Consider the following 410,288-nt stretch of genomic DNA (forward strand, 5'->3'; position numbering starts at 1 on the left):
ACATCCCTCATAACGGGATGATCTGTTGACATATCTCCCAGCTTATATTTGCTTCTGTACCATCACAGTGAGTGGATGGCCCTTCATCTCTTTTCCTCTTGGCCAGACATGCAGTCTTTAGATACTGCAGAGACAAAATTCATAGCATGTATTAAATCTTCCAGGATTTGTGAGACTCAAATTGCTCAATAGTATGTGTGGTTAAAGGGGTTAGATACCTTTTAAAAATCTGGATATCTAATCTCTACTTAAGTCTGCCCTGACAGTGTGAGACCACCCTTATTACTGCCATCCTCCCCACAAAAAGAAAAGACTCATGTTAAATGAAGGCTCTTTGGGGGAATGTGCTGGGTAAACTCTTGGCTAGATTGATTCAGATTTGAGTTTTGACCTTTTGAAGTTAAGTCACTGTTAGTCACATAGTTAACTTGGTGTACATTTTTATGAACTTTCCTACCCCCCTGAAGAAACTTCATTGGCCTCCTGGTTACCTATCCTGAAGAGAGTACCATCCATTTCAGTGAAAAACACATCTGTCACTTAGGACATGACATGGTTGCATTTGGCAGGAAGAAATCTCATTGAACTGTTTATTAGAGTTGGTGGCATTCAGAACAGTCCTTCTTGAGAAAGAGTTATTATCAGGTTCCCTTTAAAAATGAGTTCCCCTCCCTTTGTCCAAAGAACACATCCTGAAGCAAGAGTTCTTGGGAAGGGGAAATTCAAAGGCTTTTACTTTGTATAAGAATGGGGGACTGGGAAACAGTGAAGCAAAACCCAAGGACACCATGCTAAGGGCTAATGCAGGAGACAGTCTCAGAACTGGGAGAGGTCTGTCTTCTGCTTTTCAAATAGACTGTCACTCTCAGGCAACCTGTCATTGCTGAATGTTAGGACTTCTGTCTCTGCTGGAGACACAGCCTGGTGCATGTCAGCGTTTAGTGTTTGACAGCTTTCTCAGCACTCCCTGACTCCGTTTACCTTTACTCCACATCCCATTCTCTTACTGCCTATCTGAAGGATTGGATGGGCAGAGTATAGGTGGCGGTGGTTGGTCCTCCCCGTATGTTTGTCCATTTAATTCCAGAGCACTGATTTTTCCGAAGTGTGCTCTGCCCTGGGAAAATGGACGCATGTTCCTCACAATGGGAATAACTAATTACTTCTTTTCTTACAGAAAAAGTTGGTGATACAAGGAAAGCACATTGCAATGCATTATAGCAATCCCAGACCTAAGTTTGAAGATTGGCTTTGTAACAAGGTAAGCATGTGTTCTAACCAAATAAACAAAACTCATTCAGGATTTTGCTGTTCTTTCTGTTTGTCTGTTTGATGTCCAGGCAAGGAAATCGGTAAATGCTCAGTCACTAGCTCTTATAAGGTGATTTTTGTGCCTTATGACTTTCTTTGGGTCCTCTTGTGCTGATGTTAAAGGACAGAATCACTAGAACTCTAGAGATTTTGTTTTATAGAGATCCAGGTTTCCAAGCCCAAAATTTCAATTAAGTTTTTAGGTGGATTTCACTTTACGCAGTAAAGTTGAAGTCTCAACTTCTGAAATAGTCTCTTAACTATATTAACAAAAGCCCTTGAGAACCTTGGAATGGTAAGGTCTGTTATGGTCCTGTCATCAGTGCATCATTTTGAACTTTGATGTTGACACTACTATTTTGAGAATGCTTAAATTCTTCGTTCTCCATGTGTCTGATAGGGGACAAGATAGTTTTCAAGTTACATTGTGTCTGAATGTATAAAATGGCCCATATAATACTCTCTTAATGTCAGGCAGAACTTTGTCAGTGGTTTGCTTTTAAGGTTTTTAGACGAACTGAAAGCTTTCCTTGAGTTGATAAAAATGGGATTCTACTTCAAATATGACAAAATTTGTTTTTGGAAGAATTCACATGATCAAATATTTCCAAATTTTTAGGTTATTCCCCTTTGGGACACATGGTATCAGTTTCTGCTTTTTTTTATATTAGTTGCTGGACTTACCTATGGCCTCATTGCTCTAACCCACATTGTTACTAGAAAGCCTGGCCTAATGTAAGAAATAATTACAGATAAAACTTTTTTTTTTCCAGTGCTGCCTTAACAATTTCAGGAAAAGACTAAAATGCTTCCGATGTGGAGCAGACAAGTTTGGTAAGCGTGGATTCAGCTGTTTGGACAATGCAATAAAACCTGACTAGTCAAGTTACTGTCTGTGAACCTGAGGAAAAACATAGATTTTAGGACATTTAAACAAGTAACTTGTATATTTTCCTTAAGCCTTTTACCTTAGGTTAGGTAGATGCTGCTGATGATTGCAAGAGCACGGAAAATTCTTTTTGTTTTCCAAAATTAAGTCTGCTCACCTGGTTTGCGTTCTACATCTATTTGCTTTTCTTTGCTATGGGATGATACTATCCTGCACTGGCCCAATGTTTGTATTCCACATTAGCCATGTCAAAATGAAGTCACAAATCTTTTAAAAGAAAACTTAAAAAAAAAAAAAAAAAAGACTACTAGATGTGCTTAAAAACTTCAGGGATTTTTATGTATTCCTTTACTGAAGATACATTGGGATTTTTTTTTTTTTTTTTTCAATTGGGTCTTCTTTACTCCTCCCTCTAGACTCTGAACAGGAAGTACCCCCTGGAACCACAGAGTCAGTTCAGTCTGTGGATTACTACTGTGATAGTAAGTTCCAGCATAATCTTTTGGCATTTTTGTTAAAAGTTGATCTTGAAAAGTATTGGTGTTGGGAATGCATGTTTCTGTTATTTATCTCATTTACCCACAGCGATCATTCTTCGGAACATAGCTCCACACACTGTGGTGGATTCCATCATGACAGCCCTGTCTCCCTATGCATCCTTAGCTGTCAATAACATTCGTCTCATTAAAGACAAACAGACCCAGCAGAACAGAGGTTTCGCATTTGTGCAGCTGTCTTCTGCAATGGTGAGGTTCTTAGTGAATCTTTCCTTTAAAAAAAAAAAAAAAAAAAGTTGGCCATTTGAAGCCAGCCTGGGCAAATAGTTTGTGAGACCCTATCTCAAAAAAACCCAATAGAAAATAGTACTGATGGAGTGGCTCAAGTGGTGGAGCGCCTGCGTGGCAAGCATGAGGACCTGAGTTCAAACCCCAATACTGTAAAATAAATAAATAAATAAATAAACCAACTTTGGGTCTGGAGATTTAACTTTATAGTAGAGAAGTACATGATTAGCATGTACAAGGCCTGGGTTCAATCCTCAAACCCAAAAAGTAAAAAGAAAAATTTAAAAACAACTTTAAAAGGCAAATATGGGCAGACCAGTCTCAGAAGAAAGGAAAAAAACCAAAGAAATGTGGTTCATTTTTTGGTAGTACTGGGATCTGAATTCAGGACCTTGTACTTGCCATGCAGGTGCTTACCACTTGAGCCATGCCCACTGCTCTTTTCGTTATTTTTCAAAAAAGATCTCACATTTATGCCCGAGCCAGCATGTACTTTGATCCTCCCTTCTAACTGGAATGACAGGCCTGTGCCACCATGCCCAGCTTTCATTGGTCTCTCAAACTTCCCCTATAGGTGTGACCACCATACCTGGCTTAATTTTGATCTTGTGTATAAGGTTTCTGAAGCCAACAAAGTTCAAGGCTTTAGAATGACAGTTTGACTGCTAAATTATAGGACCAAGTTCTTGTTTGTTTGTTTGTTTTTGTTTGCCATACTGGGGTTTGAGCTCAGGACCTCATGCTTGCTAGGCAGGCACTCTATCTCTTGAGTGCCACCAGCCCCTGAGTTATTTAATAGTAGTAGAAATTAGGCATATACCTGTAAAGAACTGGCAGAACTGAAAGCTTGGCATGGTGGCTCACTGCTGTAATCCCAGGTACGCAAGAGATGGAGATCAGAAGCATCATGGTTTGAGACTAACTGTGCAAAAGGTTTGTGAGACTCGATCTCAACCAATCAAGCTAGTCATGGTGGCATGTGTATGTCCCCAGCTACAAGGGAGGCTTAAATGAGAGTATATCAGCCTAGGCCAGCCCAAGCAAAAATAAAGAGACCCTATTCCAAAAACAGCCAAAGCAAAAAAGGCTGGGGGTGTGACTCAAGTGGTAGAATGTTTGCCTAGCAAGTGTAAAGCCCTGAGCTCAAACCCCAAAAGCACCAGAACTGAAGTTTGAATCACAGTTTAGTTCTTTGTGCTTTGTTTTAGACTGATTTAGTATTTATTTCTTTAATAATACTGGATACCTTTACATCCTGGAGGTATTTCTTTTCTCAAGGTTTCATATCCACAGAAAGTATGAAATCAGATAGATAGGTAGAAAGATACATATAAACTTTATTTCTTGAATGGGGTAGATGTGAGGGTTTCTTTTACTAGAGAAATTCTTAATTACATGACCAAATTGTTTTTTCTTCACATTATCTTTTAGGATGCATCTCAGCTGCTTCAAATATTACAGAGTCTCCATCCTCCTCTGAAAATTGATGGGAAAACTATTGGGGTTGATTTTGCCAAAAGTGCTAGAAAGTGAGTGGCTTCATTGTCCTTATTTCAAAGCATCCCTGTTCAGGGATGCTTTGCCAACTGTTTCCGAACCCCATGCTCTCAACACTTTTGACACTTCTTTTCCTTGTTCCAGGCCAGAAGAGAGATGATTATGTTCTCTTATAGCTTATTCCTTCCTATCCTCTATAACCAGTTGATAATGGTTGCCAGAAATGGTTTCAGAGCATGACAAAGACAAACATGGCAGATGGGTTCTATGTAAATTGCAGCAGTGTAGTGCAAACCTGTCCAGAAATAATCCTATCTTCAAGAATGTCATGTTGCCGGGCACTGGTGGCTCTCGCCTATAATCCTAGCTATTTGGGAGGCTGAGATCTTGAGGATCGCTGTTCAAGGCGTATATAGTTCACGAGACCCCATCTCCAAAGTAACCAGAGCACATGAACTAAAGGTGTGACTCAGGCGTTAGAGTGCCTGCTTTGCAAGTGCAAAGCTCTGAGTTCAAACCCCAGTCCCACAAAAAAATAAAAAAAAGATTGACATGCTAATAATAGCTTCATGTATATACTATTACTGTCTAATGTTAAAATTTTCTCTTTTGTAGTATTGTTTCTCATCGAACAGATCCCTTATTAAATAGCAATTAATGAAGTAGAGCAGTGATACTACAGGAGCACTTGACCACTGGGAGATTTTCCCTCTATGAAATGCAGCCTTATTGGCATATGAGACCTGACAAAAGCTGACATGAATCCCTGTACCCTTCAAAGTATGTGGACACTAATTGGGGACATACAGAGATAGAATCACATGATTGATCTTTGTGGTTTCAGAGACTTGGTACTGCCAGATGGCAATCGTGTCAGCGCCTTCTCTGTAGCTAGTACAGCCATTGCTGCTGCTCAGTGGTCATCTACCCAGGTAAGGAGGAGGATCTTTTGGCTCAAGGTGGTATGTTCATGGTACCCAGGTTCACACAAGTGACCTCTCCCTTAGTACTTGCAGTAGAAGCTCTTTAGGGAGTTTTTTAAAGGGAGTATTTCCTAACTTCTTTTTTGATGGTCACTAAGTTTGTCTTTGCTTCCTTTTCTTTTGCCATTTCCTAGTCTCAAAGTGGTGAAGGAGGTAGTGTTGACTATAATTACCTGCAGCCAGGCCAGGATGGTTATGCTCAGTACACTCAGGTAGGTTGATTTAGCCAGTATTCAATTTCCAATATGCAAAGAATGTCTGAAAATAGCTTTAACAGTGGACTTTTCTTCAGTATTCACAGGATTACCAGCAGTTTTATCAGCAACAAACTGGAGGATTGGAATCTGATGCATCATCTACATCAGGTAGTAAACTTCATTTCCCTTTTGCCTTTTCTTTAAACAACTGTGGTTGAGGAAATATGGCTCTGATCCCAGAGCTCAATCCCTTGTCAAGGCCCCACTGGGAAACTTTCAAACTTTCAGTCTTTGAAGCCCACCAGCTCTGGCTTTGACTTTTTTTTTTTGGTAGTACTGGGGTTTGAACTCAGCCTCATGCTAGCTAGGCAGGTGCTCTACCACTCTGTCAACCCTTTTTTGTGTTGGGTGTTTTTAAGATAGGGTCTCACAAACTATTTGCCCCAGGGCTGGCTTTGAACCAGGATCTTCCTGATCCCTGCCTCCTGAGTAGTTAGGATTATAGACATGAGCCACCAGTACCCGGCATGACTACCTGTGTTAACTAGATCCAAAGTTGCAAGTCTATCCCTGCAAGAATGTGAGGGGGCACATTCAGGGCTATCACCATGTGTCCGAGGTACTGGAGTAGAATAGGGTTGTTCATGTATACCAACAGCCAAAACTTCTCTCATGATGAGTTTTATTCTTGAAATTCAGCTCTGTATTTCTCTACTCTGTATTAAGAGTTTGAGTACCCATGTAAGTCTAGGTGAGCAGAGGGTATGGTCTTCAAATAGGGCTCCAACATTAATCTCCGAAGAAGGATCGCAGTAAGATTTTGCTTTGTTTTTATTCAAGAATTATGAAAGAAATATAAAAGAAGTATGTTCAAATACTTTCTCAGCTCAGCGCACATACATAATTTTCTTCTCAGCCATCATACAGAATCCATAACTTTTTTTTCAGTACTGGGCTTGGAACTCAGGGCCTACACCTTGAGCCACTCCACCAGCCCTTTTTTGTGAAGGTTTTTTTTTTTTTTTTTTTTTTGAGATAGTCTTGTGGAACTATTTGCCCTAGCTGGCTTGGAACCATGATTTTCCTGATCTCTGCCTCCTGAGTAGCTAGTATTACAGGCGTGAGCTACTGGTGTTTGGCTCACAATGCATAACTTTTTGTAGCACATCTAGTAGATTGTAAGAAAAATGAAAATGTCTAGATTCCAGGGTCCTTATTAAGAACTGACATACAGAGCCAGGCTCTGGTGGCTCACATCTGAATTCTAGCTATTCAGGAGATAGAGATCAAGAGACTCACGGTTCAGAACCAGCCCAGGCAAATAGTTCTAAGACCCTATCTTGAAAAAAAATCTATCACAAAAACGGGGCTGGTGGAGTGACTCAGGGTATAGACCCTGAAGTTCAAACCCCAGCACAAAAAGAAAAAGAACTGACCTGCAGGGCTGGAGGTGTAGCTCAAGTAGTAGAGTGCCCACCTAGTCATAGTGAGGCCTGAGTTCAAACCCCAATACGACCCAAAAAAAAGGAACAATTTACACAGCTGGGCATGGTGGTACATATCTGTAATCCCAACTCTTGGGAAGCTGAGGCAAGAGGATTTTGAGTTTGAGGCCAGGATGGACCCTGTCCCAACAAAAAACCTGACACACAAAGACAGGAGACTAGATTTGGAATTACAGATACTGATAGTTGGCCTGGAATTAAGTGCCTTGACTCTCAGTAATCCCGTCCTGTCCCCCCCTTCTTTTTAATCATCAGGCACAGCAGTGACCACCACCTCAGCAGCTGTGGTGTCCCAGAGTCCTCAACTATATAATCAGACTTCAAATCCACCTGGCTCTCCGGTAATTCTCTCATCTTAAATACAGTACTGATTACTGTTGGGGAAACTTTGTGTTGCTGTACAAATACTATCCTTTCCTGATGCATGAACCAGGATTGAATAATATACATTCCAACCTGTTTCTCTCTTTATCTTATAGTATTAGGTAATAATTTCATTAAAAGTTTGTGCATATATTTTTATTAAATACCAAGCAGGAGCTTATTTATACTTTGTGAATGCTTTAGCTTGACCTTTAGAAAGAAAGTTGTTATCATGTTTTGCTAAAGGATTGCCTTAGATCCTTGCTGCAGTGTGTTTCAGGGGAGCCCTTCCTCCTGGATTGCAGTGACTTAGTTCTCTTAAAAGGCTTTACAGTTGAAATTATATTGAAGCTGCTGTTCTTTCCAGACTGAGGAAGCACAGCCTAGCACTAGCACAAGTACACAGGCCCCAGCCGCTTCCCCCACTGGTGTAGTTCCTGGTACCAAATATGGTAAGCCAAACCTTATGGGGCTGTTAACAGTTGGAAAGTCCTAGTTGTTGCCTTTAATAAACGTTCCTCTCCCTTTGAAATGGGTATCAGAGGGACACTTGGGGATGTGAGAGAAAGAACATTAAGGCCTGCTGTGTCTCACTGGCTTAGAATTTGAAATAAAGCCAGTTTCTTACCTAGAATGATTATATGCTGGATTTTGTTTTTACAGCAGTACCTGACACATCTACATACCAATATGATGAATCATCAGGATACTATTATGATCCTACAACAGGGCTGTACTATGATCCCAATTCACAAGTAAGTGTGCTGTTTCCTCAATTACACTAGAAGGATTTTGGTTTCCCTTAGTGGTACGTTTAGGAGGAATTAGATGAAATATCCAAGATGAGCTGTGCGCCAGTGGCTCACACCTATAATTCTTGCTAATTCTTGCTACTCAGGAGGATCATGGTTTGAAGTCAGCCTGGGCAAATAGCTCTCCAGACCCTATCTTGAAAAAACCCATTGCAAAAAAGGACTGGTGGAATGGCTCACAGTGTAGTAGGCCCTGAGTTCAAGCCCTCAGTACTGCAAAAAAAAAAAAAAAGAAAAACCAAGATGAAATAATTCCTTGCAAAGGAGTATGTGACCCAGAATTTATTATTTATCTTATTTTATTCCGATGGAACTGGGGTTTGAACTCAGGATGTAATGTTTGCAAAGCAGGCTTTCTACTGCTTGAGCCACACCTCCAGCTCCAGCCTATATATTCCTGAGGGTAGAATTTAGCAGATCTATGGTTAGTTTGGAGATGGGACCTCACAAACTATTTGCCTGGACTGGCCTTGAACCATGATCCTAAAGATCTCAGCCTCCCAAATAGCTAGGATTACAGATACAAGCCACTGAGCCACCAGTGCCTGTTGGTTTTTGTTTTTGTGGTGCTGGGGGTTAAACCCCAGGCTTTATGCATACTAGCCAAGCACTCTTACCATTGAGCTACATCCTTAGGCCCCAAATAAGTTTTAACCTCTTTGTAGCCACCAAGATGTAATATTTAGGATTTAAATCTTATGGATAAAAAGGGTTCTAAAGTATAATGTATATATAGAAAAGTACACTAGACTTAAGTGTGCAGTTCTTCACATATTTATATGGATACATTCCCAGCACACCTATAGGATCCCTTGTGCTTCTTGCCAGTCAGCACCCTCCCCTTCAGTAACCACTACTCTGATTTCTATTACCAGATAATTGTGACAAGTTACTTTGTAAAGACCTAGCTAGAAGTTTTAAATCGTGGGTTTGCTTTCTATTTTTCTCAATTGTGACAAAATTCACCATTTCAACCATTCAGATTTTAAAATTCAGTGGTTTTTGGTAAATTCACAGTGTTGCACAACTTACCACTGTTTAATCCCAGAATATTTTCATCACCTCAAAGAGAAACCCTACACTCAGTAGTGACTCCCCATTTTCCCCCCACCCAGTAACCACTAACTGTTTTTGTTTTTGTGGATTTACCTATTTGTAGACATGTATAAATGGAATCAGACAATATATGACCTTGTTTGTTTTGTGTCCAGCTTGTTTTACTTAGCATGCTGATGGTTTTTCAGGGAGGTGGAAGTGTTTTGTTTGCAGTACTGGGGATTGACCTTAGGATCTCATGTTTGCTAGACAAGCATTCTATAAGTGTGCATGTGCGAGTGTGTGTGTGGTTTTGTTTGTTTGTTTGTTTCTGGTAGGCCTGGTTTGAACTCTCAGGGCTTCATGCTTGCAAAGCAGGTGCTCTACCACTTGAGCCACATCTCCAGCCCCAGCCTATATGTTCTTGAGAGGAGAATTTAGTAAATCTGTGGAGTGATGTTTTATTTTTTGGTGGTGTATATAACTTTTAAGAAAGAAAAGCAACTTTAACACTCCATAAATAAAGAACTGTTTATGACCAGAAACTGTATATATAGAATAGTAAAATAAGTACTTTTAACAGGAAGGTAGCATTGAAAGCTTGTGGTTTCTGAGAGGGAAGTGTGAATCTATGTGCTGCCTGTCTGAGCAGTCCCATCCTCTGCACAGTTTTTCCATTTCTCTCAGTGACATAAATCTATAAAATGTGTGGAGTCTGGCCATTTCCCAGGCAGTTCTCTTTGGTGTAACCATAGAAGTTAGGACTTCTGTGTTTGTTACCCACACCACCTTCTCCACAAGAGATACCACAGACACTCTCTTGAGTCCCTGTTGAGCAGTAGAATAAGTGACAAGTAAAGAAGAGGAGAGGAGAAGTTCTCTTTTTTGATTGCCTGGGAATCCAAAAGATTCTGCGTAAATGAACCCAGTGATGAACTTTTTAACTTCTGTCATGGAGGGTATGAAATCTCTATGACATGCCCACCTGATTTGTGTAAACAGTCTTTGGCAAGGAGTGAAGAACAGTGCTCTCTGGGTGCTCTGTAGATAGGTCCAAGGATTAAATTAATGAGAACTAGATTCTTGATAAAATTTCTACACCATGTACTTTTTTGCTAGCTTGTTCATCATTATCCCATATACCAAGGTGTACCATGGGTTCTTCATGGGCAGGAAGTATCACTAGTTCATAGCATATTTTGGAGTTGTTTTTTTTTTTAAACCTTTGACCTGCTTTTTTGACAAAATATTTCTTTTAAGTTTGACATGGTGGCAGGGCTGTGGGCATAGCACAGTAGTAGAGCACTTGCCTAGCATGCATAAAGCCTTGGGATTCATCTCTGCTGCAAAAAAGAAGTTTGAGGCTGGAGGCCATGGCTTAAGTGATAGAGCACCTGGCTGACAAGTACCCTTGCCCTAAGTTCAGATCCCAGTACTACTAGGAAAAATTGAGATTAGTATACCAGATAATGTATATTAATTATTATATATTTTTTTCTAGTACTATTATAATTCCTTAACACAGCAGTACCTTTACTGGGATGGAGAGAAGGAGACCTATGTGCCAGCTGCAGAGTCTAGCTCCCACCAGCAGACAGGTCTACCTCCCACAAAGGAGGGAAAGGAGAAGAAAGAAAAACCCAAGAGCAAAACAGCCCAACAGGTAAGAGAATGACCCATCCAGGTCACCCATAGTTCTCTCCTTGAAGTATTAAATAGGTTAAGTCTTTGTTTTGAGGTTGTAGTGCTTATGTTAGTTTTATCTAAAATCTTACTGGATTCTTAAAACTGGCTGGGCTGCAGATGTAGCTCAGTGGTAGAGTGATTATCTAGCGTATATGATGGATTTGATCCCCAGAGCTGGGGGAGAAACATCCTGGCAATCTCATAGACTTTCAAAAAGAATTTATTAAACATTTCAGTAGCATGCAATATATGGAAATATTTATAGGTAGAAGTTAAGAGTAAGGGGGTTTGTTATTGGCTATGTGGTTGGGATAAGATCCTTAATGTCTTATTGGATGATACCGAGGACTAAGTGTTTTGATGGTGTTGTTTGACATTAGATCGCCAAAGACATGGAACGCTGGGCTAAGAGTTTAAACAAGCAGAAAGAAAATTTTAAAAATAGCTTTCAACCTGTCAATTCTTTGAGAGAAGAAGAAAGGAGAGAATCTGCTGCAGCAGATGCTGGCTTTGCTCTCTTTGAGAAGAAGGTAATAGTAGCCAGAATGGCCGCACAGTAATAATGGAAGCCTAGGTAAAACTCGAAGCTTATGGCTTGTTCTTCTTCCCAGGGAGCCTTAGCTGAAAGGCAGCAGCTCATCCCAGAATTGGTGCGAAACGGAGATGAAGAGAATCCCCTCAAAGTAAGGAAGTGCCACCTATGTTTTAAAGACCATGTCCACAGTTTATGTCTCACTTTGAATACATCTTGGCTAATGTGATTTCTACTTAAAATGGTATATGGTCTCTGTTAGTGGGTATTTGGAGCACCTTTGGCACATAGAATCCATGTTCAGGGCTTTATTTTCATGCCTGAGACCAGTTGTGATGGAGTGGTGAATGAAGCCTGAATTTCTAAGTTCAGTAAATTGAGTTTCATTTCATCTGTAATTAGAAGTTTTAATGGTCTAGAAAGAAAAGAATTAAGATAAGAAAAAAACTTGCTTGGCTGGTAGAGTGGCTCAAGTCGTGGAGTGCCTGCCTTAGCAAGCATGAGGCCCTGAGTTCAAACTCCTGTATTGGGGGAAAAAAAAAAAAAAAAAAGATGCTACCATTCCAGTCTGTCTTGGGTTCACTAGATCTAAAAAAAGAAGAATAAGAAAGGACTTTATAAAAATTTAAAAGCAACAATAAATTATTGTACTTGGTGTGTGTGTGTGTGTGTGTGTGTGTGTGTGTGTGTGTGTGTGTGTGTGTGTGTTTTTCCTGTGGTGGTGGAGTTTGAACTCAGGGACTCACACTTGCTAGGTAGGCACTCTCCCACTTGAGCCACTCTGCCAGCCCCTTTTGGGTTTTTATACATGGTCAGAGGTTTGAAAAAACCCATCCAAGAACCCATTTCTTAGACTCCAAGACAGTTGGTGCCAGAAGGTTATCAGGCCTAGTACTCAAGGAACTGACTGCTCCATACAGTTGCTGGAACATGATTCACTACTAAAGGATGACACAGAAGTAATGGGCATTGCTTTTATTTTACATTTTAGCATTACTTTATCCAGGTACATAGCCATTGTTATCTTCCTGTTGCATATTTCCAATGACCCATCTGCCTTTTGTCCCCAGAGGGGTCTGGTTGCTGCTTACAGTGGTGACAGTGACAATGAGGAGGAACTGGTGGAGAGACTTGAGAGTGAGGAAGAGAAGCTGGCTGACTGGAAGAAGATGGCCTGCCTGCTCTGCCGTCGTCAATTCCCAAACAGAGATGCCCTGGTCAGGCACCAGCAGCTCTCAGACTTACACAAGGTGGCCTTGCTTCTCTGAACTGATCAGAGGTGGGGAGGAGAGGCAATGAGGTGATGGGAGTACCCTGACCATGATGAAGGTTCAGTAAATACCTGCTCTTTATGAAGTTGTTTGAGAGTCTAAATGGAGGAGAACATTGTATCTCCTTACAGCCTAGCCTCTGGTTTTCATGCCATAGTGTATTAAACTGGGCTTTGGTTCTTAGAATACAATAGATAGTGGTAATGGTATGACATTTCATATTAGGATGGTCTGAATTCTAAATGTGTCTATAAACTTTCTTACACAGCAAAATATGGACATCTACAGAAGATCCAGGCTGAGCGAGCAGGAGCTGGAAGCCTTGGAGCTGAGGGAGAGAGAGGTAAATGTGCCACTAGGAGGGATATCTGCCTTTAGCAGTTTGGGTTTTTTTGGTTTTTATTTTTTGAGCTTGAGTCTTGCTGTGTTGTGCCAGCTGGCCCTGAACTCCTGGGCTCAAGTAATCCTCCTTCCTCAGCCTTCTCAATAGCTGGGACTGTAGGCATGCACTTCCACATCCACCTTGCCTTTAGCTTTTATTTGTACCATTTAGTTCCAGGTTCCTGGAGCAGGGTAGGAGGACCTGTCACACACTTGTCATCTAACCATTGTAGTTCATATAGACTGGACTATACTGTATATGTTTTAATTCCACACTATCCATTCATGAGGTTCACAGGACCAGAAGCACACCCTCAAGACTGCTCGCAGGTCCTGAATGCCAAACACTCACTGGTAATGCACACTGGGTTTTATTAAGGGGAAAATGCTCTCATTTGGACTGGCCAAGGAAGCCTTCATAGGCAATGTGGGGATTACAAATTAAGTCCAGAAGACAGTAGGACATGAGATGATTGGAGGTGATGTGGAAGGAAGGAGGATGGGCAGGGAATGCCAGGCAGGGCGAAGGACAAAATATACCAATAACTGGCAAGCAATTATACCAGGTTGGGGGCCCTATGGCAAGGTTGTAAATGCAAATAGAGACCTATAGGTTAGAAATGAACAAGTGGGTTAGAAATTTCCTACCATGAAATAATTCTGAGGTGTCCCCTCAGAATTGCTTTCCCCTTTCTCCACTGATTATAGTGCCAGCTTCCTGGGGACTGCTGGAAAGGTCTCTGGAAGCCTCCTCAACACTATATAAGCCAGGCACATACCTATAATCCTAGCTACTTGAGAGGTGGAGATTGGGAGGATCACAGTTTGAGGCCATACACGGCAAAAAGTTCACGAGACCCCCATCTGAATCAATTTTTTAAAAAGTTGGGCATATAGCCAGGCTCCGGTGGCTTACACCTTTATACCTAGGTACTCAGGAGGCAGAGATCAGGGGGATCACAGTTAAAAGCCAGCCCAGGCAAATAGTTTGAGAGAACCTATCTCAAAAAAACCTATCCCAAAAATAGGGCTGGTAGAGTGGCTCAAGGTGAAGGCCCTGAGTTCTAGTCCCAGTACCACAAAAAAAAAAAAAAAAGTTGGGTGCAGTGGTCATATCTGTCATCCCAACTCTGTTGGAAGCATAAATGGGAGGGTCATGATCCCAGACCTGCCTGGGCATAAAAGCAAGAATCTTGTTTGAAAAATTAACAAAAAAGGGCTAGGGGCATGGCTCAAGTAGTAGAGCACCTACTTGGCAAGTAGAAGGCCCTGAGTTCAAACGTCAGTACTGCAAAGAAAAAAAAAAACTTACCTAGTCTTGGAGGTGGGCCTGTTCAAACGTTGAGGGGAAAATGAACAACTCTGCCCTTCTCTTCCTTTAGGACCATAACAGGTGATATAACCAGTATTGTAAGGGAAATTAGGGAATTTAGTATTTAACACCACACTAAAGTCAGGTGCTGAAGGCTCATGCCTGTAATCCTCGCTACTTGGGAGGATCTCAGTTCAAGGCCAGCTTGGGCAAATAGTTCGAGATCCCCACCTCCAAAATAACCACAGTAGAATGGTGGAATGGCTCAAGTGGTAGAGCTCCTGCCTGGCAAATGTGAGGCTTTGAGTTCAAACATCTGTTCCCCCAAAACAAAAACAAAATAACCAGAGCAAAATGAATTGAAGGTGTGACTGAACCAGTAGAGTGTCTGCTTTGCAAAGACCTGAGTTCAAACCTCAGTCCCACAAAAAAAAAAAGCAACCACACTAAAAAGCCATGCTTCAGATTAAAAGATACTTTGAGTGAAAGTCTTGTTTAGGTGTGTTAGACTGTTGGCTTTTTTTTTTTTTTTTTTTTTTTTCCCCACTATTTAGATGAAATACCGAGATCGAGCTGCAGAGAGACGAGAGAAGTATGGCATTCCAGAACCTCCAGAGCCCAAGCGAAAGAAGCAGTTTGATGCTGGCACTGTGTATGTGATGCGCACCATTTTCCAGTTCATTAGCTGGGGCTCTGGCTGTCTTAAGTAACTGTGTGTTTGCCACTGGCAGGAATTACGAGCAGCCCACCAAAGATGGCATTGACCACAGTAACATTGGCAACAAGATGCTGCAGGCCATGGGCTGGCGGGAAGGCTCAGGCTTGGGAAGAAAGTGTCAAGGCATCACAGCTCCCATTGAGGTAAGCATAAGGTCGAACATCAGTGGGTGCTGATTTTACAGGCTTGTTGAAGAGATGAACTAAGATGAAAGTGCCCAGAGTCTGGGACCCAATAGCACTTTACTTTTGCATATCATGTCATCACTACTGAGTGGGGTTCTTCCTTGCAGTCCATCCTTATCTCACTCTCCTTTTGTATTTAAAAATTAAAATTTAAGGCCAGGTTTGTTGGCTCATAACTAATCCCAACTTGAGAGGAGGAGATAGAGAATCCAGTTCAAGGCCAGCCCAGGCAAAAAGTTAGCAAGATCCCTCTCAATAAATCCAGGTGTGGAAGTGAAATGCCTGTGAGCTGAGCTACATGGGATACCAGAGGCTGGAGGATCAAGATCCAGGCTGGCCCAAACAAAACATGAGACCCTGTCTGAAAAATAACTAAAGCAAAAAGAGCTGGAGGTGTGGCTCAAGTGTTAAGAGCACCTTCTTAGTAAGCTCAAGGCCCTGAGCTCAAGAACCCAGTATTACAAAAAAAAAAAATTATTACGATTTTCATTCTCAAGAAATCCCTAAGTTGGTTAGAGCCCAGATTGAGACATAATTCAGGATCAGAGGCACCACCAGCACCACTACCCTAGGCCATACCACCAGTGATTGCTCCCACCCTGCCCTGGCGGCACAGGTCAGGTTGTTACATACCATGTTTATCCTGTTCTGCTGACATCACCTGTCCTGCTAAAATTTGTGGCTGTAATTACCAGGTCTTCCCCAGGCCTCAGTAGAGTGCTTTGGGGCCTATACTAGGCATGTATGCTTGCTGATCAGGCATTGAGGAGTGGGGAATGTAGATTCACCTGGCTGTCTTCCTTTCCTTAGCCATTTCATTGCTCCAGTCCTTAAACCTACTCCAAGTCTCCATTGTAGAAACGCTTGTTTTTATAAAACTTTCTGGCTCCTAGTGGGTGGTTCTGCAAGGTAAGGAAATGAGAAATGGGAGCAATCACACTACCTGCCAGCTGCTAACAATCTTTATGTTTTCCCCAGGCTCAAGTCCGGCTAAAAGGAGCTGGCCTAGGAGCCAAAGGCAGTGCATACGGGCTGTCAGGTGCTGATTCCTACAAAGACGCTGTTCGGAAAGCCATGTTTGCCCGATTCACTGAGATGGAGTGAGACTGTGAGAGAGGGGGGATGACAAGGAGCTACAAGGAGCGAGCCACCTCTTGAAATTGCTCTTACCACCTGTCTTTCTAAGGGCATGCCTTGTGCTGTTAATAGTTTTTGGGTGAACCACTTCATTCTGTAGGGTTCTCCCTCCCACCTTGAAGCTCCCTTATGTGGGTTATCTGGTAAATGGCCTTCCTTCCCACCAGAGGGCTTTGTGAACAGACCAGAGGGGACAATGGGCTTTTTATACTTCAGTGTACATAGTGTAATGTAGTGTGTTTTACATGTGTAGCCTATGTCATGGTCCCTCTTTCCTGAGGGTTTGAGATGCCCTAGGTGGTAAGTGACACCAAAGCCACCTCTGTCATTTGTCGTCATGATGTCTTTTCTTGGCAAAAGCCTTGTGTATATTTGTATATTATACATTTGTACAGAATTTTGGAAGATTTTCAGTCTGGTTGCCAAATCTGGCTACTTTACAGAAGAAATAACCTTGAAAAATGGGTGTCCTGTGTCTCTTTTTTCTTTGGTGAGTGTGTGGGTAGGTAGCATGTCTGAGCCAATCATGTCTGGTGTGGTTGTTTTGTTTTCTTTAATAACAGTTTGAACTTAGGGCCTCATGCTTGCTAGGCAGGCTCTCTACTGCTACAGACACTCCGCCAGCCCCTTCAGCTTTAGTTATTTCTCCTACCTACAGCCTCCCCTGAAGCTGGTATCATAGGCATGTACCATCATGCCTGGTTTATTTGTTGAGATGGGAGTCTTGTTAACTTTTTGCCAGTCTAGTCTTGAACTGCAGTCTTTCTGATCGCCACCTCCAAAGTAGTTGGGGTTATAGGCATTGAGCTGCCATGCCGTGCCTTGCCTTATCTTTTTTTTTTTTTTTTGGGTAGGACTGGGGTTTGAATTCAGTGCTTTCCACTTGCAATGCAGACTACCACTTGAGCCACACCTCCAGTCCATTATGCTTCTGAGCTGGGGGTGTAGCTCAGTGGTAAATTGCTTGCTTAGCACGCATGAGGATCTGGATTTGATCCCCAGCACTGCAGCATAGAGAACAAATAAAAGAACCACTACCATTTTGCCTTGGGTGTTTTTAGGGATGGGATCCCTAAGCTGGCCTTGAGCTGTGACCCTCCCAGGTAACTAGGGTTGCGGGCATCAGCCATTAGTGCTCAGCTTGGCTTTTTTATATTTTTGAGAATGGTCTCACTAGTTGGCCTAGACCAACCTCAAACTTAGGTCTTCCTGCCTCAGCCTTCTAAGTGCTGGAATTACAGGCATGTGCCATGACAGTGTCTTCATGTTTAGATTCTGAGTTCTGGAATTTAACATGTTTTCCTATAGTCCCAACTCCCTGGAAGCTGAGGCATGAGGACCGCAAGTTGTAGGCCAGGTTGGGCTACATAGACCTTGTCCCAAAAACACCAAAAAAAAAAAAAAGTTGTAACATGTTTTTAAACTTTATGGAAACTCATTTCAAGCTCCAGTGCTGCCCAAAAGAAGAAAAAAAATTTCATGGAAGCTCAACCATAACTGAGTGAGCTTTTCCACTTCCAGTTTCTAAAGACCAAAGTGAGTAAGCACTTCTTTTATTCTCTGATTTTCACAGATTAGGCATGCCAGAGGGCATGTTACTATTCTCCAGGGGTAGAATCTCCCTGCTTTTGGCTGTAATTCAAGTGCTTCCTGGTCTATCCTCCACGGGAATGATGGAACTGAGCTCCCCCTGCAGTACTCCTTACCTCTGTCTTCTCAACTGCCGAGGAAGTGCCCTGACACATTGCAGAGTTTTCTATTCTGAATAGTGGCATCCCATCCTTGTCTCCAGCACCAGAGTGGAGAACATCATTTTGACCAATAAGACTATGTTTGGCCAGGGTGGAAAGGCGGCTGGGTCTTAGAGGCTGTTCTGGGAACCAGGTAATGTAATAGGTGCTCTCACACTGCCAATCTGACCAAACAGTGCTTGAGTTCCATGGATTTTGTATACAGTCACGAAGGTGGTCTTGAAACTTATTCGAGACTCCATGGTTTAGGTAGGCCTGGGCTTTACACAGTTGGAATTGAAAATAGAAGGAACTTTCAAGGGACAGTACTGGCTGGTGATGATAAGAGAAATTGAGCATAACTGCAGGTTTGCTAAGGAGAGGTAGAGGCAAATGCAGAGATCCAATCATGGGTTTTTACAAAGTAAGGCTTGTCAACCACTTAAATAAGGCCCTAAGTTTCCAAAGCCCAGGCAAGGAATGTATCTCCCAAACGAGTTCCTGCCAGTGTTGGTAGCCCATGGGACAGATCAGCCCTACCTCCAGATGGATGCCTTGGGGGAGATGCTGGTACTTCTAGCACCTGAGCAGCAGTCACAAGCTGCCTAATTAGCCATATCTGACAGGCAGCAACGGATGGCTCTTCATATGAGCACAGGTGTAATGGGATCTAGGACGCTCCTAATTACCTACACCCAGCGTACCAAAGGCTGGGTGGAAGTGTCTTCCCTAGGGAGCTAACCCTCCCTCAGCTGACTAGCCTTGGGTTGATTTCCCCACACCAGGAAGGTAGTTGAATCCCTTCTGTGCTGCTTAGCTCCTTTCTCCATGCTGCTCAATGCTGCTATCATGCAGACTGCTCTAAACCACAGCATCTTCTGTCAGCACTGGCATGGCCTGTCTTAAAAAATTGAGAGTTCCTATGAACACGAGTGTCTGAGTCAGCTACTCTCCAGCCTTCAGCCTGCTCCTCCATAGTCACATCTGTCACCAGCCTACCTAGCCAGGCAACTGCAGCCCTCACCATGCATCTGAATTTTTGGACCTAGTTCTTGATTGTGGACAGGCTGTATCTTGCAGCTCAGGTCTCATGCAAGACCATATTCAGGGAATCCGGCTGGTAGAATCTCACTGCTGAATGGCTTTCAGCCCTGAAGACCTGAGGGTAAAGCCTCAAGGGCCAGGTTCTTCGCATTGAGGTGTCAGGTCTGGCTTCAACACCAGTCCCAGGAATGAGTACTCTGACCTGGCTGTGCCTCCTAACTGTGTTTGATGTGGGGTGCTGAGAGTAATGCAAACTTCCCAATCTGGGAAACCTAAATCCAACATTTGGAAGAAGCTTTTGCTGAGCCTCCAGGGTTCTGAGTCCAGACTGCTTTTGGCTGGGACAGCTGCTTGCAATGTGCAGGGCTTTGAGGGCCATCCAGGAGCAGCTGTCATGGCCATGCATCAAACAAGTTTCAAACCCCAGATGAGCAGCCAGGCCTGAGCTAAGCTCCCCAGGCATGCATAGTCTGGCTGGGGGTCTCAAGGGCACCCGGAGTCCAGCCACCCTCATCCTGATTCCGGAGGGATGAATGCCCTCAGGGACAGGTGGGGTTGGGAGGAGATTGCACTGGAGACAGGATCCTGGAGAAGAGTATGACTATGTTGCTGGTGGCCACCAGGTGGCAGCACTCCATCATCTTTCTGGTCACACTGGTTTTGGTGGTGGTGGTGGTGGTAGTGGTGTCCCATCAAGTCCTAAAGTACTAGAGGTACCCGGGGCTTCTTCCCAGGTCTCTTGAAATTCGGGAAGACCTGGCTAGAACTTGTGCCTTGAAGCTCTTTTGTGGAGCCAAGCAAGTGTCAAGGCTGCCAGCCCTGCAAGTTCCTGAGGGTTCCCCTTGGCCAGAAGGGGAAGTTGTCCCCATAGCACCCAACTGTGGGGCAAGGGCAAGACTGGCCCCTGTTCATAAGTGCTTCAGTCTCAGCAATCCTTTCCAACCCAAGTAAATAATTTCTGCAGCTGAGAAGATGCTTTTTGCCTCTCATACTCCCTTCACCCATCTATGTAAATGACTTGAAGAAATACTCAACAGATCCCACCCACATCAGACCTGTAGCTTGTGTCACCACAGTCTATGAGGAGTTGGAGATAAGCTTGCCCAGGACGGGAGCAGAGGATGCTCACAAGCCCTTACCCCAACTTCATGGACTCAGGTTAAGGTCAGAACCCTATCTGAAGTGGTCCATACCTAGCCAGAGAGAGCTTTTCAGCAGAAGGCACAGGCAAGGGACAGGGCCTCTGATCCACTTTCAAGTTCCACTTTCATCCAATTTAAAGAGGAAACTGAGGTCAAAACAGTTGCTGGAGGTTTCTGGGTTAGGTTACTGGTGAATGCTGAGCCTAGATTCACACCTGAATGCCTCCGTCCAGTTGACTGGAGTCCTAACAGCTCAGTGGAGCTGGGTCCCTCCTGAAAGTACAAAGTCAGACTCCCACTTTTCCTGCATAACAGAGGCCAAGAAGTCCCTCAATTCCAGGCCAGGCTCCCTGCTCCAGGTTCCAAGCTCCAGGTGGGCATCACCACCCCCCAAGTCTATCTGGACAGAAGCTATTTAAGAATGATTCATGGAAGCAATTAAACCTCTCCCCACTATTCCCTGGCTTGTTTCCAGAGGCAGGGTGCATGCAGGTGTAGGAGCCTAGCCCAGCATGCCTTGCAGGGTTGGGTTCAGCCTAGGGCCCCCAGGCTCAGCACAGCCAACCACCAAAGGATGCCCAGTCCACGGGGCCTGGAACAAGGCAGAGCTGAGTTCAAATTCTGAGGGGCACCAGGACTGGGGCTTCCTCTCCACTTCCTTGATTAGACTACGGAGCCACCCTTTGCACTCACAAGTGTGCAGTGTGTACACATGCACACACACATACAGGCCCAGACAGTCATCCAGCAAACAGTATGCAAATTTCCCCAGCATCCTTGAAGTGTGCAAGGCCATACATGTAAAGCTCCTACAGGTGCCAGCACAATCCCTTCCAATGTGTGAAGCATGTATGCTCATGTATCCCTCTGCCCTAGCCACTGGCACATAGGCCAGGCACAGTCATCAAAGTTCACCTCTGCATGCCCAAGTGGGTGGGAATCAGATGCTCTTGCTATCCCCAGAAGGAAGTAAACCTACCCTGGCAGCTGACTGGGAGCTGGGAAGAGGGAGGGAGCCCCCAGGGTCACAGCGTGACATGACAGCAGCACAAGCCACCACCCAGCACGCACACTCATGCACATACGCTCTTGTGCACGTACTCAGCCACCGCAGCTCCTCCTTTTCCAGGTAGTGGATCTTGGGAAGTTCCACTCAGGACACCCTGAATGGATCCAAAAGAACCAGTCATTGCCATAGCTCTAGTGCTGAAAGGCAGAGCTGCAGGGAGAGGAGGCTAAGGAGGGGGCCCAGTGTCCTTAAGTAGATGGACTCAAGGTTCAGCATCTCCCCTTCCAATATAACAGCTACATCTCAGGGTGGGGGGAAGGAATGGCAACAGACTGGTAAACTGAGGCTCAAGATGGGCCTCAGCATGCCCAACTGAGAGAGCTCCTCAACAGCTCACACAAACCCATGATTCTCACCCCCAGTCCTAGTCATATGCGTGGGTCTCTGCCCCATCTTGGCTAAGACTGGGCTCTGCCATATCCTCACACTGGGAGCATTTGGGATGGCGTGGGGTGTGTGGGGGGAGTGGTTGGTGTTCTGCTGCTGCTCCCACAGGAGTCTCCAGAATCATCAGGGCTCTCTCCTCCCTAAGATATCTCCTGGGACAACATGGACTCTGTCTCTCCCCTAGCACCTTAGCACTGATGTGGCTGGACCTCTCCCTCCCCTCAAGCCCCTTGCTGCTGCCCTCTACCAGACTCAAATGCAAACTCTGAGCAGCAACCACACGCCTGCACCACCACCACCTCCTCCCCCCCCACACACACAGATTTTTCTGGTTCTTATTAATGTAAATGAAATCTGCTCCAAGCGTCCTTAATGGAAAGCGTTCCTGGAATTTGACTGTGCACACGTGGGGGGGGAGGGGTGCTGAGATTAACTCTTGTGCAGCCAGACCCAGACTAGTCAGGTTGCAGTGACCTTAGGAACGGGGGTGGGGCTTGGTGAAGACCAGGACAGTCATTCAGCCCCTTCCAAGAATTGTGTCCTGAAATCAAGGGTGGCAGAACATCATCCATATTCTACTCCTTGTCCTGGGCAGGTGCAGAGGTTTCTCAGAACCTGAAGAAAGTGGCCAGAACAGAAAGGGGGAGCCCTAGAAAGTTCTTAAGGCAAGGCCTAGCCAAAAACTGGGCAAGAGGACTGGGAGGGACAGGCAGCTGAGAGGCTTGTCCCCATCCAGCTCTACCCTGATTTGGGAGCTGGAACCTAGGTGCTCAGCACAAAAAAAGACCCCACCTCCAAGATTCCCTCCTCCCTCTCCCCCTCCTCACTCCCAAAATAGATCTGCCAGGACCATCATCATCATGACTATGGGGCAAAGAGAGGGAGTTTAAGCCCCAGACTGGATGCCTGGGACCAGTTGGCATCAGGGGATGGGGAGTAGAAAAGCCCTGGCCTAGAGTCCACAATGTGCCCTGCCTGGCTCTTTCCCCAAATCTGAATGCTTGTTCTGGCACAGCCCTCAGCCTGGCCCCAGTGGAGCTGTGTTTTACTACCTTTCGTGGCCAGGACAGGGATATCTGCTTCATTCTCGGGGGCAGGGGAAGAGTCTAAGATTTCAATTTCTCCCAGGTGTGGCTCAGTCTGGAAGATGCCTTGGGGAGGCTGGCTGAGGGGCCACACCTGGGGGTGGGAGGGATGCAGAAAGGGGGAGGAGCTCAGAGATGGAGGTAAAGGAGAGGAAGAGGGGAGGAGGGGAGACGGGAAGACCCATAGTGGGGTGGGTCTCAAGGAGAGAAGGGAACTCAGAGGTGGTTGTCCCTGGGAAGAGGTAGCAGCTTTGTAAGAGAAAAGGGCTCAGGGAGGGGGTTTGGGTAGCTACAAAATGGGTTGGGCAGGGAACAGGGGCTCAGAGAGGGTTTGGGTGAACTGGGTGGTGGGGACAATGGCTGGGGGGGGTGTTGAGTGAGTAAGGGTGCTGGGGACTGGAAGGCAAGAGATTCAGAACAGGACAGAGGGAGAGGAACTGAAGAGGCTGGGGGATTTGGGGTTGGGACTAAGGGAGTTTGGGAGGCAGAGGTTGGAGGCCTGGGGACAGAGACTCAGGGAGAAGGGTTGGAAGGGCTGGGGATTGGGGGACAAGGGCTTTGGGAGGAGGTATGGAGGGGCAGGGACTCAGAATAGGAGCCTTCCTTAGGCTACAATAGGCTGAGGATCCTCCTTGCCACCCACACCTGTCAGGCAGCTGGGGGAGGGGACTGACCCACTTAGCTGCCTCTCCCCCTAGGCTTCCACTAATGAGCGCTCTGGGCTTTGGGAGGCAGCCTTCCCCCCTAGGCAGTGCCTGAGGCCTTCCCTTCCCCCACGACCCCTCATTATCTTCTGGGGTGTTCATTGGCTCAGGCTGTCCCCTTTATCTATAGCTGTGCTTGCCTGTGGATGAGGAGGAGGCTCTGAGCCCCAAAATGTGCCTTCTCTGCCCCTATTTCCCCAGACAAAGGCTCCCAGATCCCTGCTGTGCAGCTTAGCTCTAAGCAAAGAGCTTTGATTCCACCTGTGGGTCCCACCAGCATGCCAATGAGGAGGCAGCAGGGTGCTGTGTGGCACACAGGAGAACTGGTCTGAGACACCAACAGGAACCCCTGCCTCATGGACAGTCTGCTTATCTCACCCAGGGGTGAAAAAGTGGGCTCATGATGGGTGAAGGGGTGCCCCTGACCGAAGGGAGTCACAAGTCTGGAGGATGGAGAATGGGGAGTAGCGTTAGGGGGGACTAACATCTCGGGGCATACTTATGGGAAGATGGAGCCTATCTCAAGGAGAATGAGGGTGGGGCATAGAGCAGTGCTAGGAAGAAGGTGTGGGAAGAGGGGAGAGGTGTGCAGGGCACAGCACCTTGTGGACAGCATGGTGGAGGGCACAGCTCTGCTGGCATGAGCGGAGCATCCCCTTAAGCGCACAGCTCTGGGAGCCCAACTGGGAGGCTGTGGGGCAGAAGTACAGCTCTCAGGGAACTTGAGCAGTGAAGTTCTGGGACTGTGTGAGAAGCATTAGGAGAGTGAGGGCACAAAGGCGGTGGGAGGTGAGAAGGTGGAAGCCAGCTGTATGTAGGGAGCACCGCTCTCAAGAATGTCCTTTGGGAGGATAGTCCGGGGATGGCTGCAATGTCTCTGTAGCCTTGGACTCTTCAGATTTCTCCTCTCCACATTCCTGGGGGTACATGGAGAGCTCTGGTTGCTGGATTGTGCCCAAGTCCCCAAGGCTCCCCCTTACTCTGCCCCGCTGTCCATCTGTCCTCTTCCTCCTGAAGGATACCAAGGCCCAGGTGGCACTCTCCCCTCCCAGTACCCTCATTAGAGAAGGGCTTTGAGATCCTTCTGTAGCATCTGCCCCCTCTCCCTACCCCACTTCTAGCCAGCTGCAGGCTTTGGCCCTGGAGCCTGATAAATATTTATGATGAGATAAGCAGGATCTGCTAGGTCCTAGCCCAAACCCTTGTCCTGGGAACAGGACAGAGAAGCAGATCAAAACCCCTGAGCTTCCAGGAGCAGAGCCAACTAGGGTTGAAGCCCAGTCCTAGTAGGTCTCTCTGGGTAGTCTACTGAGAGCCATACTGGGGGTGGGGGGGCATCGGAGTGGCAGGGAGACAGGTTTAGGAAAAGCAAGCCGGCATGGGACAGGGCTCAGGAGCAGAGGGTCATGAGGGAGTTGTCTCCAAGGTGGCCCCTCCATGCTGGCTGTCCCCAGTATCAAGCTGGGTCTGCCAGGACTAAGCTAGTCTCTGTACTCCACCACCCACCTGCTGATGCTGCTACAGGGGCTTCACAAACAACACAGTCAATGGGACTGGAAGGGGACTGACAGGGGAGCTGTTCAGCACACTCTGAGGGGCCAGTGTAGGAGAGGAAGTCTAGCCTCCTACTGAAGGAGGTTTTCCAGCCCAGGACATACTCCTCTGGGCTGGCGCATCTTCTCCTATCTCTCCAGATGCCTCCCACTGTGGGTGCCAGGACCAGCGGCAAGAACAGCTAAAAGTTTTCCGAGCAGGAGAGCAGAACAGGGAGCTGGAGATACTGTGTCCAGTGCCCCTGAGGGGTAGTAAACACTACCCCAGTACAGCTAAATACTCCACCCAAGACAGGTCAGATACTAGGTCATCATGGGAAATAATACTGTACCCAAAGGCGGACAGATGCTTGCTGTTTTCAGCATCCTGTGTACTGGTGAGTACCATCCCTGAAGCATGGGCACATCCTCAAAGAACATGGCTAAACACTGCATCCAGTGAATACCATATCTACCCTGTGAGGGGTCAAAGCAACCAGCATGGGGTAAACCTCCTCCCAAGTATGAGCAAACACTGTATCTGGGAGAAAGAGAAGCATTCTTCTCCCAGGTTCTAGGTGGGTGGAATGTAGGTAAATATTGGTGCTCTCTACACATAAATATTATCCTTTGCTCGTGGGTGTATATATGGCACCTGGAACCAGATGAAATATTATATGCTCAGGATGGGAGTAAATATTAGGTTGGATATGATAAGACACCCAGGTGTAGTCAGGGCCTATACCATACTTGAGATATATTTAACTTCTGCTTCTTTGTGGACAACTGCTATGCCCAGGTAGGGTTGAAGCCATGCTTAGCAGCAGTAGGGAATTCAAAGCAACCCTGAAACTGAGTCATTAATAGTGAACCCAGTGAGACTCCAGGGATTCCTGGCCCAGGGTGTGGGCCCTAGGTGACCCATGGGGTCACCCATGGATTACAAATCTGCTCACAGGTTGCAGTCCTCACAAGGCATCCAGTTCAGCTCTGCCAAGCTGAGTTCATGACTGTGTGGATAAGGGAGGGAGGAGGGCAGCCCAAGGAGTCCTGGAGGAGGGGCCTCCCTATCTCTGGCTCCTGCCCAGTGGGCCCCAGACCTTCACTTCCCACCCATGGAAGCCTGGGGGTTGCCTGGCAGAGTTCTCTGAAGGAGCCACTAGATCCATTTGATGCGGGGTAGAGGCCCAAAGAGGAGCCACCTCTGTGCTGGAGTCCTCAGCTCTGGGGTCAGCCTATTACCTACCATCCCAGGTGCCCCTATTTGTAGGATACAGGCCCAGGGTATGGATGGGTGCCACTTGGGCCATAGTGGCTGCATCCCACATGGCACAGTGCAGCCCTGGAAGAGATGTGGGTGAATGCAGGCTTGGAGCCACCCACCACAGGGTAACTTGAGAGTATCTGCCCTAAAAAGGGATCTCAGCCACCTCAGGACAAGTGAGTGTGTGTGTACCCACATGTGTGAGAGGTGTGACCTGGATACACCCATACCACAAGTTCAGGGAGGTAGGGAAGGTTCAGAATCAGGGACCCTCCCTGCCAGCCTAACCCCAGTCTCAGCCTCACTAGTTTCAAGTCAAGGGGCCTAGATGATGAAGGCACTGTCTGACCCCTATCAGTCTGGTATGGACAGGAAGTCTGGTGTGGACAGGAGGACTAATCAGAGTGGTTTCCATGCTTAGCAAAATTGTACAGTCATTTGGCACCTCAGAACTCCTTAACCCAGGATGACTTGGGTCAGAGGCAGGATTCTGAAGGGGTAGCCCAAGGGCCCTTCTTCTCTCCTGTCAGGGGTCACAGGAGCTGGGGCTCTATCTGAGACACGACTTGCCCATGGACTTGGGAAGCCAGGGAAAGAAGGCCTCTGACTCTTTATCAACCATGAACACACAGCCTCCTGGAGGAGCAGGCCTTGCCAACTCTTGAGATCGGCAGGCATCATTGGAGGCCTGGGATTCTTCTTACTTCTCCAGGATCAGAAGGCATCTCCCTCATGCCCGAGATGTGCTCTTCCCAGCTCCTCCCTTCACCCCAGGTAGCCCTGGGGTTGACACAACCTATCAGGGCCCCCTAGGTTCAGGAGTTGCTCCTGTGTCTCTTCAGAATACTTGTATCCAGGCCACGCCCTCACTGAAGGGAACCCTGGGCATGGATCTGGAAATCTACACTGGAACAAGCCCACTGAAAGCTGTCAGTCTGAGAGGGTCAGCCTTTGCTGACTGTTCTACGTATGCACACTTACACACACATGCACACACACACAGTCTCCAAGGCCACAGGCAGCCCATATAATCTCCAAAGCCAGCTATGCTAATGCATTAATGGAAAAGCCAGAGACTCCAGGAGCCGCGATGCTCCCAGGTGTGTCTAACAAGCATTGTATGGCGTCACTGGGCAACCCAAGAGACCCACTCTGATGGTAGACTGTCAGACCATGGGGCCAGTGAGCCTGAATGTCCAGCCCTTAATACAAGGCCTGTGGGTATGAAAGGTTCCCAGTTACAGTGGCTACTGCATAGTCAGTGCTGAGCCTGCACTAGAACCAGCCCTAGTCACCTCTGCTTCTGGCTGCCTGGCTGTCCTGAGATTCCTGAGAGTGTCCTCAGTGGTGACAAAACAGGAGCCTTTTGCCTCTCCCTGCCTGGACATTAAATCAGAATCCTGTGATAAGTCTTCTGCTTCAGCCCTGAAGACCAAGTCCTTGGAGAGGACCGCTACCTTTGGAACCATCCTCCAGATGTGTGTAGTCACGGACCAGGTGTGTGTAGCAACACTCCAGGTGCGTGTCACTGTCTTCAGAATATTATATAGCTGTCCTCTAGGCATCCTGGAGCTTGTCGCTGACCATGCACTTTTTTCTTGGGTCCAGAGACCAGAAATGGTGTCTCCCAAACCATAATTCTGTGAGGTCAGGAGCCAACCTGGATGGTCTCCAAGCTCTGGGCTCTACCCAACTAGCAACCCAGGTAAGCAGGCTCAGTGCCCAACTGTCTTCCCAGGCTGAGATGGTGTGACATAGGGGTGAGTGTCGGGACCTAGAGTATTATTCCTCACAGTTCTTTTTCCTATGACCCCACTGCCAGGGAGGAGGAGTGCAGTCTGGCCTTCTTGCCTTTTGGAAAGGTGGTGGTGAGTAATTTCAGGGCTTCAAGCCCCCCACCCTCAACTACTCTAGTCTAGGCCCACCTCCTTTGCCCACCCCCTCCGGCCATATCCCAAATCCCCAATCCCAGCAGCAGACCTCGGTGTTTTCCTGTTGCCATGGCAATGGGATGCACCTTTCTGTTACTATGGCAACCAGCCAGGGGTTTTTAAAATTCAGTTGAGGTAATTTCCACCCCTCAATCCTCATCCTCAGACACCTCGTTTCTTCTCTTTTCTCTGACTGTTAGAATGATGGTGGTGGGGTGGGGGTGGGGAGGGAGAGGAAAGGCCCACAGCCACCAGTCAGAGATAGAGGATCAGAGGGGTTTGTGGAAAGACTTAGGCCAATTCCTCCCTGACTCCTCCGTCCAGACTAGACCCTGGAGAACAGGACAGCTTTCTCCCCACTCCCTCCCCCAGGCCCAGGTCTAGGATAAGGGCTTTGCGTGGCTTGACAGGCTGAAGAAGGCCAGCACACTAGGGAGGCTGGGTGCGGGTGCAGATGGTGTGGCTCTGGGCCTCCATAGGGACCCTCCCAGGACTGTGTCCCCAGGGCTCATCAGAAGATCTCAAGACACCAAGGCTCAGACCCTGAAACAACAGGAGACAGATGTTGTTTATGCTGTGTCCTGGTGCTAAGGAGCTTAGCATAGCAGAACCCTGGGCTGGCCGGATTTGGGCAAAGGGCATCTGAGAAGCATGGAAGGAGGGGGACACAGTCACTGTCCAGCAGCTTCCCCTCCCCCCCCTTCCAGCTAGAGTCTTTGATCCCTAGGGGCCTGCTTCATTAAGTCTAGTCATTGTAAATTCATGAGGGCTAGCATTCCCTCCCTACCCCCACCTGTCTCCTGGCTGGAAGAAGAGATGCTAACAGCCCAAAACAGACAGGTAGATATCCTCACCTCCACCCCAAGAAGAGAAGACTGGTTCTAGGGAACAATGGGGTCACAGGTAGCACATACTAGCCTAGCCTGTCATGTGAGCATGTAGCTCTTTGACACTTTGGCTTGTCTCTATAGCAGGCAGAAGCGCCCAGGGGTGGGAAGAGGTTTTGAGGAGGCAGAAGTCCCAATCCTAGCAGGAACACACTCTTTCTCCCCTCAGCTCTGGCCTATACTTGTGTTCCCATCCCCTCAGTCATTTGTTGGGGGAGGGGGCGCTTTCTCCCTTAGGCTTGATGAATGTAGAGCACCATTATAACTTCGGCAGCCCCAGGCCTGGTTTCTCAAAGCCAGAGAACACAAGGCCATCAGGTAGGCATCAGAGAAGCTGCTCCTAGCCTCCCTGTCCCATGGGCACAAGAGCCAAGACTCTATAGCAACAGTCTTTTGGGGGGCTACAGATGGGTTAGCCAACCTTGGGATGCTACAGAAAACCCCTAGGTTGAAGTCCCTGCCTGAGCCTTGCCTAGTCCCACCCCTCCTTTCCCAAGCAAGAAAGCATTGCCCTCCCCAGTCTCCTCTAGTAAATAGTGACTCCATCCCCAGAGTGCACTCCACCTGGGGAGTGTGTCTCTGCTGCCCTTCCCATCAAACCCCACAAGGGCCTAACAAGGTCCACAAGTGCCTAAACACCTGGGTCTACAACCCCCCATATGCAGGATAATAAAGTCGGTGTCTGACACTCTCATGAGTTGTTATTCCCACAAGTCTTGTAGGCTCCCCTGGCCCAAACAAAGCCACAGGGTTCTCGGTGGCAGGCATCGTTAATTCTCCTGTCCTGCCAGCTGGTAGGAGGGGTAGGGGAGGAGGGGTTAAACCAAGACCTCAGGCAAAGAGGTGGTGGGACCCAAGGAGGAATGAGAGTGGAGTAATGGGATGGGTACCCACCCCACAGCACCTGCCCACTTTTCATTCCTACTTTGCCCTTCCTAGGTTCCCAGACCAGAGAAACCTCAAGCTACACTGGGGAGAAGGAAGCCCAGACCAAGCCCTAGGTGAGGGAGGATATCCTAGTGGGGAAACTCTGCTCCCTGAGCCTCCCCCAACATTCAGCTGGTAGTCACCTGGTAGTGCCCAGTAGCTGGAGAAGCAGAGGGGGTCCTTATGTTCCCTTATGTCCTCTCTATAGCCAGTAGTGGTCTCCTGAGGTTATAGAACCCAGGGAGAGACAGACAACAACCCCTCTCTCTCCAACAACCTGTGGTTCCTAGTCTTCCTAAAAAGCTTCCTGGTATCAAGGACCTGATTTTAAACCCAGAAGCCTACCCCCCCAACAAGGGACATTTAAAAGAAGAGTTGGGGAAATGCCAGCAAGTGCAGTGCTTATAGCCTGTGGGATGGTGCCAGCTCAAACCCAAAGACATATGCCCTTGTTCTCTGTGCAGCCACTGCTGGTGAAGAGGTGAGAATCCCTACTTAAGTTGGAGGACCACAAAGGTTCAGAGTGGGCAGGAGGCTTATCCAAACTCCCACAGCTCATTGTCTGCTCACCCTTGGGGACTGGCTGGTGGGGATGGGGAGCAGCAACACCTAGCCCAAGGCACAGCATGGTAGAGGAGGGGCACTGTGGTAGAGAGAGTATTCAGATTGCCAGGGTTTTTTTTTTGGACAGGGCCCTTGAAGGGGGCCTTGTAGGCAGATGAAGGACCAGTTACCCTGTGGAGGCTCTGAGGCTTTCAGGTAATCTGTGGGGCTGGGGCTTGGGGTGCGGCTGAGGAATGAAGAATATAAGCTATACTGTCAGCAATTTAGGTGACCCAGGTACAGAGGCAGAGAGCAAATCAAAGCTGAGATTTACATCAACTGGTTCTCACTGCTGACTGAATGGACTGGAGATTGGATGCTTAGGCAGCTCTTGCAGCCCACTGACAACAGTGCCATTCTGCAGGAGGCCCCATGACCTCAATAACCCTTCCCTGTATCCTGATATGCGGTCCGTCTACCCATCCCTTTTCTGGAGCCATGAGAATAGAATCTCTTTCCTAGACTTAGTCTTGTCTTTCAGGAAGATTCTGAGCTCCTTGCAGGCAGAAACCACATCTGGCTAATATCCATAGCCCTCCCAACACACCATCCACCCCAAGGACTGAGAAAGAGTGGATATACAGGCTGTTTATATGTGAGGCAGTAAATAAATTTACCTTGAAGCATTGGACATGTGCTTGTATCTTGTGGTCCACAAGTTGGGTGGCTGAACTGTTATCCAGGGGACCAAGGATGACTGAGCCAGATGTGGCCTCCATCTTGCCAGAGCTCACAGGCACTGAGAAAGGAGGACAAAAGACAGATGGAGTGGTCTGACCTGTGATGGGAGCCACAGGAGATATGAGCTACTGGAAAAGGAGGGACAAAGGGGGCTTCTTTAAGGAGATACCCCTGAGATTAGTTAGGCAGGTCCAGAGGTCTCTAGTCTGCAGCCCAGTGGGAAGGCTGTTCAGGACCTAGGAGGAAGCTCTCATGACTGGAGCTGTCTTAGGCTTTTTCTGAGAGTAGGACCCAGAGGAGTCTGATAAAAGGAAGGGAGGTCAGAGGAGAGGTGCTTGTCCACAATGAATAACCTGGGGATATAGAGCCTGGAGAAGGCAGGGGCGCCTTGGGTCACAGCCAGTCAGTGACTTAAAGGACAAGCCACCTCAGATCTCTCTGGCAGCTGGCTCCACTGATCCAACTGGAGATTGAGAAGCCAACCAGGAAGTGATCGGGGACATTTAGGCCAGAACACTGGCAAATCAGACTGAAGGAGTCCTTTTCACCTCAGCCTTATCTGGACTCAGCTGTGTCCATTCCTAGCAAGCACAGTATAGCACAGCTGTTGCTACAGCAGTCACCCCATTCCAGGAATTGGTTTGCCTTCCCTTAAGGTCTTCCAGGCTGACCCTGATGCACTAGCTAGGTATACACCTGCTCCACAGCTTGTTTGCCCCTCCCAAGACACAAGGGTCACTTCCCCCACATCTGGACAGGTGAAGCCCATTTTTCACCAGCCGGCAGAATGGAGCCAGCTACCTTCCTGGGAAACAGTCTTCCCGGCTCAGGTTGCCTGAAATGGGTACCAGCATGTGAACAAACAGAGTCTGGAAGGTAGGTGGGGCTGTGGCCCTGAATGAGGCACATTGCCATGATAGAGATTCTGCCCTCCAGGCCTTCTTTGGAGCTCCCACAAGTTCCCACTGTTGTTCATGACCCCAGTCTTGCCCAGTGATTGGCATAGACCTCTAATCCCTCAGCTTTGTGTCTGACCACTGCCTGTACATGATCAGCCAGGCTAAAGTTCTCTCAGACCCTCCCTGTACAATCCATTTCCTCTTCCTGGCACACAAATGGCCTCTGCTTCCCTCCAGATGACTCCTCCATGACCCTCTATTCCCTGCTATCATACTGATGGAGCTGGAATGTTCTTCCCAGCATCCCAACATCCACCTCTGTCTCAATGCCAAGGACAGGCTGGCACAGAATGGATGCTCAGTAAGCATTGTCACCCTGGCCATGACCCCAGGATGGTTGCTCCCAGGGATGACACCTGACCAGTTTGAACCTGCTGAGTTCCTCCCTGCTTCTCCAGTCCTGGCTCCAGGTCTATGGCTTTACCAGTTTCTGAAAGCCTGATCTAGATACAGAGCTAGACTCAAGGCCCCACAGAGGCCCAACTTATCCTGCCTTGCCCCTCTAAGAAGTAAGGAATTGGTGTGACCCCTCTGCCAATCTCCTCACTTGTGGAATTGGCCTTAGGGGAGTCCTATGACCTGCAGGGGAGGCAGCCTGTCTGAGTTCAGAGCTCTCATCTGGAAAGTAGGAATGACTGTACCTCATCTATAGAGTGTGGGGCTACTGTGGAGTATAGGATCTGAGTCTTTGTAGGGAGGGGTTGACCTTCAATACATCTTTTCCCATGATGAAATTCAGTACCCTCTGTGTCCTGACAGGGCACTTTCAGACAGTCCTGGGCTCCTTGTGTGCCTGCAGGATTGTCAGGGCTCCCCAGGGTCCAAGGTCACACAGGGGCTCCTGACTGTGCCCTTGTGATGAGACCCTAGGTCAGTAGGGAGAAAGAGGTGTGAGGTGTGCCAGCCCCTCCCTCTGGGTACTCCAAAAAACAGTGAGTACACCCCTTAAAGTTCAGTTCCCATTTCCTGTTGGTTGGGTCTCAACCTGACAGGCATCCTCTCTCACCTCCCAATCATCACTTCCTCCCTCCCCTTTCCTCCCACTCCCCACCTAATCAGAACTTGCCCCCACCCCACAGAGTAGCTTCCTCTCACTGCTTCAAGATCCCACTGCAGCAAAGAGGGGTCGCTATCCCCAGCCCCTGCCTCACTTGTCCTCTCCCCTCTGTCCTTCTGGAAACTCCTACCCCATCCTGTCCTTCTGAGTCCCCCTCCCCTAACTGGGGTTCAGGTCCAGGCCCCCACCCCCAGCAAACTTGGCTTCTCTCAGCTCCCCTCCCTTGTGGGCAGAGGCAGGGCGTTCAAGTCCATTTAATCTTGGCAGAATGCAATTTCCTGCTTCAGGGAGCTGGCGGGTTTAGGAGGCTTAATGAGGGGGGAGGGGGGGGAAACACGGAAGAAGAGAAGCTGAGACAGGCTGGGAGATGGAGACAGAGTCCCGGAGAAAAGGGTGGTTGAGGAAGCCTCAGGGATGTATTTGGGGGTTGTCCTGAGTGGGAGTTGAGGGCTTTGGGATCACACAGGGATCAGCTCTTCAGCTTCAGGCTCCCACTGGTAGGTCAGAGGCCCCATCTGTAAACCTCTACAACCCCCAGCTATGGGGGTTAAAAGAGAGGAGGGGCCCACTGTCAAAAAATGGGGAGGGTCAGGGGTAATGAGACCATTTATATTATGTGTGTGGGGTGGGGAGCATATGCCTTTATGGCCCAGGGAGTAGTGGGGGTTCAGGTCCAAATATGGAGGTGGGGGAAGAGTCTGGGAAAATGTGCAGCTGGGGGGGATCGTAGGTGGAATGTACACTTTGGGTGGTTCCAGAGAGAGTGTGCAGCTGGCAGGTCCCAGACCCCCAGGAGGTAGAGTGGCAGCCAGGCTGGAATTTCAGCCCAGAATGGGATGCTTATCTGTTTGCTGCCACCAAAGAGGCAGAGAAGATAAGGGACAAAGGGGCCTCTGAGCTGCCGGAAGCCCCACACCTGTGGGAGCAGGGCAGCCTAGAGCCCTGCCTGACACCTGGAACACAGACAGCCCCTGGGGAGATTGAGGCTAGGTGTCCTGCTAAACTCCTGCCCTACAATCCTACTTGGCCTCTGTCCCCACCCCCACCCCAGGTGGTCTCCCCTCACCTGGTGGAACAGATCTACCTCCCAGAGAAGCCCTTGGAGGAACCAGGGAGTCCCCAGGAATAATGTCAGAAAGGGGTAGTCAGAGACTGGCCCAGGACATTACAGTCTAAAGGCAAGGAGGTCCCTACAGGGAAAAGTAGCAGCTTGGAATCCTCCAAGGCCAGTCCTTTCATGGGGAAGCTCTGCTAAGCACCTGAGGAGAGGACAGAGCAGTCAGGGTTTAAGGGCTCAGAAAGGCATGGCAAGGCTGCCATGCCTCAAATCCAACCTGTTGTTTGAGCCCACTTTTCTGCTAGGAATGCTCATTTTGGGGACCTAGGAGAAAGGCTGATGGAGATGGCTAAAGCCCTCAGTATCTTGGCATTTTGGGCCCTCTTCCCCTGGATCTCAGTTTTCACTATTTTACTTGCTTATTTTTTTGTAGTACTGGGGTTTGAACTCAGGACCTATACCTTGAGCTATTCCGCCAACCCTTTTTTGTGATGGGTTTTTTCGAAATAGTGTCTTGCAAATTATTGGCCCAGGCTGATCCCTACCTCCTGAGTAGCTAGGATTACAGGCATGAGCCTCCTGATCTCTGCCTACTGAGTAGCTAGGATTACAGGCATGAGCCTCTGGCTCTCAGTAGTTTTCACCATTTATGAACAAGTGTGTTTGGGTAGGGCCTCTGAGGAGTAGTCCAGGCCCCCTTGAAAGCCCTGCCTCAGCCTAAGGGTCATCCCTGGGTGTGCATAAATGGCAGACAGAGATGTAGAGTACTAGGAAGCTGGGGAGGACTGAGGTATGAGAAGGACATGGCCTATGGCCTTGTGCCCTCCTGGCAGCCTCAAGACCCTCCAGCTTTCCACCCTTCATGAAAGCAGCATGTCCCACAGAGGGGATGTCTTATCCCCCTAGGCCATAAAGGTTTCCCCTTTCTGAGGTGGTTCCTTCAGCTGTACTCCGAGCTACGAATTGCTCCCCATGTCAGAATCTTCCAGGAGGGAAATAGAGACCATTGCCGAATAGCTGTCAGTCAATGAACAGACTGTTCTCAGAGGTAGCAAAGGCCTCACAGGCTGGAGTCTCCATGAATCCCCCAATCCCTTGAGTAATGTTAATCTTGTTCTGTGTACCTCTGCGTCCCCTTTTGACTAGTTCCACCAGCTGCCTGGGGTCAGCAGCTGCCTCCTCACCTGGCCTTGGTCTATAGCTGCAGCAGCCTTCCAGCCTTCCATTAGTCACTCTCTGAGCCCTCTGGGCACTCTGCACACCTGTAGTCATGACACCTCCCTGCTGGCCTGGGTGTTGACCACAGGGGCCTCACCATTTTGCCACTCCCACAGCTCCTGATGTACAATTGTTTGGGGAATGGTGGGCTGGACATTGGGGATCTGGACCACTGCCTTTTTTTTTTTTTTTTTTGGCAATACTGGGGATTGAACTCCAGGCCTAGCATTTGCTAGGCAGGAGCTCTACCACTTAGTCACTCCACCAGCCCTCCCATTGCCTAGTTTTAAGGAGGCAGGCAGGAGTCAGACCCAGGAGTCCCAAGCAGCCTGCTTTGCTGTATTCCCATGACAACCTGTAAGTGGGCCCTCTCCTGGGAGGACAGTGAGGTTGCCTTTAACTGAGGAAACAGTGTGGGTGCCATATATATACCTAGATGCCTGACAAGTATAGGCAGTGACAAGGAGAGGGATCATAGCTGGGTAGTTATGGGCTACCCCAACCCAAGTGCACCCCTATGTTAGATCAGAAGACAATTACCACCTGCTCTCTCCTAGGGGGCAATTCCAGCAGGCCCTTGTGTCCCGGCGATGGCATCTGGGTCTCCCTGTTACCCACTGGGGAGGGTAAATGAGTCATAACAAAGATGATATGTGAAGCCAGGTGTGATGGCACACATCTATAATCTCAGCACTCAGGAAATACAGGCAGAAAGATCTCAAATTTGAGGCCAGACTGTGCTACATAGTAAGACAATGTCTTTAAAAAAAAAAAATAGGTGATGGGGGAAAGTTAGTTCTACATCCTAGAGGCTGTTCCCAGTAATTTGTTCTTTTTCTTTTTTCTTTTTCTTTCTTTTTTTTTTAGGACTGGGGTTTGAACTCAGGGCTTTAAGCTTACAAAGCTAGCACTCCACCACTGGAACCATATCTTCAGTCCATTTTACTCTGGTTATTTTGGAGTTGGGGGAGATCTCACAAACTATTTGCCTGGGCTGGCTTCAAACCTCTCGATCTCAGCCTCCCAGGTAGCTAGGTGTGAGCCACCAGTGCCTGGCTGGTGATTTGTTTTTGGTGGCTTGTTTAATCCTCCCATAAGCCTATAAAGGGATGTGTTGCTAGCAGAGTGGCTCAAACAGTAAGAGCGCCTGCCTAGCAAGCATAAGGCCCTGAGTTCAAACCCCAGTGCTGCCAAAATAAAAAAAAAAGGGTGGAGGGGAGAGGGGACTTATTCTCATTTTGCAGATGAGAAAACTGAGGGTGGTAAGACTCTCATGCAGCCAGGCTTGGAGTTATGAGGTCTGTGGAGGGCCAGAAGCCTTCCCACACACTTATGTATACATGCAGCTGTGTACCCCATAGCTCCTGGGCCACCTGGCCAGCCTGGTGGTCCTTCCTGCAGCTATACAAGATTATACTTCTATGGAAGTTCTAGTGGCTCTGGGGACAGTGAGGCCAGAACTGTACAACTTCCACCACTGGCCAAACTGCACTTATCTCTGCACTTCTGGGCTCTGGCTTCTGTAGACATCAGGCCCTGTCCTGCCTGGGTTCCTTCCTCTCCCCACCCTCAGGGAGACTCCAACTATGGGGGCCAAGTGGGGCCTGAGCCCTACAGGGATTCAAATCCCTGCAACCCAGGGCCATCAAGGTCTTCCTTTCCTGAGGAGCTCCCAGCCCTCAATTCCAGGCCTGAGAACCTAGCCTATTATCCCTTGGAGATAGTTTTGTTGAAATTTCAGGCCAAACTAGGATGGAGAGGGCAGACTAGGTACCTAGGGCTTGGGCATATGTGATGACTGCAGAATGAATGATTGACATTTGACCAAGACACAGGGCCCAGTGCAGGGTCCCCCTGGGAGCTCACAGGACAGAGACTGGCTCACAGGAAAGTATTTGAACAAGGGGACCCCTTAGGGAGACTCCTCGCAGGAGAACAGAGGCAAAGATGATAAGGGTATGGTTCTTCAGAAACCCTGCAGTGACCTAAGGAACTGACCCAAGGAACTGCCCAGTCAGAGACCCCTCTGACTCCTTCTACTTGGATCACATAGGCAAGCTGGGCATTGCTGGGTCTGAGACTTTTCATGAAGCCCTTTCAGGGCCCTCCTTTCCCCATCTGCCAAGTAGTCTTTGTTGGAGATCTGGCCTGGTAGAGGGTGAGACATGGAAAGGTATGGAAACCCCATCCTGGGGCCTGTGGAGAGAACAGGGAGTAGTGTCAGTCCTGGACCCACAGGTTTACAGTTCTATCTTACTTTGGAGGGCAAAGGAGGGGGCTTGATCAACAAGTGATGGGGGAGTAAGAACTGGCACCTACCTGGACAACTGGTAGCCCAAGGTATTCCCTAATAAGTCCCATCATGACAAAACACTAGGAGCAGTGAGGGGTGAGGGTGGATCCATGGGAGAATTCAACACAGAATATCTTCCAAACTCTTGTGGATAGTTAGGGCTCTTGTGCCTTATGCAACTAACTCAGCCTAGCCCTTACCTCATTTCTGAGGAGAGGTGGGGCAATTCAGGCTAGAGGACAGCAATCAGGGTGGGGGGTGGGGGGTTACTTTAAGAGAAAGTAAAGCACATGGGCATGCTGCAGGCCTCAGTTTCCCCTTAGGGATTATGAAGAGCCCAACCATTGGTGGGGGCACAACTGCCTCCCTTGTGAATAGCAATGCTCCTCTGTGTCCCTCTGTCAGTGTCTGGGCAAGCTGGACATGCCCAGGGCTGGGCCATCCAGGAGTGCTGCTTGAGTCCCAGAGATCCTCTTTGCTGTGAGCCTTGATTGAGGTGGGTGGTGATGATACATAGTAGGTGATCAGACAGGTTGCAGAACATGAATGCATTCCTCTGGGTGACAGGAATAGGGTTCCTATAAATTAATCTGGGTGTACTGGAGCCAGGCAAGGCAGAGTGTGAGGTCTTTTTCAGTTCTCCCCACCTCCAGCAGGGTCTGCCCCTTTCTGTTTCCACCCTCCTCCCCCTCCATCTCTTATCCCTCCATCTAGGCTGGTCCTTGCTCCTTCTGGCAAACATGAGCTTTGCAGAAACTTGTCCTTGGATTAAAGCTTAAATCACTGTTCAGGAGGGGGGTGCCAGAGAGGCCCACCAGGCAGACCATGTGTCCAGGGGTATAGGGGCTAGGGAGGAGACCTGTCTCCCCACCCCAAAATCCAGGTTGGGCCCAATGGATGAGCTTCAAGGGAAGGCTAAGGGAACCCTGACTACCTTCAAAGACTCCCAGCAACACCTTAGTGCTCCAGCCAGATCTCTGTTCTCTCCTCTGGATGCCCACAGCTTCCTCTCTTGCACCCCATTAGCCAGGGGGATCCTTTAATACTGAAATCAGACTGTGCCATGCTCTGTCATCAAGTCAGTCATTGTCTTTTCTCCCTCAGAAGTTGCACCCCAACATTCAAGGAAGTCCCAGTCTAGAATCCCCAGACAAGGTTGCCTAGGCCCTTACTCCTCAAGGTCTCAGTATTCCCCTCTGTTAAATGGATATGCAATGGTATATAGCTAAAGTGAGCCCATGGCCTGACCATTCCTAGGACTGCACAAATAGCACAGGTAAAACTCCCAATCACTGAGTGAGGGTCAAAGACCAGGTATGGCTAAGGCCCCCAGTCTACCCAATTATGTTCGAAAATCAAGCCCTAATATGACAGGAAGGCACCAAAACAGGACAGTAAGAAGCAAAGGCTCAGCTTCATTGTTCTGAGAGCAGGAAGGGTCAGCATTCTGGAGGGAATGCATAGCCAGCACCAGGTTGGCCAGGGAAGGTTCAGCTCCTTCCCCACATACCTGGCCTAGCACCAGCCCTGCTGTCCTGAACTTCCTTAAGGCACTGAGGTCATAAGTGGTAGGGTGAGATTTTTCTGGAAGGAGAGTTTCTTCTTGAGTCGTAATGTTTCTGTTCCACAGAGGCCTTGTGGGTGAGGCCTCTCTGTTTCCTAGTTCAAGAAAGCCAGTGTCCTAATTGGGATGCATAGGCCTCAGCTCTCTGATGTGAGAGAAGGGACAGTGACCTCATATTGCAAGTCTCTTCAACGATAACTTGTAGTTAGGCATAGGAGGAAGGCTAGGACAGCAGGGTGATCAGTGTCTGCACACCAGCCCCTCCTCACTTCTGGGGGCTGCTGCCTTCATCTGGGCCCCACTCCCCTGCTGGGAGTGAGGGACTAGGGGAGGCCACGCCACCGCCACCGCTGTCACGGAAGGGACATTCCCCAGTCATTTGGAACTAAGTAAGTCCAGATCCCAGCTTGTAGGCCTGGCTGCAGAACCCTCCTCAGGCTTCCCCTCCCCCAGGACTGGGGCCACACAGACACATGGAAGGAGTGTGCACAGCAGATGCGGGCCTGGGAGGCAGCCAGAAACCTCACAAGACCAGAGCCTGCCATAGTTGGCTTTGTCAGGAGTGCCTGAGTCTCTCCTAGCCTTGAGGTCTACTGCCTGAGGAACTGACTGTGCCTGCCCTTGGGATGCTCACAGTCAGAGTGGAGCTTCACTGCCTTTTAAGTTAAAGCAGTCTACCTCGAGTCCCTGCTGCTGCAGCTTAAGATGAAATACTCCCTCTCCTGAGCCCAGCTCTTAAGGAAAGGGTGAAATAGTATATGGGCACCCTACATGCTCATTCTTAGCTCCAGGTAAGAATGAGCAGAGGCCCTAAGGCAGGGGTGAAAAGCAACTCACTGTCTATGATCAGAGTACAGAGAAGCCTAGGGCCAAATACACCCGCCCCACTCATTCATTCAACACCTAAAGAAGCAGCATAAAAAAAAAAAAAAAAAGACCACAGTCTGTTTTGAGACAGGGTCTCTCTATGAAGCTTAGTCTGACCTCGAACTCAAGATCCTCCTGCTTCAGAGTACCAATTGCCAGGATTATAGATGTGTACCACCATGCCTGGATCAGTCCCTACCCTCTTAGAGGTAACATTTGAGCATAAAGATGCATAAATTATGTAGTATGTTAGGAGAAGAAAAAAAAAAGAGGGACAATAAGGGAGGACAAAGAATGCTGGGGCACTGGTGGTCAAGAAGGGCCTCACTGATGGTCAGGATGGGCCTCAATGAGAAGGCAGTATCCCAATCTCCAAGCCAAGGCCCAAAGGCAGTGAAGGAAAAGCCACGTAGGTGTCTGTGGGAAGGTTGTGCAGGCAAAGGGATCGGCCACTGCAGAGGCCCTGAGGCTGAAGTGTGCAAGTGTGGAAGGATGAGTGAGGAGGTGATAGCAAGACCAGGAGGACAAAAGTTAGAGAGATAGGGAGGAGGCTGAGGAAGGGATGATCACTCTAAGGACTTGGCTTTAACTTTCAACTATGTAGAAGCTGCAGAGCACTTTGAGCAAGAAACATGAGCTGGCTTCCATTTTACTAGGGTCCCTCTGGATCCTACCTGGTTAAGTTATGAAAGGCAAGAGCAAGAGCTGGGAGACAAGGGAGGAGGTTCTATACTGTCAGATGAGAGGTGAAATTGGCCATGCAGGTGATGGCTGCTTAGGCAGTTCAGGAAAGTGACAAGTAGTCACCTGGCATTTTGCATATTATAAGGTAAAGCAGGAATGCGAGCCAAGAGTCCAGGCTGACTTTGGGCTTTTTTGGCCTGAGCTGCTGGAAGGAAGAGCTGCTGCACAGAGTCAGGCAAGGCCAGGATTGCTGGTGTGGTCTCCTAAGCAGGCATTCTTCCACTTAGGTAGGATTCATGCCCTGTAGCTGGGGCTACTCAATCATTTCTGACCAGGTTAACCCCCAAAGAAGAGGACTTCGCTATGGAAGCAGAAGAACCTTGAGTTTTCACCCCAACTCTTACTGGGAAGGTCTCTGCAGAGTCAGATATGGATTGAACTCTAGCTCTGGGACCTGGGCTCTCCAGTGGGGGCTGGGCAGGCTGATGGGCTGTGGGAGGGCTGTCTGGCCTCTGTCTAAACAGGATGTGCTGAGGCTGGCTGACAGTCACGGGTCACTTCGAAGCCAGTTGAGCTTAGGTTTACTCGACCCTACCTCCCCTACCATCCAACACACAACACACACACACACACACACACATACAAAATGAGGGGATGTGGACTAATAAACAAGGATCTCAGTGCCCTATATCCTTCTCTCTTATTCACACTGCAGTCATATGGGTTGTAGTTTGTTGATAAGTCCATGTGGTACCCACCTTGGAGAATAAAGAGGGGCCTGGATGACCCTGGGGAGGATCTCACAGCACCTGTATGGGGATGCAGAACCTTCAGGGACTCAAGGAAACTTGTGACCCAACCACTAGGTCTGGTTTCCTGAGAATTGATGCTTCTTCCCAGGGGCTGAAGGATCTAGAAGAAAATTGGAAAGACAGTTTTGGTTTTCTGGTAGGACTACAATTCGAACTCAAGGTTTTAAACTTGCAAAGCAGGCATTCTACTACTTGAGCCACACCTCCAGTTCATTTTGCTCTAGTCATTCTGAAGAGGGGGCCTCAAGAACTATTTGCCTGGCTGGCATCAAAACTGATCCTCCTGTTCTGAGCTTGCTAGGATTACAAGCATGAGCCACTGGTGCCCAGCTTCTGGACAGACATTTGAAACACAGGGGAAGAGCATGTACAAAGACTGGAAGAGGAGAAAGCACAGAGCTCTTGGAAAAGTTTGGGATGCCTGAGAGTCCCCAAGGGAAAAAAGAGGATGAGGCAACTTTAAGAAGGGAAGCTATAAGCTGGGCACTGGTGGCTCACACTTGTAATCCTAGCTACTTAGGAGGCTCATGGTTTGAAGCCACCCCAGGCAAATAGTTCATGAGACCCTATCTCAAAAAATCCATCACAAAAAAGGGTTGGTGGAGTGACTCAAGGTGTAGGCCCTGAGTTCAAACCCCAGTACTGCCAAAAAAAAAAAGGGAAGCTGAACTGGCCAGTGGCTCATGCTATAGTCATAGCTACTTGAGAAGCTGAGATCAAGAGGATCACAGTTTGAAGGCTAGTCTTTGAGAGCAAATACTTTGTGAGACCTCATCTCAACCAATAGCTGGATGCAGTGGTATATTCCTATCATCTCAGCTAGAGGGGGGAAGCCTAAAATAGGAAGCCTGGGCAAAAAGTGAGACCAAATCTCCAAGATAATCAGAGCAAAAAGCATTAGAGCCCTGGCTCAAGTTAGAAAGCACACCAGTAAGCATGAAGTCCTGAGTTCAAACCCCAGTACCTCAAAAAAAAAAGAGAGACTGAACCCCTGGTGCAGAAAGGGGAAGTATTTGAGTGAAGGAGGTAGCCAAGGGCACAGGCCTAGAGGAGATGCAAGGTTTAGACTGGTGCTAAAGTCTAGGAAGAACATTCCTGGAAGAGGGAACAACAGCAGAAAAGTCTTGGAGGCAGCTCTGGGAAGTAGCCAGGGAGGTGGGTTATTCCAGCTTTTTTTTTTTTTTTTTTTTTTTTTTTGGTGGTACTGGGGTTTGAACTCAGGGCCTCTGCACTTGTTATGCAGGCACTCTACCACTTAATTCACACCATCAGCCCCTCATTCCAGATTTTGATCCGGCTCCCAGCCAGCGCCTGGGGCAGGCTGGGCAGAAGGCTGAACCGAACCTCATCCTGGCCCTGGGCCATGGGTGACTCCTCACTGCCTCCCACTGCTGCCCCACACCCCCTCCCAGGCCCCTTCCCAACAGTCCCCCTCTCTGGGATCCAGTTCCGGGGGTGGGGGCTGGGCCAGAGAGCAAGCGGCGCCTGAGGCAGGGGAGATGAGAAAACCAGAAAGTGGGGAAACCTGAGCCAGCAAAGCTGGGCGGGCCAGGGCCTGCTCAGCCTGCTAGGCCCGGGAAACAGGTTCCCCGGGGAGAGGCAGGGGAGGGAGTGCTGGTGTAGCCACCACCTTCATCCACAGGGCATGGCAGGTTTCTGAGACCCAAGCCTTCCAAGTCCAGCCTTCATATGCAGAGGCCAGAAAGATAGGGTCTCTCAGGTTACCCAGTGCAGTGCAGCCTCAGGCTTCCCTCTCCAACCCGAGCCAGGCAGGGCAGACGGGAGGCACAGGCAGCAGGAGGCTAAGAAGCCGCAGTTCAGTACCCACAACACAGCATGGAAGAGTGAAAGGAAGAGAAACAGTCACAAACAATGCCAGAAATAGTCTGAGCCAGGTTGGAGGGCTAGGAAACTCTTCAAGGTTCTCCTGCCTATGGCTAGAACCATCACCCAGGACGGGGGCTAGGCCAATTTCTTCCCAATTGGCATCCCCACTGTTGGCCCAGAAACTCCTCAGAAGCCCAGGAGGCTGAGCCCAAGGCTACAGAGAAGATGCACAGCCTCTCTGGAGCTGAGTGTCCCACAGAGGAGTGAGAGAGGCCTGGCCATTGGGAAACCAGCCTAGCTGTCTCCCTCCAGGATACCCACAGGGCATCCTGGGTGGCTCTCAGGTGGAGCTAAAACAGCTGAAGCTTTTGGAGGGGAGGACAGTAGGACTCCGGGTGGCAGGGAGAGCCTAGGGTAGGGGTAGCCTGTTCGGAGGAGCTAGGTAGTAGAGTGGGGAGCTGGCTTTCTGGCCTCTTGGCTTCTGGCTCATGTTCCTCCTCTGATCTGGTGCTGCAGGGGCTCGCTCTCTTATTCATTCAATAAAGATATATTGAACTCATAAGTGCCGCTTAGGCCTTGGCACTCTGCCAACCCTGGGCTTTTGTCTGTGTTGTAGGCCCTTGGCTCCATTTGAGCCCCAGAGCCTGGCCCTTCTGTTCTGGGGCTTTCTTACATCTCCTGGAAATGCTGCCCTCTTCAGGCACCGCTGTCTTCTGGTCTTATGCCTCAGGTCACTTCTCTTAGGATCAGCTTTCTCCACTCTAAGATGGGGACAACAGAACCTACTTCTCTGCGTGTAATTGTGAATTACCTACCCAAGGTGCATAGTCATAAACCTTGTTGACAAGTGGGGTCTCCCAACTTGGTGTCCAGGGCAGTTTCAAGGGGTCTTTGCATCCCTGAAACTGAAGACAAACTTGTAGAAAACTAAACATTTCTCTAAATAATACTGTATAATAATATATTACAGTGACAGAAAATGCTCAGCCCAGTGCTGGCAAAGAGCAGGGACTCAATGTAGGTTCACTGTGTAATAACAGCCAGTTTTTCATATTAGTTATTCAGCTTTTTTGAATTGTTTAGGAGAGAACTGGCATTCCACTGTATAGTCAGGTTCAGGCTGTAGCTCTCTAATGTCCCAACCACTGAAGGCCTCTGTGTATTGGGCCATTTCTGTGAGTCTGAGTGGAGCTCCATGAACAGATATGAGTCTCTTTCCTTCTCAACCCCACAGTCTGGAGGCTTTGGAGCATCCTTACAGCTCTGCTTTAGCCACCAGGAGGATGCTAATGATGCTTGGGGTGGTGACAGAAGTGATTGGGCTCTGGAGGATACCATGAAGGTTGTGAAAGAATAGAAAGGGTGGTACTAGAAGTCATAGTGATGGTGGCCTAAGCTGCTGTGGTGGTGACCGCAAAGGTGGTCCTGGTACAGATTAGTGAGGATGAGGAGGAATGGATTATCACAGTGTTTATTTTTGGTGCTGGGGATTGAACCCATGGTTTTGTGCATGCTAAGCGCATGCTCTACCATCAATACCAAGCTACATTCCCAGCCCTGCCAGTGTTTTGAGTGAAGTATGATAGAGGGGAGAGATGCCAGTGCTGTCACTGCAGCCAACGTAACCAACCCCAAGCTGCTGTTTCCTCACCTCAAGTGCCCAGCCTCTCCTGGGAGCACATGGGCAGCACCTGACTCCTCAATCAGGAGACCCTTGGCAAGATCCTAATACCTGTCCCCACTCTACACTTAGTCACCCAGTTAATGGGTCGCAGAAAGAAAGGCCTTCCCCTGGAAGTCTTAGCTAGGAAGAGGGGAGGGGAGGGAGAAGAGGGAAAAGAGGAGTGAAAGGAGGAAGAGAGAAAGGAGAAGAGGAGGAGGGGGAAGAGAAGGACAAATGAGGAAGGAGTGGGAAGAAGAGGAGAGGTCAGGGAAGGAGAAAGAGGGAGGGGAGGAGGAAAGAAAGGAGAGAGATGGAAAAGAGTGAGAGAGAAGAAGAGGGGGAAAGAGATGCTAGAGAGAGGGATAGGAAGAGAGAGAAAGGAGAGATGTCCAGAGGAGGAGGAGGAGGAGGGAATAGAAGTAAACAGAGGAGGAAGCTAAGGACAAAGAGGACTAAAGCCTCTGGGGACTTGAGCAGAGTACATGGGGCAGGGCTGAGAAGTGGTCCTGGGTGATGAGGCCATAACCTTGTAGGGCTGGGCTGGGCTGGGCTGGGCTGGGCTGGGCACAGGCCCCCTTCCTGGAGTCAAAGTAGGCTCCTGCTCCGTTGCTGAGCCCTTGAGTCATCATCAGGCCATTTGAAAGCAAGAGTCCCTTTTAGGAGATGAGGCCTTGCCTCATCTGGTTTCTCTGGGATATGGAACTGTAAAGGAAGAATCTGTGGAAGCCACTAACTAGAAATAGGCTGGCTTGAAATAGGGCAGGCAATTGAGGTAATCGCTGGGAGCATTTGAGTGGCCGGGCAGAGCTAGTGGCTAGGCTACACCAACCTAGCCTAGGCTAGAGGCGACGGCCCGTGGGAAGGTCCAGTGGTGCCAGCAGTCCCAGGGGCTGCACCGCCACCTGCTGAGCGGCCCAGGCAGTCCCAGGTCTTGCGCAGCGGGGCTCACGCGCGGGGCCACGGGCACGGCTAGCAGCAAGTAGGAAGGAGGGACAAGGAAGGGGTGCGCAGGTGAGCGCAGGCTGGTTGCTCCCCGGCGCGCCAGCCTTTCTCGCCAGGGAGTTGAGAGCCCGGGTAAACACCAGGCGCGATGTGCGCGGTGTATCCACGGAGAGACAAAGCCAGGGCGGGGCGGGGGCACCGCCCGCTAAGCGCGGGCGGGGGTGTGGGCACAGATTGGCCTCCGCTGGCGCGGGCTACCCACCGCCTAGGAACCGTCAGACCAGCCCGCGGACAGGTGGAGCGGGGGCGGGGCGGCGGTCGGGAGGGTCCCGCCCCGGGGGTGGGGCCGGGCGGACCGGGCGGGGCGGGGCCGTGCTATGCAAATGTCGCCCACGGGCGGCCAATTGCCGGCGCTCCTCGCGCGGCTCCTAGCGCCCCGTCCCGCCAGCGGCCGCGAGACCAGAGCAGCTAGCGAACGAACCGCAGCGGTCCAGAGAGCCCCGAGCGCAGCATAGAGCCAGGGCGCGCCTCGAGGAACGGTGCAGCTCTGCGCGGCTGCCCGGCCCCAGTCCAGCAAGCCTAGCGAGCGCAGCGCCACAGGGCCGAGCCGAGCGCGCGCCACCGCCCGCGCCCCACGCTAGGGAATGCGCCCTCGGGGCGCCGGCCAGGGGGCGCCCATAGCCTGCCCCGGGGGAGGCGGCTCCGAGTGCCCCTGAGCCTTCCCATGGCCCGGGCTGGGGCCCGGGGCCTCGGCTGCTGACGTGCCCGAAGCCCGCGGAACCAGTTAAGCCGTGGCTGTGGTGCGGATCCCGGCTCAGGCGCAGCGACCAGAGGGCGCGGACAGGGCCATGGCCCCGGGGGACCGCTAGTGCGGGCCGGTCCAACGGGAGCTTCTCCGTTGCCGCCGCGGCGGCCGCCGCCCGGGAGCTCAGGCCCCGCCGCCGCAGAAGAGGTGAGTGCAAGCGAACCCGAGGGAGTGGGCAAGCAGCCGGAGCACCCCGCGACCCCTCTGGGATCCGTGGCATTACAACTCCGAGGAAGTGTCCAGTGAGCGAGACTTGGTTAGCCGGGATACTGCCTACAGATGCAGGAGGCGACAGGACTGGGGTGGGCTTCGTACCTGTCCCGGCGGCCCGGACCCCTTAGCTTTGGGTGATGTGGCCTGCGGGGTCACCAGTGTGCAATGCAACTTTTTTCCCACAAGGTTCTGGGTGAGTACCCTCACCCTCATGCTCCTGGAGCAGATAGGTGTGCATTCTGTTTCTGTTCTCTCTCCCACTAACGCCTGAGGCAGCAGGCACTATTCCTCAGTAGGTATGCCTGCCCTGCCTCAGTGTCCCTAACTGAAGAACAGGTCAGCACTAAACTGTGAGGGGTCGCCCACATCAGCAGGACAGAAGAACCTGCCCTAGAAGCTTTTCTCCTAGCACTTTGCCAGCCCCTGAACCTCCAGCTGCATCTCGGGTTTGCTTTTACCTGGTTGGGTTTAGGGGTCCCCCTGTAGGGGTCCCAGCTCACCTACACCCTATGTAGGTGACCCGGCCGGAGCCTTCAGTCAAGCTTCAGTTTGAACCAGGGATTCCAGTGATGAAGTGGACAAGGGACAACAAGGGCTTGTTGGGCTTGCCCTGAGCAGGTGGGACAGGAATTAGGTGTGCTGGCAAGAGGAGTCCTTTGGAAGTAGGACTGGGGCCCAGGCTGGAGAAATAACTTTTAATTCTTGAGATAGCTGCATTTTGACACCAGCCCATTAACGCCTGGGGAGAGGGCAAACTGAAGGCACCAGTGTGTGGTGTGTCCTCCCTGGAATTGGGCCAGGTTGGGGGCGCCTGTCCTCCTGAATATTTAGTTTTGGTAGTTACAGAGATGGGGAAATTGCACCCAGGGGTTGGATGGAGCTGGGGTATACCAGGGGGTGTGCCTGGACTCTGTGGGCTATGGTGTCTGGGTAAGGCAAAGGCACAGGCACACCTACCCTTTCTGCTCCCCCTCAGTTCTAAAAGAGCCAGGCCCGGAAGTGTGGAGGTGGGGGGGGAGAGGTGGGGGCCAGAGAGAAGGCCAGCAGCCTAGCTTCAGCCCCCACTGCTCTGCATACCTTGAGGGGGGGGAGATGGAGCCAGGCCCAGGTGACCTTGACTGGGAAACCCTGGCCACAAAAGGGGGGGTTTCAGTCCCAGCTATGCTGGGCTGCTCTGCTTCCTGGTCCATGAGGCGTTGGGGGAGGGGGAGGGGGAAGCCCAGAAGCCAGGGAGGAGCTGAGGGGGTGTATCTGAGGGGCTGGGTACCTGGTGGGGTGTTGTTTAGAATTTCCTCCCCATGTCTCCCACAGCCCCTGTTCCTGCCTCCCTTACATCTAGGCAATTCTCAGCTCAGAGCCAACCTCCCTTCCCTGGGCATGCTGTTCACCCCACCACCACCACCACCACCACCACCACCACCACCACCACCACTACTACACACACACACACATTCTGAACCTGTTCACCCCACCACCACCACCACCACCACTACCACTACACACACACACACACACACACACACACACACACACACACACACACACATTCTGAACCTGGGAGGTCTGGATCAGGCTAAACAATTCGACCACCTGGCCCCCTGGCCCGCCCCTAGGTGCCTCCGGACCCCTTCGTCTGGCCGCCCCTTCCCTGCACCCCTTGCCAGCCCCAGCTCCTCGTTTCTTTGTTCAAGCGTCTCTCCTCCGTCCCTCCCTCTCTCCTCCCTCTCTCCTCCTCCCGCCTGCCTGCCTCCCTCCCTCCCTTGCTCCCTCCCGCCAGTTTTCTTCCCCTCCTTCTGGGTTCTCCTCCTGGTGGGCTCCCAGGTGGCGGTGACTGTTCCTCCTCTGTCCACCCACCTGAGCTTATTCTAACTGGGGGCTTTTGGGGGGCTGGGGCTGAATGGGAGACATCAAGGGGCTGGCAAAGGGGAAGGGAATGTAGAAACCCCCATTCACCCCTTCCCTCTCTGTCCTTTTCTTCTTCCTTTTCTCTCCTCTCCCCCAGCCATAGGCTACCAAAGAGGGGACTTGGTCCTGAGTCCTCAGCAGACTTCAGCATCCGCCACTCACCTCTTTGAAGGGCCATAACACTGTGAGAGCTCCCTGCAGGGGCCCTGTGGGAAGGTCCTCTACTTTCCTGGATACCTTGGGTGATTCCAGATCCTTCTTTGGTGACCTGACTTTGTCACCATGAAAATGGATGCAGGAAAAATGAGGGCATGGGGGTTGGCAGTGGAAGGCAGGTTGATAAGAACCCACTGCTACATAGGATCAAAGCTCTCAGAGGGACTGCACCTTGCCCTCCCCAAGCCAGGATGCTATCTCACAGCTTCCCTGAGCCCCTCCCCACTTGCAGGTCAAGTTCTTGAGCAAACTCATGCTTGAGAGGACCTGTGTGGGCATGCAAGTGTGGATATGTATATAGCCAGGACTGTTTGTGGGGGCTAGTGCACCCCAAGGGTGATGGTGACTGAACAAGCTTTTCCTCCCACCTGCCTCTCCTGTCATATCCTGCTATTCAATCAGCACTAACTTTGTGCCCCCAGCAGACTAGGGGAGGGGCTGGTTCTGATTCTTCCTTCCCCTCCCCCAGATGGCCTCCTCAGGAGGGAGCATCTGGGACAGGGGCAAGCTTGAAGGAATGAGAGGTGTGCCAGGCACTCAGAGAGCACCACGTGAGGAGTAGGCCCTGGAGGCTGAAGCTGGACTTCCTGCCTGAGGAACCATGAGTGGTTTGCCTTGGCAGGAAAGGCAAGAGCTCAGGGGAGGTGGGTCTGGGGAGGGCATCAGGGTCTAAGAGTCTGCTGTGGAGCCTTAGCATGGGGCAGCCATGACCCAGAGTAACAGGCCACAATTCCCCCACCCCCATCCCAGGGTCCTAGAAATGGGCCCATGGTCCTGCCTCCCATGGGAGAAGGGAATAGATAGGGTAGATCTGGGGGATGGGGCTTATGTTGTCATTCTTGATGCCCCCACCCCCAATGCTTCCTGGTGGGGAGTTGGGAGTTGGCGCTGGTTTGTGCCGGGAGGGAGCAATATGTTCCAACAACTGGTGCTGGGCTTCGTTTACCCAACAGCCAGCCTGCCTGGGGAGACAATATTTGAAAAACACAGATATTGAAACTTGGGCCTGCTGGGAATGTGGGGGACTCTGAAGGGGACAATGCAGCTGGCTCAGACCCTGCTGCAGGCCCACAGGTCATTCTGGCACCCATTCTGAAAGCTTTAGGGGCAGAACTAGAACTTTTTCCTGGCAGGAAGTCCTTCTGCTTGTCTGACCTATGTCCTTCCTGCTTTGATTTTAGTAAAACTGAGTCCCGCTACTCTTTCCTCTCCTTTTTTGACTGGTGCTGTACTCTCTGCTTTGAGTTGTCTGCGTCCAGATGTCTCATTCATTCCCCCACCTTCTCATGTATTCCCTCCACCCCAATAATCAGGTCTAGATTTCCCTGCATTGGGAGGAGAGCTTTGGTAGGAGAAGGCAGGGATGGAGTCCATCTCTTCTTCATCCTTGAGGTGGGAGAGAATCCACTCTAGTGGTAGGTTCAGGGGAGAGATCCTACTGGGAACAGGAGAGGGCTTCGTGATCACATGCTTGTGCTGGGCCCCATGTATGGAATTTAGGGTGTGGTTAAGGGTAGGGTTTACGTCTCCATCTGCTTCCATTAGCTCTGGTAATTTCAGGCTACCCACTGTAGCCTGGTAACACTTCTCCAAAGACAGGCAGAAGAACATATATGAGGTTTGCACACTGGGGCATTCATGGTCCCAAGCTGAGGGTGTAAGCATGGAGACCCCATCACTTTTCTTACTCAGGCAGGGAAACTGAGGTACTTTGAGCAGAAATTAAACAAAGGAGATGTTGGTAGGGCTGGGCTCCCTTATATATGCCTTACACATTCTGATCTTGGTCCTCTTCCCAGGTGTCCAGAGAGCCTAGTCTGTTTCGTGGGCCCTTGGCCCCTCCCACAATGCTTGTCACTGGACTCCTCCTCTGGGCTTCTCTACTGACTAGGGCCTGGCCAACCACTCCCAACCAGGAACCCCTCTCAGCCACACCCCGGGTCCGGCTCTCATTCAAAGGTAAGAGACTACCTTGCTCCTTCCTAGAAATATCCTTTCTTCATAGCAGTTGACTCTACTGCACTGGAAAGAAAAGAGGGGTCAGGACAAAAAAGGGACAAATTGTATAGTCAGATGGGTTTTCTTGCATGTGAGGGGAAGGAGAATGGAGGATAAGGACTTGATGGGAAATGCTAGATATCGGAGCACTTAGACATTTTGGAAAAGGGTTCTGAATCTGGGCATCTGGATATATAGGCTCTGTGGTCCGTGGTCTGCAGGGTGCTTCTCTCCGGGTGATAAATGGGGAGATGAGTATGTTATTCCTTCCACACTTGCCACTGCTCTGTTTGCTTGTGCCCTGGCAGCTCTTGGTGTAGAGGGTCAGACAATGAGGCCTTCCTGTGATCTCCAGGTAGCAGGGCTTCCCAGGAGACCTGGAGGGAGGGCACTGTTGGTTGTTACTGGCAAGGATTCATCTGACAGGTTTAGGGAAAGAACATTTTATTGTGAGAGGCCTCTGCTCCCCAGACCCCCAGTAAGTGCTTTCCTTGCCTAGGAAGTCACTAGGAGGTTTCAAACGATGATGGGTTTATGTCTGCAGAGTAAGAGGCTGGTCCCCAGCTCCTGCTAGGGCTAACCCACCTAGCAGGTGAACACATGGTGCACACACCCAGGAGGACTCATGGCTCACTTGATAGCCACCCTCTAGGAATGTGTGGTCTTTCTGGGCCTGGGGTTGGGGGCAGTAGCTATGCTGGGACCTGGAGGACCTGGAGTCACTGCTGAGTTCTCAGCCGGCTGCCCTGGGTGGTGCTGACTAGCCCTGGCAGGCCAGATTTCCGGGCAGCCATATTGGGTGAAAAGCTGGGCTGACCTTTCCTTCCTCAGGCTTGGCTGAGGCCCAGCCCCCACCTCACCATGGCCCCTGGCAGGGCCCCTCCCCCTGCAACTTGGTAACAGGAATGGGGGAGTGAGTTACATATCATCGGCTTTTCCAGTCCTGACTTCTGGAATTTCTGAAGATGGGCCTGGAAGGAGTTCTCTGGAGGGCCTGAAGACAGAGGGCCTGAGGAATGGGCAGAGAAGAGTTAATCAGTTTGGGTTAGAGAAGTGCCCCCCTTTCTCAGGCCTGGGAAGGTGAGATATTTATTCTACTGATACCTCCGCCCTTCCCTGGAGGAATTCCTCAGAGCAGATTAATAAATCTTGGAGGAATTGGTTCCCCCCTCAAACTCTCTCCCTGCCCAGGGTGCCTGCAGGCCAGTGGAGTGTCTCCTTCTCCACCACAGGAGAAGGAGGGGATTGGTTTCTACACCCCAGGACCTTGTGTCTACCCTGGGTGTTATTTTCATTACCATGCAGGGAAGCAGGGGGTGGGGGGGATGAAATTTAAGTTCTTTATGTAATTCTTTTAAACTTTCTCAGATCTCCAGGGGCAAAAGGGCAAAGGATTTGTTCCTCTTTTCCAGAGAAAGAAACTGAGGCACAGGCAAGGGCAGGGCCAAGGTCAGGCAGGAGGCAGAGGCAAGACCAGAAATAGAACCCTGGTGTCCTGGCCTTGTTGGTGCCCACATCACCTTGGGTCGATTCCCTCGCAATTAACTCTAAAGCCGACACCCACAGTGACTAAAAGCCCAGCTCATTGGCAGCTGGCCTACAGTGCTGCTTGCTATGGCAGCCTGGAGTGGGACTGGGAGATGCCTGCGGCCACCCCATCCCAGGCCTTCATACCTTTTCCCAGGCAGGTTCCCAGTCAAAATGACCTTCCTGTTCTCACCTGACCTCATGTCCTAGTTTTATGCTTAGATGTCACTTCAGTTTAGCAGATACTTGAGCCCCTATTGAGCACCCTGCCTTGTGCCAAGTCCTGGGGACTCTGCAGTAAATGATATTGGGTGCTCACAGGCAGACTGACTGAAAAGACAAGACACCCTGTTGGTCAGGGCCACTAGGAAACCCAGTGTGTACTGTGCACAAGTCCTGTATGACCTTCCCGCACTAAATGAACAAAGCAGGTTATGTATGCAGGAAGTGATTTTCAGTGAGGAAGAGGCCTTCAGCAAGTGTTTGTGGAGTGAGAATGAAGATTGATCGCTAAAGAAACTAGGGTTCCTACAACTAGACCAGGGGCTGGGAAAGAAGAATGGGAATCTTTTCTTCAGTGTTTCATATGAGGGGCACAGAGAGAGTTACTCTCAAAAGCGCTGTGGTCACTTGGGCTCTAGATTCAGTTTCTCCTTCCGTGTTTAGACAGATACAACAGCTGGCAACCCAGGGTTCAGGGGCCCAGGCTGGACCTCCCCTACTCCTGCTGTAGCTGAGAGGTGCCAGTTCTGGCTTAGGTAGAGTTAGACCCTTCCAAGGCAGAGGTGCTGGCATGAGGGAACTATACTGCCCAGGTCAGAAAAAGGAACAAAGGCAGGAACTGGGCCAGGCGTGGACTTACTGCCCACCCATCCGCCTAGGCACCCCAGCCAGGTCAAGAGCTGGGAGGGTGTAAGGGCAAAGAGATGGGTGTGAGCCCATCTCCTGGGCTTTCATCAGTAGCACAGCCAAGGTCAGGCACAGTGAGAGGTCAATGGGGCAGGTTTCCAGGAGCAGGTGAGGTGGTCTTTGCTCCTGGCTCTGGAGAGTTTGTGGATACCTGGGACTGGGGAGGCTGGGCAATAGGCTCTCCCTCACCATTTTCCCTTGGGACCCAGGGTTCCCTTGGCTCAGGGTTGCAGGCCAAGTCTGGGTGAAAAAAACCCTTCCTTCCCCTACACTGAGATGCTTCAGGAGCTGGGGCACCACCTCCCTCCTAGGCAGCAGCAGGGTGGTACCAGGCCCTGCCAGGTTCTTTGTTCAGCGTGGGGAGTGTTTACTTTTTCCCAGGAAGCCACCCCCAACACACTACTGCTGCCTGGGCTGCCAGATCTTAGGGCCACAAAGTATTTGTGGGAGAGAGGGATCTTGTAATGACACAAGCAGCTGGGCTACTAGGGAAACTGAGGCAGGAGTAGGGAGAAGGAGCAGAAAGTCACCTTGTGGCAGGGGATCAGGAAAGATAAAAATAATAGGGAAGAAAATGATGAGTGCCGATGATGATAGCCAGGCAGTGTCCCTCCCAGGCCTAAGGAGAGTCTGTCTGGCTTTCCCATAAAGAAGGAAACTCAGAGGGCTTCCCAGGTCCTTTAGCCAGAGGATTGAGGTTGAGCCTGGTTCTACATAATCCTTGACCCTGTCTCAGGACTGAGTGTGGAAGGCGGGGGTGCTAATGGCAACGGGCTGCCATGAGCTGGGGCTAGGGTTCCAGTATCCCTCGGGATTCCAGCTTCAGCCTTTCCAGCCTCCTTAAGAAAAAATCTGGAGTTGCACTGGGCAGGCTCCTCTTGCCTTCCTTCTGCTGACAGAGCTGAATTGGGATTTGTGAATTTCTGGTCTGAAAATTCAGTCCTTCCATTGAGCAGAGTCCCATAGAAAACCCTCTTTCATCAGAGATGGGAAAACCAGGACCCCAAAGAAGAAGGGGCTCCAATGTCCAGAATCTATCTAGATCCCAGCCCCTAGGAATAGCTGGCTCCTCAGTGAGGAATGAGATTCTTCAGGTGAAGGGTGAATAGACGGGGGCTAATCACTGTCCTCCACATGCCTCCGCCTACCAGCACAGCGCTACCACTCACATCATTTGCATGTGGCATCAGTGGACCAAGGTTACCAGGTCCTGTTTGGAAATGACAAGGTTGGATCAGTCACAGCTAAGTAACTTTACCTAATAGGGTGAAGGTGGAGGTGGAAGGACCTGCAGCAGGCCTTAACAGAGCCATGGCCCTGGCTTGGCTGCAGGGGTAGGGTTGGAGCTGGAAAGCTAAAGGGCCTGCCATGGCTCCCATGAGCTCCTTGGCCAGCCAAATCCTGCATTGAGCTCTGAGGCCAGGGGTAGCACCAGGGAGCTGGGCAGGGTTCAGGTGACTTCGACAGCTACGGTGGAGTTTGAAACTGACAAGCCAGGGAGGGTTGGGTATTCCAGGATGAAAATTGACTTTGGAGAAAGTAGAGACAGGGTCCTTGTGATTGTTGAGTAACTTGTAGTAGGTCCAGTCTGAGGTAGCCAGGCTGGTGGCCATGGCCTTCAGCTGGGACCCTTCTAGTCTAGCCAAGCTTTGGATGGGACTGCTACACTGGTTAGGCCTCTGCAGCACAGGCCTTGTCTCTGACTCTGGCATGTCGCCTGCCCCACCCTGCTTGGCTCCAGCTTCCCTTGGCACTGAGTGAGGAGCTGGTGCATGCTCGAGGAGTAAATCATGTTCTCTGGCAGCCCTCATAGCTTTGAAATCATAAAGAATTTAAAGAGAAACCACCAAGATACAAATCTCACTCTAGCCCCTAAAGGCATCTTTCACCCTGTGGCTTGGGAGGCAGTGAGCCTTAGAGGGGCTCTTGTCTGCCTGTACCTGTGTGTATACCTCTGTCTCCTTGGCCCCTCCAAAGGTGGTGATACCTCAGAAGGTGGCTTCAGGGACATGGCTTCCTTGCCCCTGACTCCTGGGAGCCCTCCAGTTCCTCCCTCAGAGCAGAGTAGGGCACCTAGATAGTGGTGGTGGTACCTGATTGGCCCTGAGGGCAGACAAACCCCAATTCTATCTTTGTTGCCTGTGTGGCCTCAGACGAGTGACTTAGCCTCCCTGAGCCCTGGTTTCCTTTGTGTAAGGTAGGAATGGCAGTGGTGCCCTGGAAGCAACATCCCAAGGGCTCAGGTTGCCCTGCTTGCATCCTGGCTGCAGGAAGATCTGAGAGTAAACTTGTCTGTTTCCACTGCCTCCTGGAAAATAGGGATGAGAATAGTCCTGCCCTCATTGTGTCGTTGAGAGGATTAAATATGAATTCTATTACTGCCCCAGCAGTGGAGGAAGTGTCAGTGGCCAGGACAGTGGAGACATGTGAGGGCTGAGTGCTGTGTTTGTGGGTGGGGAGGTGGCAGGGGGAAGGCTGGCTCCAGCGTGTCCTCACCTCTACCTCCAGAATTCTAACCTTTGGTTATGGAGATGGTGCTTAGATAGGACTGTAGGAAGGACCCTGAGTCCTGTGGCAGGCCTGATGTTGAGTGTCTGGAGGGGAAGAACTTCTACCAGACAGAATTCATGGAGGAAGCAGCATCTTAAACAGAGCAGGGGAGATTGTGGAAAGGAAGAAGCAGGGGTAGGGTATGTGCCTTCCAGCACCTTGTGGCTTTTAGCTCTTTTCTTGCAGCAGAGGCAGTAACATGCCTGGTGCAGAATTTCAGTGATAGACATCATTTGGTGGGAAGAGGATGTCTTGGAAATAGACTCCCCTCACCTGCCCCTGAGATAAGCTCCTGGGCCTGGAAGTCTGGTTGGGGCACCTGGTCAGCTGCAGTAACATCCTCCCAGGAGATTGTTCTGGCTCCTGTAGATTGTGCTGGGGTCGCCAGAGCCTGGTTGTTCACTTAGACATCTACATGACTTGGGTAGAAAGTGTGTTTCCTGGCCTGGCCCAGTGCTATCCTGGGAATCTAGCCCTGCCTCAAGGGAGCTCTTGGAGAATCAGAGAGGATTCCTGCTGCATTTTTCTTAGAAATAGCAAGAGGGCCTTTGCCAGAGGTCTGGATGCCAGAAGGCTACAGTCTGAATCCAAACCCTAGCTCACGTGGGTGCCTGGGCTTGGAAGGCCTGCAGCCCCCACCCAGGCTGCTGCACAGCCTCAGGGAGAAGGTAGAGGTCTTCTGGGCTCTAGAACTTGACATATGGTCCTGACCCAGTGAAGGATCAGGTCTGGGCAGTGGCTGCTGGCCTAGGATCCAGAGGGCTGGCCTGTGGGATGGGGGTGAGGCTTGGCTAGGTCCACTGTGGCATTCTCTCTGGGGCACCTTGCAAGCACTAGTTGTCTGAGGCTCACTGTGCAGGGCAGGGACAGACCCAAAATGTCAGGACCCTCCAGGGACCAGGAAGCCTTTGGGACCTGGAGACCTCAGCTCTAGACATCCCTTTCCCACCATTATTCTTCCTTCCTTCCTTTCCCTGACCCTCTTTACCTTCACTCACTCCTAAAACCACCCTTCCTTGGCTTCCTACCCTGACACATTCTTTCTTCTGAAGTCTTTGCACCTTCTTCCCATTTGGGGCTTGGTGCTGGATACCCTCATTTCCCTCCATGGATTGATTCCATGGCCTTGTGTATCTGCTGGTCAGCCATGGCTTCCTTCTTGAGTCATGAGCTATAACTGGTAGAGCAGTGGCTAGAATTTAGGGGACTTGTGGGCTCCTGCAACACCCGAGGCTAGGTAGGTGGCACTCCAGAGGGCTTCCACTCAGAGCTGCCTGCCCTGTCATTTTGATCAACCCCATCCTATCCCAGCACCAACTCTGTGTGAAGTACTGTTTGACTGCCTTTGACTGGCTACTGACTGAGAACAGCTTGAGCTCCTTATCAGTCTCACTGCAGCCTCCAAGGCTGACCCCGAGTACCAATCTTATCTATTCTATGCCACAATTTCTCCACAAGAACATTGGGGAGCGGGCTAAGACTGTCTGGGACATCCTGTCAGAGGGGCTGCAGGGACTGCAGGGGTCCAAGGAGGGTGGCAGAGATGGGGGCTGGGCCCAGGGCAGGGGGAGGGTCTTGACATCCACCAGCCTAGCTCCCATCCTGGCCTGTCTGTCTGGGTGATTTATCGGAGTAAATGAGCCATGAAGAGTTTGTTGTCTTTTGCAGTCACGGGAGGAGGAGGTGGTAGAGGAAGGAGTGAGGGGTTTCCGGGCCAGGTCTGGAATGTGGGAGGAGGGGTGAGCCTTGGGGCCTCTGGAGGTAGAGGCCTCTAAAGGCTATTTCACTCTGTCTACCTGAGAAATGGATCAGCACAATCCTTCCCCAGGACCAACTCCTCTTCTTACCCACTTTACACTTTTTGGGACATAATCCTGTGTGATCTGCTTGACTGGCCCTGGTCACCTCCTCCCACCTTCTACATAATGGTGTCTCTTGACCACACTCTGTCCTTCACAAGCTGAGTCAGGGCTCATTCATGTACACATTAAGGGTTCATGAAGGACCTCCTGGACCTTTGACCCACCAGCTCAGGCCTGAATAATCAGGTGCCATGAGGCCATGGGATGGGCAGGGGTCAGTGGAGGTACCTAGGCCAGAGAGGCCCCATCTGCTGGGATGGAGGGTCAGAATTACTGAACATCCTTGGGATGAGGTGTGGAACCTCTGGTTCTGGGCTTTTGTGTGCCAGGGGTTGACCTTGTTGCTCTGGCTTTGCTTTTCTTAGCTCAAGGATGAGCCACCCCCGGCCTGCCCTCTCCTGGGCGGGGCAGGTGGGCACTGGGGCAGAACGGGCGTGGGAACAGCACGCCTGGGCCTGCTTGCCCCAGCCCCCAGCCCCTGCAGTGGGAGGGAGGAGTAGAGCAGAGCTTTAGCCCAGCTGGGTGGCTCTACCCTTGCTTGGTGTTTACTGAACAGCTGGGATGTTTATAGTAGCCTTTAAGAAGGGGCCCCTTATTCCAGAGGATTTCCCATCTAAGGGTCACACTGGGGGCTCTTCCCGCTCCTCACTTCCCAATCGTGCCATGCAATTCCTGCATCCATTCTCATCCTGGGCTGGTGGTGCTTGCCCTCCACCTTCCTCTCTGGGGTCCCTCCCCTCTAGAGGATCCACATTCCCAGAGAGTGGCAGCTCTAGGTGGTGAAATACAGTAACTAGGTCCCCAGTTCAGACATTTAAATTAAATTCAATCAGAGTGGTTATTGAATATAAACACTTGGAGTCATTTACATGTTAATTATGTTGAATGGACTGGGAGGCCATAATTAGTTGCTAATTGGGTGAGAACGGCAGTAATTGGTTTTGTTGGCAACAACCTGGCTCACCTGCGGGGGGGAGGGGGCTGGATGTGTGTGTGAATGTGTGTGTGTGCGCGCGAGCATGGCTCGGGAGGAGGCCTCTGGGTCTCAGTTTGGAACTGCCTGGCCAGAATCTGAGGGACTTAGGAGGCCACAGGAACGTGGAGTCTACCTCCTGGGGAGGACTAACTCCTTAGCAAAGCCCTGGTTCTAGTTCCTATCTAGAACACCCAGGGGAAAGGGGGGGTCATCAGTGATACCCTCTCCTGTCTAGCCCCAGGTGAGACCTGAGCTGAACATGTGTGTTAGAGTGTCTAAAAGAGGACCATAGAGCACCAGCAGGTGTCACTGCAGATGATAGCCCCTGAGGTTGGCCTGCTTAGTGTCTGAGGTCTTGGTTTTGGGGTGAGTGCTAAGCAGGGGAGTGGTGCATGCAAACTCTTCTGGGCTGCCCTGCCCCCAGCTCAGCCTAACTGGGGCTCCTGGGGTTGCAGGGCTGTGGCCAGGGGCTGAGACCTTCCGGCTGGCCGCTCATTAAAAGAGGATTAGGCTGGGAGCCAGAGGGGCCAGTCCCACCCCTGGGCTTTCCTCTGGGGCCCCTCACAGCTCTGGGTGAGTGAAAGAGACTGGGGGCCACCCTCCCCTAGAGCCCACAAAGGTGTCCAGTAGGGACTGCCTAGGCCCTGCTAGTCTATCACTGTTTCCACTTCCATATCCTTGTCTACTTGTTTCCCTTCTCAGAGGTCAGGTGGTTTGTCTTCCTGGTAGATGGAGCACTAACAAAGACCCTGGAGAACACCCCCTGTGCCCTCAATGCCATTTCTCTTCAGCTCAGGGATTAAGGCCACACTAGCCCACACAGGTCATAGGTCAGAGCTAGGCGGCAGGGACCTGTCTATCACCCTCTAGACCCCATCTCTGCTGGGAGAAGTCATGCTGTCAGTCAGAGCCTACTGCTTTGTGGAGCTGTAACCAAAGGGGCGGGGTGCTCACCTCTGCCCTAAGACCCCTCTTTTTGGAGCAACCCCTGCCTCATTGGCAGCAGACCTGGTGTCCTGGAGACAGCAGCAGGGGGTGGGGCTGCCCACTTAGGGTGAGGGCAGTAGACACGCCTCCTTGGAGCCTGCCTTTGCCTGTGGTCTCCTTTAAAGTAAGGCATCAACCCTTGCTTTCCAGCAATGAGGAGATGGAGACCCTCAGTATTAAGCCTCCGAGGCACTGAGTCCTGCTCTGGACTTTGGCCAGGCTGTTCTGGGCCAGAACTGAGTTCTAATGGCCAAGGGAGAGGCCTAGAGGTTGGAAACGGCTGCGGAAATGAGGTGTCTGATGCCAGAAAAGGCTCTTCCTTCCCGATGACGGGAAAATCCTTCCCGGATGCCACCCCACCCAACCTATGCCTAGCCTGGGTGAGAGGATAGGGGAGGGGCCCTTCCCAGGAAGCATCACCCGGGCCACCACCTTGTTGCCCCCACCCCCAAAAGTCAAAGCTTATCCAAGCTTGAGTCCTAACACCCTACTATCAGAGCTGGCCCTGGAACAAGTAGGGAAGAGGTAGGGACTGGCCTGAGGACATGACCAGGCTGGATCTGTATCAGGATCCTCCTCCCCTCCCCCCACCTTCCTCATTCCCCCCCACACACACCTCATTTAGGCTATCTTAGGCTCCCGGGACCTTTAGGATCTGGTCTTTGCTGATACTGTAGGTATCAGAGGAGGGTCCTCAAGGCTACTGAACCACCCCTGCTCTGACCTGAGCTTCTTGGAGGAATATGGGCCCCCAATTCCTTTGCTCTATGGTGCATGGGTCAGGAGTGGACAAGACACCAACTCCACCTATCACTCCATGACCTGGGGTGAGTACCACTCTTCCTGAGACCTCAGTCTTCCTGTCTATGACTAGAGACACAGAACTATCATGGGCCCCTTGTTTCCATTTTCTTCAACCGTCTGGCATGAGTGACATTAGCACTCCAGCTATGGGTTAATAAGGCCAGTGCCCTATACCTCATTCTTTCTGGAACCCTGAAGAACCTCCACCCTCTCTGCCTTCTACTTCAGTAGGCTGGTTTGGGTGAATGATTTGGGATTTAGCTGTTTCTGTGGATTGAGGGTGAGGGGAATATGTGCTAGAGTTGAGGGGGTAGGGGCTGAGTCAACAGGAAGCCCCTTCCTTCCCCATAGTCTTCTCTGCTCCCCACTCCAACACTAGGAAATAGGGTAATAGGGATGTGAATGGGAGGTGGATATCCTCCAAGATTTAGTGACATCTGGAAGGAAGCTTACTTCCTCAGGGAAAGAACTTGGCACCCCAGCCTACTCTCCTTTCCTCACCCATGAAGACCAGAGGGGAAAGACCAGAGGAGTACTCAGCTCTCTCTGAGGTCAGAATAGGACCCTAGTCAGGATGCTTTGATGTCAGTACTAGGGGGACCCAAGAGATGTCCTAAATTGGAAAATGAAGCTCAGAGAGGCAGAGCGCTCCAACTGGGGTCATAAAACCCATGCCGGAAACATGGCCATAGCCAAGTATTTCTGACCCATGGTCTCACCTCTTTCCCACCCTGCAATGGCCTACTGGGGGTTCCCCCTCCCCATTTCCACAGTGACTGAAGCATCATGTCCTGAGTCATTCACGTCATATCCTGTGAACACTGGGAAGGGTCCCAAGGGTCCTGAGTCATGTGCCCTGATGATGGAGGGCGAGTCACCTTCTGGCCCTTGCTCTCCTGGCCAGCAGCCTCCACCACCAGGACTGGCTTCCCTGGGCCTCTCCCTTCTTCAGTCATTAATGAACCTGGGTAAGAATCTCACTCTTGGCCCCAGTGCACTCTGGCCTGTCATTTCTGTTCTCTGTGTCCTGATGTCCTCACCTGTAAACTAGATGTGTGTGCACAAGGTTTTGCACATAGTAGATGACTGAGAGGCACTCTATACCCACCTCTGAGGGATGGGACACATGGGCAGGATGTCAGTTCAAGGCCAGCCTCCTGCCCCCCCTTTTTGGGATTGTTTCCTTATCTGCTCAGTAATCTCTTCTCTGCCTCTCTCAGAGAGCTGGAACCTAGGATGCTGGGGCTTTGGAAGCAGGTTGGTGACTTGGACTTAGGGCTTGGGCCCTGGGAGTCATGGCACAGCAGAGGGTGAGGGTCTGGATTATGGGGGACAAGGCTGAGCAGGGGTAGAGGGTAGGGATTATGGGTGGTTGGGTCCCTGGGGGTTAGATCTCTGAAGCTCCTTCCTACCCCATGTGCTGTGTCTCAGGTTCATTGCTAATCCTCTGCCCCCCTCCCCTTCATGGTCCCCCAAGTGCCCCTTAGCCCAGCAGGACAAGTAAGGGCACAACCAAGGCCATACCCCCAGCCAAGGTATAAATAACCTCTGGCGGGTTGTCCCAGCCTGGAGGGGCTCCACTGGCAGCCCCACTTCCTCTCTGGCCACTTCCCAGCTCTGGGGGTGGGGGAGTGTTTACTTTCCTGTTGTCACTATGATTGGGTGGCCGGGAGGGGGACTCCGAGTGGCCCAACAACAGGTGCAGGACAGGTGCCCAGGCTGCCCTGCCCAGGACTTCAGAGGCGCCGCTGGACAAGCGGGTGAGGCCATAGCCAGGCAGGGATGGGCCCTTTGATCCCTGGCGTCCCAGCGATCCTGAGTCCCAGAGGCTGGTCAAGGTCGTCACCTGTATTCTCTTGTTGCCACATAGTCAGGTCTGGACAGGGCTGGGCCTTTCCTTGCCCCTGAGTCCCTCAATGTAAGGTCCTGGTACCAGACATGGGCTCTGGGTTGACTGTCAGATACCTTGGCCCACAGCCCACTCCTCTCCCCTACATGGGCTATGCCTAGCACATCCCAGGGCTGCTTTTGAAGCTGCTCTCAGGCAAAGACCCTTTAGCTGATTCTAGGTTCCCTGGCACACCAGTTGGAGTCAGGGTCAGCCAGGCCAGTTGGGGACAACCACCTGCTGGTGCCACCTTCAGACCATGTTCAGGGCCTTAGTTCCCAGCTGTTCCTCCCCCTCCAGGTGCCTTGGACCCTGGCCCAGGCTCCTTCTTGATTGCCCCACCTGTGAAGTCTGGTATCAGCTGTGAGCAGGGGAAGGAATGTGACATGTATGATCCCCTTGAGGAGCACCTCATCTGTTACAGTACACATGTGCATACTTGTTCTATGTGTATATATACATGAGTCCTTCTGTGTGCTGCCATCTAAGTCCCCTGTGCATGTGAATGTTTATCACCCCCATCACAATGTTCTCTTTCCTACCAAGCTAAAAATAGCTGTGGCTGAGAAGGGACTTGCCTGGGGGACCCTCAGCTCTCTCAAAGACAGGTCCCCAACCCTCCTGGAGTTCTCTGTCTGTCACTGGCCTGTCACTGGCTGAGTTCCCTCCTGTCCTTCATCCTCAGGAAGCAGGACTTTTCCCCAGAGTTCTGGGATAAGAGAGCCAAGGCTGCTAGACTCAAGCAGAAGAGAAAACAGAATCAACTGGACTCTGTCCCAGCCCTGGGGACTCTGTAGCACCATGGGGAGAACCTCCTTCCCACAGATGACTCCTACTGGTTGATTCCAAGTGGGCTGAGGGTTTTACCATTTTTAGCCTTGTAGGGTCTTGGTGAAGCTGGAGGTCTGTAGGGCAGTGTGGCTTCTGCAGAGCTTTCCAGTGTTCTGGCTAGCCTGTTACAGGCCAGGTAGGGGACCTTGCTGCACTCCAGCTGGGCCCTTTGCTTACTGGTCATCTGGGGTGAGGACAAGGCATCCATGCTCTGTGCCAGCATCTACAGGCTATCCTGGATGTTCCTGCCTGCTCCCCCCACCTGCTCATTAACACTTTTAGGCCTCTGTGGGAAGCTGGCCCCACCCTGAGAGTGTGAGCATTAACCCTCTCCTGAGGAGCAAAGACTCTTTGATGTCATCACTCACCCTGGCCCGCACCCACTGCCCTTTCATTGGGACTGGCTAAGGTTGTGTATGAATCAGGGGTTTAGCTTTGGGTGTGGCCCCTTCCCTGGCCTTCCCACCTGCTCCACTTTTTCCTCCCAGCTTGTCAGAGACTGGAGAGGGAGCTAAGTAGATCCTTGAAGAGGAAGCTGGAAACTTAAGACAATTGTGTGATGGGGTCCCTGAGGGACACCTCAGGCTCCCTGTCAAAGACCATATGGTTGGATGGTCTCTCGAGGGTCCTAACTGGTACTCCTGCCTAACTGTGCTCCTGTCTTTCATCCACAGAACTTAAGGCCACAGGCACCGCCCACTTCTTCAACTTCCTGCTAAACACAACTGACTACCGGATCCTGCTCAAGGATGAGGACCACGACCGCATGTATGTGGGCAGCAAGGACTATGTGCTGTCCCTGGACCTGCACGACATCAATCGCGAGCCCCTCATTGTAAGGGCTGGCTCAGAAGTGGGGCATGGGGAGGCATGAAGTCGGGGTAGGGAGTATGCAGCCCCAGGGCTTGGGGCCCTGAGCAGCAGACCGCACCCTCTGACCCCCATCTCTGGCAGATTCACTGGGCGGCCTCCCCACAGCGCATCGAGGAGTGCGTGCTGTCAGGCAAGGATGGCAACGTGAGTGTAGTGGGGTCCACAGGTGGGAAGGGGATCAGGTAGCCCCAGAGAGGGAATGGAACCAGGCAGGTATCTGGGAACCTACACAGCTTTCTCTCTGGCCTCAGGGAGAGTGTGGGAACTTCGTCAGGCTCATCCAGCCCTGGAATCGAACACACCTATATGTGTGTGGGACAGGTGCCTACAACCCCATGTGTACCTACGTGAACCGTGGCCGCCGTGCCCAGGTGAGCTCCTCTTGGCCCACCCTGGCCCTATGTTGTCCCCACTGGTAACTGCATTCCAGGGTCCTGATGGGAGGATGGGCTTGAGCCCCAGCCCTGTCACTTCCAAGTCCTGTGACCTTGGGTGAGTGACCTTGTTCAACTCTCTGAGCCTCAGTTTCTTCAACTGAAAATGGAGCTAACAGCTGCCTTTCTCACAGGTCGGTGTGAGGAGGAGGCTGTGAGCTAATGCTCCCAAGCTCTTAGCACTGTGCCTGGCACATAGTAAGCACTCGCCCAACACATGGCAACAGTTCTCTTGGTTATGCCTGTGGACTGTGCTCCTGTGGCCAAGCCAGAGGGCCTGGCAGAGCCTTGGCATCAGGAGGCTGGACAGCTGGGTCAGCTTCTGCCATATGGCCTGTGGGAGAACTGTCTTCTTCTCCTTCCCTGGGTTCAGGGGTTGGTGGGAGCTGCTCTTCCCCCAGCTCTGCTCTACCCTGCCTGCTTCTGCCCTTTTCCATTTCCATGTGGGCATGTGTATGAGCTGGTATGACCTTATAGGAAATGTGTGAGAGTGACTGGACCTAAGGAGCCTGTATGTGCAGGCGTGTGCTAAACCTGTGTGTATGTGTACCTGTACACGTGCATATACGTACTCTGGAGCCCATGTGCTAAAGTGTGTTCCTGGTCTGTATGGTGTGAAAAGCTGGCAGCCCGAGCCCGCTCCCCCAGCCCCTGCCACCCCCAGCTCTAACCTTTTTTCTCGTCTTCTCAGGCCCCGCCATGGACCCAACCACAGGTGGTCAAAGGCCGAGGCAGCAGAGCCACAGATGGCGCAGTCCACCCGACGCTCACAGCCCCACGCCAGGTGGGCCTCATCCCTCCAGGCCTTGGCCAGGCAGAAAGACATCTGACTTGCAACTCACCCTGGTCCTGTCCCCAGGCCAGCACCCCCAGGGGCTTCCCTCTCCCTCCTGCCCCTGCCTCATTGCCATCCCTTCTCCTGAAGTGCCTTCAGGCTCTGAAGGCAGTTCCAGCTGGATGCTTGTCAGCTTCAGTGTGGCCCCTGCAGGCAAGAAATCATGAAGCCACCAGGTGGAGAAGACAGGCGCCTTGGGGAGAGTTGTATCTCAGTCCTGAGAACAGATGTGTGGAGACACGCATGAACACACGCCAATATACACTTGGGCACACCTTACTCAGCACCCAGCGGGTCTGACACATGACTTCTAGGTGTCCAAGCCCATGCCTCCCGTGGGTCATGCGGTGGATACAGGTGTCCTGCATACTCACGTACGAGGGCTCTCTTTTGGGATGGTATCTGTCCACTAGTCAGGACCCAGGTCTGGGCTGGGCAAGCTGGGGCTGGGCAGGGGCGGGCAGGGGGGCAGGGGCTGCCGGTGAATGACAGAGTGTGTATGTGCGTGGCAGGGAATGCTGAAAATGGAGTCATTCAGATCCTGTGTGTATGCATCCAGGGTGTGTGCAGTGGGTTCCATGTGCTGGCTGTGATGTGTGCCGAGCGGTATGTTACAGGAAGTCATGTGTGCAGAGTGTAACTGGAAGTAGGCCTGTGTGCACCTTCCCATCACCATCCTGCCACCTGCTGCCGCCTCCTCTGTGCCTCTCTCCTCTCCCCTTTGCTTCCCTTCTCCCTGCCTTTCCCTCTAGGCCAATGAGCACCCCCTGGTCCCAGTGCCTTCAACAACTTTCCTCCTAGTATCTTCCAGCCTGGGCTGGGAGGCACAGAGGGCTTTGTGAATTCTGTGTGGTTTGGGCTGGATTCCCCAACTCCTGGCTCCCTGGGGAGACATGGAGGGTCAGGAAGGCCATGGCTATTGATCCATCTTGAGGACCACAGGTAGGGCACAAAGCCTGGGGACACAGTAACCTTAGAGCTCTGTAGCCTGGTTGGACCTGATGGCAAAGGGTAGGATCCCCATCCTTGATTTGTGCCTGGTGCCCTGGCTAGATCTGGACCCCCTTCTTGGTTCAAGACAGGCAGCCACAGCTCAAAGACTTAGGCCTCTGTGGCCTGAAGGGACCTTGGCCAACATCTTCCTGAGCCAGTTGGCATGGAGCATCTTTAGCCCCAACAAGTCTACCCCCTGCTTATTTCATGGCCTCTAGGGCTGAGATCTCTGAGACTTGATTCCCAGGTCTTGCCCGAGGCCTAAGATTAGGAAGCCACTCCCTTGAAACCACAGCATGGCCCTGCCCCAGGAGACCTGGCTGGATGGAATTCAAGCCTGAGGACTCGGGGGAGTGCAGGGAGTGGGTTCAGGGTATTCCAGGGGGCTTTCTCACTCTGGGAACCCTAACTCTTGGCTGGTTATGGGACTGGCCTGGAGATGCTGAGCCCCCTCTACCCTGCAGGATTATATCTTCTACCTGGAGCCTGAGAGACTCGAATCAGGGAAGGGCAAGTGTCCGTATGACCCCAAGCTGGACACAGCTTCAGCCCTTATCAGTGAGTGTTCCCACCCTGTCTGTTTCTGCAATCTGAATGTGTCTTCTGCCATTAGAGGGGGAGGGGCACCAACACTTATTCTAGCACAAAGACAAGTGACCAGGCTGTAGCCCCCAATGGGACCCTACCAGCAGTGGGGGAAGGGAGGGGATTTAGGCCAGACTTTGGTGTGAGCTGAGAAGCAGAGACTAGGTGGCATGAGTGTCCATCCATTCCCTCTGGATGAGGTCAGTGAGAGGCTTGAGATCAGCTGGGGTGGGAATATTTACATCACAGGAATTGACTATTATTGCTAAATAGAGCTCTTAGCTACTACTACCAGCCCCCCTCCCCAAGTCAGTTGATAAACCTTTACCACCAGTGTACAGGAAATGTTATCATACCCCAGGATGCTCAAGAGGGAGCTAGGATCCTGCCTGGGGCTCACTGGGGCTGTGCACTGGCCCTAGCAAAGGGCAGTCCTCTGACTGGCCACTGGCCCACTCACAGATGAGGAGCTCTATGCTGGTGTGTACATCGATTTTATGGGCACTGATGCAGCCATCTTCCGCACACTTGGAAAGCAGACAGCCATGCGCACAGATCAGTACAACTCCCGGTGGCTCAATGGTGAGTGCAGTCCATAAGATCTTTGGTGGGCATTGTGTCTGGGATGTGACAGGGAGATCCTATAGAAACACATATGGAGCAGTTTTTGGCCTATGACTAGATTGGGCAGGGGTGGTTTCCTGTCTGGAGAGAAGTAGAGGGTGTTCTTTATACTTGGCCAAAGATTTTGTTGGGGAAAAGGGTTACAAGTCAGAGGATGGGCTCATGCAGCTGACCCATGCTGACCTGCAGACCCTTCGTTCATCCATGCTGAGCTCATCCCTGACAGCGCAGAGCGTAATGATGACAAGCTCTACTTCTTCTTCCGCGAGCGGTCAGCAGAGGCTACGCAGAGCCCTGCGGTGTATGCCCGCATTGGGCGCATCTGCTTGGTATGCATACATCTGTGGGGCCCCATGCTGTCCCCCTCTAGGCCCAGTCCTGGCTTTGTTGGCCTGGTTCCAGCAGGGTCTTAGGGGTAAGTGAGCTGGTTTGACCCAGCCTCCTACTCCTACCCCTCCCCAGAATGATGATGGTGGTCACTGCTGTCTGGTCAACAAGTGGAGCACATTCCTGAAAGCGCGGCTTGTCTGCTCTGTGCCAGGCGAGGATGGCATTGAGACTCACTTTGATGAGCTCCGTGAGTGCCCAGCAGGCTGTAGCAGGAAGAATGGGAGGCTGGATGGGTGGTCAGGGTGCCTCTAGTGGCCTCCCTCCCTTAGGCAGGAGTGGACAGGGCTCTGAGGCTCCTGCCTATAGCACCCTCTCAGTACCTTCTCCCTCTGTCTCCAGAGGATGTGTTTGTCCAGCAGACCCAGGATGTGAGGAACCCTGTCATTTATGCTGTCTTTACATCCTCGGGGTGAGGCTGGGGTAGGGGCCAGCAGTGGCGGGGTGTGGCTGGATTTGGGAGGGGTGTTATGACTTATGGAGGACACCAACCTGGTGGTGAGCTATGAAGTGAGGGTAGACTGGGGAGGGGCTCTGGGCCCAGGGTCTGCCTTGCCCTCAGCAGCCTGCCTTGCATGCAGCTCTGTGTTCCGAGGCTCTGCTGTGTGTGTCTACTCCATGGCTGACATTCGCATGGTCTTCAATGGACCCTTTGCCCACAAGGAGGGCCCCAACTACCAGTGGATGCCCTTCTCAGGGAAGATGCCTTACCCTCGGCCTGGCACGGTAAATACTCACCTTGCCTCTCCCTCTTCTCTGCTTCTAAAAAACGTACTCTGGATTAGACCTTCTACAGACATAGGCCCATGATCATGGAGCCCATAGCCAGCAGGGGAGGTGTACCATACTATGCTTAAGTGGAGGCCCTGAGTTCAAACCCCAGAACCACCAAAAAACACAAACAAAAATAAAACACTGTTCACATAGGTCAGGGCATAAAGCAACCCAGCTAGCCAGCAGCCTGAGACACAGATGGGGGACTGGATGTGGTGGGCTGCCCCATGGAGGAGTCTCTGGGGAGTTGTTTGGGAGCTAAAAATTAGAGGGAAGAGTCTTCAAGGTAAAAGCTGGAGGCAGGCTGGAAATCAGTTTGGCTGGCTAATAGTGAGCAAGGAAGTGGGGAGTGGGCAGGACCAGGCCAAGCATTCAGGGTCTCTGCAGTGAGGGGAGGTATTTAACTATCTTGGTGTGACCTGGGCCATTGCAAATGACAAAGCAGGAGAGCTTAGACATGATCTGATCTAATACAGTGGCAGGTATGACTCCATAGGGTCAGGACTGATCCTATGATCTCTTTAGAGTACTGGGAAGGCTTCCCCTCAGAAGTGAAGTTGGAATTGGAAGGATAGAATTGGAAGGATGGCAGGGGTTGGGGACAGGCTGAGTCCCAGGCAGAAGGAACAACCTCAGGGAAGGGGAGAGCATGACTGGTGTGTTAGGCAGACTTCAGGGCCTGCAGCCTAGGAGAAGGGAGAAGTGGTGAGACCAGATGGATAGCCAGAAAGGAAGGAGGTAGCTGGGTGGGGGTGAGGACATGGGAAGGGAATGGTCAACTCAGCCAAATGTTGTCACAAGGTCATGGTGCATGAAGCCTGGGAGGTGGCCATGGGATTTGGCTATTGGGGTTTGGGGACCTTGGATACAGCAGGAACTACAGAGAGGTTGGGTGTAGGGTGGAAGGCAGGAGAGGGGTTTGGAGGGAAAAGCAGGTTGAGATGGTGGGAGACAGATAATGTGGAAGCCTATCCTGAGCTAATGGGTCCATCTGCCTCATCTGGGCAGCCTGGGACTGACGCTCACCACCTGCTTGCAGTGCCCTGGCGGAACTTTCACACCATCTATGAAGTCCACCAAGGACTATCCTGATGAAGTGATCAACTTCATGCGCAGCCACCCACTCATGTACCAGGCCGTGTACCCACTGCAGCGGCGGCCCCTGGTGGTCCGCACAGGTGCTCCCTACCGTCTCACCACTGTTGCTGTGGACCAGGTGGATGCAGCAGACGGGCGCTATGAGGTGCTTTTCCTGGGCACAGGTACCCGCTGCTGCTCCCAGACCCTCCCATGCTGGGCCCACTTGGTGGGGGGGGTGTGCTGATTTGAGGGCTGGAACCTGTCCTGCTAGGGGTTTCTATAGGCTCATCAAGGTCAGCTCTGTCACCTTTATCTTTGGGAGCTTTCTCCTCCTTGGTGGGATAGCTAAGGCTAAAGAGGAGAAAACTGCATTTCCATTCTCATCCCCAGGGTATAAGGTACCTGGGGGTCCTTATATGGGGCCAGTTAGAAACAGATGGTAGGTTCCTGGGATACATAGGTCCAAATACTGGTACACGCTGGCATGTGCACACTTTCACTTAAGTGCACATATCATAGCTCCAACAGCTCCCAGCATAGGAACATGCCAGTGTTTTGTTTTCAGCAGGGCCCAAAATGAGGGTTTGGGGGCAGACCTTGGCCTTTGTCCTGTGCCGGTCCCCTTGGTCTCTTTCCTTCACCTGATGGAAACCCTTCAACTTCATCATGGAACTCCTGCTCCACTGTCCTAAGGGAGTTGGGGCCCTGGTGGGGGAAGGGGCTGAGGCTTTGCCCCTTCCCCAGCGTCCCCAGCCCCACTGAGGTCCTGCCCGGCCCGTTCCAGACCGCGGGACAGTACAGAAGGTCATCGTGCTGCCCAAGGATGACCAGGAAGTGGAGGAGCTCATGCTGGAGGAGGTGGAGGTCTTCAAGGTAGGTCCCACCTGATCCTGTCCTCCCCACCTTGATCCTCCTCAGTCCCAGTCCTGACCTTAGATCTGTTCTAAGATCAGTGGCGGGGAGGGGATCCCCAGGGTCCCATGCTGATCCCCTATCTTCTTCTAGGACCCAGCACCAGTTAAGACCATGACCATCTCTTCTAAAAGGGTGAGTCTTTGGCAGTGTGAGCTGGGGATGAGGATGAAGCCTGTGTCTCCTTGGGGTCATGCTCTTAGAACAGGAATGGGAAAACTGAGAAATGGAACAAGGAAGAGAAGGAACCCAGCTGATGGGGACTGTCTGTGGGGAGGAAACTGACAAGCCCCTTAACCTGCCCCCAGCAACAACTGTATGTAGCTTCAGCCGTGGGTGTCACACACCTGAGTCTGCACCGCTGCCAGGCATACGGGGCTGCCTGTGCTGACTGCTGCCTCGCCCGAGACCCCTACTGTGCCTGGGATGGCCAGGCCTGTTCTCGCTACACAGCATCCTCCAAGAGGTGTGGACCCCCAGATCCTTGGGATTTCAGCCCATGCCTTGAGAGTTTGGAGGTGGATGTCATATTTCCTGGGTTGGGATGGAGTTGTGGGTGAGGAATCACTGCCCTGGGGATACAGAGCCTCGGAGTCTTGGGTGTGAAGAGACCTGGGATGGGGGGCAAGTTCCCTGGGAGCACTCCTTTATGAGCTCTCCTCACCCAGGCGGAGTCGCCGTCAGGACGTCCGGCATGGGAACCCCATCAGGCAGTGCCGTGGATTCAACTCCAATGGTGAGTAAATGTACTATGCCTCCCACTGGGTGCTCCTCACACTGCAGAACCCTGTGCAACTCATGAAGCTGTTCATAGGTCCCACACTGTAGGGACTTGCAGATGGTTCCTAGGGAGTGAAAGGGTACCTGGAGTTTTGGGATTGGGATGTCCCTGGTCACCTCCTCAGGGGGGTAGATGCCTGTGGTGCCACCCTGCTTTTGCAGGTGGGTGTCCCTCAATGCCTGCCCCTCACCAGCCAGCAGACTAACTACCCAGGAGCTATGCTGCTTCCACTCAGGGCACTCTTGATCCACAGCCAACAAGAATGCTGTGGAGTCTGTGCAGTATGGTGTGGCTGGCAGTGCTGCCTTCCTTGAATGCCAGCCCCGCTCACCCCAAGCCACTGTTAAATGGCTGTTCCAACGAGATCCCAATGACCGGCGCCGAGAGGTAAGTTCCTGTGCCCATCCTACACCATGGATGACAGTGGAAATTCCATGTGGGTGAAATATAGTGTAGAAGCCAATTTAGGGCAGCCCTCAGTCTCTGAAATCCCTTCCAAGCTCCCTTTCCTACAGAGAAATCATTTAACTAGGATAGGCTTCATTATATGGAAAGCGTTTATAGGTACGCCATATTCATATTCAGCCTGTGCCCTGAGAGTTTGGAGGTGAATGTCATATTTCCTGGGTTGGGATGGAGTTGTGGATGAGGTATCACTGCCACTGGGGTATACCTCCTTGTATTGGAATGACGTGTGGGTGACTCTGGTATATAGAAATTATGTGGGTAGCCTTCATTCTGTGGAAAAGCCTTACAGGTGTCCCTCTTTACGTGGAAATTCTTTGTGGGTGCCGCAGTTGGGGATTCTCATTAAATGACAGTTCTCTGTGTGTGCTCCAAAATTCTCTCATTCATTGTACAGAACCCTCCTAGGGGTCATCCCTCCTGACATGGAAACATGTGCGGATACCTTATTCAGATACCTCTCATTATGTGGAAACATCATATGGGTTTTTCTTGGTATAAAGAAATTCCACGTAGGTGCCCCTGCCTGGAATGGGCTCCTCTGCAAGCTGGCTAGGGCATTGGAGTGCTGACACAGCCTCTGAGCCCCCACCCCTACCCCTGCAGATTCGTGCAGAGGACCGTTTCCTGCGCACAGAGCAGGGCTTATTGCTTCGTGCCCTGCAGCTCGGTGATCGTGGCCTCTACTCCTGCACGGCTACTGAGAACAACTTCAAGCACGTCGTCACACGGGTGCAGCTACATGTACTGGGCCGGGATGCTGTCCATGCTGCCCTCTTCCCCCCGCTGGCTGTGAGCGCCCCACCATCCCCTGGCACAGGGCTCCCCACGCCTCCTTACCAAGAGCTAGCCCAACTGCTAGCCCAGCCAGAAGTGGGCCTCATCCACCAGTACTGCCAGGGTTACTGGCGTCATGTGCCCCCCAGCCCCAGGGAGGCCCCAGGGGCACCCAGGCCTCCTGAGCCCCAGGACCAGAAAAAGCCCCGGAACCGTCGGCACCACCCTCCGGACACATGAGGCCAGCTGTCTGAGCCCTGTGTAGGGCCAGCCTAGCCCTCATCCCTTTTAATATAAAAGATATATATATATATAAATATATATATATAAAAAATATCTATATTCTATACACACCCTGCCCCTGCAAAGACAGTATTTATTGGTGGGTTGTATATAGCCTGCCTCAGTGGCAGCATCAACCAGAACTTAGACCCATGCTGGTCAGAGACAACAAAACTGAGCCTGCCCAACCAAGCCCAGCAAGTTGCCAGGGCTAGGCATGGATCACACAGTCCCCAGACTCTGCTGGAAGTCTGCTTGATCAACAGCCACCACCAAGATCTACAGAACACAGGGAGGGAGCAAGCCCTACTTGCCAGGGCATGGACCAGCCCCTATGCTGATGTGTGTTGTCAGCCATACTATGGCATAGTGATGGATACTAGGACTGCTTTGGAGTCTGGGGGTGGGACCTCAGGATGCCCTGAGAAGGGAAGAAGGGAAGAAGTCATCACAAGATGCCGATCCCTGCCTGGGTCAGGGATAGTCAGTCAAGGCCAGGTATTTATTCTCTATTTATTGGGGACAGGAGAAGAGGAGTCCTGCCCAGATGAGGCAGACACTTCAGGCCCTTCTCTCTTCCCTGCTTGGCCAGAACAGGGCTATTCCACTCTACCTCCTTAGCCCTTCCTGTGCCACCTTGACTTGGAGACTGGGAGAACAGTGGGGCCAGGTGCAGGTAGGGCTGAAGGCAGCCCTCAGCTCAGAGGGGAGATGGGCCATGGTGGAGGCCTAGGGCCTGCAGGGGTTCTCCAGGGCTTCCTTCTGCCCACCACTTCAAGTGATGGGTGTACATAGCTCTGAGAGCAGTTAGATGGTTGGGAGGCTCCTGATGGCCCTCTGCTGCCCGGGCCACAGCTTCCCTTGGGTTCCATCTTGCTAATAAACACTGGCTCTGGGACTAGACTTTGGCTTCGCTCCTTGGTGATTTTGGGGGAGGGGGATTAGGCTCATACCTGGTAAACAAGGGAAGCCGGGTGGGGAACTGGGAAGCAGTGGATTGGTCCCACTTAAAAAAAAAAAAAAGTACAGCCAGGTGTGGTGGCACAAGCCTGTAAACCTAACACTTAGGAGTCTGAGGTAGGAGGATATTAAGTTTAAGACCAGCTTGGGCTGTATGTCAAGATCCTTTCTCAAAAAACAAACAACACAGAAATCAGGTTTGACTTAACAAGCCTGGATCCTGCACTACCCTAGCCCCTGGACAGTGTAAAGGGCTGCAGAGACTCTGGGACCTACTGACAGTGTGAGGGTGGGGGTGAAGTCCAAAAGCTGAAAGTGGCACAGAAACAGTCTCCATGGTCAGTGCCTAGGGCACTGGCACCCCCTTGTGGTCTCTTGAGTCTGCAGCAGAATTGGGGACTAAGTGGTCATCAGATTTCAGGCAAGAAGTCCAACTAGGAGTCCAACTCTCTCTTGGAGAGAGCTTTGAGAGCCTGAGATGTTGGGTTTCTGATGCAGTGTGTGGGTGGGGGGACCTCTAGAACCAGGGAGCTCAATCCTACAGGCTCAAGCTGAAGCACTTCACCAACAGTATGTTGCACCTAAGCAGTGCTCCAGTCCCCTAAGCAGAGGCAGGCAGGCTTTAAAGGTATTCATAGTCAGATCCCAGAGCACCATCAGTGGACAGAAGAGAAGCAGGCCAGGTGAGTCCCACTTTTCCATGCTCTGGGGAGCACCAGACCTGCTCTAGAACTATTTCCCCATCTAACAAGAGGCCTACAAAATATTCACTGGAAGAGTTCAACCATCTCTGCAGATCACAGACTTTGTTGCACTCAAATACACATGTATGCATATGCACAGGCATAGAGTAGTATATATGTACACATGAAAGCACATGCTATTGTGCTCATGTACACAGGTGTACTCACACATGCATACTGAGGTACACGTGAACCCAAGCAACCACTGCAAAATATACACACAAGCACAAGAGTTTTTGGTGGGCTGAAGATGTAGCTCAGTAGAACATATGCTTAGCATGCACAAGTCTCTAGGTTTGATCTCCAGCACCAAGAGGGACAAAAGGAAACCCCACACATGCATATATGTGTACACACAAATATGCTTACAAGCCCACATGAACACACATATAAGAGCACATGCATTTGAAAAGCTACACGTACAGAGGCTCACATGTTCATGCAAGTGTATAGGCACAAATGTGTCTAGTCCTTAGTGGCACCTTGCTTGGTGCCAGTAAGGGACAGAAACACACTCAGGCACCTATAGCAGACATGTATATCCATGAATCCATCTGAAGTGTGGAAGCATGTAGAGCCCCTGCTCAGGCTCAGATTTAGCCCTGAATATAGGGCAAACACAAAGCCCATCTTTCCATTGTTACTTCTCAGCAGGCATAAAACCCTGGTCTAGAGCCACTTAGTCTTCTCAAGCACTGCCTGCTGTGTGACCCTGTGAGCCTCCACTTCCTCATCGGTGAAACTGGGCTGATAGTATGGGCATCCATCCCCTAGGGCCAGTGTGAGCTTAAAAGATAAGGAACAGTTCCGAGCCCAGTGCTTGGCAGTGGTGGGTGCTCTGCCTGCTTTTCCCTTTGTGCACTCCTGCTGCCAGCTGTGCCTCCACTGCCTCCATCCTTAAGGCTCAAGGGCCTGTCCCCCCCACCACCCCGGTCCAACCCTACTGAATATGTCTCCTTCCATAGGGCATGGGAAGGACTGTCCATGGCCTCTCCTGGAAGGTTGGGGGGAGAACAAAAGGGGTGCAGAGTCAGCAGTTGAGGGATTGGGGCCATGCCAGACTGATTAGAAGGTTGGGGGACTGAGCAGGCTTCACCTGTCCTTGTCTCTGATTGGCCTTTGGGCACCCCTAGCTCCCAAATCCCACTAAGCAGCTCCACCAGGACCTGCAAAGATCTGTGGAAAGCATTTGGTTGCCAGTCTTGGGACCAGAAGGATATCAAGAGACCAGAGCCTGGCCTGAGCCAGGCTCTTGGGAGCCCCTCCATCCAGAAGAGTCATCTGCTCATCCTGTTCCTTTGCCTGCTGCTGGGACCATGGGGGCTGGGGCCAGCGCTGAGGAGAAGCACTCCAGGGAGTTGGAAAAGAAGCTGAAAGAGGATGCTGAAAAGGATGCTCGAACAGTGAAACTGCTACTTCTGGGTATGGGCATGGGCCCAGTGGGGGGGTGACTGCTGCCTGAAGCCAGGAAGGCAGACTTTCTGTGAAATGGGTTCTCTGGGAAAAAGACAGACTGTGACAGGATAAGGCAAAGTGAGAATCCTGGCGTAGTAAGGACATGGCTGACAGGTGGTGATATCCCAGTCCCCAAAGCAAGTTCCAGGGGACTTCCACAGAAGTGTGTGTCAAACACACTTTTGTACAAGTGTGTGTTCAGGCACACTTTCACCCTGGATAGACCCCTTAGAGCTCCAGTGTTTAGTTTGACAGGCCTGCTGGGCAAGGCTCAAAAACCAGAGGCTTCCTTAGGAGCTCTATAGAGGGCTTAGAATTAGGAATAAGGTCATTGTCCTCCTGGGAGCAGGAAGCCTCTGGGACAACCCAGGTCCACAGACTATGATCCTCAAGTCCCAGAACTTTATTGTTGGCAGAACTATGAAGCAACAAAAAGGGGTGAAAATGTGCATCTGTGGAGAACAAAGCTGAGCCTATGGTCCTATAGATAGTAAGGGGAAGTGGAACTGAGCTAAGCCTGCCTCAGGGCCACTGCCCAACTCCCAAGGGGAAAGAGCTGCTTTAAGAGAGTGGGGAAGGTCCTAGCTGACCAAATGGTGATGGATAGAGGGACTAACCCAGGGCCCCCAGAGGGAATGCAGAGAGGCTAAGCCGGAAATCCCATTAACTGTGCCCAATGCCCTCATGGGAGCAGGCTCAAAAGGGATGTCAGGCTCTGTCCTCTCTCAGCCAGAAGTGCTTATTCCCTGAGCCTCTGGGAGAACTTCAGCTTTTAGGTGAAAAGCAGGGGTTGACCCTGCTCAATTCTGTGTACATAGTACCATATATCCCCACGAGGTGGTGCTCCAAGATTTCTTTATTTTGGTCTTAGCATAATAAAAGCAGCAGGGTCTTGGGGATTTCCCTGAACAGCAGAAGTCACTGATTCTGCTGGTCTGCTCCCTTTAAGTCATTTTCCTGACATTTACAAATGTTTTGCAGATAGGCATCAGGACCTTACTTTGGATGGGGTAAGGACAGGTATAATTAGGGGTCTAGTTGACACCCCAGGCCTCTTGGCTGCAGGTCCACCTAGCCCATTCATCTTCCCTGCCTCCTTGTGATAGAGGCGAGGCAGACTGTTAGGTCAGTACTGATCTGAGGCACACTGCCCTTTCAGGTGCTGGTGAGTCTGGGAAGAGCACCATTGTCAAGCAGATGAAGTGAGTGCCCCTGCCCATTCGGAGGCCCCCTGGGGGAGGGTGCACGCACATGGGGCCTGTGTTTTACCATTGACCCATGAGGCTCTGACTGTGCTTACCCTGGCCGCAGGATTATCCACCAGGACGGGTACTCACTGGAAGAGTGCCTCGAGTTCATTGCCATCATCTATGGCAACACCCTACAATCCATCCTGGCCATCGTGAGGGCAATGACAACACTCAATATCCAGTATGGAGACTCAGCCCGCCAGGTGCGCCAGGAGGCGAGCTGATGGGGACTGTGGGGACTCAAGGCACCTGCCTGGGCTTAGGTTCACGGTCACCAGCTACCATTCCCACCCTGTCCCCAGGACGATGCTCGCAAGCTGATGCACATGGCAGACACCATCGAGGAGGGCACGATGCCCAAGGAGATGTCGGACATCATCCAGCGTCTGTGGAAGGACTCTGGTATCCAGGCCTGTTTTGACCGCGCCTCGGAGTACCAGCTCAATGATTCTGCTGGCTAGTGAGCGCGCAGGCAGGGTGCGGGGACGCGGTTGGGACCCCGTTTTGCCCTTCCAGCTACCTATCCACTCACACCCTGGGGTCTTCCTCAGCTACCTCTCAGACCTTGAGCGCCTAGTGACCCCGGGCTATGTTCCCACTGAGCAGGATGTGCTGCGCTCGCGTGTCAAGACCACCGGCATCATTGAGACACAGTTCTCCTTCAAGGATCTCAATTTCAGGTAAGACCCCCCCCCCACCACCACACACACACACACACACACACACACACACACACACACACACACACCCTTGCTCAGGGGCCTGCCCTGCACCTGACAGCAGAAAGGCCTGGGCCCATCCGATAGCTCCCCAACCATCACAGAATGCCGAGGGGATACCAGTGAGTGTGTCCAGGGTTTCCGCTGCGCGGGTTCAGGTACCCTTGTCCCACAGAATGTTCGATGTGGGAGGGCAGCGCTCGGAACGCAAGAAGTGGATCCACTGTTTCGAAGGGGTGACCTGCATCATTTTCATTGCGGCGCTCAGCGCCTACGACATGGTGCTGGTGGAGGATGATGAAGTGGTGAGTACCAAACTAGGCCTGAGGATTTGAGGGCGGAGGTGGAGCTGAGGGAGCCCCTGAGACTAGAGAGTTGCTCCAGGTAGCTCTCAGCTCTACGGGAGAGGAAGAGGTGGAGGTTCTCTGGGAGCGGGGAAGCTCTGGGGCAAATCTATTGGGCACGGCCGGTGTTGGGGGTGGCTATCCGTGTCCCCCGGTGCCCGACAGCCACTGCCTTCCCCAGAACCGCATGCACGAGAGCCTGCACCTATTCAACAGCATCTGCAACCACCGCTACTTCGCCACCACGTCCATCGTGCTCTTCCTCAACAAGAAGGACGTTTTCTCCGAGAAGATAAAAAAGGCACATCTTAGCATCTGCTTCCCGGACTACGACGGTAAGAGCCCTCGCCAGACCGCCAGGTGGCGCCCCAGCCCCACTATCCGGACTGCGCTCCTCCCGCTAGGCAAGGGCTGCAGCCCGGAGTGACCGCTCCCTTCTGCCGTAGGGCCTAACACGTACGAGGATGCGGGCAACTACATCAAAGTGCAGTTCTTGGAGCTCAACATGCGACGCGATGTGAAGGAGATCTATTCCCACATGACGTGTGCTACCGACACACAGAACGTCAAATTTGTCTTTGACGCTGTCACCGACATCATCATCAAGGAGAACCTCAAAGACTGCGGCCTCTTCTGAGGTGGGGTCCTTGCTGGCCAGACCCTCCCCTCTCCTCCCCCTTAATCTCAGTACCCCAAGCCTGCCCCCAGCTCCCCAACCCCTCACTACTGCTGACTCTGCCCCACCCCTTGACCCTCCGCCCCCAACCCTCCACCTCTTGGCTTATGGGCTCCGCCCACTGCCATAGGCCCCACCCCCAGCTCGTAAGCCACACCCATTCAATCTCTTTAGGCCCCGCCCCAACCTCCCAGGTCACAGCTTCCAGGGAATCCATTTGTTTGGAGTCATAGAGATGTCAATGTTCCATTTTCTCTTTATAGGTGCCTGAATTCATGCGTCTCCCTTGCGCTGAAATGCTATACGCCTAGCTGCGTTGTAGTCCCCCGGAACTCCTGGGCCCCAGCCTCCTGCTCCACTAGCCACAGACCCAAAGCCCTGAGCCCTGAGGTTTGAGGCACAGACCCTTCCCCCATATTCCACCCGGGGCCCTGCCCTTCACCGCCTGGCTGCACTGGCCTCTTGAACCCACAGCAGCCAGTCCCAGCTAGGACAGGGCAGGACTTGGGGCAGCTGGAGCTCACAGTGACTCAGCAGTGTCCAACTGACCAATCTCCTGCAGCTCTTCTGTCCCCGGGGACACAACTCACCTGGTGGGTCTGGGTTCAGCAAACAGCCCTCTCTCCCAGGGTTTCCCAAAGAACTTGAGGTGTCCCTCCCCCAAGCAGGCCTGCTGCTTACCAGCACCCCCCCAGTGCAGCCCTCTCACCTCCATGTAACAAGTCCAACACCTATCTATCCAGTGACCAGTGACTATCCCTTTCAGCAGCTTCAGGGACCCAAAGTCCAATCTATCCCTGGACTGTACAGCCCCACATAGATATGTTAGTGACGGGGTGGGACAGGATGCTCCTGGGTGCCAGTAAGAAACGTAAGCTGAACTCTCCTCCAAATAGCAGGCTCAGAGTACTTCCTAGCCCTTTCCCCCTCTGGATCTTCCCTCTCTGTCCTTGGACACTAGATTCACACCCCACCTTACCCACCCACACACAGTATTTGGGGCTGGCTGGCCATAGGGATGGGGTGTTGAGGGAGGGTACTCTCGGTACCAACCATGGCCAATAGTCAAGCTGTCCCGAGGGGTGGCTGGGGGCAGAGTCCAGTTCCTATTGATCAGCTCCGAGCAGAGGATTCAGGATAGAGTGGAGACCTAGGCTGTGACCAAATCCAAGTGACCCTATTGTCCCTGCAGCAGCTTCTTTCACCCTTTCCATTCAGGGCTCATTCCTTTGGAGGGAGAGCTGATGGTCATGCCTGAACCATTAGGGATGAAGGCCCATTTCCTCCAGTCCCCGCACCCTCCTTCCTCATCAAGCACCAAATCTTTGCTTATGCCTATGGGCCAGGGCCTATGCTACAGCTGGGGACAAGGAACTTCCGTCTGGCAAGGCCAAGGCATACTCTACGCTTCCCTTTAGCTCAAAGCACAGACTCAGAAATAAACCTTTGCACCAGGTGCCTGCTGTCCTTTCTTGGGTGGGTGTGTGGAGCTAAATTATCACGAGTGCTGGGCATTTATTAAGTGCCCAGGGCTGGACTGAACATGAATGGCACCTTCCAGGGGGAAGTGCCTAGTCTGACTTGGGGGGGCATTCTTGGGGGTAGGAGGCCAACTCATATCTCTGGGGGAGGAGCAGCAATGGAAAATGATCACTGAGACCATGTCTTGGATCAACAGGGATTTTGTTTTGTTCTGTTTTGTTTTTGTTTTTTTGAGATAGGGACTTGGAATGTAGCCCAGGTTAGACTATTGGTCTTCCTGCCTCAGTCTCTTAGTGCTGGGATTACAGGTGTGCATAACCACATTGGGCAACAGGGAGTTTTGAAGTGGAGGCTCATTCTGGCAGGGACAGGAAAGTGAATAGGTCTGGGCACCTAACTCATGGCTCCTGGAGTTCAGTGGAGCAGGATCAAGGAAGGGGAAAGATAGAGTGGGAAGATAGTGGACAAGTGCCAAAGACTAAAGGCTTGTGGTTTTTCTAGAAGGTGATGAAGGTGATGGAGAGTCATGGAAGCTCTTTTTTTTTTTGGCAGTGCTGGAGTTTGAACTCAGAGCCTTGTGCTTACTAGGCAGATGCTCTACCACTTGAGCCATGCCACCAGCCCACAGAAGCTCTTGAAGCTGGGACATAATTATGGCTGGGATTTGGGTGAGGCAAATGAGGCATTCATCTCCAGTGCAACATGTAAGGTGGTGGCCAAAAAATTCAGTAACAAAGATAAACAATATATTAATGTAATATTTTTAGAAATCAGAATGAATGCAAAAATCCACAATGGTGCCAGGCATCAGTGGCTCAGGCCTATAATCCTAGCTACTCAGGGAGCAGAGATCAGGAGGATCATAGTTCAAAGTCAGCCCTGGACAAATGATTCTGGAGATCCTATATCAACAAATACTCAACCCAAAACAGGACTGGTGGAGTGGCTCAAGTGGTAGAATGACTGCCTAGTAAGCACAAGGCTCTGAGTTCAAGCCCCTTACCACTCAAACAAACAAACAAATGCACAACAAATAAAATACCAAAATTCACAGAGTATCCAAAAGAGGTACAGAAGGAAAAATATCTACTCCTATATACATTTTTATGTTTTTTTGCCCATTTTGGGGGAGGTGAAATATATAAATCATAGAATTTACCATCTTAACCATTTTAAGTGTGTTTTTGTGTATCCACCACTATCCATCTCCAGAACTGTTACCCTGTTGTAACTGAAATTCTCTAGCTGTGAAGTACTAATGCCCCTTCCTCTTCCTCACCCCTGACAGCCACCATTTATTCTACTTTATCTCTGATTTTGACTACTCTAAGTATCTTATATAAATAGAGTCATACAATATTTGTCTTTTTGTGTCTGGCTTAGTTCACTTAGCATAATTTTAAGGTTCATTCATGTTGTAGCTTATGTCAGAATTTCCTTCTATTTTAAGCCTGAGTAGTATTCCATTGTATGGGCGTACCACATTTGTTTATATCCACTCATCAGTCAATGGATCCTAAATTATTTCCACATCTTAGCTATTGTGAATAAAATTGCTGAACATGGATATACAAATATGTCTTTGAGATCTTGTTTTCAATTCCTTTGGGTATATCCCCAGAATTAAATTGGTGGATCAATATGGTAATTCCACTTCTGTTATTTCATTTATTTATTTGTCTGTTTTTTTAGATTTTTTTTGACACATGACCTCACTACGTAGCCCAGGCTGGCCTGAACTCCCAATCTTCTGCCTCATTCTGTTGAGCGTTCGGATTGCAGGAGTGAATGCCATGCACATCTCTTTGTGTGTGTGATACTGGAAATCACACCCAGGGCCTTGTGCATGCTAGACGGGTACTCTACCATTTGAGCTACATCCCGGCCTTTTTTCTTTTTTTGAGGTGCTGGGGATAACCTAGAACCAAACTCTACCACTAAGCCACACTTCCCAGCCCAATTAGATCCCCACCTTTCAAGAACATTGCATCTGGTGGCCAAACACCAGTGACTTACTCCTGTAATCCTAGCTACTCAAGAGGCAGAGATCAGTGGTTTGAGCCAGCCCAGGCAAAAAAGTAAGACCTTATTCCCAAAATATCCAACACAAAAAGGGCTGGTGGAGTGGCTCAAGTGGTAGAGTGCCTCTCTTGCAAGTGCAAAGCCCTGAATTCAAATTGCAGTACCGCCCCCATACACAAAAAGAAAAAGAATATTGCATCTGGGCTAGGAGTATGGCTCAAGTGGTAGAGTGCTTGCCTAGCAAGGGCAAGGCCCTGAATTAAAACTCCAGCATTGCAAAAAAAAGTATATGTATATTGCATCTGACTAGACTGAAAGTTGGTGTGAACCCAGGCCCCAAACCAGGGTTTAGAACAGTAACAAAGAACAGCAGAAACCAGTCTTTCCCTTCACTTAGAAAGGGATTATGAGTCAGAGGGTCCAAATGTCACCTTCTAACCATAGAAAACCTGGAACCTAGAGCTTAATGCAAATGTGGAAAACAAATGTACAAGGAATGAAGTACAGTAGCCTCTCATATACTGGGGCAAGATGGTTCTTCAGATACATACATCCAGGACTGAGGTGTAGCTCAATTGGTAGAGCACTTGCTTTGCAAGCATGAAGTCCTGGGTTCAAACCCCAGTCCAGAGACAGAGAGAGAGAGAGAGAGAATACACATCTAACCATTGGCCTCTTCTATTAGGAATGGCCCCACTTCAGGATTTTTAAAGAAAGATAGTTTTGCTTTTATTTCATTTCCCAAAGAAGTATGAAATCTACTAAAAGGGACAAAATGGATCAGAATAAATTAGTTCACTACAAAAAATATTCCTGGATAGTGATTTGGGGTTGCTGAGAATATTCAGTACATTATTTCAAAGTGCAGAATTCAGGGCACTATGAGAAAAGAGAATTTTGAAGTGGTGGTTACCTTTACTGACAGGTTTATATAGGACACACATACACCTCCCCCTTTTTTAGTCTATATGGTAAGGGGCCAAGCCTCCTAACGTCAAAGTAAGTTATTTAGTACATTACAGTGCACAGAACAACAGAGGGAAAAACTTTCTTGGAAGATAACTAAAAGGCATTGTGGCAGCTGGGGATGTGGTTCAAGTGGTTAGATTGCCTGCCCTAGCAAGCACAAGGCCCTGAGTTCAAACCTCAGTACTGCAAAAATAAATAAATTAGTTAAATAAATGGTGCTGTGCAAAGGATCCATGTCACTCTGAAGTGAAAGAATTGGAGCCCAGTACCTGTGGCCTGCATTAGCTTGACCTCTGCTCTTTGGCTACACTGGCCTCAGTAGAAGCTGTTTCCTGTACACATCCCACTGGCTTTTCTCCTCATCCTCTCCTCCTCATTTTCCTGGGGATAGAAGTCTGGTTATTTCTGCATGCACAGCCACATGGCCCAGAACTGATCTATACAGTCTGATCCTTTTATATCCTCTGTGCTACAGTAGAAGCAGGAAAAAGCCAGTTTAAACTGTTCCCCACAGGTGTAGCTGGCCAGTTCCCCCAAGACACAGGTAGTTCTGTTAATATCTCCATTTAGCAGAATCAATCCGTGTTCTTCCTGCAGGTCGTTGGGGTCATCAGCCACCATCTCCAGTTCTGCATTGCTGGAAGTTTCATGGTCTCCTTTGGTAACAAATATGATTCATTTCTTCTCTTCCTGCCAGCAGTAGGCCATGGCTGCATCCGGTGCTTTGAAGAAGTGCTGGCAGTGGTATGGTAGATACACCTTCATGTGTGACCTTCTTCTCCTTAGGCACCATGGGCAGCTCTCTATTTTTATTTATTTAGTTAGTTTTTGGTGATACTAAGGTTTGAACTCAGAGCCTTGCTCTTAGCAGGCAAGTGCTCTAACACTTGAGCCATGCCTCTAGCCCTTTTTTTACCTTAGTTATTTTTCCTGACAGGATCTTGTATCTTTGCCCAGAGCAGACCTCAGACCAAGATCCCTTTACCTACACCTCTTATGTTAGCCGGGTGGCATGGGACCTAGCTGAGTTTAGGCTGTTCATATCCTCTCTCAGAGCAGCTTATTGGATGAGGAAGGACAGAAGGTAGTGACAGGCAAAGGATAGAAGGCTGAAGCACCTGGAAGTGTTAGCTTCAGAAGGAGAAAGCCAGACCTCTGGGGTCTTCTTCATAGTTGCTTGTCTGGAAAGAAAGATAGTAAGTTTCCAGCCTTCCTGGGTAAGAATCAGAGAAAAGCCTGAATATCAGACAGGGGCTGGACCCTGTCCTTTGCAGATGGTTCTGACCCCAGGGTCTGGGACTCAAGCCTGGTACTCCTGGATCCTGTGGATCAAGGACAATGCCTGGCCTCAAGCTGCCCTGTCCATGACTGGTAAGGGGGGAGGTTGAGTCTCCCAGCCAGAAGCTTCCTTAGCCCCACTCACCACACTGGTGTAATTACACCCTAAGGAGCAGGATCAATGGATGCCTGATGCCTGATTCATAGTCCAGGGCAGAAGATCAGAGAGTGCTGGCCCCAAGTCAGCACAGTGGCTACAGCTGTCATGTAGGGGGCATTTACCGTGGACATCTCTAGCCACCACCATCCCTGTCTGACCAACAACCTCCATGTGTCCCTGAGGGCCCCTGTGATCTCCAGTTCTGGCTCTGAAAGGACTAACCTGGCCCGGTCACTGACCAGAGATTAGAATAGCTTGGTGGATGGTTAATGCCACTGACGTCAAGGTCTGGCTGGATGACCACTGGAGGTTTGTGCCCTCCCTAAAGGCAGCAGTACAGCCCATGTGACCTGGACTCATTAAGCCGCTTCAATGGCCAAAGAAGCTGGGGGCCAAATCTTAGAGGAGAGAGGTCAGGCATGCCAGGGCTGTAGGGGCAGGCCTCAGCCCCAAGCTCTGGGGGCCCAGGTTGGGGAAGAATAGATAGGAGGATTCCCTATGGGTCTCCTCAATACCTCTACAACCTGTATTGTGACACTAAACCTCTGCTCATACCCAAAAAGCAGACTCCCACGCACCAAACCAAGCAGAGTGCAGTCAGGAATGTGAGCCTGGGTCCTCCACCCTGGGGTGTAGAGCAAGAACTACCCTCTATTTGCTCTTCTGTGAAGACTTCAATGATCCCAATGACTCTTAAGCAAGCATTATGCCCCCGTTTACAGCCCTGCCCCTGGTTCCACCCACATCCCCCTTTCCGCCGCCTTGAGCGCCCTTTCTCTTCCCCACACTGGCATGTGTCCTATTTCCCCTTGGCAGAGCCAGGCCCATGTGCCCTCAACCTGGGGTACATGCTTCTCTATCTGGCTTTCATTGATTACAGACCTTGATCCTGGCAGATGCTGTCACATCTTAGACCCCCAATAGATAGCATATAGAGAGGTTGCAGCTGGGACTCTGGGTGGGATGGTAGGGCAGCCACAGTGTAGAGATAGCTGTTTCTTCCAGTGATTCAGGCAGGGTTCTATTTGGGTATAAATAGATCTTCTACTTGGGTGCTAAATGAGAAGCAGGAGTTTGCCAAGGAGGTAGGTCTGGGTGAAGACTTCAAGTCTTCAGAGGTACAGAAGCAAAAGGGTGGTATGTTCTGGGAACAGCAAGACCAAGCATGGTCAGCTGGGTTGGAATCGGGGAGGGCGGAGACTGGGAGCAGATTAGGGATAGCAGAGAGGACAATTGGGTGTGAGGGTAGGGTCCTTCAGGGTGTCCAAGCAACCCATTGATCCAGATGTTGGGCTCTAGGAAGGTCTGAGTTGGAGGTGAAGATGGATCATCAGTGTTGGAGAAAGGTTTGGGGGCAATGCGGGAGCAGAAGCGGTGGCATAGTAAGAAGAGGCTGCCCTGCTGGAGGTTGAGTTTTCATGACTGGAGAGAGTGGAAGAGAGAAAAGGACTGTGTGACCCTGGAAGGAGAGTCTGAGTGATCCTGGGATCCTAAATTCTACCTCATGTGTCTGGCAGTCTCCTGGGCCTGTGATTGAGATGTGGAGATAGGGGAATGGAGGTAGGGCTGATGCCAGAGATCAAGTCCCCCCCATCCCTGCTGAGATGGCTGCCCTCAACCAGAGGTAGGTGCATGAATGGGCATTTCCTCCAGCCTCTGGGAGAAGGTGTCTGGTAGATTTCAGAGTCCCATCCTGGCTGCCCAGCTGTCCAGTCACTGCAGGCTGGGCTGGGAGATTCGGCAGGTGGTGGGAAAGGCCTCAGTGCTGTGTTTGCCCTGGCGGGGGCCCAGGCCTAGCAACAACAAACAGTCAGCCCCTCCTCCAGCCTGGCCACAAATGGCCTGACGGAGGGACCCCACATTATATAGGCCTCTGGGCCTCCCACAGCAGCCTAGCCCAGCTAGCCCCTACTGCCTCCAATCTGGACTGAAAACCCCAACACTCACCTGTTGAGTGACCTTGAGCTAGTCTTATCCACTCAAGAACTGCCAATGGGAGCCACCAGTTCTTTGTAAATGGCTCCTGTAGGCATCAAGGGTGTCTCTGTCTTATGCCATTTTGGTTTGGTTCAATTTTCTTTCTTTCTTTCTTTTCTTTCTTTCTTTCTTTCTTTCTTTCTTTCTTTCTTTCTTTCTTTCTTTCTTTCTTTCTTTCTTTCTTTTTTTAAAGATAAGGTCTTACTATATAGCCCAGGCTGGCCTTGAACTTGGTATGGCCACAAACTCTCCATCCTCCTGCCTTAGCCTCCCAAGTGCTGGGATTACAGTGTACACTACCACACCTAGACTCTCATGACATTTTGGAAGGTAAGAGTTAGATGGTTTTTCATGATCACAGTTGAGCTCTGGTCTGGAAATTATGCCAGCCCCAGATCAGAAAGCAAGGCCAGTTCCTTCCTGTCTTCTAGCTACCAGCAAGGTAGGAATTGAGTGGCTTGAGGTTTTTGATGGTTGCCCCATCCAAATGCCTTTTTCCTTAGCCCTTCCAGCCCCCTGGCACTTCTAGTCAGAACTGAGGCCCCTGCCCATGGCTCACAGCTCTCCTCAGGCCATGGGAAAAGACAGAGTCATTTTCCCAGAAGGAAACTGAGGTTTACTAGGGCTTGGTTGTGGTGGTGCTGTGAGTCAGCATGAAGAGAATCCAGGAGTCCTGGATTCTGGGAGTCCTGACTCCCAGCCTAGGGCAGGGGAGGGATGAGGCCTATCCTCTGAGCTGCATCCCCTGCTCCAGTGCCATGAAGGGAGGCAGATACGACATGCAGAAGTCCTGCTTGGATAGGAACAGCAGAGGTCATGGGATTAATCGGATCAGAGCCAGTGGCTGAGAAGTAAGGAGCACAGCTGTTCTGGGAGTCCCCCTCCTCTTTACTTTGAAAGGTCAATGCCTCCCCCAGCTCCCTCTGAGCACCCACCACCCAACTCTGAGCACCAAGGCCATAGTTGTGAAGCAGGCAGTGGTGGGATAGAAGCCTCCAGGCAAGAATGAGGCTCCTCTAAAGCTCTTTCCCCAGGACACCAAGTCCCAGCTCCCATTCCCCATAGGTAGGCTGACAGCAATCCTCTACACTTTAGAAGTAAAGAATTGAGGGATGGTTAGAGAGCCTCAGGAAAGATGCAAGCAAGCTTGCCTCTCCCCTCCTGTCCTCACTTCCCCTGCTCCTGTGGGCTCCTGGATAAGATACTCTCTTCTAACTATCCGGGACGAAAACAGAATTGATGCAGGAAGCCCTTCCCACCCCACCCTGGTCCCACCGCTGGTTAGGAATGGCAAGGCAGACAGAAACGGCATTTTTTGTTGCCTCAGCAATGTTTGAAAGTTCTCCATTCAAAGTATCCTTCACTGAAGTTAAGCTTTGCGGTGTCTCCACTCCTCTTGGCCCAAAATCCCCTTCTGCTTCGGTTTGATGAGGGCAGAGTATTTCAGGGGTTAAGGGCAGCCAGAGTCCTTAGAGACAATCTGCTTTGGCCTGAAGCATTCCCCCAACCCACCAAGGCTCAAGTGAGTCCTCCCCGCGCCCCACCTATGGGCTCCTTCATGCTCCTGCTGCCCCTTTGCTGCAAGTCTGCCAAGCCCCGCGTTCAGCCCCTCCTCCCGCAGGCAGCCAGGGATTGGCGGGCCGGGGGCGGGCCGGGGGCGGGGCCGGGCGCCCTTCATCCCCCGCCGCTGCTATCGCTGTTGCAGCCCTGTGCTCAGCCGGCAGCGAGCAGAGCGGACCGCACCGGCCCTAGCAGAGCGCCGCGCGTGCCCACCCACGAGGCCAGGTACCGGTGGGGGCGTCGACCCACCAGCTCAGGGGAGCTGGGAGGGCAGAGCCCTACTGTTCCCCTTCCAGTTCGTAGCGGGATCTGGGCAGCTCCCCTTCGCCGTGAACCCCAAAAGCGCCCCAGCTACCCGCGAGTAGAGCCCCCAAGCGCTCCAGGGCACGGGTTTACGGACCCACCAATCGGGACTCCCGTTCAGAGTTTGAGTTAGGGTCCCGGGAAGGGCATCTCGTCGACTAGGGGCTTCTGGGCAGGACCAAGCTGGACAGCACTGTTCCCGGGGCTGGGATCATAGGACATCTAGCTGGGGGCTCGGGAGGCACCCGACTGGCTTCCTGGGGCAGGACCCATAGAAATGGGCTGGAGAGGGTCGCGGAGGACCACCCAAGAGGAGCCTAGAGCAATCCCTGGAGCGCTACCCAGACGGGCGCCTGACAGGCAGAGCGACCGGCTGGCACGCTGGGAATCTGGGTGTATTTATCCCGGCCTTGTTGGGCAGGGTATGAGGGCAGATAGGGCCGGCCAGCTTGAGGAGCCACGGGGTACGTGCTGGCCCCACAGCCAGTGCCATTTGCAATGGGTTCCAGTGGGCACGGCGGGCGCCAGGCTCGTATGGCTCTCTGGCCCGAGGGCGGGGTGCCATGGGCGCTCCTCCCCACCTGCCTACCAGGCGGGGGTGTAATTGAGAGGCGGCCCAGCTGAAGGCGGAGAGGAAGGGACGGAGACTCGGTTTGCATGAGCCCGCCCCCGCGGGATTGGCTTCTTCCATTGGCCACAGCGAATGCGTGCGTTTGTTTACACTCGAGGAGGGGGGGGGGCAGGGGTAGGACCTGTGGGGATTTGCTCTTTTCCCCACTGTGACCTGAGTCCTAAACCCAGGTATGGACTCCCCAACAAAGTTGAGGAGGTGTAAGGCAAAGTTGAGGAGGTGTAAGAGCACTGTGGAGGCATCTCCTTTCCCTTGTCCATTCTTCCTGCAGCCTGCCAGCCCTGTTCTTTTTTCTATGACTGCCTCCCACCATTGCTCTGCTCCTGGAATAACCCCTTAGTACATAGTCTGGGACAGTGGCTTAGTTCCTTCTGGAAGGGAGGCCAGTCCTTTAGAGCACTCTCTACAGAGCTAGAGAGATCCATGCACAGCTCAGTTTTGAAGAGGGAGCTTCTGCCTAGCCATGGAAGCCTTTCCTAGGAAGCCCCAGTGGTGGGAGGAATCAGGAGCCTATGGGGCCTGGCTGCCACATCTCTGACAGGTTTAAATGACTGAAACCAGGAATGGCAGGGATTGAAAGCAGAGGCTGAGTCTCAGAACTTGCTTTGCCTGGGCCCATGGAGCCCATGTCCTCACTAGCCTTCCAAGCTACTCTGTTGAATGCTGGTTCTTATGGCCTGTGTCACAAGTCCACCCCACCCCGGGGCTCCAGATGGCCTTACGAGGATTGTTGGTTGCTTCTGTATTTGTGCCACTGCCTCAGAAAGTTAGCTTTAGAGCCCTAGGCAAATGGAGAAACTGAGGCATGATGAGACAGGCAGGTGATTCATGTTCTCTGGGCTAGACCAGGGAAGGAGTTTAAGCTGAACTAAGCATACCCTGGAAGTCTGAGGTAGGTGTTGGGGACATTCAGTTTGAGGGGAAAACATTTGCAGGGGAAGGGGTGGTGTTCTACTGGGTAGATCCAGTTTGCACATACAGTGCAGAAAGCTGTGGTGGGATGTGCATTCTAGTAGTATGTGGGCCCTGTGGGAGAATGTTCTAGTACAAACATGGCCAGGGGCCAGGGCCTCACTTAAAGCAGGTAAGATAGGCCAAGGGCTTGTTCTGTGCCCTGTACACACTCAGTCTGGAGGGTGGAAGAGAACTGAAGAGGTGAACCTTTGACTCTGGATGGGAAGACAGACATTGGAGGGCAGGGTGGGGCTCTAGAAGACCAGGCAAGGCTTCTGGGGGCCAAAGGGAAGGACCAGCTGCTGGGGCAGGAGGGGCTTTCCTGCCAGTGGCCCAGAGTTGCTTGGTTTTGAATTTCCGCTCTGCGGGCCACGTCCTGTACACAGCCTCTCAGCCAGCACGTCTCCACCAAGTATGGCCTCTGATAATACAAGTCACTCCGACTGCCTGTCATCTCTGTATGTCTTTTCCGTTGTTCAGGTAGATAGGCCTCAGGTGCTGGCCCCAGGGTCTCTGAGCGTTCTAGCTGAGCCTGGGCTTATGACACTAGTAGGCTTGGCCACACCTTCTGAATGACATTGCACCTGGCTGGTGGGGGCATAACCTGGCCCTGTGGAGACCTGGAGATGCAGTGGTGGTGTTCTTATGGCCTCTAGAATTCTGTCTGGCCATCCCTGCATGCCCACTGGACCTGCTGCCTCACATGGGCATTTTGGTTCCCTCTTCCCTTCTTGATTTTTCTGGGACTCTCTATCTTTTGTTGGTTGTCTCTTTTCAGCTCTTGCTGTCTGTCTGTCTTTCTCCATCTGACTATCTAACTGGTTAGCCATCTCTCTCTCCATGCCTTTTTTTTTTTTTTTCTCTTTTTTTTTTTTTTGTCGGCCTTGGGGTTTGAACTCAGGACCTCAGGCTTAATAGGCAGGCACTCTACCAGTTGAGCCACTCCACCACCAGCCATCTCTCTCTCAATTCTCTTATCTCCCTGTCTGAATGTCTATTCATCTATCTGCATGTGATTTTTGTCTCTTTCTCTTTGTTTTCCTCTGTCTGTGTCCTTCTATATCCATCCACATTTCTCTAACTCCCAGCCCCTCTGTCTGTCTAAATCAGTGTGCACAGCCTCATGTGTCAAGTGTATGTGTTTTCTCTTCCTGATCCCTCCCTGTCTATCTCTTTTCCCTTCCTCTGCCTTTTTCTGCTTCTTCCTGATGTTGGATGACCTTGTCTTTACCCCCGCTCCCAACATCAGGGTCTACAATGAGTCCTGATGAGCTGTCCGAGGCCGGCGTTTCAGCTTTCTTTGGGACTAGCAGTCCGGCTGTCCAAATATTTGGCGGCCTCCAGGGGATTCCGGGTCAGCAGGGAGGGAGATGGGCTGGCTGGCGCAGGGTCTCCCCTGTCCCTGGGGGGCTATAGTCACGTGATGTCCTGTCCTTTGCCTCAGCTGGGTCTCTGGCTGCATGTCCCTCTCAGCAGGTTAGCAATGGGAGGAGGAGGGGGCCCGCTGCTGGCTCTTGCCAACTTGAGCCAAGAAATTCTGGCTGCAACTTCCACTGGAGGCAGCCTGAGCAAGGATGGTCCAGGCCTGGGTGGTAGGTGAGGCGAGGTGCCTTGTAAGCATTTGTTGGAGTCTAGGAAATGTACCCTGTTGCAGGAAGATCTACCTTCCAGCCCCAGCTGGGCCTCTCAGATCCTCCTAGACACTTCCAGATGCCCCAAACAAGGAACAGACCCCACATCCCAGGGCCAGGGATTTGGGGGATGACAGATTGGCACACCCCCTCATACATGTGAACCCTCAGTACCAGCCTAATTGGCCACATACTGGCCACTTGTTGCATTGGTTTTTTGTCATTGTTTTGTGGTACTAGGATTTGAACTCAGGGCCTACACCATGAGTCACTTCACCAGCCCTTTCTTGTAAGGGTGTTTTCAAGATAGGGTCTCCCGAACTATTTGCCCGGGCTGGCTTCAAACCACAATCCTCCTGATCTCTACCTCCTGAGTAGCTAGGATTTCAGGCATGATGGCGCCCAGCCACTTGTTGCACTGTTGTGTTATGTTGTGTTGTTGATGTTTAGGGAAAGACAGGTGGGGGACTAGGATCTACTAGGATCAAAATCTGAAATTGTTAAAAAAAAAAAAATCTGAAATTGTGAGCTGGTAGAGGGGCAGAGATGTCTTTTAGTGCTCTCCCCTTTACTAACAGCCTCCCTTGGCCCTTGATCTCCGGCTTCAGCATCAGCTCCCAGCAGCCCCTGTGGATATGTATGACTAACATGCAATTCTAATGCATCAATTGCATCCTATTTCCCCAGTGACTTAAGCTTTGTCTTCCCTCTGTAGCCTGGAGAAGTAGGTGGGCAGGGGGAAGCTGTCTAGCGAGGCTGGGAGGGTTATCCTGTCTCCACCAAGGAGAGTGGTAAGAATGGGCTGAGCTAGAACTGGGGACAGTGCAGTCCTCATCCCTGTGCCATCAGGGATAGCCATGGTGGACCTTTAAGCCAGGCCAGCTGCTTTTCCCCAGGTCCTCTTTGGGCTGAGGTTTGGGCTACCTAAGCCCAGCAAGTTTAGGAGCCAAACAGCTCAGTGAGTTCTGTGCTCCCATCAGCACGTGTGGGCCCAGAGCCAAAGAAAAAACAGTGTGGCTGCTTCCACCACTGCAAACCCACTTATGTCCCTGAGCATCAGGGAAGAACCCTGGGGACTCCAAGGTCCTTGATCCCTATATGTGCCTCCCATAGTGGCTGATGCAACCAGCCAGCCCATTGTGGCCTGGATTCCTAGGCCTAGAAGTCTTTAATTAGCCAAACTCAACACCTGCCAAGGTGTGCCTGACAAATTCTCACTGTGTGACGCCTGCGTGGGCAAGTGTTACCTGCTGTGCCATCCTGCAGCTCCTACCCCTCCTGGTCCTTATCTCACAGCAAAGCAAACAGGCCGCAGAGCAGTGGCCTGGGACATTGATTTACTGCCAGGCCCATACTGCACCCATGACAGATACCATTCTGATGACTGCCCAAGGTCTCAATAATCTCTGTGCCCTAAGGTTTGACCCGTCTCTGGGCACCGTGGCCTGCTGTGGAGGAGAAGACCTCAGGGAGGCTCCTTGCTCTGGCCTCAGCTTTGGCCAGGCCTCATGGGATCCCTAGATGTTGGGAGAAGCTGGTGTCCTGATTGGGGAGTACTCCGCCCATGGTCACACAGTGAGGTCCTAGCCTCGGTCTAGTCCAGGCTTTCACATAATTGGTCAGGCTCTGCTGGCAGTTTTCCTTAAGCAGGGGCTCTCCCCTAAATTTATCCTGTTTCTCTAATATGAAGGAGCCTGGGAAGCAGCAGGCCTGAGGGGTGAGAGCTGTCAAAGATGGACTTCCAGCCTCAGTAAATGGCTGGGGTACCACATGAGAGGCAAGAACTAATTCCCACTCTGGGCCCCTGCCCTCAGGCCTGCCATTTACTGAGGTATAGACCTTGACCTGGGCTTTAAGGCTCTGGCTTTGTCGGCCTTCATTCCACCCGCACCACCTACCCCATACCACACCTCAGGACCTTTGCCCATGCTGTGCCCTGTGTCTGAGGTTCTCATTTCCTGTTCCACACCTCAGAGCTCCTACTGGAATTTTAGGACAGGCTATGTTCACTCCTCTAGGAGGCCTTCCTTGATACTTCCCCTCTCCCCCTTTTCTGCACTGGGCTGCTGGAGATGGAGCCCAGGGCTGGTACACTCTAGGCAGGTGCTTAGTTTCTTAGCTACATCTCCAGCCCTCCTCTCCCCTTTTGTGAATTCCTGCAGGGTGTGGCTCACACTCATTAGGAGCTAGAGGGGTAGAATTTGCGAGGTTTTCCCTTCCAGACTGGAGCTTAGTTGAGGAGAGGTATTCCATGTCCTTTCCAGGATTTTGGGCCAGCTTAAGACCCAGCAATAACTGGTCGTGAATGAATAATAGACACCAGGCCCCAAAGGTCTAGTCCCATATCTCACAGGAGGTTAGGGAACCTGGAGTTAGAACCTCAGAGACCTCCCACAGCCTGTGCCCTGAACTGGAGGTGGTACCCAGCGGCTAGGTGTTCTGAAGGGACACTTCAGCCAGAACATGACGCACCCGCTGCACACACCAGCCCAGGCAAGCCCCTCAGGACAGAAAAGAGTGCTTTGTCCAGACTGCCGGCTCAAACTCAACACAACACTCTTAGGGCTTGTCTCAGCTTGCCTAGGGCCAGGGCCTGGGCAAGGCCGATGAGTTCTAGGGGGCGCTCTGGAGGGACTTTGGAGACCTGGAAATCTGTGCACACAGGAAGGATCCTTGAAGAGGCGCTGATGGCAAGGCTTAGCAGAGGCATGAGGACAGGCTGGCCTAGGGAATTCTGGTCTAGGGGAAGAAGGCTCAAGAAGTGATGACATTGTCATGGTCCTGATTGGACAGACAAGTAGGAGTAGGAGGCTCAAAGCAGGCAGCTGAGAAGGCAGAGGTAGATATGGTAAGGGATGTGGGGTCCCTAGGGTCTGAACTCTGGTCTCAGGCAGTGGGCGAAGGGTCCTCTGGTCAGTGAAGTGAGGCAGTTGCCTCCAAAGGCACCAAGGCTTGAGGCCTGTGCCCAGCTCCCCTACTTGCCCCAACCCTCAGTGTGGAGTGTGAGTTCCCTGGTGCTTCAGATTCCAGAGCAGACCAGAGACTATCAGGATCTGGACAGGGGAAGGGGGATATGGACAGGGTTTGGAATTCCCAGGCAGAGGGGCCACATGGCCTCAGGACCAGGTTCTGGCTGTCCTGCCTGGCACAGCCTCTCCTCCCTGTTCTTCATTCTGGCTCAGCTCTCCTACTGGATAGTTTAGACTTTAGGATGTCCTGACAGAACCTGGTTCATTATGCCTAGACACCTTCTGGGCATGGTTGGCAACTCCCAACCCAATGATGGCCAGTAAACTGTCTGGGCAGTGCATGTGGGGAGGAGGAAAGCTGGATCTTTTGAGACCCAACAGAGCCAAAGCCCTGAGAGCAGGGGAGGGGCACGGACCGGTGACCCATCTCCTCTTTAGTTGGCTAAGCCCTGGACTCCTAGCTGGAGCCTCAGGGAAATGAAGGCACTGTTTAGAGGGTGTACTAGATAGTGAAGTGTGCACCTGAGGGTTTGGGGTTCCCTGTCAGGAGAATATGACCAAGGCTGTATGGAAGGCAAGGACTGTATGGCCCAGAGAATTGAGCCCTGGAACACTCATTTCCTGGAAGGGCCCCTGAGGGCCTTTTGCCACAGCCGGGCGGGAAGGGCCCAGGTGTCCAGTCCCAGCACTGCCTCAGGCCTCCTGGCTCAAGGGGAGGTGGCAGTGTCTGTGCCTACTGTTCCCAGTGCCAGCTCTCAGCCTACAGAGGGCTCTTTGTTCTGGCTGCCAGCAGTGCCTGCCGGGCGGCTGGGAATAGGGCCCACAGCCCTCACCCTCTTCTGAGGCCTCTAGCCATCAGGCAGTGCCATTCTAGGTTGGCCAGGACACCCCTGGCACATAGGACGAGTGCAGGAACTTGTGAACCAGCACTAGTGTGGGGAGGGGAGTCAGTTCCTGGTGCACACCCGGAGCTGGACACCTGATACTTAGCATCCTTATGTCACTAGACTCTGAAGTCAGGTCATCCAGATGACCGATGCTTTAGAGATGGGGAAACTGAGGCTCCCATATCTTGCCTGGGCTGGCATGTGTAAGGGATGTGTACTGGCTGAGGTGTCCCACCACTATGTCCTGGGGAACTCAGGTGTCCAAGTTCTACCCCCACCATCCCAAGAGAGATCCCAGAGAGGCACAAGACAGAGCTTTACATGTCCTGAGTGACCCTCTGGGAGGTGTGCTATGGCTGCTGGCCTCAGGTGGAGGCCATGGATATGGTTATCTATGAGCCCAGGGATAACCAGAGGGATTGTCTGCTTTGCAGACTCCTGACTGTGCTGGTGTGAAAGCAGCACTCCTGATCGTGGTCCCTGAGTCATGGAGTCACCTCTGCAGACAGAGATGGTGGAGTTGGTGCCCAATGGCAAACATTTGGAGGGGTTACTCCCACTGGGTATGCCCACCACAGGCAACCATAGGTGAGTAGAAGAGAAATCCTGTGCTGGCTCTGTGGTGACAGTACTGGGCAAGGGTACAGAGCTGAGTTGCCTGCCCTGGCCTGTGCCCACAGGGCTGAGGACCCCAGACAAAGCTGTGTGGAGGGCAAGAGCTTCCTACAGAAAAGCCCCAGCAAGGAGCCACACTTCACAGACGTGAGCTGGGCAGCCCAAGGGTCTTGGGGGACTGTGGGGAGCCTGGACACAGTAATGAGGTGCTCTGAGGCAGCAGTGGGAAGCTGAGAGACAGTGGAGGGGGTGCTACAACACCCCATTCCTGCTGACTCTCTACCCCTCCTTGCCCTACTCTGGTGGCTGCAGTTTGAAGGGAAGACATCATTCGGGATGTCCGTGTTCAACCTGAGCAATGCTATCATGGGCAGTGGTATCCTGGGACTCGCCTACGCCATGGCCAATACAGGCATCATCCTTTTCCTGTGAGTGCCTCAGTAAACCTTCTGAAGATAGAGAGCCCTAACAAGTGCCAACAATGACCTCCCAGAACCCGCCAGTTCACTGTCCAGTGGGTGGGCACCTCTTACACCAACCCAAACCACGGCTGCAAAAACATTCATAGCCGGACAAATATATCTCACTGCCCAGTAAACCCACAAGGCCATCCTTACAGTCCTAAGTCTGTTCTTCTACCATATTTACACGTGATGACCAAACCCTGTGGCCAGGCCTTGTGTGGGGACACTTGTCCCTGGGCCTAGGGGTTCTACCCTGCAGCCTAAAGAGAAAACAAGTTTGTCCCAAGGACTCAAGGGGAGGAGGTGCCTCAAAGACAGTCATAGGATGCTCTTGATCCAGAGGGCCCCTTCAGACATGTGCCCTCCTGGGTGGCACCTTTGGAGCCTGCTGAGCTTGCATATACTCCTGTCGTGGGTCCAGTTACCCAGGTTACAACCCCTGCCCCTGGTCTTCCAGAGCTTCTCACCCCCTGTTCAGCCAGGGCAGTGCCCAGTGGCCTCTTTTTTTTCAATCTTCTCTAGGTTCCTGTTGACAGCGGTTGCCCTGCTCTCTAGCTACTCCATCCACCTGCTCCTCAAGTCCTCAGGGATCGTGGGTGAGCCTCCGGCTAGCCTGCAGAGGGGTGTCTAGGGTGGACTGGGTGAGCTCCCCTGACTGTCCTGGCCCTGTTTCCATAGGCATCCGTGCCTACGAGCAGCTAGGCTACCGTGCCTTCGGGACCCCAGGAAAGCTGGTGGCAGCCCTGGCCATCACGCTTCAGAACATCGGAGGTGAGGCTGGTAGGCGGGACAGGCAGAGAGTGGGTGGACAGGTCTGAAGGCTGGCTGCTTTTGCCTATCTTAGCATCTGCCCTCTCTCCCTCAGCCATGTCCAGCTACCTGTACATCATCAAGTCTGAGCTGCCTCTTGTCATACAGACCTTCCTGAACCTGGAGGAGCAGACCTCGTGAGCTTGAGTGGGGAGGGGGAGGGTGGGTTGCCCTAGTCCCCTTCATGTCTACCCCTGTGCCTGGGGCCCAAACTGGATTAGTGAAAGAGATAAGATAGAACAGACCCTGGTGACAGGCAGAGTGCTGCCAGCAGAGCTAGAATTCAGTTCCCACTTGTTTGTGGAGCACCTAAGAGAACCCCCAAGAGAAGACTCATGAGACTAAGGAAAGATAGGGCTGAAACAAAGTGGGGCTGAGGATGCTGGGCCCGCCTGGCCTTGGGCCCCGCCTGTGAGCCAAGAGCCTCAGGCTTAGCATTAAGCACCTGCTATTCCTGACCATAGGGTCAACCCCCCCCCCAACACCAAGCGATTAAGCCTTGGGGGGAGGAGGTTGCCCATCACTTTAGCTAGCACTGACTGGGCATCAATCTTGTTTCGTGGGTGGGGACAGAGAAGAACTAACCAGACCCTGTTCTTGCTGCCCCAGCCCAGGCAAGCAAAGGGTCTGTGGGGCTGAGAGCATCTCTGAGAGGCAGGAAAACGTTAAGATTCTACCCCTTGGGCCCCAGAGGCCTTCCCCAAGGAGTTGTCTTTGGGTTTGCCCTAGAATGATTGTCCTGGCCCTTCTTCCCTTATCTGTCCATGCACATGTCCATTTCCAGGGGGAAATGGAGGGGCAGGGTGCTGCAAAATGCAAATGCCAGGAAGGACCAGAAGGGCACAAGTTATTGGCAAGCTCTTCAGACCCCTATGGAAAATACAGCCCCTTCCCAGAGCTAGGTCCCTTCGTCCGCCAACCTCCCTTGGGAGGCTGGACCCAGACCAACAGTGACTGCAATTGTAAGTGCTACCAACATGATCTATGTGCCAAGCCAGCACTGTCATCCTCACATCACATAGGAGTGTGAAACTGTGCCCATTTTGCAGATGGGCTCTGGGAGTCTGAGAACTATGGTTAAATATCCTTCAGAGGTTACTCAGTGGCAAATGGGGAAGGCAGGTGGCCCCACCCCAGGGTGAGTGGGCTCTGACCCTGGCTTTCCACTCCCATCCCTGCAGGGTTTGGTACATGAATGGGAACTACCTGGTGATCCTGGTGTCCGTGACCATCATTCTTCCCCTGGCACTGATGCGACAGCTTGGTGGGTGTGGCAGGGTTCAGCCTTGGAGGGGATGTGAGAAGGACACACAGAAAGTCCCAGTCTCACAGCCCCTCCTCCTCTGTAGGCTATCTGGGCTACGCCAGTGGCTTCTCTCTCAGCTGCATGGTGTTCTTCCTAATTGCAGTGAGTCACCCTCCATGTTCATGTTCAAGAAGGGGCAGCCGCCCAGGGGAGTCCTCTGTCCTCTGTCAGTAGTGGGAGGGATATGTCACAGGTCCAGAAGGCAGCTCCTTCAATCCTAATCTAGATGTGGCTTCATGGTGACTTTCCAGACCTAGACTGGTTCTGATACCCTCATCCCTCCCTACCCCAGGTCACCTACAAAAAGTTCCAAGTTCCATGTCCACTGCCACCCAACTTGGCCAACATCACGAGCAACTTCAGCCACGTGGAGGCGATGGAGAAGACACAGCTGCAGGGCAAGCCTGAGTCTGCTGCCCTCTGTACCCCGAGCTACTTCACACTCAACTCACAGGTTCTGACAGGCCAAGCCATGATAGGGATGGGGGGCCTGGTTGGGAGGGCTGCCTTGACACAGTCCCATGTGTCCCCAGACAGCATACACCATCCCCATCATGGCCTTCGCCTTCGTCTGCCACCCTGAGGTGCTGCCCATCTATACAGAGCTCAAGGAGTAGGTGTCTGTGGCTGGGAGAGGGACGGGGGCTACCTTGAGTTGGTTTGGGGAGAATGGATATGGTCCTAGGTGTGTGCTGGGGAAGGGACAGGACCCAAGTCAACTGATCAAAGACCTCCATGACTGTTAGAGGGGTGATTACAGGCAAGATCACTGCTGAATAGTGAGCATGTGGTACCAGAGAGACCCTGAAGTACATGGGGGTTTCCCAGTGTAGCCCAGCTTGTCACCAAGCCCTCTCCCCTATGACCCCACAGCCCCTCCAAGAAGAAGATGCAACACATCTCCAACCTGTCCATTGCTGTTATGTATGTCATGTACTTCCTGGCTGCCCTCTTCGGCTATCTCACCTTCTACGGTATGGCTAGATCAGTGGGGACAGGGACAGAGGCCAGGCTGGGAGGCAGGGGCTGGTCAGCAGCTAGATGCCCTGCATACTATAGGCGCTTATTAGGTGCGTGATGCCTGAACATGCCCTATAGCCATGAATGTGAGTCAGAGTGCCACTCCCCAGTGTCAGGGTCCACTGGGCAGCTCAGAGGCCAACGTCCTCTGGCCTGCTGACCACCCTCCCTGCCTGCCACAGACGGGGTGGAGTCAGAGCTGCTGCACACCTACAGCAAAGTGGACCCATTTGATGTGCTGATCTTGTGTGTGCGCGTGGCCGTGCTGACAGCAGTCACACTCACAGTGCCAATCGTTCTATTCCCGGTGAGCCAGAAGACAGGTGGCTGGACCAATGGGGGGTGGGACTGATGGGGGCTGATAGGCTTATGGCTCTTCTTACCTGCCCCAGGTGCGCCGCGCCATCCAGCAAATGCTGTTTCAGAATCAGGAGTTCAGCTGGCTGAGGCATGTGTTCATCGCAACTGGCCTGCTCACTTGCATCAATCTGCTGGTTATCTTTGCCCCCAACATCTTAGGCATCTTTGGGATCATCGGTGAGAATCTGGCACTGCTGTGAAAGTGGGGGATATTGACTGCAAAGAATTTCACTTCTGGAAATCATGTCAGATTCCTGAGCTCACAACCTTAAATTTAAATAATGGCTATTGGCTGTGTGCACAGTTTGATCTCCCATCTGAGTTATTGTCCTTAACACTACTGTAATCCCTTTTGAAGTCATTTCTCCTTGTTGAGAGACAGGGATGCACCTACCCGAGGGGACAGGGGTCTCCTCCAAGGATCTCATGGTGGTACATGCATATAGTCCCAGCTTCTCAGGAGGATGAAGTGGGAGGACCACTTGAGCCAAGGAATTTGAGACCAACCTAGGCAACATAGCAAAACCCCCTCTTAAAAGAAAGAGAGAGAGAGAGACAAAGAAACAAAGAAAGAGGAATCCCATTGGGTCTTATCCCCACTTCACGTATGAGGAAACTGAAGTCCACAGTGATTAGAGGAGCAACAGGGCCCCACAGCTGGGGATGGAGAGCTTTGATTCAGTTGCAGGATTATTAGATTCTAGGCTTGGTGTTCTGTCCACTGCACCATCCCAGCTGGCGTTCTAAGCTGGAAGATGAGACAATTCTGAAATCTCTTTGAGATAACCCACCTCAAGGGGCTGACTCTACAATCCATCATTCCAGGGTATGTCACACAGATCTGGGTGCTAAGTATCATGGATATCCTGGACAAAATTCTTGCTTCTGTATGTTGAAAATCCAACTCAAAATGCCAAGTGCCAGTGGCTCATGCCTGTAATCCTAGGTACTCGGGGAGGCAGAGATCAGGAGGGTCAAGGTTCAAAGCCAGCCTGGGCAAATAGTGTGTGAGACCGCCCATTTCCAAAAACAACCAGAGCAAAATGGACTGGGGTGTGGCTCAAATGGTAGAGTACCTGTGTTGCAAGCACAAAGCCCTGAGTTCAAACCCCTGTACCACACATACACACACACATACACACACATACAAAATCCAACTCAAAATGAAATAAGCAGAAAGAAATTTGGCCCAAATGGAAAAATTTCAAGAATAACTTCAAGCACCAAGCCCTGAGTTCAAACCCCAATATTTAAAAAAAAATGTTTATTTTACTCACAGTTTTAGAGGTTCCAGTCTATTACTGATTAGTCCTATTGCTTTGGGCCTGTGGTGAGGTAGCACATTATGGCAGGAGTATGTGGCAGAGAAAAACTGCTCCTCATATGGCCAGAAGTAAAAGAGAAAGAGGAAGAGACCATGATCCCACAATTCTCTTTAAGGACACACTCCCAATGGCCTAAGGACCTCCCACTAGGTTCCACCTCCTAAAGGTTCCTCCAACAGCATCTGTCTAGAGCCCCAGGATCCTCTAACACTTAGTCCTCCTAGGGTCTTCCATCACTTTGGCCTTTGGTGGTCAAGACGCAAACTATAGCAAGCTATATTCAGAACCCCAATATCCTTAAGGCTTCATCTGTCCATTATAATTTGCCTTTCCTCTTTACTAGCTTTATTCAATGACATTCTTCTGACATCAACAGCACCAGCCTTCCATCCTGGTGGACAGAGAACAAAGGGAGCAGCTGGCAGGCTCCCTAGAATCAGGCAGATCACTCAAGTAGAGTGAAATTCTCCCAACAAGGAATGTTTGATATCATTGAAGGGTCCACCACCCACAAACCTTAGCCAATAGGTGAATGTGAGCCAACAGTGGCCATGTTCAGTGGCTGTGCTCTGTTCTTTGCAGGTGCCACATCTGCACCATGCCTCATCTTCATCTTCCCTGCCATCTTCTACTTCCGAATCGTGCCCACTGAGAAGGAGCCTGCAAGATCCACCCCCAAAATCCTTGTGCGTGGGGCCTGGAGGCAGGTGGGCTGGTATGGGGCTGAGGGGACTGCTCTGACCTGAGACCTGACCCTCATTTCTGACCCCCAGGCCCTTTGTTTTGCTGTGGTTGGCGTCTTGCTGATGACCATGAGTTTGAGCTTCATTATCATCGACTGGGTCTCAGGGAGCAGCCCGCATGGAGGAAACCACTAGGATGACCCCCATCCTGTTTTGTCTACTTGTCCTAGCACCCGTGCCTAGAATCTCCAGCCCCTACTCACAGCCAGTGGCCAGGTGTGGGGCGGGGGGAGAAAGACAAGGGAATCAGACTTGGTAAACAATATGGCATTTGGCCCCTCCCATATCCTCTCTGTGGAAGATTTTTGTTAAAGAGCCAGGACCAAGGCCCTTGGGCCACCACCTGCTGGGCTTCAGAGCTGCAGGGGCTTCCTGAACTGGGAACAGGGTGGAGTTGTTCCCTCAGATCCCACCCAAACCCTTCATCCCCCTCTGCAGCTGCATTCACTAGGGCCCAGCATCTGCCTTCTGAAGTTGGGCATATAGAGCTGAAACCTAGGACTGAAGGCTTTCCCGTGCCCGGCTGCAAGGCCAGGGTCTGCTTCCAGCGGACTCATCTCTGCTAGCCCACTTGCTTCCCCTCCTTTTATCTCATTGGCCCCTTTCAGACACTTGGACTAAGACCTTTGGATACTCTTGTCCTCTTCTTCCATCTCCTCCACAGGAGACTGTACCCTACCCACAGCTGGGGCCAGCAGGTTCTGCTGAGGATGGGGCTATGTACACACCTCCAAGGGATATTTGCCCTGTCCTTCACCAGTCCCAGGGAGGCTGGGACTCCTATACCCCAATCCTGGCCCATAGCTCACATTCCACTACTGGAAGAAGAGAGGCTGGGTCCACAGTGTCCTGCCCCTGAGGGCTGAAGACCCCAGGGACCAGACTGGGTCATGGGTGGGGAAGTTGAAAGCCCCTTTTATAAATATTATGCATAAGACCAGCTGTGGTTTATATTCTTGGTCTCCATGGTCCCTGAGTTTCTGGATTGGGGGCTAAGGGGTCAGGATATGGATGGTGATGGAATTCCCCCTGTCTCCTTCCCTGGATGAAGATGGAGACAGGACAAGACCCCGACCCACCCCACCTCCTGCCTCCCAGACCAACCAGTGGCATGCTGAGACCCGGCTCTGGGTCTGGGCCAAGCTCAGCACAAACCTGCTTTCTCACGGGGTGAGGTGGGGAGGAATTAATGAGGCTCCAGGAAGTGGGACAGAGAGAGGCCTCCGGAAGGAGGCAACGTGAGGTGCATCCCCAGCAGCTTCTAAGAGGGTCTGAGCTGGGGGCAGCTGAGTCCAACAGAAACCCCAGGAAGGGCCCCCTGCTCTCCCCTGACTACCAGGCTGCCATTTCAACCCTCTGTCAGTGCCTTGAGTATAGGGATAAAAATTCAGGAATCCTATGCTCTGATGAGCTGATCTTTTTTATTGATAGTAAAATCCACTATGAATAAAGGTGGGTTAGTTTGTCCCTGTGAGGTGGGTGTGGGGGGCTGAGTGAGAAAGAAGGAAGCAGGGTAGGGGCTGCAAGGAGACAGGACAGCCCCAGGTATCCTGGCTTGGGAGGGACTGAGAAGCTGCCCACTGCTTTGAGCAGGCCTGAACCAGCTGTAATGAAGCGGGATGGAGCTACCCAGTCCTTGGCACCACACCCTCATTAGGAGAGACCCTGCACCAGGATAGGCCACCAGGGAGGGAAAGGACAGCAGGAAAAATCTAGGCAGCTGCCAGCTCGGGAAATCCCTGGAGAAAGAATTTCCTCAAGCTAGTGCTTGCTTGGTTGGCTCAGGGCAGTGCCAGCAGGGCAGAGGGGGGCTTCCTGAGTCCTGTACCCATCAGCCCCAGGCACCTGACTCCAGCCTGGAGACTCACCCAGGAGCCCCAAGCCCCAGAAAAGAGCTGGACACTGGCCTAGAGGTGGATATAGCCCCGGGCACCCTGTTGTGAGGGGCTGCCCTCTGAGAGTCTCTGGCCTCTTCCTCATCAGATGGGGTTATAGGCCTGCCTGGGGAGTGGGAGGCAAGAAACAAAAAGCAGTCTATCCTCCAGGTAGACCTTGGGGGTCTTTTCACACAATCCCTCCATCCAAAGAACACCATATATCAGAGCAGCAGCAGGTCACCAGGCCTGGCTGCGGGCCTCTCAGACCAGGGTTAATGTGCTAACAGCAGCCCCAGCTAACACACCCACAGCTGGGGTGGAGGGAGAACCCTGGCCTCTAGACACCTGACCAGGGCAGTAGAATCCAGCAGGGAGGGGGAAGACAATGTGGCCAATCCACTAGATTCAAGAACCATGTGCTATACTGGGTGCCAGTGGCTCATGCCTGTAATCCTAGGTACTCAGGAGGCAGAGATCAGAAAGATTGTGGTTCGAAGCCAACCCCAGGTAAATAGTTTTCGAGGCCCTAGCTGGAAAAAACCCATCACAGAAAAAGGCTGGTGGAGTGGCTCAAAGTTAGGGTACTGAGTTCAAACCCCAGTACTGAAAAAAAAAAAAGAGCCATGTGCCCATATGACCATGAAATAAGTATCCCTTGTCTCTGTCAGGTTACAGTCATTCAGCCTCCATGAGAATGAGTCTGTAGGCCCGTGAACGTCATTAAGCATTTTCACATGTTTTGAATAATTTCCCAGGGTTTGGTTTTGGTTTTCTTTCTTTATGCTTTTTTTTTCAGGACTGGAGTTTAAAACCAGGGCCTTCTAATTGCTAGGCAGGTGCTCTTACCACCTGAGCCATGCTCCCCAGCCTGCTTTAATTATTTTTCAGCTAGGGTCTCACATTTCTCACCTGGCTAGCCTCAAACCATGATCCTCCCAATCTCTGCCTCCTGAGTAGCTAGGATGACAGGCATAAGCCACCATACCTGGCCTTCGTACTTTTAAAAAGTTATTCTGGGGCTGAGGATGTAGCTCAGTGGTACAGCACTTGTCTAGCATGCAGGAGGCCCTGGGTTCCATACCCAGCATGGCAATAAATAAATAGTTCTGAAAAAATTTGTTCTATTTAGAATATTGATAAGTTAGAGCACCCAGAAAGTCCTGCACAGATGTCATCCATATCTGTTTTTTGTTTTTCTTTTCTTTTTGAGACAGGTTTCTTTTTGAGACAGCCCAAGCTGGCATCCAACTCTTGATCCTCCTGCCTCAGTCTCCCAAGGACTGGGATTACAGAGATGTGCTACCATGCCTGGCTTTCACTGTTTTTCTTGTGACTGCTTATTACAGAAAGTTAAGATAATACACCCAGCACTCAGCAGACTAGGAGAGGAGGATGGAGAATTTGAGGCCATCCTGAATGACATAGTGAGACCCTGTCCCAAAAAAACAGAAAAGGAGGGCGGGGGAAGAGGTGGCCCAAACAAAGTATACAAATGTGAGTAAATGTAAAAACAATAAAAAAAAAACAGAAAAAAGGGCTGAGCTGGTGCCAGTGGCTCACACATGTAATCCTAGCTACTCAGGAGGCAGAGATCAGGAGGATCTTAGTTCAAAGCCAGCTCAGACAAATAGTTCCTGAGACTCTATCTTGAAAAACCCTTCACAAAAATAGGACTGGTGGAGTGGCTCAAGGTAAAGGCCCTGAGTTCAAGCCCAAGTACTAAAAAAAAAAAAAAAAAAAAAAAAAAAAGCTGAAAGTGTGACTCAAGCAGTAGAGCACCTGCCTCAAAAGTAGCTGCCTTTGTCTACACCCTCCTCACCCATGTGTACATATACGTATCAACTGAAAAGGGATTCATCTACTCATTCAAGTTTTTGTTTTGCTTTTATAGTGCTAGGGATTGAATTTAGGGCCTCCTGCAGGCTAGGCAAGTGCTCTATCACTGAACTACCAAAAATGCCAGTGCCGTTTTTGGCAAGATTCTAGGATCAAAGTCAGGGATTCATGCATGGTAGATATGTATCCTACCACTGAGCTACACCCCCAGTCCTTCTACAAGTATTTATTGAAACTTTCCATGTGTCAAGTGCTCTTCCAAAACCTGTAAGCACAACAGTGAACAAAAGAAAGACGCTGCCTTTCTTGAACCTCCATTCTAGATGGGAGATTGGATTCAGAATAGAAATATTAAACATAACCACTAAGTTGTGTCACTTGTTAAAAAATATCAGTACTCTGTGGGAGATGAAAACATCAAGGTTAGGGCAATGGGGAACGAGAAGTTGGAGGTGGGCCAGGGTGGGCCTTGATAAAGATGGACTTTCCATCAGAGATGGAAAAAGCCATGTGGGTGCTTTCAGGAGAATGCTCTAGTCAGTCGGATCAGCCAGTGCACAGCTCTGAGGCAGAATGTGCCTGGCATGTGACAGGAACAGCCAGGAGGCCATTGTGGCTGGTGTTGGGTGAGGCAGACAGAAGAGACTAGAAGGACCTGGTGGGAGTTGATGAGGGGGCAAATGTGAAGCCCTGTCAGTCACCATAAGAACTTGGGATTTTTTACTGGATAAGATAAGAGCTGATGCTGGTCCTGAAAGAGGAAGATCTGATTTGGTAGTAACTCTAAGGAAATTTAAAAATTTTTGGTGGGGTTTGAACTCAGGCTGCACTCTTGCAAAGCAGACATTCTACCTCTTGAGCTAGGCCTCTAGTCCATTTTTGCTCTGGTTGTTGTGGAGATGTGGTCTTGTGAACAATTTGCCAGGGTTGGCCTTGAACTTTAATCCTCCTGATCTCAGCCTCCCAAGTAGCTAGGATTACAGGTGTGAGCTACTGGCAACCAGCAGTAATTCCAAGTTTTATATAGATTATTTCAGCTGCTGCATTAAGACTAGACTCTGGCATGGGGATGGTGCCAAGGATGACACTGACACATATTGCAGTAGTTTCAAACAGTTATGGGGTTGAGATCAAGGCAAGGGCTAGTCTTGAAGGTCAAAGTGGCAAGGTTCCTTGATGGCCTGGATAAGGGAAAGAGGCACAGATGAGTCAGGCAAGACTATCTAAGGATAGAGCTGTTACTGCAGGAAAATAGGGGAGGAGCAGGTTTGGGAGAGAAATCAGTGTGGCCCCTAAAGAACTGAAAAACACTGATTGAAAACCACAGTGAAGATGTCAAGTTGTGCCTTAGACTCAGCCATGGCCAGTCCAGTAACTCTGGTCTGAGAGGCAAAGTGAGTGGTACTTAAAAACCATGGGTCTGGACCAGATGGGAAGAAGTATAAACTGAGGAGGGCAGCAGCCAGTTCTGAGCCCTGGAGAGATGAGGGGGGAGTGACCAGAAGGTGGAAAGAAAACCAGAAAACTGTGGGTAGCTGGAGCCAGGCAAGAATCAGATGTTGTCAAGAAGAGGAATAAGGAATAAAGAGAACAGAGCGTCCAATACAGAAACGTGGGGATCACCAAGGACCCTGGGCAGGACAATTTTGTGGAGGGAGGGATAAGTCTGACTAGAGAGGGTAAAAGAGAAAGTGAAAAGCAGGAATAGGAGAAGGCAAATATAGACAACTGATGTTGAAGTGAGAAGGATAGAGCCAACCGTGGCTTTTAAGAAAAGACTAGAAAAGATGCTATTGTAGGGGAAGAGATTGGAAGAGGCTGGTCAGAGGTGGGCTGGAGCTAGGTGAAAGACTTCTGGGATCAGGGTGCTGGAGAAACAGCTAGATGACAGTAGTGGGAGATTGGACAGTAGGGCCTGGACATCAGGAGTGTGCAAGATAGCCAGTGATCTCTTGGTCAAGTACTGGTGGCTAGGATACAGTGAGTCGCGTATGCAGCCTAGGGACAACAAGGACCCAGGGGGACTCAACATCCAGATGTCTGCCTTAACCCCAGCGTAAAGTCACCCAGCAACTGACTTTCTTTCAAACACGTGTAGCAGCAATAAATGACTGAGAGTGACTTAGAAAGAGTAGCCACGAAAAAAATCTGAAAGAACAAAAGTGCTTTCAAAACTACGGGAGGCTGCAAACGTACAATGCCAAATACAATGGGCCTGGACAGCCTTAGCCAGAGATCAAGTCCCAGGCTGCTGGAGGGGCTCAAGTGGTAGAGCGCCTGCCTAGCAAGTGTGAGCCCCTTAGTTCAAACCCTAGCGCCGCCAAAACAAAAGCAAAACAAACACAGATACAGGGATGGAATCCCCCATTATCTGCGGGAGGCGGCCTCTGCTGCCCCCTGGCGGTCAGCGGTCTGATTCTGGGCGGTGCGGTGACCTGGGCGGTGCGGTGACCTACGCGACACGTTGCCCAACCGGTGCACTGGGCCCTGGAAGGCTTCCCAGCTACTGCATGGGAGGAAGAAGTAGGCTGAAAGGTTCGGGGAGGGTCTGGAAGGGGAGATCGTCCTGGAGGATCTGGGTCTCCACCCTGGGTATCATGGGCTGATGAGTACAGCAAGGAGACAAGCCCAGCTTGTCGATTTTGGAGGACCCCCAAAATAGAGGATAGGGTCAGACCCCCAGACCCACTCTTGACTAAGTGCCCCGAGAACCCCTCCAGCTCTTATATTTTGCCCACGGGTTTGAGGTCAAACTCCGCAGGATATTGGAACCTCCATAGCGCACTGGCCCTGGGCTGGGTGCCGAGATGGGCACCAAGCAGGCCAGCCTTCAGGAAGCAAGTAAGGTGTCTAGCGGAAAACTACCCAAATCACTGTGTAATCTCTGCTGCGAAGTGGAAGCAGGGAAAGAGGGAACGTCCTGGGTCAGTGTATGAAGTACCAGGACTGGAGGAAGAGGAAAGGGGGTTGTCACTGGGGACGTGCTGAGGACAGCTATGCGGGAGGAGGGACTGGGGGGCTGGAGTCAGGTGCCGAGCAAGGACGATGGGACACCACCGTCTGCGAAGCGAGGGTGTCGACCGCCCTGAAGTGACAGGTCCATGGAGCCTGGGGCCAGGGCCTGAGACAATAGAGGAAGAAAGACAGGCAAAGTGGAGGCAGCTGCTAGTGGTGGCGGGAGGGAAAGAGATGACTGCGGGGAGGTGGGGCCGGGGGGCTAGAGGGAGGGGGAGGCGGGCCGGCCTCCGCTCGCGCGCTGGCCTCGGACCGCCAGGAGGCGCCGCTGCACCGCGGGGTGGTGCGCGGCCTCTGACAGGCAACGAAACCGCGCGCTCTGGCCTAGAGAGGCGCCGGAAGAGGCGGGCAACCTGTCCCAAGGCCGCTTCCGGTTTCAGCTCGGCCAGAGACGTGGGGTGGGGGAAGGTTGCGATGGGCGGGGCATAGATGAGAGAACTGGGGGAGGTCGAAGAACTGGGGAGGGCTGAGGCAGACTACCGGCAGCACCCCATGAAGTGGTTTTCTATGCGGCTCTTGGCTCCACGCCCGAGCCCCCCAGCTCTTTACCTAGTGAAATGCGGTCCTGGGACCCGGGTTGAGGCAGGGCTGTCCAAGACCCCAGGGCAGGGCCAGGAAGGTTTCCTGGAGATAGAGTGGAAAGGTGCACGATGGTGAAGAAGCAGGTATAGGAACGCTGAAAATCCCTTTATAAAGAAGGATGTTTGAGCAAGGTCCATTTGGAAGAGAGACCAAGCCTACAGGAAAGGCTGAAAGGGGACCAGCCAGCCCAAACCTGCGGAGAAAACAAAAACATATACCTCTAAGCTCCCTTCTCCCAGGAGACATAGGACATCCCTGACCTCCATCATCCTCACATGGTGGTTACCCCATGCTTCCCTGTCTTCTCTCTTGTCCTCAGGCAATACTTCTCATAGGAGCCAGAGGGAAGTTTAAAATACCAGATCTGGCTGGGCGCCAGTGGCTCACGCCTGTAATCCTAACTACTCGGGAGGCAGAGATCAGGAGGATCCTAGTTAGAAGCCAGCCCCAGCAAAAAGTCTGAGACCCTATCTCGAAAAACCCATCACAAAGGGCTGGTGGAGTGGCTTAAGTGGTAAGAGTGCATGTGTAGTAAGTGGGAAGCCCTGAGTTCAAACCCCCAGTGCTGCCATTTAAAAAAAAAAAAGATTTTACTAATCTACTTTAAAACTCCTCCAATAGCCAGGTGTGGTGGTGTAAGCCCGTAATTCCAGCACTGGAAAGGCTGAGGCAGAAGGATCATGAGTTGGGAGGTCAACCTGGGCTTTATAGCAAGACCCTGCCTGAAAGGAACAACAAAAAGTCAAAACCATCCAATGATTTTCATCATGCTTGGAATATAGTTTAACTTTTCCTTGCCATATGGCCCTGATGATTTGGCCACTGCTGACCTCTACCTCCTGGTGCTAGTCTTCAGCCTAGTCTCTTGCAATGACACTATGTTGACCCTCACCTTAGGGCCTTTGTTTTGGCTAATAGCTTCTCAGAAGCTTTCCTCCAACAATTGGGACTCCAGGTCCATTCTCTCTAATTGGCCTTTTTTTTTTTTTTTTTGGTGGTATTGAGGTTTGAACTCAGGGCCTCACGCTTGCTTGGCAGGCACTCTGTCACTTGAGCCACTTTGCCAGCACCTGTCTAATTGGCTTTGACTGCAGTATTTGCTCCCTTCAGGACAGAGCAATGGCCCCATACTTTCTCTGCTCACTGACCAGTTTCTCTCTCAAGAGAGGAACCCTTGAGCCCAGGTGGCAAGGTGTACCTTGCTGGGCTGATTACTATTGCGTTACCTTTATTAGGGCTGTTTTTGCTCCTTCATTAAATTAAATTCCAGGAAGCACAACTAATGACAGACCTAACGAGTCTCGGGAGAGGCTACCAGCCCCAGCCTTTGGGCAACATGGAAAGGACTAGGCAACAACGTGAGCAAAGCAGTGGCTTTTGGGGATACAGTTAGTTATAATTTTCCAGGCCTTCTGAGGACCCTGGGCTTCCCAGGGGAGGTGGCCTTTGGAGACTGTGTATACAGTAGGTACAGTGGCAGGTTAGACCCTGAGCTCTTCAAGTTCAAGGAGAAAACCTTAGTCTCAAAGCCCTGGGGGCTCACTCCATCTATTGCCAGGGCCCTGGGCTGCCTCTCCCCAGTCATATCAGGAACACCCTGAGTGTCAAGACCAGTAGGATTTACAGGTCTAGACATGGGTCACAGGTTTGGAGTCACTGGTGTCCCTATCCCAGGATCTCTTGGGGACTTGAAAACTTCCTCTGTGCCCTACTCCTCAGTGATGTCCCCTCACACATTACTATCCTCTTGTTCTCACTATTCTGGCTCTACTAGTCCTCTTCTGGTCCAGAAACAGACAGATCCTTCCCACCCCAGGTTGCCTCTGCCTGTTATATCTCTTCTGCTTGTCACATGACTAACTGGTCCTTTTCTGATTCAGAGCTCCCCTCCTCAGACTGTCTCCCCTGCACATGCCTTCAAGAGATTCTTGTGTTACCTGTAGATTTCCTCTGAAACTGGAGTACATTTCTCTCTTTACTTGTTTGGTGTGTGCTCCTGAGGGCAGGGTCCCACCCGCCTCCCTTGCCCTGGGTTCTCAGCCCACTGGTACTCAATAGGTTCCCAGTGCTTCAGCAGATAAACAGATGGTACTTCACCCCAATCCCCCTGTGCCCTACCTCCCACACATATAGGTCAACTGTGTGTATGGCGGAGGAAGGGTCTTGCCTAATCCAGGAACTTCTTGGCAAGGAGTTCTGGGCCCTGAGATTTTTAGACCAAGACCAATTATCTGTGAAGGGAATGAATAACCAGGAATTAGGGACCTTGGGGTCCAGGATCCCCAGGATTTGGGCTGTTGCTCTGTGGGGAAGAAAGGCCTATCAAGGAGTGGGAAGTAAGGGTAGGATAGTGGACTCCAATCTCAGAACTGCTGCCGGACCAAGAAGCAAGAAGGGGGAAGTTCAGGGGATGCACCAGGAGGCGGAGCCTGGTTCAAGCAGTGGGGAGGGCATGATCGCTGACCACTAGATCCTCAAGCAGAAGTTGCTAGGGCCTTGCCTCCAAGGTGCTGATTTGGTAGTTAGCAGGTCCTGGGCCAAGAACTACCTGCCACCCAAGAGCCATGGAGTTTGGGGTGGTATGGGGTTCCTGCTACTGGACTCTGGGGAAAGGGGGCAGACATGTCTACCCTGAAACTGTCTTTGGGGAAGTACTAGCAGCTTCCCCTTCCTGGAGCCTGTAGATTGGAGTGTCACAGCCCATGGAAAGGGTCTCTGTTCCTTACCCTGCTCAGGACTGTTGCCTAATGGAAACTTAAGTTGGATCTGCTCTGTGGCCTGTGGTGAGCCCCAAGGCTGTTCTGGCCATCAGGGTGAACAAGTAGTTCCACTCTACCATTCCAGCTGGGGTGCCACTCTCAGCTGTGCTGGATGTCATTTCACTGTTTTTTATGGTCCAAGTGGTACTGAGGCCCAGTGGGCACAGGCACAAGTCATGTTTCCTCTGGTGCTCATGAAGCCCTGGCTAGACAGCTACCCTCTGCCCCTAAAATTACCTGTTCCAAATGGACACCTGGATTCCTCAGTCTGAAGGACCCAGGACAGCTTCGCTTTCCTTCACTGGATGACTGTGGATGGGAACTGGCCTATTCTGGCCAGATCTGCCCTTTGATTTTCTCTCTAGCCATTCCCCAAACCCTCCCTCTCAGTCTTACCTCCCTATGTTTTTATGTGCTGTTCCCTCTTTCTGTGTTTTGTTTGTTTGTTTGTTTTATTTTGTTTTATTGGCACTGGGGTTTGAACTCAGGGCCTCACATTTGCTAGGCAGGCGCTCTACCACTTGAGCCACAACACCAGCCTTGTTCCCTGTTTCTGGAGTGTTTTTCCTTACTGTTCGTTTCCCTTAAGCACTCCACACATTACTTCCACCAAGAATGTCCCCGACCTTCCTAGCAACATTAATTTCCCCTCTGCCCATACAACTATGGTGAATATTTTTATAGTGTTCCAAGATGAGGAGAACTCCAGTAGGGTGGGGTAGAGTTTGGGTAATTTATTCATTTAATTTGACAAATATTTACCTGCAAGGGGCCTGGAAATCAGGAATCTGGGTTGGGGAAGACTCACCACTAAGACAGTGACATCTGGCTAGGAAAGGGAAAGACCTTTTGTAATGGAGTCAAAGAGACCCAGCTCATAGTCTTAATAAAAGATGATAGTGGGGGAGGGGGACAGTAATGAGATAGGGGAATCAAGGGAAAAGAGCAAAGGGACGGAGAGAGCAAGGCTAGCTAGATAGTTGGAGTAATAGGATAAGATGGTCAGATGCCATTGTATTGCAAGTGGAGAGAAATGAGGTAGACCTTTGGGTAGGGACAGCCTCTATCTATAGGGTCTTGTGGAAATCACTATAATTCACCCAAGCCAGGCACTGGTGGCCCATGCCTGTAATCCTAGCTACTCAGGAGGTAGAGATCAGGAGGATGGAGGTTCAAAGCCAGCCTGGGCAAATAGTTTTTGAGACCCTATCTTAAAAAAAATCATCACAAAAAAAAAAAAATTCACGCACAATGAAGGCTTTCTATGTGCTACACACATTCTGAACATTTTAGTTAGGTGTCCTCCCTTAGTCCTGACCTCAACCTGTGTGCTGGGTAAGTATAACTGTTAGACCCATTTTGCTGATAAGAAAATGGGCATAATTTTCCTGTCCAAAGTGAAACGCAGGCAGCAAGTTTGCATACTGCTTCCAGAGTTCTTGCTACCAACAGCTGTTATACTGCCTCAAACTCCTGCAGAGTTTACACTATTGTGGGTTTTATCCTCAGGACTCTGCGGAGCCACAGGTTTGAAGGCAAGAGAGTGATGTGATTTCTTTCAGCAGCATCCCCTTGGCTGCCATGTGAAAGATGAATTGGAGGGAAAACGAAATCTGAGGAGGATGGAGACCTTGAATGGAAGACAGTGGGACAGAGACCTATTTGAAGGGGAATTGCTGTAGTAGTAGGATCATCCCTCTGGCTGGTAGGAGGGCCCCGAAGTAGTGGAGAGCCCTGGAGCAGAGACCAGTGGGGGTGGGATGTACTCAGTTCTGGGCAGCATGGGTTTGAGGGGCCTGAGGTGTCTGGTGGAAGCTTTAGAGTAGAACAGGGACTTCTCAGGGGAGAAGTCAGATGGGAGATAACTGAGGCTTCTGAGCCCCTGGAATGTGAGGTGTGTGACTAGAGTGGCAATTAGAGGCCTGGCCACAGTACTGGGAACCCACATGGAGATGAGAAGGAGCAGCCAAAGTGTTGGAAACAGGGATTGATGACTCCCTAGAAAGAGCATCGGGTTAGAAAGGAGAGGCTGGCTAATGGGAAGATGGCAAGAACCTTAGGACCTGCCCTGGGGCTGGGGAAGGTCTTGCCTCTTAGTGGCCCCATCCTGCACCAAATCCATAGATTGGGGTCTGTGTCCTGCCCACCTCCCTAGAGCCGGGCCTCCAAGGGGCTGACAGGTTCTCTCAGTTGCCTGGCAACAGAGAGAGCTGTTGGCTGTTGCTAGGAGCAGGCTGGGGAGGCCAGAGGAGCTAAGCTCTCAGGCAAGCACAGGGTGGGGCAGCGGGGGAAGGGGCCTGCCTTAGAGCAGGGTTTGTAGTGTGTTCTTGTCTGTGTGCAACCAAATTTACAGTGCATTCTGTGGATTCGGGACATTTTAGAGGCTAGGTGCATGGGAGGATGCACAGAGCATATCGCTGCATCTGTAGGTGGTATTATGTGTTTTCATACTGTTTATTGAATGCCCGTGGTAGGGCAGGAGGAGCCCTGAGGGAACCATTGGAGGATTACAGGCTAATGATGCTTCAACAAGGGAGATATTCAGATGGGGATGCACAGACACTCAAGAGAGAACACATAGCCTGAGGACTGGAAGTTGGAACAGGTGTCTGCCTAGGTAGTAAATTGGGCAGCTGTGCTAAACAAGGCTGTTGGGTGACCTACCATTGCTGGCCAGCTCCCTGTCTGGCTTTGGGACCTTCTCTGTCTTTGGGATTGGGCTTCCTGGGCTCATGGCACTTGGGCCAGAGGATACCTTTCAATATAATTCTTGGCAGACTCTTCAAATGTCCAACTAAGGTCGGTACTTTAGACATCTCCTGGCGAGCAGGATCAGAAAGATTTGAAACATTCACTAGAAATACTGCTGCCTCCACTCCATCTTTGCCCAGCTGTAGGATTGTAGCCACTGTCCAGTGCGACAAGCTACTGGAGGATGGGATATGAGAATGAGGCCACCTGAGGTGATCAGGTCGTGAAAGGGAAGGAACAGGCCATACGAACATGGAGATCTTGTTTCCAGAAATCAAGTGGCAACTTTCTCTCCTGCTTCCCTCCCTTTTTTCTCCCTCTAGCTCTCTTCTTCCAGGGTCATGGCTGCCTGGTCTCCGGCTGGAATCCAGGATGGCCACCTGCAGTAGAAGCTTCCCGGCACCCTTCCCATCCTCAGGGAAGGAGGAATGAGCGTTGGACACCCATCTGAGGGAGACAGTCGAGGCAAAGGGGTAGAGGTGGCAATGGACTTTTTATTTTTGACTTGCTGCAACCGGAGAAAGGAAAGAAAAGCTGCTTTAAGGAAAACCGCGGTTCAGAAAGCCTCCGAATTCAGTAGATTCCAAAACAGGTTTATTGTTCATCACTTCACTAAGTGATGAAGACACGCCTCCTCCGCCTTACTCGCCCAACTTGCAAAAGCTCAGAGGGTTGGTTCTGTTCGGCCCGTGCCCCCCCTCAGGCTACGGGATCACCCTCCCGAAGCGGAGCTCCAGGCATTCAGCACCCAATCGGAGTCCGGCTCCGCCTGCAGCCCGCCCAGAGCCGAATCCCCGCGGTGGCTCAATGGCGCAGCCCCGCCTGCAGCCCGCGCCCGAGCTTGGGCGGTGCCTAATTGCCCCTCTTCGCTCCACCCTCGATCCAATCGCCAGCCCCGAATTTCCTTTGGCCCCGCCTCCAGACACGCCCCAGCCCAGTCTTGGGTTTGGCTCACTTGGGCCCCACCCCTGGCCCGCCCCGCCGTCGGTGCGGGGTGGCCGGGAAGGCGCCACCCGTAGTCGCTCGGAACTGCGGACCCGAGAGCTGCCCGCAGAGGGCCGGCGGCGGGAGCGCAGTGGGTCGGGCGGGGCCGAGCCGGGCCGTGGGCCGTGTGGGGGCCGGGCCGGGCCGGCGGACGGCAGGATGGGCTGCACCGTGAGCGCCGAGGACAAGGCGGCAGCCGAACGCTCCAAGATGATCGACAAGAACCTGCGGGAGGACGGCGAGAAGGCGGCGCGGGAGGTGAAGTTGCTGCTGTTAGGTGAGCCCGTGCCCGGTTCTGGGCTTCCTGATTTCCGGCCCAAATCCCTAGACAAGGACTTTGACCTCCGTGACAAAGACTTCAAACTCCCAGGCCAGGTCGGAATCCCACACCTGGGCTTGAATCCTCTAGCCCCAGTCTGTCCAGGACCCCAAATAAGAGTGGGAAACTCTCGATTGGTTTAGACCTCACATCCTAGTCTAGATTCTAATTCAAACCCTTTACTCAGCCCAGAAACCAAATTCCCAGACAAAAAGCAACAGTGCCCCATCAGCCTCCCAGACTGTTTGACCATCAACCCTTACTAACCCACCTTACAGAACCTGCCTTGTTCTTCCGTCCATTCCTAGACTTTACCCAAACCCACAGAACCTTACCTGCTCCCCATTTTCAAGCTCCACCTGTTCTCTCCACCTGTTCTCCCTATTCGGATTGAGCATGAGCATCTCCTGGGGCCCCTGCCAGGCCCCTACCCATTCCCTCCTTCCCCTTCTGTTCCTTATTCCTTACTATATCCTCCACCTGTGCACGCTGACACTGGGACCTGTGACACTGGGAAACACTGCTCTTGAGCCCTTTCCAGTTGGAATCCCTTCAGATCCCCCTGCTCACTAGATCCCTCTCTGCAGGCTTCACCCCCCCCCCCACCAAACCCTCCCTTAAATCCTCTTCCACATTCTGGGCTTCCTCAGATTCTTCAGGAGAGCAGGTGGACTGTGCTGGGAGAATGGGAGCCAGGGTCTGGAGAGCACTCAGGCTAGGTTAGGCAGACCCACAAGGGTTGGACTAAGGCTCCACTGGTTATGCTCAGGGAAGCAGCCAGGCCTCAAGCATCTCTGGGAAGTTCCACTCTCTGGGAATATGCTCCCCAGTTTCCAAGGCCTGCTGGTGAGTGGGGAGCCTGGGAAGTAGGAGGGAATGTGGAGGAGTTGAGGTCTGTAGCTGCTTCCAAGGCCAGGGAAGATGGTGGCTGCTGAAGGGATGGGGGGAAGTGGAAGTGGTGAGACGGCCGACATATTGCTGCCCCTGCGGGCTGGCAGAATCTGCCGATGAGTGCTGGGCTTCTGGTAGCTTTTGCCTGGGATGTGGCTTTGGAAAGTGGGAGGGCCTGTTGGAGGAGCCCTGTAAGGGGGAGTGGTGGACAAGCTGAATGAGGGGCTGGGGGCAGGGGTGGTCAGCTAGGGGTAGGCCAGTGTGCCTTGGAGCATCCAAACTGGCCTTTTGCAAAGACAGAGGGCCTGGTGGTTGTCTGTGTTCAGCCTCCCACTGGGAGCAGGAGTGGTTCCCTGTGGAAGGCTGATTTGAGGGTCTTAGGGTTGGGGGAGAGGATGCCCTGGCAGCCGTGCAGCAGCATTGTAGGCTGGACAGTATATGTGGTGGGGGTGTGGCCCCTCCGTTCCAGAACTGCCTGGGGGCCTCCAGGCTGTGAAAAGCGGTTTTTTTATGCTGGGCCATCGGCCGAGGAACAGCGTGTATGTCCATTATGGGCCCATCTGTTGAATGTCCCGGCGGGCCCGGCCTCAGGGGCACAGCCCCGGAGGTTTCAAAATGGCATCCGCTCCTCTGCTGCGGCGGGGAGGAAGAGAAGGGGCGGGAAGGGGCGGCGGCCCAGCCTCCTGGGCTGCTTTGCGTTGGGCGCTTGCCTCTTCCTGTCTCTACTGCGAGTGCAGCAGGCAGTGAGTGGGTGTCGACGCGGCGGAATGCCCGCCGCTGCTGGGCCTGGGGAGGGCACTTCCGGGACCGCTTTTCCCAGTGCCCAGCCTGGAGTCTCTTGCCAGCCCCTTCCCAGTTATTGTGGTGACTGAGGAGATAGGGGCTAGACCAGAGAGTCCCGGAACACAAGACTCCTGGCCTTTTCTGTGCCCTAAGATCAAAAGTTTTCCCCCATTGCAACAGGCTTGCTGAGGGGAACCCAGCTCTGTTTTGGGCTAGGCCAGGTGGGACCTGGCAATTCCTTCTACACTGGGCTGGCAGCAGGCAGGGGTATAGGATCTGAGTCCATTCCAGCATCTGCCCCCTCTGGCTTTTGCTTTCTCTGTGAAATGGGTTCAGGATGGGGCAAACAGGAACCTTCTGAAGGTTCTACTTGGGAGAGTGTGGGGTGGGGCTAAGACCCTTCAGAGGGTGTGTTGCTAGGGGCTGAGAGACTAAGCTGTGCCTGAAATTGAGGACCCAATTTGCAGAACCAATCTGTCATGACTGCCTGGGAAGGGGTTCTGTCATGAGCTGTCCTTTCCTCATCTAGGAGTAAGGTGGCAATGGGAGCCCAGCTGTAGCAGGTTCAGAGTTCTTGGGTGCCTGTCCTGCGTAGCGGGAGACTCTGTCCAGGCAACGGGACTCAGTCTGGGCAAGAGCCAACCTTGTCTCTCAGCCAGAACCACGCCTGCTGCCCCGCCTGCATACTGGCTCCCTTCCTCTCTCCGTGGAGCCCCGCCAGCAAGCAGGCACAGTCACTGTCACCAGGGCAGAGGCAGATGTGGTAGTTTTTCCTGGCAGCTTGGTGGGAGGAGCAGAGGAGCTGACTCCAGGGGTACACCCCACCCCTACACAGTTCAACCTAACCAACCAGCTATGCCCAGGTGGAGTTTGGGACCCTGGTGGACAATGTCACAGAGAAAGGAGAAATGTGCCCATTGGGCTCCATGAAGACTGCAGAGTATAGATACTGCAGTTCTGACTTGCCCTTGGGACTTTGAATCTCTTTTCTATTTGATCTTGAACTCAAAGCCTACACCTTGAACCACTCCACCTGCCCTTTTTTGTGAAGGGTTTTTTCAAGATAGGGTCTCACAAACTATTTGCCCGGGCTGGCTTTGAACAGCGATCCTCCTGATCGCTGCCTCCTGAATAGCTAGGATTACAGGCCACCTATGCCTGGCTTGATTGTTAATACTCAACTCAGATCTTCTCCCAGGATCCTTTCTTGAGCTCCACGGAGGCTGGTGAAGCATCTCCTCTGGCTCCCAGTGCTTCTGCTTCCCCCATCAGAGCTGGGTATTGGCCTGGCTGCTCTCCCATAGGACTGCAGGGCAGCATCGTATCCTTTTCTTCCCTGTGCCCAGCACAGAGTCTGGTGCCTATTGGGTACTTCTCAACTGTTGAATGAAGGTTAGATCTACTGAACTTGGTTTTGGGGATAAGTAGGTGGAGGTTACTGAGCCACAGTTTGGCATACTGTGGGCAGGTGTCGAGGGCTTATTGTAGGGCCAATGACCAGGACTGGGGGACACGGAGAGAAAAGTTCTTTAGGCTGTTTCTTTCTGGTCCCATCACAGGTTATATGGGTGCCTCAAAGACAGTCTTTACCCCATTCTGCACAGAATTCTTGCTGCCCAGCCTGTATCCTGTCTCAGGGCACAGCATATAGTAGGGACTCCAACTGTTTGTGTGGGATGGTGGCTTTGCATTCTTCCTTCTACTTCAGCTGTTTTGGGTCTACTACTGGGCTGCTGTCTCTTGACAGTCCAATAGATGATCCAATACCATCTGAGGGCCATAAGGGTCAGACCTTATCAATGCTGGAGGAGCTCTGGGCCTGTTGGTGCAGAGACTGCTCAAAGCAAGGACTCAAGTAAGCTAACCAAAGAAAAAAGAGGGAGTTTTGTGGCCTTTGTCTTGTTTGTGTCTCTAGCACAGGGCTGGCATACTATAGATCCTTATATTAAATGTGTGTGGGACCCATGAAGCTGTTGAACAGGACATCACCCCTGGGGAGAAATAATATCCTTGAGCCTGGCCTAGCTGCAAGATACATGGGAGGGGTAGCCTGGGATCCTGGCTGGCTGGACAATGGGGAGACTCTAGAGATGACTGTGAATAGGGGGCTTCCTGGAAGTGGGGTTTTCTGGGCAGCCTTGAAAAGGTAGCACCATTCACCAGGGCAAGGCACTGGGGTCAGAAGGACTAACTCAGCAAACCTTCTGAGGCAGGAGTTCTGGCCTAGAGTACCAAGACCTTGGTGGATATTTCCTGGCCTACCCTTTCTGTACCTTGGGGTCACAGACCTAAGTTAGAATCCTGGCTTTACTTAGTGCACTGGCTAAGAAACCTGCTTTATGTGAAGCCCTGGCTGGAGTCCTGCCCTCCACCCATAATCTGGGGTCTGGAGTGCCTGTCTGCAGTCACAGGCATTGTGGGGACAGTGCCTCAAAGCCTGAGGTGTGTGAAATAGGTGAGGCGGTGGGGAGGGGGGAGCTTTTGCTGATTCCTGAGGAGCTGAGGGTGTGGTGGGAAGGGGTCTCTCCATCCTACAGATTGCCTGGCTGCAGTAAGGAGGTTCTGGGGAATTCCTTCTCCTGTCCTTAGGCAGCTGCTCACAGCAAGTTGGGGAGGCCAAGGTGTGCAGCATTGGTGTCAGGTAGAGTGACAGACTATTCCAGGGCCCTCAGATTTAACCTCTGGGGGCCTAGGGATGAGGGTGTGGCAGAACTCTTGGTGCCTGGTGGACTGGAACCCAGGCTGGCGACATTCTCCCCCCCCATCTCCAGCCCTCTTCGGCTGGAGCTCATTAGCACTTGAATGGGGGGCAGGGCGGCCTGGGCCTCAGAGTCTCTTCCCACCCCTCCCCCAGACTGGGTGAGGCTTTGTCTGCCTGTTGGGGCTGGGACGATGCTCCCACGCTAGGGAGGGAGTGGGGGGTCTGAGCCATTCCTGACCCGGTCTGCCTGTGTCCTACCCAGCCCTGTGAGTCTCAGCTCCTGCCCACCATCCCAGTGGGCAGGGCCAACATGAGAAGTACGTTGGGTAGGGGTAGGAGTGAGCCAGAAATTAGGTCCTTTATGGACTACTCCGGAACTGGGAGAATAGGTGAATAAGAACAGTTCAACTGGGGGCATCCCTAGCAGGTGAGGGTGGGAAACTCCTGGCAGTGTGCCAAGCAGGTGATAAGGAAGGTGGAAATGAGCTGCTGCTGTGGCTAGAGGTAGACTCTAGCCAGCTGAGAGGCACAAGCTTCCCATGCTGGAAGTCCCGAGGCAACATCAAGCCACCTACGGTACTTGAGTCAGAGCCTAGGCCGCTAGATGGGGGGTGGGCCATGAACCCCTTTGGGGCCTGGACAGCCTGCTGGGTTGCATTGGGCTGACTTGAGAGGTACTTATTTGTCCGAGAGTGTTAATGGCACTGGTGCAGTCTGTGATCAGAAGAATTCCAAATTCTTCTTGTTCCACTAGAAAGAATTCATGGCAGGACATGTAGGTGTAAAGGGCATTTATTAAAAGTTAGAAAAGGAAACTACAAAGGAAAGCATAGTGGGGCCCAGAGCATGTTTCTGCCCTTTAGGTAGGCTTTAAAAACCTATGATAACCTAGGGGAAGAAGCGGAACAGGTGATTTGCATTCAATAATCAATGAGCAGGGAGGGGCATGGGTGGTTCCTGACCAGGTGGGTGTGGTTTGGGCCATCCCCAAGCAACCTTCAGCCCCAAACTTTTTCTACTTCTAGCCTACCTCAAGAGGACTTACTTGTCCAGGTGACAAGAGATGGTGGTGCTAGCTAGGATCCTGTCCCAGTGAAGTCCCTAGCATTCCAACACTATGGTGGTAGTGGTGGGGCTGGCACTTAGGGCCAGTTAGGCTATAGGCAGGCATCCTGGTCTTGTATACCTGCCCTTAATCTCAGTCCTTGGCTGTGTCTTTCTCAGACTGTTTCTAAAAGTCACTGGTTCACCAGGCAGAAACAGGATGGAGGAAGCTTTAGTAGCTGAGGGACCAGGGTATCCCCCTTCCACTTTACCCTCTCCCATCCCCCTTTGTGTTGTGTGCTGGGCAGGGCTAGGCAGGTGGTGTACGGTGCAGGCCTGGCAGCTTTCTCACCTTCCTAGCACCTTAGGCCAGTGTGGGAGTTCACTGAGGGCAGAGTCAATAGGTTGTGACCGGGCCACAGCTGATGGGCCCTACCTAAAAATACTGCACAAAGTTCCCCTGGGGGAGGGCAAAGGATTAGGCCCTTTGATGTGGTCCTGGTACCTGATGGTCTCAGCCAGGGGCTCCCTCAGCTACAGGTGTAGGGTGGAGCCCCTTCTGCCCAGCTCCACCCAGCTCTCATGCCTGGAGCTCTTGTTGTTACTAAACCCCAACCCCACCCTCACCCCGTTGCTGCTTCTTGGGGTTGTAGCCACTCTTGGTGGTTTGGAAGGAACAATCTTCCAGGAATAAGTGAATATTGCTGGGCCGGGCCTTTAGTGTTGGCCTTTTGAGTGTGCTTACAAGGTTCAGAAAGGAGTGCTGGGCCAATTTCAGGAAAGCTTGTTAGGGAGAGGGTGTCCTTGTGCTTTGGAGGGTACTCAGACCCCAAAACTGCTACCACCTCAGGGTGTGCAGAGAGGATGTTGATAGCAGCACCTACTGTGCCCAGGCATGAGTTGGGGGCAAGAAGTCTGCATAACAAGGCCTCTCGGGGGAAGTGGTGTCCACATCAGAGGAAAAGGAGGAAGCAGCTGGGGGAGGAGGAGCCCAAAAGAGGAAGAGGCCAGAGGACTGCTTGGTGCTGGTATGGAGGTGTGAGCTCTAGGTCACCCAGGGTTTTGCCAACTGGGAGTCCTAGGAGGTGAACACCCTGCCCAGGCTCATCTGTGCTCCTGTCGGCTGCACTACTGGCTACTGGCTGTCACTGGGTTGGGCCAGTCCAGGGACCTCTGTCCCTGTCCTGCCCCAGCAACTTCTGGGCCTGGGATCCCAGAGAAGGTGGTGCTTCTGAGAAGGATTCCAGGCCCCTCCTTTGGTCACAGGAAGTAGTGGCTGGGAGAGGGACACCAGTGGGAGAGCTAGCAGGAAGGCAAAGAGCTGCTCTTAGATTCCTGAGCGGCCATTGCCCTCCAAAGCCGGAAGGCCAGCCACAGCAGAGATGAATGCCTGGAAATGGAGCAGCAACCTCAGGATTAGCTCACTGTGGGTTTCCCCTGCCTGAGATGGGCAGATGGGCCTTTTGCCCAGCCTAAGGATTTCCCTCTGCCACTACCTATTGGGCCTAGGTTGTCTTCATTGGGCCTCAGTTTCCCCTCCGGTGATAACAGTAGCTCCCTCTACTTGAACCTTAGCCATGTGTGCATCTTTGTAGTCTGACTTAATTCTGTGAAGATGAGACAAACATTACACTCCCCGCCCCCCCTCCCAATCCGCACACCTTGTTTTGTGGCAGTACTGAGGTTTGAACTCAGGGCCTTCCACTTGCTGGACAAGTACACTACCGCTTGTGTCATACTTCTAGCCCCATTACAACCCTTTCACTGATGGGGAAACTGAGACCCAAGGACATTACATGGCTTACTCAATAAGGAGAGGTGCCCAGGTACAGGTGCCCAGGTTGGAGTACCTGCCACAACCACCATAACCCCTTTGGAGTCTGTGCCCAGCTGGCAAGAATTGGTCAGTCAGGATGCTGGGGCAGATGTTGTGGAGGACCTGCCTCAGGAGGCCTCAATTCCTCTTTTGCCCTGGAAGGTGAGACCCAAGGCTACATGAATCTGCTGCTCAAAACCAAAATCTGCTGGTTGTCCATGACCTCATCCTATACACAGCTGCCTGTTTTTACTTCCCACCTTTTCCTCCAGCCAGTTTCCCCTCTTCATAATGCTAAGTAATGCTCATGTCACAGTCAACAACTTAGCTCCACACTTTCCCCTAATATGCTTGGTTCTTCCTACAACCCCTAGTCTTTTTTTTTTTTTTTTTTTTTTTTGTTAGTACTGGAGTTTGAACTCAGGACATTATGCTTACCAGACAGGTGCTCTGTCACTTGAGCCACGCTTCCAGTCAGGGTACAACCCTCAATCTTCAAGAGACAGACCAGGCCTGAAGAAGGCCAGGAGGCCTGGCATCCATGGCTCACACCTGTAATCTTAGATACTCAGAAGGCAGAGATTAGGAAGATCTCAGTTTGAAGCCAGCCCTGGGCTGTTCACAAAACCCTATCTTGGAAAAAAAAAAAAAAAATCACCAAAAAGGGCTGGCAAAGTGACTCAAGCAGTAGGAGCACCTGCCTAGCAAGCGTGAGGCCCTGAGTTCAAACTCCAGTGCTGCCAAAAAAAAAAAAAAAAAGGCTGGGAGGCAGCTGAAGTCTGGGGTGGGCTGGGGTGGGGAGGTTAGGGCAGGAAATTGGCCAATGAGTGGAAGGGAAAAATGTTCCTGTAGGACTCTGGCCATAGATACTAGCTCAGTGATGGCTCTATGGTACTGTGTGGCGGCTAATACGGCCATGGTGTGGGCAGCATGATATGTAGTGAGGCCAGTTCCTCATGCTTCCATCTCCAAAGCTGAGTTGTGGTGGTTGGTGGGGCCTTGTCTTTACTCTTGAAAGTTCCCAGAGGTTCTTCTTTGTGTTGTCAGGCTGGAGAGAACCAAAGCAGCAGTACTGAAGCCTTTGAGCCAGAAGGAAATGCAGAGAACAGAGATCATACATCCTTGTGATCACCCAAAACTGGATGCCAGAGGGACCAATCCCCTACTTCCCTTCTATGTGACCTTAGGCTGTCCTCTACCCTGTCTGTGCCCAGTGCTAGGACCTTCAGTGTTATAGTTTTTAGCATAGTCCTATGGCCTGTAGATATGTGGACAACTGCAGACTTAAAGTGGGCCATAAGACAGTTTGGGTGAGTATGAAAAGTTTAGGAAATGTGCTTAGGGAAGGCCATAAGCTTGGGATACACCTAATGAAGGATACATTTCATAGATGGAAACACGAGGCCCACACTCCGGGTACCTCACCCAGGGTCTACCACAATGAGTGTGAAGTGGTAGCAGTATAATCACCTTGAAAACAGCTAAAATATTCCTTAAATGAAGAGGCTTCTAGTGTTATCAGATCAGGGTTTTCCCTCAGATTCCCAGTTTCTACACAAAATCACTGTAACTTGAAAAGTGTTTCAGGGTATCTCACAACAAAGAGTCTCACAAGGTAGAAGTTTGGTTTTTTTAAATGTAGTACTGGGTATGGAATCCAGGGCCTAATGCATGCTAGACAAACACTCAACCACTAAGCTACATCCTCCCTAGCCCAGAAAGGTGGAAGTTTTAGCAAGGATTTGTTTTAATGTAATGGGATAAAAGTTGGGAGGAATGGGAAAAAATGGAGAAACATTTCCTGTTCCCCACGCAGGAAATGGTAGTAAAGATTCAAAATGGTGGTTCTTGTCTGTAGTTTTTGTACTTTCTGGAGTGGAGGAGGTAATACATGTGGTCATGTCAGCTAGAAACCCCTAATCGTTAGGCAATGGATATGGGTGCCCAAAATGGGTGCTGTTTATTACTTTTTATAACGTGGAGATGTGAGGTAGGCCTACCCAAAACCCAGGGACATTTTGGTAAATTTTAGAACTTCCTTTGTCAGATAGAGTTCTTTCTCTCTGCCCATTCAGGGAGCACTTCAGCTTCTTAACATCTCAAAGGGGAAGAAAGATACAGACACCCCCTTTATGTCTCCCTGTTCTTTTTTTTTTTTTTAACACCCCCCCACCCCACGTTGCTGAGGTTTGAACTCAGGGCATACACCATGAGCTACTCCATCAGCCTTTTTTTTGTGTGTGTGTGTGACGGTTTTTTTCAAGACAGGGTCTCGCAAACTGTTTGCCGGGACTGGCTTCAAGGGGTCTTCTTTACCCCTCCTTTATCCCCGCTGGCCTTCCTTACCTCTTGCCGAGCTTCTCTCTCTACAGTGGGTGGGCCCACTGAGGGAGATAGACCTTGGCAACCCCTTTGTCTGGGCAGGACCCCAAGCCTGTTTCCTTTGCACAGAGATCCTTGAGACAGCAGTGGCAAGGCAGGTCCTGGTTGTTCGTGTTTCCTTGATGGAAGTTGCTGGAGGCAGACCAAGTGGCAGAGACCATAGAGGGGGAGGGCACCTGGTGAACAGCCAAGCCACTGGCACGGGTAGGGGTGTTGCAGGACCCATCCTAGACCCTACAGTGTAGGACAATGCTGAACCTCCATGGAGGGGAGTGAGGGAGTCAAAGAGCAGCACCTGGAGGAAGGAAGAGACGCCAGGGGCAGGGCTTGAAGGGCCTTTGTCTGGCTGGGCTCTCTCCCCCTCTTTTCCCTCCCATTCCCATTGTTCCTGTGTGTGCCGATCTCTGTAGCCAGCTGGGGGCTTCCCAGGAAGGAGGTGGTGGGTGAGGGTCTAGGCACCTCCCCCAGCCACCCCTAGCTGGAAAGGCTTTTCTGAACAGAATGCTCCCCAGCACTGCCCAGCCCCCACCTCCACTGTGTCTGTGGCTACTAGGCTCCCCCTGGTGGTGGCCAGGCCTGGGACCCTAGGGCTGCAGAGAGGGTGATATGATCTGAGAACCCAGGGCTTGGCTGGAGATGTGGCACCTTCCTGGTATGAGAGTAGGAGGTGGTGTCTGGGCTGTTCGGGGTGGGCTTCCCAGGGCCCATCCCCATCTTCCCCACAAAGACCCACTGGGTTTGTGGCAGTATGGGCGCGCCTGGTGCTGTGGGTTTGAGCTGGGCTGCTGCCCAAGTCTACCCTGTGGTCCCAGCCATTGCTGCTTATGAGAAACTCTGCCCTTAGGCTGCCACGTCAGCTGGCTGTTCTCCTCAGCCCCATGTGTTCCAGGGGAGCCCACCAACCAGAAAGCTGCCTCCAGGGAGGCCTTTTCTCAGCCTGCACAGCTTTCTGAGTGTGTGGAGTCAGGGGGCAGGGTCAGCGGTGAGGCTTCTGGACAAAGAGGCCTCAGCTGTGTTGGAGTGCTCGGTGTGTGGAAGAGATGGGATAAACTGACAGCAGAAAGCAAACTGTTCAGTGAGTGGCTCTGACTCCTGTCCCAGGTTACAACTAAGTCTCAGCAGGGAACCCTCCCACCCCTCTGAATCAGCTTGTTAGCCACCATTCATTGGTATTCATATGCTCTTTATCTGAATGCCTTCTGAAACTCTCTTTCAAATGAGATGACCACAGTGGTCTACTCTGCAGGTTGCTGTTACAGTGACAAGCACAGCATGGTCATTGTGGGCAACAGGAAATGAGAGGTTTGGGGAAATCAGTATTCTTCCAGCGGGTAGAAAAATTGATAACTTTTACCTGAACAGTCACTTACGTGTCAGTGAGAAGAGCTTTGCATTTAATCCTCACTCCTCTCCTGGGAGGAGACAGTGTTTTGTTCCATTTCACAGATGAGGTCCAGAGAAAAGGCAGGAAGGGAACTGAAGCTTGTGGAGATTTCAGGAAGGATAAGAGTAGGCAGCAGGGCTGGCAAGTCTGGACACCCCACTATGCCCCAGAGGGGATCTTAAAGTGAGTGTGGACTGCCTGACCAGGGAAACTGAAGCCAGAGAGGACAGCAGCATGTCACTGTCTCCCACCAGATCAAAACCTAACCTAGGAGGTAAAGGGGTCCAGGATACATAGGTAACAGTGACTTGAAAGCTGAGGCATGGGATAAGGATCAGGTGGCTGGACCTGTGGGCTCACCTGTGGCAAGGCCCTGCTGACCTTGCTTAGGCAGATAGGGTGGAACTGGCTCCCTTCCCCCACCTGTCCCCTCTAGGAGCTCAGCATCTTGAAGTAGAAGCAGATGTTTTAATGCAGAGCAGCCGCTGTGATTACTGCTTGCCTGTTGTGGGCCCAGCAGCTGCACCACGGGGCAAGGGCTACAGAGGTTGTCTTTCTTGGTGGGAAGAGATGTGGCTCAGTGGGAATGTCAAGGCCATCCAGGGAACCTCTGTGGGCCCCTCTGGTCTCACTCAGCTGGGGATGGTACACCTGGTGGGGCCCTCTGTGGGCAGGAGGGGATGACTCCTGCCACCATCTGTTGGCTGAGCTCCTCTGCCCAGTACCTCTGCAGCAATCTGGAGTCAGCTAGGGGAGCTCCACCCGAGGGGCAGGCGCAGGGCAGCTGGCTGGGGGGAGCTGAGTGCCCACAATCTGCAGGGTATAAGCAAACTCCGGGCCAGATGCCAACTTATCTGATAGAGGAGATGCATCAGGCCCTCATGGATAAGGGACCCACCTGGGGGAATGAAGAGTGAGCTGCTGTTCCACAGCTTCCAGAGACACTGAGCCTATGGGCCACCCGAGAATCAGGGTCTTCATCCCCCTTCTTCCAACTGGATGTCCTGTTGTGGCCCCACCCACTCTGCTACTGGCCTCTTCCCTGACTCTGTCCCAGTGTCCCCCTGCTTCCTGCCTGGCTGCAAGCACCACGCCCTTGTCCTGCTTCTCACTGTTTCCCTCCTGAGTCACAGATTCTAGAAGGACAAAGGGACCACCCTGAGTTCAGGGATGGAGGTTCCATGTCCTTGTTTAGTTCATCTGTCAAGGGGGGTGTGGGGTCTTTGCAGTGACTCCTGCTGGATACAGAGATTCTCCTAACTCAGAATTTCAGAGGCCTTAGGAAAAGGAAATAGGCTTGAGGTGAGCTCAGAAGTGGTCCCTTAGCTGGATGAGGCAGAGAGCAAGTTTCCTGGTCCTGGCTTAGCTTGCTTATTTGCTGTCCCCTGTGCTTTTCCTACCAGCTCTAGGAAAAGCAGGTACAAGCTAGGAAAAGCAAATGCAAAGTAAGTTCGAGTGCACATCTCATCACTGGGCAGGGTCACCAGAGGCCCACACCACCTACAGAAGAATGATCGAAGAGTTAGACACCTTGTTTATTCCCAGTGGCCAGGTAGAGAGAATCTGTGGCTCCTGGTTTTTCCTCTGCTCCAGGATGCACCCCTTTTCCTGCTCTGTGGGAGCAAGTAGAAAGTCTAGCCAGGGGACCACTGTACCCTCCTAGCCTGGGTGAATGCTGAGGTCCTGGGGACACAAGCATCGGTGGTTGAGCGGCACCACCAGCCTTTTCAGGCTCTTTCCATGTCCCCATTCAGCCTGTGGAGAGTGAGGGATCCTGTTTCTCTTCCATATACAGTCCAGTAGGGAGGGATATTTCTATCTGACCACTGCCCACACCTGATGCTAGGCCTGGCGCCCCTAGGGCCCAGGGCCGAAGCAGCCTTGGACAGTTGGAAGCCTGGTGATTGCAAACACCTGGTAGCATTTGTGAGGAAAGATCAGACCCTTCCCCTCAGGGCAACTGTTGGGTTGGGGACATACCCAGACCCACTCCTATGAAGACCACAGCTGTGCCTCAGGTTCCCCACTAAAATGTGGGTCTGAGGATGGGAAACTGAGGCTGGCAGGGGCCTTGGTCTTGGCAAGGTCTGCCACCCCATCTCAATGCTACATTCCTGCCTGCTTGTTGGACACAGTGGAGACTGGGGTCAGAGTCTGCATTGACAGGTACTTACAACAGACTGGAGGTATGACCTGAGCAGTAGAGCGCCTGCTTTGCAAGTGTGAAGCCCTGAGTTCAAACCCCAGTCCTATCAAAGAAAAGAAAGAAAGAAGTATTAGCAATAAGACATTTAGGACAAGTCTAGGAAGGATTGCATTCTGGGCAAGTATAACTGTACCACTTTATCCTGTGCCTAAGTTTCGTCATTTGTTAGGGTTGAGAATAGAACCTCCCTCTCAGGGTTACTGTGAAGATTAAAGTACTCTGAATATAATAGGCATAGAGCATCATCTAGCACACACCGGATACTCATCACAGCTTTGCCGTTTTTGTTGCTGATTTTGTCATGTAGGGTGTTAGCCTCTTCATCCGCCGAAGAGTCTTGACTAGTCCCAAGGGATGCTGGTGGTAGGGACAGAGTCCTCACATTTGGCCAACACACAGTCCTCGACACCTATCCTGTAGCAGAGTTGCTCAGAGGGACAGACCTGCCACCGTGCTCTGGAGAATTGGGATACATACTGTGAATGGAGTATCTGCCCAGAAAAGATAGCAGCATGACCACAGGCCTGGAGGTGGCAAAAGGCAATGCCTGGGCAGATGCAGGTGTGACTGGCAATAATGGCGCAGGAGCAGAGGGAACAGTGGGCAAAAGTTGGGCAGGAGGGTGGGACCCAGCTGAGGACCTGGAGCTCAGGATGAGGAGCAACATAGGACTCTGCCTCTACTTCCTCAGTCCCCTGACCAGGGAGTGGGGTGGCCCTCCTGATCTTCACACTTTCCTGTGTAGATTCCTTGGGAAATGCAGATTTCTGGGCTACATCCCTTAAGGTCTTAACTCAAGATGTGACATGGAAGTCTATCTGTTTTTTAGGTGCTGGGAATTGAACCCAACATCTCACACATGCTAGGCAAGCACTGTACTACTTGAGCCATGTCCCAGCTCTTTGGTTTTCATTTGTGTTTGAGATAGGGTCTCAATAACTTTGCCAGGGCCAGCCTTGAACTCAAGAACTTCCTCCTGCCTCCAGAATAGCTGGAATTACGGGTGTACACCAGCAGACCTGGCTGGAGTCTTATTTTAACCCCTTCCCAGGGCATGGGCCTGGGTCTGAGCCACGTTTTGAGATGGGCGGGGTGGACTGGGCATCATGGTCTTCGCATCGCCTTTGCCATTCTAAATCCTGGCTGCATGATCATGGACCAAGACTTTATATTCTAAGCCTTAACGTCCCTGTCTGTAAAGTGAGAGCAGAAAGATAGTCTACTTATGGGGCTGCTGTGACAAACACAGGAGAGACTGGCAGTAAATCTCAGAACCACTTGAATAGAAATATGGAGAGTCTGGGTGGGGATGTAATTCAAGTGCTAGCGTGCCTGCCAAGCAAGTGCGAGGCCCTGAGTTCAAACCCCAGTACCACCAAAAAGGAAAAAAAAAAAAGAATAATGGGGCAGGAGTTCTTCCAGGATAGAGAAGAAGTTTGAGTCAATGCAAGTGTGTGTGTGTGAGAGAGAGAATGTATGTGAGTATATGAGAGGCAATCAGGTAGACTCTGTGTCTCCCAGTTTCTATTCTCTATCTGCTTAGGGCAGATCTGGTTCAGCAAGCAGAGGACTGGGCCTTGGGCCATATCCAGGAGGCAGCAATGTGACATTATGCCCCAGCCTAGGTCCCCTAGCAACTAAGGCTCAGGGAGAAGAGGAACTATTGCCTTGCTGGAGCATGCAGGGTGTCTTCTGGCCAGTTCTGCCGAAAAACCATGTTGGTAAGCCCCAGCTGCGTGGGGCAACAAGCCTGTGTATATGAAAATGACAGGGAATACAAGGTTAGTCTTAAGTCTGGCCAAATTCCCTGAAGTCAACCAGGGCAGGGGGAGCCACAGTGGATAGTGGAGGTAAAACCTGCAGAGAGTGCCATGGGGGTAGGTTTCCTTGACCACTGTGGTCCTGCCAGCCATACCTCTGGTAGCACAATTGCCCACCAGGCCCAATGGCTCCATCTCACTGTGCCACTGATGTGGAAGGTGAGATCTGCCTCCGGGATTACCAGCAGCTGAGCTACTAGTTGCCTGCCAAGCCCCGTGGGCTTGCCCTTACCACTGTGCCCTCTATTCCAGGTGCTGGGGAGTCAGGAAAGAGCACCATTGTCAAGCAGATGAAGTAAGTGCTGTGCACAGAAGCGGTCTCCAAACTTTGTTTCTTCTCTTCTTCCTCTGGACCTGTTCTGCATCCAGTACAGGCTCAGCTAGTCTTCCCCAGGCCTAGACTTCCTCATAGCCAGTCTTGTATCCGTAAGTCCCATTGGACCAGCAGCAGTTCCTCCCTCTCTGAAAAAGGTCCCTACAGGCCCCAGCAGCCCAGACAGCCATGTGAGCTCCTTGTACCCTCTAATTCTTGACCGCTGGTTGTCAGGATCATCCATGAGGATGGCTACTCAGAGGAAGAATGCCGGCAGTACCGGGCGGTTGTCTACAGCAACACCATCCAGTCCATCATGGCCATTGTCAAGGCCATGGGCAACCTGCAGATTGACTTTGCTGATCCTCTCCGTGCGGTATGTGCAAATCCCCCTGCCCAAACCTCCACCCATCTCCCAAAAGTCTTCAGGGCAAGTCTTGTCCTGGGGAACCAGAGAGCACCCCAACCTGGCCTCCACCCCAGAGAATTTCCTGCCTCTGATAGGCAGGGTGGGGGGTACGCTCCTTCAGCTGGCTCACTGTCTACCACCACTGTGCCCAGGATGATGCCAGGCAGCTGTTTGCACTGTCTTGTGCTGCCGAGGAGCAGGGCATGCTCCCTGAGGACCTATCCGGTGTCATCCGAAGGCTCTGGGCTGACCATGGTGTGCAGGCCTGCTTTGGCCGCTCAAGGGAGTACCAGCTCAACGATTCAGCCGCCTAGTGAGTATTCCAGGGAGCTGGGAGGTCTAGACCCTAGGCTGGACTGGAGGGTCTGAGCACCCTGAGCTCAGTACTTGCTGGCCTCTGGTTGCAGCTGATGACTGTCCACCACGGCTTTGGTGATGTGTGGGATAGGATGATATTGAAAGGCCAGGAGGGATAACAGCCACAGTGGCTTCTACAGTACCTCTTCCAGGCCACTTGAGGCTTATCTGTCTTTGCATAATCATTCTAAAGAATATTTGCTGCCAACTGCTCTGTTCCAAGCCCTGTGCAAGGCTTCAGGGACAGTGAAGAGTAGAACAGACAAGTCCACAAGCAGAGACAGCTGAGAGTGTCAGTGTCATTGGGGGAAAGTCCAGAGGAAGGACTACTTCAGCTGAGCTCTGAACAGGAGGTAGCCAGGGGAAGACTTAGGAAAGGGTTCCAGGCCAGGGGTATGGCATATGCAAACTCCAGGGCCATGCTTCAGGACACAGTAGGTCAGGTTGGGTGGCGAGGAACCCACAAAGGGGAAAGAAGCTGTCTTTGAGGCTATAGGTGTATGCACAGGCTGGAACCTGGGCCTCACCTCTGACCTTTCCTGGCCTGAGGCTGAATCCAGGATTCAGTTGGGGAATCCTAGGGAATCCAGGAGTCACAGAGGCATGACAGGCCTGGACCCACTGGGCCTAGTCCACAATTCTGAACTATTTCTCTCCCAAGACTAGTGCAGGGTGCTGAGCACCCAATGGAGGACAGAACATACAGGCTGTAGGAGAGGAGACATCCATGGGTGTTGGACAGTGGTCCCAAATAGGCTGCTGTCTGATCTTCCCCTCCCTCCCTCTGTTTTTGCCACTTCCCTGGCTCCCACTGCCTGGCCAGTTCAGAGTCCACTCCACAAGGGCTGGACCTCACAAGAGTGGGCCGAAGGAGGGTCTTGCCTGGTCAAGAGCCCTACCAGTCATGTGAATAGCCTCCTCCTGCCCTCTTTGTGTGGCCTGACTTGTCCATGTCACTCCCCAACCCCAAGAACTGTGGGATCATAGCCAAATGCTGTAGAGGCCTCCAGGCCTCAGTACTGCCCCACCCTGAGATAACGGGCTCAGCCACCAGCAGAGCTTGTGGGTCATCTGTTCAGGGAGGAGTGAGCCCTGTCAACCATTGCCACTCCCAATACTCAAGGATGGTGGAGATAGAGCCATCTCCAGGCCACTTTCCACTTCTCTGTTATCCTGTTTCTTCATTCCCCAGACATTAAAGCACCCACTCACTGTGTGCCTCGTGCTATTTCAGCAATGACCACAGACCCTACTCTCCCAGAATGTTTTATACCTTGGCAAGACGACCCAGGAATGGGGTGTGGACTGGAACACCACAGAGAGCAGAGATTCCCTAACCTTATTCACAGAGGTCTTCCAAGACTGCCGTGGGCAGGAGGTTCCTAGGATGAACCCACCTGTTGAGCAGAAGGGGGAGGCTGGTGACCCACCATGAGGCCTCCGGGCTGGGGACTCTGTCAGTACAGGGCGGGCATGATATGCAAGTCACAGCCGTGCGTCATGGTCCCCCATGGCCCTTCCTGTTTTTTTGTTCTGTCCCTAAGTCTCTGAGATCATTTCCCTCTGGCCTGGTTTGCCCCAACTACTGACCCCAGCAGCCCTGCCCCAAGAGCTAGACACCAGTAGAGGGCAACCATGTCATGGCCTAGACCCAACCTCCAGAGCACATCAAGGATGTTGAGGCAGGCAGCAGGGCTGGTCCCTGGGCCCTGCTGGAGTCACATTGATACTAATTAAAGAAGCTGGTAATGAAGAGTCCCTAGGACCTCCCGCCAAGCAGGTGTTGATGCCCTTTCCCTTAGGAGCACAAATTTTATTGGGTGCTGGGCAAAAGCCCACTGGACCTGGCAGGCCCCAACATGTCCAGCCCCGTGTCGAGGGACCACATTAGGCTAGCCTAGCCACTCTGCAGCGGGTATCATAATTGTACCCATTAGCGTCCTGAACCTTTCCCTGAAAAACTAATTTGCCCCCTCCCGTTCCCTTTACCTATAACTCCAACACTCTGGATCTTGTACAAGGCAGGCCTACCTCAGACTCTGGGTGATGGGGCCACAGGGCCATACCTTCTTCCAGTCCAGTTCCATGGGTGGGAGACAAGGGGCTCTGAGTCCAAGTTTCTTGAGCTCAGCAGTGAATGTGAAACAGGCAAGGGTTAAAGAAACAAGGGCTTTGCCTGAGAAATTGGGGGTGAGAGGAAAGGGACCTTTTCCTGCTAGCCCTAGATCCAGGTTATGAGGCCCCTTGCAGCCCCCCTGACCCTTCACCCCCCACCCACAGCTATCTGAATGACCTGGAGCGCATTGCACAGAGTGACTACATCCCCACACAGCAGGATGTGCTGCGGACCCGCGTGAAGACCACGGGTATCGTGGAAACACACTTCACCTTCAAGGACCTACACTTTAAGTGAGCAGGCGTGTGGGCAGGGCGGAGGAAGGTGGCGCCTAACAGCCTTTGGGATGGTGGGGTGGGGCAACACCCCAGCCCTGCTGTGAGATTTCTCAAGGTTATGTTTTGTGAAAGTATCTCCCTGTTACCCAGTATGTTAGCAGTCACCTCCTACAAGCTGCTCACAGTTTTTGCTGATCCTGTCCCATGTGGCTACAACCTGTCCTGATGACTAGGCTCCCACCTTCCATCCAGACAAGCCTTGGTCCAGAACCCAGGGGTGAGGGTGGATGATTTCATGAAGACAGCTGCTCCTCTCTGGGCAGACCTCTGTCCTCATCCTGACAACCTGTGAGATGAGGCAGGGAGCCTCTCCTAGGGCTCCCTTTCCTGAAACTAAGATGACCCTATGTCTGCAGGATGTTTGATGTGGGTGGTCAGCGGTCTGAGCGGAAGAAATGGATCCACTGCTTCGAGGGTGTCACAGCCATCATCTTCTGTGTAGCCTTGAGCGCCTATGACTTGGTCCTGGCCGAGGATGAGGAGATGGTAAGAGGCTGAGAGAAAAGTGGAGGTGGGAGTAGGGGTGGGGGGCACATAGTGACTGTTGTCAGCCTCGATGTCTTGCCCCCAGAACCGGATGCATGAGAGCATGAAGCTGTTTGACAGCATCTGCAACAACAAGTGGTTCACAGACACGTCCATCATCCTCTTCCTCAACAAGAAGGACCTGTTTGAAGAGAAGATCACACATAGCTCGCTGACCATCTGCTTCCCTGAGTACACAGGTGAGGGGCTGTGGGGACCATCTCTGGGGAGAGGCTGTACCTGTTACAAGAGGAACCAGGAGGGACCATATGGCCTAAGGGCGCCCCCCTCTGGACAAAAGGAAAACCATGGGACACTCATACAAAATTGATGCTTCACTCAGGTGTGTATGCACACTGTGTCTGGACACGTGGGGCCTTCTTCCCACACCTGGAACAGTACCCTTGAACATGTTCACATTGGTGACATCCTTCACACACTAGGTGCCCCTTCACACACACAGGCATGCATGTGCATGTAGTCATGCTGTGTACATGTTATGCTTGTCACATGCACAGAACTCTGCTATACATTGCAGAAAGGAGCCTGCCTGCCACACACAGCGTAAGTCTTCACCTTTGTGTCTCCATCAGGGGCCTCCAAGTATGAAGAGGCAGCCAGCTACATCCAGAGCAAGTTCGAGGACCTGAATAAGCGTAAAGACACCAAGGAGATCTATACACACTTCACGTGTGCCACCGACACCAAGAACGTTCAGTTTGTGTTTGATGCTGTCACCGATGTCATCATTAAGAACAACCTGAAGGACTGCGGCCTCTTCTGAGGGGCAGCAGGCCTGGCAGGATGGTGAGCCAGAGTGGGCGAGGCAGGGAACTGGGGAAGAGCAAAGTAGGGCCCTTGAGCCCAGAGAGGGAACAGACTTGAGGACTGAGGGGAGACCAGCTGGTGGTGGTAAACCTGGAGAGGGAGGGAAGGGAGCACAGTATGGTGATTAAGGTCAGTGGAGTGGGGTTGCATGGGGAGGCCTGGCCCAGTGTCCAGACAGAAGGGTCTGGCTTTTCCCTGGACAGAACTAGAGTCCAGTATTACTTGGAGAAAATTGCCTTCTCATCTTGAATCATGCTCTTGGCCTAACCTGATAAAAGCTGGCTGTGGGAGAAGACCCATCCACCTGCTGCTCACTGGGACCATGTGACTAGCTCTGCACTTATCCTTAGCTCTCTGCTCCTCAGATCTGTTGGAGGGTCCCTAGCCTAGGCTGGCCCAAATGACCCTGGTGGAGGTGCAATGACTTTACCATTGCCACTGACTCCCCCTCCCCCAATAACCCAGCAACAGAAGTTAGCTCCTGTGTCCCTGGTAATGAATAGGTGGGAAAGGAGAGTCATCATCTAGGGAGGTGGAGGAAGAGGCACATCCTGACTACCTCCTAACCCATGCTGTAACTGTCTCTCCCACCTCCAGGGCCACCGCCAACTCTGCTCCCCCTGCTCCTGAGGAAGATGGGGGAAAGAAGACCATGCTCCCTGCCTGTACCCCTGGCCGCTTGTCCCTCTTTTCTCTCTGTTCTCACTCCCTTGTCCCCTCCCTCAGCTCCAGACTTGGGGGAGGGTTTGCTACAGGCCTTCCTGTCTGAAGCCCGCCCTTGTGTGAGGTGCTGGGAGTGGCCTTGGTACCCGCCTTCCTGGGCATCTGTTCTGGTTTTCTGACCATTGTCTTGTTCTGTGGGGGGTGGGAGGGACCAGCAGAGTCTCCCAAGGCCTATGTCTGGAGGGACATCCACTTCTGCATCCTGGACCCTTTGCCCAACACCAGCCCTGACCCAGCCCAAGTCCAAATGTTTACAGGGAGCCTCCTGCTCACCCTACCCCTTGCCGCTCGGAGGCCCCAAAGGAAAAAAGCACAAGAAGCGTGAGACGCCACCATGCCTGGAGATCACAGTCCACTTGCTCATTCTCGTAGCTTTTTAAAAAAAAAAAGAAAAAGAAAAGTTAAGGAAAAAAAAAAACAAAAAAAACCAGAAAACTGCAAACCTAGAAAACTTTTTAGAGAAAACCTATTTAAAACTGTCAGATCCTGACCAGCACCACCCAAATCCCCTTCCAGTGATTCCGTGCCTTGAGTGTGTCTGCGTGTTTACACCCATCCTTCTTCTGGCTGCCTTCTGTGCAGGAGGCCCCCTGTCCTGCCCTCCACGGAATTGGGTTCCAAGGGCTGTTCCAGACAACTGCCAATGTCACTGAGGGCCCCGCCCTGTGGCCCTGGGCCCAGGCTCCATTAACCTAAATGTAGCTCCTTAGCGCTAACCTAGGAACCGCCGCTGCCTGCTGAGGGGCCAGGCCCCTCATGCCCTCGCCCCAGGCCCGGGTCCTTCAAGCGTTGAACACTTCCTTGCTTTTTTCACGTTTTATGGAATTGTTCACATGGTTTGAAATAATAAAATGTAGAAAGAAAAAAAAAAAAAACTGCTGGATATTTTTCTCTCCCTAGGGGTAGAGACCAAGGTTGAAACGTGCCAGGGTGATGGTGGTCTGGACTTCAGCCTCCCACCTGGGGCAGGGCTCTGAGTGCTCAACTTTCCAGGCTACTGCCTGGACTGGTCAGCTTACATGCTGGAGCCTGAGAACAGGTCCCCACTCTCCCAGCTCTCAGCAGCTTTGGGTCTGGGACAGTCTTTAAGCCTGCAGAGCCACTGGACAAGCTTTTATGGACCTCTTTCCCCTAAGGAGTTCCTGCACACTGGGACTAGAAGTGGTGTCCAGCCAGCCTCTACTGCAAGAGATGGTAAGGCCCAGACAGTGTGAGGGATTGAGGTCACCTAGTCAGGTGGGCTGTAGCCCCTTGACTAAACAGGCCCAGAAGATTCCCCTCCAAGCCTGATGGTCGCCTTGGGCTCCTTAGTGGAGCCTCTCATTGGCTGCACTGTGATTAGGGCTTGTTTGTGGAGGGCTCCACTGAAGCAGCAGCCTTGCCTAGTGCCTGTGAGGAGGGCGCTGAATGCAAAGGACGATGCCTTTAACAGCAGAGGCAGCCTTACGCAGAGCCTGCCACGATCAGCAGGGAGATGGGCCTCGACTGGGTGGGGCTCTTGAGGCCCGCGCTTCTACCTCCCGCCGCCAGGGGGCGCGGCAGCCCATGCTCGGCTCTGTCGGGCTGGTCACGGAGGCTGACGTCACCGGGTCCCGCGGAGGCCGCGGGGCACAAAAGCAGCTTTGTGAAGTAGCGGCGGCTCGGAGCTCGCGGCGGGACAAAGCGGCCTGGGCAGAGGGCGGGCTGGGGTCGGCGCCGCGAAGGCGGGGAGGGAGGAGTTGGGCCGAGGACCTGGGACTCCGCCTCCACACACCTGTCAGTGCCCTGCCGCCACCGGGCCCTTGGTGCTGGCAGGAGATGAGAGGCTGTGACCGCCGGATCGGAAGGAGATCAGCGTTCCCACCTCCTACTTCAGGCCTCATCCTCGCCCCAGATCCTTGGGCCATTCCGGCTACCCCTGCCTCAGAGGGCCGACTGACAATAGGATCCTGCTCCCGTCACAAGATCCCTGTCTTCCTTCAGAGGCTCAGGCCTGAACCCGGCTGAGCCTTGGGTGGGCAGGCAGGTTGGAACTGTTCCAGTGCCTCTATGCCCGCCCTTCAGGAAGCAGGCACCGGAGATGGTTCCTTCCTTCTGTCCTGAGGGGAACGCTACACAGAGAACCATTGAGCTGTTGGCACTGTCTGCCTGATGCACCCGGTGCCTCCCTCCTTGGGTGGGCCATCAAGGGCTCTGGCTAGGATCCCCCTTGTACCCAGTTTGGCAGTGGGTCTGGGTGGGGTCTTGGCAAGCAGGACTTCCCTGGGTGCAGATGGCTAGGCCCCCACCTGCCCTTGGCCCTTCTATCCCAGCTCTGATTTCCGGGGCATAAGGCTCCATTGTCCCAGCACTGGCGGGGGGCGGCTACTCAATTGGCCTTGTCTTTGGCCTGTTGGGAAATTCCCAGCCATGGGAGGGGAGGGGGGGCATCAGACAAGAGGGTCCGTCCAGGTGACTTGCAACCCAAGGAGAGGGACTCCATGAAGTGGGCATCCCCCACTGCCTGGAGTTGTTCCTGGCTGGGCCACAGCCATTCCTCATCTCTTGGAAGCAGCTGAGTCCCCAGCCTATGGGGACTGCCACGAGGCTGACCCACCTCCATGAGGGCCTGGCCCACTCAAAGTAGTTGCTCTGGCAACTATTTTGCTTTGGCAAAATACCAAGCAGCCTTGGTATTTTTAACCTATTGCAGGGCAGGGGAACAGCTGGGAAGAGAGAAAGAGACAAGCTCTAAGTGTTAGAGGCCTAAAGAGGGGAGAGTATCAGAAGACCCTATGGGAAGGAGGTAGGCAGACAGCCTCTCTCCCCTCAGTTCCATCAGCAGCTGAGTGGAGGTCTAGATGCCAGGTGCAGAATGAAGATGGGGTCCTACTTAGGGTTAGAGCTGGGGCCTCTGAGGCTTCAAAGGCTGCCAAGGCCTGAAGGAACGCCCATGATGTTCCAGGGCAGCCCTATGACTTCTGAGGTCCAAAAAACTAACTGTCCCCTGCCTCCTGCTGAGTTCCTCAGAATCATTCCACACACACCCTCAGACCAAGAGTATAGTAAGCCAGCCATAGGCTACAGCACACCAGCCCTGACTCCAGCTGCCTTGGTGAGCGAATAACCAGTCAGGTCTGAGTGGCCCTTTGAGCTAGAGAGGGACAAGTATCTCTTGGCTGATTATGGGTCTGACCCCAATCCCTGTATCTACTGCCCTAAAGAAGATCCTAGGGCCTTCAGGCCTTCATCCCTGCCCTAGGAATTTGCTTCTCCCAACCCCTTTGGACTCAGAGTAGATGTCAGCCCGAGTCATGCACCCAGGGTGATGGACTGCAGCCAGCTGGGCCATGTGTACAGTTGTGTGACAGCAAGTGTGTGTGTGCATGATTGCTCAGCCTCAGTCACACAGTGGTAGGCACCAGAGTCCAAGCAGAGTAGAAGTCAAGGCCATGAGTCACTTTTTCCTCCCTGCCTTGGTTTCTTCCCATGCTTGAGATGTAGCCCCACAGGTGATCTTGGTTGGGAGAAAAATCACAGTTTGGCATCCCTTCTCATTAACTCTGCTTTCTGATCTTGTTGGAGACAGGAGGAGTCAAGTTCTGGGGGTTGGGGCAGGGTCAAGGAGGGACCTGAATGTACCTTCTCCATCAGTCTTCCAGCCCCATTAAGACCCAGCAGGCCCAAGAAAGTGGACTCCTAGCTACTTGAGAGGCTGAGATCAGGAGGATAGCAATTCAAGGCCAGCCCAGACAAATAGTTCAAGAGACCCAGTCTCCAAAATAACCACAGCAAAGCCCTGAGTTCAAACTCCAGTCCCACCAAAAAAAAGTGAAAAGGCTTCCTATAGACATGATCTCGCCTGCATCCCTGTGTCTGTCCTCCCCTGGATGCAAGGGTTCCTGGTGAAGACAGACCTTGCTGTTTTCCCCACAATGGGGAACCTAGAGCCTAGCTCTGAGGCTTGAACCCGATGCTACAGAGGTCTAGGACTTCATGGAGGAAGGGTAAGAGTGTGGGATGGATAGTGAAGAAGAGGCCAGAAAATGACTCTTCAGGAGAAGGGCCTAAAGGGTGGAGGGCACAGCCCAGGCAAAGTCTTGGCAACAAAAGAATTGATGGATCCCAGAAATGGGGCAGCTGGAGCACTGGCAGGGGCAACAGGGTTGAGCTAGGGAGGGTGCTGTGAATGCCAGTCTAGGCCACAAGCTCCTATAATCTAGTCGGGGAAGGCGGAAGCAAGGTGCTAGGAGAGGACACAGGAGTGTGTGTGCACCAGAGTGACTCCAGATACACAACTTGGAGTTAAGGCGAAGAGGTCAGGCTTGGTCAGGCTTGGACTCAGTCCTGCCTCTCCCTGCTGGCTGATCCCTAGACATGCTCCAGGGTCCTCCCACACTCACCCCCACCTGTAATCCTAGCTACTCAGGAGACAGAGATCAGAAGGATCGCTGTTCAAGACCAACCCTGGCAAACAGTTCACAGTTGGAGAGACCCTATCTCGAAAAAACCTTTCATTGATGGAGTGGCTCAAGGTGTAAGCCCTGAGTTCAAATTCCAGTACTGAAGGAAAAAAAAAAAAAAGGAAGTCAGGTTTCAAGCTGCAGGGGTTGGAGGCAGGCAGGGCTTTATCCTATCTTCAACAAGACAGAAGGACCTCTTTGATAGGGCTCCCAGGTGGGGTGAACTTGGGCACTGCTAGGGGTGGACTGGGGACTTGTGAGAAATCTGAGGAGTCTTCAAAGGAGGGAGAGAGGCTCAAGAGAAGGCCTGGGCACAGTGGTCAGAAGGTGGAGGAAATAGTTGTGCTGGGATAGGGGCGCACAAGAGACAGGAACAGAAGGCCAAGGGGGCCATCACAGGCCTGGATGACCCAGGATACCCACCATTACAGGTGGCAACAGAGGCACACCTGCAATGCCTCCACTATGTGCCAGACCTACCTGGCCCAATAGTTACAACTGCAGAGGAATGAGGAGAGTGATCTGAGAGGTTCCATCTCCAGCAAGGGACACACATCTGAGTGACAGAATCTGGACTCAGTCCTGCCTCTCCCTGCACTACCAAGAGGGCTGATCCCTAGACATGCTCCAGGGTCCCCCTACATTCACCCCCACCCCACCTAAGCATCCAGATTCCCCCACCATCAGCTCTCCAGGAAGGCTCTCTTTAGCTGAGTTAAGGAATGTAGTTTTTATGTTAATGTCTATTAATAAATATAAAGTGCCATGGGCCCTTCAGTCCACTTTTGCAGCTTTTCCTTTGCAGAGTCCCCCCCGCCCCCCGCCCCGACTCTGGAGAAGGATAGGAGAGGTTGGCCCCACCCGCAGCCCCCTCTCTTCCCCACCCCACCCTGCTGGGCAATGAAGAAAACAGGAGGGAGTGAAGAGCTGTGATGTGGCTGGAGGGGGGAGCTCCCCATCCCAGAGGGGCTGACCTCAGCTTGAGAGGAATGTGCAGGAGGCGGAGGGAGGGCAGGGGCAGGGGCGGAGCGCGTGGGGGTAGGGCCACAGCCAAAGGCCGGGTTCTTCGTGGCCCCTCCCTCAGCCCCTCCACCTCAGCTCTGACATGGCCCTCAGAAGGGAAGGGCAACAGCAAGGAGGGGAGGAGCTGATCTTTCAAAAAAGGTGGGCCAGGGGTCCCCTGGGAATGTGGAGACCAGGCTGGGAGTGGGTGGGGGCAGTGCTTTGACAGACCCTTGCCCTGGAGATCTGCTGGGATAGGTATTAGGGTGTCAGGGATACTGCTGGGCCTCAGGTGGCTTCCCACAGTTGTGCCCTACTGCCTCCCCCAACCAGGTCTAAGTCCTCAGGGCAGCATGACCTGATGCCCACGTGGCAAACGGGAAAAGACTGTAATGTGGAGCCTCCAGCCTTGATTGCTAAAGCAGGTGTGAGTGGGGCGCCTGAGATCCTACCCAGCCCAGTCTAGGCACTGACAGAACTAGCACGGCTTCCCTCAGATGGGTGTCCTACCCCAGCCACACCACCCAGAGTCCAAGCAGGGTGCAGAGGAGTTACCCCAGCTGGTGGGGAGGGGTGGCAAGGCAGGTGCTGAGACTTGGCACAACAATCCAGTTATTTCCAGAAGGAAAAGCCAAGTAATTGGCAGGCCGTGACATCACTGAGCAAGCAGCCCCAGAGCAAGATCCCAGGCAGGCCTGTGCCCACGATATGCCAGCAAAAGTTAGAGGCCCAAAACACTTGGATGTCCCCAGGGAATGGGTATAGCCAGTACGGACCCCAGCTCCGAATGTCTCTCCTGGTTTGCAGATTCTGTTGAGATCCAGGCCCAGGCTGTTTTATTCCATTTTGGGGGGGGGCTTTAGGAGCCCCATTGTGATCCATATGCTCCTGAAGTGCTACCACCATGGGTGTCTACCCTGGCCTGGCACACTGGAACCTGGGATTGAGGAGCAGAAAAGAGACCTTGTGGCAGCAAGGACAACTTGAACTATCAATCCCCAACCTTCTTTCCTGTTCAAAAAAGGAGACATCTGGAGGAGGGAGGGCAGTCAGAGGGCTCAGGTGGGCCAGAGACGGCCTTTCCCTTTGGCTTGGAATTGAGCCCCAGGTTGTTGGAAAGATGATGGGGGTCCTGGTCCTACTTCCCAGTGTGAATACAGGGCTGTGTGTGTATAACAGTGACTAGGACCTGGGACCCTGGCCTGGAGAACTGAAAGGCAGTGCGGGCAGATAGGAGACACAGCGGGAGTGAGTAGGGGCCTCTAGGCACTTGCTGATCTTGGCTGCTGGGGTGGAAAATTGTAAACAGCTGAAGAATTTTGTTTGCTTGCATGGGCCAGGGGCAGCTCGCCCAGGAGTAGGGCAAGACTGCATCTTGGAAACCCAAGAACTCAGGCAGGAGTACATCCTCCAGTCCCCCTCCTCGAGGCCCTTAATGCTTCCACTGGCCCCCATTATTCACCTGCCAGCTGGCTAGCGCTAGTCCAGGAAGCTCAAGAAGGAGAAGCAGACCCCGCAGTCACCTCCAGGGGATGTGGAGATGAGTCTCCCTCTCCCTCCATTCCTGCCTGGCTGGAAGGCACCCAGGTGATGGGCAAAAAAACCTCATACATAGCCACCCTGGCCCCTGAAGAACTGCTGGCCAGGCTTGGGAAGGGAGCAGGAGAAAGCCTTAGTGGAGACTGAAGGGTCAAAGCCCATCCTCAGGACCTGCTATGCTCATCAAGGTGGACCTGAGGACTGCACTCTGCCATTGGCAACCTTTAGCCTCTCCAAAGAGGTACACCTCAAAGTGCAAAAAAGATGTATCCACGAGGGCCAGCTTCAGGACAAGTTCCCAGTCCCTTCCCAACTGAGACACTGAGGTATGGGAGCCCTGTCCTCAGATACCTGGCTCTGGGTTTGATGGGTGCAGTTCTCTCCCAACTAGAAAAAGCCTAGAGTCAGAGAGGCTGCACAGTCAGCACCCATCCCCTGGCAGAAATGGAGGACTACCGGCCCAGCTGAGGTCTTGAATTAGCCCACACCCTGTACTGCAGAAGTGAGGCTTGCTGGACCTCCTGGGCCAGCCTCTCTCCTCCCTCTTCTCCCTCCCCTGCCTGGCTGTCATTGCCTGGCTGTCATTGCAGCCACTGTGGGCCAGGCAGCTGAAGTACTAACTGGCCCAACTGGTGAGGAAGGATTGAGGCTGGGGTCCTGAGAGCTCATCAGTTGAGTACTAATCCCCTGACCTGCAGCCCTTCCATCCAAGCTGGCTCCTGGAAACTGAGGGGACACAGCTGAGCATCCCATTATTTCTACCCCAGCAACTCAGCTGTGGAGGGACAGGTGAGGACCTGGAGTCCCTGGGGGTGCCCTCTATTTTGTATTCCCTCTGCCTGAGCACAGAGCTGGGGTGAGGAGGGTGTTTCTATTGCTTCTTCTTCCTTTGCCTTGAATGGCCACTGGGCTTCTGGGATGCCTGGGGCATCCCTTGTTTTGAGGCCCACCTGGGAAAAGGTTGTCACTACCTGCTCTACCCTTGTGACCATTCCTCTCTGACCAGCCACCATCTCCAGCCGGTTGGTCCCAGCTGCCTGCTTGGTTACTGGATGGATCTGCTCTGCAGCCCTGAGAATTTTATGGCCTGTGGGGCATGTAGGGCGGTGGCTGGTCTGGTGGAGGTGGGGGCGGTTCCTTTAAGGAGACTTCAGAGGGTGCCCCCAAGGCACCCAGGGCAAGAGGGGCTAGGGTGGGGAAGCACCTCTGTGGAGTTCTTGGTGGAGTGTAGAAAAGCAGCCTTGTCAGCTTCAGACTGCTAGAGCCTGAGAAGAGGCAGCAGCAAGTGTCAGCAGATGGAAAGCGGGAGGGAGGTGGCTGTCCTGGCCTGTGAGGAATCCAAGACCTGGGGAGCTGGGCAGTAGGGTGTGGGTGGAAGGGTCTGAGACCTGCCCCAGCAGCTTCTTCCTTTCCTTAACCCCACTCTGGGATATTGCCCCACCCCAAGGCTCCTGTGCCCAACACCTACGCAGCCAGATCCTGTGAAGGAGGGTGGGCACAGCAGCCACAATCTGGCCCCAGGATTCCAGGGAAGCTCTCTTGTTCAGTTGAGGGGCTCAAAGATGAAACTTTCAGAGTCAGAAAAAGTGAAAGAGGAGGCTCAGGAACAACAATGGGAGACTCTGAAAGGAAAAGACAGTTCTACCAGGATCCTGGGGTGGGAGTAAGAAGGGGGCCCACTCTGTCCCCCAGTCCTCTTTGATCTGAAACCTGACCTCACAGAATCTCTGCACAGCGAACTCCCTCCTCCTGGGGTGCAGAGAGGGAGACTTCAGGTGCAAAGCTGGGTTTGCTGGATCTGGCATGGGAGCAACGTATAGTTCCCAGTCAGAAGCCTCCCGGGCAGCACTTCTCCCACTGAGAAATGGGTTTCACTGGTACTTCAGAGACAAAGGAAGTGATCAATGCCACAGTTGTATTTGTTTACTTGCTTCCCCACTGAGACATGCACACGATTATTTGTGCATACACACACTTGCACATGCACAGCTATGTGGCCCTTATAGCAAACATGCACATCACACTGGTACATACTGAATAGATGTGCACAGGGCCACACGTGTGCACATACCCATTTTGCAAATTGAACCTATAGCTGCACATGCATCGTGCAACATACCACATTTGCTCATAGACGTGAGCAAACATATGTGCACACAGTCACACACACATACTATACACCTGTGCACATTCACAAAGGGACCCTCAGAACATATTCAGAATCTCAGGTACCCACTACCTTGGCTCCAGCCCCTAAAGTGCTTCTGTGTTTCTCTGTGGGGTTGCATACAGCCAGCTCAAGAGGCTTTATCCCTGCCATTCGCACTCCTGTGATCGGCTTGTTTTGCTCATTGCACTTGGCGTCCTCTGAAATGACCGCACAATCTGACTCCTTGTTGGCACTCTGCCCCATAATGCATGGGGGCCTTGTCTGTGTCTCCTAGTATCCTCATCCAAGTTGCAGGCTGGCATGAAGTGGGTGCACAGTGTTTATGAATTAATGTCTGTGAGTGTGAGTGAAGGAGAGGAGGTTACTGGGGAGGGTGACGTGGTGGGGCGGGTGCCTGCCAATGCTGGGTGACCCTGAGGGTGTGCCCCGCGTGGGTGTGTCTGTGATTGTGGCCAGGCGGGGCACCCTCTGAGGGGAGGACTCAGGAGGGTTCGGAAGTGGAATGTGACCCCCCAGCCTCTTTCCCTAGGGGCTGTAATCTGATCCCTGGGGACTCCCCCCTAGCCTCCCTCCCTTGCCCTGCCGACTCCTTCTCTTCCAGATCCCAGGGCAGAGTCCAGGGCAGCTCAAGGCTCCTCCGCACACGCCTGCTGAACCCTGAGCGCCCTGAGCTGCCAGCATGGGGCGGGCCGAGGCCGCCGCCATGATCCGGGGCCTGGCCCTGCTCTGGGCAGTGGGGCTGGGGGGTGCCACCCCCAGCCCCCCTCGCCTTCGGCTCTCCTTTCAAGGTAGGTGCACCTGGCAGGCGGGAGGTCTCAGCTTGGGGTGGGCAGGAAAGGGAATCAGTGAGGATGGGAGCTCTCTGGGTTCACTGTTGCCCCATGTATATGCCTATCACCAGATCCTTGTGGGGTTGGTGGCATTCCCAGGTCATCTCCAGTTAACTCTGTCCTGGCCTCAGTCCCTAACCACTCTGCCTACAGTCTCCTTATGCTTTCCCAGGAAGACCACTCCTGTCTCCATAGCAACAGATCTTGTCTCTGTGTCATCCCCTCCTTAAAGAGTCAATACCCCTTCAGTGGAGCAATAGAGAAGTCAAGGTTTGGGGGGCCAACAGAGCCCCTTCTCACCTTCTCACGCCCTCTTCACAGAGGAGTGGTTTCTAGGCAGAGGCATTGGGTCGCCAGTTCTGCTGAGCTCAGGTTGGTGGCATAGTGACAGGGAAAGAAACCTTAACCTAACTTTTTAGAGTTAGGGTTCTGGCTGTCCCTACAAGCACAGCCTCCCCTAGCATCCTGGAGTCCACAGGCCTGGCCTCCCAGTGTGCCTGCCTAGAGACACTACTTGTCCAAACACGCTTTCCTCAACCTGCTTTCCTCTTCCCGGGGGCTGCACCACTCACCCTGCAGCTCTGCACATGCACCTGGGTGGGCCTGTCTTCATGCATGTAAACTCACATGCATGTGGTCACATGTGCAACCTTGTTCTATAGAGAGACAACCAGGTAGGGCCTTGGGAGGCTTCTGGCATGGCAGATAGGTCCTCAGTGATGTCCCCCTGCAGAACTCCAGGCCTGGCATGGTCTCCGGACCTTCAGACTGGAACGGACCTGCTGCTATGAAGCCCTGTTGGTGGATGAGGAGCGTGGACGCCTGTTTGTAGGTGCTGAGAACCATGTGGCCTCACTAAGCCTGGATAACATCAGCAAGCGGCCCAAGAAGGTATCAGGGACCCCTAACTTCAGTGCTGCCCAGGGAAGGAACTCTGGGAGGCTACTCCAGGCTTCCTAGAGAGATCCAAAGGGATGGACTCCCCAAATGGAGAGACCCCCAGGATAGAGACCATCCCAAGACCCTGACCTGTGTTCCCCTCTCCCTCAACCTCCCCATAGATGGCCTGGCCAGCCCCTGTGGAATGGCGAGAGGAGTGCAATTGGGCAGGGAAGGACATTGGCGTGAGTGCTGGCTATTACCCTAAGGGAGGTGGGGGAAGGAAGGTTGGGCTCACCCCAGAGACAGAGCAGAACTGAGACAGAAGCCTGCCCATTCTGGCTGGAGTGAGGGCAAGGAGGTCAAAGTGGCTGAGGTCTGTAGGTGGTGAGTCAGGGTGGAGGCTCATGTGATTCTTCTTGGGTGCCTCTGAATCATGGAGGACTATGTAGGTCTATACTTTTCCATGTATCCACCCTGTGAGGGGTGGGTTGGTTTGGTCACCAAGGGCATTCAGGTCCCTATAGCCCATGTTAGTACTTGCATGGGCTACTGCAGAAGAGAAGAAAGGGTGGGGATGCCACTGGTGAGCTGGGACTCCTTCAGACTACTTCCTAGAGGTCATTGCCCCTGACCCTGACTGCCTACTAGACTGAGTGTATGAACTTCGTGAAGTTGCTGCATGCCTATAACCACACCCACTTGCTGGCCTGTGGCACAGGGGCCTTCCATCCAACCTGTGCATTTGTGGAGGTGGGCCACCGGCTGGAGGTAAGGCTGGGTCTGGGTGTGGGGGTGCTGGGAGCATGAAGAAGGGCCTGTGGTAACAACTCCCCTACCTCCCAGGAGCCCATGCTCCGGCTGGACCCACGCAGGCTTGAGGATGGCAAGGGGAAGAGTCCTTATGACCCCAGGCATCGGGCTGCCTCCGTGCTGGTGGGTGAGTCCAAAGGATGAGCAACCCCCAGAACTCCTAGAACCATCTAGAAACTCTAGAACCTCTTAAGTCCCAAGACCCACCCCCTGAAGGACCCCCCCCCAACAGCCTCATCAACTCCTGGAGCACCCCCAGAGGTCCTCATTCCCTCCTAACCCAAGAGCACTCAGCTTGACTAAGCAGACATTGCCATATCTGCAGGGGAAGAGCTGTATTCAGGGGTGGCAGCAGACCTCATGGGCCGGGACTTTACCATCTTTCGCAGCCTGGGCCAGCGTCCGAGTCTCCGAACGGAGCCGCATGATTCCCGCTGGCTCAATGGTGAGAGGCTGGTGGGCCAGTCGGAGGGGGCTGCTATCCTCTGACAGGTGCCAAGTAGTGATAAAGTAAGGGCTCATCAAGTACCTGCCATAGTTAGACCTCAAGTCAGGCACTGGGGGTCTCAGGGAAAGACAAGGCAGCTATGACCTTGTACCCTCTTTGAGTTTGCAGATCTCGGAATATATGATCAGAAACAGATTCACGGAGTTAGCAATGATAATGAACCTAGAATGTTAGGAGCTAGAGTAGTTTATTCTAAGAGCATGGAACACAGCAGGAAGATCTGAAGCAGGAGTGGAGAACCTCTGGTCTGCTAGGGAGGAAGATCTATGAAAGAAGGTGAAACCAGGTATCTCATCTCCCTCCTTTCCAGGCCAGTAGGCCTGGGGAATGGAAAGTGACAAGGTCAGAAACCCTGGGGGAGTTCCCCCTCTATATTCTCAGTTAGCCATGGTCTCTGCTGCCCTCTCGTGGCTGCTTGTTGCATCGCAGCCCTGATCCTTGGGACTTCAGGATCATCCTGATCCTGAAGGCTGGGTAGTCAGATGCTGCTCTAGTGCAGCTTCCATGTTAGGGGCAGGGGAGCTTGCATGTGGGTTCCATGTAGGTGACAGGACCAGGACCCATTAACTTCATGTTTCTTGTTGCTTCTAGAACCCAAGTTTGTCAAGGTCTTTTGGATCCCAGAGAGTGAGAACCCAGACGATGACAAAATCTACTTCTTCTTCCGTGAGTTGGCTGTGGAAGCTGCACCAGCAATGGGACGCTTGACTGTGTCTCGAGTTGGCCAAATTTGCCGGGTAAGGAGTCCCTAGGCCACTCCTCAGCAAACTTGCCTTGCCCCTTTGCCCACTGGGATCCTGCTCTCATCCCTTGGTATGGGATCTTCCTGGTAGAACGATGTGGGCGGCCAACGAAGCTTGGTCAACAAGTGGACGACATTCCTGAAGGCCCGACTAGTGTGCTCAGTACCAGGAGTGGAGGGTGACACCCACTTCGACCAGCTTCGTGAGTGTCTTCTGTGGGATGGAATGGGATGGGGAAAGGGGTTAAGGGTGCAAACTCCTTCAACTAGGCCTCTTCCCTGCAGAGGATGTGTTCCTGCTGTCCCCACGGGACCGGCGGTCCCCACTGCTGTATGCTGTCTTCTCCACTTCTAGGTGAGGAGCAGGAGGTGGGGAGCCCCCAGGGCAGAGCCAGCTGGGTTGGCTGGGCTCTCTCATTCCGCTCTTGTCATTGCCTGCAGTGGCATTTTCCAGGGCTCTGCTGTGTGCGTGTACAGCATGAACGACGTGCGCCGGGCCTTCCTGGGACCCTTTGCACACAAGGAGGGGCCCACACATCAGTGGGTGTCCTACCAGGGTCGTGTCCCCTACCCCCGACCAGGCATGGTGCGTCACTAGGGGACTCCTGCTACAACCCACTTCAAAGCCATGAGGGTGGAGAACTTGGCCTGGGGTGTTCTTGGTGAACATGGTTTCTTCTTTTTATTATGGGTGGGAAAAGTTCACTATCATCAGACAGAGATCTTCAGGGTAAGACCCCATGTCCCCCTTAGGCTCAGTTTGAGCCCCAGGGCAAGGCTCAAATCCTCAGGACTCTGTTCTGTCCCCTCTGCCTTTCATATTCCCAAAGGCCTGGAGTGGAGGGCTGGCCACCAACCCCCTATGCCTATATTCGTGCTGTGCCTTCCTTCCTGCCCTCCCTAGTGCCCCAGCAAGACCTTTGGTACCTTCAGTTCCACCAAGGACTTCCCTGATGACGTCATCCAGTTTGCCCGGAACCACCCTCTGATGTACAACTCAGTCCTGCCCATAGGGGGGCGCCCTCTCTTCTTACAAGTGGGTGCTGGGTACACATTCACCCAAATCGCTGCAGACCGTGTAGCAGCTGCTGACGGACACTATGACGTCCTCTTCATTGGCACAGGTCAGGGTCCTATCACGATGACCCACAGGCCCCCTTCAGGCTCCTTGGTCTTGTAGTAGAAACTCTCCCTGTTCAGTCCCATCTCTGCATCTTTGTCTGGGCTGTGGCCTTGCTTTCTGAACATTGCCCTGCTTGTTCCAATCCACAGCCTACCTTTTCATGCCACAACCATATTGAGAGTGGAGGCCTCTAAGGCAGGAGATCCCCAGACATGGCTCTTGGTAAAACTAATGACCACTGTCCCTTTTCATCCCTGCAGATGTAGGCACAGTGCTGAAGGTGATCTCAGTCCCCAAGGGCAGCTGGCCAAGCTCTGAGGGGCTGCTCTTGGAGGAGCTGCACGTGTTTGAGGTGAGGCATCACGTCCCCCACCCCCAGTCACCTAGGGTATCCCTCCCAATCCACTAAGCCCTGATCCCCTGTCCCTCCTCCCTCCTAGGACTCAGCTGCAGTCACCAGCATGCAAATCTCCTCCAAAAGGGTGAGTGAGCAGAAGGGTGGGGTGGATTAAACTTGTGCCCTGGGCACCCCATCTTGCTCCCCCTTGGTAGTTGTAGTCTTGGGTTTGAGTATAGGCTTTGCCTTTGCTAGATAGTGTAACCTGAGTGAGACCTCAGTGTTCTCATTTGTCAAGTGGGGGAAGGGATACCTGACCGATGGGAGGCAGGTGGAGGCCGCCCTTGGTCAGCCTGGAGCCCTTCGTCCTTCTAGCATCAGCTGTATGTAGCCTCACGGAGTGCAGTGGCCCAGATCTCCTTGCACCGCTGTTCGGCCCATGGACGAGCCTGCGCTGAATGCTGTCTTTCCCGTGACCCCTACTGTGCCTGGGACGGGGTCGCATGCACACGCTTCCAGCCTACTGCCAAGAGGTGGGTGGGTGGAATTGGGATCCTGGTCCAAACTGTGCTTGCCAAGAGCGGGAGATAGGGTCTTTCGCTGCCCCACTAGCAGCAGAAGAGCTCACGGAATTCCAATGTTCCCCTCAGGCGGTTCCGGAGGCAGGACATAAGGAATGGCGACCCTAGAACGCTGTGCTCTGGGGGTGAGTGCATCATCTGCCCCCACCCTCAGCCCCTGAAGATGCCCCACTCGTCCTGCCCTGCGTGAATTTGACATTCTCCTTGTACCAAGACTCATCCAGTCCCACGCTGCTGGAGAGGAAGGTCTTCGGTGTGGAGGGTGGCAGTGCCTTTCTGGAGTGTGAGCCCCGCTCACTGCAGGCGCACGTGGAATGGACCTTCCAGCGCGCAGGGGATGTGGCGCATACCCAAGTGAGCCTCAGTCCGTCCTGTCCCGTCCCCTGCATGTAGGAGAAGTCCTGCCCTGCCTAACTGAGGTCCTTGGTCTGTACCCACATCTAGGTGAAGTCCTAGATGAGTTACCTGTCCCATCCTGTTTGGTTTCTTACCTGCACTCCACATCCTGGCTCACTATTGTGTCCAGCCCACCCCGATATTCATTAGGGGGAGAGTCCCGCCCTCGATCCACCTATTCAGGTCTCTGACCCCCCCCCACCCCTTTCAGGTGAGCTCTCCCCTGTTTGAATCTTCATCTGAAGGCCACCAGCTCCCATGCCCTCAACTTCCAAGTGTGCACCTGCGAACACGCCTTTCCCACTTCTCAGAGGCTCCCAATGATCGTTTGCCCCAGTTTTAGGCTGCCTCTTACCCCTCAGGTGCTGGCACAAGAGCGAGCCGAGCTCACTGCGCGAGGGCTGCTGTTGCGCAGGCTGCGACGCCAGGACTCAGGCGTGTACCTGTGTGCCGCCGTTGAGCAAGGTTTTTCGCAGCCGCTGCGTCGCCTGGCACTGCAAGTGCTGAGTGCTGTGCAGGCGGAACGACTGGCAAGGGCAGAGGAGGCCGCACCCCCTGGGCCTCCCAGCCCTAAACTCTGGTACCGGGACTTTCTGCAGTTGGTGGAGCCAGGCGGCGGTGGCGGTGTGAACTCTCTGCGCATGTGCCGGCCACAGTCCCCTCCCAGCCCTGCTGCCTCAGAGTCACGCAGGAAAGGCCGCAGCAGGCGGATGCACTCTGAGCCGCGAGCTGAGCGGGGCCCGCGCAGCGCTGTGCATTGGTGACTGGGCTGTCCACACCCCGGGGACCAGATAGGAGATGACACATGGAAGAGGAGGCAGCCAGATCCCAGGAAGACAGATGGGTTTTGGTCGGGCACCTTGGGGTCCCTAGGTGGGTGAAGACACCAACCACAGGCCCTGGCGGAAGGGCAACCGCACCGGCTTATTTATTAACAGGATAACCCTTGAATGTAACCCTGAAAGGGCAGCCCAGGCCCAGGTCGGGTGTAGGATCTAGCCTAGACGGCTGGGACAGAGAAATGGGGCTGCACAGCGACCCCCTGGGCCAGGGAGCTGTTCTGGAGCCCACTCTGGGAGAAGGATTCTCCTCCTTAAGCAGTGAGCGGAAAGCTGTGAACAGACTGGCTAGTGTGAGGCAGGCCGACTGTACTAAAGTAATGCAATAAACACATTATCAGCAAAGCTGAAATGGCCCCAGCAGACAACTGCTAGTTCTAGACCTTGCTGTGTGATCTTGGGCATCTTCCTAGCAGTCTCAGTGACTGAGTTTCTCCAGTCCAAGATTGTCATGGTGAGGTTTAAAGTGATGTCTAGGTGACTGAGCTTCTGTAGGGCTTTGGGATATACTGACATGCACAGTACATTCTGCATTATATAGCTTAAGGGCTAAGTGCGCTGAAGAAAACAAAACTGGGAGATGTGGAAAAGAGTGTGCAGAAGGCCTCACAAAGGGTGACATCTGAGCTGAAGGACAAGAAGGAGCCAGTGCCAGGAATATTTGGTGGCAGAGCATTCCAAGGGGGAAAAGCCAGTGCAAAGGCTTGGAGGAGGAAACAAGCTTGCCAAGTTTGAGGACAGCAAAGAAGGCCAATATAATACAGTGGAATGATGGATTTGGGATGTTTAGGGAAGTAGGACCACAGTCTTGCTTTGTCCAGTTGGGAAGAAGGAGCACAAGAGTTCTTCTAAAGTGAGTGGTACTATGTTTCTTCATCCCCTCCCATGTGACCCGTTATGCCCTTGTGGAGAAGAGAGGGAGGGAGTGAAGGAGGACCAAAACTGCTTTGTGCTAAGTACTTCAGACATATGGCTGTGTCTCTGTTCTTAGTGTACTCTGCCAGGAAGAAACCCTTGTTCCTGTCTTACAGATGAGAAAATGGAGACCAAAGAGGGCTGACCCTTTACCTAAGGTTGTAAGCTTAGTAGTAGAGGACTAGCCTCCAACCCTGTCCACTGGCCATGGGTGCTAACTTGTGGGGCTCGCAAAGCCCTTTTGATTGAGTTCTATTTGTCCACCACCCCCAAGCCCTGGTGCTAGCAAGTCATACAATGGTGGTGCTTGTCCACAGTTGATGGGAGGAGATGACCTGGCTGTTGTTAAGGGTGTACAGCGGTGAGGAGCAGCTGAGTGGAGATGCACAGGATCTCCTTTTGCATCATGGCTAAGCCTGAGATAGCTGATCTAGATGAAGGCCGGTAAGGTTCATGTAGGTATAGGAGTGGTATGGTTGCATGAGAAGGCTTTTGGGCCCAGGTAGTGGTAGAAGCCTGCTCTTGGCTGAGCTGCATCACCAAGTAGATAGTCTAGGCTGGCCCATGTGGGTTACTCCACCCCTTCTCATGACTGAGAGCTGCCCCTTCTAAATTTAGCCCCAGTGGCTGAGCTCAGGCCTATTTTAGGCCCAGTTGGGAAGAAGGAGCACAAAGGCAGCCAGGCTTTCTTCAGGTTCCCAGAGGAGCCACTGCTGCCTTTGTCCAGTCCTGCTACTGGGTACCCTCATCGGCCTCCTGATTGCCCACTACTTGCCATGCCTGAGGAGACCCAAGAAGGTAGGACAGGGTGACAATGAGGGAGGACAAGGCCCTAGTCCTGTGACCCTGTGGATCACAAAGACACCTATCCTCTATCCCACTGATCTCACTGACTTGACTAGTCATCAATTTTCTTGTTCCAGCTCTAGTAAAGGGACCTATCCCTGTGCCATGTAGAAAGATCCTGTCATGTTTGAGACCCCTCCCCATCCCAGGCTTTGAAGTGTCCCCTGCTGTGGGCAGCAGGGAGGAATGGGGGAAATTATACACTTAGGAGTGAGTCAACCACAGACTGTGCCCAGGCGGGTCTGGGCATCTGCTAGCCAGTTCATCTGTCCTTCAGGGAGGAAGCTGGGACTGGGGTGGGCAGTGGTTCCAGGAAGTGTTTGGGTACCTGGCCTGGGGACTGGGAAGTAGACAGATATCTGATCTCTGGCTCTCCCAATTTGGGCCTAAATATTCCTCACTGGCTAAGGGTTGGTTCAGACTGGTCAGACAGGCTCAGCTAATAAAGAGCTTGGTGGCCAGTCACTAACTGTACCACTATATAATATATATATATATAATTGTACCATATATATAATATATATATATAACTGTACTATATATATTATATATATATATATATATATATATATATATATATATATATAAAATATATATATATATATGAAGTTCTACTGTAATTCCAGCACTTGGGAGGCTCAGGCAGGATGATGGAGATTTTGTGAGACCCTGGAGAGAGAGAGGCGGGGAGAAAGAGGGAGAAAGGAAACGAAAAGAAAAGGCTCAGTGGGGCTCAGAGCAGGAATCCAGAAATTTATAGGTACAGGTTGGCCAGGTCACAAGACCAGCTGCTCCATGGCTCCAACTCATATTCCACAGCCTGACTTGGTCCATCTGGCCAGTCTCTCTCACCACATTTTCAACATTTTATACTGCAGCGAAGGGGCACAAACTCTCTGGTAAGGGGAAATGTTTGCCTTCTTTGGGGTCTTAATAGTAATGTTTACTGCATGCTTTTTACTGTAGCAAATAAAGTCCACATTCAATTTAGAAAGTGTGGGAAAAGCATAGTGAAGGGCAAAGAGGGACTCCCTCCAACACACACCAGTGCGGGGGATTGAACTCAGGGCCTGGAGCTTTCTCTGTCTACTACTTGAACCACTCCCCTGGTATCTCAGTTTTTCAGATAAGGGCTTTTGCTTTTGCTGGGACAGCCTGGCACTTCAATCCTGCTGGGGACCTCATTCTTCCTACCTTTGCCTCTTAAATAGCTGGGATTAGTTGTGCACCACCATGCCTGGCTCACAAAGGGAATTTAATATGAATTTCAATCCACCACCTAGACATAATGACTGGCAATATCTGTTTTTGTTTGACCTCTTCTGAGCATGTCATGGGGCAGCTTCAAGCAAATTGTAAAGGTTGAGTGCGTCCTGAGAGTGACAGACCCAGAGCCAGACCTACCCTTACGCCTTTCAGGAATTATCCTTCCTGCACTTTCCCCCGGTGTTATCTAGCTTCCAGATGGGTGTATCATGCTCTTATTTATTTTTATTTTTTATTTTTTGGTGGTTCTGAGGTTTATTAGGCAAGCACTCTATCACTTGAACCACTCCTCCAGCCCTTTTTTTGGCACCCCGGCCTCTCATGCTCTTATGGGGCCAAGATTTTTAAAGATCAAGTCCAAGAATATACCAGAAAGAAATATAATTAAATACTTAAAAGTCATAAAATAATTTGATGGTACTCATGAGGCTGAGGCAGGAGGATCACTTGAGCCCAGGAGTTCAAGACCAACCTGGGGAACTTTAGTAAGATTCCTCTTTTTCTCTCTCTCCAGTACTGGGGTTTGATCTCAGGGCTTTGTACTTGTGAGGCAGGTGTTCTATCACTTGAGCCACATCCCCAGGAGAGACCCCTGGCTCAAAAACAAAAATGAAGCCAGAAGCTGGTGGCTCATGCCTGTAATCCTAGCTCTCAGTAGGCAGAGATTAGGAGGATCCTTGTTCAAAGCCAGCCCAAACAAATAGTTCATGAGACCTTATTTCAAAAATACCCGACACAAAGAAGGGCTGAAGGAGTGGCCCAAGTGGTAGAGTGCCTGCCTAGCAAGCATGAGGCCCTAAGTTCAAACCTCAGTACCACCATAAGAAAAAAAATGAAAACAAAAACTTTGATGGAAATAAATTACAAGGAAAGTGCAGAAACACCAGAGACTAAATGGACAGAACCTATGAATGGATAATTAGGCCACACAGGTATCAGTCAGAGTCCCTAGGCTTAGAAACCAAATCAATTAGGAAAGGTTGTTTCTCAAATTAGCAAATACATATGCACATGTGTACATATGAATTTTTTTCAATGGCGATGCCTAATGGTGGTGGTGGTGATATACCCTGTTGGGGCTGTGAAAGAACAGAAAAAACAAAACAACCTTGGGCCAAGAACTGGTGGCTCACACCTGTAATCCTAGCTGCTCAGGAGGCATCGATCAGGAGGATAACAGTTCAAAGCCAATTCCAGGCAAATAGTTTGTGAAACCCTATCTTGAAAATATCCAACACAAAAAAGGACTGGTGGAGTGGCTCAAGTGGTAGAGTGCCTGCCTTAGTAATGTGAGGCCCAGAGTTTAAACCCCAGTATAACCACAAAAAAAAAAAAAAAAGACTAAAAAGATGATATTGTGGGGAAGAGATTGGAAGAGGTGAAAGACTTCTGGAATCAGAGTGCTGGAGAAACAGCTACAAGACAGTAGTGGGAGATTGGACAGTGGACAGGATAGCCAGTGACCTCTTGGCTAAATACTGGTGGCTAGGACAAAGTGAATCCCAGATGTAGCCTAGGAAAAAGAGCCCAGGGGGATTCAACATCCAAATGTCTGCCTTAACCTCAACATAAAGTCACACAGCAACTGACTTTTTCTCAATTGTAGCAGTGATAATTGAGTGGATTAAGTGGTAAAACGCCTGCCTAGCAAGAATGAGACCCTGAGTTCAAACCCCAGTACCACCCAAACAAAACAAAACAAACAAAAACCTTGAGCTGGTGGAGTAGTTCAAGCAGTATATAGCACCTGCCTAGCAAGTGCAAAGTCATGAGTTCAATCCTTGGTACTGCCGAAAAGACAAAACAAAACAAAACCAAAACCTGCTTGGGTCCAGTAATTCTGCTTCTGAGAACTGTCCTTAAAAACTACCAGGAAATTGAGGAAAAGCTCACATTCAGTGATGGGTGTCCTGGGGGGCTAATTTCTGAAGGGACTGAAATAACTGAAATGCCCAGGCAGCTTCAGAAGGATGCCTGAAGGTAGAGACATCATAGACACATAAAACCATTTAACAAAGGGTGTCCTGTAGTGACACAGAGTGAAAACAGCAGGGTTCCCCGAAGAATAGAGCCACACTGAGTATGTTAAAGCAGAACCAAGGCTCCCGGATGGCTGAGGTGTCCCAGCACCAGGACTAGCCTGGTGGCTAGTTCACAGGGTCTTTGGGGCCTTGACAGCAGAAGAGGCAGGACTGACATGAACTGTTTACCAGAAATGAGCAGGCAGAGGAATGCCTTAGAGTCTTTCAGGTGCTTAAAAGAAAACCTGGGAGCAAGTTGAATGCCCCTCCTGACACTGCACAGAACAGGCCTGTAGGGTCCAGGGGTCGTCCTGGGTCCAAAGCAAGGGTCATTCCTGTAGGGGATTTGGAGCCAAATACCAGGCTGTTCCCATCCTCCCCAAGCCCCTGCTGCCTGAGGCTATCTGGGAGAAGGGGAGACCTCAACTGAAGCAGCCTCACTACCCCTGCAGACACTGTGATGCCAATGCAGAGCCAGAGGAACCGGGGGCAACTGGCCCCCAGTCACGTTCAGGAGGTGCACCTGCACCGGGTGGAGTCCATCAGCGACCTACACAGTGGAGGTGAGGGGCAGGGCCACAGGATGGACATGCCTGGGGAGCAGAGGAAAGCAGGTGCACCTGCTGCCCTCCTGATGAATCCTCCTCCCTGCAGGCTTGCTGCACCCTTATCTTGCTGAGGAGGTACAGCCGTGGGATGAGCTGCTGGGCATCTTGCCGCCATCGCTGTGTGCCCAGGCTGGCTGCAACCCAGTGTGTGGCCGTGGAGGGTTCCTGCTGCTACTAGCACTGCTGGTGCTCACCTGCCTGGCACTTGCCATCCTGGCTGTCTACCTGAGTGGTAGGGACAGGCAGGGGCAGAACCAAGGGCAAGGTGATAGGGACTGGGAGGTCCTTTGGAAGGAGCAGTTATAGATGCTGCAGTAATGAAGGGTGGGTGGAGGTTGGCAATGCCCAGATGCTGGTTTGGTGGAAGGAGGTCTGGTTGGCATGGAGTCTGACTAGGTCCCAGAAATGCCTGCTCATTCCCAGTGCTGCAGAGCGAATCCCTGCGGGTCCTGGCACACACGCTGCGAACACAGGAGGAGACCCTGCTCAAACTGCGCCTGGCCAGCCTCAGCCAGCTACGGAGGCTCAACTCCAGTGAAGCCCGAGCACCCAGCTTAGATGCCACTTGAACCTGAGGCCTGGAGTGTTTGTGTGTGTGTGTGTGTGTGAGCGTGTGCACGCGCACACGTGTGGTGGAGGTGGAAATTAAAGGGGCCGTTGGCAGATCTCTCCTCTCCCACTGCTGGATGTGTCTACACTACTTCTTTGAGATTGTTGTACAACAGCCTGAAGTAACTCCATAGTTGCCTGCCTCTCCTAATCTCTTCAGGCCAGACCTAGCCAACTCTTCTAATGCCAGGGCACTCCCAAGGTCAGAGGACCGGGCACCAGCCTTCTGGCTCCTCCTGTGGCCTGTCAGCAGGGGTCTCTGGCGACCCCTGGACTACTGTTTAGAAGTCTAGAAATAGCTGCCCCCCCCCGCCCACCAGGGCTCCCAGTTGGGGGTCCAACCTCAACTTTCAAAATCAAGGAGGCTGAGTTGGGGGAATAGCCGCCTTGGGGAAGAGACTGCCTTGGAGGGCAAAGGTGAGATTGGGTGGTGGTGGGGGAAGTCTCAGGTAGGCCCATGGTGGGAAGACAGGAGGTAGGCAGGTAGAAATACCCAGGAGTCAAGACTACAGAAGACTGAGCATTCGGTTTAATTATCTCCTGTAATCTTTAAAAATCAGCACACGATTCCATTACAGGTAGCTTTGCCTCCCACTTACTATGAAGGCATTTGTCCAGAGGCCAATCTCCCAAAGAAGTCACCCCAGGAAAGTAAGGCCTAACAAAGAAAAGGAAGGGACAGCCCCCTACCACCTGCCCCTCAGCCCTGGGACAGGCACACATTTGGGTACCCTGAGACAGGGCAGAAAGAGGCCACAGGGCTGAGTGCAGGGACAAACAGCCAGGTTCCTTAAGTGTTCTGACCTCCATCCTACTACCCTGTTTGTTTTTGGTTTTATCATTAAAAAAATAGAGTGACAATCACTGGCAGAGACCAGTTCTTGCACTGTCTTCTGTTAAAAATATACAAGGGTGTGGACAGTCTTCTCTCTGGCTGGTCTACTTCACACGACGTCTGCCCGCTTGTCCCGAGTACGGCTGCGGGCCTTGGTCCGGGCTTTGAAGGCAGCAGCATTGTACAGGTGCTGACAAAGGTGAGGGCAAAGATGGGGTTCTGGTGAGCTGGGAAGGGGTAAAGCCCAGGATTCTCCTGCAGCCTGTACAGAGCTCTAGGCCTCAGGAAACAGGAATGGAGGGAAGAGAAAGGTGCCCAAGGGTGCAAACCTTCTCAAAGCGTGAAATTTTGCAGGCCTTCAGAGTAGTGGCATCCAGCACCAGCACAGGGCCTAGGCCAAAGATGTCACGAAGAAGCTCGTTGTTCTGGGGACAAAGAAGGCAGTGAGCTCAGGCCAGTCCAAAGCAGCCAAGCCAGGTAGCCCCTTCTGCTCATCCAACCTGGAGGTGGTGGTGCATGCCCGAACCCAGCACGTCCTTGAAGGCAGCGTAGATTCTGTGCCGAGCCCAGCTGTCCACGTAGAGCACTTCAAGTCCAAAGCGGATTGTCTCTTCCTCACACTCACCACCCTGCAGGGTAGAGGGCCCACAGGACTGGGCTTGGCTGCTATGCCTGGGGATGCACTCTTGCTAGGACACACACGTTCTCATACACACACCTCAACAAAGTGCAGCACAGCACGAAAAGTAGAACGCTGGCGCCGGCGGTCGGCCTTGGCTCGGTACTTGTTGCTGTCAGTGGCCAGAGTGCGCAGAGCACTGCAGAGGGCCTCCATATCCTCGTAAACAAAGTCTTCCTGTATGAAGCATAGGGTAGCACTTGAGCTGTGCTGGTTCTCAACATGGGACTGCCCACAGCCTTCCTTTCACTCACAGCCCTCCTGCCTGCCTGGCCTCTCAATCCCTTTTTGGCCTCTACCCAAGCAGAACACCTTTGGTTAGGGCTCCCATCACAGCACCTAGCATTTAAGTCAGTGTTGGAGCCACCTCCCCTGCATAATGACCCAAACCTGCTGTTTTCTGTGGCATGCTCTGCATCTAGCCTGGGATGGGCAGTGTTACCAGTACTCCTCAACTCCTCACTGTTCTTCGCACCTCAAGGTCCCTGGCAAGTTCAAACAGCAGTGCGATGGTTTCACCAGCAGCGATCCGTAGGTTCACACTTTCACTGGACAAAAGCTGGGGCAGCTGGGGCAGCTGCCTAGGGAAGGGATAGGCTAAGCTACATGTGTGGGTTGGGAGGCCCTTCATGATCCCCTCCCACTCCCAGTGGGCAGCCATCCCTACCTGTCAAGGATGTGGTTGATGTGGGTGCTGGGGCAGATAGTGAGCAACAATGCCCAGGCCTGCAGGGCAGCACAGAGCAGGCCATGCAGGCTGGCAGGGACCACAGCAGCTGTGGAGCCACTTGTGCCACAGGACCGGCTGAAAACACCTTCTAAGCAGGCAAGGCAAGAAACCAGGTCCTAGGAGCACAGGGAGGCAGGGGAATGGCTCAGGGACAGAGCTATGGGCCTAGGTACTCTACCACCTATGAGCAAAGGTCACTCACCTGGATGTCAGCAGCAGCCACATAGCAGCCCAAGCCAAGAGCAGAAGCACACTATCAGGAGAACAAAGCCAGGCTATAGTTAGTGGGTAAGCCTAGGCTCCAGGTATGGGTTTACCCACCTCAGAATAGGGGAGCATGAAGACAGGTGGAACTTACCCTCTGCTTAAGGATAAGGTGAAGGAGGGGCTTCATGAGGCATAGGGATACTTACATGGAGCCGGGCAGTAGGGCTAGCTGTGCTATCACTGAGCACTGAGACCAACAGGGGCTGCAGGCTGTGGAACAGCTCTTCTCCCTTGGGTCCAGGGCCCAGCTGCACACAGAGCAGGCCAAGCACGGCAGCAGCCAAGGCCTGTTCCTCGCTCTTCCCTGCAGGATGCTTTGCAGTTAGCCTAGGCAACAAGGATCAGCACCTGCCCAGGTGAGGGTCCCCACATGTATAAGACCTGACCTTTCTTGAGGCACTTTTCCAGCGCATCGGCTAGTGTGAGGCGACGCTCTAGCAAGAAGTCAGGGAGTAGGCGTGAGGCCAGGGAAAGGCGCAGGCTCTCCAGAGCTCCTTGCCGGATCTTGGCACTGAAGGATAGAGAAGAGGGTCATGTGGGTCAGCCTTCCCTTGGTCAGGCTTGGCATGGACTAAGCAGGATCCTGGATATAGGAACTGGCTGGCAAGTAGGGATACCTCTTGTCTGTAAGGCAGTCCACATATTCCTTCAGTTTTTCTTCAAGTTCTTCCTGCTGGCTCAGCTCATCCACAACATCTCCCCCTGCAAGGCCAGTGGGTCAGCTCTGCTTCTCACCCTTGCACAGTGTAGCCCTCATTGAGCCCCTGCCAAACTGCCACCTGTTCTCACCCAGGCTGTCCTCTGCGGTGGTGCTGAGAAGGCTGGGGCATTCACTGGTAGTGCTGCGGGCTTCGCTGGCTGCCTCATCCTCACTGGTTCCTGAGTCAGCTTGGGTACTGCTCCGGGCACCTGGAGAGCATAAAGTTGGTACTTGGCCAACTTCCACTGATGAGAAAGCCCAAAGCTGAAACAGGTAATACAGGGACTGATGCAGGGTATTTGAAACAGGAAGCAAGACAAATGAAGGTCTATCTGCTAGAGAACACTGACTATTAGGCTCAGCCTAGGGATAACCTAGCAGGCTTGGTGGGTGGTACTCCCCGAGACCAGAACCTTTAAGAAGACCAGAGCCAGGCACTGGTGGCTCATGCCTGTAATCCTAGCTTAGCAGGAGGCAGAGATCAGGAGGATCGCAGTTTGAAGTCAGCCCGGGCAAATAGTTCATGAGACCCTATCTCAAAAAACCCTATCATAAAAAATTGGCTGGTGGCATGACTCAAGGTGTAGACCCTGAGTTCAAGCCCCAGTACTGCAAAAAAAAAAAAAGGAAACCAGGAACCAGATAGAGATAGAAGGGACTTCATAGACAGTACCAGTGGTTCACACCTATAATCCCAGCTACTTGAGAGGCTGAGATCAGGAGGATTGTGGTTTGAGGTCAACCTGGGCAAATACTTTTGAGACGCCATCTCCAAAATAATCCAAGCAAAATGGACTGAACGTGTGGCTTAAGCAGGAGAGCACTTGCTTTTCAAGTGTGAAGGCTTGAGTTCATAACTTTGGTCCCACCCCAACCGCCAAAAAAGGGGAAGGACTGCATGCTGCATTAGTCCCAGCTAGATCTGTGGTCCAGCCTAAATTATACCTAGGTGCTCTACCACTTGAGCCACACCTCCAATCCATTTTGCTCTGGTTAGTTTTGGAGATGGGATCTCCCAAATTATTTGTCTGGGCTAGCCTGGACCCACAATCCTCCAATCTTACCCCCCCAAGTAACTAGGATTACAGGTGTGAACCACTGACACCAGCTCCAGCTGCACATCTTAACAGAAGTATAATCAGGACAGTTGCTCAGCCTTCAAAGCCAAAGTTTCTCTCTCTGCAAGGCAGAGACGCAAAAGCACCTCTTTCAGGTGGAATGGTTGAATACAAATGACTTGTTATGGCTCTGCTGAAGGCAGAGAGTGAAGACACATTCATAAAGCCACCTATGAGCCCTGGGGGCAGAAGTCCAGCTCACTGGGTGTCTGGGTGCCCCCAGGCTTCAAATATACTGTCTTCTGAACTTCCTTTGGTCCATCCAGGGCTACCAGTGCAGGGTATAGACACACAGATGAACATAGGGAAGTCTCAAGGTCAGTGGGACAGGAGCACTGTGTATGTGTTCTGTCAGGACTCGGCTTAGTTTGGCAAGGGTGGTTACTATGGCAGAACCCTAGACTGGTTCTGATCACCAGGCTGGCTCTACATCTCAGAATTACTTACACTCCTTGCCTGTAGGAAAAACTCCAGTCCACACACTGGCCTCGGGTTCATCTTTTCTCTTACTACCGTACCATATGTACCTAAACAGCCGTTTCCTCTAATTTGCTCCACTGCGTTGTGGCCTATTGAGCTGCCAGGCCTTTATTCTAGGAGCTCATTCTGCATGGGGCTCTCTTCTCCACCTTTTCAGCGTCCACCCAGAAGTCCTTCTCATACTCTCCCAGGTTCCTCAGTCTAGGGCAGGCACCACTCAGTAAATGGTTCCAGAACCAGTCCTTGGCCGAACTGTCATTACCATACTAAATGTTCCCTCGCCCAAGCCCAATTAGGGCGGTGGTCAGGGTAAAGCTGCGCCTGGCAGGCACCCTACCCCAGCAGAGTAAACATACGTGTTTATCACAACACGACAGGCTTCTGGTCTAAACTGATAAAGTGCCAAGACGGCCTCAGGCTCCAGAATATTTACCTAGTCCCAGGACGAATTGCCAAGGCCCCAATTCTGTACCTTCCCAATCGCACCTCAGTTCCCAGGAGCGGACTAGGCCTCTGCTAACTTCCCGGTCCAGTCAACGAAAAGACCAGCACTCGGCTAAAGGGCTGGCTTCCTGCTCTGTCCACTGGGTTTGCCCATCCCAGCAGGCAACAGGGGTGGAGGGGCTATAGGGAAACCGAGGCTGTTCAAGTCACCACTGGGGGCGCGGGAGATTCCGACAGGCGACTGGCAGCGCGCTCAAGTTGGGTGCACACGTGGCTGATGCCCGCTGGGGCACGTGCTGGTCTCGGCAGAATTCGGGGATGCTAAACTGGGCTGATCCTGCGGGGTTCCCCACCCTAGACCGTCGAGGACACCGACAGGGAGCCATATAAGGGCTCCTCCGCTTGCAGCTAAACAGCTGTCCCGAGCCCCCAACTCACCTCCTCCACGACGCTGGCCGCCCTTGCGGGGCGCGTTGCCCTTACGAGCGCGGGGCATACTGGGAGTCGGGAGTGGCGGCGGGGCGGGGGATGGGGCGCGGGGTCAGAGACCCGGCGGATGAGGGCTCCAGACCAGCGAAACGCTGGCCAGTGCGCTGCGTTGAGGCTTGGGGAGACGACCAGAGCCACACGCCGCGCGCGCCACCATCTTCATGAGGCGCCCCGCCCTATAGAACGGGTCGCTGGGAAGGTGAGTTCCCGGTCACCAGGTTCAGAACCGAATCCACGCGGCTAAAACTACTATTCCCAGGGGGCTGTGCGCACAGATTAGGCCCCATCGGCAGAACGCAGAGCACCACGGGAATCGTAGTCCATAGTGAAGACCCACAAGCCAACGTAGCTCTTGCTAAACTATGCACCCACAATGCCCTGCGTGCCCTCCTCCTATCCCTTCCCGCCGGTGCCTGCACAAGTGCACAGTCTTTAACTCTGAAGTTTCCCACCAGCCCAGCGGTGAAGCACCATGACATCTCAGGGACCTTGCAGAGGCCCTGGGCTGCTTGGGTCCAGGGACCATGGGTTTGATAGAACAGGGAATAGCCAAATCTCAGGAAGGTAAAGGAAAAGTACTTTATGATGAAAGCAGAGTACAGGTAACAGCTTAGCACTTACAGACCTTAGTCTAGCTCTTCTTGGGGTCCCTGGACCATTTCCTGTGACTTCTCTGTGGACCCAGTGAGGTGCAGGAATAAAACTCTGGGTTGGCAACCCTAACCAGATGGAACCCTGACTTCCTGGGGTTGCTTTCTTTTCACGAGAAGTCAGATGATCTCAGAAGGCCTCTAGTTTTATATGGCTTTTTTTCTTTTTCTTTCTGTCCTTTTCCACTCCTCAGGAATCCCAAAGGAAGTGGGGGTGGAAGTAATGGGTACTTGGGAAGGTTAACTGTTAGCTGAGCAAGAGTGGAATTTCCCCCAGGACTGGGAAAGCAGCAGCAAGGAGAAGAGAAGGCAAAGGCAGAAACTCCTGGCTTTATGCTGCTTCCTTAGACCCAGGCCTGGGCTCCTGGCAGGTGGAGCCAGTCCAACCCAAGTAACAGTGGCAGCTGAAGGACTCCCAAGTTCCAAGACTCCCATCTGGCTCCAGGTGCAGAAAGGCTTCCATTTGTCCTGGGTCTTGCCGGGCACAGCGCCCATGGCCATGGCACCGATGGTGGCTGCAGGCTATGGCCGCTTTGGTTACATTGATCACATAGGGGCCTAGAGTGCCCACCAGATAGTCATGAAGACGCCAGCACTCTTCCTGAGGAAAGCGAAGAGTGTGTTAATGGTCCTGTTCCATGGTCTTGACATGGCCTCTCCTCCCACCTACAGCCCCAGCATGTGCTACATGGCAGGCTGAAGCGGGCAATAATCACCTCAGAGCTGGAGAAACTCAGGTCTCCCCAGAGCACCACGCCGGCTGCCCCCAGCGCTGCACTCACGCCAATGGTCTGCACTAGGTCATCCTGGAGGCAAAAAGCTGCTAACTCAGTGCTGGACTGGCCAGATCAATCTAGGTCCACCTCTACCATGAAGAAACTGGTTCACTGCCATGATCTCATTCTACCTCTAGAGCTGGGCCCCTTTGCACAGAGCCTCTGAGTGGCTTTTCAGGCCCTCTCCTTAAAGAATGAGTCCCCTCAGACCAGGGCTGAGATATCCCAGTACAGCCATCCCTTGCTGGTCAGATGCTCCAGGACAGGGCCTTCTCCTCAGGAGCTCCCCCTTAAATAACCCAGGGCAAGGTCTTCTCCTCACTCTCCTAGAATAGGGCCATGCCTCTGGACTCTGACCCCTAGACTCCAGCTTCCACTTACCTGAGACAGGAACCTCCCAGAGCTCCGGTGTGTGAGGCGGGTATAGGCCAGGACAGGCAGAGGATGTGTGTGCCCAGTGAGGGCCACACGGAAGGCCTCCTCCAGGCGATGTCGGACAAAGGCCTGGTGGTAGGCAGGCGGCAGCCTGGGTGGGAGGTAAATGCTGGGGAAGAGAGCACTGGAGGCAGCCCAAAGCCAATGCAGTTGGGTGTTGCGGGCAAGGGTGGCTGCATGGCAGCGGCCTGTGTAGTTGGAAGCCATATTGTGCCAACCATTACCACAGGCTGGGTAATGATAGAAGCCCCAGAGCCCATGGGGCCGCAGTGCCTGGCCCAGCTGCAGTGTGTTCTCCATCAGTGCACGGGCTGCCTGCTCAAAGCCAGTACGGGCTTTGCAGAACTGCTCCTGAGGGTCCAGGTCAGGGAACACCTGCTGTGCCCAAGCCCAAGATGCTGTCTTGTAGACTCGGCGGCGGTGGCCCCAGTTCCCAGCCCAGAGCGGATACCATTCCTCCCAGTCTAGCACTGCCAGGCCAGCAAAGCTGGATCCCAGGCTATGGTGGATCTGGTGGGCAGCCTGTGCCAGGTGGTGGTCTAAGGACACAGCCTGGGGGATGCCCCCATTGTAAGCTGTGCCCCTGGGGCCAAAGTAGGGATAGAGGCCAAGGCGGTTCTTATAAAAGATGGTGATGTTCTCGCCGTGGAAATGCTGGTCCCGGTTGGCTATGATGCCCAGGGCATTGAGTGGCAGATGTACACCAAAGAGGGCCCTACAGCGTGCTGAAGGTACATTCCACAGCACGGAAAAGGGGTGTTCAGGAACCTGCAGCAAAGGCTGGCCATGCATCAGGCACATGGCCACCCCCAGCACCAGGGCTGGGCCTAGTTGCATGGTCATGCCACAGAGATGGAAACCTGCAGGAGAGAGGGGGTGTAAGCTTACAGTCCGTGGCCAAGACCATTCCTTCCACATAGCAGGAAAAGCCAGTAAAGTTCCCCTAGCTTCTCCCCATAAGGATGGGGGACTGGAGAAAGCATGGCTCCCAACGGTGTCTCAAAGCAGCCAAACCCTCAGCCGGCCTGGGCAGCTCCCCTCCAGCATTCTCCATCTGTCAAGGGACCATGTCCTCTGAGACCCCCACCAACCACAGTGGTTACAAGTCCCCTCTTTCCTCTGCCCATCATGTTCCCTGCCCCCAAAACACTCAGTTCTCACCTCCTTGCTTGCCTGGATTAATTCCTACTTAGCGTTCAGGTCTTGGCTGTGACACCACCTTCCCTAGGAGGTCTCCTGGATCCCCAGTGGGAGTGAGGGCACTTAGCTCCTGAAGTTTCATTATTTCCTTGTCCCAGTATGAATTCTGACATTGTAGGCCTGTCTATCCTCTTAGGCGGAGACCCTGTCTGTGTAATTTACCATCGTTATCCACTTCAGGACCTAATATACAGTAGGTGCTTGGTGAATGGTAATAAGTGAAAAGGGAAGAGAACCATCACTGTCTCCCAGGCTTGGCAGGAAGGGCAAAGCACAGGTATCACCCCATTGGTGGCTTCAGGGCCAAGTTGGATCTAGGGACTTCTGTAGGGATAGGGGACCTAAGAAGTGAGGGTGGAGGTCAACAAATAAATTGTCACAGCCACACCCAATGGAAGCCTTTATTCAGCCACACTGAAGGCTCTGAGCCAGAGCTATGAAGCCACCTCTGGCCCCACTGGTACACAGGAAACATGCCCAGGCTAAGGCTGCTCCCAGGGGCTAGGGGTGAGGTATGGCCAGTAGGCTGAGGTTGGTACTGTCTTGGGCAGTCCAATAACCCAGAAGTACAATGTCTTGCCCTCAGTGGCCCTCAGATGTCTTTCTCCATCCAGAATATGGGGCATCCCCTCAGGTCCTGGAATTGTGTCTCTAGCAGGCTTTGTGGAAGGGGCCCCAGGGGAGGTGGGGGGGAGGTGGTCAGGAGCAGGGGTAGGGGAGGAGGTGGTGGCAATGGGGGTCCTTTGTGATCCTTTGTGGCAGGTTGGGCAGTGAAGCTAGGGGCCTTGCAGGGTGGCCGGGGACAGGGGGCCTTAGGGAAGGCACGGAGCAGGGTAGTGGGCAATCGTTGGCTGGTGAAGACCAAGCCCTGCACAGGCTCACCCAGCTGGTAGCCCAGGTGGGTGTAGAAGTGCAGCTGGTCATGAGTAGTGAGATGCAGCCGGCGGAAGCCCCGGGCCCGAGCAAAGACCTCCAGACCCTCCATGAGGCGGCGGCCAAAGCCACGGCCCCTCAGCGCCCGGGCTACCACTACTGTCTCTACTAAGAGGCTCTGAGGCCGGTCCAGTACCCGTGATAAGCGGGCATGGCCCACCACAATGGGGGCTGCTTCAGGTGTGGGGTGGGAACTCAGGAGCATCAAGCAGAGGGGGAAGGCATCTGAGGACTGGCCCAGAGAGTGTAGGCGGGAGGCACGGCTGCGGGGCCACTGGTCATTGATGAGGTCAGCACAAGCATCCAAGAGCTCAGGTCGGCAGTGCACAGGCTCCAGGGTCAACTCGGCCAGGTTGGGGGCTGGGATCTCCTTTGCCTGGCGTTCAGGATCCAGGGTAAGCTCAGCTGGGCCAGGACTGAGGTTCATCTCTCAATGGTATGTGGAATCCAGGGTCAACTCAGCTAGCCTGGGGCTCAGAGACAGCTCTGGTTGGTGTGCAGGATCCAGGGTTAGTTTAGCCGGGCTGGTACTCAGGATCTGCTCCATCCAGTGCGCAGGGTCTAGGGTAGGGGACAGCTTGGCTGGGCCAGGGCTCAGAGTCAGTTCTTGCCTACACATAGGATCCAGGCTCAGGCTGGGAGCCAAGGCCACCTCCTGTTAGGCTGCAGGTGGTTCAGTGCCAGGCTGGAGGTTAAGGCCACAGTCTCTAGACAGTGGCCTTTCCTTAGACCACAAGGGCTCCCCTCCTGTAGATAACAGCCATGCTGGGCTGTGTCAGGAGGATACGATTGGGACAAGGAAGGATAATGAGTGCAAAGGGGACAGTGTATCCTAGAACAGGAGAGTGGTGGGCAGTGCCTGTTTCACACTCACCTGTGGTACAGGTGGCCTGAAAGAGACCCATCTCCTGGGGGAGAGGACTCAGGTGGAAAGCAGGATGGATGGATCCAGGTATCCTGCCCCACACTGGAGGGAGGCTGAAGGTGATGAGTGCTGAAGGCTGGGACAAAACCCAGGAGTCCCAGACCCTGCCTGATCTGCTTATAAATTTATTCTCTCCAAGATCTCATTGTGCCAGAATAGCCAACCAAGTCTACTTGCTGGCTATCTTATCTCTAGCAGTCCACTACTATGGCTCACTGGCCTTGGACAGAGGTGCAAACCAGACATCATACCTCCTGCTCACACCCACTCAAGATTCTCCATGGAAGAACCACCACCCCCCAGAAGTTCCCGTCCCTCCCTTCTCTCTACATGTCATCAGTCCTCCAGCTCCCAGTCTTTTCAACTATCTGGGCCATGCCCACTGCTTAGCTGATTTTGGGGCCCCACACACCCACCCACCAAGCTCACCTTCCCTACCCTCTATTGCCTTCCCTGTTCAGGGCACAGAGCCCAGGCCTCCTCTTCAACTTTGTCCAGTACAGGAGACTTTGGGTATAGACCCAACTGATTCCACAGATGGGGCCCCAGCATCCTGGCCCATGGTTACACAGAATGTTGCTTCTGCAAGAAGTTCCCTCTGGCCTGGGTTTCATAACTACCCTAGATAAAGGACCACAGCTTCCTTCCTATACCCAGAGGTGGCCAACGGCTACCAGGTTGGAAACCCAGACCGCCTGTGCCCAAACCCCACTTTTTGCCCACCTAATTCCAGGTCCTGCTGGCAGGATGGTCTATGCTGGGGATTTCTTGGGTAAGCAGGTGTACTCCACCCCTCCACTCACCTGCTCCAGAGAGTGCCTCTTGGCTTTCTCCTTCCCCATCTCCCCCAGCTTGAGAACAATTCTACGCGAGTCAGTAATAGATACCTTCCTCCCTTCACGCCATATGCCACTTTCAGGGCTCTAAGCCCCTCACCTGCATCAGCCGCCTCAACTGCAGCAGCACCACGGGGGTCTGGCGGGAAGAAACCCCAGGATCCGCCTCTACACCTGGAGCCCTAGGTTTCCTCGCAAGCTTAACCAGTTCAGTGCCGGCCCCACCCACCGTGGGCGGGGCGAACCTTCGGGTCCTCAGAGGGAGGGGCCGCACTGTCCCAGGTGCTGCGAATTCCCCCCGCTCCTGGTGGATCACAGGCAGTGGATATTTTTAGTGATGGGGGCCTCGAAAGCTTCGATTCTATGAGTGGGTGTGGCTCGGCATGCTCTTAGACGGAACAGCCGACGCAGGGAGGGTGTGAGGGGCGGCATGGCCACTTGGGGACCGCAGGCGCAGGGAGGACAGGCAACGCGTGGGGGGGAGGGGAAGAGGGAGGTACTGACATGTTAATGCCGGGCTCCGGGATATTCCGCGTTCTCCCTCCGCACGGCTCGGTATCTCGCTCTCTGGCACAGACTCCTGGGTCCTCCCGCGCTGGCCCCCAGCGGTACAGCGGACACACTGCAGTTATAGCAGTCCACGGAGCAACTCCTAATCCTAAGGTCTCCCGCAGCAGCCAGGCCCTTCCCGAGCCCCCCGAGCGTCACCGTCTAGCCCCACCCCTGGTTCTGCGCGTCACAACACCGAGATGGCGCAGACTCAGTCTGTCCTAGCGCCGCCTCTGCCCATCCGCTCCCACCTGAGCCAGACCCGGTCTCCGGTTGGCTCCGTCTCCTTCCAGCCCCGCCCCATCCAGGCTCCGCCTTTGGCTTTGCGTCATCGCTTCGGGTTGGGTTCCGCTGAGGCCCAGCCCCTGCACTACGCGTCACGGGTTCAGACCTGTCCGGTCCCAGTGTTGTCTGGGCTCCCTCCCTCCTGCTGGCCTTCAGGTCAGGTGGCGCCTCTTTCTGGAATTTGGGCTCCATGCTAGGAAGTAACCGCCCACAGAGAGACGTTAGACTTAAATGAAAGAGAGGAGGCTTTCCTGTGCTCTGTAGATCCCGGGGCCTGCCCACTTTAGGCGCTCAATAAACAGCTCTCTAAGTAAGCCATGAGTGTTTTATTTGCTGCGTTGGGCGGTGCCGGTGCCTGTCAGAGAGTAGGCGCTCAAGTGCTATCTCTGGTACTAGACAACTTGTTTTTTTGTTGGTGGTGTTTTTGGGTTTTTTTTGTTTTTTTCTTTTGGTGGGAGTGGGGTTTGAACTCAGGGCTTTGCACCTGCAAAGCAGGCACTCTATCCCTGAGCCACACCCCCAGTACATTTTTGCTCTGATTATTTTAGAAATGGGGGCATGAACTGTTTGCCCAGGCTGGTCTCAAACAGTGATCCTCCCCATCTCAGCCTCCCAAGTAGCTAGTGGCATGAGCCACCCCACCCATCTTAGAGTTTGGGTTTGAATTTCAGCCCTCTTTTCCTGCTGTGTTATCTTGGATAGAAAGTTAAGCTCCTTCCGTATGAGTTCCTCAATTTTCTCATCGCCTCACTGTGAAGACTGAATGAGCCCACTGGACATGCTTAGCACAGGTTAGCACAGAGCAGGCACCCCATGAATATCAGCGTTTGTGACTGCTGGAAAGGCTGGCTTAGTGTCTCTGGAGGAATTGTCTATGACCTTGCCATATGAAAATGGAGTCTGTGAATCTGTGTGTGCTCAGATCATATGCCCATGACAATCACTGAATGTACTGACTGTGACCATGATTTGCATGACTGCCTGTATTTGAGGAAGCTGTAGCCAGGCCCAAAGTGCACTAGGTGTTCAATATGTGCAATCTGGTGAGGCCAGTCATCACATGCCCTGCTGTTCACACCATGTTCCACGCCAGCCATGGTAGCAGCGACATTTGAACTTCACAGCCATCTGTGCCAGATCCTCAAGTGAGACGGCACCCTTCAGGGTCAAGGGTTTGCCACCAGGAGTGAGCTGGATGGAGAAACGGGCAGGGCTGAGGAAGAGCAGGGCTTTGGGGTGCCCTGGGCGGCGAGCACATCGGCCATGGCCAGAGCACAGGGCTTGACTGCAGAGAAGAGCCCCGCTGGTCACATTCAGGATGAAGGGCCCCAGTGTGGTATCCATATAGTCCTTAATGGCCTGGCATGATTCCTGGATGGGAGGGGGAGAGTCGGGGACATCATAGTCATGCACAGACCCATAGGCATGCAGGTACTCACCTACTAGCCAGGACTTCAAGAGAAGGAGGGGAGGGCCAGGGTCTCCCCATTCAGCTTGATGCCCCCCACCCCTTTCAAATCTGAGCTCACCTTAGTCTTGGTGTTTTCCCAGCTCACCCAGAGCACCACTCCTGCTGCCCCCTGGGCTGCACTCTCCCCCAGGCTGTGCTCCAGCTCGTCCTGGGAAAAAGATGGCATAGCTCTGTGTGGATCTCTGTCACTTGCTCCCTGTGCAGAAGGCTGTGACACCACTTGATAGGACAAATAATTTGTAAGCCCTACCCAAGGCTGCTTTTAGCCCTGGTGGCCAGAGGCAAGCCTGTCCCACTCTAGCCTGTAAGTGTCATGCAGACAAGGACTAAATCTTTCCAATACATGCTGAATTGCCTGAGTTTAGCACTGAATTTAGCACAAAATCAATGCTTAATGAACATGAGAATGAGTGGACATAAATGTGCCAAGCTGTGTGGCATCAGTGGTTGGATCTAATACCTGCCAAGGCAGGCTACCAAGGTGTGCAGGGTCACAGAAGACTCACCAGGGGCAGAAGATGGTTTGTCATGTCATAGAAGATCTGGACATAGGGCAGCACAGGCAGATTGGGGTCCCTGGCAGCAGCAGCTACACGGAACGCCTCACCCACACGGTGCTCCACAAACATCTGTGCCTTCCCTGTGCCCACCAGTTCTGCAGGCAGGTAGATACTGGGATAAAGGGCACGGCTCTGGTTCCACAGCCACCCCAGCTGGTCATTCTGGGCACGGATGTCTTGTGAGCACTGGCCTGTGTAGTTGGGACTTTGAAAGTCATAGTTGTAGCAATTGGGAAAGCCATAGAAACCCCAGAGGCCACGAGGACGTAGTGCCTGTCCCAGCTGGAGGGTACCTGCCATCCAGGCCTGTGCAGCCTCTTGGAACTGGTTCTGGGCTACTGCCTCCACCCAAATTTCTGGCCAGTCAGGGTGTTGTGCCCGTACTAGTGCCCGTGAGCGCTGTCGGTAAATGTCCTTGGTGTCCCAGTTGAAGGCCCAGCGTGGACGCCATGCTTCCCAGTCAATGACTGCCAGCCCTGAGAAGTCAGGTGCAGGCATGGCATCCTGGATGTCCTGGAATGTGTGAGCCAGATGGGTATCCAGGCTGGCATTCTGGGGCAGGCCACCAAATATGGGCTCCCCACTGGTTGTATAGTAGGGGTAGGTGCCCAGCTGCCAGCTGTAGAAAATAGTCATGTTAGGACCACGGAAGGTCTGCCCTTGGTTGGTTACCACATCAAAGACACTGACATCCACATCCACACCGTGCCTCTCTAGGCACCACTTGGTGTTTGCGTTCCAGACGGTGATGAAGGGTCGGTCGGTTAACATGGAGCCTTGGACCATGTCAATTAAGGTCAGGAAGAGAGTACAGATGCGAAGCAGATGGACTGTCGTGGTGTGGGGTGAGTCTGGGGAAACCTGGCCAGGGGAGGCAGAGCTGAGAGCAGGCCTCAAATTTTCTAACCCCAGTTCATGTCAGGTGGGCTGAGCCCCTTGATCATAAACCCATCCCTGCTCTAATTTTAGTTAAACATTGACTCAGAGGCTTCAGGGAGGTCAGAGGGCAGAAGAGAGTCAGGGAGGGGAGTACTGCCTTTGAAGGACACATCAGAGTCACCTCTGTAGCCAGGCCTCTGCCATTTGCCTCCCATAAGCTTTGCCCTGGCCTAAGCTTCCCCAAAGGGCCAGTGAGATTATAATATCTGTTCTGGGAAGAGGGGTTGAGGGCCCAGCTCTGATTTGTTGGATGAGAGAGGCCCTTTCTTGTCTCTCCCTCCACAGATCCTGGCAGCCACTAGAGAAAGGATGCACAGTGACCAAGAATCGTCCTGCCCTCTGGGACACCCGCCAGCTTCCCCGCTTGTCCCTGCTGACCTTAGGGCTGAAGGGCTTCATCCTCCAAACTTCCTGACTCTGGGGTGGGAGTCTAGGCAGGGCCTGACCAAATTCTGTCCCAGCTGTGCCAGAAGCTCCGGGAGGAAGAAGCTGCTACTGGAAATTCTGAGCTTTTGTAGGTGGTCACACCACCCAGTCCAGGGGTGGGACCTTGGTGGGGGTGGGACTGGGGCAGGGCCAGTAGTGGCCCCTCCCACTCTGACAGCCTGGGGCTAAGCTTTGTGGCTGTACTAGGGCTGGAGGGAGTGGGTAGTGGCAGATGTAGCTTGGGCAGGCCTTCTGAGGTCCTGGACTCTGGGTCCCTGAGGATTATATGCTCAGAAAGTATAGTTGTAGCAGGGAAGAGGATCAAAAGAAAACAGACAGGCCTGAGTTCTGATAAAGTAGCAAGGGGGAAGGGGTGGCATAGCAGAGAGGTAAAACCTAAAGATTCAAAGGTGAAGAAGGTCACATAGAGCTAGGGCTAGAAGGGCACTTAGCACTAGGGTGAAGTAGCTTATAGAGTTGCATGTAACCATATATGGGTTAAACCTTGTTTTTTAATTTTATTTCCTCAGTAACCTGCTTGCAAGGGTGCATAAGGTGAGACCCCTTTGTTCTCGGGGCTCAGCCTTTGGACAGGAGTCTGCTGGGTCTGTGCTGGCACAATAAAATGTTACTTCCTGCTAAACTGCCTCAGTGTCCCGTATGTCAGCTAGAAACTCCCTGCAACATACTTTCTCCACACTGCTGCATGATGACATTGGCAGGCTCTAGGCGCCAAGGGTGGACTCCTTCCTCCGTAAAACTATATATATATATTTTTTGAAGTGTTAGGGATGGAGGCCAAAACCTCAGGCTTGCTAAGCAAGCACTCTATCACTGAGCTACATCCTCAGCCCCTTAAAACAATATTTTAAAATATATTTTATAGGGTAGGATGTGGCTCAGCAATAGAGCACTTACCCTTACTAGCATACACAAAGTCCTGGGTTTGATGACAGCACAGCAAAACAAAACCAAAATGTATTTTACAACTGTGTTGGTATAAAGATGAAAATAATCCAGACTGGACTCACTATTATATATTCATTATCAATACATTTATGCTTTTCTTTCAATTAAAAAAATTAAATCGAGGCAGAAGAATTGTCAGTTTGAGGCCACCCTGTGCTGCATAATGAGATCCTGTCTCAAAAAACCCAAAAAATAAAAAAAATAGAAAATTAAAATTAAAATTATTGTGGGTTCCTAGAAGTATTGTGGCCCTAAGCTCTGCCTATGTTTACTGTGTATGTTTACTATGCATAGTGAGTAAGTCATCCCTGCCTCTAGGTCCTAGTTCTGAAAGGCATTGTGTTCATGAACTTGGGGCTGTCATCACCCTTTGTGTATGTTCTGGGTCAGTCATTGTATCTTTGTGAAGCTCCAGATGGTGACTACCTGGGGTGCTGCACTAATTCCAGAAACTTGTGTATGTGAGTATGGGGCACAGTGCCTGGGACAGGATGTGTATGTGAGACCTTGCTGTCCTGTGATCATGAATCCCCATGTTTGTATGAGCACAGGGATGAGCGAGGTCTATCAGTGAGCACATATTTGCTCATATATTTATGGTTTCACTTGTGTGCTGATTCAGAAGGTGATTATAGATCTGCTAGGTGCTCAGGCCCAGGTTTACCTGCCTGGGATGTGTGTGGAGGGATCAAGCTCTGTCCAGGGTGAAAGTGTTGCCTGGGCCTGCAGCTGTGAGCCTAAGCCACTAAACCCCTAGCCTGGTGGCCACAGGTGCAATGACACTCACAGTAGGGCTACCATCTGGGCTTGATCCTTCAGGCTGACTGGGTTGGAGAAGCTGGAAGAGCTGAGAGAAAGAAGGGCTGAAGGTGCAGGGGGACTGTGCCAAAATATATACACAAGATCAAGCCACAGAAGTGGTAGCTGTTGATCCTGTTCAGTAAGAGGGTCTCAGTGATGACTGTGTAGGCCCAGAGAGCCTGACACAACTCTTAAGGTCTGAGAGGACAAGAAAAGATCAAGGCAGTCCCAGTCTCTCTCCTTGGAGCTCCCCATTACCTCTTGGTGCCTCCAGAAATGAAGTGCTGCAGTTGGCACAATCCAGGCAAGCAGCAGGCCAGCATTGCCTTAGTCCAAGTAAGAAGCTGTACCAGATCTAATGGTGGAATAGGAGGAAGAAGCTGAGGGTGCCTGAAGCTGATTCCTACCCCAGGTTCTACCCACAGGCCTGTTCCTGCTGGACTGATCCAGTTGGATTGGTACAAGGGGTGTGTATGTGTGCAAGCATGTCTGAGGTCCATCCAGCTTGATAGTCCAGCCCTGCTTGCTCTTTCTGGCTGTGCATACCTCAGGCCTTTAATCTACCTCACTGCCCTCCCTCCTCCCCACTATCACCCAGGACTGTTTGGCTGTCCTTGGATTACATTTTGCCCAGGTCCTTCTGGGGAAACGAAGTGAGGTGGACATGGGTTTATATGAGGGGTAACAGATGGATGGGTACAGGTCACAACTGTGTACAGGTGTGAGGAAGACACAAATGTGTGGGGAAGGTAAGTGTGGGATGTCATACGTGTGGGGCTCAACTCTGATCATAGGGGCTGACAAGTATGTGGGGTCGTAGCTAGCAGGGAAATACCACAGCTATGTAGGTCTGATGTGTATAGGTAAGAGTGGGTGGCTAACAGTTGTGGGGTCCTGTTTGTGAGAGGGAGGTCACAGGTAGGGGAAGTCACAGGTGTGAGGGAGACAGGTCACATTTCCTCCCTTGCCCTCTCTCTGCTGAGCTCCATCTCATGGTCTTATTGATGAACACCTGAATCTTTTTTCCAGCCTGGCCTCTCCCCACCACAGCCATGAGCATTTGGGACCTCTCTTCTGTGTTCACCTCCTCCTTCACTGTGTGAATTTTTATCACCCTCCTGGTGCAGACACCCATTCTATTCTCTGTCATCATTAGCCAGAGGGATGAGGGAGGAATCTCTTTGACAATCTGAGTTGACAACAATTTGGCCAGGCTTGTTCCTCCAACTTTACTAGTCACAACATCTCTCTCATCCACATACAGCCCTAACCACACCACCTCCCTAGTCCACTTGCTTTTGTTGATACTCACTGCCTGGCATCTCCTGTGGTCTTGGCATCTAGTGCACACCTCCCTCTACTCTGCCATCTTCACCAGCACAGGGCTTTTTGTTGGTGTGGCTCACAGATGCATCCCTAGCACACAGCTCAGCCCAGATGTGTGCTTCGTGTGCTTACTGATCAGGTGACAGTTATTGCCATCAGGGGAAGTCAGCTCTAGGCTGCCTCTTACCTCAGTCTGGAGTTGATCCAAAGCTACAACCCAGCCCTGAACTTCTCATTACAGCTGTGTTCCAACTTCCTTCAGCCTGTGTCCGTGCGTTGGTCCCTAGCATTGAACTGTCCATCCCCTTTCAAATTTCAATGTGGCTGGCAATGTAGTTCAGAAATAGAATGCTTGCCAAGCATGGGCAAGGCCTTAAGTTCAACCCACAGTACCACAAAAAACCAAAAAACCCCCCTCCCCAAATACCAATGTGGAAAGCAATCATGAAAGATACTTCAACCCCTGCTGAGTTGGTGGTACTGGGGTTTGAACTCAAGGGCTCACACTTGCTAGGAAGGCACTCTTACCACTTGAGCAACTCTACCAACTCCATTTTGCAGTGTTTTTTTTTTTTTTTTAAACTATTTGCCCGGGTTGGCTTCAAACCGCAATTCTCCTGATCTTTGCCACCCTAACTGCTAGAATTATAGGCATGTGCCACTAGCACCCAGCTACTTACTTAGTTCTTTTTCTTTTTTTGGTACTGAGGACTGAACCCAGGGCCTTGTGCAAACTAAACACACATTCTACCACTGAAAAGCACCATAGTCCTTCGGTTGTTTCTTGAGTCTGTCTCTCCAGAGCCATCACTGACACTGAGAGGGGTACCCCAGGGGTCTGATGGCTAATGGGAGGAATGGTGGTAACTCCCATCAGAGGGAGGGGTAGTGAAGCAGCTCAGAGTTGCTCTGATTATGCTGGCTGCTTCTTCTCTCCTCTGGGAGTCAAGACTAGTAATGTTGTCTCATGGCCAGGACAGAGCTTTGTGTGTGTGTGCATGTGGTGCTGGAGATAGAACCCAGGGCCTCACAAATGCTAGGCAAATATTCTACTTCTGAGCTATACCCCCAGCCCTAGAGCTGACCTTTGAGGATGTCCCTATTCTCAGCTCAGGATGCTCCCCTCAAGCCCTGTTATTCACCTCAATAGAGTGACAGGGACTGACATCCTAATCCTCTGCCCACCTTCCTCCCTACCAGACCCAAGGAATGGCTTTGACCCAGGTGGGGAGCAGAAGCCCACAGCTCTTGCCTGTGGGAACAGCAGGGAAGACCAAACATTTACTTCTCTTTTCTCTCTGGGTGGGCAAGGCAAAGAGGCTGGTACAGTCCCAGTACTGCAAGGGCAGTGCTGGAAGCTCAGTGAGCTCCATCTCTTACAATGTCAGGGCCTAACTCCATTTCAATCAATATGGAGACGAGGACTTTGGTGTTGGGGTAGCATATGGGTCCCTTCACTCCCAGTGACCCCTGCTCCAGCACAATAGCCAGAGTGGGCAGTTCTAGTCCTCCAAGTCCTTACAAATATGTTTTACCCAGCAGAGGTTTTCACAGAGAACTGAGCTCAACCTGTGGGTGACTCTGGAATCTCTCTCAATGCCCTGACCCAGAAAGAGAAAGACCAAGCACAGAAGCAATTGTTTTATATTTAGTTTACAAAAAAGACCTCAAAATAATAATAATAAACTATCCAGAGGCAAGGGAGCAGGCTGGGCCCTCCCCAGCCCAGTTGTAGCTTCAGAAGGAGCCTTTCCAGGGACTTACCCTCCCCCTTAGAACAGGGGGCTGATAGCTGGTATGGATGCCCTACTGGGCATCCTGGGGGCTCTGCCCCCTCCAGACTCATTTGTCTATCCCCTCAGGCTCCTACAGCCCAGGAGAGCCCTGTGGCAGAGGCCCGCTGGCTTAGTAGCCAGGTGGAAGACACTTACACGGTCCAGGTGAGGGCCACAGCTGCCAGAGCCAGCAGGCTGGTGAGGTGGGACCCAGTCCAGGCCCCACTGGTACCTCCAGCTGCCCGCCTACGGTCCCACTGGCACTGCTCGCCACCCCAGCCTAAGTAGCACTGGCAGCGAAAATGTGTCTGTAGGTAGTTGAGGTCGGCCCGGCTGAGCTCCCCCTCTGGCCGCAGGTGGGGTTCATCAGGTGTTTGGCCAGGCACCAGGCGGAAGCTGCTGGTACTGAGATGCAGAAAGGTACTGGAGCTGGGGATGCGGCGCACACAGCGCCCATGGCCTTGGCACTGGGTCCAACTGCAATACTGGGTGGCCCAGGACACGTTGACTACATAGGGGACCAGCTTCTGTGTCAGGTAATTCTTGAGGTACTGGCAGGTCTCCTGGGGGAAGGGGGGTAGAGGCCAGGAATAACAGGTGAGGCTCAGCTGCCTGAGTTCACAGGGACCCAGACAGAAACTTTGTTCACATTGTGGGGACAATACCCTTTTTTTCCTCCCCTGTGGTGCTGTGTTTTGAATCCAGAGCCTGTGTGTCCTATGCAAATGCTCTATACTGAGCCGTATTCCTAGTTCAACAGTACCTTTTTTTGGGTGGTACTGAAGTTTGAACTCAGGGCCTTGGGCTTGCTAGGCAGGTGCTCTACCACTTGAGCCACCCCCGCAGACCTGTTTGCTTTAGTTATTTTTCAAATAGAGTCTCACACCTATGCCCAAGCTGGGACCATGATCTTCCTATTTACATTTCCAGCCTATCTGGTATAACAGGCACATACCACCACACCCAGCTTTTTATTGGTTGAGATGGGATCTTTTGAACTTTTTGTCTGTGCTTACCTAGTACCACAATCCTCCTGATCTCTGCCTCCCAAGTAGCTTGAATTACAGGTATGAGCCGTCATGACTTCTTAGAACAGTACTTTTTTTTTTTTTTAAACAACACACATATTTGTGTACACACACACACACACACACACACACACACACACAAAGGTATTCCTAAGCCTCAGATTTCCTGTTGCTCCTGAGAAGGGGGTGGGGGACAGAGACTGGAGCCCAGCTGGGCAGGCAAGGAAGGGTGGAACTTTAGCTGTTAAAGACAGCACTTCCTCTTTCCTGGGAGCAGGGCAGGGGTGCGTTCTTTCTCTCCTAGGACCAGGGACAAACCCTGGGATGGGAGACAGAAAAGGGAACCAGACTAGGTTTGTACTCCTTAGTGAACTTGGGAGGAAAAGTCTTAATTCTCTACTATCCTTATAGACTCAATTTCAGTAGGCTGGCTGGGTCTCACTTACCATACTTGAGGTGTACACTGAATCACCCCAGAGGATGACACCAGCGGCACCCAGGGCTGCACTCTCACCAATGGTAGAGATGAGGTCCATCTGTGTGGGAAGGGAACAGTCACCGGGGAAGACTGACAGCAAAGGGTGAGAAAGGAGAGGGTAGTTGGACAGGCCTGTTCTGACCTGCTCACCTCCCAGTGCAGCCTTCCCCAATGTGCCTCCAGGCAGAGGCTGTTTGGCTTTTTCCTTTCTTTCTTTCTTTTTTTTCAGTATTAAGGTTTGAACTCGAGGACTCCTGCTTACTAGGCCCCCTCAGCAGGTAGTCTCATGTGTTTTGTCTGTGGACAGCCTCAGACCACAAACCTATCTATGGCCGCCCATGTAGCTGGGATTATGGGCACGCACCACATCTGGCTTATTTGTTGAGGTGGAGGTCTCACTAACTTTTTGCCTTGATCTGGCTTTGAATGTGATCCTCCCAATCTCTACTTCCTAAGTAGCTGGGATTATAGCCATGAGTCCCATGCCCAGCCCTCTCGTAAACATTTTACTTTGGGCCTCCATCTCTAAGCCAAGGGCACACCTGAGCCTACATGGAGCCTAGCATGGATTCCAAAATCAGGATTCCTGAGTCCAAGTAACTATGCTGTCCAGGGCTTGCTGGAGGCCTTGGATAAACTTCTTAGCATCTCTCTGCCTCAAATCTAGCCACAAAATGGGGGTAATGACGTTACCCTTTCACAAGATTAGCAAGAGAAAAATTTGCCTAGATGTGGAGCAGTCAGAAAACTACTGACTACTACGAGGGTTTCAGGCCCAAGTACCCAAACGCATGGTGGTTTCTGGAAGGAGAAAAACAAGGCCCAGGAGAAGGGCACATACCTCACTAAGCCCTGTGAGCTTGCGGGTGTAGGTGGGCCGTGTGAAGACATACACTGGGAGTGCATGGTTGGCATGATGGGTGTGAGCCACACGAAGGGCCTCCTGAACACGGAAGCTGACAAAGTTGCGGCCTTGGACAGAGGAAGCCAGTGTCTCATCCAGGTAGACAGAGGGAAAGAGGGCTGTACTCTCAGCCCACAGCCAGGCCAGCTGGTCGTTGCGGGCCACCTCGACATCAGGGCAGCGGCCTGTGTAGGTCTCCCAGTTCTGTACATAATCATGGTTGTAGCAGTCAGGAAAGAGGTAGAAGCCCCAGAGGTGCCGAGGTCTGACTGCCTTTACATAGCGTAGTGTCTCCAGCATGAACTGCCGCGCAGCGAACTCAAACTCATATTGAGCCTGTTTGACTATTCGGTCTGATGGCCAGTCAGGGTGACGACTGGCCACCAGCTGACGTGATGACTGGCGGTATACATCCTTGTCCTGCCAGTTACGCACCCACACAGGCCGCCAATCCTCCCAGTCAATGACTGCCAGCCCTGCAGGCTCCTGGGTGCGAATGTAGTGCTCCACAGGTTTCTTCAGCATCTGCAGGTGTGCCCAGAGGCTGCCGTTCTGTGGCACACCACCATGAACAGACACCCCAGCTGAATCAAAGTGTGGATACAGGCTCAGACGGTCATAGTAGAATATGGTGATATTCTGGTTCACAAAACCCTCATTAGGTGAGGCCTCCACATCGAAGGCCCTCAGGTCCAGTGGTACCTTGTGGCGTGGGGCGCAATCCTGCGTGGGCACATCCCATGCTACCACAAATGGCCGGCCTGTGAAGATGGGTGGTGCTGTGGGCTTGAGCTCCATGGCCCATGCCACCGCCAGCACCAGGGCCAATGTGATGGTGGGGCCCAAGCCTGCCCGCATGCTGGGTGCTGCAGGAAGTGTCACCTGCCAAGCACCAGCTCAGGAACTGAAGGAAGGGTAGGAGAGAACAAGTCAGTGTAGAGAATTATGAAGGTGTCTACCTTAAGCCCATCTATGTTCCAGAAGCCATGTTGTGTGGGTCAGTGTGTGCCCAGTTGTTCAGACCACTGTAATAGGTTTGGGAGACCACAGGCCACTGAAGAAGGGTAGGCAAGACACCCTACAGACTCACTACCAGAAACACAGGACTCCTTTCTGGAGCAGGTAGCAAGAATCTGTTAGGTCTGAGACTCTTCTGAGAATCAGATGAATTAGGCTATGGACCTGCTGCCAGAGCCACACAGGTGCCTGCTACCATCCAGTACACGGTTTCACAAATCTTGGAACCCCGAGCCCTACACTGTATCCCGTGAAGAACCCTTGATTCTAGAGAAACAACAGAAGTTGGGTAAGGCAGGGCACAAGTCATACAGAAGCCGCGAAGCTGGGAGGAAGATAGCTGCAGTGTTGGTGTCTGTGCAACACCCTCCAAAGGGAAGAGAAGCTGTCAGGACTTATCGTGCACAGACACTCTCCCAGGCCTGGAGGAGGCCTCGCAGGGACAAAGGGGCAGCGGACCTCCCACAGCGGCGCAGGCCGACCTGCCCTTCCCTCCACAGCCACTGAGAATGTGCGCGCGCGCGCCCGACCCCCCCACCTCCACCCCCCACCCCCCACCCCCCCGGCGGGTCTCGGGTGGAGAGCACAGTGCCTTGGCCTTTGTGCAGGACCCCGCCCCCGACCCGCACGTGGAGCCAGAGCCCCGCCGGGTGGAGAGTGGGGTTCCTGGGCCTCCTCTCTGGGGCGCTCCCAGAGTTCAGAGTCCAGCCTCGGGGAAGTGAGCCGCCACGCTTGCACTGCCTTCCCTCACCTCACACAGCACGCCAGAGGGACCCGCGCCAGGGCCGCCGCCATCCTTAGCCCCAGCCTAGCTCGCTCCAGCCCTTCGCCCAGGCACCGCCAGGGATAGGCACTTCTGCTGGCTCCGCCCCAGGCCCACGGGCCCTTTAAGAATCCAGCCGCAGAGGTGGGCAGGGAGCAGGATTTGCGGCCCAGGCGGGAGGGTATGTCCACCTTTCTCGCTGCCAGTACCGCGTTTCGGGTTTGAGATCCTCTGATTCCTCTGCAGAGGGACGTGTCACCTAACCGAGACCCAAGGCTCGTTCTAACGGGGATTTCTGCTGTCGTCTCAGCCTCAAGAGCCAATCAGCCTGAGATTTTACCCCCACAGTCTGTCGCCGGTGGTATAATCCTCCCCGTTTCTCGGTGCAGTCAGCCTCTTAAAGGGACAGGGCGGGGTTTGGAAAAAAGGAGGTGGCTTTCTTCTGGCCATAAGGAGGTGCTGTGGCACCCCGAGGCCTTGGCTGGGGGCAGCTGCGAATCTAAATCTGCATCCCTGAATGTAGCTTTTACCACTAGGCCCTTTATGTGGAAAAAAAGGGACTCTGATCTGAATGGGTCCAGGGCCTCTTGGGACAGTAATGCCTGGCTTCCTAAGAATCCAGTATCCCTTGGGTTCATCTGTGGTCTGAAGGGAAGCCCCGCCCCCTTGCCGGTCTACGGGAAGGGGCCAAGCACCGCCTAGAAGCCCTCCCCTGGCCAAGCCGAGGCAGTGGTTGGTCTGGCAACCTAGGCGGTGGGTCGCTGCGTGGCGGGCGGGGCTGGGGACAGGGAAGCTCAGTGAGGCGGGGAGCGGGGGGGGGGAGCGGGGGGGGAAAGAGGGGAGAAGGAGGTAGGGAGTCCCTTCGCCCCCACCCCCCGCCCCGCATGAGGGGCAGGCCAATCCCTCAGCTCCTCTCCTGCCCAGTTTCTGGGGGTGGGGGTGGGGGGAGTCTGGGGAATCGCTCCTAATTCCAAGGAGGATGCCAGTCTTGCAGAAGTTTCTGGCCAAACAGCGTGGCCAAACAGCGGCGAAGCGCGTGTGTGTGTGTGTGTGTGTGTGTGTGTAGATTTGCTCCCTAGTGTGGGACCCAGCTCCCCAAAGGGCCAACGACTAAGCCGCCAGCCTAAGCCGCCAGCCCCTTCCCGGACCGCTCGCCTGCTAGAGGGAGCGCCGAAGCGAGAGCATCTACGGTGGCGCAGACCAGTCTTTGGTCTGCGCTGTGCTCACCTGTGTGGAAGTCTGTATCGGCCCAGTATGTCCGCGGCTTCCCTTCTTCTTGAGGTGAGCCTCTCCAGCTAGGCTACTTGCACCAGCTGCTGCCCGCTGGGCAGTCCGCCGGGGACTTGATAAACCCCATTCCCTCCCACCGGCTCCCGCCTCCCATCCCAGCCTTTCTTCTCACTTCCTGCTGCCCCTCTGAGAGGAAAGGGCCAGGAACAGGCACGGGGGGAGGAGAGCGACTTGACCTGGTTTCCCTCCGACATGCCCTGCTGGCTAACAGCCGTTTCCACCCTTCCCGAGTAGATCGGGCCCCACCAGCTGTCCCAGGTGATAGGAAGGCTATGAGCGCAGGGTCAGGTGCTAAGTCTCTTCCATCCCTATAATTTCCTTAACACTGGGGAACCCCCCCCTTCCCTTGGGGGTGGGGATCATCAAATCCAGTATGGTGTGAGGGGGACCCAAGTAGGGGTCTTTGCGGGAGTCAAATTACTTGCAGGGGTGATCAGCTGATTGTCTTCCAAAACAGGTGTCAAAGAAGGGAACTAGCTCTGGTGAGGGGGTGTGGGTTGGAGGGACTTCCAGGAGCTGAGTCAGTTTTTTTTCTACTGAGTGGAAGAGTCCCAAGTGTGACCAAGAGGACAATGTGTTGATGTGTGTGACTGTGTAGGTTGGGGGTGGGGTATGGGCTGGGAGGGTCTGTAGGGTACTCTCCTGCTGGAGGATGGTCCATGGTGAATTTCACTGAGTCTGCTGCACAGAGTAAGGGGCTCCATCAACATGGGTGTGTTCTGTGAGAGGAAAAGCTTTTAATGTGGCTTGCTCCACACAGGGCTATGACAAGGTTCCCACAGCCCTTTCCAGATGTGCGGACAAACCTGCTTACCCTCAAATCACCCTGAGCTTGCTCCTCACTCAGCACCCCACTGGCTCCCCTCCCCAATGCCCAGGGGCCCCTTTCCTAATAGAAGGCTTGTACGGGGGACTAGGGTTAGGTGGGTGCATGCCCTGGAGTGTGGCCCTCAGGATCCAGGAGTCCAGGACATGGTAGGGATGCAGTAGCCTAACACTGTGTTGTTCTCGCAAAGGACTGAGGCCTAGGAAGCACCAAGGGTGGAGTCCCCTGGGAAAACAAAGGCTAGGCCAGATTATCCCAGAGTAGGGACACTTCCTCAGGCAGCCAGCAGGAAGGAAGTGAGCACAGCCCAGCGGGAGGGAGTGGGGGAAGTACTGCCCTGACTCCCATTGTTTCCAGCTTTGGGGTCAGCTGGGCAGGCTCAGCACAGGGAGTTCCCCCAGGCAGGACAGTGGTGGTAGGAGATAGGATGCTATCTGGTATGGGAAAGCCCTGGTCCCTGAACAGCCAGTTGGGAGTCAGTAGAAGATATTAAGGCCTTAGGCACATTATGGGGGATGGGAAGGCAGCCCAGAGAAGTGCAAGGCCAAGCTAAACAGGGTGATCTTGCTCCAGACTTGACAAGTCCAAGCCTCTGAAAGACTGGCAAGACATCTGTCCAGACCCACAAGCCTGGGTCTCTTTATTTCCATCCTCCCTACCTGGAAGTTGAGCTGATGGCCAAAGAAGCTAGGTCTAGCAGACAATGTGCCATCTAGCAGACAATGTGCCTCATAGCAGGCCGTGAGAAGTGCAGGCAGAATGTCCACAGGTGGCAGAGAACAAAGGGTCTTGCCTGCTCGAGCTCACTCTCCTAAATAGCAGCCTGGGAAAAGTCAGGTGAGTTTAGGCTGCAAAGCCTGGTATTAGGCAAAGAGTGTGGTGGCACCTGTCTGGTTGTTACTCATCGAAGGCTGAGCTTTTGAGGTCCATGGAGCTCAGGACCTTGACCAGAAGTATTCCAGAACTATTTGGGGGGTCACACTCTCACCTTAGGTCAGGCAGTTGGGGCAAGTCCCTAGTGAAGTATCCCAAGGCCTTCTGATTCCAGGGGTCTCCACCACACTGATCACAACAGAAAAGTAAGTCCCCCTTCCCCTGCACCCCCCAATCCTGAGAGGGCCTGTGGTGAGGTCTGTGTGAACACACAGCCACCTACTGGCCATGGCTGGTATTGCGACAGGCAGGGCTCAGCCTTACTACCCTTGGTGGGTGCTGAAGATAAGGGGGCTGGCCAGTCTGCCTAGGCCTACCTATTGAACCCAGGAGGTAGTCTAGACACTGAGTTTCACAAATCCCGAAGATGCCACTCTTATGTGCAGGATCTACAAATAATTTTATTGAAACTGAACAAATAACAATTGTCTTCCTATGCTGGGGGCCAACCTCCCCAAGCCATTTACCACACTCTAGAAGCACAAAGCTTGCACAATAAAGAATTAAAAAAAAAAAAAAAGTAATCTCTATATAGAAATCAGATTCTGTCCCAACATCATCATAGACTAGACTATTTACAAACCTTCACATTTTAAGTATTCCTTTTATGGTTTTTCCCTCCTTTCTGTCCCTACCAAGGGGGTCCAGTACTTTCCCTTGACTGATCCTGAAGGGGTGAGGATACTTTTGGGGGAAGGGGGTTGGGTTGCTCATAGCTACTGGTACCAGCCCTAGTATGTTGTTTCTTACCACAGGATAATGGATAGTACCCCCTCCCCACACACAAAAAAAAGCTAGGGGAGAGGGGGCTGGTGCGAAGGCAAAGGGGATTAGACAGAATAGGTGGCTTGAGGCAACTCACTATAGGCACAGGCATCCACAGCCTGTCTTGACCCTGGCCTGCACCATCTCATCTGGGGAGAGGGCAACAACTAATTGCAGTGAGGAGGGAATCAGCCCAGCCCTGGATGAAGTCCCACACCAGTCTCCATTCCTGTTAACAGCCTGCAAACTGTCCATTCCAGAGTGGGAACAAATGGCAAGTTGGCAGGAAGAATCAGGCTGGTGCTGTCCCCAGCCTCTGTCCAATACAGGAGGAATCGAGGTAGCAAACGGCTGAAATGCTCCAACTAGGGGGTAAGGGAAGTCAGGGAAAGGAAGTTCCCACTTGTGTTCAGCCCCCACAGCCCAGGGGCTGGAAGAAGGCAGACTTTGCTTGTAAAGTGCTGTAGCTTCTAGCAGGGCTGGGCCCTAGGCAAGCTTGGAAGAAATCAGGCTAGGCAAAGAACCAGGAACCAGGCATTCCTGACTGGCATATACCCTGCTATGCTTCTTGCAGGGGTGGCTAGGGAGGTTGGGCCAGTAACTCTTGTCATTAGCCTTCACCAGCCACCTCTTGTCCACAAACAAACCATTGCCCAACTAACACCGAGGGACCGCCCTGCTTACAGCTGAAGGTTCAGGGCCAGCGGAATTTATTCAGGGCTGTGGCCCCAGCCTGGACTCCTCAATAGAAGCCACACCTTGAGCCTGGGAGTTTCTTGCTGGGGCAGAAGGTGCTTGTGTCTGCCACCCCACAGGCTCACATCTCATAGAGGATCACAGGGAAATCCACGTGGATGCGGGGGGGATCCAGCTTCACGATGCCCTGCCATGAAAACAGAGGCTAGTGAGGGTCAGCTCAGTACCTCTACTCCAGGAAGCCTTCCTGTTCTTCCCAGCTCCTCCCCTAGTAGACCTCATCTGGGTCTACCTCCACATACTTGACAGGCTCTAAGACCACTGCCCAGCCCCTCACCTGAGGAATTAGATTCTTATGCACCCGTCTCAGCTTGGCGCGCTTCTGTCCATTCTTGGTGATGATTGTCTCCTCATAGAACTCATGAGCCAGATCCCCATCTTCATCATAGAACATGGAGCTGTGTAGAAAGGGAACAAGCTGGTCATGGCAAATGCCACAGACCATAGGGAAGTGTGCCTAACTTCTAGTAAGAAGGAACAATCTTGGTGGGAAGAAGAGAGGATAAATATGCCTGGGGAATCTTTTGCTTGAGGCTGGGATCTACTAGAAGGAAATGGGGAGTGCAGTAATGGACAGTATCATATGCCCAAGAAGAAAGGCCATACCAGAGTACACTGTCCAAGAAACCAAAACCAGTTCTCATCACTGGTTTGTCTCATAAGACCAGCCATTCCAGTATAAGGCCCTTCATCCAGGCTTACAGAATGGGGAAGGGTGGTGGCCTGGGCATGTTAGTCTCACTCTAGAAGACACTGTTGGCCAAGTGCCAAAGACTGGAGATGTGAATGTCTGAGCTAGCAAGGAGCTTAAAGAGAGAAAAGCTTTGTTCTCTCGCCCTTTCCAAGTGGCTGGTGCAGCCAAATTGCTCTCTTGGGTCCCTCTGGTATTTACAGTTAAATCTCCACAATAGGGAGTGCTTGTCCAGAAGCTCCCTAGGGACAGGTCATTCTGATGCTCTTGTGAAAAGAGGGGTTAGGTCAGCACTCCAGATCTGGAGAACATAAACAAGTGAGGGTCTTTTTTTCCTGGTCTCACTCTCAACACTGGGGTCCAGCCTTGCTTACTCAGCCCCTACTCTCAGAGGTCCAACCCCACTACTGTGGGGAAGGAAAGGAGCCTAAACAGAAAGTCATTCACTTAAGAATAAGGGGGAGGGTAAACAGCCTTTGACTTGCACGCTGAATTAGAAGGGATGAAAGGAAAATCCTAGGGTCTTATACAGACCCAGTCTCACCTTTACCTTGGGGAATGCATGCCTCTGGCCCACTCTTCCCTGGGGAGGCCTTCAGTACAGCCAGGTCTTCAAGAGCCTACTGCTTTGCTTTCCCCACCCCTTGCTCTAATGGAGGCTCCAAAGGGAGTCCTCCTGACTCAGGTGTAAGGGGGGGTTCGGTGGCAAGCATTCCCCATGGCACCGCCTGGCTGTCTTCCCTCAGGGAGAACCCATGTCCTTACCCGCGGCGTGTGAATACGAAGGGGGGCACGGCTCGGGATCGAGGCCGCACCAAAGCTTGCTCGGCGCCCGCCGCCTCCGGGCCACCGCCCCCCGCCGCCGAGGCGAAGGGCCAAAGGCCCCGTGCTTTGGAGCCGCTGGCGCCCATGTCAGGGCCGCCGGCGCATGGCGGACCCCGCGGCCGCTCAGCTCTCACAGTGCAGTGGGCGCCACCATGACCTGCCCCAGCCTCGGCTCGCAGGTGCAGCCGCAGCCACCTTTGGCAGGCTCGGCTGTCTCCACGGAAACCTCACTTCCGCTTCCGCATGCCCCGAACGCTGCCCCCTCCGATTGGCTGCTGCAGTCGTCGGTCTGTGGACAGAGCCAATGGTCACCCTCACTGGCTGAGCATCTCCCAGCATGCGCTGCAGGAACTCAGATCCCAGCAGGCCATGCTCTTGTCAGCTGGGGAAGCAACCTCCCAGGGTAACGGTGTAGTGTGTTCTGGCTCCGTTAGGCTGACTGGCACGTAGGGCTTTCCAAGTCTCTGACCCTAGAGCTTAGGCCCAGCTGACCTACTAAACTACGTCATCTCAAACCAGCATTTTAGGCCAGACGCAGGCCAGGCTGTAGGTTGCCTGTCTGGCTTCTATTTCCACGACCGTGTTTCTGCGACCATCACTGTCACATGTAGGGAAATAAAAGCCTAAGGAAAACTAAGGAACTAGACAATTTTTTTCTTAAACCAAATGTCTTATAGCTACACTGACAACTGAAAAACTTCAAATTCAGTATTCTTTATAAACTCACCATAAGGCATACTTGCTTTGAAAACAGTAACAGCTATAGCCTGCAGTACTGTGTCTAGTTCACAGCAGATGGGTATTTGGTGATAGAAGTTATGCCAGATTCTTTCAGAGGTGTGTTGAGAAATGATTTCCCAAGTTCTAGCTGCAGCTTATTCTTGTCCCAGCCATGACCTGAGCCCCAGTGATGAGTGATAGAGTACATCTGCATATTTGGTAACAAATTGGTTCCATGGCAACCTCGAAAAGGATGCCCTATGAATCTACCCATCACTTTTTTGGTGGTACTGAGGTTTGAACTCAGGGCCTCATGCTTGCTAGGCAGGTGCACTACTGCTTGAGACACTCCACCAGTCCTGTTTTTTTTTTTTTTTTTCTCCAATAAGATTAAATTCTTTACTATATATGCACATTGTGTACACCCTCCTGTTGGGTATTATCTTAGCTGAAACTGCTAACAACATACCCTAGACTGGGTAAGAAATAGCTATTTTTCATAATTCTGGAGGCTGGGAAGTCTAATATCAGGGTACCATCTTGGTCAAGTTCTTGAGGGCTCTCTGTCTGGCTTGTAGGTGGCTGTTTTCTTAATGTCTGTCAGACACTGATATTTGCAGATGATCTTCCATTTCCTTTTATGGTTTCTGGAAAAAACTTTTTCCAGGTTCTCATTTAGGCTTTATTGTGTCCTTTGGTTCTCCACTTTCTCTTGCCCTTTAAGTATTGATATTACTTGAATTTCTGTTCTTGCTATCTTCTTGCTTAGTTTTATGCATTTTCCCTGGGTGATTTCTACTTGTGTTGTTTCAACTATCTTCTGTGTTGGGTATTTTTGAGATAGGGTCTCGCTATTTGTCTGGGGCTGGCTTTGAACCACAATTCTCCTGATTTCTGCCTCTTGAGTAGCTAGGATTACAGGCATGAACCAGACACCCAGCTACCCATCACTAGGGGCTACTGTGGCTGTGGTCCCACAATAGAGAGTCCAAAAGCAGGAAGATTCTTAAATCTTTATTCAGCCAATTCTTTCAGGCCTCAGGCCTTCGTGATGACTGTTATCCCCATCCCTTTCCCCATAGGAGGCATTCAGTTGAGGTCACAAGACATTACATGCATTCACACACTTCTTCAACAATATATGAGGGAGAGTCCCTGGCTTTGGCAAACAAAGAATGGGCCTGGCCCATTGCCCTCATTCACAAAGACCCTAGCCTGGCCCAAGGATATCCTCCTTGAAGGCAATGAGGCACTACTTCTGTACTATGAACCAGCTCTCCCTGACCTTAGGAAGGTGTGAGTCAGAAGGCACAATAGAGGGATACCTAGACTTTACCTTACTGCCTCTTTACTCTAGAGTACCCACCCTTGGTTCTGAGAGGGCTATCCTGAGATTCCATCCAATACCCAAAACAACCTTTTTCCCATAGATGAGGGACCTCACCCCTGCAAACACAACCCTGTTCTGTTTGTAGGGTCTCCAAGATTCTCACGTCTGAGATATGAATTAAGGAGACTTTGCCCCATTCCTGCTTCAAGCCTGGAGTAGCTACCCAGGGAAGCCCTGGCCCACCATGACCCATTACATGAGGGACAGATGGTTGGAAAGCCATGCACTGCTACACCCATTGGTGGACACAGGGGACCAGCTCCTTCACTATTCTCTGGGCTCATTCCCGCAACAGGAGAAGGCCTCCATGCACACTCATTCCTCAGGTCCCATGGGCCCTGTCACACTCACACAGCACTCTCTTGGCACTGCCTACTCTCCTCCTTCTATCCAGGGGTATAAGAGGTCACCCCAAGGGGCAGGCGTGCAGGGCCTCTTGGATCTTCTGACGGCAACGGGAATACTTCTGCAGGATCTGACGAAGGTGTTCCTCTTCCTCTCGCTGCAGGATGCGCAGGAAGTTATGTAGTTCAGGCATGCTGAAGGCATCCCACTGCAAGGGGGAAGAGGGGAGGTTCACAGGCTGCACCAGGCATATCAAACCAGCAAATTCTTCCCAGAGAAGATCACCACATCATGGCCTTTCTGTGGATAGGCTTTTGTCCAAACAATCTGTGCTAGGAACCCCAACAATTTGTATAGAAGATGGATCCCACAAATAAGTCACCTCATTGAGAAGCAGCAAAACAGGACATTCCCCAATTACCTGCTGTCAGGTTGTGTCCACACTCTGAATCTAATCCAACACCATAAGCCCAATACCTGGGAACCAGATAGCTTTGAGGTAAAAACTGTTTTAAAAAAATGGGGCTATGGAGGGCTGGTGGAGTGGCTCTACCACTTGAGCCACTCCACTTCCCTAGCAACCATGAGGCCCTGAATTTAAACCCCAGTACCACAAAAACAAAACAAAAACCCAAAAACAACTATCTGTAAAAATTAGGGCTATGGATCAAATCAATTGAAGACCTGTGCATGTGAAGAAAGCACTTCATCACTAAGCTACATCCCTTCTACTTTCCCAACCCGCCCCCTTCACTGCAGGGGACAGAACTTCAGGCTTTGCTCATGCTGAACACTTGCTCTACCAATGAACTATACCCAAGCATAGGCAAAGTCTTAATGCTTTAAGGGGAGCCTCTATCATGTTTTGGTCTTGGGCTCACACCTTTGATTTGATCTGCAGTCAGATGTACTCCGCAATCTTCAGAGGATTTTCCATACCAGGAAAGAGCAAAGCAACAAGACAGTTCTTCTGACTTCTGGGATAGGCCATAAGCTCTGACATGAGTGGCCTAGAAGCCTTCACTCTAGACACAAGGCCCACACACTCCTGGAGAGGCTTTGCCAGACTTGTCCTCCAGTTCAATTCCTCCTTCCAGCCTTACTGTAGCTGCAGCCCATCAGACTTAATTCAGTGACAAGCAAGACAATAATGAAGACTGTATACTCACATTCACCTCCCCAGAGTCATTCTCCTTCAGGACAAAGCTCAGGGCTTTCTCACTGGGCCCTGCGAGAAGTCGTAACCTCAAGGGCTGCTCATCATCTGACAGCTTCCGGAAATACACTGAAGGGCAGATAGGGGAAAAGGATGTGTGTGATCAGAGACAGGCCCAAATGCTTCAGCCTCTGCATGCACAGGTACAAGTATATACGTGCTCACACACAGGAAGCCCACCTTGGCCATGACGCTCAGCTCGTTCAAAGAGTGCAAATTTGCGGGGATCATCAACCACCAAGAATTTTCGAAGCAGGGCCTCAATGACCTCACGTGCCCTTGTGCGTGACAAAACATGCAGGTGCTTGATAGTGTCTTTGGGCAGATAAAAGGAGGTGCGGCGCCTCACAGCTGTGCTCCGTCCTGAGCCCCGCCGGGCATCTTGTAAGGAAGGTGGTTTCTTGCTGGAGGGCACTGAGACAGGGCGCACCAGCTTTAGCTGAACTTTGATGAAGCCTGTGTAGGAGCCATCCTTGTTCTAAAATGAGAGAAAGAAACCAATAATGACAGTGAGATGAAACAGTCTAGGGGTCAGTCCACATAGCTAGGTAGGCATAAATCACTTGGGTCTATCCAACAATATCTTGGCTATGAGTTTTGGGGCATCAGGCACACAGTTGGGTTCTTGTCCCTCCCCATACTACCTTTCTGAATAGTTAACTCACCAGGCTCATGAAGAGGTTGCTGTTGATTTGTCCATTGTACTCCTTGATTTTCTGCTCAATCTCAGCCTGAGAAAGGTCAGGTGTCTCCCACTCCACAGGCTCATCCTAAACAAAAGGTCAGCATGAATATAGGGCTTTTGAGAAACACAGGGCTTCTCTAAAAAACAGTGTCTGGGGCAGCTCTTTTTTTTTTTTTCTTTTTTGGGCGGTACTGGCCTTGAACACTCTCTGGTCCCGCGCTTGCTGGGCAGGGACTCTTACCACTTGAGCCACTCTTGCCAGCCCTGGGGCAGCTCTTGGAAATTGGCTGATTTTGGCCCTGTCACTGAACCCATCCCCCCGAACCTGTCACTGCTCCTAGCTCTACATGCTACAGGTACAGATGACAAAGGCAGAATCATTTAGCTTCTTTTTGCTGCCTGCCAGGGGCCACCTCAAGACTGGATGTGACCCGAAGGACATCATAAAACCAAGTTTAATTGAGGGCACATGGCCAGGGGCCAGAAAAACATGAGGGACTCTGAGAAGGAACTTTTGTTCAAAGTAAAACCACTACTCAGGGCTGCGGGTATAGCTCCGTGGTAAAGCACTTGCCTACTATGTGGTAGGACCTGTGTTTAGCCCTAGTACCAAAAAATAAGTAAACAAAACAAAACCATGTCTCAAATGCACAGCTAATCCCAGCACCCTAGCTGGGTTGGAGTCAGGGTTTGTTCTTGGAGAAGGCAACCCATTTTTCCACTCCATACTGCAGCATAGGTGATGTAGGAGCTGGTGCGTATCAGCAGTCCAGTCATCAGCAGGCAGGAGGGGAAGGGTAATCTCTACAATGTCAACATCCTTTGGTGGGGTTCTTGGGACCAGCTTCCAGCTCTGACTTCTCAGATGTAGTGAGGAAATCACTGTAACATGCCATTTAATCTTGACCCAAACTGCAGAAAAGGCAACTTTAGGCCAGGATCTGATAGGCCAGAGGTGAATAGCAACTTCCTGGTATAGGCTGGCCCATGAATGCCAAGTAGCAGAGGGGTTTCTGTGCTTCCCCCTGCTGTTTGGAGATTTAGGGCAAAGATTTTAGTTCCACCACTCAGTCCCCTTTTCTTTCAGGGACTTGATTTTTGCAGAGGGCAGAGTGTGAGTCAGAACAGCTAGGACTATGAACTGACTTTCTTCAACCAAACTTACTTGACCCTACTGCCTCAGCCTTATTTCCTGTTGATGTAAGATGGAGTCTGGTTGGAATGGGAGTGTCAGAAACACAGCTGAAATCACCACTGACCAAAGTCTTTTCCCAGAGAAATTCTCACCGGGTCTCCTATAGAATGAAATTGTGCCCAGCTTTGATCCCAGCACAGCTAGGGTTCTCCCTAACTACTGGTTTGGAGCCTCTAAGTTGCTTAAACAGATGATGGGGACAAATGAGGAGGACAGATGAGGGAGCAAGGTGGAGCCCATGGACTTTCAGCAGCATGCTCTTCACCCAGAACTTCCTGGTCTTCAGCAGCCAGCAAATCTATGTTTCTGAGAACTAAGGCTTCATAGAAAGATTGTGAGGGAAGGATGAAAATCAATGCCCACCTCTGCCCTCTGCCCCCCAGGTTCCCAAAGATCTTCTGGATGGAGGAGAGCACTGAGGAATGAAAACTCCAGCAGAAACTATGTTAGGGACAGTGGGCAATCCTGTCAGGCTAGTAAGAACAAATGGTTTAGGCCCTGGAAAATGAGGACTAGAAACTGGGAATAAGAGGTAGATGTGTTTTTTCAGGCCCAAGGACAGAGGCTGAGACATACAGAATGCCCCAATGGGAAGGAGTACCAGGATGGGAAGGGTGCTGGGAGGAATGCTGAACAGACAGACTCTAGTGCTGGGGCAAGAAGCATATTCTGTTTACAGAACACAGAAGGCACAAAGAGTGTGCTAATTCTCCATCCTTGTGACAGTTCTAAGCTCCAGTCAAGACAATGAGAAAATTTACTCCTTTGTCTTTCCATCCTGTTTTATCCTGGACTGGGACCCACTGACCTCAGTTCCAGCTCCTTCCTTTCTCCAGTGCACACTTCTCTCAGTATCTAAATTTACTCTTTCTAGCCTTAGTCTAGAGGCTACCCTATCCTGTCAAGACTCTTCTTCCTCAAGAAGAGGAAGTTACTTTTTCTGTTCCCAAAGTTGCCTGCTGGAAGAGGATTCCAATGATGTCCCAGAGGGATGCACAGGAGGGTTATGGAATTTCTCTTTTCCTGCCCATAGCAACTTACTCTCCACTCTTTACTTCCCCACCCTCTGGTGCCGGGGATTAAACCCAGAACCTCATGCATGCTGGGCAAGTGCTCCACCACTGAACCACACCCCCAGCTCTGAAGGTTTTATTTTACAAAGGACTTGGGTCTTCTCAGCCTCCTTTTCCTTGTTTTTGGGTGGAGATTGAACCCAGAGCATGCATGCTAGGCAAGTGTCTACAACTGAGCTATACCCCGAGCCCTCCACCTCATTTTCAACTGTCTAGTGCCTGTGGTTTTCCCATCTTTCCATAGTGGAAGATGGCTCAGGCTGAGTGGTATGGAAACAACCCCTGGGCTGAGATTTTGGGATGTTGAGCAGCACCCCTTCTGTAAGAAATTTTGTCAAATTTCACCAAAAGCATCATCCAACTTCAGTTTCTTGGTTCAAGTAAGGAATTTTACCCCATTGCTTCCTGGTATATTAAACTTCATGGTCCCCTTTATGTCCTGATCTGTTTGCTTCCCTGAGGCTACACTTCTCAAGGCCAGAAAAAGTTATCTGAGCCTTGTGGTCACATCCATGACATCCCCACAGAGGTCTCTGATAATGGGGACAACCCAGGAGATTCTGAGAGGTTCAGACGATTCACAAGCTTCAATTATTAACGGGGATCTCTTTCCACCCCTCTCAGGCACTTTATAACTTTGCCTTCTCATCCCCTATGGGCACAGTGCTCCTGAATGCTTACCCAGTCTACAGCCATACCACCCCAAACGCGCCTGACCTCCTCTGAATGCTTACCGTTCAGAACAAGGAAACAAAGGCTCCCTTCCTATCCATTCCCAAACATGCTTTCCAAGAGTCCATGCCAGATGGAGGACTGAATCTTCTATATTCCAGCAAGAGCCTGGGAACTCAGCTGGTTCCACCCAGGTGTACATGTAGGGGCTGGATTCCCTCCGTCTCTCCTCTCCTAAACATACTTCACTTTCCCAGCGAGGGCTCCTCCTCCTCCATTTCCTCCTTCAGTTCCCCAAGGAAGGAGTGGGAGTGCCAAACGCGAAATCAGGATGCTAACCCGAGCTGCGCAGTTGCTTTAGTCATAGGTGAATAACGCCCGTCTCTAGTCTAACCCAAGCTAAAAAGCTGCTTCCCCTGGTTCAACCGGTCTGTGATAAGAGCAAGGACGCCTCGGGACTCAGTATCGACGCGCTGGAACGGGGGCTTTACCCTGAGCTGAGAGCCCTATCCGCGGTTCCGAGGGCCAGTCCCCCGCCCGGAGGATAGGGCTGCCCACCAACTCTCCATGCGGCAACTTACCGGGGAGGGGCGGGGTTCCAGCGACCGCCCCTCGCCCGCCGCCGGCCACCCCTGGCTCCCACCTGGTCCCGGCGCGGCCTGCGGACCAACGAGGTACGCGCCGTGAAGTATTGTTCGAGCTCGGAGTCCGAGTCTTCTTGGCTGCAATAACCACTGCTTGTCGTGCTGCTCCAGGTCATCTCGAAAGAAGGCGTCTCCACTTCACCCATCGCTGCGCCCGCCCGGTCCCCTGACCTACTGCTTCTGTAAACTCCAACCACCGCCCCAGGCTCGTGCGTGCGTTTGCGTGTACCAGTGTGAGCTTGCGCCGGAGCCAGAGCCGCGCCGCAACCGTTAAGACTAAAACGTAGTTAGCCAGGCTCTAGCTCTTGTCTCATTGGGAGAGGAAGTCGAGGGGCGGGGACACACATGCTACTTCTCTAGGGATGACCTCATCGCCCAGGCAGCTCAACTCAGCTCCGCCTCGCAGGCCCCGCCTCCCAGACGAAACCTATTCGGTAGGTGTGCGCATGTGCACCAACTTCGCCGCCGGATGGAAGCGGCTGCAGGAAGTGCGCGTGCGCCGAGCCTATGCGCGCCTTGGCAGCAGTTTGTCCGTGGCTTGTAAGGTCTGCTTGGAGTCAGCACCCCCGGGCACACCGCCAAGCCTTCGCGCAGAACTAGTCACTCTAATGTCGGGAAATCGGCATTTGAACGCTACTGTGCGCAGAGCCCGAACTGCCAGCAAGCGCCTGCGTTGTGGCCTGCCGGTCTGTGCGTCCCCGCCCTACCCGGGCTCCCCTAGCTCCCGCGCTCACCACGTTCGTGTCCCGCTCCAGCGCGGGGTCCCAGCCCAGGTCCCGGGGCCCGCAGCAATCCAGGCAGACGAGCGCGCGGCAACGGTAGTGGCAGGTGAACTTGCAGTCTGCAGAAAGGGCTAGCCGTGAGGCGGAGGAGCCCCAGCTTCAGCTCGGGAAAGTGTCCCGGGGACTGAAGGGAAGCCCCAGGGTGAGAGTTACCCACCAGGTTCTGCATGACCCTGCACGACCGGCCTTATCTCAGTCTGTTACTACCCACTGCTGCATAGACTGTCGTGTTCCAGCGGTTATCGATCCAGAGATCCATGCCTGCTCAACAGTTGGCCTAGTAACCCTCTTCTCTACCCATTTAGTTGAAGCAGAAAACAAAAACCTTTAATCTGTGGCCTTCTCTAGTTGTCATGTCTCTTCAGACACGCCTAAGTTTTTGTCTTCATTCCTCTACCTATTCTAGTCAGGGCTGTCCCTCCCCTCCAGGTAACTACCCTGGTCAGGGTCCTCAGTGTCCACTCTTCCTTGGTCCTCAACATCATTTGATAACTCTCCCCTTGACTCCTAGGGTCAGAACTCACTCTCCAGGTTTTCCTACTTCCTGGCAACTCCCACTCAACATCCTTGCTGGTTCTGCCTCAACATGTGGATCTAATGGTTGATATCTAGGGCTCACCTGATGACTTGCTGCTGCCCTGTCTACACTCACCTGCCCCAGATCCAGGGCTCTAGCACCGACATGCCCCCTCAGATTAAATCCTATGTATAGTACCTTGACTTTGGATGTCTAATAGAGATTTCAAGTGCACATGGACAAAATTTCACTCACTTTTCTTCCTCCTCACCCCTGCCCTTTCCAGAGTTCCTGGTCTCAGCAAAAAAAAAAAAATTGCCACTGATTACTCCAGTTGTTTGAGGCAAAAACCAAAACCATTTTTTTGGCAGTATGGGGTTTGAACTCAGGACCTTGTGCGCAAGTGCTCTACCACTTGAGCCATATCCCCAACGCCCCTTCCCACAACTCTTTTTTTTTTTGTGGTACTGGGGCTTGAACTCAGGGCCTACACCTTAAGTCACTCCACCAGCCCCTTTTTTTCGAGATAGGGTCTCAAGAACTATTTGCCTGGCTGGTTTTGAACTGTGATCCACCTGATCTCTGCCTCCTAGTAGTTAGGATTACAGGCAGAAGCCACAGTGCCCGGCTTCCAACTCATTCTTGATTCCTCCCTTGTCTTTTTTTGGTGGTACTGGAGTTTTTGAAATCTGGGCCTTGCTCTTGCTAGGCAGGCACTCCCTTATCTTTACATTTTTTTCAAACACCCTAATTTTGTTTCTAATCTCCATGGCTGCTTTATTTTTCCTTGAGAACATTGCAGTGTCTTCTTGCTCCTGCTTTGTATTGTGTCACAAACTCCTGTGATTCACCAGCTGAATGTGTGACATATGCCTGTACCGGATGAAGTCTCCATGCATAGGAGCACCACACAGTCTTTAAGTTCCTATAGGGGCCAAAGCACTAATTCTCAGCCCAGGCTGTACTTTAGAATGAGCTGGAGAGTTTTTAAAAATTCCTGATGCCTAGAGCCCACTTCCAACAATTGTCTCAACAAGTCTGAGATATGATCCAGGCATAAGGGGAGTGGAACACTATAAAACTGCCCAGGTGATTCTAGCTGTACAGCCAGCAACTTTTGCTTGCTGGTGATTCCCAGGAGGGCAGAAGGATCACTGTGTGTGACTGTGTTCCATGTTTTAGACCCGGGTTCACTGAGTCCAAAACAACATTTACTAAAGACTCAACAAAATTGCTGCTTGCAGGCAGACCTCCCAATGTTCTGACTTTTTCTACGACCATGTCCATAGGTAGGTAACTTCCCTTCTTCACCCCAGCAATCCTGGGAGACATAGTGGGTTAACCGTTGGGAAGAGGCAGGCCTGAGAATGAGCACAGTAGGCACAAAGCCTTTCTCAAGAATTGCCAAGGCACTTAAAGACAAACTTGAAACCAGCACCTTGTTCACAGGCAGTGCCCCTGCCTAACTGTACCCCAGCCACGGATGGAGTGCGACAAGGGATAAACTTTATCAGCCTCCCAAGCTCTCTTCCGTGATGGGGCAAGGTAACAGTCCCGGTCCGCAGGACCGCTCTCGCCGACCCCCTCTCCGCCGCGACTTGACTCGCAGCAACGGCGCTGCCCTTTTGACCGCCCGTTCCGCTCTCACTGGTGTGCGGGGCAGCTACTCACGCGCGCACTGTAGGCCCTTGCGCACGACGCCCCAGATGAAGTCTCCGCAGAGGTCGCACCACGTGTGCGTGGCGGGCCCTGCAGGCTGGAAGCGGTGGCCACGACCCGGGACCTGCTGCCGTGCGGGGTTGCGAGAAGTGCAGGGCGCGATGCGCAGCGCGTTGGCACGTTCTAGTCGGGTGCGGCCCGGGCCGGTGCGCCCAACAGGTGCCAGCTCCCGCAGCTCAATGAGCTCTGGCTCCGCAGACATGGCCCGCTCAACCCAGAGCTTCAGCTGACTCTGGGCGTTGGGAGTGCAGGGCGGGCGGGGCCACAGGGCGGGCCGAGACTTCGGCGCCGCCCCCAGCATCCAAACTGGGCGGCTGGTTAAGAGCCGAGGAGAACCGCGCAATGGAAACATCTGCAAGCTGACTGTAGGCTCTCTGGGATCGCTCTCAAAGAGCCCCTTCCCTCCCTTTCCTTCTCGCCTTCATCCCCCCCGCCCCCAGTCCCAACGACGACAGCAATGCGCCACACTGAGACAGGGGTATTTCAGGGGGTCAGCTTTACTGTGCTAGAGGAAGAGGGTCCCCACATCCGGCCCTCGCCCACGCCCCCATCCAAACCTCCCGCCCCAACTTACTAAGCCTGCGGCCTCATCGGGTGGGGCAGGAAGTGGGGAGCCCTCGCTTAGTGGGAGGGGGGATGGGATGGGTCAGCAGCTCTACTTGGCCCAGCTGTACTAACCACCAGGGAAACTGGAATCTGGCAGGGACCAGACGGAGATTCTGAGGTTCAGCGACACATTCTGAGTAGGTTGCCTTGGTTGGCTCTCAGCAGCTGCAGCCTTCACTTGGCTCTGTCACCCTGGGCTGCCAGGACACAAGCCTTTTTATGCTTCTCCCAGTGCTTGACTTGGCACTCCCTGCAGGCAAGTGGGCCCGGTGAGGGTGAGGATAGCTGTGTTTGTGGAGGACCTGGGAGTAGGGCTTAGAGGTACTCTCACCTGCAGCAATACCATTCACTCTGACATCTTGAACAGCGCTTTGAGGCCTCTGCACTGCAGTAGGCACAGCGTGGCCTCTCTGGAGCCACTGCCTGCAGCACATCCAGCCTGTAGGTCTCAGCCCACCTGGGGGAGGAGTCAAGAGAGCCTGACTGGGCCTGGCACAGAAGCACCCTTGCCTCTGCATCCCATTCATCCCTTCTATCAGCTTAATTTATCAGCTTAACTGGCCTTACCGTCGTGCTTGCAGCCGAAGATCCTGCTCAGAGGGGTTGAACACATGGCTAAGCTGGTGTTTGGCAATAGCCTGCCATTTGCCCTTGTTCTCTCGCTCCAGCCGCTCCCAGATTTCTGGGATCTAGGGAAGAGAAATGGAGAGGGGCAGGAAGGAGCTGGCAGAATGAATAGTGGTCCTGAGTAACTAACTTTCCAAGTGTCTACCTGTTCCAACACCAGGTCCTTCTTAGGGAACTGCGTCTCAACCAGGGCCAAGTGAGCCAGGAAACCCTGCAGGTCTGCCAGGTTTGGCAACTGGTCAAGTAGTGTGTCAGTTAGGAAGGCCCGAAGCTGCAAGGATGTCCAGGGAAGGCCAGTGTAAAACAGGTGCTGGCCAGAGGGCCAAGGAATAGGGAGAGCTTGGGTTAGGCTGAGGGTACCAGTAGGTTTATATCTTACTCGCTTCTGTATCACCTGAAGCCTAAGATGTAGAAAAAGGACTCGGGTGGAGGTGGGTGGCAAAGATAACCAGCAGGGATGCAATGGAGGCTGGATAGGGTGAGGGCAGGGCTGGGGCAGTGGGGACTAGTGGAGAGGGCTTCCCACCTTGAGCAGCTGTCCCTTAGCAAAGTTTGTGAGGCAGTAGCGGGCCCGGGCCTCAGGGCTTAGCAGCAGGTTATACAAAGCGATCCACACTTGCCCATCCAACTTGCTCAGCTTTTGCTGCTCTGAGGGGGCCACTGTCTGCCAACGACCACCCTCGAATTGCTGTAGCTTGCCTGGAGAGAAGAACTAGCTCACAGGTTGCAGGGGTTTCATTCTCTTTGAATAGGTCAGCTGTGAGGGCTGGGAGTCTGTCTATTGCCTGGCAAGGTGTAAGAACTTGGGTCACAGCACTTGTCAAGGCTGTAGTATTGTTTGCCCCAGAGCAGGGTGAGTCCTCCATAGTAGACTCATGGGCCTTGCCTGCCACAGAGCCAAGATCTAGGCCCATCTTGGGTTAGGCATCCTCATATCCTTTGTGGACTGGGGAGCAGGGTTTGCTTGCCTGTGTGCAAGCTGCTGACTTCCAGCAATTCTGAAGGATGTCTTGGAAGCAATGGGTTTAGGTTTAGGCAGGTGGGAGAGGACCTTACCTCCTTCCCGCCGGCTCCAGGGACTGTGCTCCAGCAGTTCCACCAGGAGGCAGGGCAGGTTGTGAGTGCTAAGCATTCGGCTCAAGGTATTTAGGGAAAGGCTAGGAGCAGGTATGGGGAGAGGGAGGTGAGCAGAGGCTATAGGCCAAGTCTTCCGGCCCTTGACTGTGGACCCCTCGCCCTGGAGGGTTGCCTACCTGTCTACACAGTCTGTGATGTAGCGCAGCACTGAGAGGGCCTTTAGTGAAATCTCAAATTCCATCATCTCTGCCTGCCTCTGCAGCTCCTGGGGGAAGGAGAAGGGGAGCACAGTGTTCAAAGCTGGGCCGACTCCAGGCTACACATGCCTGGGGAAACCCACATCTATGCTTTGCCAACCCCAGGAAATCTCAGCCCACCTGCATGGGGGTATTGTCCAGGGACCCATCTTTCTCAAGTGGGGCACCATGGCCATTCCGGGCCACCAGCAGTGTCAGTTTGCGGTGGCAGTAGTCTACCAGGTCCAAGATGGTGTCCTCTGCTGACTCACATACTTCCTGGGGGGCCAGGGAGGGGAAACTTTCTGTCTCTGATGCCCTCCCCACATGGACACAACCTGCCAGGCTCTAGTCTGAAGCAGTGACCCATGGGTAGGGCTAGCGCCTCACCTTGTGGAAGAACACTGTCTCTAGGAGGTTGACAATGGAGGCCTCATGGTGTACCTGTTAAAGGGGAGGGCAGGGCTTGGGAAGCAAGGGAGGGATACAGGCTGCCAGCCATCCTCCCTAGTCCAGGGCCCTCTGAAGGGGTGTGAGCCAGGGGCCCAGCTCACCACCATGTATATGGGGAAGGTGTTTTGGGGCTTGAAGTCCTCTAGCCTGCACAGTACAGGGAACACCTTCTGCTTCCACATCTCCACTGCAATCAGCTCTTCCACCAGCGTAGGAATCTTAGAAGAGTGTGGGGGGGAAAGGATAAGGATGATGTGGGTCTACTTTAGCAACCCTGCCATCTGTGCCTAGGCCCAGCTTAGCTCTCTAACTACCTTGGGCCCCTAGATTCTCCAGGTCTCATGAGTACCCTTCCCAAGTTCTCTCCTGCATCTTAGACCTTAACTTCTAGCGTCTTCCATCATCTCTGTGGAGACATTCTCCATGTTTCCTCTGCTCTGTGGCCAGACTGCCTTGGTGTCCCTCCACCTGTATGCTAGTCCTCTCCTCTCCCATCTAGGCATTCCTGTGAGGCCAGCCTTCCTGCTCATGTTCTCCCTCTTGTCCACTGGTCCTCCAAGGTGCTTAAGTGTTTTGGCCTCACTCTTACTCAGCCTCCCCCCCCCTTAATTTTGGTGGGACTGGGATTTGAACTCAAGGCTCATGCTTACAAAACAGACACTCTTATCACCTGAACCACACCTCAGTCCGCTTTGCTTTGGCTATTTTGGAGGTGGGGTTTTGTGAACTAATTGCCCAGACTGGCCTCAAATCATGATCCTCCTGATCTCAGCCTCTCAAGCAGATAGGATTATAGGCATAAGCCACTAGCGCCTGGCCTCAGGCCCTTTTCAGTGTCCTTTTCCCATCCTATCCTTTAACAGTGGGCTCCACCTTTTTCTTGCAAAGAAACCCTACTCTCAAGTACATCTCAGATCATGTACTGGTGCTATCCCCTGGCCCATCCTCCAGCCAGGAATCTTCCTGGTTTCTTACTCCCCTTCTCTCATGTTGGAAAGGCTGCCTTATTCCATGCCAAAGTTCCACTCCCACTTTGGTGGGAACCTCCTCTGGCCTTACAGTTAGTTCACAGTGACTTTAGCACTTGGGTGCTCTTCCTACAATGTAAGCTATTCTAAGATCCTTGATTCTCTCTAATCAATCCACACCCAACCACAGACCTGGCATATCTGGGTCCTGTCCAACAGGGATTAAAAAAAAGGACATGTATCCAGGCATGGTGACACATGCCTGTAGTCCCAGCACTTGGGAGACTGAAGTAGAAGGATCATGAGTTCAAGGTCAGCCTGAGCTACATAGACCTTATCACACACACACACACAAAACAGAAAAAAAACCCCTCAAACCAAAAAACCCCCACATTCCTTTTTCCCCTTCAGGGAAAGGGGAGGGGAGGGGAGGGAACGAAAAGGAAGGGGAGGAAAGGAAGGGGAGGAAAGGGAAGGGGAAGAAAGGGAAGAGGGGAGGGGAAGGCAGGAGAGGGGAGTGGAGGGAAGGAGAGGGAAAGGAGAAGGGAAGGGGAGGGAAGGAAAGGAGAAGGGGAGGGAGACCAGAGGGAAGAGCAGGCACCCAGTACTCCTGAGGGGTATCACGAGTGTGGGAGGGAGGAGGTAGGCATGAGCCCTGACTCTGACCTTGGCATACCTTCCCATGGGTGACCAGGAGCTCCTGGATGGGCTCCCCCTGACTGACAGTGGCATCGAGGATGGCTTGCATGTTCAGCTTCTCCAGGTTCTCATGCTGCTGGTTCCACCTGCCCAGAGTGGGTGCGCGTTGTGAATTTGGGTGCATAGTATGCGTCAAGAGAATGGGGGTGGCAGAGTGGCTTAAGGGGTAAGAGCACCTGCCTAGCATGAGACCGTGAGTTCAAACCCCAGTATCACCACAAAACAAAAAACTAGACAGTGAGAATGGGAGCTGGATCCTACTGAAGCCTAACTTAATCTTGGGAGCCAGATAGGACTCAGGAACCTCATACTTCTATCTTTTAGAGCTTTTTCTCCCACCTGATGTCCCCTCCGCACTGGTCAACTTCTCCTTCTCCAATGTCAGGCCCAGGCTCCCCCACTCAAGGACCGGCTGCTGTGCCTGATCCAGCTGCCTCACCCTTCGGAGCCCATCTCCCGTAGCTGGAAGCTACGCAGACCTCGCACCAGCACCTCAGCCTCTCCCGGCAGCAGCAGTTCCAAGTCGCCCATGTTGGAGCCAAGATCCAGCTGATCTCGGATAGCAGTCGGGGTCGGGCAGTTGACACACTCTCGGACGACGGACTTCGGCGGGGCTGAAATCTGGGACGGGACAGTTGCCGGGCGGTTGTGGCGCGTGCATTCTCGCCGCCATGGAAACGGATTCGCTTGGCGCCTGTGCAGTGCGGCCTGGAACCCTCCCCCCGCCTCCCCCTCCCCCCCCGCCTCCCCCCCCGCCTCCCCCTCCCCCCCCGCCTCCCCCTCCCCCCCCCCCGCCCCGGCTTCTGAAATCTGGGCCAGCCCACCACTGGCTACATGTTTGTCAATAGCAACTCAAGAGTTGCTCAACAGTCTTCCCGAAATCTAGATTCTTTATATATATATAGTTGTGCTGAGTGGGGGGTACACTGTAGCACTTACAAAATTTACAAAAGCTCTTTTTGTGGTACTGGAGTTTGAACTCAGAGCCTACACCTTGAGCAACTCCACTAGCCCTTTTTTTTGTGATGGGCTTTTTCGAGATAGGGTCTCGAGAACGATTTGCCTGGGCTGGATTCGAACTGTGACCCTCTTTGATTTCTGCTCACGGGCGTGAGCCACCAGCGCCTGGCTACAAAAGTTCTTACAATGTATCAAATATGTCACACTTGAATTCACCACCTCCCAAAGCTTGACTCTTGTGGTCTACCTTCTCTCCCACGACGTCAAGTCTACGTGCACAGGGGTGGGATAACCGTGACTACCAACAGCATCTCTCTTGGCATGTGAGAATGATCCTTCTTCCGCTATTTCTCACACCCAGCTCTACTAGTTGGCTCTACTCCTTAGTGGAGTTACCCAGGGTTCACTTCTCTCCATGGTAGTTCAGACTGTCATCACTTCTCATGAGGTCACTGCAGCAGCATTTTCACTTCACCACCTTCCACTCTGGACCCTCCCATTACTCCTTTTCAGGAGGACAGCTCTGTGGTCATCTCTTGCCCTCAAAATACTAGGCCAGGCATGGTTTACCTGGAGCTCCGCAAGATCTACTTCTTGTCCTTTCTCCTACCTCAGGACTTAGATTTCTGGCCTTCTCCTTTGCCTCTAATGTTCCAGCCCCATGGGCCTCCCTTGGGTTCCTCTTATATTCCAAAGTAGTTTTTACCTCAAGGTTTTGTACTTTTTTCCTCTCCTTGAATATTCTTCCTCCTCAGGACTGAGATTAAGTCAGCTCAGGGAGCTCTTCCTTGCCCATCTAATCTAGAGCAGTCCCTGATTCCATTCCAACTCACTTTTTATCCCATCTGTTTCTTTCTTTCTTTTTTTTTTTTTTTTTGGTGGAACTGGGGTTTGAAGTCAAGGCTTTGTGCTTGCAAAGCAGGCTCTCTACCACTTGAGCCACAACTGAAGTCCCTTTTGCTTTGGTTATTTTGAGATGGGGGCGGGTCTTGCAAACTATTTGCCTGGGTTGACCTTCAACCACCATCCTCTTGATCTCAGCCTCCCAGTCATCCATCAGTTTCTTTCTGGGTGTTTCAGTTTACAATTTACCTGCAGGTTTACTTGCCTGTTGTCAGCCATGACCGCCAGATGGCGCTCCAGTGCACCAGGGACCTTCCTTATTTCATTCATTGCTAGGCGTCTAGTGCCTGGCTGAGGGAGTACTCAATAAAGGTAGGTTGAAATTAATGACTTTATTTACAGAACTGAGGGTCAACTTCCAGGTTATTATGGACTAGTCTACTTGTCTAGCCCCATGTACCAGGCAGATCTTAGCAGGAGGGAGCAGACACAGCAATATGCCCTCTCCAGGTAGCCAGCCTCACTTCCAACAGATGATGATGTTGGGGTCGTTTTCCAGCCGTTCATCCAGTTCATGGTAGCTCATTCCTGGGTGGGGTGGAGAAGGTCAGGTCAGCAGCCTTGGCCTGGTCACCCTGCCCTGACCCCACCTGGCCTGCCATGATTGCCTCCACCTGTCTTGCAGCAGATCTCATCATAGCTGTGGCAGCCTGTGTAAAGCCGGGCAGGGTGGCTGCGCTCCTCCCGGGACACCCGCACTGGATATTTCTGTAGTCGTCGGATGAGATTCTTCATAAGCCCGAACTGGATCAGCTTCCTGGGGTGAGGGTCAGGAAAGAGGGATGATGCCCTGGTCAGATTTTCTTTCAGCCAGGCCAACCCTTTCCTGGAGTTTCCCCTTCAATTCTAAGTAACCAGACTGGCCTCCAAGACCATCACCTCCAGGAAATCTGCCTGGACTAGTAGTGCCACATGCTTCTGCTCACTGGGAAACCCCTGCTTTCTCTCTGACCCAAGGTTCCTCCACCTGCCCTCAGACAACCTTTCATGCCCTGGGGAATGCCCCTCTGACCGTTCATCAACGTGCTGCAGCTGTTGGGGGTGGCGGCCAATGAGATCTCGCACAGTGGTGCCAGGGCTCAGGCTGCAGTACAGCTGGAATACATCCCGGAGACTGGCCCTTTTGTGCCCTGTGGGTGCCAGCTGTCAGCTCACCAGGTAGCCCTGCCCTACCCAAGTTAGTTCCCCCAGAGTTTTCCACTACCTTGCTTAGTCACGTAGGATAGACATGCCTCCTGCAGGGACTTGTCATCTACCAGGTCCTGAACCTTGGGTGTCGGGCAGTACACATTGGAATACTAGAGAGTAGAAGGCACAGGGGCCTGAGTGAAGGGATTGGGAGGCTGGCCTGGTCTGGCCAGTCATATAGTCCACACTTCAGTCAACCGTATTCAACTCACCTACCTGGAGGATGGACACCAGTGTCACAACACCATAGTACCTAGGGGACAGAGCTGTACTTAGCTTCTGAAGGCCCACGCTCAGGATCCTTGGCTCATCTATGGCTGGTGACCCTTTACTGAGCATGGCTACAGCCCCCACTCACAGCAGGTTCTGGATGGCGATGCGCACCAGATTGAGCTCCACATCTGCCTCAGCAGAGATCTTTTGGACATGTCGGAAACCATCAATGTAGGGAAGGATCTGGGCAGAGAGGGGTGAGGTCACTGGGCTGGGATGAGGCTAAGGCTATAGACAACCCAATGTGATGATACTCAGGGAGAGCTGGCACACCTGTTGTGTGGTGAGGTCCCACTGTGAGTTGAAGAAATCCTCTTTGTCCTTGGTAAAGACAGGCACGTCATACTCCTGGGCCACAGGAGGGTCTGGCCGCTGCTCAATCACTTTCAAGTGGATGGTGTTGGATTCATCTGCAGGGACCCCACCCATATCCTCAGTGTCATCTCTCCCAAGAGGCCCTCAATTACCATCCAAACTTCCCAGCATCCTTTGAGGCAGAGAGGTGACTCTGGTGGGGGTCATTCTTCCCCTCTTATGGAGTGAGAAACTGAGATCCAGAGACGGGAAGAAATAAGCTCAAGAAGCTCCCTACCCCCACCCAACCCCATCATGCACTGGACCCCTGGACATGATCACCTCTTCTCATGGCTATTGCCTGGCCATCAATTTGTTCAAGGGTCTTGTTCTCCCCCAGTGGCAGCATTCACCCTCTCCTACCACTTTCCCATCACTCCCCTACCCATCTGCTGTCCTTGCAGAGGCTGGGCCATACCAATGGGCAGAGTACATCGGCCAGAGGCATTTAGCTCCTCCAGTAAGATGGTCATGATGGGCACCAACTTCTGCTTGCTCTCCTCCGTGGACACAAAGCTGCTCTCTAGCTGGATAGAGCATGAAGAGCACAGTGGGTACACCCCAGGGTTCCCGGCTGGCTGTCTGCTGTCTGGGTCTTGAGCTGGATGTCAGGGTATGTGTGTGGGGGGGGTGGCTTTGGAGACATAAGAACACCTTTCCCAACTCTACCTGCCCATACACCCAAGCCCATCTTGTTGCAGACCTCCAGTGTGGTCAGGTAGCCAGCCAGCTTTTTAACAATGGGTTCGAGGGCACAGGTCTTGGCCTGGGCATCACACACGAAGCCCAGGTTGAAGAGGAGGGCATTGCGGCTGTACTTCTTGTGTTCTATGCACACAGGGCAACCGATCAGCTTCTTTTCCATGGCCGTACTGGATGGGTGGAACAGAGTCAGCCTGACGCCAAGCCTGTCCCCTCCTCCTGGGACCCCTCTACCCCCACCCAACTAGGGCCTCACACAGTGATAAGCTTGTTCTGTAGTTCTGGCTTGGTGATGATGTACACTTGGACTGTATCAAACAGCTCCCGGGAGATGAAGTCCTCAGGGACCTGGGAAAGGGGAATGGCAAGAGGCCCCTCAGTGGACAACGGGATTGAGTAGAGTATACAAGGTGATTCCCCCACCCCTAGATTCAAATCCTCTTCTTTAGCTCATTATTACTCCTTTGTGTTTCCAAACACATGGTCTGTTTTCATTGGCTTCCTGGCTACCTGAAACATTCTTTCCTCCTTCACCTAACTTTCTATGCATCATTTAGGTCTCAATCCAGGGAATCTATTGGGCCACCCACCCCACGTTCCAAGAGACCTGGCACCTCTCCTGAATATTATAGACCCATAGCCCGATTTTCCATAGACAACGCTTGTTGCTCGCTACATCAGAAACCGGGACCTGGGTGGAGTATACTGTCCGATGACCATTATCCGCGAATGAGGAAGTGACATGCCCGCATGCAGAGCGGAGATCCACTACCTCAGGCAGCTAGCTGAGTTCCAGAGACCTTTCCTCTCCCCGCCCAGTCCCGAGAGTCAGGGAGGCACCTGATAAGTGATCTTGGGTCCCAGCGTGGGGTGGAACTCGCTGAAGAATATGCATTCGATGCGGCAGCTGCTGCCCATGGTGTTAGTCGGTACCTAGTCCGTAGCCCCTTGTCCCTCGCGCAGAAGCGTCCCAAACCCTGTGACCCTTGTCAGAGAGCACAGAGGCCTGGGCAAGTAGGTCAACCTAGGCTAGCGCGCACACACTCCACCCTCCAGGGAAGCGGTCTGCTCAACTGCGCTTGCGCATGCTACTCAGAGGCGTGGCCGGGGGCTGGGGGGCTCGTCCCAGGAAGTCCCGGGTGGATAGGCGTCGCACCCGGAAGTGAAGCGTCTCCGCGACTGAGTGACGGCACGCGCGGCAGGGACTCGATTATCCCTCTTAATTTGGAGGAAACCATTGCGTCGGGTTGGCGCTTCAGGTGAGGATAGCAAAGCCCTACCGTGGAGAGGCAGCCTGCTTGCGGCACTTGGGGAGACAATGTGCGAAGGGATTCACGCTTAACTAGAGACGCACTTGTGAAATACAATTCCCGTAGTGCTCTGCGCCTTCTCAGCCGGCGCTGTTGGCAGCGACGGCGTGATGCACTCTGGGATTTGTAGTTTTACATGGCTCTGCATGCTACCAGAAAGGTGGTGTAGCCATCCATCGATACCAGGGGACTGCCAGGCCTCTACTGACAAGTTGTAATTATTCTTGGTGCGGGTCTTGGCCTGTTACTACTTATCTAGCTTCTTGGAAGAGAGTGGCATTCCTGCCTTGCAACCCTTTCTCCAGTGAGAGGAGTGGACAATGGGCACCTGACTCTTGCCAATGCTACTATGTTTTCAGTCTACAGCTATTGGTCGGGCTGAACATGGCCCTTTCTGTGGAGACTGAGTCGCACATCTACCGAGTTCTGCGTACTGCCTCTGGGGCTGCAGCCCACCTTGTGGCCCTGGGCTATACCATTTTCGTGGCCGTGCTTGCCAGGCCTGGCTCCAGTAAGTAGAATTCATTTGGCTTCTGGGAAGGGAAAGGCCGCTTTCCCTGGGGAGCAGGGATATTAGGAAGCCTTGGACCTAACTCTTGTTAACAGTTCTGGCGGGTGAGGAATATTATGTGCTGGAAGAATGATGTTTTGGGTGAAGCGGAAGGGTGTGGGGGCTCTGCCAGCTTGACAGGCTCCACAGAGTACCTGGCTTCTCTTTCCTGTCTTAGTGCTTCACTTGGCTGCCTCTTGGGAGGTGCTGGAGGGAGGGAGCTTCCAGAGGAGAGTTGCAAAGCATTACCTCTGGTCCAGGAAGAAAGGATAGGGGCAGGGTCAGCTTGTTGTAGCAAGAGGGAGTTGACATTTTGGCAGTACCTCAGGCGATGGGCCCATATCCCTTAGTTAGGGATTAGTATGGCTGGTTTCTCCTGGCCTTAGCCCCATGAGCCTCTTCTTCTCATTTCAGGTCTGTTCTCCTGGCATCCTGTGCTTATGTCTCTGGCTGTAAGTAGTGGGTTTGGGCAGCTCTTAAGGGTAGGAACATGGGTATGGGTAGTGGCCCCAGTGATCCCTGTATCCTTGTGGACACTTAGTGTCTGCTTAGAGGAGTTGCATGCTTCAACTGATTCTAGTATATATCCCATGCTTGAACCAAAGTATTCAAGACCTAGGACAAATGGGTAAACTTTGTCTAAACACAAAATGTGGTTTCTGCTATATCTATCTGTCTATCTTTTTTTCTCTTGATGGTATTGGGGTTGAACTCAGGGCCTTGTATTAGACAAGTGCTCTACTACTTGAGTCACACCCCCCAGCCCCAAAATGTGGTTTCTGGAAGCTAAGAAATTGCATTCAGAGATTCCTGTGTCCCTTTTTACCTTAATTTATGGTGATGCATCCATCTAATTGTCCCTGAAACAGTACACCCATGTGACCAGCTGTTGCCAAGAAATTGTATCCAGCCCCATGGGAGAGAAACGAAACTGGTGAATCATTTATAACTGCGACTTCTCAAATCTTGTTTGCTGGGTTACATAGCAGAGATGACATTTCAGAATAGCACTTTGAACGTGGAGAGGCAATTCTCGCTAACCATTCAGGGCAGAAATTCTGTGCAAGATAGGGTTCTCCACTCTTACCCCACCAAACGGATAGTCTTGTCACTGGGGAGGATGAAGAATGGGAATCAGCTAGGTGCACTGATGGCTTACAGTGTTACCTAAAGCACTCTTCCTCTCTGCTGGAGCAGCACCCTCATTTGAGTTTCCCACCCTCTGTTTCCTCAGTTCTCCTTCCTGATGACCGAGGCACTACTGGTGTTCTCTCCTGAGAGTTCGCTGCTGCGCTCCCTCTCACGGAAGGGCCGAGCTTGCTGCCATTGGGTACTGCAGCTGCTGGCGCTGTTGTGTGCACTGCTGGGCCTGGTCCTTGTCATCTTCCACAAAGAGCAGCTTGGCAAAGCCCACTTGGCCACACGGCATGGGCAGGCAGGGCTGCTAGCCGTGCTATGGGCAGGGTTGCAGTGCTCAGGTGGAGTGGGACTGCTGTACCCCAAGCTGCTGCCCCGATGGCCCCTGGCGAAGCTCAAGCTCTACCATGCTACTTCTGGGTTGGTGGGCTACCTGCTGGGTAGTACCAGCCTGTTGTTGGGCATGTGCTCACTCTGGTTCACTGCCACTGTCACTGGTGGAGCCTGGTACCTGGCTGTGCTTTGCCCTATTCTCACCAGCTTGGTCATCATGAACCAGGTGAGCAACGCCTACCTGTACCGCAAGAGGATCCAACCATGACCTCTTCTCAGCCAAGGGGAAGCCTAGATTTGCACTTCAGTATAGGAGCTGGGACTGAGGACCTCCTGGACTTTCTTAGCTGATTGGGTCAGGAGACACTTTAGGTACTGGGGCAGGCAGGGCTGAGATCTGTGTGACATTTTTGCTCCTTATGCTAGAGTGCCTCCCTTTTTTTTCTCTCATCATTCCAGAGGAGCACAGATCATGTGTCTGGATGAAGTTGGAGTTGCAACACTGCCTCTCAGCAATGCAGCTCATACTTGTACTGGTGTATCCAGAAATTATGGAGAAAAAAAGTAAAATAAAAAAAAAAATGACTGAAAAGACTGATGGGAGGAGCAGTCCAGAGTTGGGAATGGTTCTTGCTAAAGCCATCAGCATGAGAAAATGGGCAGCTGGGCAGGGTGGGGACCCCTTCTAAATGGTTGGAATTCTAGCACATAAATCCCCACAATCTGACTACTGAGCCTCCCAGGCCACCAAGGGCTCTAGCAGGCCCTGCAGCTATAGCTGTGTATCTTTTCCATCTAGCCACTGACTGTGCTGGAGTCTCCAGACTGTAGTTAGACATTTTTGCTGGGATTGGGGTCTGTCTCCACAGGTGTCAAGCATACAACACTCTATCTTATAGAGGTGAGTCATAAATAAGAACAACTCCTTATGATGGAGAGGCCCTCAACTGTCAGATCCTCTGTAAGGAGCAGAGGGCCTTTCTGGGTAGCAACTGGAGAGAAAGAAAAAGGAGTAAGGGTCTGAGATGATGGCTCTGGGAAGACTGTTTGGCATGTGGTGATGGAGGGAAGAAGAGCAGGGGCAATAGGCTTCCTATCCAGGTGGAGCTGTCGTGGAGACTGAGCCCTTGGACCCAGTCAGAAAAAACCATCTAGTTTTGTAGTTGAGTGTGATGAGGGGGCTGCACAAGGTGGCCTAATAGAGCCCAGAAGTCATACCTCAAAGAACTGCTTTATTGAGACGGAGAGGCTGGGCGTGGCTGCCCACTCAAGTGGTCCTGTAGAAAATACCTGGGAGCTGTGGTTCTGGCCTGGAGCAGTCACTGCCACAGCAGAGGGAAACAAGAAATCCTGATGTGAACAGTCTCAGGGGGTGAGCAGGGATGTGCAGCCATGTACTGACTCCTGCATTGGCTGTCCCCCAGAACGTTTTTGGCAAATGAAAATCCTTGCCTTGGTTCAGGGCTCTTGGCAATCAGCTTCAGATTGAGGACCAGCCCAAGAGCTTCGCCCAGTGTTCCTGCAGCCACTTGTCTGGGGCTGTCTGCTGAGGTATAAATCTTGCCTCAGATGGTGGCCTAGACTGGCTGATGCCTCAGAGAACCCATGCCTGGTAAGTGGTTGTCTGGAATAGGAACCAGGTTGCAAGGGTCCTGGGTAGTGTTGGCGAGAAACAGCAGGGGGCTGTGGAAGCCCCCAGCAGGCCATCTTCCCTCTCCTCAGAGCATTCAGTGCTCTGGAGTAGCTGAGAGGCATCAAGGGAGGTTGGGAGAAGAGGTGCTATACTCAAGGTAGTCTGGAGTTACAGCTTTGGGGGAGCTGCCTCAAAGGTGATGAGACTGGATTCTGGGACAGTCCCCTTCCCTTGGGGTGTGGAAACTTTTTCTGAGGGCAGGGGGCTGTCCACCTTGGCCCCTGCATCCTCTTCATCATCATCCATGCTAGGCCAGACAGACTGGTCCTCCACTCTCTTCAGCCGCTCATTGAGAGCCTTCAGGGCCAGTTGCCTAGGGCCAGAGGAGAGAGGACAGGTCATTCTGGGTTTGGGTTTGGCTCATACCCTGTACCCTTCCCTACCAAACAGATTCCTCCCCCAGAATCCCATGTTTCTTTTTCCCCATGTGGGACCCAGCCCCCTAGATTGGCCCACTGTGCCATCACATGGAGGAGCCAAAGACTGTACAGCTTTCTCTTCATAGCTGGGGGACCTCCAAGCTGACATCAAGTTGGATGTCTGCCAGACATCCAGGCTGGCCACAAGGAATGGTTCTGAGTTTGGTGCCTTATAAGAGTAGGCAGATATAGTGCTCTAGGGCAGATGGGTGGAATGGTAAATCCCTGGAGATGAGTTCCTGTCTGGGCACTGGTGTCACATTCAAGGAGCGGGTTATTAATGAAGTAGGGCCAACCTGGGTCAGTCTGCTCCTATCTCTTGATATCTTTATTCCCAGAAGAATCCCCCAAAGCCACCAAGTCCTATGTTAGAATAGGCATCTAGCAGAGACCTTGCAGGAGGAGAGGAAGAGAAAGCTCACATTGGAAGGGCATAGGCCAGAGCCAGCTGTTTCTGTGGAGCAGACCCTTAGAGTTGTCACTTTGGAGAGGTGGGAATGTACACTAGAAGAAGGTATTAACATGTGTTTGGCACCCTGACCCACCAGAGGTATTGCTGTTAGGCAGTATTTCCAACAATGATTACTGTGGTCTCCTGATGCCTCAGACTCTCTACACCAGTAAAATGGGGACAGTCTAGGTAGCCTTCCAGGTTCCAGCAGAGAACCAAAATCTCCATTATGCCAAGGAATAAGAAAGGAAAGGCAACAAGGAGATAAGCATAGAAAGCCCAGCATACTTCCTTTTGCCTTTCAACTTGGCATGTAGCAGTTTGGCACTGACAGAACAGTCCTTCCCTATTGCTGCCCAGGGTACCATCCTGGAGATGCCTTTGCCAGTTCTGTCTAAAGCTTACCAAGGCAGAGAGTTAGTTATCATGCTAGTCACTTCCTCACAAGGATCAAAGAGATGGATGGGAAACCCTGACTCCTCCTAGTAGTAGCCCTTTGGGTTTGAGAGTGGCATGCAATTAGATATCAAGTTGACTGGAAGAGTAACCCACACGTGCTCTATGTAAGCTAACAATTATCAGGCTATGCCAAGAACCTAACTCTTGCTCCAATCTCTCATCCTCTTTCCCATGTCTGTTTTCTTTCTTTCTTTTTTTTTTTTTGTGGTTCTGGGGTTTGAACTCAGGGCCTACACCTTGAGCTACTCCACCAGCCCTTTTTTTTGTGTGTGTTGGGGATTTTTGAGATAGGGTCTCCTGAACTATTTGCCTGGGCTGGCTTCAAACCATGATCCTCCTGATCTCTGTGTCCTGAGTAGCTAGGATTACAGGTGTGAGCCACTGGCACCTCGCTTTTTAAACTTTTTACTGGCACTGGGGTTTGAACCCAGGGCCTCATACTTGCTAGGGAGGCATCCTACCACTTGAGCCACAGTACCAGCCCCCTATGTCCATTTTCTTGATCCTGGACAGAAGTTTTGTTTGTTTTTTATTTGGTGGGGTGTATATGTGTGGGGAGGGTGTTTGAGTCTGAGTAGCCCAGGTGGCCTTGAACTCACAATCCTTTAGCCTTGGCCCAGCTAGAAATAATTTATTTTGGTGGTACTGGGGTTTGAACTCAGGGCTTTGTATTTGTTAGGTAGACATTCTACTGCTTGAGCTACAGCTCCAACCACAGGTTTTCTGAATGCCTGTCAAACCTGACAGCACTGAGGACAGCTCAGTTCCTCCCAGACCCAGCCCTCCTCTTGGTCCTCTTACCTCCAATGGGTAAGATCAAGACATACCTCCGTCTTTAGGGCTTACCATCCATAAAGACACAAGCTGTAGGACCCAGAATTAGGCCTGCAGCATGTCTTGGGTACTTTTTCACACCTACTAAGACCACCAGCTGAAAACTCCTTCAAGGAAAGGATGTGTTCCTCACTCAACTGCACAGTCCCAATGAAGAGATTAACTCTTCACTGAATTCAGTTTCCTGCCAAGAACCCATTTTGCAGTTTTGCAGGTGAGCAAAAAGCAGGAGCTTTTGACAAATGCAAAGGAACAATGCCTGCACCAGACTGCCTCAGAAAACTGAAGAATAATATGGGAAATGGAGCTTAGGATCTCCTGGAAGCTGGACGCACTGTGGGGAGTTCATAAATCTGGGAGAGTAAGAGCTGAATTTAAAAAGATCTGTCCTGGCCAAGGTGCACCAGTGAATAATTCAGCTGGGACTCCTGATGCTGCAGATGACTTGGTTTACAGATAAAGTTAAGGTCTTCACTGTATGGTCAGCAGGCTCCTGTGGTAGGTCATGAAGCCTGCCCCCTAGGGTGACACATGCCTAATGAAGGAGGGATAAATTTGGTAATAACTCAAGCTTCCCTCATTAAAAGCAGTGATGCACACATCTGAATTAAGGTCCAGAAAGAGGATATAATTCAGCATTTGGAAATTGGGATGGCTGGTACTGGGGTTTGAAGTCAGGGCCTACACCTTGAGCCACTCCACCAGCCTTTTTTTGTGAAGGGTTTTTTTGAGATGGAGTCTCTAGAACTGTTTGCCCAGGTTGGCTTCGAATTGAGATCCTCCTGATCTCTGCCTCCTGAGTAGCTAGGATTACAGGCTTGAGTCACCAGCACCCAGCCAGATCACCTCTTAAGAACAGGAGGCTTCTCTCCCTGTTTCCTCCCACCACTCTCACAAGGAATAAAGGACCAACAGGTTGATTCTGGCTCCCACAGGACCAGTGTCTAGGATTTGGAGATTCTAAGACCAGGCCGGCCAAGGTTATGTATACCTCAGACCGTCACACAGCACCAAAGGAGACTAGACATTTCTTGAAACCTGGTTAAGTGGCTTGAGTAGGAGAAATACACATACCAGAGCTGAGATCCCTACACAGTTCCTCAAGACCAAAGTCTGGATTTTCTTTTTTTGAACCTTCCCCAACACCTGACACTAGGTCTCTAGCCTATGCACAGCAAGCACCTCAATAGATGGCATGTGTCTTGGCTAGTACTCTCCTAGCTTCTCAAGATTTTGGAAGATTTCACAGTACCTTCTCCGCTCAGCGTCTTGAGGGTCTGTGCCGGGGAGGCTGATAGTAATGGAGGATGGGGCTCCCACATCATAGCGCTTCACTGTCTTCTGGCATATCTTTACCTTCACCAGAAGGCCATGCACCAAGTTCGCCATCAGCCCCACCACGGGCTGCAGGATCTCGGGGAAGAACGTGGCAAAAGCAAAATGATCAGCCATGTCCCCTCGGCCCCTGCTATGGCGTTGGTAGAAGCGAAGGTACACCCAACTGGAGAGCAGCCCGAAGCCGTAGGAAGCCAGTGCTGGGCTCTGGAGCAGGGTGGCCAGCCGCAGCAGTAGCAGCAACGCCAGCAACAGCATGGGGACAACGCTGACGCGCACCTGGGGCACTCGCAGAACTACACAATCCCCCATAGTTTGCTTGAGTGCCACCAGGACACCACCTAGGAAGCCCAGTGCGCCATGGATACGGATGGTGAACAGGTAGACCAAGTTGAAGGAAGCCATGTAGGTGAGGAGGTAGGCGAAGGCCCCCAGCAGCCCCACAGACACATTCACCACTGAGAAGAAGACGAGCAGCTCTAAGGCTCCCCAGAGGGGCTCCAGCAAACGCCCCGCCACCACCACTGTGGCCAGGCTGATAGCCACGTCCCACACGTGCTGCTCCATCAGTCCATGGGTGGCTAGGGTCCAGATCCAGAAGTTAGGTGGAAAGAGGTAGCCTGGGGTGACCGCCAGGCAGCCCGTGTCCACGGCGAAGGAGAGCAGATAGAGAAACAGTACCGCCGCGCACAGCGCCTTCACTACCACACTGGCGCTGGCCAGGACGGCCCCCAGGTGCTGGCGGGCGCCAGGCAGGGCGCGTTGCATCTTTCCGGCGAGTGTCGGCCTGAGAGGTGAGGACGGTGGGCTGGGGCCTCCCCGGGGCCTCGTACCAGTCCGGCCCCGACGGGAGGCCCGGGCCTGGCCTAGTCACTGGTCTATGGCCCTGGCGAAGACTCCGGTTCCGATCGGGTAGAGCTGTGATCCTCAGGGGCGGAGCTGGGCCTTGTCGCCAGGCTGGAGCTTAGGCCCCTCGTTAGGGACCTGAGCAAAGGCCCTGGGCGGCTTCGGCACGCCTGCCTGATCACTCTGTAGGCCCTGAGTCAGGCTAGCCGGACTAGCGCTGACCTCAAGACGCGGCCTCCTCCATTCGCTCCGTGACCCTTGGGTCCTCTTGAGACTGGCGCCTCGTTCCGAGCCTGAGTCAAGCCCGGTCAGCTCCGCTTAGGACTCACTCTTGGCTTCCACCATACCTCCTCCCTTCTCAGGGGCCGACAAACAGAGGTGCTGCGCTTGCGCGCCCGCGGCGGCGGCGGCGGCGGCGGCGGCGGGATGCCCTCTGAGCTCCAGCCTTCCGGCTCCTTGGCATGCTGGGATACCGAGTCCTCGGCAAACGCCGGGGGCAAGCAGAATGGAGTTCTGGGTAGAACTACAAATCCCAGGAGGCCATGCTATGCTCTCAGACGGTTCCGGTCTATGGTGGAGGAGAGTGTGCTGGAAGTTGTAGTTCTCAGGGCCGTTTCTCTGGTTCTTGGAGTTGGTGGGATAGCAAACCTTGGAAAGCCAAGAAGTGGGCGGGTTCAGGAGGCAGCACAGCCTTAGTGCACACATTTGCTAAATTCTCAGAGGAGAGTGGCTCTACTTGTGATCTGTACATGTACATCAGAGCGTGTTCTTTGGGCAGGTGTTGGGTGAGAATGTTGGATGGTCCTGTGTGTGAACTCTTGGAACCTCTGCGACTGGTGAATGGGGCTCGAACCGGCATCCTTGCTGTTATTTGGCATCTGTGTGACATTGGCCAAGTTCTGGAGATGGTGACAGGACTTTCCTACCATAGGATTAAAGGAGACAGGGGTGTAAAATGCCAGTTTGTCTTGAGTGTGTACATTGCTGTGATACAACTGAGCTGGACCGGCCACGTGAACCCAGGATTTCCTCCCCCAAAAAGGTGAGGATGGGCAGCCTCAGTGACTCTTCTCTCCACGAGACTTTTGATCCCTACTGGAGTTAAGAGAGGTCTCTCCATAAACCTGGGCCAGGCTGGGCCAAGCCTCATTTCACATTATAGTGGCTTCCAGCCACTGTCATTTTTTGTTGTATATTGAATTACTTAAAAAAATGTGCATATATTTAAATATATGACAAAGGACTTTTATTTTTATTTTTACCAGTCTCACTCCACCAGTCCCACCAGGGACTTTTATAAAGTGCAAAATCTCTTCCTTTCAGTTACTGATCTCAGTTCAACTGCTCATATGTGTGTAGCCTTCCAGGTTACAAAGGATGTTAACACCTGTAATCTTGTCAGGGGTCTAGGTTCCCACTGGATGCCACACACCAGGGTAAGGTTGCTAGACTTAGCAAATCAAAATACAGGGTGCTCAAATTTGAATGTCAGATAAACAATAAATTTTTAGTATATGCATGCCCCCAATTTTCTGGTTTCTTAGAAACACACTTCTCTACTAAAAATTGTTGTCTGAAAATCAAAATTGACTGGGCATTCTGTATTTTATCAACAACCCTACTCCAGAACCTCAGGTGCGGTTTCTGGGCATGAGAGCTGTCTTGAGGGTTGAAAGCTAGTCCTTATTCTGTGGTGAACCCCTTCAGAGGAGCCTGGAATGTCCTTTCTCATCTAAACTCCCCTCCTGCTAGCCATCTCCTTTGTTGATTTTTTTAGACTTCTTACCTGGTGGGGAAAGATTTCCCTTTAGTTTGTTTATCTGCACTATGGGGATACACTGGTATCTACCTCTAAAATTATAGTGAGGACTCAGCCATATACCCTCTAGGTGAGCACAGAGTGATCAGATTCCCTGAGTCTGCCTGTTTTAGAGGAAGATGGTGAACATTCACAGAGCCCACAAGGAAATCTCTATGCTGATGATTACAGTTCTCCACCCATGAGAAGAACACAGAAGTCAGTCACATGAACTAGGGTTGGGGTTAGAAATGAACAGGGCCAGCTGGGTATGGTAGGTCATACCTGTAATCCTAGCACTTTGGAGGCTGAACTTTAGGAGGATTGTGAGTTCAAGGACAGCTTGGACTACATAGTGAGACCCTGTTTCCAAAAAAAAAACCAAAATGAATAGGGGGAAGGGCCGGCCAGAATTGCAAAAACTGACTTGCTTCCCCTGGTCAAGATGGAGCCCCCACTTGCCTGTGGGTGAGCCAGACCCTGGCATCCTCAGGACAGCAGGATTGGACCCTTGTGTACCAGCGAAAACTAGCTTCTGCTCATGTTACTATGGGGAGAGAGCATGTTAGGTCCTGGTGGTCTAGCCATATGCCTGGACCCCAGCCTGAACCAGCATCTAATTACTGTCTTCTTTCCTCTAGGGTCCTGACTTGCCTTCAGACCCTGGGAAGCATCTCCCCATTTTTGGTTCTGGGGTTTGAACTCAGTGCCACTCGACCAGCCCTTTTTTGTGATGGTTTTTTTCGAGATAGGGTCTCATGAACTATTTGAACTGTGATCCTCCTGATCTCTGCCTCCTGGGTAGCTAGGATTATAGGCACGAACCACTGATCCCTGGTTCCCCCACCCCCTTTTTTTTTTTTTTTTTCTGGAGGCTGTAACATGGTATGGGACAAAGTATGTCAAAGGCCTGGCTCTTAGGTACTGGAAGCATCATGACCTATGGCCACTGGGGACCTGTATTGCCATGGCCTTCACTCCCAACAGAGCAGGGTGGGACTATAATAATGACCACCTGTCTTCATAGCTACCCAGTCCTCACCCCAAGGCCAACATAGTGGATGGAAACTGTTTGAAGTGAAAATATGAACATTATTTAATAACTGATCTTCTGTAATAAACCATTTGAAAATATTTTACAAGGAATCACACACACGATATTTTACAAAGTTTCTTGACTTTTTTTTGTCGCTGTTGTTTTTCCGACTTGTCTGTACAAAATAGAACAACAAAAAAAGGGCAGAGAAAAGGAAATGGCCCCCCAATCCCTCAGCCCAAGGTGAGGGGGCAGCCAGGTCAGGTGGGTGATGAGAAGGATCAGACCCAGCTGGGGGATAGACAACTACCTGATGGGGATTATTTTGTCTGTTTTTCTGTTTTTTAAACTTAAAATATATATTCGTTTTTCTGTATATGCTTGTTTCTTTTCTTTTTTTTTTTTAATATTCTCCATTGAGCACCTGACTACACTACAGTTACACACGCGCCCCCACAGGACACAGCTGACATCCAGGCAGGGTACACATAATGGACACCCACCCTGGCACCAGCAGCGGGCATAGACCACACACACACACTGAGAAAGCAACAAGCAACATGACATTAATTAACGGAGTCATTAATTAATGCATCACCCTCCCCCCTCCTCCCAGTCCATCTGAGCCTCATGGCTACATCTCACTGCCCTCAGTCCCCTGCTGGCCCCCAGGCTGGGATGCCTTTGGGGGAAATGACTAGAATGAATGGTGTGAAGAGATGTGCCCAGGCCCAGCCTCTGTGTGTGCAGAGTGTGTATATATGTATGTGAATGCAAGTGTGTGTTCAGTAGGGGAGGAACAATTTGGCCTCCTGGGGGTAGGGAGAGAGTGTGTGTATGAATGCTAAGGATATAGGGAGTAGGCACAGGCCTGAGTGTGTAAGGGCCAGATTGGGGGTGGGATGGCCCAGCCAGGAAAGACCAAGTCACCCCTGCTAAGGCAAAGGGTGGGGTCTGGTGGGGGTTCCTCTGCCGAGGGGTTCAGGCAGTGGCATGTGGTCCTGCTGGGGGCCTGACACTAGTGAGAAATGGTTACAATGAGCACCTGGCAGGGTGAGGGGCACTTGGGGGAGACTGGTGGCTAGGGGTGGGACAGAGGGGCCTTCCCCCCCCTGGTCCCAGCATTTGGCACTGTTGACATTCAGCTTCAGAGATGGGAGGACCAGCTGGGCTACAGCTCAGATTAGAGGCAGGCGGTGAGCAGGAGATGGAATATGCAGGTGCCAACCCTCCTACCGATCCCTCGCCCTGTGTAAGGCTTTGTGAGCCCCCCATGGTGTGTGTGTCTATGTGTATGTGTTTGCGTACCCTCTGCAGTATATCTTGTGTGAGTCAAGTTTCTGCCCTCAGGATCCAGGCATGTATGGGGTTGTGTCTAAATTGATGTTACTGTGAGACTGTCCTGATACCTGCAGGGTTGGGCTATGTGTAGCTGTAGGCCTGAAAGGACCAGGGGCCCATGGGGGACTGCCCCAGAATCTCTCCCTACCAGGATTTCAGTTGGGATGCACAGACCTCAAACTGCCATTTCTTCCTCCATTATTCCCAAGGAAAATAGGTTTGGGCTAAGGTAGGACAGAAGGGCAAGGTCAGAGGCATCCAGTGAGGCAAGGTCACCTACACAGAGGAAGCCTCTAGGCAGGGTGGGCAGCAGAGGCCTGGTTTGGCACCAGTACATGTGGCCTCCCTGTCTCAGTCTACTGGGATGAGTCCAAGATCTAGGGACACCTGGACAGTTCAGAGCTGAGACCTGCCTTGGGCATCATAGACTGTGATGCCCTCCTTTGGGACTCCCCCACCCCAAGGCTCAGGCTCCCCGGGCTCAGGTCCTTTAGTGAGGGAGGGGAATGTGGGGCAAGAGGGTGGAGGAGAGGCGAGGAGGCCGGGGTGAGGGCTGCTCAGAGGTGGCGAGAGGCGACGAGGGCACGGACTTGAGGCTGTGGCCGGGGTGGTAGGCCCAGGAGGAGCAGCAGCTGAAGGGAGACCAGGACACCCAAGGATGGTGGGAAGGAGGCTCCGCGGCCACAGTCTGAGGTATCTTCCTGCAGGGGAGAGACAAGGACTTTGGTCGACTCAGGTGGGCGCAGGGTCTCTGGATGTCAGGTTTGCCTCTGCCCCTCCCTCACCGTCGCGTTGTAGTCAAAGCAGATGTGCGGGCCTCTCCGGTATCGCGGTCTCTGCACCAGCTCACACTGCTCCGGGCCGTCCGCTGGGCATGGGTGGGGAGTCAAGGAGGCAGCGGCCGCTGCAAGAAGAGGACACGCGGGACAGGAGGGGGTGCGGGCGGCGGGGAGGGCGGGAGCAGGATACAGTGTGTCTCTTTCTGCAGCAGCCGGCCAGCCTCACACTGGCTGCACAGCGGCTTCTCAGCCACCACGAAGAGAAGGTTGGTGTTGGTCAGCCTCTGAGCGTGGAATAACCTAGAGGGAGCATCAAGAGGCGGGGCCTGGAGGTTCGCTCCACCCTCGAGTCCCCGCCCCTTCCCTTCTTCCCACCCCATCCCTTATTTTCAGTTCCTCCCCCTCTACCGCCCCCCCACCGCCGCCCGCCAGCACCTGGAGCAGTTTCCGCAGTCGATAATGGCGTTGTAGGAGGCGTTCACTGAGCCGAAGTAGTACTGGGTCTGTTTCATGACGCAGCTGCTCTCGCGCGTCTCGGGGCTCCCCTCGGCCTCCGCGGGGTCTGCAGGGCCCAGACGCCTCAGCCCCGCCCACAGACCCTGACACTGTGTCGGCCTCAGCCCCGCCCAGCCGTAAGCCCCGCCCTCCCGGTGGAGCCTGCCACTGCTTCCCTGGGGACCAGGATTTGAGGAGTCCCCACCAACCCCACCTACCCGCCTGGAACCAGCTGTGGTAGATGAGGCCGTAGAGAAGCTGCTGGAATAAGGACCTGCAGGGCACGGGGCACCGAGTGTGGGTGGTCAGCAGAAGCCAGAGCCTTACCCCAATTCTTTTTCGAACTCTCCTGGCCGGGAAGTACCTTCTCTATCCGCCTTCCCCCAGGACTCACCAGGCAGCAGCAGAGGTCCACCAGGCCAGGTTAAGGAAGTCTGCAATGGTGGGCTGCAGTGGAGAGAGAGGCATGGACTACCAATTCTGTCCCCCTAGCTCTCTCAAATGTCAGAGGTGTGAGTGTGTGCGAGTGATCCATGAGCAGGTCTCCCAGCCTGCCCCCCACCCCCATCTCCAGCATCTTTGAGGGCTCACCACAAAGACACCCCGGGGTGCAGCACCCAGGTTGCCAGGGGGCTGGGGGGCACAAGCTGCCTGATAGTCGTACGACTCCTTGCGGGTGTAGAAGGAGTTATTGTAGAGTGCCAGCATCAGGTTGGCATCCACCTCACTGAAGAATCTGCCAACCTGGGGATGCCGGGAGTTAGCCGTGGTCATAGACCTGGCAGTGCCACACCCCCAGAACGCTGAAATCTCTATGCCCTCCTTCCACTCTTCCTGGCCCTCACCTGGTCCCACTGATGGTTCTGGTTTGACAGCACCAGGAATCCTCCATCATCAATGAGGACACAGAGTAGGTCCTGAGAGGTAGGGAAAGGGTAGAAAAATGGAGAGGGGCTCTGCCAGAGACCCTCCACTTCAAGCCCTGGCAGTCCAGTGGTTCAGAGTGGGGAAGCACCACTTCCTCAGTTCTGGTAAGGCTGTGAAGTTAGGGTTGGGTGCTGACGCCCAAAGGCTAAGGGATGGGCTAGGACTTGTGGTTGGGACCAAGAAGTTTAGGAATGCGGCGGGGGAGGGGGGATACACACACCTCATTGTTTACCTCGCAGTCCATCTCACAGTGGCTGCTGGGGCCGCACTGCTGGGCAGAGAACAAGGATTGTAAGGCCCCCACCAGTTTTCCTCCTTCCTGTCACCCTTCATATATCTAGTTCCTGGGGCCATCTGTAGCAGTCCCTGCCTTCCCATAGTGCTGAAGCCACTCTGAATGGAAGGGTTGGCAGGGGTCCCTGGAGACTCCACAAAGTACTATTGGGGTTACTTTCCCTTGCCTTGCCCAAATACCTTTTGAGGCTGGTCCTGATGGGTTCGGTTGCTGGCAAGCACCTTGAACTTCTCAGCCCAAGCCTCCAGGTCCAGCTTGACACCCACCACTGAGGAGGAGAGTAAAGGGCCATCTGTGCCACTTACCTGAGCAGCACCCTGCCTACTGCCTCTTTCCCCACCTTGGTCCAGGGCATTCACCTGCTGGCCTCAGTGTGCGCCGGCCTAGGCTGAGCTCCACAGCTGTGCTGACAAGGATGCCCACTGTGTCGTTCTCCAGCTCCAGGGGCCTTAACAGGGCTGGGGTGGGTTGGGTAGAGCAGTCAGGAGTGAGGGCTGACCACACTGATTACTCCAAGCTGGGCCCTACCAACCCGGAGCTGACCCCAGCCTAAGCAGCCTGTCTTTCTTTTCATGAATGCCCTGGTCTCAGCCAGCACCATTTCAAGAGGGGCTTCAGAAAGCAGAACCTACCCCTAGATGAGGCTTGCCACCTGCTGCTGGGCCCTATGAGCTACTACTCACCATCCTGGTGTGGGGGCTTGAAGATATAACCATGGTTATCCAGGCTGCGGCGGTAGAAGCTGGCATTGAAGGGCTCAGGGTTCTCTGTCCAGTCCTCAGCTGCCCTAAAGCACACAAAAGAGGCAGAGCTTGGTGGGTAAGGGGTGGATTGTTGGAGACAGTAGTCTCAGTAGTGCAAGGAGGCCTCTGGGCAGTAGGACAGGGACAAGGTCCTGGATAGGGACAGGTGTTGGGTAGTGGGGTTGGTCACTTACTTGTTAGGGAAGACACGTGTGATGCCACCATCAGTGGCAGCGAACACGGCCAGCAGGCTGTACCTGGAGGTGGCAGGGAGGTGGGGTCACAGGCCTGCCTTCTGCTGGGCAGGGCCAGGGCCTCTGGGTCCATCCCAGCCTCCTGCCCCCACAGTCTAGGTGATGCATACGTGTTGAGATCCTGGTCCCGCCACACACGCTCCACCAATTGTTGTGTGATGCCCGTGTCCAAGATCAGGTTATGCAGAAGGAAGTTGTTGCCTGGAATAGTTGGGCAGGGGTAGAGGAGCATCTTCTTGCAGCTCCCAGCCCACCCCCACCACACCCCCAGAGCTCCACTGGGAGCCTTCCCTATGCCTGGGTGGGACTTAGACCTACATATGTCCACACCTGCCTATCTCTGGGCTCCTCTAATGGGCTTGCCCCCATGCTGCCCAGGTCTTGCCCAGATCCAGTTGCCCTGCCAAACACTCACACTGCTTAGAGTCTGGAGTCACTTTCTCCATGAGCTCAATGAAGTTTTTCAGGAACTCGGTGTTGTTGTCTGAGGCATTCAGGTCCTTGCAATACTCTCTGGGGTGGGGAGGGGGTAAGAAGAGTGGGCTTGGCGGGGCTGGACAGGACAGAGGGCTCAAGACTTCCCAACAGGCCTGCCTGGCTGTTGGCTAAGAGGCCTAGGCCACAGGGAGGGACACACGTATTCTTACAGGTTGAGGCTGCCATATGTCTGCAGGCTGCTGTTCTGAGTCAGGACTAACAGGAGAATGAGGGTCTGCTTCCTCCACCCTGGTGGGTTCTCTCTCCTGGGCTTGGCCCTGCAGAGCCTGCCATCTATCCTGTGTAGTGGGTCCCAGGTGGTACACCAGGAAGCCTCAGGAAATGGCTGGGGATGGCTCATCTACCTGTATGCCCTATAGCATTGCCATGGGTAGAAGGTAGGACCTAGCACTGTTTTTTGTTGGCTAGGTCTAAGAGCTTATCTTGCCTATTCCTGGCTGTATACCTTTGGACAACCCACTCAAGTTCCCCAAGACTCATTTTTTTCATCATACCACAGAGGGTGTTGAGGAGTCAGTAGAAACGTGTGGGCCCTCGATGTAGCTGTTCTTTCTGCTGTGAGCATTCTCTTTCCCCAGAGGTGGGTATGCCAAATCCCTCACCTCCTCAAGGCCCTCAGTGGGCTCAGGCACTGGGTCCAGAAAATACAGGGGCTGTGGTATGGCAGGGCCTGCTTGAGGCTCAGCTCTCCTGGAAATCTTGGCAAGCAGTTCCTCTCTTCTGATAGAGCCATCTCTCCTGCCCGGTCCCTCATTCATACCTCTGCCACCAGGAACCTCCCCACTGGTCTGTGTGATAGCAACTCTGTAGGAATTTTTAAAATGTGCCACTTCCCCAGGCGATATCCAAAGCTTAGTGAGGGAATTGAGACCCCACTCCTTCTCTGACCCAGGGCCTTTGTCCAGTGTGCACCCTGTGCTTCTGTGCTTAGAAGTGTCCACACCTGACACACCCAGAGTGACACCCATACAACTGTGTGCAAGATATACCATACACATAATATCTGTGTTCACATTTGTGGGGTACTTCATCCATCCTACACATACTTATTGAGCTCTTCTGAGTCAGATCAGAGGTGACAAAAACAAACAGTCTCTTCCCTCAGAGAGCTTCCTCAGGGTTAATGTGGGGCCCACCAGCCTTTTCACACATTTCCCAATCATTTGTGTACAGAAGCCACCCCAAATTTACATTCAGACTTTTATACACATGTACACAATGACTCATAAATACAAACAAACACATCTACAAAGAACCACAGAGAAACGTGTGAGTGCATGCACACACGTGCATACACACGTAGGTTAAGAGTGTCCAGAGCCCTGTGTGGTGCCTGAGAGTGCCCATGAGTCTCTGTCTGCTGCACCCACCTGCTCTCATTCAAAACTCAGGTCACGAGGAGGGCTCCAGCACCGAAGGCTCCTGGCCTTCTCGGATGTGGGCCAAAGGCAGAGGGTGTGCGCACAAAGATGTGTTTTCATTAAGCGTGCACTCCAGGGATGGTCTAGGCCTGGGTCTGCTGTGGGCCTTGACCCCTTACTTGCTAGAGAAGTTCCTCAAAGCCCTTGTCTTCCTCTCACCTTTACCCCCCTCCTCAGTGAGTCATTATACCTACACTTGGCACTGCTGGCACTATCCACCAGGGCTCTAGCTGGCTCAGCCCCCAGACCCACACAAACACTGACTGACACAGGACAACGATGAGGTGTGGGTGGGGGGATGGGTAGAACACCACAAACCAGAGCAGCAGCTGCCAGTGAGGGGCATGTTGTGGCCAGCCCAAGGCCCAGGAAGGGGCTCCTTCCTGGTTGCCTGGGAGGGCAGGGAAGGTCAGTGGAGTCCAGAATCTTTCTGCTCCAGGCCCAATGGGAGGTGGGGCCACTGGCCACTGCTGCCTGGTGTGGCTACATGGCCTGGGTATGCACACAGTTGCACATACCGGGCTATGTATGGGATTTGAGAGGTGACACTGCACAGGACACAGACACACAGAGCTCTAGGCAGCAGTGCAGGAGGCAGGGCCGGGCGCAGGGCGATGGGTGGGGGAGGATGCCTCAGCAAGGCCACACGCAAGCTACCTGGGAGCAATGAAAACATGTCCTTCAGACTCAAAGCTGCTGGGGAGCAGGAACTCAAAATCTGCAACAGAAATGGGGGGTTATCCGGCGGGGGCTGGGGAGGTGGGAGGCCAGGGGGCTCAGAGCTGATGGGGCTGGAGGGACAGGGAAGAGGGGGTCTTGAGGGAGGGGAGACACCAGCAAAGAGGGAACCCGCCACTTTCAAGTTCAGGTTTGAGCCAGAAAAAAGGGACAGGCGGGGAGGGTGGAGGGCCTGTGGAGACTATAGCATCGCAGGAGGAGGGCAGTTATAGCCAATATGTTGCCCGGGCCTGGTCCTCTGTTGGCAGTGAGTCCCTTGGCGTGGCTGTATATGCTTCCATACGGCTGTATAGCACATATACACGGACACACACACACACATATATATACACACACTGCTATATATATGCATGGTCGGGGGGAGGCGCCAGTCTTGCTCTTATCACATTCATAATGGAAAAAACCGCATGCTGAGCTTCCTTCGCCTCCAAAGAGACTTTGAGGAAGGGAATTGGCTTTTGGCTGCGGATTTTTATCTCTCTTTCTTTGCCGCAGCTGTTTGCATTTTGGTAGGTCTTACTTTTGTTCTGTGTCAGGCATCAACATGGCCAAACCGAGGGGGTTTCTCACGGGCACAGACAGTCCAACCAGAGACGGGTATGGGCAGCTGGGGAGGACTGCAGTGCATTGTGGGGGCCTGGAGGTTCTCCCTGGGACAAGATGGTAGGTGAAGGAAGACTGACCTCAGCGGGAAGGGACTGGTGCACACTGTGTAAGGGGACAGGGATGCAGTTGGAACCTATATACCTGCTTTCCTAGGCTAGGGCACAAGGGACAGGTGGGGAAGAATGGCTAGGTCTCTTCCTACTGACTGGGCTTACAGCAGCCAGGGAAGACTGCTGGAGGTGCCTGTGAATGAGTCCATCACTTGGGCCTGTGCCCTGTGTTTATGAGTTGTGTATGTGTGCAAGCATGGATGCATGTTTGTGAGTGTGTGTGTGTGTGTGTGTGAATGTATCTATCTTTGGGTTTGTGAGTGAATCTGAGGACATAGCTTCAAGGCTCTGCTGTGGCCTCACCCTGCTCAGCTGACTGGCTACCCTGCTGGTCTGCATCTGGTATTTATTTATTTATTCATTCATTTATTTGGCAGTACTGGGGCTTGAACTCAGAGCCTCATGCTTGCTAGGTGGTGCTCTACCACTTGAGCCACTATACTAGCCCAACTGGTCTGCATCTAGGAGGGTCACCCTGCCCTTGGCCTGTCTCACCTGGCAGTCTACTTTCTTATCCTATCTTCACCCGCATTCCCAACTCTCTTTTGCCCCCAGGGATTTATTTGTGCAGAAGAGGAATTTTCTCTATTCCTAAATACTCCCACGATGCACTGCAAGGTTCTGGCCAGGAGAAACTTGGGATGCTTAGAGGAGCTGGGCAGTCACTGGTTGGACTGTTCCTTTCTGATAGGACTGTGACGCAGGGTTTGGATACAAGCCAAAGGGGAAAGGGTGGGACAGGGAGAGGAGGAGGAGGAGGAGAAAGAAAAAGGAGGGAAGACTATGCTATGGTTATCATGTTTACCAGGGCCCTGCAGTTCTGGGGTCAATAAGTGGGATATGGGAGATGGGGAGAAAGACAACTCAAGCCAGTGGGAGCAGGCCATGTTTCCCACCCCACCCAGGCCACTGGGGGCGGCTGTATTCCCTTTCCTGGACTAGGTGGGATAAGACCCCTAGGGCATCTTGGGGAGCTCCTGCTTCCAGGTCAGGAAACATCACCTTGTGTTCTCTATGTCCCATAGGCCCAAGTGTTCTCTCTGTGCACCAGTGGCAGAGATCTTCATGTGCTGCCCCCTTTCACTCCTGTTGTTCTCTATCATGGCCTGGGGGTTTGAACATCCATCTTTCTGGAAGTCTCTGGCTTTGACACCTTGGATTACCAGAATCTTTTTCTTCATACCTAGCCTGTTTCCTCCAAGCTCCTTTGCTGGCCCTTGGGGTCCAGACAGATCCCACTCCATGTCTGGTCAAGTCCTTAGTCCCTGAATCTGCCTTTATTTCCCCAGGAGAATACCTCCCATACCTGCAGACCCTTCCCAGATCAGTGAGTACTCTAAGGGAAGGGCTGGGCCAAGGGACCTTAGTAAACCCTTTGAGCACTGGGGCAGCATAAGTACAGGGGCTTTAGCAACTAAGCCAGTCCCCAGTATGGTTGGTGCCCAGTATGGTTCTTCCTGTGGTCTGACTGCCTACCCTGTGTGCCCCTCTGCCTTGGGTCAGGGTGTGAGGCTTCTGAACCTTTTCCTCTCCCTTCTTGGAGGGCTGCCAGCATCTGCAGTCACCAGGAATCAGAGGAGTGAGAGCTATTCTATAGGGAGCCTTGTGGGGCTGGACCTTTCCCACAGCCTCACAAAAGCCCTCTGAAGGCTGATAGACCCACGCATCTCAGGCCCACTGCCCTGCTGGTGGGAGGTGGTGGAGAAGCATCCAGCCTGTCCCCACTGTTGAGTTGTCTTGGAGGGACAGAGAAGGTGGGGGAGGCAGAGGCCTTTCCACAGGGAATGAGGAGTAGGAAGAAGGGGCCTAAGCCCTCAGAACACGCTGGAGAACAACACCCTGCAGGAGGCCCAGGGAAAGGGCCGCTGGCTCTAACAGGAAAGGCAAGAACTGAGGAGCCAAGGGATTCTGGAGGGGAGCCCTGGAGGGCAGGGGTGTGACTGGTCCTGGGCAGGGAGGGGGGCAAGCAGGGGTGTGAGGGCGGGTGGGGTGGGGAGAGGAGGGTGCACTGGTTCTGAATATACTTGCCCTTCAGTTTGCTGATTGGCACTGGGACAGTCCACCAAGAGAGAAAGCGAGGAAAACAAAAACACAAACACAAAAACAAACGAAAAGGGGGAGGGGAAGGGGAGGGGCACAAACAATATTTTATTCAATGGCTGTTTGAATGAAAATATTGTGTCTCATCATCATACCGAAAGGAAACTTCTTGCAAAAAAACGACATGAGAGAGAAAGAGAGAGCAAGAAACTCAAAGGAGATGAGCCCCAGTCAGCCAGGCAGGTGGGGGGCGCCCGGTGGGGCCGGAGCCCCAGCCTCCCTCCCAGTGACCTCGGGTGGGCAGTGGGCAGGCGGGACCAGGCCTGAGACTCAGGCCTTTCCAGAGAGGCCCAGGGTGAGCAGGGCATGCAGGATGAGCCACAGGCAGAGGAATGGGAGAGGGGAAGGAAGGAGGGAGGGCAGGAGAGGGAGAAGGAGAGGATGCAGGGATAAAGGAGAGAGGAACAGAGGGGAGGGAGGAGAAGGGAGCAGACCAGAACTGAGGGAGGGAGACTAAAAAGAGAGTGGGGTGGAGAGAGATGAAGGGATGGAGGAAAAGTGGGAGAGAGAAAGAGAGAGAGACAGAAAAAGAGAGAGAGAGAGAGAGAGAGTACAGGGATGTCAGAGAGGGGGAGGAGGGAGTAGAGGAGGTGAGAGGGAGAGAGACCCTGGGAGGTGGCACCACAAAGGGAGAGAAATGAGTAGGAAGCAGGGGAAGAAGGGAGAGGGTGTCTTTCAAGAATGCAGCCCCCAGGAGTGTTCAGGGCAGGCAGGCTAAAGAGGGAAGACACGGAGTAGGAGAAACCAAAAACAGAAACCTCAACAGAAATGAGAGAATGGTCTGGAACCAAATCTGAGAAAAGGCGAGCATGCAGATTTCCACAGACTTTTGAAGGCCGGTGCTCCAGCCTGCGGGTGCCTGGGGCTGGGCAGACTGGGCAGGAGGGGCTGCCTTGCCAGCAAGCATGGCTGGCTATGCTGCCTGGGGCCGGCCAGGGTGCAGGGGCAGAGGCAGGGGTGCAGGGCGCAGGCAGGGGCCGGGCCACTTACACTTGACTTGTAGTATCTGGTCACTGAGGTTGGCTTGGAGGTAGAAGGTGCTGTAGGGTGGGAGCACCAGTCCCAGACTAGGGAGGAAAGAGAAATCACAGGCCACCACTGTAAGAGGTGGACCACACTGGCACTATCATCCCATGGCCTCCGAGTTGGACATAGAGGCCCAAGACATGGGTGGTGCCCCTCCCCTGTACGGCTGTAGGAGATTTATGGCCTAGGGGTCAGCACCTTGGAGAAACCAGGGGCCTGGGCTCTCTACTTCTCCAATTCTCTTGGAGGCCTCTGAACCACCAGCCCCAAAGCAACTCTGAACCCTTCTACCCACCCCAGCACCCACCTGCTCTTCCAGCTTCCTGACCAGCAGCAAACTCTCAAGGGGCAGAATGCTGTCTGTGAGCTAGCTGCAGGGTGGGTGCTGCTGAGGAAGCAGAGGCCACTGGTCCAGGTACCCAGGCCCTGTGAGAGCCAGCTAAGAGCAGGGCTCCATGACTGTGGTGAAAGGAGTCAGGGCCAGTCCTGAAGTGTGAAGATGTCCCTGACATTTCAAAATGGCCCATGGACCAGCTGTGTTGGGGTCACACAGAGAACAACTTATGCTGACCATGCCTGACCCACAGGGAACCTGTTCTGAGGCTGTGATGCTGGTTGAGAGCAGGCACTGAGTGTGCTAGGATGATAACCTGGGTGTGGATACTCAAGAGACCCTCCAGGTAGGGGGATGGCAGGGTAGTGGATGTGAGAAGACATTGTATGCACTGTCCTGTCCTCTGTCTTGCACTCCCAGAATCTGCTACTCATTCCTCAAAGGCCAGAAGAGGCCCTGGGAAGAGCACCCCAGGGTGAGTTTTGAGGAGCCCTGACAACTGGTACCCCACTGGGATGGTAATCAAAGCATACTGAGGTGAGAGGGATGGGATAGCTGGATTGGGCTTAGACTATGAGGTCACCCCTGCCTGTCTGCCCGCCCAGCCATGGTCCACTCACCTGTAGTTGGTGCTCCTTATAGGCACCCAGGTGTAGTTCCGAATCACCTCATCTATGTACCTCTGGGAGAAAGGGTTGCATAAAGTACTTGGGTGAGCAGGTAAGTTGGTGGAGGGGAAAGAGGGTGCCCACCTGACTCCCTGTTCACCTTCCCCTGCCTTCTCACCTCATCCAGGGACTTGACCAATGTTTTGATCTGTTTGTGACCTTTGTTGCCATCAATCATGCTCCGACGGATCTGAAAGGGTCAGAAGTGTGACCTTCCTCTGCTCTGTGTCTGCATCCCTATCCCTCCTCTCTGCCTTGGCGTTAGTTACCTCCTCCTTATTCTCGTCCTCCAGCTCTGCATCCAGGAAATCCAGAGTCACGGGCTCCCGAAAGTTGATGGTCTGTGGGAGGCCAGGTGGGAAGTCAGGAGTCCCCATACTGGAGGATTTGCCCACCCTCCAGGCCACCCACCTGGCTCACCTGGGGCTTGAGATTGGGGTGCAGCAACACGTAACCATTCAGGTCAATGGCGAACACATAGCCGTTGGCTCCAAGCTAGGGGTGCAGATTGGGGCTCAGGGTTGGAGCTCTTCTCCATTCTGCTTTCTACCCTGCTAAGGGTACTATCTGCCTGCCTTGTGCCAAGGGCCCCCTCCTGGTACATGCCCTAAGCCTGCCTCTCACCCCTCATGCACCAGCCCTCATCAGGGATGACCACCCCATGGGTTAACACTCTGCAGTCCCCAGGGAACTATCAGCCAGTTGGACCTCTCCACCTCCATGGGTCCCACATGGCCACTGGTTTTGATTTTTCCAGTGGTTTTAAAAATATACAGGACTGGAGGTGTGGCTCAAATGGTAGAGTGCCTGCTTTGCAAGCACACACAAAGCCCGAGTTCAAACTGCAGTTCGACAAAAAAAAAAAATCCAAAAACATAAATACCACTCTTAGCTCACAGCCATGTTATAGCAACAGGTGGCAGGCCTGAATGGGCTGTGAGAATAGGCAGGAATGTTCTGGACAGAGAGGAGGGGAAGATGTGCACTGCAGGCAGAGGGAACTCTGAGAGAAGGCCTACAGGTGAAAAGCAGAACTGTAAGGCAGGGAAATTGCAGAGTGGCAGTGTGGCTGGCCAGGACCTGTGATTAGGTAGCTTGCATCTCGGCTATGAAAATGGCAGGGGGTAGGGGGGGGAAGGTGGGGCATATGTGACAACAACTTTGAGCCTGAGCTGTATGAAGCCCCTGCTTGACCCTGGCTTGAGTCCTTGTGGACACTTACTGTGTAGTTGGGAGTCAGTCTCTTGATATCATTCAGAGCCACGTCGATGCCCATCACGCCCAGGATTAGCTGGTTCTGGGAGCAGAGGCACGGGAGGGAGCTTTAATGAGCTCAAGTCCATGGGGAAGCCCCCCTGCGGAGACCCCACACCCTCAAGTTGTGCTCACAGGCAGCTACCCCTTCTGGTTTGCAGGTCTGCCCTATCCCTTCATCCCCACACTTTCTATGGGCATACACAACCCTCCCCCAGTGGGGATCTCACCTTCTTCTCCCCGGGACCATCCTGAGTCAGATTGAAAACAGGGAGTGTCCCTGTTACCACCAACCCCAGCCCCTAAAGGGAGAGAAGGAGGATGGGGGTCTCCTGTGGCCAGCGCTGCTCCCACCCAGACTGTTCAGGGCAGGGGCTTGGGCACAGGCCACCTTTTTCCTCTGTTTGGGTAATCCCATAAGGGAGCCCTCAAGGGTCTTGGCCCTGTGGGCAGATCTGTGGGGGAAGGTTCCATCCCCCCTTCCTTGTCCAGAGGCCTTACCAGTGCATCCTCATACACATTGGTCCATTGCACCTGCTTGGCCTCCTTGCCTGCCAGCACCATGGGCCTGCCCAACACATCTAGATATTCCTGGGGAGAGGGCAGCAAGAGTCTTGAGTATTCCCCCCAACTCTCTCCCTCTTCTACCTCCCAGTGCTTCAGGATTGTGCCCTACTTGTCACTAGGTGGCACTGATGGCCCACAGTAGCCAAAGTCTGGAACCGCCAAGAGGGAAGCCAGGAGATAGGAGGAGGCCCCCCCCCACCACCACAGCCTCACCTGTGTGTTGATGCGGATGGCTCCAATGGAAGGGATCTCAAAATAGTAACCTGTGAAGGGAATCGAGACAGAAGTGGGCCTGGCTGGCACTGCAGGACCCACAGCACAGGGGGTCCTGCTCTGTGGGGTATGTCTGCAGCTCTGATTTGCCAGTCAGTCTTCTTCTCTTTTTGGTGTCACCCTCCATCCCCAACTCATATCTCTTTGTGCTCCTTGCCATTGCCCTGTCACTGGGTCCAATGTTATGGAAGGGGAGTGAGCAAAAGGAAGCAGAGCAGAGGTAGTGGGCAGAGATGGGGTGGAGTAAGGATCCTAAAGTCCTTCGTTGTAGGATGGCAGTGACATTCAGAGCCCACCCAGAAGCCAGGCGTAGTGCACAGAAAGATGGATTGATCATTAAACAGACATAGGAGCAGACAAGCTTGGAGACTGATGGACAATGGACAGACAGCCAGATGGGCAGAAAGATGCTCTGTCAGATGGACAAGTAAGAGCCTAGCTGATAGCTTAATGGTCGGCCACATGTATGGCAAGTTAGTGGATGAACAAACAACTGAACATATGGACAGACAGCTGGCGGCAAGACGTGGTAGGCAGGCCCCCTGGTGGCAATATCAGGTGAGGTAGGTACCTTTGTTGGTGCAGGCCATCCACTGCAGGGGTGTGACATCATAGTTGTGCTGCCCCACTGAGAATGTGAATACGCGCACCTGTTAGAGGATTGAGATTACTATTGTGGCCACTCATAGATAGCCCTCCCCTGTCCTGGGCCCAGATCAGGACAGCCCCCACCTGGGTGGAGCCTCACCGTCCGGTTGGGCCAATTGTACTTCTCAAAGACGTCCTGTACACGGTCCTCACCACCATCCGTAAACATCATGATCATCTTATTGCAGTTGGCCCGGGTGATGTTGGACTAGGCAGGGGTGAGTGTGGAGTCAGGTGCCTCCTGCCCCGCCCCCAACCTCGTCCAGTGACAGGGCCTCCCTCCCCATGGTGAGCCTAGCCCTCCTCCCCAACAGCAGATGGTGCTATATGTCCAAGCTGCCTGTTTGGTGCTAACAAGGCCATTCATCTTAATTTCTTTGTGTCACCAAGCCTGGGCCCTTGCCCGCCCCCGGCTGCCCATTGATCTACCCATGGAACTCACGTTCTGCAGCTGGTCAAAGGCATATTCAAAGCCAGCCTTATAACCTGTGGTGCCCTTGGCCACCATGCCCTGTACAGCTTCCTTGAACACCTTCTTGTTACGCACATTGGCCTGTACCAGGTGTGTGAAGCAAGACACAGGCTGCGCCTTCTCGTTGAACTGCAGGGACAGTGGGTGGTAAGTATCCTCAGGCTGGCCAAGGCAGGTAGCTGTTGTACAGGCTGGTGGTGGTCACTGGATCAAGGCAGTGGGGGTGACCAGTTCCCTGCCTGCCTGCCGCCTTGGCACTCACCGAGGCCACATTCACATAGTCATCGTCAGAGAGCGTGTCCAGCATCTCACAGACAGACGTCTTCATCAGCTTCAGAGTCAGGCCACTCACACTGCCGCTCCTGGAGAGGTCAGGCAGCATCCATGTGGGGGAATTCAGGTGTTCTCCCACCCTTTCCCCATGACATTCCCAGGCAGCAGTGTCTAGCTCCAGTCCTGCCCCAGCCCTGCTGGAGCATTGCGGTCACTCACACATCCACGATGATGACCATGTCCTTGGGTGATGAGGCCCCCTGGATATACCTGTCCAGGAAAAGCCTTAGTTAGGGCCAGATACCCCTGGGATCTTGCCAGTCTTTCCTTCCTTCACCCACACATTGATTCATGTGTTTCTACTGACCATCCACTCTACGGGCCAGACAGGGTCTGGACAGTGGAGAGACCACGCTTAATAAAACAGTCCCTGCCCATAATATGAATGATCTGGTCCCTCAGCAAGTCAACAATCACAAGGCGTGGGGGAGTATGTGATCCAGACAAGGGGCAGGAGGCATTCCCCAACTTCACTGGCTTCTCATGTCCTCTACTACAGATGGAGGCCTTAAGGACAGTCTAGCTGTGTGTGGGATAGAGTAGGAAGGTAAGGTCATGGGGTACTGCAGGAGGGGCATAGCAGAGGGCTCACATGGGCAGGGGCTGGCCAACCCTACAGAAGGAACTCCTGCACTGGTCTGATCTCTTAGTCCTGAGAGGGTGGGGATACTGGGTGGTACATGGGGGGCAGAGGCAGCTGGGAGGCCTGTCTGGGTGATGGGATCCATTTTCCAGTGGCAACGATGTGTGAAATGAAAATTGGATAGAGATGGCTGCACCCTGCTTGGAGGCCTGGATATCGGGAGGGAGGGGAGCAGGCAAGAGAAGTGGGGAGCTGAAGGGGTATCCCTGCCCAGCTCCTCCCTGCTTGCTTACCAGGGTCTTCTTCGGACATCGTACAGGTCAATCTTCTTGGGAGCTCGCCAAGGGGTGGCTGTGGGAGGAGAGAAGGTGAGGGGAAATGGCAGGGAATGGCCCAACCCGGGCAGACAGGCCTTGCAGGAATGGCTGGGTCATCTCAGCCTACAGGGTGGCCATCCCACCCCATGCACCCCAGGATGGGTTGACTGGGAGATGGACAAGATGGGGTGCTGGGTAGACAGAGAAGATGAGCTGGAACCTACCTGGATAGTAGCGAGTGACTCCTGTGGCACTGCCAAAGACCTGCCACAGCAGTGTGGGATCTTGCCTGCGATTCTCAATGAATACATTCTCCAGAGCCTCTGTCCAGTTAAGCTCATTGAGGATAATGGTGGCTGGGGGGAGAGGGGATCGAGAGGCTTGGGTGGGGAGTCCTGGCCTGTCCCCTGCTAAACACACTTCTACAACACTCCTGCCCAGGCCCTCCACTTAGAAGGCCTCCCCTGATCTCTGCCTGTCCAGACCCCCTCATGTCCCCATGTCCAGCTGGGGCTATACCAGATTTCTTGGTCCTCATCCCTCTAAGCTGTCAAAGAAAGTACTTAGCCTACCCTCCACCCAGATTCCTCATGAGGAAGCAGGGCAGCTGTGGTCTGTGTCCCTTGGAGAGGAGCTGCCCAGGTGGCAGGGAGCTTTGCGCTGGGCCCCCCATTCAGCATGCTGTCTAGAGCTTGCGGCTGGTCCCCAGGGAACTCACCCACTCAGCATGCACTCCAGGCCGCAGCCACAAGAAAGCAATTAAGGGCCCGCTGATGGGGCTGGAATTATTCAGCTATTAAGGTACCTGATAAGCTGGAAGCCACTCAGCTCCATGATTAATCAACTGGGGCCAGGAGCAGGCAGGGGCAGAGGTGGGGGCTGTTGGAGGGGAGGGGCAGTGCCAGGATCCCACTCCAACACAGGCACATGCACTTGCACACACATGTGCACACATATACAGCCTGCACCCTCAGCAGGTATCCCTGCATCTAACTTCTATGCTTCCAACCAGATGTGTGACCCCTTCCTTTCATACTCACCTGCCCAGCAACCCAGCTGATGCCATAGGTAAGGAGGGGTACATATGTCCATACTTTCATGCCCCTCTGCACCTATAGGAGGTCACTAGTGGGCCCTGCTTTCATATCTTCCTACCATCAATTACCCCACCTTCTAACCCCCAATCCCCATAGTTGTGCCTTTGTAACCCCCTGGGCAGACCCGCCCCTCCATACCTTCATGGGGCAAGGTTCCTCTCAGATGACTGGCCTTCATTCTGCTGACCATTAAACCTGAGCAGGACCCCTGCCCCCTGATTCAGGGCAGCCCCATGTATGTGTGGGGCACAGGGTCATGTGTGCAGTGTACCTGTCCCTGAACACTCAGAAAAATCAGGAGCAGGACTCCTGATTCTGTCAGGAACCATTATTTCTTCCCTTGTTTCCTCTACCTCCGGAGGCTTGGGTGGGGAGCCTCTTCCCAGGTGGAGCCCTGCCACTGTCTGCTCCCCATCTCCATCAAAGACCATTCTAAGTAAGAACCAGAGAAGGCCTTCCAAAGGCTCTGCTCTTTTCAGAGTTGTGATTTATATTGCTGTGGTTGTGCCTGCAACCCAGGGGCCCCACACACTCAGCCAGACCCTCTGTTCCCCCTGCACTGTGGGGCTTTGCCAGTCTGCTGCTCAATTCCCCCACCCTCTGCTCTCGCCCTCTTCTCTGTCTCTGTCTCCCCCTTAACTGACCATCATGTGAAAATAACACACATTTCTAGCATTGGCTCTGCCTATTGAACACTATGCTATGGTCCTGTTTCTGATTTAGAAACTTAGTGAGTTGAACAATTTCTATTTTTCTTTTTGAGGAAAAATAGTCAGGCCTTCCAGCGTTTCACAATACCACCTGCTTTAGAAGTCTGACTGACACATCTGCCCTTCACTGAGCCTCAGTCTTTCCTTGAGAGGCTGGGAGCAAATCATCTTGGAAGCCCCTCTGGCTGCCAGCAGAGGGGTATTCCCAGCTCAGGTCAAGAGCCAAGAGAAGAACTGGGGTGGGGGACAGGGAGGGGTGGAAAGCAGAGTGCTTGCAGCCCAGGGTTTAAACCCCACTATTGCAAAACAAACGAAGAGGATGGCTGTCCTGTGCCTGCTGGTATCTTTTGGCCACATGCTGCCACACATATGCCTGTATTCACTGCAGGACACTCTAATGTAAACATCCCACCCCCAGAAAAGGGCCTGCAACTTGGCCCCATGCACACCCCTGCACCCACATGCACATACTCTCAGATCATGCTGAGTTGGGAAACGGGGACCATGCCCCCTCAGGCAGGCGATTACAGATTTAATTAAAAGTGACACAGTAAATAAAAAACATATAAAATGTAATTTGTGTGGGTAGCGAGGGGTGACTGGGGAGGGTGGTGTGGCTCCTGTTTTAATTAGTGTGCCTGCCTGTGATAGTGCCCCTTGACTGGCTCAAGCAGGTGGCCTGCAGGCAGCCTGTGGGGGGTAAGAGAGAACATCCTCTTCTACCCCCCTGAGGCTTCCCAGAAGGTCTGGCTAACATTGAGGGTGTAGGGGGCTTCCCTGAGGACCCTGGGAGATTCCCTGCATTCTGGAACCTATGTAGTAGCTCTGGAACCTTTGTCCCAAGAACCCCAGCCCAGGAATCCTTGGATTCTGAGGTTGCCCTGCAGGTGCCCATGGATTGTGTCAGAACCTACAGGCCCCAGTGCCTTAAATCCTGCTGCTGAAGCTCCCCACCCAGTGTTTGACATTTAGCCTCCTCTCACTATGACTCCCAAGATCTTCAAGAAGTTCCTTCTCATGTCTGGCAAATCCTTCCAGCTATAGCAAGCTGGTTTCCTCATTGTGTAAAGCTACCTCGTCCCTAAGGCTTGCAATCTTAACCACCCTCTTCCTGAGCCCTCTTAAAGCAATGCCCCACCCCCTTGGCTCTGTGCCAAAGATCATGGTGGTATAATCAGGTTGGTGCCCATGAGAGGGGTAAGTCCCTGTCCCCTAGCCCTTGTGTCCATCCACCTGATGTGTGGCAGCTTCTCAACCACTCCTAATGGGCTCAGGGAATGGGAGAAGGTGGTGAGGAGCTGCTTCAGGGGACTCAGCCCAGCAGCGTGCAGCAGTGTGTGTATATGTGTTCATATGTATGAGAGGCTCAGGGTTTCATAGCCTGCTGAGGGTCAGTGTGAGGCTCTGCCTGTGAGTGGCTGGAGGCCTGAATGTAGGTAAGAATGAGAGGTGAGCATGTGTGACCTTGGGTGGAGGGGACTGGAGGTAGATGGCACTAGCCTTCCATCCCTGGGGACCTGGGAGTGCAGAGGCAGCAGGCCTTGCCCCCATGTGGGTGGGGAAGGCCACCTCGATTGCTGTAACACTCACAGCCTTTGTAGATATCCGTGGGGATCTGCACCGCTGTGTATGAATAGTTGACTTTGTTCTTGAAGTTTGGGTCCTCCATGAAGTCCAGCCTTAGGGTGCTGGTCTTGGATCCCCTCTCCATATCCTCAGTCTCAGGGTCGTCCTGCAGAAAGCACCCCCACCCCCCGCAGTGTCAGGGCTGGAAAATGGTGGGTGGGTTGGACAGCCTAGGGAGGGCCAGAGTCCAGAAGATAGGGGCATCTCAAGGACAGAAGCTATAGCAGTCAGAGACAAAAAGAGATAGATGGAGAGATACAGGGACAGATAGACATAGGTATGGACCCCTCACCAGAAGTCTTGTGACTCCTACCTATCCTTGCCCATTCCACCCATTTGCCAAACCCAAATTCTAAAACCAAACCCAAACTGACCCCTTCCCCATATCTTTGAAAGCCAATTATTAGCAAGGGGGGAGGGGCAAAGAGTGGAGGCAGTTAAAAGGAGAAAGTTGCAGATTTCTGTTTCTAAGGATGTGCCCTGTGCAATCAGAGAGGCTTCAGCAGTCCCTCCTAGGAGCTTTGCACCTCCATGTTCCCCACTGGGTTCCATCCATCCCCCGCATGGAGCTTCTTTTGGCAGTGGGGAAAGGAGCAAGGATACCATCCCAGCTCTAGGCAGCTCTAGGGGCTAAGCTGGGGGGCATGACTGGGGAGAGCTAGGCTGGGGAAGCGGCTAGCACTGAGACCTGGTGACCTCCAGAGGGAGGGTCTGCAGTGCCTGCTAGCAGCAGGACTGTACAGGCCCCCGTTGATTTTCTAAAATGAACTGCAGCCTCCTGACAGGTGCCAATTACGGCATCTCTTGGCCAGGCAGGCTGGGCATGCGCTGTGCACCCCCACCTACCTCCACAGGCTAGTAGGAGTGGGAGTGTGACTACAGTATTGATGCTGCAGCCAAAGGGGGGGCAGGGTCGGGTGCAGGTGTACAAGCAGGGAGGGAAGATGGTGGAGAGAGTGAAGGGGAAGAAAGGGAAAAGCCAGACATAGAGGCAAGGGAGACTTGGCAACTGAGGCAGGGGAGGGAGCAGAGCTGGGGGCTTCAGCCTTGGTAGGAGGAAGCCTGAACAGTAGAACTCTCCACACACTCTCCACTAAACCCCCCAAGAGCCCTATGACCACCTCAGCTCAAGATCAGCTTGTCTCCTCCCCCCCACCCTTGGCCTCATGGGCTGCTGCCCCTCCTGCTCATTGTATTCTGGGCATACCCCACCCCTATGTTCCCACCTCAAGGCATCTGCTGAGGCTATGTCTTGTTTGGAGAAAGGGTGACTATGCCTCTCCACCAGACCAGATATGCTCTGCACATCTCGGGGACACAGCTCTGAAGTGCCTACCTCTTCAGGATGGATTTTAGACAGCAAAATCTAGGCTGTCAGTTGGCTTCCCATGCCCCTCACCCAGTGGACCACCCTCTGCTCTCTCCGGAGGGACCCTCAGAAGCCCTTGGGAGTTGAGTAAAGCCAGGGCAGGCAGATGCTGAGCATCCAGGCCTGAGCAGAGAGCAGAGGCCTGTGAGGTATGTGCCACACACGCTCCACTCCGAGGAGGGGGAGGTGTAGGAGAAGAAAGCCCCCGAAATGTCAGTGGCAGATGAAGGGCGCTGGAAAATTTAATCTCCCAACTTTCCCAACTAATGTGACATTTGGATTCCATTCTGATAAGCTATCAGCTAGTGAACTTTTTCCTTCTTTCTCTTTCCCCCACCCCCACCTTCTGGCTGGTAATTTAAAAGTAAATGGTCTAGAAAGATCTCTAACTGTACCTCTGGCAAAGACTGAAAAAACAAAACAACACAACAAGCAGGGATGAAGGCAAATGTGTGTGTGTTGTTATTTATACTGGGGACTTCTGGCCCAGCCCTGTCTAGAGTGACTCTACCTTACTGGGCAGTCCCAAAGCCCAGCAGATGTTCAAGGAGCTGGGAATAGAGAGTTAGTGATTTAGAGCCAGGGTTAGGGTCCTGGATAGAGTTGGGGGGCTGCTGGGAGTAGGGAGTAAAGAGGGATCTGGTAGGGGGCTGGGCACCAACCTGGCCAGGGAGTCCCTCAGTGCTACCCTGAGCCCAGGGGCTTTGTGCAGTGGGCAACCGCAGTCTCCTGGTTTATATTTAATGCACTGATTGCTAAAATTACAGCCCGCTGCAGAGGGGGGTAAGGAATTAGATTCAGGGTCTAATTAAAGGTTCGCTCTTCATTTGAATTTCAGATTCCAGCTTTAATTTTAGCAACTTCTCTGGGAGCCACGGAGCTCAGCCAAGGGGAAGCACACCTGCTTGAGCCCACCCCCTCTTTCTCAGCCCCCTGCCCTCCCTAAGGCTCTCCTAGTCGAGCCGGGCACTGTGGACCCTGTGCAGGGATCCTCTCCAGCCTTTCTACCTCTTGGTGTCATGGGACACCTCCTGATCACCCCAGGAAAACCCTTCAGGTCTGGAAGGGAAAGGACCTGATCTTGGGTCTTCTGCACCAGCAGGCACAGGTTGGTTCCAAAACACTGCAATATTGTGGCACTTCTGTTTATATAGAAAGCACAGTCTGGTCCTACTACTTTGCTATGAAGTCAGGCAGAGGGACTTGGGCCTTGACAAGTTCAGAAAAAATTATCTACTCCAAATGCCTACATCCTCAGATACTTGTCTTCTCTGTAGCCACCTCCCCCATGATGGCGATACATCTTTTACCAAGTTCTCTAGTGACAAGACCTCAATACCTTACAGGGCATCCTAAACCAATCTCTGCCAGTGACAGACATGGAAGCAGAAGAGAAGTTTGGCTCAGCCCAAGTGCCATTACTACTAGGGAGTGATCCCTAGCTGAACCTCATCTCATCTAGAATGGGTAGAGGAACTGGGCTGCCTCTGCAGCTGGGATGAAACTGAGTGACTCAGGGCCAACCACTCATGGTGGAGCCAGGTTGTGGGTGATCTGCACACCAATGCTGAGTTCCCTACAACCCAGGGAAGGGAGCCTGCCCTGACCTGGAGAAGCACCTGGACATCATGGTGTCTTGCTCCCACCTGCCTACTTCCAGGGAGCCCTCCTCACTGCTCCCTCTTTCCTCTACTCTCCTCATGTTCAGAGCCCCTCTCCATGATGGGACCTGAACTGCTTTGTTTTGTGGGGGAAGAAGTCTAAATGCTCCCTCGCACTGCCCGGGGAGGGTGCCCGGTCTGCCCATACTGTGCAGTGAAGCCCAGCCCATTAGTAGCCACAGAGACACAAACCTGAGGGGGTCAAGGACCTCTAGGGAGTTGTGGGTGGTGGGAGATTGGGGGCCTGCAAGGATGAGCTCAGAATGCTGAGTAACATCTAATTCACTACTGAAACCACTGAGGCCCAGAAGAGGGGGTGTGCCTCTGGCAGAGGTGGGTCACTCACCAGTTCAGCATCGGCTTTGGCGTCATAGTACATGATATCTTCCTCCTGGTGAGGGGAGAAAGGCCTCAGCACTTAACAGCTCAGGGGCTCCTCTGGGACAGAGACCATCCTATCCTCCACCCATAGCCCTAGATGGACTGTTTGAGTCAGTGCTGGGGGTGCCCTACTTCCATCCCCAGGCCTGTCCTCAGGGTCCCTCACAGGCTCCAAGATGATACAGTACCCTGGAATCCCCTGATTCAGGGACCAAGGTCCTGCACCAGAGCCTGGCTTAGAGGTAGGGTCAGGGCTGGCCTGGCTGCTGAGTCGCTGGCTGAGGCAGGATAGGGGAATGAGGAAGAAAGGAAACAGAGCTGAGCCTGGGCAAGAGCAAAATAATGACTTGATGCTGCATCTTCCAATTTCTTCTATTAAAAAGCCTGCTCATTACGGGCATGTACTTATTAATTATCTGTGATTTGTTGTGAAATGCAAAGGGGTTTACACAACAGGAGAGGAAGAAAACAAAGCCCAGCAAAGCCCGGCCCACAGCCTGCCTCCCGGCCCTCACCCGCTTGTGCCCGCCTGCCTGGCCTGGCCTATGCCTGCCCGCCTGCCGCCTGGGTTCTTGGCCATCTGCGCGTCATAATCACTGGCAACCCTGGGGACCCGTAAAACAAACGGGCTAATTTCATGTTTAATGATCTTTAATCAGAACTGAGCATGGCTGACAGAGGCTGCCAGAAGGTGAGCTTGGTGTCAGCGAGTGTCACCCGCTTAGGAGGGGCCACCCCATTCTGCCTCGGTAAGCTCTAGGGCCAGGGTCACTGTCCAAGTCACACCCCCCAGGTGCTCTTCAGCCCCATTTTGTACAGCAATATCCTACAACATGGCCTCAGCAGTCTCTCACTTACTTAGGGCCTGTTTCCTTGTGGCCTGCAAATGAAAGTGGTAACCAAATTTGCTCCCAAGGACCTGCCCACAAATCAGCATGCACAAAGCCAGCACTCACTCTACAAGGGACCGAAGCCACTCCAAGGCTTGGCTGAGGCCCATTTGCTATGTGACCCCATAGCTGTACCATTCTCTCTCTGAGTGAGCCTCAGGCTCCTCATGCACACAGGGGACATCCTGGCCTTAGGCTGCCCAGGTATTGGGTCCGTGGCCATGGTCTGAGGCAGTCAGTATTGGGGAATGTTCTTTTTTTTTGGCATACTGGGGTTTGAACTCAGGACCCTACACTTGCTAGGCAGGCGCTCTTACCACTTGAACCACTCTGCCAGCCTCTCCTGGGGAATGCTTTGGGGAACAGTTCTAGGCTGTCTCCCATCAGGGGTTTTAGGGGTGCACACCACTAGTTGAACATGTTAAGTCCAAGGATTCTAGAACAGTGACTGCATGCTGGGCATCATGCTTGGGCACCATCACAAATGTAAGGCCAAAGGCAACTCCAGTGTCTGAGATGCCTGCTGTGTGCAGCACTTCCTGTGACTCAAACATACAGATGACACCAGGGCAGGGACAAAGAAGGTCTCACACTCTGGCTCCGACCTGCTTTCCCAACTCATCTCCAACCTCATTCACACCCACTACTGCCCACCCATCCATCCAGGAAGACTGGAGCCTAGGTGGGCCAGGGTGGGGGGTGCGGCAGGGCCCAGGCTCTGGGGTGCTGGGCCTTTCCCTGTGCCTGGCTCTGAAAGAAGCACATAATGAAAGCTGACATTACATCAAACACAATAAGGAGTTTCGGTTGATGAAGATCATTCCTGAACACACAAACCCATTAAACTGAGGGGAAAAAATATCAATTCAACACACTTGCAGGCGAAAAGAAAATGTGATTTGTTATCTAAAAGGGGGCTATAAACACGGCTCTGATGCTCTTTCCCTCCATAATGAAAACAGGCAGGCGCTGTGGGAGGACTGCAGATTACAACCTAGGGCTTCACTTGCCAACTTTTTAGGCGAACCTTCTGCAAGGACAGGAAAGGGCACAGGTGGGGGCTGGTCACTCTCAGGCTTCCAGGAGCTCTAGGCTCCCCTCTCAGGCTGTCGCTGGGCCTGCCTGCACCTGGGTCATCTGTGGAATACCCTGGTACACACTTGGGCCACCTCTTCAGCTGCTCCAGTGGCTCTTTCTCTACTTGTTCATTGTGTCATCAGGGACAAAGGGGAGACAGCATACAGGTGACTACAGGTGAAGCTCAGGGTTCTGTAAACTTCCCTGTTCCCCAGGGTTTGGACACAAGTGGGCAGGATTCCTCCCACCACTCCTGCTTTGAGGAGGGTCAGGCTACATCCCTTCCTTGGTTTCCTTGGTAGAGAGAGCATGGGACAGTAGCAGGCAAGGTCACCCATGCAAATGAATTTTAAATACAGCTGTGATTGCTATGCATGTTGTGATGTGGAGTTGGGGGTGTGGCAGGCTAGGATCACCACGGTTGGGATGGGAGGGTCCCCAGGAAAGCCTCTGCATCTGCTTTGGCTTATACAATGCTGGAATGTTCACATTAATGACTTTTTCCTGGGTTAAGCGATAAGGAGGCAGGCTATCTAGTGAGTGACTGTAGGGCCCTTGGTACACTACAGGGTGTTGGGTTCAAATTCTGACCAGGACACAATGACTAAAGACTGAGGCTCAGCCTCAAAGGTCCCAGCCTACAGGCTTGTCCCAGTGGTGCTATAAGAAATCTCAGGAGCCACCCCATGTCGCTGATAAGGCAAAGGTGACAGGTTAAATCCTGCAGACTCAATGGGCTCTGGATCTCTACCTATGTTTTGTAAAATCAAGATATGCCTCTTCTGAGGGTACAAAGAGGACAGGGAGCTGCTCCAGGGGGTCAACTCCACAGCCCATAGGAGAGGCTGAATGTGGAAAAGGTACCCCCTCCCTCCAAGATGGGTGAAACAGGTGTCTTTTTTTTTTTTACATACTGGGGTTTAAACTCAGAGCCTCAGGCTTGGTAGGCAGGCACTCTACCACTAGCCACTCCACCAGTGAAACACCCCCTTCCTTTGTTCCCTGATATCTTAGGGGCCTTTTGCTCAAACTTGGCAAAGAGTGGAGAAATCCCTTCCCCCAGCTCATACACATGATCCTCAACATGAACCTGTGTAATTAGGTGATGGGTGAGGGGTAGGGCTGTGTGTGTGTGTGTGTGTTTGTGTGTATGTGTTTGTGTGAGTGTGTGTAAGCACATATGACATAGCTGCTTCCTTAGCAGGAGCCAAGCCCGAGAGAGGGCACAAGGGGTTGGCAGTTGGGTTACAGGGTGAGGAAGAGCCTGGATAAGCGGTGGCATAGCACTTGTTATCCAGGTTTGGTGTTCTGCAAAGTGGCTGCCAAGGGTGGCCAGATACAACTGCTGCCTGTCCCCCAGCCTCCTGATCAGGGACCAGGGCAGCCAACATCAGTGAGGACGCATGGCCTTCCTGCCCTGGCCCACTGCCAGTTGAGCTCAGCCAAGAAGACTGTTTTCTGAGAGAGCCATCTGTCACTGGCTTGGCAGAGAGGCTGGTAGCAGGCCCTATGGTTTGGTCAGACTCTTAGGCAGGGGAGGCCACCTGTCCTGTCCAGCCAGCTCTTTTGGTCTGGCCCTGCCTTCACAGCCCTTCTTCCAGATTCCCCAGGCAGAGCTACCTTCCCCAGCAGACTCCCCAGGGTAGAGATGCTTCTTCCATTAGACTCCCAGGGCATAGTTTCGTCTCCTACTATAGGTCTTGGTGTTGGCATTGAGGTCCTGGAGCCAATGGTCTGCTCTCCTTCCACCACCTATGCACTGGCCCAGCTACTCCCTGGGGGTGGTTTAGGTGGCACACAATGCTGGCAGCATGTGGTATTGGCATCAGCATCATCCGACAGGTGGCCCATTTTCATCTGCCCTAAGTGTTATGGGCACCAGAGCAACTGCTGCCTGTCTGCACAGCCATGGGGGGTGCTGCCTGCTAATCACAGCCTTGGTTTCCCTAGTGTCCAAGGGTTTGGACAAAGATGTAGCTATACTTTCCCTGCCCCTGCTATGGCCAAGTGTGTAGGGTCAGGGCCTAAGACTAGAGGAGGGAAGAGGGAATTTTTGTCCTCTCCACCCATTGCCCCCTTGATCTCATCCCAGCTCGGATCCTGCAGACTCTGGGATCCTGTAAGTCCCCAGAAGGTGTCAGTGGGGTTATGTATGGATGTGGAATACCATTGCTGTCTTCATCAGAGGTCTGCATGTCTGACCATCCCTGGGGAAGCCTGCGCTTGAGGCTGGGATTGTGACAAAGGCCAGATGTTTCTCCTGAATGCAGAGAATGAATGTGGTTCCTTGTCTGTCACCTTCTGGAGGTTGTTGGGAAGGACATAGTTTCAGGGTGGGTTGTGCTTGGAAGGCACAAAACACTATCCCTTCCCTAGCCTCAGTCCCTGAAGCCCCTGGCATGGATAGCCCCTCCTGCAGTTCTGCTGCCAGATCTGACAGCCTGGCAGCACTGGCCAAAGTGTGGGCTAATGGGTTACCATTCGCACTAATGCTTCGTGGCCTGGCAGTCTCAGCAGCAGCACAGATTGCCGGGAAGAAGGGAATGACTACAGCCCTCCCACCTGAGTATATCAGGCAGTGGAACTGACAACAGGCAGACATGCTAACTGACTAGGGAGGGAAGCATTGGGCAGACAAGGCAGGGCCCAGCTGTCCCTAGGATCAGTGCTGTCTGTGGTCACACCCATAGCTTCAGCATCACTAATCAAGCTGGGCAGAGGCATGCAGCCAGAGCCCACTCCTGCTTTAACTCAGGACAGAAGCAACCAGGTCATGTATGGCCAGTGATGCACCCATATCATCACTGACTTGGCACCTGTCCAGACTGGCATGTGGATTGACCCCTTGGTGCCATGTCTGAGTTGACAGACAATACCACTGCCAGCCAGTTCTTTGCCAAATGAGGAAAACAAGGACTCACCTGTGTCCCAAGGGGATTGTTTCCCAGTATGCAAGAGTGGGTCTTCAAATAACATCTCTTAACCTCCCCTGGGTATCCCTGAGTTCCAGCCTTCCTTCCTTAGGGTCCACCCTGCCTCAAATAAACTGCTCCTCCCTCAGAAAGTGGCTGAAATTCAGGGGCCAAGGGTTTGGCAGGAAAATTCTGGAAAATCCTAGGTTTTCTGCAGAATCAGGAAGAAAAACAGGTTTGGGACTATGGTAAACTCTTTGTGTCCTTATTTGGGCCTGGACTGGAGGCCAGAAAGAGAAAGAGAGCCTGGAGAAAGAGAGCCTGTCAGAGGGCAATTCTTCTAATTTCCTTATTTCCCTGACTCTTCCACATGCCTGTTTGTGGGGGAGGGGAGGAAGCCAATGTTCAGGAACAAATGAGGGGACCAAGCAGGATCTGAGAATCCTGGGTGCCCGGATGACAGAGGGGCTGATGAGCTGGGAAGAGAAAGTAGCTTCAGATGAGCTGGGCCTCTGGAGGAATGAAGGGTGTTCCAGGTAGAAACTGAAACGAGCAAAGGCCCAGGGGTGGGAAGGGGCCCAGAGTGAAGTGTTCAGTGTAGTGGAGCCAGGAGGAGGGATCAGAAAGGGTAGAAGTGATCAGACCCTGGGCCGTGAGTGCAGGATCAGGGCTGGGCCTTGCCGTTGCAGCTGCCAGGCAGGGGCTATTTGTAGGTAGCAGCATGCTCTGAATGGTGAGTGAGAGCTAGTGGCTACGGTGATGTGTACCTCTGATGAAGGGGCTGAGGAGGCACAGGGCCAGGGATGGGTATAGCACTGGAGTGGGGAGGGGAAGAAAGATAAGTCCTCAGGTTCCTGGGGTTGGGCACTGATTTAGGGAATCACTAACTCATTTGTTTGTTCATTAAGAAAAAAAAAAATCTTCTCAGGCTCGGGGTGTGATCAGTGGTAGAACATTTGCCTAGCACATTTCAAGGCCCTGGGCTCCATCCCCAGCACTGAAAAGAAATTGTCTATTGTCTCCAATCACACATGAACTCCTTGAGGGCAGCACCCAGCAACTACCAGGTAGCAAAGGAAGAGAGGCCTAGTGTCAGCAAGGCAGGGCAGGCTCAGGGTGGCACAGGGAGAAGAGGGGCAGTCTGAGGAGCAGGCTTAGGGGACTATATCATAGCTGGCATCTAATAGCCAGTTAAGAATCTTGGCCACCAACAGATAAACTTCAGGTAGCTGTACTTACTGTGTGCTCATTTTTCCTCAGGTAAGTAGGAATAATAGCCCTACCAGGTTCATGGGGCAGATGGGCTTAGACATGCCTGGCCCAGAGTTGGAGAGAAGCACATCCCCACCGTCTGAATTGGTCCCTGGGTCCCAGGGCTGCTCTTAATACCACTTCCCACCCCTCCCCATATTTAGCAGGGAACCCACCAAAAGTCACGGTTCAGACACAAGTTGCTCTGCCAGCTGGTATGATCCTGAGGGTTCATCATCCCTTGTACCAGTGCTACTCCAAGCTTGGGAATCACCTTGCCTCAGTCTGACACTAAGCTGACATGAAGGGTTAGCTGCATTCAGTCCTAGCCAAGAACTGGCTAGTGGGGGATGCCCTCCCTCCCCCACACTCGGGGCTCTCTGCTCCCAGAACTTTGGACTCTACTTCAAGGTATTTGAGCCCTTCTGAGCTCTCATGGTGGAAGGAGAAGCATTTGCGACTGTAGCAGCGTGGTACTCTGGGCTCAGCCTGATGGCCTCCTGGGAGGACAGGCTGCTGTTCAGTGCAGGAAAGAGGATACAGACAAAACCTTTTCCCAGTGTCTCTTCCAGGTCACAGCATTAAAGTCTCAGACCAGTCCTGAGGTCAAGAGGCTATTTTGACCTAAGAGCTCTCTAAGAATTGGAGTTCCCGCTTTGGGGAGAGCTGCTTTAGAGAAGCCTGTCCACTCACTGGACACCCCATTACTCCTATGGAATGATGAGGTGCTCATATCTACATCACATAACCCCAGCACTGAGGAGGAATCTGGAATTTTTGCTACATGCTCTGCTCCCCCTTCCCTGCATGTTCCCCCAGCCCCCCAGCCTGGGAAAGGTGCTACGGTTCTTACCTTGATGTTGTCCTGCCAGTGGTGGGCTTTCTGGAAATTCTCTGCAGCATCAGCCAGTCTCTGAGGGACAGAGAAAGGAGGTCAGAGGCTAAGGCAGGCTGCCTCCCCATGTCTACCCCAAAGCCTTCTCCATTTCCAGCACTCCCTGGGGCCAGGCCAGCTCAGGGCTTCCCTTCCCCTCATCCCATCAGACCCTCAGAAATTTCTCAGCTCATACAGTGCCAAGCTTGCTGAGAGGGCACCTCCCTGACCATGACTGGGTCCCCACAGGAGAGGAGACGCCTACACAGATGGCCCAAGTGCCTTCTCATGGGACTCCCTGCATTTCTGCCCAAAGGATAACAGAGGTGTCCCAGGCCTGGCCAAACCCCAGTGCCACCCTCTACCCCCTACAGGTAGTGTCACCCTACCCATCTAAGGGTGAAGCCCTACAAGTAACTGAATGCTTCAATGTGCTCCTTTGCCCTAGCCTGTCCAGTTGCAGCAAGAAATACCCATAGCCCACCTCTGCCTTCCCAGGCCCACTGCCCCTCTCCCAGGTTTTCTGAGTTCCTTCCCACAGGGCTTCTGAGTCCTCTAGCCATGTGAATCTGATACTGGTTCCAAGGCCTTTGCCAATGAAGTCCGTGCCTGTGGACAGAGTGCCTCTGAGATTATAGCTGTGTACACGTCTGTGCCACACCTGCCACTGGGCATCTCAATGCCAGACTATGCTATGTGTGGAGATGTGACAGACTCAGCTCTGCTTCTCACAGATTGTGGTCTGGGGTGAGAAAGTGCCACATAACTGGGCAGAATCACCAGGGCAGGAGTAGCTGAGGTGTGGGAGGCTCAGTGCTGTTGGTACTGGGCACATTAGAAAGGCATGTGGAGTAGGCACTGGGACTCAGCCACCCTCTGGGCCCAAACATGGGCCAGTAATGGATGCTGTCCCTCAGGAAGTTTTGTGGCTCCCAAAGATGAGTCTGGCCCCCTGGGGCTTCCTACAGAACTATGTGTAATGATGTCCTATGAATCCTAATGACAGCTGTCACCGTGATGTGGCCACACATTGCATGCCAAGCCCTCCTCTGGCCAGTGACACATATGTACCTGTTACCGTTCACAATGTGCCTGTCAGGGCACTATTATGTCCAATCCTTAGATGAGGATACCCAGACATGCAACAGTGAGCAGCCTCCCTAGGACACAAGGCAAATCTGGGTCAGGAGAGGGCCCAGACCCAGCCATCACCATTGCATTCGCCTTACTCAGCCAATGACCAGGTCCAAAGACCATCCCCAGTACAGCCCACTGTGTCTAGTATTTCCTCACTCTGGCCCCACCTATCCCATGGGTGGAGTTACCATTTTGCCTCCAGCCCTCCAACCTTATTCAGAAGGCCCCAGCCCCTTGGTATTCAGGTCACCTTGTCCCCATCCATCAGTCTGGGCCCCATGTGGCAGGTAGACCCCAGAGGAGAGGGTCTAATAAAGCCTGACAGCTGCCTGTTAAGGGAAAATGGGAGTCAGGACATGGATATCAGCTTTTCCTCCTTTGAAGCATAGGACAGGGTCAAGGAGGGCCCCCATGTAGAGCTGTGGCCATCACTCTCCTGGGGCACGATGTCACTCCCAGCAGCTAGAGGGGTTGTCAGAGCCATCCCTACTTCTGCTGGCCCACACTGTCCTTTGCCCCCCTAACTTATTCTCATACTCCTGGGACTTCAGTGATTACAGACTTTTCTGCTCCATGAAATTGAAATCTCACATGTCTTACCTCCAACCCTTTCCCCCTCCTAAGCCTCTGAAAACTTCCCTGGGATGACCTTAACCTCCCTGAGCTGCACCACCCCCTCTTGGAACAGGCCCATTCACATTAGAACCTCTGTCTCCTACTTTGAAAACTTGACATCACTCAAATCACCTATTGTTCACCCCCACTCCTCAGCTTAAGCTATCCTGCTCTAGAAATCTTGTCCTTCTGCATCTGCTCCCTACCAAACACCTGAAGCCTTATCTCAGAGAGTATATCTAGATGATCAAGTGGCTGTCCCCTGTCCCCAAAGACTTCAGTAGCTCCTATTGCTCCGCATGTAAAGGCAAAGATTTCTTGAGGCCCTGGTGGGCCCACCTGTGCCTGACTCCTGTTTTTCCTTTTCTATTCTGAGGCCTCGTCTTGGCCCAAACCACAAATATCCCCCAGCCTCCAGCTCTCCAGATGAGGCTCCCAATTCATAAGCCTACAGTGTCCTTCTGTGGAGGACAATATTGTGTGTCATGTACGGTTAACACTTGTCACTCATGTTACCTACTTTGTAAGTACCAAGCGCTGCACTTGGACTGGAAGATCTGTGAAGCCCAGGCAGCCCCCGAGGGTACACCTCAGGGGAGAGCCTTGGGCAATCACTGTGTCCTCCTTCCCTTACCTAGTGGCTCACTACCTTCCCAGGAACCCAGATCTAGCTCAGAGTAGGCCTGGAGCTCACATGGGGTTCTGCTGAGGCCATTGCCCTTCACAGTGGCAGAGTGTGGGAACCAAATTAGTATTCTTGCCATAGAAAGGTCACAGGGTATCTGGGGATGCACATACAAAGCGACAATACTGGAAGTCTCCAAACTGAACCATGGAAGGGGTCCCTTCCACTTCTACTTCCAGCCCTGGCCAGGGTGTGTCAGCTCTTTCACCCTGTCAGAGCTCAGCTCTGACCCAGGGATTCACAGACTCCAAGAAATGCCAACCCCCCCAGAACTTAGTAGACAAGGGGGGGGTGCCCAGCTCCCAGCTTCCTGCTCATGGGTCCTGTGGGCTCGAAGGACCCTGGTCAACCCGCTGACTCGTGAATAACGGCATCGCAAGAGCCACAGTGAAAGGATTACTTTTAATCCTCAGTAATGATCAAGCCATTATTATTTTTTTGGTGTTACAGATCAATCAGTCCATCCCTGGGTGCTGGACGTGTGGAAACTGCTAAACAGGCAGGCCTGGTGGTGCGGGAAGAAGGGCCAGGCAGGGGGATAGGAGTGGAGTGGGCAGGCTATGATGTTCAAGGTCCCATGAGATCTGAAGGTGAGAAGGTAGGCATGAGGGGCCCTGAGCGGAGATCCCAGCTTGGGACCTGGGTTCAAAGTGGCTTTCTCAAGCAGTGGTTTCCCTACTCAGGCTGTGAATTAGAGGTAGTAACTGTACCTACTTAGAGGGCAGCTAAGTTCTTGGCAGCCCTCTTCTGCCAACTCCAGTAGCTGCCCATAGGTGGTTTGCCTACTAGCACTTCTCCAGCAGGCTCTTGTCCACTCTGGGTCTTCCTCTCTTATCTATTCTTTCTGCCTGGTCAGCCCTATCAGACTGTGTCATCTTCTCTGGAAGCTTCTTTTTGCCATTGTCTAGCCTGTGGTTTTTCCCTTCCCTCTGCCCGGCAGGGCATGTCCCAGGCAGGGACCTCAAGCTTAGCCCCACCTTCCTGTCTCATGACAGGAAGGACCTCCTCCTGTCTCATGAGGACCTCCTGTCCTCATGTAGCCCGAAACAGTCAAGCCTGCTCAGGGATGGCTGGGAGGCTATCTCGCCCTGCCCCAAAGTTCATCCTCCTAGTATTTCCCTCCCATCTCTTCTGGGTCCTTCTGATGGACCAGGAACAGACAGGCCGAGTCAAGAGGAGAACCTACCAGGATGCCTGGCAGAGTAGAGGCCAAGCTGTAGTACCTGGTCCTGTCTTCCTGCTCTCAGACCCCTGCAAGTGCTGCTCCCTCCCTATTCCCTTCAGCCCAGGCCTCTCTAATCTGGTTTGCTCTCTCACCCTTGCCCACTCTCTGACCCCTGCTAGGCACCCCACCTGTCCCAATGATGCCACTCAGGGAACCCTCTGTATGCCTGCCTTCCCTTGAACTCTTGAGCTTGGTGGGGGCAGTGGTTGGTGGTTAACAGTAACCTGCCCCTGGTATATAGCAGATGCGTAATGAAAGTCTGCTAACTCAAGATCAGGGAGTCTGGATCTGTGTAGAGATCGGGGATTGAGCCTTGCCTGGCTAGGTGTATACGCTAGTTATCTGGTTTGACCTCTCTGAGACTCTTTTCCTCACCACTTCCTGGTGGGTGAGGGCTGCCTAGGAGGATGCTGCTGTTATGAAGTCACAGATGGTGCCTTGCTTGGCTTGTGATGTCCCCATCATGGTCATGGCATTGGAGGGAACCATGGTGGGATTGCTGAGCAGGGCTGCTCATAGCCACATCTGTCATGATAACAGCAGGCATTTCAGAGGCAATTATCAGAGAGTTTCACTTAATAATCAATTTCCCTCAGTAACAGGAGACTTTCCTACAAGAAAAAGCAAGAAAGAAGAGGACTGGCAGTGCCACTGGGCTGGGGACAATACTCCCCTGAGGAGTGGCCCCTTTACTATTACCTTCAAATTTCACTAAGTTAAACATCTTTAGCTTCTGGGAAGTGAGACAGACAATTGAGTGAGATATGGGACCGAGGGCCATGGTGGCCTCCCCTCACAGGCCAACACTTGGAGGGTAAGGGCCTCTGAGTGCTGGGAGGAGATGGGCTTGGTTGTTAAGGGACTGGAGACCTCAGGCGTGCCAACCTCTTAAAGAGCCTGCTTCTTTTCCCAGGCTGGGTGCTACTCACTTCTCTGCCTCCACTATTCCTCTTCACCTGGGAGTCTTTCACCTGATGGCTCTGGGCAACTGCCCATCAAATAGCACTTGTTCAACTGTATGCCCAGAATGAAAGATTTTAAGAGTTTTTGGTCTTTATCAGTTATAAGTATTCCTGCTGCCAAGTGGGTATGAGAGGCTTAGAATAAAAGGCTGAGAACTCATGGGGTGAGTTCCCAGGATGTTGATATCTGGGACACTGGGGGTTAAGCCAGGTGGAAACTGTGATGGAGGGGAGCTCTGAGGTGGAGGCCAAGGTCAGTAAGCCCAGAGCAGAGTGCCAGCACCACGTAGTTGTCCTGAGAACACTGCAGGAGGTCTGTGAGGAAGGTAATAATGACAGGCTAGCTAACACTAGACAGTCTAGCTAACACTAGACCCGCCCTGGCACCTACCCTCAGCCAACGCTGCGGATAATCTGGTTCCAAGTAAAGGACTGCAGGATTCCCAAGAAGGGGATTCTTTTGCAGCTGAGGGGACTGAGGCTCAGGGCATTTGTATCAATGCCCCAGGTCCTGGTAAGGAAGTGGTGGAGAGGGCATCCCCAGGCCTACCTGGCACCAAAGCCCAGCAGTGTTGGACAGCAAATGCCCCAGGGATAGAGCTGGTCTGGCAAGGTGGGGCCTGGTTGATTGGGCTCAGCTATCCTTCAGCTCCCTCCTTTGCCTTTCACCCAAGAGAAGGGGATTAGTAACTGGCCTCCCAGATGCTTCTGCAAGCTTACCCTCCCAACTTTGGTGTCATTGGGTTCAATCCCCAGGATGGTGTGCTTAGCAGCCCCTGCTCAACCCAGTACTCTCAATGTCGCCACCTTCCCTCCCTCCTTGTGGGCCCTGTATTAGCTCTGTATTGTGCACTGATAGATACTAAATACAGATTTCCAATTTCCGGAGCTGTTATGGTCTAATGAGTAAATAATATACATATTTAAAACTGTCTAAAAACATATCTGCATAATTAAAATATCTGCATAATAATGAAGCAAGATGCAGCTCAGCAAGGAGGGAAGCTGGAGCCCAGGGCTGACAATAGGAGAAGTGCAGGCAGGGCTGGGTCCTGTGAGAGACCTGTGGGTCTCTCCTTCCTGCTGCCTCGGCCTTGAGTGGGCATTGATGTGTCTATTCACTGCCCACTCCAGGCAGGTACATTCCCAGTCAGGGAGCAGGAGAAATCCAGCTCAGCCCTGTTCCTGCACAGCTTGTGGTCTGAGAGTGGTGCATGTGTAGACAGGGCTTGCTATGAGTTATGGCCGTCTCAATGGCTCTGACCTCTGACTGCTGCCATCCACAGCAACACCATATGCTCAGAACTTTAGGAGCACAACCTCACTTATGATCTTCCAAGGGCAGTTCCTGTCCCATTCCCCATTTTGCTGAGTTCTGAGGGATGAAGGGAAGTGCCCCAGCATGGGCAGAGCAGGATGGCGAGTACCCATGATTTTCACACGGTGTGTGATGGGACACATGACATCCTCCCTCCCTCCCTCCCTCCTTCCCTCCCTCGTTCCCTTCCTTCTTTCTTCATGGTACAGGGATTTTGAACTCTTGCCAGGCAAGCACTTTACCATTTGAGCCCTGCCTCCAGCTATTTTTGCTTTTTAGTTATTTTTTGGGTGGGGTCCAGTGCTTTTTGCCTATGCTGGCTTCGGACCACAATTCTCCTACCACTGTCTACCATGCCTGGGAATTTCAGCCATAGTGGTTAACTTTTCTGAGGACAGGGCAGGCACTCAGCCTCGTCCATCCTGCATGGCCCCTTCCTTCACCCCTGGCTGTGTCTGTACTGGACATACCTAGCTCCTGTCCTATGACTGTTGTTAATATTCCACTCTTTCTATATTAACCCTGCTTTTAGCTTAAAGATAAAACCACATCAGAACAATGAAAATCCCTCAAACCTCAGTTCCAAATACTGCCAGGAAAATAACAAACAGCCCTGGCATGGATGCCATGGGGGATGGCCCTTGCCGTTGCTGACGGTGACAGGCTCCCCAACCTTTTCCCCCACTGGCTGCAGGCGCCTTCCTTGAGTTGAAAAAAAAATTAGTAAAATGGATTTCTTAAAAAAAAAAAAAAAGGTCAGAATACATGTAACAGGAAAAACTCATTGGACTTGTAGTCTCCCTCTGCAGAGGGGAAGCCACCTGTCTACCCCGGGCCTGGGTTTGCTTGCTCCCTGTGGGCAATGTGGGCTTGGTTATTGATTCCTGCACTCCTTGGTGCTGCTTGGAAGGGATAGCTTGTGTTTTAATTTCCCAGAAAATATAAGAAGTGATAGGTGGTCTGTAATGGAGATGGTGGGGGTAAGACCATAACCAACTAGTGGGGGCTAACTGATTCCTAGAGACGTGGATTTCAGACCACATAGGATTCTCCAAAGCATCCTGGGTCTCCAAGCACAGTAGCTATGTTGTATTTTACCAAAGGAGGACACTTTAAAAAACCCCATGCTCTCCTATTACTAAGAAGGGGATGTTTTAACACTGAGAGGGGGCAGACCATGATCTCTGAGATGCTTCTTCCCAGGGAAGCAAAGGAGGTGAAGCCTATTCACAGTGGAATTGGTGACAATTCCACTGGCTTCACTGGAACCTTAGTCCATACAAAAAGAGCAGGCTGTGTGTGTTACGGGACACAGTTGAACTTGTCTGTTGTGAACAAGGCAAGGAAACACTCTGGCTGGGTACAACATTCACAGGGCCAGCTTGCATTTACAGATCAGATTTCAGGGACCTAGGGGAAGTCTGCCCTCTGGAGAGTTTAACTCTGGCAGTGGCCAGGGGTTGTGGGACAGGTTTGGTTCTCAGGGCCACAGGTCCCTACCCTGCCTGGTCATGCTGCTGCTTCTATGTGCCCTGCTGAGCATCTGCAAGAGGTGCCCCAGTGAGGAAACAAAACAAAACAAAACAAAACTATACTCCCAACAGTTTCAGGTTGATATTTGGGCTGTGGTTCCAGAGCCCAGCCATATGGAGGCACCTCCCTCTGCAAAGCCCTGAGCTGAGGACTGTGCTACATGCACTCCCAAGGCTACAGGGGCTTGGTCCAAGGTGCTGCCCTTCCCTGCATAATCTCTCAGGCGTGCAAATGAGTGAGAATCCCCACTCTAGCTGGTAACTCTGCTCAAACCCCAGCATGAAATCCACACATCTCCACAGGTGAATCAGTTCCTGGTGAGCTAGGTGGAATTTCTCATAATTTTGCCAATAAGGGAAGATTTCTCCATTTGACCTAGTGTATTCATCAGAGTTTCTTATCCTATGAAAAGCCACACAGACAATGTCAGGTAAATATTTCAGGGCAACATAGAATTATCTGAGAATACCACAGAGCACACTGCTGCCTCTTCCCTCACCTTTCTTTTTTTTGGTGGCACTGAGGTTTGAACTCAGGGCTTCATGCTTGCTAGCATCCACCAGTCCCACACTGCTGCCTCTTGTCCCCTCATTAAACCACATTCTAGAGACAGACACATGTAGGCATGGGTGTGTGTGCTTATTTGACAATATCCATCCTCACTCCCACTATAAAGCTGCGAAGCCCAAGGTCCTAAGGTTCAGCAACCAACCCAGCATGTGACTTGGTGGGGGCACTGCATTCAGTTCTCCACACCTCAGTTTTTCACCTGTATAATAAGAGCCGGAGTCCTGACCAGCCCTCCTAGTGCTGTGGGGATATGGGTGGAGAGTGAGCATGGACAGAAGGCAGGATGTGAACTCACTTTGGAGACACAACTCCATGTCCTGAGTTTCCCTTTCCCTTGCCTCATCCCAGGGGCCTCTTGACTGCTCTCAACCTCACCTATTTTATTTTTTGGGGGATACCAGGGTTTGAAACCAGAGTCTTGTGATTGCTAGTCAGGCACTCTTTCACTTGAGCTATGTCCCCAACCCTTTATTGCTTTAGTTATTTTTTGGGTGCAGTCTCATGTTTTTGCTGGGGGCTGGCCTCAGACCACAATCCTCCTACCTATAGCTTTTCTCATAGCTGGGACCAATAGGCATGGACTACCATGTCCAGCTTATTGACTGAGATGGGGTCTTGCTGAATTTTTGCCCAGGCTGGCCTTGAACGGCAATCTTCCTGATCTCCATCTCTGGAATAGCTGGGATTGCAGGTGTGCGCCATCTTGCCTGGCTTACTTGGGCCTTTTGACCTTGGCTTGACCTGACTTCTTCTGAAGCTTGAGGCAATGGGCTGTCTCTCTCCTTAGCACCACCTTGGCTAGGAGTGTCATCTATAGTCCCCCCCCGCATCCCAGACTGGCCTCCAGCCTGGTCCTGCCACAGCAGGGACCTAGGGCCCACTGCAGGGTCGTCATCCCCTCCTCCCCCACCCCCTGCCATTTGTATCATCACTTCCCAAAGATCACCCTCTGAAGTCCCTTACTTCCATGACTCCTTCTCACGTTCCTGACCAGACCTCTCCAGAGCCCCCCAACCCAACTTCAGACCCCCTCACCCAAGCTGTCTGGTATGAACTCATCCACCTGGGCCTTTACAGGCCCCTGCATGTCCACTTTGGCTCTCATGCCTCTGTTGATGCTTCCTGGGTACCTGGACCACGATTCTTTCCTGTCGATAGCTTTTATAGGGCACTGCCAACCTCATCACTTTTCAACCACACTGACCTTGAACTCTGTATTCCTCCTGCCATGCTCAGGTTCCATACTCCTGTTTGTGCTGTGCTCTGAGTCTGGACTGCCTTTCCTCTTCCTCTCAACTGTCCTGTTCTCTTCATTCTTTCGAGTTGTGCTCAGCAAACCCTTCCAAGAAGCCTGTTGCTTTACCAGATGGGGGTCCTAGAATCTTCTGTGGAGATCCTATCACTGCTTGTGTATCTGATCCCATCCCAGAGGCTGTTCCCCTAGGGTAGGGATTTGATTCATGGATCTATGTGGCTTCAGGTTCTTATCAGAGTCAGTAGGGAGAGGAAGGATCAGGAGGTATCCTTAGGGGTATGCTGACTTGCAGGCCTCGAGTTCTCTGGGATAGAGACAGTAGAGACCAGACCAGAAGCAGCACTGATGACAGAGAACAGATAGCAACAGGACAAGGTGTGAGTAGGATAAGGCTGAGTCTAAGCATGGTGACACTTGTGCCCACACATGGGTCCACCGTCTGGGATCTGAGCTGCTAACATCTGTTCTTCAGGACTCAAACCCTACTCTGGAACTTGTGACAATGTCACCCTCTAGCCCCATCCAGCTGCTGCCAAGTCAGTTATGAAACAAAAGCACTGGGCTTTGTTTGAACCCAAAGCTGGGGCTGGCAAGGGGGAGTTGGTCTGACCTCAGGTCAGGGAAGGCAGAAGTTGAGACCCCAGGGAGCAGGCACTCCCTGTCCTGGTTCAAGACCAGTGCATTCTCTTGACAGGCCCTAACTTCTTTCTCCTCTTAGTAGCCTTCCCAGATGTCTCTATGCCCCACCATGGCTCAGGGACAGGACATAAGAAGGTGGTGGTTCCCATGGGAAAATTTATGTAACCATCTCTCTTCCTTGTCCATAAATGTTTACTGAGCACCTGATGTATGTACAGCCTGTATTAGGTGTGCAGTAGAAATGGCCTTGCTGTCATGTGAAGTAGCATCAATAAGTTCTTTATATCTAACCTAACTTCTTCCCACTGCAGTTCAGCCCTACTGTCCTGAACCCAGAAACTGCTAGAGCACTCTGCAGTAAGAACTGCTTGTGTTTGCAAATACACTGGCAGAATTTAGGGTGCTAGGAATCCTCTCTGCTATGGAATGTACTCTTGCCAGAAAGCTGAGCCTGGGCCCCCATCCCCAACTAAAGCCCAAGCCCTGACCCAGCCTCCAAGCTCCCATTCCATGATGTTATTTTTATACTTTTTTCTAAAACATAGCCTGAACAGGCCCTTCTCGACTCTATTAACATTAGGAATCTAATCAGTAATCAGGCAGCTCATAATTTTCTGATTAGCTCTGATTAGGCCCAACCTCAGGAGAAGGAGTGGGACAGTGAAGAGGGAGGCGGGGCTGATCAGATACTGGGATCTGCCTAAGAGGCACTGGCTGGGCTGGAGGTGGAGGGCAGAGGCAAAGAGCCCCAACCCTATTTCTGCCTGTTCTGGAGAAGGGGTATGTACTGTGTTAGAGGGGCTGCAGAGGTCAAAAAGCAAGGACAGCAGGGAAGGGGTCTCCACTCACCTTGACAGCAGTGGCCCCAGGGCAGGTGGGCCCAAACTTTCAGCACCCTGGACAGAAATAGGAGGGCTGGATAGGGGCCAACACGGTTGGGTTTGGTCAACAACCTGGGTCCTAACCTGCTAAGGCTCTCCTGAGTCACATTCCAGGAATGACCCAGGCATAGCCTTGAGCAATGGTGACTGTAATAGAATGGGTCTGTTCAGAAGGCTGCAACACATGACCTTGGACATGGAGAACTGGACTTGGGTCACTTGCTGAAATTAAAACAGGTAAGGCCTGGGTTGATGATTATTACCTTCAATGCAGAGACCATGAGGTTGGGGCCCACTGGCTCTACCACACAATGGGGGATCCAAGGCCTCAAGGGACTGCCCAGGCCACCATGCCAGTTAGGGATAGAGCCTGGACCTAGACTGAGGCATCCAAGGCCAGGGCCTAACTCCTTCCTGAGGTCTGTTTGTCATCTTTGTGCATGCTCAGATGGAACATGGTGCTGACAAAACCAGACTTTGCAGATCTGCCTCTTATAGGGCTGGATAACTGGCTGACCATGAAGCCCCTCAATTCATTGTACTTCCTCAGGCCCAGAATCCTTGAAGCCAAATCTTGTTTTCTTGCAGATCTGGGGATGAAACCTAGGGCCTTGTGCATGCTAGGCAAGCACTATACCTCTGGGCTATAATTCCAGGCCTTTGAAGCTACATCTTGGTGCTCTGTTCAAATCAGAATCACAGTGGTCCTGCCCCGGCCCCTGGTCTGGGCACAGGTTGCTGCCTCTTGTAGGATACGACCATACAGTGACCTCTGATGAAATGCACAAGCTGGATGGAGGAGATGCACACAGCTAATGCCATGCAAATTGGCACGGAGGCAATCAGTCTGACTCTAAAAGCTGCCCCACCGGCCGCAGGCTGGCTCATTGTCTTTCTGTCAATTTGCATCTCATTACCCAGAAGGCTGTGTTCACTGGAGGTTAAAAGAAAGAGAACCAAGCAAGCCCCACTGTGTCTTGCCTCCAGTGAGGGCACAGACCATGAGTGGGTCAAGGCCACTTGATGAACTGCCCCTAAAGGTATACTCCATAGGGAACCCTGCCAGCCCTACCACCTCCATTGCCACATTACCTCGGTTAATCCCATCATCATCATCACCATCATCACCACTGTTTCCCATTACTATCTTCAGTATCCCCATTTTCACTGTCAATCTTACCTTTGTCACCACTGCCAACATTACCTCCATCATTGCCATTGTTATTTCCATCACCATCACCACCATCAGCATGAGCTCCACCATCATTCACTTCATCCCTATCCATCATCATTATCACCATCCACCACCAACTCCACTACCAATGTCACCTCCATCACCACCTTTACATCACCATCACCTACATCACTGCCACCACTATAATCATCACCCCTGTAGCCAACTCGGCTAGTGCCACATGTCTCCTGGTGATCACCACCACCATTACTGCCCCTACTGCTACCTGCACCATCACCTCTGGATCCCTGAGAAAAGTCTGTTAGTTAGAGGCCACTCATGCTTCACCATTCTCTGCTCATTGCCCTTCAGTATCATCAGGGGGCTGGGGAATATGTAAGCAAAGTGACCAGAGACCTCAAAATCAACCCAAATTGGGCCTGGCTACTGTGCTCATACCTAGGTGCCTCTGGAGGGAAGTCCTCAAGACTTCCCCACTCTGACTTCGTCCACTCTGGCAGGGGCCCTGGAGAAAGTGGGGCTTAGCTTACTCCCCTTTTCCAACAGGACCTGGGGCTGGGCTAAAAGATCAGTGACCAGGATGCTCCCTGGGGCAGAGCCAGGAGCTGCATGTGTGACATAGATGGCTGATGCCACTCTCTGAGTCTTGATTACTTCACTTCTAAAATGGGGCTTCCAATAGTTTGACTTCACAAGACTGTGTGAGGGTGAAAGGAGACAGTGAGAGAACTCTGAGCATCCAGGGTCAGCTCTGTGAAGAGGGTGTGGTTAAACCAAGCCTGGAGGGCTTAAGAAAGAAGGGCAGCAGATAAAGCCTGAAGAACAAGGCCAGATAGAGGTAAGAGGGGAAATGGTTCCAAATGGGAGCCCCAGCAGGGACAAAGATGTGGAGGGGGGGAGGAAATGGGCTTCTCTGTGGGGAGCAGGGTAGGTGAGGCTGGGCAGCGATACAGGCCTGTGCTCTTTCTGAGCCTCCCTTGGCTCAAAGATTTATGTTTAGGGCACTTTGCTTACCAGCATGGCTGAGCCTCTTCTAAAGGGCACTATTTCATTGTTCATTTCTTGCTTCACCCAATGCTTCTAAGCCCCATGAAACCCAATCATTATTTTTGTTCTGCTGACAAGGGCATTAAGGCCCAGAGAGGGTGGGTCACTTGCTCAAGCCCACACAGCGATTGAATGTCAGAGTTCAAACTGTAATCCAGTTTTATCTACAGTAGGGTGGACTCTGACTACCCCCTGCATTCCTGGACAGCAAGATCAAGAGATGAGGCTGGACCAAGATGAAGTCGGGGCTCCCTGCAGAGGTTATCCAGTGGGCAGTGGAGCCAGATCTTTCCATCCAGGTTGTCGCTGTGCTGGGCATGGATACCTGAGATGCCACCATGTTACTTCCCACCAGCTTTGGTGGTAGCAGCATGGGCACCACCCTGGACACAAAGCTGGGCAACAGCTGGCCTGGGGGTGATGCTAGAGGCCTAGGCAGAGGTGACAAGCAGACAAAAGCCTGGAGGTGGAGGGCAGTGTGGACACAGCCTGGCTGCTTGGTGGAAACGCCCAGTGTAAAAGCTGCTCTGAATACTGGCTGCATCCCGCTGCTGCAATCAGCCTCGACACTTGGTTATTATGAGGAGTAAAGGCGGCCGGCGGGACAGCTGGAGCCGTGGCGACAACATTTAAGGCGTTTGTCAGAGCTGTGGGACACGGACTGCCAGGCGCTAATGGCTTCTGCACGCTGCTGCCAAGTGAGAGGAAGGTGGGCAGGCGGAGGCGGCCTGGCTCCTGCCTGGGCCTCGTGCCCACCCCACGCTGCGTGGCCGCTCCACGACAGGTAGGGCCCACCTGGGCCTTCCAGATGCCTAGCAACAGCTACAGAGCCATGAAGCCAGCTGGAGAGGGTGGGGAGGCAGCCTTTGCAGTACATGCCTGACTATTTAAGGCATCTTTGCCACCTCAGCCTTCTTTTGGGCTGCAGTCCCTCTTCCCTGGGATGGGGACTTGGGAGTTAGTTTCCCATACCATTTCCTAGGAAGGGATCCCAATCCCAGCTGGCCCAGCTCCTTAGCCCTTTGGGTTGGACTCTATGTGAGAGTGATCCTTCCAGTGAAGAGTGCACACAGGACTCATCTACTCTCAATGAGGGATTTCCAGCTTTCCTAGTATCAGTTTTCCTCCCTATAAAATGGGAACATGGAACTGTTCACCCAGGGCTTTTGACCACATCAGTAAGAAAACACAGGGGGAATGCTGAAGTAGTGGACACACAGAGGTCAGTGGTGCTAAGACTTATGAAGAAGGACCTGAGTCAGATGTTACCTGGGAGGGGAGAGTGTGGACCTAGGGGCTGCCCAAAAGAAGGGGTGGCCCTAAAGGAGGCATCAGAGCAGTCTACAATGTAGGATCAGAGGGTTTCCAGGGAAGGGATTCCCATGTCTGGGTGATCTGTGCTCCTGATCTATCCGGGTAGGCCAGGACTTCTGTGCCTGGGAGAGTAAGCATCTGTCAGATCTGGCACCACCACTGTGTGTGGCACCACCACTGGTGACACCACTGGGTACTTGTGTTCCAGTGCTGCTTACTAATCCCCACAATAGTCCCTACAAAGCAGGTCTCACTCCCACCCCAGACGAGGAAACTGAGGCACAGAAGTAGTCAGATTTGATCACAGCTCACTGAAGGTAAGGTGGGGGTGTTCCTGAGGCTGTGCCAGTATGTCCCCCACCCATACTTACTGATTAGCCCAAGAAACACCGGGTCCCCTATGAAGAGGAAGTGGGCCTTCAGCTGGCTATGGATCAGAGAGCCTGGGTGGGTCTGAGCTCTGCCTCAGAGTTACTGCATGCCCTCAGGACGCTTGTCTTCCCATGCGGCCTTGGATGAGATTGGGCGCGTTCAGGGTGCTATGGCCGTAGACCCATGTGGCCTTGGGGTTCTTGCTACTTTCTTAGAACACAGACTAGTCAGAGATGGCAGGAGAGGTCTGTGAGCAAGGTATGGAGCTTCGTACTCTGCTCAAGGTCACCCAGTGAGCTGTGGGCCTCTGGTGCCCTCTTCTGTCCAGGGTCAGCCTCCAATATTGCTACTAGACTTAGCCTGGGACCTTCATAGCATGAGGGATGGGGCTACAAGGCACTGCTGTGGTTTGTTTGTTGATGTGGAGCTCAGTAATCCTATGGAGGCAGCTGGATTTGCTCTGTCTGGAGCAGAGTCCACTGCCTACAAGAAGGGCCTGGAGGGGCAGAAGCTCAGAGCCAGGCCTAAACCTAGGGGATCAGAGCAGAGTTCTAGGCTGGCTGGGCAGGTGTAGGACCATTCTTGCACACCAGTCAAGGGCTTACTGAACTTCTGACATGGGCATCCATACTGTGCTTCATAGGTGAAGAAGACAGGGCTCAGTTCAAGGTGGTGCTCCCCTAAGGTGAGGGGTGAGCAGTGAGGCTGAGCATAGAAAATGTTCACTTCCCTTCCCTGAACCACAGAGTTGGGTGCGCTCTGTGTCAGCCAAGCATCAGGCCACAGAAAGATACTAAAAGGTACTTAAGGCTCTGGGCCATCTGATTGCCAGCCCCCTGATCTGCCTGGCCTAGGCCAATTGGCCTTCCTTGGGGTTAGGTCCTCCCTAGTACTCTGGAGCCCTGCGTCACTCCCCTGTCCTTAAAGGCACCTTCACAGGAAAGGGGTGTGAGTGGGATCCCTGTGACTGTGGCCTCTTGGCCTCCTGCTGAGGGAGGTATGCTAAGCAGGAGGATGTCAGGGGTCTGTGGGTTTAGTGGAGGAGTGAGTGAAGAGACCTTTTTCATCTGACTTTGTGGTCAACAGCCTTGCTATCCTGGGGGACCTGGAATTAAAGGAAGTAGATGAATACTTGTGAACACATGTGTATGTGTGCATATGAAAATATATGCATACATGTATGAGTATGGGGGCACATATGTGCAAGTGCATAAGCATGTGTGCCAACATGTGCTTGACTACATGTGCACATGATGGCTGGGTCTTCACCTTTGGCTGAACATTTACCTTCATATCCTAAACCATTCCTAAAGTACAAGTGGGGCAGGCCTGCTTTTTGTTGGGGCTGAGTGTGAGGCAGCTCACTGGGCCCTGGCTCCTGGACTCCTAGCCCTTGCCTATGCAGGCCTGGCCAAGTGGATCTTCCTGGCTAGGGCCTGCCTGCTTCCTGCCCAGTGTCCCCTCCTCCAGCATGCCCTTAATTGTGCACTGCTTTTCCTCCCTCCCAGCCTTCATCCCAGCCTGTGATCATCTTGTTTTATTACCTCCGCTCACTAGCACTACCGTGTGTAATAAATTAAATGGTGCCCTCGAGGACCTCTCTTCTTCCTTCTTTCAACTGACCTATTTGTGGCCTGTGCTAGGTGCTAAAGACACAGGGTGAGTGGACCTCAGGAGTTCACAGTGTAGGGAGAGAGGCTTCTCTCCATGTCCTTTCCCCACCCCCTCAGCCCAGGCACAGTACAGCTAACACCAAGCCAGACACCTACTCGGACCAAAGAAATGGGCATCAGCCCCAACGAACTGTCCACCAGGTGTCTTTGGGATCCCAGTTATACATGTGTGACCATCATGACCACAGGGCCAAGACCAGTATTTCTTGGAAGAACTCAGAACCACACTGTTAGTGCTCAGAGTACACAAAGCTGGCAGAAGGAGCTGGAACCTGAACTCAAAGCTGTTCAACTGTTGAACCCAGGCTTGTAGCACCACAGCACAGTGTGTGATGGCCACACCAATGTGACTAGCAAGTCCTACTCTGCCCATAGCCTCAGCCTGTAGACCCTGGTGGAAACAGATGAGGATGTGGGATTGGAGAGACCTGCCCGGGGTCACACTAGAAGCCTAGTGTCAGCTCCCAGACCCTGCTCCTGGTAAAGGCTGGTGATGCCAGGGGTCCTATCCTGAGAGTCCCCCCAGATACCATCCCCTGGCAAGTAGGACTAGACTTCCATGAGGAGTTGACCTAAATGTCATGTCTCCTCTAGTTAAAACACAAAACCTTGGCTCTCCCTTTTTTCTTTGGCTTTGAAGAGGCTCATAATCAACCTGTGGGCTCAACTAGATCAATGCCTGGTCCTCTCTCCAGCTGCTCATTTTGGTTCTTTTGCTCTATCTTTATTACTCATATTCTATGTGAAGAGCTATTTAATACATTGCCAAATGAATTGGGGAATAAACCCAATTAAATTGTCTCCTCCATCAGCAGGGCAGGGTGGGTTGCTCAATAAGGCTGGACTGACTGTGGGGCCCTACGCCAAGCCACCACCCCAACGTCAGGCAGGCCAGCATCTGGCAGGCGCAGCCGTCTCCCTGGAAAATGAGACGCTTCTTATTGAGATAATGAATCGCTTCATTTAGATCCAAATTAACCTCCCCCAATTACCCCATTCTCTACCACATTTCACCAGATCGAAACCCCTCTGCCTGCACAGTCGAGTACACCGCCCTCTTCGAGGCCAGGTCACGTGCATCCCAAAGCCACAACAGTTCAACAACCTCAGCTGGGCCAGCAGGCAACCTCCCTCAACAGGTCACGTTTCCTTTTCTTTCTTTTGGGAGTGGGGGTGGGGCAGGAGGGAATGGGAAGCTTGATGCAGCTGCTGCTCTAAGGACTGGGAATTTTTATTTTATTTTTTTAGCTTGTTCTTTGAAATAAGGATGCAATATGGGATCAATTTTTGATGACAGTGAAGTAAAAGGGGAAAATAGTAGCAATTTTCTCTTCTGAACATGCCCTATTTAATGGAAGGATGTCAAGGTGGAGTTTTATCTGGAGGAGAGAGGGCCTGGTTCCCAGGGACACACGGTCAATCAGAGATGCCTGGCATGATCTCAGCCTGGGGGTGGCAGGGCACCTCCTCACATTTCCTGTGTCCCCCATTAGGGGGTTGCCAGGGCCCCAGAATGGGGGAGGGAGAAACTGAGCTTCTGCCTCTCCTCCCCTGGCATTGGGATAGACCCTCCTCGCTTTGTGCTCTGCTGGTCTCAGCCTGCATCAGGATTCTAGAGCTGGGACCCCAGGGAATCTGGTGTTAATTAGGGTTATAAAATCCTGCCCAGCTGGTGCCACTGCCTTTGTGTTAAACCTAGGAAGCTGAGCTTCAGTTGGCCTGGAGTTGGTGGGGTGGTAGGTAGGGGTGTGTGGGGGCAGTGGGATGGAAGTGGGGGGTTGTAAGGGATGGGGAGGGTCAGGATAGGGGTAAGGTAACAGGGCTGAAGTCTGGACTAGCAAGACTAGGACAGTCAAGGCATCCTGCCCCTTGTGTGGAGGCTCAGGATGGAGAGGTGGGGAAAGGAAGGGGGTGGGGGTGGAGGTGGGGATGGTCCTCAGAGAATACTGTTAGAGAACTGCCACACCCCCACATCCTTTGGGTCAGCAACAATTTGCTGGGTTGTGTGGAGTCAGGAGGCCTTGCTGGGTGCTGGGGACTCACCCCTACTCTAAGGTGCTGCAAACAAGGTTCAGGCCCAGTGCTGAATGGATCAGGGGCCAGGGTTCTGGCTGCCAAGGCCACATCTCTACCATGAAATCCACACTCCTAATCGATTTACTACAGAGTCCCTTGAAACCTGGGGCACCCCCCACAGTGCCTGGGGCACCCTAGCCAGCACTGACCCATCTCTCCTGAGGTTCAGTCATCTCCGGCCATCTGTCTTCCAAGGCCATTTTCCCCTTGCAGTGGAGGCAGTAATGAGACAGAAAAAGCACACCTTGAAGGCCTGTGTAGTAAAGCTACCAACATCTTATCATATACATGCAGCCACACCAGACAACTCGTGACCTGCAAACATAGCATAGGGGCATGCCAAAACCCACAGGCCCACACAGACCCACCTGTGTACCCGCACAAGCACGGCCCCAGCCCAGGTGCAGTCCTTGCAGTCAATGACTTTGGCTTCACACAGGGGGAAACACATTGGGCTCTCTCTGGCGTTTTTTTCCATTCACCACCCACAAACCCACTAAACACAAGCAATTCAAGACCCCAAATGTGATCTTCCAGAGTCCAAAGCAGTGCTGGCAAGAACAGGCCTCAATGCCTTCTTCAGAGTCCTGCACAAAGCAGAAACCAAGAGGCCGGACAGTCCCTGCTCCAAAATGTCTGCTGACTCGGGGCAGTGGAGGTGTGGCAGACTGGGTCTCTTGTCCTAGAGCCCGCCTGTTGACAGATGCTGCCCAAACCGTGCCTGCCACTTCCCTTCCTTCCCCGGCTGTGCCCAGGCCTCTGAAATAATTAGCAATTCTGCTCCACAAAACGTCGGCCCGATGGGATAATAAACTCCAACATCTGTCAGAAGAGCGAGCTCCTATGGAATTGCCAAGAGAAACATTTTTCTCCTCATTCAATTCACATTTAAATCGAAAACAACCCCTCCAAGTCTGCGCCAGGCCTGCGGCACGGGGCTCCGGGAGCCCACAAGCTGTTCCTGGGCATGCAAAGAGGCTCCGATGAGTGGCGATCACTCACTCAAATTAACAAATCATTTTATTTAGAAATGAAGAGAATTTGTAAGTGACGGATGGCTTCAGGGCCACTAACGAGGAAAGAAGCCAGCCATTGGTTTTGCTGTTATGCAGGGTGGGCAACCCCATGTCCCCCTAGCAGAAAGTCCTCCCTGGAGAACACAGGGCATGGGAGCCAGCACTCTCCAGTTTCACAACTGCCCAGTATGATAGACGAGCTAGGTATCATGTCCCAAGTCTGTGGTGGGACACCAAGGGCCAATGAAACACTCAAGGTTCCCAGCTGTACATGTTGGCCTGAGAAGGACACAGGCTCCACTCTGAGAGAACCCAGCCAGGGCTGGATCTGCCCAAAAATGTTGTCCCCAGATCTGCAATTCCACCTTCGGGCTAAGAGGCCAGAGACCTATTTGAGTGAGTCCAGGGTTGGGTTTGTCTGTGGAAAAGCCTTGCCAACATAATTACTCCTGAAACAGGAGTTCTGGACACTCGTGAGGGCATATGCTAAACTTGTTTATAAGGCCACCCACTCTGGTCCAGGTTTCCTTGAAGTCACTTGGGACCTGATTTGATTCCTCTTTGTCCCTCCTTGGGGCAGGGCTGGGCCTTTGGGAGGCTCAGGGCAGGGCCCATCTCTGACAGCTTCCATGTTGGAAATATTAAGAGCTACTGAGACAAATCCAGAAACACCCTTGATGTGTAGAGGGGTGTGGAGGGGCAAGAAGACAGAAGGCCTCTGAGCTGGCAGTAAGAAGGATGCACCATGAAAGGCCAAAGAGTATACCATGAGAAGAGATCCCAGGAAGGAAGGACAAATGTTGGGGTTAGCAGTAGTGGCCTGGTTGAGACTTTCATGCCCCCTGGAGGCCACCTTCTTAAAAGAGGCCCAGGAACTGTTTGTTCTCCCCACCCTGTTATGACTGGGAGCTCAGGGGTTCCACTGTGGGGAAACTGGTGGTAGGCCCCATTGTGGGCTTCAGGTTGCCCCTACTGAGGGGAGATCACATAAGAATGGGAGAACTCTGGAAACTCCAATGCTCTGTCCTGAGTCCCACATGAGGAGACCACCATACAGTGGGATCAATGTTGAACCTCAATGCGAGTCCTGGGTACATGCCCATGGAGGCACACACACACACACACACACACCCCGGGAACGGATGGTCTGGGATGCACAGTGCACATGTATTCCATGCACACATGTGTGCACATCTATCTTCAGGCCTTCACACAGAGGCACGCTCTGTGATTATAGACAGAGATGGGGACATGTGTGCCTAGTTTTATCCACATGCATTTGTGGGTGCTTAAAGCATGTCCACCTAAGAGTCTGTGAGATGGCCATGTTGCTGCAGCAGGAATCTTGAAGTTGTAGAGCTGTCCCTTTTCTTCCCCTTCTACCATGCACATCTCTCAGTAGTCTCTGTCACTTAGCCATACACACAGATATATATATCTACTTAGCACCATGCCTGACTGCAGATGGGCACATCCCAGCCACCTGACAGTCCTCCATGAACTCTAAACTGCATGCAGAGCTCTCTTTTGCTGATATCAGCCACTGTTCAGGATGGCCTGCAGCTGGCCAACCCAGAAGATCCAGGGGAGCACCTCTCCCCACCTATACACAGACACCACTCTGCAGCTGTCTGGAGAGGGTGCTGGTGCTTGGGCTCTTGGGAGGAGCAGGGCTGGGCAGTGGGAGGGGAGACCACACAGAAACTGTGGGCTCAGACCCTGAGCCAAGAGGAAAGTCCATTTCAGGTGCCAGGTTTGTACTTGGGGTGTGGAGGTACTGACACCATCTCCCTGACTTCCTGCTGTCTCTGGACCATCAGATCCCTAAGTGCAGGTCCAGGTCTGCCTCTGTCACTGTGGAGGGCTAACATCCTGCACAGGGCCTGGCATACAGTAGACACCTGGTGGGTTCTTGGGGAAGGGACAGATGGGTGGCGCTTGACATGATGGGGTTCAGGGAGGACCAAGATATGCTGCAGTAGGAGGAAGAACTCTCCCATATTGCCTGTATTAGGTTTGGGAATTAATGGGCCCCACAGAACCAACCAGGAGATGACAATGCTGTGAGAGGCAGAACCATAGTCTTGCTCCTATTGGCCAGAAGAGGCTGCACTTACCCCATACCCACGGGGATGTACAGGCTCCTCTCCTGTGATCACCTCTAGCCTAGCCTACCATTTCCAGAGCCACAGAGCACCAGCACAGGAGCTCTGCACTGGGCACCGCACTAGCATACAGTAAGTAGGTATTCAATACATCTGCAAAATGAACAAGGAACACCTTTGCCTCACTTCAAGAAGCTACCAGGGCTTCCAGTGTCTGGGGTTTCAATCCCCACGTTGTGCTCAAGGCTCCCACTGCATTTTCTACCTTCTTGGTGCTGCTCTGCCCCACCTTCCACCCAATTCACCCTGTGGAGCACCTTCCTGCCTTTGCAGCTGGGAACTTTGCTTGTGCTGTGCCCCTGAGTGGTCTGCTTGCCCCTCCTCTTAGCCAATTCTAATTTCACCCATTCCGGTGGGCCGGAGGGGGGGCCTTGGGCTTATGAAGCAGGACACATGGAAGGAGTGTCAGGGGGAGTGTGGTGGGCAGGCTGGAAGGCATCTGTGGAAGCCTTGTTCTAGCCCCTTCTCTGAGGCTTTCTGGCTATGTTCCTTGTCATTGCCACAGGCTAGCAAGGGAGAGCAAGGTGAAAAGGAGGAGCCCTTAAGAGTCGAGGGTCTTCTGGTGGTGCCCCTGTTCCTTTGTCAGGGCTTGGCTAGAGTTCTGAGTCCCTGAGCATTTGGGGGCATGCAGGGGGGTCTGGCCTCTGCCATGGGGGTGGTAGAGATGTAATCTCAGGGGAGTAGCTCAGATGAACACATGGATGTACCTGGGTGAGTCTCTGGGGGCTTCTTGAGCTGGAAGACCTAAAATGGAGGTGTTTGACCTGTACAGGTATGGAGGAAGTAAGAGAGATATGGGGGGTAGTAACTCAATCCTATCTCCTGGGCCAGGCAGGACTTATGGGAGAAGGAGCCTACAGCAGAGTTCTCTAGAGGTGGAGCCAAGGAAACAGGCATAGGCTTCAGCAAGAGGAATCATGGAAGAACTTCCAGACACTTAATGAGTTCCAACTCTGAAACAGGGATCCAAGAACATGGTGGAATCTCTCTCCAGAGTCAGGGATAGGCAAATAGTTCACTGCCTGGGACACTGAAGGTAGACTAACTTTTTCTAGGCCAGGCCCATAATTAGAACTGCTGTTTTGGTTCCCTGATGACAAGGACCTGTGTCTTCAGCATCCTTGGGGTCCTGATCTTGTGCGCTAGGACCTGACATTGTATCCCTAAGCTCCTAGTTGGGAATTCTGCATGTGAAGCTTCAGTGACCCATTTAGAGACATCAAGATCCATGGCACCAACCCTGGGCTCTGTTGGTTACCCAGCCTGTAACCAACAGGCTCAGACATGACCATGAGGCCACCAGAGTTAACAGCATCCTCATAGGAAAGAAGGGGGCCCTTTCCACTTGGGAAGGTCCCAGTCTGTTTAATGAGTGTATGCTGTGTCTTTAGCAACATAGTGGGAGCACATGCAGGGCTCTTGGAAGGTGGTGCCATTCCTTCATCTGGCAGGACCCCCACATGGACTGGGGTTGGAGTCCTCAGAAATGCCTTCTCCAGCAGAGTTGGGAAGTAACAAGAGGGTGGCCCAGAGCAGAGGGCAGCAGGCAGCCTCCCCAGAGCCAGACCCTGGTTCTCTGAGTCCACCATGGAGACGCAGCAGGCCTGACCTCCACTCCTAACCCTTCCTCCATCTTGCCTTCTAAGAGGAAAAATCACAGGGAAGCAAACCTTGAGGGGAGAAAAGAATGTTTTTAATTAAAAGTTTAAGAGAATTCACTTCCTGAGGGAGTTGCAGCAAGAAAAGGTGGGGAGTCAGAGCAAGGGAGAGGAGGAAAGTAGGCCACGCCAATGAGGGTTTTGAGCCCAGTCCTTCCAGTTGCCTGGCTGGGTATACTGCAGCAGCGGGCTCTGTGCCACTCAGGGCCCTGGGCAAATGAGGCCTCATCTGGCAGCCTCTGATTGTCCATCTGGAGAATGGGTAGGGGATCAGCAGTGGTGGCTGGGCCAGAGCAGCACCAAGTTTTGGCTAAAACAGCTTAAAGCTGGGTATGGTGGCTCACACCTGCAATTTCAGCACTTAGAAGGCCAATGTAGAAGGATCAAGAATTTGAGGCCAGCTTGGGCTACACAGTGAGTTCCAGGACAGTCTGTGCTACTTAGTGAGACCTTGTCCCAAAACAGCAGCAACATCAACAAAACCCAATATAAGTAAATAAAACAGCTTAAACTAGGGCACTGCTCCCTCTGCCTGATCCAACCCTCTGGCTGGGGCTGTCATGCTTGGTCAAGGACTGGGCTATTTATGACCCACTGTGGGGCTGTACATGTACCCTGTCTACAGTTCACTGCCTTAAGCAGCTCCTGCCTGACAGCTAGACCACAGAAGCTACTCTGGCATCATGACCCCTCAACTCTAGATACCTGCACACAGCCTGCCTGCTACCTACATACCCACCACATGCAAGGCTGTGAGTGAGCAATGTCACTAAGTATCTTGTTAGTCTGATCCAGCTTGGGTCTGAGCAGTCTCTGGGTGTGAGCAGGGGCATTCCTGGGGTGGACCTGGGGTAGGCCTGTGCTATCCCTTCCTCCTGGCACTGGGAGGATTCTGACATCCTCAGGTCCAACCCACTGACTTATCAGGCTGTTGAGAGGGTGTGTCAGTGTCTATGGGGTCCTATGTGCAGGAAGCAGGGCCAGAGCTAACTTGTAAGATGCCCAATACCCCAAAATCTTCCTTCATCCCATTCTCTCCTACCTTTTTCTAAGAAAGGAAAAAAGTGAAGGAGAAACTATGACAGATGCAAAATTTTGCAAAATGAGCTAATTACACTGTAGTCACACAGGGAGATGAGATTGGCAGAAGAATACTGGATAAAAGGAGGCCCAGGTAAGCTGACTGGTGGCCGGTCAGTGTCACTGGGAGATTGGGAAGCCTGGCACTCCTTCCTGGCACTGGCCCCACTTAAGCTACAGTCACAAAACTGGGCTGCACTACTGTCCCTAAACTGAGCAAGATAGGTCATCTTTCTCTTGAAGTACCTGCTGGCTCCTCTCACCTGCTGGGTATGGAGACACAACATCCCAGGTGCTCCTGCAACTCATGTTGCCCTCCTTCCTCAGACACTTGGCACTACAGGTGCACAGAAAGATGATCTGGGACCCCAAAGCCCATCTGAAAACCAGCCCCAAGCAGGACCATGAAGCCCCAGCACTGGGAGCTAAGGATCCAAGGTACAGGCTGGGAAAAGCTGCAAGTCTCTTAGTACGCTGGGCAGGGGCAGGCACCTGATGCTTAACTAGAATGTGAGGGGGTCTGGTGAAAGGCCATGCTCTTCAAGCCCCATGAGTGTAAGCATTCCACCTTTGCACCCAATAAGCTTACTAGCTTGCCTCCTGGGGAGGGGACGTCAGAAGAAGGTAGGCAGGAGGCAGGTGGGAAAAGTTGTCTACTTCCTGACAATCCCCCTTGATTCCTGGAATTTGGTCCTCTCACCCTGCAGCCTGCTCCTGCCAAAGATCCCCTAAGTGCCACCTTTATCCACTCCAGTCCTCTCTTCTTCAGCACCAGGAGTCATTCTGGGCTATCCCTGCCTTACCCTGCCACAGCTAGCTCACCCTTGCTGCCTCACCAGATCCCCAGAAACCCTGATCTATTCCCTCTTCTGACAGCCGTGATGGCCTTCATTTCAAGTACCCCACTTCTTGTGCACTGGGGCCTAGCTGCATGCCCCACTTCAAAACTGGGAGGGTCTAACCTGGGCTCTTACCAGTTTACAGATGAGGAAACTGAGAAGAGAAAGGAAGTCACAGCAAAGACCCTGCAGCTGTAGGATGCTGTAACTGTCACCTCACCTTGGCCCTTTTGTTTCTTGATCCAGTTGCCTAGTCCTTGTCCAGGAAGCCTCTGTGTCCCAGGTGAGCCACCCTCTAGGATTCATTTCTGAAAAACCTACTTATGAAGCGGTGGTCTCCTCTCTGGTTCTCTGTTCCCCATTTATCGCTAAGAGCCAACCTCAGCACCCTCCCCAGGGCTGTGGACTTGTACCCGCTGGCTCAGGGCCTGCATAGCTCCAGTATGGATGTCAGCTTGCCTGGTTTATGGACTCCTCCAGTCCTCTTTTGGTGTCCCTGTCCCTTGCCTTGACCCTGCCTCACTGCCTGTCTGTTCACTCATCTGGCCATCTGCCTGACTGCTTAGGCCCCCCCTCTCCTGGGATGCTTTTGGACCTGATGACAAGGACACAGGGGAGAGAGGGCTGGGGCTGCAGGAGGTCAAAAGGATCCTGCACAGAGGGTGGGGCAGCCCTGCCCTTAGCCTTCAAAGGCTTAAAGATCACTTCTGCCAGAAAGTCCTCCAGGCTGTGCCAGAGAACTTTCTCTTCCTGGTTCCAGAGCCCTACCTGGCCCATACTTGGCAGTTCCGTGGAGGAATGAGTGGGTCACTGGTAAGGAACTGCCCATTGGTCCATTGACTCTGATCCTGCCCGAGGAAGGGCTGAACCCAGGCACCCAGGTGGCTGGAGGATGGTGCCTCCTGCATTCAGTTATCTCCGTAACTGGGCTCCAGCTGGTGTTGACACAGCAAACATGCTGTGACTCCCATTCACCGAAGAACAGAGTGGGCAAACACAGAGAGGCTGCAACAAAGGGCCGGCAACCGTGACCAGCCTCTCAAACATGGGCCCCGAGGCCTGTGTCAGGAGATGGAAGCATACAGCAACCTGGACAGTATTGCCCACAGAGGTATGAGCTGGAGACAGGCCCTTGCCAAGGCCCCCAGAGAGGGGAAGGCTGGCAGGAGGCCTCTAGCCCAGGGTTGGCCTACAGGCTGGGTGGGGCTAAAGGAGTATGTGTCAACCCGGGTCATGTGATACCTCAGGAGCATCCCTTCCTGCATTGGTAGCACTCTAGTGACAGATCTGTGAGGCTATACTTGTTCCCCCTATACAGGTAGGGAAACTGAGGCCCGGAGACTATGAGATTGCCAAGGGCACAGTGCTGCTTATGTTCAAGTTTAGGTGGGGAGCTGCAGCATACGGTGAGGTCCCTGATTCTCAACTACCTGGGCTCTGGGCCCAGTCACATGCACCAACTGGCCAAGATACACTTGTTTGAGCAGGGCTCATGGCCACAGGTTCTTTCTGGAGACTGTGCTTGATGAGGTCACTGACTGGGATCTCAGCTAGACCCCAGGAAGTTCCATGAACACCTCTATCTTAAGATCCATCTCATAGGGCTGGGTGTGGTGGCTGACACCTATAATCCCAGATACTGTGAAGCAGAGATTGGGAGGACAGAGGTTTGAGGCCAATCCCAGCAAATAAAAGTTAGTGAGACCCCACCTTAACCAATAAGTATGGTGGTGTGTGCCTGTGATCACAGCTAAGGAGAGGCATAATGAGGAGGATCTTGATCTGAGGCCAGTTTGGGCAAATCTGAGAGATCCTATCCAAAAAATAACTGAAGCAAAAAAAGACTTGGGGGCATAGCTCAAGTAGCAGATTACCTGCCTAGCAAGCGCAAGGCCCTATGTTCAAACCCTGGTATTGTCACACACACACAAAAAGGAACCACCTACTTCACAGTGCTCACTTTGTGTCTGTGCATTTACTCTGGAGCCAGGCCAGTGGGCAAAACACTCCCCACACACATGCAGGCAGGCACATGTGCAGTTCTTCACCTCTGGCTTCTGTACTTTGCCTTGGACCTTCTTCCTCTAGTACTCTCCCTTGCCTGGTTAAATCCTCCTCACCCCAGGTTCCCTAGGTTTATCACCTGGCTCCATACTTTGTGGCTTGAATCACATCACCAACACCTTAAGCAGCCTGCAATCCTGCAGGTTTATTCGCTCTGTCCCTGGTGACCTAATAAGGTGCCTGTACTCTGTAAGTGCTCAGTGCTGACTAAACAGAGGCTGAAGCAAGGGCACCTGAGCCACTTGCCTCCTCCAGTGAAACTTCTGCCTGGCACCACCACCCCTGTGTATGCCACCTTGCCACCTGGGAGGCACTATTCATTATGCATTTTAAGGCACAGAATATGTGTTGAGAGAGGTGACTGGCAGCTTCTAGAACCATCCTCAAAGGGACTATACTTAAGGATGTGCAGTTACCACTTCAGAGGTCAGGCAATGGGTCCTGACCCTGCCTTCATCACCTCTACCTCCCCTCTCCCTTGAGATATAGGTGCACTTTGTGGGTTCCCCTTCCAGCCCCCACTGCTTATCTCAATGGCCTGAGTTAGTTCTGTTTGCTCTCACTGCTAGGCTAGTGCTAGCCAGGAACTGCTACACTTTTGACAGTTCCTCCTGTCTCTAAGGCTCAGCTCAATTGCCACCGCCTCCAGGTTGTCTGCTTAGACTTGTCTGTTCCACAGTGGCTGCTCTGTACACTGGCACCCCATAGCCTGCTGTCTGACTCCTTGAAGTCTGGAGCCTGAGGGCTAAGATCAGCCTGGACTGTACATACCCCACCCTTCCCCAGTCCCCACACACAAGGATTTCAGAACAAAGGGCCAGACACTATTAAAAATCAATTAAAATTCTCACTTCTCTGATCCTAAATTAGTCTGGTTTGTCCCTGTGGCACCTGCAGGCCCTTTCCCGACACCTCCTAGCATCTGCCCCCTTTGCCAGCTATGACTCCTAGAGAGGTGGACATAAGTAGGAGGGGCTCTCCCTTTAGGAAAGACCTTCTCTGTGGCATAGAGTCCAGTGCACCCCAGGGATCATTTCCTCTGTCCAGCTGACATCACCCCTTAGTCAGGACAAAGTTACTTCCTGGTCTGACATATATTTGCATTCAGCCCTTTCCCTCGACCTTCTCCCATTTGGGAGAACTCAGTAGCAGGGTGTGTGTGTCTCATCTACCAGACTCTGGGGGCCCCAGGATGGTGTACCCCAGACCCGTATACCCGTCCTTTGGCTCACAGATGCTGAGGGATGACAGTGGCTCTTCTGAGCCCTTCTGTGGCCCCTGCACTGGAAAGGAGGTCCCAGGAGCAGTGCCTGCTCCACAGGGCCAACTGCAGGGACCAGAGAAGTGCAACCTTAAGTTCATAACCTGACCTTTCTTGAGGCCTGATAGGCCTGAGCCAGGCCCTCATCTCACCATCATAAGCTCAGGCAAAGAAGGAATGATGTTTTTCCAGAGGATCCTCAACTCTGCCCCAGCCATGCCTCACCTGCACTGTCTCACAGTGTCAGGGAGGCCAGCACAGCCTGGAAGCTTTGGGGAATCTCGGGATTCTTGGCCACCTCATTGGGATGCAGGCAGGAGAGGCCAGCCCCACACTCATGCCCACCAGTTATGCTGACTTACTCCAAAGAGTTAGTAGGTATGTGGAGAGTAGACAGCAGTTTCCTTCCCTTCCACACACACTCAGGCCACCTTCTCTGAGGAGTCCTCCCTGGCCTCCATTCCTAAATGGTGGCTCTCTGTCACTTCAGGCTACCTGGGATTTTCTGAGAACCTGCCATTACTCGTGCTCCCATTCTTACTTCCCTCTGGTCAGCTTTCTGGCTGCATCCCACTGGAGGGCACCCACACAACAGGTGCCCATTCATTAACCAATGCTTCCCCATCCCTGGGGGCCCCCAGACGGCTCCTCTGGGTGGCACCTTGCCAGGAAGCAGCAGCACTGTTTGGGCGAGGGGAGAATAATCAGCTGTAAACGCCGCAATCAGGGAGAAAAGGCTGCTTGGGCCCTTGGCACCCACGCGTGAGCCTAATTGGCTCCACGTGTCTGTAGCTCTTTTCAAGAGTAGGAAAGTGGAAGGGTCAAGATCTCTTAATGTTCATAATGGAAGGAAGGCAGAAGCCATCACCAGCCCCACATAAACACCTTTTAATTGCTCAGAGAAGGGTGGGCGGAGGCAGTGGGTGCTACAGGATCCCCTGTAGCCTGGTGTCAGCCCACCATTACTGTGCCTTTTAGAGCTTTCTGAGGCTGAAGTCAGACCTCAGAGATTGAGTTCCAGCAGAACCTGGACAAGGCTCCTACTACCAGGCCAGGCCTTGGTAGTAGGTGACTCGTGATGTGGTCTGGTCCTCTAAGGGCCAACCTGTCTGTCTAACCCTCAACAATGAATGCACTAGTGGACCCAGCTGAACTGGCCTCCAGTTGCCTCAAAGCCTGACTTTTCCACATGGCTGCCTCCTCCAGGTAGCCTTCCCTATTGCCCCTTCAGACTAAAGGGATCTTTCTCTTGCTGAGGCTGCTCCATTCCATCTGCACCTCTCTGAGGTTCCCCCAGGTCCTCTCTCTTGCTTGTGGGACTTTTATTCACCATGGTTGCATCTCTTGTGCCATTAAACCAGTGATTCTCAATTGGAGCAACTCTGTCTCCTGAGGAACACTGGGCAGTACTTGAAGATATAGTTGATCGTCATGAGCTGTTGGAGTGGTGTGCTACCGGTGTCTAGTGGGTAGAAGACAAGGGTGCTCCCAAATATCCTACAACACATGCAGCAGGCCCCACAGCCAGGGTTTATCCAGCTCAGGTTATCTTGGGAGCTGAGGCCGAGAAATGCTGCCTTAGAAAGAAAACAGTAAGTGGGGACTGGATGGAACATTCTCCTTCCTGACAAAGGAAGTAGCTTGCTCTCCAGCCCCTGGTCCCTACCTTCTGCTCCTCTGAACACCCAGCCCAGAGCCCCGTTCCTGAACAGACGCAGCAACACTGCCAACAATGCGTCAGTTTAATTGGGTTAAGTGGCCATTAGCGGCAAAAGCAGGACGACTGTGTGCACAGGGTTTTTAATTTTACTCTTTAAATGATGCTCACTCCCCAGAGGCCCCTGATGGTAGGAATGCTGCCCACTGAAGCCCCTAGAACCAAGGCCAGAGCTGCACCTCCCCTGCCCCATCCATGTGAGCCTGCTGGGTGAGTGTGAGAGGGGGCTTATTGCTCAAGAAAGAAACTGAGAGACAGGAACATTTCCAGAGTCAGTAGGTCATCTTAGAGCAAACTCCTATCTGAGGGGCCCAGTGCCCCACTCCTTTTCCCTCAGCCCTGTTCCCTCCCCTAGTGGTCAGCAAATGCTACATGGCCACTACTGGTAGTATGAGGAGGGCAATATGAGGGGGCAGTTTGTAGGGCCTGGAGCCCAAATGCCTAGATCTAAGTCTGGTTTTGCTGTGAGACCTGGGCCAAATGGTTTAACATCTCTGAGGCCCAGTTTCCTCACATGTAAAATGGAAGAGAAGTAACCCAGTGTCTTGTGGTGAAGATTTGGAGCAATCTGGGATGTTCAGGCTCATCTGAGGCCTGGCACTCAGAAAGAGGCCAGTAATCATGGAGAGGAATTACTTCTGCCATGGGAGAGGAAAAGTCTAGGTCTCTGAATCCACACAGAGCAACCTGTGGATAACTGAGAAATACTGGTCCTTCGCAGCACCCCTGGAGGACCTGATGGACTTGGTCTGAGATGGGGCCTGTCATGATTTTCAAAGCTCCCCAGCTGATACAACATGCAACCAGGAATAAAAAGCACTGCACCCAGGCAAAGGTACAAAGGCAAAGCATCTGGGAAGGTCCTGGCTCTTGGGACAATGGGCAGGACCCCAGGTAGACTGGTGATGGCATGTGGGCATGGGAGGAGGAGCAGGGGCTTAGTTCAGGACTGAGCTTCTCCACTGCTTACTTGTCTGAGGTGGGAGGTAAAAGGGCCTCCCTAGGAAGGCTTCCACCTTCCAGGCTGATGTCCTCAGAAACCTGCTCTAGCCATTCTCTGGGAACTACTAAGCCACATTGCCCTTGGCTTGGTCCCTGAGAGGAGGCTGGACTCCCCCTCTGAGGTGATACTTCACCTTATCTGAGGCAACGCCTCCTCTCATGACCTTTCCTCTGAGCCACACCACAAAGGTGCCAGGGACAGCACTGCAGGTACACAACCTTCAAGGACACTGTCCACACTACGGCCTTTAGGAACAATGGTCCCTGGAGTTATGAAACCCGAGATACTGGGCAGGGAGGGTGGGATGTCCCTATTTTATTTGTTTATTTATTTTGGGACTGGGTCTCACTATACTGAACAGTTGGCCTTGAACTCCCGTGGCTTTAGGAATCCTCCTCCTCAGCCTCTTAGGTTGCTGGGAATGCAGGCACAGAGTGGGAAACTGAGGCCTGGGACATACTGGTCTGAGGGCTGTATGAAAGCAGGGAGAGGGTTTGTCTTTCCCCGCTGTACCCCAGGACCAACACAGGGCTTGTCACACAGTAAGCCACTAGTGAACACTGGTGACTAGTTGGAGGGAGGAATACAACAAAGAAGAGATGACCTGAGAAAGGGTCCAGGTTCCAAGACCCCAGCTAGGAAGACAGGAACATTCTGATTTGGGTCTAACTCTGCCATGGTGCACTATAAGAGCTTAGGCACCTTCTTGTCCCTCCTGGGACTCAAGACACTAAGAGAGCAGCCACAGCTCAGAGGCTTGGGAAGTTAAAGTTCCAAGACAGGGTGCCCTCCATGTGTCCAAGGCTGAAAGCCCAGCATATATCCTGCACATGGGGATGTTGCTTGCCTGTGTTGTAAGGCTCTCAATCTGCTCTCCCTTTATTTGACTCTTGGCCCCAGAAACCCCCTGTGCAGCTTGGAGAAACATCTGATTGTCTCTGATTAGATGTGACAATGAACTTCTGTCCTGCATTGCTCATCTCCCTCTTTGCAAGCCCCAAATTAAAATTCCAGACTGGAGCAAGGGATTTAAATTGTATTACTGGATGGGGTCCAGGGAGAGAGCAACAATGGAATGGGGGGTGGGGGCCCAGCCCCCCAACATCCCTCCCTCCGTGTGTACTCAGGCCGCAAACAAATGAAAAGAAGAAAGGGACCAGAAACTTGATTAGAAGCAAATTTAAAACATAATGAAGATCAAAGCTCACTTTGAACAATTAGGACCAAGGAGGAGGAAGGGTGGTCCTTTACTTACTCTGCAGATAGGGGGTGGGCCTAGAGCCAAGGAACCTTGCAGCAGGAGGTCACTGGCCAGGAGTGCCCTGGGAGAACAAGGGCTATGACCTCAGTGCTTGCCTCAGGAACATTGTGGGTGTTTGGCTTGGAATCAGAGTGGCTTGGGTTTGACTCCTCCTCTGCCACATCCTGTCATGAGGCATGGCACCTCCAAGTCTCAATGATCCCCTCTGTGAAATGAGGTAGCAGAGCCTCCTCTAGGCTGCTGTGAGGATGACTCATGGTAGACTAAGTACCTGGTGAGTGCTGAGTCTATGGGTGCCTTTTCCCATCATTTTTTTCTTCAAGTGTTGACTATGTGCCAGGGCATGGACTAGGCTATAGACATAATGGAAAGGAGAAAGACATCTGTCCTGCCTCTAGGGGAAAGGGTCCAGCACATGGAGTGCAGGGAGAGGTTTGGGACCAGGACTTCAGGGCTTTGATCATGTCCCCAATCCCTGCCACCCCCAACACACACACATACAAGCTAGCAGGGTTGGTTGTTCCTCTAGGGTTGGGCTAAGGGGCTGCAGAAAGACTCCAACCTGTAGTTCCTGAGGAGGATGGCAGGGGGCTGGGTTCTGGGTGTCTTTTGCTGCCACCACTTACACCCCCACACACCCATCCCTGACAACCAGTTCTGAAGCTGGGAGTGACCAACCTAAAGACCTGAAGGACAACCCTTCCCATATATACCAGAAGGTTTCAACACAAGTTTGGGCTGGGCACTGTGCAAACAAGGGGGCTGGAATGAGGCAGAGACAGGGAGACAGAGAACAAGAGAAAGAGGGCCCATTTTCAGAAAGGTAGTGTGTGTGTGTGGGTGTGGGTGTATGTGATTTGCTGGCTTAGAAGGTGAGGGATGTTTTCTCACAACTGGTGAGAGACCTTTGGACCCCACTGAGTAGGCCAGTCTCTTCCTTTCCCATAACCCCAGGTCACACAACAGGCAGGAGACCCTTTGAGGGACAGCAGGGCCCAGCTCCTGGAGAAGGGGACTCTGATTATCTCCTGGGACCTGGATATGGGGATTTGACTTGATTCTGCTGGTACGCTAGCCCAAGTCTGGCCTGGCCACAGTTGTGAACAGACTTGCTCATTAAGAAAAACAAAACGAAACAAAACCAAACCCAAAACTGCTTTATTGAGATTTAATCCATACACCAGCAAGTTCACCCACACAAAGCACACAATTCAATGGTTCTTAGTATATTCAGAATTGTGCAACCATCACTACAGTCTAATTTTAGAATATTTTCATCACCCCCTAAAAAAACCCTGTACCCACTAGTAGCTGTCCCCTCCCCTCTCCTCTCGCCCTTAGCAATCACTAATCTACTTTCCATTTCTGAGAATTTGCCTGTTTTGGACATTTCATAGGAATAAGATCACACAATATGTGGCCTTTTGTCACTGGCTTCTTTCACTTAGCTTTATCCATGCTGTAGTGTGTATCAAGGTTCCATTCTTTTTTATTGGACTAGGCTATATTCCATACAGGCTGGGGAACTCAGATACCTCTTGTCCACTTACACACAACCAGCTCAGGTGCTCTGAAGCTCCAGATGTCCCTCTCCACCTGCTGTCCAGGGGTTGGGCTGAGTAGCAAGGTTTTGTCTGCTTTGTCAGGATAGCCCAGAAGGTCCTGCAGCCCACGGAACCTCAGGGCCTTAGAATTGCAACCTCTAGTATACAAGGGAAGACTGAGGCCCAGACAACACAGAGAAGCATTTGAGGTCCTGGGAAGAGCAGGACTCCAACCTCCAGCCTTACATGGCCATGGCCTTCTCTATGGGAGTATCCATGGTCCCTTGATACTCCCTCCCCAGTCAGATCCTATTGCCCACCCCAGGACCAGAAACTCTACCATCGATAGGTCACTGTCCTGGTCAGATGCTCATTCAGGGCACCACCTATAGACAAACTAGGGGACCCAGAGGAATGAGATGACACCAGGCCCAGTATGAGGGAGAGGCAGGGCTGCCCAGTGCCAAGAGTCCAGGTCTCCCCTCATGTGGCCTGCTCCAGATAAAATGATCCTGCTCCTGCTACAGCTGCCCACAGTCCCCGTGGGCACAGCCCTGCCAATGATGGTCCTTTCTAAATTCAGAGGGCCAAGGGCTGTGTGACAATGGAGGGCTGGGATATTGCTCTCTGTCAGAGCCACTCCACTTGTCCTTTCCTTAATGCCCCCCAGGCCTACCTTCAGGGCCTGCACCTTTCTGTCCAGCAGGTTCTCAATGTCCCCTGCCACCTTCTCCACCAACTTCTGAGGCTCGTTCTCCTGCACCTCAAACAGGTTCCGGTTGTCCTTGTAGATCTGGAAGGAAGCAGAGGCCAGGGGTGAGGCCAGAGTGGCTCTACATTGCTATGCCATGGTACCATACACCCTCCACAGGGTTCAACTCAGCTCAGCCCTATTCCCATAGGACTCTGAAAGAGCAGAGTCCAGGCTGTCATAGTCTCAGGGTACAGCAGAATTGGGGCTCTATAGCTTGCATTTGGAATGAGGGCCCAGTTTGGGCTGGGTCAGTGTTTGTAGTTAATGGGTCCAAGTTGTAACTGCCTTTTCTGGGCCTCATGGTCCTCTCTTCAGGGGCCATGAATACCACCCACTGACTAGCTCAGAGTAGCCAGAGCATCAGAGGGGGAAGGACAAGAGGCATGAGGCAGAGTGTGTAGGGGAGATGGAGCTGATAAGCACATACCACATAGCCACATCCTAATGCAAAAATGTTCTCATAGCTGTGCATATATACACCCACACCCACAGCTGCACATGCACCACGAACATATACAGCTACTCCTCCACACAGCCCCAGGCATCTTTGCCCCTTTTTTCTGGGGCTGCCCCAGGGCATTTGCAGAAATTGTATCAGGAGTTCTGGGTGCTTCTTGGGCTCCTCTGTCATTCATCGCACAGAATATGGGGGTGGGAATTATGAAAGAAGGGCCAGTAAGGGCAATGAATCTACCCATTCTTCTTCCTCAGGAGTTGACTCTGAGCACAGATGCATGTGACAGTGTAAATTGAAGGTGTGTGTGTGTGTGTGTGTGTGTGTGTGTGTGAGAGAGAGAGAGAGAGAGAGAGAGAGAGAACTCAATACAGTTTTCTGTGCATGTCCTGGCATATGGGGGGTAGGGGGGGAGTAGGTCTTCTAATCACAGTCTGGGGGCTTGCATGTGAGTTTTAGAAGCAGATTTCTTCAGGGAACTTTGTTCATGCACACATGTGTATGTGTGTGTAATATGTACCATATACCCTATATATGTCTCCAGCCCTGACTGTGTCCATGTGTCCATTCAGGTGGCCCCAGGATGTCTGTGTTCCAACCCGACTCCTTTACTACCAGAGGTCACAGGCAGTGCTGCCACTATGGAGTCATGCCACAAGTAGAGGGACTTGGAGACAAAGGGGAGGTGATAAGGAGAGATAAGGAGGTGCAGAGGCAGCTGAGGAGAGACAGGCAGGGAGATAAGGTCAGGAGAGTGATAGAAGATGGAGAGATAAGGGCTCTGTTATCTGACAGGAGAATGGGCTGCAGGCCAGGTGCTGCCACAGCCTCTGCCCTGCTGCTTGCCCAGCGCCTGGTAATCCAAGGGTTAAAGCAGTGCAGAAAGCTGGCTTAGGCAATCTTCTCCTCCTCCTGCCACCCCCCCCCCATCCCTCCCGGCTTCTCTTTTCTTTTTGTCCTTCTCTTAGAACAAAATAATTTGTGGTGAAGTCGCTCCTTCCTGCAGAGCCATGGCAATTAGGGGTCGAGTTGCAGGGCCTGGCTGTATGGCTAGGGAAGACAGAGGCCCTCAGATAGAAGACAGTGATGGAGACAGAGGGTGAGGTGAGATAAGGAGACTGGGGTCACAGGGAAATGCAGGAAGCCTGTGTCAGTTGGGGAAACTGAGAAGCAGAAACGGGAGAGGACAGGTCAAGGCCGCGTGAGTGGCAAAAGCTAGGGCCCCCACCTGCCCTCACCCATCGTTTCTGGGTTCTAAGACATTAAAAACACCCCCTTTCCTTGGCTTGGACCATAGCCCTAGGTACCACACTGCTGAAGACTTTGCAAAGCAGCACCCCACCCCAACTCATGCCAGCAGGGGGCGCAGCTGTCTGACTTCCTTAGGGCCAGAAATGAAGTGGCCACACCTGACTCCCCTGTCAAGGTCATTCCCAGGATCAGAGGCGTCTGGACTATATGAGTCTCCTGACCTCTCGCCTGGGGAAGCCTAGAAATCCCTCCCCAGGAGCCCAGTGTACCCCTTACAGCCTGCGTGATGACTGGGATGGGGTCAGGGCCTGCAGAGGGAGTAGATAACCATATGCCGGGCCATATCCCAGGGCCCCGACAGGTGACACAAGGCTTAAAGACTTTGCCAAAAGTCACCCATCTCTGCACTTCAGTCTGATATATTAATGAGAACTCAGTCCTCACCTCACAGGCCAAGGACAGAACAATTCACGTTTTGCAAACCCTGTCACTACTGCTATTGTTTAAGGTCACCAGAATTCTGTAGAAGGAATCACAGTCCCCTCCCCACCTCCATTCTCTCCCTGCTAGATCTTCCCACTGAGGACTGGCTGTCTAAACCTATCAGCTTCCATTCCTTAGTGGCCAACCTCAAGCCCCACTCCTCTCATCTCCCTCCCCCAGCTACTCTGTCCTCATTTCCAAACACCTCAGCTTCAACCCTGGAGGTGATAACAGGGGAGCCCAGACACAAGGACACCACTGATAGCCATAGCCAGCTCCTTTTCTGTCTCCCCAAGCACTATATCTCTGTGCAGTGAACACTCAACAAAGGCATATGCCCAATTCCAGGTTCAAGAGCAGAACTCTAGGGCATAGATTTGATTCCTCTACTTTTGCCTGCAGCTGTGTAAGTCCCTGGAGTACAGGGATACCTCTGCCATGATTCTTTCCTGTTCTACTCCTACCCAAGGTCACACCATGGTCTCCTGCTGGCCCCTGGGGCTAGAATTCAAGGCCTCTCTGGCCCATCTACTGGTCATATGCCTGCGGGCCTCAGGTCCTGGCCGGTGCTGATTCCCATCTTCACACTTATGCTAATTCTATCCCCTCTTCTTCTCTGCCTTTCCCTGCCTGGTTAAATACTTCCTAAAGTGAGAGCAGGGGAATGGGCTAGAAGGGGTTTTTGGTGAAATGAGGGCAGAATCCCAGAATAGCAGGGTCAAGCTGCCAGTCCAACCTGTTCTCATCCCCAAACGGGCCCCTGGTGCATGATCCTCTCTTCAACATTGCCCTGGACCTGCTCTACTTTCCTGGCTTCCTGGATGGGCCTTGAGACCTGAGCCTGAATGACACAGTCTAGCAGATGGTTCCACCCCAGGAGATAGGTCATCCTCACTGTGATGTGATCCAGGGAGGTGCTTCCTTGCTGGGGCCCAGCAAGGAGCCCAGGAGAGCTCAGGGCAACCACAGAGCCTGGACCCTACCCAGAGATAGCTTCCCTCTAGGGCCAGCCCCTAGCACTGGCCCCTGAGGGGACAGCAGGGAGATGGCAGAAAAGCCAGGGCACACTAGGTGCAGGGCCTCAAAAACCACAGCAAGACCACCTGCTTGCTAGTGTTCTTGGCCCAGAGAGTTAATTGAAAAACTCACAGCAGCACAGTCTTGGAGGCCCCTGCCTCTGTCCAGGCAGCCAGGTGGAGGCCAGCAGATCCACAGGCAGCCATAATAGGGAGGAAAAGCTGGGCCTTCTTCCCATAGAGGATAGTAGGATGGTGATGGAACAGGGCAGCATGGAGCCAGGTAGGCATGTGGGGGAGGGCAAGAGACAGTGGCAGAGGGGCTGAGGCCATGGGGGACAATTTAAGGGGCTGATTGGAGTCCCTCGCTACTCTCAACTCATACCGTGTCCTATGGCCATTACTCACGGGAGGTGTCCTCCTCCCTGGAGGACACACCCATCCCCACAGATGGATACCTGTCCTTCCATCTCTCCCCTCCTCCCTCACATGCCAGCTCCGACTCCAACCCACTCTGAGCTCTAGCAATGGTTTTGTTAAGGGGCCTAGGGATTTTCAGGGCCTGTGAGGGCTAATGTCTCTTCAGGGTTCCCAGTCTCGTACCCAGCCTCCTGCTTCCCCAGGCAGCTCCACATAAGTTAAGAGGTGAGTCTGGAGGGATGCCTGTAGGAACAGTGACCTCGGACAGGAAGCCTGGACCCAAAGGACAGAGGAAGCTGGTCTCATGTACATAGCTCTCAATAGTCCTGACTGGGGTGGGGATGGGGGGTGGTGTGCAGGGTCAAGCTGCTACCAGCCTCAAGATGCCAGGAACACAGAGGCAGCCACTATAGGAAACAGATGGTCTCAGGACAAGTAACACGGACAGGCCCCAATCAGAGGTCATTTTACAAAGTGTCAGAAAGCCAGTAGCAGTGGGGTAGGGACCTGAGCCAGCACCGAGCTGCCCAGGGTGGGGAAAGGAGAGGGAGGAGGGGGGTGGATGGACCATGGATGCCATGGGAATGGCCCCATTCACTGTTGAGTGTTGGCTCTGGCCACCCTGGGACAGGTCTTCATACATTTGACCTTGCTGATCTCTAATAACCCTTGAGGAGAGAGGAAGGTTCATTTTGGTCATCCCCACCTAGCAGGCAGGAGACTGAGAGCCAGAGGTGAAATTCCTTGGCGAAGCTGGAATCTGAACAGGGCCTATCTGGTACAACGTTTTTGCCCTTGTGCTCTGTGTAGTTCAGAACCCTCTGTTAACAGTCATTTGAAGGTGAGGCCTTTGGAAAGGGGGCATAAAGGATGAACTGGGACTCTGGCTGGCCTGGGGAGGCTTGGGACAGATGTGGGAGACCAGTCATTCTGGAGGGGAGCAGACAGAGGACTGGTAGAACCAGCTGGATCCTCTAACCAACCACCCAACCTCGGAGTGAAAACAGGCACACTCACGAGGCTTCTCTCTGCAATGAAGGCGAACAGTCCCTAATCTCTGGAAAATTAAATCAGAAAGAAAATGGAACGAGAAAGATTTGACGCAGGCTCACCTGGCTGCTATCTCTTGAAAGGCCCAGGCTCAGAGTGGGGCTTAGCCTGTGCTCCAGCATCCCAGTTCCCATTCTGAGCCCTGAGATATGATCCCTGGGTGATTAACTGCCTTCCATATTCCTTCTCACAGTATCTCTTAGTGTCTGCTCTCTGGTCTCACAAGGAACAACCAGGTGGGCATCTCAACTGCCTATCCCTTATGCCAAAAGACCCCTAAGGGGAAACGCAGCAAGTGGACTAGAGATGGTGAACTAGGTCTCTTAGGTCCCATGCACATGGCATGTACTGGGGAGGGAACAACCTGAAGAAGCTATGGTTTCTGGGACTGGGGGGAGGGTCACCTGCCAAATTGTTAAGCCAGAGATCAGAGCAACCTTGGGAGAGGGCTCATGTTAGCTCAAACACCCAGAGCTGGGCCAGGAAGGAGATACAGGGAGTGGGAGATAGGTAGTGACCAGTTCAAGGACCTTAGCCATGCAGAGCAGAGCCAGGGCCAGGCCCCTGGTCTTACCCATCAGGCTGCTTATCTACTCTCCTGTCTTCATCAAGGGTATTGACACAGTCACTTTTGAAGACACTAATTAGCCTTGAAGATGGAAGGATGGATAGGTAGCCAGGTACCTGGGGTCCCTTTCCCATTAAGAGCACCCAGGACAGATCCAGAACAGGCTGCATCTTGACAGGACTGAGGAGATGCCCCACACTGGGTGCACAAAAACCCTAATGCAGTTGCTCTGGGGATATACAAGGCACCGGACTGTGTGTGACTGAGAGCTCCCCAGGCAGTCTTGCCTACAGGAGACAGGACTTAGAGTAGGGCAAGGGGCCTCTGGAGCCCTCAGAGCACAGCTGGTGCTTGAGCAGGGTTATGTGGCACTCAGTTACAGGCTTCACCAGCTGCTGACATTCTCCAGCTGCCACATGAGGGTCCCATGTGGCCACACTGCCACCATCCCATGGTGGGTTCCATGGTGAGTCAGCTATATATGGTGTCCTGTCATAATCAGGGTTTGTACAATGTGACACTGGTTGTCACATTGTTAATAATTCACCTTCCTATCAAGTAGGGACTGCTTGAGATGAACACTTTGTCTAGAGGGATCACAGACAGACAGGGTGTAACCAGGTCATTACAATCAGGTCCTACTTGGGGTACTGGGGAGGACACACCAGCAGGTGTGAGCATGAAGCAGGCTCCTGGCCTGGCTTCTTGGAGCAGGTGAGAATGTGGCCTTCCTAGGCTGCTGGCCCATTAATAACACTATCTTCCTTCAATCCTCCCCAGCTGCACATCCTTACATTCCCACAGGGTACTCCACATTCAGGCCACAGGTTCTCACTGGGGATCTCTTGAACCTGGGACAGGGGAGAAAGGCCCAGCAGCTCCTTGATTCCTCCAAGAATCAGCTTCTTGGAGTTTTTGTCAGCAGGTTTCCCTTCACAAAACTCACAGGGGCATGAAGCCCCCACTACCGCCCCCAGCAACGCCTCCCTGTTTTTAAAGTTAAAGTTTAGTTGACTGTCATCCATTACTGCAATTAGTACATTATGTCTAATTATGCAATTAGTGTAAAAAGTGCACTTGCCGCTGAGAATGGGAAATTACGCTGCCTCGTTACGCTGTGAAATCCATGTCATAAAAAGGCTCAATCTCTTGTTTTTCAAAAGACACAAAACCCAAATACAAAACAATAAACCAAATCCTCCCAGCCGAGTTGGGGCCAGTCAGAGCTAACTTCCCCAGGCAGCTCCAGGAAAACACCTCACCCCATGAGGCCTGCCCCACCCACAATCAGAGCACAAGGCCCATTCTTGGGTGTGTCTCTGTCCTTGCTCCCTGAAACAGATATAGATTTCAAAACTGACTTATTTATTTAGTTTTTTTGTTTGTTTTGTTTTTTTAAGATAGGGTCTCATAATGTAGTCTAGGCTGGCCTTGAACTCACTATCCTGCTTCACCTCCCAAACGCTGGGACTACAGGCATTTGCCACTGCACTCACCCCAAACTCTAATTATCCATCCATTCCAGGCCTGACTTAGAGTGAGAACTTTAGTACTGAGACCTGTCTCTCATGTGGGAACTATCCTGGCAGCGTTTGGCCTCCACACAGCTCCAAAAATGAGAGGTCCTTTCTCCAAGGTACCTGATGGCTGTTCCACCAGGAATGGAAGGGCCATATTCCACCTCAGAGAAACTGGAGATTTCTCACATTCAGGACTCCCAAACCTAGGGAACATCCCCTGGATAAGTAGCAAGCTCCCCTGTCACAGGGAGAATGCAAGCCCTGCTGTCAAGGATGACGAGACAGGATTAGCCACAGTCACCCAGAACAGTGACTGCACTCAAGCTGCCTTCATTAGATAACAGCATTCCCATGGTCACGTGCCTATGTGAAATTCACTGTCAAGGACTTCATATTCTCCAAATCCTGGTTCCCTTGGTGGTCAAGGGGATGCTCTGGGACAGGCAGGGGTAAGAAAGGAATCTAGTGGGAGAGTTTCTCTAATCAAAGATGACAACCCCCATGGGCTGGGGAGGGGACACAATCCAATGTCCCTATGTACCCATGTCAGCATAGGGTACATGTACCTCAAAACCAAATGCTACAGGGTCAAAGCCACCCATGACTCGCCTCTAAGGTCACAAGTTAAAGCTCCAGCCACTTGGAAGCCCTGAGCAGCTTCCCTGAGCCCTTGCCTCACAGCTCCCACCACTCTGACACAAAATGCTCCACTGGACCTGGAGGTGGGTGATGTGGTGCCATGGAGGCATCATCACAACCAAGAATCTGTCCTAACCTTGTGGGGATGATGTGTGGTCTCCTGTGGCTGCCACTGCCCAGCTCAGACAGGGTATTCACAGAACAGAACCTGAGATATAAAGCCTTCAACATCCCAAGGCCACAGAGTAGGTGGCAGGGTCCCTAGAGCCACACAGGCCTCTGGATGTGTTGAGACACAAAGAAGGTGGTTGGGGTTTGGAGGGAGGGAGCACAGACCCCACTGGAGGGACACCTGTTGTATAAATTCAAGGCAAGGGTGCCTGAACAGTTGCAGCTTGGGAGCAGGGAAGACAGCTCTGGAATGGCCCCACTACACCACAGGGAGACCTGCCATGGAGACTCTTAGCACCCTTTGTCCTCTGGATTTGGTCTGGGATAGCATCAGAGGTAGACGATTTGAGCCTGAGGTAAACCAAACTGCAGGCAAGACCCAGGGGCCCCTGCTTGCCAACCCCCTCCCTGAGCTGGGAGCTGCCGGCTGTTGAGGCAGCTGGGAGGGAAGCTGTGCCCAGCATACCAGCTGGCACGGGGGAGTGCGAGTAAACACACCCGCACTTTCCCAACTTGCAGAAGTCGCCGGGTGGCGGCCGGCTGGTGTGGGCGCCCATGTTTATGGGAAACAGATTGTTTGAGTCGGCGTCTGGGCCCCCTTGCCACCCACCCTGGCTCAGATCTCTCCTGTTGCCTTCCCACCCAATTGGCTTGCATTCCTTCCCTAAGGACTCCCTAGCCTCTCAGCAGAAGGACGATGATGGGGTGACAAGGCACCCTATGTGGCCAGACAGGACACAGTGCATAACCCCAAATCCTCATAATAATCCCATGGTTAGTATCCCCATTTTACAGCTGAAGAAACCAAGTATCTGGGACACAGAAACTGGCTGGAGACTCTGCAGGCTGTGAATGGAGGAGCTTGTGGCACTGAGCTTCTCAGATCCATCATCAGTGCCAGGCCCTGGGTTCATCGCCATTCTCCTGCCCCCCAGACAAGTCTGGTCTGCCCTGTACATCTGCCTTACCACCTCAAGTGGCCCTGGCCCAGCTTGGCTCTGGATGAGGACCCTGGCTTCAGAGCAGACAAATGACCCTCCTCTCTTCCACAGATAGCCAAGTAGAAAGATAGAGTCTGATGGCTTCTTTGTTGTCTGGGTCTTCCCCTGATGGGCCTCTATCTTGGGGTCTGTAAAATGGGTTGGAGTAAGGCCTCTCTATGACTCTCAGGAGCAGAGTTCTGGGAGGGGTTGGAGGGGTCCAGGAGCCAGGGTGGGCACAGACACAGTGAGCTCTTGTGAGTGGGGAGGAGGGGTGGGGGAGGACTCTTAATGGTTTCACAGCTCCAACAGGTTACAGAGAGCTCATCTAAGAGGACCATCCATGTAGTTCAGAGCTGCCAGAAATACAACCCCATTAATTCCCTCATGAAATGGACTGGGGGCCCATCTGAGGCACAGTTCTAGAGGCTGAGGAGCAAAGGAAAAGATCTGCTTTCTCTGTCTGCACGAACCTCCCTGCCACCTGGACAGCATAACACTAAGGGTTCAAGGTGGCCCTCTTCAGGGGCTGAGACAGGTCACCCAGGGACTCCAGAGTGGTTAGAAACCCAACCTTGCACCAAGAGTCCTCAGACAGGCTTCCTGCGGGTAGGGGATGTACCTGAGTTTTCCTTGAGCACCCTCGACCATGAATAATGACAAGGGCACCAAGGAGGTGCTCAGCAGTTGGCTGACTTCTCATCTTACAGAGAAGGAAAATGAGGAAACTGAGGTTCCACAGGGGTCAGAATCTGTCCAAAAACGAAACTCCCAGTCTCACTGGGTATAGTGGTGCATGCCTATAATCCCAACCACTCAGAAGGCAAAGACAGGAGGATTAGGAGTTCAAGGCCAGCCTGGGCAAAGTTAGGGAGACCCTATCTCAAAAACAAAGTAAAAACAAAAGGACTGAAGGTGTGGCTCAAGTGGTAAAGCACCTGCCTAGCAAGTGTGAGGCCCTCAGTAAAATCCCCAGTACCACAAAAAACAAAATTCCTGTCTCCTACACCTACACCGAAGAATATCTGGACAGCAAGGATTTGAACCCCAGCCCTGCTCTTTACCAGCCGGGTGGCTTGGCATGCAACATCTCCCTCAGAGTCCACAGAGCCCTGAGCTACCTTAGCCAGGTAGGTTATCCTAGATATCCTCAAAGGTTGAAGGTCAAATGTGGGGTGCTGCTAGCTTCTTGTAGGGCCTCCTTCCAGGACTGCTCTCAAGGCCCTGAGAAACTTCCCTGCCAATTTTCTGGCCTCAAAGACTGGAAATCTACCCTTTGCTGCTGAGACTTACTACTGAAGATGTCACCAAATATTATGACAGTACCAATGATAGTCCTGACCTGAAGAGAGTCTGTTAAGGCCCTTGGGCTGCCCGTTCTTGTGAAAACACTAGACCTTGGTATGGCAGGCATGGAGCACAAAGGTAGAGATGGAGGTAAGCCTGTGTGGCAGATGCAGCCTCCTATGGTACCAAGAGTAACTTTTGGAGAAAGGCCATTCCAGAGTCCTTCTTGCTCCACACCTGTTACATAACAGCTTCAAGTGCACATAACTGACCTGCATACAAAATCACATACATCGACCTCACCATGCTCACACCTTGCACCCAGGTAGCCACTTGCAGATCCTGCTCATACCTTGCACTTAGGCTCATAGAAAAAGTCTGTCTATGTCACTGGCAGCCCCAGGCCTGGGTGTGGCTCTTTGGGTCCCTATCCATACCTCAATAGCTGTTCTAAGTCACCTTAAAACATGTGCAAAATTTTAATCAGTGGAACTTTGCTGGTTCCAGATGACTGGAGCTATCTGAAGGCCAAGCTCTAACTTCTGTTGAACACATCAGTAGAGAGGCTCCTAATACTGTGGGAAGTTTGGTGGGAGTAAAGACATGACCTGACCAACAGTGGCCCCCTGAACCAGGGTCCCAGAGGTATACACCAGCTCCGAGGTGCTCCCACTGAGTCCATTTGTTTTGTTTTGGTTTTTGGTGGTATTGGGTTTGAACCCAGTACCTTGTGCTTGCTAGCACTTTACCACTTGAGCCACACCTCCAGTCCTTAGTTACTTTTCAGGTAGGGTCTCTCGTTTTTTTTTTTTTTTTTTTTTTTTTTTGTGGGCCACTTGGACAACAGCAATCCATCTAACTACGGCCTCCTGTGTAGCTGTGATGACAGTCATGTACTACCATGCCCAGCTTTTTTGTTGAGATGGGGTCTTGCTAATTTTTGCATGGGCTGGCCTCCAACTTTAATTTACCCAGTGTCTGCCTCCTGAGAAGCTGGGATTATAGAAGTAAGCCACCACACCTGCCCCTCCTCCCAGTCCTTGACCCAGTCTGATCACAAGGCTCAGGCAGCAATAAGGTGTGGGCACCAGGGCCAAGTTGGAGCTACCCATGGTGAAGATACAAGTGAGTGTAGGAGGGAGCATACCCATGTTTGGCCCATCCTGTTCACCTCCTCTGTCAGCACTTCCCAGTTCCATCTTATTCCCTCCCCTAGTTTCTCTTTTTTTCTTTTCTTCTACTTCCATTTTATAGGCTCCTCTTGAATTTTATGTATCCTTGTAAGTGCCCTTAAATCTCCTGTAGAACAAGTCAGAAGCATAAATAAACAAACAGGACCAAAACACCAGGGCTTTTTGTATACTACAAATACATGCTGAAGATAGGTGAATGCATTAGGACACAGACAGACACAGACACATTGGGATATATATACCAAAGGGACACATCTCTCTCATCGTTTACAGCCTCTCCTCTCTACAGGGCCCTCAAAGGAAAGCTCCCACTTTGGGCCTGAAAAATGTAGGGTGGTCATTACCAAAGGTTTTCCAGAGCTGGGGTCAGTGAGCTCTAGACCCAGTCATTGATGGTGCACTTGAGCAGGCCCTGGCCCTTCTCTGCACCTCAGTATCCCCTTATATATCACCATGGTGGGAGAGACACAATGCCTAGCATCTGTAACTCCAGGTTCTCTCTCCATGAATGCAAGAACATCAGTGGCCACAGGGGCCAGCATTTACCTTTCCTGTACCCACGCACAGTGTTTGCCATGCAAACTAACTGTGCAAACAGGACTGACAGTCTGCCACATTGGCAAACACGGACAGGCCTCAGCCTGAACAGCCACGAACTTCTAAGTAAGTGTGCTATGCTCAGGGGAATAGATGCTGTGCCTGGGCTGCCCACTCTATGCAGCCCACCTCCTCACTGCCCAGCTTTGGGGGCAGCTGAATAGGGTGCTGATTACTACAGAAATAGTGGCCAGTACTGGCAGGGCAGAAGCAAACCTCCACCCCAGCCATCTACTGCATCAACTCTTCACAAGCCCCAATTACCATCCCCATTTCACAAATGAAGCAACTGAGGCACAGAAAGTAATTGGCAGAGTTAGTATTCAATAACTATGAGGACTAACCATGCCATGTACACAGACCCTGTTCCAGAGCCCACCACCATCTCCCAAGCAACTGGACTCCAGCACCTGCAATCCTGTGACCTTCCTCAGATTCAACCCTGCCCCAGATCTCTTTAGGGAAGTCACCCTGACTGCCCCTGCCCCCTCAGCCATGTCTCTTGGGCTGTGGGCTATGAAAGTCAGGAGGGTCAGATGAGTCCTATATTTGCAAAACCCATCCTATTTCGAATGTCTGAGTAGAGCTATGTCTCAGAGGCAGCTGAGGCACTCCCTCAGGGAGCCAGCCTCTTCAGGCTGACAAGTCCCTCATTCATTTGCCTGGGGCTGCCACTCAGATCTACCCATGGCATAGAAGAATCCTTGCTTTGCTCAGTGACTCCACCCATGGAGCTCATTCCCTGAACCTGCTTGTCCAGGGAGACTGTGGGAGATGAGTTGCTGGGGAAAGGGGTCCAGGGTGGGACAGGCAACTTCATCTCTCATCTCCTGCTGGGACCTGGGGATGAGGTCTGCCAGTGTGAACTCCCTGTGAACCTGTGAGTTGTCTAGCAGGCTGGGGGCTAGAGGCCTGGGTCCCTACACATGTTGTGACTTTTTCCCTCCACCCCTTCACTTTCTTATGGCCTAAACATCCAGCAGGTCTTAGCAGTGATGGTGCCCAGGGCCCCTACATCCTCTGTTGAACAACCTCTAGCAGGAGGGAGGGATGGAGAGAGGGAGGCCTGAGCTGAAGCTTTGTCAAGGACTCCCTGAACAAGGAGGAGGTGAGGGCAATGACGCCAGGAGGACAAGAGTGGAACAAATTGCCCCGATTATGTAAGACTATGTAAGGTGGCCCTATTTCCTCCTTAGCTGTAGAGAAGAACTGGGCAGCTGTGCTCCTCCTTACCCCATCCCCACTGGGCCTGGTAGGAAACTCCTTAAAGAGAGCTCACTCAGAGGTCCCCTAAGCAGGATCTGTGGGCCCAGGTCTCCTACCATGTTGGGAAAGGCTTATGGAGCTGGACCCCAGTTTGTTACTGTCTTGGGGCCTGCAGGGCAAGACCAGGGCAAGAGACCTGGGTTGGTCTTGCCAGTCATTGTTCCTTGAGTATCTCTGAGTACATACCAGTCCCTCAGCTTTCCTATCTGTACCCTGGACTGGGCAACACCAGACACCACTGAATCCTGGAGAACTCTGAGCTCTTCCAGAATCTACCTGTGACTTCTGCCCTCCCACACCGCCACTGGAACATGGTTCATGTCTGTTCTTCTCCTTGCCCCATAGGGGTCTAAGCAGGAAGGCCCCCTCCACTTCAGACCCTAGAACTATGCTAAGGCCATGCAGAGGCTTCTGCATGGCCTCCACCATGCTCTGCCCCCACTCTGAGCTGTGGTCACCTCTTCCCATCCTAGAGCTCCTGGAAAGCACTGGAGATGTCCCAGGCTGAGGCTCCAAGTTGGTGACCATGGCCCTGACTCTCAGCCCCTCCCCAGCATAGCCTAGGCAGTCCCTGCATACTCCCCTCTTCCAGCCAGGCCTAGTATATTCTGCCCTGGAGGATTGTTCTGCAAAGCAGGCTGGGACCTGCCCCCCCCCCCCCCCCCCCCCCGGCTCCCACCCCTCCACCCTCGCCCCAGTACAGTATGTGCTTTGTGGAGCCAGCAAGACTCAACAAAGCTCTGGCTATCTGGGTCTTGAGTTTACAGCACTGGCAGGTTTAGGTTTGCTAAACTGCAGATTTATCTCCTGCCATAAATCCAGATGATGCAGGAGCCAGTGTGTGCCTGTGTATGTATGTTGGAGGGCACACATGTGGGTGGTGCACAGCAGTGTGTGTGTATGCAAATTTTCCCTGGTGTGCACATGGGAAGGGTGATGGTGTCCAATGGGCAACACATGCCAAACACATGTCCCAGTAAATATGTGCCCCCAGTATGCATGTACCATATGCATGTCTCCAGGTGTGCACATGTCCATATATACACGTGCATATTGGAAGAAGATCTGCAATGAACAAGGCTGGGCACAGCCCCAAGTCCCCTGTGTCCCTCTGCTCAAGTTCAGTACATAGTAGGTCTCAGGGAACATTTATGTGACTGTACACAGGCCTAGGGTGCCTGTATGCAGATGCAGTCCCCTATTTCAGAGGGAATAGAGCCCTGAGCTGGTCACACATCCAGACCCAGGCCACTGAGAACCGCCCACTGAGGATGCTAGGCTGCAATAGAGAGCAGTCACATACAAATTCCCTCCTGTGTGTGTGGATGCAACAATGGAACTGTCAGACAAAGCATCCCCCTGCCCAGCCCCGCCCCAAAAAGCATCTAGAAACAGCACAAAATGATTGACCTCCTTGCTGATGGTGGACAAGAGAAATATCACCTTTCTTTGAACACTATAGTTTCTCAAAAGCAGGGCCCTCCCTGGCCCATGGCTTAGAGAGGTTCCACCATTTAACTCCAAGCATTACCTAACTCCAAATGTTGACTTGTTGAAGCCAAGAATACTTTTAAAGCCTCTGTTGCCTCACTGAGGGGTTCAGCCTGGTGGCAAGATGGAGTCCTACACCCTTGCTAGACAAGTCTGGATCTCAGTGCATGAAGTGAGCCCAGATGATGCTATCCAAGGCGGGCAGGAAGAGGGCAGCAGGAATCGGGTCCATATGCTGCTTGTACCCAGCTAATGGGCTGACAAATTAGCAGGTCTCCCTTCTAAGAGGTGATGAATGAGCAGCTGCCCGGGAGAGCTGGGGGATGGGCTATCTCCCCAACAGTACTCATTAGGCTCAGTCTTGCCTGGCCTCTCTGGGGTGCCCAGCCCTACCTAGATGCCTTGGGAGAGGAAGGTAGAGTCTAGGGGATGACTGTGTGCTATGGGCAGGGGGAGGACAGAGAGGACAAAACAAGCCTAGTCAAGAAGGCTCTATCCCTGGGCTGCTGTCTGAAAGGCACCTTTAAGGAAGGGAAAAGGCCCTCCCAAGATACCTCTTGGATCACCTCTATCACACACAGGTGGCCTTACAGCCTTAAAGAGAAAGGCAGTAGGTGTGGGAGCTTGTGCTTGAGGCCTGAGCACTCCCCACATGATGCACTGCACCTCAGAGTCTGATGAACTTGGAGAGACCTGAGACTGGGTCCTGGAGGACCTCTCATGCACTGGAGTTGCCTCACTCACACAACAGCAGGACTGCAGCCTCCAAGTGCACAGGAGTGCATGCAGGGGACATGCAATTGGAGGTGTGGCCCCATGTGGAGAGGGGTTCTGGGTGTCTGACTCAAGGAAACAGCCGCAGCCAGAATAATGAGCCCAGTGTCACAGAAAGTTCAAGCAGAAGTTGACCCTAAGGTCTCAGCCATTCTCCGGTGCAGAGTTGAGCCAAATGAACATTTCTGAGCTAAGAGCCCAATAGCCTACATTTGTTTCCTAAATCATTATAGAGTCCTCCACCAAGCACTCAAGACACCTCAAATGGAGCAGGGTTTATACATTCTTGTGACAAGGGATCACCTGGCTCCCTTTGAGAACCTCTGGCCAGAAAAGGCAGCCCTGACCCAGGCCCTCTGCAGGCGCCCTGTGCAAACAGTCCCAAGCTCCTGCTCACCCTGGCCTCCCACCCCACCCTGCCTGCCCCGTGTAAACAGAACCCGCCTGCCTGCTCTCTCCCAGGAGCTGCTAATTCCTCACCAGAACTGCTCGGACGTGAAATTGGAGTGAGACAATGTGTGTTTAAGGAAATGAATCTCGAATCTTAAGAGGCTCGGGAGCCTGCCCTACACCCCCATCACCCCGCCCGCCCACCCGGAGCTAGGAAAGGCACACTTGGCATCCAGGAAGAGAAAGGCGGAGGTGACATTCAGTGCCAAATTAACAGCCGCTACAGCCAAATATTGTACTTGCCTCCAATCTTCTTTTATTTTTCAAAAGAAAAGGCTTTTACAAAGTGAAAGAGGCTGTTGGAACACTAAGGCTCATGATGGTTTTTAACAGGCATACACGCCACGCGCATGCCCGGTTCACAGCCTTCCTTTCCTCTCACATGCCATCGCCTCCCTGCCCACAGCCACACTCACGTGGCACTGGCCCCCACCATTGTGCCCTTCCACACAGGTTAATGCTGCAGCGTTCTTGGTCAGTATGACCCAGTCTCTGACCCTGTAGCAATCCTGAAAATGGGACCTGCTTCTGAGCCATCTCCCAGCTTGCAAGAGGCCCTTACAAATGAGGAGTTATTCATGGTGTGCCCAGAACCACCTTGTCTATAGAGGCCTCAACAAAAGAGATCAGCTATAGCCTCTGCAAGGGCTCTTGACCACTTCTTGAGGCCCACAGTGCCTCCCCATGGACAGGAGCTGTTTCTCTTAAGTTCTGTTCCCAGGCTGTAGAATGGGCTCCCACTCTTTGGTTACTTTCTTGAATAAACATCACCAGTCCAAGTCCCCCAAACCCAGCCTGCCTCCATCTGCCACTAATTAATTAACCCAGTGAGCAGGGTGAGCACTCCCCAGCTTGCTTCTCTAGACAACACTATTTCCACCGCTTTCCATCCCTGACTCTCAACCAAATGCTCAGACTTTTTTTTTTTTGAGACAGGTCTCACTATACATACCTCAGGCTGGCCTTGAACTCTCGCTTCTCCTGCCTGAGGCTCCTAAGTGCTGGTATTACAGGTGTTCAGAAAACATTGATGGGGCTTTATCAACAGTGCAGACCTGATCCATCTCTCTCATTTTCTCAGACCTGGGCTGCCCCAGGCCTTGGTTTGTTTGTTCAGTGAGAGAATGGGGAGGCTGCTCAGAGGCCCTGAGCTCTCACCTGGACAGTGACTAGAACCTGGCCCTGCCCCACACAAGTGCAGCCTTGAGCTCATACCATGTCTCAGAGCCACTCTCAGATTCCACTCCATCCTGGGTGCCAGAGGCTTGGTCATTGCCTGAGAACACTGGGCTGAGAGAGCTCTTTGGACTTGCCTGAGGCTCCAGAGCTAGTGAGAAGGCACAACTTGATCTAAGTCATGTGACAGATTCCCCCTTCAGGCCAAAGCTCCCGTACACCCACTGCTGCTGTTGACCGTTCTCATCTGAGTCCCTCCTCAGGCTGTGCCCAGAGCAGAAGGGAGCTGTCCCACCCTGTTCTGGTTGACACATAGGTGAGATGGGGGAAGAACAAAGGCTTGCTCCCCTGGTCTCAGCTGGGGACAGTTCCGAGGGCCAGCTCAATTCTTTGTGGAACTGGCTAAGGCTGCATCACATTCAAACTTCTCCTGCTGCCCAATCCTGCCTGCATTCTTTGCCCCCAGTAAACACCTGCACAACCTCCATCTCAGAGTCTGACTCCAGGGAACCATCCCATGAAAGCTGGTGTTAGGAAGGGTCCCAGGAAGCCAACTCTAAAGTGATCACTGTCCTGCTGCCAATGAGAACCTCACTGCAGAGGTAGGTGGGGTGCCGACAATCCTGGCATGTGACAGTGCAACTGATCAAATGCTCACCCATCGTGAATGGAGATGGAATATCTATGAATGGGGGCAATATTTCAGGTGGTTGAAAGGCTCAGGGAAGTGTAATTACAAGAAATATGGAATAGGATGGCTGTTGCTGGGGGCTATCGATGCTTTGGAGAGACAATGAAAGACTGAGTGTGATTAATCACAAATTTAAGGTGAAATGTGAAAAGCAGAAGCCCCCTTGGCAGGATATAAAAAGACTCTCATCTCCTGCAGCCAGAGGCAGAAAAGCTGAGGGTCAGGCACAGGGCTTAATTACAAGAGTCACAAATCTTGAGGGGGTTACTGTCTCAATCTCAGAGGTTGGCTACACCAAGGCCAGGATTTTGACTGGGTAGTACTAAGTCTTAGATGAGAACACCTGGGTCACTGAACTTAAGAATCTTAAACTTTGAGCCTGCAGAAGGGACCCCTCATCTCCATTGAAAGTTAGGACTTTCTTGTGCTGGACTTTGATGCAAAGGCCTCCTGTGTGCACATCTTAGAATCACAATCTGTTTTCCAGGAATGACCCATGACAGATGCTCTGTTCTCTCACTGTGACATGTCTTCACATCACTGAGGCCCCAACACCCTCTTTTCTCTACTGCTGGGTCTTTTCTCATGCTTTACCAGCAATGCTCACCCCTTAGCCCCCAGCTTCTTTCAGGGCCTTCCCTAAGTTCCCTAGTGATCTGATCTGTCCCCCTAAGTCCTCATAGCCTCTCTATCTGAGGCACATCACATGGTCTACAGTATGTCACCTGTTTTGGTATGTTCCCTGAACAAGACAGACATTGGACTGCCCACCACACAGTGGGCACACAGTTTGCCACCTCCACAGTGCCAAACCCTGGACCAGACTACAGAGGCCAAAGAAGCCTGCTATGGCGGCTACTGGAACTCCAGACCACCAGATTTGAACTTCCCATCCCCAATCTCCAAATTCAGTTCCCGCCATCTTCAAGAAGTTTCAATTATTATTATTTTTATGGACAAAGAAAGCAAAACTCTAGAGGGCAATTCACTTGTTCAAGGGTCTAGTGTTGGGACAGGGCTGATCAGGACTGAACTGGGCCTGCCTGAATCCATTTGATGCCATCCCCATGACTTCTGCAATTCCTGGCAGAACAAGACAGAAGACAGAGATGACAGGCTCTCTAGGAGCGTGGAGAGAGCTCACCTTGCTTTGGAAAGATGGAAATGGTTTCCATAAAGGTCTTGACATATTTGGACAGGTAAGAAGTGCATGGAAAGATGCTGCCTGAGGAGGGAACAATGGAGGCGAAGGCTGGGAGGTAGGTTATGGGGAGGAACCCTGGTTTGGGGTGATGAGTCAGGAAAAGGAGGTGTGAGCTGTGTGAAGGTCATGGTGGACACAGACCAGGCTCAGGTTCTGCATCTGTTTTGTCCCCCGCCCCCCCAGCCAAGTCCCATCTCCCCCCAGGTTCCGGTGCCTGCTCTGAATGGCCAATGAGGCCATCTGATTGGCTCATCAAGGGCAAATAATAGCTTTTGCTGAATTCAGCTGCAGCCAATCAGAGGCAATCAAGCACACAAGAGGCCTGATGGGCCACACAGACGCACCCACAAGCACCAGAGCTGGCCCCTCTGCTAGGCTCCGGAAGCCTCTCCCACTCTTGTGTCTGAGCCCTGGGGTAGTGGTCCAGGGAAGTGCATCCAAGAGGCCTCAGGAAAAAAAGGGGAGGGGACCCAGCTGACTCCACAGCATTTACTTGGCACCTGCTGTGTACCCAGAGCACTAGAAAGGCTGTGGACTGCTGCAGAGCAACTCGGCATTCTCCCTAGCACAGCACAAGGCCCAGCTGAGAGGCCCCACAACAGTCTCCCAGCATTTTCCCTCAGCCTCTGTGCGGAGTCCTTGCCTCTTCCCTGAGGAGAGAGGAGCCTCCAATCAGGCCCTGGGAAAGCAATTTTTCAATCTCCAACTGCAAACACTAATGCCGCTGAAGCTAATTTTACAGATTTCCACTTCGAGGCCTCGCCTTTGTCCCAGAATCCCTCAGCCTGGGAGATTAGCAGTTTAGAGACTGGAAAAAATAAGGTATTTTAAAATTCAGCATAAAACTCTTTCTTAGACTCAGTGAGCTAAAAAAAAAAATTGTTTTGATTGGAAAAGAGCCTGTTAGTGAGGGAGGAGCCAGGTCCCATCCTTGCTCCTCTAGTGGCTGGAGGAGGGGTGCTGTCCAAGCCCTTGGACCAGCCTCTGCAGGGTTGTTCAAACCTGCAGCCTTCGGAAGGGCAGAGAAGAGGAAAGAGTTGGGGACCTGCATGTGGAAAGCCTGCCTGCAGCACCCACAGGTCCTCTACTTTGAACTGGACGTGTGTCCCTCTTGAGGCTACCCAGGCTTTCCCTGACCCCAACCCCAAACCTTCTCAGCTTCAGAGAAAGACTTTGACCCCAGAAATAGGACAGACCACTGATCTGCCTCCCTCTTTGCCACTGAGGCTGATTCCACTTCAAAGCAGACCCTATCTGAGTCTCAGTTTCCTCATCAAACCAAATGTTCAAAGTCCCTGGCCACGGCCCAGCACTACACACCCTCTGCTCATGCACACCCCAAGCCACACATTCAGACCCTCACACAGGATGTGCTTGGTGGAGTTCATTCCATGAGCACCTCTCTCTACTGCAACTCTAGCAGATGAACAGCATAATCACTCCGCTCTCCGGGGGCCACAAGCTCAGAAACGTCCTAATGAAAAATAAATGTATTTACAGGGAGACGTCAAAGCCGACAGGACAAGTCAAAGTAATATGCCTGCAAACGGCACGCGGACTTTTATTTCTTCCCCCTCCACGCTCCAGAGCTGCTCCTGCGGCGTGGAGAGATAAATATTTTAAATAGCGACACTTTGCGATGCACAGTTATGCAAGACAAGGAATAATTAGAAAATAAATTACTTTTTTAAAACACAGCGTTACAAACATTGGGCGCATCAGATTATTGCTTTCCGCAGGCCAGGGCCACACGATTAGGGGAGGCCAGCGCAGCAAGGACCTCAGGGAGCAACCACACACCAGCCAGTCCTCACAGCCCCCAGATAGTGATGCCCCTCCTGCCTGCTCTGGGAGGCTCCCAGAATTGAGCTGAAGACCACACTTGGCAGCTTCCAGAAAAACTCGGCAATGGAAAGGCTTCCTCCGGCGTCTCACCAGCAGTAGCACAGACTAAAAATAGTTTAATCTCCTTGAAAGCAAAAGGAGCAATCAGCAAAACAGACACTGGGGCCTGCATGCCCTCACTCTTCTCCAGGCTCTGCCCCATCTCTCCTGGCCTGTTCCCAGTGCCAAGCATGGTCAACTTTTGACCGACCCCACCCTGTCCAGGATTTCTTCTGTCTACAGCCCAGGACATACAAGGTATGTGTCCTTTACACCTCACAATACCCCAGGAGGGAAGCAGGGAAGAAGCCCTGCTTTATAGATGAAGAAACTGAGGTACAGGGAGGTGGAGTCAATGGCCCAAGGTTAGAAATGATCAAGAAGGGCTGTGTGCAAATGAAAGGAGTTCAGCCTCAGCAGAAAGGAGGCTGGTGGCTTTTGGCTTTGAATTAACACCCAACCTGAGTCTCAGTGGTTGGCTGCCAGGACGAGAATGGGCAGGGACTGGTAGGGTGGGGAAGAGGAGAGGCTCACATTCAAGGGATGGGTCAGCTCCTTTCACGGCTGAGTGCATCTGTCACACAGATGTGTCTTACCCACTGCAGTCAGCACGGCATTTCGGCTTCACCATTTTAATTCACTGGCCTGGGATGGGTTTTGGATCTTGTGTACTGATCCCAGCTTAGAGTGTGGCTGAGAGTCTGTCCCAGTCCTCTCTGGGCCTTGATTTCCTCGGAGATTGACCAAAGTGATCTGAGGACAATACTGCATTGTCATGCCTTCTCAGGACTCACCAGGATCCTTGCTGCCCTTCCAGTCTATTCTCTCCTCTAGCTCTTCCTTACACAGTTGCACCTCCTGGCCTTTATCTAGCTGTCCTTACTCCGTGTCTAACAGCACCAAACCAGGGACATGGAATATGGTAATGGGTCCTGTTCCACCATCCAGTTTTACAGGAGAAAACTCAAAAACATGGAAGGGAATATCTGCCATCCAAATCCTTCCTTTAGAGGTAAAAGGAGGCACAGCAGACCGAGACCTGGCCTCCCATCCCAGCTCTACACCCTCCATGATACTCCTTGTGGTCACCCCAAAAACATAACTATTGGAGTGCGTGTAGCTCAGAGGTAGAGCACTTGCCTAGAATGCACAAAACCCTGGGTTCTATCCCCAGCACTGCTCAACAAAAAAGAACAGCACTGTCTTTTCAGTGCTGTGAAGTGCCTTCTGCCCCCTCCCCTCTCCTTCACAGAATGCAGCCAGGACAAAAAACAATAAAGTGAATTCTGGCAGGTGGTCCTACTTGCCTAGCCTCTCGAAATGCCATCAGGGAAGCTGGAACTGATGTTGTTTCTTTGCGTACTAAATACCTTTCTTTGTAACCAGCAGCTGCCTGCAAAAAGTCATTCCATAACCTTGGTTCTGAGCCTTTGAAAAACAGCCTGTGGCCCCATCTACGCTGCCCAGTCCTATATAAAGGGATGAGGAATGTCTCCCCTCAGACCCTCAGGCTATGAACTCTCAGGTTCATAGTCATCCCTGGGCTGCTAGCACTCCAGTCCAGCTGTGTCCTTAGATCCAGCCCTTGCCTCCAGTTCAAGCCATTGGCCCCTGCAGCTACAAATCCCTCTATCACTGCCTCAACATGGGGCTTGGTTCTCTGAACTGCAGCAACTTTATAGCCTTCATCATTTGAAAATGTACCGATGAAGAAACTGAGGCTCAGGTCATCTGATTTTTGAGGGTCTTCCTCTTGGTCTGTTTGTTCTCAAGATCCTGCTCAGCCTTACTCCCTCAGCTTCAGGAGATGCTTAATTTCAACAAGTGGAGGTGGGGTGGGGAAGGCTCCCCAAGAAAACAGAACAGTCAGGGCAAGGATCTGGCCCTGGGGAGGCTCAGCAACCTGTGGCTGTGCTGAATCGAGGATCTGCCCCGATTTCACTCAGAACTAGCTGAGACTTTGGGAGCTACCCCAAAGGCATGAGATCTCAGTCACCTGTCAGGTTCAGGTTATTGCCCTCCCCTGGCCATGGGAGCCCTAGATACCCTTACCTGCTGGATTGTGGGCACAGAGGTATTGGGCCTTTGGAGCCAACCAGGGAATAGCTGGTATGCTGTCAACCAAGGCAGAACCTGCTTTTTCAGCAAACCTCTACCCCACTGCTGACTATGTAAGCCAGGGCTGCCAGAGCTTTCCACTGTGCAGGTGAGGAGCCTGAGAGATAGGATGAGGGGCACCTGAATGCAGGAAAAACCCCAGGTTGCTCAAATGTCCCTCTGAGGCTAGCTGCACCCCTTGCCTCTGCCCTTTCCCATCCCCACTTTGTTTCCAAGAGGCTCCCTGCACTCCACACCAAGTCCTGTGCCCAAAACATTTGCTGGCACAGGGCAGCAGTTCTCCAACTGTGTTCCCTGAAGCCCTAGGTAGTAGTGTTTGTGTGGAAGGTCAGGATAGTGAGAGGGAGATCGGGAGGCCAGCCAAGGCTCCTCCTCAGCCACAGAACTTCCTTTCATCCATCCACTGGCCAATGCCCTGCATAGATTTTACTTAACCACAATGGAGAACTCAGCTGCTATAAGAGCAGTGAAAGCCCAGGTGCTGGGTGAGCTCCCGCTCTTTCTGAAACTACCTGAAACAGCCAAAAAGGGCTACTCAAAATAGCAAAAACTCATGGGGACAATGAAAATGTGGAGGAGGCACCAAGAACATCATTTTGGAAGGTAGAAGCAGATGGACTTCCCTGGTGATTGACTCAGCAGGCCCTGGAAGGTTCACTGCTCACCATGCAGTGAGTTAATGCTAGGGAATTCCAAGGCTAAGCTCTGAAAACTCCAAATGTGAGACTCAGAGAAACTTCTCTGTGGAACCTGCAGCCCAGATCACTCTCAGTCAATCCCAATGGTCCACAGTCTCTCTCACCTACACTCAGTACCCAATTCTTTGGTGGTGTTTTGACTGGAGGCTCAGTGGGTTGTGTTAACACCATGCTTTATCTCCTATCACATGATCTTCTCTGCCTAAAGATGTGCAGAGCATACAGAGCCCCAGCACTGGGGGACAGGCACCTTAGAGCCAGAGGCCTCAACAAGCAAGCAAAAGAACTTGATGGAAGCTGGGCGGCATGGGGAGAACAAGTGTAAAATATGCTATAAAGTATGTACAGTAGGGTTGAGCTAATAAGTGTATCTTTATAGATAAGAACTGTATTCTGGCTGTTGGAGAAGGAAGTCACCAAAAGGAAGGGAAGACTTGAGTGAGCCCTGGAGCAACAGAATGCAGCTGGAGGCATCAGTTTGGCCTTGAGGTATGAGAATATATACAGAGGAGCAGGGCACAGTGGGTCACTGTGGGAGGTGGAGATTGGGAGGATTGTGGTTTGAGGCCAGTTCAGGCAAAAAGTTAGCAAGACCCCCATTTCAACAACAAAAACCTAGGTATGGTGGTGCGTGCCTGTCATCCCAGCAACAGGGGAAGCATAGGTATGAGGATCATGGTCCAGGTTGGCCCAGGCAAAAATGCAAGACACTATCTCAAAAATAACCAAAACAAAAAGGACTGAGGGTGTGATTCAAGTGGTAGCATGCCAGTCTACCAAGAATGAGGCCCTTTCTGGGCCCTGCTGGCTCACGCCTGTAACCCTAGCTACTCAGGAAGCAGAGACCAGGAAAATCTTGGTTCGAGGATAGCCCGGGCAAATAGTTCACAAGACCCTGTCTTGAAAATACCCAAACAAAAAAGGGCTAGTGGAGTGGTTCAAGCATGAGACCCTGAGTTCAAACCCCAGTACCTCCAGAACACACACACACACACACACACACAGGGATAGATATAGTTGTGATTATGGACATCATGTCTACAAGGTTAGCGTATGTACATATATTTCCTACTTCTGATTATGAGAGGGCCTTGAGGCTGAGCACACTCAGCATCCAGATCTTGATTTCTAAATGCTCTCCAGTAAATGGAACCAGAACTCCTTGAAGAAGTAGCTAATTCCAGGGACAGGACAGGGAAAATATGAGGTTGGAGTATACTGTGGTAGCAGAAAAATAAATGAAGTGCTCACAAAGGATAAGGTCATATCAAAAGGGCCAGACGCCTGGGGCTGTGGCTCAAGTGGTAGACCACCTGCCTAGCAAGCAGGAGGCCATGAGTTCAAACCCCAATGCTGTAAAAATAAATAAATAAATAAATAAAAGGGCACAGAAGCCAACCTGAGAGAGCTCCCAATGCCCAGAGCTGGAGTAATTTGAGCAACAAAAGTAATAATGATACTATTGAATTATACCCATAGAATTCAAAAAGCATCCATGAGTCCACATTGATACAAAAATTGAAAAATAAATAAATAAGTATAGGAAAAGAGACAGTTTTTCCTTATAGAATTCCAATTAATAAATGCAAAAGGAATGAGAGAAATAGAAAAGTGTCATTTGAACTCCCCAGTAATAAAAGCTGCAGCCAAGCTCTACCAGTGAATGTTAAAACTGATGGGCAAAAGTATGAGGAGAAACAGAATTTTTGTTTGTTTGTTTTGTAGTACTGAGGTTTGAACTCAAGACCTTGAGCTTGCTAGGCAGGTTCTCTAACACTTGAGCCACATTCCCAGCCTAAACAGGATATTGCACAGCCTCAAAGTAGCTTCTCTAAGCCTTGGTTTTTAATTACAAATGGAGGGCTGGAGGGGTGGCTCAAGTGGTACAGCACTTGCCTCAGAAGGATGGGACCCTAAGTTCAAATCCCAGTACAGCCAAAAAAAAAACCAAAACAAAAACAAATAGAAAAATCACAACTTTACTATGGAGGAACCAAGCAGTCATCACCGTAACCATGTGATCAAGGTTAACATTACCAGTAACAAGATATGCTGCTTCACATCTATGGTGTTCTTCCTAAAAATGCTTAACTTCAATCTAATCACAGGAAAACATTAGAAAACAAACAAATTGGGAACAGTAAGCAAAATAATTTGGCCAGTATTTTTAAAAAAGTGTCAAGATAATGAAAGAGGAGGAAAGACATAGAAACTGTTACAGACTAGAGGAGACTAAAGAGATACAACAACTCAATGCAATGGAGTATCCTGGAATAGAAAAAGGACATGAATGTAAAAACTGGTAAAAATCTAAATAAGGTCTTCACTTTGGTTAATAGTACTATCCCAATGTCAGTTTCTTTTTCTTTAATTTTAATTTTATTTTATCATTTTTACATTTACTTACATGTGAATACATCATTTGGGCCACCCAATGTCAGTTTCTTTTTTTATTTTCTTTTAATTTAATTTTGTTTTTTTTTTTTTTACATTTACTTACATATGTATACATTATTTGGGCCACCTACTCCCGCCTCCTTCCAGGCAGAACCAAAGTCGGTTTCTTAGTTTGATATTTATACTATGATTTCTGCAAGATAATGTTACAGGAAACTGGGTGAAGGGTTAGGGAATTTCTGTACTATTTTTGTAACTTCTTTGTAAAAGTACTTCAAAATAACATTTTTTTTCTAAAAAAGTTACATTATTATCCCCAGAGAGCTAGCAGACATAGTGGCAACAATGAAACAAGAACAAAATGTTATTTTTTAAAAGGTGCAAAAGGAGATACTCAAAATTTAAACTATGGTGGTAAAATGTAAAGACTGGAAGATAAAAACTGAGAAATCTGATGAAAAGAAAGTACAGAGATGGAAGACTAGAGAAGTGGGGTCTGAGTCAAGGGTTCCAGAAAAAGAATAAAGAGAGGGGAGAGAAGAGTCAAAGAAATCATTCAAGAAAACTCAGAATTCAAAGACCCAACTATCTAAGTCAAAAGTATCCACTGAGTGGTAAGGAATGAAAATGATCACAACTGAGATAATCAGTATATGGAATATTTGAACAATGGACAGTGTTCTGACTTAAAACAACAGGTCATGTACAATGGATCAGGAATCCAAATGTCTTGGGACCTCTCCACAATTCAGGAAGATGGAAGGAATGGAATGCTACTGCCTTAGAAAATCTCAGGCAAGTCTGGTACCAGTGGCTCATTGCCTGTAATCCTAGCTACTTGGGAGGCTAAGATTGGAAGGATTGCAGTTCAAGGTCAGCCCAGGCAAATAGTTTGCAAGACCCCATCTCCAAAAATAACCAGAGCAAAATGAACTAGAGGTATGGCTCAAATGGTAAAATGCCTGCACTGCAAGCACAAAGCCCTGAGTACGTGGCTCAAGCTATAAAATGCCTGCTTTGCGAGCACAAAGCCCTGAGTACAAACTCCAGTCCCACCAAAAAGAAATAAAGGAAGGAAGGAAAAGGGAAAGGAAAGGAAAAGGGAAGAGAAAAAGGAAGAAAATAAATCTGAGGCAAATGGTTTCCAGCCTGGACTTCCAACCCATCTCAAATTCCTTTCAAGTGTGGGGGAAAAGGAAGGCTTTCTGAGATTATGAAAGTCTCAAAAGTCTGGCTCCCAGGAAGCCAGTGTACTCAGTTCTCTGCCAAACAGAGGGAGACATCCAGAAATCCAGGAAGAAGAGGCCATAGATCCAGGAAAGAAGGAACTGACTCATCTCAAAGAGATGAACGAACTCCCAGGGCATGGCACATCCAAGGCACAGGGTGGAAGAGCAGTCTTCATTGGCGCTAGCTGGGAGGGTCCAGGCAAGACTTTCTCAGATGATGTCTAGAACCTAAATACATCTGAATGTTTGAGAGCAGAGTTGGATAAAATGACTGGGAGGTTGGGGTAGAATAAGTACAGGTTCACAGAAAACTAAGCAAGTAAACTAACAAACAAAACCCAGATAGTTCTTGTTTACAGAAAACAACTAAAAAAATTGTGTGTACCATGAGACACAGTTCTGAATAGCATTTTCTAGGGTAAGGTCAATGTCAACAGTGGGTTCTGACCTAACCATAACACACTGGAGAGCCAGAGATGGGGCTGTGCATGGGGGGAGGGGAAGAACAAAGTCCTCTTCTTCCACAGTGGGATGTCCCTGGATAATGCCTAAAACTGAACAACCATGCAGTAATGACATAAGTATGTCATTTCGAGATATGGAGCTCAGAGATTAGAAGTGCCAGCCTCTGGGGAGTTTGAAATGCAGAGGAGGGGGCTGTCACGCTCCTAACACAGCTTGCCTGGTATAACCATTACTTTACACCAAGTGCCTTGTAATGCAGACTTAAAAACCCTAAATTTTAAAATCAATCTAGAAATGTAAGAAAAAGAAAAAAGAGGAAAAAGGGAGAGGGGGAAGCAGGGAGGGGAAGAAAGAGTGAATACTGTAGGCAGATGTGTCAGGGACAAGAGATTGATTACTTTGACCCCACCCCCCCAAACCTCTGGCCTCAGGACAGTGCCCACAAAAGGGCACCAGCTGACTTCACCACTTCTGCAAGTGAAGACAGCTTGAGATTTCAATTCGCTGATCTGCCAAATACAGATCAGTCTCCATAGACCAAGACACCAATTTGGTGTGTGGGAGCTCTGCTCTTGGGTCCCTACCAACATTTCCCCAAAGTCAGAAGTAATCAGAAAGCAAGTTGAAGGACAGCAGCCACAGAAATGGTCTGAGAGATAACGTCACCCATCCCAGGGGATAGGGGAGCAGTGCCAGGTGGAGTGGAAGACACTCTAAGTCTTCCACAGTATCTATGTGACAGTAGACTCACTGCCATGGCTGTGACCGCTGTTTAAGTCTATACCAGTCGGATCCACCTCATCCAGATCCACAGGCAGCCCTGCCTGGGAAGGGACCAGGGAGGTGGCTTTCCCGGAAGTAGGGCCAGGTAGGCTGCAAATGTTTTTGCCAACACTCATATGCCCTCCCTGGAATCTTAAACTCTGTATAATTTCCGGAAACATACACACCCATGATTCCTCAACCCAGTAGCCTCCTGTCCAAGGGGCAGAATGTGGATGGGAATGAGGGGGCCCCTCAGTCCCAGAATGGGAGGACCAGTATGCAGCCTGCACTGGTGGGCCTCATGACAAATGCAGGCTCAGAAGAAGAGTTCAGCACAGTTTGGAAGAAGTCCAGGGTCCTGAGCTCCTCAGACAGTGAGACACTGGACCCAAACATGCTAGGTGAGCTCAGTTCCCCTAGTGGATCATGTATGTCAAAAGGAAGGATGACAAACTACGTAGGGACCCAGTCATTACCAAGCACAGGAACTTTCATGCCCTCATGTGCTTTTAGACATTGCAGCCTCTCCAAGGACCCTAAACCTGCTGGTGCCCCAGGATGAGCGTCTGCTCCAAATATCCATCCTTCTACATCCCATGCTCACTAGCACTCACTTCAGAAAGGGTCCAAGGTTATGGGGACTCCTTTGGGTCTGGGAGAGGTTCAGGTCAACCAGCTCCTTGGCTGGACATGACCTTTTCTAGATCTACTGAGGGTTTCTAAGGTGGCTCTGTGGATAAGTATGGGGCATGTGTCCTACCCTAGAAGCCAGTCTGAAGGGGAAGGCAAAGATCCAATCTGATGAACCCACCTGATGAGGAGACCCATCCAGCCTCCTGGGAGCCCTGGGATTGCTGTGGGGATGCAGCCACTGCCCTCACAAAGCTGTGGTCTGAGTGGTAAACGGTGTGTAAGCCCCAAGGGTCCTAGTCTGAGAGCACAGGATGCCAGACCCTCCTTGATACAGAGCAGTGAGTTTTCAGGGCCCAGTTTCCTGCCTTCCCCCCTTCCCCCGAGTCTCCAGTCCTCTATGCCTTATTCCCCCTGAGTGGCTCCTCTACCTCTTAGCAATGGAGATAATTTACATAATGTATCAAGTGTGAGACAATAATGGCTGGGGAAGCAGGGTGCCCGTTAGCAGCTCCTCTAGTGGCTCCTTGGGAGGGAAAATACCTGCTCCCACACCACTCCTCCTCCCTTATCAAGCTGGGCCATGAGGTTGCTGGGAAGCAGGGGCTTTAAGTGCTTGGTAGTACCTGGACCTAGAAATGATGTGCCAGGGCTGGGACAGGGACTGGAGCAAGCTCAGGACAAAGCTGTATGCTGAAGGAAATTTCCAAAGCATCCAAGTTTGGAACACAAATCCATCCAGCCATGCTCCTAAAGTCCATACCCCTGCTGGGCTTGGGCTCTGCATGCTGATCCTTCCTGGAGGAAGAGGCCACTCCAGAAGGCAGGAAGCTTTAGCTAGGAGGCCAGCAGCCATGGAGTCAGGCTGCAGCTGCCTGGGAGGTGGTCACGTTCAAACACAAAGGCAGCGATGGAAGGGGAAGAATACATAAAAATTATTGGCACGGTAATTGCTTTTTATATAAACGTTCTTTTTAAAAGTTTTCCCCAGTGTGAAAGTCCCTCTTTAAAAAGAATAAATTCACTGCACACCAATTTATTCCATGCCTATAGATGGAGCATAATGAAGGCTTCATCAACACCTGATCAAGAAGCAAGTGGCTGCCACTTGACTCAGCTTCCAGGTCTCCCTGCACAATGATGCAGTGTAACAGTGGGGCCAGGGTTCTTTGAGGGGCAGCATGAGGGGGCAGCTGGCCTTCTGGCCAGGAGTTAGCATACAGCCCAGGCTCTAGGACTCATGGATAGGTGCGAAAAAGTCCATCAATGCCTCATGCGTGTCACTCCAGCAAAGGGTACAGAGCAGGGGCAGCTACAGTCACAGTGATCCATGCTAATAGGGAGTGGCAAAGGAACAGGGAAGCATGGGGGACCCTAACTTCTAGGAACAGAAGAGAAGAGGCATTACCCAGGCTTCTTGGCCTGAAGCCTGTGTTCTGAGCCTGCCTTCAGAGCATGAGGAGAAAAACAGATGGTGAGAAGCACCTGAGGGGTGTAAATGGGAGTGGCTTGTCCTGCACTGTAGAAAGCTCCTAGTGAAGGCCACAGCTCTGCTTTAAGCCTGCAAGTGCCCAGCCTGCTCTCCCACCTTTGGAAAGTAGTACAGGATGGGCTGCCAGAGCAGACCCAAGAAGAACCTGACCATGCCTGCAAACTGTGGAGATGGCCCCCTGCATCAGGAGGCCCAGAACCTGGAAATTAGCCTCTTGCCCAGTGTCCCTTTACTGGCCACAACTCTCCCTCTGTGAAATGGGGACAAGGTCTTGGGTGACCTCACCATTCCGTCTTTGTGAGCAGTGGATTGGGGACAATAAGAACTGCCCTGCAGAAGACCTGTGATCTCCACAATGGGGGCGCTGCACCCAGCCCTGGTCTCAGGGTGCAGACACACACTGATGGCATCTTACCCCACTTCAGAGCAGCTAAGCAGTGTCAGAGAACAACTTAGGGGATGCTCCCCAGGCACAGGAAAACTGTGTGTGTGTGAATGTGTGTATGCTCTTTACCCACAACCAAGACTTCTCAGTTTCACTAATGAATCAGTTAAGTGCTTCTCGCCTGCTTTGGTGACACAGAGCTCTCTGCACCTGCCTCCTTCAGTTGCACCCTACCCTATGTGCTCCTGCACACACCTCCACAGGCAGCACTAGAACCACACATTTGTCCACATGCACACACTCACCTGGTCACACCCCTATGTGTGGCACGTGGTCATGTCTATGACCACTCCCTTCCATAGACACACACTCTCCTGTTCATGCCCCCACTTGCACACTCCTACACGGGTGCCCATGTTCTCATCTACATGCACATACATGCATGCTCATGGTCCCCATCAGCATGATGCATCTCCTATGACCCATACACAAGGGTCAGTCCATGTGCCACCTCATGCAGATCTCAGCAGGTCAGGCATTGTGTCTCTCAATGAGTCACAAGAATTGCCAGGGCTAGTTGCCTTTAGGTCTGAATAAGTTCTGACTACTTGTGTTCAGAAGGACTCCTGGAAGGCCTGGGCATGATCCAGCCCTCTGGCCATGGTCTCCATACTCCCAGATGAAGGGATCATGAGATTAAGCCTGCCAGAAGTTCCTGGCACCCTGTGTGCACCTGAAGGATGTAAAAGCAGACAGGATCGGGAGTCTCAGACACCACTGGCTTTAGCATCGAACTGGGGGGCTTTCTGGAGAGAGAGCTATGGTATGTGTTTAAAGCTAGGAGAGTCCTGTAGGGGGTGGGGGTGAGTGAGGAGAACAGCAAGTAGATTTGGAGGAAAAAGTCTAGTGAAGGTATGGGGTAGGGAGACATGCTACCCCTGCCCAGAGCCACCCATCTCAGCCAAGACTTCAAGTTATGACACAATGGATCAGCCTTCCTAGCTTCAGCCTGATGTCTGGATAGCCAGTATACCTATGCAACCAACTGTTCTCCAGGCTCCTCTCCATCCTCTATTTTCTCTCAGACAGCAATCAAGGGATCATTTGTGTGGGCTGAGCCCTAGCAACCCCACAGGAGCCTATTTCTGGGCAGCTGGCACCCAGGCTCAACCCTAATGTACTGGTCATTGGTCTCATTTTCCCCATGTGAAGCTAGATGGTGCCCAAGGCTTAGTGGAACAGAGCCAAAGCCCCATTCACTCCCTCTTAGTCTTCAGATGCTTGTCTTTGTTTATCCATCCACTGAACAGTTACGAGCTGAGCACCTACTCTATGCCAGCCATTTGGGCACAGCCTGCATCTCCACCCACACTCACAGCCTTTTGTTCTGATGTGCACACTTGAGGCCAGGTGCCCAAGACCTGAAGATCAGTTTTCTGGTCATGAAAAATGAAGACTAGACAAGGCCAGGGCTTGAGAGGTCTGTCCAGGACCCAGCCTCTGTCTAGTCTCCCTCTCTACATGGAATAGGCCAGGTCCCCTTCAGAACTACCAGTTCTCAGGGCTAGGAAAGACAGAATGTTTGTAGCTCTGTAACCTCTCCAAACATAAAATCTCTGCTTACAAGGAGAAGGCAGCTATACTCAGAGAAGGTGGAGGGAGGCCACACAGAGCCTCCACTTCCTGCCTGGTCGTGGTAAATGCTGCTCATGCTGCCCTTGGGGCCAGCTGTGGTTTGTCAAAACCAATTACTTCTCTGCCTCTGCCAAGTGCTTGGGGCTCCATGAATCTGAGTCAAGTGTCCCCATGGCTGCCACCGATCTAGCAGTGGACAGGAGTGGGGGTTGGGGTAGGAATGCAGATTGGGTCAACCGTCCCCCTCGGCCCAGCATGGAAACCCATTGGGCCCTCCATCCCCAACTCCCGCCTTCCTCCCTGGATCACACAGACCAGCTCCCAGCTCTGGATATAGTATACCCATCACTCTTCAGAGATGGATGCAGACTCTCTGTAACTGTACCATTAGCTGATCCCACCCAAGGATACTTTCCCAATCTCGTCCCCTCCACACCCATGGACTCCACAGAAACCGGGGCAGCACCTCTCTGCTGAGGTTACCCAGAATTCCTAAAGACTCCTAGCAGGGCTCCCTATCTTAGCCTTCCCCACTGAGAGCCTAGGGGCAAGGGGAAACTGCCTGCTCCTACCCAGGACCCTTCTGGGCCTTTCTGTCACTGAACCCTCTACCTGCTCTGAGGCTGTTCTGACAAAACATTACACTGCCTGGCAGCAGGAAGGGTAAAGGGCTGTGGGAGGGGGCCTGAGAAGGGTACTGGTAACGGCTCAGCCTTAGCAGGAAGAGCTGCTGGGGTGGGAAGCCTCTGGGTCACTGGAGTCCAAGGCAGAGTGGCCAACATGAGCCACTCAGTGTCCTGGGTCAGCCCCTCCCCCCCACCTCCCTGCATGACCTCTCTGGTGTAGTGTATGGAAGGGTAGGTGAATCTAAACCCAGCTGGCTCTCAGGCAGGAATTCCTACTGTGGATGAGACAGTTAAAAAAAAAAAAAAAAAAAAAACTCTTCCAAAAGTGGAAATTTTTCTGTAAGCCTCAATGAAGAGGGTGCATTTCAAGGTGGGTGGGGAGAATAGGAAGGGGCAAAAACCACTTTCCATCCAAGCCTGTGTCTCCCCACACAGTAAACAGGAGAGAACATTCCCAAATGAATGGGGTGTGGGGGTGCCACAGAGGCCACCCCCAGGGCAAGAAAGGAAAGGGAAGGAAAAAGTGGGGAGCAGACTGGGCTGGGGAGGGGACAAAGAGGGGGTCCAGGGAGGGCTTGGCTAGGCTCCTATGCACTCACCGCTCTGTACCCAATTATGCTCAAGCAGCGGTCTCATCACATTTCAGACGCACTCCCAGGAGCCCCCCACCCCCAGCCCCATGCATCCCCGCTGGGTGCCGAGCAAGAGGACCATATGGAGGGAATAATAAGACAATTAACTTTCCATTAAAGAATAATATATGTGGGTTTTTACGGAGGCAAGCGACAGCAATCCCTACCCAGCGGCATATTTCACACCCGCGCCCCCTACAATCCCCCACCCTGACGCGCCCCACATCTTGATCATCTGCGCCAGGAGAGAGGAGGGTGCCATTGGGCCTCACCAGGAGGTGGCTGGATTGAGGGGTGGGGACTGCACAATGAGCAAGTGCAGAGGTTCTACGCAAGGGTGATAGTTGTGAGTCTGCAGGGGCCCTAGGGAGGGCTTGGGTAGGGTTCCCTCACCACCTCTAGTTGATTCAGCATGTCAGCTAGGGCAGCCCCTGCCAGTCTTATGTAGGGAAGGTCTTCCCGGTCAAGGAACTGCTGCCTGTCTCTCAGGAGTGTGTATGAACCGCAGTGCCCTGAAGGAAGAATCCACTGGGAAGCCTGGAGTCACAACCTTTGTATTCCCCTTGCCTGGCACTCCTGGGGCTGCTTCATCCCCTAGCACCTCCTCTTCCCTGCCTCCTTCTTCCTATTCTATTCTAGCCCCTCCATTTCTGAGGTTCCTTGCCACTCTTGGCATTGCTAATCTTGCCTGAGATGACCAGATGTGCAGAAAGCACCTCCTCAAGTAGGGACAGATCACAGCTTCAGCCTGCAACTCTGGAGCAGGTATGAGTGTGCAGAAGTGCCAGCTGGGGAGGAGGGGAGAGTGAGGCAGTCTGTCTAAAAGGCACCTGCAGAGAGGCCCTGTCCTGCCTCCCTGAGCCCCATGTGAAAGGGGCCCTAGATATGGCCAGACTTTGGTTTATGTTGGGAGGCAACTCCAAATGTTGTACTCTGCAAATATTAATTACCCATTCCCTGAACACTAAGCAGATGGGGTGCAGGGATGGCCAAGGGTGGACAAGATGGGGCAAGACTGTGCCATCATCACTGGTGCAGAAAGACCATTCTTGGTGTATTACTGTAATAGGTGGGGACCCATGGACACCGTGGGCCTGAGTCACCATGACTGTCTAGAGAGGCATGGTGGGGACAGTACAGCAGGAGACTTGTAGCTGGAGATCTCTGAGTCCTGGAGTCCTGCTCTGTGTGGAGGCAGACTTAGCATCTCGCTGGGTAGTTCTTCTGTCTTGACAATCCATCTGGGCTCCAGGATGGGACTGGCTAGTAGAGACGGTTGGCTAGGGCCTTGGTTTTCCCATCTGAATGATAGAGCTACAGGAATAACCAGCAGCATACAGCTGGATTAAGGTCACTGTGCAGGCCATTTCTGCCCTGACCAGCAAGTGAGGTACAGGGGGTTGCATGGACTGGTGCTTTCTCAGAGCATAACTTGTGGCTCTCAGACATGACTACCCTAGGTCCCAGTTCACGGTCAGCTCTAGCCAGGCAACTTCTCCTCACCCCCACTCCAAGCAGAGGGTCTTCTCCCCTCCAAGGAGGGTATCTCTCTAGGTCTGAAACCCATCCCACTGCTAGTACACCTGATGGGCAAACCTGATGGTGCTTCATCTCTCCTGCTTTGCTTTCCCACAAGGTCCCAGAGTTGTTCTTCCTACTTCCTAGACATTTGCCACAAGGGGATAGGTCCCTGGCTACATCCATCAGAGTAACCTGGGATTCAGAGAGGGGAGATCTGCCCTTCTCCACATCCTCCCCATGCACCCCCAGGAACCTGATGAATTATTTATCCTGATCAGCCTCATTATGTAAATGAACTCAGAGCCTAAGCATATGCTCTCTGCTCTCCCCCCAGGATGGGGACAATATGGTGCTGATGGGGGAGGGTGGAGAAGGAGTTCAGGAGACCTAGATCAGCTCCAGGTACTCTGGAAGGGACAGATTGCTCAGGATCCACATTTCTGTAGTCTATTTAGGGCAGAATGTGCCGGGGATGGGGATTGGGCTGGGGTACCCAGGAAAGAGTGGCTCAGAGGTGTTTGGCTAAGCATGAGGGTGGGGATGGCAGGTGAGCACCAGGCCACCACAGGAGCACAGGCTAGGCTCTGGCCCAGGGGGAAGATGAAGAAATGGGATGGGGTCTTCTTCAGACAGCCCCCATACCCTACCAAGATATGCTAGATTTTCCAGCCTGTAAATGGGCCAAAGCCTGCCCCAAGCCATGCCTCTATGGGGTTGTGTTAAGGTCGGGAGGAGGAAAATGCCAAGGCAAGGAAAATGCTCCCAAATGCCACTGTCTGCAGTTTCTGCTCTCTTGCAGCTGCCAGCCCTCAAGCTCCAAGCTACTGGGGGTGGGGCAGCCTCTAGGATGAGGGCAGACATGGAGGGAACTCAGATACCAGATCACCCCAACAGCAGGTGTTTCGGGTAGCTCAGAATTAGCTTGGGGGGCCTGAAGAGGGGAAGCCCCAGTAGGGGCCAAAGTTGTCAGCTTGGCAGCTCTGGTGCCAGGGTCCCTGACAGCACTGGCAGCTGAGTCAGGGCTCTGCTCAAAGCATCCTCCTGACCTACTGGAGCCAAGCATGGGCTGGGCACACAGGCCCTCTCATGTGCATTGGAAGTGGGACAATGGTGTTAGGATCAGGGTCAGGTTTGAGCTATGGTGTGGGTAGGAGCCACTGGCTGGCTCCTTCCTATTCCCACAGGGTTGCCTTCTTCTTCTAGAAGAGATGAGGCACCTGTGCCCCCCCCCTCAATACCCCGGCAGAGTGCCCTGTGCCAAGAAACAGCCCCAGAGCTGTCAGCAAGAAAAGGCTAAAGAAGCAGGTGAGAAAAAACTGGAGCAGGACATAGCCACTGGAGAGCTGGCAGCCGTGTGCAGCAGAGGGGCTGCCAGGAGGAGCAGACACTGGGTCAGCAATTCTCTGCCTGCCTGACACACCAGGCATGGCCTGCTTCAGTCCAGTTCTAGAGTATGGGTAGCACCCTAGAGTCAGGAGCCAGGGTCTCAGCCACAGCTCTGCCTGAAGCCAGTTATGCAACAGCTTGGTCACTGCTGGGCGGGTGGGGGTGAGGGAAGATGTACTCATTGATGAAAGAGTCTAGAGTCACTCAAGTCATATCCAAAAGAATGGGAATGCATTCTGGGAATGATAATGATCAATGAGAGAAATTCAAATTTGATTTCTAGGAAAGGAAGCATATCTGCATCAACCTGCCCACTGCCATTCTTACCACCACATCCTCCAGGCAGACTTCCCAGACATGCCATGGGTCAAGAATGAGAATCAGAGTCCAGGTGTCAGCTGGACACACAAGATAGTTTTGCTGAGCCAGGATTCCATGCCTGGTCCTTACCATCCAAGAAAGTTCACTGGTCCAGAGAGATCCACATCTCAGGCATGAAGTGCGCACACTATTTTCTCACGGACAAGCATTCAGGGTCTGAGTTAGCCCTGAATACAAGATGAACAATGTCCTCAAGCTGAGGTTCAAAGAAGAAAGATTCTTAACTGGTACATCTAATGTCCCAACACGAAACTTGGAAAGGTGCATGACGCATGTTCCAGGCAACTACCATTCTTTCATTAACCTATACGTCCTGCACTTAGCAGTGCCCACTTAAAGCATGGTTAGTGCTGAGTGCTATTCCTGAGCCTAAACCAACTTCTGTTCCGGAACAGCTTTTTCCTACAGAGTGCTTTCTCTGGGAAGCTCTGCCGGCTTCCAAGTGCAGCTGAGTCATTGAGAGTTCACAGGAAGAGTGGGATGGGGGCTACTGCAATTCCAGCCCAGCAACCAGGAAAGGGAGGTGCAGAGACCTGGGTCATTGCAGGGAAAACACTGAGCAAGCTGATGGCTCCAGACTTGGATGCCCCTCCACACCATGTTACTCCCTCATTAACCATCTCCAATTAGCCCCATTTGTGCCAGGTACCTTAAATCCACAAGCAATGTCAACACACTGACACCCCCACTTCCTGGACACCTGCTAGAAGAAGCTAAGCATGGGGAAATGACTGAGGACAACCCCTGCAGTCCCTGCTCCCCAGAGGTTACATCTGCTGACCGTGGCCCTGACCAAGAGAGATGACAAGAACACATTGAGGCATCTCGTCACTGAAGTCTGGACCCAGACTGTCAACTGAACTCCTAACAGCTAACAGTAACTGACTTCTCTGCTGTTCCCAGGCCAACCTGAGCAGGAGATCCCCATTAATCTTCTGCTCAGCTCTGCCCAAGACCTCCCAGCCCACGCCCCAGTGAAGAGATCCCAGGGAGTCACGCCCCCACCACTCCAAGAGCGCACTTCTTTAAACCTCCGCATTTCCTCATAAAGAACGAAGGCTCAGGAGCCCTAGCCTGACAGCAACACATTTTGCAGCCTTCTGGGGTGACGGATGGCCTGCTCTTCACATCACTATTTCAAACATTAACATAATCTCCCAGGATGAATGTGGTCTGCTGGCGCCTAATCAATCACCCCTCCTGCACCTTGATTCCTTATCCTACTGCTGAGCACAGGCCTGCCACTCCTCGAGGACTCAAGTGCCTTGAGTACTGTTCTAACCCTATTTCCAGGGCTTGTTTGGCCTGACCATCCCATTTGCTTCCCAGTGAGTGCCTTGGGCTTCCACACACCCTGCGGCTACTGGCCCCTGGAGGATCTGGGCTCCCACCCCATGTGCTGCCTCAAACACAAGAGCTCACCCAGCTGGAGACTTGAGAAGCCCCAACACTCTCCCAGGGACAAAGGTCATCAGAGCTGATGGGCCACCCCTCCAACAGTTACCTAGAGGATAGACCTAGACCCCCAAGGACTCACCAATCTAGGTCTAGGGGTACCCTACCAGGCAGAGACCTCAACATTGCCCAATCTTCCTCATTCCTTATTTCAACATCCTTTCCTTATTCTCACTTGGAAGGGTCTCTGGAGGGAAAGCAAGCATGACAGACTTACCTCGCGGAGCTGCTGGACCCCTCCAAAAATCCGCATCACACCGTCAATCTCCTGCTCTAAGCGCCGGGCCCAGTGCTGCATCCTGCATTCAGAGAGAGAGATGTCAGGAGGGTCTACCAGAGCTGCGGCAGCCCAGCCCCTGCCACCCAGCAGGGACCAGAGCAGCCACTTACTCAACCCAATTTTCACTAGGACAGAGACAAAGGCAAGGAACCAGAATGTGCCTGTGATTCCCTTTGAAGTCCCTGGCCCAGTGGCCTAGGCTCTCCTCACATACTGATGGGAAGTCAGAGAGGAGAGAGAAGTACATTGTAAATGCACTGAGGGAGTTAAACAGCTTGAAGAAAACCTGCAGGGGAACTATTTTTCACTGTGAAGAGCCAGCCCTTGATGTAACTGCTCTGAACATGGGGATTTCTGAACACCAAAGAGGAAGGAGGCATGAGGTTGGGCCTGAGGAAGGGGAAGAAACACTGCTGTCACCACCAAGCCATTGTGTAAGCCAGGGCAGGGCCCTGCCTCTCTGGGCCTCACCTGAGCAGTGAATATGGAGAGCTTCCAGCTCAGAGGGCCCTCACCCTTCTAGTCCTCTCGGGAACAGATGCTTATCTGAGGCCCATCACTGGATGCCCAGAACGAACACATCCACAGGTCTAGGGCAGACCACCCCACCCCTTTTAGGGGGGCCTGACAAGCCCCATGAATTCTTCACCTGAGTCCCAAGCCAGACTAGTTCTCTTTCACACTGGTACCACCCTAAGATCATTTTAACCCATCTGTGTCTCAGCTTCCTCCTCTGGAATGTTGGGGTAATTTGGGGCTATCTCTTAGAGTGTCACAAGAACATAGGAGAATAGGTGAACCAAGGGTGCCGGACAGGAGTCTATGGATGACAGGATGGACTGATGGACATATGGCCCCACACCCAGGAAAGGGGAGGGTATCTGGGAAAAGGCCTCTCACCAGGGTTCAAACCTGTGACCCTCCCCTTCAGACAATGCCAGATCAGATAAGCTCTCATCAGCCAGAACTGTCCTCACACCACAAAGATTCTCTTTACTGTGACTAAGGCTCCCACCCTCATATATCTGAAAAGGTGCCTTGACTTCCCCTTCTAATTGTTACCCTTCCAGAGAAGTCCACCAGAAACTACCACAGAGATGTAAATGAACCATGGGTGAAGTTAAGTATATAGGGAACAGTAGAGTAGGTGATTCCAGGAAAGTTGTATCCGGCCTCAACACCCCTTCCTGGGTCTGTCACTTCCCCTGGTGTCACTTGGGGCCAGGACTCTCTTCTGACTTCCTGGGTCACCCTGGCTCCCTGCCCCACATTCCTCCTCAGGCCTGTGGTTGGGAGGCTGGGCCCATGCCATTGTGTGTGCCCAGGTCGGTTGGCATGGGAACTCAGAGCAGGAGGCAGGCAGATCACTAATTGCAATTTGCCAAGCTGAATGTCAGAACCATGATGGGGAAAAAAAAAATCAACATCAAAAGAAACAAGTATTAGCTTTGGCTTGTTGCTAGCTGAGCCTGACTCCCACCTCCGCTCCCCACCACAGGGGAGAATCTAACCCTTAGTCCAGGTGGAGGCCAGGCTGGAGGCCAGCCTAAGAAGGGCAATTAGGCCTCAGCTACCAGCCTGGGGAGGACAAGACACAGCAGAAAACAGAGAGCCTTCTTAGCCTGGCCACTGTCCACCAGGCACTGATGTCTTGGCCCTGGCAAAGGGTGGACAATGTGGCAAGTGGCTCTTTGTGATCCTGACAGAGCAGAATCCTGGGGGGCTAATATTGGGATAGACTGCCACACAGTCTTATGTTCTGTCAGGCAGGTGGCAGACAAATGGGCAGGGTCAAGGATCTGATCTTCAAAGGGATCATTAGCTCGGCCCTGGCACTGACCCTGATCCTGATCTCAGCCATTCACTGGTGTAGGGGACAAGATGCCAATCATAATCCTCCCTCAACTAGGACTGGGGGCCTAGCTCAAGTGGTAGAGTGCTTGCCTAGCAAGGGCAAGGCCCTGGGTTCAATCCCCAGTACACAAAAGCAAACAAACAATCATTCCTGAACTAATACGTGCAAAAGCACCCACTATGTACAAAGTACAGTGTCAGCACGTCACAACTCTCTCACTTCAACTCTCACAAAAAAGCAAACACAATCACCCCAACTTATAAATGAGGAAACTGAAGCACAGAGGGTTTAAGTGACCTGTCCAAGGTCACCAGTCCAGGAAGGGGTGGACACAGGACTTGTTCCAGAAGTGTGCTGGAGTCACTAGAGCCAGTTCACAAGAACTGGCCACGTGCAACTCTTCCCAACTCTGCATTCAGTGCTGTCACTTTTAGGGCTTGAAATCAGTCACAGTGGGAACATTTACACCACAGAAATTGGCAAATGCTAGAAATCACAGCTCTTCCCAGCCTTCCCCACCACCCCCAGCAAACTGACAGCTTTTACCAGCACCACTGATTGCACACCAGGCTGGGAACTTTTTTCTGGCCTGTATATAGATCTCTGTTTCTGGAATCTCATGGACAAGTAAAAGAAAATTAATTGGGAGAACAGATATGGATGCCAAGTTTTTATTTTGCTCAGGCAACACATTATTAATATAATCACCATCATTTTAGAAGAACCAAATTTCAGGATAAAATCCAGTTTTTTCCCCAAGACACACATATACGCTACATCTCCCCCCGCCCACGTCTCCTCCTGTCTCTCTCTCTCTCTCTCTCTCTCTCTCTCTCTCTCTCTCTCTCTCTTACACACACACACACACACACCAACTCCCAGGCTGAGCATCTTTAGACTTTGCTGTGGGCAGCAAGGACTGGCCCACCATGACACATGCAGTCACACATACCTCCTCTTGAGGTCTAGGGATGGCTCTAGCCCTTAGTTTGACATCCTCGGCCTGATTGCAAGACCTCAGGCCCCAGCTCACTGCCCATCAACACAATGCCAGGGAAAACGAGTTACACCGATTCTTCACCTAAATCACGCCCAATTAGGAAGGCAATATGTGTATCCTAGAGTTAAGAAGAACATGGTGGATAATTCACTTCATTGTCACAGATATATGACTCTGTGGGTTCTAAGGTTTGGCCAGTGTCCCAAGTGCTGGCTCCAGGGGAGTGACACATGGGCACCGAGGAGGCCAGGAGATGACTATGCCTGTAGTGCTCCTTCCTCAAAGCTGGAGAAGCCACTCACCAAGCCAAGTTCAACCACAAGCCTGGTGAAGCACAACCAGGCTCATTCCCACAGAAGGATGCATCAGGTTCCATGGCCCAAGTGGGCCAAAGGTAAAGTGATCAAACCCTGCCCACACTCAGTTGACTTGGGCCCACGTACCTGGTTTCACCAATGCCTTCAGGCCAAATAGTGCTGCCTATGGGCTGTACTCCTGGCCCAGAGGTCTACCAGCTAGCTCTCACATCCTGTGATTTTCCATGCTCTTCACTGAAACAACACTGCTTATCTCTAAGTGCTTACAAGTGCCAAATTAGCAAGACAGTGAGAGGAGAGAGTGTCTGGAGGAGACAGCAGCCAGGGGTGGCAGGTACTTCCTGACTGGCGTGGGCATGTAAGGCTGGGGACTGAGCAGTTTTAGATGTGCCAGAACCTGGAGGCAGGAAAGGCACTGCAGCCCCATTTCACAGACAAGAAAACTGAGGCCCCTAGTGAGGATGGGAGTAGGGTCATATATATTTAAAGAGAGGCTAAACCTGTCTCCTTGGATCCATAAGGTCCATGAACTCATCCTTCTAGAATAATGTAGTCTCTGGGAAGCCTTAGGAGAGAGGCTTGTGTGCCCTTGGAGAGTTCTGCCTCCTGGGAACTTCACTTTCCTGTCAACAGGGTTAATAATGACTAGCTGAAGAGTCAGACACTTTGATGCGTAGTATTATTATTGGGCAGTCTCCTGTGGGCTAGTGACCCATCCAATACAGCCCGTTCCCTAAAGATTTAATGGCCCAGAGTGTTCAGGAAATCTTCAATGACCTCACACTTATGGAAGGGTGGCCAGAGGGAGAGTACTGAGGAAAGGCCTGGCAGGCCGAGGCAGCCCAGAAAGAAAAAAATGACACTATGTGCTGTGGGATGCCAGGCCTTGGTGTCTGGAACCAAGAGGAGCAGGGAGGACAAGAAGTATCACCATCAGGGAAGGAAGCAAAGTCATCTATATATGGAGCAAGGAGCTGAGGCCAAGGGCCCCATTAGCAGACAGAACTATTGAGACCACAGCTAGAAGACTAGGGAGGCCTTGGGTCAAACTGGTGGGAGGACTCAGGTGGGGGCCTCCAGATCCGAGGCCAGCTGCAAGCGCTCACCCATAGGGGAGGGGAGAGGAGGCGAGGAGAGAGATGGAGGGGAAAAAGAGAAAGAGCCCATGTGCAGATGCAGTAGCATAGATTAAACTGTTGCCAGTTAATTTTATATGTGAAGTTGTTGATCAGAATGTGATTTAATTGTACAGTATAATCCAGGCTTTTGGAATAAATTATGCAGAAAACTCATCTATAATTAAACAAATCAAAAAACCAGAGACAGGTGACACTGCAGGTTCATCCTCAGAGGGCACAGATGGGTGTGGGTGGCTGGACCCCACAGAGGGGTCAGAAGGGAAAGGAGGGGGCCTTGCTCAAGAGCAGACAGGGGCAGGCCCAGGGGGAAACAGAGGCCGATTGGGGTTGAGAGACTTGGTTCCCCAAGCTCTGCCCCTGCAGGCCTTTCTCACAACGCACAGAGGCAATTTGTGCCACCAAAAAGCTCTGCTACCTCTGCCAGGCAGCCAGTCTGGATAAACCCTGCTCCTCCAGAGGCCACAGCTTAGCAGCACAGCCATCATGAATAGGGTCAGAGGGTGGACACTGGGGGTGGGACAGCAGGTGAAGCAGGAGGTGGGTACTAGGACAGGACAAGGGATGAGAGGGAGCAGAGACAGCAGGGTGAAGCAAGCTTAGTACTGGTGGCCCCCAGGTCTCTTGCTTCTCTCATGACAGGCTGGCCAATTATTCTCCCAGCTCTGGGGGAGGCAACAATTTAAAATAAAGTACTATTTAATTATTCTGATTATATTTCAGCTGGCCTGCCACCTCCCACATTAGCGCCTTTGCAATCTTCTGAGAGGGAAAGACAGGGCAGGAGGGGGCATGGCAGGCAGAGAGACACAGACCAAAGAGTCTCTGCCAGGTTCAGGTTGACCGGGCCCTGAGGAAGATAATCTGGTGGTGGGCAGGGGCACCGTACCCCATGCCAATCTGAAGAGAGTGTGTGAATGTGCTTATCCCCAAGGCCACTCAAAGCTCTGAGAGCAGCTGTGGTCAGCCCTGGCTGGAGCAGGGTTTGGGACACACTGTCCCCTCCTCGGGCCCAGCCCTCAAGATAGCCCTCAAGAATCCTGGCATCCCTGGAGCAACCTTCCCTGTGGCGTTCTCCTTGACCAACTTGGGCAGATGTCACCTGAATGCCCAGGTTCAGCCCTGGAAGATCCAAGCCCTTGGACCAGACATGTGCTCAGGCTTCAGTTTTCCCATCTGGAAAATGGAGATCAAGTTGACCATCCAGTTCTCCTCCCAGGCCCCAAAGAAAAGGCAAGTGGAAGCCATGCCCCACACAAGGAATGCCAGCAACAACAGCTACCACACACACTCATGTACACCTAGGCCCCTCTGACTTCAGGGCTATTGTCCCCACCATCCAGTCTATCTCCTCAGACTGGCCCTCCATGTGAACAATAGCCTCCTCCCCTCCTGCACTGCCTCTGAAAGCCTAACTCAGGGAGAGCCAACACCTCCCTGGGAGCCCTGGGGAAAGGCAGAACCTGCTGTGCCTAGAGCATCTTTCCTGCTGTCCATCAGCAGAGAAGACTCTGGGCTGCAGCTCCTTTCAGGGCTCAACACCCAGAGGAGGGCCCCAACCCTGATTTGATCATGGTTTCCCAAGGATGACAGGGCTGGCAGAGGGAAACACACTAGCCAAGGTCACTCACTCCCCAGAAGCCAGATGGGCCAACCTACAGAGGCTGGTGAGATCAAAGATACAGCGCTGGCCTCAAACCACATAAGCCATGGAGGGGAAACAGACCAGAGAGAGACCAGAGTGTGCTTGCTGGGCTGATTCATGGAGGTGTAAGGCTCCTCTGCAAGGAAACTGAGGCACAGGACTCAAAGGAGACTGGTCATCTTCAGCCTACCTGTGACTTTGTCAAATGGACCTTTAGAATGAGAACATGAAGCTTCCTGGGTCCCCTCCCACCCCCAGCCCATGCACATAAGGTGAAGACAACCTGTGAGTTTGGGACTCACAGACCCTGGGGAGCTGGCAGAGGCTAGTACTGCTGAAGCTTGAATTAGTCCAAATCCACCATCCTCATCTACATGTCTTGGGACCATGCCCAAATACTGCTCCTTAATGAGGTTATTAATTACGGGGTGTCCCTTCCCCTTCTTTGCTGAGAAAGAACTTTTCCTTCTAATTGGTGCTCAGCTGAGAAGCAGCCAGCTTGTGCCTCCCCTCTCAGACTAACAGTGAACAGTCACTGGGCTTTAATTAGGGCATGGGGTCCAGCCCAATATTTACTAACAGCCTGCTGGGGGGAGGGGAGGAGTGAGGGAAGGAGCCAGAGCCAGAGCCAAGGAGTGGCATCACTCAGGCCTGAGAGAGCACAGGTGGCTCACTTGGCCCAGAAAGACACAGGGAATGTCCAGGGTCACACAGCAAATAACTACAGCACCCTGCCTCGCTCACCATCATTGGTGCAGGAACAAGGGCCAGCAGGACACCAGCAGCCAGGGAGGTCTATGTGGATGGTGCAAAGCCTCAGCCAGGGACATACAGGAGAAAGAGGAAAGAGAATTTCCCAGCAGAGGTTAGGAGGATGGCGTTGAAGGTCAAACTGAGCCTGACTCGTGTTTCTACCAGGTGTTGCTCTGTGAGCAGCCCCTAGGAAGAACCTTCTCTCCCTGCCTGCGGTTTTCCAGGAGTGGGAGAGGCCCCTAAGGTGGGCTGCTCCAGCCTTCAGGGAGCAAATTCTGCCTAGCAGTCCTTGTAGTACTGGGAGAGGGTCTGGAGAAAGTACCATGGAACCAGTGAGATGGAAGGAGATGTGGAGCAGGGAAGAAAATATGGATGTGGGAGAGTAGGGGTCAAATAGGCCCCAGACTCTGGCAGAGTCTGGGGCATGACCCAGGTGGGGAGGAACTCAGGGGCAATCTTTCTTCCAGCCCCTGCCATGTACCAAGCCCTGCTCTGAGGCACACACTGAGCTCTGAGCTTGGCCTCTCCAGGTCTCAGTTTTCCTTGCTAACCAAGGGGGAGTGGCCTGAGGTCTCCATAGGCCATTGGGGAATCCATGTTTCATGAGGCCCTTCCTGCTTGAGACCTGCCAGGTACTACACTTCACTATCTTAATCTTCATAGCAGCCAGACCATTGGCTCAACAGGGGGGAAACTGAGGTACAGAGCAAGTGAGTGAAGTACCCAAGGCCAAACAGGATGGCACCTACCTCTCCCAGGACACTAATCTTAGATGCCCAGCGGCTGATGTGGCATAGCCACTTGAATGTCTGTTGGGCCCCTGAGTGTGTCCACAGCCAAAACCTCTCTCTGGGCCCATTCCCCACTCCTTGTCCTCCCACCTCAGCTGAAGCAGCTTCATCTGCTTAAGCCAAAAGCCTCAGGGTAACCAGGAACCTGCTTTTTCTCACATCCAAATCTAACCTATCCTCAGGTCCTCCTGGTTCCACCTTGACAATGTGCCTCTCAGCTATCACCTCTCTGTCCTCCATACCCTCTCCCCACACCTCCCACCTGGCTCAGGTGGCCATCATCTCGCCTGGACCAGCAGCTTCCAGCTCACTGATTGCCAGCTTCTGCCTTGGCATCCCACTTCCCCCCAGTCTGTTCACCTCCACACATAGCCAGGTATCCTTGTGGAATGGTGTCCTTCCTGTCAACTCCAGGCTGTAGCTCCACGGCCCTGGAGGAAAAGCCAAAATCCATTCAGTTGCTGCACCCCCAGTGGCCTTTCAGATCTTGGCCCTCAGGCCACCCACATTTTTTTCCCTTCTCCACATCTTTCTCCCCAGCTCCACGTTGCTTTCTCTGACTTCTCTCACAGTACTGCAAGGACTGCTGGGCAGAATTTTCTCCCCTAGAAGCTGAAGCAGCCCACCTTAAGGGGCTCTCCCTGCCTTGGAAAACCCTAGACCAGGTCTGGAGAAGGGGGTCTTGCTCACACAGCAAAACACAGCCCTCCTCAGAATGGCTTGAACATACCCTTGTGCAGACCTTCACACACACTTTTCGCTTGGCCTGGAATGGTCTCTCCTCAGCAGCCCATAGGCCCCCTCACCTCCTTTAGGCGTCTGCACACAAATCACCAGCTCAGTAAAGTCCACCTTGACCCCTATTTTAAATTGCACCCCCACTGCCAGCAGCAACTGATCTCCATGTGCCTCCTGAGGTTACTGCTTTAGCTGGCAGTCCTCCCTCTCCTTTATAGTAGCTTCTGCCTTGGGCTGTGCACCCTAAGGGAGGAAGTTTGGCACTCCAGCCTAGAGGAATAGGCCTTTTGCAGAGCGAATATGCTGACCTCCCAGCCATCCTACTGCAGCCTGCGTGTGGCCCGCCCCAGGCACAGGCAGGCAGAGTGGGCAGTGGGAGTATGGCTACTGCCCCAGGGCTGGCCCAGGAGGCCTTCCTTTCCCCTGGCTTCTCTCTGTATGAATTATTAAGGCTCATTTATGATAGGCCTGCCCAAGCCTGTGGCTTCCCTGCATAATTCATGGCTCTCCCAGAAGGGCCCTGTGCTGGCACAGCCACTTCTTCCAGGAAGTGAGAAGTGCAGAGAAGGAGTGGTCCAGAGCTGGGCTGTCTTCCACCCTATCTCTGTCTCTATCTCCAGTGCAAGCCATCCAGCACCTCTACCCACCTCCTGCCCCATGGTGCACTGGGGTGGTGGGGGAATCTTTTCCTGGTGACCAAGGCTCAAGGGTCTCCAAGGTGTTAGTACCCATGTATCATTGTTTGTGGAGGCGCAAGAGGAGCTTAGGAACCAGCTGAGACCTCCAGGGCAAAGCACCAGATCCCAGCCAGAGCCACTGGGATAGGTGTCTGCTGTCTGCTCCCCAGACCTGGAGCTATCTGCCCCAGTTGCTGACACAGACTGTGGACATTTTGAGGTCTACAACACCTCCTCTCCTCAGCACTTTCCCCAAAGTCAGGCCAGATGGGAACAGAACACCACACAGGCCCATTTCACATATGAGTAAGCTGAGATTCCCTCAAGATTAGCTCTCAGCAAGTGGGCATATGACTGCAGCCCCTGTGTGCCCAGCCAGGTGCTGTGATGGGGAAGCCGTGACCAAGCCTGATCTTAGCTGATGCAGAGTTGGGCTGAGACACCTGTGGAGGTCACCAGGTAAGTTAGGGGGGCCCAGGAACAGGAGGCTGCTGTTCCTGCCCTTATACAGCTAGCCAAGAGGGGTCCACATTTTACCAACAGCTCTGGTCAGATTCTGTGATTCACATGTCCCCATCTCCCCTCCTGCACATCTTCCCCACCCCCAGCATGAGTCAAATCCTTGCTGAGCCACAAATAGCTGTCCTCTGTGTGTGTCCTCAACATGGTTTCCTGCCTTGAAGACAGAGACCCCCTCAGGGTCCTTTGCTCCCCCTCAGGTCTGAGACCTCTGTGGAAGCTCACAGGCCCCCTTGAAGACATCTGGGTACAGAGAAGAAGCCAAGACTTCAGAACCTAACCCATCAGGTCTAGCTCTGTTCTATGGCCTTGTCCCTTCTCTACCTGACCGAGTCACCTCTGCCAGGAAGCCTTCATGGATTTCCCTTGCCCACTTCTCCAACCCACAGTCCTTACCACACCTTACCAAACCTTAGGTTGGGGCTGCAGCCTGGGTCGTATCACCAAGCTTCCTACAGAGCTTAGCTTGGAGCATAAGCTAAGACTTTCCAAAAACAAAAACAAAAAAGTCTCTGGAAGCACTTGGTGGGATTTATCCAAACTTCCTTCCCCCACCAGACTAGCACCTGCCCTGACCACCTCCCTCTGCAGCAGGAGAGAGACTGGGAGGCAGGGCTGGGAAAGAGGCTCCAAACAGGCAGTTGAGCACCAAGAGGAAACTGTGTGCTAGGTTCTGGGTGTTGAGTGCTGTATGCTGGGTGCTGTGTGTGATTTCCACCAAAGTCACACAGTACCCTTGACTGAGAGCAAGTCAATTCACACTCAGGTCACTAAGGAGGACTCAGAGGCCTGGGGAGTTGTGTTGCCCAAGGCCACGCAGCCACCTGGCACTGAACCAGAGTCCTGGCTCTGTCCCCCAGGTCACAGGCTTCCCTACTTTCAAGATAGCCTCTAATGGACAAATTAGGAAACAGAGCAGGTAAGAACTACTCCTCGTTTATTATCTTTTCCACCCCTACCTACAACAGACCCCATTGCTTCCCAGAGCTATCCCACTGTGGAGTGTTGTCTCAGCAGGGCAAAGCTGGCTCCAGCTCCCTCAATCCCCCTAATGGGGAGCCTGGACCAGATACAGGGAGAAGGCTCACTTCTGGGATCTGCTTCTCTAGGGTGCGAGGCTTCTCAGAGTGAGCCAAGCTGTACGTGAATGTGAGTGCTCTACCCGCTGTGTCACGCACTGCACCACGGATCTGTTCCTTGGGTGCTTATGGTGAAGTGGTGAAGTCATTTGCAATGCAAATCCCCTCTGTGGGCTGTGCGGGATGCACAGCTGCAGCAAGGAAGGGGCTTCAAGTGCCATCTCAGGGACCCCATCTCCTTCTGGCATCTCCAGAGGGAGGGCTGGCCAGACGGGGAGGAGCCACTGTCCTCAGGGCTGGCTCCAGGAGAGACACGGTGGCTGAAGCAGCATGGCTCACTACTGACAAAAATACTGTGCAGGTGTCTCCAACTTTGTGCAGATTCCCAACTACTTCCCTCACTCCATCCTTCGTCCATCCATCCATCTACTGGGTGGTTACTGAATACCTCCTGTGGGCACAGGGAGAGACTTAGCACAGATCAAGACATATGCGCACCTGCCCTTGGGAGCTCAGAATTCAAGCAGAGCAGGCAGACATCTGACCCCAACTGGGGCTACTGAGAGGAGGGAGGAGGAGTCCAGTGGGCCTCAGGGGATAGGTGCATGGTGAAGAGCCTGACCTGGCCTAATGGTCTGGGCAGGTAAGAGTGGCTCCACCACACTGGAGGACAGTCCACACAAAGGGCATACAGCCTGTGCAAGGCCTGGGAGTGAGCTCCACACATGGTGATGTCCCGTAAGTCCTCATCCACTGGCCATGGGCACCAAAGCAGATTACTCCCACACTGAGGCCGTGGAAGTCCAGCTCTCAAGTCCACAGTGAGCACTCTGTATGCTAGGTGGTGAGGATGGAGAGCTGCCACCAGTGCGGAGTGGTGAACTGGGGATCACACAGCAAGGCTCTCTGCTCGGTCCCTGGTGACCAGCCCTACTCATGTGTTGTGTCTTTCAACTTAGTCTATGAGACAGGCAGTAGGACAGGCTGCCTCCTGCCTCCCTCATTTCTCAGATGAGAAAGGCAAGGCTCACCGACTCTGTATATTTTAAGTAATACAAACTTTCTGTTTGCTTGCCTTACTGGCAGGGGGCTTAATAGGTGGCTCCCACCCTCCAGAAGCTCTGAGAAGGAGCAGGGCACTCCAAGAAGCTGGGAATTTGAATGGAATGAAGGGGGGACAGACTGGCAGGGAGGGGCTTAGTGTCTCAGAAATGGGTTCCATTCCTTCATGCATTCAACTCCACAGACACTAACCTGTGTCCGTCACAACTGGGCTCTGCCATGGAGTGTTGGCCATCACACTCCAACACTCCACCCTGTACTCTGTGACATCTGACCCTGTCTCTGCATTGGGGGCAGTAGAGCACCCAGGCTTAGTCCAACACACAGTAGAGGGTGGGGTATTATTATTATCCCCACGCCTCTTCTCCCAGTTGAACGGGAGCTCCACCCATCAGACCCTCCTGCTGCTATCCTTCCAGAAGTGCGGGTAAATGCCAAGCACTCACCATTTTCCTGGTATTTTTTGGTTACTCTCCTCTGGTGCTCTGGGGTGGATGCTTTGGCAGTGTGAATCCCCTCTGTGGGCTATGAAGGATCCACAACTGCAGCTACAAGGGGTTTCAAGGGCCACCCCAGAGGCCCCACCTCCTTCTGGCATCTTCAGGGCAGTGGCCTGGCAGAGAGGAGCTATCCTCCCTGGTTACTGTCACTAGAACATCAGCTGCTAGAAACAAAGCCTGGCACACAGCAGGTACTCAAAAATGTTGGCTGAATGATGGGGTGCTCCATCCTTGTAAGACAAAGAAAATACAATCCCATTTTAAAGATGAAATAACTGAGGAACAAAATGATTCAAACTCCATAAGGCATAGGTTTGTCTTTGGGAGCTCCAGCTCCTCCCCTCCCAGTCCTCTGTTCCTGGCCTAGGCTTTCTTGCACACAGTGGGCATACACATCAAGGACGACAAAGCCCACAACTCCAGGTCCCTCCAGGCAGCCCCATGACGTCCCACCCTTCTTCATTTTAGAGTACTGGCCTCCTCTACACACCACCGGTCTGGAAATCACCTGTGAGATATGTTTCCCCAGTGCTGTCTCCAGAACCATGTAAATCACCTGACTTAATAACCTCTGGAATTGTTCCCTGCTACCCTCTCCCCAGACACTCTGTGCCAGGAAACTTGGGGTTGTGGGGTGTCAGGCAGGTAGGGCCCCAGTCACATGCTCTGGGTATCTAAGGCATCCCGGGTGCTGTGAAGCACCATTCAGAGGTGCAGCAGTCTCAGAGAGAGCATCAGGAGGAAAGGGTTGGGCCTGCAGGAGCTTTAGGATGTGAGGCTGGACGTAAGTGCAAGGCATAAGTCTCCCACATTCCACCCCTGCCTTTTGCCTGGGCCCCCAACAATGGCTATTCTTCAGAAGAAGGGGGTCTCCCATTCTAACTTGGGAGGGTCTAGGGCCACTGGATTGTCCAGATACAATGGAGGGGCCTGGAGCACAAAGTCTCCACATCCCTTGGATGCTGCCTGGAGCACTGGCCATGCACAGTTGTCTGTGCTTCCATGATTTCACTGCTCATCTCCTTGAAAAACTGTGAACTCTGAGAGCAGGGAACTAGTCAGACCCCACTTGAGGCCTAGCACACAGCTAAGGTGTAGGGAGTGGGCTCAAGCAGGGAAGGGCAGTCAAGATGCTGGTCCTGAAAGATGGACAGGCCATGGAGTGGTCTGCAGGGCAGATGAGGCAGAGGCAAGCATCACTGCAGAGGGATCATCTGGAAAAATAGGGCAGCTTTCTCAGTAGGCCAGGAGATCCCTGGGGCTGGGCTGCAGACTGCCCACTGGCTGCATGCACAAGCATTTGGGAATAGCATGGCTGGGTACCATGGTCTGGAGACTCCTAAGAGCCAGTCCACTCAGCCCTCCATCCCACTTCTCTGGGGGCCTCAGTGCCCCTTGTTGAGCAAGGTCTATCCCAGACCATGTAAAAGCTGACTCTACCTTTCACAGATGTGACCAAGTTGGCCCTGTGTACACCTGCGCAGCTGAAGGGCTACCTGCTCTGTAAACATCTACTGAGTACTCAGTTGGTAGGTGCTAACCAGGGGCTCCAGCTAAGGACAGATAGCCACTGCCCTCCACCCCTGGCACAGCCTTGAAGGGGAGGCATTGCTGTGAATGCCAGCCAGGCAGCAAAGGCCACTGTAGGACAAGGATAGCAGAAGGGGCTCTTGAAGCAACCTAGGAGACTCATGACTCACACATGGAAGTGAGCAAGGTTTCAGGGGACAGTGACTCCCAGCCAAGCAACAATGGACAAGCAGAGATCAGCCAGATCACAGGTAGGTCCTGCTTGGGGTTGGCAGAGCCATCTGAAGCCCACCTGACCCCTCCCCAACTTGCTCCACGCTCAATGCATAGTAAGTTCTTCTTCTTCTTCTCCTCCTCCTCCTCCTCCTTCTCCTTCTTCCTTTTTTTTTTTTTTCGTGGTACTGGGATTTGAAGCCAGATCTATACCTTGAGACACTCCACTAGCCCTTTTTTTGTGATGTCTTTTTTTCAAGGTAGGATCTTGTGAACTATTTTACCTGGGCTGGCTTTGAACCACAGTCCTCCTGATCTCTGGCTTTGAATTTCGATCCTCCTGATCTCTGCCTTCTAAATAGCTAGAATTACAGGTGTGAGCCACCAGCATCCGGCAATAAGTGCTTGTTAATAGTCACCAAAGGAGGTGACTGCTGTCTGGTGGGCACTCAGTCCTGATCCCCTCCTGTGCCCACACCCAGTCCACCTGGGGGCCTATCAGAAACAGCCTCCTGGGCTGTGAATGCCATAAGCACCAGTTTACAGAGTAGCTTACAGGGCAGATGGGGTGGCAGGGAGTATCATCCCTGACTACAGGAGCATCACTTTTGGGGAAGATGAAGATACTGAGGCTAAGAGGAGGGCAGGAGGCTTGCCCGGAATCCCACAGTGAGCTGGGCAGGGCTGAAGCTAGGGTGGAGCAGGAGGAGTCTAGGAGAGGAAGGGCAGAAGGGAGGCCAGCAACCCTGCTGCACAGGCCCCTGGGGTTTCTGAGCCTAGCACTGGCCAAGGTCTGGTTTAAATAATTAGACATTCTGCTACCCTCCCTCCCTCTAAGTCTGCCCTTAAGTGGGGCTGGAGGATGGAGTGGGTAGAAGGAAGTTAGGGATGAACAGAGCCCAGAGAATAATGGGAAGGCTCAAGCATCAGGTCATAAGGACATGGCCACATTACAGTGTAGATCTTATCATTCAGCCGGGGTCTGGCCAGGGACACTCCAGGCCTCTCTGGAGCCTCTCTGGGGCACAAATACAGCACCACTACAGGCATAAGTGCACACTACTCTGCAGCTGCCCTCTGCCCAGTATAAGAAGGAAGTCTCACAGGCAAACCCCAGTTAAGGTTTGGGCCTTTCCCTTGGCCATGTCGTAGGGTACTTCCTTACAGTGGCCCATTAAGGCAGGTCAACTGTCCATTGCTCCAGAGCAGCAGGGCATGCTCCTCCGTCAGTGTCTTCCTAGCCTACTCACGCTGCCCTGTCTCACACATTGTGTGAACCAGCAGCTTCCTGCTGCCCAGGACTGTCTGCCCTTAGCTCTGACTGAGAAAGGGGGAAGCAGCCCGAATGGTCACCTCCAGGCCCTGACCAACAAAACTCAACTGGCATAGAACAGCAACTCGAAGGTACTGCTGCTCCCTCTCCTGGGTGTGGGTCTGGACATACCTCAACTGCGGGAGGTCCAAGCAGCATCTCTTTGGGCTCTGATTTCCATCTGAACCACACAGGAGTTAAACTGGACCAAGCAGCCCGACAGTTCCCACTGTCACACAACCATACCACAGGTGGAGGCAGAGCTGTTCTACTGGTAGGGGTCTAGGGTCTTTAATCCCTGAGGTGCCACCAAAGAATCCAGGGGTACCACAGGCCCAGAGGAAGCCAAGAGACTCCATGATAAACCCTGCAAGGCCTTCAGCAGAGAGGGGCAGCCCTTAAAGTGGGCCATGCATGATAGAACAGATGGGAGTATGGGGATACCCAAAGATCTGTAACCAGGGGCTGCCAGGAGGAAGTGAGCTGCAGATGGGTGGAGTGCTCAGGCCTGAGCACAGGGTGGGAATCTCACTTCTCTACTCTTCGTGGGTGAGATTTTAGCATCATTTAACCTTGCTGATCCTCACTTTTTCTTGTCATAACATGGATTGGCCTCATTAGATAACATATGAGAAATATACCACCAGCTCCAGTCCACAGTGACGGATGTTGTGGATAAAATAACTACTTCCTAGTCTCCTTAAGCATGCTTCTTCTCCCTGCCTCTGCCCCCCTCCCCTCCTGCCTTTTCAGCATCCACCCTCCACCTTCAGGCCTCCTGTCTGACTCTGTAGCAGCCACTGCCTCCCTATCCTACATCACTAACACCTTCTTGCTAACAAAATCCAAGTCTGCAGAATCTCCACCTGCAGCCCCAAGGTGACCCCATGCTCAGCTCAAGGGTAAATCCTGATTAGCCTGAGCCAATCACAATGTACCTTCTCTACTGCCGTGATTGGTTTAGGGTGGGCATGTGACCCAGTGCTAGCCAATGAGGTATGAGAGAAAGCAGGCTGGGGGCTTCTGGGCAAGATTTCCTCCCCTCTTAAGAGAAACCCAGAGGAAACATGTCCTCTTTTACACCTAAACTCCGGGTCTGACATGATTCCTGGAGCTGTGGCAGCCATCTTGTAGCCATAAGGGAAGTCAGCCAAGTCATACCAAAAGTGAGGCCAGCCAGGTAAAGCACAGGGGAGGACTTGGTCCTTATTGACAGCTCACACCCACCCACCTCTGACCCCCTGTCAGGGGATGAAGGGCTAACCATGGAAAAATCCTTCACATTGGGGTTGCCAAAGAGTGGACAGAAGTAGCCTCTTTTCCTTGTAGCCAAATACACTATGCAGACTCAGCGTTTGAGGGGGTGGAAGTCATCTCAATGCCTACTACTTGAGGGCTCCTGTGAAGTGGCCCAGCTGGAGGAGGGTGCAGGGTCATAGGAAAGGCCCACAGGAGTAGGGAGCCAGAGGATGTCATCATTCAGGAAGGCTCAGGCCCAGCAGGTCAGCCTGGTAGAGAGATCTGGTGAGTGAAGGCCAGGAGATGGGAGGCCAGAGAGCCTACCGGACCTGCACATGGCTCAGCCTAGATGGAGGTCGGGTGTTCCCAGACTGGTGGCCAGAAGCCAGAGCTCACCTAGGTAAAGCTTCAAATACTGGGCTGAGAAATTAGGCTCGGCCCACAGCAGGCTTCTGTGGTGCCAGATCATGGCTAACTCTCAGAGACACTATAGCGGAGGAGGGGGGTTGTCCAAGGAGAGAAGGGAAGACTCTCCCTGGCCTCAAGTCACAGAGAACGGAGAAACATTGGTCTCTGAAGGCCCTCTGGGTGGAGGGCAGCTGTTCTGCCCGCTCACTCTTGTTTCTAATAAATGAAGCTGGGGGCAGGGCTGAGGTGGGGTGTTTTGTTGTTTGTTGGAACTGGTGGCAGAACCATGCATGACCTTTAAGGTTTCAAATGCAGCATTTCAGGCAGTGCCAGTGGGAGGAGAATGCGGGCTGCGGAAGGAAGTTATCAAGACTAAAATGCCACGTCAGGCTGGAAACTCGAGGCAAAGCAGGAGCCTCTACCTTCTCAGAAACAGGCCAGCCCATCTGTGCCCACCTTGCCTGGTCGCTAAGCTGTCCTTCCCAAGGAGATCCAGAAAGCTTAGTGAAAAAAGAACAGGACCCTGGTGTTGAGGTATTGTCCACAGAAACACCAGGAGTTGGGGCATCACACCAGAGGCACTCTGCTCTGCAGGTTTGCCCAAGGAGACTTCAAATTGCTCCTTCACCCAGTGCCATGGATATGGTTATTTAAGAGAAATACTTGCAGATCACAGTGCCAGAAAGGCCACATGGGAAATCACCCTTCAAGCAGTGTGTTCAGAGCACTAGGGCTGGGGACTGGGCCCTGTCTGGAGCATGGGCAGCCAACATAAATGGGGGGCCTGAGAAGGCTCCCTTCTCCCACCTTAGGCCTCAGTTTCTCTATCTATGAGATAAAGGTATTTGGGTCTCCAAGGGCTTCTGTGGCTATGACATGTCCTTCCTATGTCAGGGAAGCATGCAAGGCCCACAGTGCCCAATGACATGGCTCTGCCCAGGCTTCCTGTCCCCACAGGAACCCTGCCTGGCCTACAAGCTCCTGAGCCCTTCCTTTACAAAAGCCTCTTCTCCAAAGGGCCAGGACCTTGGGCCATCCAGCACTGGTAACACACAGACCCTGAGAATACCAGCAAAGTAAAACTTACAGTTCTCTCAGACATCAGAACCCACCAGACCAGGACCTGCACAGCCCCAAGGGCCAGTGCTCAGCATGGGATACCAGACAGCAGTGTTCACAAAGACTCAGTAGATGAGATTCATCCTTGAGAGGAAGCATCTTCACTGGACACACTCCGAATGGAGGAATATGCAGGATCCTAAAGCTGAAGCTTATACCCTCTGAATTGTGCCTGCTATCTTGTAGGAGGGAAGGACCCATACCTGTTGCAGATGCTCCAGTCTCCTGCTCATCAGTGTGCAAATGAGAAGCACCCACTTCAAGAGGTAAACCCACCAGCCCAAGGTCACATGGCAAGGGTCTTCCACTTTGCCTGAATGCCAATCTCCATGTCCACCCTCCAGACTTTCCACCAGGAAGGGTGTTTGCTGTTTGCAAAGATGTTTCACTTCTCCAAGGACTCATACAGAGCTCCTCTGTGTCCCAAGTCCCCCAGCGAATCTAAATACCATTCAATTTGCAAAAATTTGAATTACAAGGACACAGCCTCTGTGTGTTTCCTTTGCAAACTGTCATCCCGCCAGTTGGTAGATGATCAAACTTTCCAGCTCAGCCTTAACTCAGGCTGTTCCTGACATAAAAGTTTGCAAAACACGGGTCCTAACAAGCGGGAGGCTTTATTTCCCACTGCCAGCATTTGCCCAGCGAGCTCTGGCATTCACATCAAAGGCAGGTGCAGAAGGTGGGCACTGTGAGCACATTCTGGCTGCAGAGAGATAAACCCTCATGTGCCCGTGGTACACATGCACACACAGGTACACAGCACAGGCCGACACTTGAGTTCATATGTACCCACATACATACATCCACACTTGCATGTACATATGAGCACACAGTTACAAACATACCTACACATACACATGCATACAATGTGCTAGCACAAATACGGACATGCACACACCGAATCACACAGGCACACAAGTATGCATGCACATGAACACACCCAATACATGTACAAAAACACACAGATGTAGATACTTCCGCATAGAAGCTTACATGTGAACACATGTCAAGGCAAGGGCCAAGCACAAGAGGAAAGCTCCAGAAACCACAACTGTGCCCCGGCACCTCTAGCGCCTAGCTGGGTACTGGATGTTATAGGCAAGGGGACAGGTGCCTGGCATTCAGTGCAGGCACAACCAGACTGAGAACCCTCCTAGATCTAATCAGGGTCCACATGCCCTCATCACGTACTCCCTGGGGTCAGGCCCATCCCCATGACCTGTCCAATCCCAACCCTATGAGGCAGCACAATCATGAGAACTCCATTTGCAAATGAGGCTCCTAGCCCCAGAGGCTGAGCAAGTGCCCAAGGTCATGCAGCTGGTTGGAAGTATGGCAGTCTCAGTTTATGCCAAGAAGGGCTCACTCAGAAAGAATAGCCAGGTGGGAAGGAAGGCATCAAGACAGATACAAGGAGCCCAGAGTCTACTAGGTGTGAAAAAAGACAGGCAGAGGGGTGACTTCTCTCTCTATTCCTCCTCCCCTTTGTTTACTGAGCATAGTTTCCAAAGTGGGGAGAGACAGCTAATGACCAGCAGGAAAGACTTCCTGTTCCCCTCCTCTCTGCTAAACAATTAGGCTTATCAGAACTCAAAGTGGGTCAGTCTGCAAAGCAGCTTCCAGGCACCCAAGATAAGAGGTCCTCCACCTTTCTCCCACAGAAAGAGGTAAGGCTGGGGGTCAGGTCTCACCCCCTGCTAGACCAGAATGTGGAGAGGACTGAGAAGACCCCAGACCTGCCTTCTGTGAGCACTAAAATGTAAGTGTTGGGAGGACCCTAAAAGAGAGGAAACTGAGGTCCAAGTGGAGGTGGGGAGGAAGAGCTCTGTCCAAGGTCACCAGCCAAGCTACCCAGATGAGAAGACTGGGCTAGGCTTGCCCTTGACAGAGGTGCCTGACCCATGCGGAGAGCTTCCCAAGCTAATGCCTACTAGACAGGGTCTCCTAGTCTGCAAAGCCACACTCTTTTTTTTTTTTTTTTAATTTTTTTCTGACTTTGACTCTTTAATTTTATTTACTTAATTTTTGATGTTTGAACTCAGGGTTCTTCATGCTCACAGAGCAGGCATTCTACCACTTGAGCTGTACCTTCAGTCCGAAGCTCCACTCTTACCAGGCTCAGTCACTGGCACCAGCAGTGGTTGGGGACAAGAAGGACCAGAACAGATGGAGAAGGAAGTCCATGGAACCAGGGTGAGGCAGCAGGATCAGGAGGATGAATATCAAACCAATATCCTGAGTTCCACAGTGGCAGGGCAGGGCCTGCCCACAAAAGGTCAGGTTCAGGTTGTGTGGATCTGAAAGACAGAGCCCTTGCCTCCTTTAGGGAGTCCTAAGAAACCTCTGTGGGGACTCCACAGGCCCCTCAGTGCATCTCAGTTCCTGTAATCACCTGCACAGAACCCCATACCCACCCCAGTCCTTAGCCTCAGCAGTGCAAGAGGCTCTTCAGGTTACACAGGACAAGAGAGGAAGGGAAGGGAAAAACAGCACAAACCACACATAAACTTCCCTCCGGGAATACGAATATTGATTCTGTAGCTTCTTATTTAGACAGTAGACACCAGGAAAAAATAAACCTGACATGAAGAGAATCTCCCCAGTAGGCTGGAGGGCTAGAGCCAGTGCTGGGAAAGCCCTCAGCTCTGCCTCAGGGACCCCAGGATCCAGGGCTCCTCCCAGGCCTGGGGCCCAATCACTGAGACACAGGCCATAGGTTCCCAGGCAAAACTGGGGGCTGGAAGGGGAAGGAGAAGAGAAAAGGACCATTTCCATTCTACAGGCAACACTATCTGGGTTGCCTGGACCTGCCTACTTTGTCTTCCAAACCTTCAGCTGCTCCCCAATAGCAACAAGTCCTTGTTCCTGAACCCTTGTTCCCTGGCCCCCTTAACTCCCCCGTGCCCCCATCCCAGTTCTGTCCAGGCAGCACGAACCCCTCAAGCATCTAGAAAGTCTGAATCTTCTGGAGTCCCCTGGGCCTAGTAAAAACAGCTGAGAGACTCTAGCTTACCATTTCCATTAATGAGCCCCCAGCCCCCACCCCTACTCTGTGACTTTGTCACCTTCCCAGAATCATACTGGGATCTGGTTTTTGTTTGTTTGTTCTTGGTGAGACTAGGGTTTCAACTCAAAGTAGGCGCTCTATTGCTTGAGCTATGCCTCTGGTCCTCGTACTGGAATCGGGAGACAGTCCCTCCTCTTCACTGTCACTGTTACTCTGCACCCTGCAAGCAGGCCTGGCCCATGATTCAAAGTGATGGGACAAGGACAACTCTGGATTGGGGGCATTTCTATGATAACCTTCATGAGGCCTAGGCAGGGTAGCATTGGCCAAGGAGGCCCCTTGGGATTGCCTGAGACCCAGAGTTGGAGAGGTTATAGTTGGAAGGACTCTGCTCACCTCCCACATCTTTAGCCTCTTCATCTTCTTCCCAAAGACTCAGATTTCCAGCTGTACACATACACACTCACTCACACACACACACACACACACACACAACCCATTCCTGGGCCTCCTGGCAGGGCAGCTACATGTCTGACAGAACAATCCTCTCCCAGTCTTTCCTCTAGCAGTTGCGGGCTTTGGGCACGTTGTTCCAGCTTTCTGAGTCTCAGTCTCCCCATCTGGGGGATGGACATAACCAGGGGTTCTGAGGTCAAGGTGGTAATGCAGGTGAGTGGACTGGCCTGGACCACTAGCCTGGAGAGATGTCCCACACACACACTAAAGCTGAACTATAGGGAGGTAGGAAGGTGGCCAGTGATGGTCCTCAAGGAGCTGGTATTCCATGTGAGTGGGAATAGCCTGAGCCAGTGGCACGGTCCAGAGCTGGCATGGGGAGGCCCTGGGAAGGTCTGACTAGGAGAAAAGCATGGTGAAGACAGCATAATGAAACCCACCACACACTGTTTGAAAAAAGGAGAGAAGAGAAGGAGGATGGAAATAAAATGGAGGGGGTGAACTTGTTCAAGGTACACTATGCATGTATGGAATTATTACAATGAAATGCTGTCGTATTATTAGTGTATGCTAATTCAATAATAACAATAATAATAATAACATGGAATGATAGCAAGGCAACAGGTGCAAAGCAGAGAGGAGAGGCACTTAGCCTGGGGCACTGTGAGAAAACTAGCCAGAAAGAGCCTATGGCTATGGCACCTGAGCTCCATGCTAGTATGAAAGGAAGGAACAGCAGCTACCATGGTGCCTGAGGGAGCCCTCTCTGCCCGCCAGAGGCCGCCCCTCTCCCACTGGTTCTCCCACTAGCCTCTAAAAAGGATTCTATTATCTCAGTTGGAGAAACTGAGGCAAGGTCTTCCCAATACAAGGGTCAGCTCTGGAGGCCAAATTTGACCATACGGGCTCACACCTGACACCAGCATGTCTCCAAACCACCTCCTCCCAGGAGCTGGCAATGTCCACCCATACACACACGAGGTGTACATATGAGGGGAAAAGAGAATACTGTTGGTCGGAGGGCTCACTCCACTTGTGGGGCCTGCTTCACTCTGGGGTCAGTTTCTTCTTGAGGACATGTGTGATCAGCAATCTGGTCAAGGATAAGATCTGCCCTTCAACTATAAGGGGACTCATTTTAAAATGGGCTTCCTCCCTTCTTGGAGGTTAGCTTGACAGCTGGCCAGGATGAGGTGCCCAAAAAAGGTGAGGTCCAGAGAGGGGACAGCAACTAAAGGGTCTCACCCTAAATCCTCAACACCAGGAGGGTTTGTGAGCACCTGGCAGCACTGCATTCCAGTGACAGCAGTGGTAGCAGGCTGCAAAGCCTCGCCCCTCCCTCCTGCAAAAGCTGCGGCAGGTTGTTGAGAAGATGGGGAGCCCACACTTGTAATGTTGCCTCCCTCCAACAGGGGGAGCCACAAGGAGGTAGAGACAGGGGCTCAGAGGCCTAGACAGACACACGTCACCCACCATTAACCATAGCTAGATGGACGCATGCCCTGTTGTGGGCACCACTCCCTGTGTGTCCACTCAGGAGAAGAGCACATACATATGCCAGCTGTTGTTAATTTGCTAGGGGTCCAAACCCCTCAGGCCCTTCACTGCTCCCCAACCACCCTAGACGAAGGGAGGCACTGGCCCACACCATCAATGGAGCAGAGCTGGGCTAAAGGAGGTGCAGCTAGGCAGATGGCTCAACAGGGTGTGCCATCCAGTGCTCAGCCAGGACTCCACAGAACAGGGTACGGGGACCCAACAGAGAGGACAAAAGAGGCAGGCAGGTGAGGGTGAGCAAAGACTGATGTGAGAGATAGACAGGAGATGGGACAAAAAAAAAAAGAGAGAGAGAGAGAGAGAGATCCAAAGGGAGAACAGGGAAAGGGGGAGGATAAGATACAGGCAGAAAGCAGTGAGGGCTGCGGACTGAGGCAGCCCAAGCCTGGTCTGATTGCTGGGGTGGGCATAATTGGAAACAAGAGGAACCAGGTGAAAGGGAGTATGCTCTGACCCCATCCCCCCATGTGTACACGACACACATGTGACCTCCTCCTTGTCTGAAACCTTGATCTAGGCTAGGTGGGGTTAAGGAAGGCACCCCTCCCCTTAAAACTAAAATCCTATTCTCCCTCCAGTGCATCTCCTTTGCCCTTCTCAATCTGATGGCAGCCTTGGTCCATTTCACCTGGCGGGCAGACAGCCATTCTGCCAGGGGGATTACAGAAATACGGCCACAGGACACTGAGCCTGCACTTGCATAAAACCCAGCAGCTGGAGAAGATGGACCCCTTCCCACTTAATGAGGAAATTACTGGACCATCAAGGACCACCTCCCCCCAACTGAGGGATTGTCACTCCAGTGCCACAAGCCTAATAGTCCCAATATCCACCTTGGAAATCCACCTGTATCAGTGTCCTTCTGGTCTGGATACTCCGGCTCAGGAGAAGGTTCAGGGATGCCAATCACCTCTGATCAGCCCCATGGAGCCCCCTGGCCTCAGCAGCAGCTTCAGCCTTTTATGTCAATTCAACAAAAGCGCCAAATCCTCCAGCTACGGTCATAGGGAGGGGACCTCAAGATTCTCTTTCCCCCTTCCAAGGATCAATAGGCATCTGCATCTGCGGGACCAGGGCAGTCAAAGGGCGCTGGCTGTCACAGCAAACCTTCTGCGATGTCACACCATTAGTCACTTCCCCCTGGACCCTCAGAGTTCCACAGCCCCTGCCCCACCCCCACTCTCACTCCCTCATTATGGTTTGCAAGATATGTTCCAAATCCTCGAAATAACTCCAACTATATGAACAAGAGAAGAGTGTCTAGCTGGAAATGTCTGCTGCGGTCACATCCACCTCACCATCTTCTAGCTGGGAACAGAGGGACAGGTGTCCCCTCTGGTCATGGTCTCACACACTGGCCTCCTAAAAGAGACCCATTCAGGCCCAGCAGCCACTGCAGATTGCAGGGAAGGGGAAAGAGGTCGGGAGAGGTGGAAAGAGACGTCTGCTTAAACCTTTACTTGCGGAGCTATGAACGGCTAGGAAAAAAATAATTGTGGCTTGGCTTGTGCTTGGCTTTGAGGGAGAAAGAACAACAACAAAAAATAATGCTTTCACTCTTTTTACACTATGGCTTAAATCCATTTTCATCACAGCAGATGGAAGACAATAAGGCCCCACCAGCACTGAACTTCCATATGATTCTCTTCTCCCTGCACACCCCCCCACATATACACAGGCAAAATCCAGACAGAGGACACGTCCATGCGGCACCTGTAATTTGCCAACTGATCACCTGCTTGAGCACAGCGAGGAGAGAGACAAAACGGAGAGAGACTCGGAGCAGTGCCTCTCCTGAGTTTGTTTTTTTATCATCTGGGAGAACCTACAAGCTGGACCAGTCAGGTTCTGTTCTGTGGAACCAGGGGCCCCTACCCAAGGGCAGAACTGCTCTAATGACGCAGAGCTTGCCTCTCCCCTTCCCTGAGGCCAGACCCTTCCCCTTGACCACCAGAAGAAGGGCTTCTCATGCCCAAACCCTAGGCCAGGACACTGAAGGAGTCCAGGGACAGGTGGACCCTCAGAGCTGGGGACAGAAAACAGAAGCAGGGTAGTCACCATGACCCAGAGGTGTCTGAGCACTGCCAAATGGTTGGGGCATGGTGTCAGAAAACAGATGCTGTCCTAAAGGCCACATGCACCGAATCCCCACTCCCAACCCTGACACATCTGGCCGACTTTGTGGGTTCAAGGAGGCTTGAATGGACTCTGAGCACCAACAGAAGCTGGCAGAGCAGGGAAATGCTATCACCCTGTTGGCAACAGAGGCGGCAGCACGGCAGGGGCAGGCAGGGGTTCTCCCAGCCAGTCACCTTCTGTCTTGACCCCAGTACCTTCATCTCCCAACTGTGCTTTCTGGGGATACCCCTCAGGTAGAGGGGTGACCAAAAACAAGTGACACTGACCACAGCAAGAAGGTGCTCACATCCTCTGCATTCAGCATTCCCCCCCCCCCCACAATGGAAAAGGCCCAAGAAGACAGGTGTGGAGGCGCTTCCCACCTCTGACTTGAAAGCGCCAGGTTTCTACCAGGGAGAGAACGCGGGGTAGATGCGTGGCTACCTGGCTCCAACTCTCCCAGGGAGAGGTCACTGGACGCCCTCTCACCCAACCCGGGTTCCTCTTTCCCCGGGACAGTGACCCAGGAATCCGCAGAGAGAGTCGGACCCCCGCCCCAACCGAGGGCTTGGAGATCTTGCCCTGTCCCATTTGGGGTAAGCAGGAGCACCGCAGGGAAGTTTCGCGACGCAGCCAGAAGCTCTGGGACCGTGACTGCCAGTCCTCGGGGTTTGTGGCCGTTAACCGAGGGCGCAGCGTGCTGCCGGACCCAGCGCCCTCACCCCGGTGCGAGACTCGGGGAGGGACCGGCGCGGAGTGAGGGGCGAAGGGGAGCGCAAGGCTCGGCGGGGTCCCGCGGCCGGCAGAGGCCACTTACGTGTGCTGCTGAGGGAAGCTGTAGGCAGAGGCGCCGGGGGCGGCGAGCAGCGGTAGAAGCAGCAGCGGCGGCAGCAGCAGCAACCGCGGGCGCAAGGGCCCGGACTCCGGGCGCCGGGGGCCGGGGCAGGGCCGGGGGCCGCGGCCCGGCCAGGGGCGCGCGATCCGCGCCGGGCCGGGCCGAGAGGCGCCGCAGGTCCGAGCCGGCACCGCCATGTTTCCATTCAAGATGCGGCGCCGCGGGGAGGGGGGGCAGCGGCGGCGGGATGGGGGGGGCGCGGGCGGCGGGCTGCGGGCGGCAATCCGGCCTCTCTTCCTCCGCCGCCTTCTCCGCGCGAGGCCTCCGGGGCTGCACCGGCCGCGGCGCCTCTGCGGGCAGCGCGCTGCGACCTCCCAGCAGCGCTGGCTCCAAGCGCTCTGAGCGCCGGGTCCCGGACCTGCGCTCAAATAGCGGCCGCCGCCAACCTGCCGGCGCCGCCCTCCCCTCTCCCTCCCTCCCTCCCTTCTCGGCCGGCCCGCCCCCGCGCGGCCTCGCCGCGGCCACGCGCTCGCCTGTGCCGGCGCGCCCCTCGTCCCCGCGCAGCCCCGAGCCTGCCCTACTGGCCCGCGCAACCAAGTGGAGTCCGTGCGCGCGCGTCCTGCGCCCCAGCGGCGGTCCGAGCTGCCACAGTGCGTCCCCGCCCCCACACCTCAGACTGCGGGTCTTCTCTCCGCCCGACGGGAGGAAAGACTTCCCCTCCGAAACCCCAGCAAGGCGCGTATGTGACCCTTCTGGGGGTTCGACCTTCAACAGGCTTAAGGCCTGGAGTCACAGGTTTAACAAGAGGCTTCAGCAGAATGAGAGAGGAGGTTGGCAAGTGTTGTCACACCCCCAGTGACTCCAGCTACCTCAAGGTTTCTTTCTTTCGGGGGTTTGCACATCCAAACGCTGACAGAAAGAAAGGTTCTGGGCCTCCTATTTCCCTGGACCGGAACCTGGGTCCAGGTGCCCAGTTGTGAGGAACTGAGGATGGCAGGATGCAGCCACCCGTTGCTTCACTTCACTGTGCTGCGCAGGCATTGTGTGCAGGGGAGCGTCAAGCCTCACCTCCCTAGGTTTGCACGGCCTCTAGTCAGACTACCCTGTGCCAGGCAGTTCATCCTAGCACAACCCAGTCACTTCTGCCTTGAGGCCCCTAGAGGCTCTTCCCTGCTGTGAAAAGGCTGAGACTGGTGTCAGTTTCAATTCTTCAGCTTGTGGACTGGCCTCTCAGAGCCTCAGTTTCCTCCCTTGTGAATGCTTGTGAGGATGCTCAGCACTTTTTCCTGGATGAAATAAGAATGGAGTGATCATGTGCCAGACAAAAACACAGTCGTGGGATAGGATCCTACTAAAGTTGTCTAGAGTCTCACTCTGGCCCTGGTACATATAGGATGGGAGAATGCTCAGGGCTGGACCCCCTTAGCAGTAGCTGCCCACAGACTGTCTAACATGGAGAGTGAGGGACAGGAATGGCTGGGCAGCTTAGTTCAGAGATGGCCAGAAGCCTCATGTCTGGATGGGTCTATCAAACAGGTCAGTCTAAGGAGAGTTTGTAGTTGAAGTGGAAGAACAATGATCCCTGGACCGAGGAACACAGAGGTGTGAGGGAGGGGCTAGAAATAGGGCTCAGTTCAATCTTTACTTGATCCCCAGTCCTGCTGTAACTCCCCAACCTTACCCACCCCTACATGCTAGAGCTTGACAAGGGGACAACTTCTTTCATTTCTTGGCCCTTCCTCCTCCACTGACAAAAGTGAATCTTCCAGGGCCAAACTGAGTATTGACAACAGGCCCCAAACCATGAGGTCCCAAAAATATTATCAGAGAAAGTCAGTGCAGGGGCCAGAGGCCCTGGGCTCAAACCCCTGGGATAGTCCTGGAGCCTAGTACACAGGAAGGACTTTGGGAAACCAAGTCAGACCAGCCCAATAAGGAGACAAACAGGGTCTTCACTAAGCCAGGGGCCTGATTGTGCCAGATGCCCCTCCCCCCCTACCTCCCCTACCCCGGCAGGGCAGTCACTCCACCAGGATGGACAGAATTTGAGGGTCCTGTAAAGAAAAGTCACTAAACTGGGGCTAACCAGCCCTGTCCCTGATATCTGTCTACAACATCTCTGTCCCCCCATATTCAGGCAGAATTGCCCTGAAGTGACCACTCCTACTTGTTTGCTGAACAAATACCTGTGCTTATAGCCCTAAGGGACCAGAACAAAAGGTATAACTCCTCCTGGGTACCCTGTGAGGGTGGACGCCTTCCCAAGGCAGGCCCTGCAGTCTCCTGAGACATGTCAGGGACAACCTGCTTGCCCTTCGACACCATGATGGCAGTACTATCCTTGGAGAGGGCCTGAACCATCAGAAACCTGGGTACAGTAGAGGACGCTGGTGGCTGGGCATTTTAGTTCCAGCCTGCGCAGATATGCACCTATTTGAGGCTGCTGGCGCTGAGGGAAAGGCGGGAGTTTTTAGTTGACAGGCCATTAAAGGAAGACAAATAAGGAGGGGAGGTAATTAAGAGTAAATGGGTAGTAAGAGTTTACACATTCCAACTTTGGAGGCTTACAATATCCTCAGCCTCCTGGCGGCTGGCTCCAGCCACAGGTTAAGATCTTGGGAGGAGAAATTGAGCCTTCCCAGGGAATAGGATTTCCAGGTCAGGCACGTGGATGGCTTCTGCAAGAAAGGTCGGAGACTGTCCTCCTGGCTGAGGTGCCTGTGCTAGAAGATGGCAGGTAAAGCCATCTTTGGGGCAGGTATAGTCAGCAGAGAGGAGACTGGCTTTGGTAGGAGCCTGGAGGGATCAGTGTTGCATGCTTAGGGGAGGTCAGCTCAGCAGCCAGAAGAGACCGAGAGCTTTATGGAGAACTTACTCTGTGTCAAACAGGCCCTGAGCTAAGCTGTGCCACTCAAGGGAAAAGGAAGCCCGTCAGGAACATCTAGGACATCTGGGGTGGCAAGATTTCTACCCCAATCTGTCCTACCTCCAATCTCCCTTTCCATCAGTCTTCTGCCCCTCAAGCCAACAAGCCGGACAGCTCCCTATTCAGTGAAAACTCTTGCCCAGTGGCTTTACCGTATAGTTCCTGTTCCCTAGAGCATACTCCCTCATCTGTACCACTTGGATCTAGGATAGTCATGAACCCATCAAACCACTTATGCCAGGAAGCCTTCCTGGACAGCCTCCCCCCAACTTGGTCCCCTCTCTTCTGCCCCCTTACCAGTCACACACACATGTACAGTAGTCTTTGTGTTGAGATCAGAAACACATCTACTCTGTAGACTCTTGTCAATTTGGGATCAGAGGCTCTCTAGTCCCTGTCATGTTTTCTAGGCCCTATATTTAGTTTGGCCATTGGGAGAGCACAGGAAGTATTGACATAAAGGATAATTTAGGTGACCTGCTAAGGAGCATGGAGGTATGCCCAGGAGGGTGGTCAGTCCTGGGCATAATGTGGGTCAGCTTTGGCAACAGACATCACAGGTTGGTAGGCAAGTCACTTTGCTTTTCTTAACCTGTTTTTCATCCATATAATGACAGGCATGGTCCTTCTCTGGCAGGAATAGTCTGAAGACCCAAAGCATGTAACCCCCTGAAGGCAAGATTTAGCATTCAGCAAGAGCATAATGAAGGAGTCTTTGCTTCCATTTCCTGCCTGGGGAACAGGAAATGCTTCTCTCTCTTCTCCTGACCCCATTGCTCTCACACTGGAGACAACCTGCTTTCAGGTTATTGAAAGTGTATTCCTCTCCTAATAAACTTTTTACTGTTACTTTTACTAAAAAAAAAAAAAAAAAGCGTAATGAAGAGGAGACACAGAAAGACTCAAGCATCAAGCATCTCAAGCATCTACAGGACAGATCTTGTAGGAAGGCTTCCTGGAAGAAGAGGAGGGATTCCAACTCAGTATTGCAAGGTCAGCTGGGGAGGAAGACTACAGAGGCAGAGCAGGACTTGAGCCACATTGACCCAGCTGTGCCTCTACCTGGGTTCCTATCTGGGTTAGTCAAGAAGTTCCCAACCTTGGCAAGTGCCCTCCTATCATAGGAAGTCATCCCTGCCTCATGCAGCCCACTCTGACATGCCTATACTCTGCCTCCTTGGGGCTGGACTCAACAGTGCCCAAGGGCCACAGCTGGAACGCACTGCACATGTAGGCTATTGGCACTTAAAACTGCTGTGGCTTGCCCTCCAGATCTTTAGGAACATCCAGGGATGTAATGCTCCTCAAAATGCCCCTGCCTGAGCATGGCACAGATGAACCAACACCTCTAGATACAACCAGAAGAGGGCCCAACCTAAAGCATCAAGAATACTTCAGGTCAGGCATGGTGGCACACCTATCACCCTAGCAACTTGGGGGGCTGAGGTAGGAGGATCACAAAACAAATACTGAAAAAAAAAGATTTCAAAGGTTGTTGGAGTAATATGGACCCATGGTCAGTTTGGCACATTTATTCTAATGAATGGAGAAGGCTGGAGTTTAATCCTTTTGAGCAGTGCAAACTAACACATGCACATCAAAGTTAGGGCCAAGTCTGAGGGTGTAGACTGTCAGAACCTATAGGACCCCCTTGTTAGACAGAAGGTAAAGGGTTTGTAATATGGTTCAAAGTGGTAGAATGCCTACCTAGTCAGCATAAAGCCCTGAGTTCAAACCACAATAGCACCAAAAATTTAAAATAATAAAAAAATAAAATATTGACAACTAGAATTGAAAAGCTTACTTACTTTAGGATTAGGGGGTATGGCTTAAGTGGTAAGAGTACCTGCCTAGACAGAAAGAGAAATGAGGTCTAGAGAAGGGAAGAGGCTTGCCCAAGGTCAGCAAGTGGTCAGTGCAGATCAGGATATGGAGCTTTCAATCTAAAAACAGGGTTGTCAGCCTATATCTATCCCCTATGGTTTAGATTGAGGTCAGTCACAGACCTAGAACATTGCCTTTAGTGTTCCCATCCTGGCCTCTGTCAGCAGGGAAGGCAAAACCCAGTTGCATTTGCAGGGGAATCAAACCTCCTTGTGCAGCAGTGGCGGCCCTACTTAGACCTCCTTCACCATGAGGGTCATTGAACTCAGATTACTTGGCTGAGTGGGCATGCTAGTTAATAAGGTAGGCTCTGGCAGGTATTAGAGGCTTGATTCTCGGTCTCCATTTAGTGGGGGAATAAGACACATAGGAAAAACATGGTGAATACCACAAATCGTGCATAATTATAGCACATGGGTGAAACAGAGCATAAATTTGTCCAACGCTGTTAGGCCCAGGTTGTCAGGGAAGGCTCCTAGGAGGAGAGGGCCTTGAAACTGGCACAAAAGAGCAGGGAGGGCTAGGAAGGATGAATGGCTAGAGGTAGGGGAAATGTGCATCACTGACAGAGGGTCTGAGCCAGGAGTGGGCAAGACCTCTTCCTTGGGATAGGGGCACAGCTCCTTGGGGGAGGTATGGGTGAATAAATGAGAATGAGCTCCAAAGAGAGGCAGGGAGATGGATGGTATGGCCTTAGAGGCTATAGGGGGCAAGATTCAGCTCAGAGTTAGGATATCAGAACAACCTGCTCATCCCTGCACCCAGAGCTCCAGGACCCCGGGGCCTCATCCTTACAGAAAAAGGGCAAAGAGAAGTTGATCATTGGTTGTGTGGACACAAGGAAGCACAGTGTTTCCTTTAAGGTCTGGACCAACCTGCTCATTTTACAGATGTGGAAATAGACCCAGGGAAAGAAAGGCAGGGCTTATACCAGGCTTAGAGTGAGCAGAGCGATTAAAACTCCAGACTAAGGTCTAGGTTCTGTTTTCTGTGCCGTATCCCAGTCACTAGAGCCTTTAAAGTCATCAGGAGAATCCTGACCCATCAATCTGTCTGGTGTGGAGGGGAGACCCCATGGAATCACCCCTATGTCCCACTTCCCTGGCATGGGGCATAAGAGCTCAGACACTGAGCTTGCTCCCTCCCCTCAGATCTTCAGCCTACTCTGGCAAGAGAAAATGAGGACAAATAAAAGAGAGAAATTCTCTCTCAGAAGAGCATTAGGTGTCTGAATGGTTTTCGAATAAATAAAAACCTCCTCAGAGCCCCCAGCCAGCTCTGACAGAGGCTCTAACTCTCCATAAAATGCGTTTTTCTGCCTCTAGGTGGACGTGAAGGGTGTCAGCAGTGGGCTAAGTCAGTCTCTGACAGAGACACCCTTCCATCATTGCCTAACATCCCATCAGGATGGTCACAGCAAATTGCATTCTTTGCTAGCCACCCTTCTGGGCAAGACAGTGGAGGGTGAGGGGTAGACACTAGCTTCCACTACCAAGGGGAAATGGCTTCTAGAGCACTTTCCTGCCCTCTTTACTGCTTTGATCCTGTAGTGAGTTATTCTGGAAACCACTTGTCCTTAATTTGTTTATTTTGCAAGTAAAAAAATTGAGGCAGAGAAGATTTTGACAACTTAGTCAATGAAGCCAGCAGGATGGGAAGGCATCTCCTGAATGAACCAGGTCTACCCAGTATGGCAGGAGTGAGGAGTCTGTTTCCTGAGAGGGGCTCTCTGAGGGTAGGACCATGCCTTGCTGTTCCTGTTGACAACAGCAGAAGGCACCTGAGTGACGATGTAAGTACTGATGGACACAAAATGGCAAGGCTAGACCCACGGAAGTGTCTTCTCCATTAATGGGTGAGGGGAACACCCTGAGAAGTCCTCAAAACTTCTGCTTCTTCCACTAGAAGCATCTCTTGGCTTTGCTCACCAATTGCTTAGTGGCTTAGCCTCCGCCAGGCAATTGAGGGGAAGGCAGGACCTGGATCCACAATCACTTAAATTAAGTGATGGCCACTGTTCCTTTGAGGGGGAGCTAGCTCCTCATTTGTTGAGCCTGGGAGATGGATGAGGGCAAGGGGATTCTATTTAGACTACTGGCAGCAGGACCAGTAGACATATCGAGTTGTAAGAGGCTGGAAAACTCTAAAGAGCTACTCCTGCTCCATTTCATGTGTCCCCTGCCTTTTGGGGCTCAGTTCTTTGGACACTGGGCAGGGAAAGGAAGGGACACTCTCATCCAATAACCAATCCAGCCACTAGTGCTGGTAAGAATCTCTCCACTGCTGGAATCATGGCCCTCTTCTATAGCCCTCTTTTCTCTCCCTGGGGCTGTGCTCTTCAAGACCTCTGCTGTTCCCTGCTAAGGTGAGGCAGGGTGGGGATTAGGGAAGAAGGAGACATGGGGGTCCTCCCCAGGTGGTTGGAGGAGCCCAGAGATGTAGATCCCAAGAAGCCCCTCTCAGTCTAGGTCTATTATCCCAGAAACCAAGCCATTGGCCTAAAACATACTCCAAGTGCATTTGTAATTCAGCACCTCCCTGTCCCCTGCAAAGGAAGGGCATCTCCCATGAAATCTTCAATGGCACTGGCCCAGGGGAGAATGGTTGAGCCATTAGGATCTGCAGAGGAAGGTCATGCTGGATTGGAAACTACTCTGCTGCTTTAAGGGGGAGCATAGTGGAGGCTAGGGGACATCCAAGAAAAATGGACCCAGGTAGGGCAAGAAGCAGGGCCATACAAAGGGGTAAAGCCAGTGGGGCTGTCCTTCTCCCCACCCTTTGTGGAAATATGTTCCTCTGCTCGCATGAAGTAGTACCCAGTTAGGCAAACAAGGGAACAGCCAATCTAGATGGAAGAAAGAGTTTGTGAGGTGTGGTAGGAAATGGGGGACATTTGGGAGCTGGGATAGACAGGGCAGGGACTGGCCTGGGATCCTTGTCTCTGGGCTGGGCTAGTTGACAGAAGGGCATCACTGCCCAGAAGGCATTGTGTAGGAAAGGGGAGGTTATCCAGGTTACAAGTCTGGCAATGACCATGGCTTGCAAAGATTCTAGGTCCCATCCCAACCAGGCCAGGCTGTGGGTAGGTGGGAAACACCCTGGCCACTCTGGAGATGACTGCGCCCTAGAATCCCTTTCAAAGGACTGCAGAACCTCTGTGCACCTTCCCTCCATCCCATAATTGAGCAAAGTGTGCCTCAGAGATGCTCTAGGCTAAACAATGAGCCTAGAGTAACAATGAGCCTAGGTAAACAATGGCACCTCTGAGAACAGAATGCAGGTCCCTGGGTCCTTGCTTGGAGCTGTCCATGATATTGTCTGGTAGTCAGAGATGGCCCATGTTCCCATTTTTTTCCACTTGCTGATAAGGGGACAGTACTGTGATCAGCAGACCAAGTCAGGTTCCCTCTCAAATACAGAGAGCAGAGGTACCCTAGCTAGCCTAAGGATAGACTCTGGAGGCTGCAGTCCCCCAAGGTAGAGCCACATTTTCTTTCTGTAGAGTAGGGCCAATAGAGAGCTTTGCTGGCAGGTGTGGTTGGGAAGCTATACCAAGTAGGAAGATTAGCGTCCAAAGAATGAGGAAGCTCCTGCCTGCCTAAGTTCCCACTAACTGGAAGTGCTCTCCCAATCCCCATGGCCTCCTTGGGCTTTGCCTAGAAGCTCTAGAGCACCATCTTGCTGAGGTCTTAATTTCTTGAGCAAGGAGGAGCTTTAGGGAGGCAGAGGTTGAGGGAGTCTCACTGAGAGAGACAGAGACCCTGGTGACTAGAATGTGGACTCAGCAGTTTGCAATGAGCCACTGAGGTATTGCCTGAAAATCTAAGCCAGCTGCCATGGGGTGGCTGGGGTCAGGTCCTGGACAGGAAGAACTGGCGGTGATTCAGACACAAAGCAAAATCTCAGAAACAGTAGCTATGCCCGGTATGTGCTGACCCCTTGGAGGGCAGGGCATTATCAAGGGTGTATGCATAAATAAATGACTGTGATGATACATCACCTCCCTTATGCTGGTGCCTAGAGTCAAACCTCCCACGGAACCCCTCTCCATCCTGTGGTGATCCCTGGGACTGAGGTAGACCCTGCCCTCAGAACTCCATCTAATGCTTCCTGAGCTCCTGTGTTGCTCAGATTCAGAGTCTTCTGGAAGCCCCAGCCACTCAGCAGTGCACACACATGCACATGCACTGAAGCTAGTTTGCTGGTTACTCCAGGGCAACTGCTACTCACTCAGGCTAGCTCAGCTGCTCTTACCAAAAGCCAGACAGGTCTGAGGTCCTCCCATTCCAGGTTTTGCTGAGCTCCCCACCCTCAAGAACTGCTCGCAGCAGAGCCTCAAGACCATACCTCAACCTCAGCGAGTTTTGCCTCAGGTTCGCATAAACAAACACAGCACTGAGGGGTTGAATCCCACACTCAGTGCCCCTCCTCCTGCCTCCTCCTTGGTACTATATGTTCACTGTACAAAGAAAAGGGCCACTGTGGCTTATGATTTCCAAGTGAGAATTTTTTTTTTGGTGGGACTGGGATTTGAACTCAGGGCTCTAGGCTTGTAAAGCCAGTGCTTTACCACTTAAACCATACTTCAAGTTGAGAATTTTTTTGAGACAGGCTGGTCTGAAACTCTCCATCTTCCTGCCTCAGCCTCCTGAGTGCTGGGATTATAAATCTGGCATCCAAGCAAGACTTGATGTTTCTTCCTGAAGGCAAATAATAACTCTCATCACCATTACCCCCTCCTCTAACCTTTCACTTCTTACCAGCATAAAACTCAGGGCTTCACACTTGCTAGGCAGGCACTCTACTACTTGAGCCACTCCACCAGCCATTTTTGTGTTGGGTATTTTCAAGATAGGGTCTGACAAACTATTTACCTGGGGCTGGCTTTGAATGGTGATCCTCCTGATCTCTGCCTCCTGAATAGGTAGGATTATAGGTGTGAGCCACTGGTGCTGGCCCTAAGTGTCTTATTTACGGCTGGCTGGGAAGCAACAGAGATAGGCTCTGACTCCTGATCCAGCCCCTCCTACATTGTTGCAAGTGGAGCATATTATAATCTTTTTTTTAAATAAGCACATCTTATCTCAATATGCAAAACTATGAATGTAGCATACAAATTAGCATTTCCTGCCCACACTCAGGGTGGCAGTGCAGCCTTTGGATTTTACCAATGATCCAACAACCCCTCCTCTTTGGCTTCTTCTAAGCCTCTCTGCTCTGTCTGCTTTGTCAAGCAAGGTACCTCCAGGCTGGGCTTTGCAGGAGAAAGTTGGAGATTTGTTCTCGTTTGGTTGGTGAGCAGGCCTTGGGTCCCAGAAATGAGGCAAGTGCCCTCTACACACACGCACACACACGCACACACACGCGCACACACACGCTTACCTCTCTGTGGACGCCAGCACCCCAGCACAGCAGAGTTGAACATTTGCATCTGGGATGCACAAGGACAAGGATTCTTTCGGTGGCTGAATATGGGAAGGTGAAAACCTTCTGGAGGTCGAGGAGAAAAGTATAATTTAGATGAAGGGAACCTTAGAGAACTAGTAAAAGGTGTCAAGGTAGGATCTGCTCTGGGGAAAGCCAGTGAAGCGTTTAAGGTCTGCTCTGTTGTGAGGAACAAGTCTTCTTTATGATGAAGGAGCCCATTGCACTAGAGCAAGCAGGCCAGGAGGCTGGGAGGCAGGTGGCAGGGCTGCATCCAAGCTGTGGCCACAAATCACAGGAGAAATGTCCCATGAGCACAGGGTGGAAAGGACAGTCATTCCAGTGCCTTGGTCTGATTCATGGCTAGGAAGGCAGCAGACATCCACTGGGCCCAGGTGACCTTGAGCCTGTTGCTTAACATCACTGCACCTCAGTTTCTTTGGAGGTAAAATGGGTTCGATAAGCCCCTCATCTTCCTCTCACACCTTTTGGGGGTAGTTCTGAGAGGAAGATGAGGAGTTTATTGAACCTATTGTTGAGTTATGAAGCACCCAATGTGTCCTCCAGGCCCAACTCCAGGGAGGTGGACAAGAGTGCTTCTTCCACCCCTGAGGCAATGAGCCAGGCCTGGCATATTTCAGACAGCATGGAAGAACTCCAAGCCAGGGTAGGACCAAGTCTGGGGCACATTGGAAGGTGAGAATGGGGCAATGGACAGAGGCCTCCCTAGCTGTTGCCCAGGTCCACAGGGACAGTGGAGTGACCCGTGGGGAGGAACAGTGTCCCAGAGAGAAGTGTGAGAGACATGAATAGAAGGTGAGGCCCAGGTCAGTCTGGTAGAGAGGCCCTTGGGAGGATCCCAGGAACTGACCAATTTGCCCCTGGGGAATGAGTTGGGTTGCAATGAAAGTTGGGTCTGCCTCTTCCAGGACACTGGATTTCAAACTATTTTTTAAGCAACAGGGAATTCTTTTTTAAACTAAATTTGATGCAGACCCCCAATAAATGACGGATTGAAATGAGGCAGTTCTGATGGTGTGTGGTAAGAGGTCCTGAGGTTCCCAGAAGAGTCAGGGCGCATACACTGCAACAGTGTGAGCTATAGAGGGGGACAGACACCAGGGAAAAGGCCCTAGTCTAAGGAGTATGAACTATCATTTCTACCCTCTCAGGGTGACCTTGGGATAAACTTTGCAGCAGAGAACTTCATACTCCCATCTGTAGAATGGAGAGCTCTTGGTGTCCATCTCTCCTTGTCATTCAGTTGCTGAAACAGATGTGGGGTCAGAGACCCATGTCTCCCTGGCAGACCCAATCTTGTAGAGGGGGCTATTCATTCATCCTCCCTAAGAGCTGAGGTCCTGGTGAGCTCATCTGCTTCCTAGCTTAGCTAATTAGAATCACTTCCTTCTTTTTCTTTGCCTCTCAGTAAATTATGCGAATTCCCCCAGTCAGAGGCCTGGGTGATGGACAGCGCTGTCATAGCAGCCTAAGTGTTTAGAGAGCAATTGTTTTGCAGAAGGCTGCCATTCCGCAAGCTTCGGCTGTGCAAGGTGCTACAGGGAGAGCCAGCCAGACCCTGCCTCCGCTCTTGCCCCTGCCCCTACCCCTTCCCCCACCTCCACCCTAGCCCAACCACCAACATTGCTCCACCTAGCCCGCCAAGCACGGGCTTCCGGTACGTTATTCTTGTCATAACAATCAGAGCAGCCGAGAGGTATTGCTCTTAAACCCTCAACACACATTTTTATAACCTTTCTGTTTAATAAGAAAGAGACAGCTCCAATTAGCTGGGAATATTCTACAGAAATGGGATTATTTTAAAAGCTTCGGCAATATTATAAAACAGCTTCAGTAAGTGAACAGCTGTTGCTGGCCCCGCCCGCCATGTGCACTGCGCCTCCCGCACCTCCCACTGGGGCTGAGGCCCCTCACCCCTCCCCAGGCGCCCCAGCGTCCCTGAGAACTGTACTGTGGCTGGCAGTTGGGGATGTCTCTTCAGTCATGGGGTGTGGGAACAGAGCCCCCTTGTCCCACACTGTTGGTGGGAAACAGCTTACAGCTTTGCCCTAAGGTTGAACCCCTGCCTTGCTGGATGGAGCACTGTCTTTACCAGAAAAGTCCACATGGGGACCCCAATATTGTCTCTAAAGGGCCTCCAGTACACCCTGTTGCCCTTGTGATTGGAGCATGTTCTGTTCTGTTGACAGGACACCTACCCAATGCCCTGGCCTCTGATCAAGTGGGCAGGGCAAGGCCAGACTACCTGGCAAGCCCCCTGCCAGCTGCTTTGTATTTTTGGAGGTTTTTATTTTGTTTTATTTTGGTTTTTGGTGATACTGGGGTTTGAACTCAAGGCCTCAAGCTTGCTAGGCAAGTGTAACATTTGAGTAAAACTCCCAGCACTTGCTTTGTAGTTTTGGAGTTTACTGTGCTCAGGCCTACCCCAGAGCCAGATGAGTATATTACCTAAGGGCTCCCTCCCTCCTTTTGGGGGGCAACTGTTCACTTTCCTCCAAGGTTGGCTATGTTGAGTCTACACAGTCTATAGAAGGGCTGTGTCTGATGCCTTACCCACAACAGGTGTCAATTTTATAGTAACTGTGTCCAAGCCCCCAGAACTGAGGGGCAGGGTCCTGGAGGTCCTGACCTTTCTCTCTTTCTGCCCTGCTGACAGAGATATGTAGATAGGGGATCTCAGTTCCCCCTTCCCAAAGCTGTCAGCCCCACCTGGGCCACCTTGGGCCACATTCTCCTTGGAGCCAGTGCAGCCTGTTTGGGAAGGAGTTAGGGGTGGGAGCCTCATAAGGCCTTAGGTCTTCTTTGGCTTGCTGGGCAGAGGGACAGAGGGCTCCACCTTCCTGTCCTCTCTGTCCACTTGTCCCTTGTCCCATAGTCGTGATTCCCCCATGGTGGTGGAGATAGAGTTGGAAGGAACTTCAGAGTCTGGCCCATATTGCTGTATAGTTGGGAAAACTAAGTCCAACTGGGAAGAAACTCCAAGGCTATATTGTAAGATAGGATAGCAGGCAGGATCCAGGTGTCAGCCTCAACCTGAGCATTTGACCTTTGTGAATATCATTGGAGGTGATGGTGGGATTTGAACTCTCAGCCCTGGAGTGGTAGGACTGAGTGAGCCTTGCCTCAGTTTCTCAGGTAATTCTCATCTCTCCATGAGACCTGCCTCTGTGGGCAGGACTCCTGGGTTGCCCTCAGACGGGATTGAGGTCAAGCAATGTACAACACAGACTCTTGTGGGTATTCCATGACAGAGCCAGAGCAAGGACCAGGCCAATGGGGGCCCACTGGAGTCTTAAAATACCCCCACTCACCTACCCTGCCAAGTCTCCTCTAGGCCTGGACAGAGAGTGTGGGGGCTCAAGGTCTACCTAGGGGATACTGGGAGGGAACAGCTGCAGGACCGGCCCCTCCTGGCCCTGAGGCCCAGATCTTAGGCACTCTGCCTGAGGCCCAGAATGGGAACAATTTTGGGACATCCTTGGGAGGAACCGCAGCCCAGGAACTGCAGCACGATGCAAATGCACCATGTGCTAAATGGGGAAAAATGAATTTTACACCCAGACAAAGTGACTTTTATCATGTTAACGACCATGGTTTGCTCATCGTGTCTGGCGCAGTGAAATGGGGCCTGTGGATGTTTTTCTTTTAGTTCTGCTTTTAAATGGTGGCATTTCCCCCCCTCCCCCCCCCCGCCCCTCAGAGCAGACAAGCCAAACCCCTCAGATTGGGATGACAGAACTGCCAACTCAGCAAAAACAAAATGGAAGGTTTTGTTTTTTGTTTTTTGGTTTTTTAAAAATCTTTATCTGTGCTTTCCAACAAAAATAGAGCTGAGAAGGAGGAGCCAGGATGTGGTGTGAGGAGCCCTCACCAGAAAACAAGAATTTAGTTCTGGCCTAGCTCCTCCCTGTGTGACCTGGGACCTGCCTCACACCATTCCTGACCTCAGTTTATCCATCAGTATCAGGAGGGAGGGAGACTGGAGATGGAGGTCCTTATAGGCAGACAGATGTTTTGCCCTGGCCCTCACCCAAATTTCCATATCAAACACAACGTAAGTGTGTGTTGGTCCTCTTCTGTTAGACTGGGACTCCCAGAGGGCAAGCCAGAGCAGTCATCACTGAATCCATGGTGCCCCCAGTGGCCGGACATGGTCCTACATGAAAGGGGAAGAGAGATTTGTTATTTCCCTAACCCCTACAAGCAGTGTCCGAGGGTAGGCTCCATTTCCAAATGTCCGAGCCCCCTCATTCAGCTGGCACCAGTTGCATATAGCAACTGTGTATTGTACCTATCAAGTTCCAGGAAGACACAATCTAATTCCTTGTACAGTTGCCCAGCACATCCCCCAGCACCCAGCTCCTCAGGAGGAGCCTGAGCTGGGCCCAATGGGGGATGCTGTAAGGCAAATGAAGGGGCCTTGGGACTGGCATATCTGGAAACCTCTACCCTGACACCATGCAACACTGCTCTGGAAGGCTTGCCCTGGTCAGACAGGCAGGGCATTTGAGGAGCAGAGATCAGTGGACAATTAGCCAGCACCAGTGGAGGTAATTAATCAATGTTCCAGCCCTTCCATCCGGGGCTGCCGTGACCACTGCCACACCTCTGCTCTAGTGGAAGACAGGGCCTTGGCCAGGCTGATGGGAATGGATCCAACTACTGTCAGCGTCCTCACTGCCAGCACAAACACCATCACCAACACTGCTGCCAACAATTCAATCTTGCTGTCACCATTGTAGCCACCATCACTGTTACTGTGACCATCACCACTACTATTGCTTTCATCCTCACAGTGGTACCAATCCCCTCCTCTCCCCCCCCAACACCAGGGCTCACTAACTCACTGTGAGTGTTCTATACTGTGCTCATTCTTCCCTGACTTAAGGACTTTCACTCTGTCCTCTCATTTGATTCTCCCCATAGTTCCAAAAGACACACAACCAGTTCAGTGGTAGGGAGACTGAGGTATAGAGAAGGGAAGGGCAAGGTGACTAACCAAGGTGAGAACCCAAAGAATTAACCTAGAAGGTAACACCCACGCACAGGAAATCAATGTGAGTCAATGCCCGGTATAGCTATCCTTATCTCAACCAGCAAAAACCCTTGTTCCTTCCTATTATTGCTTATACTCTCTCTACAACAAAATTAGAAATAAGGGCAAAATAGTTTCTGCTGGGTATTGAGGGGGGCGGAGAGGGAGGGGGCAGAGTGGGTGGTAAGGGAGGGGGTGGGGGCAGGGGGGAGAAATGAACCAAGCCTTGTATGCATATATGAATAATAAAAGAAAAATGGAAAAAAAAATGAGAACCCAGCCTCCCTGCATATAACCTACTGTCTATCACTGCCTTACCTCTCTTCCTCTGCTCAATACCACCTACTCACAGGCCCTACCCTCCCTCCTTATATCAGCCAGGATAAGCTCAGTTAGGCTTCAGTAACAACCACCTAAATCTTAGTGGCTTAAAACAATGAAGGCTTATTTCTTTTCCTTGAAACATGCCTTTCATGGTTCAGCTGAGGCTCTGCTCCATGTCATCCTCACACAGACTGAGAGGACCAAACATTTAAAGCCTGGAAAGTTGGCTGTTGCTGTGGCAGAGGAAGAAAAGGCCCCTAAAGGTCTCACACCAGCTCTTGAATGTCAGGACATACCTGGACTTATGGCTTATGACCACTCATTGGCCAGAACCAGACACACAGCCCTGCCTGGCCATCAGGGGGAGGGAAGGTTTAATTCTACTTTTAGTCTGGAAACAAGGAATGGATTGACTGTGGCAACTGCCCAAAGAGGCCATCAGTTTTCCTTTCTTCCCCTTCCTCCTCCACCCCCCATCCCCATGAACATGTTTGCCATGGACATGCAGGATTGTGAAAGTTAAGATGAGGCATCTTCAATCTTCGTGGGGTCAAAGACCAGACCTCCTGCTTCCATACACAGGTGGGCACTTCCTCAGAGAGATAGAGAGGGAAGCTCAGGGGATTTCTGGAGAGGACACTTCAGAGAAGAGGCTGGTGAGCCAACAACACCTGAGCACCTGTCCTGTTCCTGGGGAGCTTCATGGGAAGCAAGTGTGGGTCTGAGAGCCAGGCTCAGGCAGTGACTCTGGCCACAGGTGAAGTGAGGGATGCAATGCAAGAGGCTGAGGCAGTGACCAGCTAGGAGTGATTAGCGGTTTCAGTAAAAGAGAAGATGGGCCATCCAAGTAAGGGAGTCTTGGAGGGGAGGCCAAGACAGAAGAGGAGGATGAATGAGGTGGTCATTGAGTGATCAACTGGGCAATGGACTTCATAGTCTGTGCAGGCACCTTTTGGGGCACCCCAGTAACACTGCTCCTCCAAACCTCTAGCCTGGATGAGGGTTTCTTGTCAGCTGGTCTTCCAGGGGTTTGTGTTGTAGGGGCAGACTTGAAGCCAGAAACTGGAAAGAGGCAGAGAGTGAGGTATGCGCTCTGGAATACTGGGGATTGGCCCCAAAGTCCCAGTTTAGTGCTTGTTTTGTTCCATCACCATTGGCAGGGCCAAGAGATGGGTAGTGAGGTGGCAGGATAACGCTGGATTCAGGCAAGCTCATCTCTCCTGCCTCCTGGTATGGGGGTGCCTGTGCCAGGGAGGGTGTGGCTCTTTTCACAACTTCCATCACTGAGCCACAGAAAGCTGGCCATGATCAATAAAACAAACAACTATCCCGTCAGTAAACTGCAGGCATGTGGCTGAGGGGAGAGTACCCGGGGTGTGAGAGAATCTCTGATGAGATGAGAATAGTCCACACTTGGAGTGTCTGCCTAGGATGGAGTTATGGGGGATGAGGACTATGGAGACTGCCAGGCAGAGCTGCCCCAGAGTAGAGGCAGGGCCCAGGAACACTGAACTCTGTCTGGTAAACCACCAGCTGGGGGCTCCCTGAAGGAACTGGCCAGACCCCTTCTTTTGCTGGGGAGGAGTTGCTTCTAACTGGGCTAGACTGGGGCCATTCTCTTGGTCCCTCCCTGCCTTTTGGTGTCTCCTTCTTCCCTTCTTCCTCAACAGCCTAGTCTAGGGGAGGGGGACACATTAGACAAGTTAGAAACTATGAGCAATCCCAGGCACAAATTAAGAAGCCTCCTCTGCCCGCCTGTCGTACCTCCCTCATCTCAGGATCCTTAAAGTTTCAACTAAAATAATAATTTGTCACTACTGCCCCTTGAAGTCACTTCATCTTTGCTGCTTAAGCAGGGGAGATATCAAAAGCAAGGGGTAAGGGATACCTTACCAGCTGGTACGGGAGGAGGGAGGCAGGAATAACCACCACTGTGGAACCTGGGTCATAGCTCCTGAAAGATTCTGGGGTCCGGCCTGGAAATGGGAGAACTGTGCCCAGCACCCCTTGAGGGCAGGACGGGTCCAAGGTTTGCTGACTCAGCTGAGAGGAAGCAGGGCCACACAACCATGGCAACTTCTTCCCCCCCCCCCAGTTCTGTTCCTTGTCCTCTTCCCAGCCCCACAGAGGGGAAATCTCCCTCCATCAGAGGGAAGGGACGAAAGAAGTGATTTATTATTCTATTCCATTATGCCTGTTTCCAGAGAAACTAATTATGGTGCATTGTTGTATTAGATACTTTTAGAAAGATTACATTTTCTTACTTTGGCCGATAAAAAAATTAAATCCATCAGTTTTCCTAAACATATTACAGTAAAGACAGACTTGCTCCTTCTAATTATTAATCAGTCGGATTTGGGGACGCAAAGCATTTGACTTAAGCTCAATACAGTCACGAACAATGTCCCGGGATCGCATTTGGTATTGAAACAATTTTTCAATTTATTAAAAAGTCATTAAGGTGGTTGAGGTAGAAAGTGGGTGGGGGGAGGGCTGAACTAAGCTGCTGAGTCAGGATTGTGCATGGGGGGTTCAGCAAGCAGGAGGAAACCTCAGGTATGTTTCATTTCTAAGCCTGGTTTTTCTGTCCGAAGGTCCTGTTCAAGTTGAAATGAGACCCTGAGAAGTCAGCCCCTTCCCCCACCCAGCTGTCCCACCCATGCCAATCCATCTGTCCTGAGTCTGCCCTCCAGGCTGTGAGCTCCATGGTGGCAGGAACAGGCTACTCATAGAAAGCAATTTGCCTTATGGAGTTCTGAGCCCATGTTCTGTGGTTCTGCACAGAGGGCTGAATCAATCTGACTCCCATCCTGGCAGGGAGACAGGCCCCTCCTACCAATTCAGGCCCTTGGAACCCCCAACTGGGGACATGTGGCTGTTTGGAAGGACACCTGGGATGGCTGGGTACATCGTTCCAGTCACTGGCCCTGCTCACTCAATCATTTAATTACTCCTCTGACACTTCCTACTCCCGGGAGGGATTTGCAAGGGTTTAGGAGGCTGGCAAGCTACAAGCCCAGCTTAGCCTGAGTCCTGGTTTAGGTCAGAACTAAGAGGTGGCAATAGAACATGGGTGTAAGTCATAGCTCAGCCACTTGTAAACAGTTGACCTTGGACAAGTCCATTAGCCTCACTGAGCTTTAGTTTTCACTTCTGGAAGAAGGAGGTAATTTGGCCTGTCTCCTCACACAGGACAAGGGAGGTCATGAGGCCTATGTCTGTCCGTTCATCCCCATCAGAGTAAAGTCTGGCTCCTCTTTTAGGGGCTGCTTCATCCATGTTGTCCCCTGTGACTGGAATACCTGCCCCTTCCCATGGGTCTTCCTTCTGGAGTGCTCCACCCACCCTTCCTTCAAGCCTCTGCTTTAACGATCACCCCCAAATCTGGGGTAGAGGAATTTGAGTGTTCACAAGGCCTCTGGGTGCATCTTCTTATTACATGGTGCTGACCAGGACCTTGTCTGCCCCCATTAGGTCTGGGCCCCAGAAAGTCCAAGTCTTGTCCCTGATATCTCCCAGCAGAGCCAAGACCTGTACTCACCCTCCACCTGAGACCTATCTGACCTAGTCTTGGACCTTACTGCATCAGGCAGGCCATTCTTTCTGTGGGTATATGGGAGGGTCTAGGACCTCAGAGCCAGAAGACCAGACAATGCTGGGCTGTCTTGATCCTATGTTGAGAGAGTGTCTGTAACAACAAGACTGCCTACTTCTGCCCGCTATGTCCAGCCCAGAGGCTTTTTCTGGACTGTTGCCAGAGACGGAACTAGGATGGGAAGCCATCTCCATTCTCAAGATGCCCATCCCACAGTGACCTTTGCCAGCTCTGCCTCTATGTACCTTAATTTCCCCATGTGTACCATGCCCCCACTCCACTAGAGATGGAGCTGGGGGTCAAACATCTGAAGATGCCAGAAGAGGAAGAAGGACATGGGGCGGGGGAGCTGTGGTTGAGCATCATCACAATTGGGGGGTGGAATTGGTGAGGCTGGGGCTAGGCTGAGCACAGCTGAGTTCTAGATCTGTCCCACTACCTGCTGTCACAGACTACAGGCTGCAGAGATGAACTGTAGGGCAAGAAACTCCCTGCCCCCTCCTTGAGCCTCTCACCTGCGGGCAGGTGGAATTGAGCATGTTCCAGACACTCTATTTCCCCAGAATTTATGGAGGGTTTTATCTTCCCTTCTTGATCACTGGTGAGAGGAAAGAGAGGGCATGCTTGGCTCCCTCCTCTCCAGAGGGGCAAGAAATAGCAGCCTGGCCACCCTCAGGCTTGGAAAATATGGTCTGAACCCCACCTCAGCAAACACTCCTTTCTCTCATGGAGCCTCATCAGGGTCCTGCGGGTATGGGAGGGATGGCAGCCATTTAAGCTGTCATCAGCTCCATCAGAGGATTTAAATCACTGACACAGAGTAACAGCGCCATAGATTACAGCGCGGGAGCCACGTGGGCACAGTGCAGCTGAGGGAGAGGAGGGGTGAAGGAGAGGAAGGAGATGCAGGCCAGTGGCATCACCCTGGTGTCTCAGAGTGTGTGTGTGGGGGGGTTGCTCTTTGCAGCTGAAGTCAGCCCACCTTTTCCCTCTGCCCAGATCACCCCACCTTTTTCCTCTGCCCAGATCAGTCTCCCACACAGAAACCCCCACTCCCTTGAGCTACTCCAGAGCCCCTCCCCAGCTGGGAACCCATTCTTTGTGTCCTCCAGATAAGGGTTGAGATCTTAGCTTCTTTCTCCCCCGCCTGCTCATAGACTTTGCACCCATAGGCCTCAGAGCCATGGGCACCCCTGAGAGGGGAGTGGGGGCACCTGGCAGGGAGCCTGCCTGCTCCTGCTCACAGGCACCCAGCCATTGTCTCTGATTGCATGGTATTAGCTGTAAATTATAGCCTTTGGGAGGCCGCATGTAAAAATAAAATAAAATAAGTGTCAAAAGACAGAGAAAATATTGATTCTTTAGGGAGAAGAAAGGATGGCTCGGTTAAATTAAAACTTTGAGAGGAAGTAGAGTGTGGGAAGATGGTCCCTAGGACCCAAGACCAGCCTGGGACATAGTGAGATAGCCTGGGGAAACCATCATTTAGTTAGTCAGCAAACATGTTGGCCATGAGATCCTAGCCTGTCCAACTAATGTGGGGAAGTATGCTGTTGGAGGGACAGCATATCCCTGAGACTTACCAGTAGGGACAGGCATTGACTCACAGCCAGGATGGTACCCTTGGGCTCAGGTGGGGCTACTAGAATTGTGGGAGCTCTCCATGGTGCTGAGGGCTATCTCCCAGGTGAGAGGCCCATCCTGTCCCTCCCTATCTGCCAGGGAGAATCCAGGGTTCCTCCCTCTCTGTCTGGATCTAAGATCCAGAGTGAGGTCTACATTAGAGTCCAGCCCAGCTTGCCTCACCCACTCAAGTGCCCCTCCACGACTACTCCTCTTCTGGTTCTTCATCATCCTCTTCCTCTCCTCTCCCTCTGAAAAATGGAGAGAGTTGTCCAGGCAATTTCAGCCAGGGTACAATGGAAAGACAGACTAATGGATAGACAGAAGCCCTGACTGCTGGGAAGACAGACTAGCTCTACAATGACATTTTCTTGGCAGCTAGCATTTCCCATTGGGATCTGACACTATCCTCAGATCTACTGCACCTTGAACCAAGGCCAGGTACCTAGCAATCATGTACCCCTGGACCTGTGGGGTTGAGAAGGGCAGGTAGGACAAACAAAGTGTGAGGGATATCAGGTCCAAGGGAACAGATAGAAGTTCCTGGATGATAAGGGTCAGAGTGGCAGAAAACATCTCCATTACCACACACAGCATGGACTCCCCAGAACCTCTCTTGAAGGAATCAGGCAATTCTGAGGCTGTATATGTCTTTCTAGAGCCTCCTGGGCCTCAAGTTGGGGCACTCATTTGTTTCTTCAATGAGAAAAATATACTAAAAGGACATGCCACTTCCAGCAAGAGACTCCAGTCCTTCACCTACCCACTGCAGCCATGGGGAGGGGGGAGGCTCCAGGCCATTCCTGCCAGGTTCCCTTCCTGTTATGGAGGGGGTAGCAGCAGGTGCATGTACAGGGTGCCATAAGAGGCAGGTGAACTGGGTACAACAGTGGTTGAGTAGCTGGACAGGGCTTGAGGTGGTTTCTGCCAAAGGAGGGATGGGGTCCCCAGAGGCAAAGATGCTTCATCATCAGGTCCAGGAGCACCTACCTGAACATCTCTCCTCTTCCAATCTGACCCCTGACTCCACTTGTCTAGCTGCTCTCATTTTCCAAGTCCACTTGATGTCAGCCCTCCTTGATCTCCTCTGGTAAAGTTGTCTACATGGCACCAGGCTTCTGAGCTGAAAGATGACTGCCTTTCTGTACTGATGCCAGTAACCCCTTCCCACCTTCCTGCTAAGTAACTCTATGGCTGGCTATCTTTGACTCTTCATAGGCACTCCACTAGGTTAAAGCCTCCCTCTAGCCTCCTCTCAACACCTGGGTTGTCTTGAATCTGCAGCCCATGCCCAGTTGCCATGGATGTCTGTGTTGGAAGACAACTCCAGACTCAAGAGGTTCCTGGGGTGAGTGATTCTTCAAGGATCTCACAGGAACTGGGCCAAAAGCCACCTCCTCAGTGCTTGCATACTTCTGGACACATCCACACAGTTTCTGGTGTACTTGAGCTGTGCTCACCTCCTTGCATCCTGACTCCCAGGGTGACCTCCCCCTTCCCTCTTTCCTCATGTTTTGTCACCCCAAAGTCTTTTTGAGCCCGTTCCTTAAAACTTTTTCCATTCTGAACCCCTCCTCTGCCCAGCCCTGGGGCCATGCTGTCAGATTTCACCTTGACGCTCCCTTATCACCATCTCCATCTGCTGCTTGCCTTAGCTGAAGCAGAATGGTGTGTGTGTATGTGTGTGTGTGTGTGTGTGTGTGTGTGTGTGTGTGTGTGTGTGTCTGCCCTGAGCAGTGAGGCCAGAGTGGGTGCAGGGATGGGAATGGGCTATGAAGGGTGTAAATTTAAGACCCAAGGTCCAGGTGCCTCCTCTGTCCCTTCCCCATATACCTGGACTCTATTAATGCCCCCCACTTCTGGATCCCAGGCACAGGCTTGGCTTACCCCAATTGGCTGCTCATGTCCACCCTTCTCACTCTGGGATGAGCTGAGCTAGCAGAGCTATGGGAGCCCTCCCAACCCATGCACTCCCCATCTCATGGGCTCAGTCCTTGTGGCCTTACACTTTCTTCTTGTGTTCCCCTCTGGCCACACACACACCCCTGTGCATATACCCAACACAGAGTTCCAGAAGGTCAGAGCTCAAGAAAAGCCCAAAAGTCTTCTACTCCCCTATAACCCAGTTCAGACGCCTATTGAATAGATGGGGAAGCAGAGGCCCAGAGAGCTGGAATGCAAGCAACTGTCTTGGGTGGAGGGGGTAGGGGTCCACTGCTTCTCAGGTGGACTGTTTGCCTGGGCATATTCCCTTTCTAGCCTCTTTTTTTTTCCCAGGGCAAACAAGACCTCAGCACTTTGCCTTGGGGATCCCTGGCCCACCATGTCCCTGCCCTTCACCCTCACCAAATTACCCTCAGCTCTATCTCAGGCCTTCTCCTTACAGGAAAATCATTTCAGGCCCAGGTCATGCTCTGGAATCCCAGCTCCAAGCTCCTGCTGTGTGATTTCACACAGGTCACCTAATCTCTCTGAGTCTCCATTTCTTCAGCAAATGGGATAATAACAGAGTTGACTTCACATGCAGCCATGAGCCTGGAAGACTCACCTGGAAGGAACTTATTGCAAGGAGCAGTGTCTTGTACCAATGTAAATAGTAACAGCAACAACAATAATAAGGCAGCTGCTCTTCCCCATATGCCACCTTCCCAATTCCCCACCCCTGAGAAACTTTTCTTCTCTATCAAACTTCTTGCAAGAGCTGTCTGTATCCTAACCACTACTTCCTTTTTGAGTTCATACTTCAATGGACTGGGTGCATACCCATGGGAGCATGCGTCCATGAATAGACCACAAACCCACATCCCCACCTGGCACACACACACATACTCACATGCATGCACAAATGGTAAACAGAATATAATTCATTTGTAAAGGAGACTCCAGTCGTGCCATCCATCTTAAGCTAAAATTCAATACTTCTCAGTGCAGTCCGCTGGGCCTTGATGAATGGAGAGGACAAAGCCTCTGTCCCAAGTGCTTGCTGCTGAGCCCCACTCCCTGGAACAACGGAACACCAGCCACAAGGACCAGTGGGAAGGGAGGAAAGCAGAGTCCCAGCCATCCTAAAAGGCACTGTCCTATCTTAAAAGGCTCCAATGGGAACTGCTCTAACTTTGGTCCTCCCATCTGTAACCTCCCAGAGGTTCAGACAACCCCTCTCTGATGCTGATTTTGTTTTGCTTTGCTTTTGCAGTACTGGGGTTTGAACTCAGGGTCTTGGGCTTACTCGGCAGGCACTTTAGTTATTTTTCTAATAGGGTCTTCCACTGTTGCTTAGGCTGGCCTGGACCAAGATACGCTTATTTATGATTCTCGAATAGCTAGGATGGCAGGAGAGTACCACTATCAGGCTTATTGGTTGAGATATGGTCTTGCTAGCTTTTTGCCCGGGCTGACTCAGAACTATTGTCCTCCTGAACTCCACTTCCTGAGAAGGTGGGATTATAAGTGTAAGCCACCACACCTGGCTTCTGATGCTGTTCCCCCTGCCCCCCAGGTCCTTTGGGGGCAATTGCAGCCTGGCTTGTAGTTGCAGTTGGTGGGCTAAGGTACCTTCAACCACCTGGGTGCCAGATCCACTTAGATTCTATTTCTCCATCCCCACCCTCTTCCCCTCCCTCAGCTACAGTAGCAGTTCTGTCACCCTCTCCCTAACAAAATTTCCCCCACCTCTGTCCCCACTCACCCCCTTAGAACCTGTGGTCACTTCCCAAGTACCCCTGACCTTTGCATAGGCTGTTCCCTCATCCTAGAGCATCATTCCTTCCCTTCCCAGCCTGGAGAAAGCCACAGGATAAAAGGCCCAGCTCAAACGCCTCTTCCTTCAGGAAGCCAGTTTTGACCATCCTAGGCACAGCCAAGTTCAACAGGAGAACACTTAGTCAGGGAGGCTAGAACTATGAGGTGAGGCTTGGTGAAGGAAGCCAGAGGAACCATCCCGGCTAGAGGAACCATCCCTGCCCCACCATGCAGACCCCTGCAAATTGGTAGGGGATTGTGGCGCAACTTGAAGCAATGGTGAACCAGGGAAGGGATCAAGAGGGAGGAGCATAGTCAATGGAGGTGACAGGTCCTTTCCCCAGCTTAAGCTTGGGTGACACTGCTGCCAGCCCAGTTAGCACCAGCACCCGGCCCAGCTCGCTAAGTGAACAGTCCTCCGCTCGGGGGAGTTTTATGGCCCGCGGTGCTTCCTCCGCAATGGCCTGTGCTGTTTACGAACCCCTCTCGGCTTGGAAATAGACTGTCTTTCCTGAACGATTTTCTCTTTTCCCATTTACTACACATTGATTTCCCCCCTCCTGCGCCTCTAATAGAGCAGAAACCAATACGTCTTTGTTTGCTTTTCTCGCGCGTTCGAGGCGCGGGCGGCGGCGGGGGGCGCAGGGCTGCTGCCGCAGGCCGGGCGGACGCTCCGCGCATGTGCATCCGTCCAGGAGGTGCTGCCCTCCGCTGCGGCGGGCGGCTTTCGGCTGGCTGTCCGGAACTGGGGCCAGAGTCTGGGACTCTGGAATCTGGGGGCGGTGGGGCGCAGGACGGTGGGGATCCGAAGCCTGAGTTGTCGTCTGGGGTTGCTGCAGGAGCTGGTATCACGGGCACCGGAAAGGCAACTATTCCAGTGGTCTTCCTACTCTTCGCCGCCTGTGATGCCATTAGTGATACCTCACCTCCTCCAGAGTCACCTTCGAAGTCCAGGGGCTGTGGATGAGGGGCCTATGAGCATCCGGGGCTGCCTTCAGTAGAGGCCAAGTGGGTAGGGACATCCATTCCTTCCCGCCTTCGTACATTCAGTCACCAAACTGTCAGACCACCTGCTCCATCCTGGCAGATCCTGGGCTGGGGATGTGAAGCATGGCGAGTAAAAAAGATGATGTTCCTACCCTTGGGTCCCTAACTACAGGCTTCTTACAGTTTTCTTCTCAGAAGGGGTTGGGGTGGAGATAATTCTTAAGCTGGGGCGCCCATCCTTATTTCCAGAGGAGGAGTTCTGGTAAAATGTGAGACCTGGGTTAATAACTTGAGCTTCATACCATTCATCCACAAGGCAGAATTAGAGCAGCTCCTCTGGAATAGGGTGGCTTCAGGGTTTATATTTGGCTTTTCCTAGCACAGCGTAGATGATCATTGAAAGGTCCTTTCCATCCTGACCCTGCCTTTTCCCTCTACCTGCTAAAGAAACACAGACCAAGGCAGGGAAGAAGGACAATTGAGTGAGAGACCTCAGTCACCTGTGACCATAAGCCTGATTCACCCATTACCCATATGGCCAGTTGTGCATCCTCCCTCAGCAGAGTGGGGGCCCATCTCCCCATCATCTGGGGAGGCCCCACAGATGAAGCCCCTGGTAGATCAAAATTCACAAAATTCACATGTGACCTTGGCAAGTCCCTTCCCTCTCTGGGCCTCAGGGTGTCCATCAGGAACATAGCCCCTGTGCCCAGGTGAGCTGATGCTGCTGACCCAGACACCAGGAAAAGGAATGAAGTTAGGACAGAGGGCTTGGGCAAACAGAGGGGCAAAACACCAGACTAAGAGATACACTGAACAGGCATGCAGACTGACAGATGGTCGGACCAATTTTCTTTCTTTCTTTTTTTCTTTTTTTTCAGTACCAGGGCTTGAACTTAGAGCCTACACCTTGAACCACTCCACCAGCCCTTTTTGTGTTAGGTATTTTCTAGATAGGGTCTTGTGAACTATTTGCCTGGACTGGCTTCAAACTGCAATCCTCCTGATCTCTGCCTCCTGAGTAGCTAGGATTACAGATGTGAGCCACTGGAGCCCACCGGTCAGAGCAATTTGAACAGCCAGAGAGCAATGGACAGGATTCAGCAGAGCCAAGAAGAAAAGGGACACCCAGGCAGGGGTACCTGTGTGAACAGAGGCTTGGAAGTAAGGTTGAGGGTGATTTCTGAGCTGGGGGCAATGGGGAGAAGCCAGGTGTCCTATTATGGTAAATCTCAGAGGCTCTTTAGGCCATCAGGAAAGCAGGGGTAGGGTGGCAGATGGATGGGATGTTGCTGTGTCCTCCCTTGCATAACAGAAGAAAGGCAGTTTTTAGGTGGGTCTTATCATCACATCTCCCAAGAATCACTACACCCTGTACTCAGTGGTCCTTAGGTGCCCATGGTGATACCCAGGATCATATGCTGGGTGCCCAGTGTTTGGAGGATGAAGCTGGTTCATGTTCTTTCACTGCACCAGGAGCCAGGTCTGTGGGCCTGCCTCTGGAACAAGGATGTGACCAACAGGAAGAGACGAGACAGGTGGTAGGCAAGCATCAGTTGGTCACCCAGGAGGGAACTGGCCATAGCTACAAGCATAGGGAGCCTCATTCAGGTGAAGCCTGGACCAATTAGGAAGGATGGGGAGGTAGCGATAATTAAAAATTAAAAGCCAACAAGTCAGCAGTTTAAAAATGGAAGGATGAGTAAAAGCAATTAGTAGAGACAAGGCAAAAAGGGTAGGCTCTGTACAAATGGAACCAATCACAAAGCGCTAATGACATTGGGAAACCTAATTTTTATAGTGTCAGGCTTGTGTGATTGAAGAACTGGGCATGCTCCCCTGAACCAGATCATGTGCTCTTCTGAGAGTGGTGGGACTTTATCTCTCTCAGTGCATCTCAGAGGGCCTGAGTGGATGGGCCAAGAGGCAGAGGGCAAAACCTGGTGGGAAACCCAGGGATGGTGCTGGGGGATAGAACTGATAGGCTGGGAAACTGAGCAAGGGCCAGAGTGGGACAACATCCCCTCCTCCAGAGTGTCCCCACAAACAAAACAACGGTGTGGTGAAGTCATACTTGTACAGTCATAGCTCCTGGTTGCCGCGGAGACCAGGCGACCCTCCTGGCAGAGGGAGGCTGAGTCAGTTTGAGTAATGGCGGAGAGCGCTGCCGCTGATGGGGAAAAATGCATCTTCATAACAGGGTGAACCTTTTGGAAAATGGAATAAGTAAAATAATTGAGAGAAAGAAAATTGAGTTTTTATTGCTTTTTAAGTGTTTAAGTGGAGGTTTCATTTAGGGAAATTATCGTTGCTTTTATTTTTAGCCAGCCGGTGGGAAGGGGAGGGGCTAGGGGAAAGCATTGATTTAGGGCAGGGCCCACTCTCCTGCACCTCCCTCTAGGAGCCATGGGACACCCCCATTTCACAGAAGGGAGAAGGAGGCCAAAGTTTCAGCTAAGGATCTGAAACAGAAGCAGGGCCGTGGTAGATGCTATTTTGCTTCCCGCACCTTCTGCATCCTGCATGAGTCTGACCATTTTGCTACCTCTCTCAGTCCCCTTACCAAGCCTCACTCTGACATACCTATGTGCCTTTGCCCCTCACCTTACCAGCTCTTGTAACCTTCCAAAGGGAGCCTTACTGCCCGTGTGGGATGGGCCCCATCGCACCTGAGCTCCTACACTCCGCTGAGCCTCCTGACTCTGCTTGTAATTTCTTGACTTCTCTTGCCTGCCCTTGTGTCTGTAGTCACCAGCTTTACATGCAAATGGAGGGGAGTGTCAGTAAGCCCTTGCTGATGGACTCCTCTCCTTCACTGAGAGCAGAGGGGACTCCTCAGACAGTCCATGAGCCTGACATCCATTAGATGGTGATTGAGTCTCTTCAGCATCCCTTGATCAGCCAGGGTGTTCCCAGCCTCATTCACAATTTTATTCCAGTTCTCTTCTCTGCCTAGCCCTGGCTGTGCTCTTTCCATACCCCAGAAATAGCTTAGGCCAAGGCTTCCAAAGACCCAGCTAGGCAGATCCCACAGAGGACAAGCAGGACTGCCACTACAGACCCCTTCCCCCATGACAGGTTCTTGCTGTCACTAGGGGCTGCTGTGTCCCACTTGTGGGATTAGCCTCTCCAGTCTCCTAGACTCCCTCCTGAGCCCCAGAGGAATCCCTGCTGGCTGGTCCTCTGTACTCTTCACTGTCCCTACCTACACCCCCTTCTGCCCAGCTCTGATCCACTCACTCCACAGACTCCCTCAGTACTCTTCAAGGCAGCAGCTTTCACCCTGGTCTTAGCCCTCCACCTCCCACTCCCTGCTATGCAGCTTCTTTCAATTCCTCAGCAGCTTCAAGCTTCTGTCAGCCTAGGGGGCCTTTGCCTATACTGTCCTCTCTGCTTGGCCTGAGCAAGCCCAGGGAGCATTTTCATCCCTCAGGTAGTGTCAGGAGGCAAAAGCATGACTCATGTTACTCCAGTCACAACATGGAAATTATTGGCACAGAAACTGAAAAATCCAGGTCTCTGAACTTTAGGTGTGACGTGATACAGGTGCTCAAACATGTTATCAAAACTCAGCCTCTTTCCCATTGCACTTGCCTGAGTATGAGCTTAGGGCCTGTACTCCCCTTCTATGAGTAGCTCCTGGAGGGGTTAATGTTCTTCCTGTCTGGACTCCTTCTGCTGTAAGTTAGAAGCTGGAGCTAGCTGCTGTGTTTAGCACAGCATCCCCAATGTCCACAAGTGAGGGGGAGCCCCTCATATCACAGGTGGGGAAACTGAGGCAGAAGCTTGGGCATGCTAAGGCTCCCCATGCTCTGTCCTTCATGTCTTCTCCATTGTTCCCTTTCCAACTCCACCTCCCACCCATCTCCTACTGTCATCTTCCCTGCAAGCCACTCCCATTCCTTGCTTTCCTGGTGTGGCCTCCATCTCCACCTGTCTGTCTCCTCATTTTGCTGAAACCCCTTCCATGATTCACATTGTGTTTTCCACTTCCCTAGTCTTGGAGCTGCCATATGCCGCCTCTATCCAGCTGGCCCTCTCAAGGCCTGGTGGCCCCATGACACTGGTAAGCCCTTCACAATCATGTGGCCAGTCACTGACTGCTTTCCACATCACCCGCTTCTGACTGCTCTACTACACCTGGGCTACACTGTCTTAGTTCCTTCGAGTATTTCTTCTTTAGCCACTCTGGACTATTGCTGACCCTGGGACTCTGTCCCTCACCACTGGTCTCACATCTTTCCCAGGCTATCCTTGCTTGTGGCCTCACCTCCATCCCCAGACCACGGTGCACACACACATTATTCCCCTGAGGCCCTGGCTACTGCCTCTAGCCACTCCATGGAATTTTTCCCCCAAATGTCCCTGAATGTCTGGAACCCAGCAGGCCCATGGCCCAGCAACTCAGGACTGTCCTCAAACATACTATTCTCCCTATCCAATCCATTCTCTTCCCGGCCCTGCAGCTCCTACAGAGACCAGACTGCAACACTCTGGACCAGAAAGTCAACGTCCAGACGCTCCTTCTCAGTCCTCCCCTGCACAAAACCATGCATGGTACCCTATTTTCCCAGGACTAAGCTCCCCACTGTACCATGTTGACAACTTCATCCCCAACCACATTCCCTGACCTTGTCCCCACAGGCAAGACCAATTCTGCATGGTGTTATCTTAGGCTGTCTTCCCATGCCCCCACCATTTCCAATGCCTGAGTGCCTTCTCTCCTTGTCTATTCTCACTGAGCTCTCATTCTTTAAACCTTAGCTCAGGGGGTCATCAACTATAGGAAGCATTCTGTGGTCCCTTCCTTCTGGTCAGACTCTCTCTGTCCCCCCTCTTTGTGGTAGGAGACTTGTCTGAGTGTGCACTTTGTCCCTAGTGGGGCCCACTCAAGAATAACCAGTGTGTGATTCTTCATGGCCCCTGCTTATGGCAAGCCCTGAGCCAAGTGGTCCATGAGTGCTCTGTGCACATTCATTCAGTGTTGGGGCCTTCACACATGGCTGTTCTCCAGTGTGCATGATGGGGTGTGGACAGTCAGAACCAGCCAGGGCATGCCTGGCACATACTCAGGGCTGACAGAGCCAAAGAAGTGAGTTGTGAGACATTCCAGGAGCTGGGTGATATGTCTGAATCCTGGTAGTGCCCCACCCACCAGGAGGGTCCCCTTCTCCTGCTGGCTATCCCCTCCTCACTGCCTCTGCCCACACTTAGTCCCATCCTGGCCCCTTTTGTCAGTGGCCTTTATCATAGTACTTTTCTGTTCCTCTTCACTGGCTATGTTTCATAGCTGTCTCTTGCAGTCACCCTCTCCCACCTTTTCCTGCTGGCTGTTTAATATCAGTCCCCTGCAAGCCCTATTCTGTGGTGTGGCTGCTTTCCTCCAAGAAGCTAAGTTGACTTGAACTGCTATTTAATTACCTGATGTGTGCATTGCCCATACTGGTGGTGGGCAGGAGGACAGCTGGGGTGGCTCGGTGCCTTGGCAGGTCCCTGCCTGCTCACCTGGGAATGCAATAGAGCAGGTGGGCTTTCCAGAGTCCAGAGCACAGGAGAAGCACGCACATGTCCACAGACATACCTTTCTGGAGACACACACACACACACACCTTATGTTTCCACACCTGTAACACACTTGCACAGTTTCAACCGACATCCCACATGACTGGCCATGCATGCATGTGCGCCCACACACACCCTGTCTCCCACACACTTGTCCCGCCTACACTATACCAGCTGATGTGCTTCCAACTGCAGCTTTTATTAACCATTGTTGTCCTGGACCTGGCATTCAAGGCCTCCATGACCAAGTCTCAAAAGAAAACTCCAAGTCATCCTCCTTGAGGAATCCCTTGACACACAGGGCTGAAGCAGCCTTAGGAACAGGCTAGAGGGACAAGAGCTTGGCAATTGTAGTACTGGCCAGAAGTGGAGAGGCCCTCATCTCTGTCCATCAGTCATGCAGAGATGTCAGCTGCTGTGTGGGAGCCCCCAGGACAGACAGTCTGAGCTCCCCTATACAATCCCTTCTCTCTGAGCCTGAGAGGGTGCATAGGGCTGAGGAGGACTCCTGATGGCTCACACACCATCTCTCCCCTCCTCTGTCTCCTCATCTACCAGGCTGCAACTGTGCCCTGATGCTGGGGCACAGAGAGGGCATGTCCTGAAGGAGGTGGAACTCAGGAAAATGAGCCCTCCCTGAGCAGCCACTGTGGGAGCCCTTATCACAATACTTCTGCTCATCCTTCCCCTGACCTCACATCTCCCATTTCTCTCCCCTCAGAGACAAAGAATGAGCTCCTCAGAGGGTGCTCTCCCCATCACCCTGGGCCTGATGAACCTTCTCATTTTTCCTTGGTTGTTTTTGCAAGGTCAGGGTGAATCTGAGCTCATCTCTTTGGGGATAGCTGGGGCATCTTTGTCCTTCCTGCTCACACTAATCTATGTTCATCTCTGCCACATTCAGCTGTGATGCTCTCTGGTCCTGCTTACTATAGACAATGTCCCTGCTGAGGCCCTCACTTCCTCTGTGGCAGAGCATGTCCCAGGACCCCATTTTACAGATGAGGAAAGTAAGACTTTGAGAGTTGTAAATGATTTGCTGGGGAGGTCACAGGTAGGAAATAGCTGAGGCAAGAATTGACCTTGAGTCAGGTCATCAAATGGGCTGGGCTGACACCCCACACCCTCCACACAGATGGGAGCATTGAAGTCCCAAGCACTGTCATGCGTGAGATTGAACATGGTATGTAATGCAAGTATTTAAGACATGGTATTGTTGGAGCTTAGAAAGCATGTTGGAAGTCACTCTGACCTGGGCCCTCTTTTCTTTTGCTCTCCTCTCTCCCCCAAAGTGGGTCATAGAAAGTAGAATTCCTCTCCCCCTAGCAAACCATAAAACCTGGAAAAGTCACTCTCTGACCTCCTCCCCCCTCCCCTAAAGACCCTTACATGACAGGTGTGCTGCACCTTAATGGGAGAGGCAAAGGGAGAAAGAATGTCACACAGAGATACAGGAAATGTATTACCATGAGGTCACACCCCTTTTTGTCTAGTCACATTTCTCCACAACTATGTCTATCCTTCATCAGACCTAGCATAAAAATTCTTAGTTTTCCTTGGGTCTTTCAGTCTTTGAGCCTTTCTTAAGGCTCCTCTATAATATAAAACTTTGGTTAAATAAATTTGTTATGTTGTGTTCTCTTGTTAATCTGTCTTTTGTTGTAGCGGTACCAGCCACAATCCTTGCTATAGGTGAAGAAAAGATAACACATTTTCTCCCTTCGGCATTCTTTCTGGAATTGCAGGACAAAGCTTCTGCCAGGAGATTTTCTGGAGATTACACTCGATTGCAGGCTGCACATCAAGGCTGCTGGGGGTGGGATGCAAACCCTTTTAGGCCAGCTCACATTTGCATCGTGTAAATGTGTCCCCACTCCATCCTCCTATCTCCATAATAAAACAGCCCTAAGGCCCTCTCTTTGTTGGGTGACATTAGCTGTTCCTCCCTCACTTGACCAGATTAGACTGGGGTTTGTAAGAAAGTAGCCCCAGGGGTCTTTGTCCAATGGGTCCTCTAAGGCTGACCTTGGACAAATGAGTACAGTGGCTGCTGTCTACAGTCCTTCAACTCCTCTCTCTCCCCAAGCGAGGAGGAAGAAGGAGGGAAAGGAAAAAATGGAAGAGTGGATGGAGGGGGAAGGGAAAATAGGAAGGAGGGGAGGAGGCTGAGGGGGAGAGCAGAGGGGAAAGAGGAAGGTGAAGGGAGGAGTGGAAAAGGGAGGAGGAGGACATCTCCCAGCCTGACCTGTGGGAGATGGAGGGAGGAGGAGTCTGTGCCACAGGGGAGCCAACAATGGCTGCAGGCGACAGATAAGGTTGGGGAGAAAGATGCAGAGGCTTATGGGAGAGTGGGGATTAGGGGCTCCAAGGGCCTATCCTGGGCCTTTGAGTGGAAACCCAGGAAGAAGGGAGATTGAAGGAGAGAGAAAGCTCCCCACTTTGGAGACCCCACTGCCTTTGGGGAGGAATAAGAAAGCCCACCCCCCTACCTCTGCTGCCAGCAGACTGTCTAAGCAGCCTCAGGCTGCTTCAAGACAAGACCTGGAGGAACAGAACAGGGTGGAAGATCCACTGAGCACAGGACCATACTCCAAAGACAAGTCGCTGCTGTGGCCATCCCCAATATCCTGGACAGGCATGGCTTCAGCCCACTGATGCAACAGAGGCTGTTCCTGCCCCAGTGGAGCTTGGCTACCCTTGCACACATGTGTCCTATGTAGCTGTGTCACATGCTTATGGCCACACATAGTCTCTTAGTCTCCCATACTCTGCTTGGTGCTTGTAGCTCTCACCTGGGGTAGGTGAAAACAGGCCTATACCAGCTGGGGTGGAGGCTGGTGCCAGGTGGGGGAGAGCCCTGGATGGCCTGCTGGCATTCTCAGGACACGATTTTAATGACTCATCTACCCTCACCCTCTAAGGCAGGACAGTGGTCCCTCATGGAGGCCCATGGGCCTTGGGTATTGGGTTTAAGAAGCCTAGTTCTGAGGCTGCCTGAGCCTGCACTGGTCACCAGCTGCTTCTGGCCAAGATAACACAGCTTTGTGGTGGGGGGGGTGGGAGGTGAGACCCTGCCCTTGTTCTGCATGCTCTGCCCAATGCCAACACCTGGTGGACAAGTGGTGGGGACTTAGATGTCTGGGTGAGGTATTAGAAGCTGCAGCTCCCAGGGCTTGGTGGGACTCCGTCTCTAGGCCCCGTAGAACTGTGCAGGAATCTGCCCAATGTAGCTTCCTCCCTGAGGGAGTCCAGCTAGTGAGTTGGAAGTCAGGGATGGGCTGCCCATCATCAGCTCGCAGCATGGAGATAGGACCAGTTGGCTGAGAGCCCGGCTTCTGGGAGCAGCTGATGGAGATAAACGGTTCCTGTCCCAGGTGGAGGTCAGGGACCAGTAAGGCAGCTCTGGATCTGACGGATGCCTCCAGGCTGGGCCAGGAGGCTGAGGAGGCCTCCTGCAGTGGATCTGCCTGGACCACAAAGACCTGCTCTCCACAGGGACTGAGTGTGTAGGGAGGGGTTGGGGCTGGCCCTGTCCTGTCACAGGTGTGGAAACTGAGCCCCTGTTGTCCCTCAACTGTCCAGTGGGCCAAATCCCTGCCACAGCAGGAACTGGTGGGAAATAGACCAAAGTCCTCCTCACAAAGACCTCATCCAGTAGCTGGGAAGACTTGGTTGTAGGCCTTATTGATTCACTCACCCACCTATCCATTCCCATGCTGACTCTTACTGTCCTTTCTTGCCTGTAGCAAATTCTTCTCCAATGGTGAGGCCATGCCCTAACCCTGCCCAGCACCTCCTTGCCCATGCCACTCCCCTCCTGCTACCTTGGCCTCCTGACTTTCTCCAAGAAGCCTCTGGACCTTTGCTTTTGCTGACCCCCCGCCTCCCCCAATCCAGTATAGAACCTTCTGTACAAGGCTGTACTGCATGGCTAGTAATTCTCAACATTCAGGTCTCAGCCCAGTGCTGGACGTGCCCCCTGCCCCCCATCTCAGAATCTGTCCTTCATTTTTATTTCCATATGATCCTAATTTGTTTCTTTCAGAGCCTGAAAATGCCTTGTTTATTGTTCATTTATTTATCGTGTCTTCCTCAGGAATTGGGGAGCTCAAATGAAAAGCCCTCATCAAGCCCTCCCCAGGAGCTGAAGTCCCAGGTGTCTTCCCTACCTGTCCATGGGTGCACAAAGTTCCAAGGGCCATTCAGGTCAGTGTAAAATAGGACAACTTGTGGACAACTAAAAAAAAGGGCCATTGCTAAGGCAATGGGTTGCCCATTTCTGAGGGACTCCACAAAGGCTTATGGCTTTGGAGCCAGGCTGTCAGACCGGGTCTAGATGGCCAGGACCCTAAGGACACTACACACCCAGAAAGCAAGATTCCCCCAAGGTCTGCCTGACTGGAGACTCATAGCTGGGGCCCAGAGAGGGTGCACATGGATGTTGGCATCATTCAATTCATCTCTGCTCCCAACATGATGGAGACAAACGAGAGGTGTCTGGGGTTGTAATGGATGACAAAGAGGCTGGTGCAGCCTGACCAATGCAGGGCTTGGGGAGGGTGACAAAGTCCAAGGGGTGGAGGTGTGACAAGATGCTGGGAGAATCCATAAACACTTCTGGACACTGCCCTTGGAAGGAGGGGCTGTGTGCCCCATAGGTGTATGGAGGGTGTGGCTCCAAGGCTCAGCTCAGTCTCAGCCATAGAGAGGCAGTGCCAGATCTCAACACTACTGTGGTGCTTAGCCCTGGGTGGTGATTGACAGAGGGCCGTGGAGAAGCCCCTAGTCTTGGGTCCTCTCCCCATCCACCTACCCTCTTCTTTCTATCTGTACCTTTCCTAGGCTCCTTGGGCATCTGGAAGGGTCCTCTCTGGGAACCCTCTTCAGGGAATTAGTGGGCCTGGTTGTTTGAGTGCCAAGCTCCTGAAACCCCAATACCCCCACTGTAGTTTCTCCAGCCCAGCTATCAGCAGTTTCTACAAGAAGGGTGGGGCTAGAAAAGAAGCCAACACCATAAGCCTCTTACCTCTCTGTGTCTCAGGGTTTGTGACCTCATCTTTCTTCAACTCTTGCAAGTCCAGGGCCATCAAAGAAACTCAGGATCTCTTTGGAGATCAAGTCCACAGCGCCAAAGGGATTGGATAAGATAGCGTGTGGCTTTCACTGCTGACATCTGGTGGCCAAAAGAGGTAACGCACCCAAAGCACCTGCTGCTCAATTCCTAGGAGGTGGGGTGAAGGACGCTCCTTAAAGGACAAGGTAGCTGCACAGGGGAGTAGGATATACCCTCCCTCTCCAGTGCAGCATCCTGGCCTGGAACCTGGACTTCACTTTGTTTTACTCTGCTGTCCCAAGTGCCATCAGACATGTGCCCATCAAAAGCTTCCAGAACGCTCTCAAAGCTGAACTAGCCTTAGGGATGGACTGTCTAGCCTCCACTATACTGAGGAAGGACCACAGGCCCTAATGACACTGAGGGCCACACCTAATGGGTCTTGGTGGTAAAGAAGAGAGGGAGTATGGGAACAGGGAGGGAAGCTGAGAGAACTGAAGGTGGCACTGGGAGGTGGGTGCAGCCCAGCCAGGAACTGCCTGTCTAGTCTCACGTTTCTCACAAATGTATTTGGTTCTCTCTTTGCAGGACCTGTAGTGAGTTCTACATCTCTCTTCAGCTCCCTTTTTGTCATCTGCTTGTGTCATAATACACTGTCCTTCAGCTCCAGAGTGAAGAGGGACAGGGAAAGAGGAGAAGCTTGTTAAGGACCCTCAGGTCTTGGCCAACTGGCTCCACCAGAGGGTCTTCAGGAAGGAATAGAATTCCTTTCCCACTTACCCTTCAATTCGCCATCACACTGCCTACATCAAGGTTATGTCAAGGTCACCTAATCCAAAGGAATTATGGTGTGGCAGGCAAGGTTATAACTGGACACCAAAAGTGATTGCTTCCTGAGTTCAAGGGGAAAATTAAATGTATTCCCACACATGGGCTTTCTCTCCCTTTTCCCATCTTCAGGAGGCAAATCCTACCCTGCTCACTCTGTCCTGCTGTGGCTGGTCTCCTGACACAGTTTTCCCCTCTCCACCTGCCGGGCAACACGACATGCTATTTTCCTAGTCATTCATTTCTCAAAGTCTTAACAATTCAGAAAAAAGATGGTGTTACAAATCAGCTGGCTGGGGTCCCTTTGCTCTACAGAGATAGAAATTGTGAGTAGGTAAGGAGAAGTTCCTCTAGTTATTCACTTATTCCAGGCCCTTGCAGTATTTACAGGTGGTGGAGTAGATGACAGTGGGCAGTGGCAGTCAGCCTTTGGCCTTTGACAGCTAGGGCAGCAGACATACCTTGGGTTCCAGGCTGAGGTGCTTAGTGTTAGAGCTCTTTGTACTCCAGGTGACCCAAGGCTTTAAGCTATAGCTCTTTGCTACACACCAGTATTCTCTACTGCTGGCTGCTGCTGCTTCTTTTCTTTTTCTTCCTGCTACCAGCTCAGTAAAGGTAGTCAAGACTACTAGAGAGAAAGTCTGTATTAGGAACTGATGTTATAACATCCTGGGGATGGGGGCAACAAGGAGGGTGTCTCCCAGAGGCTCACAAAATGAATTGAAGACTGGTGGAGTGGTTCAAGCAGTAAAAGTGCCTGCCTAACAAGCATGAGGCCCTGAGTTCAAACCCCAGTGCCACCCAAAAAAATAAAATAAAATAAAAACAAAGTGCGTAGAGCACTTGCTTATATTGCCAATAGTAGGAGGAGACAAAGGTCTAGCCGCTGTCAATTAGGGAGTTAACTTTCCCTAGCCCCCCCCAACATCTCAGCATATTTAAAGGAAAAAAAAAAAGATCTCCAAAAGGGTGCTTACAACAAAGGCTTATCAGTAACAGTACTTCAACAACACTTAACAATGCTCTAACAATGAGAGGTAGGCCCCTGCCATCTGTTTCAATGGTATTGAAGTCATTGGATTCTAATCTGGGGTGGGGGAGAGATTAAATTGGATCCCTACCTCATATCATAAAATAGATATCCTACAAAGAAGAGGGACTAAAGAATGAAGAAGTTCCTAGAAGAAAAAGAAGATTTTGCATAGGTTTGATTTGGTATGGTCTTTTCTAAGTATAACAAAACCCACAAAAGTTCTAGAAAAAATAGATAGATCTGACTACATTGAAATTAAACATTTCTATGTGGAAAAAAAAAATCAAAACCTATAGATGAGCAATAGCTGTGGAAAAAGTAGCAAACTTCATAATATATAAAGGGCTCCTATTAATTGATAAGGAAAAGACCAATAATCACATTGAAAATTGGGAAAGGAGATGAACATATAGTTCACAGCAAGGGAAGTCCAAAAGATTCACCTCTAGAAGCCATGTGCACCCACATTCCTCTAAGAGAAATGCAAGCTAAATAGGCAAAACTGTGAAAGGCTATGCACTTGATAGTGACCGTGGGGGAAAGCCGAAACTTACATTTGTTTGTTGGAAAGTAAATTGTGCAACTTCCTTGAAAACTATTTGGCTTTATCTATCAAAATTTAAAATGCACAGACCCTCTGACCTGCCACTGTCCACTTCTAGGAATTTATCCCACAGATGAAGTCACACATGTGTGAAATTATGCCCAAGGCTGTTCACTGCATGATGTTTCTAAGAGTAATTGATTGGAAACAGCTACCCCGAGGAGCCTGGCTGAGTAAATAGGGAGAGTTCTCATCGTGTATACTCTGCAGCTTCTAAAATGGATGAAGGCGGGGCAGTGCCACATGCAGTGACAGACGAACAAGGTATAGTATATGTGCAGGATATTCATCTTTTTCTTTTTTTTAAAAGAAGGCAGTGCAAACGTTGCTAGTGTCCTCCAGACTTATCAACCCCCATCTCCACTGTCCTGTCCCAGGAAGTTGCGCCAGGAAGTTGGCATCCACGTGGCTCTGCAGTCTGCAGTCCAATCCCCAGGAGTTTAGCAAACAGGATGCAGAGGTCATAGTTATTCCATTGACCCCTCCCAGTCCATCCTCCATTTGATTTTTCTAAACCAGAGGTCTGGCCACATTTCTCCCTGTTCAAAGCACTCTATGGCTGCCTCTTGCTGTCTGGATGCAGGTCACATCCTTCCATGGATTTGAGGGTCTGCCCCTCGCATAGCCCATCCTCTAGACTCCCTAACCTCCCTCGGCCCCTGGCCTCAGCACCAGTTCCCTCTGCCTGCAACTCTCTTCCCACCCCCGGGCACAGCCTCGAAGCACCTCCTTGTCCTCTGGCTGCTGTGCTCCCACCCGCAGTGTTAGTCACCAGTATAGTGCTCACTTCCAGACTGGGGTCTTCCAGAGAGCTGAAAGCAGGGAGCTCCCCCGTCTCCCACTCCAGTGCCCTTGGAAAGCAAAGCTGGCTAAATGAACAGAAGTTCTCCAGGCCCCTTGGTCTCTGAGACCCCCCAAAGTCGTGCTTTGTTGTACAGCCCAGCCTTAGCCCTTCTAGACTTTGGGGAAAATGGCCTGCTTGACTCACTTCTGGGAGGCTGGACCAAAAAGAAGCCAGGGAGAACCCAGGGACCTGCACCTGGCCCTCAGGTAGTCAGTAGGAAGTCGTTGACTGAGGCACAGTAGGAAGGCATGTGTGTACAATCAATGAGACGCCATTTTTTTTTAAATGATGATGAAACAATATAATAAATATGAGAAATAAATCTCGTTACCATGTAATGAGCTGCCTTATTAATGTGTTAAACTTGTAAGAAATACTTAAGTGTTTAATTGGCACCTAATGAGGGTGCCAATTAGGGATCATTATACATTTCTTTAAAAATCCTAATTGGTGCGGGGGGGAGGGGGGCATTTCAATCAATGCCATGGGGCTGGCTCCATAGGGACCCCTTCCTAGCAGTACATCTGGTAGCTGTAACTGTGGGCCACACATCTGGTGGCTAGCCCCGTTGGAGTCAGGGCCACCTGGGTTGAACCAGGCCCCAAACTCCATTAGGCACCAGGACTCACTTTCTCCTTTGCCACCAAATCCTGGTATCGATCAAAGTTCACCTAAAATGGAGCCTCTGTCAGGAGGCTGCCTGTTCTTTCAGCAGATGGAAGGCCTTAGGGGCTGGGGGCTCACTAAGAAGTGGGCCCAGTGTTCTGTATCAGTACTTCGCTCCCCTAGGAGCTTGAAGAGGAGTTTCCAGGAGGCTGAGTGAAGGCTGGGCTGGGAGTGGGACTACCATGAGGGTAAGATGTTCCTGCAGCTGGAAACAGGTTTAGAAGCACCATTAAAGTATGTCTTGGTGGTGGTTCTGGGGGCTGGAGGTGTGGCTTGAGTGGTAGAATACCTGCCTAGGAAGCGTGAGACCCTGAGTTCAAAACCCAGTATCGCAAAAGCAACAACAAGCAAACTCAAAAACCCAAGTATGTCTTAGGGAATCCTTCAGGCCTCCTGAGTGGGCCTTGATCTCTCTCTGTCTCAGCTAAATTGCATTCTGGCTACCTTTACAGCAGCCCTGTATGCCTGGCACTGCCTGGGGCAGGGCTATCAGAGTGGACCTAGCCTCTGCTGCCTCCAGAGCTTAACCTGAGGGAAAGTAGAGCCAAGCAGATCTATATTCCAGGCCAGGCTAGCAAAAGAGGAGCATCCTGAGCAGCTAGAGCCTGATTAATTACCAAATTAATTGTCAAATTAATCACCCGGCTAATTGCCAGAGAGCTGGGTGGAGGGCAGGAAGGAGGCTGCTGCCCACCAGGGGCCAGGCCCAGCCAGGGGCAGGCTGAGAAGTAGCTGTGGCCCAGGCAGGGGGTGAGAGGGCAGAGTCTGGCTGCTGTCGGAGCAGATGGCTTGGACACAATAGGAGACAGAAGGTGGAGGGCCTTAGAAGCCAGACTGGGCTGTTCTGGAGTTCAGTGGGCACTTTGCAGTCCTTTGAGTGGAAGATAGAGTGGCAGCAGGAAGTGGGGCATGGTGGAAGCACAGTAACAGTGGCTGAGAGGCCCAAGAAAAGATGGCCAGGTGGCACATATAGATAGGCTTGTAAGAGTTGAGGGGAGGGAGTGACTGTCCTTTGGGCTAGGAAAAGCCTGGTTTCTGACCTGGGAAGGCAGTGAGTGACCCTGAGCCAGACCGAGAATGTGTTTGGGGGTGGGGGGGACTAGCCCCTCTCCTGCAGCTTGTGGACTTCCAGGCCTTCTGGATCCTGTGCCCTTCTGTGGCTTTTATATTAGGAACTATTGGGAAAGCAACTGAGTAGCTTCTGTCATCTGCCAGTGTTCAGGATTTCAGGAACCTGAAGGACCCCATTAATTCCCAGTGGGGGGAATTCCAAGATGGCGGCTAGAGGTAGGAAACAGAAAGCGACCCTCCTATAGTGAAATCTTGGAGAGAAGCTGGAGACACACTTTGCAGGCATAATCACCGAGAAAAGGCATAACTTTGACTCCTCCACATCTCCAGCTGGCGCAGAGAATCTCCACTTCACGTTAAACGGAGAACCGAGGAGGCCCCCGGGCCGCCAGTGGCCGGCGCCCATACGGCTTGGGAAGTCGCGGACCAGCTTACTGTCGATTAGTACACTAACACTCCCTGTTTATACCTTTGAAACTCTCTTGTCTGATACCTTGTTCTGCTTTCTCCCTCTTGTCTGTATATTTGTTTTCCCCTTTTCTTTAACTTCTTGCTTTCCATCTCAGCTCACTCTTCCATTCTCAATATTACCATTGTTATTATTACAAGCTAGAAAATACTTAATTACACACAGTACAGGGACAGTAACAACACCAAGGACAATGACAGGAAGACAGAAAAAACAAGGAAACCAGTTTCCCCACAGCAAAAAATTAGTACAGGAACCAGAGGGGAATGAAGAGAACAGAAACTCAGAGCCAGACTCCAACAAAATGAAGATAAACTATGCCAAAGGACCCAATGAAGCCTACAAGAATAATTTAAAAGAAGACATACTACAAGTACTCAATGAGAATTTTATAGAGATGATACTGGATAGAGTCAACCAAAATGTACAGGAGACACTCAAGAAATTCCAAGACAATAAAAATAGAGAATTTGAAAAAGCAAAAGAAGAAATAAAGGAAACCATAGAAGCACTGTATAAACACCAAAGTGAAAGAGAGAACACAATGAATAAATGGATAAATGAACTCAGGACAAAAATAGACAACAATAAAGAAGAAAACAGCCAGGATATGGAAAACCTCAGAAAAAAGAACGAAACAGAACTGCAAAACAAAACGGAAGGCCAATCCAGCAGAATAGAACAAACAGAAGACAGAATCTCAGAACTTGAAGATGAAATGGTAATTAAAGGAAAAACTGAAGAACTATTAATTAAACAACTCAAGACCTGTGAAAAGAAAATGCAAGAACTCACTGACTCCATCAAAAGACCAAACTTGAGAATCATGGGCATCGAAGAAGGAGAAGAGGTGCAAGCGAAGGGAATGCGTAATATATTCAACAAAATAATAACGGAAAATTTCCCAAATCTAGAGAAAGATATTCCCATACAAATGCAAGAGGCCTCCAGGACACCAAACAGACCAGATCAAAATAGAACTACTCCACGACATATCATCATTAAAACAACAAGTTCAGAAACTAAGGAAAGAATATTGAAGGCTGCAAGAGAGAAAAAACAAGTAACATACAAAGGTAAACCCATCAAAATCACAGCAGACTTCTCAACAGAAACATTAAAAGCAAGAAGAGCGTGGGGTGAGATCTTCCGGGCACTGAATGAAAATAACTTCAACCCCAGGATACTCTACCCAGCAAAGCTATCATTCAAAATAGATGGAGCAATAAAAGTCTTCCATGATAAGCAGAAACTAAAACAATATGTGACCACAAAGCCACCATTACAAAAGATTCTGCAAGGGATCCTGCACACAGAAAGTGACACCCAACTTAACCATGAAAAGGCAGGCAGCACCAAACCACAGGATAAGAAAAAGCAAGACAGTAGAGAGTAACATCAAGTTAGGTACACACAATCAAACCTTCAAACAACTAAGATAACTAAATGGCAGGAATCACCACATACCTATCAGTACTAACACTTAATGTTAATGGACTTAATTCACCCATCAAAAGACACCGTTTGACAAAATGGATTAAAAAAGAAGATCCAACAATTTGTTGCTTACAGGAGACTCATCTCACCGACAGAAATAAGCATATGCTTAGGATGAAAGGCTGGAAGAAGATTTACCAAGCCAATGGCCCCTGAAAACAAGCAGGAGTAGCAATACTTATCTCTGACAAAGTAGACTTCAAACCTACATTGATCAAACGAGATAAAGAAGGACATTCCATACTAATAAAAGGGGAAATAGACCAAAAGGAAATAATAATCATCAATCTGTATGCACCCAATGTCAACGCACCCAATTTCATCAAACATACCCTGAAAGACCTAAAAGCATATATAAACGCCAACACAGTGGTTGTGGGAGACTTTAACACTCCATTATCATCAATAGATAGGTCATCCAAACAAAAACTCAATAAAGAAATCCAAGATCTAAAATATGCAATAGATCAAGTGGACCTAGTAGATGTCTACAGAACATTTCATCCAACCTCTACACAATATACATTCTTCTCAGCAGCCCATGGAACCTTCTCCAAAATAGATCATATCCTAGGGCACAAAGCAAGCCTCAGCAAATATAAGAAAATAGAAATAATACCGTGCATACTATCTGACCACAATGCAGTAAAAGTAGAACTCAACAACAAAAGTAAAGACAAAAAACATGCAAACAGCTGGAAACTAAATAACTCATTACTTAATGAAGAATGGATCATCGATGCAATAAAAGAGGAAATTAAAAAGTTCCTAGAAGTCAATGAAAATGAAAACACAACCTACCGGAACCTATGGGACACAGCTAAGGCAGTCTTGAGAGGAAAGTTTATAGCCATGAGTGCATATATTAAAAAGATTGAAAGATCCCAAATCAATGACCTAATGATACATCTCAAACTCCTAGAAAAACAAGAACAAGCAAACCCCAAAACAAATAGAAGGAGAGAAATAATAAAAATAAGAGCTGAAATCAACGAAATAGAAACCAAAAAAACCATACAAAGAATTAATGAAACAAAAAGTTGGTTCTTTGAAAAAATAAACAAGATTGATAGACCCCTGGCAAACCTGACTAAAATGAGGAGAGAAAAAACCCAAATTAGTAGAATCAGGAACGCAAAAGGGGAGATAACAACAAACACCATGGAAGTCCAGGAAATCATCAGAGACTACTTTGAGAACCTATATTCAAATAAATTTGAAAATCTAAAAGAAATGGACAGATTTCTAGATACATATGATCATCCAAAACTGAACCAAGAGGAAATTAATCACCTGAATAGACCTATAACACAAAATGAAATTGAAGCAGCAATCAAGAGTCTCCCCAAAAAGAAAAGTCCAGGACCTGATGGATTCTCTGCTGAATTCTATCAGACCTTTAAAGAAGAACTGATACCAACCCTCCTTAAACTGTTCCATGAAATAGAAAGGGAAGGAAAACTGCCAAACACATTTTATGAAGCCAGTATTACACTTATCCCCAAACCAGGCAAAGACACCTCCAAAAAGGAGAACTATAGGCCAATCTCCTTAATGAACATTGATGCAAAAATCCTCAACAAAATAATGGCAAATCGAATTCAGCAACACATCAAAAAGATTATTCACCACGACCAGGTAGGCTTCATCCCAGGGATGCAGGGGTGGTTCAACATACGAAAATCAATAAACGTAATAAACCACATTAACAGAAGCAAAGACAAAAACCACTTGATCATCTCAATAGATGCAGAAAAAGCCTTTGATAAGATCCAACATCATTTCATGGTAAAAGCTCTAAGAAAACTAGGAATAGAAGGAAAGTTCCTCAACATTATAAAAGCTATATATGACAAACCTACAGCCAGCATTATACTTAATGGAGAAAAATTAAAACCATTCCCTCTAAAATCAGGAACCAGACAAGGATGCCCACTATCTCCACTCCTATTCAACATAGTACTGGAATTCCTAGCCAGAGCAATTAGGCAAGAAGAAGGAATAAAAGGAATACAAATAGGTAAAGAAACTGTCAAAATATCCCTATTTGCAGATGACATGATCCTATACCTTAAAGACCCAAAAAACTCTACTCAGAAGCTTCTAGACATCATCAATAGCTATAGCAAAGTAGCAGGATATAAAATCAACATAGAAAAATCATTAGCATTTCTATACACTAACAATGAGCAAACGGAAAAAGAATGTATGAAAACAATTCCATTTACAATAGCCTCAAAAAAAATCAAATACCTAGGTGTAAACCTAACAAAAGATGTGAAAGACCTCTACAAGGAAAACTATACACTTCTGAAGAAAGAGATTGAGGAAGACTATAGAAAGTGGAGAGATCTCCCATGCTCATGGATTGGTAGAATCAACATAGTAAAAATGTCGATACTCCCCAAAGTAATCTACATGTTTAATGCAATTCCCATCAAAATTCCAATGACATTCATCAAAGAGATTGAAAAATCTACTGTTAAATTTATATGGAAACACAAGAGGCCACGAATAGCCAAGGCAATACTCAGTCAAAAGAACAATGCAGGAGGTATCACAATACCTGACTTCAAACTATATTACAAAGCAATAACAATAAAAACAGCATGGTACTGGCACAAAAACAGACATGAAGACCAGTGGAACAGAATAGAGGATCCAGATATGAAGCCACACAACTATAAGCAACTTATCTTTGACAAAGGAGCTAAAAATATACGATGGAGAAAAAGCAGCCTCTTCAACAAAAACTGCTGGGAAAACTGGTTAGCAGTCTGCAAAAAACTGAAACTAGATCCATGTATATCACCCTATACCAAGATTAACTCAAAATGGATCAAGGATCTGAATATCAGACCCCAAACTCTTAAGTTGATACAAGAAAGAGTAGGAAATACTCTGGAGTTAGTAGGTATAGGTAAGAACTTTCTCAATGAAACCCCAGCAGCACAGCAACTAAGAGATAGCATAGATAAATGGGACCTCATAAAACTAAAAAGCTTCTGTTCATCAAAAGAAATGGTCTCTAAACTGAAGAGAACACCCACAGAGTGGGAGAAAATATTTGCCAACTATACATCAGACAAAGGACTGATAACCAGAATATACAGGGAACTTAAAAAACTAAATTCTCCCAAAACTAATGAACCAATAAAGAAATGGGCATGTGAACTAAACAGAACTTTCTCAAAAGAAGAAATTCAAATGGCCAGAAAACACATGAAAAAATGCTCACCATCTCTAGCAATAAAGGAAATGCAAATTAAAACCACACTAAGATTCCACCTCACCCCTGTTAGAATAGCCATCATCAGCAACACCACCAACAACAGGTGTTGGCGAGGATGCGGGGAAAAAGGAACCCTCTTACACTGTTGGTGGGAATGTAGACTAGTACAACCACTCTGGAAAAAAATTTGGAGGCTACTTAAAAAGCTGGACATCGATCTACCATTTGATCCAGCAATACCACTCTTGGGGATATACCCAAAAGACTGTTACTCCAGAGGCACCTGCACATCCATGTTTATTGCAGCACTATTCACAATAGCCAAGTTATGGAAACAGCCAAGATGCCCCACCACTGACGAATGGATTAAGAAAATGTGGTATCTATACACAATGGAATTTTATGCAGCCATGAAGAAGAACGAAATGTTATCATTCGCTGGTAAATGGATGGAATTGGAGAACATCATTCTGAGTGAGGTTAGCCTGGCTCAAAAGACCAAAAATCGTATGTTCTCCCTCATATGTGGACATTAGATCAAGGGCAAACACAACAATGGGATTGGACTATGAGCACATGATAAAAGCGAGAGCACACAAGGGAGGGGTGAGGATAGGTAAGACACCTAAAAAACTAGCTAGCATTCGTTGCCCTTAATGCAGAGAAACTAAAGCAGATACCTTAAAGCAACTGAGGCCAATAGGAAAAGGGGACCAGGTACTAGAGAAAAGGTTAGATCAAAAAGAATTAACCTAGAAGGTAACACCCACGCACAGGAAATCAATGTGAGTCAATGCCCTGTATAGCTATCCTTATCTCAACCAGCAAAACCCCTTGTTCCTTCCTATTATTGCTTATACTCTCTCTACAACAAAATTAGAGATAAGGGCAAAATAGTTTCTGCTGGGTATTGAGGGGGGGAGCGGGAGGGGGTGGAGTGGGTGGTAAGGGAGGGGGTGGGGGCAGGGGGGAGAAATGAACCAAGCCTTGTATGCACATATGAATAATAAAAGAAAAATGAAAAAAAAAAAAAGAAAATAGCAAAAAAAAAAAAAAATTCCCAGTGGGAAAATACATGGCCTTGTGGCTCAAGGCTACTGCTTGGAGCCTGTTCAGAGGGCTCTCTGGCCCCACAGCTCAGGCCCTGCCCTGTTCTTTTCTCCTGTCCCAGCCTTTCCAGCTTTCCTCAGCCTTGAGGGGAGGATCCTGTGTCTGGGCTGTGTCTCTGGAGGGTGCCAGATCAGGCCAGGTTTGGAGCAGGAGACTTATCTATGACCCTGTCCCCACCTGGCCATACAGGACTTGTTGGGGCCACATGCTCTGCTGGGAAGAGGCCACTTAATTTTTTTGTGGCGGTGAGGATCTAGCTTATGCATGCTAGACAAGTTCTCTATGCTGAGCTACATCCCCAGCTCTTGATTTTTTGAGACAAGTTCTTGTTATATAGCTCAGGTTGGCCTGGAACTAACTATATAGCCCAGGCCGCCCTCAAATTCCAGATTCTCCTGCCTCAGCCTCCCAGGTTCTGGGGTTACAAGAGTGCATGGACCCCAGGGCTGCCTGAAGGTTGAGTGTGCATCAGAGGCTCCATTGCCGCCAAGGCTTAGCACCTCTGGGTCACCCTTTGGACATTTAGTGTGTTATTTATTTAATAAATATTTACTAGTATTCCTACATATTATAGGTCCTTTACAAATATAAACTTTTAATCCTATCAAGTAGGGAGGATCTGCCCCCCACTTTATAGATGAGGACCCTGAGGCAAGAGGTTTGGGGACTTGCCTGGGGTTGCATGGTGCTGAGCTGGGATTTAGACCAGCTCATTCATGCGGCAAGAGACATTCAGGAAAGTCCAGTTGCCCCAGGGTTCTTGGGCAAGGATCTCCGGGACACGTTGGCGCTAGCACCCATGATAGACAGTAGAGATTTTCTTGAGGCTCAGAGGACACTGGGCCTGTTGCTGCTCCCCTTGGGAGCAGGCTGCCTGCCCCACTGATGGCTCCATCGCTTTTCAGGACCTGCTTGTTTGCTGCTATCTGCCTCCGTGGACATGATGTATGGGAGCTGTATGGCATAGCTCCTACTCTCCCGGGTCCTAGAACTTGCCTACCAGAGGCAGCAAATGCCCTCATTTCACTTGTTCATGTGTGGGGACGAAGGAATCAAAAGAAAGGGAGGCCCTCAGTGACACACAATAGAGCCAGGCTCCACACCGAGGATGCAGGAATAAAGCAGACCCATTCAGAACCTGTTCCAGAGGTCCAGCAGAGCTAAGTTCAGATCCTGTATGATCTAGGACTATTCATTCAGCCTCACTGAAAAGTTGACTTCAGGTGAGATAGCTGACTGACCACATGAGAGCTCAGGGCAAGAAGGTAGCTTCCACAGAGGGGTGGGGAGAGAAAGACAGCACAGAGATGTTTGTTGTCTTGCTGTGCAACACCCTGGGTGGGACACTAAAAGACACTGGATTCCCTGAGTCAAGGACCCTCTTGGGCCTGGGAAGAACAACTGCCCATAATAAAAGTAACATAACTGTATGTACTCATTGAAGGCTTTCAGCATGCATTTCATATATTAGCTGACTTAATTTCCATGAGTCAAGAACCACTTATCCAAATCCTCCATTCAGTAAATAGCCCCCAGCACCTACTATGAACCTCCATTCTAGAGGCTCAGGCCATAGCAGTAACTAGTCACCCTGACCCAGCCCCCATCTAGTTCCAGGGCACCAGCTGTCCAGATCTCGTGGAGTTTTGCAAAATGCTTCAAGGCTGAATTTCAGACAGTTCCCTCCATCCTCCCGCCCCCTCCACAGCCACCATAGAACCAGTAATTTGGACCTGCACCGCCACCTGGTGGTCACAGTGGGAATTGCTCTAAACAGAGTGCCACTGCCTCCTTCCACCAATGGAATTTCAGTCCACCCCACTCACTCAGGCTTGAGATGGTCATCTCTTGGGGGTGGGAACAGACCTCCTGGACCCTTTAGGAGGGAGTGGACATGGGTGTGGTCTCAGTCACTTAGTGATTCTTACAGATCAGTATCTAGCAGATTCACCCTCATATACTCCGATCCCCAGCAGCACCAGCCTCCAAAGCAGGGGGACTTGGTAGGGGAGGAAGAATGGATATGGCACATAGTGCAAGTCCAGCACAGTGTAGGTGCTCCCATTTTCAGAAGCCACCTGGTGAGATCTCCTTCATTAGTGACCCGACTGTGAGAAAGTCTATCATCCCTATATCCTTTTGCCCAACTGGAAATGTCCTTCATCACCTTACATTGAACCTAGTGCAAAGCCAAGTACAACAAAAGCCTTGCCCTGCCCCATGCAGACATGATGGGGCCTCTGAATTCTCCTTTCACCTCACCTGTGTCTCTTATCAATTCCTGGTAAGGGATGTTCTCATTGCTGACAGCATGACAACATTACTATCGTGGTTCTTATACCAGGTGGGATTCTCCATCTGTGCCCCTCCCTCGATGGGCACAACAGAGGGCTTGGTGTGGACTAGTTGGAAGTAGTTAAAAAGGCCAAATAAATAACTAGTGTAGGGGGAGAGGTTCCGTCTTCAGAGAACATTGTTTCCCTCTTTGGGAATCTTGGCAGTGAGCTCTGGAGTTAATCCTCCTGAGGTCAACCTCGGGCACTGATGTGTGCTAAACAACCCTACTGTTCTATGCCTCATTCTCCCCATCTGTAATATGGAAGCACAAGAAGTATACACTCTCTGGGTTGTTGGGGGATTAAATGGGCTCTGATTCTGGCTGTGAGTGCCCCAGGAGGTTTACACACTCTGACTTGGCCTCAACCATCTACAGGGATTTGTAGTAGAAATTCTGTCCTCCTCTTTTGCCTGGGCTCCACAGTGTCATTTCATTGACTTGCTATTCAGCTGCTGATAAATCCTTAAGTCTCTCATAATCAGGGGTTCTCAGCTGCCTCTGGATAAAGAGCCATTTGGTGAGCTCTGGCCAGGGCAGGTTTTGGCCCGTACTCCCAGCAGTGCTTGGCCTTCTGGGGGCTCTAATCTGCTGGCAGGGGAGTTGGGGTGGGGTAGGAGGTAGAAGTCAGTCCGCTGAGCCCTAACAAGAGGAGCCTGGCAACAGGGCCTGGACGAGGGTGAGGTGAGTGAGTTGCACCCTGGGCAGGAAATGTAAGGAAGCACTCAGGCTCAAGTTAGTGGGAGTGCAGTGTCAGGGCTTGGGAGGTGAGTGGCTCCTTAAATTTTGAACCCTAGAACCCTCACTTACCTCATCATCCTTGTCCTGCCAGGTGAGTCCCCCATGTCAGGGCCTGGGTCAAGGGCTGCTCTTCATGACACCCAGGGCAGAAGCTAATGGTAGAAGATGATATCAGAAAACCCCATGACTGAGAGTGGTAGTACCTGAAGCTGACAGCAGGTGGCACCATAGGTGGCATCAGAGGTAGTAAGGCAGATCTGACAACTGAGTAGGCAGTGCCTGCTGGTTGCACATCAGGTCCCAGCACCTCCTATTTCTGGAGTTTTTCTGAGGCTCCTGTATGGAATGGTGTATAAGAGGCCCCGGACCAGCTCTGAGCCCGATGACCCAGTCCTAGATCACTCCTGCAATGTGGACATTTTACCCTCCAGAGTTGCCACAGAATAAAGTGAAATCATGGGGGATTGTACCAATGAAGGGTGACTGTTACTAGGATCAGAATCTGGCCCTTGAGGCAGACCACAGCCCATTCCCAAGGCCCCTCTGGTGGATTTCCAGCTGTGGATGCAGTGAAGTGAACAGTGCTCCTGTTGGAGTGGGGAAGACTGTGGACTGATGCAATCTGGTCTATGGTATCTATCACATGGCAGGAGTGCAACCAATCATATCTATAATTATTACTATTATTTTTATTATTGTCACTGTTATTACTGAGCCTCTTTATCTCTCCCAGGAAGTGGAACTGGCCCCTAAGTCAGTAAAGGATAGGTGGCAGGGAACAGCCAAGATAGACCTGTCTCTCATCTCCCCTTTGGCTACTGGCCAGGGGACAGTGGGATGGGACATCTGCTGTGCCCTGTTATGAAGGAGAAGTGAGATAGCTCATCTTCCCTAGCCACCATGGGCATCAGAAGCAATGTGTGTTGGTCCCTGACATGGAGCCTGCCTCTCAGGCTTACCACAGATAGAGACTCACGGTGTGGGACCCCTGCTCCAGGAGCTTAGGAAGAGCTGGGAATCCCTACAAGGAGTTAGATGGAGATGAGCTGCCAGTTCTGTTCCCCTGTGCTTGACCTGGTCCCACGTGCCGACCCATCAGCATGCAGTGGGCTCAGCCAGAGTCTGTGTACACTGGCCAGTTATTGTTGTTGGGTAGATGAGTGGGGAGTGAAGCAGTTTGCCTCCTGCTTGTAGGCCTTATGTGCCCAGGACTGCAATTCAGGGATCAGTCATGTGCCCATTGCCCACTGAGAAAGTACCCCCAGTACCAGGAGGCCTAGGATGTCTAATCAGGCCACAGGACGGTGGCAAGAATTTCACTTGGACACTCTGGAGCTTGGCTTCTCTTGGTGAGATGGGGAAGGAATGATGGGGAGGCCACACCCTCAAGGAGGTCCATGAAAATAGTTGCAGGTTGGCTCATAAGGGGAGCAAGAAGGGCATTGCTGTTGTCCCAGGACAGGGCTCTTCCTACTGTCCTTTAGATGGATATCTATATGGTTGTACAAGCAGAACCTGGAAAAGTTGACCCCAGGAGAAGACCCTCACCTGTGTCCTCTAAAGTGGAGAAACACAAATATCCACTGCATACCTCCAATTTGAGTGCCTTGGGGCCAGAATTACTGGCAGGAGCCACTGCCAATGCCTACCACATCCCTGGCAGCACTCCTGGTTCAGGGCACAGATAAGAGCAAAGCTACCCCATAGAGAAGTCCAGGGAATAGGAGACAGCATTAGATTGAGGTTTCAAACTAGCTCCACCCTACTGGCCCCCATATGTCTGAGAAGCAGCAGGAAGCCAGAGGCAGAAAGAAGGCTTGAGGCCAGCAGGAAACCATGAGGGGCCTGAGACTCTTGGGGATCAGGCAAGCAGTGAGCAGGGTGAGGCCTGGTGGGCCCCTTCCTAACCAGGTGAGGGCTCTGCTGCTCAGGTTTGGGGAATCCTGTTTGCTGAGCGCCTTTCCCTCCCTGCCTGGATCAGAGGTGGCATTCTTCATCGGGGTCTCTGTGAGCAAGACCATCTGGTCAGAAAATGGTCTGGGGATTGGGAACTCAGCAGCATTCTTGGGTGCCAGCTGTGTACTGTGAGCCTCCTTTCCAGCCCCGGCACTTTACCTTCTTTCTTCATCCTCCTCTCCTTTCTTCATTCTTTTTTTGTTTTTGGTGATATGGGGTTTGGACTCAGGGTCTCACACTTGCTAGGCAGGTGCTATACCCCTTGAGCCACTCCACTTCCTTTTCTTGTTGTTGGATATTTTTTGAGATAGGGTCTATTTAAACTGTTTCCCCAGCCTGGCTTTGAATTGTGATCCTCCTTATCTCTGCCTCCTCAGTAGCTAGGATTACAGGTGTGAGCTATGGGCACCCAGCTCTTCATTCTTTTATTAAAAAAAAATTTATAGACAGAGTCTCCCCATGGAGCTTAGGTTGGCCTCGAACTCATGATCCTCCTGCTTTCACCTGTGCTGGAATTTTGGCATGAACCACCATGCCTAGCTTCTCTTTGCCTTCTTTTAGACTAAAGAAAGAACTTATTGGGTAGGATGAAAGTTAAAGGAAAGGTGAGCATGGAGTAGCCAAGGCTGAAAAGTGCTGAGGGGTTAGAGAAAGGAGCTAGATGAGGGATGTCCAGGAAAAGGTCTTGATGAAGGTAGCCTGAGGCCAGGGGTTTAATGTGTCCTTCATGCTTTCCCTGACAGTGACTTCAGCTCCTGGGACAGCTCCTGGCTTATCTCAGCCTCTAGCAGGAGTGTGTCCTTGGCAGGAGGGTACACCAGGTCCCAACCCTGTGAGAGCCTCCAACTGGATTTTAGGACCTCACCTAAGTATTGCTTTTATTTGCTCTGTGCTGCAAGGGCAGAAAGCTAATGAGGGAGGCCCAGGAGTGTATGAGACATGTAAGGGAAGTATCCTAGTGGTTCTGAGGGTCTAGTTTCAGTTAGGCCAGGCTGAAGGGAGGCACAAGTGACAGCCAATGGCCCTTTCTCTGCCCCGCTTGAATCTTCTCTTTTCAAACCCTATCTCAGCAATTCCTGACATTCATCTCCCTATTGCTTAACAGACAGAAGGGCAGCATGGCTTCGCTCATTTTACAGATGAGTCAGCTGAGTGTCCAGGGAGAGAAGGGACACTCCCAAAGCCAGTTTATGCCAAATCCAGAACTTGAACCCAAGCCTTGGGATTCTTGAGTAACACACTACCTTCTCTCCTTTCCTGTTCCTCCTAAGCCCCATTCTCAAGCCTCTACCCTAGGTCATGCTTTCCCTTTCACTCAAGTTGAGACTATGGGCCCAGCCTCTTCTGAGGCCTCCAAAGACTCCAGGCAGGAAAGGCCCAAAATTGGTGCCAAGAAAAGTGGTAAGGTATCTGTCCCGTGGCTGCCAAGCCCACCTCCCTCTGTTGGTATTGTGGAGAGTCTATAGACCCTGACAATCTTGGACCTGTCATTCACCCTCTCTGCCCATCCATTTCTCAACTGTAAGTGTGGCTGGGGAGCTTCTGTGGGGTCTTGTCCATTGGGGCCCTCCATAGTCCTTATTCCAGTGACCTCTAACTCATGGCCCTCCTCTACCAGGGGCAGTAAGCTCTTAACACCCCTCGGTAGGAACAGCCTTCAAGCTAGAGGTGAGGGCCTACTCTGCTGGGCTTTCAGTTGAATCCAGAGAAGGAAGTTCAGCCAGGAGTGTGGCATCTCCTTGCAGCCATGTCTGCTGGAAGGGAGTGCTAACTTCCACTGGGTTTCTTGGGAAAAGCCATGGGTAGAGTGTTTCTCAACTAGATCCCATTGTTACTCTGCCACGCTGCCTGTTCCACATCAGGCACAGCCATGGCCATACCCACAAAATGGCTGGTGAGTGGAAGATACCACATCCTGGCCAGCAACCCAGATCCTGGCATGAAGGCAGAAAATGAAAGTAGTAGGTGCCTGTTCCTCTGCCTCCTTCAGGCAGTCCTCCTTAACTCTGACCTGTTAGACTTGGTCCTGACCCCCTAACCTCCTAGCTCACTGTTGGGCAGGCAGAAAGTGTTTGATTCTCCTGTGAACTCTGAGTGAGGTCTGAGAAACCCAGGGAAGGAAGGATGCCAGATGCCAGGAACCCTTGTCTCAGCAACTGAAAGCCCCCACCCCCACCATTATACCATAAACATTCAGGCTGAACAGGTGTTTGCAGGAAACACCCAGGTGAATTGACAGGACAGCAGAGGGGAACCCAGAGAGTCCCCACTCAGTGGATTGCAGCTTGGCTTCTGCCAAGACCTGGGTCCCTGGGGACTGATCAGGACCAGGCAGGGGTATGAGAGGGTTGGGTAAGGGTAAGACGAAGTCAGACTGCAGCATCTTCAGCCCCACCAGAGCCCTCTGATGCTGGGGAGCAAGGGCAGTTGGGTCTGATGCCTAGGGAGGAGCAGGACTGGTGGGAGCAGTGGTATTTGACATATGGACCCTTTAGTCCTGCTCTGGATCTGACCAAGCCTCACATGGGGAGGTCTGGTCTGGAGACTGTGTGGTGAGGTATGCAGAAACTTTGGCAAACTATCACCCAAAGACTCGGAGCTTGGGTCCCTGCTCCTCTGGGCTGGGCAACAGAGCGTCCTGGGCATCTTCCAAGCTCCTTGCTACCCACCAGGCCAACTCAGTCTACCTGGCCCTTCCTAATTCTGGAACTGGCCTGTATATGTCTCTCACCACCTTTTGGGAGACTGTTTGCTGCTGTCACCTTTTAGGCCACTCTGGGGATTCCTGTGGCTCCACCATGGGTCTCCCAGAAGGTATCTCTCAGAAGTTTCACTCCTCAGTGAAATTCAGAATCCAAAGACCTCTGAGAATCCTGATGGACTCTTAGAATCAGTAGTGACTTCAGGATCTGCGTTCTAGGTCCCCTCACACCCCTCAAGCCATCCAGAAATGTTACACTATGGGAGGCCCCAAGGGAAAATCTTTTGTAGTTTCTTGCTCTGATTCAAGTTAATGGGGTGTCGGACCACATTTTCCTCTAAGTGTGAGAATCTGGCCTAGCTGTGATCCACTGACTGGAGCTGGTCTGGCTTGTCAGGGAAGGCCTTGAAAGCCCCTGAGCGAGGCCAGGAATGGGCCCACTGATGTCACAGCAAAAGCTTCTCTCCTACCTCCCCTGGCTGCAGATTTGAGCTCAGTAACATCAATAAACAGGAACTTGTCCCCTGGGGGGTGGGGGGCGCCTCAAGACACTCTGGGACTTCCTCTCTCCACTGACCCTACCCTCCCCAGCCCAGACAGGAATCCTAGGCCTACAGCATTCATGGATCTAAGCAGGTTCTGAGGGGGGTTACCTTTCCAGCTGCACCCAGAGAAAGATGGGTGCTCTGAGAAGCAGGACCTCCTCCCTTGCTCAAGGCAGAGGGTCTCTGATGCAAACTCCTTTCCCTAGGCCAGGTGGTGGGAAAGGAAACCCCCTTCCCAGACAGGTTTCAGGGTCACCTGCCCCACTGCTACCTCTACAGACCCTCTCCTGGATGAAGACTCTAGTCCTGGGCTTTTCTCTGGGATGAGGGAGATCACTTCCACTTTTTGTCTTTCCCTACATGCTTGCTGCTCTTTCCCTAGCTCCTTTGAGTATGTAGGGGGTCGGGGGGGTTGTCCAAATGTCCCTGGAAAGCACTGACACATGCCCTAATCTGCCATGCAGGGCCCAGAATGCAGCATAGGGGTCATCGAGGGAACACTGCCAAGGAGCTCTGGGGTGAGGAAAGAGTACCGAGGGTAGACCCAGTTCCAGGTGGAATGGCATCCTGCTCTTAGTCTGCATGGTCCCACCTAAGAGTCTCCACACTCTCTCCACCCTCCCTCCTCTGCTCACACAGAGGAGGGTCGTTTCCAAGCATTTCTGGCCTTTCAAGAGTTTTTCTGGGTGACCACAGATGCCCCTACCTGCTATTGCCCCTGTCCTGAGCCAGGGTCAGTGGATGGGGGTGCCAGACTACTGTCTCC

General features: G+C 52.0%; 19 protein-coding genes across 46 annotated transcripts in view; 8 read left to right on the top strand and 11 right to left on the bottom strand.

Moving 5' to 3' along the window:
* Window positions 1-17,063, top strand: part of Rbm5 (RNA binding motif protein 5) — a 29,446-nt gene extending 12,383 nt beyond the window's left edge. For both annotated transcript variants that reach the window (XM_020172650.2, XM_074059638.1), the window contains exons 7-25: window positions 1,178-1,261; window positions 2,085-2,145; window positions 2,617-2,682; window positions 2,786-2,946; window positions 4,417-4,514; window positions 5,327-5,414; window positions 5,600-5,677; window positions 5,758-5,830; window positions 7,423-7,508; window positions 7,898-7,982; window positions 8,194-8,285; window positions 10,879-11,040; window positions 11,444-11,593; window positions 11,675-11,746; window positions 12,666-12,845; window positions 13,135-13,209; window positions 15,114-15,211; window positions 15,291-15,420; window positions 16,441-17,063. In XM_020172650.2, the coding sequence (XP_020028239.2) occupies window positions 1,178-1,261; window positions 2,085-2,145; window positions 2,617-2,682; window positions 2,786-2,946; window positions 4,417-4,514; window positions 5,327-5,414; window positions 5,600-5,677; window positions 5,758-5,830; window positions 7,423-7,508; window positions 7,898-7,982; window positions 8,194-8,285; window positions 10,879-11,040; window positions 11,444-11,593; window positions 11,675-11,746; window positions 12,666-12,845; window positions 13,135-13,209; window positions 15,114-15,211; window positions 15,291-15,420; window positions 16,441-16,566 (1,965 nt within the window). In that variant the 3' untranslated portion in view covers window positions 16,567-17,063. The remainder of the gene's footprint in view (window positions 1-1,177; window positions 1,262-2,084; window positions 2,146-2,616; window positions 2,683-2,785; window positions 2,947-4,416; window positions 4,515-5,326; window positions 5,415-5,599; window positions 5,678-5,757; window positions 5,831-7,422; window positions 7,509-7,897; window positions 7,983-8,193; window positions 8,286-10,878; window positions 11,041-11,443; window positions 11,594-11,674; window positions 11,747-12,665; window positions 12,846-13,134; window positions 13,210-15,113; window positions 15,212-15,290; window positions 15,421-16,440) is intronic.
* Window positions 17,064-46,955: 29,892 nt separating this feature from the next.
* Window positions 46,956-74,704, top strand: Sema3f (semaphorin 3F). 2 transcript variants are annotated; one of them, XM_020174399.2, is made up of 19 exons: window positions 46,956-47,480; window positions 51,467-51,626; window positions 64,674-64,834; window positions 64,954-65,016; window positions 65,124-65,243; window positions 65,998-66,090; window positions 67,599-67,692; window positions 68,182-68,301; window positions 68,533-68,672; window positions 68,806-68,920; window positions 69,073-69,142; window positions 69,312-69,456; window positions 70,544-70,766; window positions 71,369-71,457; window positions 71,590-71,631; window positions 71,805-71,962; window positions 72,165-72,232; window positions 72,531-72,664; window positions 73,349-74,704. In XM_020174399.2, the coding sequence occupies exons 2-19, from the start codon at window positions 51,515-51,517 to the stop codon at window positions 73,757-73,759; spliced, it is 2,358 nt and encodes a 785-aa protein (XP_020029988.1). In that variant the 5' UTR covers window positions 46,956-47,480; window positions 51,467-51,514; the 3' UTR covers window positions 73,760-74,704. The 2 variants fall into 2 exon arrangements, with proteins under 2 accessions (XP_020029988.1, XP_020029987.1); XM_020174398.2 differs by lacking the exon at window positions 65,998-66,090 and having other exon boundaries at window positions 46,957-47,480.
* A 77-nt stretch (window positions 74,705-74,781) lies between these two features.
* Gnat1 (G protein subunit alpha transducin 1) lies at window positions 74,782-82,828 on the top strand. Its single transcript, XM_074060284.1, has 9 exons — window positions 74,782-76,926; window positions 78,119-78,161; window positions 78,271-78,412; window positions 78,512-78,669; window positions 78,761-78,889; window positions 79,104-79,233; window positions 79,454-79,607; window positions 79,719-79,910; window positions 80,212-82,828. The coding sequence occupies exons 1-8, from the start codon at window positions 76,821-76,823 to the stop codon at window positions 79,907-79,909; spliced, it is 1,053 nt and encodes a 350-aa protein (XP_073916385.1). The 5' UTR covers window positions 74,782-76,820; the 3' UTR covers window position 79,910; window positions 80,212-82,828.
* Window positions 82,829-89,487: 6,659 nt separating this feature from the next.
* Window positions 89,488-104,354, top strand: Slc38a3 (solute carrier family 38 member 3). Its single transcript, XM_020174400.2, has 16 exons — window positions 89,488-89,621; window positions 97,206-97,359; window positions 97,452-97,533; window positions 97,699-97,814; window positions 98,373-98,446; window positions 98,529-98,621; window positions 98,716-98,797; window positions 99,842-99,924; window positions 100,010-100,068; window positions 100,259-100,420; window positions 100,500-100,579; window positions 100,840-100,940; window positions 101,169-101,293; window positions 101,379-101,523; window positions 103,254-103,357; window positions 103,445-104,354. The coding sequence occupies exons 2-16, from the start codon at window positions 97,259-97,261 to the stop codon at window positions 103,547-103,549; spliced, it is 1,512 nt and encodes a 503-aa protein (XP_020029989.1). The 5' UTR covers window positions 89,488-89,621; window positions 97,206-97,258; the 3' UTR covers window positions 103,550-104,354.
* Window positions 104,355-117,235: 12,881 nt separating this feature from the next.
* Gnai2 (G protein subunit alpha i2) lies at window positions 117,236-138,608 on the top strand. The gene is made up of 9 exons (XM_020174403.2): window positions 117,236-117,495; window positions 132,817-132,859; window positions 133,112-133,253; window positions 133,439-133,599; window positions 135,924-136,052; window positions 136,454-136,583; window positions 136,669-136,822; window positions 137,216-137,429; window positions 138,048-138,608. Exons 1-8 carry the CDS (start codon window positions 117,378-117,380, stop codon window positions 137,404-137,406), a joined length of 1,068 nt encoding a protein of 355 aa, XP_020029992.1. The 5' UTR covers window positions 117,236-117,377; the 3' UTR covers window positions 137,407-137,429; window positions 138,048-138,608.
* A 5,023-nt stretch (window positions 138,609-143,631) lies between these two features.
* Sema3b (semaphorin 3B) lies at window positions 143,632-154,278 on the top strand. Of its 5 annotated transcripts, XM_020174383.2 has the most exons (19): window positions 143,670-143,758; window positions 145,834-145,924; window positions 147,907-148,093; window positions 148,869-149,026; window positions 149,197-149,259; window positions 149,666-149,785; window positions 149,861-149,954; window positions 150,153-150,272; window positions 150,927-151,072; window positions 151,169-151,280; window positions 151,363-151,432; window positions 151,519-151,663; window positions 151,982-152,201; window positions 152,461-152,552; window positions 152,641-152,682; window positions 152,913-153,070; window positions 153,188-153,243; window positions 153,333-153,472; window positions 153,877-154,278. In XM_020174383.2, exons 3-19 carry the CDS (start codon window positions 147,985-147,987, stop codon window positions 154,276-154,278), a joined length of 2,247 nt encoding a protein of 748 aa, XP_020029972.1. In that variant the 5' UTR covers window positions 143,670-143,758; window positions 145,834-145,924; window positions 147,907-147,984. The 5 variants fall into 5 exon arrangements, with proteins under 5 accessions (XP_073915359.1, XP_073915361.1, XP_020029972.1 ...); XM_074059258.1 differs by lacking the exon at window positions 145,834-145,924 and having other exon boundaries at window positions 143,632-143,758; XM_074059260.1 differs by lacking the exons at window positions 145,834-145,924; window positions 153,877-154,278 and adding an exon at window positions 153,726-153,870 and having other exon boundaries at window positions 143,632-143,758.
* A 1,654-nt stretch (window positions 154,279-155,932) lies between these two features.
* Window positions 155,933-160,674, top strand: Lsmem2 (leucine rich single-pass membrane protein 2). Its single transcript, XM_020174409.2, has 4 exons — window positions 155,933-156,066; window positions 159,854-159,964; window positions 160,056-160,241; window positions 160,433-160,674. The coding sequence occupies exons 1-4, from the start codon at window positions 156,045-156,047 to the stop codon at window positions 160,576-160,578; spliced, it is 465 nt and encodes a 154-aa protein (XP_020029998.1). The 5' UTR covers window positions 155,933-156,044; the 3' UTR covers window positions 160,579-160,674.
* Window positions 160,675-161,125: 451 nt separating this feature from the next.
* Ifrd2 (interferon related developmental regulator 2) lies at window positions 161,126-166,554 on the bottom strand. Its single transcript, XM_020174407.2, has 12 exons — window positions 166,310-166,554; window positions 163,919-164,038; window positions 163,747-163,831; window positions 163,516-163,640; window positions 163,276-163,433; window positions 163,065-163,115; window positions 162,800-162,978; window positions 162,608-162,713; window positions 162,172-162,309; window positions 161,954-162,082; window positions 161,783-161,878; window positions 161,126-161,643 (listed from the first exon to the last, which is right to left on the bottom strand). Exons 1-12 carry the CDS (start codon window positions 166,365-166,367, stop codon window positions 161,563-161,565), a joined length of 1,326 nt encoding a protein of 441 aa, XP_020029996.1. The 5' UTR covers window positions 166,368-166,554; the 3' UTR covers window positions 161,126-161,562.
* A 589-nt stretch (window positions 166,555-167,143) lies between these two features.
* Hyal3 (hyaluronidase 3) lies at window positions 167,144-173,121 on the bottom strand. Of its 2 annotated transcripts, none has more exons than XM_074059271.1 (4): window positions 172,620-173,121; window positions 168,168-168,312; window positions 167,727-167,816; window positions 167,144-167,611 (listed from the first exon to the last, which is right to left on the bottom strand). In XM_074059271.1, coding segments are annotated over exons 1-4 (507 nt in total). In that variant the 5' UTR covers window positions 172,622-173,121; the 3' UTR covers window positions 167,144-167,341. The 2 variants fall into 2 exon arrangements, with proteins under 2 accessions (XP_073915372.1, XP_073915371.1); XM_074059270.1 differs by having other exon boundaries at window positions 168,168-169,081; window positions 172,216-173,121.
* Naa80 (N-alpha-acetyltransferase 80, NatH catalytic subunit) lies at window positions 169,809-172,221 on the bottom strand. Its single transcript, XM_074059274.1, is given in 1 exon segment — window positions 169,809-172,221. A coding segment is annotated over 1 exon segment (960 nt). The 5' UTR covers window positions 170,974-172,221; the 3' UTR covers window positions 169,809-170,013.
* Window positions 173,122-173,260: 139 nt separating the features above from the next.
* On the bottom strand, window positions 173,261-180,924 carry Hyal1 (hyaluronidase 1). 7 transcript variants are annotated; one of them, XM_074059266.1, is made up of 5 exons: window positions 176,298-178,320; window positions 175,274-175,841; window positions 174,927-175,075; window positions 174,479-174,568; window positions 173,261-174,320 (listed from the first exon to the last, which is right to left on the bottom strand). In XM_074059266.1, the coding sequence occupies exons 1-5, from the start codon at window positions 176,316-176,318 to the stop codon at window positions 174,006-174,008; spliced, it is 1,143 nt and encodes a 380-aa protein (XP_073915367.1). In that variant the 5' UTR covers window positions 176,319-178,320; the 3' UTR covers window positions 173,261-174,005. The 7 variants fall into 7 exon arrangements, with proteins under 7 accessions (XP_073915367.1, XP_073915366.1, XP_073915364.1 ...); XM_074059265.1 differs by having other exon boundaries at window positions 174,927-175,171; XM_074059263.1 differs by lacking the exon at window positions 176,298-178,320 and adding an exon at window positions 178,374-180,924 and having other exon boundaries at window positions 174,927-175,599.
* A 143-nt stretch (window positions 180,925-181,067) lies between these two features.
* Hyal2 (hyaluronidase 2) lies at window positions 181,068-186,792 on the bottom strand. Of its 2 annotated transcripts, none has more exons than XM_020174384.2 (4): window positions 186,634-186,792; window positions 183,564-184,530; window positions 182,691-182,780; window positions 181,068-181,779 (listed from the first exon to the last, which is right to left on the bottom strand). In XM_020174384.2, exons 2-4 carry the CDS (start codon window positions 184,482-184,484, stop codon window positions 181,369-181,371), a joined length of 1,422 nt encoding a protein of 473 aa, XP_020029973.1. In that variant the 5' UTR covers window positions 184,485-184,530; window positions 186,634-186,792; the 3' UTR covers window positions 181,068-181,368. The 2 variants fall into 2 exon arrangements, with proteins under 2 accessions (XP_020029973.1, XP_020029974.1); XM_020174385.2 differs by lacking the exon at window positions 186,634-186,792 and adding an exon at window positions 185,395-185,784.
* A 503-nt stretch (window positions 186,793-187,295) lies between these two features.
* Window positions 187,296-191,726, bottom strand: Tusc2 (tumor suppressor 2, mitochondrial calcium regulator). Its single transcript, XM_020174395.2, has 3 exons — window positions 191,433-191,726; window positions 190,254-190,374; window positions 187,296-190,103 (listed from the first exon to the last, which is right to left on the bottom strand). Exons 1-3 carry the CDS (start codon window positions 191,576-191,578, stop codon window positions 190,038-190,040), a joined length of 333 nt encoding a protein of 110 aa, XP_020029984.1. The 5' UTR covers window positions 191,579-191,726; the 3' UTR covers window positions 187,296-190,037.
* A 1,485-nt stretch (window positions 191,727-193,211) lies between these two features.
* Rassf1 (Ras association domain family member 1) lies at window positions 193,212-202,697 on the bottom strand. 5 transcript variants are annotated; one of them, XM_020174413.2, is made up of 6 exons: window positions 202,403-202,697; window positions 200,167-200,273; window positions 195,829-195,933; window positions 195,344-195,641; window positions 195,117-195,232; window positions 193,212-194,155 (listed from the first exon to the last, which is right to left on the bottom strand). In XM_020174413.2, the coding sequence occupies exons 1-6, from the start codon at window positions 202,650-202,652 to the stop codon at window positions 194,009-194,011; spliced, it is 1,023 nt and encodes a 340-aa protein (XP_020030002.2). In that variant the 5' UTR covers window positions 202,653-202,697; the 3' UTR covers window positions 193,212-194,008. The 5 variants fall into 5 exon arrangements, with proteins under 5 accessions (XP_020030002.2, XP_020030004.1, XP_020030003.1 ...); XM_020174415.2 differs by lacking the exon at window positions 200,167-200,273 and having other exon boundaries at window positions 202,403-202,554; XM_020174414.2 differs by lacking the exons at window positions 200,167-200,273; window positions 202,403-202,697 and adding an exon at window positions 199,432-200,124.
* Window positions 202,698-202,929: 232 nt separating this feature from the next.
* On the bottom strand, window positions 202,930-207,834 carry Zmynd10 (zinc finger MYND-type containing 10). 3 transcript variants are annotated; one of them, XM_074059269.1, is made up of 12 exons: window positions 207,609-207,834; window positions 207,094-207,202; window positions 205,551-205,667; window positions 205,387-205,440; window positions 205,138-205,275; window positions 204,937-205,025; window positions 204,740-204,840; window positions 204,210-204,382; window positions 203,829-203,954; window positions 203,624-203,745; window positions 203,388-203,513; window positions 202,930-203,306 (listed from the first exon to the last, which is right to left on the bottom strand). In XM_074059269.1, exons 2-12 carry the CDS (start codon window positions 207,163-207,165, stop codon window positions 203,231-203,233), a joined length of 1,194 nt encoding a protein of 397 aa, XP_073915370.1. In that variant the 5' UTR covers window positions 207,166-207,202; window positions 207,609-207,834; the 3' UTR covers window positions 202,930-203,230. The 3 variants fall into 3 exon arrangements, with proteins under 3 accessions (XP_073915370.1, XP_020030005.2, XP_020030006.2); XM_020174416.2 differs by having other exon boundaries at window positions 207,556-207,791; XM_020174417.2 differs by lacking the exon at window positions 205,138-205,275 and having other exon boundaries at window positions 207,556-207,791.
* Window positions 207,835-209,292: 1,458 nt separating this feature from the next.
* Window positions 209,293-212,582, bottom strand: Nprl2 (NPR2 like, GATOR1 complex subunit). The gene is made up of 11 exons (XM_020174418.2): window positions 212,337-212,582; window positions 211,753-211,844; window positions 211,498-211,666; window positions 211,213-211,321; window positions 210,714-210,850; window positions 210,526-210,623; window positions 210,384-210,420; window positions 210,184-210,277; window positions 209,992-210,109; window positions 209,594-209,736; window positions 209,293-209,507 (listed from the first exon to the last, which is right to left on the bottom strand). The coding sequence occupies exons 1-11, from the start codon at window positions 212,412-212,414 to the stop codon at window positions 209,440-209,442; spliced, it is 1,143 nt and encodes a 380-aa protein (XP_020030007.1). The 5' UTR covers window positions 212,415-212,582; the 3' UTR covers window positions 209,293-209,439.
* A 17-nt stretch (window positions 212,583-212,599) lies between these two features.
* On the top strand, window positions 212,600-215,435 carry Cyb561d2 (cytochrome b561 family member D2). The gene is made up of 4 exons (XM_020174419.2): window positions 212,600-212,755; window positions 213,166-213,317; window positions 213,771-213,808; window positions 214,591-215,435. The coding sequence occupies exons 2-4, from the start codon at window positions 213,191-213,193 to the stop codon at window positions 215,092-215,094; spliced, it is 669 nt and encodes a 222-aa protein (XP_020030008.1). The 5' UTR covers window positions 212,600-212,755; window positions 213,166-213,190; the 3' UTR covers window positions 215,095-215,435.
* Window positions 215,436-216,161: 726 nt separating this feature from the next.
* Tmem115 (transmembrane protein 115) lies at window positions 216,162-221,284 on the bottom strand. Its single transcript, XM_020174386.2, has 2 exons — window positions 219,935-221,284; window positions 216,162-216,832 (listed from the first exon to the last, which is right to left on the bottom strand). Exons 1-2 carry the CDS (start codon window positions 220,783-220,785, stop codon window positions 216,628-216,630), a joined length of 1,056 nt encoding a protein of 351 aa, XP_020029975.1. The 5' UTR covers window positions 220,786-221,284; the 3' UTR covers window positions 216,162-216,627.
* Window positions 221,285-223,732: 2,448 nt separating this feature from the next.
* Cacna2d2 (calcium voltage-gated channel auxiliary subunit alpha2delta 2) lies at window positions 223,733-353,912 on the bottom strand. Of its 8 annotated transcripts, none has more exons than XM_020174387.2 (39): window positions 353,698-353,912; window positions 327,784-327,865; window positions 289,109-289,225; window positions 254,307-254,366; window positions 247,289-247,333; window positions 243,877-244,018; window positions 240,704-240,835; window positions 240,456-240,513; window positions 239,739-239,789; window positions 239,509-239,608; window positions 239,217-239,375; window positions 238,875-238,982; window positions 238,698-238,776; window positions 238,067-238,116; window positions 237,788-237,877; window positions 237,517-237,588; window positions 237,255-237,329; window positions 236,453-236,527; window positions 236,302-236,373; window positions 236,151-236,222; window positions 235,985-236,046; window positions 234,995-235,071; window positions 233,933-233,953; window positions 231,108-231,168; window positions 228,947-229,044; window positions 228,642-228,732; window positions 228,472-228,534; window positions 228,218-228,321; window positions 227,894-227,992; window positions 227,714-227,802; window positions 227,460-227,507; window positions 227,158-227,229; window positions 226,904-227,056; window positions 226,707-226,759; window positions 226,531-226,586; window positions 226,253-226,379; window positions 226,008-226,117; window positions 225,824-225,906; window positions 223,733-225,739 (listed from the first exon to the last, which is right to left on the bottom strand). In XM_020174387.2, the coding sequence occupies exons 1-39, from the start codon at window positions 353,910-353,912 to the stop codon at window positions 225,596-225,598; spliced, it is 3,465 nt and encodes a 1,154-aa protein (XP_020029976.2). In that variant the 3' UTR covers window positions 223,733-225,595. The 8 variants fall into 8 exon arrangements, with proteins under 8 accessions (XP_020029976.2, XP_073915104.1, XP_073915105.1 ...); XM_074059003.1 differs by having other exon boundaries at window positions 225,824-225,911; window positions 226,007-226,117; XM_074059004.1 differs by having other exon boundaries at window positions 227,460-227,510.
* Window positions 353,913-410,288: the final 56,376 nt, after the last annotated feature.

Source organism: Castor canadensis, chromosome 17 (assembly GCF_047511655.1).
Source record: "Castor canadensis chromosome 17, mCasCan1.hap1v2, whole genome shotgun sequence".
Classification (NCBI taxonomy): Eukaryota; Metazoa; Chordata; class Mammalia; order Rodentia; family Castoridae; genus Castor; species Castor canadensis.

Bases quoted from the DNA above. Each gene is read 5' to 3' on its own strand.
- Sema3f (XM_020174399.2), top strand. From the start codon at position 51,515: ATGCTTGTCACTGGACTCCTCCTCTGGGCTTCTCTACTGACTAGGGCC. The intron at 51,627-64,673 runs GTAAGAGACTAC...TTTCATCCACAG, and splicing joins GGTCCGGCTCTCATTCAAAG to AACTTAAGGCCACAGGCACC. The intron at 67,693-68,181 runs GTGAGTGTTCCC...GCCCACTCACAG, and splicing joins CACAGCTTCAGCCCTTATCA to ATGAGGAGCTCTATGCTGGT.
- Gnat1 (XM_074060284.1), top strand. From the start codon at position 76,821: ATGGGGGCTGGGGCCAGCGCTGAGGAGAAGCACTCCAGGGAGTTGGAA. The intron at 78,670-78,760 runs GTGAGCGCGCAG...GGTCTTCCTCAG, and splicing joins CTCAATGATTCTGCTGGCTA to CTACCTCTCAGACCTTGAGC. The intron at 78,890-79,103 runs GTAAGACCCCCC...CTTGTCCCACAG, and splicing joins TTCAAGGATCTCAATTTCAG to AATGTTCGATGTGGGAGGGC.
- Slc38a3 (XM_020174400.2), top strand. From the start codon at position 97,259: ATGGAGTCACCTCTGCAGACAGAGATGGTGGAGTTGGTGCCCAATGGC. The intron at 100,069-100,258 runs GTGAGTCACCCT...TCCCTACCCCAG, and splicing joins TGGTGTTCTTCCTAATTGCA to GTCACCTACAAAAAGTTCCA. The intron at 100,580-100,839 runs GTAGGTGTCTGT...ATGACCCCACAG, and splicing joins ATCTATACAGAGCTCAAGGA to CCCCTCCAAGAAGAAGATGC.
- Gnai2 (XM_020174403.2), top strand. From the start codon at position 117,378: ATGGGCTGCACCGTGAGCGCCGAGGACAAGGCGGCAGCCGAACGCTCC. The intron at 117,496-132,816 runs GTGAGCCCGTGC...CCTCTATTCCAG, and splicing joins GGTGAAGTTGCTGCTGTTAG to GTGCTGGGGAGTCAGGAAAG. The intron at 136,823-137,215 runs GTGAGGGGCTGT...TGTCTCCATCAG, and splicing joins CTGCTTCCCTGAGTACACAG to GGGCCTCCAAGTATGAAGAG.
- Sema3b (XM_074059258.1), top strand. From the start codon at position 147,985: ATGGGGCGGGCCGAGGCCGCCGCCATGATCCGGGGCCTGGCCCTGCTC. The intron at 148,094-148,868 runs GTAGGTGCACCT...GTCCCCCTGCAG, and splicing joins CCTTCGGCTCTCCTTTCAAG to AACTCCAGGCCTGGCATGGT. The intron at 149,027-149,196 runs GTATCAGGGACC...ACCTCCCCATAG, and splicing joins TCAGCAAGCGGCCCAAGAAG to ATGGCCTGGCCAGCCCCTGT.
- Lsmem2 (XM_020174409.2), top strand. From the start codon at position 156,045: ATGCCTGAGGAGACCCAAGAAG. The intron at 156,067-159,853 runs GTAGGACAGGGT...CTACCCCTGCAG, and splicing joins GCCTGAGGAGACCCAAGAAG to ACACTGTGATGCCAATGCAG. The intron at 159,965-160,055 runs GTGAGGGGCAGG...TCCTCCCTGCAG, and splicing joins CAGCGACCTACACAGTGGAG to GCTTGCTGCACCCTTATCTT.
- Ifrd2 (XM_020174407.2), bottom strand. From the start codon at position 166,367: ATGCCCCGCGCTCGTAAGGGCAACGCGCCCCGCAAGGGCGGCCAGCGT. The intron at 163,832-163,918 runs GTGAGAACAGGT...CTGGCCTTGCAG, and splicing joins CACCGCAGAGGACAGCCTGG to GGGGAGATGTTGTGGATGAG. The intron at 163,434-163,515 runs GTCAGGTCTTAT...AGCATCCTGCAG, and splicing joins GGAAAAGTGCCTCAAGAAAG to GGAAGAGCGAGGAACAGGCC.
- Hyal3 (XM_074059270.1), bottom strand. From the start codon at position 169,064: ATGACCATGCAACTAGGCCCAGCCCTGGTGCTGGGGGTGGCCATGTGC. The intron at 167,817-168,167 runs GTAAGTGGAAGC...TTTTGCCTCCAG, and splicing joins CTGGGAGGTTCCTGTCTCAG to GATGACCTAGTGCAGACCAT. The intron at 167,612-167,726 runs GTGATTATTGCC...CGCTTTCCTCAG, and splicing joins TGAGTTTCTCCAGCTCTGAG to GAAGAGTGCTGGCGTCTTCA.
- Hyal1 (XM_074059262.1), bottom strand. From the start codon at position 176,318: ATGAAGCCCTTCAGCCCTAAG. The intron at 175,842-176,297 runs GTCAGCAGGGAC...TCCCCTGGCCAG, and splicing joins TGAAGCCCTTCAGCCCTAAG to GTTTCCCCAGACTCACCCCA. The intron at 174,321-174,478 runs GTGAGCTCAGAT...CCTCCCATCCAG, and splicing joins GGGAAAACACCAAGACTAAG to GAATCATGCCAGGCCATTAA.
- Hyal2 (XM_020174384.2), bottom strand. From the start codon at position 184,484: ATGCGGGCAGGCTTGGGCCCCACCATCACATTGGCCCTGGTGCTGGCG. The intron at 182,781-183,563 runs GTATGTGCCCTT...CTTCCCACACAG, and splicing joins AGCTCACAGGGCTTAGTGAG to ATGGACCTCATCTCTACCAT. The intron at 181,780-182,690 runs GTAAGTGAGACC...CCCTTCCCCCAG, and splicing joins CAGTGTACACCTCAAGTATG to GAGACCTGCCAGTACCTCAA.
- Tusc2 (XM_020174395.2), bottom strand. From the start codon at position 191,578: ATGGGCGCCAGCGGCTCCAAAGCACGGGGCCTTTGGCCCTTCGCCTCG. The intron at 190,375-191,432 runs GTAAGGACATGG...CTTTCTACACAG, and splicing joins TTCGTATTCACACGCCGCGG to CTCCATGTTCTATGATGAAG. The intron at 190,104-190,253 runs GTGAGGGGCTGG...TTTTCATGGCAG, and splicing joins ATAAGAATCTAATTCCTCAG to GGCATCGTGAAGCTGGATCC.
- Rassf1 (XM_020174413.2), bottom strand. From the start codon at position 202,652: ATGTCTGCGGAGCCAGAGCTCATTGAGCTGCGGGAGCTGGCACCTGTT. The intron at 200,274-202,402 runs GTGAGTAGCTGC...CCCTTTCTGCAG, and splicing joins CAAGGGCCTACAGTGCGCGC to ACTGCAAGTTCACCTGCCAC. The intron at 194,156-195,116 runs GTGAGTATACAG...TCCCCCTTGCAG, and splicing joins ATGACTCTGGGGAGGTGAAT to TGGGATGCCTTCAGCATGCC.
- Zmynd10 (XM_020174416.2), bottom strand. From the start codon at position 207,647: ATGGGCGACTTGGAACTGCTGCTGCCGGGAGAGGCTGAGGTGCTGGTG. The intron at 205,441-205,550 runs GTGAGCTGGGCC...CCCCTTTAACAG, and splicing joins CCTTCCCCATATACATGGTG to GTACACCATGAGGCCTCCAT. The intron at 203,746-203,828 runs GTAGACACTTGG...TCTCTTCCCTAG, and splicing joins AGGACCTGGTGTTGGAACAG to ATCCCAGAAATCTGGGAGCG.
- Nprl2 (XM_020174418.2), bottom strand. From the start codon at position 212,414: ATGGGCAGCAGCTGCCGCATCGAATGCATATTCTTCAGCGAGTTCCAC. The intron at 210,624-210,713 runs GTGTGCCAGCTC...CTCTCTGCCCAG, and splicing joins GGGACCTCACCACACAACAG to ATCCTTCCCTACATTGATGG. The intron at 210,110-210,183 runs GTAGTGGAAAAC...TGGCACCCACAG, and splicing joins ATCCTACGTGACTAAGCAAG to GGCACAAAAGGGCCAGTCTC.
- Cyb561d2 (XM_020174419.2), top strand. From the start codon at position 213,191: ATGGCCCTTTCTGTGGAGACTGAGTCGCACATCTACCGAGTTCTGCGT. The intron at 213,318-213,770 runs GTAAGTAGAATT...TTCTCATTTCAG, and splicing joins GCTTGCCAGGCCTGGCTCCA to GTCTGTTCTCCTGGCATCCT. The intron at 213,809-214,590 runs GTAAGTAGTGGG...CTGTTTCCTCAG, and splicing joins CTGTGCTTATGTCTCTGGCT to TTCTCCTTCCTGATGACCGA.
- Tmem115 (XM_020174386.2), bottom strand. From the start codon at position 220,785: ATGCAACGCGCCCTGCCTGGCGCCCGCCAGCACCTGGGGGCCGTCCTG. The intron at 216,833-219,934 runs GTACTGTGAAAT...CTCTGGCCCTAG, and splicing joins CAAGACGCTGAGCGGAGAAG to GCAACTGGCCCTGAAGGCTC.
- Cacna2d2 (XM_074059002.1), bottom strand. From the start codon at position 353,912: ATGGCGGTGCCGGCTCGGACCTGCGGCGCCTCTCGGCCCGGCCCGGCG. The intron at 226,760-226,903 runs GTGAGCCCTCAA...TCTCCACTGCAG, and splicing joins CACCCCGGGGTGTCTTTGTG to CCCACCATTGCAGACTTCCT. The intron at 226,380-226,530 runs GTAGGTGGGGTT...TGGGCCCTGCAG, and splicing joins CCACAGCTGGTTCCAGGCGG to ACCCCGCGGAGGCCGAGGGG.